Source organism: Lynx canadensis, chromosome D4 (genome assembly GCF_007474595.2).
Source record: "Lynx canadensis isolate LIC74 chromosome D4, mLynCan4.pri.v2, whole genome shotgun sequence".
Taxonomy (NCBI): domain Eukaryota; kingdom Metazoa; phylum Chordata; class Mammalia; order Carnivora; family Felidae; genus Lynx; species Lynx canadensis.
The window spans coordinates 32,261,245-32,837,960 of NC_044315.2; the positions used below are offsets into that span (position 1 = coordinate 32,261,245).

A 576,716-nucleotide genomic window follows, 5' to 3' on the forward strand; every position below is an offset into this window, starting at 1 on the left:
CTTTCATTTTATCAGTGCTCTATAGTTGTATCTGCTCTACACTCTATATCCCAAATTAATTGTCCTAATTCCATTATGACATTTATTATTATTTTTTGTATTTATTGGTCCAGGACTACATATTGCATTTAGTTATTATTTCTTTTAATCTTCCTTTGATTTGGAATACTTTTCCAGTCTTAGTCTTTCATGACATTAGCGTTTTTGCAGCATACAGCTTAGTAGTTTTACAGAAAGTGTTTCAGTTTGAGTTTGTGTGATATCCTTCAGTAGGATGCTACATCTAGATCTAAACAAGAAAAATGAAGCTGAAATAGCATCAATCACGAATATGGCTTTCATCAAAAGATATTCTTGTAGAAAAAAATTGTGCTACCAAAGGATCACCCAATATGAAAATAACAAGGGATCAAGAGGAATAAACAACACAGCTGCTAGGTGATTAATCCTTTAAGTATAGCTAATGAAATTAGGTCGACAGAAACGGTTTCGTCAGTGGTGGGGGCTCCTGCCTTTTCAATGGTGTCACGTTGTGTAGGCAAAGCTATATCTACCGCATATACAATTATCATGGGCATCTTGACAATTCAATGTATATCCATTTACTGAGTTAATGAATGACAAGGATTACCCAGAATTGGCATCTTTAGTCTTACGGTTATTTTATTTTGTTGTTTGTGTACTCGTTTTACAGGAAGCTAGAACAAGAAAAAATACAAGATTTTCTGCATTCTATATGGAATCTGTGGCTAATCTTTGTTCACTTGACAAAGTGGATGTAGACCTAGTAGCTAAGAGATTCATTAATGTAAAATCCTCATCACCTCTAGGAGGTGGAGTGGGGAAGCAGGCAGGCTTCTGCAATCTCAATAGGGACAGTCTTTGGAAAAACTTATTTCCAAACGTAGAAGAACTCAGGATCTAGTTCACATTTAATTGAAAGGAAAAAAACTAAATTCCTGAAAAGATGTCAGAATATCAACAAAGCCTTCACAAACTAAGAAAGAATTCACTTGAAGAGAACAGCCAACAAAATAGGAATGCATCTCTCTGATGAAGGTGCTGGCTAAAATCAAGAAACAGTAAAAAAGTAATTTAAAGCCAGTGGAAAAAAACACTTGTTAGGGTGTAAACTAAGAAGAAAATGTAAAGAAATCTGTAGAAAAGCTTTTTAAGTTCATAGAAAAATAATGAGTAAGAATTCAGTAAACCTCTTAAAGGTAAGATAGCTCTTAAGGAAGCTATAAACCATTGAAGAGAAAGTTATATGCAGGCTCTGTCTTGCTACAGGAAGAGGAAGTTGGATGGAGCAAAACATAAAGCTCAGGAAAAACTGAAAATACATCAGAAGTCTCCAATCAGAGTAAAGAATCTCTTGATTATAAAAGTTATGATGCTAGAGTTTTCAATAATTTTCTTGTGCAGTTTGATTCTGAAACTGAGGGAAAAAGTAATAGGGATGAAATTGTATTTTCTGAATTAGACAATGGAGAGTTGGGGAATCACCAAGGTGAGAAAGTGAAAGAGAAGACAGGTCTATCAGTTATCTATTGCTGCATAACAACCCCAAAACTTAGTGGTTTAAAGCATTGGTGATTTATTTATTTATTTATTTATTTATTTATTTATTTATTTATTTTTCACGATTCTCTGGGTTAGCTGATAGTTTATCTGCTGGTGTTGCCTGCATTCAGCCAGAAGGTGACTGGGCTGAAAGACCAAGGTAGCCTCACTCACATTTGGTAATTGGTGCTAGCTGTCCATTGGGAACCTTAGTTCTTTTACATGTGACCTCCTATTCTCTAGTAAGCTAAGCTGGCTTCCTTATATGATGGTCTCAGGGTAGCATCATAAGAAGATGAAAACAGAAGCTGCAGTGTCCTTTAAGACCCAGCTTTGGAAGTCACATAACATCACTCCTGCACATTCTGTTGATTAAAGCAAGTCACAAGATCAGCCCAGTTTCAAAGGTTGGGGAAATAGACAACCTCTTGATGGGAGGAAGAGTAAAGTCACATTGTATAGGAACATGGGAGGAATTTGTGGTCATATTTTGTATTTCATCACAACATGGAATGGATATGACAAAGGCCCAAGCTACATCAGCATTAGTTCAAGGAGAGAAACCATTTATGACTTTAGCTGACCGATGTCAATCACTCATGATTGAAAGAAAACGTAAGGAAGGTGGAACAGGATACTCATTCATTGTAGTCATTTCGAGACCCCTAGAAAATGCATTACAAAGCTGAGAAGTGAACTCATTAATCAGGCAGAATATGTTACTGGAAGAATGTGAGCAGAAAAGAAAGATTAGGAGTAGTCAGGTACAGAGAAAGGGAAATAGAAATAAACTGTAGAATATGAAAATACATAGCAACATTTTATTCTGCACAAGAATGCCCATGATAATTGGATACTTGTTTGTGATACAAAGAGCTGTTACTGGAGAGATGAAGCAAGCCACCTTTCTGAGACAGAAATTGATAAAGGAACAAGTGAAAAGAAGTTGGTAATACTCTGAAAATCAAGGATTGTTAAAGCAACTTCAAGAAGACATTTTGAGGTCTCTTTCCAACTAATACATTAATTTCGTTTCTAAAATGTCAAGTGCTTTGTTTCCTATTGTAATCAGAGACTACAAAAATAGCAATACCAGAGCTCATGTCTCCCTCAGTGAAGGGATCTCTTAAGCTCATTGCCCAAGGGCAGAGGGGTATATTGCCCCTTGATGATGAAGGATATCCTGTGAAATTATAGGGGCTCTATGACCATTAATGGAAGAGATGTGCTTAGACTGGAACCCTGATGCAGTATTAATCAGTAGCCAAAACAATTCCTCTCCATCCACCACAGTGGATAGCTTAGTTGACTCTGGTACAAATTCCAACCCTTCTCAGATATGCCCATCACAAACCACCAGCTGGGCTTCTACCTCCTCCTGGTCAGGTTGGACCACCTTTCCCACTTCAGGAACATTAAAACTTTCCTTCTAGTCCCTATTCATGGAAGGCTCCCTATTCACCGCAGGCCTAAGATAAAACATACCTGGTCTCTACCTGAAATAATGGCCTTGTTCTATAGTTATTAAATCTGTAAACACTGATTTCCACCTTTTATCTTTAGCAATATGCTTTTGATACTTACAAAGAATACTGCTCTAAATATGTATTTTGATGCATATATACATGTATTTCTGTTGAGTATATACCCAGGAGAGAAATTACTAGGTCACAGAGTATATATATGTTCAATTTTAGCAGGTAATGCCAGTTCTCCAAAGTGGTGTTAAGTACTTAAAAGATATATGACCATATAAACAAAAGCGGCCTGTCTTTCATTTAAGATTAACTTGGAGACCCCAAAGGGATTTTTTATGGGAAATAAGAATTAAACTTTGAAAAAGTGAAACAAAGTGTATGTATGCATCAAAAAAACCATTAGAATTTTTTTGATTATGATTGGGATGAAGTCACAATAATTTCTCCACCAAATAAACCCTTTCCTCTCTATAATTCACATGAGAATACTATTTCCTAGCATATTTCAATAATAGCTGAATGACATAATTAATAGTTCTTCTCTACAGATTGGTTTAGTGCACTGGAATCTATTTGTTCAATACAGTGGAAATTATATGGTGTTTAATGGTTAGATATGTAATAAGATACACTTATTACTCCAGATAATTTTGTTCTGGGGCTTTAGTATATCTCCCCAGTAAACTCTCTGGTCTACAGACTAACGCAGTTAGTTAACACACAGTTGGCATTATCATCTGCTGTCATAAATGGACCTGCTGCCTTCTTTACTATCTGAAATGATTTCAGCAAACTGATGTGAGAAAATATTTACAAAATCATCCCCTTTATATTTTAAAAATTTTAATATATTCTTTGCCTGCAACTAAAAAGGGTTAGAAATATTAGTATGTTTATAATATGGCTGGAAAGGCCAAAAAATAACTTATGCTAATAAAATTATTACAATGGATTCTGAGTTATTGACAACCCTGATTTAAAAAAAAAAAAAGGAAGGGGCACCTGAATAGCTCAGTCAGTTAAGCATCTGACTCTTAGTTGTGGCTCAGGTCATGATCTTTCAGTTCCTGAGACTGAGCCCCATTCAGGGCTCTGTGCTGTGAAGAGGCAGAGCCTGCTTGGGATTCTCTTCTTCTCTCTGCCCCTCCACCAGTCATGCTCGCATTCTTTCTCTCTCAAAATAAACTTAAAAATAAATAAGTACAAAAAGGAAAATATCCATGTAAAAGAAACAGAGAGTTAAAGAGAGGGAAAAAAGTCTTTAGTTACTGAAATTCTTTTTTCCAGTTGCTTAAAATCATAAGTGTTGATAGGATTAAAAGGAAAAAGGAGCTCAGTTCCCCATCTACTTGTTTTTGCCTTCAAGTTTTCCTCTTTTCTAATACAACAAAAATTGTTACAGGAAAGGAAGGGGAAGGCTGAGAAGTTTTACCTTTTAATTTATCAAGCTAAAACAACCTGGGTGGTCCATTTGTCAAGAGGTAAGAAAGGGGATATAAAACATAAACAAAAATTAACACAGTAAATGTTGAAAAGTCTTTTAAATGTCACACATATAAAAGTACACACATCATAAGTGTATAGCTTGATGAACTACCACAATTATTGTCATCTGGGTCAAAAATTGAGCATAACCAGCATCCTAGAGGATCCCAGTTGCTCTGCCCCCTTTCTCTTTCTCAAATGCAGCCATTATTTTGACTTTTAACACCATAGAATAGTTTTATCTATATTTAAATGTTACATAAATGAAATCATACAGCACATATGATTTTGTGTCTATCTTCTTTCACTTAACACTATATTTGTGAGATTTAGTCATTCTTTTTTAAAATTTTTTATTTATGTTTATTTTTGAAAGAGAGAGAGAGAGAGAGAGAGAGAGAGAGAGAGAGAGAGTGAGTGTGAGCAGGGAGGGACAGAGAGAGAGGGAGACACAGAATCTGAAGCAAGATCCAGGCTCTGAGCTGTCAGCACAGAGCCCGACATGGGGCTTGAACTCACAGACTGCAAGATGATGACCTGAGCTGAAGTCTGATGCCCAACCGACTGAGCCACCCAGGAGCCCCTTAGCCGTTCTTTAAAAAAATAAATAAATAAATAAAAAAAATTAATGTTTATTTTTGAAGGAGACAGAGACAGAGCATGAGCAGGTGAGGGGCAGAGAGAGAGAGGGAGACACAGAATCCGAATCAGGCTCCAGGCTCTGAGCCATCAGCACAGAGCCCGATGCGGGGCTCGAACCCACGAACTGTGAGATCATGACCTGAGCCAAAGTCATATGCTTAACCGACTGAGCCACCCAGGAGCCCCTAGCCATTCTTTTTTTTTTTAATTATTAATATTTTATTTATTTAAGTAATCTCTACACCCAAAATGAAGCTCGAACTCACAGCCCAAGATCAAGTCACATGCTCCACCGACTGAGCCAGCCAGGCGTCCCTAGATTTAGTGGTTCTATTTTAGATTGCGGTAATTCATTTCTTTTCATTGTTGTTTAGTTTTCCACTGTAAAAATATAGAAGCATTTATATCTTCATTCTACCATTGATGTCTATTTGGATTGTTTCCAATTTGGGACTTCGTAAGTATAAATTTTCTCCTACATGTCTCTGGTTTATATGTATCTGTATTTCTATTGGTGTGTATGTCTATCCACATCATCACTGATGTTTGTTGCTGCCTTGTTTTTTTTAGCCATTTTTTTTGTTGTGTATTGGTATTTCATTGTGGCTTGACTGTGCGCTCTATGAAAGCAAGGCCACATCTGTCCTGTTCATAGTGGTGTCACTATCCAATATTGTTTATAAAACATAGTAAATACTAAGTGGTAATAATAAATAATAATAAAAATGAAGATTGATCGAAACAATTACACTCAGAGCTTGCAACTTTAGCTTATTATTTATTTTTATTTGTTAAAATGAATAGTTTTTACATTGTGTTATGATTTGGATGTCATAAATCATTTCCAATGTTTTCCTTAATGTGAAAAACAAACTACCTCACTGTTCCCTTGACACCCTGCCCTCCCAAACACACATACATGCAAATTTAAGGCAATGGCCCAGTGAGAAGTAGAAGCCCTAAGGAAAATATGGCATATCTCCCCTTTAATTTTATTCAAATATTTTGATAGGAAAATTAACTAATTTAACTGCTAAGTAATTTTAAGTATTTTTCTTACATTGAAACAAACACATATATAATGGTATTCAAATTGATTGAATATTGTACTTACATAGGAGGCTTGCATCACCTCAAAGTCTATCTGTACACCCTTAGCCACCATACTCTTCTTAGCCATTGTGACTCCTTTAGTGGAAAAGACTGAAAAGCTTTGATATGATGGGGAATTAATGATGTGTTTCAATTGTATGGGATCATGATTCAATTTTTATTTTAGGATAATTTTGGCTTGCACTACAGAAGATGAGTTGGAGGGGAAAGGGGGATGAAGAAGCACTGGAGGAAGAGATAGCATTAGGAAAATATTGAAACACATTATATTATAATAATTCATTATATTATAATAATCCAGGTAAGAGATAAGTTGACCTAAATCAGAGCACTTGACACAGAGAAGAACAGGTACCAAGATTTCTTTTATTAGGTATTCACTTTTATATTCACAATGACCCTTTAAAACATCATTTAAATGTCTAATTACTGGTTAGGGTTTGTACTATGCCTGCACAAATAACATACATATTTGATAGGATAAATAGAAATGTTAATGAGCACTGCTATTATTTAATTCCTTATATTTGCAAAAGTGTAATGGACTTCAATATATTCAAAATTAGCTATTATTTAGTTGTGTTTCAATTTGCTGCCTTATACCTAAAGAAATTTACAACAGTTGTCTGTGAGGTGATCTATAGTTATAACTATAACATAACTATAACATGATCTATAGTTATAAACATAACATACAAGCTTCAAGGGAAATCTTTGTATCCATTGTGGAATTCTAGCTTATTGCAGTTGGAAGTTTTAATTGGACCTAAGTAAATTAATCTACTATAGGGCTAAAATGTTAACTATCCTTGTGATTCACAATATACAGGTATTTGATATACTAGGGACTCAACACTGCCATGAATCCATTTGATTTTTCCTTCAATTTCCCAAACTGTAAAGTCCTTAATAGATTCACAGTGCTTTCCAGCTTTCGAAGTGTTTTGGCATTTTACATTATCTTCCTTGATATTCAAAAATGCTTGGAAAATTCAACAAGGCTGGTATGTCACCCCAATTTTTCAGTTTAAAAAAAGCTCTGAGACTTGATTTAATGTGTTCCACAAATGTTATTTATGTAACATCATGCACCTGCATACTGTAAAGGGACTGGAATTCAGATTTCTGGACTTTCCTAAGGACTCTGGTTTTTAGTAGCTGTTTGACAAATTTCTTAAGCTCTATACTTCGGTTTTCATATCTAAAATAAGGAGATAATAGTACCTAGTCATTGAATTATTATCAGGGTACGTTTAGTAAATATTTGTTAAGCACTTAAAAGCAGTGTCAAGTTCACAGTAAGCTCTAAATAAATGTTGGATTATATATTTATTGTTTCAGCATATCCAACTGACTTGTAAGGAGAGTTGGTATCCTCAAAATACACACATTTGGAAAATTTCCAGTTAAGTGTATAATGTTAGGCAGGTTCAGACGTGTATATGGGTAATAGAGCATAAACTTTGTTTCTAATTTAATAACTAAAGAAATGTGGTGGCCCATTAATCCCATTAGCCTTGTTTAATTAACCACATTTCATCTGACCTCGATATGCTCTTCCCAGAGAGAAAAGACTTCAAGGGTGTAGTGACTTTTTATTTTAAAAAGCAGAAATCAGTAGATTGTAATAGAAACAGTATATTAGCCCAAGTGTGCTCAGTAGTGTAAAGATCCACCCAATCTTTCTTAGCTGAGAGGACGTTACGGGAAATGCTACAAGGGACCCAGCTGGGTACTCTGCAGGAAGTTAAAAAAAATTGTTGAGTTTTGCAAAACATCTGGTGTCAGCCATCTGTCTTTGGTAGTACAGAGACTTAAGGTCTGTGTGGTTCCGTCTGACACCTTGGAAGGCGGAGTTACAGCGCAGAAGTAACAAATAGTACCAAGCTAATTTAAGTAGGTTCTCAGGGGTCCGGAGACACTTGCACTTCCTGTTACTACAGTTCAGGCCAAACTGCTGTCAACCCCTAGTTTGAGAGATTCCCCCAGACTGGATTCCTACTGTGGCCACCCTCAAGTCTCCTCAGCTCCAGCGCACACCTGGGCGGGGGCGGGCTGTGCTCCACCTAGGTGCTTGGAATATGGGACAGTTTCGCTCTCCGAGGCAAACAACACACTCTCTTGCTGAGAGTTACTCGTTAAAAGGTTGGCAGGTGGACCCCCTGGCCCACTCGGGATCTCCCATTATTTTTTGGAGGCTCAGGTGCCCGGGTCCGTAAGACGCTGTCATTGCCACACAGCGGCGAGCCCAGACATCCTAGCCAGGCTCCGCGGGGCATTCTGAGGCCCCACCCATGGCAACGCCACTCTGACGTCCGCGCGCCGGAGGCCGCCATAGGCCCGCGTCGCGGCCCTGGACGACGTGTGGCGCGTGGACTCCATCAGTTCCAGCCCTGAGGGAACCCGGTAGGCACTTCCGGGCAAGGTTCTGTGCACCTGTTCCTTCCTTCTGGTTAAGTGTGTTCCTCTGAGGGAAAAAGTGGACATGCCCCTCCGGAGAGAACACGATGTGTGATAGCTAGCAAGCCTAGATTAAGAACAGCTCGAAGCCTAATCCCAAAGCAAGAAGGCGCCAGGCATCTTTAAGCTGCTTGGAAGTTCACGTGACCCAATAAGTGCCGGGCCCCAGTGGTCACGTGACAGCGCGCGCGCCCTCGCGCAGGGAGAGCCGGCAGGCGCCGTGCGCGCGCCTTCGCCGCTGCCTCCCTTCTCCTCGACGGGAGGGTGAGGAGCTGCGGAGCGATCAGGCAACTGGGGTCCGGTGCGCGTGCGCAGCGAACAGCTGTCACCCAGTGCGGAACAAGTCTTCCAAATTTCCCAAATCTCCCTGGGCCGGAGGCCACCTTCTTCCTCCTCATTTCCTCCTTGGGGTCGTATCTCCGTCCCCACCCGCGCGCCAGGTAACCGCTTTTCCCGAGTCCGGACGATGGGGATGGTGGGGGAAGGGGCCAGGGCTGTCTTCTCGGCACTGCCCCTCTCTGCGCCGGGCCGCTGGGGGTGCCGGCGGCCGGGGCAGCGGAGACGCCGGTCAGCAGACGCTCGGTCCCCGGCCGCAGCGGCTGTCATGTCGGGGAGAGAGTGGCCAGCCATGGTCGCAGCGGAGGAAGGCGGGAGCCAGTGACAGTCCGCTCCGGCCCTCTCGGGGGTTCGGTCCCCGCGCTCGCCGTTCTCCTGGGGGCTGGAGTGCAGGTCGCGCTCCTTGGGGCAGAGGAGCGCGCGGGTGGTCCAGGGGTGCCGACTCCTTTCCATTCCCCTCCCAGCCTGGTCTGCGGCGGACTCCTGGGAGGCACGGCCTGCTGCACCCTCGGTGCCATCTCTTCTCTGGGACTGTCACGACCCAGGGGGTGAAGGCGGGGGCTCCTCTCCAGAACACCTCACCGCAGGCAGGCAGCCTCTCTCCCGGGTTCGTCCTCAGTCCCCGTGCTGTCCTTTTGGTTTTTCCCGCAAGGGGCCATTTCTTCCCGCAGTACCTGAAGCCACGATGTGGTGTAGACAGTGGGTGCTTAATAAATGATTTGGATCGCTTCGCGTGGAATGCCAGGCACGCAAGACGTGGCATAGGGTGGGGATGTGGAGGAGGGAGGCAGGCAAGCTGTGGCTCCGGGTTCGAGCTTCGCTTTTTCTTCCAGGCTTAACCCAGTGGAACCTGCAGGGCTCAATTCAGATGCTTTCCGGGTAAACTCGGACCGGGTCTTCCCCTAAGCTGCACGGTGCAGGTCTGCACGGACTGGCTTTGGTGGTGGGCGATGCCCAGGAGGGGTTTTATTTGGTTTCTGCTCCAGCAGAAGAGAGGGCAAACTTTTTTTTTTAGCACATGGTAAATTACACCGCAAGGTGATTTATCAAACCCTGCTTCGGAAATGTAGGTTAGAAGTTGGCGTTGGTTCACTTTTATTTTGGTGAAAGTTTCTGTTAGGCTCAGTTCCACCTAGTTCGGACCAAATTTTGCTCTATTACACCCACTTGATTTTGCAGTAATTTTCATTTTTAATTTTAGAAAATTCGGCTTCGCTGTTTCTATGGTAACAGTAACTAATACTATAATTTCGAAGTGTTGGGGTTGAAAATTAGTGGCTTTAATTCTTGAAGGTCCATTTTTGCTTTGAAGCACTTGGTTCTTCTTTACGATCATTACTCAAATTCTGCCTTGCTGGTCTCCTCCCAACCCCCCATGCTTTGTTTTGGAATGTATTACACGGCTGTTCCGGTTTTTTAGGCCCCTCTTTCTCCCAATTTAAGACGTTATGAAAAGTTTGCACATAATCTTTACAACACTCCACGAACTTGTAGTAAAATCCAATTTAAATCGGAGACTTGTTTCGTTTAATTAGCAGATTTTAATCGGTGCTTTTCTAAAGTTAAAAATATGTTTTAAACCTTTTTGTAGGTGCACAAATGCTTTTAAAAATGCTTAACCTTTCTATAAGAATAAAGATTTTAAGAAGCTGAACAGGTACATAATTTTTAAAAAGTCAGTTAGATGTAAATTTCAAATTAAGAATAAAAATCTGGTATTTTGAATTCTCTTCTTGACACCTTCTGAATCATCCAGAGGTAGGTTAGGTGCATAACTAACCTTGGGGTAGTCTGTGAATTCTTCCTTTTCTTTCTTTTTCTCATTATCTTGTCATTCTCTCTTGACTGGCTTTTCCTGTCTGTTAGAATGTTAGGGCTTTGAGAACAGGTTCTATGTTTTTTTCCCTTTGCTGTATTTCTGGCAATTTACCGTGATATGTGGGGTGCTAAAAATATCCTCCTTTTTAAATAATTAAGATGTAATTCATATACCATAGAATCCACATATTTAAAGTATACAATCCAGTGGTACTACTATCACCGCAATTAATGTGAGAACATTTTTAAATTTTTTGTTTGAGTGAGAGAGAGAGAGAGAGAGTGCAAATGGAGGGGGGAGAGGAGAGGGGGGAGAGAGAGTCTTAAGCAAGCTCCATGCATAGTGGCGGTGCAGAGCCTGATGTGGGGCTCAATCCCACGACCCTGGAATCATGACCTGAGTTGAAATCAAGTCAGAGGCTCAACCAACTGAGCCACCCAGGGGCACCAATGTGAGAGCATTTTTTATCACCTCAGAAAGAAACCCTGTTCCTATTAGCAGTTGTCCCTTTCTTTCCAGCTCCCATCCTCTCTAGTCTGAGGCAATGACTAATCTGCTTTCTGTCTCAATAGATTTGCCTATTCTGGACCTTTCATATAAATATAATCATATAATATATGGGTTTTTGTGACTGGATTCTTTGACTTAGCATAACATTTTCAAGGTTCATCTGTCGTGTAGCATCTGTCAGTACTTTATTCCTTTTTATGGCTGACTTATATTACATTGTATGATATATTACTTTTTGTTTATCAGTTGATGGGTTGTTTCTAGTTTTTGGCTGTTATGAACAGTGTGCTATGAACATTCGTGAACTGGTTTTAGTATGGATGTATGTTTTCTTTAATCTTGGATATAGACCTAGTACTGGAATTTCTGGGTTCAACATTTTCTCTTGAGTGAATGGATGAATGAAGGAGTGATAGTGTTGAGAGATACTCTCTCCAGGCCTTTGAGGGGCATACTCTACTTCACTACCAAGTCCACTTCTAGAGAGGCCAGAAGTCTTTGTGTGGGGCTTTGTCCTGAGGATTCTGGTGTGTTTTACTTGTCTGGATGTTTTTAAGATCATCCCTTTATGTTAGCCTGGTTTTTCTTCATACAGCTAATGATTATTCCCTTGATACTAATTTATTTGTTATATACTTGTTAGAGATATGGTGATAAAACAGGTATATTCCATATTGTCATTACACTCAGTTGCTAATGCAGGTCTTTCAGTTTTTTAAGATTTATATTTTTTTGTTAATATGAATATTTAATGCTCCTCTGCCCACCTCCATTTCTAATATGAATTTCTTGGTAGTTGTGCAAGAGTTAAAGTCACTTTTTTCCTTATTTGCTACCAGTGTAGAAGGTTGTGTGGAACCTAAAATACAAATTTAAAATATTGGATCACTGTCTTTTTATTCCCTGCACACCCCCAAAGATTCTCCTGTTTCTCGACCCTCTATACCCTTCGGGGGAGAAGATGCTGATCATAGAAGTCTGCACTTGCAGGGTCTAACCCTTTCCCCACCTAAGCAGTTGCAACAATTCAATCCTCCTTTTCCCAAGGATCAAGTCCTCTCAGCTCTCTCAGTAAGGCTCTGCCCAGCCAGTCTCCTCCTTCCACCCAACTTTCTCCCCAATGCCCTGCTGACATTCTTTTTTTTTTTTTTTAATTTTTAATGTTTATTTAACATATCTCTCTACATCTCTCTACATATTGAGAGATATATATAGAGAGAGCAGGGGAGGGACAGAGAGAGGGAGGCACAGAATCCAAAGCAGGCTCCAGACTCTGAGCTGTCAGCACAGAGGCCAATGTGGGGCTCAAACTCGCAAACCACGAGATCATGACGTGAGCCAAAGTCAGACGCTTAACGGACTGAGCTGCCCAGGCGTCTTCCTGCTCACATTCTTGTTCCCTCTGCCTGGACTGCTACCCTGACCTGTGCATCTTTATCTGGTTAATTCCATTTCACCCTTCAGGTAGCTCAGCTCAGTTGTTGCTTCTTCAAGTTAGTCTTCCCTCAATACTGTACACTAGCCATAGCAGCATTCTGTAATCTCCTTCATAGTCTTAAACAATTATATCATTAGTTGTGGATCACTGTTTACTCTCTACCCCCATGTATGCACAGAAAAAGTTCTGTACAAAATGTTGAAAGTGGTTAGTTACTTCTGGGTGATGGGCTTATGGGTTATTTTTCTCTTTTGTGTCTGTGTGCATTTTCTGAATTTTCTCCCATGTATCGGTATAACTTTTGTTAACAGGGGGAAAAGTCATCAGTAATTGCTTTTTATTTTCATAAATTTTCTTCTAACTTTTGTTTGTTTTAATAACCTAGATGAGATTTTACTATAGCTTTAAACATCAAACTTTTATTACATTTTGATTCTTTTTCATATCTAGGGGCAATAGGGAATGGTGAGCATATTTTACCATTGGTTGTCTAGGGATAGAATTTCTGGTATTGAAATTTAGCTGATTCTTAGGGAACAGAATCTAGTTCTGATACTATTAGGGTATGATAGAGTAAATAACTCCTTTCCCTTTTTTTCCCCAAGAAATATCCTTGCTATACATTTGTATGTTTCATAGTACAGAGTTTTTCCTTGCACAATTGCTTATTTGGGCTATTTGTCGTATTTTTGCTGGGTAGTTTATTCTGTCTAGTAGTGGGTATATTTCTTCATTAGATATTTTAACACCTGCTGTGTGTGTCGTGCTGCTATGTTAGATGTGGAGCATACGACAAGTGAATATAATAGACAAGTGATTCCCTACCATTTCCTGGAAGAGGATTATTTTGCGTGTGAATGTTTAGTTACATTGTTGCTCTATATTTGTAGATACACAGTGGGTTCAGCTACTGTGGTATTTATGAATTGTTGCTCCTTAGAATCTTTTAAGATTTATTTTAGATTTTTGGAGGGTTTGTATTACACATTATTGTGGGTAAATATTTAAGGAGCAGAATGGTATTATCATCAAAAACCCTTTGGATGATGACCTTTTTTTTTTTAATATTTCCATTCAGTTCTAGTTTTTAAATTTTTTAAAAAATGTTTTTATTTATTTTTGAGACAGAGAGAGACAGAGCATGAGCAAGGGAGGGGCAGAGAGAGAGGGAGACACAGAATCTGAAGATGGCTCCAGGCTCTGAGCTGTCAGCACAGAGCCTGACACAGGGCTCGCACTCACGGACTGTGAGATCATGACCTGAGCTGAAGTCGGACGCTAAACCGACTGAGCCCCCCAGGCGCCCCCCAGTTCTAGTTTTTAATTTGACATCTCTACTTGTTAACTGTAACCAGCTGAACCAGGATCTTCCCTCTCAGCTCTGCCTCTCTGAGTTTCTCATGCATCTTATCACTGCTCACTTAGGAAACCTACGAGTTATCCCAGGTATTTCATAGTTTCTCAGCCCTCATCACATCACCAAACCTTGTCACTTCTGCTTCCTAAATAGGTTAGATCAGTCTTCCAGTCTCTACTTGGCAGCATCTCAGTAGCCACTCTAGCCTCCCTCCTATTTCTGCACCACTAACGATCTTTTAAAATGCAAATTGAATCATTCTCATTGTTCTCAGGAGACTTAAAATTCCTGCATTGTCTCCTCCTATCCTAAGCAACCCCCAAACCTTATCTAGATGTTTTTAGTTTTCCTATCTGCCCTTTGGCTTTTCTTTTTCACAAACTGTGCAGGCCTTTGCCAAACTGCTGATTTCTGCCACACTTTCTTCCTACTTTCTTTTTGGTACATCTTTCCAGTCTCTTCTTGAATGTACTTCCTCAGAGAATCCTGACCTGGCTCCCCCACCTCTTCCTCAACCTGAATCAGCTTTCCTAATGATAATCTATCTTAATTCCCTAAATGTTTCCTTCCATAATACTTAAGCATACAGCAATGGACACAATAGATAAGTGATTCCCTAACATTTCCTGAAAGAGGATTATTTTGAGTGTGAATGTTTAGTTACACTGTTGCTCTATATTTATGTGGTTATTTGATGGTTTCTAAACTGTAAGAATTGTGCAAGGGCAGGGACCCAAATATTTTTATCACTTGTGTCATACCAGCACACTGTTGTCTCATCAACTGTATAATATAGTTACTCAAACATTTGTTGTACAAATTAATTACTTCTGCATATATGAAAAATTTAAGGAAATTAAAACTAGGGCACACAGTAGGAAATAATTTTACCCATCCTGACCCAACACACATACACCACACACACACACAAAAGTGAAACAAAAATTTCACAAAACAATACTTTGCCACCTTTGCCACCTCTGATATTTTCTGTTTTGTTCTATATCACATATTATGAAAATATTGATATAGCCCTCCAATTGGGTAGGACTGCAGGCTGCTGTCTGAACAATACAGTTCTAAGGCTCTACAAGGAGCCTCATTTACATTAGTCCCTCCCCTCTTTTTTGAAACACAATTACTATTTTCTAATTCTTGTCTGATGGCAAGTGCAGGTGCATATAGCTTTACATACCGTTGTCCCATCCTCCATCCTTACTATTAAAAGAAATCACTATTGCTAGTTCTACTTAGAAGTTCTGGCCTGACCTCAAAGGAGTGTTGCTTAAAGCCAGGTTGAGAAAAATCTAAATCTGACTCTACCTTATCCTCTAGGTTTCTCTGGGCCACAAATAGCCAGTACTCTTCTCTCTACTTGGCTGAGCTCATTGCAGGTGTGTGGTAAGTCGCAGAATTTTAAGGCTCGTCACTTTCATTCTCTCAGTTTGTTAAAAACTAAACAAAACTCTGAAAATGATAACAAGGGAATCAAGGCAAACAAGTATTTGTGAAAATATGAATTAAAGAGCTGGCTTAGTAAGGATGTCGTGTTCAGTGGATCATTAGAGCTGATCACTAGAGCTGTGTTTCTCATTTATTCACTTTACCAGGACCTCTGCAAAGAAGGCTTGGTGCTGTATCGCCCCCATCAATGAAATATTGATCTCTCATCTATTTTGCTAACCAAATAATAGAAATAACCTAAGTGTTTATCCCAAGGTTATTTTAACTGCACACTGTGATGTGATGCTTGTAACTTGGATGAATATTTTAAGATGTTAGAATTATTCCAAACCTATGTTTATTAATTTTTAATTAAAAATTTTTTTAAATTTATTTTGAGAGAGAGAGGGAGAGAGACTTACAGCATGAGTGGGGGAAGGGAAGGGAAGAGAGAGAGAGAGAGAGAGAGAGAGAGAGAGAGAGAGAGAGAGAATCCTAAGCAGGCTCTGCCTTATTAGAGCAGAGCCTTACTTGGGGCTCGAATTTACAAACCATGAAATCATGACCTGAGCTGAAATCAAGAGTCAGACACTCAACTGACTGAACTACCAGGGTGCCCCCAAACCTATGTTTAATGAAAAAAGGCATTGTTCAAAATTGTATACATTGCATGAGCCCAGTTATGTTTAAATGTGTTTATAAATGTGTGTATGTTAGAAAAAATATGCTGAAATGCTAATTTGGTGGTGAGATTACTGGTAATTTTGATTTTCCTTCCTAAAATTTTTTTAGAATGAACATTGTTGCATTTATAATCAGAAAGACTCAGTTGAGAAACAAATTTCCTGAACATGAATTTAGGTATTTACAAATAAGAAAAATAAAACCTTTATTAAATGGTGGATAGAGCCCAGGTTTCTAGTGGCTTTGTTTTGGGGACCTTTGTCCAAGTGGGACGTACATTCTACCTTCATGATATGTAGTCTTGCACAGCAATCCGTGTTTCTTCTCCTAGTCTGTGTTTTTTTTCCTTTCTTGCTTACATTATTAAAGCTTACCTTGTTCATCTTTTTTGCTGTAATAGGATTCTGTCTCTTCCGGTCCTACTCATACATGTTGATAATGAATGTTTCACTGATGGTTGCCCATAGCATGCTAATATGGAAAGTTCTAATATCCCTTATTAAATCCTGCTGTGTGGCATGAATTAAAGGGATGGAGAGGATTTGGATGAATTATGTATATGCAGGTTATATCTTTTTTCTGTTAAATTTGTCCAGTTATAGTGAGAATTAATAAACAAAATTGAAGGAAACATACAGTGACAGTTCAGTTGTGTAATCAGTACACATCAGTACATTTTTCCAAACCTGTGTCTGAAATTGTTTACTTCTTTAGCACTCAAGCCTTAGTAGTTTATCCATTTGAAAATATAGTTGATAACCATACAAAATAGATATACTAAATATTATTGATTTATTGTTTTCTAGAAGAGGAATTGGAAACTTGAATTTAGAGAGAAATACCAAAGTAAGAGCAGTTGGCTAGAAAGATAGTACCTTTTGTGTGTGTGTGTGTGTGTGTGTGTGTGTGTGTGTGTGTGCGCACTTTTAGGAGATTTCATAATTCTGTTCTCATTTTTAGTGTGGCATGTTCAGAAATCTGAACTTTCCCAGTTCATCTAGAGCATGTCAGGCATTAGTTGCCTAATGTCCTCAGTGTCACCTCCTGATCAGACTCATAAGAAGAACTATAACCTGGATCCAAAACATGCTTGTCTGCTCTTCATGGCTCTTTCTGGGAAGTCTTGCTTTTTGGGAAAGCACATCGTTTGGTGACAGGCAGATCCCAGCAGATGGACATGGGTTGTGTTGAAGAGTAGTTTAAACAATATATTTTTTTTAACTGCTGGGCTTCTCTGACCCTCTAGAGTACTCAACTTTCTCATCAGAGCATTCTTCATGCAGTAACATTTCCTCCTTTTGAATGAGGTTAAAGAAGTCAAATTCTTCACTTTGGCTCTGTCTTTATCTCCATCTTCTAACTAGTTTTTCACCAGACATTTGTTGAAATTCTGGTCCTAAGGATATTTTCTCTGATTCAACATCAGGCTTGTTCCTTCTTTTCTGTTTTGAGAATCTATCAGATACTTAGAAAGATCACTGGTGTCCCTATGTGGGTAAAACTGAAGGTGCAGGTGTTTTGTTTTGGAGTCTGCTTATCTCACCCATTTTGTTTTTATCTGTTTAACTCTCAAAAGGAACTATCACCTGAAATTTGGACACTTTACTGAGAATTCTGAATTTTCAGGGCAGCTTTCATTAGGTGGAATTTGGGTCCGCAATAGGGAAATTCATTCCTTTTTGATAATTTAACTTAGTAAAAATCATTATAATGTATTTTATATATATATATATATATACACACACACACATATATACATACATATACATATATGTGTATATATACGTGTATGTATATATAATACACATATATATGTGTATGTGTATATATATGTGTATATATATACACACACGTATATATACACATACATATACATATATGTGTATATATACATACACATATATATACACATATATGTATATGTATGTATATGTATGTGTATATATATAAAATACATATTATTTTAAATAGACAATGCAAAGTATTCAACAAGGTGTAACATTCAGAAGATATAAATAGGTAAAAAGTACATACTCTCACTTTTGCCATCAGCCAGCCAGTTTCCTCTTTTTGGTTAAACACTTTAAAAAAATTTTTTTTTAAAGTTTATTTATTTATTTTGATAGAGAAAATGCGAGTTGAAGAGAGGCAGAGAGAAAGGAGAGAGTGAGACTCCCTGGCAGGCTCCACACCGATATGTTGGGGCAGGGGGGCAACTCAGGAACCATGAGATCATGACCTGAGCTGAAGTCAGAAACTTAACCGACTGAGCCGCCCAGGTGCCCCAGTTAACCACGGTTAAAGGATTTCTTTTAGGGCTTTCCAGAGATATTCCATACAGCCTATATAAGATACTTTGTAAAGCATATATATGTATATATACACATTTTTTTTTTACACATTTATGTATCGTAGTATCTGTACTTGCTGTTCTGAATATTTTTTCATTTACCACTATAACTTGAATGTGGTTTTTAAAATATGAGTACATGTAGAAATCCCTCTTTTTAAAATGATTGCAGAGTATTACCTAGTATGCATGTACCATAATTTATTTAACCAGTGCAATATTGAAAGTGATTTAGGTTGGTTCTATTTCTGTATAGCGATCTATTTATATATCATAATTACTTCAGTGTTTTAATTGTTGTAGCTTTATAACATGTTTCCAGAACTTTTCAGGCTATTCTTATTTATTTTCCCTCATTATTTTTAATTTAAAATTAATATGTCAAACTCCAAAAACCTATTGATAGTTTTATTGGGAATGTCTTTAGATGGACTAACAGAGAAATATCTTTCAGATGTTGACTTTTCCTGCCCAGCATATGGTATGCCTTTCCATTTAAGTGTTTAAGTCCTTAGAAAGGACATTTAAAAAAAAATCTTTACACAGATCTTGCATATTTTCTTAAATTTTGTTCTCTTTTATTTTATTTTAAAAATAATTTTTTAGAAAAGTTGCAATTATTGTACAAAGAACTTTTATTTCCTTGAAAAATTTGCCTCATGTCCCATTGCTCCTCAGTACTTCAGTGTATATATTTCCTAAAACAGGCAGATCCACATAAACACAATATTTCCATCAAAATAAAAAAGCTACCATTGACATATTACTTTCAACGAATCTTTAGTCCTTTATATATCACCATTTGTAATAGTAATGTTCTTTGTAGTGAAAGTATCCAGTCCAAAATGATGCATTGCATTTTCTTGTTTTCAGGTCCTTTAAACATCCCTTCACTCTCAAATACAGTCATTAGTCTTTCCTTGATTTTCATAATATTGACACCTTTGAAGATTACAGGCCAGTTATTTTATAGTCTCCTTTAATTTTTGTTTTCTGATGTTTCCTTGTGATTAGATTCTTGAGGCATGTTTGGCAGGAATGTCACAGAGGTGGAACTGTATTCTTTTCATTACATCTTATCAGGTGGCATACAATCTCATTTTGTTCTGTTACTGGTAGTATTCACTCTGATTGCTTAAGATCTATGCTAGAGTCTTCTATGTTTCGCTAAAGTTTTTTTGTTTTGTTTTAAAAAACTGTATAAATATCGATCTCCTTATTAAGCTTTCAATTTATTTATTTTTATCTATTAGGATTTATGGTTTCCTATGCTATTCAATGAGTTATAATCTGTTAATATTGTTATTTATATTGCTGCTTACATTGTCATAAGTTTGGCCCATGGGAATCCTTTATGTGAGATTCTGTGTCCTTTTGACATGTCCCATCATTCTTTGAGCATCCCCTCCCTTTTGGGCACAGTGAGATATGCAGGCTTATCTTGAACTTTTCCTGCCCCAAATATTTAAAAGCAAAGATCTAGATGGTTATTGATATTGGGTGTTGCTCCTGTGCCTTCAGTGAACAGAGCTAGAGAATATGTGTTTGTTTAGACATACATTTATATGTATTTATCCATACACACACATGCACACAAAAATTATATAACAGATGTACTAATATTGAAGCATTCTTGTACTCTGGGATGATTTTTTTAGTCATGATATATTATTTTAATGTGCTCTTGGATTTTTCTTCCTCAGTTTTTAAAAGAATTTTCATTGATACTCTAACATAGAATTGTTCTGAAGTTTTTTGGGCCGTATGTCAAATTTTTTTACCCATTTAGGCTTGCTTCTTAAAGAATTTTAAAACATTTTCTTTTCTTTCATGGGCTCAGGAATAGCTTAAATAACATTGGATTACGTTTCTTAAAAATTGAGCATAATTCTGTGAAAACGTCTGGGCTTGGTACTGCAAGTTTATTCTTTTTTTAAATTAAAAAAAGTCTTTTTAGACATTTTCTTTAAATGTTCATTCGTTTTTGAGAGACAGAGAGAGACAGAACATGAGTGGAGAAGGGACAGAGAGAGAAGGAGACACAGGATCTGAAGCAGGCTGTGGGCTGTCAGCACAGAGCCCGACACAGGGCTTGAATTTACGAACCACGAGATCATGACCTGAGCCGAAGTCAGAGGCTTAACTGACTAGCCAGCCAGTCGCCCCACTGAGAGCTTATTCTTAATTTAGTGGGCTTTTGGCTTATTTTTTTGTGGTAGCTGAGGAGTCTAGCAAAGAGGTCAGTTATACTTGGCAATACTAAACGTGTAGTCAGTTCATTGCACGTATTTGCTGTCTGACTTTAGGAGAGTGATTTCCATTGCTGAGCCTTAGTTTCATCATCTCTCAAATGTAATAATCACAGCTGGATAGAACACTTTTAAGAATGAAAATGAAGTACTGTATGTTATAGCACAGTAGAGAACCAAGCAAATGCAAGGTTTTTGTTTTTGTTTTTAGATAAATTTTATTTTTTAAAATTTATTTAAATTCAAATTAGTTATCATACAGTATAGTATTGTTTACAGGTATAGAACCCAGTGATTCATCACTTACATGTAACGCCCGGTGCTCATTCCAACAAGTGCCATGTAGCCTATCTCCCACCCACCACCCCTCTAGCAACCCTCAGTTTTTTCTCTGTATTTAAGAGTCTCTTATGGTTTGCCTCCCTCTCTGTTTTTATCTTATTTTTCCTTCCTTCTCTTAAGACTCATTTTAATAAGATTTCATATTCAGAGAGTTGTCAATGAAGATAGTCCTGGGTGACTTGGTTGGCAGAGCATCCAACTCCTGGTTTTGGCTCAGGTCATAATCCCAGAGCTGTGGGATGGAGCCCCACCTCAGGCTCCATGCTGAGCCTGGAGCCTGCTTGGGATTCTCTCTCTCTCTCCCTTTGCCCCTTCCCTGCTTACTCTCTCTCTCTCAAAATAAAATAAAATAAAATAAAAATTCAAAAAGAATAAGTCAAGGAGAAGCATTGGGTAACAGATTATGATTTTCCTTTATGCTTTTATGATTATATTTGTGATTATTATAGTTTTGTTAAATATTTGAGATTTTGAGGAAAGTTAAACTCATCTAAATAGACACTGAAAATACTTTCATGTGTTTAGATGTGTTTGCATGTAAAAGAATTCCTGTATTGGTATTAAGATTAAGAGAATATATGATCAACAAATACCTGTGCGAGGCATAGCATTGCATACAGGATGAGAATATAGTAAACCCTTTTTCTGTAAGCTTGGTTTTTTTGGAGAGGTAGTTGCTGAAAAATGTGCAAATTGTTGTGGTTCTTTAAAATAGTGTTCTTTGTATTCATTAATAATGAAACAAGTAAGAAGTGTCAGATTATTGTGTCTGATGTTTTCCAATCCTTTTTGCTCCCCTGCTCAGTATAGCTGATACCATGTATGGCTTGAGTGATTGTGAATCTTTAGAAATAATTTCAGAGTTTGCATATAAAATTGCATTTAGATGTTTTATGTTTGAAACAAATAATGAGTGATTTACCTGGCCTCTCATGAGTTCTTCTGATAGGCCTAAATGGTTTAGGTAATCTCAGATGTATATGCAAAATGGGCTTTACTGTAGAGCTGGTGGTAGTGATATGGGTTCTACCCCAGACATTGATTGGGTCTGTGCCAGGTCAGGAATTGCACAGTTGGTGCAGTTCAGAAATCAGCTGAGGGGCTGGCCAGCAAGCTTGCCTCAGGGTGCTGGGCTGTGCGGTGGGCAACACAAGGCCAGTAGTTGCCCAGGTACTGCTGCAGGTGTCTTGGGTCTGGGCATTGGGACCTGGGAGACTCAGGTAGGTCTTGCCTGTGCCAGGAAGTGTTCCCTCCTTTGCAGGTCTTGGACGGAGACAATCCAAGCCCTCCAAGCCCTGCAAGATTCTTAGAACTCACAATTATGTGCAGTGCAAGTTTTGCAAACTTGAAATTGCTTTATTTCCTTTAGCGTTTTGTGTGTCCTTATCAATCCTTCTGCATAATAATAGGGATTTAGAAAGCCAATCAGATTTCTAAATTCACACTCATAGGGGAACAGCCCTTTTTTGCTATTCATGCAGAAATGGTAGTTAGCATTGACTGCATAATTTTTTGGTACTGTCTGTACCCATATTTTACTATAATTTTGTGATTTTCCTAAACTTGGAATTAACAGAGAATGAGTTTTTTTTTTTAACTCAAATTTTAGAAAACTTTAGAATTTCTCTTTTTAAGCCCTTTTCGTAAAGGTCATGAATCTCAATCAGATACAAATTTGAATGTTTTAAAAATGATTTCTACCTTCTTCATAACTTTTAAAGCATTTTTTGTTCCATGCTTAGATGTTTTATTGATATACAGGCTAAAGATTATGTTTGGCTTTAAATTTAAAATAGTAGGTTTAGAAGGAGAGTTCAGTGGTAAAGAAAATATTGGTCATTTTTACTTAGTATTTTCTATTCTTAAAAAAAAAAACTTAATGCCAAGATGATGCTTTCTCTGCCTTTTGATCATTGTCTGTCAGGTAATTTACTGTTAAATGTAATATCCATATTACTTTAGAATATCTTTTACTTTCCTCAAAAGGATTTAGCATTGTGTCTGCATTTATACTGAGTTTTTTTCTTTTCTTTGACCGTATTCTCTGTACTTTGACACATTGAATTGTAAGATCTGACATTTTCCTGCATTGCAATATGAGAAATTGCTTTTATGAAACACGATAAGCTACTTTCTAGATAAACAGATTTATTATTTAGCATCACTGCTATTTGTAAACTTTCTTTTCCTCTGCCATTAATGATTCATTTATGTCAAAATTTCCTCTCAGATCAAAAGTATTGGTAGGATACATAGTTCATATAGCTAGGAAAGATTTTTATCCTAGTGTACAAATGATTTTCTACACAAATTATCTTTTTTTTAAGTTTATTTATTTATTTGCAGAGAGAGAGAGAGAGAGAGAGAGCGAGAGCGAGAGAGCACACACACAAGCAGGAGGGGTACAGAGAGAAGGAGAGACAGAATCCCAAGCAGGCTGCATGCCATCAGTGCCGAACTTCATGTGGGGCTTGAACTCACCAACTGTGAGATCGAGACCTGAGCCAAGATTGAGAGTTGGATGCTTAACTGACTGTGCCACCCAGGTGCTCCTACTCAAATGATCTTTTAGTGTTAAAATCATTGTTGATGTTGTAGTTGATGATTATTTAAAAGTTAGTTATTTTACCAAAAGAGCCACACTTTATTAATCTGTAAATTTAAAGGTATTTATAGTTATGTTGTTGGTTGTATAGCAGAGTAGACTAAGAGAAGGAAACCCAAGCAATTTATTGCCACTTTAAGAGCTTGAATACAAACACAGAGCCTAATTACAGACTTTTCAATTAAAATAATGTCACAAAATACGGTTAGAAAACAGCTTAAAGCTGTTGAGGTCTTTACTGGCCATGCAGGTCTGTCTTACTTTTGGTACATTTAATGTACAAAAATATGGAATTGCCAAAATTAAAAGCTGGGAGTGATTGTTTGGTATTACAAAAAGATTGTTTATATTAAATAATGATTTTAGCATAGAAGTTTATTAAAAAACATTTTTTTTGGTTTAATTTAAAGTATCTTTTTCAATTTTCTAAGTATTTTCAGAAGTATATCATTTCTGTTGTTTCATAAATGTAAAAAAGGTTTTCTGTAATGCATGAGGCATACAAAAGACAGGGGACAGTCCTATGAATGTATCCAGATATTATGTGATGCTCTTGTATCCCATCTTTTTTCCTTCAGCAACCTTGTCCTGATTTTTGTGTTTAGTATTCCCTTGCTTTATCAATTTTTTTCAATTAAAACATATTTTTATTTTTATTGTTACTATTATTTTTAAGTAAACCCTATCCCTAATGTGGAGCTCTAACTCATATGACATGAAGAGCAAGAGTTGCATGCTCTACTGACTGAGCCAGCCAGGTGACCCAGTATTCCCTTGCTTTAAAAAATGGATTTATTTTATATGCATTTAATTAAGAACAGATTAAATTTTATTTTTTAGGTTTGTAAAAATAGACATATGGTTTGAGTAGCCTAAGACTTTCTGTGGTTCATATGTATTGTTGAGAGTAGTTTTGGTTTGTTAATTTTCACTGCTGTATAATATTCCACAGTTGAACATACTCTTATCTATTGATCTTCTGTAAATGAACATTTTAGTTGCTTTCAATTTTTAGCTATTACAAAAATGCTGTTGTGAACATTATTGTACAATGTTTATTATTGAACATACACTGTAGTTTCTTTAGGCCCCAGAGCAGGGTTTTTGAACCTCTGCACAGTTGACATTTAGGGTTGGATAATTCTTTGTTGTGGGTGCTTTCTTATGCATTGTATGTTAAGCAGCGTCTCTGGCCTATGCCCACTAGATGCCAATAACACTCCTCCGGTTGTGACAAACAAAAATAACCGCAGACATTGTTAGTTTCCCCAAGGGGACAAAAATCACCCCTGGTTGGGAACCATTGTTGCCTTTGACTGATGAACAATTTAAACTTATCTTAAAAGTTTCACGCATATGGGGATTTAAAATTTATCTTTTAATTTATAATTTAAGAAACTCCTCGGTTTTGGTAAATATTTGTGCCACAAAAATAAAAGCTCTTACTATTGGGTCCCTCAGTAAACTTTAGAAGTATATGGGAGCCCTGAGACTAAAAAGTTTGAGAATGTTGATCTAGGCTTCCAATTCCTCACTTACAGAATAGGGTTAATAATAATACTTCTCTTGTTAGGGCTGTTGGGAAGATTAAATGAGTTACTATTTTCTATGTTAGTGTGTTATTGTGTGCTCCCTATCTCCTGTAGAAGGACAGCTCACCTTTTTTTGACCCAGATGCTATTTATTTTAAAGGCCCATCTCAAACCCACCTCTTTACTGTGCCTTTTCCCACAGTGCCCATCTGTGGTCTTTTCTTTTCTCTAGGAACTCTTATAGCATTTATGTTTGTACTCTGAATTTGACTCAGAAGTACATACTGTCTTGTATTGTCGACTTTGCTAGGATTCCTTAGCCTTCTGGATTTTCAGTTTCTGACAAAGGGAAGGAATTGCTGGTCAATTGTCCAATCTTTTATTACTATTGTTGTTTTCCTTCTGAGTTTGGTCAAGCTAGGTGTCGATTATCCTGGGAGGAATTCTTTTTACTTTTGGATTCTGTACCCAGAGCTAGATGGAAGCATATTTTAAGCACCCCAGACTCCCTTTCTACCTCCCTGTCCATTTAATCCTCTACAGCAAAATCTCAGCAATATCTATAATTATCTTTTCAAAGCTATGTGACCTTGAGTAAGTTTGTTATCTTTTTGATTGATAATTAATTGTAAACTGTTGCTCTGCCATTACGTGATACAAAGATTCTTCCTTCTGCTTTGGCTTGGACATACCTCTTTTGGGATTGTCTCAGAATGACTTTGTAGTCTCTTCTGTTATCTTTTCTGTAGTGAGTGTAGCTCTTTCAGTAGTCAATGCCTGTGTTTTGCACTTTCGAGATGGCTCTCTTATCTAAGAAAGTTATTTTTTTCTTCCTTCTTATTGCCTCCAGGTCCTTGAAGTTAAATAGTTTTATCAGGCAACTTCTTTGATTAATCTTTGTATTTAGCTGTAGAAACAGAGCTGTCATTTGACGGAATGAATGATTTAGGAGGGATAGGCAGTAATATCTGAAAATCTATGTGCTTTGGAGGAAAATGATGGGACTAGTTATCTTACATGTCATGCTTTGAAGTTAGAGTGATTTGCAATTGGAAGCCATTTTTACTGAGAGAAAGATTCATTAAGAATGTTACATTTGGAAGATTTATCTATTTAAGTAGAGGATGGGGGTATTGTAGAGTTAAAAGCTTGGAAATCAGGAAGGTGTTGGTTAAATAAGGACTTGAGCTTGAGTAAGTTACTTGATCTTTGTTAATGTAAATAATTAGTTCCTTCCATCCCTCTATCCTTTGTCCCTTCCTCTCTCTTACATACAACGTTGTGGCCATGAAGGTGTTAGAGATCATATAGTTTATTGGTTTCCAGACTTCTGGATTTGAAAAAATAAGTTGGATTGACATAGGCTTGCCAACTTTTAGTTTCCTTTCCTTTTTTTTTTTTGGGGGGGTCAACTTTTTCTAAAAAAAAAAAAAATCAAAGAAAACTTACTATCTATTCCTACTGTCCAAAAAATATCAACAAAGTAGAAAGCATTCTTTGAGAATAAAACTGGAACTTTATGAAAAATTAGAGCACTTTCATTCTTATTTTTCAGAGGACTGGTGGAACCACTGTTCACCAGTTGTAGGAACATCGAATTTGTTCAATTTCCCAAGTTTAAGGGTTACTGAGACTTAACATTAACAAAGATGAGGTGCTTAGGTGAGGTCACTGTGCTATTGATGGAGACACGGTTCAGCTCACTTCTGTGGCTGTGATCAAATCCAGTAACTCTTATTTTTTGGGCTCATGTGTGATATATTTTTGAGAGTCATAGGAGCTTTGGATTCTTACCTTGGATAAAAAACAATGGATAGGAATAGCATGAGGACCGGAAAGACTACTTTATTATACACGAGGCCATGAAAAACTTAGGCAAATACATTTGCATGGACAGTTTTCCAGAGAAGTATAAATTCTGAAACAGATTCAAGAAGGAGTAGAAATATTATGGCAGATGGTAGCTACACTTATTGTGGTAAACATTTCATAATGTATATATTATTGTTGAATCAATATTTTGTACATCTGAAGTGAATCTAATATTGGGTATCAACTCTACTTCAATAAAACACACACACACACACATACACATACATTAAAACACACACAAAACAAGAAGTAGTAGAAACATACCATTTAAGAGAATTGATTCTGTAGTTATAAGTCTTACTGCAAAGAAAATGCCAGGTTCAGATGGTTTTTCAGGCTAGTTCTACAAAGTATTCAAATAATACTTAATTCTAACCCTAACAAAGTCAAAGTTTGTCTCTTTTAGGAACACTGCCTGCCTCATTTTTTCAGGCTGATACATCCTAATGCCAGCATTAGACAAGGATAGTGTGAATAAGGAAAATTATAAGCTAGCCTCACTTAGGAAGACAGAATATGAAACCTTAAATATTATATTAGTACAGATAATTGTAGTGTGATATGGCATCAGGTGTATTCTAGTAATATAGGTTAGTTCAACATTAGAATCATATATATTTTTTAAAGTTTATTTATTTTGAGGGAGAAAGCATGAGTGGGGGAGGGGCAGAGAGGGGGGAGAGAGAGAGAATCCCAAGCAGTTTCTACACTGTCAGAATTGAGCCCAGTGTGGAGCTCAAAACCATTGACCATAAGATCATGACCTGAGCTGAAGTCAGATGCTTAGCCAATTGAGCCACCCAGGTGCCCCAACTTTGGAATCATATTTAATTGCAATAATAGATAAAAGAAAATCCATTGTAACAGGTACAGAAAAAGCATTTGATAAAATTTAACATCTATTTGTGATTTGAAAGCAAAACAAAAACAACAAAAAATCTCCTGGAGAAGGGAATAGAGTAGAACTTTTCTAACCTGTTAAAGGGTACTTATACATAGTAAGAATTTTGAAGACTAAAGGTTAGAAGCATTCCCCGTATATATACATACATATATATACATACATATATACGTACACACACACACACATATATATATAACTTTATTTTTTATTTTTTAAAATTTACATCCAAATTAGTTAGCTTATAGTGCAACAATGATTTCAGGAGTAGATTCCTTAGTGCTCCTTACCCATTTAGCCCATCCCCCCTCCCACAACCCCTCCAGTAACCCTCAGTTTGTTCTCCATATTTATGGGTCTCTTCTGTTTTGTCCCCCTCCCTGTTTTTATATTACTTTTGTTTTCCTTCCCTTATGTTCATCTGTTTTGCCTCTTAAAGTCCTCATATGAGTGAAGTCATATGATTTTTGTCATTCTCTGACTGACTAATTTCATTTAGCATAATACCCTCCAGTTCCATCCATGTAGTTGCAAATGGCAAGATTTCATTCTTTTTGATTGCTGAGTAATACTCCATTGTATATATATACCACATTTTCCTTATCCATTCATCCGTTGGTGGACATTTGGGCTCTTTGAATACTTTGGCTATTGTTGATAGTGCTGCTATAAACATGGGGGTGCATGTGTCCCTTCGAAACAGCACACCTGTATCCCGTGGATAAATGCCTAGTAGTGCAATTGCTGGGTTGTAGGGTAGTTCTATTTTTAATTTTTGAGGAACCTCCATACTGTTTTCCAGAGTGGCTGCACCAGCTTGCATTCCCACCAGCAGTGCAAAAGAGATCCTCTTTCTCCACATCCTTGTCAACATCTGTTGTTGCCTGAGTTGTTAATGTTAGCCATTCTGACAGGTGTAAGGTATCTCATTGTGGTTTTGATTTGTATTTCCCTGATGATGAGTGATGTTGAGCATTTTTTCATGTGTCGGTTGACCATCTGGATATCTTCCTTGGAGAAGTGTCTATTCATGTCTTTTGCCCATTTCTTCACTGGATTATTTGTTTTTGGGTGTTGAGTTTGATAAGTTCTTTATAGATTTTGGATACTAACCCTTTATCTGATATGTCATTTGCAAATATCTTCTCTCATTCCTTTGGTTGCCTTTTAGTTTTGCTGATTGTTCCCTTCACTGTGCAGGAGCTTTTTATTTTGATGAGGTCCCAGTAGTTCATTTTTGCTTTTATTTCTCTTGCCTCCAGAGACGTGTTGAGTAAGAATTTGCTGTGGCCCAGATCAAAGAGGTTTTTGCCTACTTTCTCCTCGAGGATTTTGATGGCTTCCTGTCTTACATTTAGGTCTTTCATCCATTTTGAGTTTATTTTTGTGTATGGCATAACAAAGTGGTCCAGGTTCATTTTTCTGCATGTTGCTGTCCAGTTTTCCCAGCACCACTTGCTGAAGAGACTATCTTTATTCCATTGGATATTCTTTCCTGCTTTGTCAAAGATTATTTGGCCATACATTTGTCGGTCCATTTCTGGGTTCTCTATTGTGTTCAATTGATCTGAGTGTCTGTTCTTGTGCCAGTACCATACTGTCTTGATGATTATAGCTTTGTAGTATAGCTTGAAGTCTGGGATTATGATGCCTCCTGCTTTGGTTTTCTTTTTCAAGATCGCTTTGGCTGTTCGGGGTCTTTTCTGGTTCCATGCAAATTTTAGGATTATTTGTTCTAGCTCTGTGAAGAATGCTGGTATTACTTTGATAGGGATTGCATTGAATATGTAGATTGCTTTGGGTAGTGTTGACATTTTAACAATACTTTTCTTCCTATCCAGGAGCATGGGATCTTTTTCCATTTTCTTGTGTCTTCTTCAATGTCTTTCATAAACTTTCTATAGTCTTCGGTGTATAGATTTCTCACTTCTTTGGTTAGATTTATTCCTAGGTATTTTATGTTTTTTTGTGCAACTGTAAATGGGATCGATTCCTTGATTTCTCTTTCTGTTGCTTCATTGTTGGTGTATAGGAATGCAACTGATTTCTGTGCATTGATTTTATATCCTGCAACTTTGCTGAATTCATGAATCAACTCTAGAAGTTTTTTGGTGGGATCTTTTGGGTTTTCCATATAGAATATCATGTCATCTGTGAAGAGTGAAAGTTTGACATCCTCCTGGATGATTTGGATGCCTTTTATTTCTTTGTGTTGTCTGATTGCAGAGGCTAGAAGCATTCCCTGTATATTAAGACATTCCCCTGTCATTACTTCTCTTTAGCACTAGGGTGTCCTAGACAGGTCAGTAAAGGAGAAAGAGACATAAAAAGAATAAGTTTTATGAAGGAAACAACAAAAAAGCACTATTCTCAGATAATTTTCACATGATAGACAAATTAGTGGAAATGAGATGACTAGGGTAGCTGGATATGAGATCAATTTAAAAATTAATGACATATTATATGCCAGCAACAAAAGGAAAAATTCTTAGCTTAAAAAATATACCAAGATGAAAAATGTTCTATTTATTTATTTATTTATTTATTTATTTATTTATTTAACATATATTCATTTTTGAGAGACAGAACGTGAGCAGGGGAGGGACAGAGACAGAGGGACACACAGAATCTGAAGCAGGCTCCAGGCTCTGAACTGTTAGCACAGAACCTGACACGGGGCCCGAACTTACAAACTGTGAGATCATGACCTGAGCTGAAGTTGGATGCTTAACTGACTGGGCCACCCAGAAAATGTTCAATTTAAAACAAATATACGTTCTATTTAAATGTTAAAACAAAATGACTGAATGCTTAAAAAATTAAAGACAAAGAAAGGCTCTGGAAATATCCCACATTAAAGAATACTAAAGAGACATGACAGCTACATGCATTTTCTAATCCTAGATGGAATTCCCTACTAGAGGGAAAAAAAGGTGTCAAGTATCTTATTTGGTCACTTGACAAAATTGGAACACAGAAATTGGATACAAGTATTGTATCTATGTTAAACTTACTGGAGCTGAAAACTTTATCTATGTAAGACCCCTATTCTTAGGAAATGTACTCTAAAGTTTTTAGGGGTAAAGGACCATGATGTATGCAACTTAGTCTTAAATGGTTCAGAAAAAAAAATTGTGTGTGGGTGATATATTAACGGAAGAAGAGAGATGAGAACACACATTGATAAAGCAGCAAATAGGGTAAAATATTATTAGATGAATCTGGCTTCAGATCATCTGGCTGCAGTATATGCAGGCTTTTTCTTTTATTCTATTCCAGCAATTTTTCTGTAAGTTTGAAGTTCTTCTAAGGAAAAAGTTAAAAAAAAAGTAATAATAGCAGCAAGTATAAGAATAAACCCACAAAGTTTTGTGTTTTTCTTTAACTCACATTAGACGACTTCATTGATTTAACTTTCTTCTAAGGCATGAATGGAGGCTTGGCAGTGTGGGAGAAATAAGGGAAATAGCTATCCTTAGCCATGTGGAAAGACTTTTGACAATTATTGACCTTTCATTATTATAAGACACAATGGTTCTTTCCCAAGGTATTGAGTAGTTTTTGTTTTGGTTAAAGATGCCTATTATATAAAAAAAGATACATACATCAATTATTTTATTTCTACTTAAAACTTGTACAATAATTTGCCTATCTTTTGTTGTAAGGCAAAGCCATTTCTTTGAAAGAAGTTTGAAGTCCTGCATTTCCTCTTTTGCATAAACCACACCCAATACAGCATCTATCACTTTCAGTTTCTATTTTTTCAAAGCAGAGTGAGTGAAACATTTGAAGTAATATGAGCTGGAATCGTAGATTTTACAAATCCTTCTACCCCCTAACCTTTTACTGTTGCAATTCCCACACTTCATTTGATATCCCCCTTCCCTTTTTCAAAAATCATCTCATCTTTACTGGATCACTCCAAAAGATTCAACTTAAATCTTATAGAAACATAACATTGTTGTATTCACACTTCATCTATTTACATAATATTTAATTATGTCAGATAATTAGCACAAGTAGCATAAACTGGATTGGAAATAAACACTTGATTGCTAAGCATGCAATTCAACTGGTACTTAGACATAATAAACATACTCAAGTTTGCACTGTGTGGTGTTTTTCAGAGATAATATATAGTGTGTATCCTTTATCTGGCAAATCTGTTAAATAGAAGGTTATTGAGAGCTTCTACTATAGTAGGCCACTAAGAGTAAGTGGCTGTAGGTGGCTGGTTAGTTTGTTTAGTGGCTCAATTGATAATTTGTACTCAATATTACAGAATGAATTTTGAGTCATTCAAGTTAATTTCATTAAGATATATCAAGGAACTGATTGTTAGAAAGGATTACTAATAAAAGGCAAGCAGATATGAAGAAAACATTCATTTGATTTACATCTGGTATTTTTTCTTCCTTCCTTCCTTCCTTCCTTCCTTCCTTCCTTCCTTCCTTCCTTCCTTCCTCTTTCTTTCTTTCTTTCTTTCTTTCTTTCTTTCTTTCTTTCTTTCTTTCTTTCTTTCTTTCTTTCTTTCAGGCTCTATGCCCAGCATGGAACCCAATGTGGGGCTTGAATGCATGACCCTGAGATCAAGACCTGAGCTGAGATCAAGAGTTGGATGCCCGTACATCTGGTATTTGTATACCAGGTTTCTTTTCCATTCATCATTGTTATCAGCTTGTATTTGATAATTTTATCAGTCATGATTTAGTGACAGATTATGGCTACTGCCCTGGTTAACTTAAGCAGAAATGGATTTGATACTGGAGCTGTTGAAGTTTGGAGAGCAGGCACTGGATGTATCCCAGAACACTACTGCTGGAGGTGCTGCTAACAGATCTGCCATTTCTGCCACAAATAGAAAACTGAAGAATCAGGGTCTGGGATCATAGCACCATGGCTGAAATCTGGGGTGCAGGAGGTTGCTGCTGCATTTGTTTGTTCCATGAACATGCTGTCTTAGTTGTCATCCAGAGGTCAGTAATAGTGCCAGGACTGTTCTTAAGAGCTAAATTACCTGTGCTAGTTCTGTTCCAGTAAGAAGAAAACCTTGTGGTCTCCAATTCGGTCCACACTCTGTCCAGTTCTGAATTCAAGCCTCTTCATATTGGAAGAATTTAAAGCATATCTGGAATGCCTTTTGCAATGTAGATTTCAGCTCTTCAGACTACTCAGTCTCTTGCAGATGCAAACTCTTTGAGTGTTTACCCTATGACTTCCATTATGCCTACGATGTCTGAGGCTTGGTTTCTTTCCTTCCTTTTTTCCCCCTCAAATCTCTCTCTGGGGCTATGTGGATTCTCTCTATTCTACTTCCTTCTGCTAATGTCCTTCCTTTGGTCATTCTCTGTTTATGCAAAAGGAAGAAAAATGGCTGTCCCAGTCCTTCATGTCTTCCTCTGTTCCCCAATTCTGAGTTCCTGGGGCAGTAATGGAGCTTGTGCAGGTCAATTGCAGTATGCAGTATTTGGCTGCCTGGGCTCACTGCCATGAGTGGGAGAAATTCTTGAGGGAAGGAGGGAAGATGGCTTCCAGGGCTGAGGGGTGGAGGCTTTTTCTGAATGGTCTCATTCAAAGGGCTAAGATATAATTGATTCTCATGATTTTTGGTAGTTATGTTGCATAAAGTCACTGAGAATACTGAATTACTGAATACTGAGGGGAAATACAGGGTTAGATTTCTGTGAGGCTTTGATCACACATTTTTGTCAACTGAGCTATATGTCAATCACCTTGTTTTATGTGTATTTCTGTTTTTTTTTTTTAATGTTTATTTTTTTGAGAGAGGAGGGAGAGTATGAGCTGGGGAGGGGCAGAGAGAGTGAGAGAGAGAATTCCAAGCAGGCTTTGCACTGCCAGCATAGCGCCCGACGCAGGGCTCAAATCCACCAACTGTGAGATCATGACCTGAGGGGAAATCACCTGAGCCACCCAGGCACCCCTGTATATTTCTGTTTTAAAGGCATCTTATTTAATATATAATTGTTGATTCACTAACATTGAACCCATGCCAGCAGCACTATAACTTATGCCTGAAGTTACATAACCTAGTATGTTTGTCATAGGGCACATTATAGCTTTCTTGCACTTAGGAACTTATGCTTGGGGACTGTTTTAAGCAGCTAAATCACCAATAAGAAACAGAAAAAATGCAAATACCACTGGCACTAAAGAGAGTGCAAAAATATATTTGTTTACAGTTTGAGGACTGAAACAAGAGGGAGCATGTCCTTGTTTGACCTCTGCTGAAGGGATGTGATATTGGCTGATTCAAATATTTCAATACTGCGAATGTTTATGAATGGCCATGCAGGTGCCACAAGTATTGGTTTGGGGGTTACAGATAAATTTTAGCAAGTAGGTGAATTTGCAAATGCTGAAACCAGGAATAATGAGGGATGACTGTGTATATATGGAGTGAGGGTGAGAAGAACATTAAAAATGACCGTTAGTTGGTGGGGAGTGTTGCCAGGAAAGGCTTCATAATGGAGTCTACGTGTGAGATAACCCTGACCTGTAGTATTACAGCCACTTGTGTGCATGTTCCCTCATGCACTTGTAAGCTCTGAGGATTGTGCTGGTCCGTGCTGGCTGAAAAAGGCAGAGCAGGACCATGGATGGATTGAATGAACTAGGATTGGGACTGTGGGGTAGAGAAGCAGATTTTAGAGGAAGGATTCCTTTTTATTCCTAGTAACTTTTGGATTAAGTTTTCTCTCTGTTGAGTTTGAGAATCATCTAAAAATGGCTCTGCCTACTAGGCATTTAGATTTGCTGGACTTGGATTTAGGGGAGAGAAGTCCTTGTTGCATATTTCTGAGGCATTGGTAAGGACAGTTGGATGACAGTGTCTGTCTGTGACTGATGGAAAGGGAAGACAACCACAGAAAGAACCTTGTGGTATACCAGTTGTGAAAGATTTGGCTCTGGAGGAGTGCAGAAAGGAGTTCAGGGTGGAGGGTGGAGTTAACCATGAGAGAGTGAATGGAGGATGGTATATGTCCTCCCCATCTGCAGTAGCTGTACCAGGGGAGGACTTATTCAGTTTTAAAGGCTACAAAGAGACTGGGAAGAGGACTAAAGACAGCATGTAGCCTATAGCAATTAGAAAGTCATGGGGGCACCTGGGTGGCTCAGTCGGTTAAGTGACCGACTTCGGCTCAGGTCATGATCTCACAGTTCGTGAGTTCAAGCCCTGCGTCGGGCTCTGTGCTGGCAGCTCCGAGCCTGGAGCCTGCTTCTGATTCTGTGTCTCCCTCTCTCTCTGCCCCTCTCCTGCTCATGCTCTGTCTCTCTCTGCCTCAAAAATAAATAAAAACATTAAAAAAAATTTATAAATAAAAAGAAAGTCACTGGCAACCTTACCCAGAGTGATTTCAATGCACTGGTGGATGGAGATGTCAGATTGCAGCAGGACTGATGATTGAATAGATGGAGTGGACAACATGAATGTAGGCTATTCTCTGTTGGGTTTTGTCTGTGAGGGGTTGTAGAGCAAAGGCTATAGCTGGGGTCTTTCTGGGAGGGGGATGGTGTACAGAGAACCTTTAAAAATTATGTGGGAGAGATTTGACCATGTGTATAGGCAGTGGGGAAGAAGGTAATAGAAGGGATTTAATTTGAAAAGTTTTTTTTTTTTTTTGTAAATTTTTTTTAACATTTTTATTTATTTTTGAGAGACAGAGAGACAAAGTGTGAGGGGGAGGGGGCAGAGAGAGAGGGAGACACAGAATCAGAAGCAGGCTCCAGGCTCTGAGCTATCAGCACAGAACCTGACGTGGGGCTTGAACCCACCAACTGTGAGATCATGACCTGAGCTGAAGTTGGACGCTTAACTGACTGAGCCACCCAGGCACCCCATTTTTTTTTTAAGCCAACATCTGTGTCATTACTGTGTAGCCTGACAATGTGCTAGATTCTTACATTGAACTTCGAACTGAGTACCCATTACAATGCTGTAGGTAGGAGTGGTATTAATAAGGAAATAGAGGTCTAGCTTAAGAAACTTTCCAGAGGTCATGTGGCATTAAGTGGGGGAGACAGGAGGGATAAGAATCCAGTTCTGGGGTTGCCTGACTGGCTCAGTCTGTAGAGCATGCAACTCTCAATCTCAGGGTCATGAGTTCAAGCCCCACATTGGGAATGATGCCTACTTTAAAAAAAAAAAAAAAAAAGAATCCAGTTCTGTCTGGCTCTGTCTGGCTCTGTCTGCCTCCACCTGGCTGCCTCTTAAGTGAAATAGTCACAATTTGAAAGAAATATACAAGGTGATTTACTTCAACATCCATTGTAATAGTAATTAAAAAAAAATATCATTCTGTTTGGTTGAGATTACCAGTGTGATGTAAATTTAGTTTAAGTGCTGGAAAGCCGAGTAACTGTCACTGGCTACAGTAATCTTTTGTTTAGTCTAGTGCTTCAACCTAAGGATTTGGGCACAGACTAATTAATCAACATGGTTGTGGCCATTGTACTGTTAGAGATGAATGGAAACTTTATCCCAAGGGAAAAAGATAATGGGATTTCTAACAATTAGGTGGTTGTTGTGTTGTGCAAGCTGTGACTGAATAGAATCTATCTTTCCCCAACCCTCATCTCCCATTTTCTAATAGTTGCCTATTTAGTAGAATCTGACTGTTGATAAAGGAACTCTGACATTCTGCCATTGAACTTTACAAGTATAAAATAATAGGTTAGGCAGTTAGAAAAAGTCTGAGTATTGAATCTAAAAGGTTCAATGTTCTAATTTATGCCTTTTATTTATTTATTTATTTATTTATTTATTTTTTAATGTTTTATTTATTTTTGAGACGGAGAGACAGAGCATGAATGGGGGAGGGTCAGAGAGAGGGAGACACAGAATCTGAAACAGGCTCCAGGCTCTGAGCTGTCAGCACAGAGCCCGACGCGGGGCTCGAACTCACGGACTGCGAGATCATGACCTGAGCCGAAGTCGGCCGCCCAACCGACTGAGCCACCCAGGTGCCCCTAATTTATGCCTTTTAAATGAGGATATTCTCAGGTTTATAAGAATGTAGATATGCATATGCATACATATTAAACATATTAAAGACCCTTTATTCTAGTGGTGTTACTGCTCTTTTATAATATTATTATTAAAAAAAATTTTTTTTAATGTTTATTTATTTTTGAGAGAGAGAGAGAGACAGAATGTGAGCAGGGGAGGAGCAGAGAGAGAGGGAATCCTAAACAAGCTCCAGGCTCTGAGTTGTCAGCACAGAGCCCGACACGGAGCTTGAACTCACAAACCATGAGATCATGACCTGAGCCGAAGCCGGACGCTCAACTGACTGAGCCACCCAGGCGCCCCTATAATACTATTTTTTTTTATTTTGAGTAAGCTCTATGCCCAGCATGTGGCTTGAACTCATGAACGTGAGATAAAGAGTTGCATGCTCTACTGACTGAGCTAGCAAGGCATCCATTGTGTTATTGTTCTTTTAATCTAATTTTTTTCTCCCTTGTTACATTATTGTGCTTTTCTGTGCAGATATCTGGTGGCTGGTTGTTGGTGCATACATATAGTTTTTATCCAATATGTAATGCTCTTTTTATTCTCTAACAGTCTTACTTTTCATTGGAATAGCCATATAAGTGATGGTGTATCCTTCTCAGTGTATCTTATCAGGAGGCACATGATATCTAATTTTCTTAGTAGTGATTTAGTTTTGAAGTGATAATGTACTCTCATTAGTCTTTGATAGCTTGCTTGCTTTCTGGAACAACATGTTTTAGTCACATATTATACATTTCTTGTCCCAGACCTGGAACTAGCCTTTTCTTCAAATATCCCTGGTTCTTTTTATTGAAATATAATATTTAGAGACCATAATTTGTGTGCAGTAATTTTTATTACTGTTTTGTCATTGTTTCTATGCCTTTTTCAGTGGGCAGTATTAGAAGATAAACATTTTAAGAGAAAAAAATCTTGAGTTCATATTGCTATTTCAAATTCTAATGAAAGACTCACTTTTTATGTAATCAAAGGATTTTATATTGGTATCTCTTGATCCTGAGATCAAAACCTGAGCTGAGATCAAGAGTCAGACACTTAACCACTGAGCGACCCAGGGACCCCTATAATGAAAATCTTGATTCCTAATGACGTTAGCATTATTGCTTACTTGCTGTATCTTATAGTGTACTTGTAATAGTTAAAAAAGACCTAACACTAGGGGCGCCTGGGTGGCGCAGTCGGTTAAGCGTCCGACTTCAGCCAGGTCACGATCTCGCGGTCCGTGAGTTCGAGCCCCGCGTCGGGCTCTGGGCTGATGGCTCAGAGCCTGGAGCCTGTTTCCGATTCTGTGTCTCCCTCTCTCTCTGCCCCTCCCCCGTTCATGCTCTGTCTCTCTCTGTCCCAAAAATAAATAAAAAATGTTGAAAAAAAAATTTAAAAAAAAAAAGACCTAACACTAATATTACTACTAAAAAATCTAACAAAGAAATGTAATTTATATACATTTAAAAAATCATCCTATATCCTAAAATATATCCTGTTAGAATCTACAGCCTAAATACTGTGATTCTAAGTTACTTAAGCAATTCTTTTCCTTGTTTGCTCATGTCACTGACTTATACAGTTAATTTGTTTTTCAGGTGTTAGGCCTGGCTTTTTTTTTTCTTTTTAATTTTGTTTTTAATTTTGTATATCATTTACGTGATTGCTGAGTTAAAACTAGAAAAAGGGCTATACTCATAAAAGTTTTGCTTCCTTACCTGTCTCTTCTTTTCACTATAGGTAACCATTTTTGTGGGTTGGCTCTTGCTTCCTATACAAAAAGTAGAATATTATAAACTCTGTTCTGCACGTTGCTTTTTTAATTTAACAGTGTAATTTGGAAATCACCCCAGATCTGTACTTAGAGATCCTTCTCATTCTTTTTATGTTGCCTATACTCTGTTGTTGGAAGTACCACACTGATCCAACCAGACACCTATTGGTGGACACTTAGGGAAGTGTAAGAGTTACAAGAACGAAAACTAAGAAATGACTTGTGTCATTAATATCTGACTCAGTGCATTTGAAAAATTGATGCAAGACTGAAGTGGACACATAAATTAGATATTATATATTATAAGATTTAGTGCTGGGAAGAAGTTTGGGGTTTGCAACTAGAATCAATTACACTGTGGGCATTTCATGGAAAGAAAATTGCTTCTCCTGACCCACTCACTGAAGTCTAGACCTCGTTGTAGTCTGACCCAGGAAAGGAATGTTATGTGGGGTGGAGCCAAGAGTGAATATTTGGCAATTTTGCTGGTTTCAACACCTCTTCTGTATACTTAATTCTGAGAAGATGACACCCTGAGTGCTCCAGTATTTGTTAATCTTGCCAGATCTTTGGTGAACAGGAGAAGGAGAAGCACTGCTCAGTTCGCCCAGGAGGATGATTTCTGCCTGTTTCCATCCACCAAGAGTATAAAGAGTGGTACAGTCAGGATTGTGAGTTGGAAAGAATATAGACTGTTGGAAAGAATCTACATGTTTACTTGGATCACTTCTCTTCAGGAACCTTCTCCTGGAACTCATCCTAGATTCTGTGCAATAAAAGAAACTTTTGCAGAGATTTATCTGTTGCCTTGACTCTTCTTTCCCAGAACTGTCTCCCTGAGTCCAACTTCCCATTCTTACTTCTGATCTCTGTAGGCTGGTAGAGCAAGGTGGACTGCTGATTTGAATGGGACCAAGAAGATTAAAGAAGAGCCCCCTGGGTCTCTGGGAGAGGATTGAGGTCTGGCTTAGGCAAAAAATGATTAATAGACTGAGGATTTTCTTTGCTATCTTGCTCTCTAACTTAGGGCTCCAGGCCTGTGAGGTCCTGGGATGATAGAAAAGGGAAGAATTTAAAGCCCGATGTCCCTGTTGTGTTTCAGTTCCTAGATAGGCAGTGCTAGTGGCTAATGTGGCATTTTCAGGGTGGTCTGCCAGTTTTCTACCCAACTGAGAAAGATGAAGGAGTCAGATGGAAGGTCAGAGTATTATAGGCTTTACTATTGGTGAAACTGGGTTGGAGAATGTGGTAGGCTACTATGTTCCCATCAATATGACCCCTGATGCCTGTGTTAGTTTGCTAGGGCTGCCATAACAAATTACCACAGACTTGGATGGCTTAAAACAAGAGAAATTTATTCTCTCACAGTTCTTCAGGCTAGAAGGCCAAAATCAAAGTGTCAGTAGGGCCATGCTTTCTGTAAAGGATTTGGGGAAGAATCTTTTCTGTGCCTTTGTCTTAGCATCTTATATTTGCTGGCATTTCTTGGTTTGTAGCTGCATGACTCCAGGCTGCCTCCCTCTTCACATGGTATTCTTCCCTCTTTGTCCAGCCCTTCTCCTCTTATACAGACACCAGTCATATTGGACTAGGGTCCGCCCTCATGAAGCATGACCTCATCTTAACTTGATTACATCTGCAAAACCCCTGTTTTCAAATAAAGTCACATTCACATGTATTAGGGGTTAGGTTTTAACACATGTTTTGTGGGGACATAATTCAACTCATAACAATGCCTGACTGAGGCACTCTGCAAGTAGAAGCTTACTTGGCTCACTGTGAGGCCCAAAGTGGGTGAGCTTCAGTGTTGCAATAGAAATGCCAGACTTCCAGGGTGCCTGGGTGGTTCAACTGATTAAGCATCTCACTCTTGATTTCAGCTCAGGTCATGATCTCAGGGTCAAGAGATTGAGCTCTGTGTAGGGGCCACGCCCCAGCGTGGAGCCTGCTTGGGATTCTTTCTCTTCCTCTCTTTCTCTCTGCCCCTCCCCAGCTTGCATGCTCGCAGGCTCTCGCTCTCTCTCTTTCTCTCTCAAAATAAATAAATAAACATTTTTTGAAAAAAAAAAAAAAAGAGAGATGCGAGATTTCCAGCTGCCTCTGGTGGACTTAGCACTTGGGAACTGAAGTAGAGTAGAGTAGTCACACCTGTTCCTTCTGGACCTTGACTGCTGAGTTTCTTTTAAAATCTCACTGTAGGGAGGGAGGAGTGAGGGCTGGCAAGGATGCCTCCAGTGTTCGGGAGAGTGCACATGAGGAAGCATAGGGGAGTGTTCTCTTCTAATATCACATGACTGATAATTGTGCCTTAGGTCATTTTCTTTTTAGCTTAATTATCTGCTTAAATGGTGAGTGCTTTATCTCTTAGGATTGCAGTAGATCCTTAAGTGTTCTCTTCCGAGGCAGTTAGCAGTGCAGACCAGTTCTGTGGGAAGGCGTTGTCTAAGAAAATAATACCCCTAAGATGAGAACCATCCGTTTTTATGTTTTTCATAGAAGTTGCTTAAATAAGAGAACAGAAGTTGGAAATACAGGTGTACACAGGAAAGCAATATAGGATATAGATTTACATTTAGCAGGAAAGTATCAGCCCCCGTTTCTTTTTTTATTGCCAAATAAAGATACATGATTAAAATAAGAATAGATGTTTGTCCTTCATGATAAGGTAAAATTTTTCAGAAAAGAAGCTTGGGAGAATTACAGAAGTATGAATTAGTGTTAGGCTTTTCTTCACTTAATAAAAAAGATCTTTAGTTCATTAAGAAAAAAATCTTAGGGTATTTACCAGAAATATGACTATTTGGTTTTGGTGGCTTATAAAAACATTGAAGGCTAGCTCTGTAGAAGCAAAACAACAAAGTTGTCATCACAGTATTGCTGTTACTCACTTTGGGGATTCAGTCTCTAAAGAGGGGGAACGTTGAAAAAATGATCATTGTATCACCTTCAGCTGAAAATCATAGGTATATTCTTCCCAAAATATAACAGTCTTTTTCTAAGAATCATTATTGCAAGAGCATTTTAAACCTACTTTTCTGCATAATTCAGAGAAGTAAAAGTAAAGGAGAAAGAAGGGTGGCTGGGAATTTGTGCAGCATGATTAAATTTGGTAGTGATAAATGTGGATTAGGAAAAACTCAAGGAACAGAAAACTTATAAGTTACCTTTTAAGGGTAAAGAATGTAAGGAAGCAACCCAAAAATGAAATGAAAATGGTTATTAACGCCCCCAAAATGATCAGTATCACTAGTATTCAAAACAAAAACAAACAAACAAACAAAAAAACCCGGAAACTTGGGGCACCTGTATGTTCATTTGGTTAAGAGACTCTTGATCTCTGCTCAGGTCACGATCTCATGGTTTGTGGGATCAAGCCCCACATCGGGCTCTGTGCTGATAGTGTAAAGCCTGCTTGGGATTCTCTCTTTCTCTCTCTCTGCCCCTTCTCTGCTCTCTTGCCTTCCCCCCCTCCCCAAATAAAGAAACTTAAAAATAAAAAAGCTTAACAATAGACTTTTTTGCCTCTCATTTTGGCAAAGATTAGGGTGGTGGGATTAACGTTAAATTTTTAGATACTTTAGTATATTTCAAATTTTATGATCATATATTAACTTTATAGATTGAAAAAGGTCTGAAATATAAGCTAACCAGGTCTTTAGTATATGTACCTGATTTGTAGGTATAACTAGTTTTGTGTAGTCAAGGAATAGTGACACCAGGAGGAGGCAAAGTATGTTTCAAAGGCCAGGTAGCAAACCGGGCAGAGATTTAACTCTGATTGCTACTAATTCTCTGCATATATTAATAGACCTCTGGCTTCAGTTTCTTATCAGAACCATTGTTCTGTATTTTAGGCCAAAAATCTTGACTTGTCTGTTTCTCTCACTTCTATCAGGAAATTCTGTTCCGAATATATCTGCAATCTGATCACTTCTCACTTCTCGCTGCTGGTCAAAGTCACCATTTTATTTTGCCTGGATTGGTGTATATTGCCTCTGTGCTTCCAATCTTGTCTTTGCTTGGTACAGCAGCCAGAATGATGCTGCTCACTGCTCTGCTTAAAATCCTCCAGGAGAGTTACCTTAGAAAGCCGTGTCATCTCCTTGAAATACCTGTTAGAGTAGCAAGAATGGGAATGTACAAGAAGGGGAAGAGCCCCAGATTATTTCCCCCAAACTCTCTCTTCTCATCTTCCCAGTCACCATTCTCTTTTTCTTATGAGTGCTAGTCACACTCACATCCTTGCTATTCCTTGAAGAGCCCAAGAGGCTCCTTGCTCTTACTTAGTTCAAAATGCTTTTCTTTCAGATATCTGCATGATTTATTCCCTCTCTCAGGCACCTGAAATGTCTTCCCTCACCTACCCTGTATAAAATAGCTACTCCCTGGTTTCTTCTACAGAGGGCTTATGACTTATTTATTGTCTATTTCACTCCACTCCTTGTTAGGTTTTCTCTTCATCCTTCCTGAATGCCCGCTCAGCAGTTAGGCCTTCAGTAACTGTTGAGTGACTGGCTAGATTTCTCATTTCTTCCCTAGTGGCTTTTTCCTCTGCTGGAGAGCTATGCATGCCACCCTTGTTCTTTGGCGAGGGAAAAAGTAAGGCTCTCTTCCAGGTACCAAATATTTCTACAAAGGTAATCTGGGAGCTTCTTCCCCCTTTTCACTGCACAGATTTTTGTGTTCTATTATTTTTTACCAGTCAAGCAAATGAGTTTGTTTTCTAAGTAACTTTCCTGTGTGTGAGATCAATGCTTTCCTTTTTCCTGCATTTGGTATCATTTTATGTATATACTTTAGCATTTTGTCATTTATTTTTTCATTCGGTTGGCATGTAGTTATTATAGCAGATGTTACAAACCAGGCTGGATCCCAGACTGGAAGTTAGGGCTTAAAGAGACAGAGAGTCTGATTTTCCTTTGAGGGGTTTAGAGTTTCAGCGTATGGTCAGAAGTGTCAACTGTTGGGACAGGCAACTGCTATAAGGAATGCAGAGAGGGAGGTCAAAGCAAACAGGATGGTTCACTTAGGCCTACTTGAGAAGGGTTGAGAATCTTGCCAGGTAAGGAGGTAGCTAAAGGCTACTGTGATGGTAGGGAATGGTTTGGGCAAAGGCATGGAGAGTTCTGGTTTGTTGAGAGAAGCACAAATCGGTGCAAGTTGTTGGAGCTTAAAGTATAATGCAGGCTGTGGTGAGGGACAAGGCCCTGATAGTTATGTAAAGGCTTAATCTAGGCACTTCTTAAGGATTATGTGTATCCTGTATAGAGGTTAGACTTCCATCCTGCAACCCATGGATTTGGGCATGTGTATCACATATGAAGGGGGATAGGCGAGGACGTGGCCTGGAAGGTTTTTTCTTTTGCATGCCTCCTCCCTGAGGCAAGGAGAATATTTTCTGTCATGTATTAATATATCTATATCTATGCAGATTATTTTCTCCTTTATATTAAGTTAATAGTGGGTGGCAGGGTTTAATTTTGATTCTCCTCACATGTACTTTTTGAGATAGATGCTTATTTAAACCTTTACTGAATGATGATCACATCTTTATCTGTAGCCCTGATCTGTTTTAACCTCTTATTATCCCATAGCATGTTTTCATCTTTAATTTTTTTTTAAATTTTTTAATGTTTATTTATTTTGATAGAGAGACAGAGAGTGAGAGGGGAGGGACAGAGAGAGGGAAAGACACAGACTCCGAAGCAGGCTCCAGGCTCTGAGCTGTCAGCACAGAGCCCGACACTGGGCTCAAACTCACGAACTGTGAGATCATGACCTGAGCCGAAGTCGGACGCTCAACCGACTGAGCCACCCAAGCACCCCAGCATGTTTTCATCTTTATCTATTCCATCCTGTCCCAGTTTTTCTTTTTGTCAGGCAAATTAGAATTATTAAAAAAAAAAAAAGAAAGCTTTGTTCTGAGAGTATTTGTGGTTTGGATTGTCAGATGCCAGGCACTGTTACTGCATCTGGAAGTGGGATGGGGCAGGACTCCTTTCTGGGGCAGGCAGGCCAGTGCTTCTTACTCAGTTTTGCACTCCATGTGTATTAGGTGATTAGTAAATGTTGAGGGAATCATCCTGACTATTGTCAGCATAATTAAGTTCACATTTTTATAGCACAGTCTGCTACCTACTTTTTTACTTTGACATCCTGTAAACTTTCCTCTTTTCTTTTTTCTTTTCTTTTCTTTCCACTTTGCTTTGCTTTGCTTTTCTAATTTACATCCAAGTTAGTTAGCCAATGATTTCAGGGGTAGATTCCTTAATGCCCCTTACCCATTTAGTCCATCCCCCCACCTCTCCAGTAATCCTTTGTTTGTTCTCCATATTTAAGAGTCTCTTCTGTTTTGTCCCTTTCCCTGTTTTTATATTATTTTTGCTTCCCTTCCCTTATGTTCATCTGTTTTGTCTCTTAAAGTCCTCATATGAGTGAAGTCATATGATATTTGTCTTTCTGTGACTAATTTCGCTTAGCATAATACCCTCTAGTTCCATCCACGTGGTTGCAAATGGCAAGATTTCATTCTTTTTGATTGCCAAATAATACTCCGTTGTGTGTGTGTGTGTGTGTGTATATATATACACATATATATACCGCATCTTCTTTATCCATTCATCCATGGATGGGCATTTAGGCTCTTTCCATACATTGGCTATTGTTGATAGTGATGCTATAAACATTGGGATGCATGTGTCCCTTTGAAACAGCAACCCTGTGTCCCTTGGATAAATACCTAGTAGTGCAAATACTGGGTTGTAGGGTAGTTCTATTTTTTGTTTTTTGGGGAATCTCCATACTGTTTTCTGGAGTGGCTGCACCAGTTTGAATTCCCACCAGCACTGCGAAAGAGAGGATTCTCTGCATCCTCGCCAACATCTGTTGTTGCCTGAGTTGTTAATGTTAAACATTCTGACAGGTGTGAGTAGTATCTCATTGTGGTTTTGATTTGTATTTCCCTGATGATGAGTGATGTTGAGCATTTTTTCATGTGTCTGTTTGCCCTCTGGGTGTCTTCTTTGGATAAGTGTCTATTCATGTCTTTTGCCCAGTTCTTCACTGGGTTATTTGTTTTTTGGGTTTTGAGTCTGATAAGTTCTTTATAGATTTTCGATACTAACCCTTTATCTGATATGCCATTTGTGAATATCTTCTCCCATTCCGTCAGTTGCCTTTTAGTTTTACTGATTGTTTCCTTTGCTGTGCAGAAACTTTTTATTCTGATGAGGTCCCAATAGTTCATTTTTGCTTTTATTTCCCTGGCTTCTGGAGACGTGTTGAGTAAGAAGTTGCTGTGGCCAAGGTCAAAGAGGTTTTTGCCTGCTTTCTCCTTGATGATTTTGATGGCTTCCTGTCTTACATTGAGGTCTTTCATCCACTTTGAGTTTATTTTTGTGTATGGTGTAAGAAAGTGGTCCAGGTTCATTCTTCTGCATGTCACTGTCCAGTTTTCCCAGCACCACTTGCTGAAGAGACTGTCTTTATTCCATTGGATATTCTTTCCTGCTTTGTCAAAGATTATTTGGCCATACGTTTGTGGGTCCATTTCTGGGTTCTCTATTGTGTTCTGTTGATCTGAGTGTCTGTTTTTGTGCCAGAACCATACTGTCTTGTGGATTACAGCTTTGTAATACAGCTTGAAGTCCGTCCTATAATCTTTTCTAAGCTCCTGACAAACTAAACTCTCTCTGTCCTTACAGTACTTCCAGGTATTTTCACTGCTTGGAATACTCTTTCTCTTGTCTGGCAAACCTTACACCTTCTAATAAGTCTTAACTGTGTTCCTTTCTGGGGAAGTCATTTCTGAGTAATTTAGGTGGCGTTAGTTACTCCTGCCAGCGTACAGTTTTGTGTTGAGGTTTGTTCTGCCTCTAGACAGTGAGTTTGGATGGTGAAGACAAACCTTATCCATTTCTCTGTCTCCAGTACTTTAGTCTGGTGCTTGGTAGTTTTGCTGAATGGGTAGTTTGTAAATTGTTCTGGGAAAGATTATGACAAGTGGAAGTACACCTAAAGTCAAGTCTGTGCTGGGGATGTTGAACATTGTCCATTCACTACTCAACCTAGACTAGGCCTTTATGCAGGTGCATGTATGACAGAGTGTTTCAGAACTGGTACATAGAAACAACACCTTTTGTAAACTTGTGAAGTTAGAAAGTTTGTTCTTACTAGGAAGGATTTTGAGTAGGCAAGTAATACAATCAGGTCAGTGATTGAATCACAGAAATAGGAAGTTGGGAGGAGGAAGATTAGAGGCTGGCTTTTCCCCCAGGAGTCCAGGGAGAGATAAGGAAGTCTACTCAATGGTGTGGTAGAGGGAATGGTAAATAAAGGAGAAGAGTTCCTCCTGGGAATGCTTATATGCTTTTTGGGGGAAATGACTGCCAACCTTAAGCACACAATAATTCAGTGCTGATGACTGCATCATCTCCTCTGCAGAGACTGCCCTAAACCATCATGGAGGTGGCTGAGGTAGAGAGTCCTCTGAACCCCAGCTGTAAGATCATGACCTTCAGACCCTCCATGGAGGAGTTCCGGGAGTTCAACAAATACCTCGCGTACATGGAGTCTAAAGGAGCCCATCGAGCGGGTCTTGCAAAGGTGATTATCCTCAGATCCTTTAAGCCAAAAACAATGACTTGGCCTTTCATTTATGCTCTTAGTTTTCATGATATGGGAGATTGTTTATTCCAAAGGAAGATATTTGCAAATTTTTTTCTTGTTAACCATTCAGGGCATTTGATTTCTTCACAGAATAATTATCTTATTTTTCAGTTAACTATGCTAGGTTATGTTCTAGGGATTTTTTTTATTTTAATTAAAAAATTTTTTTTTATTTAAACAAAACAAAACAAGAATGGCTCCTAGAAACCAAAGATATCCATGTACGGGGCTCCAGAGGGGTAAGAACTATTCCTTCAACCCTAGGTGACCACTAATCTACTTTCTTTCTCCGTAGATTTGCCTGTTTTCATTTCTTTTCAGTTACTTGCTTAGCAAGTGTGGAGAGTGCTTGCTACATACCAGGCCTGATGCCAGGTGCTGGGGGGTATGATGGGATAGAACAGACCATGTTTCTGCCCCCGTTGAGCGTATATTGTAGTGGTAGCCTCTTTGGGTGGTGAAATAAGGACATTTAAGCAGAGACCCAAAAGATATAAAGAAACCAAGATGTGGGGACACAAAGAATAGCAGGTCCAGAGGCCTGGAGGCTGACCTGAGCTTCAAGTGTGAGAGGAAGGTGGTCTGTGGAATTGGGGCTCAATGAGCAGGGGAAGAGGTTGGTAAGTAAGGTGAGGGCCCTTGAAGGGACCAGATCATACTGGGTTTGCCTGGCCTTAGTAAGGATTGGGGGTTTATTCTCAGTGCAATGGGAAATATTGGTGGGCTTAAAGCGGAGGAGTGGAGGACATGGTGGCTATTTGTATGTTTGTTGTTTTTGTGTCATTATTTTGAAAATGTCACAATGGCTCCTGCATGAAGAATGGATGTGAGGAGACAGAGTGGATACAGGGACTCCTGCCAAGGGTAGTTGTGATATACTGAGGGTCACAGAAAGCACTGAGGAATGCATTGCAGGTTTGTACCCATAGACCCAAAGTTAGAACTCTGTTTTTCTTAATGTTTATTTTTGAGAGAGACAGAGACAGAACATGAGAATGGTCGGGGCAGAGAGAGAGATGAAGTCACAGAATCTGAAGCAGGCTCCAGGCTCTGAGCTGTCAGCACAGAGCCTGATGTGGGGTTTGAACTCACAAGCTGTGAGATCATGACCTGAGCCGAAGTCGGACACTCAACCAACTGAGCCACCCAGGTGCCCCCCCCAAAGTTACAATTTTGTAAGAGAGATCATCTATATAATTCATCCTTTGATCTCCACCTAAGATGGATTTTCTGTCCTTTCTATAATGGAAATATATTTCAATCAGAAAGCTTCCCTCATAAGAGGCTGGGGGTGAGGGAGGGAAAAATTTTACCTCAGAAGAGTATATTTTATTGCACTTACTTCATTTTATTATTCTAAATGTTAAACTTGTAATCTGGGTTTCTGTAGATTTGTCAGCATCACCTCATAAGTTCCTGAGCCCTGTCAGAGCCTGCTCAACTGTGTCTGGGTTATGGGTTCTCCTTGGAATCCCCATCTCTGAGGGGAGGCCCAGTAACATTAAGAGCAGATATCAGAGGAGAGAACTTCCAGAACTGCAGGGGTTGGTGTTCAAGTCCTCCTGCATCTGGATGCTCCTGCTTGTGCTGGCATCCTGAGGTCTGTCAGTTTGTTACGTATAGTTCAAGTCCCTCCTGAAAAGGTTTAAAATTTGGTGATATGAAGTAGAATTAAGGTTTATTAGAGGTGGGTGAGAGATAGAAAAGGAAGCTAAAGATAAAACAAAGAGAAAAGTAAAGAGGTTTATAATGAATTTCTCAGGTGAGGAATCCTTACTTTAACCTATTTATTGAGTTAGCTCTTAAAGAACTCCTTTATGGAACCTCAACACCGGATTATCTTTGAAGAGAAAAATAATTCTTGAGTTGAAGAGAATGTCATTTCAGAATCATTTGACACATATAATTTTGATCATAAACTAGTAGTGGGTTAGCAAGGATTTGGGCTTTATTTAGGTGAAGGGAAATTGGGGGTGACAGGTTGTCCCCTTCTCTGGGCTTTGAATGCAGCCCTTTGTCCTGTTTTTCTTGTTTTTTGTTTCTTGAAAACATAGATCTTACTGTGTTCCACTGAGATTAGTGAGTGTCCTGTGGTAGGGTAGCACATTTAGTAACATTAGGAGGGGAAGTAGCACATACACACCCTCACAAGGGAGTTGCAGGCTCACAGGGTACACTTCTGCTGCATTATGAATGCATTATGAATGGCATTTGAATGGCAATTAGTTTCTGAATGTTGAACAAAACACACCTGAGTCTAGACATTTTTTTTTTTTTTTTTTGAGGGAGAGAGAATCCCAGAAGGGGCAGAGAGAGAGAGAGAGAGAGAAGCACGGCTCACCCAAAGCAGGGCTTGAGCTCACCAGAAGCCAGGCTTGTGCTCACCTAAAGGGGGGCTTGAGCTCACCCAATGTGGAATTTGAAGTCATGAACTGTGACATCATGACCTGAACTGAAGTCAGATGCTTAACTACTGAGGCATCCAGGCACCCCTAGACATTTTTTTTTTTTTAGTGAGATTTATTGACAAAGTTGGAGAAATTCATTTATTCAATCTTGTGATAATTTTCTTTTACTTATACTAGGAATACAATGAACTGGTTTTTTTTTTTTTTTTTGGATTTTTTTGTGTGGATTTTTTGGCCATTTGTGTTATCTTTTACATGAAGTCACATAAAGTCAGTTTCACCTACTTACCTTTTTTTTCTGGAAGTTGCAGCAATAGCAAACGTGTAAAACTTCACCAAATCAAATTGTAAAAATCAAAACTATATTAATGCTGCTAGTTTTCTTTGAGGTCAAGTCCTGGAGACAGAACCACTTATGAGATTCTTTGTTAATGCACAATTTAATGAATTGCTCTTAAAATATGATTTGGAGAAAATGGTTCAGTAGTTCCAATAGTAGTGACTTTGGCCTTAGATTTTTCTTTAATCAACATTTTTTAGATTTATACTCTGGATTTAATTTTTATTTCCATAGTGAGAGATTTGACACCCTGACTTCTATGTAAAAGGTGGTGGTCAAGTTGGGAAAGTAAAGAATGTCAGTCTCTTTAAATTAAATGTAAAACTTACATTGTTTTTGTGGAGAACGATTATGATGAACCTTTAATTACATATGAAATGGATAAAATTATTCCACAACAGTAATCTGGACATAGACTACCCTGGGCTATAGGTTATGCACATTACATAATTTTGTGTCCTTAAAGTGTGAAGAAAGATTGTAAGATGCACTGTTCTTCCCCTTCCTGCTTCTTCCTCAGTAGGTAAATGGTGATAATAGCAATTTATTTCAACGTAAGTAGTACAAATACAGATTTCAGTTAGAAAATTACTATTGGATATCCAGTCCAGGCTGGGATTGGGGAAATGGTGAAATAAAATAACATGTATGTATTCATTTTGATAGAATAATCAAGAAGGTAAACTTTAGGAGGAATAGTTTTTTCCTTCAGTTAGACTGATTGAATGTAAAAGCTTAACTTTGGAATGTTTTAAAACCCTAAGTATGTTGTGCTTCCATTTCCTGTGTAAGAGAATCTGATGTGTTGATACTTAAAATTATAGTCCAAAAGTAAGATTTTTGTTATAGACCTGAACTTACAAATTTTTAAAGTTCTGTCTGAACATTTTTATCAAAAGTAAGTGTGAACACATACATGAAATATTTACAAAGATAATGTTTAATGTTCTAAATTAAATTTCTCTAAATTTAGAAAATTGCTACAAAACTTTTTTTTTTTTTTAAAATTTTTTTTTCCACGTTTATTTATTTTTGGGACAGAGAGAGACAGAGCATGAACGGGGGAGGGGCAGAGAGAGAGGGAGACACAGCATCGGAAACAGGCTCCAGGCTCTGAGCCATCAGCCCAGAGCCCGACGCGGGGCTCGAACTCACAGACCGCGAGATCGTGACCTGGCTGAAGTCGGACGCTTAACCGACTGCGCCACCCAGGCGCCCCTACAAAACTTTTTTTTCACAAGACAGGAAAATACTAAACTCTAAATATAATATTAATTTTGATTATAGATGTATTTATTTCTAAACAAGAGCCTGAATCAATCCATGTTTATTTGTTTGAATTACTTGCACTTATTTCTGTTTAAGAAGTTAGCATTTATAATCTTTTTCCTTTTCAGTATATTATGAAGACAATTTAATGTATTTATCCATATCCGTTTGGTACGATTATCCATATTCTTTTAAAGTACTGAGTATGGGGGTACCTGGGTAACTCAGTCGAATAAGCGTCTGACTCTTGATTTTGGCTCAGGTCATGATCACACGATTCATGAGTTCAAGCCCTACAATGGGTTCTGCACTGACAGTGTAGCTCCTGCTTGGGATTCTCTCTCTCTCTCCTTCTCTCTCTACCCCTCCCCTGCTGTCTCTCTCTCTCTCAAAAAGAAATAAACTTAAAAAAAAAAGTGAGAATAGAGACAATCATATTATATGCTATTGAAAACATATACTCAAGGGGCGCCTGGGTGGCTCAGTTGGTTAAGCGTCTAACTTGTGTAAACAATTCAGAGCCTGGAGCCTCCTTCAGATTCTGTGTCTCTCTCTTTCTCTGCCTCTCCCCTGCTCCACTCTGTCTCTATCTCTCAAAAAGAAATAAACATTAAAAAAAACAACAACACATACCCAATACTTTATTTTTCAATGTTTATTTATTTTTGAGAGAGAAAGTGCATGTACATGCATGTGTGCAAGGAAGGGACACAGAGAGAGGGAGACAGAGAATCCCAAGCAGGCTCTGCACGGTCAGTGCTGAGCCTGACATGGGACTTGAACTCATGAACTGTAAGATTGTGACCTGAGCTGAAACCAAGAGTCAAATGGTTAACCCACTGAGCCACCTGGGCATCCCTCTATTCTCACTTTAAACTAACATACCTTGGATGCAATAAAATGTGAAATATCTCTGTATTGCTGATGTAATTAAATTAACTTTAGATTCGACAGTGCCCTGTTGATTTTTTTTTTTTGGGTAGTAAATACTGTCTTTTATCAGCTGTGTAACATTGGACAAATCACTCATTCTTCTGTCCCCATTTTCTCATTTCATGAAGCTTGACCTAGAGTTTTCACAAAAGCTACTTGCAGGAACACGGTAGATCTGAATATGAAAGACAAAACCTTAAAACACTTATAGTGTAACATAGAATGCCTTCATGCTCCAGAGTAGGAAATTTTTTTTTTAAACCAAAGGTCAAAGCAGCAAAGTGAACAAATTGGATTTTGTTAAGATTAAGAACTTAATGTTTATCAAAATATACTCTTAAGGTTGGAGGGCAAGTTATAGAGTAAGAGAAGATATTTGATATATACACACATATACATATAGATATTTACAAATGTATATATACATGATCCAAGAATAACCAGACTATATAAAGAATTCCTATACATTAAGAAGAAAAAGACCAACAGTGCAGTAGTAAGATGGTTAAGAGTTGAGTAAGCACTTTATAAAAGGGGATATTCATAGGGAATATATAAAGAGATTTCTTTAATAATTAAGAAAATGCAAATAAGTTCCACAATTGACTACCATTACAGAACTTATGAGAAAGACTAAAATTTAAATGATCGGCAATATAAAGTGATGATGAAGATGTGAAGCAACAGGAATGCTCCATACACTGCTGGTGGGAGTTATTGGTAATAACTGTTAAATTTGATCTATACATATCCTATGTCCCAATAATTTCACTGTTAGGAGTGTCTGTGTATACGAGTTTATTTTAGAGAACTGTGTGCTCATATGCAGCAGAAGATGCATGCAATATTATTAATAGCTGTGTCCTTTGCAAAAGTCAATAAACAGAAAAAAACAAGTGACCACTAAATGGTCATCCATTTATGGATAAATATTTGTATGAAGGAATATTGAGTAGGAATGAAAATCAATGAACTTCAGCTATGTAGGTCATAATATGTGTTTTTTTTTTTAATAAAGTTAATTTATTTATTTTTAGAGACAGTGAGTGAGCTTGCACAAGAGCAGGGGAGGGGCAGATAGACAGGATAGAGAGGGAGAGAGAGAATCCCAAGCAGTCTCCATGCTGACAGTGTAGAAGCAGATGTGGGGTTAAACTCATGAACCATAATCATAGGCCATCATATTTGACCCCTAACAAAAATATTGAGTGAAATAGAAAAGATAAACCTCAAAGAAGATATGTATATATGGATGATTATATTTCTGTACATTTCAAAAAAAAAAAAAAACGGTGCTGGGATGCATACCCAGGCATAAAACTATAAACTCCAGCAAGGAAATGAATATCATAAATGCTATGTGAGTGGTTACCTTTTGGGCAAGAAAGGGATGTGTTTGATGGGCAGTTGGAGGTACTCTGGTGTTTGCTTTATAATAATTCACAGTTACATCTTTGTGATTGTGCATTTTATTAATGTGTGCTATGTTTTGTGATTAATTTTTTAAAGTTTATCTTAAAAATTAAAACAATTTCTAATAAAAGACAGTATTTACTACCCCCAAAAAAAAATCAACAGGGCACTGTCGAATCTAAAGTTAATTTAATTACATCAGCAATACAGAGATATTTCACATTTTATTGCATCCAAGGTATGTTAGTTTAAAGTGAGAATAGAGGGATGCCCTTCTAATTTTAATCACATGAACATATGTTTTTGGTCTTATTGTTAATGATTTTTTCATTGTTTTTTTTTAAATTTTTTTAAAAGACAATCTTTTTAAAAAATTATTTATTTATTTTAGAGAGAGAGCAAGCGAGAGTGTGAGTGAGGCAGAGGGGGAGAGGGAGAGAGAGGGAGAATCTTAAGCAGGTTCCATGCTCAGCGTGGAGCCTGACGCAGGGCTCAATCCCATAACCCTGAAATCATGACCTGAGCTGAAATTGAGAGATGGACACTCAACCAACTGAGCCACCCAGGTGCCCCTAATCTTTTCATTGTTAATAACCAAGTGTTTAAATAGTGTTGGAAAAGAGTGGTGTGCTGAACAACCTCATTCAGGAACATAAAAGTTGATAATGCACGTCTCTTTCTAACTTTGTGTTCAGTTATGTCATGTAGGTAAGCTCAAATTAGCCATGGTGGGAGTAATTACATCATGGAAATAAGCAAGAGCTACAAACCAGGGTTTTCTCTACCTTCCTGGAAACTGATTGTTAAACATTTACTAACACACCAACCACTATGCTGTTTGCTGTATCGTGTGAGAGGTATTTAAAGAGAATAATACTGACTAAACAAATGTTTACTTATTTTTTATCATATTAATATAGGCATTATTTGAACTTCAAGTTATTTTGCTTCTATGTATCTCTTCATTTTACCTTTAAAATTGAGAGGTTAGGGGCGCCTGGGTGGCGCAGTCGGTTAAGCGTCCGACTTCAGCCAGGTCACGATCTCGCGGTCCGTGAGTTCGAGCCCCGCGTCGGGCTCTGGGCTGATGGCTCAGAGCCTGGAGCCTGTTTCCGATTCTGTGTCTCCCTCTCTCTGCCCCTCGCCCGTTCATGCTCTGTCTCTCTCTGTCCCAAAAATAAAATAAAAAAACGTTGAAAAAAAAAATTAAAAAAAAAAATTGAGAGGTTAATAGTATCAACTAAAAAATAAGTTGATAAAAGTATAGTTGATATAAGAGTACTATTTGGTATAGTGCACAATAAAATTTGCTATTTCTAAAAAATCATATCAGTAAGGTGAATATTTAAGAGAATGCAAGTATTTCCCTTCATCTGAATCCTCATTGTTCTTTTACGCATTTGTTATAGAAATGCTGAGAAATTCTTTGTTTGTATTCCGTTGGAATATTTTCCAGATAATATTTTATTTATTATTTTATTTTTAGGTGATTCCTCCTCGGGAATGGAAGCCAAGGCAGTGCTATGATGACATTGATAATTTGCTTATTCCAGCACCGATTCAGCAGATGGTCACAGGGCAGTCGGGACTGTTCACTCAATACAACATCCAGAAAAAAGCCATGACAGTGAAAGAGTTCAGGCAGCTGGCTAACAGTGGCAAGTGAGTGCATGCAGTTTGCTATTTTTATTTTTTTCAAAGATATACATGAACATGGGAGGAAACCAAATAGAGGAGCTTGTGATGAAAAGCAGTGGTTTTCTGCATATCTTCTTTCAGTTTTCATTTAACTGTTCCTGTTTTCTCTTCTTCAGGTGGTTGCCTGATTACATTTAGTTTACTCCTGAGGAAGTTGTTTCTCGTTTTATCATCTTATTCATAATATCTATAAATGGTTTTTTCTATATTTTAGTTGCCCTGAAATTTTGATTCTACACATTGTTCATATTTGTTAGGCAAATTTTCTTCTTTGTGTCAGAGTGCTTAAATCTTTTTTTTTTTTCCTTTTTTTTTGGCAACTCTGAGGTAAACTTTTCTTTCTTTCTTGGCTGACAGGACTTTTCACACCCATGCTCCTCCCAGCACCTTTTTCCTGTCCACACAGTGGCAGCGTATTCCAAAAGGTACCATAGCCATGTGGTTGGGGAGTCACTTCACATTCCAGGCTTTTGGAGTTGGGGGCTTGGGAATACTGTCCACCCACAACAAATTTTTACCAGCAAGAGGCCATGATATCCCCAGCCCCCAAACCTGTATCCTGGTGGGAGGTGGCAATGCCTCCTTAGCTCTTCACACCTTAGAGAAGCAGGACCACAGAGGGTAAGCCACAGGCCCCCCAGCTCCAGTAGCTCCCAACACTGGCCCCTGCCCAGGTCACAATCCCAGCCCCATTACCAGGCAGAAGTCTTCTCCTTTGGCTTCAGTGTCAGATGAGCCCTCCACACTAGGCAAGACAGAGGCAAAGCTGGAAGTAGCAGCAGTGGCAGAAAAGGAGCAGGCACTGAGATTGGTGGGTTTCTGGGCCAACAGCATGGGGCCAAAGGCTTTCCCAAAGTCAGGGCAAGCTGTCTGTTCATGCAGCTCTGAGGATGGCCAGTATGTGGGTGTAGTTGGCTATGACACAGGTGCTTGGACACTATTCTGCCCAGATTCTAGCCGATGGCATACCAGTGATGGCATACCTGGTATCAGGCTGGTTTCACCTCATGGGGGTTCCGCTGATCAGACCTTCTGATATTGGTTACCACAGTCCAGCTCTCAGGGAAGAATTGCAGTAGCCTGCCATGCACCTTTATGTCCCAGTTCTGATTCAGGTAATAGATAACAGGTGATGCAGTGCCCACTGCCATGTGGATTGTCAGCATGCTTCATGTTCCCCAGCCTATTGACTGAATAACATACCACCATGGCCTTGATTGTGCCTGTGGATGACATAGCCACCTAGCACCCAACATAGGGACAGATTATAGCATCCATGTGGGCCATGAGGACCCCAGTGCTTTGACAGCTAGGCTCATGGCCTTCTATCCAGGCAGTCTGGTCCCTACAGAAGCTGCATGGTGAAATAGCCCATTGGCTCACTAGCTGCCCATCATGCTGGTGCCCACTCTACTTTAGGGCCTCTGCCTCAGCCACCACATGGCCATCCAGTGCTGCCCCCAGGAAGTTCTCCTTGATACAGATGCTGCAGGATACAGTATAGTCCGGGACCAGGTGCTTGGGCATAATGGGTAGTCCCTCCTCCCACACTGTGAGCCCCACACTATTCTCCCCATTGCCACTGCTGCAGCCCATGCTGCCCTTCCCTTTGGCCTCTGCTTCCTGGTTCTCCTGTCTACCCCAAGGGCTACTTGCTGCTGCCCATTTCCCTTTGGGGACCTCAAGCAGGGCCCCCTGAGCCACCAGTTGCTAGTACTCCTTGGTGACCTGTGCTGCAGTGCCCTTACTCTACAGAGGCTGCAGCTCACCACCATCCTGCCTGCTGAAGCTCTCCCTCAGGGGGCTGACTGGTGGAAGTGGCTGTGGCCCTGGGAGTCCCACTCCCCACCAAGGCCTGATCAGATGCTCCTGATTGGTGGTGGGAGGGTAGCGGGGGACAGGGCAGGTAACTCTTCACACCAATCTTGGCCCAGCCAGGATCCAAGGGCTGAGACACAGAACCTGGGAGAGCCTCACTTAGGGACTGTGGCTGGCATGGGTTGGGTTGTCCATGGCAGCAGTGTCTTCATCCCCCCGATATGAAGGACACGGCCCAGGCTCATGGTGCCACCCTCCTCTAACTCGGCCTCCTCCACTTGATGCAGCTGGGGACAGGGTGGCTGACCCTGGTGTGAGGCAGGGTGAGGCAGGACAGGCAGCAGAGACTCTTCTTGTGCCTTGTGGTTGCTTGTAGGTCACCAAGTCCTCTGCTGCCCTTAGGGCTTGGGAAAGGACCCATCAGGGTGGTGAGCATTTTTCTCTGCTCTCCGCACTGTTGGTTGTACCTGCTATCCAGTGTCATACACCACGCCATACCCCTGACAGTGTTTAAGTCTCAGATGATAAATTATATATTTAGAAGATGAGTAATTTAAAAAGAAAACCCTTGAATGACTTAGAGGGCCACCATTATTGTATTAGCATTATTGTAATTATACCTATTGCTGTGTAGCAAATTACCCCAAATCTTATAGCTTAAATCAATAAACATTTATTTAATATTTTAGTTTCTGAAGGTTAGGAATCTGGGAGTGGCGTGGCTAGGTGACTGTGGCTCAGGGCCTCTCGTGAGGTTACAGTCAAGATGTTAGGAGGGTGGGGCTGTTATCATCTGAAAGATTGACTGTGACTGAAAGATCCTATTTTAAGATTGCTCCACTTACATGGCTATTGGCTAGAGTCCTGAGTTCTTTGCCACATGGACTGCTCTTCATGTTGTGGTAGCTGGCTTCTTCCAGAGCCGGTGATCCAAGAGAGTAACCAAGATGGAAGCCACAGTATCTTTTCATGATCTGTTTCTTGACTATCCCTTCTGTGTTATTTTGTTTCTTACAAGCCAGTTGCAAAGTGAATCCAATAGTTAAGGGGAGGAGAATTAAGCTCCACTTCTTGAAAGGAGGAGTATCAAAGAATTTGAACATATTTAGAAACCATTACAGTTATTAAGTTACCTTTTTAAAATTTTTAAAAAATGTTTATTTATTTTTGAGAGACAGAGAGAGAGAGCGTGAGTGGGGTGGGGCAGAGAGAGAGAGGGAGACACAGAATCCGAAGCAGGCTCCAGGCTCCAAGCTGTCAGCACAGAGCGTGACGCAAGGCTTGAACCCACGAACTGTGAGATCATGACCTTGCAGAAGTTGGATGCTCAGCTGACTGAGCCACCCAGGTGCCCCTAAATTACCTTTTTTAAAAAAGTTTCTGATATGGTAGTTAAGACCCTAGATCAAAACATTAATTTGAAAAAAAGAATTAGAACCCCAAACCAACCAACTAATCAGCCAGTCAAAAAACATTGTCTAAATTCTCTGGATAGGTGTGTGTGAAATTATGCTCTTTGGATGAATTTAGTTTATATCTTTTTAAAAGAAATTTATATTTGACATAGTAAGCACTTTATGGTACTTGAAGAATCTTAATTCTATGTATAATTTTTTTTTTAATGTTTATTTGTGAGAGAGATACAGACAGAGTGTGAGTGGGGGAGCGGCAGAGAGAGCGGGAGACACAAAATCTGAAGCAGGCTCCAGGCTCTGAGCTGTCAGCACAGAGCCCAATGTGGGACTCGAACTCATGAACCTTGAGATCATGACCTGAGCCGAAGTCAGACGCTTAACCGACTGAGCCACCCAGGCGCCCTTTAATTGTGTGTATAAAGTTTCTATGGAGCATTGTAGTTATTTCAAAGGAATTGAAATTTTTATATTTAATGTGAGTCCCTTCTTTTAAATTAAAAAAAAAAATTAACGTCTATTTATTATCGAGAGACAGAGAGACAGAGCATGAGCAGGGGAGGGGCAGAGAGAGGAGGAGACACAGAATCCGAAGCAGGCTCCAAGCTCCAAGCTGTCAGCACAGAGCCCGACACAGGGCTCAAACTGAAAAACTATGAGATCATGACCCGAGCCGAAGTCAGACGCTCAACCGACTGAACCACCCAGGTGCCCTGCTTCTTTTAAATTTTTGATAAGCATTAGTAAAGCCTCATTGTTTCAGATCTCATTAATTGAGAATGTGAAACTTTTATCACTAACTGGACTAGTTTGTATTCAAACTCTTTTAACAACTTACTAGTGCAATGCTATTGAAACAAGATTGTGGAAGAAAATTTACCCAAGTTTTTATAAGTATGAATGGTTTACTGTGTTCTGTTATTTATCTTCTAGCACCCATTTCCAGAGTCATTTTTTTTTTAATTTTTTTTTCAACGTTTTTATTTATTTTTGGGACAGAGAGAGACAGAGCATGAACGGGGGAGGGGCAGAGAGAGAGGGAGACACAGAATCGGAAACAGGCTCCAGGCTCTGAGCCATCAGCCCAGAGCCTGACGCGGGGCTCGAACTCACGGACCGCGAGATCATGACCTGGCTGAAGTTGGACGCTTAACCGACTGCGCCACCCAGGCGCCCCCAGAGTCATTTTTAAAGTGTTAATAAAATAGGTTCATTTAGTGGAACATTTGCTTGGCTACTTTGATATTTTAGGAGACAATTTTTTTTTTTTTTTACATATATTTATTTTTGAGAAACAGAGTGAGACAAAGCATGAGCAGGGAGGAGCAGAGGGAGAAGGAAACACAGAATCTGAAGCAGGCTCCAGGCTCTGAGCAAGTGGTCAGCACAGAACCTGATGCGGGGCTCGAACCCACGAACTGTGAGATCGTGATCTGAGCCAAAGTCGGTCGCTCAGCCGACTGAGCCACCCAGGCACCCCAGGAGACAATTTGTACTTGAAAGTAATCAGACTATACTTACTAGGAAATGTTTGTTAATACCTTTAGTAATCATTTATAATCACCACACGAAAAGCTCAAAGTGCCATGGAGTTTCAAAGGAAAATAAGACTTCTGTGGTTGTTAATCAGGATAGGAATGATTTCATTTTGTAGTGCTGTTGAGATGGATTTTGAAGATGGTCAGAAATGTTTTCATCAGTTACAAAAGTAACACATTCTTATTTGAAAATTCGAACATTTTAGAAACACAGAATTTTAACACCCAGAGACAATAATTGTTAATAATACATGGTAATTCAAAATATTGATGAGAACAGAGACTGGAAGACCTTTTTTTCTTGTCATAGAGAAACTTTGATCATCATCTGTAGCCCATGTGATTACCTGAGCATGGTATTAGTTTTCTATTTAGAGGGAATTTAATTTACTGGGCACTTACTTTGTTTATATATCTGTTCAATTTTTGCACAGATGGCTTGTTTGTAGATTGTTCCTGAAGATAGCCATTCAGGTGACGTTGTTTGTTTTGTGTACCACTTTATATACTCAATACCTGGTACAGTATCTGGGATATAGTAGGTACTATTTCAGTATATGTTGATTGAATGATTAGTGCCATGAAAGCCAAAATATACTTGAGGTGGTGTCAATTACTGGACAGATTGTTGTGATTTTCTTAATGACAGAATGTACATTTCTTGACTTTCTGAAGTTTAAAAATGATTTTTAAAAATAATTGGCTCTTTTTTTAGTTGTGAAATATAAGTTGCATGAAAGGTTATTCCACGTTAAAGTTTATTTTTTAATTGGATTAATTTTGTTATAATTGCTACAATGTTAAAATACTTTTGAGAATTCTCTTTTTATATTTCATCTGCCAATTCCATGTGGAAATTTATTTCAAATGGCAATGAAATGGGTTTCTAAGCCTCAATCCAAGGCTCTTGCTTGTTCACTTACAGCTGTACTAGTGTCAAATGGTGTTCATTGTGGTTGTAGGATGGTCCTCGGGTGGGGTTAATTTTCATGGGAGGCAGGAGGCATCCTCCTGGTTTTTCTGTTCATCTGGTTTCCTTCATTCAGTACATGTCCTTGTATAATGTGCTTGGTTTAAACAGTAGACAGGATAACATGCTCATTTGGTTGACATCACAACTTAATCCAACGAAAATCTAGAAACCTCCAACATAGCACTACTATAATAAAACTTTATGGAGGTAAGTAATATGCTCTCTTGTATCACTTACATTACTGATCTATACTTTCTTCTAGGAGTGGAGCTATGTGCTTTACATAATTATGTGATAGCATGCTCAAGTAATTCAATTGATATTATCCTGTTTTATAGAGGAATAACTGAGGTCTGGAGAAATTCAGTCCTCTGCCCAGGGTTACATGGCTTATATATGGCAAAGCCTGGATTCAAAGCTCTAGGCAGGCTTGTTCTGGACACCCATCTCTTAACAATTGTAATATAGTGAATAAAAGGTTCTAGAGAAAAGGAATGGTTGGATTACTTTTGAGCAAATTGACACTGGATTTGTGGGACAGCTGTGATTGTTTGACAGTCCATTAGGGATGAAATCTGTAGCCAACTGAGTGAATTGGTCACTTTTTTTCAAGTTTAGAATGATTGTTTGTTTCAGATATTCATAGATCTTAGAATTCATCCTCAGTAGCCAATACTGAACCATATGTTTCCTTTTTAAAGTTATAGGTTGTTAAAAATTGATCATGATTGAGTAGTAAATAGTGTGATAGATTCTTTAGGTCATCTTATAGTGAAAGGTAATTTAGGACTTCTGTATCCAAAGTCCAACAAATTTCTCTGTAAATCGAAATAAACAGTATCTCTGTTACCTTTTTTATTGCTTGAGTCTGAACTCTGGTTAGCTTGCTTAGCTTGTGCCTAGAATTCATGTTACTACTGGAACCTACTAACTGAAGTGGTGAAATACAGTGGAGTTAATGATGCTTTCATGCCCATCCCTTTTATTTTTGGCTGTCCTGTTGAAATTCTAATGATTTGAGTAAATCAGAAAATTATTCTGTATTTCAAATACAGTTGTTAAATTGTTTGGTATTCTTGCTTATTGCTTAGATAACCAGTTTGGGGTCCCAGTATAGTGTATATTGATTTTGCTTGTTCTACAGTTATTCATTCTAAAATGTTCAGTAGGCTTTATTGGGATTGCTCCTGCTGCTAAACACTCTTTTTACTGTTAAACAAACTGTTTCATTACCTTCTTCATTCGATTTCTTTTTTTAAATGTAGAAATAATGGTATTTTGTGTGTGTGTGTGTGTGTTTGTGTGTGTGTATATTAATATAAGATTATTTGTTCACAATCCAAATAGGACAGAGAAGCAAGTGCCTTTCTGTAATTCCAGTGTGAAAGATAAACATTAATATTAATAATATGGTATATATTTTCTTTTTGACCATTTGAGTACAGTTATACATATTTTTTACATAAATATTATCATAGTATTCTGTAACCTGCTTATTAATTAATTCACTGTGGAGAAATATTAATGTCAATGCATAGGAAGATCTACCTTATTTTGTATTCTGTATTTTATTTAAGCCCTTTTATTTAACTAATCCTGTAAAATTTAGTATAGTATAATTGGTTAAATATTTTAGAAAATATTTTGAAAGATAAATTAATGAGTTTTTAACTGTTCTCCTTATATATTTGGTACTTTCATGAGAATATTTTCCTTACTAGTCAAAAATATAAAGATATTATAAAGAGTTATTTAGGAATCTTAAGAGTATTCAGAGATCTATGATAAATACATTGGTATATTTACTCACTAGATTTGACAACATGAGTTGTTGCAGTGTTTTCATTTTGATAAGATTTTGTTTAGAAAGTGATTTAAGAAGGGGTGCCTGGGTGGCTTAGTCTGTTGAGTGTCCGACTTCGGCTCAGGTCATGATCTCGCGGTTCACGAGTTTGAGCCCTGCATCGGGCTTTGTGCTGACAGCTCAGATCCTGGAGCCTGCTTCAGATTCTGTGTTTCCCTGTCTCTCTTCCCCTCCACTGCTCGTGTTCTCTTTTTAAATAAAACATTAAAAAAATTAAAAAATAAAATGATTTGAGACATATGGGTGGAGAAAATCTTATAATTGTCATATGGTTTGTGCTCTTTTAATTTACCTTTTGCAGATACTGTACTCCAAGATACTTGGATTATGAAGATTTGGAGCGCAAGTATTGGAAGAACTTAACTTTCGTAGCACCCATCTATGGCGCCGACATTAATGGAAGCATATATGATGAGGTATATTTATAGTGTAATGGATTTTGTAAAGGACACATTTCCTATTTTTGTTACCATTTTAGATACATGAGAAGTAGTCATTTGTTATGCTTTGTGTGATCCATAATTCCTCATAGGACAAGAAGAAATAAAGACACATCAGGATTTCTGCTGCTGGTATTTGTCAGATTGAAACCATCTACTGGTACAAATATCTGAAATTGTTCAACAGTAATATATTATGTGGTTATCTGGCTGATCTTTAAATTACACTAAAATTTTTTTAAGCAAAACACCTTTTAAAAATATTTGGAAAACAGGAAATATAATCCATTTATAATACCACCTTAAGGCTAAAACAGTATTTTAATATGTATTCTTCTAGTAGTTTTCCCCTCGTCATTTAAAAAAGTTATATTTGAATAGGTTTATTCTCCTTTTTTTCCCACAAATTGTGAGAATTTTTCTCTTTTTTAAAAAGTACATATTATTATAGTCTTTCCAGTATTATTTATGTGGCCATAACATGCTTGAAATAAACCAGTCCTTTTTGCCTCCTGGTAATACATGTAAATGCTGTTTTTTTGTTTTGTTTTGTTTTTTGTTTTCTTTTTATTTTGAGAAATGTCTTAACTACTGAAAGGTTGGAGTAGTGCGATGAACACTTGGATACTCTTCATTTAGATTCACCAGTTGTTAATATTTGCCTCATTTCCTTTGTTTCTCTGTTGCTCTGCCATTGTCTCCCTTTGTCTCTTTCTTTGTCTCTCTGCTATAACATTTGAAAGTAAGTTGCAGACATTTTGATAGTTCAACTTTAATTATTTCAGCATGTGTTTTAATATCATCTAATATACAGATCACATTCATGAGATCCTAATTTTGCCAATAATATTTGTAAACTGGGTTTCCTCCAATCTAAATGATCCAGTCAAGAATTTCTCTTTATAATTAATCAGTGATTTATAGAGTGATACTTAGAGGCTAGATAACTGTCCTGTATCCCAGCAGCCTTTCACCCAGTGAATTTACATGCATTGATAATCTTTGCCCGAATCAGTTACTATAATATTTTTAAACTTTTTGTATTTTGAAACATAAAATAAGGTAGAAAGTGCACAAAACAGAAACTTAAAGCTTCATAAATTATTGCAAGGTGAACATCTGTGTATCATCACTGACATCAAGGAATATATTTACTAGCATACTAGAGTTCCCCTACACATCCCCTTCACTCATCGTATGTTTTATCCAAAGATGATCACTATTCTGACTTTATGGCAGTCACTTCTTTCTTTTCTTTAAGAATATAGTTCATTATATTGTTTCTGAATTTTATATAACCAGAATCATTCAGTGTATATTCTTTTTGTCTGGCTTCTTTCATACCTTATAAACATTTCTAAATTTTTTCTACATTCATTTTCTTTGCTCTATAATATTCTATTGTATGAATATGCCTCAGTGTATTTATTGTTGTGCCACCAAGGGTCATGTTGGTTGTTTTAGTTTTTGCTTTTATGAACAAAACTTTCATGGATGTTCTGCACATGTTTCCCTGAGCATGGAATGGTGTGTTTATATTGGGTGTATGCCTAGTAGTGGTTATAGTGTATGTACATAGTTAGCTTCAGAAGAAAACTCTTTTCCAGTTTGCACCTTCTTATAGCAGTGTTTTCAGATTCCCCATTGTTCACATCCTATCTAATATTAGGTATTGTTGGTCTTTTAAATTTAGCCATTCTGTTGGGTGTGTGTTGTAGTTGTGGTTTTAAGTTGCATTGTGATTTTTTCCCCTTATGTTCATTGACTGTTTGGATTTTCCCTTTTATTGAGGTACCTTTTTAAGACTCTTGAATATTTTTTTTTTTATATATATGAAATTTATTGACAAATTGGTTTCCATACAACACCCAGTGCTCATCCCAAAAGGTGCCCTCCTCAATACCCATCACCCACCCTACCCTCCCTCCCACCCCCCATAAACCCTCAGTTTGTTCTCAGTTTTTAACAGTCTCTTATGCTTTGGCTCTCTCCCACTCTAACCTCTTTTTTTTTTTTTTCCTTCCCCTCCCCCATGGGTTCCTGTTAAGTTTCTCAGAATCCACATAAGAGTGAAACCATATGGTATCTGTCTTTCTCTGTATGGCTTATTTCACTTAGCATAACACTCTCCAGTTCCATCCACGTTGCTACAAAAGGCCATATTTCATTTTTTCTCATTGCCACATAGTATTCCATTGTGTATATAAACCACAATTTCTTTATCCACTCATCAGTTGATGGACATTTAGGCTCTTTCCATAATTTGGCTATTGTTGACAGTGCTGCTATGAACATTGGGGTACAAGTGCCCCTATGCATCAGTACTCCTGTATCCCTTGGATAAATTCCTAGCAGTGCTATTGCTGGGTCATAGGGTAGGTCTATTTTTAATTTTCTGAGGAACCTCCACACTGCTTTCCAGAGCGGCTGCACCAATTTGCATTCCCACCAACAGTGCAAGAGGGTTCCCGTTTCTCCACATCCTCTCCAGCATCTATAGTCTCCTGATTTGTTCATTTTGGCCATTCTGACTGGCGTGAGGTGATACCTGAGTGTGGTTTTGATTTGTATTTCCCTGATAAGGAGCGACGCTGAACATCTTTTCATGTGCCTGTTGGCCATCTGGATGTCTTCTTTAGAGAAGTGTCTATTCATGTTTTCTGCCCATTTCTTCACTGGGTTATTTGTTTTTCGGGTGTGGAGTTTGGTGAGCTCTTTATAGATTTTAGATACTAGCCCTTTGTCCGATATGTCATTTGCAAACATCTTTTCCCATTCCGTTGGTTGCCTTTTAGTTTTGTTGGTTGTTTCCTTTGCTGTGCAGAAGCTTTTTATCTTCATAAGGTCCCAGTAATTCACTTTTGCTTTTAATTCCCTTGCCTTTGGGGATGTGTCGAGTAAGAGATTGCTACGGCTGAGGTCAGAGAGGTCTTTTCCTGCTTTCTCCTCTAAGGTTTTGATGGTTTCCTGTCTCACATTTAGGTCCTTTATCCATTTTGAGTTTATTTTTGTAAATGGTGTGAGAAAGTGGTCTAGTTTCAACCTTCTGCATGTTGCTGTCCAGTTCTCCCAGCACCATTTGTTAAAGAGGCTGTCTTTTTTCCATTGGATGTTCTTTCCTGCTTTGTCAAAGATGAGTTGGCCATACGTTTGTGGGTCTAGTTCTGGGGTTTCTATTCTATTCCATTGGTCTGTGTGTCTGTTTTTGTGCCAATACCATGCTGTCTTGATGATTACAGCTTTGTAGTAGAGGCTGAAGTCTGGGATTGTGATGCCTCCTGCTTTGGTCTTCTTCTTCAAAATTCCTTTGGCTATTCGGGGCCTTTTGTGGTTCCATATGAATTTTAGGATTGCTTGTTCTAGTTTTGAGAAGAATGCTGGTGCAATTTTGATTGGGATTGCATTGAATGTGTAGATAGCTTTGGGTAGTATTGACATTTTGACAATATTTATTTTTCCAATCCATGAGCAGGGAATGTCTTTCCATTTCTTTAAATCTTCTTCAATTACCTTCATAAGTTTTCTGTAGTTTTCAGCATACAGATCCTTTACATCTTTGGTTAGATTTATTCCTAGGTATTTTATGCTTCTTGGTGCAATTGTGAATGGGATCAGTTTCTTTATTTGTCTTTCTGTTGCTTCGTTGTTAGTGTATAAGAATGCAACTGATTTCTGTACATTGATTTTGTATCCTGCAACTTTGCTGAATTCATGTATCAGTTCTAGCAGACTTTTGGTGGAGTCTATCGGATTTTCTATGTATAATATCATGTCATCTGCAAAAAGCGAAAGCTTGACTTCATCTTTGCCAATTTTGATGCCTTTGATTTCCTTTTGTTGTCTGATTGCTGATGCTAGAACTTCCAGCACTATGTTAAACAACAGCGGTGAGAGTGGGCATCCCTGTCGTGTTCCTGATCTCAGGGAAAAAGCTCTCAGTTTTTCCACATTGAGGATGATGTTAGCTGTGGGCTTTTCATAAATGGCTTTTATGATCTTTAAGTATGTTCCTTCTATCCCGACTTTCTCAAGGGTTTTTATTAAGAAAGGGTGCTGGATTTTGTCAAAGGCCTTTTCTGCATCGATTGACAGGATCATATGGTTCTTCTCTTTTTTTTTGTTAATGTAATGTATCACGTTGATTGATTTTCGAATGTTGAACCAGGCCTGCATCCCAGGAATGAATCCCACTTGATCATGGTGAATAATTCTTTTTATATGCTGTTGAATTCGATTTGCTAGTATCTTACTGAGAATTTTTGCATCCATATTCATCAGGCATATTGGCCTGTAGTTCTCTTTTTTTACTGGGTCTCTGTCTGGTTTAGGAATCAAAGGAATACTGGCTTCATAGAATGAGTCTGGAAGTTTTCCTTCCCTTTCTATTTCTTGGAATAGCTTGAGAAGGATAGGTATTATCTCTGCTTTAAACGTCTGGTCGAACTCCCCTGGGAAGCCATCTGGTCCTGGACTCTTATTTGTTGGGAGATTTTTGATAACCGATTCAATTTCTTCGCTGGTTATGGGTCTGTTCAAGCTTTCTATTTCCTCCTGATTGAGTTTTGGAAGAGTGTGGGTGTTCAGAAATTTGTCCATTTCTTCCAGGTTGTCCAATTTGTTGGCATATAATTTTTCATAGTATTCCCTGATAATTGTTTGTATCTCTGAGGGATTGGTTGTAATAATTCCATTTTCATTCATGATTTTATCTCTTTGGGTCATCTCCCTTTTCTTTTTGAGAAGCCTGGCTAGAGGTTTGTCAATTTTGTTTATTTTTTCAAAAAACCAACTCTTGGTTTCGTTGATCTGCTCTACAGTTTTTTTAGATTCTATATTGTTTATTTCTGCTCTGATCTTTATTATTTCTCTTCTTCTGCTGGGTTTAGGCTGCCTTTGCTGTTCTGCTTCTATTTCCTTTAGGTGTGCTGTTAGATTTTGTATTTGGGATTTTTCTTGTTTCTTGAGATAGGCCTGGATTGCAATGTATTTTCCTCTCAGGACTGCCTTCGCTGCGTCCCAAAGCGTTTGGATTGTTGTATTTTCATTTTCGTTTGTTTCCATATATTTTTTGATTTCTTCTCTAATTGCCTGGTTGACCCACTCATTCTTTAGTAGAGTGTTCTTTAACCTCCATGCTTTTGGAGGTTTTCCAGACTTTTTCCTGTGGTTGATTTCAAGCTTCATAGCATTGTGGTCTGAAAGTATGCATGGTATAATTTCAATTCTTGTAAACTTATGAAGGGCTGTTTTGTGACCCAGTATATGATCTATTTTGGAGAATGTTCCATGTGCACTCGAGAAGAAAGTATATTCTGTTGCTTTGGGATGCAGAGTTCTAAATATATCTGTCAAGTCCATCTGATCCAATGTCTCATTCAGGGCCCTTGTTTCTTTATTGATCCTGTGTCTAGATGATCTATCCATTTCTGTAAGTGGGGTGTTAAAGTCCCCTGCAATTACCACATTCTTATCAATAAGGTTGCTTTTGTTTATGAGTAATTGTTTTATATATTTGGGGGCTCCGGTATTCGACGCATAGACATTTATAATTGTTAGCTCTTCCTGATGGATAGACCCTGTAACTATTATATAATGTCCTTCTTCATCTCTTGTTACAGCCTTTAATTTAAAGTCTAGTTTGTTTGATATAAGTATGGCTACTCCAGCTTTCTTTTGGCTTCCAGTAGCATGATAAATAGTTCTCCATCCCCTCACTCTGAATCTAAAGGTGTCCTCAGGTCTAAAATGAGTCTCTTGTAGACAGCAAATAGATGGGTCTTGTTTTTTTAATCCATTCTGATACCCTATGTCTTTTGGTTGGCACATTTAATCCATTTACATTCAGTGTTATTATAGAAAGATACGGGTTTCTAGTCATTGTGATGTCTGCATGTTTTATGCTTGTAGTGATGTCTCTGGTACTTTGTCTCACAGGGTCCCCCTTAGGATCTCTTGTAGGGCTGGTTTAGTGGTGACAAATTCCTTCAGTTTTTGTTTGTTTGGGAAGACCTTTATCTCTCCTTCTATTCTAAATGACAGACTTGCTGGATAAAGGATTCTCGGCTGCATATTTTTTCTGTCTAGCACACTGAAAATCTCGTGCCAATTCTTTCTGGCCTGCCAAGTTTCAAAAGAGAGATCAGTCACGAGTCTTATAGGTCTCCCTTTATATGTGAGGGCACGTTTACCCCTTGCTGCTTTCAAAATTTTCTCTTTATCCTTGTATTTTGCCAGTTTCACTATGATATGTTGTGCAGAAGATCGATTCAAGTTACGTCTGAAGGGAGTTCTCTGTGCCTCTTGGATTTCAATGCCTTTTTCCTTCCCCAGTTCAGGGAAGTTCTCAGCTATTATTTCTTCAAGTACCCCTTCAGCACCTTTCCCTCTCTCTTCCTCCTCTGGGATACCAATTATGCGTATATTATTTCTTTTCAGTGTATCACTTAGTTCTCTAATTTTCCCCTCATACTCCTGGATTTTTTTATCTCTCTTTTTCTCAGCTTCCTCTTTTTCCATAACTTTATCTTCTAGTTCACCTATTCTCTCCTCTGCCTCTTCCATCCGAGCCGTGGTGGTTTCCATTTTGTTTTGCATTTCATTTAAAGCGTTTTTCAGCTCCTCGTGACTGTTCCTTAGTCCCTTGATCTCTGTAGCAAGAGATTCTCTGCTGTCCTGTATACTGTTTTCAAGCCCAGTGATTAATTTTATGACTATTATTCTAAATTCACTTTCTGTTATATTATTTAAATTCTTTTTGATCAGCTCATTAGCTGTTGGTATTTCCTGGAGATTCTTCTGAGGGGAATTCTTCCGCTTGGTCATTTTGGATAGTCCCTGGTGTGGTGAGGACCTGCAGGGCACTTCCCCTGTGCTGTGGTGTATAACTGGAGTTGGTGGGCGGGGCCGCAGTCAGTCCTGATGTCTGCCCCAGCCCACCGCTGGGGCCACAGTCAGACTGGTGTGTGCCTTCTCTTCCCCTCTCCTAGGGGTGGGATTCACTGTGGGGTGGCGTGGCCCGTCTGGGCTACTTGCACGATGCCAGGCTTGTGATGCTGGGGATCTGGCATATTAGCTGGGGTGGGTAGGCAAGGTGCATGGCGGCAGGGGGGGCAGGCTTAGCTCGCTTCTCCTTAGGTGATCCACTTCAGGAGGGGCCCTGTGGCAGCCGGAGGGAGTCAGACCCGCTGCCGGAGGGGTGGCTCCGCAGAAGCACAGCGTTGGGTGTTTGCACGAAGCAAGCAAGTTCCCTGGCAGGAACCAGTTCCCTTTGGGATTTTGGCTGGGGATGGGCGGGGGAGATGGCGCTGGCGAGCGCCTTTGTTCCCCACCAAACTGAGCTCTGTCGTCCGGGGGCTCCGCAGCTCTCCCTCCCTTTGTCCTCCAGCCTTCCCGCTTTCGGAGCAGAGCTGTTAACTTATGACCTCCCAGACGCTAAGTCGCGCTTGCTCTCGGAACACAGTCCGTCAGGTCCCTCCGCTTTTGCAAGCCGGACTCGGGGGCTCTGCTTGGCCGGCGAGCCGCCCCTTCGCCCCGGCTCCCTCCCGCCAGTCCGTGGAGCGCGCACCGCCTCGCCGCCCTTCCTACCCTCTTCCGTGGGCCTCTCGTCTGCGCTTGGGTCTGGTGACTCCGTTCTGCTAATCCTCTGGCGGTTTTCTGGGTTATTTAGGCAGGTGTAGGTGGAATCTAAGTGATCAGCAGGACGCGCGGTGAGCCCAGTGTCCTTCTACGCCGCCATCTTCCTACTCTTGAATATTTTTATTTTGTGTCATGCTTTTCTTACTGCTTTATAGTTCTTTATACATTCTAGATATGAAATAGTGGCACAATTTAAAATTTTCTAGATGGATCTCTAAATTGAAAGGAACATTCTCATTTCTGAATGTGGACTAGACATTAGATGATACTGTGGAATTATTGTTGTCCTATTAAATATAATGATGGCATAGTGACTATATTTTTTTATTAATTAAAGATACACATTTAAACATGCAGGTTAAATGACATGGGGTCTGGGATTTGTTTTTAAAATACTTTAGAAAATAAAATGGTTTGGATATAGTTGAAAGAAGATTGAAAAAATATTGGTAATTGATGGCACTAGATGATAATACATGGCATTTTAAATATGTGTATGTTTGAAATACTAAAATAAAGTTAAAAAAAAGAGAAAACATTCCCCATTGCCCTTCTGGGTTTTCATTAATACAAGTAAATTTTTTGTTGAGAATTTGTTTATTAAGGTAGCATATCCTTATGTGGAAAAATGAAAAAATATAGGCAAATATGAAGACAAAAATAAAAATTACCTATAAGCTTACCAAACGGAAACAACCTCTTTATGATTTCCTTTGGCTTTTCATTTTATGTGAGTGTGTATATATGTATGCACGTGATTGCACCTTAGTGTGCGTTTCCCCAAACCACCAAGGAAGTTTTAACAGTTTTTGACTTTAGAAACATTTTCTAATATTGCATTTTAGAAGATCATTCAGTGAATTCTAGTTCCTGCCATGTTTAGATTGCCACATTGTAATTTGTATTAGATTATTGCTATATATTTTTTTAATTTCAATTCTAGTTTATTCTTAATGATTTATTCTTCAGTGATAACAGATATATTTTTAAGCTTAACATGTTATGATTACTTATATCTGGGAAAATGAGCACCATTAACAGGCTTCCTTACAGAACATGGCACCTTGTCTTTTGTTTTTTAAATTTTTTTAATGTTTTTATTTATTTATTTATTTATTTATTTATTTTTTTTAATTTTTTTTTTCAACGTTTATTTATTTTTGGGACAGCGAGAGACAGAGCATGAACGGGGGAGGGGCAGAGAAAGAGGGAGACACAGAATCGGAAACAGGCTCCAGGCTCTGAGCCATCAGCCCAGAGCCTGACGCGGGGCTCGAACTCACGGACCGCGAGATCGTGACCTGGCTGAAGTTGGACGCTTAACCGACTGCGCCACCCAGGCGCCCCTGTTTTTATTTATTTTTGAAGGAGAGAGAGACAGAGCATAAGCAGGGGAGAAGCAGAGAGAGAGGGAGACGTAGAATCTGAAGCAGGCTCCAGGCTTTACGCTGTCAGCACAGAGCCCGATGTGGGGCTCGAACTCACGAACTGTGATATCATGACCTGAGCCAAAGTCAGACGCTCAACTGACTGAGTAACCCAGGCGCCCCCATGGCACTTTGTCTTATGAAAGTCGCTTCTGTGGGATTTCCATTGGAATGAGTAAGGCAGAGTAAATACTGTTGACATTTTATATTTGAGACCTAGGGAGATATTTCCAAAGTTCCTAGGCTAGTAGAGGGGCTGCCAGGTGCTCTTATTACCTCTCCTACCAGTTTTAAGGAAACAATTATGTAGAGTTAATCTCTTAGTTGTAGAAATGTGTAAAACTAGGTTGTTGTCAACCACAAATTCCCTGAGCTGATGGTTTATTTTGTGCCTTCTCTGGTTTCTTCCATGTGGTATGATGGCAAGTTTTCAGGCTTCCGAGAGGAAGATTGAGCTGAGGAATCATCTGGATTCTGGACTGAGAGGTTGCATGTCTGAGTGACCTAAAATGAAATGAAATTTTGTGTGAATTATTATTATTAAAATTTTAAAAACATGTCTATTTATTTTTGAGACAGAGAGACACAGAGCATGAGCAGGGGAGAGGCAGAGAGAGAGGGAGACACAGAATCTGAAGCAGGCTCCAGGCTCTGAGCTGTCAGCACAGAGCCCGATGTGGGGCTCACACTTGTCAACTGAGAGATCATGACCTGAGCCAAAGTCAGATGCTCAACCGACTGGCCACCGAGGTGCCCTGTAAATTATTTTTTTCTAACCACCCTGTGGGATCATTGGCCTCTTTGTTCCTTTTTGCATATATAATTAAGAGTTAGAAGCAGTATATCTGGGGCAGTTTTCAGAACAATTAACATAAAAATGCCCTGAATTAGCTTTCCATATTTGATTGTGAAATAACGTAATTGTTTATGGCACAGAAGAAGCTGATGGACTTTGGTTTCCTGTGCTTAGCAATGTGCTGCTTGTATTTGAAAACCAGTTACACATTGGCATTGCTTCAAGGAACATTGACTTTAGACTTCAGATTTGAGTAACTTTAGTTATTAAAATCCAATGAACAAAATCCACTGGTTTATAAACATGACATTTTAAAGCATCCTTATCATTTCCATGTTCTGAAGTCAGGAATCTGTCATTTTGGTAGGACCTACAAGGCATAGTATTTTATGGAATTTGTGTAGGCTCTGAGGGAACATTTAGTAGCTCCAAAGTTGAGTTGATATTTTCAAAGCTTTTGGAGCATACAGAAAGATGAGAGAGATGTTATAGACTGCTACTGGTAAACAAAACCAATCATGTTTATGACACCATAATTCAGACAAATGAAAAACAACTTGTTTTTGCCCCCTTGAGGTAGATGGAGAGTAACAAGAGAAAGAGTGCATTAAAGAGAGTGACAAAGAATGAATGTACCAATAACCCACAACTGTCAGCAGTGTTTGAAATCATCACAACGAATGTGCATTGGAAAAGCATTGTTTTGCTTTTTTCTATTGTATCCTTGAATTGTTTAACTGTTTGGCTCAATATGTAAATTATATTGAAGACTGGTTTGATATGGTTCATGGCATTATTTTGGAAGGAATTATGGTCATCAAATTGTAGTTCACTTTTCCCCCTAATGTCTAGTTGTGGCCATTTTAGTAGAATGATTGAAAAACCATAGCTTTTTTTTTGGTGAGTCTGGGAGTTCTTGGAGAGGGTGTGGGGAGGTGAGAGAAACAGTTTGTGTAGGGTACAGAGATGAATAAGGAGCCTTGTTTTCAAGTAATTATTCATAGGCTTAGAGGGGCAATAAAGTATAATGAGCTTGGCCATAAAAGCAAGTGTAGGGTTCCAGGGAGCTAGGAGGAGACACACTGAGAGCAAGCTTGGCACTGAAGGAACACTTGCTAGAGCAGAGAGGACATCTGAGCTTGGCCTAGATGAGTAAGTTCAAGTCAGGTAAAGGAAGCAGAAAGGAGGATGGGGCAGGAATTAGGCAAATTTGTGGGTAAGACCACACTGAATTTGGAGGCTTTTCTATGAGCTTCAGCTAGAAGAGGGTGAGGCCAATCTGGAATAGTGTGATCTGCGGGGAAGGGATCTGCTCTAGGCTGGAGACAGGGCTGTAGGTATGGTCCCCGACCTGTGGTGCTATAGTGACCCCACCTGCTCAAATGTTTGTCTTGCAGCACAAGGCAAATCTTTCGGGCAAAGAGGTGCCATTTTAGTGATTATCAGTCTTGAATACAACACAGGAATTAGAGATGAGGGAGTTCATGACGGTCTAGTTGAGAACAGTCAGCCTTGATAGTAAAGGGAGAAAGGCTTGGAGATCCCAGGGCATGAGTGTTGGTTCCTCTTTCAATTTTTTTTTAAAGTTTATTTTATTTTGAGTGCATGCCTGCTGGAGAGAGGCAGAGAGAGAGAGAGAGAAGGAGAGGAGAGAGAGAGGAGAGAGAGAATCTGAAGCAGGCTCTGTGCTGTCAGTGTGTAGCCTGACATGGGGCTCAATCCCAAATACCGTGACATCATGTCCTGAGCTGAAACCTAGAGTCGGATGCTTAATGACTGAGCCACCCAGGTGCTCTGGTTCCTTTTTCATTCTGCCACTTCTTTCAGAGCTTAATTTCGTTTGATACTAAAGAATCTCAGTTGGTACCATGGGCAGTAGACTAGGGCAATAGTAACAGTCACATGATTTAAATAAGTTACTGTTTTTTAAATAGAAATACCAAGGCTGTTAAAGGCATATGGTGACACAGTCCAGAGCATGGCTTGACAGTCAGATTCTCTCTTTGGCTTGTCTTTATAAATAAAGTTTTACTGGAGCATAGCCTAATTCATTCATTTATGTATTATGGCTTTTTTCACCATAAGGACAGAGTTAAGTAGTTGTGACAGAGATTGTATGGCCCACAAAAGCTAAAATGTTTATTGTTTGGCCCTTTGCATAAAAAATTTGGCAACCCCTAATACAGAGGCATAATTATTTACTCTTGCTCAAAACCTTTTTGAGATAGATGGGATATAATTCTACATGTTCTCAGGAGAATGTGATTCATTTACATTGACTCCACTGATACCTTGAGACAATTAAATTGAGATATTTGGTTATGTCAGGAATTTTCTGTAATGAAAGAGGTTTTTGAGCTTAGAGGTAGAGCAACCTGTGTTCTTGGGTGGCCCTAGATGACTCCTTGGTAACAGTAACAGAGCTTATGAGTCCTAAGATGTGAATTTTTGTTGTTGTTATGCTTCACTAAGGACTTACTTTCTTTAAAAGTAAGTTTTATTTATTTTTATCTTATTTTTTAAAAATTTATTTATTGTTTAATTTGTATCCAAGTTAGTTAGCATAACGTGCAACAATGATTTCAGGAGTAGATTCCTTAATGCCCCTTACCCATTTAGACCACCCCCTCTCCCACAATCCCTCCAGCAACCCTCAGTTTGTTCTCTATATTTAAGAGTCTTTAATGTTTTGTTCCTCTCTGTGTTTTTATATTATTTTTGCTTCCCTTCCCTTATGTTCATCTGTTTTGTATCTTAAAGTCCTCATATGAGTGAGGTCATATGATATTTGTCTTTCTCCGACTAATTTCGCTTAGCATAATACCCTCCAGTTCTATCCATGTAGTTGCAAATGGCAAGATTTCATTCTTTTTGATTGCTGAGTAATACTCCACTATATATATATATATATATATATATATATATATATATATATATAAACACCACATTTTCTTTATCTATTTATTCATCGATGGACATTTAGGCTCTTTCCATACTTTGGATATTGTCAATAGTGCTGCTATAAACATTGGGGTGCATGTGTAAAAAACAGCACACCTGTGTCCCTTTGATAAATACTTATTAGTAGGGCAATTGCTGGGTCATAGGGTAGCTCTATTTTTAATTTTTTTGAGGAACCTCCATACTGTTTTCCAGAGTGGCTGCACCAGTTTGCATTCCCAGCAGCAGCGCAAAAGAGATCCTCTTTCTCCGCATTCTTACCAACATCTGTTGTCTGAGTTGTTAATGTTAGCCATTCTGACTGGTGTGAGGTGGTATCTCATTGTGGTTTTGATTTGTATTTCCCTGATGATGAGGGATGTTGAGCATTTTTTCATGTGTCTGTTTGCCATCTGGATGTCTTCTTTGGAAAAGTGTCTATTCATATCTTTTGCCCATTTCTTCACTGGGTTATTTGTTTTTTGGGTGTTGAGTTTGATAAATTCTTTATAGATTTTGGACACTAACCCTTTATCTGATATGTCATTTGCGAATATCTTCTCCCATTCCTTCGGTTGCCTTTTAGTTTTGCTGATTGTTTTCTTCGCTGTGCAAAAGATTTTTATTTTGATGAGGTCCTAGTAGTTCATTTTTGCTTTTGTTTCCCTTGCCTCCAGAGACGTGTTGAGTAAGAAGTTGCTGCAGCCAAGATCAAAGTGGTTTTTGCCTGCTTTCTCCTCGAGGATTTTGATGGCTTCCTGTCTTACATTTAGGTCTTTTATCCATTTTGAGTTCATTTTTTGTGTATGACATAAGAAAGTGGTCCAGGTTCATTTTTCTGCATGTTACTGTCCAGTTTTCCAGCACCATTATCTGAAGAAACTGTCTTTATTCCATTGGATATTCTTTCCAGCTTTGTCAAAGATTAGTTGACCATATGTTTGTGGGTCCATTTCTGGGCTCTGCGTTCTGTTCCATTGATCTGAGTGTGTGTTTTTGTGCCAAGCAAAGGAAGTTGCTAATTGTACATTTAAAAAGTTAGCCTTCTGTTAAAAGAAGCATGAGAGTTTCTTTAGGAAACACACACACACAAAAGAAATACAAAGAGAAAAGAGGAACAGGGAGAAAAAAGTCCTGTAACTATGTGGGGATGATTCAGCTTAGCTAAGAGACATGAAGTAAACAGGTATCTGTAGGAAAGACAAACTAGAACATTTCTGAGGTAGCCAGTAGCTGTGTGTACTTCTACAGACCTTTGGAGATGGAGTACGTCCCTTTGTTCTGTATGTGAGAGCTAAGCACAAGCGTTAACATTATTTATACTAGGACAGTGAGAGTGAAACATTCAGACTTGTGTTCTGTGCTGTTTAGGATGGCATTTCTAGTAATACTTATATAGTATAATGGTGATCCTCTTAATGATGGTAATGGTTCATTAAATCAAGGTTTAAAATGAAATTCAATATGCTTTGTTTAAGCTGGCTATTATCTTTATAACTGGTAACACTAGAAGGATCTCTAAGAGTGTTGTCTGTTTTCAAAAGAGTCCTCTTTGCAAGATTTCCCTTTGTTGATTGTGACTTATAGCTCTACCTTTAAGGCTCATCCATCTCCTCCACTGCCCACGCTTTCTTCTTTGAATATCTCATATCATCACAGGTAGTGCAGTCTGCAATGACCCCTTTGAACCGATGTTGTCAGAGTATTGTACCAGCAAGGAGCTTAGCTTATCCACATCATCGCAGTTCTCACTTAAGAACAGGTTAGCCTTTGGATGCTTTGCATCCAGGTACTTTGTCCTGAAATCAACCTATGAGATGGCATTGCATTAAGATTGATAGTTTCCTTTGTGTGTCACCATCTTTGATGATAGTTTTCTGCAGTTCACTGGAGGAAGATAGCACATCTCACTGTGAGGGGAAGCTGCTTCACCCGTGACTTACAGCTTGTGCCATCTATCACTGTTTATAAATCTCTCAGACTTGCTTTGAAATTCAGTCCCCCCCCCGACCCCCAAATCATGTTCTGTCCCACTGCAGCTGCTTCCAGATCTCTGAAGGTGTCCACTACCCTTCCCTGTACCAGCCTGGTACCCAGTGGCCTGGTACTTAGAATGACTCTCAGTCCACTGTACAAGGAGTTTCTCTAGTTTCTCAAATATTGTGTTGGCTTAAGCACAGTTAAGCTTTCTAGCACTGTTGTATTTACTAGATAGGGACATGTCAAGATCATGCCTTATGTTTCTCCTTCCCTCTGTATGCACCATCACTTCCAACTCTTTCTGATGTGTGGGCTTTTCTAGGTTTCTTATGCTCACTTTTTCATTGGGAATTTTTACTTTCTCAGAAGACATTTTTATTAATAAGATGGGATGATGATAGCATTGATGCTCAGTACATTTAATATGAGCACAAGGCATGATTACCTCTCCTTTTGGGAGAACAGTTGAGATACAACTTAACTGTTATATACATTCCCTTACCTGGATTTGTATACAACCAAAATGAATCTTTTGGTGGACATTCACAGTCATTATAGAGAGTTTTTGATGTGGATAGTGCATTTTGGGTGAAAAAAATTTATAATTCTAGCAAATTTGGAAAATGAATATAGAAAATTAAGGATGCGTATGTTTATGTGAATATTTCTTCCTCAGTAGACTCTGGGTCCAGGGATGGCAGGTGTTACTTCTCATAGACTGTTCAACCCCAGCCCCCATCATAGTGTCTGCTGCAAAGAATGCACTGAAATAATTGTAGAATTGATGAGTGTATAACATTTAAAAAATAATCTGAGGACAAATCATGGAGTTTCTTGAATGTTTTTGGTTATTGCTTGAACTGTTTGAGGTTATTTTAGTAGGGGAAATGATAGGATCAGAATCATGCTTTAGGAAATGTGATCAGATAATGGTCTGTAAGATGGACTAGTCACAGCCAGAAGCTTGGAAAGTGCTTTGAAGAGCAGGAAGAGGAATAGGGTAGAGTGATCTTCCCTAGTGCATGTTTTTCTGAACAGTGAGGCAGTGGTTCTCAAACTTTTTGGTCTCAGGACCCCTTTATGCTTCTAATAATTTATTGTGGACCTCTAAGAGCTTTTCCTTATGTAGGCTATGTCTATCCTTGTTTATTTTATTAGAAATTAAAACTGAGAATATTTAAAAGCTCCATAATTCATTAAAAATCATTATATAATAACATACATATTTTTGTTAAAAAATGACTATACCTCCCTAGGCAAAAAATTAGTGAGAGGAGTGGCATTTTTTTACATTTTGTCAAATCTCTAATGTCTAGCTTAATAGAAGACCTCTGGATTTATATACTTGCTTCTGCATTTAGTCTGTGGTGATGTCATGTGGCCTGCAGAAACTCGACCTCATGTGAGAATGAGAGTGTAAAGGCACATAATGTCTTGGTATAATTAAGACTGTTTTGATGCCACAGACCCTAATGGGACCTGGGTATTTCCCAGTGGTCCCCAGAAAGCACTTGAAAACTGCTCCTGTAAGATATTTTGCAAAAGATTCCTTCACTGATCTCAGTCTGCATAGATGATACAGGGATCTTGAGGCAAGGGAACAATGTTCCATTCTTGATACTGACCTTCCAGTAACTGTGTTCCTGATATATACTTCAAAGCCCTAATTACATTGAGAGACAGTGGTTCTCAAACTGGAAGACCTGGAGTTCTTTGGGGAATACCATGCCATATATTCTGTCATATAACTCAGGCAAAATTTTACAAGCAGAAAATGGACTTAGGATGTGAACTCAAGTCCTTAAGTCTCAAAATATAGAAAATATTTTAAAGAAATTATATTTCTAACTTTATCTTTAAGTATTAATTTGGTAGTCATCCAGGTATTTATTAATAGACAATTGATAGAAAATTAAAAATATTTTGAAAAATACCATGGTAAGCCTTAAGACAAAAATGCAGTGTCTTATTCTGTGTATTTCTCCTTGAGAGCTGGAGAATTTTTTCCCCTGCTATTTATGTACTGGATGGATGGATATGTGTTTGGAGTCCTCTTTCCAGTTTCTTTTGTTCATTTTCTAATGGTCTATGAGTATAAATATATAAATATTTAACATAAAAATTTCTTTTTGTTAATATAAATGTTAAGGAGGAGCTTAGCCTGGGTGGCTCTGTTGGTTAAGTGTCTGACTCATGTTTTTGGCTTAGGTCGTGATTTCACAGTTCCTTGAGTTAGAGCCCTGCATCGGGCTCTGTGCTGACAGTGCAGAGTTTGCTTGGGATTTTCTCTCTCTCCCACTCTCTCTGCCCCTCCCCCACTCATGCTGCCTCTGTCTGTCTCAAAATAAACTTAAAAAACATATAAATGTTAAGGATAAAAAATGTGCAAAGCATTATGTAAGAGAAAAAATTTGAAATCACTCATAATCCTGGCATTCAGAGAGACTAGCTGTCAAAAATGTTTAATGTATTTCTTTCCAATGTTTTTTCTCTATTTAATGCTCTAGAACTGTATTTTTTTTTGTTTTTTTTTTTTTACAGATATGGTATCATAGTGAACATATTTGGTCCTTTCTTTTCCTCTCCTATTTTAACACATTATGAACTCTTTCCTGTGTTGATAGATACTCTTCAAAAGGGTGATTTAACATTTATTTTATCTGTCTTACTTTTATTGGTAGGTTGGTTTTCTTGGGTGGTGGAAAACATAAATCTAAGGTGAAGAGGGATGCAAACAGGCTGTAGAGGCAGGGAGGATATAACAACTCCTGGTTGCAGGTCAGTTTAGGGGTAGGCCACAGTCCACAGTGAGGTGGGCAGATTATTGCCAACCCAGGAGAGTGGCACTTTGCCACAGACTCTGGCTGCCTCATTTCCTGCCTTTCCTGCACAACCTCTTTAAATAGAAGGCCATTAAACAGTTGAGAATATTTGACCTATTTATTTATATAATCAATGCCTGCTATCCCTAGCCGTGACTTTCAGGAGAGCTCTGTCTTTGCCTTAGATTCTTCATCTGTAAAGGGAAGGATTTGAATAAACTGTTGTCTGAAGTTCCTCCCAGATTAAAAATGTTTGCTTCATATGAGCAACATTTCTTCAAGAAAGTGAACTGGATTCTTCGATAGTGAAGTTTATGAGCTCTAGATTTTTTTCATATTATAATCTTGCCAAAAGCCCCTGTATAGAAATCTTTTGGCTAAAGCATGGGAATCTTTACACTAAGATTTTAGCTGCAATGACATTTTGTATATATGTGTATGTATGTATATATATATATATAATTATATATTTGTATAATTATATATGTATAATTACATAAATTATATATTTATATATATAATGGGGGAGCTTAAATACCTTTATCCACCAGATGGTGCACTTGGACAACAAATTTATCTAAGGCTGAGCATTTCCAAATGAAGTTAAACAGTTTAAACTGAGTCACGAATGGAGTTCCTTTTCATTTTGTATTTTTATCTTGTCAGTATTTCATTTATCTTGAAATAAGAAGTAATTTAAAGCCAGAACACTGTGTGTGTAATTTTCACATCCAAGGTAAAATGTCATTATTCCAGACATGTTTTGGTGCAAAGAGAGAACTATTGGTTTATAGGATCATGACTTTCAGATTTTAGTTCTGTGAAATAAAGCTTCTAGTTAATCAAAACTCATTATCTGCTGGCATATTATGGCTGATCTTCAGTGAATGAAGTCTTAACCTGCATGATCCCATATTATGCCATCCAGACAGGGGAGGTGATGGTATTTCCAATTCACTAGTCATATTGCATCTAGAATGTTCCATCAGTTCTGGAAGCTTTTAGAGGGCTATTGCCAGAGCAGCATACCAGGAATTGTATAGGAACTGCCAATGGAAGAGAATTAAAGCCCAGATGCAGGGTGACCTCAGAGTATATCACCACTGCCTTCAAGTGTGTTGCATGTGAGAAGGTTAGGTGAGATCACTGTAGGGAACATCAATTTTGTCTCTGGAAGAACTTTCTGAAGAATACATCTCTGCCCCAGAACAGATTGGGCTGCCACTTGAGATAAGCAGCTGTTGACCTCAGCATGTTTATGGGAAAAACTGTTTGATCTTATGTTGGAAATGATTTTGGGTCCTGAGGAGGGGCGTAATCCCTGAGATTATGGTGAGGATTAAAGGTACAGAGGCCCTCAGACATATGAGCCATGGTGAGGGGTAAGGATGCTAAGGGTTGTGTGGGTACTAGATGATTAGTAGGCCCAGAGGGGCAAATATCTGTGGGAAAGTATTAGGGAAGCAGCAGTAGGAATTACTGAAGGGGCAAGAACATGAAGCCAAGAGGTGAAGAACCAGAATTTTATTACTGAATTTGACTGGTGATCATAAAATCATTGATTTTATGTGGAAGGAGTGTTGGAAATCATATGATGTAGTTAACACATTTATAGATGAAGAACCTCAGACTGAAATGTGAGGATTCATCTAAGATGACACATACTTAGTGGCAGAGCTTGGGAGGCCCTCGTTCCCATTCTCTTTCTACTACTCTACAGTGGTACCAGGAAGGAAAATTAGAACTTTGAACTGTGTTGTGTACTCTGGACCTCTTCCTGTCTTGGGTTAATATCTGCCAGGGTCTTCACTGGATGTTTAGTATCTTCAGAAGCAAGCTTCTTCTGTTCCCATTGCAGCCCAGGCTTTGCCTGCAGGCTTATAAAAATACTCTGATAAGGCATGTCCATTTGAAGCCCCATTCTTACTTTGGCCCCACTCTTCCCCATTTAAAAAAAAAAAAAGGAAGATGAAGATAATCTAGATTTCATCTTTATTATGGATTTTAAAGACATGGAAGTGGGTATTTTTTTTAAAGGGATTTTATAGAGTAGAAAGACTCATGTAACTCTGCTGTAAAAAAGGAACTATTGATCCACACCTTCTGCTTCTAGAATCTGTTTTAGAAATGATCAGATATATGGGTCAATATTTATGCACCAAAATTATTTTCCAGTGTTTCTTAAAATTAGAGCAAAGAATGTAAAACGATGTGTATGTTACAAAGGAAAATAATGATACAAATTCTTATAGATATGAAGTAATATGTAAAATAAAATAAATGTTAAGAAAATGTTCATAATTCAATGGTGAGTGAATAAACCAAAGTAACTGTGTATAGCTATATCCCCAAGATCTTGAAATGCCCACATTGGGTTTCCAGTATTGTGTAGAATTCCCATGACAAATCATCCAATTGACCATGGGCAGAGAGTGGCTGGTCTGGCTGAAATGGAGAGGTTGTGGAACTGCTCCCACACACCAGTTTCCTAGCCTGGATTCCTCAAAGTGAGTTACCACCTGTCAGTGGGCTTTTGGGGTCACTGGAATATAATTAGAGCCACAGATTCCAGAAGTCTGATTCTAATTATGTTTTAATTTAAAATATTTCTTTTTAGAGAAAGGTATAACTAAAATTATATAATTGTTTTCTTTTGTTTGCAGGTTTATAAGTAAGTTTGATCTCTTAAAAACTTATATTCCAAATTTTCTACAATGAGAAAATATAGTTTAATATTCAGGGAAATTATTGTTAGTTCCCTCATTTTCACTGAAGGAATAATGTTGAGCCTGTGTATATGATCCAGAATTTTACACTGTGAAGAATGAAAATGAGATCATTGTTCATGCCTTAGATTGTTTTTATTTATGAACAATGAAAGGGAAGCTCAATAGTTGCAGCTCTCTGCCAAGTGTTATGAGAGTGTGTTAAATCTAAAATTGCTTTAAGTGAGAAGTTACACCAAGAGAAAAATGAAGCAAGGTGAAAAAAACAACTGGGAGAAACAGAAGAAAAAGTAGATAGAAGTCTATAGAAGAATTTGGAGAGACAGATAAAATCTTTTCTAAATTGGGATTTTCCTGGAATTATTAATAAGTATCAAGTAGTAAAGAGGGTGAAAACAGATACTTAGGTAGTCTCTGTCATAAAAGTGTATTATACAAATGTTTTGAAATACTGTGTTACACTATAGTATAATACACTTAAAACAGTTGGATGAACAAGGGCTTGCTTAATCTAGAAAAGTATGAATACATTAGTAAAGATTGTTGTGTTTTTAATTTCCCATATGAAAAAACTAACTTACCAGGGTGTAAGTATGGGATTTTCTTGTTTTATTAAATATGGAGACAACTGATCCTCTTTAAAGGAGAACAAGGCTTCATTATGGTTCAGGTCCCCTTTAGGATACTCTTCAAGGGCCATGTGTCGATGTGTAAAATAAGTTTGACAATTCTGTTTATTACATCTGTGATTTTTTTTTAATAGCAGATCTTTGAGTAAATCTATTAGTCCTGCTCTTAGCCCAAGCCAGTATTTACAAATCATCTTCTTGACAAGTAGTCCGTTAAAAAAATAGAAAGTAAAAAGCATACTAACTTTCCTTTCCAGTTATTGAGGGATAGAAGGAAGTTTTTACCTCCTTGATTATATAAAACTAGGTGGTTTAGAGTTGATTTTCTGGCTCATTGCTTGGCTGTGTGGCTTCAGAGTAGTTGAGCCAGAGTTGGTTAAAGTTTTCCATTCTCACTCTTGAATGGCAGCTCCTTGATTATGAGCTGTGAGATCTTAGGCAAGTTATCCAGTTTCTCTTGGCTGCAGTTTCCTCATCTATAAAATGGCACTGATAACAGATGATTTTAGTGTCTGCCTCAGGGTAAAAGATGTTACAAATGAAATACCTTGTGGCCTGTTCCATAGTATATGTTGGGTAAATGTTAGCTGCTGGTGGTGGCACTATTAAAGCAAGAAAGGTAAAAATCCTGAGTCTGTAATGAGATATCCAATAGCTGATTCCAGGAGGACTGGGAAGATTCTGTTCTGCAATAGTCATTTATGTGTAAGTCCAGGCCAGCAGTTGAAACTTTTTAATCATCTGTCAAAGCCTGTCAGAACCATAAAGGATGTTTGCTTAGGGATTAATCCTTTAAAAAATACCCCCGTTCTTTTTAAGATATAGACCATCATCTTGTCACTGGCCAGACAGAATTTGGTGCCATGGTGTGTGTATCAGGAGAGATCTACTTTATTGTGATTTTTTCTTTATTGTATTTTTGGAATGTAACACCTGATTATGTGCAGTGTATTTAAGTTTTTTTTTTTTTTAATTTTTTTTTTTCAACGTTTATTTATTTTGGGACAGAGAGAGACAGAGCATGAACGGGGGAGGGGCAGAGAGAGAGGGAGACACAGAATCGGAAACAGGGTCCAGGCTCTGAGCCATCAGCCCAGAGCCCGACACGGGGCTCGAACTCCCGGACCGCGAGATCGTGACCTGGCTGAAGTCGGACGCTCAACCGACTGCGCCACCCAGGCGCCCCAGTGTATTTAAGTTTTAAAGCACCATGATACATTGAATACCTCAAACGTACCATGCAGTCCAACAGTAGAATGTTAACAGTACTTGGCCATGGATTACTCTCTACAGCCCTTCCTTGCTACCCTACCCTATCACCCAGGGGTGCCTTAATTTTGTGTTTGATTTTTTGCCTTTTAAAAACATAATTTTCTCACAGATGCGTGCGTGTGTGTGTGTGTGTGTGTGTGTGTGTAGTATAAAAAATAAACGTTACTATATATATGTATATACAATATATTTACAATGTGTATACAATATAGTAATGTTTATTTATTTATTTTGAGGGAAAGAGCACAAGCAGAGGAGGGGCAGAGAGAAAGGGAGAGAGAAAATCCCAAGCAGTTGCACTAATAGTGCAGAGCCTGTCATGGGGCTCGATCTCCCAAACTGAGAGATCATGATCTGAGCCGACATGAAGAGTTGGATGCTTAACTGATGCACAGGTGCCCCACAGATGCGCATATATATATATATATATATATTTTTTTTTTTTCAGATCAGCACATTTATTTTTTATTTATTTATTTTATTATATGAAATTTATTGTCAAATTAGTTTCCATACCACACCCAGTACTCATCCCAAAAGATGCCCTCTTCAATGCTCATCACCTACCCTCCCCTCCCTCCCACCCCCCCATCAACCCTCAGTTTGTTCTGTTTTAAAGAGTCTCTTATGCTTTGGCTCTCTCTCCCACTCTAACCTCTTTTTTCTTCTTTTTTTTTCCTTCCCCTCCCCCATGGGTTTCTGTTAAGTTTCTCAGGATCCACATATGAGTGAACACATATGGTATATGTCTTTCTCTGTATGGCTTATTTCACTTAGCATCACACTCTCCAGTTCCATCCACGTTGCTACAAAGGGCCATATTTCATTCTTTCTCATTGCTACGTAGTACTCCATTGTGTATATAAACCACAATTTCTTTATCCATTCATCAGTTGATGGACATTTAGGCTTTTTCCACAATTTGGCTATTGTTGAGAGTGCTGCTATAAACATTGGGGTACAAGTGCCCCTATGCGTCAGTACTCCTGTATCCCTGGGGTAAATTCCTAGCAGTACTACTGCTGGGTCATAGCGTAGATCTATTTTTAATTTTTTGAGGAACCTCCACACTGTTTTCCAGAGTGGCTGCACCAGTTTGCATTCCCACCAACAGTGCAAGAGGGTTCCTGTTTCTCCACATCCTCTCCAGCATCTATAGTCTCCTGATATGTTCATTTTGGCCATTCTGACTGGCATGAGGTGATATCTGAGTGTGGTGTTGATTTGTATTTCCCTGATGAGGAGCGATGTTGAGCATCTTTTCATGTGCCTGTTGGCCTAGATGCATATATTTTTAAGTAATATATTCATTTGGCTTATTTTGACCTTAATAGAAATAGTATCACTTTATGTAGTCTTTGAGACATTTTTTTACCCAACAATAGGCTTCCTAGGATTATTCGTATTATTTGTGAATAATTTTCGGTGCTGTATAATATTCTATTTGGTGAATATATATTTTATTTTTTATTATCTTGCCAGGGGACATTTTCTGTTTCTTTTTTAAATAATAGATATTTCTGGGTGATACAGGTGAAGGGCATTAGAGTACACTTAACATGATGAACACTGAGTAATGCATGGAATTGTTGAATCACTATATTGTATACCTGTAACCAATATACTGCCTGTTAGCCCTACTGGAATTAAAATTTAAAAATATAAATAAATATTGCTGTTGTGAGCACATTTCTGTGCATGGTTCCTAGTGCATATGTATAAAAGTTTCCCTAAAGCAGTTACCTTGGAATGGAAGTGCTAGCTCGTGGAGTGTTCAACATTATCACATACTGTTGACTTGTTTTTCAAGAAATTTGTACCAATTTACGTTCCTCCAGCAGTGTATCATCATTTTTAAGAAAGCTTTGTTGAGGTATAATTTGTATATTACAAAATTTGCCTATTTTAAGTGTAGAATTCAATGATTTTTGTGTAACCAGCACCTTGAGTCCAGTCTTAGAGCATTTCTGTTGGCTCCAAAAGCATCCTCATGCTGACATAAATTCTCTTCAACATTTAATTTTGTTCATCTTATTGTCAATCTTTTTCCGATAAAATATCTCATATGGGAATTTGCATTTCTTTGAATACAAGTGACATACAATAGCTTTTCATGTCTTTGTTGGCATTTATGATTCCTCCATTGTGAAACATCCACTGCCTATTTTTCTGTTAGACTGTTTGACTTTTTCTGATTATTTGAGTTTTTTTTAAATGTATTCTGGAAAACAAAATTATGCCAGTTATATTTGTTGAATTATTTGCTTCATTTGTGACTTACTCCTTTATATTTTTGTTTCTTTTGTTTTCAGTGTCTTTTTTTTTTTTTTGTGATAATGATGAATTTAAATCCTAGCCCCTGAAGCTATCCAAGGTTATACTTTATCAAGTTCATGGGACTGTTGTACACATTAAATAAAGTGAAGTTAGGGGTGCTTCAATGGCTCAGTTTGTTGGGTGCCCGATTTTGGCTCAGGTCATGATCTTATGGTTTGTGGTTTTAAGCCCCACATCAGGCCCTGTGCTGACAGCTCAGAGCCTGGAGTCTGCTTCAGATTCTGTGTCTCCCTCTCTTCTCTGCCCCTCCCCTGCTTGTGCTCTATCTCCCAAAAATAAATAAACGTTAAAAAAATTTAAAAGAATACTAAAACAGGTCTTGGAATTTATGAATTAAAAAAAATTTATTATTAAAAAAAGTGAAGTTGCACAATACCACTTAGTATGGAACATAACTTTTGAATTGTTTACACATAAGCTGAAGAATTAAAAACAAAATTAGAAGCTACTCAGTTACACTAATTGTCATTTAAGTGTTGTGCACTTAATACTTGATATAGCAGTCAGTCTAGTAAGGGATGTTAAAAGTAAGTTCATATCTTCATCCTGTTGTACCCCATGGTGAAGGTTTCTTGAGTAGGTATGTGACTAGCCAAAGGTACAGGACCAGAGGGCAAATAAAGTTCTACCACAGTTTCTGTAATTTTCACTGATTTTTTTCTTCATCAGAGAATGAACAGCAAGAGTGAAATACTTCTTTTTACATATATACAAGGTATGTTGTGAAAACATATTTGTTTACAAACATAAAAATACTTGGTAACTGTTTTGATAAGAAAATATAATGAATATTTTATATTACACCAAAAAATGTGTTTAGTTTTTTTTGAATTCCTTATCCAGAAACACTTGAAAAGGAAGAAGACAAATTATTTATCTTTACTCTCACATGGCTATGAAGAATTAAAAATGAAGAACATTGAAATAAGTCCAGAATAACCTCAAATATTTGGCCACATAGACTATTATAATCTTCAAAAGTAGGTGTAATAGTGAAGGCTTTATAAGCAGTTTTCAATCCATAAATACAGTAGGCATTTTGGTATTTTGGCCATTTGGAAAATAAAAGCTGCAGCATCAGTAAAGGTCTGAGATGTCCCAGTTTTGTGGATTCAATTCAGTGTATTTATTTATTTTTTAAAAAGTTTATTTATTTAGAGAGCATGTGTGTGCAAGTTGGGGAGGGGCAGAGAGAGAGAGACACACACACACAGAATCCCAAGCACGTTCTGCACTGTCAGCGCAGAGCCTGATGTGGGGCTTGAACTCACCAACCATAAGATTGTGACTTGAGCTGAAGTTGGGCTCTTAACCGACTGAGCCACCCAGGTGCCCCTCAATTCAGTGTATTTAAAGTTAATTGAAGTTGATATAAAAAATTTTAGAGATAGGTTTATTTACAGTGTCTTTTAGTGAACAAAGATTTTAATGTAATTGATTTTACATCAATTTACATGTACTGCACCGTGTGTTTAATGTCTTAAATTTTATCTTCTGGTTAACTACCTCTCTTGTTTAACCCTTTCATTGAGTTTTTAGTTTAGTAATGACGTATTTCATTTCTGGAAGTCTACCCCTTCCTCCCAGATCTGACTCGCCATTCCAAATAGTTTATTTTATGAGCTTATCTTTGTGATTCCATATTTTATTTTTTTAAATATTTCATGTTCTTTAGTGTCTCTCTGGTAATTCTAATGTCAACTACCTTTGGTGGGGGCTGGTTCTAAGTGCTTTGTCAGTTGTTTTTGGTAGCTTTTTCCAGTGTTGCCTTGCTTCCCTGTGTGTATAGAGATCTTTGGTTGTATGCTTTGACTTGATCTTAATTTGTGAAAAATTTATAGATCTAAATGGAGGTTGCTTTTCTCCCAAGAGGATTGGGGTTGCTTCTGTGTGGAACCAAAGACACATTAACCTCAAACCCTTAATGGTCCACACTCAATTCAGGAGTCCAAAGCTCTCTTCAATCTTTTATTTGACTGGACATTTCTCTCTTTTTCTTCTCTGCCCTCCTCATATTCATAATTACCTTTTTATAAGGTGAACAGCCTGCCTTTTTTTTATGGTACTTTTGTTGCAGAATTTTAATTTATTTGTTTCTCTTTTAAAAAATTTATTTGTTTAAATTCAAGTAAGTTAACTACAGTGTACTATTGGTTTCAGGAGTAGATCCCAGTGATTCATCACTTACATATAATGCCCAGCGCTGTACCAACTAGTACCCTCCTTAATGTCCTTCACCCATTTAGCCTATCCACCTACACACTTCCCTTCCAGCAACCTCAGTTTGTTTTCTGTATTTAAGAGTCTCTTATAGTTTTCCTCCCTCTCTGTTTTTATTTTATTTTTCCTTCCCTTCTTCTATGTTCATCTATTCTGTTTCTTAATTTCCATATCTGAGTGAAATCATATGATACTTGTCTTTCTGTGACTGACTTATTTCGCTTAGCATAATACATTCTAGTTCCATCCACGTTGTTGCACATGGCACCAGAAATTCTTTTGGGTCACTGAGTAATATTCCATTGCATATATATGTATATATACCACATCTTCTTTAGCTATTCATCAGTCGATGGACATTTGGGCTCTTTCCATACTTTGGCTATTGTTGAAAGTGTTGCTATAAACATGGGGGTGCATGTGTCCCTTCGAAACAGCATTTTTGTGCCCTTTGGATAAGCATCTAAGTAGTGCAATTGTTGTGTTATGGGGTAGTTCTAGTTTTAATTTTTTGAGGAACCTCCATAGTGTTTTCCAGAGTGACTGCACCAGTTTGCATTCCCACCAACAGTGCCAAAGGATTCCCTTACTCTGCATCCTTACCAACATCTGTTGTTTCCTGTTGTTAATACTAACCATTCTTACAGGTGTGAAGTGGTATATCATTGTGGTTTTGGTTTGTGTTTCCTTGATGAGGAGTCATGTTGAGCATCTTTTCCTGTGTGTGTTAGCCATCTGGATGTCTTCTTTGGATAAGTGTCTGTTCATGTCTTCTGCCCATTTCTTCAATGGGTTGGTTGCGTTTTAGTTGTTGAGTTTGTTTCGAAACTTGTTCTACATTGGTTATTGTCTAGACTTTTATTTTTATGTATGTATGTATGTATGTATGTATGTATGTTTATTTTTGAGAGAGAGAGAGACAGAGCATGAGCAGCGGAGGGGCAGAGGGAGAGGGTGACACAGAATCCGAAGCAGGCTTCAGGCTCTGAATGGTCAGCACAGAGTGCATTGTGGGGCTCACCTCAGCAAGTGCACTCCTTAATCCCCATCACCTATTTTGCTCATCCCCCACCAGTCTTCCCCCTGGTAACTGTCAATTTGTTCTCTATAGTTAAGGGTCGGTTTCTTGGTTTGCCTCTCTCTCTCCTTTTATTCCCCTTTCCTCGTTTATTTCTTTTTAAAAACATTTTTAATGTTTATTTAGTTTTGAGAGAGAGAGAGAGAGAGAGAGAGAGAGAGAGAGAGACAGACTGTGAGCTGGGAAGGGGCAGAGAGAGGGAGACACAGGATCTGAAGCAAATTCCAGGCTCTGAGCTGTCAGCACAGAGCCTGATGTGGGGCTTGAACTCACAAGCTGCGAGATCATGACCTGAGCCAAAATTGGATGCTCAACTGACTGAGCCACCCAGGTGCCCATTTGTTTTATTTCTTAAATTCCATATATGAGTGAAATCATATGGTATTTGTCTTCTCTGCCTGACTTATTTTGCTTAGCATAATACTGTCTAGCTTCTTCCATGTCCTTGCAAATGACACGATTTCATTCTTTTTCATGGCCAGGTAAATATTCCATTATATATATATATATATATATATATATATACATATATATATATATATATACACACACACACACACACACACATACATATTATATATATACATATATACATACCACGTCTTCTTTTTTTAACTTTTTAAAAAATTTTATTTATTTATTTTGAGAGAGAGAGAGAGAGAGAGCCAGCAGGGGAGGGCAGAGAGAGAGAGACAGAGGGTCCGAAGCAGGCTCTACACTGACTGATAGGGGACTTGGACTCACGAACTGTGAGATCATGACCTGAGCCAAAGTTGGATACTCAACCGACTGAGCCACCCAGGCACCCCATATGTCATGTCTTCTTTATACACTCATTATTCGATGGGCACTTGGGCTGTTTCCATAATTTAGCTATTATTGATAATGCTGTTATAAACATGGGGGTGCATGTATCCCTTTGAATTAGTATTTTTGTATTCTTTGGGTAAATACCTAGCAGTGTAATTGCTGGATCATAGGGTAGTTCTATTTTAACTTTTTGAGGAAAGGGGGTCTGTTTTAAAACTAATACGTTTAGGGGCACCTGGGTGGCTCAGTTGGTAAAGTGTTCAACGCTTGATTTAGGCTCAGGTCATGATCTCATGGTTCGTAAGGAGATTGAGTCCTGCATTGGGCTCTGCTCTGGTAGCACAGAGCCTGCTTGGGATTCTTTCTCTCCTTCTCTCTACTCCTTCCCCACTCTCTCTCCCTCTCTCTCAAACTTAAAAAAATTAAAACGAATAAGTTTAGAGATGTGAGACGTTTTTATGGAAAGGAAGAAACAAAAAGAGCTATAGTGTCACACACTGTAATTAATTTTAAAGCAGAATGAATTTCATTTGGGTGTAATTTATTTTTATTGTGTAAAGATCTGAAGGAAATCCTCAGTCTGTTTTAAAATGTGGACCATGAGCTTTCATTTTAGTTATGGAAAGGTACAATTTTCACTCATTACTGTGTAAAATGGATTGAAGTTTGAATTCTTTAAAGCACTAACCAAGTTTTATTTTTCTTTCCCCATGTGCATTACCTTTGAAACTTCAAGGGCTTGTTAAAGCCATATAAATTAGTGGCAGTAATTTACATTAGCCTGTCTCTAAGTTCCTGGTGAATTAGTGGAGATTGGTGCCTGGTCTTTTGTTAGGTGTTGGCCGGACTGTGATAGGGTCATTAAAAGGGATGGTAAAAGCCTAATGAGGAAGAGCATACTCTTTTAAAAAATGCTTAAAATTTAGTATTTTTATTTAATTGGTTTAAGTAAAAATATCTAAAAAAAAATAAAAAAAATACCTCACTGTAATGTCCTATGAGAAACAGTATGTAATAATACTGAGTTATAAAAATGGGACCAGCTCCACTATTTCTCAAGGGATTGATTACAAAGAATTATGATTCACTAGACAGACAATACATCTACTACTGAGGAGACTGACTGGACTAATTTTCAAACAAGGAGGCCTGTTAAATTACTGAGTATCTTGCTTCCAACTGTAAAATGAGGATGTTTTGCCTCTGTTTTGCTAGCATGGGGATTATCCCAGTGCATTTTAGGTCTCTGCATTAATAAAATAATTACCAAGTACCTGTACAGTGTCAAAACTTGGTACTAGTTTTTTGGTAGATGTCAGATATAAAGAAAATGTTATTTTTCCTTTTATCAAAACTTGTTTACTAATTTTTAAAATACATTTTGCGTACATTGCTTTGTTTCTTCTTAATAATTTGATGAGGGATGTTATTAGGTGTAAAAGATGTCCCCAGTTCTGCAGTTGGTAGACTTTGAGAGAGGGGATTTAAATAGGTGCTAGCTATGTCAGCTCTTGTAAAGACCAAGAGCACAACATCCAGTTATAACTCAATGACGTTTCTGTGTCAGAATACTGTAATTTGATTTTTCTGTATTTTTATTTAAAAAATTTTTTTAATGTTTTTATTTATTTTTGAGAGCGAGAAACAGAGTGCAAGTGAGGGAGGGGCAGAGAGAGAGGGAGACACAAAATCCGAAGCAGGCTTCAGGCTCTGAGCTGTCAGCACAGAGCCCGTTGAGGGGCTTGAACTCGTGAACCGTGAGATCATGACCTGAGCTGAAGTTGGATGCTTAACCAACTGAGCCACCCAGGTGCCCCTGTATTTTTTTTTTTTTTTAATAACCTCATTTGAATCAGGGGCAGACCTGAAAACGTTAGAATCTTTAATAATTCTTTCAGTATTTTCTCAGTCTTATAGCTTCTAGGTGGTGATTCTTATTTTTTTAATAGTTGGGTTTTTGAATAGAATGATACTTTCCCCTTATAATTCTTACATTTCAGAAATTTTTGTTGGTCATTGTGAATCCAGCTTAGAGTGGGGCATATGCCACTGAAACTCAGGAGAAAGACTGGGGGCTCATAATATTGTTTGGAAAGTAGCCCCATTGGGATAACATTGAAGGTGTTGAGGATAATGGCAGGAGATGGGGGGTAGGGAGAGAAACATGTGGTTGGATATTGACAATTTTGAGGACAGAATATAGAGTGATGGCAATGAAGATGTGGAAAGCCCTAAATGAGAGAGTGCCAGGTTAATGATTTAGGACTAATTTTGGAGAACAAGGGCTTTATGGTGAATTATTTCAGAAAACATGACAGACACAGGGTAAGAAGACAAACGGAGCAGGAGAGGGCCCAGGAAGCTGACTGGATGGGGTGATTGGAGTGGAGGGAGTGGGGATCTGACAGGAAATGTCTGCCCCAGTGGAGGTCAAGTGAATGACAAATATTGCTCAAGCACCTGCAGAACATTGTGTGGAGAGCTTTTTTTGAGGGGGATGGAATCTCAGAAGAGGCATTTGTCTATGAACTTGGGCTGGTGTTCAGACTTTCTGGTAAGACTCATTAGCTGTAAGCTTTGAATAGTTGGGCAAATTCTGACCTGTTATTGTTTGTATCTAGGGTCTTTCTGAAGACTGCTTTTATAGTAAATGAGTTCTGTTACCACTCTCACAAGTAAAACAGGCTTGCATTTTAAGCCTTACTAGTGTTTGTGTTGGATGGCTGTACCCATGGGTGGGAATAATGGGAGCTTTATATGTTTGCCTGTCCTGAATTTTAGCTCCTTGGATATTTGTTGAGGAGGCTGAGAGAAGGGGATGATACATTGTATTTTAAGATGATCAGAACTGGAAGCATAGAGTTTAGAAATGATGGCTCAGGAGTCAGATTTAGTTTATCTTTGCCACCTACTACTAGCTAGGAGTATTAGTTTTTCCATTTGCTCATTTGGGTATAATGTTACCTATTTTACAGGATTGTTTTGAATAGGTATAGTGTGTATGTATGTGCAGTATAATGGGGTAGAGTATGGCACAACAACTTATGTAAATGACAGACTAGATGTTCTCCTTGTCTAAATCTGGACTCTTAAGTGTTTCAGCAGAGCCTGTCTTTGGTGGTGGTTAGTTCAGTCAATAGTAGAGAACACAAACTGGAGAAGGAATTTTGAAGCAGTAAGATTTATTTTTAGTCTCCATTATACCAGTTACTCTTAATATTTTAATAAGCTCTTTAATTGAAATGATATGACTTTTTATTTTAGCAAAATAAATTAGGTTTCAGCATCGTGGTAACCTTGGCCTTACCTAGAAGAAAGTGCTGCAAACATGTTATTTGCCCACTAATGGAAAGAACCAGTAGTAAATTTCACAGAACTTTTTTTTTTTTTAATCACTTATCTCCTTGTTGTTTTGGAGGCTTGCCAGTAAGATATACTACAGAATAGTGGAGGTGTTCATTTCGTAGGTTCTAAGAAATGATACGTGTTATTCCCAAAGGCTTTGTATCCTTTAGACCATTCAGTACTCTGAGTAACTCTGGGAAGTGCTGCAGCTCTCATGTTTTCTTGAAGAAAGACGGAAGCTCAGGAAATCTCAGTGATTTTTACCTTGGTCAGTGGCAGAGCTGGGGCCATAATCTGGGTCTTCTCTCAGCAAGCTTTCTCTACCTTTTTCCTCTCAGACCTGCATGTCGAGGGATGTCAAGGGATTCAGCCTTAGTTATTTCTGAAAGATAATGTCAGAAATAAAGATAAGAATTACCCAAATGTAGGAATTTCAGAGAAATAGTTGGATTGTAAATTCGCAAGCTCATTCAGTTTAAAATGATTTCTATAATATGTTGCTCATTTATTACTTCAGATTCATTGCCTCAGTAATGACTTTCAAATAGGAATCTATTATTAGAGTGATTGGGCTGAGGTCTGATTGGACTAGAGTTAAGAGGCTGCATCACTATAAATAGAGTGAGATAAAACATTTTATAGAATTTGATTTAATTTTTATGAAGTCTCATAAATTGGAACCTAGGATTTTCTCTAAAAGGATACTAGTTTTGACCAATTTCCAAATAGCAGACTTCCCACTGTGGAGTTTTAAGCTGTAGATAGAGTGGCTGCTTAGGGAAATTTGGGAATTAAATTATTTCCCTTGGGACATTTAATTATGTTACCTGAGGCAGAGTTTCATTAACTGCTGCATCAATAATTTTGCTAACCCAAAGCTTGAGGAAGTAAGATTAGTACACTGATTAGAGAATCATCTAGAGACCAAATTAAAACAGAACAACCCTGAAAGTTTTTAGTGGATAAGGGAGATCTGTGTGGTCATTGGCATAGTTATTGGAGAAGGCCTTACTGTTATACAGAAATGCATTTAATGCCCCTCTTTAATAGCATCATAAGGAGATTGAAATGGATTTACAGGCATTGCAGTTTCCTCATGATTTCATAGGAATGATCCCAATATCTGATGTTTATGTGTGGTTATGAGAAAGGCATATAGTAAAAATACATAGTTTGTAAAGATTTGAAGCAGTTGTGAGTTATAATTGAATAATTGGTAAGTTCTAATAAAACTAGAATCTTTTCCTATCACCAAAACTCTGGTATCAGTGATTCTATCCTTTTCTCTGTATCATCACCATTATTGCTATAAAACTACATTATTCCAGCAGTTTTACTAAAGTCTGGATAAGGATTTTTTTTATTATTCTGTATTTAAAATTTCCCATCGACATAAGAAGTTAATATTTATGCAGCCACTCTGGAAAACAGTGTGCAGGTTCCTCAAAAAATTAAAAATAGATCTACCCTATGACCCAGCAATAGCACTGCTAGGAATTTACCCATGGGATACAGGGGTGTTAATGCATAGGGGCGCTTGTACCCCAAGGTTTATAGCAGCACTGTCAACAATAGCCAAATTATGCAAAGAGCCTAAATGTCCATCAACTGATGAATGGATAAAGAAATTGTGGTTTATATACACAATGGAGTACTACCTGGCCATGAGAAAGAATGAAATATGGCCTTTTGTAACAACGTGGATGGAACTGGAGAGTGTTATGCTAAGTGAAATAAATCATACAGAGAAAGACAGATATCATATGTTTTCACTCTTATGTGGATCCTGAGAAACTTAACAGAAGACCATGGGGGAGGGGAAGGGGAAAAAAAAGTTAGAGAGGGAGGGAGCCAAACCATAAGAGACTCTTAAAACCTGAGAATAAACTGAGGGTTGATGGGGGGTGGGAGGGAAGGGAGGGTGGGTGATGGGCGTTGAGGAGGGCAGCTATTGGGATGAGCACTGGATGTCGTATGGAAACCAATTTGACAATAAATTTTATATAGAAAGAATAATATTTAGTTGAAGGAGCAGTAAAAGCACAATGATCTGTGGTTTAGAAGTGCTAAGAATTTTTCCCATAATTATAGTGGAATTTTTAGGAAATAATGTATCACATGCTAAAGTTGAAATGCATAGGGATGAGAGTGGGAAGGCGGAAGATATATTTTACTACTAGTATCTTGAGATGATGTCTGATGTTGAATATGACTTCTAAGCTAATGTACAAATAAATAATTTAAAAAGAAAAAACTACCCCCACCCTCAAAGAAAAGGTGTGCCAAAAATGGAAAGCACACTTCAGATCATAGTCTTTGAAGCAATGATTTTTTGCTAACAACAACTGAAGGGTGGAGCCTTAACTTATACTTCCATTTGGAGTCAGGAATTTTATTGGTATACTTTCATACTAATGTTCATATAGAACCATATTATGCTAGTAGTAATCTTGGATCTTTAATAATTGATATATACATACATATATTACCTGAATAATGATTGCTTTATTTTTCATTTCTCAGTGAATTTAAGTGTACAGTATGATAATTTTGGCACATGACAGTTTGATTAATAAACGCTATTTTTATTAGTTTATTAACATTTGATTTTTTTTCCTCTTTCTCCTGGTTCCAGGGTGTGGATGAATGGAACATAGCTCGCCTAAATACGGTCTTGGATGTGGTTGAGGAAGAGTGCGGTATTTCTATTGAGGGTGTAAACACCCCTTATCTCTATTTTGGCATGTGGAAAACCACATTCGCGTGGCACACCGAGGATATGGACCTCTACAGCATTAATTATCTCCACTTTGGAGAGCCCAAGTCTTGGCAAGTTTCATGTTTAATATTCATTTGCTTAGGAGTTTTGAAATTTGGGTAATATGAACCTACTGAAGAGGATTTTTTTCGTTTTATCTGATGAATTCAGATTTATATGAGGTGAAATTTTTTGAGTGTAATAATTGATTATTTTCCACTCTGCCCATGGTTTTACTCAAAACCATAAAGCTAGTGGTGACTTGTGTATCTAAAGTGGCTTGCATACCATTTTGTGGGCCATGGGTTGATAGATACTGTAGTCTTGAAGAATTTGTTAGGCATTGTTACTTTTTTGAGCATTTGTTAGAAGGTATGCAGGAAATAGTTAAGAGTGAAAGTTGACCTCATGGATGTGGAGTATCCGGTAATCTTAATGATCTTCTGGTCCAGCCTTTTCTAAATAAATGACTAGTTTAGGAGAGGAGGGATGAATTCAGGAAGCCTATCATCGCTCTTTGGGTGATAGGCATGGGGAAAAGAATGTCATTGTTAATACGTGTTCTTAACTAGCAGTTTCCTGTGTTTATGAGCCTCTTTCCTCATATTTCTGAGCAACGACTTACAGATGTACTGCTTTGTAAAATACATCATGTAGTACACACATATGTAATCGTTAGTTTGTCAGTCACCCTGGCCAATTTCATGTTTTGAACTTGTTTTTGTGAGTTTTAGTCTTAGGGGAGTTTAAGCATCAATTCTATTTTCTGTAATACATGGACATGCAGGAAAACACAGACAGAAGCATACAAAGCGTCACCTTGACCAACCCAGGGAAGATAATGTTTCTGATGGATGTGAACATGATAGGATGCTCTTCAGGTGTTCGTGTCAGCCCAGTAGCTTTCTTGCCTCCAAGTTAAAGATAATGGTCTGTTTTCAAGTTCTCCTGCTGATTAAGTATTGAGATGCAGTTATTTGGGGAAAATCTCCACACCCATTTTGCCATTATTACTTGCCTTTGAGGTTTTGTCATTTGGTGAGATATGAAATTGTAAGGTTTCTCCAAAAAACTCAAATATAGCAAAAATTGCTAATGATCAACAATGGCATTTAGTTGGAAGGCAAATTTTAGGTGGAAGAGGAAAGTTCTTAGGACATACAAGAAAAATTCAGACAGTTCTGATTTGTTGTGTTTTGATTTGTTGTTAAGGAGTCCCTTAACTCCATAACAAAAGTTAGGGGAAAGGCTGTTTAACTTTTTTTTTCTTAATAGGAAATTTATTATCAAATTGGTTTCCATACAACACCCAGTGCTCATCCCAACAGCTTCCCTCCTCAATGCCCATCACCCACCTTCCCTTTCCTCCCACTCCCCATCAATCCTCAGTTTATTCTCAGGTTTTAAGAGTCTCTTATGGTTTGGCTCCCTCCCTCTCTAACTTTCTGTCCCTCTTCCTCTCCCCCATGGTCTTCTGTTAAGTTTCTCAGGATCCACATAAGAGTGAAAACATTCATCAGTTGATGGACATTTAGGCTCTTTCCATAATTTGGCTATCGTTGAGAGTGCTGCTATAAACATTGGGGGTACAAGTGCCCCTATGCATCAGTACTCCTGTATCCCTTGGGTAAATTCCTAGCAGTGCTATTGCTGGGTCATAGGGTAGATCTATTTTTAATTTGTTGAGAAATGTGCACACTGTTTTCCAGAGCGGCTGCACCAGTTTGCATTCCCACCAACAGTGCAAGAGGGTTCCCATTTCTCCACTTCCTCTCCAGCATCTATAGTCTCCTGATTTGTTCATTTTGGCCACTCTGTCTGGCATGAGGTGGTATCTCAGTGTAGTTTTGATTTGTATTTCCCTGATGAGGAGTGACGTTGAGCATCTTTTCATGTGCCTGTTGGCCATCTGGATGTCTTCTTTAGAGAAGTGTCTATTCATGTTTTCTGCCCATTTCCTCACTGGGTTACTTGTTTTTCGGGTGTGGAGTTTGGTGAGTTCTTTATAGATTTTGAATACTAGCCCTTTGTCCGATATGTCATTTGCAAATATCTTTTCCCATTCCGTTGGTTGCCTTTTAGTTTTGTTGGTTGTTTCCTTTGCAGTGCAGAAGCTTTTTATCTTCATGAGTTCCCAATAGTTCACTTTTGCTTTTAATCCCCTTGCCTTTGGGGGCGCCTGGGTGGCGCAGTCGGTTAAGCGTCCGACTTCAGCCAGGTCACGATCTCGCGGTCTGTGGGTTCGAGCCCCGCGTCGGGCTCTGGGCTGATGGCTCAGAGCCTGGAGCCTGTTTCCGATTCTGTGTCTCCCTCTCTCTCTGCTCCTCCCGCGTTCATGCTCTGTCTCTCTCTGTCCCAAAAATAAATAAACGTTGAAAAAAAAAATTTAATCCCCTTGCCTTTGGAGATGTGTCAAGTAAGAAATTGCTGTGGCTGAGGTCAGAGAGGTTTTTTCCTGCTTTCTCCTCTAGGGTTTTGATGGTTTCCTGCCTCACATTCAGGTCCTTTATCCATTTTGAGTTTATTTCTGTGAATGGTGTAAGAAAGTGGTCTAGTTTCATCCTTCTGCATGTTGCTGTTCAGTTCTCCCAGTACCATTTGTTAAAGAGACTGTCTTTTTTCCATTGGATATTCTTTCCTGCTTTGTCAAAGATTAGTTGGCCATACTTTTGTGGGTCCAATTCTGGAGTCTCTATTCTATACCATTGGTCTATGTGTCTGTTTTTGTGCCAATACCATGCTGTCTTGATGATTACAACTTTGTAGTAAAGGCTAAAGTCTGGGGTTGTGATGCCTCCCGCTTTGGTTTTCTTCTTCAATATTACTTTGGCTATTCAGGGTCTTTTGTGGTTCCATATGGATTTTAGGATTGCTTGTTCTAGCTTTGAGAAGAATGCTGGTGCAATTTTGATTGGGATTGCATTGTATGTGTAGATTGCTTTGGGTAGTATTGACATTTTAACAATATTTATTCCAATCCATGAGCACAGGATGTTTTTCCATTTCTTTGTATCTTCTTCAATTTCCTTCATAACCTTCCTATAGTTTTCAGCATACAGACCTTTTACATCTTTGGTTAGGTTTATTCCTAGGCATTTTATGCTTCTTGGTGCAATTGTGAATGGGATCAGTTTCTCTATTTGTCTTTCTGTTGCTTCATTGTTAGTGTATAAGAATGCAACTGATTTCTGTACATTGATTTTGTATCCTGTGACTTTGCTGAATTCATGTGTAAGTTCTAGCAGACTTTTTGGTGGAGTCTATTGGGTTTCCAAGTATAATATCATGTCACCTGCAAAAGTGAAAGCTTGACCTCATCTTTGCCAATTTTGATGCCTTTGCTTTCCTTTTGTTGTCTGATTGCTGATGCCAGACCTTCCAACACTGTTAAACAATAGCGGTGTGAGTGGACATCCCTGTCGTGTTCCTGATCTCAGGGAAAAACCTCTCAGTTTTTCCCCATTGAAGATGGTATTAGCTGTGGGCTTTTCATAAATGGCTTTTATGATGTTTAAATATCTTCCTTCTATCCCGAGTTTCTCGAGGGTTTTTATTAAGAAAGGATGCTGAATTTTGTCAAATGCTCTTTCTGCATCAGTTGACAAGATCATATGGTTTTTATCTTTCTTTTATTAATGTGATGTATCACGTTGATTGATTTGCAAATATTGAACCAGCCCTGCATCCCAGGAATGAATCCCACTTGATCATGATGAATAATTCTTTTTATATGCTGTTGAATTCGATTTGCTAGTATCTTATTGAGAATTTTTGCATCCATATTCATCAGGGATATTGGCCTGTAGTTCTCTTTTTTTGCTGGGTCTCTGTCTGGTTTGGGAATCAAAGTAATGCTGGCTTCATAGAATGAGTCTGGAAGTTTTCCTTCCCTTTCTATTTCTTGGAACAGCTTGAGAAGGATAGGTATTATCTCTGCTTTATATGTCTTGTAGAATTCACCAGGGAAGCCATCTGGTCCTGGACTCCTATTTGTTGGGAGATTTTTGATAACTGATTCAATTTCTTTGTTGGTTATGGGTCTGTTCAAATTTTCTCTTTCTTCCTGTTTGGGTTTTGAAAGTGTGTGGGTGCTTAGGAATTTGTCCATTTCTTCCAGGTTGTCCAGTTTGTTGGCATGTAATTTTTCATAGTATTCCCTGATAATTGCTTGTATTTCTGAGGGATTGGTTGTAATAATTCCATTTTCATTCATGATTTTACCTATTTGGGTCCTCTCCCTTTTCTCTTTGACAAGCCTGGCTAGAGGTTTATCAATTTTGTTTATTTTTTCAAAAAACCAACTCTAGGTTTCATCGATCTGCTCTACCGGTTTTTTAGATTCTATATTGTTTATTTCTGCTCTGAATGTTATTAATTCTCTTCTTCTGCTGGGTTTGGGGTGTCTTTTCTCTTCTGCTTCTATTTCCTTTAGGTGTGCTGTTAGATTTTGTATTTGGGATTTTTTTTGTTTCTTGAGATAGGCCTGGATTGCAATGTATTTTCCTCTCAGGACTGCCTTTGCTGCATTCCAAAGCATTTGGATTGTTGTATTTTCATTTCGTTTGTTTCCATATATTTTTAAATTTCTTCTCTAATTGTCTGGTTGACCCATTCATTCTTTAGTAGGATGTTCTTTAACCTCCATGCTTTTGGAGATTTTCCAGACTTTGTCCTGTGGTTGATTTCAAGTTTCATGGCATTGTGATCTGAAAGTGTGCATGGTATGATACTTATGAAGGGCTGTTTTGTGACCCAGTGTGTGATATATCTTGGAGAATGTTCCATGTGCACTCGAGAAGAAAGTATATTCTGTTACTTCAGGATGCAGAGTTATAAATATCTGTCACATCCATCTGATCCAATGTATCATTCAGGGCCCTTGTTTCTTTATTGATCCTGTGTCTAGATGATCTATCCATTGTTGTAAGTGGGGTATTAAAGTCCCCTGCAATTACCACATTCTTATCAATAAGGTTGCTTATGTTTGTGATTGTGTTATATATTTGGGGGCTCCCGTATTCGGCGCATAGACATTTATAATTGTTAGCTCTTCCTGATGGATAGACCCTGTAATATATAATGCCGTTCTTCATCTCTTGTTACAGCCTTTAATTTAAAGTCAGTTTGTCTGGGGCGCCTGGGTGGCACAGTCGGTTAAGCGTCCGACTTCAGCCAGGTCACGATCTCACGGTCCGTGAGTTCGAGCCCCGCGTCGGGCTCTGGGCTGATGGCTCAGAGCCTGGAGCCTGTTTCCGATTCTGTGTCTCCCTCTCTCTCTGCCCCTCCCCCGTTCATGCTCTGTCTCTCTCTGTCCCAAAAATAAATAAACGTGGAAAAAAAAATTAAAAAAAAAAATAAAGTCAGTTTGTCTGATATGAGTATGGCTACTCCAGCTTTCTTTTGACTTCCAGTAGCATGATAGATAGTTCTCCATGCCCTCACTTTCAATCTGAAGGTGTCCTCAGATCTAAAATCAGTCTCTTGTAGACAGCAAATAGATGGGTCTTGTTTTTATCCATTCTGATACCCTATGTCTTTTGGTTGGAGCATTTAGTCCATTTAAATTCAGTGTTATTATTGAAAGATATGGGTTTAGAGTCATTGAGATGTCTGTAGGTTTCATGCTTGTAGTGGTGTCTCTGGTACTTTGTGGTCCTTGCAACATTTTACTCACAGAGTCCCCCTTAGGATCTCTTGTACGGCTGGTTTAGTGGTGATGAATTCCTTCAGTTTTTGTTTGTTTGGGAAAACCTTTATCTCTCCTTCTATTCTGAATGACAGACTTGCTGGATAAAGGATTCTTGGCTGCTTATTTTTTCTGTTCCTCACATTGATGATTTGCTGCCATTCCTTTCTGGCCTGCCAAGTTTCAGCAGATAGGTCTGCTACTACTCTTTTGTGTCTACCTTTGTAAGTTAGGTCTGGATTATCCCTAGCTGCTTTCAGGATTCTCTCTTCATCCTTGTATTTTGCCAGTTTCACTATGATATGTCTTGCAGAAGATCGATTCAAGTTACGTCTCAAGGGAGTTCTCTGTGCCTCTTGGATTTCAATGCCTGTTTCCTTCCCCAGATCAGGGAAGTTCTCAGCTATGATTTGTTCAGGTACACCTTCAGCCCCTTTCTCTCTCTCTTCTTCTTCTGGAATTCCTATGATACGGATATTGTTCCGTTTGATTGCATCACTTAGTTCTCTAATTCTCCCGGATTTTTTTTTATCTCTCTTTTTCTCAGCTTCCTCTTTTTCCATAATTTTATCATCTAATTCACCTATTCTCTCCTCTGCTTCTTCAGTCCATGCTATGGCTACCTCCATTTTATTTTGCTCCTCATTTATAGCATTTTTAAGTTCCTCATGACTATTTTTTAGTCCCTTGATCTCTGTAGTAATAGATTCTCTGCTGTTCTCTATGCTTTTTTCAAGCCCAGCAGTTAATTTTATGACTATTATTCTAAATTCTTGTTCTGTTATATTGCTTAAATCAGTTTTGATCAATTCATTAGCTGTTGCTACTTCCTGGAGTTTCTTTTGAGGAGAATTCTTCCATTTTGACGTTTTGGTTAGTCCCTGCAGTAACTCCAAACTGCAGGGCAGTTCCCCTGTGCTGTCCTGAGAAACTTGTGTTGGTGGGCAGGGTCACAGTCAGACCCCAACCCACGGCTGAGGCCACAGTCAGACTGGTGTGTACCTTATCTTCCCCTCTCCCAGGTGCAGGACTCACTGTGGAGTGGTGTGCCCCCTGTCTGGGCTGCTTGCACACTGCCAGGGTTGTGGTGCTGCTTCAATAGGATCTGGCCAAGGGCGTTTTAGATGGGGTGGATCTGAAAGGTGCACAGGGGCAGGAGGGGGTGGCTTACCTAGCTTTACCATGGGTGGTACCCTGTGGGAGGGGACCTGCAGCACTGGGAGGGAGGTAGGCCCCTTTGGAGGGATGGATCCACAGAAGTATAGCATTGGGCATTTGCGTGGTGCAAGCCAGTTGGGTGACAGGAACTGGTTCCCTTTGGAATTCCGGCTGGGTGATGGGAGAAGGAAATGGCGCTTGCCAGAGCCTTTGTTTTCCCACCAAGCTCTGTGTTTCCGGGGCTCAACAACTCTCTCTCCCGGTGTCATCTTGCCCTCCCTGCTCTCTGATAGCAGAGCTGTTGACTTTTAACATTCTAGATGTTAAGTCCCACTGGCTGTCAGAACTCACGGAATCTGGCTCCTCCGCTTTTGGAAACCAGACTTCAGGGGCTCTGCCTTGCCCTGCGGACTGCTCCTCCACTGCCCTTGCTCCCTCCTGCCAGTCCCTGTAGCATGCACCACCTCTCCGCCCTTCCTACACTCTTCCGTGGGACTTTTGTCTACACTTGGCTCTGGAGAGTCTGTTCTGCTAGTCTTCTGGCTGTTTTCTGGGTTATTTAGGCAGATGTGGGTGGAATCTAAGCGATCAGTAGGATGAGGTGAGCCCAGCATCCTTCTACACCACCAACTTCTCCGGTTCGTTTAACTTATTTTAAAGGTATTTTATTTGCACATTTCATTTGATAAAGTCTTAGCATTCTGCTCTCTTAATGGAATAAATCAAAATCAAACAGTTTTAGCAGGTGGTCTAGGACCCAGAGAGGCTTTTGTGACAGAATGGTATGATGGGACTATTCATGACAGAGGTGTTTCCTCAGGGCTGGTTTTGAGAACATGCTTTAGATCCTGTGGGTTTCTGTCATATTTCTTCAACACCACTGTAACGTCTCTTGGAATGTCATCCTTTAGTACTTTGGGGACTTAGCTTTGAGAGACTTGGAGAGATATTTTAAGGAATCCATAGGCATTTGGGCTGTTTCTCAACTGCGTAGTTACCTCTGTGCTCTTTGTGACATTCACTTTTAGTGTGAACCAAATTAAATGAAATGGATAAATTCAACATGTTGGTAAAATCTAATGTATAGGCAACTATGTACTATATATTTTCCTTAAAAATCTGAAAAGCTAGTAGCAAAACTTTTCTGGAGGTGTTTTAGAAATCAGTTAATGAGAATGCCTGGAAACAATAATTTGAGACTTTCCTATTAGAGGAGTTTAGATGATATCTCTGCTTTCTTATCAAGAAAGATGATCTCCCCACCCTGTCTGGGGAACAGGATTATATTATCTCCTAAAGATCATTTAGGGGAGACTATTCTGATCAGGGAGAAGACTGATTCTAGAGTCTTGGGTCTTTGTGAAAGAATACCACTGTTCATGAGTGATAATAATTATGCCCATTTTCAAAGAATTTCTTTCTGCCAGCATCTATATTTTCTGTAGTTAATTACTCTATTAGTTATTATAGACTCCATTATATGCATTAATGGTAGATTTATAATATCACTATTATCTTTAACCTTGACTATTATTTATAATGATAAGATAATAAAACACAACAGTGAGTTATGACTGCTAATCTACATTCCATTTTCTAAGATAACTACTGTAGGAAAAGAATTATATAAATGACTCTAAGGCTATTTCCTGACAGATTTATGAAAGATTATATTAGTTCAGCGTAAATAATTTTGAGGTAAATTCTATTATTAAAATTCATTTTAGTACTCATCATAAAACATGTTAAATGAGTTTTGAATGATGGTAGAAACAGTACAAATTCATGTAAATATTGGGAGGTGGACAGTGTCTGTTGGCAGAACTTAGACTCAAGGGACCAGCAATCTGGGCTCTAGTCCTTATTCTGCTGGTAACATTTGTGGCTTTGGCCAAATAACTGTACTTCTTTGGAGCTCAGTTTACTCACCCACAAAATGACAAGGTTAATCATGATAATCTCTGATGCTCTAATTCTGTGATTTGTGATCAGAACCATGGGAATATTTCTACTTACTCTGTCTATAAAATGAGAAGATGAGGAGGTGACATCAGGTTCTCTATGTGCATGTGTGTACATGTGCTGGTTCCCTTCAGCTGTCTTCACCTTGTTGAGTTGAATGTGGGATGGTTGCCTTTACTTTTCTCCAGGGAATGCCCACACCTGTGCTTGACATCTCTGACCTGAGCAATGTGTCTTCCTTCTTCTAGCCTTATAGGCTGTTGTTGAACTTCAACTTCTACTGCTACTAACTACTTTTACTACTTCTCCTCCTACCCCTCCTTCTACTGCTGCTTCTCCTCCCCCCTCCTACTTCCGCCCCTCCTCCTCTCCCCCTCCCTGTTTCTACCCACCCCCCTCCCCTGCTCTTCTTCCCACTTCTCTTCTTCCCGTCCCCCTTCTCCCCCTCCCCCCCTCTTCCTTCTTCCTTTCTACCTGCAGGCATCAAGTTTTGGAAATGATTATTGTAAAACTGCCTAAGATTTCCTCCTTAATTCCATGTCTACACTGGTCTCTGCTGTCTTCTGCCTGCGTATCCCTTAGTTATTGCCTGAAGGCCTTCTGGACTGTGCGCTGCCCCTACCTTAGACACCTGTTTTTGTACTTTTAATGTGCTTCTGACTACCTCCTTGCCCTTTCCTGTGTCTGTCTTGAAGTTGGGGTCTGTGTCTATTTGCCTTTGAATCATCAGCACTTAACAAAGAGTCTAGCTATAGGACTGAGGCTCTGTAATTCTTGTTTGGATTAGGAGAGTGTTAAATTGTTTTGGACCAATCTGTTTAGGGACAGACAAGGAAATATATAGAACATTTTATAAAGATTTTTTTTTTTTGTTTAAAATGTAACTGTTAAGAATACGCAGTTTCCTGAGATTTCTGAGTAGCTGCAGATATGCACAGCTCCAGATGGAAGCCCTGAGACATACTTTGCTGGACACTGAATGAACATGGAGCTATACTGAAGAGACTAGAGGAGGTGATGATTTATTTAAACATTTTTGGTGTAAAGGTTTAAGGGAGAAAGAATGTTTTAAATAAGCAGATAGAAAGCTGTTTTAGCAGTTAGTGGTAAAGTATTTATTTTTTTCGAATGAACATTGACTTTGAAGCCAGAAGACCTGTTTTAAAATCTCAGTCTGTCACTTACCAGCTGAATAAGTTAGGGCAAATCATGAGTTTCCTTAACTGCTGATCGGAGGCATGATTTATCCACTGCCTCTATAGGGTTGCTAGGAGAGTTCAGGGATATACTTTGTAAAAGAGCTTTGTAAACTGTAAAGCACCATACAAATATTTTCACTTACTATTATTTTAATAACGTTATGAAAATAAATCTTTTTTTGTCTTAGTAATGACTCAAAGCCATAACTTGGCATGATGTGTCTATATATAATACAGTAGGGGTTTCAAGGATAAATACAATATAATTCTTCCTTTCAAGTGTTATGTGTGATAATGTTAATTACTGGAGGATATAGAATTTAGATGGTACCTTGAATCCTTCTTCCGGAGACTGTCCAAACACAGTGAATATGAGACTTTCAGATTTATTCAAGTATTTTTTTAAAAGAACAAAGAAGGTGGTGTTACATTGATCTATGCATGTTTAATATATATCTTCTCCATCAAAATGTGAGCTCCTAGAGAAGGGGACCCTGTTAGTTTTGTTCACTAACACATATCCCTTGCCTGGCACAATATCTGGCATGATTGTGGCACACAGTACTCATGTATCTGGCATGATTGTTGCATGATTGTGGCACACAGTACTCAATATTTGTTAAATAAACAGCTTTATGGATGAATTTCTTACTGAGATTTTTTTCTTTAAACACCTAATGCAGAACATTGCTTTAGGGATTGGATAGCCTGATAATATTCAATGATACATTGAATTAGCAACCCATGGTATTAATTCCTACTTATCCACTTGGTAAGTTTAGACTCATTAATATATTCTATTTTTAAGTGTTAAGACTAATTGGATAATGGTGACAGCTGTATCCTTTTTGATGGTTTGTATAAAAAAAATACTCTTGGAATTAGTTTGTTTCTGGTTTTAATTACTATTCCTAGGGAAAATTGCCCTGTAAATAGGAAAAATAGACTTGCATAAATACTTTATCTAGTATTAATGAAATTAACTGCATAAGTTATTATTATTTTTAGGCATATGGATGCATAGTTTTTTAAAGGTATTATTAAAAAAGGTGTAAGAAATTGGAAATCTGCTTAAAAAGTATGGTGTTTATTTTGTACTTAGCTACTGATTATATTATTAGGAAGAAAAGGGTACAGTGATAAATGGTATCAAAAATTATTTGATCAAATGGACTATAGTTTACTTAAACCTGAGCCTGACTTCCAAATAAACACTATTGTACAGGCACACATACACATGCTTGTGGTCCAAACATTGAGTCTTGTAGATGCCTGCTCAGCAGAGTTCCCTAAAAGAAGCATCTGTGAGATCTAGTGTTTGCAATTTTCAGAGCAAATCTCACTGTTTTCACTGAAGTAATGTGATGTAATGCCTTTTTACTAACTGATCCATAAGTGTGCATTCTCATACAGGAACTCTGAACTTACATTAAGTACTCTTGGTATCCCTGGAAGACAGAGCAGGGGCTTGTAAATTCCTCCAGGATGCCTCTTATTGTTGGTACTTTCACTTAAAGTTATCATCGTCACCTACAAGAGCCAGAAAAATCCCTTCAAATGAAAAGAAATTGCTGAATCAAATCCATAACTCTTAGGGAAAAATAAGATTGTTAATGCAAATTTATTTACTTTGGAGTTCACGGAAAACAAACATTAGTGGTGTAAGTTTTGCACATTACCATGGCAAATGTTGTAGTTCAACAGTTACTTTGCCTAGCTTATCTTTTCCCCCATATTTCTTCTCTCCTTTTCAGATGGTTCTAATCTTACTGTTTAGATAATACTTTGTAGAAAATACATACTACTTCATATTTGTTTTGCAAAAGTTATTCCTTGACTTGAGCATATAGGAAAATTGTGTGTGTGTGTGTGTGTGTGTGTGTGTGTGTGATTACATATCTACAGGGAGGCTTGCAAATAGATTTATGTCTTACTTCTATGATCTCAAATGTATTTGTTCTTTGTAAGCTTACTTTCCAAGGAGTAGGACTTGACTAGGGTGGTGAAGTATGTTTTGTTTTTGGTGACTCCATTCCATTTAGTGAAGTCCTTTTATGTGTGCCAAGAACCATGCTAATCACTTCAAGAAAGCACAGAGTTTTTCAGGGGCACCTGGATGGCTGAGTTGGGTGAGTGTACTACTTTTGATTTCAGCTCAGGTCATGATCTCATGGATTTGTGGGATTGATCCTCATGCTGGGCTCTACGCTGACAGTGTGGAGCCTACTTGGGATCCTCTCCCTTCCCCTCTCTCTCTGCCCCTCCTCTACTCATGTGCACATGTACTCTCTCTCTCAGAATAAAATAAACTTAAAAGCACAGAGGTTTTCAGACTTACGTAAGTGAAGTTTATTTAGAAGGTCAATATATAAAACTGAAAATAAAAGAAGAGCTGACTTGGCTGAAATGTCAGGTGGGACATTTGGTGGGACACTCTCCCTCAGTAACTCCTTCCTTGAAGCACTTTCATCTGGAGACTCTGGGCCCAGGATTGGGGGGTGATGGTGGGCATGGAAAACAGTTTGAAAATCAGTCATTTGATCCTTTAGTAATAGAAAACATTATTGCTGATTGTGTTATCTGTTGAGTGTTTGGGAGAGTATTTAAAAAATTTTTTTAAATGTTTACTTATTTTTGAGGGGGCAGGGAGGGGCAGAGAGAGAGGGTGACACAGCATCCAAAGCAGTCTCCAGGCTCCAAGCTGTCAGCACGGAGCCTGACATGGGGCTCAAACTCATGAACGGTGAGATATGACCTGAGCCAGTTGGACGCTTAACCGAGCCACCCAGGTGCCCCAGTATTTTGGAGAGTATTAAGAAGGAAAGACTTCTTTCTACATAAATGGCCTATATTTGATAGCAACTAACAATTAATAGTACCTCTTGGGGAAAAGAAAATGTTAGTAGTGGGTAGAACACACTTAGAAAATATTCAGTGGATTAAGTAATACGAAATACATTCTTTCTTGAAAATCAAGTTTTGTGCAGTTATTGTTTTTACTAAGTTTTATAAGGATTTCAGACAAAAATTAACTTGATTTTTATGATTACTCAGGATATTAACTTACATGTATATGGATACTGAACTGTATTTTGAGTCCCAGATGAAAAAGAACTGCTTATATTTTTAATGTTCAGTTATTCATTAAAATTTCCTTGTTAGGCCTTTTTTTTTTTTTTTTTTTTTTCCTGCAGTTCCCTCATCTGTGACTATCTGCAGATGTGGCTGGTAGAGTTTCTCTTTTTCATCTAATTGTTCTGTTAGGAAATGGGCCATAAGATAGCATAAGGGTGGGCCTAAGCTCTGGCTCAGTTCCTTTGCTCAGGGGCTTTTTCTTCTGGTAGGGTCTTAGCTCAAATACCTCATTCTCTAGGCCATGCTTGGAAAGGGCCCATGTTAGGAAATAGGCCATAAGATAGCATAAGTGTGGGCCTAAGCTCTGGCTCAGTTCCTTTGCTCAGGGGCTTTTTTTTCTGTAGGGTCTCAGCTCAAATACCCCATTCTCTATGCCATGCTTTTATTTATTTATTTATTTATTTTCTTTTTTTTTCAACGTTTATTTTATTTTTGGGACAGAGAGAGACAGAGCATGAATGGGGGAGGGGCAGAGAGAGAGGGAGACACAGAATCGGAAACAGGCTCCAGGCTCTGAGCCATCAGCCCAGAGCCTGACGCGGGGCTGGAACCCACGGACCGCGAGATCGTGACCTGGCTGAAGTCGGACGCTTAACCGACTGCGCCACCCAGGCGCCCCTCTACGCCATGCTTTTAGATGCCTTGCTTTGAGTGACACCTCCTTACAAACCCCTTAATTGTAGCACAGATTGCTCAGGGAGCCCACTCTGAAACTCAGATTTGTGTACCAGAGGTGTCTGTGATAACACCTGTGAGGGGGAGGGAAGGCAGGACCGCACAGAAGGGGAAGTGAAACTGCAGTAGAGCCATGGCAGATCCCACAGGCAGCTGGAACTGTCAGGTCCCTTCTGAATTACCCCAAACTGAAGCAAGAGGATCTGGCTTTTATATTCTTGTATGGATCACTCATTGGATACCGGCTACCACTGCCTCCTGTTCTAGAGGCCATGATGTTGGGAGAGGGAACATGACTTTGAGTGGGTGTAAGTGGATCCTTCCTTTAGAGAATGGAATGAAGGCCTCATCTGGAAGGGAGTACCTACCACAGCATCCCTTACAGTCCTATGTTCTGTTTCTCACATTCATCTGTTTTTATGAACTGAAAATGAAGTAAGTGATCCTCTCTTTTCCACAGTTAACTAATGAGACTTTATAATTTAAAATATGGATGCTTAAAGTTTAATAAATGCACAAATATTAAAACTTGTTAACATCATCAGTAATGTAAAAATGTAATCACACATATAAAATCCATAGTTGTTCAGTCTTCTTTTTGACACAGGAGTATGCCTTGATTAAAAAGTATAGTGTAAATTAACCACTTAAGAAAGATTGAGTTTTGTGGAATATAAATAGGTATTTTACTTTCTGATTCATGAAGTTTTGTGTAACAAGAACCAAGGAAAACTTTTGTACTTGTTTAATGGTTTTGTTCTTTATATCTGCATTTTATTTAAAGTGCTGTTGTCTTTTGCTTGGTGAATACTGTAATTTTAGTTTGAGAGGTTAGTGACTTTTTTGTTTCAATTGTGAGTTTTAAGAGAGATAAAGGTATGGGGCACCTGGGTGGCTCAGTCAACTGAGCATCTGACTTCAGCTCAGGTCATGATCTCGTGGTTTGTGAGTTTGAGCCCCACATCTGCTGTCTGCCTGTCAATGCAAAGCCCACTTTGGATCCTCTGTCCCCCTCTCTCTGCCCCTCCTCTGCTTGTGCTCTCCCCAAAATAAATGAATATTTACAAAAATGTAATAAAGGCAGAGAAGATGGCGGCATAGGAGGATGCTGGGCTCACCGCGCATCCTGATGATCACTTAGATTCCACCTACACCTGCCTAAATAACCCAGAAAACCACCAGAAGACTAGCAAAACGGAGTCTTTGGAGCCAAGCGCAGACGAGAGGCCCACGGAAGAGGGTAGGAAGGGCGGAGAGGCAGTGCGCGCTGCATGGACTGGCGGGAGGGAGCCGGGGCGGAGGGGCAGCCTGCTGGCCAAGCAGAGCCCCCGAGTCTGGCTTGCAAAAACAGAGGGGCCAGACGGAGTGTGTTCCGACAGCAAGCATGACTTAGCATCTGGGAGGTCATAAGTTAACAGTTCTGCTCAGAAAGCGGGAAGGCTGGAGGACAAAGGGAGGGAGAGTTGCTGAGCCCCGGGATGACAGAGCTCAGTTTGGTGGGGAACAAAGGCGCTCACCAGCGCCATCTCCCTCGCCCATCCCCCAGCCAGAATCCCAAAGGGAACCAGTTCCTGCCAGGGAACTTGCTTGCTCCGTGCAAACACCCAACGCTGTGCTTCTGCGGAGCCACCCCTCCGGCAGCGGGTCTGACTCCCTCCGGCTGCCACAGGGCCCCTCCTGAAGTGGATCACCTAAGGAGAAGCAAACTAAGCCTGCCCCTCCTGCCCCCGTGCACGTTGCCTACCCACCCCAGCTAATACCCCAGATCCCCAGCACCACAAGCCTGGCAGTGTGCAAGTAGCCCAGATGGGCCACGCCACCCCACAGTGAATCCCACCCCTAGGAGTGGGGAAGAGAAGGCACACACCAGTCTGACTGTGGCCCCAGCGGTGGGCTGGGGGCAGACATCAGGTCTGACTGCGGCCCTGCCCACCAACTCCAGTTATACACCACAGCACAGGGGAAGTGCCCTGCGGGTCTGCACCACTCCGGGGACTATCCAAAATGACCAAACGGAAGAATTCCCCTCAAAAGAATCTCCAGGAAATAACAACAGCCAATGAACTGGTCAAAAAGGATTTAAATAATATAACAGAAAGTGAATTTAGAATAATAGTCATAAAATTAATTGCTGGGCTTGAAAACAGTATAGAGGACAGCAGAGAATCTCCTGTGACAGAGATCAAGGGACTAAGGAACAGTCACGAGGAGCTGAAAAATGCTTTAAATGAGATGCAAAATAAAATGGAAATGACCACGGCTCGGATTGAAGAGGCAGAGGAGAGAATAGGTGAACTAGAAGATAAAGTTATGGAAAAAGAGGAAGCTGAGAAAAAGAGAGATAAAAAAATCCAGGAGTATGAGGAGAAAATTAGAGAACTAAGTGATACACTAAAAAGAAATAATATACGCATAATTGGTATCCCAGAGGAGGAAGAGAGAGGGAAAGGTGCTGAAGGTGTACTTGAAGGAATAATAGCTGAGAACTTCCCTGAACTGGGGAAGGAAAAGGCATTGAAATCCAAGAGGCACAGAGAACTCCTTTCAGATGTAACTTGAATCGATGTTCTGCATGACATATCATAGTGAAACTAGCAAAATACAAGGATAAAGAGAAAATTCTGAAAGCAGCGAGGGATAAACGTGCCCTAACATATAAAGGGAGACCTATAAGACTCGTGACTGATCTCTCTTTTGAAACTTGGCAGGCCAGAGAGGATTGGCAGGAGATCTTCAATGTGTTGAACAGAAAAAAAATATGCAGCCAAGAATCCTTTATCCAGCAAGTCTGTCATTCAGAATAGAAGGAGAGATAAAGGTCTTCCCAAACAAACAAAAACTGAAGGAATTCGTCACCACTAAACCAGCCCTACAAGAGATCCTAAGGGGGATCCTGTGAGACAAAGTACCAGAGACATCGCTACAAGCATAAAAAATACAGACATCACAATGACTCTAAACCTGTATCTTTCTATAATAACACTGAATGTAAACGGATTAAATGCTCCAACCAAAAGACATAGGGTATCAGAATCGATAAAAAACCAAGACCCATCTATTTGCTGTCTACAAGAGGCTCATTTTAGACCTAAGGACATCTTTAGATTGAGAGTGAGGGCATGGAGAACTATTTATCATGCTACTGGAAGCCAAAAGAAAGCTGGAGTAGCCATACTTATATCAGACAAACTAGACTTTAAATTAAAGGCTGTAACAAGAGATGAAGAATGGCATTACATAATAATCACAGGGTCTATCCATCAGGAAGAGCTAACAATTATAAATGTCTATGCACCGAATACCGGAGCCCCCAAATATATAAAACAATTACCCATAAACATAAGCAACCTTATTGATAAGAATGTGGTAATTGCAGGGGACTTTAACACTCCACTTACAGAAATGGATAGATCATCTAGACACACAGTCAATAAAGAAACAAGGGCCCTGAATGATACATTGGATCAGATGCACTTGACAGATACATTTAGAACTCTGCATCCCAAAGCAACAGAATATACTTTTTTCTCGAGTGCACATGGAACATTCTCCAAGATAGATCATATACTGGGTCACAAAACAGCCCTTCATAAGTATACAAGAATTGAAATTATACCATGCATACTTTCAGACCACAATGCTATGAAGCTTGAAATGAACCCCAGGAAAAAGTCTGGAAAACCTCCAAAAGCATGGAGGTTAAAGAACACCCTACTAAAGAATGAGTGGGTCAACCAGGCAATTAGAGAAGAAATTAAAAAATATATGGAAACAAACGAAAATGAAAATACAACAATCCAAACGCTTTGGGATGCAGTGAAGGCAGTCCTGAGAGGAAAATACATTGCAATCCAGGCCTATCTCAAGAAACAAGAAAAATCCCAAATACAAAATCTAACAGCACACCTAAAGGAAATAGAAGCAGAACAGCAAAGGCAGCCTAAACCCAGCAGAAGAAGAGAATTAATAACATTCAGAGCAGAAATAAACAATATAGAATCTACAAAAACAGTAGAGCAGATCAATGAAACCAAGAGTTGGTTTTTTGAAAAAATAAACAAAATTGACAAACCTCTAGCCAGGCTTCTCAAAAAGAAAAGGGAGATGACCCAAAGAGATAAAATCATGAATGAAAATGGAATTATTACAACCAATCCCTCAGAGATACAAACAATTATCAGGGAATACTATGAAAAATTATATGCCAACAAATTGGACAACCTGGAAGAAATGGACAAATTTCTGAACACCCACACTCTTCCAAAACTCAATCAGGAGGAAATAGAAAGCTTGAACAGACCTATAACCAGCGAAGAAATTGAATCGGTTATCAAAAATCTCCCAACAAATAAGAGTCCAGGACCAGATGGCTTCCCAGGGGAGTTCGACCAGACGTTTAAAGCAGAGATAATACCTATCCTTCTCAAGCTATTCCAAGAAATAGAAAGGGGAGGAAAACTTCCAGACTCATTCTATGAAGCCAGTATTACTTGGATTCCTAAACCAGACAGAGACCCAGTAAAAAAAGAGAACTACAGGCCAATATCCCTGATGAATATGGATGCAAAAATTCTCAATAAGATACTAGCAAATCGAATTCAACAGCATATAAAAAGAATTATTCACCATGATCAAGTGGGATTCATTCCTGGGATGCAGGGCTGGTTCAACATTCGCAAATCAATCAACATGATGCATCACATTAATAAAAGAAAAGATAAGAACCATATGATCCTGTCAATCGATGCAGAAAAGGCCTTTGACAAAATTCAGCACCCTTTCTTAATAAAAACGCTTGAGAAAGTTGGGATAGAAGGAACATACTTAAAGATCATAAAAGCCATTTATGAAAAGCCCACAGCTAACATCATCCTCAATGGGGAAAAACTGAGAGGTTTTTCCCTGAGATCAGGAACACGACAGAGATGCCCACTCTCACCGCTGTTGTTTAACATCGTGTTGGAAGTTGTAGCATCAGCAATCAGACAGCACAAGGAAATCAAAGGCATCAAAATTGGCAAAGATGAAGTCAAGCTTTCACTTTTTGCAGATGACATGATACTATACATGGAAAATCCGATAGACTCCACCAAAAGTCTGCTAGAACTGCTACATGAATTCAGCAAAGTTGCAGGATACAAAATCAATGTACAGAAATCAGTTGCATTCTTATACACTAACAATGAAGCAACAGAAAGACAAATAAGGAAACTGATCCCATTCACAATTGCACCAAGAAGCATAAAATACCTAGGAATAAATCTACCCAAAGATGTAAAAGATTGGTATGCTGAAAACTATAGAAAGCTTATGAAGGTAATTGAAGAAGATATAAAGAACTGGAAAGACATTCCCTGCTCATGGATTGGAAAAACAAATATTGCTAAAATGTCAATACTACCCAAAGCTATCTACACATTCAATGCAATCCCAACCAAAATTGCACCAGCATTTTTCTCGAAACTAGAACAAGCAATCCTAAAATTCACATGGAACCACAAAAGGCCCTGAATAACCCAAGTAATTTTGAAGAAGAAGACCAAAGCAGGAGGCATCACAATCCCAGACCTTAAGCCTCTACTACAAAGCTGTAATCATCAAGACAGCATGGTATTGACACAAAAACAGACACATAGACCAATGGAATAGAATAGAAACCCCAGAACTAGACCCACAAACGTATGGCCAATTAATCTTTGACAAAGCAGGAAAGAACATCCAATGGACAGAAGACAGTCTCTTTAACAAATGGTGCTGGGAGAACTGGACAGCAATATGCAGAAGGTTGAAACTAGATCACTTTCCCACAGCATTCACCAAAATAAACTCAAAATGGATAAAGGACCTGAATGTGAGACAGGAAACCATCAAAACCCTAGAGGAGAAAGCAGGCAAAGACCTCTCTGACCTCAGCCATAGCAATTTCTTACTTGACACATCCCCAAAGGCAAGGGAATTAGAAGCAAAAATGAACTACTGGGACCTTATGAAGATCAAAAGCTTCTGCACAGCAAAGGAAACAACCAACAAAACTAAAAGGCAACGAACGGAATGGGAAAAGATATTTGCAAATGACATATCGGACAAAGGGCTTGTATCCAAAATCTATAAAGAGCTCACCAACTCCACACCCGAAAAACAAATAACCCAGTGAAGAAATGGGCAGAAAACATGAATAGACACTTCTCTAAAGAAGATATCTGGATGGCCAACAGGCACATGAAAAGATGCTCAACATCACTCCTCATCAGGGAAACACAAATCAAAACCACACTAGATATCACCGCACACCAGACAGAGTGGCCAAAATGAACAAATCAGGAGACTATAGATGCTGGAGAGGATGTGGAGAAACGGGAACCGTCTTGCACTGTTGGTGGGAATGCAAATTGGTGCAGCCACTCTGGAAAACAGTGTGGAGGTTCCTCAGAAAATTAAAAATAGACCTACCCTATGACCCAGCAATAGCACTGCTAGGATTTTACCCAAGGGATACAGGAGTACTGATGCACAGGGGCACTTGTACCCCAATGTTTATAGCAGCACTGTCAACAATAGCCAAATTATGGAAAGAGCCTAAATGTCCATCAACTGATGAATGGATAAAGAAATTGTGGTTTATATACACAATGGAGTACTACATGGCAATGAGAAATAACGAAATATGGCCCTTTGTAGCAACGTGGATGGAACTGGAGAGTGTGATGCTAAGTGAAATAAGCCATACAGAGAAAGACAGATACCGTATGTTTTCACTCTTATGTGGATCCTGAGAAACTTAACAGAAACCCATGGGGGAGGGGAAGGAAAAAAAAAAGAGGTTAGAGTGGGAGAGAGCCAAAGCATAAGAGACTCTTAAAAACTGAGAACAAACTGAGGGTTGATGGGAGGTGGGAGGGAGGGGAGGGTGGGTGATGGTTATTGAGGAGGGCACGTTTTGGGATGAACACTGGGTGTTGTATGGAAGTCAATTTGACAATAAATTTCATATATTGAAAAAAAAATAAAATAAAATAATATGAAAAAAATGTAATAAAGGTAGGAAGGGTAGCTGGAGAAGAATTCTGTGTGAATATTGGAACTTTGGTCTGTTAGTTGCAGGCAGAAAAATTTTTCTTCCAAAAGTTGGATCACTGTCTAGTGATCACAGTGATCATTGTGTATTTGCTTGGGGAGGGAGGGGCTCATTAGCCCCTCTCACTTCCTTCCAGTTGGCATCTTTGTGGTGATTGGTGAAGAAACAGGAATGAAATACAGGGCTGGAAAGCACATCTTGGGCTTTGGCATCCCATCACCCAACCCAATACAGGAGTTGGGTGCCAGCTCTGTTGTCCTTCTTGCTCAAGTAAATCCCTTTAAGCCTTGGTTTCCTCATCAGTAAAGTGGAGGTGGTAGTAGTAGAATTTGCACAAGGTCTGGCATAGTATAAATGTTCAATAAACAGTAGCTGTGATGAGCTGTTATAGTATTTATTGGTCAGTTATTCTTTTCACTGAGCTTTCCACCCCTTAATAACTATAGAGAACAAGCCAGGTGCATAAGCTTATGCCAGTAAAAGCGGGGAGAGTCAATTTAGACTCGTCTATCAGAAAACTGTCCTTGGGGATGTGAGCTTTATTCTTTTTGGGAGATGACTATAAGAGAAATTGCAAGAAGAAAAGGAAACACAAGAAGAGGAAAGGGCTACTTCACATGTAGCCTCAGTTAAGAGAGGGGAGTAAAGAATAGTGCTGTTTTAGGACTGATCTGCTTGAAGATGACACGGACCTAGAAGGGTTCTCCCTCTGCTCTGGGCTTGGTAAGACTGCCCTAGATGTTACAGAGTGGGTTGAAGCTGGGCCAGCAGGAGGTGCCAGAAGCACCTGTTGGTGAGACTGGCAGAGGAACTCACACAGCTACCTATGTCAGACAGCACAGTGACAGAGATGTGGGCGGGGTGGGGGGGCGTAGGTGAGAACATTTCTTTCTAAGCATGTTAGTGACAGTCCCAGGGTTCCACCCCAAATTAGGGAGACTTTCAGGGAGTGATCTGAAAAGTAGGAGTTTCTCTTTGAGAAGTGCTGATAAACACTTCTAATGAACTAATGGACTGAGCATACCTTGAAAAGAAATACAGTAGGCCACTTTGTAGAGAAAACCTGAATCAGAGGAATGGATCTACTACATGGTGAAAAATACACCTTTGCCTACTGACAGTTTGAACTGTCAGCCTGATATTATTCATTCAAGATCGTGTTTATATTACACCCATCAGGATAACATTACTTTAGGTCTCTTCTTTGAGTAAACCACCCAAAGATGTGCTTAGAGGGATTATTCTGTTTTCCTTGGTCTTCAAATTAGATTTTTAAAAAAAATTCATAAAAGACTCTGGTTTTAAATAAAACATCACCCTGTAAATATCTAATTAGTGTGTTCATAGTTCATTAGTGATTCATAGTTTCTTAATATTAGCAGAATTGTTGGCAGTATTTATTATATCTGAAACAAAAACACTGTCCTGAAGGTTAAATGAGCAATTAATAATTTCAACAAACCAGTATGTACTTGAGGGTATACAATGGTAGGCATCTTATTTGGTGGATTTCAAAGAATACAGAGAAGGGCAAGACACATTCATATCCTTGAAGAATTAAGAATTAGCTGCATAACCAGCTAGTGGTGTAGTACATAGTAGAGTGCCTGGCTATGAACTGGGTACTCACTATACAAGGTATGTTAAAAAGGATAATTCATGTGAAAATTTCCAGGTTGTGGTAGTCATTCTGTCCCTCATAGAACTCATTGGTATCCAGTCAAAAGTGCCTTACACACATTGAACAGAAGCTAGCTCTGGAAAGTAGTAGATGATAAATACTACATGAAAAATAGAAGGGCACTGGAAGAAAGAAAAGGGGTGAGATTGCTGAGATTTATAGTGGTCAGTGAAAGCTTCAAGGAGGAGGTGGAATCAGGGCTTGGAAGGCTGGGGTTTGAAGTGGAATGGAGGGGGCTATTTGAGGTGAGGCGTGAGGTTAAAGCCCATGTGAGTGAGAGAATAATTCATAGTCTAGCCTACTGAGAGCAGACTGTTGATGTTTAAGGGCTGAACTGTGTGTGTGGGAGGTCCTTGGAAGCCAGGCAGTAAGGAATAAAGGGTCTTATGATAGTGTTTCAAAAACTCTAGCTGCCCAGGGAGATTCAGGCAGAGAGTTTAATTATTATAGTAGTCTAGTTGGGGGCAAATCAAACTTGAAATTGATGTGATGCTAAGGGAGATGGATAGGAGGTTTTGGGTATAGAGTGGATAGGACTTGTGACTGGCAATGAGGGCAGAGAGATTGAAAAATCAGGAAGAGTTGACTTAGTTTGAAAGGCTAAGGGAAAATGGAGTTACGAATGCTTAGAGAGAGAATCATTTTAAAGGAGGAGGAAGTCATGAATTTGATCTTATGTGTGTTGAAACTTCTGAAGTGATAGTGTAGGAACTTTTCCAGGCCATAGAACTCCTCTCAGCCAGGTCACTCATTGTCTGTGGTAAGTCCCTCTGCGTATGGGCCCTCCAGCTTGTCTCTGTTTAGTCACAAGTTCCTCTTGCTACATAGATTTTAAACAGGGAAGGAAAGTGATATGCTCTGATTGGGCCACCTGGACTACAGAGGGCAAGGCCAGAGGCAGGGTAGCCATTTAAGAGATGAAGCAGTACTGTGTGTGATGGAGAATGATGGCCTGGGTCAAGATGGTGGCAGTGGGTCTAGGCAAATAAATGCATGAGATTCATGAGACCTCTCTTGAACAGGTACAAAGTAGAACACATACAACTTGGGGATTGATTAAATAAGGGGAGCATAACTGTAGACAACTCCAACATTTCTGGAAAGTTGGATGGATGGGGAACTCTGGAGGAGAAGCAGATCTGTCCGGAAATTATTGGAGGATTAAACTTTGGACAAATTGTGTTTGAGGGCTGCCAAATGGATTTGTTGAATAGCTGGTTTGTTTTAGAGGTTCAGAGCCCAAGAGACGCTTGGAATGGAAATGTGTGGTTCAACACCACAAGGAAAGTTGTGAAGCCTTGAGTGAAGGTGGTTCCCTTAGGGAAAAATGTAGAAGCGCTAAAACATGGAGTCCTGGAGAATGTCACTGTGAAGTTTGGCAAGAGCAGAAGGAAGAAATCATTGGAAATGAGTTAGATCATGAAACTCAAGGGAAGTGAGTGTTTCAAGGATCTGGTCAGAAATTCAAGAGAAGACCAAGTAGATAAGGACTAAAAAATATATCACTCTTTGTCCAAGCAGTTATATCAAGAATGATAAAAATAAGATTCAGGTTGCAATGGATTCCAGGGTTAATGGGAATGAAAAATGTGGGAGTACTTTTCTTTTTCCCATATCCTTCCTCTCCTTCGTGCCTTCTATCATGCAGGAGCAGGAATATCATTCATCATTTGAGAGTGACATAAGTCAGCAAACACTGAGCATCTGCTCAACTGGTGCTTTGTTCTAGGAGAAAGACACTGGCCTTTGCCACTAAGGTGCTTGAGAGGAGAGCAGGGAGGCACAAAGGTGAAAAAAAAATTAAACTTTGAGTGCCATGGTGGAGGTCTGTATTCTATGTGGGTGATACAGCAAAAGAGGGAAGGGGAGGCTCTCCCTTGGGGAGACTCAGGGTGAGCTTGGAGAAAGGAGTGTTTTTGTTGACTGGACAAAACTGAGGGCTTATAAAGCTAAGAAAGAGGGGATGGAAAATAGTGGAGGTGTGAAATAGCAAGGACACTGGAAAGAGCTTCAAATGATTTGTTAAAACGAAACAGCAGGTTTGATTGGGACATCTGAAAAGTTGTCAAGATTGCAGCAGGCCTGTGTGCCTTTCAGAGGAGTTTGGCTTCTGTCCTTCAGGTTACAGTCAGCCATTGAAGGATCAGGGTTTTGTCATCATCAGCTGTAGTTCGCAGAGATAACTTTAGTATACTGTGGAGTGTAGTCTGGAAGAATGTGGGGAGCACACCTGTAGTGGTCAGTTACATCTTAGTGGCTCAAAGGGCAAGCTGCATCAAGGAGACACACCTAGTGTCTTACGGTCATGTGTCCGATTTGAAGAATTTTTGTTACATGTGTAGTGTATGGAGAAAATCTTTTTGATGATCAGCTTCTAGAGAAGTTTCATAAATATCCTTTTAGAAGATGACTTTAGAAGAAGTGTTGGGTATGTGATTTTGTCATAGGGTTGTGTGGACCAACTGAAAGACTATGTCAGAGATATTCATTTTCCTTATATGTATGTTTATGTTTATAATTACATTTATATATATGTATGTTTGTATGTTTTCTTTGAATAGATGATTGAACCTCAGATTAATGAGCTTTAACTTCGATACCAATTTTTCAGAAAAGGAAATCTGGATGCATATCTCCATCCATGTCTAGCCATTGTGGGCAAGCATACACTTGTTACATGTGTGCAAGCATATGTTTGTACATGCATGGGTGTGTATGGTTGTTATGGGGGACATGGCCCTCTTGTCTGGTGTATGTAGATGGGTTTTTTCCCCTTTCTGGGTATATTTGGTGATACAAACTGGGGATTAAAAACTGCTAAGAAGTGGCCTGTTTATAAATAAATTGGATGATTGTCATTTAGTTTTGCTAAAAGTTTATCTCCCAATTCAGTTGGAATAATTTCATTAACAGCGCCTTAAGGAACAGGATGTATGGTTGAATTTTCTTTCAGAGAATCACCTAGTTACATTGGATCCAGTTAAATTTTGCATATGTTATCAGTGGCATTAAATGCAACCAAGTGTGGTGTTAAGTAAAATGAGAAAAATTATTTTAATAAAAAGTAACTTGTACTTCATATATATCATATATATTGAGCTAGTAAACATAGCATATGTAGGTCTTAAGGATAACATCATTTTTACTTAAAACGTGAAATAATCATTTAACTATATTTTTAATATCCTTAAATGTCCTCATTAAACTGTTTATAAGATTAGTTATGTAATAAATTTTGAGATTGTTTAAAATTTTTAGTAAGTTCACTATAGATAAGTTCAAGTATTTCACTTTTGAAAACACCAGGAACTAGAAATGAGTATTTCTATAGCAGGGTGAACATTTTTTTTCTATAATCAAGATTTTAAAAGTCACAAAATCACAAAATCAATAAACAGTTCTTTCTTATCACTGGTAATTTTTTATTTAAAATCTTTTTGAGGGGCACCTGGGTGGCTCAGTTGGTTAAGCATCCGACTTCGGCTCAGGTCATGATTTCACAGTTTGTGACTTCAAGCCCCGCATCAGACTCTCTGCTGTCAGCTCAGAGCCTGCTTCAGATCCTCTGTCCCCCTGTCTCTCTCTGCCCTTCAAAAATAAATAAACTTAAAAAAATCTACTTGAAAGGTATAATGTTCTTAGAAATATTTGGTGCAAATATGAATATTGCTACAATAATTTTGTGTTTTATCCTGCTGTCAATAAAAACATTTTAAAAGGTTAAAAAAAGCACAGCAACCTAGGTCTTCTTAAAAACAAAGGCCAAACTAACCAACAACAAAACATAAAACATACAACCAAAAATAACCCTGGATTTCTGGGGTGCTGTGAGTGTTGGAAAAGAGGTTCTAGTCTTCCTGCTGTGGCTAACTGCCTCCCTTCTCCAAGTAGTTTACTGGCTTTGGGCCTTTGTTCCCTAATTTGTAAAATGTGGTTGGGATGGTGAGCTGGGGTATTGAAATAGGTGGTTAAGTTTATTTTTCTTCTGTCTAGTGTTCAAGGGATATGACTCTGTGATTAGTTTTCTAATTTCAGTATGTCTAAATGGAATTTGGCATTGTTGTTTTTGTTTTTGTTTTACATGACATTGTCTTAGGATACTAAGAACAGTTATAAACCTAAAATTTTTATTTATGTTTAAAATTTTAGGTATGCAATACCCCCGGAACATGGAAAACGACTTGAAAGACTAGCTCAAGGTAAACTTGCTTTCTATGTTTCTCATCTAGACAGATTATTTGTTTTTGAGGTATCTAACTTGGTTAGTTTTACTCTTTTTAAGTTTTGAATGTTTTTCTAATAGAACAATTAAATTTTTTTTCACATTACTGTGTGAATATTTTTTCCTGTTGCATAGTCTTTATGATTATTTTAGTTGGCTGCTTAGTAGTTCATCAAGTAATTGCACTTAACTATTTTGATTATTTCCAATTTTTTCTCTTTTATATAATTTTTAATACATATATACATATATATAAGTTATTTAACATTGTGCTAATAATATTTTTCCCTTTTTTATTATTAAAATTAAAAAAAATGTTTATGTTAGAGAGAGATAGAGTGCAAAGTGCGAGCAAAGGAGGGGCAGAGAGACAGAGAGAGGGAGACACAGAATCTGAAGCAGGCTCCAGGCTTTGAGCTGTCAGCACAGAACCCAATGTGGGGCTTGAACTCATGAACCGTGAGATCATGACCTGAGCAAAAGTCGGATGCTCAACTGACTGAGACACCCAGACACCCCTGTTTTTCCTTTTTTAAAGTTACACTCTTGAGATGAATTCCGAAGAGTACTGATGCTGCATATCAGGGTGCAGGTATTTTATGAGTACTTTTCATGTTGTCCTATCATTTCACCAAAGGGTTGTGTTAAATCTCTTTCTGACTCCTGATTTGGTACCCTGGGTTTGGGGTTACTCTTATGGAAGTATGAAGATGACATAAGCAGATAAGCATGAGGGTATATGCCTTCTTAGACTGTCAAGTTTTTTTTTATGTTTATTTATTGAGAGAGAGACAGAGACAGAGACAGAGTGCAAGCAGAGGAGGGGTAGAGAGAGAGACACACACACACACAGAACCTGAAGCAGGCGCCAGGCTCTGACCTTTCAATCACAGAGCCTGACGCGGGGCTTGAACTCCCAAACTGCGACATTATGAATTGAGCTGAAGTCGGACACTCAACCAACTAAGCCACCCAGTCACCCCTTAGACTGGCAAATTTAAACATACCTTAGTGGAACTTGAATTTTTATTTTTTGTGGCTTTGTCCAACTTCATATGGGCCAGAATGAAGAACTCTATTAATGGTTTCATTGTGTACCCACTTGTATCACAGAAGGCGCTTTCCTCTTTTCTTTTCTGTGTTTAGGACAGAAAAAAACTTGCTATATCTGTTAATACAAGGGAGGAGAATCATATTCACCCACTGCCAACCTCATCTGTTTTCCTTGACCAAGGAAGAAGTAGACTGGTAGTGACTTGTTTCTAGGGGAAAGTGGAGTTCCATTTGAGTGACAACTAGCCTAAGACATTCTGCTTTTATCCAGGATCGAATCCTCAGTGACCATTGTCCTTTTAGTCAGGTGCTGATCTGTTTTATTGGTGTTTTAGGTTTGCCTTTTAGTAGGAAAGGATTTTTGTTCTTGCATTATGTATGTTTTCATTTGATAATGAAATGGGGACACTGAAAAATCCCTTTCATTGACTTGACAGTTTTGAACAGAACTTGTTAATGATATCTAAAAGTTACTTTCCCCCCAAATTATAGGAGAGTATTAGAAGGAACAGTTACAGTATCACATTTGTCAGAAGCATTATTATAATTTTGGCAGGCTAATAACTATAAAGTCTTAGTGTTTTTATAATGTAATACATTGTAGTAATAATAGCAATGTAACTGTAATCTTGAACTTTGTTAGGGACTATTTTCATGAATATTAAGGTGGATGAATCCTGGTTCTGGATAATAGATTAGACATAGCTGAGAAAATGATTATCATAATCCTTAAATACACAGGCAGTGAACTTTGTGCTAAATCTGTATGCTGAGCTATCCTCTTCTCTATAATAATTATTCCACCATTTTCTGTTTGCCTCACCACCAGAGAACTTTTAAAATGGAGCCAAGGTAAACTTTACAGTATAGAGTCACACACTAAAATTTCTGCTATAAATTGTCTGCGAATGCTTTGACATAAACTGTCTGAAAATGACATTCTAGGAAAGTGGGTGCCATTTGTTTAATCAGTAAGAGGTTAATAAACTCGAAGGATGAACAAGAATTTTAAATCAATCGCATGTTTGTTCAGAACTGTTTTGCAGGATTATTTTGAGAAATGACACAGGGAAAAGACCCAATAGACAGTAGAGGAATCCCATCCACTGACCAGATGCCAGCCAAATTAATTGAATTCTGCTAAATAATTAAAATGATAAAATAATGCAGTAAGTGTGATGGAACATTATAGGATGTCTAGGTCAAGGCAGCACTTGATACATAAAATGAAGAGCAGCCTGGGATATTTTCCATTATCTTGTCTGCACATCATAATTATCACACTTGCCTTTTATGCATGAATGCTTTCATCTTTGGTTTCCATTGAAATCTTGATTGACTGTGGCACCTACAAATATTTTATCTGGAAGACATTAAGCCTGCATCTAATAAAGCCAGGATTTGATTTTGCCCTTCAGCTGCTTTCTCGTTTATATAGTTTTTTCCCCAATATTATGTAGATGTAAGTATAATAAAAAAAAACTCAAGTGAATTGTTGCAATTCTTATACTTGTTATGTTTGCCTGTAATGCCATTACATTCTTTCTAATTTTTGGTTTGATACAACTGAATGAAAGATATAAAGGAGAATAGAGATATAATGTTAAATCATGAATGACAGTTTTGAACATTTTCACTTTTTAGATCATCAAAATCTCATCTATTTTAGAAATAAGACAATATCTTTGCTGTTCTATTGAGTTAAGCAACATATGGATTAAAATAAATTGGGAATGACTAAAAGTTTTTGTGAAGGACTGTAGTCCATTAGTTTTTTTGTTGTGAATAAAATGCCAGCGTTAAAAAAAATTGAAGATGACTTACTGTGGTCAAAATATTGGTTACTGGGAAAAGAATATGTGAGTTAGGGCTTTGTGCATCTGAGTTTGGAAGTATGAATGATCAGCAGGAATCTTGTTTCAGATGACAGTGTGGTAGAAGTGAATAAATTGATTCTTATACTTACTTGTAGCAAGTATTTTAGTTGTGACTTATTAAAACAACATTTAGCAAAAAAGAACAGAAGAGTCATTGTTATGAAGGATTAATTTGCTTTTTTTAATAGTTAGTTTTTAAAAATTGGGGGTTGTGTGTGTTTTAATGACTAGTAGCCTTAAATTTAAGCCTGTGGAGCAGAGAGCCTTAGCCTGATTGCAGAAGGGTCTTGTGGGTGGGATACAGGCAGTCTGTGGACTCTGAAATTATACTCAAAATTGGTCATTTATATGGATTTCTGGGAAGCCATCTTTAAATCCCTTCAGAGGGTTTGGCCTGAAGAGATTGTGAACCTGCTGTCAAGAGACTAGAAGAGCAGCAATAAATAACAAGTCATTTTAGTTTTATGAACAGATTCTAAATTGATCTGTTCTCATGCCTCTATCTTGGAATTAGGAAAATATACTTTTATCAGATCTCCAAATCATAAATACATTATTCCCTTAAGCATTCATTTAGCTAATGGTCTGAAAATATCATATTAAAATGCCTCGTTTTGAAAGACTAATAAATAAAAACACCCCTGTGTGTAAATAGTCAATTTTAAGGGACCCCCTAAGCCATAAAAAATGAAGTTCAGTGATACACTCTCTGCCTTCATGCCTAACTCATGCCTTAGGCATGGAGATCAATGTGTGGTATGTCAGGGTATGTTATTTTCATCTTTCTATCAGCTGAGTTACATTAAGAATGGTGCAACAGGCCCTAAACTTAATTTCCTCATAATTTGATGTCAGATATCACTGTCCATGTTTAAATATATCTGAATATTTTATACCCAGCTATGTTCCTAGAAGGATTTTAGACATTGGGAAATGATACATAACATACACCAAGCTAGCATAATTTGAATGTAGGATGGAAGACAATTTTCTAAAAAGTGACAGCAGAGAATGGGAAGGAAGAATTTGGGAAGGGAATGTCAGCTGTCAGGGAGGAGTTACTATGGAGGGAAATTAAGAGTACTTTGATTCTGCATGATGGAAGCTGAGCCAGGAAAATTCTGGTTAGCTTGACTATGACCTGTTTGAGCTCAAAGTACTTGGCCTGGGGAGTCCTTGATCTATGCCTGTGTGGTCCATGTGTCATGTCAAGGGGACAGAAGTGGGATCTGAAACAATGTGGTCTTAGGAATGCAATAAGAAACCATATGTAATGACCTATATACTTGTTAAATTGGGTAGAAATTTGAACCCTAAATGTTCTGACAGCCAGCTTGAACTGGAAAAAACTTGACTATTACATAGTGTACTGTGTTCAGGAGATAAAATAAGGTGATTGTTTAGGAGACTCACCATCCTTCTCAAGACCATGATCAGTGTGGATATCTCCTGGTGCTCCTCTGGAGTGCTCCATGGAGTTCTGTCTCTATTAGTAGTGATGTTGGTGGGTTATGGGACACTGAAAGCAGAGTGAAGCCTGTTTTGATAGATTATGAGACGCTTAGAGGTGGGTGAACCTTGCAGTGTGATAGTTTTCTACCTAATCCAAATTAAATGGTAGCAAGCACAGAGAGGTCAACTGTAGCTTAAACCTCTAAACTTGATATTTTAGGTAGGGATGTGGGTAAAAAGTACCAAGTTTTTCCCCACATACTGTAGCTCATTGGTTCTTTTCATTAATAAAGTTGTTAAGAAATTTCATGTGTAAATTTAATACATCTATCTAAAAGCACTTCTCACAGAAAAGTCAAATTAATTGAATCCTTCTATATCCTTTTTCTGTATTTTTTTCCTTACCATTTGTTTGTATGATTGCTATATATTTTCAAGCCTCTTAGTCATATGAATATTGCAAAAACCATTATAAAAACTCTATCAAAGCATACTTGGGTAAATTTCAATTATATTTAATTTAAATTATCTTAAAATCTGTTGCTAATGTGGGCATATATTCTACATGTCTGATTTCTTCATCTTTCCTCATTCCTTTCTTCCCTTCATCCTTTCCTTCCTAATAACTAATTTAAACTTCTCCAAAGTAGTGTTCTCAAATCCATAGTAATAGTTACTAAACTTTGATTTTTAATCTTTTTCCAAGGCTCAAACTTTGGTGATTTAATAGCAACATTATGGGTTTAGTTTGTCATATGAGATTGGAATTTAGAAGGAATTCCTTTGTGGGGCGCCTGGGTGGCTCAGTCGGTTTAGCGTCTGACTTCGGTTCAGGTCATGATCTCGCGGTCTGTGGGTTCAAGCCCTGCATCGGGCTCTGTGCTGACAGCTCAGAGCCTGGAGCCTGCTTCGGATTCTGTGTCTCCCTCTCTCTGCCCCTCCCCCGCTCATGCTCTGTCTCTCTCTCTCTGTCAAAAATAAATAAACATTAAAAAAATTAAGGAAGAAAATAAAAGGAATTCCTTTGTAACAGCCAATGTGTTAGAAAATATAAACCAATGGACAGTTTGGAGAAATTTTTATCTGAAGGAAAGAATACATTTTTAGAGTAGATCTGCTCTATCTCTAAAACAATTTAAAAACATTTAATGATTATTTTGGGAGGTCAGGTTAATTGAGGTATGATGTGCTTACAGCAAAAGTGACTCCCTTTAAATATACAGTTCAGTGAGTTTTGACAAATATGTACAGTGGTGTAATTACCACCATCATCAAGATACAGATCATATCCAATTCCCTGAAAAGGTTCTGTTGTGCCGTTTCCCAGTTAATCCCTCCCCACAGCCATTGGCAACCATTAATCTGATTTCTGTCCCTAAAAATAGAATTTTACAGTATGTAGACTCCTTTGTCTTCTTTCACTTAGAATAATGCTTCTCACATATGATCATTTTTCCATTGGATACTGGACATTGTATTTAATGGATGCAACCTGGTCCTTGAGAGGACTTATGGGATTCTGCACTATCCATGCTGCACAACTCCTAGCAGTATTTTGTTAGTCTTTTTTTTTTTTAATTTTTTAATGTTCATTTATTTTTGAGAGAGAGACAGAGAACAGGTTGAGGAGTGGCAGAGAGAGAGGAAGACACAGAATCTGAAGCAGGCTCCAGGCTCTGAGCTGTCAGCACAGAGCCCGATGCAGGTCTCGAACTCACAAACTGTGAGATCATTACCTGAGCCGAAGTCAGATGCTTTACTGACTGAGCCACCCACAGTACTTTATTTGTCTTAGCAAAGGTTATTATGGGATACTTTTTGGGCTTTAGGGCTTTGTTGGGAGCTCTGGAGTACATGCTTTTTATCATACTACATTTTTATCCTCTAACATGTTTGGGCTGAAAGAATGTTCCAAAGACCATCGTTGCTTGCTTACCACTGTAAAGTATCTTAAAAAACAAACAAAATATTGTCTTTATTTTATTAAGGAGTTGGCAACTGGTAGGGTCCTATCTTTGTAGATAGTATAAATGAGGTATAGATCATATAAATCAAGTTGTTTAAGCAGCCTATTATAAGTTTGTATTATTGCTCTTCCCTTCTCTTGGATGCTATAACCACAAGAGTTGATTCTTCTTGAAATATATATTTAAACTGTTTTGCTCATTGGAAACTTAGTTTGTTTTTCCAAACTATTCTTCCAGTTTTTTTTTTTTTTTTTTATACCTCCAAATCAGATACCATTTCATTGGGAGTTCATTGATTTACCTGTCACAGAAACCCTAATGTGTTACTTGTGGACAGGAGTTGGTATGGGGGAAATAAGTTGTAAAATGGTTGTCCTTACCAATATCCATAGCTTGGAGTGTGAAATAAGTGATTGTCTTCTCAGTCTGGTCTTTCTAGTTGTATAGGGTTTTTACATTAGAGCTCAACTGTGAGTATTAATTTGGAATCCAGGCTGAATGTTGATGTTTAATTTTAAAACAATAGAGTTAGAGAACAATTGGAAGAATCTACAGGTGAATACAAAGTTAAAAGTGAATCCATATGGTTTAACTCAGGTTGTGCTTGATTGTTAGAATTCCTTTTTGGGGAAGAAGTTTGTTACTTGTGACTAGAACTGTTAGGTTTAGGTCAGAAGGCCCAAGAGAATGATACAGTTTTTTTTAACCTTTTTTTTTGACGGTTGTTTATTTGGGGCGGGGGGAGGGGGGATGAGTGGGGGAGGGGCAGAGAGAAGGGGAGATAGAGAATCCAAGCTCCACATTGTCAGTGCACAGCCTGATGCGGGACTCAAATTCACAAACTGAGATCATGACCTGAGCCGAAATCAAGGGTCAGATGCCCAACTGACTGAGCCACCCAGGTACCCTGGAAATGAGACAGTTTTTAAAGCTGTGTAACCATTGACTTTTCATGAAAACACCCCCAGTCAGCTCTCTAGATCTCTTGGGACTGTGATTCCCCCTTCTCAGCTAGCAGGCTGCAGAGATAGTGGAAAAGGAAGATTCGTTGAACTAACATGGTGACTAGAGTCAGTATTGTTTAAATGAGTAATAGGGATAAAAAGAATGGTTACTATTTACTGAAATTTACTGTGTCAAGTATACTAACAAGTTTTTTTCTCCCTTTTTTTCTTTCCTTTTCTCTTTCTTTCTTTCTTTCTTTCTTTCTTTCTTTCTTTCTTTCTTTCCTGTTTGCTGAGTATGTCTTACATACTTCATTTTTATTTTATTTTTATTTTTAAATTTACATCCAAGTTAGTTAGCATGTAGTGCAATAATGATTTCAGGAGTGGATTCCAGTGATGCATCCCCTATGTATAACATCCAGTGCTCAACCCAACAAGTGTTTTCTTTAATGTCCCTTACCCATTTAGCCCATCCCCCCACCCACAACCCCTGCAGCAACCCTCAGTTTGACCTCTGTATTTAAGAGTCTCTTATGTTTTGTCGCCCTCCTTGTTTTTATATTCTTCTTGCTTCCCTTCCCTTATGTTCATCTGTTTTGTATCTTAAAGACTTCATATGAGTGAAGTCATGATATTTGTCTTTGTATGACTGAGTAATTTTGCTTAGTGCCTGTGCTCGCAACCCTGAGATCAAGAGTCAGATGCTCTGCTGACTGAGCCACCCAGGCACCCCTAGTATATTCTTATTGTGTAATCATCACCTCTATCAAGTTCCAAGAAAATTTCATCACCCTAAATGGAAACCCTGTATCTATTAATCAGTCGTTCTCTGTTCCCTCCCACTTCTCCCTTGCCCCTGACAACCATTAATGTGCTTTCTCTCTAGGAATTTACATATTCAGAATATTTGAGTATACATGGAATGATACAATATGTGACGTTTTGTGTCTGGCTTCTTTCACTTATCATATTTTCCATTTTATAGTATGTATGGGCATTTAATTCTTTTTTATGGTTGAGTAATATTTCATTGTGTGAATATTAACACTTTTTGTTCATCCATTTATCAGTTGATGGACAGACACTTAGGTTGCTTCTACCTTTTGACTATAGCTAAGTTATTTGTGCATTATCCTTTTGGTTTCCCGTAATGATCCAGTGAGGACAGCCATTGTAGGAAACAGTATGGAGTTTCTTCAAAACATTTTAAGATAGGGGGCGCCTGGGTGGCTCAGTCAGTTAAGCATCCGACTCTTGGTTTCGGCTCACATCATGACCTCACATTTTGCGAGTTTGAGCCCTGCATTGGGCTCTGTGCTGACAACCCAGAGTCTGCTTGGTATTTTCTCTCTCCTTCTTCCTCTTTGCTCCTCCCCTGCTTGCTCTCTCTCTCTCTCTCTCTCTCAAAATAAAATAAACAAACTTAAAAAAATTAAATGTATAACTACTGTATGATCCAACAATTCCTCTTTTGGATATATATGAAAAGGAATCATTGTTTAGAAGAGATCTCTCCACTCTCATGTTCATTGAAGCATTATTCACAGTAGCCAAGATATAGAAACAATCTAAGTGTCCATTGACATTTGAATGGATAAAGCAAATGTGTTACATGTGAAGACAATGGAATTTCAGCCATAAGAAGGAAATTCTACCATTTGTAACAACATAGATGAATCTTGAGTTGTTACACTAAGTGAAATAAGTCAGACAGAGAAAGACAAATACTAGATGATCTCACATGTGGAATCTAAAAAAACTGAACATACAGATACTGAGAACAGATTTTAGTGGTGGTTCACAGACATGGTGGGTAAGGAAAATGAGTTAAGGTGGTCAAAAGGTACAAACTTAAAAGTTCTAAGAAGAATAAGTTTTGGAGATGTACTGTACAGTATGGTGGCTATAGTTAATATTGTATATGTGAAGGTTGCTAAGAGAGTAGATTTTAAAAGTTTTTATCATATCCAAAAAACTGTATCATTGTCATTTATGATATATCATTTATGATTATGATATGATAAAATTTATGAAATTATAACTGTATCATTAAAATCATTTATCATTACAAAAAACTGTAACTGTATGAAGTGATGGATATTAACTAAACTTATTGTGGTAATCATTTCACAGTATATACGTGAATCAAATTCTTACTCTGATACCTTGAACTTATACAATGTTACATGTCAGTTATATCTCAATAAAGCTGGAAAAAAAGAATCCAGTGAGGAAGATGATAATAGCATCCTAATTGTACAGACAGGGAAACTGAGGAACTGAGAGATTATACGACTGTTCAAAGCTACATGAGTGTTGAAGTTGTGTTTAGAATCCATGTCTCAGTAAGACTCAGCAAGTTATTAACAACTGCTATTCTCTCTTGTTTTGCTGGCCATGTGGACAAGGTGAGGGTGGCTTTAAATATTTCAGACAATTAGATCTTTGGTCTAAAACTTAGCTTTGCTATTTAATACCAGTGAAAAGGTGTGTGTTCATTCAGAGTGGCAAAGGAGAGAGGAAAGTTGGTGCTCAAGTAAGCTTGTGTGTCAAGCATCTGTAAGAGGGCATTGGATAAGGTTTATACAAAAATCCCATAGCATAGTTCATGTCTTGTAGTCTGCCTCTCAAATATTCTTACCAAAATATCCCTGTAGGAGAAAAGAGTAAAACCTCACTACCCCACAACACTCATGCAGATTTTGTGTCTTGCTCCCCTACCTAATATGTTTATTTTTATGTAAGAATAAGCCAGGTGACCTAATGTGACAAAAGTGGTTGCTGCAGAAAGATGTGGCAGGTTTATTCTGTGTGTTCTACACCTGGCATATTAGCTGGTGAACATGGGTGTGAGGCGTGGCAGTGGGATGCTAGCTGCTGTTTCCACTCTTAGATCATTGAAGGGTCAGTGTAGAAGTTTTTTCTTGTTGGAACTTCTTGATTTCCAAGATCATGAAAAGAGTGTGACTGGTAAACTAGAAAATTTTATGGAATGTTATAGTAGTGACATTAAAATATAACTTTTAGAGACCACTTCTTCCAAATAAATTATTCAGAACTTTAACATCAAGAAAGCAAATACTAGAGTAGAAAAAAATGCTTCTGAAAGGCATATTTTAAAGAACTTATTTGCAAAAATTTTAACACTTTTTTCTTTTCTTTGTGACTCTTGAAAAACTCAACTTGTCTTAAGTTGAATTTTTTACCCTAATGTTATCTTTTATATCAGAGAGTTTTTTTTATGTAGATGATTCCAAAGCATTTTTTAAACTAATTATGAAAGATAGTAGCATTTCTTTAGCCAGCATTGCTCTGAGTTTTTAAAAATACCATTTTGTATCTATAAGTATTCTGATTATATTGGCTTGCTTATATGTTACATAACATACTTTTCATACACTGTGGAATAAGCTATGTACTGCTGTAGATATTTTGAGGTAAAATTCATTTTGAGTTACATGCTTTGAACATAAATTGTGCTGTTTACGAGGTGTTTTTCAGTGATGTAAAATATAATTTTGATAGCCTGTTGTAAATATAAATTCTAAACCAATTCAAGTTTTTTAATATACTGTAAATTACCTTCCTCCCGTGGTTTTCCAATTTAAATTAACTTATGACCAGTTACCACATTGTTCAGGCCCTGATTATAAATCCATATCAAAAGAAAATTAAATAGGGGCGCCTGGGTGGCTCAGTCGGTTAAGCGGCCGACTTCAGCTCAGGTCACGATCTCGCGGTCCGTGAGTTCGAGCCCCGCATCGGGCTCTGTGCTGACAGCTCAGAGCCTGGAGCCTGTTTCAGATTCTGTGTCTCCCTCTCTCTGACCCTCCCCTGTTCATGCTCTGTCTCTCTCTGTCTCAAAATAAATAAAAACGTTAAAAAAATTAAAAAAAAATTAAATAGACTCCTCTTTCTTCATTGATTTTAATTTAAAACTCAATTCATTTAAGATACACAAAGTTACAGATTTGAAAAGTTTGCTAAATCCACTTGAATTGTAATATTAAAATGTTTCCATGGGTTGTGCGTTTGGGGACGACTTTTCTGTGCTTTACTGTCGGTGGTGTAAGACTCAGGACTTCATATTGTGTAAATATGGCCATTACACTAGTGTGGTATTTTCTCTTCATTCACTGGAGTCTGCATTTTTTCGTTGGGTTGCTTATTTGGTATAAAGTTTTATTTTCTACTTATGTATAATAAGTATTAACCATAAACAAAGGGCTGCATCAAATGACCATATAGGGCAAAATTATTCTTTTTACTCTCATTGGTATTATAGGGAATAGTAATAGTTCTGTTCTTTCCTTTGGCATATACTTTTTAATATTTCCAACTACTTAAAAAATTCAAGTGCAGACGTTTAAGCAGTACATGCTGCCTTTTTGCAGATGGTTCCTTATAACCTAATGACTATTTCTTGGCTGGCTGATTTATTTCCTTCTGATGAGCACATGCTACATGGTAGCATCAATAAAGTCTTATTTACTTTAAAAATATTCTTGTGAAATATTTCCATGAGGTTAAAATGGTTCATGGAGTTAATGAGTACTGGTAATCCTTTTGTCAGATTCGTCACATGCTTGACCTATTTGTGTGTTGAAGCACAGAGTTAGATAACTGGCATTTCCCGTGGCTTTCTCTTCATTTTGGTAGTGGAGGAGTTAAACAGCATCTTTGCTTCTTCCCGCTTTACTCATGTGCATCCCTTGTTTTCCTGGTGAGTTCTGTTTTCTGTCTGGGTTCTCTGTCTCGGATTCTTCTCTGTCTTTCCATGTGTGCCTTTCCCTTCTTGCTTTCCCACTCTCTTTGGCATGGTTGTGTTTCCCTATGACTGAGGAAGGTGAAGAGCCAGGGTCATGCATGCCCATTTTCCTCTAGCTTAGCATAGCTGAATTCATGAGAGTCTGCCTCAGCACTGCAGGGATGGAGTCAGTGGTAGAAAAAAACGACTCTGTTTTGGTCTGTAATATACTGTTGAGTGAAAGGGTTGCTGCATGTTAAGCTTCCTCACTTAAGGGACTCCTCAAAACATTGCTCCCACACAGGCTGGTGGAGCAGGTGTCCAAGCATTTGACTGGTGCTGGCCAGGAAGTTGGTTCAGGAAATTGATAGCAGCTAACCTTTTTTTTTTTTTTTTTTTAGTTTTAATTTAAATTCCAGTTAGTTAATGTACAGTGTAATATTAGTTTCAGGTGTACAGTATTGTGATCCAACACTTTCACCCAGTGCTCCTCACAACAAGCGCCCTCCTTAATCCCCCTCATCTATTTCATGCATGTCCCCACCCACCTCCCCTCTGGTAGCCATCAGTTTGTTCTCCATAGTTAAAAGTCTGTTTCTTGGTTTGCCTCTCTCTCTCTCTTTTTTCCCTTTGCTTTTTGTTTTCTTTCTTAGATTCCAGATATGAGTTAAATTTCCCCAAAGAACACAAAAATACCAATTTAAAGGGATCCGTGCACCCCAGTGTTTATAGCAGCATTATCTACACTAGCAGTTAACTGTTTTAAACTGATCAAAAAGAAACACAGAAAGGTGGGAAACTGCTGTGTTTCTGTTCTTTGCCAGGCATTGGGACAAGTGTATCTGGAATGATCACTTCTAGGAGCCTTTTTAAAATGAGAGATTTCTTTATGAAAATGTGTATTTACCTTCCTAATCAGCTTTATTACTTTGCACATTCATCAGTTACAAGGCAGGTTGAATTAAAATGTGTTCATTTAAATTTGTAAGGCTTGGGGCGCCTGAGTGGCTCAGTCAGTTGAGCATTGGACTTCGGCTCAGGTCGTGATCTCCCAGTCTGAGTTCGAGCCCTGCGTCGGGCTCTGTGCTGACAGCTCAGAGCCTGGAGCCTGTTTCGGATTCTGTGTCTCCCTCTCTCTCTCTGCCCCTCCCCCGCTCATGCTCTGTCTCTCTGTCAAAAAATAAATAAATAAACACTAAAAAAATAAAAAAAAATAAATTTGTAAGGCTTAGTAATCTTATATGTTATGAAAATAATTTTGGGAGCTCTTTTTGTAAGAAGGTCTACCTTTAGTGATATACATATGTATTCCTTAGTTTTTAAGAATTGACTCTAATTTTTAGAACCGGAGGTTTTTTTTGATGGTCGAGTTAGTCTCTATTTGCATAAAGCTGTCATTCTGTGAGAATACTAGAACGTAAGGTTTACAAAACCTGTCTGAAATTTTATCATAATTGACACGTTACTACTTGTATTTATTATTTCCATTTAGGTTTTTTCCCAAGCAGTTCTCAAGGGTGTGATGCATTTCTTCGCCACAAGATGACACTGATATCTCCCTCAGTACTGAAGAAGTATGGTATTCCCTTTGACAAGGTATATTAGTATTACTCTTTAACATTTCACTTCGTGTGTGTAGTATTTATATTTAAGACAAGTGTAACACAAGCTTATATATCCTTGACTTCAAATATGAATTTTAGGATGTGGGTAGGAAAATTCAGATTTATGTTTTATAACCTGGCAATTATTTGTCTAAATACTAATTTGAAGTTACTTTTATTTCAGGATACATTTACTAGAGATTTCATGCTGGTTATAGTTCACTTATAACAATACTGAAAATAAAATGCAGACCGTTCAACAAAATGAGATGTAGCACTTATACACTGAAGTCTTTTATAACATAAAACATTAACATAATTTATATATATGTGATCAATATGTGATTATGAATAACAATTTATATATATGTGATCAATTTTTTAAAAACAATTATTATTAGAAGTTTGGTTAGAGTCAATGATTATGACACCAGTATGTTGCTTCTAAACACATTCAGACATAGTACAATGAAAATTTCATTATGGATAAAATTGCCTGATGACTTAATCAGATATTGCTTCTTTGGAGTATTTCTAAAGATTAAGTTCTGTAAGACTCAGTACATGCTAGATTCTTCTATTTTTGTGTCCATGGGTAGTTATTGGGTCAGAATTATTACAGAGCATGAGAACTTTTATGTGAAGAAGCTAAAATGAAGAAAAAAAAACAAAAACAAAAAACTTTTGACCAGATAAATAAAAGCTCCCTCTCAGAAGAGGATTTAGTAATTAGCTCCTTATAGAAACATTAATAAATAGCTATACCCTCTTCATCTTCTTTTTTTTCTTCATTTTTAATTTGACTTTTCTTCCTATAATCTTTGCTGTTTTTCACTTCAGATGTTTTTCACTTGTGACTAAATCTTTACCTCTTATTAATCTCAGGCCCTTAAAGTGCATTCCACCCCCCAATCCCCAGCTTTGTTCAAAGTGGAATTTTTGCAAGGACCAGGAATCATTCTCCAGCCTGAGGGGAATCCATGCTCATGCACAAAGCATCTAGCTATATTCACGCATAAGATGAGACATATCTGTCTTGTGTGACAGAGATGCTGTCACCACTGTTTTACTCACATAGTCTTACCCAGGACAAAAAGCATGCTTCTGAGATGTGCACTGTGGCAGGTGTGCACAGATGTGGAGAGAGGCTGGTCTTGAACTGCAGCGCTGTCACAGTGCCCACTGTTACAGAGGGCGGGGGGTGTGTCCCTGAGATGGGCCACTGCTGCTGTGGCACTCTGTCTCACTTGCAGATACCTCTGGGCACTGGGTTTTTTAGTCTCAGACACATCATCAGTGAGTGTTTCTTTTAGGTGGTTGGCATTAGCTTGATCAGACACTTTTATTTAAGTTGGAGTTTTAGAAGACAGAGGAGAATGAGTGAACTAGGGTCTCCCAAGGATAGAAAATCTTTTATGATTTTAGGGCTGGTGATAGATAATTGATCAAGCTGGTCTTTGGAGAAGGGATTATGTGAAGTAGTAGGATTGTGGGATTGGTTCATTTCCCCAGGATGGAGGCCTTGGAACTCATAGCTCCTTTCCAAGCTTTGGGGAGAAGGAGGCAGGTGCCCTCCACCCCTTTCTGGGCTGTGGCTTCTTAATACTCCTTGGTAAATCACCAGATGGCTCTCCTCTGCTCTCTTGAGGGTGGGACATTTTGTGGCTTCTGAAGACACCAGTGCCTCATCATCTGATTGGCAATTGCAGTTTTTCATATGAAATACTGCCACTTCCCTTTCTACATTGATGAAGGATGTGTGATAACTCCGTGCTCCTCAAGAAACATATTCTCTGATAATGGTAATGTAACGTGGGACAGAGTAGTGTAGGCTTCCAAATTAAACTTCACAAATTTATTCCTGATTCTGTCACCTGGGAAAATTATGTAATTTTTCTAAGCCTCAGTTTCTTAGCTGGAAAATGATGATAACAATAGTACCTACTTAATAGGGCTGTTACGAGGATGAAAAGAGATGACCTCTAAGAAGGGCTTTGCATAATATATGTTATACAGAACATATTCTTTCTCCTTACTTTGACCCTCTTTTTAGACAGTTCTTTCACATTTGGAGAAACATTATTTTCCTCCTCCTTTCAATGTATTTGCACATAATCATATATATATGTACATATATATATGAAAAAGTATTTAATAAACATAATGTATGCTTTTAGATCATGTGCACTTTTCAACTTCCTTCATTTTGTGGAATTGTGGTGATTGTTTAGTTTTATAATAAAAGGGACTTATTCTTTTCTGTTACTCTATTTTCTGACCTGTATATTACACCAAAGGCAGTTAATTAGCCTTATATTTTGGTAAACTGGGACTGACCTGTTTCTAGAAATTATACAGAAGCATAAAACTTAGAGTCCCATTCAATAGGAACAGGTGCTCTTTTTCAACATGGCAAGAGCAAGATTTTCTAGGTAGAGTAGAAAAAGATTGTAGGTGGCATTCAGTGGAGCAGTGAAGATAGTCTCCTTATTCCAAAGGCAGCAGCTGCACCCTCTTCCCCCATCTATGTAGGGTTATAAACAGGTGATCAGGGTGAGTTTTGTTTTATCACAAAGTACAGGGAAGTGCCTAGTTTCCAAGCACAATTATAATTAATGAAATTCAGTGAGACCAGGAAAGGAGAGAACCAGGCTGTGTTCTCATGTGGCTCAAAATGATGGAACCGGAACCATGTTGAACACTGATAGCCATTCTCTGCCTGCCAGGTGGCAACTGAGTTGCTGCTCATTGCGATAGAACACCTGCTGGGCTGTCATGGGGGAGAAGATGATGAGATAAATTTCAGGATTGTTGGGAAAGAAAATACTTTTACAACATTTTAGCATCCCTAAAATGGCAACCGAGTTGCATTGTATACAATTGTTATTTATTTATACAGTATGCCTCCTGAATGTTTACATACATGTACATACCCACATATTTCTCAACATTTTAGGACTGAAAATTAACCATGGATAATAAATCTGATAGTCCATAATAGTATAGGTAAATTAAAAAAAAACACCAAAAAATTTTGTTTTACTATTTTTCTATAGCTCATGGTGTATTTTGTGTGTTTTGGTAATTATAGAAAGCCATGTCTTTAGCCTAATAAATAGGAGTGGAATAAGTATATTTTTCATGTTGGTCTTTAATCTCTGACTGGTTTATTCAAGTTACTTTAATTATATTTGAAGATGCACTTACACATACATATTTGAATAATTCTTTGATAGAAATTTTACTATTAAATGGAACACAGTTAATTAAATGTTTTCTGAATATTATGGAAGAATAATTTGGTGAATACCACCAACTCTTTAGCAATAGAATTAATAGTAAAGCCTGTTGAGCATGCATTATTGAGGTTTTTTTTTTTAGCTCTAACAAACATCAGTCAAAATATGTCCTGTGAAATAACTCCAGTAACATGATTTTTTAAAGTATTAAAAATATGCACATTGATTGCTAATATGAACAAATTTACTTGGATAACTTAAAGACAGCTTCAAATAAAATAAAATATCTTTGATTATGGATTGAATGAGGGAATTACATTGCCAGAAGGTCACACCCTGTTTAGAAAAGTCTTTAAAGTTTCCTGAAAAACTACTGAAGGATTGGATAAAGATCTGGGGGAACTTCTTTTATACTAGATAGCTCTGATATCATGGCATTTTTTTCTTTTTTTTAATAGGAAATATATTTTATTTTATTTTATTTTATTTTATTTATTTATTTATTTATTTATTTTTTTATTATTTAAAAACAATTTTTTTTTCAACGTTTATTTATTTTTGGGACAGAGAGAGACAGAGCATGAATGGGGGAGGGGCAGAGAGAGAGGGAGACACAGAATCGGAAACAGGCTCCAGGCTCTGAGCCATCAGCCCAGAGCCTGACGTGGGGCTTGAACTCACGGACCTCGAGATCGTGACCCGGCTGAAGTCGGACGCTTAGCCGACTGCGCCACCCAGGCGCCCCAGGAAATATATTTTAATTGTCTTTGCAATTTGGAAAATCTGATAATTGAAAATATTATATGTTTTGTACCCTGCAGATCACTCAGGAGGCTGGAGAATTTATGATTACTTTTCCATATGGCTACCATGCTGGTTTTAATCATGGTTTCAACTGTGCAGAATCTACAAATTTTGCTACAGTCAGATGGATTGACTATGGGAAGGTTGCTAAATTGGTAAGTTATGCCTCAAAAATAAGGCATAAATTAAATGTGTATTCTGGTTATTGTGGTGGGAAATCTAAGATCATATGCAGCACTTTTTTTCCCTTCGTTGATACTGTGTGCCTCGCACCATGGTAATTTATTTTCAGATTAGATATATTTGTTTTACATGGCATGTGTTATCATTTGTAGCTATAGTTTTCTGTTTTGAGATTTTTGTGGAGAAGTTTACTTTGAGAGGTAATTTTATGCAACTGATGTTTGCTTCCTTTCTTAAAGCCACCAATTATTTTTTTGTGAGATTTCCCAGTGGCTCCCTGTGGCTCCATGTTAGGTAAAGACTTGGCTCTTTACCTAACATGGACTAAATATGGAATTTAGTTCCATGGCTTAGAAAACAACTACTTATAGATGAAAATGTCTGTAAAAATTATAGTAAGAGGTTGAGGGAGGGTGGTAAGAAGAAATGATTAAAACTTCCCTTAGTGCAGAAATAAATTTCTTGAAAGTAATGCAGAATATACTTTAATAAGAAATGTATCTTTATGTTGCATTTGTACAAAATTTTGCATTTCCTGCTCAGTATATTTAATTTAGTTCACATACTGTGTATTTTCATTCACAAGAAACAACTTCCATTAAATTTAATTAATTTCCCTCTGTGGTGTTAAATAGAGGACATCTTCAAAGGGATGGTGGCTTACATTAAGTTGCTTTCTTTCCTATGGCTTTGAAGGCAAGGGTATAGGCTGGCAGAGGGCAGCTATGAATGAAACTGTGTATTTTACGGAGTGTGTAAAATTGACACAGATTTAGTGGAAAATGACATAACAGCTTATGTGGCTGTATCTTGGCCACTGCATGGTATAAGTGAGTGTTTTTCATTCCACATTGATAAAGCTTGTATGTGGAACCATTGTGAACTTAGAAATATATTCAGGGAAAAGAACACCAGGTTTGATTTACATGTGTATTTAGAAAATTACATAATATATTAAAATAAAAGTAGAGCCCTTTGGCAGCCTAGGAACCATTTGTATGGATTTATGAAAAAAGGAAAGCTCCTGCTATTAGAAGACTTTTTCTGTTCTGAGTAATTTCTATTTATGAAGGGTAATTTAGAAAGGAACAGAACTGAACTACTTCTTCCTATTATGGATCCTTCATATTATAATAAACCTAATAAAAAAAATAGGAAACTCAGTGTATGTACCTTGGCCAGCTACCTGCAGTGTTTTCACAGAGAGGTAGTGCTTGGATCTACATTGAAACAGAGCCATACACCCATAGTAATAGCAAGGTATGTTATTTTATGGTTTGCATTATTTTTTTTATTAACAATTTTTTTTTTAACATTTATTCATTTTTGGGAGACAGAGCCGTGAGTGGGGGAGGGGCAGAGAGAGAGGGAAACACAGAATCTGGAGCAGGCTTCAGGCTCCGAGCTGTTAGCACAGAGCCCAATGTGGGGCTTAAATCCACAAACCGCGAGATCATGACCTGAGCTGAAGTCGGATGCTTAACCAACTCAGCCACCCAGGTGCCCCTGTGGTTTGCAGTTTTAATCATTGACAGAGTAAGTCAGCTGTCACAGCTGTTCAGTTATCAGAAAATTAGCTGGTGCTTGTTTACTCTGAGTTTCAGATCTAGTTCACGGTATTGGCCAGATTAGTTTCTCCTCAAGGCTAAAATGTCCTGGGTGGGTTTCCACATTTCTTTTTTAATGTAGAATGGGACTGGGGTGTGACCAAGTAAGAGAGGTGGGCAGTGGTCCTCTGAAATCCCAGCTGACAGAGCCTAGGATTGTGGGACTGTAAGAAGTAGTGCGCTGTGGTGGAGGAAGCAGGGATCTAAGGCCCAACTTTTCTTCTGGCTAGTAATATATCATTAGGAAAATTGTTTATTTTGTTTGTTCCTTCCTATATAAATTAGAAATACCTCTCCACCCATAGATCTGTTATGAGAGGGAGAAAACCTTAGGTATGTGGATATCCATTCATGCTGCGTTGATTTGTATCACTCAATTTAGTTAAGGAATATGACTGTCTTGGTTCTGGAATTTTGCTAGGTACAAAATTGTTCAATGGCTATACTGCAGTTTTGGGTGAATAGTGCACTAGATTGCATGTGTTTGAGATGTTTTTAGGTGTTGTCTCCACCCTTCCCTTATTTTGGTGAGGTGGTGCTGCTCTGAGAAATGTATTTGTTTTCTATTGCTACTGGAGCAAATTGCCATAAAAGTAGTGATTTAAAACAATACTCACTTACCATCTCTGTAGGTTGTATGTCTGATATTAGTTTCACTAAGCAAAAATCAGGGTGTTTGCAGGGCTAAATTTCTAACTGGGATTCTAGTGAAGAATCCATTCCCTTGCTCAGATTGTTGGCTGAATTTGGTTCCTTATAGTTGTAGGACTGAATTCCCATTTTTTTGCTGCCTGTCAGCCAGGTCTTTGCTCCTAGAGATATCTCTTATGTCCTTCCAGGTGGTCTTGTACATTTCAGAGCAGGCAGTCCACAAAATCCCTTTTGTCACATAAGATGACATATTTACAAATTATAGGGAATAGGACATGGATGTCTTTGTTGTTGGGGGTAGGGGTGTGAAGGTGGGGGCAATATTCTGTCTACCACGGAGTTCCAATTAATAATTGACATGGTGATATATTAAGAATCTACTTTGAGTAGATGTAACTAATTTAGTTATTCTGCATAAAAACTGGAAACTAGGGGCACCTTGGGTGGCTCAGTCGGTTGAGTATCTGACCTTGATTTTGGCTCAGGTCATGACCTCATGGCTCATGAGATTGAGCCCCGGGTCTGGCTCTGTGCTAACAAGCATGGAGCCTCCTTGGGATTCTCTCTCTCCATTTCTCTCTGCCTCTCCCTCTCTCAAAATAAATAAATAAAATAAACTTAAAAAATAAATAAAATGAAGTGAAAAACAAGGTTATTTAAACAACAACAAAAAACTGGAAGCTAAATTGTAATGGATACAGTTTTGAATGTTTCACTAAAACATACTTATGCTTTCTTAAATTATACCCCTCAATTTTAATATTATCTTGGCTATTCTCAGAAAAATAAGTTATCTTATATTGTAGGGTGCTGTGATGGCATTTTTGTGCATATGTTGGTGTCTTTATAATTTATCTGACACATTTTTATTGATCTCCAAGGCTGTTTCTTTACACACTCTTGTATCATGTGTATGTGCATGCTGTCCATGCATGCGTGTGTAGCTTTTAGTCTCGGGAAAATTTGTGAATTAGGCAGTTAGTTTTTATGTTTTTTTTTTTTTTTAAGGACAAATGTATAATGGATTAATTATAAACTGCACTTAAAAGACTTGTGGCTTTGAGGATGCCCAAAATTAATTCTTAAACTAACAAATTTTTGCCTTAATTCTTTGCCATATCCAGTTTATTCTAAATGATAGCTATTAAGAAGTAGTTATTCACAAGTGATGATGAGTTATGCTTTTTGCGGGGGGGACAGATAATTAAAAAAAATAATGGCATGCTTTTTCCTAGTGGAGGCACTAGGTGCAGTGAGGTCTTCTTTACCTGTCACATTGGGTTCATATGGGTATGTAAAAACTCCCAATAGTGTCCCTTTGTGGGACAGAAGTTAATGTGGTGCAGAATGTGGGGTCTGTACTGGTTATATTTTACATATTACAAACCAATATTTCTACTTGGCAACTTAGGAAAGAACTTTACAAAATCCTATATTTAATTGAAAAATACACCAAAACACTAGGTTTTGAAAAGATAACCCCAGGCTCACTGATAATATTGGAGATATTTGTGATTTTATTCAGAAAAATCCTGCATGATACTCCAGAACAGAAGGGCTTTGCCTTTAAGAGAACTCACCTACCTAAGAAGGGGGTTATGTAATTTTCCCCCATTTCATTGTTCAGAGGTAAGGTTTTCACTGAAGAAGAATTGAGAAGATTGTTCTAGGTTACTACATGCCCATTTGCCTACTGGCTTAGGCAGAGTTCAGCTTCAGAGAGTGCTTGGTGAGTTCCTCCTTTGCAACAGGATTGTGCTACATGTTTGTACAAAAAAGATGGGCATGTTTTCTTTGTCTTTAGGGAGCTTTCATAAAGAACAGAAGGGCTTTTAATAAACCTCCATTTTCAAAACTGAAGTATGAGTGGAACATACCATCGTGAGTTATTTTAGGCATCTTTATTGGTTTGAACATCAGAGTGATCTAGTGTAAAATGCTACATTTTTTTCTGGTAGAGATTTAAAACTATGAAATGCTTTAGCAATTGAAAGAAAATTTTGGTGCATATTTGAGATGAATGTTTCCCATTTCTGGATCGTTCTCTCCTGTGGTTAAATGGAGTCCATGGTTACTTCTGTGTGGCAGCTGTGGTGGCACTTGTCCGCTTCCTGGCTAGGCTGGATCAAAGAGCTGGCCTGCAGGTTGTATTTCATTTTTCCGTTTGGTAGGATGAAGTGCAGTTGTTTTGATGTTAGGTTTGATGGATTTGTTTGCCACTGCATTCATTAGCTTCACATCAAAAAACTGACAGGCTGTTAAATGAAACTTTGGCTTAGATTTTCAGCTTGACTGTTTGGAGACATTTGTGAAGATATTTTGTTTTTGTGTCGCAGCAGCCTCAAGCACTGTGATTGTCTTGAAGGGAAGAAAAGTTATTTACTGTACTGATTTTCTTGAGTAAAAAAGAATCATTGTCTTGGGGACAGTCATATCTGGCCTACACCATCAGTAGTGTATTTATGACCATGTGTGCAGTGTGAGAAACTTATCTATGGCATGGTAAATAATGTTATCTTCTTGGGAGGAAAGGTAATAGTTGGTGGCTTCAAAATGATACTTCTTATTTTAAATCAATTTTATTTTAAGTGATAATCTACTAACATGATATGCCAGAAATTTGAAAAATTGCACTGCAGATCTGGGAATGTTCTCTCATGAACTTCAGGAACATTACTTCACAATATAATTTTAAAGCATTTTGACATTTGAATCCTCAAATGTTTCAGCAAGTTTAAAAAGATAGAATTTTGAAGTTGATTTCCCTTTAATCTAGAAGGGATTTTGATTATTGTCTTACATACAAGAGCTGTGATATGGCTTCATTCCATTTCATATTTCAGGTTTTTTTTAATAAGATTTTTAAAATATTTATTTTCAAGAGTCAGAGACACAGAGCATGAGTTGGGGAGGGGCAGAGAAAGAGGGAAACACAGAATCTGAAGCAGGATCCACGCTCTGAGCCTTCAGCACAAAGACCCATGTGGGGCTTGAACCCATGAACCGTGAGATCATGACCTGATCTGAAGTCGTTTGCTTAACTGACTAAGCCACCAGGCGCCCCTATTTCAGTCCTTTTCTAAAATTAGATTTCATTATTCTTAAATCAAGTAGAATCCTTCCAAAAAATCTTTAATCTTGGGCAGTCTTTTTTTAAACAATCAGAAATCATTTTAATGGTTAGTCCCTATGTTATATTTTATTATGCTTTAGATCACGAGATTTCTCTATTCTTAGAGCACGTGAAAGAAGGAAAATGTAGACTCACAGTCCCTGCATTCTAATTTTGGCTATCTGATGTGGCATATATAATATGAACTTTGTGAGCCCAGAGATTTTCTCCATTTTTTTTTTCTTTTTACCTCTATTTTGTTTCTATTTACTGGGCCCTGGTAGTGCAACATAGAGTACAAAATACCATGTAGAGAAACAGAATCATATGAAGGCATGTCCTTTGGAGCTTGTACTCTGACTGGGGAATTAGTACTTATATATCTGGAATAAGTATTAAGAAAGAAAATATTCATATTATATCCCTCATTTTATTCTGATAAAGTATTGAATTGTGAGATTCAGAAAATCTGAGACTTCAAGTAGTATAGTAGAAAGTCAGTTGATTAGTATATATTGTGTCTGTAGGGGAGATATCTGGGACTTGAGTCCTCAGAACTAGGGAGCCCAATTTGATTTATTACTAACTTAAATTTGCTGGATTTGGGGAGTTGAGGTATATGGTTTATGACACTGATGTTTAGTTGCTAAACTGAAATCAAGGTATTATCTGGTTTTTTTTTTTTTTTTGGTTGTTGTTGTTGTTATTAAGTTTTAGTTTATTTTGAGAGGGAGAGAGCGCATGTGCGAGCTGGGGATGGGCAGAGAAAGAGGGAGAGAGAGAATCCCAAGCAGGCTCCATGCATAGCAAGGACCCCTTTGAGGGGCTGGATCTCATGACCAGATCATTACCTGAGCCGAATAGTATGCCTTTTGTTTACACTGTTGAGTGCAATTTTTATGATGGCTTTATTTGTCTCTTATTATTATTATTTGATATTTTGATTTTTATTATACTTGAGTATGAGCAATGAATAAATGGTTAGAGTCAGATGCCTTAACTGACTGAATCACCCAGGCACCCTTGTATTATCTGTTTTTCAGGCCTTAGTTTAAGTCTTTTGATAAAATGTGGTAATTTTAAGAAAAAGCTAGTTAAAGGAGTACTTAGGAAAAGTGGGATCTGAACCCTTGGCCCAGCTGATGTTTGTTTCCTGGTGGAAGAGCTAAGTGTGAATTGGGACTTCTTAAATAAGGCATACCAATCCAAGTCATTGTTCCCTTTCCTTTGAGATACCCTTCTCTGCTGATGCAACAAGAGCAGTATGTGCAGATGCCCAATTTGAAGCTTTGGTATGGGAGTATTGCTTACTTGATCATTTGATGTGACCTCTTTGAATCAAAAGAAAGTTTTAATGGGATATCACTGAGGTCAGTGGGTATAATTACACTTTAATCTGTGGATCCACAATCTATCCTCCCTCTGCTCTGAGCAAGGTGATAGAACACACTTCTTTCTAACTGCTGGTCATAACTGTAGTGTAGAAATTTCCCACAAGCCCCTGGGAGCACTCTGTGTGGCAGCACCAGGGACCATATTCAGGCAGAAAACTGAAAGTAATGAAAGTATATAGCTGAATAAGTATTGGTATAAATATCAAAGGGAATAAATAATGGGTGATGAATCCTGTGATTATTCCCTATTATTGTTCTAATAGTTCTACACCTTTGCAATTAGAAGAATCAGAGTATTAGCCAATTCAAAGAGGAAAAGTGTCCCCAGTTAGGCAGACCCTGAAAAAGTCTCATATTATAAAGAAGCTAAGTCTTAATTTTCTCCCTTGGTTAGCCATGCCTATTATTTTTAATTTACTATAATTTTATCCCCTACTAGCTATGGCCAGTAATAGTTTTTGCCTCTTTCTAAAACAAGGAAGACAAAACAAGAGTGTCTTCTGGATGATTTCCAACATGTTAGTTTAGAGCACTAAATAATTCTTTGTGGCACAATATACAAAGTTTAGTGCTTATAGCTAATTCTTCCAGGCATTATTTTTTGTATTTTATTTATAGTAATCAGTTTGCATTTTTCCATGTGCTGCATTTAAGTAGGGCAGTATCGATAGTTGTATGTCTTCTTGCTTATGCTGTTGAGTGCAATTTTTATGATGGCTTTATGTGTCCTTATTGTTTGATATTTTGATTTTTATTATACTTTTGAGTTGAGCAGTGAGTAAATGGTTAAGTAAGGGAAATTTCAACTTAGAGTTATAATGTCATTTAAAAATATGAAGAAATGAAATCTTAATATTGGGGAATTGTCTATCTTGTAATCATACATATCAGTAGTTTGGGGGACAGTGGATGAAGGTTGCATAGCATGTATACATATATTTCACTATTATTGCTATTATATTTTAATCTTTAGGAAAGTCTAGAACATCTTAAGGAAGAAAAATTTAGCATGTGTTAAGTTTAGCATGTGATAATATCAAAGTTAGTTTTATAAAATTAATTATATCTTACATCTCCTTTCAATACACTTAATTAGAAATACAGCTGAAGCAGTTCTTAAGGTTCTGCGATCACATAGGATTGCGCTGTCTGAATCACACTCCAGGGAGGTGACACAGGGTGTGGGGGTGGTAGCCCCTCTGGGGAGTAATACAGTTTGTCTTGAATCTCTCAGGCTGTGTGTGTAATTGTGCTGAGCTTCATTTTCTTCCTGTAGAAAGGAAGCATTGATATGTAGTGGTGAAGGGATACAACAAGTTCAGGGGTTAGTTGCACTGATTAGAATTCTGACTTTTCTTTTTACTGGCTGTGTGATTGGAGTCAGTACGTAACTAACTTGTCCAAATCTCCCTTTTCTCATATGTGTAATGGAGATTATAGCTTCTTTATAGTTATTATGAGAAATAAATGCAAGTAAATATGTAAGGAGCCTTGAAGAGTTGTGATGAGAACTGGTAGACATGTGCATCTTGTTTACAGCATTCCAGTTTGGGGAATTGACCTTGGCTCAGTGGTGGGCCTGACTGATCTAAGGGAAATCTGTTTCTTTGTCCAGTGATGATGAGTCAGTTCAGTGGGCCAGTTCCTGGTCCAATAGAAAGGAAGATTGGGTTGGTGGAGACAGAGGAAAATGCCAACTTGTCTCGGAGAGTGTTGGGAGGCTTGTCTCTCCAGATGGGCACAAGGAATCACTGACACCTGCAGCCTGTAGTCATAAGGGGACCAGACCTAAAGTCTATTCTTTGGACACCAGATGAGAGAGCTGAAATGCTTGTGTTGAAAATCAAAGTCTAGAAAGAGCAATCCAGTGTTTCATTTTTCATAACATTGTCAGAGATGCAGGGGTTCATTGCTCCATCTGTGTAGCACTTCCATCCCTAATAAGAGTTTTGATGGCTAATTTGAGTGCGGGTAAACAAAAAGCAACCCAGTCACACAGACCTGTGTTAGAATTCTGGTTCTGTGTAACCTGCCTCTGTGAACCACATTTTTCCTACCCATCAGGAGGGCTTTGACCCTGGCCTCATCAGCCCTGTGATGAGGATGGCGGTGTAGCTGGGATAGTCATCTAGCACTGTGTCTTTTTCACTGAAAACATTTTAAAAAAGCGATCCATGATGGGTCATTTCTAAGTCTGGGAACTCTCTGATACTAATTTGGAGAAGGCTGGTGGAGTTTAGGCCTGAGGCGTTGAGAAGTCATGTCTGTGGAGATAGTATTTGCAGAATAAGTGCTAGCAGCAGGCTGGACAGAAGGATTGCTTTATATACTTCTACTGATTTCTCACACTTTCACTGTCTGCTAACATGAGGGAAGTATGAAAAGAAGTGACATCACCCAGTAGTGCTTGGGGTTCTGTGGGCCAGACTGCTGAGGGGGTGGTCTCTGGAGGGGCTGTTGCTTACGTCTTCAAAACCATACTGTAGCTCTTTGGGCTCCATGTGGAATTGGAAAAACCATGTGTTGTAAATCCCTGGAAATAAAACCCATCATGGGTATTAGAGATTCCTGCTAAATTTGACTGTAGTCCACACATGGCTTTCATATACTCCAGGTTTTTGAGTTAAGATACAAAAATAGGTAGTTTCCAGCAACTTTCTAAATTTCATAACAGATATTTTTATAAGGCCTAGTAATAATTCTAGTGATTCTTGGTCGAGTATTTCTAGTTCTTGGGAATGTATATTCTGGGTCATCCTTTAAGTATTAATTTTTTAAAAATTGGACGGTTCTGATGATTATTAAAATAGCATGAAACCTGTTTCTTTGCAGGTAAATAAAATTGAAAAATTGGGGCGCCTGGGTGGCGCAGTCGGTTAAGCGTCCGACTTCAGCCAGGTCACGATCTCGCGGTCCGTGAGTTCGAGCCCCGCGTCAGGCTCTGGGCTGATGGCTCAGAGCCTGGAGCCTGCTTCCATTCTGTGTCTCCCCCTCTCTCTGCCCCTCCCCCGTTCATGCTCTGTCTCTCTCTGTCTCAAAAATAAATAAAACGTTAAAAAAAAAATTTAAAAAAAAAAAAAGAAAAATTGCTCAAACCTCTATATTATTCAAAGTAATAGTGAAGGATTTCTTTTTCTTATCATATTATTAAAGAGAAAAGGAAAATTCCCATTGCTCACGAGAATGTCATTGCTAGAGTGGGCACTCTGCACTTCTGTTAGGTGGTAGTGTCATCAGTGTAAGCATTCCCAAAAAGCAGGTAGGTAGTATGTATCAATAGCCATCGACATCTCCATGCTCTTGACCCATTCTTATACTCCTAGGAAATAATCAGAAATGTATGCAAAAGTTCATTGATGAAGATGATTGTCATAGTACAATTTTTATTAGCAAAAATTAAATTAAAACTAAAATGTCTAATGACAAATGGGAATCATTGAATAAATTATGGTGTGTCCATGTACTAGAATCCTTTTAATTTTACAGAAGATTATTTGAAAGGAAATCACTATGGCTGTTAACATTACTATTTAAATACTCCTTGTTAAAATGTATAAAAATAAAAAAATAAATGTGCATATATTAAAAAAACAATTAGAGTACAGAAAAATATTTTATGACCCCTTCTAATCCCTTCCTGTGAATAACTTGCATATCCCTTCAAAAATATCAGCATATGTTTATATCTTTTTAAAAATCCACACACATTTGGTTAATATTATGCACATTGTTTTCTAATGCCTTCCCTTTTAATGTCTTTCCTTTTAATGTATCTTTCATGTATGCCAGTAAAACATTTTTAGAGTGTAGACATTTATTAGAAATATCTTCTAGCTTGTCCCAATAGAGTATGACAGGTGGTTTGCAGTGGATTTTTTTCTGAGGGGCATCATAGAACCACAGCAGTGCATGAAAGTTCATTGCACAGATCTTGTTAACAAATCAGGACTTTGAAAATGAATGCCTTAGTTCACTGCTCTATTTCCATTCCCTCCATGCAGAGCAGACGGCAAGGTGGACCTGGTGCACTCTCACGTTTCTAGCCCTGTCTTTGTTGACGGGCCCCGCCTGCCCCACCATCTCAGTTTATTTCACCACAGTTCATATTGGAAGATAGTTAATGCCATCATTGTTTCTGTTTTTTCAAATAACAGCATTTGCAACTGTGTTCTCATATTTGAAGGATTGGATCGGTCATATAAATTTTAATAAGTTCCTTTAGAATTTCAAGTCTTTGGCCTAATAAAGAATTATCCCAGTGAATTTGGAATACATGGCAGGAAAAAGTAACTAAATGACTTTTGTCAACGATTCTGTGATAATGAAATATTTGAAATAGAAATGGCACAAAGTGGGGATAAAACCCAGCCTGGTTTGTACATATAAGCGGGCAAGAATACATAGGCAACAAAGGCTACATAAAATAAGAAAATATCAACTGTAGTAATCATAAAGGATACTCTAGATTTAAAACACGCACATGAAGTAAGACAGTCGGGAAATTATTGCCCATTGTTGCAAGAGAGCAGATGGTGCTTAAATACCCCTTAATTTTATATCATTCTAAAAATCAAACAACCAAAGAGCATGTCCTATCTATATTTAAAAAGTCAAATGCAAACTTTTCTATTTTGGGGGTTTGCTAGAGTTGAGTTGAAGAACAAGTGAAACATTAATTTACCACTAACGACACACATTGGAGGCTGTCTTGGCAGGGGATTGAAGGGACAGTGAAGGAAGCAATTTCTTTTTTTTTTTTTTTTTTTTTTAATTTTTTTTTTTTCAACGTTTATTTATTTTTGGGACAGAGAGAGACAGACAGAGCATGAACGGGGGAGGGGCAGACAGAGAGGGAGACACAGAATCGGAAACAGGCTCCAGGCTCTGAGCCATCAGCCCAGAGCCCGATGCGGGGCTCGAACTCACGGACCGCGAGATCGTGACCTGGCTGAAGTCGGACGCTTAACCGACTGCGCCACCCAGGCGCCCCTGAAGGAAGCAATTTCTAAGAAGGCAGTATTCAAACCTTCCTTAGCTCCTGTGTGAAACTCTGTTATGTATTTTCCCCCTAAGTGGCTCTGGTAAGATACTTGATGTTGAATGTTAAAAGTTCTTAAATGTCTAGATTATGTCTCTAAAATGACATCCATTAAAAAAATTTTTTTTTTCAACGTTTATTTATTTTTGGGACAGAGAGAGACAGAGCATGAACGGGGGAGGGGCAGAGAGAGAGGGAGACACAGAATCGGAAACAGGCTCCAGGCTCTGAGCCATCAGCCCAGAGCCTGATGCGGGGCTCGAACTCACGGACTGCGAGATCGTGACCTGGCTGAAGTCGGACGCTTAACCAACTGCGCCACCCAGGCGCCCCCTAAAATGACATCCATTTAGATACAAGGTCATAATTTTTAGAAAAAGTATTTCATGCTTAAGTATTTCACATTTGATTAGAAAGAATGTTGGAGAGGTTTTCCTGAGTTTTGATGCCTCCTACACCCCTGACCATCATAATTAATGCTGAATCCTGAGCCCTAAAACGTTTAGTTTGAGTAAGTATGACCAAGATATCTTACTAGATAAATTACTGTTCTTAGATTTGTGCATACGTTTGCTTTATACAGTAATTGTCCATGGAGTACGTCTTAGAAGGTATTTCTGTAGTATAGTCTCTTTATGATCAATTCATTGTGTGTTTTTGCTCAATTACTATACAGATGTGTTTTCTGGTGCTTTTGAGGTGAACTGTGTCTGTGACAAAGCTAAATCAGTTTGTGATTTATTCAGCCACTCAGTGCTGGATTGATAAATGTTGGTGCTGAGCACAGATTCTTGTTCAGCTCCTGTTAAACTTTACTTTTTGTTGGTACTGGAGATCCTGCCAGTCAGACAGCATATGTGAAAATGAAGAAAAGGAGTTGGAAATTCAGATCTATATTACTGAAAGTATGCACTCTTTGAATTGTGCAGTGGAGAAACTGAAGTCCATACTCAATTACCAAATAACTGATGTGGTTACGTATCAAGAAAATTTGGACTGTGCAATTCACTGTGTTTTCAAAGAAACATTTTGAGGTTGGAAAGTTTATAAACTTAGAGTTTCAATGGCCACATGAAAAGTTTAGTTTTATTATTAGACTTAAATAATGTAGTTTGTGTTGATTTCATTATAAGAGAGCTTTTTCCTCCTCCAAGCCGTCCCCCCCCTCCCCTTTATTTTCTCCATTTACCTTCTGGAACTTATTGACACACTAACAGATTGAATCCAGTGTATTTTCTTAGACTTTCTAATTACTCAGCTTTGCAGTAAATGAATGGTGTTTCTTATTTTATTTTTTTTATTTTTTTATTTTTATATATATGAAATTTATTGACAAATTGGTTTCCATACAACACCCAGTGCTCATCCCAAAAGGTGCCCTCCTCAATACCCATCACCCACCCCCCCTCCCTCCCACCCCCCATCAACCCTCAGTTTGTTCTCAGTTTTTAACAGTCTCTTATGCTTTGGCTCTCTCCCACTCTAACCTCTCTTTTTTTTTTTTTTTTTTCCTTCCCCTCCCCCATGGGTTCCTGTTAAGTTTCTCAGGATCCACATAAGAGTGAAACCATATGGTATCTGTCTTTCTCTGTATGGCTTATTTCACTTAGCATTACACTCTCCAGTTCCATCCACGTTGCTACAAAGGGCCATATTTCATTTTTTCTCATTGCCACATAGTACTCCATTGTGTATATATACCACAATTTCTTTATCCATTCATCAGTTGATGGACATTTAGGCTCTTTCCATAATTTGGCTACTGTTGAGAGTGCTGCTATGAACATTGGGGTACAAGTGCCCCTATGCATCAGTACTCCTGTATCCCTTGGATAAATTCCTAGCAGTGCTATTGCTGGGTCATAGGGTAGGTCTATTTTTAATTTTCTGAGGAACGTCCACACTGCTTTCCAGAGCGGCTGCACCAATTTGCATTCCCACCAACAGTGCAAGAGGGTTCCCGTTTCTCCACATCCTCTCCAGCATCTATAGTCTCCTGATTTGTTCATTTTGGCCACTCTGACTGGCGTGAGGTGATACCTGAGTGTGGTTTTGATTTGTATTTCCCTGATAAGGAGTGACGCTGAGTATCTTTTCATGTGCCTGTTGGCCATCTGGATGTCTTCTTTAGAGAAGTGTCTATTCATGTTTTCTGCCCATTTCTTCACTGGGTTATTTGTTTTTCGGGTGTGGAGTTTGGTGAGCTCTTTATAGATTTTAGATACTAGCCCTTTGTCCGATATGTCATTTGCAAATATCTTTTCCCATTCCGTTGGTTGCCTTTTAGTTTTGTTGGTTGTTTCCTTTGCTGTGCAGAAGCTTTTTATCTTCATAAGGTCCCAGTAATTCACTTTTGCTTTTAATTCCCTTGCCTTTGGGGATGTGTCAAGTAAGAGATTGCTACGGCTGAGGTCAGAGAGGTCTTTTCCTGCTTTCTCCTCTAAGGTTTTGATGGTTTCCTGTCTCACATTTAGGTCCTTTATCCATTTTGAGTTTATTTTTGTAAATGGTGTGAGAAAGTGGTCTAGTTTCAACCTTCTGCATGTTGCTGTCCAGTTCTCCCAGCACCATTTGTTAAAAAGGCTGTCTTTTTTCCATTGGATGTTCTTTCCTGCTTTGTCAAAGATGAGTTGGCCATACGTTTGTGGGTCTAGTTCTGGGGTTTCTATTCTATTCCATTGGTCTGTGTGTCTGTTTTTGTGCCAATACCATGCTGTCTTGATGATTACAGCTTTGTAGTAGAGGCTGAAGTCTGGGATTGTGATGCCTCCTGCTTTGGTCTTCTTCTTCAAAATTCCTTTGGCTATTCGGGGCCTTTTGTGGTTCCATATGAATTTTAGGATTGCTTGTTCTAGTTTCGAGAAGAATGCTGGTGCAATTTTGGTTGGGATTGCATTGCATGTGTAGATAGCTTTGGGTAGTATTGACATTTTGACAATATTTATTTTTCCAATCCATGAGCAGGGAATGTCTTTCCATTTCTTTAAATCTTCTTCAATTACCTTCATAAGCTTTCTATAGTTTTCAGTATACAGATCCTTTACATCTTTGGTTAGATTTATTCCTAGGTATTTTATGCTTCTTGGTGCAATTGTGAATGGGATCAGTTTCTTTATTTGTCTTTCTGTTGCTTCATTGTTAGTGTATAAGAATGCAACTGATTTCTGTACATTGATTTTGTATCCTGCAACTTTGCTGAATTCATGTATCAGTTCTAGCAGACTTTTGGTGGAGTCTATCGGATTTTCCATGTATAATATCATGTCATCTGCAAAAAGCGAAAGCTTGACTTCATCTTTGCCAATTTTGATGCCTTTGATTTCCTTGTGCTGTCTGATTGCTGATGCTAGAACTTCCAGCACTATGTTAAACAACAGCGGTGAGAGTGGGCATCCCTGTCGTGTTCCTGATCTCAGGGAAAAAGCTCTCAGTTTTTCCCCGTTGAGGATGATGTTAGCTGTGGGCTTTTCATAAATGGCTTTTATGATCTTTAAGTATGTTCCTTCTATCCCGACTTTCTCAAGGGTTTTTATCAAGAAAGGGTGCTGGATTTTGTCAAAGGCCTTTTCTGCATCGATTGACAGGATCATATGGTTCTTCTCTTTTTTTTTGTTAATGTGATAGATCATGTTGATTGATTTCCGAATGTTGAACCAGCCCTGCATCCCAGGAATGAATCCCACTTGATCATGGTGAATAATTCTTTTTATATGCTGTTGAATTCGATTTGCTAGTATCTTATTGAGAATTTTTGCATCCATATTCATCAGGGATATTGGCCTGTAGTTCTCTTTTTTTACTGGGTCTCTGTCTGGTTTAGAAATCAAAGTAATACTGGCTTCATAGAATGAGTCTGGAAGTTTTCCTTCCCTTTCTATTTCTTGGAATAGCTTGAGAAGGATAGGTATTATCTCTGCTTTAAACGTCTGGTCGAACTCCCCTGGGAAGCCATCTGGTCCTGGACTCTTATTTGTTGGGAGATTTTTGATAACCGATTCAATTTCTTCGCTGGTTATGGGTCTGTTCAAGCTTTCTATTTCCTCCTGATTGAGTTTTGGAAGAGTGTGGGTGTTCAGAAATTTGTCCATTTCTTCCAGGTTGTCCAATTTGTTGGCATATAATTTTTCATAGTATTCCCTGATAATTGTTTGTATCTCTGAGGGATTGGTTGTAATAATTCCATTTTCATTCATGACTTTATCTCTTTGGGTCATCTCCCTTTTCTTTTTGAGAAGCCTGGCTAGAGGTTTGTCAATTTTGTTTATTTTTTCAAAAAACCAACTCTTGGTTTCGTTGTTCTGTTCTACAGTTTTTTTAGATTCTATATTGTTTATTTCTGCTCTGATCTTTATTATTTCTCTTCTTCTGCTGGGTTTAGGCTGCCTTTGCTGTTCTGCTTCTATTTGCTTTAGGTGTGCTGTTAGATTTTGTATTTGGGATTTTTCTTGTTTCTTGAGATAGGCCTGGATTGCAATGTATTTTCCTCTCAGGACTGCCTTCGCTGCATCCCAAAGCGTTTGGATTGTTGTATTTTCATTTTCGTTTGTTTCCATATATTTTTTATTTCTTCTCTAATTGCCTGGTTGACCCACTCATTCATCAGTAGGGTGTTCTTTAACCTCCATGCTTTTGGAGGTTTTCCAGACTTTTTCCTGTGGTTGATTTCAAGCTTCATAGCATTGTGGTCTGAAAGTATGCATGGTATGATTTCAATTCTTGTAAACTTATGAAGGGCTGTTTTGTGACCCTGTATATGATCTATCTTGGAGAATGTTCCATGTGCACTCGAGAAGAAAGTATATTCTGTTGCTTTGGGATACAGAGTTCTAAACATATCTGTCAAGTCCGTCTGATCCAATGTCTCATTTAGGGCCTTTGTTTCTTTATTGACCGTGTGTCTAGATGATCTATCCATTTCTGTAAGTGGGGTGTTAAAGTCCCCTGCAATTACCACATTCTTATCGATAAGGTTGCTTATGTTTATGAGTAATTGTTTTATATATTTGGGGGCTCCGGTATTCGGTGCATAGACATTTATAATTGTTAGCTCTTCCTGATGGATAGACCCTGTGATTATTATAGAATGCCCTTCTTCATCTCTTGTTACAGCCTTTAATTTAAAGTCTAGTTTGTCTGATATAAGTATGGCTACTCCAGCTTTCTTTTGGCTTCCAGTAGCATGATAAATAGTTCTCCATCCCCTCACTCTCAATCTAAAGGTGTCCTCAGATCTAAAATGAGTCTCTTGTAGACAGCAAATAGATGGGTCTTGTTTTTTTAATCCATTCTGATACCCTATGTCTTTTGGTTGGCGCATTTAATCCATTTACATTCAGTGTTATTATAGAAAGATACGGGTTTAGAGTCATTGTGATGTCTGTATGTTTTATGCTTGTAGTGATGTCTCTGGTACTTTGTCTCACAGGGTCCCCCTTAGGATCTCTTGTAGGGCTGGTTTAGTGGTGACAAATTCCTTCAGTTTTTGTTTGTTTGGGAAGACCTTTATCTCTCCTTCTATTCTAAATGACAGACTTGCTGGATAAAGGATTCTTGGCTGCATATTTTTTCTGTCTAGCACACTGAAAATCTCGTGCCAATTCTTTCTGGCCTGCCAAGTTTCAAAAGAGAGATCAGTCACGAGTCTTATAGGTCTCCCTTTATATGTGAGGGCACGTTTACCCCTTGCTGCTTTCAGAATTTTCTCTTTATCCTTGTATTTTGCCAGTTTCACTATGATATGTCGTGCAGAAGATCGATTCAAGTTACGTCTGAAGGGAGTTCTCTGTGCCTCTTGGATTTCAATGCCTTTTTCCTTCCCCAGTTCAGGGAAGTTCTCAGCTATTATTTCTTCAAGTACCCCTTCAGCACCTTTCCCTCTCTCTTCCTCCTCTGGGATACCAATTATGCGTATATTATTTCTTTTCAGTGTATCACTTAGTTCTCTAATTTTCCCCTCATACTCCTGGATTTTTTTTATCTCTCTTTCTCTCAGCTTCCTCTTCTTCCATAAGTTTATCTTCTAGTTCACCTATTCTCTCCTCTGCCTCTTCCATCCGAGCCGTGGTGGTTTGCATTTTGTTTTGCATTTCATTTAAAGCGTTTTTCAGCTCCTCGTGACTGTTCCTTAGTCCCTTGATCTCTGTAGCAAGAGATTCTCTGCTGTCCTGTATACTGTTTTCAAGCCCAGTGATTAATTTTATGACTATTATTCTAAATTCACTTTCTGTTATATTATTTAAATCCTTTTTGATCAGCTCATTAGCTGTTGTTATTTCCTGGAGATTCTTCTGAGGGGAATTCTTCCGCTTGGTCATTTTGGATAGTCCCTGGTGTGGTGAGGACCTGCAGGGCACTTCCCCTGTGCTGTGGTGTATAACTGGAGTTGGTGGGCGGGGCCGCAGTCCGACCTGATGTCTGCCCCCAGCCCACCGCTGGGGCCACAGTCAGACTGGTGTGTGCCTTCTCTTCCCCTCTCCTAGGGGCGGGATTCACTGTGGGGTGGCGTGGCCCATCTGGGCTGCTTGCACACTGCCAGGCTTGTGATGCTGGGGATCTGGCGTATTAGCTGGGGTGGGTAGGCAAGGTGCATGGCGGCAGGGGGGGCAGGCTTAGCTCGCTTCTCCTTAGGTGATCCACTTCAGGAGGGGCCCTGTGGCCGTGGGAGGGAGTCAGATCCGCTGCCGGAGGTTTGGCTCCGCAGAAGCACAGAGTTGGGTGTTTGCGTGGAGCGAGCAATTTCCCTGGCAGGAACCGGTTCCCTTTGGGATTCTGGCTGGGGGATGGGCGGGAGAGATGGCGCTGGCTAGCGCCTTTGTTCCCCACCAAACTGAGCTCTGTCATCCGGGGGCTCAGCAACTCTCCCTCCCTTTGTCCTCCAGCCTTCCCGCTTTCCGAGCAGAGCTGTTAACTTATGACCTCCCAGACGCTAAGTCGCGCTTGCTGTCGTCGGAACACAGTCCGTCAGGCTCCTCTGCTTTTGCAAGCCAGACTCAGGGACTCTGCTTGGCCGGCGAGCCGCCCCTCCGCCCCGGCTCCCTCCCGCCAGTCCGTGGAGCGCGCACCGCCTCGCCGCCCTTCCTACCCTCTTCCGTGGGCCTCTTGTCTGCGCTTGGCTCCGGCGACTCCGTTCTGCTAATCCTCTGGCGGTTTTCTGGGTTATTTAGGCAGGTGTAGGTGGAATCTAAGTGATCAGCAGGACGCGCGGTGAGCCCAGCGTCCTCCTACGCTGCCATCTTCAAGAGACTTGGTGTTTCTTATTTATGAAACTCCACAGGAAGAAGCCAAATAGGCACAACAATGGAAAGAATTTTTTTCAGTGGATGTCATGAGTCCAGCTCCCAGCTGCCTGTTGTCTCAGTCACTCAATAGAATCTAGGGACAAAGTGATCCTCAGTGAGTAAATTAGCAGTTCTAGGCCTTCTGCTTCAGTGGCTTTCTCTGAAGCAAAGACAGAAAATGTTTCTCTGCCTGCCATTCCCAGATGTAATAGTTATGAAACCAAACCCATGCCAAGTACAATGGTCTTGACTTGAGTCAAAAGCCTGGAAACCAAAGGGTAAGGAAACTACAGTCTTGGGGAAATAGAAATTGGACACAGAGGGAAATGGGTGTTCAACAGAAAGTCAAAGCACAACTGTAGATTATCCGTTCATGCACCAGGCTACACATTTAACAGAGGGTGATAGACTTTTGGGACTGAGCAGTTTGCAAGGGGGAAAAGCTTATTAAAAATCAGTTTCAGTCCATAGATCTATGGTTTTACAAAACAGTAGAGTATGTGCTTCAGTAAATTTAACAGGAAGGAACCTGATGACAGCTAGGGTGTTTGTGGTTGTGCTGTTCATTAATAAACATTCAGAATAAATTTATAGCTAAGTGAAAGGAGGAAAAAGTTTGCCTATTTTATGCCATTTGTATGTTATGGCTTAAGCCCAAAGCAGAACTAATCATTGGAGTTGTATGGATTACTGAACACAAATGAGGAAGGTTGAACTTCAAGGATATGTGCTATTTATAGAGTTATTTGTATATTCAGTTGGGGATTCAGTGATATAAAGGAAGAGTCGTATAAAGACGAAAGATCATTGGAATGCTGTATGGTTGTAAGTGTGTTATTCTTAGGGTTACATGCTCACAATTTTTGTGAGCTTTTGATGTTTTTTTAATGGAGGGTGAATATTTTTAAATAGTTAAAAACGTGAATACTCAGTGTTTTTCACGAATATATAATGTGCATTTTTCCCTCTGTATAGGTTTAGCTTTCGGTTTTTAATGATTTCTTTTTGAGTCACTGAAAAGTGTTGGCATTCCATATTTTTACAAATACATTACATAATTTGGATTGTTATTGTGTACAGTTGTAGACTCATGTGAGCTTTAAAATCAAGTTGCTTCTAAATGTTAGTTTGCAGAAATAAAAACTATGCGTATGCTGCAGAGTATTTGTTTATTATGTGTGATGTGTATTTTATTTCCTGGAAACAGTATCGGATTTATGACTTAGGTCAAGGATTCTAAAACCGTTCTTGTGGCCAGTTCCACAAGGATATTTATAGTACTCCTCTCATTACACTAGTGTGAAAATATTGTTACTAGGGGTGACTAGATTTTTAGAACATCTCTACTGTATAGCTGTTAAAAACAATGGGGTAAATCTATATGTACTGATGTGACAAAGATCTTCACAATATATTATAAAGTAATAATCAAAGTGACAAGTATATTCTATAGTGTGAAGCTATCTTTAAAAAAAACATTTTTTTTAACTATCCTAAGAATACGTAAATAGAAAAAGAAATGGAAGGATACAAAGGGTTAATTATGATGGCCTATAGCCAGTGGAATGAATTTGGGATTTATAATGCAGGGACCCTCACCTTTTATGCACTCTACTTCTGTGTTGGTGGAATTTTTTTTTCAAGGCTGTTTTTATGTCTTACTCTGTGCTTTTTAAAATCCAGTAAAATTATTTTTATAGTTTTCAAGAGTGTTTATATAGAGAGGTCTAAACTAATGTATAAGTATGTTTTATAGGCACAGGATAGAGATGTTCTGAAATTTATGTTCTTTAAGATATTTAGTTTGTAACCAAAATTTCACTATAGGGGAGGAGAGTAATATATGTGTCTATACATGCTCAGAGTACTTTTAAGGCATTTAAAAGTTTATCCTGTGGTTACTAATTGATCTCTGATTGAGGTAATATTCCTTATTGAATCTAAAATGTAAATAAACAGCATTGACATACATTATTCAAAAAATTGCTGAAAGAATTAAAGTGGAAATTTGCTTTGAAACTATTTGCGGATTGAATATAATGTTCTGTATTTGTTGTAGTAAAAGAACCTGAAATTGCATATTGGCTTTTGCTAAAACATGTACAGTGTGTGTGTTTATCATTCCCATATAATCAAAACTCACTATTAGACTCCGTAAATTGTATCATGGACAGTGGTGCTTAAATATTAATGTATTTCATTACTTTCGTTCTCAAATTAGAGATTCATGGACAGTGTGTATCATTAGCCAGCAGATGGCAGTGTCTCTGCACAAATTCTTTTCCTGCAAAGTCTTTTGACAGGAATGGGTTGCCCTCATAGCATTTGACCTAATTTGACAAATGGAGTCATTGAAGATATTCATTGATTATAAATTTGTAACTGATATGTTTTATATGGAATAGAAGGTGGTAAAAATGAATGTAACTTAGGATAGTGAGTGATATTTGTAATATTGTTTATATTCCTCCTAGATTAGTTGTTTCTTGAAATGTTCATTTTATGTATAGGAAGTGTGTGCAGTTAGCCTAAAATATCATCAAATTGAAGTGCTTTTTCTTGCGAAATAAATGTATAATGTACCTAAGTCTATTGCAAGCTGTTCATGGATTTGGTCCCTATATATTGTTATATAGTGTGGTTGCTGGGCAAAGGAGCAATGTGTGCTCATATACATACATAGTGCAAAAATAAAGTAAAATTTATTGGCAGAAATTTACGAGCTGATAAGTAGCAGTATGTGCAAGATCTCCCAGGTCTCATTCTTCCACAGTGAGGTGGATTTGAATGGGGTATAGCTGGGAAAGGGCTTCCATTGAAGGATCCAACCTAGATCTTGTCATGTCATTATCCTCTTATTTACAAGGAAATGGAGGCAGAACATATCCATGAGCTTCCTGGGTGAGGAGGTAGTCTTTTTAGAAATGGGAGCTTCTACTAAGCATTTAGGGAGAGAGTATTCTCCTGAGTGCAGACCTGCTGAACTAGCTCTTTGCTAAGCTTTTTGGAAAGTGAAGGTAAGGAGCTTAACTGGGGATAGTAAGTGGCATTTACTTGTGAAGAAAAAAACACTTAATTTAGATTGCCTGAATTTGAAACCTTGGTAGGCCACTTATAGGTAGTATCATTTTAGGCAAGAGATATATAAGTTGGTATAATAATACTACATTATAGGCTAGTTGTAAGGACTGAAGGAGGTAATTATTATAAGTTACTGGATTAATGACTGCTACACGGCATGCAATAAGTTTTTCTTCTCTCTCTCATGAGGTGTTGACATTTATAAATTTTAAAAGCAATTTGAGATCCCCATTATGACAAATTGTGCTGTGGCAGTACGTCAGTGCATTCCTGCATTTTGCTTCCCAGATGTGCCCCAGGAACTAGTTGTAAGCCAAGATGCCTTGTTTTGTGATGACACTTTTGGTGGGTGCAGTTCTGATATACTATCATTATTGGACAGGTACCAGTGAAACACATACCAGCCATGCTGTCAACTACTTCAGAATAAACTGTGGAGGTACCCAATGTGGGAATGCATTCTTATCATCTGGGTTCTGAGGGACTTTAAATAGGTCAAAATATTTATACTTTGGTTTTCATTTGGGCTGAGTCCAGAGCATACTAAAGGATTCTAGTATTGGAATAAATTTTTTATTGAGTTAGTCATTTAAGAGAGATAGAAACTATACTACTGGGAGAAAAATTCAAATGCTGAGAGAGCTGTTCTAAAATATCCCTTGTTTTGTTCTTTTTTTTTTTTTTTAACTGACCTCCTTTGTAAAATAAAACAAGAACATGAAACATTTTGAAAATGCAAAAAGCTACTTGAAGGTGTTTGTAAGTAAAAAATGTAATTATTTAATTTGCTGGATATGTACATGCAAAGGAAAAGAGTTTGCTCTTGGTCCAACTCTAGCTTTGCATTTGTGGAAGCATGTCCTTGATTTTGTGGCTATGGCTAAAAGAGCAGATATACATATACAGGTGGGGAAGAGAGGATGGAGTGGTGCAAAGATCAACACTTGCTCTCTCTACTGTGGATCAAAAAGGCTTGAGAGTTCAATCAACACATTTCTTTACTCCTGAAGCTCATTAATCTGGCCATGTCATAACTATCTGATCTAGCATAACACACCGATTGGCATTGGTGTATATTAGGGATAGAATTTTTATTTTACAAATTCAAGATATTCAGTAGTGGCCATGAAAAATCAGATGGATCTTTGCCACCGTCAGATGTTTCAAAGATTTCTTCTATTAAATGCTGTGTCCAAAATTATAGAATGCTCTTCAATTTTTTTGCATAAAAATAAAATAATACACCTTAAATATATATAATTTTAAGTAAAAATATAAACATGTAAATAAAAATGAGGTGAAACACCTTGGGAAAATTATATAAGATGAAATAGCAATATAAATTAGAGTAGAATAAAAAGCCTTTGGAATAAAATAAATTATTTTCTGAATTATTTCAGAAAATAATAAATTAAAACACAGGGGTGCTTGGCTGGCTCAGTCAGTAGAGCATGTGACTTTTGATCTTGGGGTTGTAAGTTTGAGCCCCATGTTAGGTGTAGAGACTAGTTAAAAATAAGATCTTAAAAAAATTTAAAACTCAAAAGTATGTTTTCATTTGTATTTTTAATATAGCACTAAGTCATTTAGTGAAGAGTAGCTAAGAATGTGCTTACATTTTAAAAGCGTCAGTAGTTTAGGGTACATTTGACAGAGCCAAAGAGGGTGAAGATGGATGGCAAGAAAGGGGAAATAAATTGAGATTTCTGTCACATCAAAACAAAATTTTATATAGCAGAAATAATTCATGTAAAACATAATGAAAGACAATGTAAGAGAATATTTATTTGATCCTTGGGTTGAGGAGGGTTTTTCCAAGGGGGATACCATTGGTGGATACCATGAAGGAAAAGACTGTGAGATTTGAACTGCATTTGGAAAAACTGCAAACTAAATAAACAAGTACCACTTGCATACCACTTGCGTTACATGAAAAAACAGTGGATTACTATCCTTATTAGGCTGTAGTTGTAATTAATTCCTAAATGTTACTTAATAGCAAATTAGTTGAAAACATATTTAGTCAAATATTGATATAATTTAGGGCAGAATGTAAAATTTACAAGAATATTTAAAATAAAGCTGGAGGGGCGCCTGGGTGGCGCAGTCGGTTAAGCGTCCGACTTCAGCCAGGTCACCATCTCGCGGTCCGTGAGTTCGAGCCCCGCGTCGGGCTCTGGGCTGATGGCTCAGAGCCTGGAGCCTGTTTCGGATTCTGTGTCTCCCTCTCTCTCTGCCCCTCCCCCGTTCATGCTCTGTCTCTCTCTGTCCCACAAATAAATAAACGTTGAAAAAAATTTTTTTTTAAATAAAGCTGGATATTTTAAGGAAATTTGGTACTTCTCTGAGATGCTGGTTGGCACTTTTTGATGTCATGAGACTATGAGTGTTTCTCTGCCATTAGGTGTACTTTAGTGGTCAGGTTTTTTTTTTTTTAATATTTTTTTTCAACTTTTATTTATTTTTTTGGGACAGAGAGAGACAGAGCACGAACGGGGGAGGGGCAGAGACAGAGGGAGACACAGAATCGGAAACAGGCTCCAGGCTCTGAGCCATCAGCCCAGAGCCCGACGCGGGGCTCGAACTCACGGACCGCGAGATCGTGTAGTGGTCAGGTTTGAGAAGCATTGCCACTTGAATAAAGAACTGCTGAGTCTTAATTCATTAGTAATTACAATGGCTAATATCCAATGAGTCTTTATTTTGTGTCAGGTATAAAACTTCACTTAGGCTAATTCATCTAATTTTTACAACTGTTGTATAAGATAGGTAGTATTACTACCCCCATCTTACAAGGAGAAATGGGTGCAGTTCAGATTCAGTCCACATTTAAAGTAGAAAAACTGGGTAAAAGGCAATTCATCAAAGAAGAAATATAGTAAGCTAATAATCACATAATAATCACATTAAGGTCACATAACCTTAATCTAATCTTGTTAGTCATAGGAGTGCAAAAAGGTGAGTGCTGTTTCTAACCTCTCACTGGCTAAGGAGACAAATGAAAACATCCACTGTTGTTAATGCCTATGCAAATTAATACAATCTACAGGATGCCCACGCCATCATCCTTGGAAATAAATGTGTCCTGTGACCATGCAATCTACATCTGGGAATTTGTCCTGTGGAAAACATGAGAAAGTTGCATGAAGGCATATTTATTTGGATAGTCCTTACAGTGTTGATTATGAAACTTGAAAAATTGGTAGTAAGTAAATGTCCAACACTCTGGGATGGTTGAATAAATTATAGGACATCCATCCATGATGTGCTGATCAGCATGAAAAATGACGCAGGTGTGTAAGTATCAATATAGGCAGGCATTTATAATATACTGTCAAGGATTAAAAGCTTGTTACAAAATAGGATGTTTTCCTTTTTATGTTTGAAAGTACACATGTATTCTGAATTATAGAAAGGTATTCATTAAATTTTAACATCATCATCTTTGACAGGATTGCAATTTTCTTTATTATTTCTCCAGCAACTATTACATGCACAGTTAAAAAATTATGTTTGTTTTTAAAAAGAACTGTCTTATTGTATCTTGCATGTAGTTATGGATTTCAGAGTACTGAATTTACTTAAAATTAAGTGTACATCTATTGGTGAAGTGCTTTTAAAATGGAGGCAAAAAGGCAAGAGCAGTAGCTTCAGAAAATATCCAAGATGAAGAATTTGATAGATCAGGGTATACATAATTGACTAGATTTGAGGCTTTGGGTAAATTACTTGTTTTCAGCTTCAAAGAGGAGTGTAAATATCAATAATCCCTGAGTGCATATAACTGTATATAATATCTGGAGTGATGACTGTGAGCTGGTAAGTTAATGATTTTGATGTATTGCATATCCTGATTAAGAAAGTAAATAAGTATATTAGGGAATGTTAGAATTAATAGTGTCAAATAGTTGAAAGTCATGCCCATTCTTCTCATGGTACATTTTACTTCCTACCTGTGCTAGGTAAATCAGGCATGTTTAGTAATGTTAGTAGTTGTATACAGATGTTCATACTTCAAGCAAAAGCAAGGATTTGACAAATGTCCTGGATCTCTAAAATAATTTATTAGATCTTGGGTTCCTAATTTAAAAAAAATTTTGTTGTTGTTGTGGAGGTTTTTTTTTTGAGGTATTTGAAAAATGTTCATAAATATATGAAACTGCTTGACCTAGCTGGCTGCTTCTGGTCATGCATAGGCTCACAGCGGCTGAGGGAGGGAGGTGGCAGGGGCTGGACACTGTCCCTGGAGAGGAAACCTCAACCCAACCCAAACCCCTCTCTCCAGCTCTGAGCTTTTAGGTGCTGTGACTCTTCTTCAGTGTCTCTCCCCAGCTTTTGTTGGGGCTCTGGATCAGGTTTCTAGTGTAAAAGTCTGTGAATGAGTAAGGTGGGAACCTGGTCCTGAAATTCCGTGTCAGCCGATCCTTCTTTTTTCCAGGTTTTCCTCAGGAAATTGGGACAGGATGGGCAGGTGAAAGGTGACCTTTGAGAATAGGTTTTCTCAAGGTGCATGCAGCGTGGGGAAGGGACTGCACAGTGCTTTCCTGTGACCTGTCAGCCTTATTCCTCCTCCAACCCCACTCACTCCAACTCTTCCTTTCTTGCCATCTCTCACTTCTTTATAGCCATTTTCCAAGAATTGTGCCACTTCTTCCCCATTTGATGAACACTGTGTACTGTGAGTCTCAGCTGTGGCAGGCAGCATTCTTGACCCCTCACGTGCAGGTTAATAGGCCTCCTGTCTGTCTTCTGGGGTTGTTCTGCAGAGTACATGGGAATATTTAGTGCTTGCACTCCTTGCACTGCCCTGTGAGCTACTGTTCTCTGAGGAAGAGTTATAGGAGCCCTGGCCATCCTAGAATTCACTGCAGAAGGAACACAGATACCATAGCCAAACACAGCAGATCAAAACAGAAATCCACTTTAATATATGTGAATGGAGTATGTTGAAGGTACAGAAAACCCATGTACAAGATTGGCCCCTTTTCTAGCTGAAGGGTAATAGGCTTGGGCATAAGCTTATCAGTAGACTGCAAGGAGAGATAGATTGTGTATATGTACAGTTTTGTGTGATAACTAATTTTTGTTTTGCAGTAGTCCAAAGACATTTCTCTTTAGGAGAGGAGGTGTTTCTTTCCCATTAATTTGATTCTAACCAGGATAACATGTAATAGTACCTTCCAAACTGGTAGTTGCCCTCAGAGGTATATGTGTATATTCCCTGTGAATTATAGTGGTATTCTTACCTTTCTTTTTGTACTAATTTTGATATAGAAATAAGAAGGAAAGAATACATGTTCTCACCAACATTTCTACTATTGATGTTTCAAGAATTATGAATTCTGTTTTTGGACTTTTTTCATATGATAGCTTACTATATTATTGCAAACCAGTGGATATTTTCAGTATATTGAGAAATTTAACAAAACAAAAATAAAAAACAAAATACTCACTATTTCAGTCCTTCCTCTGAAAAGAAATGGAATGTGAAGGTTGAAATGCTTGAGATACAACTTTAGTTCAGTAACTGACAGTTTAACTTCTCTGTTTTCAAATAAACAAAACATCAGCACTCATACTGGGAAAAATAAATGTACAGATTTCTTAGTAGGTAATACAGTTTGATTGTATTCTTTTAAAATTAGCTGCCCAGGGATATGAATTGAAAAATAAAAATTCTGGCATGAAAATGTTTCCCTAGTATTAAAATTTAAATGCAAGCAAATTGGTTTAAAACTTTAAAAACACACACACAACTGTTTAGGTATTCTTAAAGCATATTGTGAAACACACATTTATTGTAATGTAATGCAACATTTGTGGAATCTAATGAACTGTCTTAGGCTCAAGTTTGCAAAATGGATTTTTATGAAGCATATTCGTTTTTAGCCCATGCTTTGTGCTAACTGGGGAAGAATACATGTCATATTCAAAGTGCTTTCCAGTGGGATTGATGAGAGGCAGGTAATTATTTGGCACCTCCTCATGAAGGTGTGGGTCAGTGGACGTAACCTTCCCTTGTGGGTGGGCAGAGCTGTCTCACTTCTGAAGGTGCCCTGACAACCTGCCTGTCTGTCTGTCTGCCTTCCTTCCTGTCTTCTTTTCTTCCTTTCCTTCCTTCTTATCAGTGAAGCTAACACTTGGGGAAAATTGGGCAACTTTTACTTTATTATGATAATGTTTATAAACAGAATTGTTAAATTCCCATATGAAAATTTATACAGTTACTACTAAAAACAAATGACTGTATTTGACATGCCCTGAGGCCAGCTGATGTCCAGTTTGTGCAGTATTCAATTTAACATATTACTTGTTAAATGTAGGAAAAAAAGATAGCATAATAGTTGTGTACAGGTAATAAATTAAAGGTCAGGATGCTAAGAACTCTTTTAGGAGCAACCACACTTTCTCCTTTTCTATTTGAATTTTATCCCATTGTCTTTATTTGCAGTTCAGAACCCAGTTCTTATCTTTGTTTATAACATTTCTAATTTTCCTATTCCAAGTAGGCTTGTCTAAGAAAGTGAGAAAAGAGTATATTATTCCCTGGTCCCTTGTAATAATACCCTCATGATGTGCCATATAGTTTTGGTAAAATTAGTGTTTATAATGAGGAATGAAGAGGTATTGGACTAATTTATGGCTGCTTTTTGACATTAAAAAAACATAAGAATTATTCAGATTTCTTTGGGTATGTTTTTAATTTTGCTAACATATTTTTCTATGTTGTAAGGATTTTTACGTATGAGAATGGGCCACAGATATGAAATTTTGGAGTTAATTTAACTTTGTTTTCAAAATTAACATTCTGAAAGTACCTAGAATGGTAGAATTATGAGGTACTTTTTAGTTTAGGAAAGTTACAAGCTTTTTTACTGCTTTTAGGTTATATCGTGTTATTAATTTACTAGAATGCATCATCTTTTATTTTTTCTTGTGGCCCAAATATGCAAGAGGCACATAATCTGTTCCTGCTGTTTAGATTTTGCAAAATAAGTATTCTCTTATCCTTCTATGAGCATGTATTAGGTTCTTTACATCTTCATGAGGGGTTAGGGGATTGCATAGTAAAAGGAATAGGAAAAAAAAGAAAGTGACCTTCCTCTGAAGCCATCCTGTTTAGCGTATTCTTTTAGCTACCAGCATGATGAAGGACTAGAGATGCTTGTCACTCTGAGGTTGGGGGTTAAATTCCCTTTCAATTCAAAAGAGATAGAAAATGATTGTGATAGTCTAGTCATTAAGAAGTGATTGTCCTCATTGTATTTGGCATTTTTTTATGCTGTTTCATTGCCAAGATTTGATTGTTTTTAACTCTTAGGAAAACAACAGTATTTGGGGAAAAGCCATTTGTCTCTCTCAACAATAAAGAGACTTCTTGATTTTGTTTTTCTTTCTTCGACTGGTGCAGCAACTTATATACCTTCCTTGGACCTCATTGTAGCTTTAAGCATAGTAGGTATACATTGCATCAAAGGTAATAGCTCTCGAAGAAAAAGGAAGGAAAGGGCCAGTTAAACATGTCCAGTTTCCATTGTAAGCTGTTGGTTAATAGAGCTAACGTTATCAGCTTGTGTTAGTGACACGATCTATGCTAGGTGTGAGAAGCTCACAGATACTTTTTTAGCATTTGAATGTGCAACAGTCTGGGTTGTTTATCGCTGATTAATGCTGTAACAAAGGTACAAGGTAATGTGGGAGTACTAGCTGGGGAAAGTTTAACTTCAACATGGCAAGGATCTGAAATGTTTTGTGAAAGAGCTGATATTTGAACTGGTGGAGATTGGATGGGGTTTTTCAAGTACTGGTTCATAATTTGGTGTCTGAAAGAGGGAATCAGCAGCTTGAGTAAAGTCATGGAGGCAAAACATGGTAGGATGTTTTTGACAATTGTCTCTGTGTGGTTTGAGATGTAGTACTTTTATAATGGTAGGTATAGCTAGGCTATGAAATAACTTGAATGCTATATAGAGAAATTGGGACCTTTTAATTCTGTAATGTGGAGCCATTGACTGTTTTTGAGAAGAGGTTCAATAAACCCTTTATAAAACACAGTGGTGAAAATACAACAATAGGTATGTTTACAATTTTAATGTATTTTTCTATTTTTTGGCTAGTTCTTTTGAACAAATAAAGTTTTTGACACTTAGTCAGGAAAGTTCCAGTTACATGCAAGGTAATTTATATACGGGAATAAAGTATGAATAAAGCCAGGTCTGGCCCGTGAAGAGCCTTTAGCAGGATGTTTCATTTTATTTCTATTTTAAGAATTGAATATTGCATACTTATTAAGAAGACTGTGTCTTCCAAAATAAGAGTGCTTTTAGAAACAGACCCATAAATACAGAGAACAAACTGGTGGTTGCCCCATGAGAGGACCAGTAGGAGGATGGGCAAAATGGATGAAGGGGAGTGGGAGACACAGGCTTCCAGGTATGGAATGAATAAGTCATGGGTATGAAAGGAACAGCATAGGGAATATAGTCATTGGTATTATCATGGCTTGTATGGTGATGGACGGTCGTTACATTTGTGGCTACCATAGCGCAATATATAGAGTTGTCAAATCTCCATGTTGTATATCTGAAACTAATGTAATAGCATTTGTCAACTACACTTCAACTAAAAATAAACAAAATAAGTCTGTATTTTTAAGAAATTTTGATCATCTTTGAATATTTTCCTTTTTGGCCAAATAACTTTAAAGCAGTGTGTTTTCCTATACTTGGTGGATGGCCATATGATTGAAGATTACAGTGGAGACATCCTAGTTCCATTTATTTTTCTCTCTCATTTTTGGGATATATTACAAATGGGATATTCATGTTTCACACATTAGAGATTAGTTAGATCATCAAGCTTTTTGTTTGTTTAGTGCAAGAGGTTTAAATCATTTACTATAATATGAACTATTTTCATTGGCTGCAGTGACTTGGAGATGTCAGAGACTAGGCATGAAGTGAAGGATTATGAATGTTCAGAGGAAGACTATGAGTATGTTCACAAAGGCCTGGACAAATCATTGTTGTGCAGCTCCTGCCTTGACTTCCTCTCTTCCAGTGATCTTGTCCCCCTGACCTCAGTCATTCTTGTGGTCTTAATATTTGCACTGTCTTCCTATTCCCAGCTTTAGGCATCTCATCCTGTGACATCCATCCCTTGTCTCTTCAGTTCATTCCTTCTACTACCCCAACTCCAGCATACCCTTGAACCCCAGCAGGCAGTGAAATCCATTGATCCTACTTTTCATGGTTGTTCATCTTCATGCTCTCACTTCCTCCTCAGCAGGTTATATCCTATCATTGTCATCTTTCTCTTGGTTACACGGCATAGCTCTTCTCTCACTTTGTCATATCCCCTTCTGGTTCTGCTCATGTATCTCCCTGCTCTCCATGTTTGTCCCCTATGCAGTCAGCTGTGACTGCGGACAAGCACACAGCCATCCCAACTGCTCTTCCCAGATCCAAGACCTCAGGTTGGCATTTTACAATGCCTGGCAGTCCAGGCATATATCCTAGTTCCCCTCTTGTCTCCATCCTCATTTTCTGCTAAATGCCTTGCTTCGTATTTCAGTGAAAAAGTAGAGAACTTCCACAGATTTCCACCAGCACTCTTACCTGCCCACTAGCATTAAGGCCAATATCCTCGATCTCCTGCTGTATTACTCTGGATAAATTGTTTATCCTTCTATTTGAGGCCACTTGTGCACTTGACCCCAGCCCCTCTTACACCTTCAAGAACATTGCTTCAACAGTTCCTCACTCTTGTTCCTGAATTGTCAGTTTTCTCTTCACCACTGAATCATTCTCATCATCATACAAGCTGTTGTCTCTTCTATCAGAAAGACTCATAATCCCTCTTCTCATCATACATTTTAACCCCTTTTCTTTGCTCCTCTTTTTAACAGTACTCTTTTTTTAAAAGTTTGTTCAAAGAGAGAGAAAGAGTGAGAGAGCAAGAGGGGGATGGGCAGAGAGAGAGGGAGGGAGAATCCCACCAACTGTGAGATCATGATCTGAGCTGAAATCAAGAGTCAGACGCTCAACTGACTGAGTCACCCAGGCACCCCAACAGGTCTCTTTAAAGGAATTATATATATTTGCTCTTTCAATTTCATTTTTTCCCATTATCTCTTTAACTACTGCACTCATTAATCCTCTCCATGTTCTAAGAACTGTTTTTGTCAAAAGCCCTTGAAGCATCTTCTTCCCTTGGTTTCTGAGGACACTGCATATTTTTGATTTCCCTCCATGTTATCCAGCTTTTTCTTCTCAGTCTCTTTTGTTGGTTTCTTCTGTCTCTGAAACATCATAACATTGGAGAACTCTAGGGCTCAGTACTTAGGTTTTTCTCTTTTGTCTATACTTGCTCCCTTAGGATTGAATTCAGCCTTATAATTAAAAAAATTTTTTTTAACGTTTATTTATTTTTGAGACAGAGAGAGACAGAGCATGAACAGGAGAGGGGCAGAGAGAGAGGGAGACACAGAATAGGAAGCAGAAGCCTTATGATTTTAAATATCATCCCTATGCTGATGATTGCTGACTATTGATTTTATATCTCTAGCCTGGACTTTCCCTCTGAACCCACACACTCCTGCCAAGTAATCAAGCTGATTACTGCACTTAGATGTCTAATAGGCTTTGCAGAATTAAATAAATCCAGTAACTGCTCTTCAGGGTTTCTACATCTCATTTAATCACAACTCTATTCCTCTAGTTGCTCAGACCCAAAACTCTGGAGTCTTTATTGATGTCTCTCTTTCTCTTTAATTTCACATCCATTATCTCCACAATTCTCCACCTTCTAAATCTATCTGAAAGTGACTACTTCTCACTACTCTCACCACTACTACTCTGGTCCAACCACTATTATCACCAATCTGCACTATCCCAGGAACTCTCAAACTCTCCCTGCTCCTGTTGATTCTTTTTTTTTTTTTAATTTAATTTAATTTTTTAAAAAAATTTACATCCAAATTAGTTAGCATACAGTGCAACAATGATTTCAGGAGTAGATTCCTTAGTGCCCCTTACCCATTTAGCCCATTGCCCCTCCCACAACCCCTCCAGTAACTCTCAGTTTGTTCTCCATATTTATGAGTCTCTTCTGTTTTGTCCCCCCTCCCTGTTTTTATATTAGTTTTGTTTCCCTTCCCTTATGTTCCTCTGTTTTGTCTCCTAAAGTCTTCATATGAGTGAAGTCATATGATTTTTGTCTTTTTCTGACTGACTAATTTCACTTCTGCTCCTGTCGATTCTTAATTTAGAGGCCAGAGGGATGCCTTTAAAATCTTTGTTCATATTACACACTTCTATGCTTAAAATCCCTTTTCAATGACTTCCCATCTTGCTTATATTAATATTTAAAGATATCAGGTACACAAATGCTACATGATCACTCTTCAGCCAGCATACATTGTCTCCAGACACAGATACTCCTTATCTTTCTGACTCCTCTACTACCTCTCTGCTGCTTGACCATTAAGCCCCATGCTTCTTCCCTGATGCCCCTGGATTCTAAGATTCCTTTGCTAGAAATGCCCCCATTCCTCATAGCTTGTTCTTTCACTTCCTTGAAGTATTAACTCAAATGTCACATTTTTACTGAAACTTAAATTGGAATCTTCTCCACAATCCCTTTTCTCCCTTACTAGTGTTATTTTTCTCCTTAGCACTTTATCATTTGACATGCCCTTTTGCTCATTTATTTATTTTTTGTGTGTCTTCCCCAACTTGAACATAAGCTCTATGGAAGTAGGATTTTTTATCTGTCTTATTCACACCTGTATCCTCAGTACCTAACACCATAACTTGGACATAGTATGTACTTAGGAAATAGTTACTGAATGAATGATTACAGTGACAAAATAAATGGTGAATATCTTAATCTACCACAAGTTAGCCCAATCTTAGCTGAAGCTGGTAAGTTTTTGTGAATGTCCATCCAATCTCAACTTTTACTTTTTGTTTTATAACTAACATTGAATATTTCTAATTTCTGTTGCCTTCAAAGAGTGCCCTTCACCAATGTCCAGGGCATATGGTTAGAACTATTATAGTTAGGATCATAAGAAAAAGACCATTTTGCACTATTCCCTACAATAAGTTCTATATTACATTTATCAAAGTATAGCTCTCACTTGCTATGAAAATAAGGTGTAGAATTCCTGGAAATAGTTAGCTAACATCTTCAATCAATAAGCTTTCAACATTTCCAGAAGTGGAATTTAAAAATCTTGGTCAGATCTTTTCACTGGCAGCAATCATTAAATTTCAGCCTGAAATAATAAATGGGATGCTTGGCTCTCCTTCCCAGGTTCTAGCCACTTGAACCGTGCACTAGCTACAGAAATGGATAGTATATTAGATTTATTTCCAAAGTGATATTTCTATATTAACTTAAAAGATGTCATAGGAAGATTTCTCAATAAATCCTCTTATTTCTTGTTTTATCTTATGCTTTAGATTCTCAGGTATGACTTTTCTTCTCTGCAAATCAGTCTATTTTATGGGTATTTATTTGGCAAAGCCTGTGTGATTTAATATTTTTACTCTGTACTAGGTTTGGAAAGTGTTGTCCCCTCCCCTTCCACTTGGTGACCAAGATTATAGTTACATAATAGCTCTTTCATTACCATATACAGAGCATTTGAATCAGATTCTTAAAATCTTTTAGAACTTCTTCAAAAAGTGTTGCACTGATGCTGTATCTGACTCTTCTTTCTGATGAATGTGACCAAGAGTTAGGCTAGCAGTGTGGTTCTACCTGTGGTTTTATTGAAGTGTTTTTTCCTTTGTGATGTTGGATTATTTACACTGATCTTATGTTTTATTGAGTGGTTGGTTATCTTCCAAGGCAGTTGGAATCTCTATAGTCCCCATATACATTCACACTAATCTCTATGGTTAGAGTTTAGAGTTCAGATGTATATTGTTAGTAAATTGTATTATTGGGTTATGTGAATGAGTGAATGAGTGATTACAGTGGCTGAAGGAAGGATGCAAATTTTAACCTTCTATTGGATTCCAAGAAATGTCTTCTTGAGTTTATGTGCTAGGGAGCCATCAGGTGACTGAGCATAGTCAGAATAGCCAAACATTGTGGGCAAGTTCTGAGTCTTGTGGACTTTGGTATCTCACCCACTTGCTTATAATTAATGACCAAAGAAAAAGATGTTTATATAACCATATTGAATGGTTCTTTATCTTTGTTGTTTGTTTTTTCAAATGCTTTCTGTGTCAATGACTACAGAATCCACAATTGTCTGGTTAGGGGCAGGGTATGAAAAGGGTACCACTTTGTCTTCCCAGGCATGTCAGTTTTTATTCTATTTGTAGGAAAAATAGGAGTCCTAGAAGAAAGGGGTGCTTGTGCCTGCTCCATCCTTGCAGGTGGGTCATGCGACTCTTCCTTCCTCTGATATTTGGAAATTTCTTGGGAATTTTGGGGAACATTTCTCAGCATGTCTCCCTCAGGTGCCTTAGGAAAGACCGTGTTTCCTTCTCACCAGTCTCAGATTTGGTAATCTAGAACCCTCTTTCAGATAGCTGCTGACTTTCTCCTTTTTTTTTTGGAAAAATCAAGCTATGGTTTATATTTAAATGCAAAATCACAACATATAGATGCTTGAGCTTTTGTTTGTTTTAATTCATCCTGACCAAGTGTGGGAACTAGTTTGATACACTGCATAGTGTTGATGTTGGATGGCTTGTATTTGTGCCTCCAGGTCTGTTTTGCACAGGTCTCCACCCTGCTTTCTGCCCAGGGTTGCTGGTGACAATCACCATGGACTCTGTAGCCCTCTGGCTTCTAGTTGGATGAAGGCATTGGGAGCAGGCAGGAGGGTAGGGCTGAGAGTGGGATGGGGAGGGGAGCAGAATGAGGGCCCAATCACAGCAGTTGCTTCAGGCCATCCTCCCAGGTAGTCTCCTTCTGGATTCTGGTTATTACCTTCTCAAGTATTGCATATCTAGCTTCATTGAAAACCCTACTGTTCTCTGGCCCAGGGTACCAGTCTGTCTCTTCTGTTTCTTCATGCCCTGTGCAAACCTGTTCCATCCCTTAATTAAGTCCTTCTCAAATGATTCTAGTGTTTACTATTTCACCTATTTTCTCCTGGGGTCAACTTATACCATGTTGACCCAGGAATCTCTTACGGAATTTGTCAGAGGGGTTCGTATTAAACATAAAAACTGAAAATATTTTTCCTAAAAACTATTCTGTTTTTGCGTCTCTAGATTCTGCTTTGCTGTTAATATGGATACAAGATAGATTGCCTACTGTATCTATTTTTTTAATTAAAAATTATAGGTGGTGGAGAATTTTGTTGATCAGAGTAAGGCCTTCAGCTCACTCTAATGTGTCTGGCGCTAGTTCTTTCTCTTTAAAAACATATTTTGGTACCAAAGCTGGAATGTTGATGTTTTGTTTTAGTGAGTCTTAGGCGTCCTACTTTTGAAGTTCTGAAATGAACCAGGTATATGACAATGAATATTCAAGGAAACCTGTATTCTTTTTACTATTTAACTTTCTAAACCTTTTATTGAAGGTTCAGCATTCATTTTGAAACTTGCAAAGTATGGGTTATTGATCACAGAGCATTCATTGTTTCTTCTTTAAACTCTTCCATTAATGCCCAAGTTGTGCTTCACTGGGACTTGTTATGAGCATATGTAAATATTCCAGGATTGTTACTGTTGGTGGCACATCTCACATGATAACTGTGAAAAAGCTTCTGATGGAATAATTGATATATGAACAGTATTGTAGGACTATTCATAGAAAAATATGTGGATCAAATAAAAGAAATACAAACTTTAATAATTTGGGTTTCCTTGCTTTCTTTTGTTCAGGATAAGCTCAATTCCAGAATTCTCCTTACCTGCTATAGTAGAATGATGGTTTATCATGGCTCCTTTACTGTTTTTGGAAAAGTGCTGTTATAAAACATGTTTTTAAAGAAATTTTTACTTTTTCTCTCTTTTCTCCCAATTAACATGCAGATTATTTAAGTTTTTTAGTGAGATTCTAATTCAAATCTCAATTGAGAGGCAAGATTTCTCTAGTTGAGGCTCAAGTTCAAAGTCAAGTTTTGGCTTCAGTTTTGATTTTGTGGTAGCTGAAATGATGTAGTACCACATCTTGAGAAATTTAAAGTTTATGTCTTATAAAAGAACATTGGGGTTTGGAAAGGCCCTGTTTTAATGTTGAGTTGCAGTCAGCCTTGGGTACTGGGATTACCAGTCTCTGAAGTGGAAGTTTGCAGATGGATCCTTAATGGACCCTGAATTCCCCTTCTCTGGATTAGCAGTGTGCAATTTCAGAGAACAGCCATTGTGAAGGATCAGATCTTGTGGTTAGAGACAACTGTATTGGTAGCATGGCTTCATTTTGCTCTTACAAATGACCTTGTGATCAGCTGGCGACAGAAAAATGAAGTCCTTCTCTTTGATGGTGGCTCGCTGATAAGCCAGGTTTCTCCTCTTTGTGAGCAAACTAATCAGTGTGATGGCAAGTGGGTGTTAGGCATTGGGTCTTATAAGGAAACATTTCTCCAAGCTGTAGGCTTCATCTGGGAGAGGCATCTGTGGTGGAAGTGGCAAAATAAAACTGGCCTTGTCAGAATTTGATAGGTCCACTCACGTCTTTCAGCTTCAATCTTCTCATTGTTTATATGAGAATGTCTGTAAAATGTGTTGGTATTAAAATTAAATGAGCAAATATAAGGGGGTTCATAAATATAAACAAGTATGAGATGGCATTACAGTAGGAGATGTAGAGAGAAATTCAGCAAAAGAGAGATGAAAATAAAAATGGAAGAGAGGAAAATATTAGTTGAAAGGTGGAATCTTATTTTCTGAGTGTTTGCTTTTATTTTTTGCTTTTATAGGATTTTGTAGCCAGTTTTTGCATAATCAAAATTATTTCATGAGTGGCTCATTGCAGCAGTTACAGTATGAAACAGATTATATACCTCTCAATGAGAAGCCACAGGATCTTTCCACTATTAACGCCAACCCTCCTTTATGTCTCATTCTGCACTCTAGGGTGAATAAGGCCTGGTGCTAAGAACACATGCTGAGAAAAACAAATCAAATGCCTTCAAACATTATTTATCACAGATACAGACTAGGGAAATGGATGTTTAGAATTCTAAAATAGTTGGAATATGTTCAGTAGTTTACACATTATTAGAAGTCACATGTTGTGACTTTATTATAGGGATTTAGAATTTATAGCTTAGCGTTATAAACCCTTTTCAGATGATCTGGTCATTCTCAGTTGTATTGGTGCCTTTAATTGTTGCTCAATTTTGTTTTCATAAACATGCCAGTAGTATTGCTACATGTAATTAAGTATATACGTGTTCATTTTCCTTAAGTGTTATTTATATAATTGATGGAAAATATATTGGGTGACTATAGTTTTTTTGTAAAATTAATGCAGAATTTTCACCATTAGACTAAAGAGTCTAAACTCTTTAGACTTTTATACTCAATAACACTGCTGAACATTTTTTTAAAATTTATTTTTATTTTTACTTATTTGTTTTTTAAGATAGCATGCATGAGCGAAGGAGAGGGACACAGGGACAGAGAGAGAGAGAGAGAGAGAGAGAGAGAATGAGAATTCTAAGCAGGCTTCATGCTTAGCATGGAGCCAGATGCAGGGCTCAATCCCATGACCCTGGGACCATGACCCGAGCCAAAATCAAGAGTTAGATGCTCAACTGACTGAGCCACCCAGGCGCCCCACCTCTGATCATTTTTATCTAGGCTGTAAGGTGATAGTGATAGAGGAATTGATGACAAATGACATTAATTAGAATATGGGATGTATCAGACTTACCTCCCAAAGTAAGAAGTTTCCCTTTGAGGTGGTCATCCATCCTCTCTGTGGAGGCTTCCTGGCCCTCTCAAGGCATTCTGTTATTTTGTCTGACTACGCCACTGAAACTGGTTGAGTTATTGGCCTATACTTTACCCAAACTCAATTTTAGCCTTTGTTTTCATCTTATTTGACTTTTCCATAGCACGTGACCACTCTTCCCATCTTGAAAAACTACCTTGTCTTGGCTGCCACACCCTCACACTCTTGGAAGGAGTTGCTATACTTATTGTCTCTATTTCCTCACTTCACATTACTTCTTCAGCACACTTACACTGGACTTTCAGAATAGCTTTTATCAAGGTCTTCTCTGGCCAGAGCCATTAGTCAGTTCCCCATCCTCATTTTATTCAACCTCTCCATCCTTGAAACATGATCTTCTTTTCTCCTCATAACACCATACTCACCTCTGTTTTCTTCCAACTCTTTGGCTATTTCTCAGGCCTCCAAATACTAGAAGGTCACAGAACTCTGCCTTTGGCCCTCTTCTTGGTCTTTAAGGTCTTTATTGATTTAGCTATTTGTCTTATCTATACTAGAATGTAAGCCTCTTGTGAGCAGGCACTGTTTTCTGTCTTGTTTGTACTTTTATCTCTGGTGCCCAGAAAAAGCTGAGATAGTAGGTGCTAGTTGATTGGCTACACTTTCCATCACTCTTCACATGATATGGATTTGAGTGTCCTAGTTCCCTATAGTTTTCCCAAGATTGTAGTCAGTAGTTCTGTGATCACTTTGAGCATTACTTTAGTATCCTGGAGTACTGTTCATATCTCACTCACTCATGTTCTGTTTCCCACTAAGGATACTACCTCTTTGTAGCAAATAGAAACTGGAGTCTTTTGCTGTGTTGTTGGTGCCTCCATCATTATCCCCCGTGATTAGTCACTTTGCTTGTTGTGGTGTTGCCTACCCATTTCTTTTCAAACATTCACCTTTTAACTACCTTGGGGGGTGATGGTTACCCTTGGCTCTAGTCTCCCTCTTAAAATCTGTCAGATTACTCTGAGAATGCTGAGAATAATCTGAATTCCTTCATGAAAGGATTTTGAGCCAGGAATCCCAGCTGCCAGCATTCTTTAAGTCACTGTTTCCTGCGACACACATTCAGGGCCCTCTCTAGTTTGTCTGTAGTCCATTTTCCAGGCTGTTTGGCCCAGCACTACCTGTAACCTGTGCTTTAGCAAAAATGAGTTACCTTGTACTCCACACCTGTGCTTCTTCATCTCCCTGCTTTGCCTTGTGCAGTTACTTGAAATATCTTCTGTGTCCAAGCTCTACTTACTTCAAGGCCTTTTCAGCTGCCTTGGTTTGGTGAAGATTTATCTGCTCACCTTAAACTTGAAGTAATCTCTCTCTCCTCTGAAATTCCTAGTTATCTTTGCCTTAATTATAGTGCTTAGACTTTTCTTTCTTGTGTTTGCTTATGTCTGATATCTCTTGTAGGTCATTGAAGACAAATGCTTGGCCCTTGCCTTGTGTTCAATAAATATTGAAGGAATGAAAGAGACTTGGACTCATTTAAAGAAACTAAATGCCCTTTTACTATTTACTTACCTATCCTGGGTGTCAGATCTCTTTTAATTGTGTTTATTCTTCCATTTCCAAGTTAATAACAGCTAACATTTGAATGTAATGCTTTACTTTTCACAAAGCAGTGTACATGTTATCCTGTTTGACTCCCCCTCACATCCCCTCAGCAGTTCAATAAGGAGATATAAGCTACAGAATAGGATAGAAATCAAGGTGCAGAGGCTGTTCCTTTAGTTAAGTGGCTACTTTGGCTATTCTGCCCCAGTCACTGGTCCTGAAACTTATCCCTTCTATTGAGTTGACTCTTCTTAGCAGCTCCATTTTATGGAGTTACCTGTTTGAAGTTACCCAGCTGGTATCTCAGTCAGATTTGCAACCCGAATTTGAGGTATGGAAGAAGGAAGAATAGCATGTGGGTGCCAAAAAAGAATATGTAAGAAATTTATCTTTACTATTTTGAAGACGTTGTAGAGGTTTTCTTTTAAATGTTTTCCTTAGTTTTTAAGGATTAAAATAGACTTGATTTCTACAACCCTCTGTCACTTCTTTCTTTTATGGCTCATAAGAGTCTCTTTTCTGAAATGTCATTAATTTTACTGGCCCCTGAAGGATGTTACTCACTCTTAATGAGTCCTGAGGGTCTTTGGGATATTAGTCTCATTTTAACTCTTCCTGGCATAATTGGATCAATGTGATGTTTTTGGCTTAATTGGTTTCAGTTTGTCAGAGGAGAAAGACATTTTCCTTGATGCTGTGCTGTGTCTTTATCTCCCAAGACTCCTCACAGAAATAAAATTTTTCAGAGTCAGCAATTCTTGAGCTCTCCTAGAGGTGTTAGATACAGCCACTGGTGGGAAATTGTCCAGGGCAGCCAGAGGTAGGTTATCTGGGATATGTGTGTTGAATTTTCACATCCTCAAAATAACTTCTTCCCCATTCTGTCAGTATTTACAGAATTGTCTACATGAGTTGTTTCTGTAAATTTCTCTATAATCTTTTTATATAGATCCTTTCATTTTTTAAAATGTTTTTATTTATTTTTGAGACAGAGAGAGACAGAACATGAGCAGGGGAGGGGCAGAGAGAGAAGGAGACACAGAATCTGAAGCAGGCTTCAGGCTCTGAGCTGTCAGCACAGAGCCCATTGCGGGGCTTGAACTCACAGACTGTGAGATCATGACTTGAGCTGAAGTTGGATGCTTAACCGACTGAGCCACCCAGGCTCCCCTTCTTTCATTTTTTTTTAAATTGCACACCTAATACAGAGAATGCCTAGAAAGTAAAGCAGCTGTTCAATTTAGTGGCATTTACTTAAAAACATTTTTTGAAGGTTCTACACAGTGCAATTCCTTTGTATGTCTCAAGCAATTAGTATTCTTTTGTTGTAAAAAGATGATATCCAGTAGTACTTTCACTTTTGTGTGCATACGAAACTTGGAGTACCTGTATAAAATGTAGAAGTTGGCTTCCACTCCTCTGCACATGCATTTTGTGGCAAGCATCTTAGAGTATTCTGATGCCTGTAATCCTCTGAATACATATTGAGATATGTACACTACTGCAGTCTTATCCTTTGCCTGTGACTACTGTCATCTTCTGTTAGAATCCTTCAGGATACCACAGGCAATTACAGTTTCCTGACATCCTGGTCTGCAGGTGTTTGGATTACTTTGTTTCCCTTCCTTTGTCATCCCTTCTGCTCCCCGCCCTCCCCCCCAACCCCTGTAATGGGTGCAGCAGACATTGCTGGATACTTACCTTGTTTCACCATCTAGGTCACCCCCACCCTCCTCCCTGCTACCTGCAGTGTGAAACTAACATCACCTCATTATAGTAGGTTTATAGTTGCTCAAAGTGGTATATATTGAACAAAATGATTTTCGTGAGAAATATAGTGGTTAACATTTAGTGATACATAACAAATAGAGCTGTGAGATTTAAAGTTAAAAAATGGTCATGGTAATTAATGTTTTACTTAGAAATACTTTTCATTAGTTAATAAATATACTTTTATGCACTCAATAAATGACCGTCAACTAAACATTCATGCTTGATAATAATTTTCTCCATATTAGTAAATATTATTCTTGAATATTAGTTTCTTGGGGCTGTGGATGCCAGTAAGCACTATCATATCTTAATTGAAGTCTTTTCTGGGAAAAATGTTTGCTGCAGAGCTAATATAAGAATTATATCAGCCTATAAGAAAATAACCAATTAATTCTCTAAAGGTACTGCCAATTACAAATAAATCTTAAGTAATATTGTGGCCAGGGCCCTGGCTGGACGCTTCAGGGTAGACAGAGTTGCTTGAGAACAGAACAGGTACTTGAGGTTTAGCAGGCAAATGAGTTCCTATATGTGTAGCTATCACTAAATCACTCATGCCCTGAAGAGTACAAATACTGTGAGAGAGATTCCATCATAGTGTTTGGGGATTGAGTAAGAGGGATGAGTTGGATGCCATCAGGAAAATACTTCATGAAAAATGTTGGATTCTAACAGATATGTGGGTACACAATTGGTGGGGTCATGTCCATCAGACAAAAAGCTGCAGTCAAAGTACAGAGAAGGGAAAGTATATGATGTGACCTGTGACCATCCTGGTTCTCTGGTGCATAGACTTTGGGAAATAAGTTTTGGGAACATATTCTTATGGCCTACAATACAGGGCTTTAAGGAGGAATTTTGAAGCAATCCATAAGCCTAGGAATACCCAACTCCCCCCTCCCCCCCTCCCCGGCCCCTTTTAATCCCTCAGTTTGGGGCCCTCAGGAAGAAGTTTGTTGAAAAAGTGCACGTTTGGGGGGAGGAGGGGAAGATGGCAGTGGAGTAGGAGGACCCTAGGCTCACCTTATCTCACAAATACAACTAGATTACTATCAATTCATCCTAAATACCCCAGAAATTGACCTGAAGACTGGTAGAAAAAACTCCACAACTACAGGGAGAGAAGAGGCCACATCAAAAAGGTAAGAAGTACGTAGGTGCAATTTAGGAGAGAAATGGATTGTGCCCACCAAGGTAGGGAGGGAGCCATCATTGCAGAGAAGAGGGAGAGATGGGAGTGCATGGGGAAAATGAAACCCCATAGCAATTGGATTGGAAAAGTAAGAGGAGCTGAATTTTGTGAGTTCTGGCAACCAGCAGGGCTTAAATCCTGGAGTTCTAAAGGTTAGTGGGCTTGGCTCAAGGAGTACCTGGAGAGCATTGGGACTGCTTTTGGAAGGAAGGCAGGCAAACAACCTGTGGACATACAACATGGAAACAGAAATCTCAAGAGTGTGTGGGGCATTTAGTGGGGAGGTTATTTGCTCTTCTTGGAGTGTGTCCCAGAGAGGCAGCATTCACAGAGACCCCTTTGGAAACAAAGGAATAAGCAGGTACCATTTCCCTTCCCCACCCCTCAGCATAAACTCAGAACTACCTAACAGGAATCAGCCTAGCTCTGACACTTGCTAAATAACTTGTTTACACCAAGCCCTGCCTACCTAACCCCTGCTTTGGTGGAATGACCCTTCCTAGTCATGCTTGCCTCAGTCCCAGTACTGCAGTTCCCTTCCCCCAGAAGTCCAGCCCAAACCCCCATCAAAACCTCGTCTTGCAAACTGGGAGGTTTGTGGAGCCTCAATTCCAGTGGTGGTGGTGATAGGTCTCATTTCACAGGCAGACCAGAGTACACTTAGTTAAAAATATGACACATTCAGATTAGGGACCAAACACTGTCCACAACAGGCAGAGAGAGAGAGACTCTGCAGATGACTGGCCTGAGGGACAAAATTGCAGAACACATGCAGCACACATTAAAAACACTCCTGGAAGTGCCAGGCCCTAGGGAACAGAAGATATTACATGGCATGGCACTACAAGACATCTTCAAAAGGCCATTACCCTCAAGAACAAAAGATGTAGCTGACTTTCCTAACACACAGAAATGGGCACAGAGACTTAGACAAATTGAGAAAACAGAGAAATTTGTCTCAACTGGACAAGGCCACAACCAAAGATCTAAGTGAAAGATACAAGTAATAGGCCTGATTGGGCTGCCTGGGTGGTTCAGTCGGTTGAGCATTCAACTTTGGCTCAGGTCATAATGTCCTGGTTTGTGAGTTCAAGCCCCACATTGGATTTGCTGCTGTCAGTACAGAAGACCACTTTGGATCCTCTGTACCCTCTCTCTGCCCCTCCCCTGCTTGTGCTCTCTCTTTCTCAAAAATAAACATTAAAAATTAAAAAAAAATAAGTAAATTAAAAAAGTTTTTAATGTTTATTTGTGTGTGTATGTGTGTGTGTGTGTGTGTGAGAGAGAGAGAGAGAGAGAGAGAGAGAGAGAGACAAAGAGGGAGGGAGAGACAGAGTGTGAGCAGGGGAGGGGCAGAGATAGAGGGAGACACAGAATCTGAAGCAGGCTGCAGGCTCTGAGCTGTCAGCACAGAACCCAACATGGGACTCGAACCTGCCAACCATGAGATCATGACCTGAGCCGAAGTCGGATGCTCAATGGACTGAGACACCCAGGCACCCGTATTTAAAGTAATGATGGTAAGGATACACACTGGACTTGAGAAAAGAGTGGAAGACATCAGTGAGACCCTTAATACAGAGATTAAAAAAAGAACCAATTAGACATAGCGCAAAAAATGAGATTAGAAACACACTTAGTGTAATGAACAGCAGGCGGGAAGAAACAGAGGAACAAATCACCTAGAAGACAGAGTGATGGAAAGTAATCAAGCTGAACTAAAGGAGAAAAAAGAATTTTGCACAATGAGAGTAGACTTAGGGAAATCAGTCACTCCATCAAATGTAATAACATTTGTATTATAGAAGTCCCAGAAGAAAAAAAAAAAGAGAGAAAAGGGGCAGAAAATATATTTGAAGAAATAATAGCTGAGAACTTTCCTTACCTGGGGAAGGAAACAGATATCCAGATCCAGGAGGCACAGGAAACCCACAGCAAAATCAACAAAAGCAGATCCACACTAAGACATATTGTAACTAAATGTGCAATATAGCAGTAAAGAAAATATTTTAAAAGCAGCAAGACAAAAGAAGACAGTAAGATACAAAGGAAATGCCATAAAGCTGTCAGAGGATTTTCCAGTAAAAACTTTCCAAGTCAAAATAGAGAGACATGATATATTCAAAGTGCTGAATGGGAAATATCTGCAGCCAAGAATACTCTATCCAGCAAGGCTATCATTCAGAATAGAAGGAGAGAGAGAGAGTTTCTCAAAAGCTAAAGAAGTTCATGATCACTAAATCAGCCCTGCAAGAAATATTAAAGGGGACTCTTTGAGTAGAAAGGGGAGACCAAAGTGACAATATGCAGGTAGGAAACAGAATAGCACTAAAAATGAATATTTCTATGAAAAAATAAGTCAAGGAACTTACATGTAAAATAAAGTATGTAAAGTACAACAATGAATGCCTAAAACATGGGGAGGAGAAGAGAAAAGAATGGGATCAAACTTAACCATCAACTTAATATAGACTGCTATATGCAGAAGAGGTTATATACAAACCTAATGTTAACCATATATCACAAACTGCTAATATGCAAAGAATAAAGAGAAAGAAATCCATATATATCAATAAAAAATCAGCAAACCATGAAAGAAAGACAAGAAAGGATCAGAGAATATCTTAAGAAATAAGCAGAAAACAAATAATAAAATGACAATAAATATATAGCTATCAATAATTACTTTGAATGTAAATGGACTAATGCTTCAATCAAAAGACATAGGGTGACAGAATGGATAAAAAGACAAGACCCATTTATCTGCTGTCTGCATGAGACTCATTTTAGATCTAAAGACACCTGCCAGTTGAAAGTGAGGGGATGGAGAAACATCTATCACACAGATAGATATCCAAGAAAGCTGGCGTAGCAATACTTAATAGCATACAAACTAGATGTTAAAACAGACTGTAACAAGAGACAAAGAGGGACACTGTATCACAGTAAAGGGGACAATCCAACAAGAAGATAAAATAATTGTGAATATTTATGCACCTAACATGAAAGTAGCCAAATACATAAAGCAGTTAATAATAAACATAAAGGAACTCATTGATAATAATACAGTAATACTAGGGGAGTTTAATACCTGATTTGAATCAGTGGACAGATCATCTAAACAGAAAGTCAACAAAGAAACAGTGGCTTTTCTGAATGTATCTGTTAAGTCCACCTGGTCCTGTGTATCATTCAAAACAATGGCTTTGAAATTCCATCCTAAAACAACAGAGTACACATCCTTTTTAAGTGCACATGGAACATTCTCCAGGGTAGGTCACATATTAGGCCACAAAACAAGCCTCAAAAATTCAAAATGATTGAAGTCGTACCATGCATTCTTTTCCCACAATGCTATGAAACTTGAAGTCAGCCACAAAAAAAAAAAAAAAAAAAAAAAAAAAAAAAAAAAAAAAGCCAGAAAGACCACAAACACATGGAGGTTAAATAACATGCTATTAACTGTGAATGGGTCAACAAGAAAATAGAAGAAGAAATTGGAAAGTATATGGAAACAGGAGAAAATGAAAACACAACAGTCCAAAACCTCAGGGATATAGCAAAAGCAGTTTTAAGAGGGAAGTTTAAAGCAATACAGGCCTATCTCAAGAAGCAAGAAAAATCTCAAACCTCACCTTACACTTAAAGGTCCTAGAACAAGAACAACAAACAAAACCCAAACCTTGCAGAAGGAAGGAAATAATAAAGATTAGAGTAGAAATAAATGATGCAGATACTAAAAATACAGTAGAACAGATCAATGAAACCGGGACCTGGTTCTTTGAAAAAATGAATAAAATTGATAAGCCTCTTGCCAGACTTATCAAGAAAAAAAGAGAAAGGGCTCAAATAAATTCACAAATTAGAGAAGACAAATAACAACCACCACCTCAGAAATACAAACAATCATAAGAGAATATTATGAAAAAGTGTATGCCAAAAAATCTGGCAACCTAGAAGCAATCGATAAATTCCTAGAAACATATGAACTACCAAAACTGAATCAGAAAGAAATAGAAAATTTGAACAGATCCATAACCAACAAGGAAATGGAATGAGTAATCAAAAAACTCCCAACAAACAAAAGTCCTGGACCAGATGGCTTCACAGGGGAATTTTACCAAATATTTAAAGATGAGTTAATACCTATTCTACTCAAACTATTCCAAAAAATAGAAGAGGGAGGAAAACTTTCAAATTCTTTCTATGAGGCCAGCATTACCCTGATACCCAAGCCAGATAAAGACACCAGGAAAAAAGAGATGTACAGGCTAATAGCTCTGATGAACATAAAATCTCCAACAAAACACTAGCAAACAGGATCCAACAATATGTAAAAAAAAATCATTCACCACCATCAAGTGGGATTTATTCCTTGGTTTTAAGGGTTGCTCTGTATTCACAAATTAATCAACGTGATACATCACATCAATAAGAGAAAGGATGGGGGGCCTTAGTCAGTTGACCATCTGACTTCAGCTCAGGTCATGATCTCATGGTTTGTGAGTTCGAGCCTTGCATCAGGCTCTACACTGACAGTGTGGAGCCTTCTTGCACTTCTCTCTCTCTGCCCCTCCCCCAGTCTCACGCTGACTTGTTCTCTCTCTCTCTCTCTCTCTCTCTCTCTCTCTCAAAATAAATAAACTTAAGAAAATAAGAGAAAAGATAAAAACCATTTGATCATTTCAGTAGACACAGAAAAAGCAGTTGACAAAGCACAATGTCTATTCATGATAAAACCCCTCAACAAAGTAGGTTTAGAGGAAACATACCTCAATATAATAAAGGCCATTTATGAAAAACCCACAGCTTTTCATTCTTCTTGTTCTTAATGGGGGAAAAACTGTGAGCCTTTTCTCTAATGTCAGGAACAAGACAAGGATGTCCAGTCTCACCACTTTTTTTCAACATAGTATTGGAAGTCCTAGCCACAGCAGTCAGAGAAGAAAAATAAATAAAAGGCATCCAAACCAGCAAGGAAGAAGTCAAACTTTCACTATTTGTAGATGATGTGATACTATATATAGGGAAAGTCTAAAAGACTCTACCAAAAACCTCATAGAACTGATAAATTAATTCTATAGAGTTGGAGGATACAAATCAATGTACAGAAATCTGTTGCATATCCATACACCAATAACGAAGCAGCAGAAAAAGAAATTAAGAAAACAATCCCATTTACAATTACACCAATAATAATAAGATACATAGGAATAAACCTAACCAAAGATGTGAAAGACCTGTACCCTGTAAAGTATAAAACATTGATGAAAGAAATTGAAAAGGACACAAAGAAATGGAAAGATATTTCATGCTCATGGATTGGAAGAGCAAATATTGTTAAAATGTATACTACCCAAAGCGATCTACACATTTAATACAATCTCTATAAAAATACCAACAGCATTTTTAACAGAACTAGAACAAAGTATCTTAAAATGTGTAGGGAACTATGAAAGACCCTGAATAGCCAAAGCAACCTTGAAAAAGAAGAGCAAAGCTGGAGGCATCATGATTCCGACCTCAAGTTATATTACAAAGCTGTAGTAATCAAAACAATATGGTACTGACACAAAAATAGACACAGAGATCAATGGAACCCAGAAATAAGCCCACAATTATTTGGTCAACTAATATTCAACAAAGCAGGAAAGAATATCCAGTGAGAAAAAGACAAGTCCCTTCAACAAGTGATGTTGGGCAAACTGGACAGCAACATACAAAAGAATGAAACCAGACCACTTTCTTACATTGTACACAAAAATAAATTCAAAATGGATTAAAGACCTATGTGTGATGATTGAATCCATTAAAATCCTAGCAGATAACACAGGCAGTAACTTTGACATCAGCTGTAGCAACTTTTTTCTAGATATGTCTCCTGAGGCAAGGGAAGCAAAAGCAAAAATAAACTATTGAGACTACATCAAAATAAAAAGTTTCCGCACAGTGAGGAGACAATCAACAAAAGTAAAAGGCAATGTGCAGAGTGGGAGAAGAAATTTGCAAATGATATATCTGACAAAGGGTCAATATCCAAAATATATAAAGTACTTGTAAAACTCAGCACTCAAAAACTAAAGAATCCAGGCGTGTCTGAGTGGCTCAGTCAGTTGAGCATCCAACTGTTGATTTCGGCTTAGGTCATGATCTTACAGTTTGTGGGATCGAGCTGTCAGCATGGAACCCACTTGGGATTCTCTCTCTCCTCTCTGCCCTTCTCCCATTTGCACTTGCATGCTCTCTCTCAAATAAATAAACAAACAGACAAAACCCACTAAAGAATCAAGTTAAATGGGCGGAAGACATGGACAGACATTTCTCCAAAGAAGATATACAGACACATGGAAGGATGCTCATCATCATTTCCCATCAGGAAAATGCAGATCAAAACTACAATGGGATGTCATCTCACAAATGTCGGAATGGCTGAAGTCAACTATATAAGAAACAACACATGTTGGGAAAGATGTGGAGAAACGGGAACCCTCATGCACTGTTGGTGGGAATGCAAACTGGTAGTCATTGTGGAAAACAGTATGGAGGTTCCTCAAAAAGTTAAAAATAGAACTACCATCCAGCAATTGCACTAATTGGTATTTACCAAAAGAATGTAAAAACATGAATTTAAAGTGATACATGCACCCATATGTTTATAGCAGGATTATTTACAATAGCCATATTATCGAAGCAGCCCATGTGTCCGTTGATTGATAAATGGATAAAGAAGAGGGGATCTATACACACACACACACACACACACACACACACACACACACACACAGCAATATTATTCACCCGTAAAAAAGAATGAAATCTTGTCATTTTCAATGACATGGATGGAGCTAGAGAGTATTATGTGCAGTGAAATAAACCAGAGAAACACAAATACCATATGATCTCATTCATATGTGGAATTTAAGAACAAAACAAGTGAAGAGAAAGAAAGAGAGACAAACCAAGAAACAAACTCCTAACTCTAGAGAACAAACTGATGGTTACCAGAGGGGAGGTTGGTGTGGGAATGGGTGAACTAGGTGATGGGGATTAAGGAGTGCACCTGTTGTGATGAGCACTGGGTGATGTATGGAATTGTTGGATCAGTATATTGTACACTTGAAACTAATATAACTGTATATTAACTAATTGAAATTATTATAATAAATACTTAGAAAAAAGTATTCATTTGTAGCATAGAGAGTCTAGAGAGAGAGATGCTACAAAGTATACAATGGAGACAATCATAGCAGTAGCAGTGGGCACTGTTCAATCCTCTCATTTAACCCTTATACCACTTACTTGAGGTAGGAGGAAATTGAAGCAAAGAGGTGAAATGTCTCCCCCTGGTTGGTGCACACCCAAAGGAACAGAGCCAAAGTGTAACCTGTTTGTGACTATTTCCATAATTCATGAGATCTGAATCATAGAATGATTTTCGTCTCTAGAAGACATTTAACAATGTTTGGGGACATTTTTGAATGTCATGAATGGGACATGCCACTGGCATTTAGTTAAAAGAGGCCATGGGTGCTGCTAAGCATCATATGATACACAGGACAGTGCTCTACCTCAAAAAATTATTTGGCCCCAGAATGTGAATTGTGCAGTGATGGTATTAAGTGTACTACCACACTTTGTCACCACCCTTAACCAGAATCCTATTAAGTTTTCCTCTTAGCTGAAGAGCTAATTTAAGTAAAAGACAATTTATCTTATTCTTAATTTTTTTAAATGTCCAGGCTGTGTAGTGAGTTAATTTACATATACCTTCAGTAGTAAAATATCAGAGTATTTTAATTCCATAAGAAATGTGTATCTCATGTACTAATGCTGTGTTTAAAAAGCTTCAGATAGACTATCAGCATAAATTGAATCAGCTTTTCTAAAGCACATTCTAGAATTCTCCTGTGGGAACAGTAGGCATTAGGATGTTAACTTTAGAAAGCCTTTAGTAGATTCTGACAGGTAATTACGTGGACATGTTCTAAATCCCTTGGTTTCTTTAATTCTGTGGGTGGTGCCGAAGGGAAAGATAAATACTAGCATTACCTATTTGAAGCCGATCCTAGTTATCTGCTGCATGCACTGCTAGGGAGGAGCATAGCTACCACTGGTTGGAATGAAACAGATTTAGGAAAGGAATGGCGTGGACCACGTTCAGGGCTGACTTTCCTCATGGAAAGAAGTGATGCTGATGAACAGTGTTCTTCTGGGAACCTGGTTCTGTAAACAACATTTAGACTAAAGTTTTATGCACAATTTTTAAAAAGAATGATGTGTTAATAAACTTTAAAAGGGGAAATACATTCCCTTCCAGTATAGTTGGACCTGATGGTAATTTAATATTTACTTAGGTGTAGTTTTACTATACATGTAAGACAGTGTATAAATCTCAAGAAAAACATTTTCATCAAGAACATCAAAAAGCTTGGCAGTAAAATAAAGACAGAACGTGATGGCAAGGATTTTGGCATGTTTGTTTTTAGAATGAATGGTTCTTTGAATTATAATTTTTTCAGCTCTTCCCTGTGGTAAAGCTCATTGTTAAAACCAGACTTGGATAATTTTTTCTAAAATGAAATTTCAATACTGGTATATATCCTCCTCTAATTTTTAAAGAGAACTATAAGTGAATATAATGTGATACTTTTCTAAAATTTAAGATTTTATAACCAAGTTGAGGCTACTTGTTAATATTCAGGATTTTTAAAAATAATATTTTAAGTATTTGAAGTGTGCCTGTATTCCTACTTGTCCAATTTCTTATAACCACTATTTAAAAATTTTTTTTAAATATTTATTTTTTGAGAGACATAGGGAGACACAGCATGAGTGGGGAGGGCAGAGAGAGAGAAAGGGAGAGACAGAATCTGAATCAGGCTTCAGGCTCTGAGCTGTGAGCACAGAGCCTGACGTGGGGCTCGAACCCATGAACCTGAGATCATGACTTGAGCTGAAGTCGGACACTCAACCGTCTGAGCCACCCAGGCGCCCCATAGCCACTATTTTTTATTCTGAAAATCATCTAGGACTTAATCTTTATTAGAAAGTATGGTATAAAACAAAAGAGATTATAAAAGTGCCTTTAAATATTTTACATTAATAAATCTCTTTGTAGTTTATGTAATTACTTTTGCCATTGAACAGCATAACTTCTTGCAGGTAATTACTTGCTGGATAGGAAAAAAAAGTCTTGATTCCTTTCAGTAAGGAATGTATATGCCAGACATAATGCTTAAATTTTTTGAAGATACTATGAAAGTGGATGAAAAAATAATAGTTTAAAAAATGTCAGCTTCCTGTTTAATAAAACCTATTGAATTACACTAGCAGACAAGTATACTTATGTTTAAGATTTCACATATTTTAGGAACACCTAGGTAGCCCAGTTGGTTGAGCATCCAACCTTTGATTTTGGCTCAGGTCATGATCCCAGGATTGTGGGATCGAGCCCTGTGTTGGGCTCCATGCTGAATGTGGAGCCTTCTTGGGATTCTCTCTCTCTCTCTCTCTCTCTCTCTTTCTCTTCCTCTCTCTCTGTCTCACTTTCTTTCTCTCTCTCTCTCCCCACCCTCTGCTCCTCTCCCCTGCTCTCTCTGTGTGTCTCTAAAAAAAAAAAAAGATTTCACATATTTTATTTGGGTTTAAAAATAAATTTTTATTTATTTTGGCTTTGAAATGAAAACTAGAATTACTTAGAGTTAGAAGGTGGCTCCAACACATGGAGTTTATTCACATCCTTGAGAGAAAAGAAATAAACCTATAACCAGCAACATAAGAAAAAGATATCTTGTGATTTCAAGATATCCAGGTATATGTTTGTGGGTTTTCCTTTTAAACTCCATCACGCACTAAAATGGTGTTTTTACTTAAGTTAGAAAGATTTTCCCCCCACAAAATTATGTAACTTTGTATCCATTTTTAAAACTGTATATGCTATAAAAATTGGAGATCTGTGGGTATGTGTATACATGTGTATATATAAACAATAATACTTCACATGAATTTGATTTGCTAAGCAAATCAGTGCATAGATACATTTATCCATAGATAACAGGGCTTGAGAAAAAGACATTGCCTTTGGATATTTAATATTTTCATTTTTTATTTCAATAAAGTCATCATCTCTTGTGATAGTCCAGATAATACCATCTAAAGATAAACTAAGGTTTTCCAGGCTGAAATTATTCAGCCTGTTCTGTGACGTTTTCTTGCCTTGCTCCTGGTGCTATAGTTGACTGGTTTAGGTTGAACACTCAAGCCTTCTGATGAATAAGAATGTCCCTTATCTGGACTGTTTAGAAAATGGCAGGGTCTATTCTTTGGGAGCCAGTTTGTAGACAGTCTCTATAGCGGAACGATAGTTTGGAAGATACAGAGTGTAGTGGTTAGAGTGAAGGGTTTGAAGTAACACCCGTTTCTGCCACTTAATCACTATGTGCCTTTGATCAGCCACTTATCTGCTCTGTGCTTTAGTTTCCTTGTCTGAGGTAATAATACCCTTTTCAGAGTTATTGTGGGAGGTACCTATGTAAGGGTTTTAATACAGCGCCCAGCACAAAGGAATAAGGAAATTTTGATTAAATACCTGTTACTATTGACCTGATCTGAGGTGCAGATTCTAGACCCGGATCTTACAGTTACTTAAAATTATTTGGCCATTTGAGGAGCCTGGGTGGCTCAGTCAGTTAGGCGTCCAACTCTTGATTTAGGCTCAGGTTGTGACGTCACTGTTGTGGGATTGAGACTCCCACATTGGGAGTGGACATGGCTTAAGATTCTTTCTGCCTTTCTGTGTGTTCCTTCCCTGCTTGTGCTCTCTCTCTCTCAAAACAAACAAACAAACAAACAAACAAACAAACAAACAAAAAACAAACTTAAAATTATTTGGCCATTTTGCCATGTAGACTATATGGAGATCATAGCTGTTTGTATTGGAGAGACAAAAAAAGCAGAATAATTTATTATTGTAGTCAATAGGAAAGAGTCGAATGAAAAGTTTATTGATGTTCATTATATTTACAAGACTTAATGGTGTCGTAACTACCTAGCTTTCAGGGTTTAAAAAAAGAAACTAAATAGATTTCTAGGTTTCAAAAAAGATGCATTCCAGGTTTTAAAAAAGAACCATCATTATCATTATAATCATCAATTAAAGTTATTCCTGCAGAAGCAGTAAAATCTGTAATTTCTTATCAAAAGGCTCTTGCAAACCTCCTGGTTCAAAGTACTTTTTAGGGAGATAATCTTTGTAGCTCACACTGTAAACTTCATGTGCTTTTAGGGTTTAACATTGATCAGTAAAAGTTAAGTGGAAGACTGTAACCCTGGTTTTGTGTTTCTAAATGTATTAAATGTTGAAATGTATTTGTTTGATTTAGAAATTCTACTTCAGCAACTGAATATTGGCTTTTTTGGGGGTGGGTGTTTGTATATGTTTGTTTTTGTTTTGGATCTCAACATGGGAGTTCAAATTCAGATGCTGTAATGAAGGAGGAGTACAAGAGCCTGAGATTTTTATGGGAGGTGAGGAAGAAAGACTTCCTAAATGCAGCAGAAAGAATGGGATCAGGATGTATAGTTTTCTAAGGAAGTTAGAACTGGCAATCTGTACATAGTTTTTCATGTTTACCTGTGTGTTTTTTATTTTTAGTTGAATTTCAGAGTTAAAGTTTGAATCTCTGAAAACAAAAAATGCAAATCAGCTTTTAAAAATAGGTGTCCACTTGGTTGGTGGGAAGGTAAATAGTGGAATGGTGCCTGAGAAATTCTGCTCTATATTGTACATAGCAGTGAAGCCCTGAGGAAGGTATTTACCTTGCCGGGTTACTTAGGGCAGTCAGGTTTTGCTTTGGGGATAATGCAAAATACTTAGTCTTCTTATTTGTAACACAATTGGCTTATTTTTTGTCACAAAAAACAATCTTCACTGTAATACTGTATATCATAGGATATTGTTCTCTCTTGTAGCAGAGCAAACAGTTCTTAACCTACTGTGCCTACATAGCTGTCCCACACTGAGATTCTTCCCCACAGAATAGTAAATTCTCTCCTGAGTCCTGGGAATGGCCCCTCCTCCCTTTTTTTCCTTCTCTGCTGCAGAATAAATGTTTTAAATTTATCATCTCAGTGAATTCTTTCAACATTTTAATAAATTGCTAACATCTTATCTACATAAAATAGAACGTAATTACGCTAATTACATACACAAGGTATTCTCCAGAGCTTCTCCACCAAACCTGTAGCTAGAGGTTTCCATGTTTGCTTGAGTGATATGTATGTGTGTATGTATATATAATTTAATATACAGTTGGCCCTTGAGCAATATGGGGATTAGGGGTGCTGATCCCCTGAGCAGTTGAAAATCCACCTACAACTTTTGACTCCTCAAAAACTTGACTACTAATAACCTACTGTTGAAGCATTACTGATAATACAAACTCAATTAACACATACTTTGTATGTTATATGTATACATACTGTAATCTTAAAATAAATTAAGCTAGAGAATGTTGTTAAGAAAATCATAAGGAAAAAAAGGAGAAAATCATAAGAAAGAGAAAATACCACATTGTATGGTTCTATATTGTATTTATTGAAAAAAATGCACACATATGTGGACCTGTGCAGTTCAAACCCATTGTTCAAGGGTCAACTTTATATTGATATATCACATACACTGAATATATATCATATTTATATATTTGATATATAATATATATTTAATAAATATATTTATTTTATTTCATTACTTCCATGCCATAACACCCATTTTCAGAGAGTTGCTTGTGATCATCCAGAGAATACTCCAACTGGAAAAGACAGGTGATTTTTCTAAGTGAGTAAAACTCAGGTCTAAAACTTCTTCAGGAGAACAAAATGGAACGTAAGTCTTTTGTTCTCTTGTAAAGGAAGTTAATATTTTCTTTGCTCCTTCTATCTAAAGGTTGAAAAGATAGCTTAACAGTATCAAAGAAAGGGAAAATTGAAACCAACCATACAAAGCTGTTTTTGGAAGATATTTTAAATGAGAACAGTCTTCCAAAACTCAGCTGATTTTTTAGTTGGCTAAGCCATCTGTTTGGTTTTTCAGCTGGTGCTGTCTTCCGTCTCCCTGATTTTTATAGCTTCCCCTTGGGAAACCAGGAACCTCCAAATCATCACAGCACTGCAGAGCCCTTTGAAGAGCTGTGTGTGACTTAGAAGTTTGTCAGTCTTCTGTCATATAATTTGGAATGGTTTTACTTCTACAAAACTTGTGCATTTATAAATTTTGGGAAGAGGTCTGAGGAAAGATAGTTAAAATTGTTTTTCCTACACAAGCTTTTATTTTCCAGATATACCAGTAGTAAAATGGTAGCTATTTCATTCAAGTTAATTTACTCATGTTTCATTTAATGGGAACACATAAACCTGTTACTCAAAGTAAAATTGTGTTCTGTTTTTCAGTTCTGCCATTAGTTTCTTTCATTCTTATGTCAAATTTAGTGATGATACAGTTTTATTATAAACATTCCTTAAATTTATTTATACCTCATTATATTGGGTATAGTTTTCTAGAAATAGAAAAGACATGTTTAAAGTTGATGCATAGGCATCAATGTGTTTCTGATAAATGAGTGTTCCTTGATGTTTTAAAAGCTAATCATATTTATAAGAGTATATTTGAGTAGTATGTGACAGTCAATAAGTGACTCTTATCATCTCCTGGTGTCTCTCTCTTTCACGCACAAACACACATACACTCTCTGAGGAAGAGATTTAGGTTTTATCCTGTAGTTAGAAACCACATTTCTTGTTCCTGTCACATGTGCTCTAAACCTAGAAATAACAGTGCAACCTGCGTATCATGTGAGCTTCAAAATGTGAATAATAACTACCCATCATTGTCACTACTCTGGAGAACAAGATGAGTATAACTTTTAAAGGTCATTGTGGGAATCATGAGAGTTTGCAATTCCTCCCCCACAAAAATAGGACCTGAATGTTAGAGGATTAATACTAATGCAAATAAATACTTGAATTTGAAAGATTTAGACTCATCTACAAAGCAGAAATATTCTTTAAAGTCATTTCACCTTTGGGGCACCTGGGTGACTCAGTCAGTTAAGCGTCTGACTTTTGCTCAGATCATGATCTCTCTCTTTGTGAATTCAAGCCCCACGCTGGGCTCTGTGCTGACAGCTCAGAGCCTGGAGTCTGCTTCAGAGTTTGTGTCTCACTCTCTCTCTGCCCCTCTCCTGCTCATGCTCTGTCTCTCTCTCTCGAATAAACATTAAGAAAAATAAAGTTATTTCACCTTTAAGATTTTATAATTAAAATAATGGGGAAATAATAATGGGAAAAAAGTATAGCCAACATTTAAATACTTAAGGTTTCATTTCTATTATATTCAACTAGCATCTTGTTGAAAAGATAGCTTAACAGTGTCAAAGAAAGGGAAAATTGAAACCAACCATACAAAGCTGTTTTTGGAAGATACTTTAAATGAGAACAGTCTTCCAAAACTCAGCTGATTTTTGGTTTTTTGAGTTTTTTGATTTTTTTGATTTTTGTTTTTTTCATACTCATTTTTCTAGGCACATAAATATTCATACATCACTAAATGTGGAACTATGCCACTTTTCTTCCCTAGAAATTAATTATTTATTGTCATTTTTGTTTCTCTTTGGCTCTCTTCATTGCATGAGCTTTATGTAATGCTTGATCTCTTACTTGATTTTGAAACCTCAAAATATTTATCCTCTTCAGACTGATTCCCTCATGTCTCTGAGGAGATGTCTATTCCTTTCCAAACTGAGTCATGTATCCTCATTGTCCTTCCCTACCCCATTTCCTTGATCTTCACCTGCGGGGCTTTTTTTCAGAGAGAGAAAGAGAGTGTGAGCAGGAGAGGGGCAGATAGAAAGGGAGACAGAGGATCTGAAGCAGGTAGAGAGCCTGACCCAGGGCTCGAACTCATGAACTGTGAGATCATGACTTGAGCTGAAGTTGAATGCTTAACCCATCAAACAATGAGGTGCTTCTCACCTGTGGGTCTTACTCTTTGTCCACAAGCACATCCAGGTCAGTCTCCAAGTGATCTTTCAGCTCTGAAACCATTCCTGTACATAGCAGTATGTTTCTCTCTTCAGATAGCACATCTTATTTAATTAGATTATTGCTTTGTATATATTTGCTGTTCAGTATCCGATTTAAATTTTTGTATTTTATTTTTTATTTTGGAAAGAGAGAGAGAGCACGAGCTGGGGAGAGTGGCAGAGGAAGAGAGAGAATCTTAAGCAGGCTGCACGTTCAGCACGGAGCCCATTGAACGGCTCAGTCCCATAACCCTGGGATCATGACCTGAGCCAAAACCAAGAGGTAGTGGCTCAACCTACTGAGCCACCCAGGTGCCCCATGATTGAAAATTTTAATACCATATTAAAAGTTTTTTTTTTTATGTTGAGTTAGTTTGATTATAGTACAATTAATTATTTTGATGTAGTGAGGATGAAAGTGCTTTTCCTTCTATTGAAGAGTGACAGAAATATGTAGGACTTGATAAAAGGAACTAATCTGGTGAAGATGTGAATATAGATTTTATTCTTCCTTTTCTGATGAATGGTGTTAAAGACAGCTAAGAAAATGTGTTCCTATTTTAGACGAGACTGATGAAGAATGAAGTTACTGTATTTCTATGAATTTTATTCTAAAATATAGGTTGGGTACAATTTCCTGTTCTGTGGACAGATCCCTAAAGGAAGGTTCCTTAATCTTTTTGTTTCAAAATTAAGATGTGTAAAATTTTACTGTTTTGGTACAGCATGGATCCAGTGTAAGATACTGGATACATTTTCTTTATTCCATTTGCAATTTCTGCTTTTTGAAATTGATTTTTTGTTATGTTCTGTCATAGTTAATTTTGCCTCTGCTTCTTTCTGTAAAATTGTCTTTCCTGCTGTCTTCCAGAATAGTTTTCTCTGCTTCCTATGACTTAATATTATATTTAAAGGATTATTTTCAAAAGCATTTATTTTTAGAAGCAAATGTACAATAGCCTAAATTATATAAAACAAATTCATTATGGGATTAATGGAACATATTCATGGAACAGTGGAACACAGAAACTTGAAAAAACTACATATATTTCATGAGACCATAATCTAATTTTGTCGCTTGGGTGTTATCAGGAAAGCAGAACATGCTTGTAGATAAGAGAAGCAAGAGAGAAGTGGAGTAAACTTGCTTTATTATCAGATGTATTACCCTCATATTTATCCTCTGGCGGCAGAGCCAGAGATGGCTCTCCACTCCTTGCCAGGGTCATTCTCAACCTGAAACCACAGCAGATTATCCAGAAGCCCAGGAAATCAGTACCTAACAGTCTGCAGGCCATGACTAAGCATGTACATGCAGATAGACGTTCAGAGTGTTCTAGAAATATTTGAATTATGTGAATTGTCAATGTTAAATATCAGGATGTTTCTTTTTATTTTTTTTATTTTTATTTTTTTAAATTTTTTTTTTCAACGTTTATTTATTTTTGGGACAGAGAGAGACAGAGCATGAACGGGGGAGGGGCAGAGAGAGAGGGAGACACAGAATCAGAAACAGGCTCCAGGCTCCGAGCCATCAGCCCAGAGCCCGACGCGGGGCTCGAACTCACGGACCGCGAGATCGTGACCTGGCTGAAGTCGGACGCTTAACCGACTGCGCCACCCAGGCGCCCCTCAGGATGTTTCACATAAACCTCTGGAATTACAGGTTCACTTGAACACTAGGGTGATCTGAAAACACTGCTCTGATATCCCACCCCCCGCCACTCCCCAGGCAACATTTGCCTGGAGCCAAGCAGAGGCTGTCTCCTTCAGACCATGCAAATTAGCTTTCTCCAGTTCCCGAATTCTCAGCTTGCCCTTCTCTAGTCAGACACAGAGGTACTTTGGGCACTACTGCCACCTATGCCTGCCCAGTTATTTTCTGTATGCCCTGGCCCAGTGCATTTATTCCTATTACCTGTCCAGTTCTGTGCCTATTTGAGTTTGCTGCCTTCCAATTTTGGTGCTCCTTCAATCAACTAGATAGTTAAATATAGTTAAATATATTTTTTTGACTGTTATTGTCATCTGATTCTTTGAAAATTGATTTTCTATGTTTTGGGCATGTGATAGTAATCAGTTAGGACTAAACTAAAAAAACCTGAACAACAATTGTTGGTGAGGATATGGAGAAAAAGGAACACTTGTGCACTGTTAGTGGGAATTCAGACTGGTGCAGCCACTGTGGAAAACAGTATGGAGATACCTCAAAAAATTAAAAATAGAACTACCATATGATCCAGTAATTTTGCTGCTGGGTATTTACCCAAAGATTATGAAAACGCTAATTTGAAAAGATATATGCACACCTATGTTTATAGCAGCATTATTTACAAAAGCCACATTGTGGAAACAGCCCAAGTGTTCACGGATAGATGAATGGATAATGAAGAGGTGGTATGTGTGTGTGTACACACACACACACACACACACACACACACACACACACGATGGGATATTACTCAGCCATAAAAGAATGAAATCTTGCCATTTGCGATAACATGGATGGATCAAGAGAACATAACGCTAATTGAAATAAGTCAGTCAATGACAGCATATGATGTCATTCACATGTAGAATTTAAGAAATGAATGGACAAATCAAAAAAAAGAAACAAACCAGGAACAGATTTAACTATAGAGAACAAACTGATGGTTACCAGAGAGGTCATGGGTGGGGAGATTAAGAATATACTTATCACAGTGAGAACTGAGTATCGTTTAGAATTGTTGAATCACTGTATTGTACACCTAAAACTAATATAACACTGTATGTTAATTCTACTGGAATTAAAATATAAACAAATAAATAAGCAAGTAAGCCTCTACTGAACACCTGTGTGCATAATAAAGATTTCCAAGTTCCAAGGGAATTAATAAGTGATGACAATTCTCATTATTTTTCCTTAGAATTTCTGGAAGGAGAACTCATTAGAATGAATATTAGCATGTATACATCAGAACTTGCTCTCTTTCTTCGATGCTGCTGGTGGATTTGCCTTCTTGACTTGCACACTGACCTCCTTCCTGAGCCCTCCTTGGTTGTGTTGGAGTGAGCTTGGCCATGTGGCACAATGCTGCTCTGAACCTGCATGACCCCACTTCCTTTACAGCCTAGAGTCTGGGTGACAAGGAGCCCTTTTTGAAGGGATTGTGGATATTAATTGGCAGAATAGTTATTTCAAATTTATATGCTTTCATCTCCTTTAGGATAGGTTTGACCATATTGTGTGAGGGAAAATATAATTACCTAAAAGTTTCAGGGAATAGTAAAGTAATTGTTAAAGATGAAACTGGTTTCTTGCAATTTATCAAAAATATATCTACATTTGGTTTCCTTTCCCTTTTTTTTTTATTATGTCTCTTTGCTGTATTTATTTTTCTCACTTTTTAGTCTTTAGATCTTTTCATTCCTCCTGTAATTACCCCTAAAGCTAGTAGCCACAAAAACTTTTATAATCTAGGTGGTTAGGTATAGAATCTTATGGGTACTTCTTTTATGTAAGACAGTACCCATTTACATTTTGTGTGCCCTGAACTTCATTGAATGTCACTGTGCCATTAATCTTCTGGTACCAAGAAGGCATAGGCTTAGCATAAACTGTGCCCCATTGTGTTTTCTCTCAATTATGATATTTCTTTCTTTAGGGTTTGTGAACTGATACTTTTTTCTTTGTTTTAAGTCAGTGGACTTTATTGTTAATATAATTATATACTTTTGTAAATGAAGGCTTCCATCTAGTGACAGTCTACCTTTCTTTTGACAGTTTTACCCTGATATTCTATATAGTGAAATAAAAAGTTCAAGGTGAGGAACATAGAAGCATAGGAAAAAAAAATTCTAAAATACTAAGCAGTGGTTACTTCTGTGATAGAATTTTGGGATTTCTTAATCTTTTGTGGTTATTTCTATCATCCAGGTTTGAAGCAATTGAACATGATTTTCTTTATTCAGAAGAAAAGTCATAGGGGTGTTTGGGTGGCTCACTTGGTGGGGCATCCAGCTCTTGATTTCAGCTCAAGTCATGATCTCATGGTCTTGAGATGGAGCCCCACATCAGTTCTGCACTGGCATGGGGCCTGCTTAAGATTCTCTCTCCCCTTATTTCTCTGCTCCTCCCCTGCTCACACACGCACTCTCTTTCTCTCTCAAAATAAGTTATAGACATTTTAGAGCATAAATATTGAGAAGTAAATTAGTTTTCTTTAGAAATTTGTAAACATTTTAAAGTCATCCTTATTTGAAAAAAAATATTTTTAAATTTTATGTTCCTTTTTTAATCAAATAGGACACCATTAAAGAAGTGCACAAATAGTTACCTGCCCCGGTAAAAACACTTTGGTCTGTTACTAAATGGTATTTTTCAGTGCATAGTGTGAAAGTACAGCATTCTGTATTAGAACCAACTGAAATGCTTATTAAAAGTGCAGATTTCTGGGCCTCATTTCAGGACTCACTCAACCAGAATCTTGAGAATACTTGAGAAAAATTTGTGCTTTTAAACACATTTCCCAGATGTTTCTCATACTTGCAAAAGTTTGAGATCCACTTACCTGTGCTTGATGCCGGGAGAGTAGTTTTAAAGTCCAAACTTGATGTTTACCTGGATTCTTGATACTTTTCAGTCATACCTGCTCTAGGTATAAAATGTGATAATGTATTCTTTCAGGTTAGCATAAATTTATACATATCAGATAAAATGGCACAAGTTTTAAAGAGTAATTTTGTTGAATGGTGATGTTTAAGAAATTCTTTAAAATGAAATTAAATTACCTGCAAGCAGAGGGTGCTGTTGAATTGGTTCTGTACTCTGATTTTGCATCTTTACATTTGAATTTATGCCAGATTTAGAAGGCCTAAGAAGCAGTTAATATTGCAGTGATAGTTAAAGTCTTTAAATGCCCAAAAGCGAGGGTATTAAACTTCCTTCTGCAAATTGATTTTCATTTGCAGGGTGTCATACATATCAGTGATGGAATGACAGCATCTTTTAATTGTTTGAAGTCATGGCTTAATAGATATGGACTTTGTCTTTTGGTGATTCTTTAGAGTTTAGCTCATGTCTTTTTTGCTTTTTTTCACCTAAATTAGGGTGTAATAAAATGTATGAAAGTTATGAAAGCATTTTGGCACTCATTGTAATTGTGAAAATTCTGTTCATTTTTATGGGTTACTTTTGGATAAGAAGATTAAACTTTAGTATATTTCCTGTAGGTGCCCGCTAAACCAAACCACCAGGAACACACTTCTAGTCAAATAAAGTAGACCCTTTTGCCTGTTTGTAACAGAGGCAACAGCACAGCATGGGGAATCATGTATGCTTAGTAGAGGCTTACTATTGGATCTGGGCTTGTTTAGTTGATTTGGAGGAGGGTTCAATGGAAGAGTAGTTTTGGTTTGGATTGGATGCTGGAAGAAAGTGGGGGCAATTGTATGATCTGTTATCCTAATAATTTATCTATAAGGCAAGAGGGAACAGAGTAGGCTAAAGCTGTAATTGGTAAAGAAGTAGGAGTTACTCATATTAGCTGGATCTGGGTATATTATGGTTATTGTTATAGTTTGTATAGTGTTCTTTTGTCTGTGTTTAAACAACAGTTGTGCAATTATGTTTCATTTTGTCCTACTCTATCTTGATCCCTAAGTAGGTTTTTCTGATCTCTCATTCTCTGTCTGTATACACACACACACACACAGACACACACACACACACACACACACACACACACACACACATGCTCTCTTTTTAGTCAGCTCATTAGGTGAATAATAAAAAATCAATATATTTTTTTCTTTTATTAGAATCAGTACAACCTTCCTTTTAAATAATTAAACAAACCTTTTTTACCCGCCACTCTGGCTGTGAAAAATATATCCATAAATATTATTTTGGGCAGCATAAACTCAAAGTGAATTTGGGATTACAAACAATCTAAAAGTAGCATTGGTATATTCTGTGTTGATACTCATTTACCTAAGTGTTTGTTTCTTGAACTCCTTCTGTCTCTCTCTCTCAAAAATAAATAAACATCAAAAATAATAAATAAATAAATAATCTAAATGACAGAGCATGAACAGGGGAGGAACAGAGAAAGAGGGAGACACAGAATCCAAAGCAGGCTCCAAGCTCTGAGCTGTTACCACAGAGCCTGATGTGGGCTTGAACTCATGAACCGTGAGATCATGACCTGAGCTGAAGTCAGATGCTTAACCGACTGAGCCACCCGGGCATCCCTATTTTTTTATTTTTTAATGTTTGTTTATCAGAGAGAGAGAGAGAGAGAGAGAGAGAGAGAACAAGTGGGGGAGGGGCAGAGAGAGGGAGGCACAGAATCCAAAGCAGGCTCTGTGGTCTGACTGTCAGCACAGAGCCTAATGTGGGGCTCGAACTCATGTACCATGAGATCCTGACCTGAGCTGAAGCCAAATGCTTAACCAACTGAGCTCCCACAACCCCTCATAAATATGGAGAACAAACTGAAGGTTACTGGAGGGGTTGTGGGAGGGGGGGATGGGCTAAATGGGTAAGGAGCACTAAGGAACCTACTCCTGAAATCATTGTTGCACTATATGCTAATTAATTAGCATGTAAATTAAAAAAATTAAAAAAATAAAAAGAAGAAAAACATATTTTTAGTTCTTAAAAATATTTGAGGTTACAAATATGAAAGATCATTACAAATTTAGTATTATAATATTTAAAATGGAAATTTAACAATACAGTGACTTTATAAGAACATAGTCAATGTATGAAATTAAAATCTTTATAATAACAATGTCTGAGAGATATACCTTAGAAAAATAGTGTGTTAGAATAAAATGTTACTTTTATTGTCCTAAAAAATAAAATAAAAATAAAAATAAAGTAAGCATGCAGTGTAGAGACATTCAAATTCATTTACAAATAAAAGAAAAACATTTGTGTGATTTACTTAAATTTAGTACTTTGTGTATAAACTGGGGATAAAGTTATAAAACAGTAACTAGCAATATTATTTAAATGATTTTTATGTTATACAAATATGAAAATTGACGTTTTGTCATTTTAAACGTATTTAGATATTTTGTCCTCTTTATCCTTTTAGTATTAGTAGTAGTGTAATATGATTTTATGCTATTATTTAGTTCAAATTTTAAGCAATATAAATATTGTTGAAAAAAGATATATAACTATTATTTATAAAAGTGAACTTCAATTGGCTTAAAACATGTATTGCAAATGACAGTGTAAGTTGGTCTAATATTTATGAAAGGAAATTAAAGAAATGTCTGAAAAGCTTTGGAAATGTACATACTCTATGATTTGGCATTTTACTTTAAGAATTTGAGCTAAAGATATAGATATGAGGAAATAGTTACAGATACATACAAGATTTCATTTGTAAAGATGTTCAACATAGCATTATTTAAAACAGGAAAACAAAACAATCTGACAGCATCACTGTGTCTAGCAATAGAGGACCAGTGACATAAATCATGGTGCAGTTACATAGAAGAATACTGTGGAACCATTCAACAGTGTTGTTAGGTAAATACTTAGTGTTGCCATGGGATGTTGTTCAGTGTGTTGTAAGACAGACATCATGTGAAGTACTATTCCCATAGGTGCGCTTAGACAGGTGAGTGTAAGAAAAGTACCTTAAGCGTTCTTCCAAGGTGGTTATTATTTTCCTTGTGGTATCCTTTGTTACTTTTTAACATTACTCCAATGAGCCTGTTCTAATTTTGCAGGTGGGGTGGGGACCCAATACTATTTTTAAAAATTTTGCTTCCTGAGATGACTGGTACTTGCATTTTTATGTGATGTCTTTTCATAAATGGTTTGAGGCATCAGGATGAATATGATAATATGTAACAACATGTAACACATTATCTGAGCCATTTTCATGATTAATTGATACTTTTCTATTTTAGATGTTAGAAAATTTCTTGCCAGCTTTTCTCTGTGAAATAGCTGGAATTGGTAATAGATCTTTTTTGTTCATTTCAGCACATTTTATGAATGGATATTTATTATGAAAAGTATCAAGCATCTTCCTTTCACTAAGAGTTGACAGCCAGAGTGTTCTCACTTGATTGAACTGATGAATTATAATAGTCTGTTTATTTAATCACTTTAGCTTACTCAGCCATTTTGAACCACAGTGGAGTAAAGACTCTCTCTGCCTTTGCTTTCTAAAGATAAAATTGAGAGATTTAAACATGATTCATTCTGCTTTGACCTATGGTTTGAATTAACTTCACTGCTTGCATTCATTTTCAAGAGAAGCACTCAATCCTTTCAGAGTAATAATCTAATCAATCCCTTTGTTTTTCAAATTGCTCTAGAGATAGCTCTAAGCTGCCTAGACTATCAAGCTTTCTTTTATTAGAGTAAAAAATATAAAATTGATTTTGATAGCTCATTTTGAAAACGATATGTATTTAAGACAGCAACATTTTGTTTCTAAGAAAAGTCTCAGCGCACGATGTTATACAAACATTTCTCCTATTCATGCTGACCTTTACTTGCTGATCAGTAGATATGATTAATAAGCTTTGAGAGCACAGAGAATTTTTAAGTGCTATTATCGAATTAGTTCTGGATGAAAGTAAATACACTGATTTTCTTAATATACCACCATCTCACCTTCCTTCTACCAATTTTCTTAACTGGGTATCGTATCAGGGGTAGTTACTGGGGAGTCTGCAGACAGTATTTCTCACAGAGGCCTGCCATGCTCTTTTCTTTCCCAAGCACTACACTTCATTCTATATTTATGTTGAACTGACCAGGCAGCACCCCTTCTAAAGGAATTGTTCTTTTCTGACCTTCAGTCCCTTTATTTTCTGTTGGTTATGATCCTATGTATCTTTTCAATGTCTCCTTTAAATAGCAGAAGCACCCTTCCCCATGGAGTATAGCTTTTTTTCTGAGACTCCATTTCAATTTCTTTTTAGTACTTGGTCATGTAAATACCTTTGGAGTACATTTGTTTTTATGTTCCTAGAAGAGTAGGGCTGTGCTTTCATTTATTTCTGTGCTTTCTTAGAACTCTGCAGAATTCCTGCACATCTACTGAATATAATTAGAGACTTTATGTGATAATGAATTATTCTGGTAGCTATGCTTGCCAAGTAAGATAGACAAAACACACAAGACATGATTTTTTTTTTTGTTTTTTGTTTTTTTTTTTTATATATGAAATTTATTGACAAATTGGTTTCCATACAACACCCAGTGCTCATCCCAAAAGGTGCCCTCCTCAATACCCATCACCCACCCTCCCCTCCCTCCCACCCCCCATCAACCCTCAGTTTGTTCTCAGTTTTTAACAGTCTCTTATGCTTTGGCTCTCTCCCACTCTAACGTCCTTTTTTTTTTTTTTTTTTTCCTTTCCCTCCCCCATGGGTTCCTGTTAAGTTTCTCAGGATCCACATAAGAGTGAAACCATAAGGACATGATTTTTTTTATCCTTCCTTTTAGGAGTACTTAATTTGGGGTCCAAGGAGAGACCTTAGTGATCTGTAAGCCCTATAAAATTGTATTACATATAACACAAAAAGTGTTACATGTGTGCACTTTTCCAGAGTTTGGGTCAATAGTTTTTTAATGAGATTGTAAACAGCAATTTTTGCAAGGTTAAGAGTGTCTACTTTAAATGATTTACCATCGTAAGTAATTTTTTAAGGGTACCTAAGCCCAAAAGAAGGAGAATCAAAGCCACTAACTATTGTCAGTTCATTAAGAATCTCTTAAGTGGTCAGAATTCATGTTTTAGAACCTGGAAAAGTCAGGGTTTTAGAACCTGGAAAAGGTTCATGTACGCTTTAGAACCTGGAAAAATCAGGGGGTCCTGGATGGCATAGTGGGTGAGTGTCTGCCTTCAGCTCGGATCATGATCTCAGGGTTTGTGAGTTCCAGCCCCATGTCAGGCTCTGTGCTGACAGTTTGAAGCCTGGAGCCTGTTTTGGATTCTGTGTTTACCTCTCTCTCTGTCCCTCCCCCACTTGTGTTCTCTCTCTGTCTCTCAAAAAATAAATAATAATAAAAACATACGACCTAGGAAAAATCAGAAAATTCTTCTTGAGTTCAATTTTGGGTTAAGTTGACCAGGGACAGAATATGGCAACTTGAGAATTGAAGGCTGGCTTCTGGTCCTAATTACTTTATTTTTCTTCTTTTCTCTTCTTTTTCTTTCTGAGAAAGAGAGGGTGCAAGTGAGCAAGGGGCAGAGAGAGAGAGAGAGAGAGAGAGAGAGAGTGGGAGAGAGAGAGAAGCAGGGCTCACCGGAAGCAGGGCTCGTGTACACCCCAAGCAGGGCTCCAGCTCACTGGAAGTGGGGCTCGAGCTTACCCCATGTGGGACTCCAACTCATGAACCATGAGATTGTGACCTGAACTGAAATCCGCTCTGCTTAACTGACCGAGCCACCCAGGTTCCCACTTTGCTTTCATCTCTAGTACTCAGGAGGCATTAGGGAATTTCTGTCAAAGAGTGGGAAATCTTAGTTTGCTAGTGTGAACAATCATATACTTATAGAAATTGAGTGCTAGATCATTGGGCGTCACATTGAGAAACAGGTGAGTGCCCGCAGGTTTAAAAGGCACAGTGCTGGTAACTAGATAGTGGAAGTGTCTGGATTTCTAGTATAGAGGTTATGTCTGGTTGCCTCCCTATGTTTTATCAGAAATTCATCTGTGGGGTGGGAGGAATGGACACAGAGTTTTAAGAGGATAATTTTTTGGTCAGTGATACGAGACAAGAGTAATCATTTAGTTTTTTAGGTCGGATAAAGCCCAGAAAGATGAGAGGCTCAGTGCACAGCTGTGTATATAAGAACATTTTTATTTTTCATCTCTGAATGGAGGCAAAGCTGTCTGCCATTTTGTTCCTTGCCCTTGGTTTGCCCTTTCTTTTTCATGGAGGGCAATGGACCATGACTCAGGTTCCACAGATTTGAGTGTAGAGGCTCCTTCTCCAAGAGCTGAGCAGGGATGTCTTTGATCTGGATCCACTTATTCATTTCACCTCCCCTGTTGTTTTGCTGGACGATTTGCATGGAATTTGTGCTATAGTCTTACCAAGTATGTCTCCTGGGAAACAAAGTGTGACCAGCTTCTAATTAATGGCACAATGGTTTCTAAAATTTACTTGAAAACATTTCAGCTTCCTCTTTTTTGTTTTGTAAAATAGTTACAATCTTTTGGCTTCTTTCCACATTTACCTTACCAGCATTACCAAATCAATTAACTCAATTGTGGGGAAAAATACTTCCTTTATATCAAAGTGTCTCATAATTTGATGTATTAACTTTAATTTCCATGGCAAGTCATTAACCTCAGATGGGATACAGTGACATCTTTGTGTAATACAAAATTATTCTCAGTCTTTATAATGTGGATAAAAGAGCACATTACAGGGGTGCCTGGGTGGCTCAGTCAGTTGGGCATCCGACCTAGGCTCAGGTCATGATCTCACAGTCTGTGAGTTCAAGCCCCGCGTCGGGCTCTGTGCTGACAGCTCGGAGCCTGGAGCCTGCTTTGGATTCTGTGTCTCCCTTTCTCTGCCTGTCCCCTGTTCATGCTCTGTCTCTGTCTCAAAAATAAATAAACATTAAAAAAAATTAAAAAATAAAAAGAGCACATTATAGCCAGTTGCCTTAAGCTTGGGTTGGAAATATACCAGAGCTGCACCACCTCTGACTGTGCCTCATTTCCAGATCCTCCTCCAGTTCTTTCAAAAATGGCGATGTCGGTGCTGATAACTGCTGTGTTTTAATTTTGTGTTGGCTGTCTAGTCAAAGAGTCAAATGCCACCTCACCTGTTTTTCTAAAACTTCATTTTTTCTAACTCAGGGTTTGGCAAGCCATGGTCCCTGCTATTTTTGTAAATAAAGTTGTATTGGGATATAGCTATGTGTATTAATTTATGTGTTATCTGTGGCTGCTTTTATATTACAATGGCAGACTTAAGTAGTTGTGACAAAGATCATATGGTTCACAGAGCCTGGAATATTTACTGTCTGGAATTTTTCAGGAAAAGATTGCTTGTTACTGTCTGAGATCTGGCTAGGATCAGGGACCTGGCATTTTCAGATATCTGCATAGCTTTATTTATTATTTATTTATTTATTTATTTATTTATTTATTTATTTATTTTTATTTATTTATTTTTCAATATATGAAGTTTATTGTCAAATTGGTTTCCATACAGCACCCAGTGCTCATCCCAAAAGGTGCCCTCCTCAATACCCATCACCCACCCTCCCCTCCCTCCCACCCTCCATCAACCCTCAGTTTGTTCTCAGTTTAGGTAGAGAACCTGCTGGCCTGCTTTGTGCTTATTGGTAGCAGAGAAATGTTACTTCCTGCCACTACAGCATGTGTAGTTGTGTCCCTTCCTTTGGCCCAAGGCCTCATCGGGAGCTCTGTAGTGCTCTGTGGCAGTGGTCCTAGTACCACAGCCTTTTCCAGCATCTTCAGGCATGGCTGTAGTTTTGAGATGGTATCATAAGGGATAGACTGGTCTGAGTTGTGCTCTTCCTCACAGTGAGCCTGTGTTGCACTTTCACACTTGGTTAATATGGACAAGGGACCTACCAGCTTTCCTGACACCCTTTGTAGAAGGGCTGATTAGCATAAAGCATGACCTCTTGTTTGTGATATATTTTCAGGCTGCAGCATCTAGAGTTAGCAAAGAATGACTTTGATATAAGCTCTTTTATCTGTAATGCCCTGCAAACGCATGTGCAAATTTTCTCTGGCACACATCTGCGTAGAAAGATAATGCTCTGCGAAATGTCACCAGTCATCACTTTTGATATTCATTTCTATCATAAATCCTTTAATATGTTTTATATAAATATTACAAACTAAATCTATCACTCATTTTCTTTACAAAATGAGTAGTTTTAAGACTGAAATCTGTGTCCTAATTTTCAGGAGATTTTTGGCACTTGCCTCTCCATTCTTCATCGAAACCTTTCTTTTGGGACCTTGTTCCTTCCAGGCAAAAAAAAAAAAAGCTACATTTTGGCCAATTTAGAGCTTGTGAAAACCATAATAAAATTAGGGAAAATTTTTTTTCTCTGCAATCATGCCAGCAAGAGCGGTGGCAGCCACGTCATCAAAGAATATTTGTGAATCATGATCCCACCACCATCATAAGAGATGAAACACGGAGACTCCTGTTTCTCAGAAGACCATTTCATTCGTCTGTACATGGAACCATGGTTCCTTCCCAGAAGTGTCTTGTATGGCAGATGATCTCTATCCTGCATGCCTCTGTGAATGAGTATTCATTCTCACAAACTTGATGTGTGGTGTGATAGATGTTCGCTAATAGAGGCACAGTTTTGCTCTGTGGGAAATGGAACCAGGGTGTTCATGTTTCACCCGAGTTGTGTCAGGTGATGTGGTGGTATGTGTTCAGTTTTAGACTCAGAGAGTTCGGTTTATAAACTGGCTCCATTCCGTATTAACTAGACAACCTTGTATAAACCACTTATCCCTTCTGAACTTCACATTTGTTTACAGTAAAATGCACACCGTTGGAGTACATATGTTTATGGTTGTAATAATAAAATCATTATCACTAGAAAGCCACAGAATCCTTGTTTGAGGGCCACAGAGGTGTTGGGCGGTAAGATGCTGTGACCTCCAAGTATATTACTCATCTAAGGGAAAGAATGGAAAGAACAATTATGGACAGGAAAGCTTTAGTTGTGTTCAACTAGTCCTGATTTTGTAAACATCATCTGGGGCTTTGTTATAGCAAAGTTACCTTTTTCTTTTTTAATTGCTTGTAGATTCTGTTTTCTTTTTTTTTTACTTTTTTTAAATTTTTTTATTTATATATATATATATATATATATATATATATATATATGAAATTTATTGACAAATTGGTTTCCATACAACACCCAGTGCTCATCCCAAAAGGTGCCCTCCTCAATACCCATCACCCACCCTCCCCTCCCTCCCACCCCCCATCAACCCTCAGTTTGTTCTCAGTTTTTAACAGTCTCTTATGTTTTGGCTCTCTCCCACTCTACCCTCTTTTCTTTCTTTTTTTTTTTTTTCCTTCCCCTCCCCCGTGGGTTCATGTTAAGTTTCTCAGGATCCACATAAGAGTGAAACCATATGGTATCTGTCTTTCTCTGTATGGCTTATTTCAGTTAGCATTACACTCTCCAGTTCCATCCACGTTGCTACAAAAGGCCATATTTCATTTTTTCTCATTGCCACGTAGTATTCCATTGTGTATATATACCACAATTTCTTTATCCATTCATCAGTTGATGGACATTTAGGCTCTTTCCATAATTTGGCTATTGTTGACAGTGCTGCTATGAACATTGGGGTACAAGTGCCCCTATGCATCAGTACTCCTGTATCCCTTGGATAAATTCCTAGCAGTGCTATTACTGGGTCATAGGGTAGGTCAATTTTTAATTTTCTGAGGAACCTCCACACTGCTTTCCAGAGCGGCTGCACCAATTTGCATTCCCACCAACAGTGCAGGAGGGTTCCCGTTTCTCCACAACCTCTCCAGCATCTATAGTCTCCTGATTTGTTCATTTTGGCCACTCTGACTGGCGTGAGGTGATACCTGAGTGTGGTTTTGATTTGTATTTCCCTGATAAGGAGCGATGCTGAACATCTTTTCATGTGCCTGTTGGCCATCTGGATGTCTTCTTTAGAGAAGTGTCTATTCATGTTTTCTGCCCATTTCTTCACTGGGTTATTTGTTTTTCGGGTGTGGAGTTTGGTGAGCTCTTTATAGATTTTAGATACTAGCCCTTTGTCCGATATGTCATTTGCAAATATCTTTTCCCATTCCGTTGGTTGCCTTTTAGTTTTGTTGGTTGTTTCTTTTGCTGTGCAGAAGCTTTTTATCTTCATAAGGTCCCAGTAATTCACTTTTGCTTTTAATTCCCTTGCCTTTGGGGATGTGTCGAGTAAGAGATTGCTACGGCTGAGGTCAGAGAGGTCTTTTCCTGCTTTCTCCTCTAAGGTTTTGATGGTTTCCTGTCTCACATTTAGGTCCTTTATCCATTTTGAGTTTATTTTTGTAAATGGTGTGAGAAAGTGGTCTAGTTTCAACCTTCTGCATGTTGCTGTCCAGTTCTCCCAGCACCATTTGTTAAAGAGGCTGTCTTTTTTCCATTGGATGTTCTTTCCTGCTTTGTCAAAGATGAGTTGGCCATACGTTTGTGGGTCTAGTTCTGGGGTTTCTATTCTATTCCATTGGTCTGTGTGTCTGTTTTTGTGCCATAGATTCTGTTTTCATTGTAGGGCAAAGAAAAGTTTTCTCCAACTGTTTCCAAAGTTGATTCGTAATTCTATCCTTTCCCTGTCAACTCCACACTTTGCCAAATGATTAACAACAATAACACAATTACAAATGACTACTGAAAGAATGTTTTCAGTAGAAATCACTTAACTATTGTGACAGTAGCTAAGGACAAATAATAACATAGCTCTGAGTAAGGTATCATTTCTTCTCTTAAATAGTTCAGTTGTAAAGTTTATGGTTTCTTTCATATTTTGCCATTATCAGAGAGGAAAAACCAGGGTCTTGTAGAAGGTATAGTAAAGTCCTAGAGGAAAGTCATAAAACCCTTCTTATGCCTCCCTTTCAAAGCGTAACACCTGAAATAAATCATTTGTAGTCATTCCCACACTTTTTCTTCCCTTTTCAGAGCTATTCAAGAACCGCAACGACCAAATGACTTGGTCTGAGATAGCTCTACCCCAGATACTTTCTCTAACAGAAACAGGAGAAAAGAGCTGGAAAGCTCCCAGGCTTTCTTCCTCACTTTACAGTTTTTTAAAAACACCTGAAGAGTCCCACCCTCCAGTCTCGGACTGCTTTTCCTCATGTGGCCACAGACAGAGGAGAGGGTGTCAGCTGCCCCTTCTCTCTTTAAAGTGTTGGCCTGTTTCATTGCATCTTTGTTATTTTCTTTTGAATTTTAGGTGATGATGTCTGTCATGGGCTCTTAGAGAATATGCCCTCTATTATTATTTCTGATTTTTTCTCTGCCTAATGAGTTTTAACATTCTGACTATGTCTTGTTTGTAGTTATTATAGCGTAGAGTCACCTGATAGCACAGTCACATATTTACTCTGAACAACTGGAAAAGCCATTTCATGGGTTTTTACACTGGTCAGATTTACTGAAGAAGTGCACAGCTACTGTCATTCTCTAGATTTGTTTCAATTTATGAGTTCCTATTAGAGATCATAAGACAACTCTAAGAAGTGTAAGTAACTTGTAATTTATAGTCACAGTATGTTAATTCTGTGAAATTGTAGTCTAGTTAGGCTTTATGAATTATGACTACACTTGTAAGTTGTTTACACCAAACAACATGATAGAAATATATGTCTTCCTTTGAATCGTAATAAAAGGAAATGCCCGTCAACCTAATTTATCACCAGGCATGTTCATATTGAAAGCCTTTTATAGTGAAATAAAAGCCTGACCTGAAGATTATGGCTGCTGCAGACTTGACAGCAGCTGTGCCCAAGGTGTAAAATACTTCAGGGCCTCGATTGCCATAAGAAAATCTGGGGGGCTCATATGGAAAGTTGTTACATAAGGTGAATGTTCTTCGATGTAAGAATGATTCAAGTAATCCTTTAAATCGGAGGTCTGAGAGGTCATCTGGTTCAAGTTGCCATGGTCCCTGTCAGGTTAAGAACTTTCCTGTGTCCATGGTGGAACTGAAATTTTGGCCAGTGTGCCTCCCCCCCACCCCCCGCCATTTTCTCTGCTTCAGGGTAGAACTACAGTTTTGACATTAATCACAGATACGTGCACTCTTTCTTTCCACAACATCTCTGAGGCAGTAGCAGGAAGAAAAGGAAGCTCTTTAAAGAGTGTCATATAGAGAACAATGGTTTAAAAATTCACACTGACATGAATTTTCATGCAGACATGCAACTGTCTGTTGCATATTTGCCCACTGCGTGCCTGGCAGTAGGGTTGAGCAGAGTGTTCCTGCTAGCAGTAGACAGTCCCTGGATGATGCAGTAGCCTGGCCTAGTGCAAGATTTCTTGACTTCAGCACTATTTGTAGCATCTTCCTGGCCTCTACCCACTAGATGCTAGTATCAGCTCCCAGTGTTGACAGCCAGAAATGTCTCCAGGCATTCTTAGGTATCCCCTGGGGGGCAAATGGCCCACAGCTGAGAACCACTGTGCTTGTGGGTGCTACTGGTGTGCAACACAGGCAAGCACACAGGGAAGTAAGTACTAAATACATCCTGTAGGATGAGCTAAGCATGAGCCACAGGGAGCACTGTGAAAGAAAATGGGGAGAGGTGGTTTTCAGAGCAGTCTCAAATTCACTGTCTTTCTCTTAGGCTGACACTGGACCACATTACAGTGTCCCTTACATAGCTCTGAGAGTTTATTTATATTGTATCAGGTTTGTGACTTTTCAAACATTTGAAACATTTTTGTTTACTAATGGCAGTATGTAAAATTCTTTTTTTTTAAGTTAAATATTGCTAGTGCTGAATAGCCACAAATATCAAAGGATGGCTTTATAGTTACTTAGAGGTAACTACATAGTACGGACCTGCCATCATGCTGCCACATATATGCAGCACTGAACAGGGGCTGATGAATTGAACATTCTGAACCAGCAGAGAAGAATCAGGTGGTTTGCTTACAAGTTTAGCACATCAGCTACTGAAGCTAATCTATCTACTTTCTATCAGAGATGGAATTGATTGTACAAACTGTCAAAAAAAAGTTTGTAAAATTTCTGTATGTATAGAAGGTCACATTTTCACAATTTCTCAGCAGAAAGAACATAGCATAATGCATTGGTAATTCATGAATTGTGTTTTCTTCTTATATCTTTTATAATTTAAAAAAAAATTATTATTGAGAGACAGAGAGACACAGAGTGTGAGCAGGGGAGGGGCAGAGAGAGGAGGAGACACAGAATCTGAAGCAGGCTCCAGGCTCTGAGCTGTCACTAGAGAGCCCGATGCAGGGCTCAAACTCACAAACTGTGAGATCATGACTTGAGCCGAAGTCGGACGTTCACCCGACTGAGCCACCCATGGGACCCGTGTTTTCTTCTTACATCTTAAACTGAGACTTAAGTTCAAAATTATTTATAGAAGTAATCTTTGTTATCAAAATTCAAACTTGTGGGTGTAATGTGCAAAGTAAAGGTCTGTGCCCCTCTCAAAGAAAAACAAAAATAAAAGCCAGCTAACCTTTTTAATGGTATTTAACATTGTTTCTTTTCTGTCATCTGTTTATTGTCATGGTTATTTTTCGATGTTATTGCTTCTCCTATGTAGATAGAAACTACCATCACTTTAAACTTCCCCCCTTGGGAGACTAGTCCATGGTTTTTGAAGGATGTTGTCAGTGCAGTTTCTGTGCACTCCTGGACAAGTGTATGCATTAATCAAGGACCATGAAATGACTGCAGGCACTCCCAAGTTCATTTAGAAATCAGCTATTGGCTGGGTTATGTTTGCTAGCATTCACTTTGTTATGAACTTAGGTTAGAGTGGTGGGGAAATGTGCAGTCATGGTGGCACACAGGACAAGCATAAGTGGCTCTATGTGTATGGTATGGGACAGAATGAAATAAATTGATGGAAAAAAAGCAAGAAAAGGACTGAAGGTGATTAGGCATATATCTAAATGTCCACTACCCAGTTAACACTTGACTGAGCCTGAATCAACATCCTGAATTAGAAATCTTTACATTGTAGCACAAGGTCCCTTCCTATAGCAGTGTTTTATGTAGTTAGCAGTAGCTTAAGAAAAAGTTATATCTAATGCATTTGAAGACAAGATGTAGGTAACTCTTCTAGTTTTCTAGCGTTCAGAAATAAACTGAACTTTGGCACTGAATCCATTAATGTTCAGATAAATTAAGGATAACTGAGATTTTCAACTTAATATGACAATCACATAATCAGGCCATATGAAGGCAACACTTTATGATTTCTTTTTTAAACAAAATGTATGCACAATGGTCATTTTAATCAGTTTGATTTTATTAAAGGAAAAAGAGGTGCTATAAATATTTTTAGCATTTATGTTTTTATGTAGTAAATCTTTTGTTGTCAACATGATAGATTCAGTAAATAAGATGCTGATTTCTTTGTTCCACTAAGGCAAAAAAAAAAAAAAAATCAGGTTTCCCAGCTACCTTGGTCTTGACATAGACTTGTTTGTTTCTCCTTCAGCAAATCCTCTGGGCATCAGGATTATAAATATGTAAAAAACAATAAGTATGAAAACTTTATTTCTTCTTAAAATCTCATGTAATATTTCAGTTACTGAAAAAACAAGAGCTCAGCATCAAGAATCAGTTATTGAGATTTTCCTTAATTCACTATTCATATGTGAGAATTCCAGAGCTAAAATGTGAAATCCTAGACCATTAAATATTTTATAGGATACTCTCAGTAGCTTTTTTTGAACATCATTTTGATAATTAATTAGTAATGAATTATAGAACTAGGCTGCCTGGGTTTGAATCTTGGCTCCACCAGGGACCTTGGCAAAGCTACTTAACCTTTCTATACATTGGTTTTCTCAGTTTTTATGTGGGACTGATAATTATACCAGCCATCTATAGTTGAATTCTTAAATGTAATGTGTTAGAACAGTGCCCAGCATTTAGTAAGTACACCTTAAAAAGTACACCTTTTTTTTTTAATATTTATTTATTTTTGAGAGACAGAATGTGAGTGTTGGAGGGGCAGAGAGAGAGGAAACAGAATCCAAAGCAGGCTCCAGGCTCTGAGCTGTCAGCACAGAGCCCTACGCGGGACTTGAACCCATGAACTGTGAGATCATGACTTGAGCCGAAGTGGGACGCTCAACCAACTGAGCCACCCAGGTGCCCCAGACAGATTCTTTCTTTAGTGTTAATAATTTATTGTTGAAATACATCAGAGGATGCATTTTTTTGTCATTCCAGTTTTAATTCAAAAATATTTATTGACCACTTTGAGAGTTGCAATGATGAGCATGATAAGCATAATCTTTGCCCTTTCACAAATAAGGCTTAGAGACTAACATTTATAAAATAACTACACAACAAAGTACTTAATTGGAACTGTTATTTGTGCCACATATTCATGGAATTGGATTGCTTGTAGTAGGGGGAGCTAAGCTTGTCTGTATGCATTTAAGGTGAAGTCTGAAAGATGTTAGCTGGATAAAGATGCTTGGTATAGTAAGAACATGAAGATGTTTCCAGGAGGGGTAACGGTACATAGGAAGATACATGATGTCACATAGGAATAACAGTGGAGAGCAATAACAGCTTCTAAGTTGTTAGTGATGTTTTCATTGCTTTTAAATTGGTAAGATCTGTTCTTTTCCTGTAATGTGCCTTCTTGTCTGTCCTCCCACACATTCTTCCAGGGCAGCATCCCTTTTTTCACCTCTCAGTATTCCTGGCCTCCCTAAGAAGCAGTCTGTACATTCTTCTAGTTGATGGTGTTTCCATCATCCTCTTGTTTCCCTGAGATATTTCTATTCCTTTTTTTAATCTTACTTTTTCTCACCATCAGTTTTCAACTATCCCTAGGTCAGCCATTCCTCAGTCCAGAGGAGTATTTGAATGTTTGGAAAATGATTAAAAAGAAGTGTCATTAAAAACTGTTGGAACTAAGATTTAGAGTTTTTTGAACACTAGGAGTATGCCTTTGTTGATATTTTATTGACTAAAGCAATCTTGTTTAGTTTTTGCTTATGACTCAAGAAATGTTCTAGTTCAGAGTTTCTTCACGTCATTGAAGACTAGCTTATTTAAGTTAACTTCTGCCTGAATTATTTTCCTAAATAATCTTTTTACAGGGGTGCTTGGGTGGCTTAGTTGGTTAAGCATCCTATTCTTGATTCCAGCTCAGGTCATGATCTTATGGTTTGTGAGATCGAGCCCCACGGGCTCTGCACTGACAGCATGGAGGCTGCTTGGGATTCTCTCTCCTCAAAATAAATAAATAAACATAAAAAATAATCTTCTTACATGTATCCACATTTTCTATCTTTTGATCTCTGTTTCTTAATGCCAAACGTTAGAAAAATGGGAATTTCTAAGAGGTTTCTTTACTGCACTTTGGGAGTTATATAATTTTAATGAGAGAATAATAAATTAGTAGGAAATAAAATAGAAAAGTTGTTCTCGGTGTGTAAGCATAGGAATCTGTGAACTTAAATTAAGGCAACTTGTAGGGAAATGCCTAAAATCACACATCCATTTCATGTACTTTAATCCAGTTATGTGTTATAGCTGAACTACGGTAAAGCGAGCATAATTGATGACTAAGTGGCATTTGTCTCCAGAACACAAATGTACTACTCAGGTTCCTCTAGAACCAAAAGGATGTATATACGTAGAGATTTATTATAAGGAATTGGCTCATCAGTATTATAGGCTGAAAAGTTCCAAGACCTGTAGTCAACAAGCTGGAGACCCAACAATAGCTGATGTTTTAGTACTACTCCAGATTTAGGAAAATCCTGATGTTTCACCTCAACAGTTAGGCAGGAGGAATCCCTTCTTACTCCTGAGAAGGGTCATCCTTTTTGTTCTATTCAGGCCTTCAGCTGTGATTGGATAGGGCCTGCCTTCCTTACAGATGGCAATCTGCTTTATTCAGTCTACTCATTCAAATGTTATTCTTATCCAGAAACATCCTCAACAGGCACACCCAAAATAATGTTGACCAAATATCTCCATGGTCCAGATGACACATAAAATTAACTGTCACAATAAGTTTGGATTCACATTTGAAAATGAGTTCAATTCACTGTATTAACAGAATAAAAAATAAAAACCATATGATCATTTTAATAAATGCAGAAGAAACAACAGCCATTTCAGATAAAAACTCTCAGAGAGAACTTTATCTATAAAGCAAGTATAGGAAACCTACAACATAATAAACTAAAATGGTAAAATATTACACAGTTCCAAAGATTTAGATCAAAGCAATAATTTTCATTCTCATCATTTCTACTCATGATTTTATGATGATTGTAGCCTCTGCAATAAGTCAAGAAAATAAATAATGGGCCTAAAAAAGAAGAAAACTCTTCCTACTTATAGATGATATGATTGTTTATGAAGAATATATCTACATGTAGGTTTTGTGCTCAATGTAGATCTGGATCTTCTTCAGTAGAAGAGAAGGAAGAACCCTAAATAGACTCACTCTTATATAGCATTTAATTTTTGTCAGTAGCATCAAAGCAATCCCCTGAGGAGAAGAGTCTTCAGTGTTTGGGAAAAAATGAAACTTGAACCCCACCACATAGAATTTCTTTAAAAATTTTTTTTTTTTTTTTTTTTTTTTTTTTACTTTAGGGTCGCCTGGGTGGCTTAGTCGGTTGAGCATCCAAATTCAGCTCAGGTCATGATCTCGTGGTCTGTGAGTTCGAGCCCTGTGTCAGGCTCTGTGCTAACAGCTCAGAGCCTGGAGCCTGTTTCTGATTCTGTGTCTCCCTTTCTCTCTGCCCCTCCCCTGCTCATGCTCTGTTTCTCTCTCTGTCAAAAATAAATAAACGTTAAAATTTTTTTTTACTTTATTCATTTTTGAGAGAGAGAGAGACAGAGCATGAGCACGGGAGGCGCAGAGAGAGGGAGACCCAGAATCCGAAGCAGGCTCCAGGCTCCAAGCTGTCAGCACAGAGCCTGACATGGGGCTCAAACTCACAAACCGTGAGATCATGACCGGAGCCAAAGTTAGATGCTCAATCAACTGAGATACCCAGGCGCCCCCAGAACTTCTAATTAAAGATGGATCCTAGATGTGAAAGAGAAAACTAAAATATAAAGCTTTTAGAAGAAAATATAGGAAATTATCTTTATAACTTGGGGATAGACAAAGGTTTCTTAAGTCATAGAAAGCAATAATCATAAAAGATAAAATTGATGAGTTGTACTTTATTAAAGTTAAAAACTTCTGCTTATTAAAAGATATTAGAAAGTCCTGAATTAGGAGAAAACATTTGCAAAACATATCCCTGGTAAAGGATTGGCATCTGGGATATATAAAGAACTCAACTCAACAGTAAAATTACAAAAATATCTCAATAAAAAATAGTCTAAAAATTTAACACGAATCTTCACAAAAGAAGATATATAAAATTAAAACATGTTCACATGAAGACTTGTACATTGACATACTGTTCTTAGTAGTTGTGTTCATAATAGGAACTAGGCTGAAAAATTTTTGGAAGGACTAGAGGACTAAAAGGGTTTGTAGGGAAGATAGTGTTACCTAGAGATCAGGGATGCCAGGGAGATCTATTGCTCCTGCATTCCTCAGCCCCTGGCCAGCTTCTGTCTCTTCTCCAGCCTGCTGCTGAAATCTCTTTTGACTTTCTTCTATTTTTGCATATCTGAAATATAAATATCAGCATGAAATAGAACTTTTTTTTTTGTCTCTGGACAGCTTCATGCAGGGGAGAGTCAGTAGGACTGGCATAATACTGATTATTGGTACTCTAAATCCTGTCAGTACTTTTGTTGACAATACTGTCAATATTTTGTTAGATTTTAGGAGCACCAGTATTGATGCCAAAAAGATAGAGGCTCTAGTCTTTATTCAACCACTTGCTTAAATAATGATCTTTGGCAAATTATTGATCATGTTTCCTATATTAGTAACATAGGGATATTACAATGCCTGTAACTTAATACTATCTTTAGATACGTGTTATTCATTTTCAGGCATTTAGTAATGTTATGTCTGTGGTTATAGGTTGCATTATTTCTGACATTTTTTAAAAATTAGTATTATATCTGAATACTAAAGTCAGATATATCTTAGGCTGTAAAGTAATGCTATTTTTTATTGGTTCTGGGACATTGGAATATGCAATTTCTTTTTTTTTTCTTTTTTTTTTTTGGAATATGCAACTTCTATTGGCTTAGTAGTTAATTGCAATTTTGATGTTTCCTTCTTGATAATATAGAGACTGAAGTGAATGTATACAATTATAAACTGTTTTTACTGAAAGCTTTTTTGTGTTTTGTGACTGGCATTTAAAATCTTAAGTAGTTTTAACAGCCATATGAAAATCAAGTTTCCAGATTAAAAACATGAAGTTAACACATCTGTTTTCCTTTAGGTCTGATATTCTACACGTGTTCATTGACCTCAGTTGTTTAGAACATATATAAAAATGGAAATTTGAAATGGTCTTCTGTTTTGGCAAATTCTTATGTGTAATGTTGTGTCACTGATTGTCTTGTTAATTTAACTTTTATATCTGTGTTTTGTTCACAGATATGTCTGTCTTACCTGATAACTCATACCATCCCATTCTGACTATGAAATCCTTTTTTTGTGAGTCAAATGCAAATGATTGTGCTTTGGTTTCAAGTATAGATATATTTCCAATAACAGACCAGAGAACTGAATTCAAAACTCTTTTTTATGCTCATAGATGATTTTTAACATTTCCTCTTTGGTAAGTTAAGTATGTAGATTCTGTCCTAAGAAGATCTTAATGGGTAAATATTCTCAAAAGTTTTGTCCTTTCAACTCTTATGGGTGCAGAAAGAAAATGGGCTACCTTCTTGATATATATAACCTGGATATAGATTATATCTATTAGATATTTAATATCTATGTATATATATATGTATATATATATACATATACACACACACACACACATTAGTCCCTTTAATCATACTTTGTTGTTTCTGGTTCTTCTATTACAGTTGGCTTCCTTCTTAGGCAGTTGTTACCCATTTTGTAGCAAAGAAGACTTTTGGCTTTTCTAGGTTAATAAAGTGGACCAAGTCCTGAGATTCAATTCTATTCACCTAGTTTGGGTCATGTGCCCATCCCTAAACCAATCACTGTTGCTGGTGGGGTGGAATGTTTAATTGGCCAGTCTAGCATCACCTAAAAAAACATAGCCTAATCTTGGGCGAGAATCAAGGTGTTCTTTTTAGTCAAAATATCCTAATGCAGGAAAGTCTTAGGAATGAATAACGCCATAAAACTTAATGATTTAATTCTGCCATACCAATTACAGTAAAATTTTTTGAAAAAAAAAGTAAAAAAATAAAAACCTGTCAAGTTCTGTAAAACTCTACCAATGGTGAAAAGTTGAAAACTTTTTTCTCCCCACAGATCTTTGCCTTTTTTCAGTGTAGCTTCTTGTTTATGAAGTTATACCTCTTTGCTTATATTAGGCTCAAAATGTTTGTGGAATGAATTTGGCCATAGCTTGTTATTGTGGATATAATTGCAGCAGCACCGTATTAACTTGAATTGAAAATGGATGTAATTTACTATTTGATTAAAGAACTGGGCCTTCTGTCAGTTTTCTTTTCAATATACATTTCACAGAGAGGAGAAATAAAAGCCTGTGGTGGGATAGGCTTTATGATTACCTCTACTGTGAAAGGAAGGATTGCCATTTATAGTCTTGGGCTAGGGATTATATAGATCAGGTGTGGTCATTTTGCAGCAAAATTCATTTCCCAAACAGAATTGGAGTAGTGGGAAGCCATTTTCAACTTATTTCCTATTTTCTTGGACAAAGTAAACCAAACCAGCAATGGGTGGGCAGACTTGGTGTGTGATAATTGTTTATTGCTATAAAAAGAATTCCTTGACCCCTACCTGGCCCTCTCAGCATACTTCAGCAACAGCTCTTGCAACACAAAGTGAGCCAAAATCAAAATGGTGAACTATTGCACTAACCCTGCCATTCCTGGTATTGTACTTTCATCTCCCCTTTAATGGGATCACTCTAAACCTGTGAAGAAACGTTTTTGCATTTTGATTTAATAGATAGCTGCTGCAGCTTGTATTTATTCACTAGTAAAGACAAAACATTCCTTTTTTTTTTAATTTGTTGGCAGTTGATGGATGGTTATAGGCAGCCACATCTGAGGAAATAAGTGAATTTCTCATTACACATATAAGTGAATAATCTTTACTCTGATTATTGTATAAGTTATGCAAATATGGGTTTTTTTTTTTTTTTTTTTTTTTTTTTTTTTGGCATCAGAAATGCAGTTGAATGGAATTGTTTTAAAGTGGTCTTTACTTTCCAGGCCTGGCAGAACATGAAGCTGATATAGGCTGTATTTATGATTACTTTTTGGACTCAGTCCAATCTGGATTTAAATATATTAAGAGTACGTGTGACTATGAGGAAATGTAGATCATTAAAACTGCATTTTTTATGGAGCCTGATTTTACATTTGGACTGATTAATGAGTTTCTGTGGAGTAAAAATAGAGCACATTCCACCAAACCACTTTCTAGATTTTATCAGTAGACCCATTGCCCTTGGGGTAGTGAAAGAATTCTCTTGTCCAGTTTGTTAATGATTCATTACAGCAATGACAATTCTACATTTTATTTGAATTAATCAATTTCTTAGACAATGGACATAGAGTTGGAAATCTGACTTGTAGTTTGTAGCTACAAGTCATTTTCTGGCCAAAAATGTGCTTTTTAACATTTATGACATGTTTCTCATTAATTAAGGCAGAGTCCCCATATTTACTAATGAAATACTTTGAGGTCTTCTAATCAAAGCTTCTGCATACTGATCTGGTAATTCAATTTTTAAATAAATTTTTAAATACAACTGTGGCAAATCATTAAATAATTCAAATATAGTGAGGTCAACATTATATTTTAGTTTTACTTTTATCTTTTTTCTTATGTTACTCTCAATACTGTAGTGTTTTGGCAATCATTCAACTAATGCTTAATGGAGCACATACTCTGTGTTGGTGATGGATATACAGTGCTAAAACAGACCTGAATCTATCCTCATAGAACATAGGTTCTAGTGTGGGAAACAGATATTAACTAAATAAACACATAAACACATGTTGGCAAATTGTTAAGTGATCTGAAGAAGAAGAACGAGGTGCTAGGAAATGAAACCCTTTTGGTTTGAGAGAGATCAAGAGTGAGGGAGAAACTTTATGTCACTTAAGAAAGGGATCCATCTAAAAAGAAAAACACAACAAAACAACAAAACAAGAAAGGGATCCATCTATTTCTGGATATTTCTACTCCACGTGTGGGGCTTTAGTCCAGGCAGCCTCCTCCTGCTGTGCCCACTTCGAATTGTACCCCCTACGTCTGTCCCCATATTGCTCCTCCTAAATCAGATGTAAGGAAATATATGTTTCTCACATACATGTTTATTACAGGCAATCATACATATATATTACATATATGATTATATGTATATAAACCTGTTTTCTCCAGCTAATGGTAATGCTTTTCCATGTCATTAAATATTTTCCCATAAGTTATACAAAGACTTTTTAAAGGAATATTCTGTTGTTTTCAGAAAATGTTTTTTTCCTTCCATTTTTTAGATTTTTGATAAACAGTGCTAAGGTGAACAGTCTTAAACATAAGTGGTACATTAGTTGATAATTATTTTGTTATGGTAAGTTCCCAGTTGTTATGATACTGGTGACAGATTATTCATATTTTAAAAATTACTACCTATTTAAAAGTTTTGTTATATGTTAGCAGATTGTTGGCAGGATTTATTTGTAATGTGTCAAGGATTGGATTAATGCAGCTTTATTTTTCTATTTGTGAGTCTGAAGTCAAGCAGCTAAGAGTAAGAGTTGTGGAGGTTAGTTATGAGTGTTGGATCCTTGTTGGCCATAAGCTGATTTAAATCCAGTTTTTCCCTTCTCTATTCCACAGAATAATAATAAATGTCTTCTTATAAGAATTATATGTGTTCTGCATATATTTTCCTATTGAAGGTGTAATTTTGGCCAGGGTGAAATCAAAGAAACACTTAAAATCCATGTGTGTTTTTCTGTCCTCTCTTTGTTTTTCTTCGTGCTCATGTTGAGTATATTTACCCTTTTTCTGTATTAAATAATTTCACAAGTTAATAACAGAGAAAAGATATCAGCAGTGCCAGACACTTTCTCACACTTGAGTGGAAATACAGGAATTGCCAGATAAAATGAATCTGAAAAGCTGCATTATTTACTTATAGTGCTACTATGTGGTTTTCTAAGGAAGTGTACTGAGAAATAAATATGTGTTGTCAGTTAATTTTATAATTTAAAATATCTTATTTCCAACAATATTATTTGTTTTTCTTTTAATATTTAGTGTTAAATTTTTGACCATATTGTTCACATTAGGAAGCCTGAAATAAATTGTGTTTCTTCCAAAGGCATTAATTTTTCTGTCTAATTAGCTTTCATAAAGTTGTTTCCCATTTTAGAAGTAGTATCAGAAATTTTTTAGGTGGCAAGAGACATGTGATCAGAGTGCATTGAGTGTGGGTAGTGTTTGTGGCATGGCTGTTAAATAAATAAGGTTTTATTTTTCCTGAGACTCACATTCAAAATTCAGTATGACATATAAGATTTAAAAATATGGTAACCTAGAATTTATTTGAAAGCTGTTAGCAGGTTATTTTTGTTTCTACTAAGCAAGAGCACCCTTAATATATACTATTCAGAGCTTCTATTGTGGGGACTGTGCATACACGGCTGTTTTATTAATTTTTTTTCATTTCCTCTTCCCTTTGCCCCTTTATGAAAAACAATATTTCTTCATTAATATTTTCCTACATTGATATTAGTGTTTGAACTGTGCAAAAAGATGGAAGAAAGTTAGGGGATGCTGCCTTAATCTCCAGTTCTCTTCTCCAGAAGTGGAGAAGAGGTGAACATCTTTCATATCAGTGAGATGTTTTTGAACATGGCCAGCATTCTCTTGTGAACCCTGGAAAATGGTTGGTTCTCTGTCCAGCCTCTTGCATTACTCAACAAGTTCCTATGTACTCTGTGGTTCCTCAGTGAATGGGAAATTGAAAATCCCAGGGAGGGAGGCTGGTAAGTAGGATGAATCTCACATCAGTTGAACCTTTTTTTCCATTCACTATCCTTGCAACATCCAGTAAGTCACTTAGCATTTTTGTGGCCTAGTTTCTTATCCATGAATTGTGGTGATTGGAGGAGATGATTTACTTTCTGGGGTTCATTCCAGGTGCAGGATTAACTTCAAATTATGTCCATTTAGTCATGTAGAAAGAAATATCTGATAGACTCAAAAGTGGAAGTTAATATATCTAAGCATTATAGAGAAGGATTATATGTTGTATACTTCCATGCCATTTCTCTTGGCTCTGATACATGGTCTTACAGACTCTTATGAGCAAATATTTATAGTCATAAAACACTTAGATCCTAAGAGTCTATAGAGCCCTATTTTTAATCTGATCTCGCCCAAATTTATCATCCATAAAAATGTGAAATGCAGTGCATGAATTCAGAACAAAATAACTTCATCTGTCCCTTAATGCTAAAGAGTTCAATTTCATGCTGTGTTTTACATGGCACAGCAGGAGTGGATTGTTTAATATCTGTAACTCTGAACTTCCACCGCCTTTCTATCAGATCCTCAGGTTAGTGTTGAGAAGCAGAAATTCTAAAAATAATTTCTACAGAATCTTTTGGAGACCCCTGGAGCAAGCTATTTGAATCCATTCCCCTTCTTTTGCATAGTTTTTCTTTGTCTGTTTGAACAGCAATCCCATGGGTCAGAAAGATAAAGTTTCTAGTCCCATACCTTAAATTGCTTTATAATTGCCTTACTTTATAAGGGAGACATATCTTGGCATGGTGAAGCCTAAAAATACTCAGAAGAAATTAATTTGAACCTATTAGAAGTAGAGGGAGTGGAGGAAATGTACTTTGGAAAATTGTTAGCTAGACTGGATAAACTCTGTCAACATAGTATGATATCATGCATAAAAAGCAAAAATAATGAGACCCAGACATTTGTTCTCAGCTACAATTTCAGTTTGGTTTTGTGACATAGAAAAATAATTTTGAGATGGAAAAATATGTCCTACATTTAAATTAAAAACTAAGATGAATTCAAAATGGTTTGATTTTGGAATTTCCATAGTAGAGTGGGTAACGAGTATGGAAATTGTTTTAGGTTTGAATCGGGTAAAGGATGTATACCTTGTTAGCTGTGTGACTTTGGCCAAATTAATTCAAATTCTCTGAGCCTCTGTTTCCTTATATGTTAAAAACCAGGTTATTTACTGAAAAAATAATTTTTTAAAAAAGTTTATTTTGAGAGAGAGAGAGAGAGAAAGAGAGAGTGCATGCATGCGAGTGGGGGAGGGGCATAGAGAGAGAGGGATAGAGAGAGAATTCTAAGCAGGCTCAGTCCGAAGGGCCTGATGCCGGGCTTGAACTCACGAACTGAGTGATCATGACCTGAGCCAAAATCAAGAATCAGAGGCTTAACTGACTGAGCCACCCAGGCACCCCAATCTCTAAATATTTTATATATTTGATCCTCTGAGCACCTAGAATGCATTTCTTGGTAACTCAATAAATAGAGCGTATATTTTCATATTTAGAATAGAATGGAAGGGAGGCAGAAGTATCTGAAACAATTCACAATAATGATTCATTAAAATTAGAATAAGAATTTTGGTTCTGGTATCATACTTTCTTACTATGACTGTGAAATATCTTTTTGGTCTTTTTGGTTTTTATTTTTATTTTTTTATTTGAGAGAGAGATCATAAGCGTGTGAGTGGGAGGGGGGCAGAGAGAGAGAGAGAGAGAGAGAGAGAGAGAGAGAATCTTAAGCAGGCTCTACCTTCAGAGCAGAGCCTGACTTGAGGCTCTATATCATGATCCTGGGATCATGACCTGAGCTGACATCAAAAGTTGGATGCTTAACCCACTGAGCCACCCAGGCACCCCAAGGGAACTTTTAAATATGTCTATGAGAACAAAACATGGAGAAATTTTTTTCTGGGGGGGTATTCTGGGACCTCCCCCACCTCCTGGAGCTTTCAAGCATATTGTGCACCTTGACAAAATCATGGTTTTGTGAGTTCTGCAGATAGTCATTGGGAGTGGAGGTGGGGAAGGGGTTAGGTGGGGGAGGGGGAAAAACAAGGGATGGTTAGGCTTCCTGCAGACCTTCCTTCATTAATGGATATAAGGACAAAGGAAAGGGCCTTTGCTCTCTTGTATACTGACTTCTTTGATTAATATTGGTCTTAGAAATTATATTTCTTCCCCCCCTGCTCAGTCAGTGTAAATGTAATTATATTGTTTACTTTTCATACACTATGGTGAAAGACTGTTATTTGTCTTTGACTGGTATTACTATATGAAATGCAACCCAGGAAATCAAAGTGATATTCAAATATTATTTTTTACCTTAATTAGATCTAAATATTTTAAAACTCTGTTTCCTGTATTAAAATAATTATTATAAATTGTTCAGGTAATTATAATAATTTTCTCCCCAAATTACTTGTATAAGAGAGTACGTGTACAAATGAATAATGATTGAATAAGGACACAGATGAAATAAATCAGTGTTATAATTGATATTATATAAACAATGGGTCCATTGGGGTGTACAGTGATGGGTGTATAGTGTATTCCATATATGAAGTGGCAGGAAACAGAATTTTTCTGTTCTACTATTAAATCAGTTTCTTGAAAAATTTTTAAGCTTTTTTTAAGCTATTTGAAGAATCGTATGGCTCTACCATCTTGGAAAATCAATTCTGTAAAATACAAGTATTTGAGTACAGACTAAAACGTAAAAAATTTCTTTGATTTATCACAACATTTTGAGTTTACTTCAACTTTGTTTTGTTTTGTTTTGTTTTGTTTTGTTTTATTTATTTATTTTTTTTTTGCAGGGGAAAGAGGGAGACCACAATCATGGTCACATTTAAAGAGCTCAGTTGATCAAGTATATTTAAATACTTTTTGATTTTTGAACTCCTATGAGAGAGCTAGGAAAACATTTTTATATGAAGAAGACAACTTGGTTTTACTCAGCTAATAAGCAGAACTGTAGTCAGTCAAGCTTCAGCAGGCATATACAGCAGTGTGGCTACTGCTTACTAATCATATTAAACATAATTATATTCATTGCTCTGCCAGAATAACCAATATGGACTTTTTAATGTCTGACTTCTTTAGCTTAGCATAATGTATGTTATATTCATTTACATTCATTACATTGATTCTAATTTTACTTTTTTCTAATGTACACTTTCTTTTGAGACCACAAAGAAATGCTGGTCTGTTTGGAGTATGCCAAAGAGGCTGGAATTGGTTCAGATTTGTGACTGGTAATGAAAACTTTATAAGAGAATGAATGTGTTATAGAAGCAGAATATTCTACTCATCTTTTGGAATTTATTGTGAAGAGTTTCAATATGAATAGATCTCTTTATATTTTTTACAGTTAATTAGCACATTAGATACTTTAAAAAATGTTTATTTATATATTTTGAGAGACAGAGAGAGTATGAGTAGGGGAGAGGCAGAGAGAGAGAATCCCAAGCAGGCTCCATGCTGCCAGAGTCCGACACTCAACTGATTGAGTCGCCCAGGCACCCCAGTGTTAAATACTTTTTTAGAAAAAGTTCTTAGGGACACCTGGGTGGTGCAGTTCATTAAGCATCTGACTTGATTTAGGCTCAGGTCATTGTTTCATGGTTAGTGGAATTGAGCCCCGTGTCAGGGTTTATGCTGACAGTGTGAAGCCTGCTTGGGATTCTGTCTCCCTCTCTCTTTCTCCCTTTCTCGCTTGCATGTGCGTGCATGCACACGCACACACACACACACACACACACACACACATGCACACATGCACTCTCTCTCAAAATAAGTAATAAACTTTAAAGGAAGAAAAAAGGGTTTAAATTCCAGTTCGTTAACATGCAGTGTAATATTAGTTTCAGGTGTACAATATAGTGATTCAACACTTCCATTAAACACCTGGTGCTCATCACAAATGCACTCCTTAATCAGATTTCACCCATCCCCTCACTCACCTCCCCCCTGTTAACCATCAGTTTTTTCTTTATAGTTAAGGGTGTGTGTTTTTTTGGTTTTTCTTTCTCCCCCCACTTTGTTCATTTGTTTTCTTAAATTCCACATATGAATTAAATCATATGATATTTGTCTTTCTCTGACTGACTTATTCACTTAGCATAATACTCTCTAGCTCCATCCATGTCTTTGCAAATGGCATGATTTTGTTCTTTTTGATGGCTTTTAGATATATATATATGACACACACACACACACACACACACACACACACACACATACTACCTGTTCTTTATCCATTCATCCATGGACTATTGGGGCTGTTTCCATAATTTGGCTATTGTAGATGCTTCTGCTATAAACTCAAAATGGATTAAATACCTAGATGTGAGAACTGAAACCATAAAAATTCTAGAGGGGAGCACAGGTAGAGATTTCTCTGATATCAGCTGTAACATCTTTCTATATATGTCTCCTGAGGCAAGGGAAACAAAAGCAAAAATCAACTATTGGGACCTCATTAAGATAAAAACTTCTACACAGCAAAAGAAACAATCAGCAATACTAGAAGGAAACATACAGAATGGGAGAAGATATTTGCAAATGACATATCTGATAAAGGGTTAGTATTAAAAATATATAAAGAGCTCAAACTCAATACCCAAAAAACAAATAGTCCAGTTAAGAAATGGGCAGAAGACATGAATAGACACTTTTCCAAAGAAGACATATACATGGCCAATAAACACATGAAAAGATGCTCAACATCACTGATCATCAGGGAAATGCACATTAAAAACTGCAATGAGCTATCACCCCACACTTGTCAGAATGACTAAAATGAACAATACAAGAAACAACAGGTGATGGCATGGATGTGGAGAAGGGGGAACCCTCTTGCATTCTTGGTGGGAATGCAAACTGGGGTGCAGCCACTGTGGGAACAGTATGGAGGTTCCTCAAAAAGTTAGAAATACAACTTCCCTTCAATGCAGCAATGTCAGTACTTGGTATTTACCAAAAGAATACAAAAATACTAATTCAAAGGGAAGTGTGCACCCTGAAGTTTGTAGCATATTAAATACTTCCATGCATTGTTTGTATCTGGTGAACATGTAAAGAGCAAAAGCTCCTTCAGCAATTTTTGTAGAATATTAATAGGTTCTATACTTCTACAAATAGAACAATAGCCTTTCAATAAATGCTGGCTTCACTAACTGCATAATGCATCTGTTTCCTAAAATTGTCTTTGTTTAACATTTGTTTGCTTAATGTTTCTTAACAACTTTTTAGATGAGGGCACATTTCCGTTAAAATAATTGATTAAATTTCATAAAAATATGTAGCTTCTCCATTGGAATATATTGCTGGAAATTATTGATCAGAAATTTTAACCTGTAAATCTGAGTTCATTTTGCAAAATATCATTCGTCATTCATAGTCAGCAATAACTAGGTGTAAATGTAGCAGAGAACATATTGGGAATCATATTAACACAGTTAACTGGTAACACAGTTAATGAGTTAACTGATAACACAGTTAATGACTGTGTTATCCATTTATATTGAGTGGGTGGATGTTTAAGTAGATGTGAGCTAAAGATGGAGATTCAGGAGTATTAGTGGATTACTAATAACGTAACTTGTTTTAATGCTAACAAATTTTCCAGCAGGTTATTATTTACATGTGTAAAGAAAGAAGAGTGTTTAGGGTTTGGTTATAACTGAGTTAAAAATGGATAAAGGATTTAAGAATAGGAAGGGATGAAAGAGTTGCAAACCTGGTAGATTGTAGATCAGCTGGTCAAAACAGGGTAAAGAAGGACTTATTACAGCCTTGCCAATTTAATACCCACATTCTGTAGTTAAGATTTCTGTTGGTGCTCTACCCCTGGAATTGTCTAAACATATTTTTCAATGAAGTATCTGAATTTACTGAGCATTAAATTATCTGTTACAATAAAAGGTAGTTTGATAATTTAGAATAAAATTACATTTCAGGTCTAGTTATTGATTTGGGCCTTAATTACTTATCACTATCAGTCACATTTTTGGTTAAATAAGAGGTTGCTATGCTTAATGCTGAGCAATGTCTTTGTTGCTTAATGTAGGAATAAAGAATAATTTTGCCTAATTATGTTAATGATACATTCTTCTTAATTCTTACTGTCATAGCTAAAAAACATGGGTTGTTAGAAAACAATGAAATGGAAAATACCTCTGTTCTCTTTGTTCTTTATGAAATACTCTTTCAAGGGATAGCTTGTAACATGCAAACTTTTGGGCTCTCTCAAAGCGAATAACAGTGATTCCATTGAACATGTGGCATTTCTACATTTTATGTACACTCCCGTATTTTCATACCTTATATACTTGGAGATGTAAGACGTTTTTGCTGTCTGTTGGATAGGAAGTGGAGGTTACTGAATTTCTGCTCTGAAATGGAAATTTTGTTGTGCCTTGGAGATAATTAACTGATAACCTTCAAGAATAATAATTTATTTTGGGGAGGGCTAGATTTTGGTATAAAAAATAAGGTGTTAAAAACTAGCTTTTCAGGCTAGTATCCAAAATCTATAAAGAGCTCACCAAACTCCACACCCAAAAAACAAATAACCCAGTGAAGAAATGGGCAGAAAACATGAATAGACACTTCTCTAAAGAAGACATCCGGATGGCCAACAGGCACATGAAAAGATGCTCAACGTCGCTCCTTATCAGGGAAATACAAATCAAAACCACACTCAGATATCACCTCACGCCAGTCAGAGTGGCCAAAATGAACAAATCAGGAGACTATAGATGCTGGAGAGGATGTGGAGAAACGGGAACCCTCTTGCACTGTTGGTGGGAATGCAAACTGGTACAGCCACTCTGGAAAACAGTGTGGAGGTTCCTCAGAAAATTAAAAATAGATCTACCCTATGACCCAGCAATAGCACTGCTAGGAATTTACCCAAGGGATACAGGAGTACTGACGCATAGAGGCACTTGTACCCCAATGTTTATAGCAGCACTTTCAACAATAGCCAAATTATGGAAAGAGCCTAAATGTCCATCAACTGATGAATGGATAAAGAAATTGTGGCTTATATACACAATGGAGTACTACATGGCAATGAGAAAGAACGAAATATGGCCCTTTGTAGCAACATGGATGGAACTGGAGAGTGTGATGCTAAGTGAAATAAGCCATACAGAGAAAGACAGATACCATATGTTTTCACTCTTATGTGGATCCTGAGAAACTTAACAGAAACCCATGGGAGAGGGGAAGGGGGGGGGGGAAAGAGGTTAGAGTGAGAGAGAGCCAAAGCATAAGAGACTCTTAAAAAACTGAGAACAAACTGAGGGTTGATGGGGGGTGGGAGGGAGGGGAGGGTGGGTGATGGGTATTGAGGAGGGCACCTTTTGGGATGAGCACTGGGTGTTGTATGGAAACCAATTTGACAATAAATTTCATATATTGAAAAAAAAACTAGCTTTTCCAATTACTGATTTGAATTTCTGAAGGAAATATAAATTAATATATTTGCTTGTGTTTTTAAAATGAATCATTTTTGTTATTTTGATTTTTTTTAGTCCAAAATGGTTCATTTTTTTATTTAGCTTTCTGACTCTGTGCTTGTGCCTTCAACACTTTCACAGCCATTTTCTGCTCATCAATAAGGAAAGCATGCTTGATCCTGTCATGAACACACTTAGCACACATGGAACCACCATATGCCCTGCTGATGTGTTTTTTCATTTTAGACAACCTCGTAAGACTTAGGTCTCACAGCACGAACTCCTCGAAGTCAGTCTGGGTACATGCCACATATGGATTTTGGTACTTTTGCAACCTTTTTGGTATAAAGGTAAATGATTCTATTACCAGGGGGTTTGGCACAGCCTACTTTTGTTAGGGCTGTAGTGTAGGATAGCCTACAATGGTATGTCAAATTCTGGACCATTTTGAATGCCTATAGATGCCATCCCTGGAAGAGGAAAAAAGGACTGAGTCATTTTTATTGTGTGCAGTTTTGTTTTGTTTTGTTTTGTTTTTTTAAAGTAGGCTCCATGCTAAGTACAAAGCCCAATGCAGGGCCTGAACTAACGACCCTGAGGTTAAGACCTGAGCCAAGTTCAAGAGTCAGATACTCAACCAACTGAACCACACAGGCACCCCTATTATTAACTTGAATTTGTAATGGATCTGAGAAAGGACATCATATCACATTTATGTAATATTCTTACTATTTTTTTTTAATTTAAATCCAAGTTAGTTAACATATAGTATAATAGTAATTTCAGGAATAGAATTTAGTAATTCATCACTTACTATAACACACAGTGCTCATCTCAACAAGTGTCCTCCTTAATGCCCTTCACCCTTTAGCCCTTTCCCCCACCCAACACCCTACCAGCAACCTTCAGTTTGTTCTCTGTATTTACAAGTCATTTATGGTTTGTTTCCCTCTCCATTTTTATCTTAGTTTTTCTTCCCTTCCTTTATGTTCACGTTTTGTATCTTAAATTCCACATGAGTGATCATATTATATATGTCTTCCCCTGACTGACTTACTTCGCTTAGCATAATACACTCTAGTTCCATCCACAATGTGGCAGATGGCCAAGATTTCATTCTTTTTGATTGCTGAGTAATATTCCATTGTACTCCACATCTTCTTTTTCCATTTATCAGTCAATGAACATTTGGGCTCTTTCCATACTTTGGCTATTTTTGATAGTGCTGCTATAAACATTGTGGTGCATGTGCCCTTTTGAATCAGCCCTCCTAAATCCTTTAGATAAATACCTATTAGTGCAGTTACTGGGTCACTGGGTAGTTCTATTTTTAATTTTTTGAGGAACCTCCATACTGTTTTCCAGGGTGGCTGCACCAGTTTGCATTCCCACCAACAGTGTAAAAGGGTTCCTCTTAACTCTGCATCCTTGCCAACATCTGTTTTTGCCTGAGTTGTTAATTGTAGCCATTCTGGAAGGTGTGAGTAGTATCTCACTGTGGTTTTGATTTGTTTTTCCCTGATGATGAGTGATGTTGAGCATTTTTTCATGTGTCAGTTGGCCATCTGGATGTCTTCTTTGGAGAAGTGTCTATTCATGTCTTTTGCCCATTTCTTCATTGGATTATTTGTTTTTTGGGTGCTGAGTTTGATAAGTTCTTTATGGATTTTGGATACTAACCCTTTATCTGATATGTCATTTGCAAATATCTTCTTTCATTCTGTCAGTTGCCTTTTAGTTCTGCTGATTGTTTCATTTGCTGTACAGAAGCTTTTTATCTTGATGAGGTCCCAATAGTTTATTTTTGCGTTTTTTCCCTTTACTTCTGGAGACATGTCAAGTAAAAAGTTTCTGTGGCTGAGGTCAAAGAGGTTGTTGCCTGTTTTCTTCTCTAGGATTTTGATGGTTTCCTGTCTTATGTTTATGTCTTTCATCCACTTTGAGTTTATTGTGTATGGTTTAAGAAAGTGGTCCAGGTTCATTCTTCTGCATGTCGCTGTCCAGTTTTCCCAACACTATTTTCTGAAGAGACTTTTTCCATTGGATATTATTTCCTGCTTTTTCAAAGATTAGTTGGCCATACGTTTGTGGGTTGATTTCTAGGTTATCTATTCTGTTCCATTGACCTATGTGTCTGTTCTTGTGCCAGTACCATACTGTGTTGATGATTATAGCTTTGTAATACAGCTTGAAATCTGGAATTATGGTGCCTCCAGCTTTGGTTTTCCTTTTCAGAATTGCTTTGGCTATTTGGGGTCTTTTCAGTTCCATACAAATTTTAGAATTGTTTGTTCTAGCTCTGTGAAGAAGCTGGTGTTATTTTGATAGGTATTGCATTGAATATGTAGATTGCTTTGGGTAGTATCGACATTTTAAGAATATTTGTTCTTCTAATCCATGAGTATGGAATGTTTTTCCACTTTCTGTGTCTTCAATTTCTTTCATAAACTTTGTATAGTTTTCATTGTAAAGCTTTTTCATCTCTTTGGTTAGGCTTATTCCTAAATATTTTATGTTTTTTTGTACAACCGTGAATGGGATTAATTCCTTGATTTCTCTTTCTGCTGTTACTTTATTGGTGTACAGAAATGCAACAGATTTCTGTACATTGCTTTTATATCCTGTGACTTTGCTGAATTTATGTATTAGTTCTAGCAGTTTTTTGGTGGATTCTTTTGGGTTTTCCACACAGAGTATCATGTCGTCTGTGAAGAGTGAAAGTTTGACTTACTCCTTGCCAATTTGGATGCTTTTTATTTCTTTTTCTTGTCTGATTGCTGAGGCTAGGACTTCCAACAGTATGTTGAATAGCAGTGGTGAGAGTGGACATCCTTGTTGTGTTTCTGACCTTAGGAGGAAATCTCTCAGTTTTTCCCCATTGAGAATGGTATTAGTGGTGGGTCTTTCGTATATGGCCTTTATGATCTTGAGGTGAGTTCCTTCTATCCCTATTTTCTTGAGGGTTTTTATCAACAAACGATGTTGTATTTTGTCAAATGCTTTCTCTGCATCTATTGAGAGGATCATATGGTTCTTGTCCTTTTTTTATTGATGTGATGAATCACATTGATTGTTTTGTGGATATTGAACCTGCCCTGCATCCCAGGTATAAATCCCACTTAGTCATGGTGAATAATTTTTTAAATATATTGCTGGATCCGGTTGGGAAATGTTGAGGATTTTTGCATCCATGTTCATCATGGAAATTGGTCTATAATTCTCCTTTTTAGTGGGGTCTTTGTCTGGTTTTGGAATCAGGGTAATGCTGGCTTCATAGAAAGAGTTTGGAAATTTTCCTTCCATTTCTATTTTTTTGGAACACCTTCAAGAGAATAGGTATTAACTCTTCCTTAAATGTTTGATAGAATTCCCCTGGAAAGCCATCTGACCCTGGACTCTTGTTTTTGGGAGATTACTAATTCGATTTCTTTACTGGTTATGGGTCCGTTCAAATTTTCTATTTCTTCCTATTTCAGTTTAGGTAGTGTACATGTTTCTAGGAAGTTGTCCATTTCTTCCAGATTGCCCATTTTATCGGCCTATAATTCCTCATAATATTCTCTTATTCTTGTTTTTATTTCTGCTGTGTTGTGATTGCTCCTTTTTCATTTGTGATTTTATTTATTTGGGTCCATTCCTTTTTTTTTTTTTTATATAAAACTGACTAGTGGTTTATCAATTTTGTTAATTATTTCAAAGAACCAGCTCCTGGTTTCATTGATCTGTTCTACTGGTTGTTTTTTTTTTTTGGTTTCGATTGCATTGATTTCTGCTCTGATCTTTATTATTTCTTGTCTTCTGATGGTTTGGGGTTTTATTTGCTGTTCTTTTTCCAGCTCTTTAAGGTGCAAGTTTAGGTTGTGTATCTGAGATCTTTCTTCCCTCTTTAGGAAGACCTAGATTGCTATATACTTTCCTCTTATGACTACCTTTGCTGCATCCCAGAGGTTTTTGGCTGTGATGTTATCATTTTCATTGGCTTCCATGTACTTTTTAATTTCCTCTTTAACTTCTTGGTTAGCACATTCATTTTTAGTAGGACTTTGTTTAGTCTCCAATATTTGTTGCCTTTTCAAATTTTTTCTTGTGGTTGATTTTGAGTTTCATAGCATTGTGCTATGAAAATATGCATGGTATGATCTCGATCATTTTGTAGTTGTTGAGGGCTGATTTGGGTCCCAGTATGTGGTCTGTTCTGGAGAATGTTCCATATGCACTGGAGAAGAATGTATATTCCACTGCTTTAGGATGAAATGTTCTGAATATATCTGTTAAGTCCATCTGGTCCAGTGTGTCATTCAAATCCATTGTTTCTTAGTTGATTTTCTGATTAGATGATCTGTCCATTGTTATAAGTGGGGTGTTGAAGTCCCCTAATATTACGGTATTATTATCAATGAGTTTGAGTTTCTTTATGTTTTTGGTTAACTGATGTATATATTTTGGTGCTATCACATTTGGAACATAAATGTTTACAATTGTTAGGTCTTCTTGGTGGATGCACCCCTTAATTGTGATATAATGCCCTTCTTCATCTCTTGTTAGAATCTTTATTTTAAAGTCTAGATTGTGTGATATAAGTATGGACACTCAGGTTTTCTTTTGTAGACAATTAGCATGATAGATGGTTCTTCATTCCCTTACTTTCAATCTGAAGTTGTTTTTAGGTCTAAAGTGGGTCTCTTGTAAACAGCATATAGATGGATCTTGTTTCCTTATCCATTATGTTACCCTTTGTCTTTTGATTGGAGCATTTAGTCCATTGACATTTAGAGTGACTACTGAGAGATATTAATTTATTGCCATTTTATTGCTTGTAGAGTTGGAGTTTCTGGTGGTGTCCTCTGGTCCTTTCTAGTCTTTGTTGCTTCTTGCAGGGTGGTTTAGTGGTCATGAACTCCTTTAATGTTTGTTTGTCTGGGGAACTTTTAATCTCTCTTTCTATTTGAATGACAGCTTTGCTGGATAAACAATTCTTGGCTGCATATTTTTCTGATTCAGCACATTGACTATATCCTGCCACTCCTTTCTGGCCTGCCAAGTTTCTGTGGATAGGTCTGCTGCAACTGATCTTTCCTTGTAAGTTAAGGACTTTTTTCCCTTGCTGGTTTCATGATTCTTTCCTTGCCTGAATATTTTGTGAATTTGACCATGATATGTCTTGTTGATGGTTGGTTTTTGTTGAATCTAATGGGAGTCCTTTGTGCTTCCTGGATTTTGATGTTTGTGTCTTTCCCTAGGTTAGGAAAGTTTTCTGCTATGATTTGCTCACATAACCCTTCTACCCATTTTTCTCTCTCTTCATCTTCTGGTACCCCTATGATTCTGATGTTGTTCCTTTTTAATGAGTCACCAATTTCTCTAATTCTTAAATCGTGTTCTTTTGCCTTAGTCTCTCTCTTTTTTTTTCTGCTTCATTATTCTCCGTAAGTTTGTCCTCTATATCGCTGATTCTCTGCTCTGCCTCACCATCCTTGCTTCTGTGTCATCCATTTGAGATTGAAGCTCAGTTATAGCATTTTTTTCTTCATCCTGACTAGTTTTTATTTCTTTTATCTGCATAGAAAGGGATCCTAATCTATTTTTGACTCCAGTTAGTATTCTTATTATCGTGATTCTAAATTCTGGTTCAGACAGCTTGCTTGTATCTGTGTTGGTTATGTCCCTGGCTATCATTTTTTCCTGCTCTTTCTTTTGAGGTGAATTCCTTCATTTCGTCATTTTGAAGGGAGAAAACGAATTAACAAGGTAAAAAAAAAATTAAAATTAAAATAGTTAAAATAAACAAATTAAAAATTAAAAACAACACAGATACACACAAAAATTAAATAAATGATGCTTGATCCTAGGTGTGTTTTGGTCTGGGTGTTGAAAGGGGCTTGATATATTAGAGAAAAAACGGGAAGGAAAAAAAGGAAATTGTTTGAAAATTTGAAAAAATGAATACACTGAAATAAAATAAAATGAAATGATGTAAATAATAGAGTTTGAAAAAATTTACACAAAAGTAAAAAATATAGTAGAAAAAAGTTAAAGAAAAATATTTTTAATAAAAATTGAAAATATAAATCAATTTTTTGTCTTTCTATATTCACACACACAAAAAAAGAAATAAAAAAGACAGAAAAAGAAATTGAATAGATGGACCAGCGAATGGACTGAAATATGATTGAAATTAGTTCATTTTCCCCTGGAAGTCAAACTATGAAGTAATTTATAGCACTAACCACTAAGCAGGTAGAGAGATTTGTGTTCCTGAAGAGTAAGGTAGGCCCAGTTGTGTGGAGCTTAGTGTAATGGCTCCATTCTCCACTAGATGGCGCTGTTTACCTTACTGGGGTGGATTGTTGTGGTATTTTAGGTGTGTATACACATGCACAAGAGTGGTGAAAATGGCGTCACCCAGCTACCCAGTCTCTAGTTTCGGAACTCTCTTCTCCCCGATCAGCAATTGTGCACCTAGACTTTGTCTTCAGCTTCCATCCACTCCCCGGTGTTACACTGCCCGTGACCAAGCCCCAGGCAGCACCTCCTTCCTGAGTTTTATCTCAGATGCAGCTGTTTTTCCCGACTCCTTATTTCTGAGGAACTGTGGGTTTAACCCATTATGTCCCTCTTCAGGAGGGTCTCACTGAGCAATGGTTGGGTGCAGCTGGCACATTTGTGGGACTGTGCTACTGCTGATGCCCAAAGACTGCGGCTGGGTGCCAGCCCACCCCAGAAAAAGTTCATGCAATCATGTAGCAGCAGTGTTTCAGGAATTATGGAAAATCACAACACACATCTGATTCCAGGTTTCACCCCCCAACAATCTTGTTTTGGCATCAGCGAATGTGGTTGTTCTCTCAGGTCCATGGGGCCTTTGTCTGGGGAGGGGGGCACACAACCTCTACCAGATGTTCTCCCAACAGGGGAACCACCTCTTCCCATGTGGCCTGAAGACCCCTGGACTTCACTCTGCTCCTGTGGATTCACTCTTCTCACCAGAGCACTGTCATGTATCGAGCTGCAGAGATTCAGACTCTGTGCCTCCTCTGTTTATAGAGTCTTAGTGGAATTTAAACCCTCTCCTTTCTCCCTTCTCCCTTTTTAGTTCAGTCCCTGTGGCTGTCTCCACTTTTCCACTTTCTCTCCAGCCATTTTTTTGGGGGGGTGCTTTTCCCATATTCTCCCTCCCCCCATCTCTGTCCTCTCTCTGCAAGCAAAAACAGTTCCCTGTCCTCTACAACTCTCTCCCCCAGTTCACCTCTCTGTGCAGTGTACCTCCTGAGTTCTGTGGTTCAGGTTGTGCAGATTGTTGTGTTAATCCTGAAATCAGTTTTCTAGGTGTGCAGGATGGTTTAGTGTTGATCTGGCTGTATTTTATGGATGTGAAACACACACAAAAAAACTTCCTTGCTGTTCCGCCATCTTGGCTCCTCCCCCTGTGAATAATTCTTTTAATGTATTGTTGGATCTGGTTGGCTAGTATCTTGTTGAGAATTTTTGCATCCATGTTCATCAGGGAAGTTGGTCTGTAGTGCTCGTTTTTAGTGGGGTCTTTGTTTGGCTTTGGAATCAAGTAATGCTGGCCTCGTAGAATGAGTTTGGAAGTTTTCTTTCCATTTTTATTTTTTGAAACAGCTTGAGAAGAATAGCTGTTAGCTCTTCTTTAAATGTTTTGTAGTATTCCCCTGGAAAATCATCTGGCCCTGGACTCTTGTTTGTTGGAAGATTTTTCGTTGCTGATTCAATTTCTTTACTGGTTATGGGTCTGTTCAAATTTTCTATTTCTTCCTGTTTCAGTTTTGGTAGTGTATATGTTTCTAGGAATTTTTCCATGTCTTCCAGATTGCCCAGTTTGTTGGTGTATGATTACTCATAATATTCTCTTATTATTGTTTATATATCTGTGTTGTTGGTTGTGATGTCTTCTCTTTCATTCATAATTTTATTTATTTGTGTCCTTCCTTTTACTTTTGGATTAGTCTGGCTGGGGGTGTATCAATTTTGTTAATTCTTCCAAAGAACCAGCTCCTGGTTTCATTGATACGGTGTATTTTGTTTTTGTTTTTGTTTTTTATTTCAATACCATTGATTTTTTCTCTAGTCTTTATCAATTCCCTTCTTCTACTGATTTTTGGCTTCATTTGCTGTTCTTTTTCTAGCTCTTTTAGGTGTAAGGTTAGTTTGTATATTTGAGACCTTTCTTCCTTCTTTAGGAAGGCCTGGATTGCTATATACTTCCTTCTTATGACCACCTTTGCTGCCTCCCAGAGCTTTTGGGATGCCGTATGTTCATTTTCATTGGCTTCCATGTACTTTTTAATTTCTTCTTTAATTTCTTGTTTAACCCATTCATTCCCTAGTAGGATGTTCTTTAATCTCCAAGTATTCATTGTCTTTCCAATTTTTTTCGTGTGGTTTATTTTGAGTTTCATAGCGTTGTGGTTTGAAAATATGCAAGGTATGATCTCGGTCTTTTTGTTCTTGTTGAGGACTGATTTGTGATCCAGTATGTGATCTGTTCTGGAGAATGTTCCATGTATACTTGAAAAGAATGTGTATTCTGCTGCTTTTCAATGAAATGTTCTGAATAGATCTGTTAAGTCCATCTGGTCCACTGTGTCATTTGGAGCCATTTTTTTCTTATTGATTTTCTGCTTAGATAATCTGTCCATTGTTTTTAGTGGATGTTGAAGTCCCCTCCTATTATCGTATTGTTATCAATGAGTTTCTTCATGTTTGTGATTAATCTATATATGTATTTGGGTGCCTTCATGTTGGAGGCATAAATATTTGCAATTATTGATCTTCCTGGTGGAAAGACCCCTTAGTTATGATATAATGCCCTTCTTCATGTCTTGTTACAGTCTTTATTTTAAAATCTAGATTGTCTGGTATAAGTATGGCTACACCAGCTTTCTTTTGACGACCATTAACATGATAAATTGTTCTCTCTCCCCTTTCTTTTTCTTTCTTTCTTTCTTTCTTTCTTTCTTTCTTTCTTTCTTTCTTTCTTTCTTTCTTTCTGTTTATTTTTGGGAGAGACAGAGCATGAGCACAGAAGGGGCAGAGAGAGAGAGAGAGAGAGAGAGAGAGAGAGAGAGAGAGAATTCAAAGCAGGCTCCAGGCTCTGAGCTGTCAGCTCAAAGCCTGATGTGGGGCTTGAACTCACAGTTGTGAGATCATGACCTGGGCTGAAGTCAGATGGCTAACCAACTGAGCCACCCAGGTGCCCCTCTATCCCCTTACTTTCAATCTGCATGTGTCTTTAGGTCTAAAGTGAGTCTTGTAAGCAACATATAGATTTGTTTTGTATTTTTATATATTCTGATACCCTGTGTCTTTTGATTGGAACATTTTGTCTGTTGACATTAGCGTGAGTACTGAAAGATATGAATTAATGTCATTGTGTTGCCTGTTGAATTGGTGTTTCTGATGTTCTCTGGTCCTTTCTACTCATTGTTGCTTTTGGTGTTTTTTGTTTTGTTTTGTCTTTTCTCCACTCAAAGCGTTCCCCTTCAAATTCCTTGCAGGGCTGGTTAAGTGGTCACAAACTCAATTAGTTTTTATTTGGGAAACTCATTATCTATTCTATTTTAAATGACAGGCGTGTTGGATAAAGAATTCTTGTCTTCATATTTTTCTGATTCAGCATGTTGAATATATCCTGCCATTCTTTTCTGGCCTGCCAAGTTTCTGTGGATAGGTCTGCTGCGAACCCGATCCATTTTCCCTTACAGGTTAAAGACATTTTTTCCCTTGCTGCTTTCATAATTCTTTCCTTGTCTGTGTATTTTGTGAATTTGACTATGATATGCCTTGCTGATGGTTGGTTTTTGTTGAATCTAATGGGAGTTCTCTGTGCTCCATGAATTTTGATGTCTGTCCTTCCCCAGTTTAGGAAAGTTTTCTGGTATAATTTGCTCACATCAGTCTTTTGCCCCTTTATATCTTCATCTCTTATGATTTGGATGTTATTCCTTTTTTTTTTTTTTTTTTTTTTTTTTTTTTAATTTTTTTTTTTTTTCAACGTTTATTTATTTTTGGGACAGAGAGAGACAGAGCATGAACGGGGGAGGGGCAGAGAGAGGGAGACACAGAATCGGAAACAGGCTCCAGGCTCTGAGCCATCAGCCCAGAGCCTGACGCGGGGCTCGAACTCATGGACCGCGAGATCGTGACCTGGCTGAAGTCGGACGCTTAACCGACTGCGCCACCCAGGCGCCCCCCGGATGTTATTCCTTTTGAATAAGTCACTGAGTTCTCTAAAAGTATTGTTATCTTTTGCCTTTGTTCCCCCCTCCCCTTTTTTTCCTGCTCGTTATTCTCCATAATTTTATCTTTAAATCGCTGATTTACTGTTCTGCTTCATCTTTCTGGCTGTCGTGGCATATATTTCAGATTGCATCTCAATTATAGCATTTTTAACTTCATCCTGACTAGATTTTATTTCTTTATCTGCACAGAAAGGGATTGTATGCTCTTTTCCTTTTCAGCTAGTATTCTTATTATTGTCGTTCTAACTTCTAGTTTAGACATCTTGCTTATATCTGTATTGATTAATCCCCTGGCTGTTATTTTTCCTGTTGTTTCTTGGGGTGAATTACTTCATTTTGTCATTTTGGAGGAAGAAAAAAAATAATAAAGTAAAAAATAAGAATTAAAAACAAAACAAGCAAATAAAGGAATCTAACTTCTAGGTGTGTTTTGGTCTGTTTGTTGAAAGAAGCTTGATACGCTAGAGAAAAAAGGGAAAGAATAGAAAAAAGGTAAAAATTTTTTTAAAAATTCAAAAAATTTTATGTAATAAAATAGAATAAAATGAAATAAGGAAAATGAAATAGAATAAAAAAATTGAAAAATAAAAAAAATAAGTAAAAAGTAAAAGTAAATTTTTCTCTTTCTGTATCCAAGAATGAGAAAGAAAAGGAAGAAAGGAAAAGAAAACAATTTAAGCACAAAAGAAAGAATGAAAAAAAATTAGCAAACAGAATGAGTCCCGAATAAAGTTATATCCAGTTTCTCCTAGAACTGAAATTATGAGGCACTCTAAAGTCTTGTACAGTAAGCAGGTGGAGTGACTTGTGCTGGTCTTCAAAGGGGATGTGCTTGGAGAGCGCAGTTGGGGTGGGGCTTGGTGTAATGGCTCTGTTCTCCACTAGGTGGCTCTGCTTATTATCTTGGATCATGCATGGGAGAGGTGGAAATGGCTTCATCCAGATCCCTAGTCTGTGGCACAGGAATTTGACTCTCTCACTGATTGTCAATCAAGCACCCCTCCTTTGTCTTGGGCTTCTGTCTACTCCCCCCTCTACCCTGTCCATGTTCAAGCTGTCCACCTGCAAGGCAGCTCCTCCCTCCAGAGTTTTATCTCAGATGGGGTTGTGTTTCACAACCCTTCGCCTTGTAGACCCCTGTGGCTTGGACCCACACCGACTCTCTGGGAGCGGGTCTTGCTGAGCAATGGCAGGTGCTGGCTTACTCCAGAAAACGTTCGTGGATTGGGCAGTGGGAGAGGTTCAGAGATTATGGCAAACCACAACACACAGTGCCAGGCTTCACTGCACTCTGCTATCTTTGTCCCAGTACCAGCAAACATGGCTGCTCTCCAGGGTCGCCTGGGACCTTTTTCTGTAGGGAGGCCTTAGGGCCTCTACCAAATGTACTCCAAGCAGGGGAACCACTTCTCCCCATGTGGCACATGGACCTCTCAGACCCCACTGCCTGGTCCTGGGGATTCACCCTTCTTCCTCACCAGAGCACCTCCAGGCACTGAACTCCAAAACTTCAGACTCTGTGCTACACTGTTTATAGCATACTTGTGATATTGAAACCCTCTCTTTCTTCCCATCAGTGGTTTTGGGGAACAGATTTCTTGTTCATTCCCTGTGTTTTCACTCTTTCTCTATCTTTCTCTCCAGCTACTTTTGGGGGGAGTGCTTTTCTTTCATGATTGTGGTGTGCCACACTCTCTACCTTTACCTTTCTCAGTCCTCTCTCCATAGAAATAGCTCCCTCACATGTTAGTATTCTTATTACAAAGGACAGTGTTCTTAGGTTTAGACACACTGACAACTCTGGTGTCAGCAGAAAATGACAATATGTGCTTTATTTTGACAATTCTAAATCTTTGAGACAAGAATTGCTATTATTGCCTCCTCCCCACTCTTTGATTGTCCTGAATCAGTAAATCTGTTTCATCCTATGTATTGGGCCCTTTTCATAATTGTTGGGAAATTAATAATTTCTTTTTTATGCTTATTTAGTTATTTTGAGAGAGAGAGCTCCCACACACAAGTGAGGAAGGAGCAGTGAGAGAGAGAGAGAGACAGAGAGAGAGAGACAGAGAGAGAGAGACAGAGGCAGAGACAGAGAATATATCCCAATTGGGCTCCTCACTGTTAGCACAGAGCTCGATGCAGGACTTGATCTCATGAACCATGAGATCATGACCTGAGCTGAAATAAAGTCAGATGTGTAACCGCCTGAGCCTCAGAGGCAGCCCAAGGAAAATTAATAATTTCTGGGAAAGAGAGTAATTCTCTTTAAATTTAAAATTTTCTATCTGTTCTGTATATTCTTTCTGTTCTGTATATTCTGTAGTTAACATTCATTGGAATATTGTATGTGAGAAAGAAGAGGACATTTCCTTTTTTTCTGGGAAGTTACTCTTTATAATCCTGAGATTCAAGTGGATATTATCTTATGTCTCTCAAAACTACATACATGGAGGCAGCTAATAGCGAGCTGTTTTTTTTTTAATTAATTGATTAAGTTTTAAATTTACATCCAAGTTAGCATATAGTGCAATAATGATTTCAGGATTAGATTCCTTAATGCCCCTTACCCATTTAGTCCATCCCCCCTACCTCAACCTCTCAAGCTACCCTCTGTTTGTTTTCTGTCTTTAAGAGTCTCAAGTTTTGTCCTCCTCCCTGTTTTTATATTATTTTTGCTTCCCTTCCTTTATGTTCATCTGTTTTGAATCTTAAATTCCTTATATGAGTGAAGTCATATGATATTTGTCTTTTTCTGACTAATTTCGCTTAGCATAGTACCCTCTAGTTCTGTTCATATAGTTGCAAATGCTGAGATCTTATACTGAGAAGAAACTCTCCCCTTCATTTTGGTTATAGGGGAGAAGTCACATGAATTCAACCCCCACCCCCATCTAATCCTACCTTACAGTTTCCTACTTTTGGCATCTTGCAGGATAAGTTTATGTCATGGCATTTCCCCTCATAAATGCCGGACTTCTGGGCCTTCAGTTTTAGTGATTACTTGAAAATGGAAGGCAAGGAGTTTAGATGACTGCAACATATGTCCCAACCAGGAGCTGGATGTGCACAGCACTGGTTCCACCCATGAGAAGGACTCAGTTTTCTTATAGTATCTCTCAGTAAACCAGAAGTCCATGATTGCTCTTGATTCTTCAAAACCACTACACAGTTCTTATTGACTCCTAGGGCTATAGACATGGTAACCTGATTCTTACTTCCTCAATTGATTCAACTTTCCCAGTAAGGCCAGATTTAATAATACTAGGAACCCCTATTTTCTTGTGGTCAGACCAGTATTAGGCTATTTTTGTAAGGTTTATCCTATTAAAAATTTTTTTTGAGAAAGAAAGAGAGTGTGACAGGGTAAAGGCAGAGATAGAGGGAGACAGAGAATCCAAAGCAGGCTCCAGGCTCCAAGCTGTCAGCAGAGAGTCCGATGTGGGATTTGAACTCATGAACTGCGAGATCATGACCTGAGCTGAAGTTGGATGCTTAACCGACTGAGGCATCCAGGTGCCCCTATCCTATTTTTTTTAAAAAAAGGCACTGATAGAACATTTATTGCAGTCTGAGTAACTGTTTTACAAGAATGAAAAGTTTAAGCAGGTGGAGTGACCTGTGCTGATTTTCTAGGGGATATGCTTAGAGGGCACAGTTGGATGGGTTTGGTGTAACGGCTCTGTCCTCCACTAGGCAGCGCTGCTTAGCTTATTGGGGTGGATCATTGTGGTGCACAGGCACGTGTGTGGGAGAGGTGGAAATGGCTTCACACAGCTCCCTAGTCTCTGGCATGGGAACTTCATGATCTCACCGACCCGCGATCAAGCACCCCTTACAAGTACAAAAAGTTTAGTCTTTTTATCAGCCCCTTGGGTTAGTGAAAATTTTTATGCCCAGTTTTTCAGATGAGAAAACTGAGGCACAGAGAGGTTCAATAAGTTGATTAAGGTTACACAGCTAATGATGGTGGGGTTTGAATCCAGATTTTTAAGTACCATACTATGCTGCATCATAGTGTGATCTTGTAGTTCATCAAATTGATATCATTTTCTTCTTTTTCTCATCTTCCAAGGTACTATAAACCCAAATAGAATTTTAAAGGAATAATTTAACATATTTAAAGGAATAATTTGTATATTATTTTTTGTACTGTTGAGTCGATAGCAATTTTTGTTGCATTTTTGTTATTTAGAAAACTTTAATATGCATGTGTTTTCTTGTTGGTTTAATCCCTCAATTAATGTATCTTACATAAAACATGACAGCATCTTTCTGAATCCCCAGTATATTAGTTTGTTAAGGCTACTATAACAGCCTGAGCAGATCCTATTGGCTCAATCTTCTTTACTCTGACTTTTCCCTTGGAGTGATTCTTCTTTCATTTCATTCTGTCTCTGTTCCTTTCAGTCCAGGGTAGCAACATTTTTGCTGGTATAAAAATCTCAAAAACTGTGTTGGCTCTCTGTGCAGTTCATGGCTGCCCAAGCCATCAGACAGAAAGGTCCTCCACACTTCTTTCCAGGGTAACGACATCTCTAGTCCAGGCTTCTTCTGAGATGGTTGAGTTGATCTGTAATTCACATGCTGAATCTCCTTAGCAGATGTTTGTCCTAACAAACCATTGGCCTGGTCTCTAGAGCACACTTAGGTGGATAGGCTGACATGTTTGTTTTTGCTTAGCAGTTCCTTCATCATTTTGTTTCTTCCCTCTTCAATCTTACAATAAACAGCAAAAAAACAAGATCCACCTTTCATGCTTTCCTTGGAAACATCCTCAGCTACATATTCAAGCTCATCACTTACAAGCTTTACCTGCCGCCCAACAGAAGAACACATTTCTGCCACTGCATAACAGAGATCAAGAGATCGCCTTTGCTCCAGCGTCCAATACTGTGTTCCTCGTTTCTTTTTCTTTTCTTTTTTTTCACATTTATTTATTTTTGAGATACAGAGCACAAGTGGGGGAGGCGCAGAGAGAGGAGACATCAAATCCGAAGCAGGCTCTAGGCTCTGAGCTGTCAGCATAGAGCCCGACCCAGGGCTTGAACCCACAAACCATGAGATCATGACCTGAGTCGAAGTCGGACGCTCAACTGACTGAGCCACCCAGGTGCCCCTGTGTTCTTCGTTTCTATCTGATACCTTGCCGAAAGCAACTTTAACAAAGTTTATATGTCTAGCAACATTCTGTTCATGACTATATATGTATTGTTTATGTTGACAAAGTTTCTTTACCCTTTTCTTCTCCAAAGCCACTTCCACATTTTTTTAGGCATTTGTTCAGCAGTAATGCTTGCCAGTACCAAAACTTTGTTATTACTTTTCTAAGGCTGTATTGTTTCTGAGGACTACTGTAACAAAGCACCATAAACTGGATGGCTTAAAACAACAAAAATGTGTTGTCTTACAGTTATGGATGTTGGAAGTCCAAAATCAAGGTGCCAGAAGGTCTGTCCTCCCCCTGAGATCCTTCCTTGCCTCTTCCTGGTGGTGGAAGTTAATCCTTGGTGGTCTTTGCCTTGTAGATATATTACTCCAGTCTGTGCCTTCATCTTCACATGGCCTTCTTGCCTGTGTGCTGTGTCTCTTCTCATAGTGATACCAGTCCTATTGGATTAAAGGCCTATCCTACTCCAGTATGATCTTAAATCATTACTTCTGCCATAACCCTGTTTCCAAATGGGATCACATTCTGATATACTTGGGGTGAGCACTTCAGCATACTATTTGAGGGGGTCACAATTCAACCTTTAACACCCTCATAATCATAACAACCATATCAAGTTGCTATTAGGCTTTTCTTATTTTAAGGCATTCTTTCCTTAGTTCCTTCCTAATTAGCATTTAATTTTTATAAATAGACTGAAAAGCAGAATCATTTCCCACATTTTTCCTACCTTCAAAGCCTTCCTTGTCAGACATTTGCACATGAAAGTATTTTTTTCATAATTAATTAGCCATCCTGTGTGTCATGAAGAAAATATGTTAAAGGAATACCTCAGTTTGGGTGTGTTAAGTATTTTATCATTTATTGTGGTTATGTGAAAATTCCAATTCTAAGATTCAAACAACTAAATTAATATTTTCTGTCTTAGAAAGTTGTTGAATTTTAAAGTGTTTTCATCTTTAAGTTAGATTGTTGTTTTTAGTATAAATGCTAACATGAATTTGACTTTTTGGGAGATAGGAACAAATAGTCATGACTCTGTAATAAGTCTCAGTACCCTAAGACCTTACCCTTGCTAGTTCTACCTTTAGTGAAAAGATTGCATTTTAAACCAAAATATCCTAAAATTTCTCAGGATTTCCATTTTCCATATTTCTAACCCAAGATAATTATAGCAAAATGTTGTAGAACTTTCTCTATTCCTAACTAATAATATAAAACAGAGTTGTAGTTAAACATTACTGCATTCAGAGGAATAATTGGTACAACTTACAGTGTTTAGGATGAGTTTTTTTTGTGGGGGGGGGAGTGCAGATAGCAGAACAGTGAGCAGGAAGGCATTCTGGTAGGAACAGAGGTACTGAGTGAAGGAAACGTCTGGTGCATTTGGGCTCTCTTCAATTCCTTGCGTTGAAGAGGAGTATTTATGTTGATTTGCAATGGGAGAGAAACTTGTAAATCTCCCTGGCAGAGTCAAATCTTGCATCCCTTGAATGCCAGACTTAGGAGTCTAGACTTTATTCTAACGGTAGAGGAAGTTAGATTACAGTTGAACTCAGAAATGAAAGATTACAAGATATGTGAGGGGGATTAAAGTGGTAGCTGTAAGAGTGAATTGGTGCTAGGAGCTACTGCAGGCAGAGAAATGAATTAGTTTTGTTTGCTAGGGTGTATTGTCTGCAAGTAAAGATGGAAGGAGTCTGGATAAGGACTTTACTCAGGAGACATTTAAAAGGAAGGTCTAATAGCAGATGATGACAGGGTGATGACAGTAGAGGAGAAGGGAGGGATTGGGAAATGCTGACTGTGAATGTAGGAGAATGGAAAAATCATGGTATCATTGATTACAGAATATTTGTTTACAGCTGAAGAAGTTATTTTAGGCAGGTTGACTGTAGGGTGTTTCCTGAACTTTCAAAGCATTGTATCTGTCAAGATTTGGACTCTAGGGGTAGCTAGTACAGGCTGGAAAATTAAGGCTTTGAAGTTAATTTGGATGGAGATGATGATTTTATCACCAAAATATTGAGAGACTTATTGTTTCAAGGCTGTTGAATCAACCAGGCTCTTGCCATGTTTGCCAGGGATTGTCAGGGCCTGTTAGTTACATCTTTGAGACTACTTCTGTACCACCATTTGAATGATATCTGCCATGTTACATGGCATCTTGGCCTAGACACAGTTTAACCTTTTGAAGTCTTTATAAGAAACTTGTTTTATAAGATAGAACTTCTGACTATGTATTCACAATAATCGAAGTTCTGGTAGATTTAAAATAATATTTTCTTTGAATTTCTGTCCTTAACACTATTCGTTTTTCTTAGTTATATATTTAAAGAGATGGTGATGAGTGTCTTATGGATAAGACATAGAAGAGAAGTCATTTTTTTGCTCTAATTATTGGTTAATTTGTGAGAGTATATTTATTAACAGGCATAAATGTGATTAAAGTATATATCAGAGAAAATTTATCTCAGTTCATTGATTGAATTTTTCTAATCAAACATTAATTGGCTACTTTTATTCATTGGAACCTAGGTTTTCAACTTTATAGACCTTCCAGCATTCAGTATATTGATACATACTTATGATGAGAGGGTAATTGTTCTGTTGCAGGCATGCTTTCAAAAGTGTGCTCATTTTCAGTTGTTCTTGATACACAGTTCCTGATGAACTCTGTACTGCATTCTCTCATCTTATTTTTTCATTTGTAAATGTGAATGTAGAGGTTATCACCTCCATTCAGAAAAAATTGAATTTATCATTCACTGAATGTTAAAAAATGTAAAACATTACCCTCAAGTATGTAGTGAGTATTCATGTATGGTACAAAGTATGACTCGGTGTGACTTTATGTAGCCAGTAAAATGTTTAAAGCATTTGATCCCTGTTGTGTTTCAGTGCACCTGCAGGAAAGACATGGTGAAAATTTCAATGGATATTTTTGTGAGGAAATTTCAGCCAGACAGATATCAGCTTTGGAAGCAAGGAAAGGATATATACACCATTGACCATACAAGGCCTACTCCAGAATCCACACCTGAAGTAAAAGCATGGCTGCAGAGGAGGAGGAAAGTAAGAAAAGCATCCAGGAGGTAATGATTTCTTCCCACCCCATTCCACTTATACCTACTCAATAAAAATGGGTCATTGAATGTGATGTTCTCAGAAACTATGTATTTGCTTTTTCCTGTTTATTCATCATAAATTTACTTAATATCTTACTGAAAATTTGAGGGAAAGTATAATTCGTAAGCTGTGTAATAAGTAGAATATAGGAAGTGGGGGGTATAATGTGTTTGTGAATATTCCTGACATGCTATACATGGCATATAGAACAGTCCTGGATGGCCAGGGCCATTTCTTTTAGGTGGGCATCTTGCTATTTTAAAATCCATTGAATAGGGTGTGTGTTACGTTGCTCAGGTCCTCAGGCAACTTTTATTTTCAGGCTCTTATATTTTCTTGGTTTATGTTAAACTTTTGTTCTCCAATATTACTCATTGTTTTTCTTTCAGATTGTAAAAGTAATATTTGGGCATTGGGGAATATTTGTAAAATAAGAAAAAGAATAGTGAAGGAATCCCAAATCACCCATAACATCATAATCCAGAGATAACAAGTTTTAACATTTGGTAGATATCCTTTACATATGTATTTATTATATAATATTACATACTTTTCCAAAATTGGGGCCATGCTCTGTTAACCCTTTGATTACCAGTTTTGTGTGTTTTTTTTCATATAATTAAATGATTTGGTTCAGCATAATATTTAGTGCCTGCATGTATTTAATCCCTTGTTTTTGGACCTGTAGCTTATTTGTAGCTTTTTTTCCCCCATTAACTAAATAACAATGTAATTTCAAATCTTTGACCACAATTCTGGCATTTATTTTATTACTCTGACATTTATTTTCTGCTATTTTAGAATTGTAGTGGGTGGAAGAAACTTAAGCACGTGGAGTCACACTTCTGCATTTTATAAGAGATATACCTGAGGTGCAGAATTAGTAGCAAAAGTAAAACTCAGGTGTTCTTATTTTACCCTGCAGTTTACAGCAGTGATTTTCAAACTGTTGGTTTTCAAATTTATTTAGTAGGTTAGGAACAACATTTTTAAATTAGGAAGTAAAGTAGAATAAAATGTATCATAGTCCTTCCCTGCGGTAAGGGTAAGTATTAATTCATGATGTGTGAACATGTGTGTACGTGTGTGTTGTATCACTGTCTAAAATATATAACTTATAATTGGCTGGTTGTACTAAAAAATGTTTGGGAAATACTGATATAGAGAGTCATTGCCAAAAAGCCTATCTGTGGGAGGAGGCAATAGTCAATCTGAGTTCAGAAAAAACACCAATAGAACATCTTGAGAATTGTTCTTTAATGAATAGAAAACACAATACTTTAGGTGAATAGGTCTTCTAGTGACTAACTATAGTGGCCTTTATGGGTTGACAGAGAACATAGATCTATGACATTGGACAGATTTGAAATGCCTTTTCGTAGCTTAAAATAATCAATGGACTTTGCTCACCCAGTTAGAAAGCCTCATGTTTAGAGGGGGTCATTGATTATGCACAGCCTTGTGGCTTGATCCTAGACTTTCTGCTTTCCAGGAAATTTAAAACAGGGAATGATTTATTGAAATCTCAAAGAGAGATCAACCATGTTATTTTACAAGTACTATGCCATTCGTGATGTGACAATTTCCCACGTTGCCTATGCATGGGTTTTCAATAAAAATGATAGTGATGATGATGATACCAGTACCATTAGAAGTAGAAGTCAAAGCTAATTTATGTTGGTTATCCTTGGCTACTCCCTCTATCTCAGAACCTTGCCCATTCTGACTTCTATAGTGCATAGTGTTGTGGGGTGTGTGTGTGTGTGTGTGTGTGTGTGTGTGTTTGGACATGGAAATACATGTTGCTTAGATTTTAGTTGTAATTATTCTTAAATGATAGTGTTGGAAATGTGTCTTTTTTATGAGAGAGAGCCCGTGTGTGCATGCCCTGTGAGCAGGGGAAGGGCAGAGGGAGAGAGAGAGAATCTTAAGCAGGCTTCGTGCCCAGCATGGAGTCCAACTTGGGGCTTAATATCCTGGAACTGTGAGATAATAACCTGAGCCAAAATCAAAAGTCAGATGCTTAACTGACTGAGCCACTCAAGTGCCTCACAAATGTGTCTTATACAAAAGGTATCTACAACAAAGACATCAAGTGACTTTCTGGAAAATACTGAGAATAAGACAATTAAAATGGCATCCGCTCTGAAAACAAGAGTTAGATATAAGATGTTAAATACATATATTTAGCCTGTCTCCTGTCTTAATTCCTTTAGCTAATGATGATTTGGCATTTAATTTTAATGATTTTCATGCATACTTCAGAATTATGCAAAAATCAGGGATGTGTTCACTTTAGAATGTAAATAATCTATTCAGATTTTAACAGCAGGTTATAGAGATCCCCTCTTTTCCTTTTGCTTTCTTCATTGATTTATTTTCCCCATGTCATCATTTTTCACTTTATTTTTATTTTCAGACTTCTTTTAGTATTGTTATAAAATGTTAGCAATGGCATTTTCCCAATAATATTTAATAATCAATTATTTACAATTGTTTTAATTTTCACTTTTAGTAAATTGTTATTAAAACTAAGATTTCAATTTCAAATCTAATCTAATTGTGAAGATTATTTTTGCATAATGATGAAAAAGCTATTAGTTTTTTCACTTCTTTCAGTAAGTGATAATAACGTTTGTATTGGTATGTGTTTTATCCTGTCCACTGCAAACATTCTGCTCTGACCACAGTGTCTCTTGTTAATAGTTTCCAGTGCACTGGTTCTTACTCTAAGAGGCTTAAGAATGAGGAGGATGAAGAAGTGTCACCTGCAGTTGATAGGGTGGAGGGCCTCACCCCTGACCAAGACCCAGAAGACCTCAAGGTCAGTGAAAAATCAGAAGAAGCAGTGAAGATGGGGAACACAGAATCTCCTTTAGAAGAAGAGGCTTGTGCTAGCAGGAAGCAGCCAGATCAGAATTCATCAGATAATGTCAAACTCTCAGGTGAGAAACTGGCTAATTATGTTCATGTGTAAGTGTTGAGGTGGTTGATCTGGTGCCTTAAATCTGTGCTCTAGGATTGGTATCTTACTTTTCCACATAGCTTAACCAGTAGAGCATCTAAAGCTATGGAGTAATAATGAGGAGGCCAAATGATGTTGTAAAAGTCAGGAACATTACTGCTATGTGTGATGGAGTTCTGAGGCAGAGTGCCTATTTGGTGTAATAAAAAAAAGATTCTAAAATGAAAATTTTTTGTGGGGGTGCAACTCAGTTTACAATATAGAATACATTTTTGGAAAGCTTCTCTTAAATCACATGCAATGGTAAAAACCAATTATAGATAATTCTTTGCAGATTCTTAGCTTTCAACTTAATTTTAAGAAGAAAATAAAGAATAAGTTTTTAAAAAATAATAACGAAAGTCATTTAGTTTTGTGAAATAGTAGGTATAAGCCCCCTGGCTGTTTCTCTGTACTAAAGTTATCATCTATACCTCTCAACTGCTTTGCTTTTTTCCCCTTAATAGTGTATTTCTCTGAAATCGCTGTATCTATTTGATATTTGTTTGAGTTTTTATCCTTTTACTAATTGAGCTTATTTTTTTATTACTATTATTATTTCTTAATGTTTATTTATTTTTGAGAGAGAGAGAGGGAGAAGGAGAGAGACAGAGCACAAGTAGGAGAGGGGCAGAGAGAGGGGGAGACACAGAATCTGAAGCAGGCTGTCAGCACAGAGCCCAACACAGTGCTCGAACTCACGAGCTGTGAGATCATGACCTGAGCCAAAGTCAGACACTCAACCGACTGAGCCACCTAGGCACCCCACTAATTGAGCTTATCAGTAATTTCTCATACTTCTCATCCATTCTGTCTTTCAATTGTGAGACTCCCCCAAATCTAGTTACCCACTCCTGCTTCCTCCTTGTTCAAAGTACCATTATCTCTTTAAATTTTTAAATTTTTATTTTTGAAAGAGATACAGAGAATCCTAAGCAGGCTCTGTGCTGTCAGTGTAGAGCCTGATGTGTAGCTCAATCCCATGACCCTGGGATCATGACCTGAGCCGAAATCAAGAGTCAGACACTCAACTGACTGAGATGCCCAGGAACCCTGTGGTACTGTTATTCTTAACTGGACCATTGCAGAAATTGCTTCCTAGTTATCCATGCTAGTTACTTCTCCATATGGCACTCATAGTGATCCTTTAAAAAAATGTAGGTGAGGTCTTGTCCCTTCTTTCTTCATACTCTTATTCCACTTAGAGTAAAAGAAAAAGTCCTTATCATCGTCCAAATTTGATTCTCTTCTGCTTCTCCATTTTCATTACCTTTGCCCTTTAATATATGTATTTAAACAGGTTAAATCATAGACTTTCTTGTAGGGAGTTCATACTTTATTGGAGAGGTAGACAACCATATAATTACAATCCAGTGTGGTAAGCACCACAAGAAAGAAGTCCTAGAGTGTTGCTGATATACCAAGGAAAGACTCCAAACAGATTAGAGGCTGGCCTGGCAAGGTTTCTTGGACTAGGTTATATCTGAATTAATTTGTGATGAATGGATAGAAGATTGCAAGGTGAAAAAGGTGGGGAAAGGAATAGCAAGCAGTGCAGAGAACACAGTTATGCTATACATATGGATTTTTTTTATAGTCCCTTACCATAGTCTTTAATCACACTGGATTTAATTAAGTACTTGATGGGTCCCTGGGTGGTTTAGTCCAAGGGCACCCAGGTTTATTAGTTCTGTTGCTACATGGTTCCTTGTATTTTGACCTCCAGGTTTTGAGATCTGGCAGAACACTTAAGTACAAAACGTGGCTGGATTAAGCATCAAAGCTAGTATGTGATATGTGAAATGATGCTTATGAATATTTATAAGGGAGAGAGAGGGGTAAGTAGAGATGGCAGTGGAAGAGACTTGCTCATAATGTCCTTTCCCCTTTACATGCCATCAGTGTGTGATACAGGACCTAGTGTAGGACATACTTCTTATTTGGATCTGCACAGCCTTGCATGTATTCTTTCCATACATCCTCTGAGCTGGAATGTTTCATTAGTAGCAAGCAGCTCTTAGCATCATATTTCCTATTTTTAGAAAGATTTCAAGTTGCTATTGCTTTGGATAAGTATCATTATTGTACTTACTTTTGACATTGGTCTGCAGCATAACCCCTTTTTAATCTCTTATTTTGTCTGTAAGTATATTCTTTTGCCAAACTCCAAGATCTCACCTTGACAACTATGAAGGCTCCATGGTGCTTTAGTGACATTTCCCACTCATATCTGTGAGACTTTAGAGGGGAGTTGAAAGACAGAAATTTAGGTGAGAATTACTATATAGTAATAATTCAATGTAAAATTTACTAATAGTCTTTTGTTTCACTCCTCAGGAAATAGTTGCTTAAGCACATCTATACCAGAAGAAGTACAAATTAAGGATGACCAAGCCTATGGTGTAATTCTACCTTCAAATCCCAGTGAAGCTGATGATTCCATATCTGGTGGCCATGTGACATCCAAGGAATCAGACCCACCCAAGCTTCCATGGCCAAAGTTACCTGAGTCATGCTTCTCAGTGGCAGAGAGTAACAGTGTGTTGATAGAGGGAGATGAGAGTGATGTGGAGACCCGCAGGAGTGGCCTCGAACCTGGGGAGATCCCAGTGATCCCCAGGGGAGAGAGAAATGGCCTCGCTGTCCTTGGTGTATGTGGCAATGTCTTCTTCTTCTTCTTCTTCTTTTTTTTTCTTCTATATTTATTGTGTAGTGGAGTAGTTTCTGAAAGCAGCATGATGTGCATTGAAATCTTGCTTTAGGGTGGAAATAACATTTCACATTTACAGGTCTTAATCATATTTCCTTCAATGACTGGAAGGTAAGCCTTTTGTGAGCTCTGGTTCATATGGTGATAATTTAGAAGCATGGAGCTTTTGGCTATATGCTGTAGCTTAATTTTCTTTCTCTTTAACTTTTTCTAAAATTGAACTTTTTTGAGATAGATTCATATGCAATTATAAGAAATAATACAGAAAGATCTTGTGTCCCCATTTTCCCCCAAGAGTACCTTCTTGGAAAACTATAGTAGGACATCACAATGATACTGACAGGTAATGGTTCCGTTACCTGTAATATTAACCACACTGGAGATGATTCACCTGCAGGGCTCTGACCTTCTCTTGCCACCTCTGGGTCCCAGGTTTCCCATAGCCTCTTTTAACTCGCTTGGTTGTGCTTTCCCTTGACTCCTCTTGGGCTCTAATTCTAGGAGCTGACTGACCTCTCTGGTCCCACCCACTGCCAGAAACAGGCCTTTTGCCTCATGGAAAATTCAAGACCCCTCTTGATTACAAGCCACCCCATCCTACTCTTTGCTAGGGCCTCCCTGTTTTTCATATGTTCTTTTGTGTTTGTATTATATGCTTTTTGTATAAACTGTTGCTTTAACCAGGAGATTGTGAGTAGACCAGGAAGGTTCTGATTGTGTATAGTTATTGTCAGAATTCATTACCCTATTTTGACCTGTACACCTTGATGAGGGAATTCAAGGACACAAGTAAGAAAAGCCTCAATTGTTGGGACTGACAAATTGAACTGGTCACTGAACAGGCCCACTTCTTGATTGCTCTTGCTCATTTCAAATCACCACAGGTCTTTTCACATCTTTGAGTAACAAGGGAGTTTAGATAAGGAAATCAGCTTGGAATACTCTGTTCATAGTAGTTTTAGAATATCAAATAAAATATAGATAATTTGCTAATATGACCCAATAACTTTTACCATTTTATGCATGGTTGTTATCCTACTGAACTATTAAATATTTACCCAAAACATAAGAGGAATAGGAAAATATGGTCTAATTTATTTGAAACAGTTGCTAAGGGAAATTTGAAAATAGTATTCACATAATAATAAACAAAATTTACAACTTAATATCACTTGGGGATTAAGTGCAGCTGAGCAGATACTGGGATTCTTTGCGGAATGGTGAATGAGTCAAATGCCTGTTTAAATTACATTTACTCACATTCTTTAAGCTGGAATGGAACTGAAAGTACCTTTTCTGTTTCCTTGTTTTCAGTGGAGGTAATTCTATCCTTGGTGCCTTTAACCTTCATCCTTATCATTTCACTGAACAAAGACTGCTTGCATGGGAAAGCAAACACTGCTGTTGAGGCCTGGGTGACTTGGTTTGCCCCTTGTCAGCATTAGCTGTGTCATGTTCTTTTCTCACACCGTGGTGTCAGGCAGACTTTCTAAGCAATATGGTCCCTTTTCGTTCTTGTATGGTTTTTACTGATGTTTCTTAGTATGAAGTGTAATGCTGTGTGCATGCTTGCAGCAGTCATCTTTAGTCAGTCTTCCCAAGAAATACTGAGTTATTTTTTGAACAATGTCTCTGTCCATCTCTCTGTTCATCTATAACTGGGCTTCCTGCTCTTCCTGGAATACACTGACTATGTCCCCATATGCATACTGTTCCTGCTGCCCCAGATACTCCTCCGAGGCCAGAGAACTCCCACAGTGTACTCAAGACTCTACTCAGATGTCTCCTTGTCAGAAAGGCTTTCTCTGATACCCTGTATAAAATAACTCCCTCCCATCTCTTTTCATGCCCTTTTTTTTCCTTTACTGCATATTTCTTAATAGTACCAGATAAATATATACTTTTTACTTTTTTATTGTCTGTGCCTTTCTCCTCTATAATGCACATTTCTTGAAAGCTGGGACATGGTGTAATTTTTTCTGCTGTAGTTCAGCTCTTAGAACAATGTGACACATAGTGAGGACTTGATAAATATTTCTTATTAATTTTTAGCTGGTATAAACCACAGATAAATCTCATCCTATATTACTTTGACATCCTTTCTTTACTTCCATCTTTGATTAGAATGTTGCACACATTTTCTTTTAATCCATTTTGATTTCAGATATCAATGTAGTTTCTCTACTTCCAGCCACTGCTTCATCAACTTACAGGGACATTTCTGAGACTCATTTCTTTCCTAGTCAACTGTTGATACAAACCCTTTAGTTTCAAAGTCTTTCTCTGAACACCTCCCTCCTTCCCATCCATCCATCCATCCATCCATCCATCCATCCATCCATCTTCCTTCAGTCCTTCTTTCCTTTTAGATTGCATGTGCAAGAAAGCTTGTAAGTAGGTTCTATCTGGAAGATGTCAGGGTGCATATGTCTTTTGCACATACCTTTGGGAGGAAAGTATAGTTTAGAGAGACCCAGATGAAAAATTTTACGTAAAATTTAAGTGGTTTCAAGATGACAGTAATGTGCTGTATTAAAAAAAAAAAAAACCTTAAAATCTTATTTGATCCTCAGAGAAGTGGTGATTTATTTCCGAATGGAAAGAAGTATCCAGGCTCACTGTAGCATTAATGCTATCTGAGTGAGGATAGAAAGCAAAATAACCTGCCGTATAGTCATGTGGCTAGCGTAGAGGTAACCCAATGCTACGGTTCTGTATTGTTACAAATATGTAATCCTAAATTTTGATTAGTTTGAAAGAACTTTTGAAAACTTGCTAAGTTCTGAGTTAATTGCAAGCTTGATAAGCTTACCCTATACCACACATAGTGTTTTAATGTACGGTGGAAGGATAGATCATTGATCTCTTGGTAAAATAACTAATAGAATGGATTCCTATTTCTTTTGACTTAAAGGCTTAAGGTTTTTAAAATAAAGGACTAATTCTCCAGGAGGTAAATAAGTGTAATAATTCTTTATAATTAAATGGTCATAAATTGTTGTGAACCATAGTTTTCCATTTAAAACAAGTCTTTAACTGTGAGTATTTCTCCTCTATTTTTGCTCTGTGACCAGAGAATAGAGGGAGAAACCAAAACTGCTAAAAGTTGGCGCCATCCACTTAGTAAGCCTCCGGCAAGGTCCCCATTGACTCTGGTGAAGCAGCAGGCAACAAGTGATGAAGGTGAGTGTGTGATGTTTCTCAGTGTTTATTCTGTGGATACTGTATGGCATTTAGCAGTCATTCTGTCTGTTTGTTGTAAGAAACTGGTCTAAAAAAATTGCTTGGTAGAGAGAAAATTTGACCAAGTTGCAAATACATACCATAAAGAGATCATAAGTAGTAAACAGTTTATAGACAAAAGGAATTTGGATTTTAAGGGTAAATACTTGCTCCACTAGTCTAGCCATGTTCCTAGTCAAAGTCTTCCCATTTTATATGATGGGATAAAATTAATCTTTTCTGACATTTGCCTTAGGATATTCTAGAGGAAGTTGGGAATCATTTCCCTAAAAGTGTCAAATCTTGGAGTCACCACGCTGTTGCTTTTTTACATTGTCTTTATTTTTAACTTGAATCCTCCAAAATTATTAATATCATCTTGTGTAAGAAACTATGTGCAATACCTGTGTATCCAGTTATGCCTGGTGTGTGGTGAAACATCTTTTCTCCTTAATAGATTTTACTGACATGACTTGATGTGAACCAATTTCTATTCCTGGATGTAATATTTACTTGTTTGTTTTACCTGGTTACCCTTTTTACCTCTTTCTCTCTTTTTCTAAAAATGCCTTTTTGTTGTCTTCAGTTAAATATCAGATCACTGACTAGCTATTTCTTACTTGCAAGTGTTTCATAGCATCAGGGGGGGACCTTATTTTTTCCATCTTTAAAAAGATCAATTTAAAAAGGTTTTCTATAAAAAGCCTGCCTTCAAGGTATTGTCTTTACTGGAACAAATTGTTGAGGTCATATGCCTGTGAAGATGCTGTCAACATAGTAATGTGAAACTTGGGGTCAGTCTTCTTGTTTAGTTTAAATACAGTCATTAGAGTAGACATCTGTAGCAGATTTATTTTTTTATTTTTACTTACTATCTTCTTTTATACCCCATATTTAGTTAGGAAAAAAAGATAATCAGTGTAGGGATCAGATCATGATTGTAGCATTTTCTATAACACCAGTCGAAGGTAAAATTCTGTCTCTAGTAACAGAAGTAATGAAACATAGTTGTATTTATTTCCATATATCATCATGTTCGTTTCTTCCTTCTCCTACTTTGTCATACCCAGCACAATCCATTTTCCTCTTAGTGTCAAGATAAAGGACAATTCTGTATAAGGTAATTACTATGTTACTTACAATACTTGTGAATTTTAATTATCCTTCCCCATCATCGCCTATGTTTAATACAGCTTTTTGGAAGGGAATCAACTATATTAACATACAAGGAAAACTGCTTTTTCCCATGTCATTATTTTCCCAGGTCGTTTATTTTGATGTGGGCCATCTAAATTGGCTTAGAGTTTCTACATGGAGAGCAGTTCTGATTTCAGTCAGGATGGCTTACAAAATTTATAAGCGAATTGGTTTACAAAGTTGTCTCAAGGGTTTAAGGTTAAAATGTCTTGCTGCAACATTGGTGATTGTGATTTTGCAGTAGCATACTCTGTATTTTAATACGTTAAGGACATATTAAAAGGATCCTCTGAGGATTTTTGAGAATTGAAAAGAAAAAAAATCGGAGAATTTTAGTGATGAATAAATACTTTTACAAGCTTCCAAACTAACAATGGGGGGAATATTCTGTGTCCTGGAGTAAATTATATTTGACCCTTGAACATCACATTTGAGTTGCATGGGTCCACCTATGAGTGAACTTTTTCAGTAAATACAGTACCATAAATGTAGTAAATATAGTAATATAGTTTTTTCAGTAAATATAGTACCATAAATGTATTTTCTCTTCCCTGTGATTTTCTTAATAAAGTTTTCTTTTCTTTAGCATACTTTATTGTAAGAATATAGTATATAATACATATAATATACAAAATATGGTTGATTGTTTATCTGTGAGGCTTCTGGTCAACAGTAAGCTATTAGTAGTTAAGTTTTGGGGAAGTCCAAAGTTATATGTGGATTTTCAACTGCGTGGGGGTTTGACCCCCCTAACTCCTAAGTTGTTTGAGGGTCAACTATATTTATATCATGGGGCCCTTGAATGTTATCTTTGCCTTTTGCCTCTGTGTCTGGTACTGTTGGAAGTGAATGAGCATCGTCATCATTAGAAAATGATGAACGGTGGGATTAGTGCTCTTTGGGAGCACACAACTCCAAATCCAGCTTCTTTTAGGAATTTCCTACCCTAACTACTGGGCTCCTTTTGCATTCCTCATACACAAGTAAGTGTGTATGTGAGTCAGGAGTATAACTAGGTTAGAGCATCTGAGAAATTGTGTCTCTAAACAGCAGTCAGTATCCTCTGTTGGTAAATGAGCATTTCTCAGTTGAAGCTTGAATTTGACTCCTTAATAGAAAAGCAGCAAAGGGGAAAATACTGATTCAGCACCTCTGGGAGTTTATGTGCAGGTAAGAGATAAGAGTCATTTCTAAGTTTGCTCTTCTCAAAAGACAGTGAAGTAGCTCTTTGATATTCAAATGACCTAAAACTATAGAGACCATTCTGGTTAGTGGCAGATCCAATAATTATAGAATCAGCAAGGATTTCCTGACTCTCAGCCTGTTCTTTCCTGGAAGATTTTCCATGCTTACCAGCAAAACACTGGTTGTTGGTGGTAGAGCAGAGAGGTGATACATAAGAAAAGAATGCCATTTAGAATATAGCATCTTTACATAAAAACTAGTATCAAATTCATCCTTTTATCCTCTTTCTCCTTCTCCCCCTCCTCCTTGCCCTGCTCCTCCTCCTTCTTCTAGTGGAAAAAAATTTTAGGTGTATACTGAATTTTATTATTTATAATTGAAAAGAAATTACTAATCTCTGGTTTTCTATATATATATATATATATATATATATATATATATGTTTTTTTTTTGAGAGAGAGATTGAGTGTGCACATGCACACATGAGTGGGAGAGGGAGAGAGAGAATCTTAGCGGGGCTTGATCTTACAACCATGAGATCATGACCTGAGCTAAAATCAAGAGGCAAACACTTAACTGACTGAGCCACCCAGGTAATTTTCTTTCAGCTGAAATGTTTTCCATTTACATTTTCCTTAAGTTAGGCAGCTGCACAAAGTGATCCTGAAACATGGATTAATATTGTATATTTTTTCTGTATATTAATGTAATTAAACAAATGTTGAATTAAAATATAAACTTGAAAGAAAAGCTCTTGGGTGGGTCTCTTTTTTTTTTTTTTTTGAAGCATTTCTTATGTGTTCCTCTCCTCCTCTTGTAATTTATCAATATAATGGCATATTCCTATTCTCCAACTTCAGCACTTTATGGCTGAGTGCCTGTAGGGAAGGTGAGTGTGTGCAGCATGGATGAACCAGGCAGGCTCTAAGAAGAATACTCTTGCTTGACCTCAGGAGTACTGAGAGTGAGGGGATGGACCCACTAGAGTTAAGCTTAGAAATCTGCCACAGTATTTCTTTTTCCTTGATTGGTGACGATGCATGCTCAAAGGCTCTCACATATTTCCCTTAATATTCCAGCTTTGATATAGGATAAGTGACTTTAAGGCCACCATGATCCAGTACTAGCTTTGCTCTCCAACTTTGTTTCTCTCAACTACCCTCCATGAAACCTCCTTCTCTTCCGTTTAGACAACTTTTTTTTTCTTCCTGAATATAATCTACTGCTTTTTATTTCCACATGCTTCCCCCAACTATTGCTTTCCCTGTGATACCCTTTTCCTTCTTGGAATCATTCTCTGCTCACCACTTACTCCTTTCCTACCTCTGCTGTCCTATTATATCTATACTTACTTGGCTTTAGAATGCTACTTGTCACCTTATATTGTGCTTCATTGTCTGTGTGTCTGTCTCCCTGCTCTCATTCCTTTCATCTTGCCTCCCCTGCCTAGTCCAAGGTTAGTTAATCACTGTGGCTTAAATCACCTCTGGATACAAGAGCAGGAAAGGCCTGGTGATCAGTAACTTTGAAATCGGCCATTAGTCAAATACTTTAATATTTAATACGCTTTCATATTAAAGGAAAATGTAAATTTCAATCCAGGAAATATTCTCTGTAAGTATATATGTATGTGAAAACATGCAGTTTTAATTAGCTGGAGAAATATATATGTCAGCTAACCCAATTTTGTATTCTGACTGTATTAGAATTTTCTTTATCACTGTGCCAAATCCTAGGATGTGCTCAAAGTTAAAATGAAGCTGATACATTGTAGACATGGCCAATGCTTTGGAGACCTGAGGGCTCCCAGAGTAATGATATTCCCATTGGGATAGTTGCTTACCTAGCACCTCAGTTTGTATATGTATTTGTTGCCTTTCTTCCCAGTTTGAAGTCATTCCAGATGCAAAAATTTTTAACTCCTCATGCTTTTGCTGATTAGGATTTTTTTTTTTTTGACAAGTAAAATATTCATGTTTTATTGTTAGTAGAAAGCAAAACTATACCATCTGGGAGGAAAAGACATTTTATATGTGTATATATGTACATATATAAATATATATTTATATATACTATGTTATGTAAGCATTTTGAAAGAGATACACTAAAATGGGGTTTATTTCTTAGTGTCACGTTTTTATTTTTTCTCTGTTTTCTAATTGTTCCCCTTTACAGCATGTGTGACTTATGGCAACAGAGAAAGTACTGAACTTTCCTTTTCTTTTTATTACTATTTTTTGATTTATTCTCAAGTTATCTAACATACAGTGTATTCTTGGTTTCAGGAGTAGATTCCTGTGAATCATCACTTACATACAACACTCAGTGCTCATCCCAACAAGTGCCCTCCTCAATGCCCATCACCCATTTTCCCCTCTCCCCTATTCCCCCCATCCACCCTCAGTTTGTTCTCTGTATTTAAGAGTCTGTTATGGTTTGCCTCCCTCTCGGTTTTTATCTTATTTTTTATTCCCTTCCCCTATTGTTAGGGTTTTCATCAGCAGACCTTTAACTGTGCTGACCTGGACTCCAGACCTTCTGCTACGCTGATATTCTGAACATGAATTTTGTCAGCCCCCCTGCTTGACCCCTCATGGTTCATTGTTTGTTCTCTGAAGCTCTCATCCTGCATACATACATGTGTATGTATGCATTTCTTTCACATTTACATTAGTTTCCAATGTAACTTTTCCAGCTTCTCCTACTGTTGACTTTCAAGATGTTTACTGCTTTTGTACCTAGTATGCACATAAGTCCCTTGGTGAATTGATAAGGTTAATGTTTTTAAAGTAAGTACAAACTAAGGACAGCCCTATAAACACAGAAGAGATGTCATGAACATGGTAGTGGCTAATGCAGTACTACTTTACACAATGATGTCCACCATTGTTGATGGGTATTGGAGTTGATGCACTAATGCTGCCAGTGGAGTTTTCCTGGGGACTGTGAAAATAAAATTGAAAATTTATAAGAAAATATAAAAGATTCCTGGGGATCCTGGGTGGCTCAGTCACTTGGGCATTTGACTCTTGATTTTGGCTCGGGTCATGATCCCTGGGTCGTGGGATCGAACCCCACATCAGGCTCTGTGCTGAGCATGGAATGTGCTTAAGATTCTCTCTCTCTCTCTCTCTCTCTCTCTCTCTCTCTCTGTCTCTCTCTCTCTCCCCCTCTCTCTCCCTCTGTGCCTCTCCCCCGCTCAGTCTCTCTGTCTCTAAAATGAAATAAAAGAAAATATATACAAGATTGTTATCAGGTGATTTTAATTTTGCTTTCTATGTTGGTTAATTTTGCATATTCAAACACATTTCTTATAATTTGGGCAAAAAACTATTTTAAAGAGACATAGAGTGTCAAGGTGTGATGGGTTAGATTACCAAATAATCTTACAGTTACAAAAGAACCAGAAACAATTGATACAATAAAACAATGACCTTTATAACATATCAGGGACAAAATCATGGAAAGTATTTCTCCATGTCTACAGTCATGGTCACTTGGCTCCAGTTCTCTGTTAACTGTGAGATCCTCCATGCTTTGGCAGATGTGTTTACAAAGTAGTGATCATAGCAGCATCTGCCACATGGAGTTGTTTTGAGGGTTAAAAGACTACTGTAAAGCACTCAGAATAGTATTTGGCACGTAACAAATGTTTGTTGTTGTGATATGGTTATGAGGAGCAGGTGGAAGGTGATAGCTGAGCTCTCAAGAAATGAGAGAAATCTAGAGAGCATTCAGAGAATAATGACATGTAGATTGGTAGGAGAGAGCTAATACTGTGGCTATTTGGGGGAAATATGCCAGGACAAGAGTGGAAGCTTAGAAATCAGAGTTAAGACCTCATAGGATTCCTCAGACACACAAAGATGGGCTCTCAAAATCCTGTACCCTTTATTAAGGGTGTACTAGGGAAAAACAACCTGAACTGACCATAGTCACAGGCAGAGGACAAGAGGGCTTGCCACCTGGGTCTGGGCTTGAGTGGGGAAAGGTTGATAGCATAATAAGAGAAGGTCACCCTACAAATTTTTAACCATAGGACTGCCATCAAATGTATACCTCTTATCCCAAGTCAGAAATTTAAAATAAAAGTAGGCTCTGGCTCTTCATGTTTCCAGGGCATTGAGCAGAAGCAATTGCAAAATCTTATGAACCCACTCTGAAGTGGAATCTGGTTTACTACTGGACAAAAAATAGTCTGACTAATCTCCTGGCCTCACTGTCCCTTATCAGCTTTTTGAATGAGCTTGGCCTCAGTTTCTTCTTGGGTGAAACATGAGGATTGGTCACAGATGATCAGGATTTCTAATTTAGACGCTCAGGAATGGATTTTTGGCATTTCAGATACCCTGAAATGACATGTGGTGATATGTTAAACTCATCCCCAGTGGACTAAATTTTTATTTCTAACTCTTCACCTATAATTTTTTAATTTCTAGAGTACCATGTTTACCCAAGTGCAAAGGTGACCCCACCTACAAGTTTGAAAATTGACAAGATTCAGATTAAAGCCTTGCTATGGCTCTAATTTTCTCTAATCTGAACTGTCTGTATAACTCTTTATAAATCAGCAATTCAGCAAGCAGAGTATGGTAATGAGCTGCTGTGCATCTCTTTGAAATTAATGACAGCTTAGACCCTGATCCCTATCTCTGTAATGTCTGCATGCCCTGAGGGTTAGATTAGGAGTGTATTTCAGGCAATGTTACAGCAATTTATTTTTTTGGACAGTGTGTCTATATTAATATCATAATTCATTTAGTAATGAATTAAATATTTAAATATAGAGATGGAAAAGATGGAAATTGCAGCTTTAATTATAGATTATTCTTGGTGCTTGACCACTAGTTAACCCATTTAACCTAGGTTTTCAGTTATTTTAAAGAATAAAATGTATACGTTTAAGTACTCAGGAACGCAAGTCTGACAAAATTTGATTTCTTTCCCAAATGGTTTTCTCTGTTTCACACTCCTTTTATTAAAGTGCTCATGTTTATGATGCAATTGCATGCTAAATCGGTCTGAAGCACATTTTCCCATAACTAGAACTACCCACTGATTTCACTTTATTGGTGATTTTTGTTTCCTTTTGGGATTGCCTGATATTTTCTGTGGTATTTTCTGAAATTTAGCCAGTGCCCTTTAGTCATTGTCAGTACTGCTAGGGTATAAGCTGGTTCTTGGGCACTTTGCAATTGTCCCTCAAACAAAAGGATATTATTTAGAATGGGCTGTTTCACTTTACCTTTGGTAGGTAGTTGTTTTGGGGGAGAATTATGCCCTCCAGTCCCTGGCATGCTGCAACTCCCTCCTGTCTAGCAGAATTGGTATAGATTTGCCACTCTTCATTTTATTTGTTTTATTTCAAGGATTAAGTGGATATCCTGACCAAATTTAATAGTGACGTCTTTTACTGACTCAAACTTTACAAATATTATTTAAGTATTAAGTTAGATAACAATTTTATTTTAAATATTGAGAGCACCCTTTTGTCTCTTTGTTTTGCCAGGCGGTAATGGGTACATGACTCTGTTTATGTTGGACAATCTGAAACCCTGTTCTGGTCTCTCCTTTGGCTGTTAATAGCCATGTGCCTTGGAGAACAAAGAAAAGTCTAAGGTTCATCATATGTTTCCTCATCTGTTTGATGAAATGGTTGGATTAGTAGTACTAAAGTTTTATTCAAACTCTAAAGTTTCATTCAAACTTGAATTCTATGAAAATATAATAGAAGAGTATCCTCTGTAGTCTCTTGCTCCATGTTAGCCTTTCATTGAAAAGCAAAATGGTGAAATATAAGAATATCCCTCATCCACAGTGTTTCCCCTCTGTAAAAATTCTCTGCCCATTTTAAAAAACAAATGCTGTTTTATGACTGTTGCATGTCATGCTCCAAATGTTATTAATTTTTACATAATGATCTCTTTGTTCCATCAATTCTTATTAGCTTGAGGTAATATGACACTTTCATAATAAGCATGGTTGTATTTTTGTCTGTTTAAGTAATAAAACAGCAACTTCAGCAGATTACTAGGTAGATTGGCTTGGAATGTGTATTGATAGGTCACAGCCAATGTTTTCCTGCATTATGTGGACATAAAACATTAAATGTTGTTGGCACTCAGATTTAATGGATATTTTATCTAGCACTCGGCTGTGTAATAATAGTTGGACATTGTCTGTTTAGCTTGATTTCACTGTCAGTAAATTCCATTGGCAGCCCCAATGGCGTTGACTTTTTACTACAATATGGGGAATAAAAATCAAAAACACCTTCCTCTTGTTATGCTAGTGGCTTCATAAGGGTTTGATTGAATTAGAGGGAAAAATCCTAGCTTTTAACTTATATGGTTGCTTTCTGTATATTTTAGAAAAATCTTGGAACTTTTCTAAGCGACAATTGGCATCAAGTCTTATGATTGGGTGTCTGTGCTGAAAGTGCTGGGATTGTAAAATGATAGTCAAGACTTTGATTCTTTTGAATTCATGTGGATATTGTTATTCTTAAAGTCTGGTAGAAACATCTGAGGGACAGCTTTTGATACTACAATTGTGTGGTTCATTCCATTCTTTAGAAAAATAAATTATTGTATTGGGTTGAAATGTGTGAAATTGCTAATACTGTATTTGATTTTTTTTATCTACAGAAACTGCAATTTTATACAACTTAATATATTGCTTTATATTTCCTTATGCTTGTACACAACCCACTTTCCCTGGAGACAAAGATAGACCATTGAATTATCCCATATGCTATACCATATATTCTGCATTTCTATTTCCACCTTTTGGTTGTGAAACTGACTATGAAGATCAAGAAAAACCATGAAAAGTTTGCAAAATTTACATAGATTTTAAAATTTAATTTTATCATTACTTTACTGTCTTCATTTTCTTTGTTTTGCCTCTGACTACTGAAAACTTAGTGCTGAGCTGGCAGTGTTGTGCAGGCTGATACTTGGGGACCATCATCCTGGATTTTAAGAGGGGACTTTTCACTGCTGGGGCTCGGGGTGGGGGTTGGTTAAGTGACATGTCAAAGGCTCCTAGGGAGTGAGTAGGAAGTGGCTCACTTTATCATAATTTTAATTCTGTATATTATTGTGTGGTTTTTTTTTCCTTTTCTCTTTTCTGGTTCTTAGTTTCCCAGTTTAAAAAAAATTATGAGGTAACTTTTTTAAAAAAATATGTATCAGAGGGATCTCTAAAGTCTATGCTGATATTCCATTGTTTTATTATTCATGTTTTGTTGGAGAAGCATTTTCAAGATTGAACCATGTAGTGATTTTTTTTTTTGCTGTGCTAATAAAAAGGAGTAGAAACTTAAGGAAAAAAGGTTTGCTATGATATGTGGACATGTTTGAATATTACTCACATATTGCCATAGTTGCTAATGTCTTTTCTTGAGGAAACATCTTTATAATGCTTGTAAGTAAGTTAGCCAAGGATCCGGAGTAAGAATCTTCTTGGGAGAGAACACTGAGTACAACCTCAAGAGGGGCTTAGTGTGGCATGTTTGAAGAACAGCAAGTAGTATAGCTGGCAGGACCACCTGATGACTTTGGATGTGGGACGGCAGAATGAACATTTACCGCCTTGTCTTCTTACTTCTGTGCCTTCTCTCAAGTAGCCAGTGCACTTGTTTTCCTAGTAATTGGTGTGCTGGAAGCTCTGAATGAAGTTCTTTCTGTTTCCTTAGCAGCTGTTTGATCTGCTGTGCAATTCCCGTGTCGGTGCTTGGGTCAAAATGTCTCAGGATTCTGCTAATCTTTAACACAGATGACCAGGGCTGACCTTTAGCTAAGGGGAACTTTTTTGGCAGATAAATTGCAACATGCTAGTGGTTCTTTGCTTAGAGATCTTATTTAACCAGTTTTTTTTTTCAATATATGAAATTTATTGTCAAATTGGTTTCCTTATTTAACCAGTTTTTGAGTTTGTATTATAGATGCCATTAATGAAATGGTTTAAGAAATTGGAGATTTCTCCCAAGAGAAATTTTGAACTGTTTGAAGGCAAAAGACTTGTTGTTTTTATTTCTAATTATCAGCATCTGTCATATTGCCTAGCATATAGTGAGATTCATGTGCTCACTCTTTTACTATCTTTGATTTGATGCTTGGAATAAGCTCCTTTTGGTATCATGTTGCCAGCTAGTTTTTCCAAAGATAGGCCAGCTTTCTTTCAGGAGTTTTCTTTTCCCCATCCCTACCACAATGTGAGAATTGACTTTGCTACTTTCTTCCTATTGAACACATTATTAGCAATTGTTATTTATAATTCTTGAAGATAGATGGTATTATCATCATTATTACTGTTGAGAAAAGTGAGCTCAGAGACTTTGATTCACTTGTCCAGGACCACAGACTGGTAATTGGTAGATGACAGGCTTTATTTATTTTTTTTATTTATTTATTTTTTTTTATGAAATTTATTGACAAATTGGTTTCCATACAACACCCAGTGCTCATCCCAAAAGGTGCCCTCCTCAATACCCATCACCCACCCTCCCCTCCCTCCCACCCCCCATCAACCCTCAGTTTGTTCTCAGTTTTTAACAGTCTCTTATGCTTTGGCTCTCTCCCACTTTAACGTCCTTTTTTTTTTTTTTTTTTTTTTTTTTTTTCCTTCCCCTCCCCCATGGGTTCCTGTTAAGTTTCTCAGGATCCACATAAGAGTGAAACCATATGGTATCTGTCTTTCTCTGTATGGCTTATTTCACTTAGCATTACACTCTCCAGTTCCATCCACGTTGCTACAAAGGGCCATATTTCATTTTTTCTCATTGCCACATAGTACTCCATTGTGTATATATACCACAATTTCTTTATCCATTCATCAGTTGATGGACATTTAGGCTCTTTCCATAATTTGGCTACTGTTGAGAGTGCTGCTATGAACATTGGGGTACAAGTGCCCCTATGCATCAGTACTCCTGTATCCCTTGGATAAATTCCTAGCAGTGCTATTGCTGGGTCATAGGGTAGGTCTATTTTTAATTTTCTGAGGAACCTCCACACTGCTTTCCAGAGCGGCTGCACCAATTTGCATTCCCACCAACAGTGCAAGAGGGTTCCCGTTTCTCCACATCCTCTCCAGCATCTATAGTCTCCTGATTTGTTCATTTTGGTCACTCTGACTGGCGTGAGGTGATACCTGAGTGTGGTTTTGATTTGTATTTCCCTGATAAGGAGCGACGCTGAACATCTTTTCATGTGCCTGTTGGCCATCTGGATGTCTTCTTTAGAGAAGTGTCTATTCATGTTTTCTGCCCATTTCTTCACTGGGTTATTTGTTTTTCGGGTGTGGAGTTTGGTGAGCTCTTTATAGATTTTAGATACTAGCCCTTTGTCCGATATGTCATTTGCAAATATCTTTTCCCATTCCGTTGGTTGCCTTTTAGTTTTGTTGGTTGTTTCTTTTGCTGTGCAGAAGCTTTTTATCTTCATAAGGTCCCAGTAATTCACTTTTGCTTTTAATTCCCTTGCCTTTGGGGATGTGTCGAGTAAGAGATTGCTACGGCTGAGGTCAGAGAGATCTTTTCCTGCTTTCTCCTCTAAGGTTTTGATGGTTTCCTGTCTCACATTTAGGTCCTTTATCCATTTTGAGTTTATTTTTGTAAATGGTGTGAGAAAGTGGTCTAGTTTCAACCTTCTGCATGTTGCTGACCAGTTCTCCCAGCACCATTTGTTAAAGAGGCTGTCTTTTTTCCATTGGATGTTCTTTCCTGCTTTGTCAAAGATGAGTTGGCCATACGTTTGTGGGTCTAGTTCTGGGGTTTCTATTCTATTCCATTGGTCTGTGTGTCTGTTTTTGTGCCAAGATGACAGGCTTTAAATCCTACCTAGTTTCCAAGTTTATACTTTTTATTTTATCATATTTGCAACCCCTGATAACAGCCCCAGTCCTGATAAGAGAAGCTGAAGTGAGCACATATAAATGTCTAAGAACCAACCATCTCTGTTGACAGAGTAGACCATTCATAGTAGCCCTTGTTGTTGTCCATGTGTATTGTAAGAATATATACAATGTGAAATATAAGCTAACTTTCTTAAACAAGTAACATTGGTAATCCCAAAGTTCTCCGTGAAACCTACCTCCCCAGAAGCACTATTAAGTATCAGAGTATTTTTGTGTAATAGAAATTTTGAAGGGCCATGCTTTGGAATGTTTCTGTTGTTTAAAACAGTACATTGAATGAGTTGGAAAACATCATTTTGAAATGTTTTTGAGATCTCTATTAGTGTAATGTTATGCATAAAGAATAAAACTATGTCTATGCATTTAGTTTAAGAAGTGCTTTGCAACTGAAATAGCAGAATTCTGTTACCCATTATTATGTTCATAGTTTAAGGGATTTCATTTTTTCTTAATACATAATTTAATTTATCCTTAATGTCAGTACTTCCCAGGAAAGCCACACCTAAAAATCCTATATTTTTTTCTCTTTTCTACTTTTGAACACACTTTTACAAACCTTCAAAATTCAGTGATTTATAAGGTCATTGAAATACAATTTGTATACAGATTATTAAATAGTTTGGGTAGGAACAATAAAGTTCCCAAGTTTGAATTTCTTTGTTTTTTTTGAGTAGTTCACTTGTGGCCTCAACATCCTCTCCCGCACTTTCTTCCAGGACATTGAAACCATATATAATGCCTCCCAGGACTGAAATTTTGCTCAAGTACCTGAAAGATAACAGATGCTGCTGTGCTCCTCATAGCAGAGAATAGTGCTAAACCAGCCAAAACACATCACTGGAACATAACCCCAGCAGCAAAATGGTTGTGGTGATTGGTAAAGGGAAATTGTACTATAGTAGAGTAGATGACTTTCCCCATCTGCTGGATTCCATCAGCAAGTCCTGGCAACACCCCTTCAACAATGGCCCAAGTGTTCTTCTGTTGAGAAATCCACTTACGCTAGGAAGCAAAATCTGTTAAAAAAGACTGTACTGAGGAGTGAATGAATCTGACATGTATCTGTTTTTAAACTGTTTTCCCCAGTTCGTAGGAGCTACCTAATATTATTCTGACTGCAGGTTTTTTTTAACTTTAAAGATTGCATATTTTTATAATTATAAAAACTTACAAATTCCCTTTTTTATTCCAGATATTTAAATGTATCTTTATAGAATTGACATTATTCTCTCCATATAGTTTTGTATCAGTATTTTGTTTATTAATATAATATTTATATTCACTTAATATTATATATGTGTTTATATTTATTATATTTTATTAATACTCTTTATTTTTTATTTTATTTTTTTTTCAATTTTTTTTTTTAATGTTTATTTATTTTTGAGACAGAGAGAGACAGAGCATGAACGGGGGAGGGGCAGAGAGAGAGGGAGACACAGAGTCGGAAGCAGGCTCCAGGCTCTGAGCCATCAGCCCAGAGCCCGACCCGGGGCTCGAACTCCCGGACCGTGAGATCGTGACCTGAGCTGAAGTCGGACGCCCAACCGACTGAGCCACCTAGGCGCCCCTATTAATGCTCTTTAAAAACATCATTCAGGGGCGCCTGGGTGGCGCAGTCGGTTAAGCGTCCGACTTCAGCCAGGTCACGATCTTGCGTTCCGTGAGTTCGAGCCCCGCGTCAGGCTCTGGGCTGATGGCTCAGAGCCTGGAGCCTGTTTCAGATTCTGTGTCTCCCTCTCTCTCTGCCCCTCCCCCGTTCATGCTCTGTCTCTCTCTGTCCCAAAAATAAATAAAGGTTGAAAAAAAAATAAAAAAAAAAATAAAAAAAAAATAAAAACATCATTTATAATGCTGGCATAATACGGCCATTCCATAATTTATTTATATATTTTTAAATGAACACTTTTGGGGGGATACTTTTGTAAAGGACATTAATCTTTTTTATTAATCATAAATAATAGTGATGTTTTTAACTGGGAGAATAAAGGCTTTTTTCCCTGAAAGGATAAATCTTTTTTTTTTTTAAATAAATGCTTATTCATTTTTGAGAGAGAGAGAGGGAGAGAGAGAGATGAGAGAGGAGGGGCATAGAGAGAGGGGGAGAGAGATGATCTAAAGTGGATTCTGCACTGACAGCAGTGAGTCCGATGCGGGGCTCGAACTCACACACTATGAGATCGTGATCTGAGCTGAAGTTGGACACTGTACTGTCTAACCTACCCAGGTGCCCCCAAAGGATAAATATTTTGATAGAAATGTTTATATAGATATTTTAGAAGTTATTTATTTATTTTGAGAGAGCTCAAGCAAGGGAGAGGTAGAGAGAGAGGGGGAGAGAGAATCCCAAGCAGGCTTTGCACTGTCAGCGTGGAGCCCGATGCAGGGCTCAAACCCATGAACCATGAGATCATGACCTGAGCCAAAACCAAGAGTTGGGTGCTTAACCAGCTGAGCCACTCAGACCCCCCAGAAATGTTTATATAGTAAGAGAGAATTGGGTACCTGTCTAGATGAGCTTTTCCTGTTTCAGTCTGTCATGTCATGTTAAAAGTTTAGTATTTAGGGCATACATTTTAGGTAATTTTCTAGATGAAAATTTTCTGGATAATATTTGCAAAGATTATGCTGCAGATCCCACAGGTTAATGCTGGAGACCTAAAAGGGAAGGAAAACCATCATTTGTTGAAGCCCCAGGCCTTACATATTAATGGCTAGCAGCTTTATGACTGGTATCTCATATAACCTTGTAATTTAGAAAATCTTGTGCTCATTTTGCAGATGAAGAAGCAGGTTTAGAATTGTAACCAAACTTTAAGACCACATGGATTGCATGAATGAAACATTTTAAGTTATTTTAATAGAGTTGTATTGAAGCTCCACTCCTATAGTCATGTTTACCTCAGATTAGTTGCATGACTAATTCTAATTATATAATTCTGATTAGTTGTATAACTAGTTCATAACTAATTGTGGTTCTAGACCACAAAGTCAGGGGTTTGTTACATTTCTTACCTAATTTATTATAATGTTTAACTATATGATAATTTGCCATAGACTTAATTTTATGATCACATGAGCTAATATTTTTAAATATTATATTTTAATTTCATTCCTTAATATAAACTTGTTTTTAGTCACATATACTTTTGTATGAAAAGCAATGTAAATTCTTTTATATAGAAAGTAACCAAAAATAAATACCTAATCAGTAAAATTAAAAGTGTGTATGTAGGGGCGCCTGGGTGGCTCCGTCGGTTAACCGTCTGACTTCGGCTCAGGTCATGATCTCACAGTTCGTGAGTTCAAGCCCCGTGTCGGGCTCTGTGCTGACAGCTCAGAGCCTGGAGGCTGTTTCACATTCTGTGTCTCCCTCTCTCTCTGCCCCTTCCCTGCTCATGCTCTGTCTCTCTCTGTCTCAAAAATAAATAAACATTAAAAAAAATTAAAAAAAAGTGTGTATCTACAATAATCTCTAAGATCACTTCTCAGTGTCCCCTGCTACACCTTGGAAAGTTTTATTAATTTGAGAGAGAAGTTGCTCTCTGAATAATGGAACATAACTCCAAGTGAGTATAAAAACTGTTACTAAGATTCTATGAATATTTTAAGATTCTTAAGTGAATTGCAGCAAGCCTAACTATTTTTTCAGAACCAGAAAGTGTTTAGGATTTCCTGGGCTCCCAACTTTGTAATATGTGCTAGGATTGAGTCTCTTCCATGCAATCCCTTTCTGACTGCTGTGTAGTCATTGGGTCAACATCAGATGCACCACTGGCCCTCAGACTCTATAGTTACATACTAAAAAGACACATTTCCAGCTATGCCTTTGTGACTGGATTCGATCTTTGAAAAACACCATTGTTTATGGCCCCGAGGAAAGGGCCATTACTACAAGTATGAATACTTCTGACAGCAAATGTGTGGGTCATATTTCCCAATCCAACCATTTCTTTCACTCCCCAGACACAACTGGGTGTCCTACAATTTAGTTTCTGATGCTAACAGCTCAGAGTTAGTGCAGCCCCCACAGGTTAAGGAGTCATTGCCACAAGATGCCCCTACTTCAGATATCAATTGCAAGTTGTTACTCGTGACCAATGTACTATAAAGGCTGGGGCTTCCTACAGCTCCCTTCTTGGGTTTGATCATTTGCTGGAATGGTTCACAGAACTCAGGAAAGCACGTTATATTTACTGGTTTACAATTCAGGGACAGCCAAAAGGAAGGGATGTACAGGGCAGGGTTGGGGTGAGGAGAGTATGTACAGAACTTTCATCCCTCTCCAGGTACATCACCCTCACAGTATCTTGATGTGTTCAATGCTGAAGCTTTCTGAACCCTGTTGTTTAAGGTTTGTTTGGTTTTTAAAGTTCCAGCATAGTTAATGTACAGTGTTATTTTCATTTCAGGGATACAATATAGTGATTAAGTAATTCTGTACATTTACTCACGGCTCATCATGATAAGTGTACTCTTAATCCCCTTCACCTATGTCACCCATCCTGCCACCCATCTCACTTCTGGCAACCATAGTTTGTCCTGTATAGTTAAGAGTTTGTTCCTTGGTTTATCTTTATTTTTCTTTGTTTTGTCTTAAATTTCATGTAAGAGTGGAATCATATGTATTTATCATTCTCTGATTGACTTATTTTGTATGTGTACACACTCACACACACACACACACACACACACACACACACACACACAGACACACCATAACTTCTTTATCCATTCGTCTATCCATGGACCTTTGGGCTCCTTCCCTAATTTGGCTATTGTAAATAATGCTGCAATAAACATAGGGGTGCATATATCTTTTTGAGTTGGTGTTTGCATGTTCTTTGGGCAAATACCAAGTAGTGGAATTACTGAATCATGTAGTAATTCTATTTTTAATGTTTTGAGAAATCTCTACACTGTTTTCCAGACTGCCTACACTAGTTTGTACCAGCAGTGCATGAGGGTTCCCCTTTCTCCATATCCTCACTAACACATGTTTCTTGTGTTTTTGATTTTAGCCTGACAAGTGAGAGGTGATATCTCATTGTAGTTTTGATTTGCATTTTCCTGATAATAAGTGTAGATTTGATTTGCATTTTCCTGGTAATGAGTAATGTTGAGCATCTTTTCATGTGTCTGTTGGTCATCTGGATGTCTTCTTTGGAGAAATGTCTATTCATGTCTTCTGTCCATTTTTTTTAGTTAGATTATTTGTGTTTTGGGTGTTGAGTTTTATAAATTCTTTATATAGTTGAGATACTAATCCTTTATTGGATGTGTCATTTGCAAATATTTCTTGCATTCAGTAAGTTGTCTTTTAGTCATGTTGGTTGTTTCCTTTGCCGTGCAGAAGCTTTTTATTTTGATGTAGTTCCAATAGTTTATTTTTGCTTTTATTTCTCTTGCCTGGGGAGACCTATCTAGAAAAATGCTATGGCAATGTCAGAGAAATTACTGCCTGTGCTCTCTCCCAGGATTTTTATGGCTTAAGGTCACATATTTAGGAACTTAGTCCATTTTGCATTTTAGAGCTTTTATGGAGGCTCATTTGTCCACACAATTGAATAAACCATCGTCTATTGGCAATTTAACTTAATCACCAGCCCCTGTCCCCTCCACTGAGGTCAGAGGTGCAGCTGAAGTGCCAATCCTCTAATCATGCCTTGGTCTTTCTGGTGGCCTGCTTCAATCCTGAAGCTATTTCAGGGCCCCCAACTACCAGTCAGTCATCGTATTAGCATACAAAAGATGCTTTTATCTATTCTAAGATTCCAGGAGTCTTAGAAGCTCTGTGTCAGGAACGAGACTAAGACCAAATATTTCACCCAATGGTGCTCTTCTCACCCATACCTCTCAGGAAATTCCAAGAGTTTTAGGAGCTCTCTGCCAGGAACTGGATCAAAGACCAAATATATTTCATTTTATATCACAGTATCACAGTGAGTATGATTTGAATAGCAAGCAGGGAGGATAATTTTGGAGATGCATTTAAGACACACTGATGAAGCATGAGGTGAGTTGTAAGCAGGCTGCCTATGAGGGGCTGCTTAGCGTGATTTTATGTAAGAGGCAGAAGTGTGATTACCTGTTAGTATTCAGCTATCATATATATAAATAAAGTACTGTTAATTTACCTCTTAATTCTTCTTGAGCACTATTCATGGGTACTTTGTGCATATCTATTCCCATTACCTCTCTCCAAGAGCTCTTATTTCTGCCAGAAATATTTAGAATCAGAGACAAAGTTTGGTTTCTTAAGTATAAATCAGAAAAAAATTATTTTTTTAAATTTTTTAGTTTTTTATTTTTATAAGATTTTATTTTTAAGTAATCTCTATACCCAACATGAGGGTTGAACTCACGACCCTAAAATCAAGAATCATATGCTACACTGAGCCAGGCAGGTGCCCCCAATTTTTAATTTTGAGAGTTTTAATTTTAATTCCAGTTAGTTAACATACAGTGTTATGTTAGTTTCAGGTATACAATATAGTGATTCAACACTTCTGTACATTGCTGGGTGCTTGTCACAACAATTGCACTCCTTAATCCCTGTCACCTATTTCACCCATCCCTTCTGGGAACCATCAGTTTCTTCTGTATAGTTAAGAGTCTGTTTCTTGGTTTGCCTCTCCCTTTTTTCCCCCTTTGCTCCTTTGTTTTGTTTCTTAAATTCTGCATATGAGTGAAATCATATGGCACTTGTCTTTCTCTGACTTATTTCACTTAGCATAAATTCTAGCTCCATCCCTGTCATTATAAATGGCAAGATTTCATTCTTTTTTATGGCTGAGTAGTATTTTATTTTATATATGCTTTATATTTTATATACAAAATATAATTTTGTGTATATGTATGTGTGTGTATACACACACATACATATACACAAAATTTTATGAACTTCTTTACCCATTCATCAGTCGATGGACATTTGGGTTCTTTTCACAATTTTTAAAAATTTCTTTAAATCCAAGTTAGTTAACATATAGCGTAATAATGGTTTCAAGAGTAGAATTTAGTGATTCATCACTTACATATAATACCCAGTGCTTGTCCCAACAAGTGCCCTCCTTAATGCCCATCACCCATTTAGTCCATCCCTGTACCCAACACCCCTCCAGCAACCCTCAGTTTGTTTTCTGTATTTAAGAGTCTCTTATGGTTTGCCTCCCTCTGTTTTTGTCTTATTTTTCCTTCCTGTCCCCTATGTTCAACTGTTTTGTTTCTTAAATTACACATACAAGTGCAATTATATATTTGTCTTTCTCTGACTTATTTTGCTTAGCATAACACACTCAAATTCCACCCATGTTGTTGCAAATGGCAAGATTTCATTCTTTTTGATTGCCAAGTAATATTCCATTGTGTATATCCAGATAGATAGATAGATAGATAGATAGACACATATATACTACGTCTTCTTTATCCATTCATCAGTCAGTGGACATTTGGGGTCTTTTCGTAATTTGGCTATTATTGATAGTGCTGCTACAAACATTTGGATGTATGTGCCCCCTTTGAATCAGCATTTTTGTATCCTTTGGATAAATACCTAGAAGTGCAATTGTTGGGTCGTAGGGTAACTGTATTTTTAATTTTTTGAGGAATCTCCATATTGTTTTCTAGAGCAACTGCACCAGTTTGCATTTCCACTAACAGTGCAAAAATGTTCTCCTTTCTCCTCATCCTTGCCAACATCTTTTGTTTCCTGAGTTGTTAATTTTAGCCATTGTGACAGGTGTGAGGTGGTATCTCATTGTGGTTTAGATTTGTATTTCTCTAATGATGAGTGATGTTGAGTATCTTTTCATGTGTCTTTTAGCCATCTAGATGTCTTCTTTGGAAAAATATAATTCAAAAATAATAAAAATATAAAATATAAAAATAAAACAAAATATAAAATATTTTAAAATATAAATATATTTATATATTTATATAAATATATGTATTTATATAAGTATAAATATAATCATTATCATTGATAATGTTGCCATAAGCATCCGGGTACATGTGTCTTTTGAAATAAGTTATTTTTGTATCTTTTGAGTAAATACCTAGTAGTGCAATTCCTGGATCATAGGGTAGTTCTATTTTTAACTTTTTGAGGAACACTCATACCATTTTCCAGAGTGGCTGCACCAGTTTGGATTCCCACCAACAGTTCATGAGGGTCCCTTTTTCTATACATCTTCACCAACATCTGATGTTTATGCTGCTTTTGATTTTAGCCATTCTGACAAGTGTGAGGTGATACCTCATTGTAGTTTTGATTTGCATTTCCTTGATGGTAAGTTATGATGAACATTTTTTCATGTGTCTGTTGGCCACCTGGATATCTTTGGAGAAATGTCTGTTCATGTCTTCTGCCAATTTTTTTTTGGTTGGATTATTTATGTTTTGGGTGTTGGGTTTTATAAGTTCTTTATATATTTGGATACTAATCCTTTATCAGATATGTCATTTGCAAATATCTTTCCATACATTGACTATTGCACAACTTACTGTTTTTTTAGTGACATGGCAATCAAAAATTTCAGGGCAGCTATTGAAGGTGCTGCTGGTATGGCAGTAACATTTTTAACAGGTTACTTCAGTATATTTATCCAAGATAGTATGTATTTTCCCCATTTTTCCACCATAGTAGTGGTTGTTAGGGAGCTGACCATCCTTCATGGGAGGCCACCTAAGCCATTGCTTACATTTCCTTTCTCAGGACAAAGTTCCGGAGAACATGGTGTCTTGAGCTGTGTTACAACTTGCTTCTATGAATTCTATATAAGCACTTATACAAATTTAAGGAACTGCTATGTATTTAGGCTCATGGTTTTCTCAACTGTATTTCACTCACTACAGAGTTATGGGAACATTTTTGTAAAGTGCTGTTGGCATAGAATTTGTTTTCTACTATAGCTAACAAACCTTGTAGACCTTAATGAAGGAACTGAGAGGAAAGGATGCCTTCTTCTAGTATTGACTTGTTTTCTTTTTGTTTAAGCATCACACATTGATTGGGGAAAGTGATTTATAAAATTCTTGCCTGGCTGTCAGAACAGAATCTACACCTGTTTTGTTTGGGCTGTATTGTTGAACAGTAACTCTGTGATACTAATATTTTCAATGAATATATATATATATATATATATATATATATATATATATACACACACACATATCCATGTGTATGTTTGTGTTTCTCGACCTTTTTGCTCTCAGGACTCCTTATGCACTTAAATTTTTGAGGATCCCAAAGAGGTTTCCTTTCATCTTGTCATGTCCTTTCCTTTTTGCCTTCCCTTCCCATGGGTTTATTCTATGTATATTTACTTGCTGGAAGTTAAAACAGGAAAAGTTTTAAATGTGTTTAACTGTATTTAACTGTATTAATTCATTTGAAAGTAGCAATAATACATTCATAAATAGTTACATTTGTTTTCATAAAAAAATAACAATATCCCCAAATCATAAAAAACAAAGAAGGGAATGGTATTGTTTCACATTATTTGCACAAGTGTTTAATATTAGATTTAATAGAAATAATTCGATTCTTATATCTGCTTCTGCATTCAGTGTGCTGCATTATGTTCTGGTTGAAGTATGTGAAGAAAGTCCAGCTTCACACAGATAGGAGATTGGATGGGTTACCATATTTCAGTAGCCTTTTCAGATAATTATGGATATTCTTCTTTGACACTACACCAAAGCTTGGCATATGTTAGTTTTTTTTAAAGATTAGTTGCATTGTGGAATCTGATATCACGTCAATGAACTCTTTGTACTCTGTTAAGCTACAGATTCATTGGTGTGTCTTGCACTTTGAGTGATTCTTTTACACATGCTTCATTTTGTAACAGCATCCATTGGTAAACAGTTACATAGGTCTCTTTATGTAATATTTAAAAATTACATTTGATATTATCTCCATCAATCTCATCACAAACAGCTTTAAGTATTGGGAAGCTATCAAGCTTACAGTAGTGGATACACATTTTCCAGAATTCTAATTTTGACTCATAAACTTGAATTTACCATTGTCAACAAATACTCTGAATAGTTTTTTTTTTATTAAAATGACAGTCTTTTTGTTCCCTTTCATGAAAATTCCTGCCAGACCCAAGTCTGAGTAACCATAGTTTGTCTGTTAATCATTCTTTTAAGTAAAAATGGTGTCCCATGAAAGAGACAGCTTATCCATCTTGCAATTCAATTAATTGCATATGTGCTTTTCCCCAAGACAACTATTGAACTTCATTGTGCAGCAGAAGTACTGTATGAATATATCCCATGTTTATCACAAATTTAATAAAATCGATGCCAGGGTGAGATAGACAAATAACGTCTTTGTGTTATTATGAAAGTAATTCTGACCATCCAGACCCTGTGAAATTGTCCTTTGTGTCTCTGGGAGTCCACAGACCTTACTTTGAGAACTGCTGTTAAACTATTAGCTCTTCTTTTGTTCTCGTTGGGAATACAGTAACTGCTGGTAATGTTTTCACAGATTTACCAAACTTTGATGCACTTACGCCAAGGGATTTTTCATTTGCCTCACTCGCTCCTGAATCTACAGCAAATTGTAGCATTCAGAATGAGACTCAGATCTGTGTACAATCTTCTGATTGTTGGTATGCTGTTATAAAAGAGGATATAATTTTTTGGGGCACCTGGGTGGCTCAGTCGGTTAAGTGTCCAACTTCGGCTCAGGTCATGATCTCGCGGTTCGTGAGTTCGAGCCCCATGTCAGGCTGTGTGCTGACAGCTCGGAGCCTGGAGCCTGCTTCAGATTCTGTGTCTCCCTCTCTCTCTGCCCCTCCCCTGCTCATGCTCTGTCTCTCTCTGTCTCAAAAGTAAAAATAAAAAACATCAAAAAAATTTTTAAAAAGAGGATATAATTTTAGTAATAAAAACATTGGTAATTCATTAAATGCCTGCAGTGTCTATGTCTTTTTATGTTTGATAATTTCTACCCTTGCCCTTTTATTTTACAAGGATGTTGTGAGAACTAATTTGATATTTAACAACTGTAAGAATCTATTTTTATCACATCACATGTTTTAAAATACATCATGTTGTGAGGTGATTATGTACTAATGAGTACAGTGACTCATTTAGGGGTTCATTAGTCAACTATAGTTGAAGAAAGAGAGGAAGAGAGGAAATTCCTAGGCATAGTGATGCCAAATGATCGAAACGTCTCAAAGCTGCAATAAAAAAAACCATTTTTCGTCATCTGTATATTGGAAGTAGAAGTATTTTTTTAAAAAAGTAGGTAGATGAAGGTGTACTAAAATGGAACCAGGAAGTGTGGAGGTTCCTCAAAAAATTAAAAATAGACCTACCCTATGACCCAGCAATAGCACTGCTAGGATTTTACCCAAGGGATACAGGAGTACTGATGCATAGGGGCACTTGTACCCCAACGTTTATAGCAGCACTCTCAACAATAGCCAAATCATGGAAAGAGCCTAAATGTCCATCAACTGATGAATGGATAAAGAAATTGTGGTTTATATATACAATGGGGTACTACGTGGCAATGAGAAAGAATGAAATATGACCCTTTGTAGCAACGTGGATGGAAGTGGAGAGAGTTATGCTAAGTGAAATAAACCATACAGAGAAAGACAGATACCATATGTGTTCACTCTTATGTGGATCCTGAGAAACTTAACAGGAACCCATGGGGGAGGGGAAGGAAAAAAAAAAGAGGTTAGAGTGGGAGAGAGCCAAAGCATAAGAGACTCTTAAAAACTGAGAACAAACTGAGAACAAACTGAGGGTTGATGGGGGGTGGGAGGGAGGGGAGGGTGGGTGATGGGTATTGAGGAGGGCACCTTTTGGGATGAGCACTGGGTGTTGTATGGAAACCAATTTGACAATAAACTTCATATATTTAAAAAAAAATAAAATAAAATGGAACCAGGAACAGGAGTAGAGGCTAAAAGGGAGAGTTTTCATTTGAAGTAATGTGATGAAAGTTTTAGATATCCCAAATGGATTCCCCACACCCAAAACCTTCTTGGTTCCCTAAGAGATTGAGATTTGCTTTAAATGAATGTCATTAATCTATGAAAAGCAATAGCCAGGTTAGTCTGTGGTTGACCAATGCCATGGGTCAAGAGTAAGCAAGAGTTCTTGGGAGATGGAGGAGAGGATGAAGAAATTTCAGGAGGACAGAATATTTACCTTCAAAAATGTGCCAGTGATTTTGACGTTTAAAGCTAAAGTAAAATCTGAATAATCATCTGATTAAATGCACTATCTTTTCCCCTTCATAAAATATTGTAGCATTTAATTGATAAACAGATCAAATGAAAATAAAGTGATTAGATGGATTTTACATAATAATGTATATATTAAGTATGTCACTTTAGACTTTACAAAGAACTCCAGCACTTTAGATTTTATTTTTTTTAAATGTTTATTCACTTTGACAGAGAGAGAATGCATGTGCATTCAATCAGGGGTGGGGCAGAGAGAGAGAGAGAGAGAGAGAGAGAGAGAGAGAAAGAGAGAATCCCAAGCAGGTTCCGCAATGTTAGCTCAAAGCCTAACATGGAGCTCAATCCCATGAACATGAACCCTGGGGTCATGACCTGAGCCAAAATCAAGAGTTGGATGCTTAACCAACTGAGCCATCCAAGCACCCAGCACTTCAGATTTTAAAGAGAAGTTTTACACTTACTATTTCACTTTAAAATTAAAAAGAAAAAAAAAAAAGCTCTTAAGTAGGTGAGAAAGGAATTCTCACTATGTGAGAATCTATTTACCCAAAGCCGTAAGCCTTTTGATCAAAGACTTTGAATTAAAAAAAAATTTTTTTTATGTTTTATTTATTATTTTTGAAAGAGAAACACAGCGCGAGTGGGGAAGGAGCAGAGAGAGAGGGAGATACAGAATCCGAAGCAGGCTTCAGGTTCTGAGCTATCAGCACAGGGCCAGACACGGGGCTTGAACCCATGAGCTGTAAGATCATGACCTGAGCTGAAGTCGGTCACTTAACTGACTGAGCCCCAAAGGGCTTGAATTTAAAACTAGGTCTCTGGAGTAACAGTTCCCTGTACTTGGTGCTGCACAGTGTTGCTGCCTTGCCACTTTTAAGTGATGGGATTACATAGTTATGTTCACTGTGTATTCTGGCCTGGAGATTATCCAAACAGAAGATAAATACTCTTTGGGCCAGAGTACAACATCACCTTTGGGGAAGGACATCTGTAGAGCAAGATTCTTTACCAGGTCACTGTTGAGAAAGTTTGGGAAGTGTTCAATTTGAGTCAGGCTGTCCTAGGTCAAGTCTTGCTCTGGGTCTTGCCCACACTCTCTGTCTCCATTGTTAGGAATTGTCCTTTTCCTCTACTTCTTCCTCTTTGTTAGGCTTTTAGGAGCTAATAGTATTTCCTCCATCCCTAAAGATAGTTTGAGAACTCTACACATTTACTTATGACCAACCAAAGGGATAAGGGCATCATCTATCTTGTATGTTTCAACCTTTTATAATAAAGTAAGTGATATGGTAAACTTATAGTGTGTCAGGAAGAGGCTATTCAAACCCAAAGGATTTCTTTTAGTTTATATCCCAGTTTTAGTGTGTATTTGGGAGATATTAGCCTGTAAGTTAAGGACCTAATGGTATTTCAAATTCTTGGTTGACTTTTCACTCCCATTTTTCATTTGTCAAATCTAAGTGTTCACAGAAAGTCTTCTATTCTGTATTATAGGGAGACTGAGGTGGAAGTGATTTCTGTTTAGCATCAGATTACTTCACTGCAAACATTCTTACCTTTTGTTTTGCTTTCAAACACTGCCTGGCTGAATACTAAGCATTTTCTGTAGATGATGATGATGATACCACTACCACCATGGAAGCAGGAACATTCCCTTTCACTTCAGTTGGCATTTGATGTCTTTTGAGTTATTTTCAGCCTCATTTAGCCCATCTTATTTTTCCATCTCAGCAAATCTATTTTGACTTTTTTTTTTAGAACAGGTAAGTCAACAAGGCAAGGGCTGGAGTGCACTGATTCACAGGAGCACCTGTGCTTGGGACTTGAGGACAGTGCTCCACAGTTTTGATTTGTAAGACTGTGACAGCTACTGGTGAGGAGTTTTAGAATGTGTCACAGCTGTAGATGTTAAGTACTAGATGTGCTGTGATGGCTGCCACCTGCCCTGGTATACTGTCCCCTACTATAGACATGAGGAATTTTTTTCTCTTAACCTGTTAGGTCTTTCTGTATTTTTCTGGCCTTCTATAAAGTTTGGTAAAATGGTATTTTTGTGGAGTAGATCTCTGCCTCTTTCACATTAACAGATATATGTGCTTAAGAGACTTAACCCTCGGGGGGCATTATATTGAATAAATAAGATTTGTTTATCTTATAAATAAATATATATATTTAATATATATATATATAAATATAAAAAAATATATATAAATAAAAAAGGAATTGTCCTTCATATTCATGTAATGGCAGTGTATTGCTTGGCATCTGATAGGTGCTCTATAAATATTGTTATGAATTCTTGAACCCCAAAATTAAATGACATTCAATTAATAAATTTTTGTTTAGCCACATACAATGTTAGGTGAAGAAATGAAAAATATTGGCAAGGCAGTTACTGGGCTAGCAAATTCCTCTGCTAGTTGGAAGGTAATCTCACAGATAAAAGCTACTTTACCATGTGAGTTGTTAATGGTAGCAGTGGAAACACAGAAGTGAAATTGAAGGAGGGGACAGTTTAGTCATTCCTGGCAGGAATGGGGAGGGTGTCAAAAGGAGACTCATTGTCTGGCCATTAGATCTGATCTAGCACTTGAAGATGAGGAGGATGAAAAGAACATTCCTTTTGTTCTGCTTCTTTCAGTATGTATTTGAAAGATAAAATAGGTTTCCTGTCTGACATTAATATCACAGGTACTTTGGAATGTTTGCTTCTTTTATAACCAGGGTGAATTTTCCCTGGGTCCCATGCTCACAGTGTTTTCATGCCTTGATTTGTAAGAATTGCCCGAGGTTCCATCGATTGAGGAGGAAGTGGAAGAAACAGAGTCTTGGGCGAAGCCTTTGGTCCACCTTTGGCAGACAAAGTCCCCAAACTTTGTGGCTGAACAGGAGTATAATGCAGCCATGGCCAGAATGGAGCCACACTGTGCCATCTGTGCTCTTCTTATGCCATACTACAAGGTAATAAGGGTTGAGGGGTCGCTGTCAAGGTGTCCTTTCACTGCTGCACTTTCTGTATGACCATAAAAACACAGATGAATCATTGTAAGGTAAGTATGCACATGAAAAGGAAGGCATTGATATGTATGTACCCACATGGCCGTTACAGAATAGCAAACAGAATTTCTGAGTGCTACTTGAAAGACATTTTTCTGATAGTGCTTTATTGTTTTAATTAAATGATTGGTTTATTTGTCAGTCTTGGTTTATTTCAGTCAAGGGGAAGTTCCAACTTTTCTTTCTACCCTTTTCATCAAGAAACACAGAACTTAAAGCATAACCATAGTAGAAGCATTGCAAAGAGAGAACTTAGCCCTACTTTCTGTTTTGTGTTTGAATATATCATTCTCAATAACATGTCACCTCTGGGCCCACATTTAAAGTGTCTCTCTTCTCCTGTGGAACACACATATGATACAGCAGGACTCAATACAAACCGAATTGTTCAGTTCACCCTCACAGCCAGCTATGCACGGTGCTGTTTTCAATGTTATTTCACATATGTAGTACTGATGGCATTTTAGTTTGCTGTGGGCCACATTATTTAACACTGTCTTGGACAAAGTGATCTTTAGGAATCTAGTAAGGGTGGAACTTCTTGACCTATTTTAAGATATACTATACTATTAAGTGTATCGATGTGAGCATTCTGTTCTGAGTTATATTCTTAATAATTGAATCAGAAGTATTTTGTTTAAGATTGCATCTCTCTTAGAGTCCATGTAAATACTTTCTGTTCAACCATTTCAAGGCATGAAAATGTGTGATATACCACATTTTCAGACCTTTGTAAATGGAGGAAGTAGTTTTCTCACTTATCTTTGATGTGGCCCTTGTGAGTGATACACATTGTTTTCATTTTCTGTTTAGTCATTGAATGTCTGTGTTTTCTTGGAAAAACTTAACTGTATTGACTCTGATTTCTATATCATAATCTGCCTGTGTATTTTCCCAATAATTAAAAAAATTCTCACTCAAATTATAAGATATAGGGAAATTTATTAATTTAAGAACTCTGGAGATTAAAGGATAGTTCATTAAGTAGAATTTCAATTAAGAATTAAATGCTTTTCATATATTTTGGTGAGAGATGACAGTTTTGTTTTGCACATATTTTCTTATTTAGTGACATTTACCAGATCTTTCTGTCTTGATGTTTTAAAACTTTGTGGTGAGGTGAAAACCTTCAAAAATTCTCTAAAAACTGTTGCACAGATTAAAACTGAGGTCTTTGAATACACTCTTTCAAGTGTGAGCAGGTAAAATTCTTCAGTAAATTAAACCAGGTCTGTTAAACTAGTGGAAATAAAGAAGTGAATAAAAACTCATCAGAAAAATTGATGCTTTCCATGAACTACTTATGTAAGAATATAGTTTTAGCAGGTTATCACTTTTTGTACAAGCAGATGTACAGAATGTCCTCCTGTTTCTACAGCTTTAGCTTCTGGATGGGAGCCTGAAGAGGAACATTGATAAAAAGCTAATAGTTATATCAAGGAAAGCAACAGGAAGAACAGAAGCTGGAAGTTAGTGCATGGAACCTGTTAGTGGATTTGAGTGACCAGAACAAATGATGAACTTTTTTGCATGTTAATCACTCATGTGAGAATATTGTGTTTTTCAGCCAGATAGCAGCAATGAAGAAAATGATTCTAGATGGGAGACAAAATTAGACGAAGTTGTTACTCCGGGAGGAAAGACTAAGCCCCTCATTCCAGAGATGTGTTTTATTTATAGTGAAGAAAATATAGAATATTCTCCGCCTAATGCCTTTCTGGAAGAGGATGGAACAAGTCTTCTGATTTCCTGTGCAAAGTGCTGCGTACGGGTTCATGCAAGTAAATGAATCTCTCATTCATCAGTTGTTAGCTTTCAGTGCTTCACATAGTCTTTTTTTCTTACCCGTTTGTCCCCTGCCAAATGTATTACATTGAACTTTGGCATTTTTAATGGTTAGATCATTCTTTCTCACATTGCTTCTGATGAAAGTATGAGTAAGTATAATAATCCCTTTTTCTACAGTTTTGTGCAGTGTCAGTGAAGAGCAGTTTTGTTTGTTTGTTGTCCAGATAATGGGGTCATTGTGGGGCTCCTTTCATACACTTGAATTTTACTTATTTTAAGATATAGTTTGTAAAAACTTGACTTTAAGCTCACATGTTGATTCATGATTATTTTTCTTTGTGACTTTTTAAAAAGAAAACAATATTTCTTTGGTGGTTTGGGGAATTATTGTTAAATTTAATAATCATAGAGCTTAATTTTTATTCTTTGTAAGAGTAAGAGATCTCTCTTGCCTTCCAGGGGAGAACAGTCATTACAATTATTTCCCCCCGGACTGAGATGGTAGGGCTCCATACCTGTCTCAGTTTGGTATTTTCACATCATGGATAAATGGCAGATAGATTTTTTTTTTATTATTAGCCTGCCTTGTAAATCCTCTGAAATGTGAAAATATTCTAAATCTATTTTAAAGCATTTTAATATTCCAGATCTCATGAAATTATATGTCATATTAACATACTTTTGTAGGGCTTATCTCTGTCAGTGTAGCACACAGACAAGGTAGGCATACCTTCTGTATTTACCCCTGAGAAACACCAGTCTTACATTGACTAAGTTGAAATGGTTTCCCTATCATTTATTGATTAATTGCATATTGTCAACTTCCCCAAGAGATTTGAACATAATGTACTTAAAATATAGCAATTCTTGTACTTGTGTCAGTTTGTAACACACCCATATATATATGCACACACGTTCACCCTGTATTATTATAGAATATAACAGCCAATTCATCATTTCACAAAAAACTAGGATTTAGTTTTTATTCCTAAATGTACTAGTTATAGAATTTAGCCATAGTATTTCATAAACATGTGTCTGAACTAAACATTTTATAGCCTTGGTTAACCAAGATAGGCTTTTCTTTGGTAATCACATTTCTGTTATTTTCTCTTTTATTTAAATGTTATGGAAATTTGATATTAAAAATTACTTCTTTAAATCTTTTAAAACCCTTTGAAAGAAAGTCGGAATAACACATGTTTGTTGGTACTGTATAATTGCTGCTTATATTTGCATCATCAGCTATCTCCTTACACAGTTATTTTGAGTCAGACATGTAACTGAATAGACAAGTAGAATTGAAGATACCCCTTCATCACTAACCGTGAATTGTGCATCCTCTGTCCTTATCACTGAAATTAAAACTAATTAAACATTTTTGAAATGTAATTTTAAATTACATTAATTTGCAAAATATGTCAGAGTTTATTTATTGTGTTATTTTAAAACTTCTTCAGATTTTGCTTCATGAATTGCAGCTTATTTTGAAATATGTTTTGTATGAGTAAAGGACTGGACCCAACAATTTAGAAATTTACTTATTGCAAGAATTATCATCAGTATCCTTTGATAACTATTATGAGCATTTAGTAATAATTACGACCCATACTCTCATGTTTCCTGGTGCTGATCCTGTTAGTTATGAGGCATGAGAACCAAAAGTATCTTTGAGACAGCCTGGTTTATGTTTTCTTCTAAGCAGTGAGAATCAAGAATGGTATCATGGCAAGTAATTCCGATTTTATGTATTCAGTGCTAAGATGTATAATATTGCCAAAATATGAAAGACCTAATTCACGGATCCATTCTATTATATTATAGGTTGCTATGGTATCCCTTCTCACGAGATCTGTGATGGATGGCTATGTGCCCGGTGCAAAAGAAATGCATGGACAGCAGTAAGTGGCCTATTTTAATATATTCTAACCCCTCTTCTCACTCTGCCCACTGTGGACACGTTTAAATCTAGCAATAAGGTAAGGCTGCGCACATGCTTTTGTGTGCACTTCTACACTTACCCATCTTTCCAGTCTTTTCTTTTCAAATCATCCTTTCTGGTGGCTCTGTTCATCATTGAAATATTAAATAAATTTCTAGGTGTCACTTCTCAGGAGCCTACAGAGGTTGCCAGTTCATCAAAGCAAGTCTAAAATATTACTTCATTTTCTGGCGTAGCTCTATTTTGCAATTATTGAAAATGTATTCTAAGTAACAGTCAAGGTGAGGATTCTTGCTGACCCCTAATGAAACCATGCTCATATGTAACTTTTCCACTAACATGAGGTCTTTCCCCCGTTATTCATTCATGCATTCATACTTCAACAAACTTTGGAGTCTGTCCTGTGCTAAGCATTACCATGAACTTGAGACAGAATCTTTCAAAAATAAGATACCCCACTTGGGAGACATAGATTCCTTCTCATTTTAAATTGTTTTTCCTGATGAACCTGTTGAAACTTTAGCTTACATCCAAGCATTGAGTTCTGCTCACCTGTTTTTTCACTTAATCTACCCTGTCACCTGTTTTTTCACTTAATTATGTGCTACCTTGATATTTCTTAAAAAATCTCTTTCAAGAACTATCAGGCATTTTTGAAAGTTAGGACCTGTTATATCTCAACATTGTACCCTCACTCTTGATCTCAGAGCAGATTATTTCAATTGTAATAGTAGCATTTGCTTTATTTCTCAGTGATCTCCAATGACAATGAATTAAATTTCTTTGCAACTAGAGTTAAAAACCTGATGGACAATATAAGGAAAATGCCTTACATGATGAAAATTTATGTCATGATATGTATATTTAGCTCTCAGGGTTGAAAGAGACATATGGTGACTATAAATTAAACATGTCTGAGAATGTCTTTCTGAGTGATTTTATTGCTGGCATTCACTTTAGATAGTGAGGGGAAAATGGGGGAAAGTATGGACATTCTTTATAGCCCAAATAATCTTATCTATTTGGTGTTAGAGGTACTATCTTCTATTTAAGAAGTCTTTTATTAGTGGGCCCAGAAAACATTTTAATATTTCCTTTGATGCGATCATTATGTTAACAAAAACTACGTAAGTGTAGAGTATCTTAAAATTGGCCAGAAAGTCCTGCTGTTATAAGTGTATTCAATTCTTGTTTACCATGCATGTGCTGTGTTTATTGTATGAGCCAACATAAAGCTTTGTAGCATCAGTCTGGCCAGTGATGTCCTCTCATTTACCCTGAAGTATAGGTTTAGAGATTAGAGATATTCTAACCCAGTTCACCAAGGTGTGAACAATTCTCTGTTTCATCCACAGTTACTGCTTGACTCCTGGGCTTACACACTGAGCAGTTCTGTTACCCAAGGTACTATTGTCTTTGCATGGCAGAGCCAGGGCCAGGCCTAAGCCACCCACCCTGATTTTAAGGCTGCTTCTGATAGTTTGTGCTGTTTTCCTTTAGCATGTCTTAAGAAGGAAATACTACATCAATAACTCTTTAGAACTGATTTAAAGCTTCTATTTATGTTAACCTCTCACAACCTTGGAAAATATGTCTTTTGTGTTTTAATCTTGATACCATGTAAATCTCTTTCAAATTGCAATAGAAATTGAAACTTCTTATTTTAAACAGTTTAGTTTTCATTCTTTTTTGAGAGAGAGTGCACGCAAGAGAGCACTCCTGCAAGCATGCACAGGGGAGAGGCAGAGGGAGGGGGAGAGAGAGAATCTTGACCAGGCTCCATGTTCAGTGTGAAGCCTGACTTGGGCCTCAGTCTCACAATCATAAGATCATGGACCTGAGCTGAAATCAAGAGTTAGACTCTTGACTGAGTCACCTCGGTGGCCCAGAAATGGAAATTCTTGAATACAATTTTACAATGATATTTTTAGACCCACATAATATTTCTAAGTGGAAATGACCCAAATTCACAGTGAGCCAGTTGTTTTTTCAACTTACCTGTTTGAGTGAATTTTGTCTAGGAAGCTCTATTCCTACTTTTTTCTCCTTAGAAATCAGTGAATTGCAGTTTAAGCATTGCAGAGAAGTAACTGGTAATATCAATATTTTGGCTTTAACTCCCTTATTTAGTATGGCTGTGTTACAGTTAATTTTTAGTAGACACGTTAAGTATGATTCTTTGGGTTTTGTGGCTGGAATGATTGCATTTTGTTTATTTAGTTTATTTACGTATTTGAGATGGATGAAGACAGCATGAGTGGGGAGGGAGCAGAGAGAGGGAGAGAGAGAGGGAGAGAGAGAGAGAATCCTAAGCAGGCTCTGTGCTGCCAGCACAAAGTCTGATGTGGGGCTTGAACTCACGAACCCGTGAGATCATGACCTGAGCTGAAACCAAGAGTCAGACGCTTTAAGCTTTAACCGAGTGAGCCACCCAGGTGCCCCTGGAATGATTGCATTTTAAAAGTATCCTTAGACCTGACTTCTTCAGGAATCAATCTCACATTGTCAGTTTTAGGTTCCAGAGGAGACTTACAGCTCCTTTTAATGGAGGCTCCAAAGGAGCTGATGGAGATCTAACAGTGCAAGGGTGGGTCAGATGATATTTCATTGCTGGTTTGTACATCACTAACTCTCATTCCTAACTATTTTGTAGGATTTTCTTTTTAAATATTCTTTGTGAATGTAAGACTTATTCATCATGGATACAAAATATTTCAATAGCATATTTTGCTTGGGATTTATATTTATGCAACAAATGTGATTGTTCCAGCTAATTCTGTTCCCTTTTATGATGAATACTTTACACATCTGGAGGCTAGAAAGAACGTAGCCTGAAATACCTTATATTTATCTTTATAAGGTATATGTGAAAGTTGACTGTGGTTCTGTTTTTTAAAGATTCATTTTAAAGAGTTCCCATATGATGGATGAATGAATAAAGAAAATGTGGGGGGTGTATATATATAGATACACACTGAAATTTCACATTCAGCCATATGAAAGAAGGAAATCCTGCCATTTGCAACAACATAAATGGACCTTGAGAGCATTATGCTAAGTGCAATAAGTCAGAGAAAGACAAATGCTCTCATTTATATGCGGAATCTTAAAAAAGCACACTGAACTCATAGAAATAGAAAGTAGACCAGTGATTGCCAAGGGTGGGGGGTACTGGGGGCAATAGATAAAGGTGGTTAAAGGGAACAGACTTCCAGTTTATTCTGGGAATATTATATACAGTATAGTATTTATAGTTAGAAATACTGTAATGTGTAGTACTACACTTGAATATTGCTAAGATCTTTAAAGTTCTTGCCACAATAAATAAATAAATAAATAAATAAATAAATAAATAAATAAATAAAATAAATAAATAAATAAATAAAACTATGTGAGGTGATGATGTGTTACCAAACCTTATTTTGGTGATCATTTCTCAATATGTAAATAAATCATCATGTTATACATTTTAAACTTACAATGTTATATGTCAATTACATTTCAATAAAGCTAGGTGGAAAAGGAGACTATAACCATAACTGTATCATAGAGTTAAGCATTAGTAATTTAAATTTTGGAAGTAAAGGCATTGTAGGGATTATTTCATCTGTTCTAAATTAATTCACTTATTCATGAGGAAATTCTCTTAGCATTACAAGGTTTTGTCACTGTCCACTCGGGTAAGGTAACTGAGGACTTATGCAAGACTGGGATCATTGCTCACAGACCAGCCGTCTTTTTATTTACCAATTCTAAAGAGGAGCATTGCTCTGGCCCCATCTGTTCTGTTAGATTTTAAGTAACCAGAATCCAGAACTTTGTCTCATTTACCTCTGTAGCACCCCTCACACCTGGTGCAGTGTTGGATCATTTCTGAACAGGTGAAGCATAAAGTAGGAAGGTTGTGATTGCAGCGATAGGGACCAGACATCTATTTGTGGCCTTTAGTGCTCTCACTGTTTCCAGAGTTTTGCTTCAGTACTCTCTGTGTTTCATTTTGCTACCTTTTCTTTATCTGTTTATGTCAATTAAAACAAGAAAGAAGAAGCTGTATTGCAGTTTCAACTGAATGTATTGGTAGAAGAGATTAGTTACAAATTTTAGATTGTACCCTAACTTGGATTCTAGGATCCTGGCTCTGTATCCAAATTCAAATGAAATGAAATTAGATAAAGAACCACCCCTCCACCCCAGCCCTGCAAATACCTGTCTATCCTAAGATTCAGGTTGTACGTCCAATTGTTCTAATAAATAACGTTGCTTTGTACCTATTTTCCTATTTCAGTACTGCTCAGGTATTAAATAGATACAACTATCTGAAAGCTACCTTTGAGCTTATGGCTTAAAACTCAACTGTATTGGATTATTTTATTTTTAGTTCTGTTTTCAGCCTTTTTGTGACTATTTATAAAACTCATTTTGGAACAATTTTTACTCTTTTATAGTATCACTTGAGAGTACATGCTGAACATTATCAAGGTCTGTAGACTGTCAATACTCCAATTCTATCATGTATTTCTTATTACTTGAATTCTTAATGTGAATCTAATCACTTTTGATTTAAAATGCTATAGTTTGTCTCCAATCTGTTTATTGATTTCCACTGAATAATGACTACAAGTTACTACTAATTAAAAATGCTAGTATTCTCACTATAAAAATACAGAATTTGTATTGTTTTCATTCAGGTTTTTCCCCAACCATTTTATTTTTATCCCTATAATGAAAAAAATGTTTTGAGTCTGGGTATTTCTGTGAAATACCTGAATATTCCTTTAGGGCTACACTTCTGATTTATGAAGAAAGATGTTAGTTATTTGTCTGGAATAATAACCTAACTACTATTATTCTAAAATAACCCATGTGCTTAATATTATATAGAGTAAGAATAGGATGTTATATATTATATTTTGAAGAGTTTATAAGATAGAATTTTAAAGGATAAATAAATATAAGCATTTAAAGAGGTTAAAAAGGAGTATGGATAAGATTTTCTTTTTTTTTTAATTTAAGGATAATGTAGCTGTCTGGTGGTTCTTTCTTTCTGGGAAATTTAGGCATTTCTTCAGGGACCTTTCCGGGGGCAGGGGCTATGAAGTTTTGTTTTAGTGCCACAAATGGTGAAAACTGCATGTGAAGATTGGTAACTTATCATGGAGAGTCACATCATACTCAGATTTATGACTCTGACAGATCATGAGTTGCCAGCCTTCTGTGCTTGGCAGCATTATACCTGTACTGTAGTTTTCCATCTTAAGTGTGAAAAATTTTAAATAAAGTATATATCATTTATGCTGTGTCTTATTAGGGAGCTTTTTAATGATCTTATATAATTCTTGGTGGGCAGGGTTGACTCAGTAGCTCATATACTTATAATCTAAACAAAACCTAAATTAAAGAAAGATTTTAAAACAATGTAATGAGAAGCTTCTACTAGAGATTATGTCAGAGGTCTCTTCTGACCCTAAAATCCCTTGATTGTGTTGCTTTGTGTTTCCATTTTGCTTTAATTAGCTTTCCTTTAGAATTGGGAACCTTCAAGAATACTAAATTTATTGTGTACTTCTTAACCTAGTTAGAGATGCGGAGTAACAAAAATAGTATAGGAATGGGTTATTCTTGGCCGGATCAGTATAGTTTTTATGAGCTAAAGGAAATTTTTAACAAACCAGTGGCTTCAAGGCCTTCATATAACTTTATCTGCCTGCTGTTTGGAATGCATGACAGTTTGCATTATCTTCTAAGTTCTTTTTTTTTTTTTAATTTTAGTATATTTCACTATACTTAATTTAGGAGAATTTGCTTCAATATTTTTATTTGAAATTATAAAAAAAAGTAGCTGTATATTATATTCTTGGGTGAATATTGCCATTTTATCAAAAAAGCAGATTTTTGTAATGAAAAATTTAAAAAACCCTTTAGAGGTTGGAATTTTCATTCTGTTTAATGAAATGCACAAACTTGGTAATTGCATGCATTTATTATCTTTTGAAAAGCATTTATTGTACTCTGTAGAAGTTGTATATGTGTAACATAACATTCTGGGTTTTTTCCCCCCAAAATGGTTTCAGGAAATCAAAACCCAAACATGAAAATGTGTTTTCACATTTATTCACTGTGCCCTTTATTTCTCTTATTTGCTTGTTTTTAAAAATGGAGTAACAAATAGATATGAGCAAGTTATACCTTGATGACCATTTGGAATTTGCATTTCCTTTCCTTGTAAAGAATGGAATATGCAATTACAATGATTAAAGATAAACATTTTGGTGTTTATTATTTTACTGCTTAACTGTAAGTAAGTGATATCAATAGATGGGTAGTGGTTGCTATTCATGCCCTCTGAACATAGCTATTTTATTTGACTTCTGAAAGAAAATGAAGTCTTTTTTCTGCATAAATCATAGTCACAAAGTTAAAGTATGGAAATTCCTAAGGTAGTGGTATCTACAAAATTCACTCCCATGGTGTTACTAGGACTTGTAGACTGAAGAATCTAAGTCATTTGTTGAAATGCATTTGTCTGAACTCCTGATCTCTGGAGTGTACCTTAGTCGGCCAACTCTTAGATCTCAGGTAAAAATGATCTACCTCTTAGAAATGGTGGCTCTTCAGACCTTTGGGAATGATAAAGTGCCTACCTCTGTACCTTTCTCTTTACTCTGCTTGATGATTGGTGGGTGGAGGAAGGTGGTTTATTAGGTAGTCTTTGGTTCCTACATTGCATTGAGACTGGGTCCTATAGATGGAGGTGCATCTATTATGAAACAATCCTAATTTAGCTATGTTGAATCTCAAGTAGTGTTTGCCCTCTCTCTAAAGTAGGAGTTCTCTTTGGGTGGATATTAGTAAAGAAAATCTGTGTGTATAAGGTTTATGTTACCTTTACCACGTAACACAACCCTTATTTCCCCTGTTTAGCTCCCCAGATATATAAATAATGGTATTGATAATAGATGTTAGAAACTACTAATAATTATGCTCTTAGAAGTCTTTCATTTTACAAAAAGTTTTATTTTTCAACTTTTGACCTACAAATTCAGGAAACTCTTGATTTAAATATAAACTAATATAGGCAGCATACAGTTTCCATAAAATGTAATACTGGCAGGACTAAAGAATTCTTCATCTGTCTCAAAAATCTCCTTTTACAGATAATGAACCAGGGTTTGAGAAAGTAAGTGTTTTACCCCCAGGATCGCCTCACAATATGGTAAGAGAGCCTGGATTCATGGGACTACTCAAGTCTTCAGATTTCCAGGCCCAGACTCTTTTTTTCTCAGTTGTTTGTTTTTAGAGTGGGAAGAAGGCTAAGCAATTGGCCAGTTTTTGAATAATGTTTTTGAATGATTTTTGTTTGTTTACATTGAAAATTAATCCAGCACTAACTTCTAGTGTAATTACACTATAATTAGTTATCTACTTAATGTAGGATAATTAGCATTACTGGGTGGTTGACTAGAGCAGTTTCTTTACTCTTTCATATTTACTTTAGTTTCTGCCCATAGGACCTTCCCCAGAACTGGATAATCTCCTGAATCCAATTTCCCAACTGACAACAGCATTGACATTTTTCTTTTACGAAGAGCTCTGAAGTGGCTTTGTAGATCAGAGACATTGATTTTTAGATCAGATTGGCTTATGGCCTTGAGAGGTCATGGTGGCGCTGCTGCTCCCTGTGATGTGTTTTATGCTGTATTTTTTTATTCCATGAGACACTGTTAAGACCAGGTGATGGGAGGCTGTCAGCCTAAAAGGCTGACTTTGATCCTCATATACAGTAAAACTGGTAAGAAAAAAGAAAGGCTCCATTCTTGTTAAAGGCAGGGCATTTACAAGTGAGCACTGGCTATTTGTAGACAAGTGGTTGCTTCTGTAACTGCTCCTCTCCATTGAGGTGTCCCTTTAAGACACTAGGCAGAACCACATGCTCCCATTTGAGGGAATACATTCGGGTTCACAGTGACCTCTTGCCTCCTGAAGAGGCAGATTATTCTAAACAGCTGCGGCCTTAACCCTTGGCTCACAAAGGCCAGGGTGATAATTATTATGTTACTTTAACCAAACAGAACAGCACATTTGAGGATATCAGTTATCCTGACAGCATAACTATGATGTGGAGGCCTTCCTGTTAGGGACCTTCTTACAGGCTAAAAAGTCAAAAATCATTTTTTTTTTGTACTTTCTTCTTCCTTTCAATAAACATCATTCTTCTCCCTCCCTCCACTTGGTAATGAGAGAAAGAAAGTCTACATAGCTTATTGTAAGTGGAACTATATTCATAAATAGCTTCTTGATTGAGAACAAATGCTTCATTAATCTTAAGTGCTTCAACCAGAGAGCAGAAGTAAAGTCAGGAAGAATAATGACTGACATTATGGGGAGCATAGCATACTGTACTACATACCAGGATGTGCATGCCCAGAGGTCACTGGGCTACAAGGCACATCTCCTTAGCAATGAGGAAAGGGATCCCTAGGAAGAATGGAGGGGGGAAAGTAAGTTCAGCTTGAAGTACTTTGCTCAGGTTCCTGGAAATAGGATTATGTAAATGCATTAAGATGACTTCTGACCAATTTTAAATTATAGAGGTGTTTGTTGCCATTGAGCATGTATCTGGCCTGCTACCAGATAGGTGTTCTGTCAATCTCAAATTAATTTTTATTTCGGTATAAGCAATGCTATTAGAAAGATGAATCCAGGGGGAAAATGAATTTGAAACAGAGTATGTATGACTTTCTATTCTTCTGTTATTTTCCCTTCATACACATGGTTGTATGAGACAATGTGGTAAATGCACTCCCACTCCCAGGTTTCCTTGTCTAAATCCCTGGAACCTATGGGTGTGTTTGTCATGTTGCATAAAAAATGGAATTATGGTAGCAGATAGAATTAAGGTTGCTAATCAGTTGACCTGATGGTAGCCGGGTGCACCTGGTGGAGTCACAGGGGTCCTTAACTGTGGAAGAGGCAGAAGAGGAGGTCAGAGTGAAGTGAAATGAGAGGCACTTGATGTGCTTTGCAGATGGAGGAGGGCCATGAGCCAGGATATGCAGTCCACCCATAAAAGCTGGACACAGCAAAGAAATGCCTTCTACCCGAGAGCCTCCAGATATGAATGACCCTGTGGACACCTTGATTCTACCCCAGTGAGACCCATTTTGGACTTCTGACCTACTGAACTGTATAAATTTGTGTTATTTGAAGTCATTAAGTTTGAGGTAATTTGTTATTGCAGTAATAAAGAACTAATACAGCATTCAGTAGAATGACAGCCTTTAGAAAGAGTCGTTCATTGGTTTTCACTCTTCACCATTTGGCATTCCACAAGATATGTCCGTTTCCAGTGTCTTCTCCCAATCTGAGGCATCTTCCTCAGACTGCCTTCTTCTGTGTTACAAGCCCACACTCTCTAGTGCCTGGAATCCAGCAATCCTTTACCTCCCTGTGACATGGGATTTAGTAATGCTCCCCGCTTTTCAGTCTCTCCCTCCCCTCTTGTCCTTACGTATCTTTTTTGCTACTGTGTCCTTGCACACACTTTCAGCTCTCCAGCTTGCTAACTTTGTTATTCTCCCAAGATAGAACTCAACCCTGGTAAAACCTGTTATCTATCTGCTCTGCACCTGCACCCCTGCAGCTAAATATGGCTGTGGAGAAACACCCAGCATGCAGAGTGCTTTTGCTTTCAGTTTGTAACTATTGATGTGTCCTCATGGTGCCAGTAATTCATGCTGCAGTCCCATCACACATTCCCTCTACCACTCTCTGGCTTGACTGTTTCATACCTCTGTCACCTGAAACTTCCCATCTTCTCTCCCATCCTTACTCTTACCTTGCAAACACACTTTATATTTTACTGAGCAACAAGAAGCCATCAGTAGAGATCTCCAAGTTTCCACCTGCATCATATCTACAGTATCTCTGGTCCTACCTACACTACTTGCTCTCTTATACACACAACCATAGTTCCAATAATTCATCCCTTTCTTTCCCATACCAGCAGGGTTCCCTGTCTAGGTAATTCTCATTATCACCCAAACAAGCTGTTATTTCTCCCATTTTCAAATAAACCAAGAACCTTCTCTTGATCCTTCTTCCCCACCAGCTCCCACCCTCTCTCTCCATGTCTCTATGTATAGTAACACTCCTTAAAAGATTTGTCTTTTATTCACTCTCTCCCATTCTTCCCCGCTTCTCTTTTAAACTTATTCCAGTCACAGGCTTTGCCCACGTTTTTGTAGAAACTTCAGGTCTTTTAGTGCTATCAGTTGGCCTGCCTCCCGTTTGAGGCACTGTTTTCCTTTGGCTCCCAGGACAGTGGATACTCCTGCTTTTCTTCTTCCTTTACCAGTCACTTCTTTTCCTTCCGCAGAACTCAAAACACAGGCCTCTTCTCTCCACCAGACCATTTGGTCATCTCATCCGTGTCATAGCTTTGATGGTTTTAAACAGCAGCTAGTCATTGATGGTCTATGTATGTCTGTGTCCACTCAGCCTCTCCCCTAGGTGCAGAGCTGTATGGCCAACTTCATGACCAGTGTCTCCTCTCACATGCCTGATAGATAGCTCAAGTTCACCATGTCCCACACTGAATTCCAGATCTTCTTCTCCCACAGGCTTCTTATTTCTAGGCTTTCCAGCTGCTGAAACCAAAATCTCTAGGGTAAGTTGTGGTGCTTTTCTTCTTCTCATACCCATATTTGTCTAACAGTAAATCCTATCTTGGCTACTTTTAAAATGAATCTGGAATTCTCACCACTTCTTAATTGCCTCTGCTCGTATTACCCAGACTGATCTACTCATTACCTCTTTCCTGGATTATGGCAGTAACCTACTAACTTCTCTTTTTGTTTCTAACCTTTTTTAAAAAAGTTTTTTATTTCAATTCCAGTTAGTTTACATCCAGTATAGTATTAGTTTCAGGTGTACAATATAGTGATTCAACATTTCCATACAACACCCAGTGCTCACCACTACAGGTGCCCTCCTTAATACCCACAACCTATTTCACCCATCCCTCTGGTAACCAACAATTTGTTCTTTATAGTTAAAAGTCTTTTTCTTGGTTTGTGTCCCTTTTTTCCCCCACTTTGTTAATTTGTTTCATTTCTTAAATTCCACATAGAGTGAAATCATATGGTATTTATCTTTCTCCAACTGACTTATTTCACTTAACATTTCTTACTTCTGCTCTTGAACCTTTATTGTCTGCTGTCAACACAGCTATTGGGATGACCCAATTAAAATGTAATTCAGATGATGTCCTTGCTGTACTCAAACCTTACAGTGCCTTGCCAACTCAGAATAAAGTTGTTGCCTTTTTTCATGGCCTGTGAAGCCTTGTCAGTTATTCCCCCTTTTAAATTTCTGATCACCTTTCCTATTAGAAAAGGCCAAAATTTTCTGGCATCACCTTCCCTTTGATAATTCCATGGCCTGCTCTCATAGCACTTAACATCCTCTACCATCTAAATAATGTCCTGATTTAGTTTGTCTGCTGTCCCAGCAGAAGGTAAGTTCATTGAGGGTGGGATCTTTATCATTCACTGCTGTTGCCCAGTGCTTAGAACATGACAATTAACCAATATTTGTTGAATGAATATATGTTTTCACTTATGGTACAATCAATGTGGGCATTTAAATTGGAGAATTCACTTACTAGTGTGAAATTCACGAGCCTGTGGAATTTCCATTCAGAAGATACCAGCAGAAAACCAGTCATGTAATTTCCTTAATCACTTAGAATTCATACCCATCCTGTCCTTTTGTGAGATCCCATCCTCTTCTCAGCTCTGATAAATGAGCCACATCTCCAGAAATGGTTCTTCCATGTTTTGTTGATCAGCACTTTGCAAGCTAGCTTTCCGTTAATGTGATTAATTACTCTTTGTTTTCCCAGCTCAGGCAACCCTATTTTATGGTTTTGCATTTCTGTTATGAACTTGTCAGATAAATAAGGGTGTAGGGAGGTACTTCAATTTTGTAGTTTTTCTATAGCATTGAAAATTGGCTTTAGTGGCACTTATAGATATGTCAGCTAAAATGAGAGCTTCTTATGAGGCAGCTTGAGAATGTTGGTATTGGCATTTCTTTAACTGATGTTTTATAGAAGAGCCATTGGAACGTGATTTCCCTCTACCACAAATAATGAACAACTGTGACAGCTGTATTATAACAATGTCCTTCTCACCATTATTGTTAATGTTGTGTCAGCACTTTGATTATAAACACTCTTTTTCATAGTTTAATAACTGAGCTATTAAGAAACCATTCCTTGTAGTAAATGGGTGTACTTGCTGTTCATTGCAGTGGTGATTTTTTATAAAACCAAATTTAAAAAATACTTGGTAATGCTAGAAGGGGATTTTTGTGAATGCTGTTAGTTGAGGGAAAGGGATCCAAGCAAGAGAGGTGCAATGTTCAGTATATGATCTGAATTGGTACTTTTTCATTCAGCTTTTAGCTGCCCTGGGGTGGGGGAATAAGTATAACAGAATGGCTCTTTTGATGCTGTACTTGAGAGACAGGAATTAGAGCTGTCTTATAGATTAATCATGTTGTGACAGACATTTTAGTATTTGTTTTGTTTTAGGAGACATTGGTTCACTAGCAATATATCTAAATCTTTATAATAGTGAGTCATTTTATATTGGGTGTTGTTGTTCCTGGAAAAGGCATGCTCATTAAACATGAGATAAAATAAGGCTGGCAATGAGCCCTGAATACTGAATTTTATTTATTTATTTTGTACTCTGGGTATTTCCAGAGGTTAGACTGGAAAGAAGTTTCAATATACTGAAAGACTGTAGAAGAAATCATAGTGTTCAGTTAAAATTTTCATTTAAGTAAAAAAAAAAAATAGGATACACCTCCACAGTTACATTAATTTTAAATTGCACATGTTTAATAGGAAAAAGGTTAAATTTCCTTGTCTGTGGGTTTTCTTTTTTTAATTATTGTGATTATTTTTTTATTTTATTTAAATCCAGGTTAGTTAACATATAGTGTAATGGTTTCAGGAGTAGAATTTAGTGATTCATCACTTACATTCAACACCCAGTGCTCATCACAACAAATGCCCTCCTTAATGCCCATCACCCACCTAGTCCAACCCCCCAACCACATCCCCTCCAGCAACCCTCAGTTTGTTCTCTGTATTTAAGAGTCTCTAATGGTTTACCTCCCTCTCTGTTTTTATCTCATTTTTCCTTCCCTTCCCATGTGTTCATCTGTTTTGTTTCTTTAATTCCACATATGAATGAAATCATATGGTAATTGTCTTTCTTTGACTAACTTTACTTAGTATAATACATTCCAGTTCTATCCACATTGTTGCGAATGACAAGATTGCATTCTTTTAGATCACTGAGTAATATTCCATTGTATAATATTATATCATGTCTTTTTTTTAAATGTTTATTTATTTTTGAGAGAGAGAGAGACAGCAAGAGAGAGGGAGAGAGCACATGAGGGGTGGGGGGAGGCAGAGAGAGAGAGAGGGAGACAGAACCCAAAGCAGGCTCTGCACTGTCAGCCAGAGTTGGACACCCAGGCACCCCTATACCACATCTTCTTTATTCATTCATCAGTCGATGGACATTTGTGCTCTTTCCATAATTTGTCTGTTGTTGATTAGTCACACTATAAACATTGTACCCCTTCAAATTAGCATTTTTGTATCCTTTGTATAAATAGGAGTACAATTGCTGGGTCATAGGGTAGCTTGGGTCATAGGGTAGCTCAATTTTTCATTTTTTGAGGAACCTCATTGCTGTTTTCCACGGTGGCTGCACCAGTTTGCACCAGTGCAGAAGTCTTCCCCTTTCTCCTCATCCTTGTCAACATATGTTGTTTCCTGAGTTGTTAATTTTAGCCATTCTGACAGACATGGGGTGGTATCTCATTGTGTCTTTTGCCCATTTCCTCACTGGATTATTTGTTTTTTGGGTGTTGAGTTGGCTAAATTCTTCATAGACTTTGGATTCTAACCCTTTATCTGATGTCATGTGCAAACATCTTCTCCCATTCTGTCAGTTGTCTTTTAGTTTTGCTGATTGTTTCCTTCTCTGTGCAGGAGCTTTTTATCTTGGTGAGGTCCCAATAGTTCATGTTTGCTTTTGTTTCTCTTGCCTCCAGAAACACGTGTAGAAAGAAGTAGCTATGGCTGAGGTCAAAGAAGTTGTTTCCTGTTTTCTCCTCTAGGATTTCAATTCGTTCCTGTCTTATGTTTCAAGGTCTTTCATCCATTTTGAGTTTAGTATTGTGTATGGTGTAGAAAGTGGTTCAGGTTCATTCTTCTGCATGTTGCTGTCCAGTTTTCCCAATATCATTTGCTGAAGATACTGTCCTTTTTCCATTGGATATTCTTTCCTGCTTTGTCAGATATTAGTTTGGCATATATTTGGGGGTCCGTTTCTGGGTTCTCTGTTCTGTTCCACTGATCTATATGTTTGTTCTTGTGCCAGTACCATACTATCTTGATGATTATAGCTTTGTAATACAGCTTGAAGTCTAGAATTGTGATGCCTCCAGCTTTGGTATTCTTTATCAACATTGCTTTGGCTATTCACGGTCTTTTGTGGTTCCATACAAATTTTAGGATTGTTTGTTCTAGCTCTGTGAAGAATGCTGGTGTTATTTTGATGGGGATTGCATTGAGTGTATAGATTGCTTTGGGTGGCTTTTCTTTTTTTGGTATGAGTACTAAACATTGTTAGGAAAGTTTCCCATTCCCAACACTCTCAAATTCTGAACTCTTTTTTAAACAAAACTACTCATACTGTTTTGTCGGTTGAGCTTTCAGATCTTTTCTATACATACATTAATGTAATGGCTTACTTCTCTTGGGGAACCCAAATGGTATCACAGTTTAATGTACCTTCGTGTTTTCATTTAGTAATACATTGTGTCATTCTTAGTCACTCAATATTTATGGATTTACCAGACCTTTTTCATTGATACTTTAAATTTCAATCTTGATTCTATTCTTATTTTAAAAATCTAAGCATTACAAGTAAAATGTAAGCAATTGACAAGGCCAGTTCCTCCCAGAAGTAATTGTTTTCTCAGTTGTAAACAGAAATAGATGATTGTACATTCTTCCTGCTGCACAGATATAAATGTTTATCTAAGATAGATTCTAAGAAGTTGAATTGCTGATTCATACTTCATGTGCATTTAAAATTTTGATTGATAATGCCAAATTCCTCTCCAAATCCACCATAAAATCTTATATACCCCCAACCCATATGTTTTCTGATGTAAAAATCTGAAGTTATATCTCATTATTTCATTTTTCACCCTTTATTCTTGAAGTTGGGTATCTTTCTGTGTTTATTGTCAGTGAAGAGTCTTTGAATCTTTTGTCTATTTTTCAAAAGTGTGGGTTTTTACAAAATACTTTCTGGATAGCAGTCTTTGTTTTATATTGGAAATATTTTTTGTCTTATCGTCTTAGGTTAATTTATTTATTAGTATGTTATTTATCCTTCAGAATGTTAAAATGTTGATATAGTCAGAATTTACTAATCTTTCCAATATGCCTTTTATCTTTTAAATGTTGTATTAAGGAGTCATATTTATTCTAAATACATCAATATATTTGCCTACAATTCATTTTAATACTTTTATATGTCTGTTTTGTTTTTGAGTTTAGATTAGTAAATCAATTGTAATTTATTTTTATGATTCAGAGATGGATACTCTCTCTTTGGCTCTGTCTCTCTCTCTCTCTCTCTCTCTCACACACACACACACACACACACACACACACACACACACATTTCAGTATTCAGTTGAATACATTGTTGAATAGTTTGTGGTATTGATTTTTGGTTATTTAGCTCTTTGTTTTTTCTAATTTTCTGTTACTAAGAGTGATCTATTTAACATTCTTTAAGTTTTTTAACTATATTTTTTGGTTATAGAATTTTTATATTGTTTTTAAAAATCTAATTTGTCATTTATTTATAGTCTCTTACATTTCTAATACCCGCATTAAATTTTAAAACATGCTAAAGTACTTATTTTATATCTTGTGCCTATGATTATTATATATCTATCTAATTCTACATTTTATTTATTCTGCTCATGGAATCATGTTTTCTTGCATGGCTTTTGAGTTTTGATTGTGAGCATATTAACCCTTAGAATTTAATATCTGGGAATTTTTTGTGACCTTTGTTATGGGTGGTGACTGAAAATCATAATTTTCACTTCAAAATTATCACAACTCACCTTCCAGTAATATCACCCTACTTTATGAACAATGTAAGAACTTTACAGTAGTGTGATTTCATTAAACCTCTTTCCCTTTATGATCTTATCTTACATTTACCATTACATACATTAAACTCTACAACATTGTTATTTTTGTTTGAAACAGTCAAGTCTTCTTATGAAACTTATAGTCTCTGTCTCTCTCTCTTTGTATCTTTGTGTTTTGAAAATACAAAACATTTATTTCATTTTTACCCATATATTTATTCTTTTTTGGTGTTCTTCGTTCTTTTGTGCCAATCCGTGGTTCAGGCGGTGTCATTTTCCTTCATTCTTTCAAATTTTTTGTCTCTATTTTTTATTTTTTATTTTATCTTTATTTTCAAAGGATATTTCCTTGGAAATGAATTCCAGATTGCCAGCTTTTTTTTTTTTTTTTTTTTTTTTTTTGTATTTTATAGATATTGTTCCATTGCCACTTTTCTGGTCAGATATCAAATGTAATTCATAGAGTTTACTGAATATGTCTTTTTTCTTGTGCTTCTAGGAATATGTTCTTTATATTTGGTTATCACAATTTTGACTACTGTATATTTAGATGTGTTTTCTTTATATTTATCTCTTGGGATTTGCTGGGCATCTTGAATCTGTGGGTTCACCTTTTTTTTTTTTTTTTTTTTACCACTTTTGGGAAGTTTTCTCTTCCAGTATTTCTTGTCATCTACTCTCTCTTTCCTCTCCTTCTCAGTCTCCACTTATACAGAAATGGAACAGGTTATTTTCCTTTAGATCTCTATTCCTCCTCCTAACTGTTATTATTCCTTCTATTTCCTATTCAAGTCTTTAAAGCCATTTAAGTTTTACTCTCACAATTCCAGTCTGTTTGGAAATCTATTGAATTCAACATTATTGATGTCATTTTTTTTTATTTCTACCATTTACACTTTTTAAAAATAGTTTCTATGACTTTGCTAAAATATTTCTCTCTTCACATATGTTGTCTTTTTCATTAGCTCCTTTAGCATTTTGAACATACCAGTATGAAACTCTCCATCTGATCATTCCAGTAACTTGTTCATTTTTTGTGTCTGATTTTATTGATTCTTTCCTTTCTTGATTGTAAATCATCTTCTTGTTTTTTTAGTGTACCATGTGCTTTTCTTGATTATGTGCTGGATATTTTGTCTGTAGCAACTGATATTAATATTATTTCCATAAAGGACATGGCTTTTTGTCTGTCAGTTTTCTACAGTAGTAGTAAGTCAGTCTGATTTGTAGGTTGAGCTGGGTTTGAGCTTTGTTTCAACTTTAGTTTGATTCAGTCTACTCTATTTTGAGATGTTTTGAGGATAGGATTGGGATTTTCCCTTCAGCATGTCTGTTCTCTGAGCATTGTGGAAACTCTAGCTTCTGTTGGCTTTTCATAACTGAGTTGACAGCTTTTAGAACTATAGAAGATCTTTCCTTTCTTTAGAGCCTAGCTGCCTGGATTTGAGGTTCCTGGAGAGTTTTCTTTTCTCTCTAGTTCTACTTCTTGCATTTTGCACCTCATGAGAATTATTATTTTTTTTTTTTTTAATTTTTTTTTCAACATTTATTTATTTTTGGGACAGAGAGAGAGACAGAGCATGAACGGGGGAGGGGCAGAGAGAGGGAGACACAGAATCGGAAACAGGCTCCAGGCTCTGAACCATCAGCCCAGAGCCTGACGCGGGGCTCGAACTCACGGACGGCGAGATCGTGACCTGGCTGAAGTCGGACGCTTAACCGACTGCGCCACCCAGGCGCCCCAACCTCATGAGAATTATTAATGACAGATCTATATTTTGTTCCCTGGTAAACCACTGTACCCAGATAATCCACTGGCAATGTTATGTATAAGTTGTCTAGAAGCACAATTAACTTTTCACATATGTAACCACTGTTCTTGTATTTATTGTGTGTTTGTGGAATGCTTTACATTTATTAACTCATTTAGAGAAGTAGCATTTTCCCACCCTTTTACAGATAAGATATCTGAGGCAAGGTCATACCACTAGTAAATGACAGAACTGTGATTTGAACCCTGACTGTCTGTACCTTATTAAACCTCAGGATATGGCCTGGCTCTCTAGTGTTACTGTTGTTCCTCTCAGTTAAGTTGGATTCATGTAGCCCAGACTACCTGAAATGTTGTTTTTTCCTAAAATGGTATCATTTTTCAAAGGAAGGAGTGGAGATAAATTTAATGATCTTATACCAGTGAGAAGCTTTATTTTCTAGATTAATGAAACGAGTGGGAATACAAATTGTTAATTGATACATGCTACTGTAGTTCAATTTTTTTTGATAGGTGTTCTTTCGAGGGTATTAGTTAAAATATGAATTCTTAGTCATTTGTAGAAATGAGGAAATGGGGCCTTGATTATACCCTTTATCATTTTCTTCTTCATAGTATGGTTAAGTACACATCTGTCTTCTCCCTTCCTAAACTGTGAGTTTCCCAGGGCAGGCATAGTTCCCTGTTTACTTGGGCACTCTACTTTGAAATCTCGTGCCTTGCCTTGTACTTACAGGCAGAGGATGCTGGAGAAAAAGGTCATGGGCATGTGCTCAGGAAGGCCTGAGTTTGAACCGCAGTTACTCCCTTTGCTGGTTGGAACACTATAGCTTGGGCCAAATCCAGCTCACTGCCAAGTTTTGTAAATAACACTGTTATTGGAATACAACTAGACCCATTTGTTTACATATTGCCCTCCAATGTCAGAGTTTAGTTACAACTCTGTAGTTGTGCAAAGCCTGAATTAGTAAATATCTGGCCATTTACAGAAGAAGTTTGATGGCTCCTGGATTGGATGGTTTTAGGCAAGTTACTTAATCTCTTGAATCTTAGTTTCCTCATAAATGAAGTGGGATATAAATTACCTAATAAGTTCATGTTAAGGAAGGGAGGTAAAGTATATGATGTTTCCGACATGGTATATCTGGAGTGAATTAGGCCTTTAATTAGCCTTTATTCTTCTAATTGAAAATACATATTATTGATAACCAGTTTAATAAATCAGGGTCCTGAAGGACTCTATCACTCTGCACTCATTCAATCCTTTTACTGAATTAAAAGATGAGCAATACTAGAACAATTGGTATATTTGGTAGGTGTGAGCCTTTTATGTAGCTCAGGTATTGTATGGATTCTTAAGAAAACTTACACTACTTTTTAGCTAAGGATGTTAATCCTTATTAATCCCTATTAAATTTTAGAATTATCAATTTAGTTTCCTGACAATAAAGTACCATTTAGAAAAGGAAAGAAATGTTAAAAAGTGTCCATTCTGATATTGCCCTTTATTGGGTTATAAACATAGGCATTTAGGGCAAGTTCATTCACAAATGAATGAATTGACAAATTGACATGTTTGTGCTGTGACAAATCAGCTAGTTTGCACCATGTGAGTGATGGTTCACAATGACATAACTGGATATGACTTTTTTCTTTTCCTACTTATTTTTTCAAAATTGAGTGAATTAAATAGAAACCATGATATCATATATATCATGTAAATAATATAAATAACTAACTGGCCAGGAATATTTTTCTCTTTTACTAAGAAAGATGATTTTTCAGGTAAATTGTGACAAAAATAACTCCATGTCAAATCATTGTTTCTTAAGTCCATGTTAAGTTACCAAAGCCCGCAGCTTTCCTTTCCTTAGTGCTCCAGTATGTGAAAATGATCTTTGCAGTTTTTTAAACCTTTGGTAATTTTCAAGATTTTCACTCTGCCCTATTTTGCCATTTTCTCATTTATTTAACAAATTCATCTGGAAGATGTACTCTTTATTGGGCATTGTAATAGAGAAAGAGTAACCTGACAGATATTTCCACAGCACTCATTGAGCTTACAGTTTAGTGAGGAGAGCAAAATGAATTCAACAAATAGTTAAAAAGAGTAATGAGTGAGAAGTAACTGGGCCAGGAAACTAGGAGAGCCTTCTTTGAGGAATCAACATTGAGGTTGAGATATCAAGGATGTGTTCAGTGTAATTAATAAAGACATAGATAGAATAGTACAGAGCAAGGGTGGACAAGGTCTAGGCCTGACGATCCTGGCCCTTTGGAATGATGTTAAGTCCTGAGAAGCATTCAAACCCATTCTGGTTAGTTCTTCACTGACCTGGAGTGGCTGTTGCAGTAAAGTAGGTCTGCTTGAAGGGCACTGGGGGTATCAACTAATGTGGCAGCAGTGATGGTGGAGAGAGGAGGATGTGTTTGGACATGGGATCGACAGAACTCAAGTGATTAGATCTAGGATGAGAGGAAAATTATGGCTTCCAGCATGAGCTAGAAAGGTACATGGTGCCACTGATGGGAAACAGTGGCGAGTTGAGGAGACATGAGTTCATTTTTGCATGTGTGTTTGAGATGCCTGTCGAGTGTTAGCCAGACATTCCAGGAAATTAATGTTTGAGTCACTCACCAGCCTTTTGAGAGTCAAGGTAGTGGATCAGATGCCCAGCAAGTAGATGTGGATAAGAAGTAAACGGGAACTCTTACAAAAATTACAGTGTTTAAGGAGTGTGGAAGAGATGGCTGTTAAAGGAAGCACAGGATCAGCTAGAGATGGAGAAGGACAGTGAGGGGTGTGTAGGGTCATAGAAACCACAGGTAGAAATTGTCAGGTATGCTTCACATACCTGTGTTGAATGCCGCTTAGAGGTCAGGTGAACCAGGGGCTTGGAATTATCCATTAGATTTTGTGACACGGAGGTCACTGGTAACCCCAGAAAGAACTAGTTCTATATTGTGGCGAGTGTAACCCCAGAAAGAACTAGTTCTATATTTCAGCTTCACTTAAAATCGAGAGTCTATCTGTTCTGTTTGAGAGGACACTTTCCTCCCAGTGTGGTGGTGTGCTGCGGTGCGTGCCCCTTTCCGGGATCCTCTTCAGGTGCTTTAAAGCAGTTGCCACACTGCTTTGCTGTATTTAACTCTGCTAATGTGTCCCTTTAGGCTTCTTCTCACTACTAGTTTCCTTCATCAGAACTCTTACACTCTTAGTGTCTGAGCTCCGCACCCTCCACAGCCCTCTTTTGCCACATTCCCACTTCAATCCTGGCATTTTTTAATATTCAATGAAAATATTTTACCTCGTGTTTTGTTTTCATTTTCGTTTTCTCTCTCTGTAGAAAGTGTGTTGAAATGCTGGAAAAATAGTTAAAATCAGTAATGTTTTATGAAATTGTTTTTGAATATTTTAGATATTGAATAATTTGAACTGGTAATATTTGGACTGAACTATTACTTTTAATGTGTGTTTCATCAAAACCATTATTTCAAAGGCCTCTAGAATCTGGCTTTGTTACGGAGAAAATCCATCAAGTTATCTCCTTGAGCTGGGTTTATACTGGATTCAGATGTATATACACATGGCAGCTTTTGCTACTCTGAACCTTTAATAATAACCCAGGAAATTTCAAATAGATGTTTAGAGGCTTTCCAGACCCACAAACCCATTGAACATTTCTGGTTGTTTGCCTTTTTTGCTGCCTGTTAGGAGTTATACAGGTATATTGATTCTCCTGAGTTGTTTTGGTATTTGGCTAGTCAGAAAAATTAAAGCTATGGAGTTTGACATCCAGGTATTAATAGTAGATGAGTTAAAGGGATTTCCTGTAAATTAGGCAAAGCTGTCAACATTAGTTAAAGAAGATCACCTTGGAGAACAGATAAAGAGATTTTATATATATAGTGTGGAGAGGGGAAAAACCCAAAATAACCCATAGTTATTTTTAAAAACTTATTAATGCAGTAAATTGAAAGGACATCTATTAATGCCTGAGGTTGAAAATTTTAAAAGTTACTTAGGTATTTAATTTAAAAATTATAGGTCAGCAAAAGGCTGACCCTGGCCCTGTTTTCTCATGGACTTTTTCACAGAGTTTTAGTGAGAAATGATAAAGTTTGTATTTGTGGTAAAGGGAGTCCTCTTCAAGTGAAACAGTCTATGCCAATCTAAGATATACAAAAGTGCCCAAAATAGAAACTTAGGTGGGGAGGAGACATTTCATGGCACTTTCTTCTGAAGGGGGTGGATAGCCTGGGTTTATCAGTACAATTTTTGCAATACCATTTGCCCACAGAAAGACCCAAATGATATTTTTGTGAAAAGAGTACCTTTTAAAAAGAGCTTTCTGCTAATCCTTATATCGAATGGAGCCTGCCAATACTCTATTTTGTAGCTATCCTGTATACACGAACGGATTCCCAGAGCACAAGAGAACTCAGTCATATGTATATTCTCTGTTCTATAATTCTAGTACATACTGTCTAGTCTGTCAAGTGCTGTGTGTCACAGCTTTCCCCCAAGGATGGCAATGAACATGATACCAGGGTAATGATGGTTCCCTCTAGGATATATCTGTTTCTGTCTGTCTGTCTGTCTGCCTGTCTGTCTATTGATCTCTAGAGAGAGAGAACATTTTTGTGTGTACCCTCACTTTTTACCCTCTCTTTTTCCCTTCCTTTCTTGAACTGCTTAGAGATAGCCATTATGAAGTTCCTGATGGCTTTAATTTCAAAATAAAAAGGTGGAATTTATGGGAATATTTACATATATAGTAATGATGTCTGTTAAATGGGTGTGATAATTGTGTGGTTTTTTTTTTTTTGTTTGTTTGTTTTTGTCCTAGGAGTGCTGTCTCTGCAATTTGAGAGGGGGTGCTCTTAAGGAAACGAAGAACAATAAGTGAGTAATGTGTTAATTGTGTTCAATTTCATTGTTTCCTTCTGCTGTCTAGAATGTTGAACCTCAGTGTGGACTGTTTGCTTTACCTCTCATTATTGGACACATTGTTCCAGAACTTTTGCTGTCCAGATCTGAAGTTGAGATTCTGTGCATGTCTTCGGAGACCATTCATTACTGAAAGCACAGCACATTCTCCTCTGCTGGACAAAGGTGGTCTTGCTTCTCTCCATGTCTCTGACACTGATGAAGGATAACCCCTCTTTTACTGATGGTGTTTTTAAAATGAAGGCAGCCCATGTCATCTAGGTATCATTGGGATCCTAGTGTTTAATATGATGAATCCTATTAGTCTAATAGAACAAATGTGCCTGAAAACAGTGAAATCTGTTGCCTTCAGATAAATAAAATCAACCATAGTCATAACATTTAAACAAAATTATTTGCTTTTAAAACCAAATTAACAAGAAAGTGTGTATACTAAAATAGAAATACAGGGAGAAAACATTAATTTTAAGATACAAAGGATTGGAGGGGCGCCTGGGTGGCGCAGTCGGTTAAGCGTCCGACTTCAGCCAGGTCACGATCTCGCGGTCTGTGAGTTCGAGCCCCGCGTCAGGCTCTGGGCTGATGGCTCGGAGCCTGGAGCCTGTTTCCGATTCTGTGTCTCCTTCTCTCTCTGCCCCTCCCCCGTTCATGCTCTGTCTCTCTCTGTCCCAAAAATAAATAAACGTTGAAAAAAAAAATTTTAAAAAAAAGATACAAAGGATTGGAGAACATGAAGAGAATCTTGAAAGAGTAATAAGTGAACATAAAAGAAAGACAATCTGGTTTTTAATGTGGTTATTGAAATATATTTTTTGCATGAGTATTATTTTCATGACCCAATTTTAGTATTGAAAGTGGGGACAAAGCATATTAAAGGTTCCTTTGGTAATAGGAATATGTAGAAATGGTAGAGGCAGGGGCACCTGGGTGGCTCAGTCAGTTAAGCGTCCAACTTCAGCTCAGGTCATGATCTCACAGTTTGTGAATTTGAGACCCATGTTGGGCTCTGTGCTGACAGCTCAGAGCCTGGAACCTGCTTTGGATTCTGTGTCTCCATATCTCTCTCTGCCCCTCCCCTGCTCAGGCTCGCTCTCTCTCTCTCTCTCTCTCCCAAAAATAAACAAACATTTAAAACAGTTAAAAAAAAAACAAAAAGAAAACGAAAAAGTAGAGGCAGAGGTTGTAAGCTGGCATTAAAGGGTCAAATCCAACCCCAAGGTATGTTTTAGTTGACTGACACACAATTTTATAAATTTGATCTAAATTTTAGAAGTTGATAGATTTTATATAAAAATCCAGATATTTATCTGTACTTGAGATATAATTGTGCATCTCTAAATGGCAATAACATGTTGGGATGAGAACCTGGCCTCAATAGGACAGATGCTCCCCAGGTTACCATCATTTACCAGTACACATATATTTGCTTACCTCCTGCCTGGCCCTGTAGGCACTAGAGTTGAGACCCCTGGTGGAATGTAATGATTGAATTAGCATTAACTATGTGCATGTGCACTTGTTTCTGATTGCTTCTAAGGAAGAGTAAAGGCATTCATAATTCCTATGTTGATAAATTTCAGTCTATTAGACTTAATATTTGCTTGATTTTAGATCTTCCTCTTTCACAGTCTTAGTTAATGTGATTGGTAAGGTACTAAAAAGTGTTTCTAGGTCTAGGGTATTGAACAAATCATGCAGACTGTTAGATGATTTAGGTGGTTCCTATAAAGACAAAGGTGATAAGAACTTCTCTTCCTACCCATGGGCCAGGACAAAAGGGAATAATGTGTACTATAGAATTATAATATTTATTTAGATTTGAAAGAATGCCCTGATGGGGTGGACACTTGTCCTTTCTCCCTTGGTCTTTAAAGGCAGAATGGAGTCTGAGTGACATACTACTCTTTGACTTATAAATGGGCTGATGGATGTGGTGATTCCTTCAAGGTGTCTTTAAACCTCAAGAGTCTTTATTTTTACTTGGGGCATAACATTTATGACAAACTAAATAGTGTTAATGGGGACATTTTTCTGGAGTAATTCAGAATTTGAGAGGAGATACTAGGATTTAAGTAGGAAGTGAGAGAACCAGCTAATTTCATTCCTCCTTATCTTGGGTTCCTTTGGTTATAGTTCGATTGAAATGAGAAACAATTTAATTAAAGACTTAGTACTAATTCTCTTAGAAAACATTACTATTCTAATTTTCATGACACTTGTATTATGTAAAAGATTATATGCTCCATCCAATTCATACCTTTTATTAATTGAACTAATCTTTTACCACATATTGATTTGCTTAAGTATATTAAACACCTGTTATATTTTAGTACTAAATGAAATAGCAGCCCTACATTTCAGTATTTTGCAGATCCAGTGTAGAAAAATACCATATATTGGTAGGATCAAGTCTCGGTCTTCACCCTACTCTACAGGTTGCGGTTGTGGGCAGGTGTGGTACTGAATCTATCCGGGTATCACCTGATAGGTTTAAAATTCAGAGTCTGGTTTGTGATTGGTTTAGGCTTTTGGCTTTCCTTCTCTGTAAGAATTGCCACCGCCCAGTTGAAGTGTGTGGTGTGCAAGCTTAGAGAACTTTTGTTTATGTTTCATGTCTCCTTTCCCATAGGTGGGCCCATGTCATGTGCGCCGTCGCGGTCCCAGAAGTTCGATTCACTAATGTCCCAGAAAGGACACAGATAGATGTAGGCAGAATACCTTTACAGAGGTTAAAATTGGTGAGTGACAAAGCTTCTTTTTAACTTCATAAATTAGTGTTAATTTCAATTTCTGAATATTTCTTTTAATGTATACATTCTCAAGATAATTTTTTTAGTTTCATTTAATATTCTACCCTTTTCTCCTAAATTTACATATTTGTATATGTTCTTTCCATGTTATATTATAAATATGCATATAACCTTCCTCAATTCTGTTTAAAATGAGGCAAAAGAATACTACTTTTTTTGGATTAGTGTGAATTTTCAAACCATAGGCTGTCTGGTGAAGTTTGTTAGTAATATACCTGAGATATCTATCTTTATTTAATTGTTTAGTTTTCCTCTCTGGCCTGTCTTTGGTTGGTCCTGACTTAGCAAAATATACCTAACCTGATTTCATCATTTCTTCACCAAGAGATTTGCAGAGAAATAGAAAAAGTTTTTTTATTACTAAGAGATTTTTTTTCACTTATGAATAGATACAAGTCATTTAATTTGCCAGACTCTCTGGCTGATTATCTTCTGACTGGTTTAGGAACATTCATAGAAATCTTCCTACTGGTTCTCTTTGTTAAGAATGTTTTTCATTGCAAAGACTTAGGCCTTTAATTCCTCAACATTGAAGTAATGTTGGAGTTCTGTTCAAGTGTGAGCCAAGAGAGCATTAGTGTAGGCCCTTAAATTTCATATTTAATGATGATTTTTTCTTATTTTATATTGCATGATTTAGAAAATACTGGAGTGTGTTTTACACATGGATTTAATTCCCTAGAATTTCTTCAGTACTTGTTATTTTTGACTTGAGGTCTCTCCACTATAGAATATTTTGGGTACGGTAGCTGTAACTTTTTACCCCAACTATTAACTTGTTACTAAGTCTCTTGCCCTTCAGGGAGCTGGGCATATTGTCTCTGGACCTCTGTCATGAGCACTTCGATTTTAGTCTACAGTTTTTCATTCTCAGAGAAGAGAAAGTATATATTGTTATGTTCCATTGAAGCTGCATCAAGAATTTTGCATCACTAGAAAATATGTGGTGACCTGATGATTGTCATTGGCAGGTGTAAGTGGTAGGACCAGGATGTTCAGGATGTGGTAATGGAAATTTTGTGGATGAAATTGAAATAATGGATCATTTAAATGGCCCTTTAAAGCTCACAGTGATATAAGAAGAGAGTAAAAAGTTCTTCAGCTCATGGACTTCCCATAGGAAAGTTTGAAATCATATATCTTGGTCAACAGTTGAAACACACACACACACACACACACACACACACACCCCAATGAGAAACAGTTTGCCGGAATTAGGACTATGAGGCAGGATATTTAAATAATGTTGAGTTCATCACATGTTGAAGAATTCAATGTTTATTAGGACAAATATTAACAAAAGTCTTGTATTTTAATTTTTTTCTAATTTACAAGTGTTACGTATTTGCAAAAATTCCAACACGGCATTTAACAATCATCTTTGGTTCTCTATCCTGAAAGATGACTTCTGTTACCAGTTACCCCTCATTGTTAACCCTCAGAATGAGTGGTCACTACTCTTGATGTGTTCCCTTAAGGAACTATATCCTGGCGAATCTAGTCCATGAATGCTTCCTTAATGATTTATTGTTCCTCACACCAGTCCCAAAGGGTTTTTAAGGGAACAGCAGGAAAGGACAACATGGGATCACTTCAGTGCTATTCAGGAAGTTATATTTAGAAATTTGAAATCTGAAATGGCAAAGCTTACTGTTTTCTTCTCAGTGGTATGCTTCACCTTGATTGTGTATATCACATATTCCTTATAGAATGTTTTACATCCTTAAACAGTTGGTATCTTGAAAAGAGTATGTTTTGGGGCGCCTGGGTGACGCAGTCGGTTAAGCGTCCGACTTCAGCCAGGTCACGATCTCGTGGTCCGTGAGTTTGAGCCCCGCGTCGGGCTCTGGGCTGATGGCCCAGAGCCTGGAGCCTGTTTCCGATTCTGTGTCTCCCTCTCTCTCTGACCCTCCCCCGTTCATGCTCTGTCTCTCTCTGTCCCAAAAATAAATAAATGTTGAAAAAAAAATTAAAAAAAAAAAAAAAAAAAGAAAAGAGTATGTTTTGACTGAATTTAAGATCACCTAAAGTCTACTTCTGATGTCAAGGTAGAGCTGTTTATTGACATGTTTGGCTAAAAATGGCAGGCTTTTTTTCTATTTTCAATATGCATGGAGAGTTTCTTGGAGTGGTATTTATAAAAGTACTCACAGTGGTTAAGTGGGAAAATATAAGGAAGAACTTCATTTTGGGGAAAAGATCACTCAAAATGAAGTTATAGTTTGAAAGGGGACAACAGCCAAAAGTCTGGATGACTTTTTTGTAAGAATCCTCAAGAAAGCAGCATCACTGTGGTGAATCTCCCATCACAGTGTCTGTGCACTAGTCTTTCTCACTTGGTGATCAGACTCAGCTAGGCTGGCTTGAAAAGCAAAATTCACAAATGATCACCTGTGTGTGGTGTGGGATGCACCTTTCCAGGAAATGAAGTGCTGTGCCCTATAGGTATAGTCAAGGGTATGCTTTCCCAATATTAATTAGTATCCTTTTAAAGTTAAGTAATCTATTGGTACATGCCAACATTAGATGTCAGTATTAATTTATTTCACCAAACAATTATTACCTTACCTTGCCAGATACCTAGTGTATATTTTTTTAAATTTTTTTTAATGTTTATTTATTTTTGAGACAGAGAGAGACAAAGCATGAACGGGGAGGGTCAGAGAGAGGGAGACACAGAATCCGAAACAGGCTCCAGGCTCTGAGCCATCAGCACAAAGCCTGACGCGGGGCTTGAACTCACGAACCGCGAGATCATGACCTGAGCCGAAGTCGGCCGCTTAACTGACGGAGCCACCCAGGCGCCCCCCTAGTGTATATTTTTAAATGAGGCATTGTTCCTGTATTTTGGCATCTTACAGTTCAGATGGGCTTTCTCAACTTTGGCCCTGTTGATGTTTTACACAGGATAATTTTTTGTTCTGGGTGACTGTCATGTGCTTCGTGGATTGCAGCAACCCTGACCAAACAGACCAAACCCTCCCAGATATCTTCTGGGAGGCAGTATCATTCCCATTGAGAACCAACCCACTGGTCTATAGGGAAGATATACACATAAAGATAAAATTTTAATTTTTTGTCATTTTCAGGCAGAGAATATCTTGGTTGAAAGAAGTTGGAGACTGAGGGAATAGAAATTCTTAATTGTTTTCTAAAACAATTCTAGAGAACTTTTTTTGGCAAATTGTTTGAATTTATTTGTCAATAATGAAATTTGGCACATATATGTATGTTTACTACTGTATAATTATTACATAATCTAATCTAAGTGTTTTAACATTACTTGTTCTTATAAAAATTGAACAACCTTGAATACTAATCAGGTGATGTGTATGTGTGTGTGCATGTACACACACACACAGTAATTTTGAGTATTTACGGAATAAAGAAAGGCAGGAAATTGTTACTATTTCTGGTTCTGGCTTAAAATTATCATGGCTGGAGACAATACCAAACGTCTTCTGCCTTTTTATGGCCTCTCCTTTAAAAGTTGTGGTGGGAAATTTATGCACAACTTTGTGTAAGCTGCTCCAAAGCAAGCATTGATTTCCTGATTAACATCACAGACACACAGATGATTAAGTCCAAGTAACTAGGAGTACTTCGGAGAGCCTGTGGAATTGGAACATCCATTCGGCACTTGCCCTGTTGTCTGAGAGTTCTGATGATGGAACTTCTGGTCAGTTGAGGATTGAAAACTGAAGTGACCTATTGTAGGAAGGACAAATTGCTCATCCATGAAGCAGCTGCAGCAAGTGGGGGGGGGGGGGCTCTCAGCCTCTCCCCAGTGCCCACTAGGTGGTGCTGCTGTACAAGGTTTTCATCACATTGCCCTTAAATCACCTCCCTTAGCAAGTGCCTAATTGGAGTCCTGCCCACGTTTGTAGAGGTGTGTGTGTGTGTGTGTGTGTGTGTGTGTGTGTGTGTGAGAGAGAGAGAGAGAGAGAGAGAGAGCGCGAGAGACAGAGACAGAGAAAGACACAGAGAGAGGGATGGCAGCAGGTTAGCGAAAGTGCTACTGGCTGTGCATTCAAAATGCTGAATTCCAGAGGGCAGGGTTTTAGTTCAGTTTTCATTTAGCCATAAGAAAAGAGCAGCTTTCCCTCGGGGCAAGTTAGTGTTTTTCTGTATAAGTAATAAGCAATGCTATTAACAGCTAGTAACTGCAAGAGGCTTAAGGAGCAGCTGCTGGCAAACAAAAGTTTAAAATGTCTTCTGAAGTATGAAAGCTGTATATTTAAAAAATGATCATTACTATTAGTTTTTCTAGAACATGGAATAGTGGAATTTTTGCAGAGGTATTTGAATGTTTTGGTAATACTGTTGTTAGCCTTTTATTTATTCATTGGTTCAACTGCAGCTTTTGAAATAGCTCTCTGTACAATTTTTTTGTATAGGAAGTACCCCTCCCACCCCCCCGTAGAGGGTATAAGAAAGGATTTGTTTACTTTAGCAGATTTTCCCTCTTATTTACAATGACCATTTTCATAAAAGAGACAGCAAATGGAAAACAACTTTTCCAGTGCTCATCAGTGGATTATGTTGATCCTAAAATGGTGTGTGCTTATACGAAGAACCTTTATCTCATCCAGCCACCTTGTTTGGTAATGTCACAGGTGTGGCCTCTGCTCATCAGATAATTAAATGGACAATAATGATGATGCTAGAGTTATTTTCAAGACAATGTATTTTATTTTATGTGGTTGATAATTTTAAATACTTTAATAAAAGTATTTTTTAAACTAAACAAGATTTTTGTGCAAAAATTTATTTGGCATATAGTGGTCTTTATCTAGATAGTTTTTTCTTTCCTTTCTTTCTTTAATAACATTTAGTTTTTGTGTAGAGTAATTATCTCAAGGGTTATGAAAGTAATTGCTGCCTTATCTAAAAAAAATGCCACAGGTTGCTCTCTAAAAGCACCAGGTTATCAAGCAGAGCCATCCTTTAATAGGAAAGAAATGGCTGAAAGTGACCTGAATAGGCTATAGCAAAGTTATGTCCAAAGAGAGAACCATTTATTCTCTGTCAGCCTGAGCACTCTTCTGATTATTAATGCACATTCTAGATTACTTCGTATTTTTCTAACCTCATTTTGAATGATTTCCTTTGCCTCTGCATGACTTTTCAACATGGGAAAAGTTATTCTTTCGGTAAGCCCTGTCACAAACCCCTTCTTGTGTTTTCCAATACCTTCTCCACTCTCCAGTGAACATCAGAGCATGGCACCTTGAAGGACAAATAATGAGGAAGATCCTGAGTACATTCCTACTCCCTATCTGAATGGCGTGCTCAGGGACAGCCAGTCTAGGGGTTTGTTTGAAGTCACAGATGACAGGTATGCCTGAAGACAAAAAGAAAACAATTGACCTCAGAATCTACTCAATCATTTCCTTTTCTTAATTCCTTCAGCTTTGTTTTATATATTAATATGATTGCTTGGCCATGGCCATAATTGAATCTCTCAGAGAAGAACAAAATTGTGCAAAGATGGAAATACAAGAAAAGGAAATAGAGATAAAACACATATGAAGTTGGAATTCCTTTTTTTTTTAATTTTTACAATCGAAAAAATATATAGGTAAAAATTATCAGGAAGAAGAATTAAGGACAGAAATTTAGAGAGGTAAAACAATATATTCTTTATATAGTGGAATCACACAGAAGACAGCAGTATTGTCTGCTGAAATAATCTTCAGTATCATTATTGTCTTTTGGAAGCAGATCACCAAAAAATCTTTAAATCTGATTATAAAATTTAAGGGAAGAACATTTTAAGAACCTAACAAAAGGAGTAAGACAGCATGAAGTTCTGGTATTTGTTACATACTTACCATGAATGTCTGTTGCATACATCGATCACTTGAAGATTAAATTAATTAAAGATCTGTGGAATTGGTATAAATAAAACAGCAAGTAGGATTTGTAGATTCTAAGAAATCTTGGAAATTTGCAGAAGACCTTAAATGCAGCCATTAGTTAAATTTTTTTTTTCCTATAGGGAGAAAAGTTCTCAAATAGAAATGTAAGAATATTTATGGGACACATGGGTTGACTCAGTCAGTTAAGTGTCTGACTTCAGCTCGGGTCATGATCTCATAGTTTGTGGGTTCTAGTCCCTGCATCAGGCTCTGTGCTGACAGCTCAGAGCCTGGAGCCTACTTCAAATTCCGTGTCTCCCTCTCTCTCTGCCCCTCCCCTGCTCACTCTGTGTCTGTCTCTCTCAACAATAAATAAACATTAAAAAATTTTAATATTAAATGCATGTATCAAAGCAAATGATGTTTATGTTGATTGCCATCATTGCATAAGAACTTTCGCTGTTCTTTTACCACACATCTGTTCTTACAGCGCCATAGCACAGGGCCTTTGGCTTTTGTGCATGTAGGTGTGTGTGTGTGTGTGTGGACATTCCTAAGGTTTTTACATTTGAAATACTATTTTTGCAACCAAATAGAGGGAGAAATGAATTTTGGAAGAGCTAAAGTTGCCCCCAGGCCTTCAGTGACCTCCGATGTGTATTTGACAAGTGAACTGAGCACAGGCACAAGTGTTCTCTGAGTGAAGAACATTATTTTGAAAAGGAATTTACACTGCGATGATGACTGAGCTACAAGCCTTTCAGTATCTGGCTGAGACCAACTATTCTGCTTAGAAGCCTCTATACACTTTAAAATTTGTACCTGAAGGCAAATAATAGTGAACTTGAAAGCCAGAGATTATAGTTTTGAAAGGTACATCAATTCTGAAAATAGAGTGGTTTCACTGTGGTGTTCCATCTGAAGAGTTGAATCAAGGGAAAAAAAAAATACATCCAGGCTTCCTATTTCTTAGAATAAAGCACTTGTTCTCTTGCTAACTGACTTGTGTTATCAGATGTATTGCATACTAAAAATAGAATTACTGAGAGAGTTGAGGTCTGCCTCATGTGCTGGAAGATCACCCTAAGTCCTGTTTAGTTAATGTTACAGCAGTGTTAGAGATCAGCTTTGCTTCCTTTCTAGAGGAATCACGGTTGTATTTGACAGAGCCTCTGTTAATGCATTTTGGAAAATGTAAAGACATATTGATTATCTTTCATCACTTTGAAGGAAAAAAAAACAGCATTATAAAGGCAATCAAAAAGTGTCATTGTGTTCCACATTAACTTATGTACTGTTTTATTCACATTTTCAGTTGTTTTCAAAGACAAAGAGGAATTCTAAGAGAATAATAAACATTGACCGTGACCAGAGACTTTATTGTTTAAATGCAGTTGAGGAAAAATTTGCTTTTAATAAAGTGAACTCCTGAAGGAAGAATAAGTTATACTACTAATGACATAATTGTGGTGTGATGTGTAGGATCCTATGATTTAATAAATTCAGTATGAAATTTACAATATCATTAAGACCATTCTTCAGGATTTCAACAAACACTGTATCCTCAACTTTGTAAGATTTTAAAATAAGTTTAGTGTAAAAAAAGGTACATTAGTAGCTGTATAGTACTTAACTGTCACAATGATTTGCTACAGGGACTAGATCCTATTGCAAGCTGTCAAATTTGTATATTGCTGTAATACCAAACCATAAAATCTTTTGAGTAAAATGGAAAATGTCAGATAGGCATGACTACAACTAATATACTTTCTGAAGGCTGTAGACATCTATAGGAGAAGATGTGTAAATGCATGAAATGTTATCTTGTTACTATGGATTTTTCTTTATCTGCTGAAAGAAAACTCCAAGGAAAGGAAATTGATTGGAATCTTTAAATTTTTACTTTTGAACTCATTTTTCCTGGGGACTAATTTTTGCAACATTATTAGATAGATAAGTAGAACTTCAGATGATTCATGATTAAAAAATATTGTAAGAGAGTAATCTTATTTTTTAGCTTGCATTTCTGAATTGTTCAATTTTTTTGTGATCTTATCTGTGTGAATAGTGATTACTGATGGATCTTTTAATTGAGTTAGTGAGCTGGGGTCGGGGTTCCAGAGATGGGGTCCCCCCCTTCACTCCAGCATTGACTGGGCCAATGCCAACAAACACATGCCAAACCAAGGCAGCTGCTAGATGGCTCTAAACTATCTATAGGGTTTTCCTTGGCTAACAGTGATTGACAGCAGAGAGGCTATAGTTTTGGAAAGGTATAGTCATTATTGTGAAACAGTGGATTCATTATTATTTGTTTTTCTAATATTTTAGCATAAATTAGGTTGTTTATTCTCTCAGAAGGGTGTTTTTAGAATCTACAAAAATAGGTTGTGAGATGTTTTTGTATAGAGGGTGAATTTTTCCATAACTTGTAATTGATTTAACATATCACTGTGGTATATTTTAGGCATGTTATTTTATTTTTTTTATTTTTTTTGTATGGAACATATTTATTTATTTATTTTTTCAGTATATGAAGTTTATTGTCAAATTGGTTTCCATACAACACCCAGTGCTCATCCCAAAAGGTGCCCTCCTCAATACCCATCACCCACCCTCCCCTTCCTCCCACTCCCCATCAACCCTCAGTTTGTTCTCAGTTTAAAAATTTTTTTTTTCAACGTTTATTTATTTTTGGGACAGAGAGAGACAGAGCATGAACGGGGGAGGGGCAGAGAGAGAGGGAGACACAGAATCCGAAACAGGCTCCAGGCTCTGAGCCATCAGCCCAGAGCCTGACACGGGGCTCGAACTCACGGACCGCGAGATCGTGACCTGGCTGAAGTCGGACACTTAACCGACTGCGCCACCCAGGCGCCCCTGTTCTCAGTTTTTAAGAGTCTCTTATGCTTTGGCTCTCTCCCACTCTAACCTCTTTCTTTTTTTCCCTTCTCCTCCCCCATGGGTTTCTGTGAAGTTTCTCAGGATCCACATAAGAGTGAAACAATATGGTATCTGTCTTTCTCTGTTTGGCTTATTTCACTTAGCATAACACTCTCCAGTTCCATCCATGTTGCTACAAAGGGCCATATTTCATTCTTTCACATTGCCACGTAGTACTCCATTGTGTATATAAACCACAATTTCTTTATCCATTCATCAGTTGATGGACATTTAAGCTCTTTCCATAATTTGGCTATCGTTGAGAGTGCTGCTATAAACATTGGGGGTACAAGTGCCCCTATAGGCCCCTATAATTTAGTGATGTCATTTTCTAACATGAGTTCATAAATACAGGTACCAGCACTGTTTTAGCCAGCCACAGTTTGGACTTCCTGATTGAAATATGAAAAGGCCTTTACATTCATCTGTGTTACCGTTTGGATCATGTAATTGTACGTCTCTGTTACATTGAGATTAGGCTGTTTGTATCCAGTGTCCTCCACTTAAGCAAGCTTGCCATGCAGATTGACCTCTCTTAAACTCATCTGTAAACTGGGGTGGTTGTGAGGATGAAGTAAGAAAGTGAAGGGCCTGGAATATAGTCTCTGTGAGCTGCCATTTGGCCAATCAGGAACAGAGTGGATAAATGTTTCTAAGGAGGGAGTAGGTTCCTGGCTCTCTTGTATGTTTGTTTATTTATCTGTTCAATAATTATTTCTTTAAGACTTGCTTTGTGGTTAGGTGATAGATTTTATTTCATTTCTACAAATATTACAGAATAATGGAAGTTATTGAACATTAGACAAACATTAGACAAGCAAAGCAGTATGAAAAGATCTTTTGTAGTAGAAATCTGGACTGCAGTGAAGGACCTTACTATATTTGGAGTATCAGGGTTGGCAATCCAGAGGTGGAGAAAAGCTTCCTGGAAGAAGCAATGCCTTAATCTGAGACCTGAAAGATGAGAAGAGCTAGCTGGAAGAGGGGTCAGTATGCTTAGTAGCCTGGAAGTGGGGGGAATTGTAAGGTCTAGGAAGTGAAATTTCAGTAGAGCTGGAGCATGGAGTATAAAGAGGGAGATTGGAGTCTTGAGGAGAGAAAGCCTCAGATGATCTGGAACTGTGTGGTCCAACATGATAGCCACCGGCCACTTACGGCTGTTGAACACCTGGAATGTGGTTAGTGTTACTAAAGAATTGAACTTTAAAATTTTTGTTTTTTGGGGGCACCTGGGTGGCTCAGTAGGTTGAGCATTCAACTCTTGATTTTGGTTCAGGTCATGATCCCAGGATCATAGGATCGAGCTCCGCATCAGGCTCCGTGCTTGGTATGGAGCCTAGTTGGGATTCTCTCTCTCCTTCCCTCCTCCTGCCCTTCTCTCTTTCTCTCTCTCTCAAATAAAATTTAAAAAAAATTTGTATTTATTCTCATTCACATGGACACACCTCCCATTGCATTCCACTGACCCTCCACAAGTTTAGGCCCAACCACAGATATGGAGCACCAGCATGCAGGGGCTGGTAATGTCTAGCCTTAAAATATGCCTCTGTTGTACAGTGCCCAACAACAGTTCTGCCTCTCTAAATGAACCCTGCGTAAGACACGTCCTAAGACAGTTAATTTCCACTCCTGCTATGTAACCTGAAGCAGGTGGGCAGTGGGCTAATGTTGGCAGGAACTATATTTTCACACTCCCCTTTTATTTTAAATTTTATTTAATTTTAAATAAGCTAAACTTAAAAACTGATGCAGCATAAACACATGAAAGACAATTGTAGTTTTGGTAGGTATACATTTCAAACACCCTTGAAAATTTAGTATCATAGTTGAGATGTGCTGTAAGTGCAAATAAGTACACAGCATATTTAAAAGACAGTATGAAAAAAAAGAATGTGAAATGTCTCATTAATTTTTATATTGGCTACATGTCAAAATGATAATATTTTACATTTGTTGACTTAAATAAGATATATTAAAATTAATTTCACCTGATTTATTTTTTTATTGTAAAATATACTTAACATAAAATTTTCAATTTAATCATTTTTAGGTGTATATTTCTGTAGCATTAAATGTATTTACATCTCATGCCCCTGTATCTTCAGAACTTTTTCATCTTTCTAAATTAAGCTTACTCATTGAACAAATAATTCTCCATTCTCTCCACCCTCACCCATTTTTTAATGTTGCTCCTGAAATATTAAAAATTGTAGTATGGCTTCTATTGTATTTCTGTGGACATTGCTATTCTAGAAGACTTTGTACTTTATTATAAACACACTGGAGTACCTTTAATTACTGTTAAGAAGTGGAGTAGCATGGTCATATTTGTATTTCAACTATTTTTTTTAAGTTTATTTATTTCGAGAGAGACAGAGTCAGTGCAAGTGGGGGAGGGGCAGAGAGAAAGAGAGAGAATCCCAAGCAGGCTCTGTGCTGGCAGCGCAGAGACCAATGTGGGGCTCCAACTCACAAACCGTGAGATCATGACCTGAGCCAAAACCAAGAGTCAGACGCTTAACTGACTGAGCCACCCAAGAGCCCCTGAGCACAGGGCTCCACCACTGGAAGGAACATAAGGTTCGGGCGAAGTACATTTTGCACATACTTAATCTGAGGTCCTTATAGTTCATCTCCTGTTGCTCAGGAGAGAGATGTCCCAGAATCCTCCTTGTTTTGGGTATGTAGCTATTTAACAGCTTGCTCCTAGATTGTTAGGGCTAGAGGCATGTGATGGTCAATGACTATTACTGGTCAGTAATTCAGAGGTGGTGAACAACTGGGCTTTCTCTGGATGTGCGTTTGGTTCATGATAGTAGTGTATCTGCCATTCCAAACTCTTATTTGAAGTGTAATAGTAACCACAGTGTCAACCCTGTAAGTTTCATTTAAGTTTTTCTTAAAGCAAAGTTGAAAATGAAAACGAAATCTGTGGAAGTGAAATAGTTTGGTTCATAAGAAGACAAGCAAGAAAGAATGTCTCATGTTCTCCTGAACGATAAATGTGTCCTGCAACCAATAAAAACACAGTATACTCTGGTATGTTGTTGCCAAGATGGGTGGCCACAGTATGAAAAAGGATTTGTTGTAAGAGTCACACGGAATTCACAAATCCATGAAAAGGTATTCATTTCAGGATTGTTTTTAGTTGTAATTTTAGCCTAATTTTAGTTCAAAATCATCTTTTTACTAACAGTTTTGGAGATAAAACTGACTTTAGGGTAAAATTTTAAATCGTGAATTTTTTCCATTCAGAATATAAAATACATTCCATCTTTCTTTGGTAACAAAATATTTTACTTTAAATAAATGGAAAAATAGTCAAATAAATTGACCACTTTTCTTTACAGGAATAGTACTTAAGGTTAATTAACACTTAACCATTTTTCCCCTAGAGTCATCTGTTGCTCCTAATTGATTTAAAATTCATTGATTTTAAAACACTTATTCTCTATAAACAAAGCAAAAAAATATGGTAAAATCTTTTCACTAAACAGATATTTTTCAGTAAAAAGAATTGTGAGATTCTGGCAAAAGTATAATTTTCATAGACTAATGAGCTATCTGACCAGAGCTAACTGAGCTTCATGTGTTTTTTTACAGTGATAAATTGACCATGTCAAAATATGCAATCTAGTCTGGTGAAATATTTTACTATGAAAGTTTAATTCTCATTTTTTATTTATGAAAGCAGGGGAGTGTCATACTAGCTGATAATATGCTGGCCATTTGGTATGATTTATTTCAATGAGTGTCACTTGTTGATGTGTTTAGTGATTGTTGACCTATATTTAATTCTAGAACTCTAAGTGGTATGAAATGTAATAAATCAGTTGCTGTAGTTAAAAAAAAAAAAAACAAAAAACAAATCATGATCCACAGATCTATTCAGTTGTCTTTTCTTAGTTTTAATGATGTCACAGCTTTATATTTGACAGCTGTTGATTTGGGGACAATGGAAGATTAACAGATTTCTTTACAATTGTGGGAATTTGCTTAGAATAATTTCTACTACAAAGCATATCTTTAAAATGTAATAAAATCATCTTTTATTACATGATTTTGGAATTCCAGCTTGTCATTTTCAAGGTTTTGAGGAAAATTATGGAATAAAGAGCATTTCTTTCATTCATTTATCAATCTTTTATTCAGTAAATACTTATGGAGCTGATCTTAGCATTTGTTGCTTGATGACAAGGTGCACAAGATGGATAGGGTCACTCCTCTTTTTGGGTTTCCATTCTGGAAAAATTTAGATGTAGAACTTCTAAGGATGTGATTTCTTCTTTGGGTCATTTTGGAAGGCAGAAGGAAGGGCTGGAGTAGAATGTTTATCTAAGGCATTTATTTACAGAGAGATTGAAATATGTACATCTGTTTCCTAACGTTTCCTAACAGGTATTTTTCTCACGTAGATAATTTCTTACAAATAGATAAAGTTTTTAAAAATGTACTGGGGAGCCTTGGGAGCTCAGTTGGTGAAGTGTCTGACTCTTAATATTGGCGCAGGTCATGATCTCACCATCTTGAGATCGAGCCCCGTGTTGGGCTCCACACTGAGTGTGGAACTTGCTTGGGATCCTCTCTCTCCCTTTCTCTCTGCCCTTCCTTTGCTCATGCTGTCTCTCAAATAAATAAACTTTAAAAATGTACATCTTTCAGATATGAAATTAGTTTGAGATCATTTTAGAAATAATAAACATCTTTGAAAGCATGATTTTAAGGGGCACCTGGGTGGCTCAATTGGTTAAGTGTCCGACTTTTGATTTTGGCTCAGGTCATGATTCCACAGTTGGTGAGATCAAGCCCCGCGCTGACAGCATGGAGCCTGCTTGGGATTCTCTGTCACTCCTTCTCTCTCTGCCCTTCACCTGTGCTCACTCTCCCTCTCCCTGTCCTCAAAATAAATAAATAAACATTCTTAAACAATTTAAAAAACCTGGGGCACCTGGGTGGCTCAGTCGGTGGCTGACTTCAGGTCAGGTCATGATCTCACAGTTTGTGAGTTCAAGCCCCACATCGGACTCTGTACTGAAAGCTCGGAGCCTAGAGCCAGCTTCTGATTCTGTGTCTCCCCCTCTGTCTCTTCCCCTTCACCACTCATGCTCTCTCTCTCTCTCTCTCTCTCTCTCAAAAATAAATATTAAAAAAAATCTTTTTAATTAAAAAAACCATAATTTTGTTTTATTTTTTTAAGGTTTATTCATTTTTCAGAGACAGAGAGACGGAGCGTGAGTGGGGGAGGGGCAGAGAGGAAGGGAGACAAAGAATCTGAAACAGGCTCCAGGTTCTGAGCTGTCAGCACAGAGCCCGATGCGGGGCGAATTCACGGATGGCGAGATCATGACCTGAGCTGAAGTCAGACGCTTAACCGACTGAACCACCCAGGCACCCCAAAAAACCATAATTTTAAAATAGTGGTATACTGTTACCATAAAATTTTAAATTAGTCATAGCTTACAACAAAATTAAATATGAATAAAAACATTCATAATGATGAGAAGTTATTTATAATATGTACTGTTTCAAATACCACAATGTCTCAGAGTTGTTGTTTAAACAATTGAAGAGCATTGGGTGTTGTATGGAAACCAATTTGACAATAAATTTCATATTTAAAAAAATAAATAAAGAATTGAAGAGTTACGTTACTTCACTTATACTGCACAGTAAAAGGCATAAACTCAGTACTGCTGTAGGAATTTGCTTTAAAATTTCTCTAGGAAGAGGCCATTCAGAGATAACTATCCTTTGGTATTACCCCTTTCTTATGTTTCTCAAAGCAATTTGTAAATATTTTTCAAATAATAATTTTAGTTGGCAGATCAACTTAGAACTAAGAAAGAGATTAATAGCCCAAATGTTTTTAGAAACAACAAAAAATTTTTAAATACTTCTAATTCTTAAGTCCTGTTTCTCTAAAAATCCTTTTTCATAATGTGAAAATAAAGAAGTCAACAACACGAGAATCACTCCTTTTCCTGGCAGGCCCAGCAGTTAATATATGTGCATTTTCAGGCTTCTCAATTTGACAGGGGCAATCACCATTTAATTTCAAAATTCCATTTATCTTAGTGATAGCCTTAGAACTATTGAGTCTTCTTTTCCTGTCTGTGACAGCATTACTCTGTCTCTGCTCTTTGCCACATGCTGATTTGGGGATCCCTGCCCAACACCTATGGCATATAACACCACTGCCATGTACATTCTGCATAGATAAGGCATGACAGCCTTGTAACCTCAGCTTGCTGTGCATGCAGAGGGGGACAGCCCACCTGCACTGGGGAAAGCAAACAAGCAAGTGTGATGTGTTCATCCTTAATCACATTCTGTTTCTCCCAGAGACGTTTCAAGAAAATGATAGGCCACGCTCAGAGTTCAGGTTATCAGCCTGAGACACATGAGGTGCAGGGTATCTCCATAGCCAATAAGGCTAAACTGTACTATTGAACTTTGACCTGTTTATTTAATGTTAGAATTTTAATATACAGATCATATACAGCTCTTGGTCCTTTAACTTTTAGTTTAAAAGACTGTTTTAGTTATAAAAGTAATGTGTGTTTCTCTTCAAAGATTAAAAAAACCAACTAAGTGTGTAAAATACACAAATAAAGTAATCTCCAGCTCCATGGCACTCCACAGAAGTGATCATGTTTCATATTGATTCTTAGCTTCTTTCTATAGAAAAAACAGCTTGGAAGGATACAGCATTTTACCATCTTGTGTTATAATTGAGTATGTGTCAGTAGCCTATTATATATATGATAGTCAAACACATGTATGTAAACCTGTTTTATAAAAATGTCAATCTTAAAGATAGTTGTGTTGTTCCTTTGGTCTGTGAACCCAGCAGTACTCCTAATATTTCACACGCCTTTGCTTATCTCACCCATTTTGAAATCTTTCAGTCTGCAGGTTTGAATTTTGTTTTTTTTAAATAGAATTCGATTATCTGAATTGCACTAAAGGTAGTGCTGACTGGTTCTTGTGTGACTTGGAACACATTTTTCTCATACATAAAACAAAAATGATTAAGTACCAGTACAGTTCACAAATGTTTAACTTTTTAAAAGAAACTTTTGATTTGTAAATGGTTACAGATTCCTAAGAAGTTGTGAAGTTAGTATGCTCTTCTGTGCTCTTCTCCCAGTGCCCTCCTCTGGTTACCTCTTACCTACATATAGTACAGTATCAAAACCAGGAAATTGATATGTATGTAGAGTTCTATGTAGTTTTATCATGTTTATTGCTATAATTTTATTACAAGGAAATGTAGTTTCTTGGAAATGGTTAAAAGGAAGGTCAAACAAAAATAGTAGCAATGTATTATGGCTTATAGCATATGTAAAAGTAAAAATAACTCTTGACACTTGGCATAAAGCCCTGTAAAATTGTGCAAAAATTTGATCTTACACTTCACCAGAGGACAAATATGGATAGCACATAAGTGCATGACAAGTTGCTTAATATCTTTATCCATTAGGTAAAGCAAGTAAAACCACAATGGGATGCCACTACCTATCTGTGAAATAGTTAAAATCAATATAACTGACAATACCAACTGGTGATGGAACTCTGTTACATTGGAACTCTCTTATATTCTGATGGGAATGCAAAATGGTACAGCCATGCTGGGAAACAGTCTGGCATATTAAATTAAACATGCAATTTACCATGTTGCCCAGCAATCTCACTCCTAGGAATTTATCTAAAAGAAATTTTATGTTCACACAAAAACCTGTAAGTGACATTTTTTTTGTGGCTTTATTCATCATCACCAAAATCTGGAAACAGCCTAATGGTTTCCAACTGGCTAATGAATTAACAAACCGTGGTGTATCCATACAATGTAATACCATTCAGTACTAAGAAGAAAAAAACTGATACCATCAATGTAGATGAATCTTAAATGCAGCATGCTAGATGAAAGAAGCCTGACTGAAAGGCTCCATACTATATAATTCCATTTCTATTACATTGTGGCAAAACAAAACAAAACAAAACAAAGCTAACCCCCCTCTCCAAAACTATAAGGACAGAGACTGCACAGGGGTGGAGTGTTGACTACAGAAGGACCCAAGGGAATTTTTTTGTGCTGGTGGAACTGCTGTATATGTTAATTGTGGTGGGCGTTGCATGACTGAATTGTTTTACTGAAATTTATAGAAGTGTACACCTGAAAGGGTAAATTTTACTATAGTTAGTTACACTGTAATTTTAAAATTATGTGTAAAACTTTGCAAAGGCCCATGGTGGGTGTTGACACAATGTGACTTTTGCCCAGTGTTCTGAATGTCAAAGTGAAGAAATTCAATGAGGCACAGTAAATGGTGGGAATAACTATTACTTTTTCAAGGTAGCCAAATGCCTTGTTATCTAATTAGTGTCATGCATGAATGGATGAACGAGATACCCGCTGTCCCTACCTACTATCCAGAGAAGCTATAGCCAAGAATAAAAATTATGTGTAAAACTTTAGTTTTAATATTACTAGATTGAAGGGGCACCTGGCTGTCTCAGATGGTAGAGCATGTGGCTCTTGATTTTGGGATTGTAAACTCAAGCCTTATGTTGGGTGTAGAGATTACTTAAAAAAATAAAATCTTAAAAAAAATATTACTAGACTGACTATGGAAATGACTAACAAAACTAATGATAACTCAGTGGCATAAGGAGAAAGAAAATGTGAAGGGAAAGAAAAATAGAGGAAATCAAAGAATGGAGATGACAGCAGAAAAGGAAAGGTTTTGGGAAACTTAAGAGGCAATAAAGACCATGACTGCTCACATCCCACCCCAAACTCAGTGTTTTCTTTCCTTCTTGACAACATTTGACTTTTGTGGCTGGAATCTTTTGCTCATGAGGCTTTTCATGTAGATCTCCTTCCATTCAGAAAGTTCTGATCTCAGGTAGTTATTTCCATAGTTAAAATCCTACTGCCAAAATGATTCCTAAGAAGGGTGTTAATCTTAGCTTCTACTGCTTCATCAACATAATCATTATCTCATTGAAGAGTAAATGAAATATTTGTTATGTTGGCACATTGGCACTAAGTTTCAATAATTAAACGTCATGAAGTGATGGTGTTGACTCTTATTAAATAGATGAGAAATCAGAGGTTTAATGTGGTTATATAGGTAATAATTGAAGAGCTGTGCTAAACCTGGCCTCTTGACCCAAATCCCATGCTCTATGCTACTAGGCTATATTCATCATTGAGTTAGGTAGCTCCTTGAACTTTTCAAAGGCTGAAAACAAGCACTGATGTGCAGAAGTTAATTGTGTCCAATATCTTCCATGAAAATGATCATCTCAGTTCAGGTATACAAACTTTTTGTTTTATTTTGTTTTGTTCTCCATGTCAGAGGACATTAGCTGTGTCCAGTACTATAAAAAGATGTCTATGTTATTTAAGTCCTTGGGAGAAATAGGTTGCAAGAGAATTGGGGAAGTATTCTTAAATTAAGTTACAAAATATTCTCACATAGTGCCATTAGCCTTGCAGGGCCCGTCAAACTCCAGTTTGCTCTTGCCTGGTGTCAGATCTGTTGGAAAGCTTTGACAAACAGTTGGTATGTCAGAGACGGAAGCCTCAGAGAGGCACATAGAGACACGTAAATCTATCATCTAAATAAACTCTACCAGTGGCAGGTGTCTCCGAATTCTAACTCACAGTGATGGGGGCACATGGGTTTTGTTAACCAGAAACAGCATTTTAACATTGACAGCTTTTAAAAAGACAGTTCTAGATAGGGATTTGCTATCTGAAAAACTGCAAACTAACCTTTCCCTCAAATGAAAATATTGTACTGGGGTTCACTTTATAGGGAAGAGAAGGATGTCATCATTGGGTTTGATTTCCTAACGTCTGAATCTTTTAAGTATATAAGCAATTTTTATATAAGCTGTTCTCAGAACTTAACCAGAATGAAAACTTTGGTTATAGAAAGTTATGTACAATTAAAATTTACCACTTCATTTTTACACTTGTGAAGGGCATATTATTTCCTTTATGTTGAAAAAAAATGCAGATGGTTTTGAAGCATTCCAGTTACTGTATTAAATTCAACACAAACATTTCACCTGTCTACCCTTTGCAATGTTTATTATTTGTGAATAACTCTAAAAGGCTAGATAGATCCTTGTATTTAGTAGTTTTGCTGAGTCTTTTGTGGCTGCTGTAAAAGGTATTAGCCAGTGACCCTAGCTGACCATTCAGCCTTGACATGCAGGCATAACCTTGTTGCTTCTGTACATCAAAATGTGTGTTTTACATGGAAAGGTATGTATTCTACAGGTTTTCATGAATTTGGGGGTTTACAGAGGTCTCTGGACCTCTGACAATATCTTCTACCATATATAGTGAGTGGATGATTTCCATCCTTGAGAATGAAGGTCTCCTTTCTTTGTACTTGTGAGGCAATAAACAGAATCCCCTCTTTCTCAAGCAAAAGAAGGGATATGACACAATTTCCTCCCCAAGTGGACCCCAGTAGAAAATACCTCAGCTGTGATGGTGACATGGTATGCAGTGAGTGGACTGTCAGCAAAACAATTCTGTATTCGGATATTTTGCCAGTGCCCCCCAGAACAGATCCCAGAACTTAGTATCTCTTTGCATGTAGTAAATTAGTTGTGATTCTTTCTGTTTAGCCAGAGTTTTTACATGCTTTTTTTTTTTTATTAACAAGCCTATATAGTAAATTTGATCTTACTTATCAGAAAGGGCAAGCTAGCTGGTGGAGAGAAGAGAGACCCCTTCTCCTGGACATTTTATTTAGTTATTTTGAAAGATTTTTATTTGGAGGATAAATTAGATCATTGGCACAATGATTTGTCTTGTTAGTATTCTTAAAATGAGTCAATCCTCGCTTATCCCCACTCATGGAAAGGAACACGAGTAGCAGAGCTTGTGGGAAAGAACTGACAGCGCGTGTGTGCCCTGCAGTGAGTGCTTTGCCCAGCCCTACCACGTGCATCACCCTTGTAGTTCTTGACAGTTCTGTATCCTCATTCTTTCTGTTCCCCCTTTGTCAGGCCCTGTTGTAGACATGCTGCTGTGATGAAACAATAGTAAAAACAACAGCAAATCCCCCCAGAGTTCTTGCTTTCATGATGTTTTTTTTTTTTTTTTTTTTTTTTTTTTTTTTTTTTTATGAAGTTTATTGACAAATTGGTTTCCATACAACACCCAGTGCTCATCCCAAAAGGTGCCCTCCTCAATACCCATCACCCACCCGCCCCTCCCTCCCACCCCCCATCAACCCTCAGTTTGTTCTCAGTTTTTAACAGTCTCTTATGCTTTGGCTCTCTCCCACTCTAACGTCCTTTTTTTTTTTTTTTTTTTTTTTTTCCTTCCCCTCCCCCATGGGTTCCTGTTAAGTTTCTCAGGATCCACATAAGAGTGAAACCATATGGTATCTGTCTTTCTCTGTATGGCTTATTTCACTTAGCATCACACTCTCCAGTTCCATCCACGTTGCTACAAAAGGCCATATTTCATTTTTTCTCATTGCCACGTAGTATTCCATTGTGTATATAAACCACAATTTCTTTATCCATTCATCAGTTGATGGACATTTAGGCTCTTTCCATAATTTGGCTATTGTTGAGAGTGCTGCTATGAACATTGGGGTACAAGTGCCCCTATGCATCAGTACTCCTGTATCCCTTGGATAAATTCCTAGCAGTGCTATTGCTGGGTCATAGGGTAGGTCTATTTTTAATTTTCTGAGGAACCTCCACACTGCTTTCCAGAGCGGCTGCACCAATTTGCATTCCCACCAACAGTGCAAGAGGGTTCCCGTTTCTCCACATCCTCTCCAGCATCTATAGTCTCCTGATTTGTTCATTTTGGCCACTCTGACTGGCGTGAGGTGATACCTGAGTGTGGTTTTGATTTGTATTTCCCTGATAAGGAGCGACGCTGAACATCTTTTCATGTGCCTGTTGGCCATCTGGATGTCTTCTTTAGAGAAGTGTCTATTCATGTTTTCTGCCCATTTCTTCACTGGGTTATTTGTTTTTCGTGTGTGGAGTTTGGTGAGCTCTTTATAGATTTTAGATACTAGCCCTTTGTCCGATATGTCATTTGCAAATATCTTTTCCCATTCCGTTGGTTGCCTTTTAGTTTTGTTGGTTGTTTCCTTTGCTGTGCAGAAGCTTTTTATCTTCATAAGGTCCCAGTAATTCACTTTTGCTTTTAATTCCCTTGCCTTTGGGGATGTGTCGAGTAAGAGATTGCTACGGCTGAGGTCAGAGAGGTCTTTTCCTGCTTTCTCCTCTAAGGTTCTGATGGTTTCCTGTCTCACATTTAGGTCCTTTATCCATTTTGAGTTTATTTTTGTAAATGGTGTGAGAAAGTGGTCTAGTTTCAACCTTCTGCATGTTGCTGTCCAGTTCTCCCAGCACCATTTGTTAAAGAGGCTGTCTTTTTTCCATTGGATGTTCTTTCCTGCTTTGTCAAAGATGAGTTGGCCATATGTTTGTGGGTCTAGTTCTGGGGTTTCTATTCTATTCCATTGGTCTGTGTGTCTGTTTTTGTGCCAATACCATGCTGTCTTGATGATGACAGCTTTGTAGTAGAGGCTGAAGTCTGGGATTGTGATGCCTCCTGCTTTGGTCTTCTTCTTCAAAATTCCTTTGGCTATTCGGGGCCTTTTGTGGTTCCATATGAATTTTAGGATTGCTTGTTCTAGTTTCGAGAAGAATGCTGGTGCAATTTTGATTGGGATTGCATTGAATGTGTAGATAGCTTTGGGTAGTATTGACATTTTGACAATATTTATTTTTCCAATCCATGAGCAGGGAATGTCTTTCCATTTCTTTAAATCTTCTTCAATTGCCTTCATAAGCTTTCTATAGTTTTCAGCATACAGATCCTTTACATCTTTGGTTAGATTTATTCCTAGGTATTTTATGCTTCTTGGTGCAATTGTAAATGGGATCAGTTTCTTTATTTGTCTTTCTGTTGCTTCATTGTTAGTGTATAAGAATGCAACTGATTTCTGGACATTGATTTTGTATCCTGCAACTTTGCTGAATTCATGTATCAGTTCTAGCAGACTTTTGGTGGAGTCTATCGGATTTTCCATGTATAATATCATGTCATCTGCAAAAAGCGAAAGCTTGACTTCATCTTTGCCAATTTTGATGCCTTTGATTTCCTTTTGTTGTCTGATTGCTGATGCTAGAACTTCCAGCACTATGTTAAACAACAACGGTGAGAGTGGGCATCCCTGTCGTGTTCCTGATCTCAGGGAAAAAGCTCTCAGTTTTTCCCCGTTGAGGATGATGTTAGCTGTGGGCTTTTCATAAATGGCTTTTATGATCTTTAAGTATGTTCCTTCTATCCCGACTTTCTCAAGGGTTTTTATTAAGAAAGGGTGCTGGATTTTGTCAAAGGCCTTTTCTGCATCGATTGACAGGATCATATGGTTCTTCTCTTTTTTTTTGTTAATGTGATGGATCACGTTGATTGATTTGCGAATGTTGAACCAGCCCTGCATCCCAGGAATGAATCCCACTTGATCATGGTGAATAATTCTTTTTATATGCTGTTGAATTCGATTTGCTAGTATCTTATTGAGAATTTTTGCATCCATATTCATCAGGGATATTGGCCTGTAGTTCTCTTTTTTTACTGGGTCTCTGTCTGGTTTAGGAATAAAAGTAATACTGGCTTCATAGAATGAGTCTGGAAGTTTTCCTTCCCTTTCTATTTTTTGGAATAGCTTGAGAAGGATAGGTATTATCTCTGCTTTAAACATCTGGTCGAACTCCCCTGGGAAGCCATCTGGTCCTGGACTCTTATTTGTTGGGAGATTTTTGATAACCAATTCAATTTCTTCGCTGGTTATGGGTCTGTTCAAGCTTTCTCTTTCCTCCTGATTGAGTTTTGGAAGTGTGTGGGTGTTTAGGAATTTGTCCATTTCTTCCAGGTTGGCCAGTTTGTTGGCATATAATTTTTCATAGTATTCCCTGATAATTGCTTGTATCTCTGAGGGATTGGTTGTAATAATTCCATTTTCATTCATGATTTTATGTATTTGGGTCATCTCCCTTTTCTTTTTGAGAAGCCTGGCTAGAGGTTTGTCAATTTTGTTTATTTTTTTCAAAAAACCAACTCTTGGTTTCGTTGATCTCCTCTACAGTTTTTTTAGATTCCATATTGTTTATTTCTGCTCTGATCTTTATTATTTCTCTTCTTCTGCTGGATTTAGGCTGCCTTTGCTGTTCTGCTTCTATTTCCTTTAGGTGTGCTGTTAGATTTTGTATTTGGGATTTTTCTTGTTTCTTGAGATAGGCCTGGATTGCAATGTATTTTCCTCTCAGGACTGCCTTCATTGCATCCCAAAGCGTTTGGATTGTTGTATTTTCATTTTCGTTTGTTTCCATATATTTTTTAATTTCTTCTCTAATTGCCTGGTTGACCCACTCATTCTTTAGTAGGGTGTTCTTTAACCTCCATGCTTTTGGAGGTTTTCCAGACTTTTTCCTGGGGTTCATTTCAAGCTTCATAGCATTGTGGTCTGAAAGTATGCATGGTATAATTTAAATTCTTGTATACTTATGAAGGGCTGTTTTGTGACCCAGTATGTGATCTATCTTGGAGAATGTTCCATGTGCACTCGAGAAGAAAGTATATTCTGTTGCTTTGGGATGCAGAGTTCTAAACATATCTGTCAAGTCCATCTGATTCAATGTATCATTCAGGGCCCTTGTTTCTTTATTGACTGTGTGTCTAGATGATCTATCCATTTCTGTAAGTGGGGTGTTAAAGTCCCCTGCAATTACCACATTCTTATTAATAAGGTTGCTTATGTTTGTGAGTAATTGTTTTATATATTTGGGGGCTCCTGTATTTGGCGCATAGACATTTATAATTGTTAGCTCTTCCTGATGGATAGACCCTGTGATTATTATGTAATGCCATTCTTCATCTCTTGTTACAGCCTTTAAGTTAAAGTCTAGTTTGTCTGATATAAGGATGGCTACTCCAGCTTTCTTTTGACTTCCAGTAGCATGATAGATAGTTCTCCATCCCCTCACTCTCAATCTGAAGGTGTCCTCAGGTCTAAACCAAGTCTCTTGTAGACAGCAAATAGATGGGTCTTGTTTTTTATCCATTCTGATACCCTATGTCTTTTGGTTGGCTCATTTAGTCCATTGACATTCAGTGTTATTTTACAAAGATATGGGTTTAGAGTCATTGTGATGTCCGTAGGTTTCATGCTTGTAGCAATGTCTCTGGCACTTTGTCTCACAGGATCCCCCTTAGGATCTCTTGTAGGGCTGGTTTAGTGGTGACGAATTCCTTCAGTTTTTGTTTGTTTGGGAAGACCTTTATCTCTCCTTCTATTCTAAATGTCAGACTTGCTGGATAAAGGATTCTCGGCTGCATATTTTTTCTGTTCATCACATGGAAGATTTCCTGCCATTCCTTTCTGGCCTGCCAAATTTCAGTAGAGAGATTGGTCACGAGTCTTATAGGTCTCCCTTTATATGTTAGAGCACGTTTATCCCTCGCTGCTTTCAGAATTTTCTCTTTATCCTTGTAGTTTGCCAGTTTCACTATGATATGTTGTGCAGAGGATCAATTCAAGTTACGTCTGAAGGGAGTTCTCTGTGCCTCTTGGATTTCTATGCCTTTTTCCTTCCCCAGATAAGGGAAGTTCTCAGCTATGATTTCTTCAAGTACACCTTCAGCACCTTTCCCTCTCTCTTCTTCCTCTGGAATACCAATTATGTGTAGATTATTTCTTTTTAGTGTATCACTTAGTTCTCTAATTTTCCCCTCATACTCCTGGATTTTTTTTATCTCTCTTTTTCTCAGCTTCTTCTTTTTCCATAATTTTATCTTCTAGTTCACCTATTCTCTCCTCTGCCTCTTCTATCCAAGCTGTGGTCGTTTCCATTTTATTTTGCAGCTCGTTTATAGCATTTTTTTAGCTCCTCCTGACTGTTCCTTAGTCCCTTGATCTCTGTAGCAATAGATTCTCTGCTGTCCTTTTCAAGCCCAGTGATTAATTTTATGACTATTATTCTAAATTCACTTTCTGTTATATTGTTTAAATCGTTTTTGATCAGTTCATTAGCTGTCGTTATTTCCTGGAGATTTTTCTGACGGGAATTCTTCCGTTTTGTCATTTTGGATAGTCCCTGGAGTGGTGCGGAACTGCAGGGCACTTCCCCTGTGCTGTCTTGAATAACTTGAGTTGGTGGGCGGGGCCGCAGTCATACCTGATGTCTGCCCTCAGCCCACCGCTGGGGCCACAGTCAGACTGGTGTGTACCTTCTCTTCCCCTCCCCTAGGGGTGGGATTCACTGTGGGGTGGCCTGGCCCATCTGGGCTACTTGCACACTGCCAGGCTTGCGGTGCTGGGGGTCTGGTGTATTAGCTGGGGTGGATCTGCAAGGTGCACAGGGGCGGGAGGTGCAGGCTCAGCTCGCTTATCCTTCTGGTGATGCGCTTCAGGAGGGGCCCTGCAGCACCTAGAGGGAGTCAGACCTGCCCGAGGGATGGATCCACAGAAGCACAATGTTGGGTGTTTGCAGGGTGCCAGCAAGTTCCCTGCCAGCAAGTTCCCTGGTTCCCTTTGGGATTTTGGCTGGGGGATGGGCGAGGGAGATGGCGCCGGTGAGCGCCTTTGTTCCCCACCAAGATGAGCTCTGTCGTCTGGGTCTTAACAACTCTCCCTCCAGTTGTCCTCCAGCCTTCCCGCTCTCTGAGCAGAGCTGTTAACTTATAACCTTCCAGATATTAAGTCCCGCTTGGTGTCAGAACATACTCTATCCATTTCCTCCGCTTTTGCCAGCCAGACTGGGCGTCTCTGCTTGGCCAGCGGGCTGCCCCTCCACCCTGGCTCCCTCCCGCCAGTCCATGTAGCGAGCACTGCCTCTCCGCCCTTCCTACCCTCCTCCTTGGGCCTCTCGTCTGCGCTTGGCTCCAGAGAATCCATTCTGCTAGTTTTCTGGCTGTTTTCTGGGTTATTTAGGCAGATGTAGGTGGAATCTAAATGATCAGCAGGACACGGTGAGCCCAGCGTCCTCCTATGCCGCCGTCTTCTATAGCCCACTCCAGTTCTTTGGTTATTAACCCCTTATCATATATATCATTTGCAGATGTGTTCTCCCATTCCATAGCTTGCCTTTTATTTTTATTGATGGTTTTCTTCACTGTGCAAAAGGTTTTTATTTTGACATAGTCCCAATAGTTTTTTTTTTTGTTTGTTTGTTTTTGTTTTTGTTTCCCTTGCCTGAGGAGACATATCTGGAAAAAAGTTGCTGCAGCCAATGTAAAAGAGGTTATTGCCTGTGTTGTCTTCTAGGATTTTTATGGTTTCAAGTCTCACATTTAAGTCTTTCATCCATTTTGAGTTTATTTTTGTGTGTAAACCACATTTTGATGAGAAAAAAAGAGTTTAAGAGACATTATATGTGCAGCATTTTCCTAATTGTTGTTGTTTTTAACAAACAGGGAAAAGATTCTAAATGCCGTATTGTGGTTGCCTCTGGATGGTAGTGTATATTGGGTGATTAAAAACTAATTGTAGACATACTTTGGTGTAATTTGAAGTTTTTCTACAAGAACCCTTGTACTGCTTGTAAAATCAGAGGGAAACAGTAAAGTATAAAATTGGAGAAAATGTTATTTAAACACTTTGGTCTTTTGTATGACTTATTGTCTAATGACCCCAATAGGAGGGGTATGTGACAAACTACAGTTGAGAGAGTGTCTATGGGTTTCCTCCTTCTTATCCCATCACTTATCATTCCATAACTGGAAGCCATATCTCCCACTCCCCTTCACCCATTTTGCACCCCCCTCAGCAAAACATCAGTTCGTTCGTGACTCTGAGTCATCTTTTTTTCCCCCCTTTCAATTATGGACACATTTTTTTTTCTTAACAATGTTCACAATTCCATATTCATCTTCTTATTAATGGTTCCTTTCAACATAGAAGTTTCCTTTCTGATATCTTTGGTAGTAATTTTCAGGGAATCCTTGTTTTACTTGTTAGCTAAGACCAAGATCAGTATTTTTTAATGATTTTCATTATCGTCTGTCGTTTAAAAAGTATGTAGCTTAAGTAAATTGAATATAAATTGCTTTGAGCCTTTTCTAGAGGTCCCATATCCCCCAAATAACTTGAATTCAAAATGTACTGAAATATCTATCTTTACTTACTATGTTTTAAATATCCTGAAATTAGTCTGTTCTTATTTGTCAGGAGACCCCAGACCACCCCCAAGTTCAGTGATTCACTGGCAGGATTCACAGGACCCTGCACACAGCTGTGCTCACAGCTGTGATTACAGTGCAGGGGCAGAGAGCACAGTTAGCCAAGCAAAAAGGTACTGGGGATAAAGGCTGGAGGAAACCAGGGGCAAGCTTCCAGAGTCCTCTCCCAGCTGAGTCACATAGCACTCCTTGATTCCCCCTGGAATGAGTTGTGACAACACGTGCGAAATGTTGCCAACCAGACAACCTTGTGAGAGAGTCAGTGCCCACAGTTTTTACTGGGTACGCTCTGCCTAGCATGTACCAAAATTCCAGACTCCTGGAAGAGAAGCAAGCACTCACCATATTGTTGGGACTGTATAGTTTCGGCACAGTGAGTCATTCCTAGGGAATTGGCAGAACTCTCCTGAAATTGAGGTTGCCAGACAACTGCCAGGGGCCAACCTTGTAAGCAGGATTTTCAGTGAATACCAATCCCAGGCCTGCTGTGTTAGCTCCTATCTACACACCATGCAATAAAAGCTAAAAATACCTATTCACACCAAAGGCAAAAATGAGTTTGTTAAAGTAAGGAATGGCCCTACTATGTGCATTAACCTCTGTGAGAGTGACTTTGGACATCTCTTTGGCTAATTTTCCACCTCTGTAAAATCCACTGGTACTTTGCACTTTAGAATTCTGTGATCCTGAATGTGTTCTAATACTTTGTATGTCAGTGATTCAAACTGGGGTCCAGGTGCATAGAGTTATGCAAAGACTGTCTTAGAGATCCAATGCAGTGATAGATCTGAGAGAATTAATTACCAGACCCTCAACTTTTGTATGTACTCTTTTCTCATATTGATCTGTATGAGAATGAATGTTGGAAGGGGCTGCTGGTTCTCTTTCCCCACTACCCATTTTGCTTTATAGCATAATTGCATTACTCTCAGATAGGTAAACAAAGAGATCCTGAATGCAAGTCTTTTGTGTGTGTGTGATTTTTTTTAATGTTTATTTATTTTTGAGAGAGACAGAGAGACAGAATGCAAGCAGGGGAGGGGCAGAGACAGAGACAGAGGGAGACACAGAATCTAAAGTAGGCTCCAGGCTCTGAGCTGTCAGCACAGAACCTGATGCGGAGCTCGAACCCACGAACTGTGAGATCATGACCTGAGCCAAAGTCAGACGCTTAACCGACTGAGCCACCCAGGCGCCCCCTGAATGCAAGTCTTAAGGCAGCAAAACAAAGATAGATTAGGTAATAAGTACTAAAGAGAATAGCACATTGTTTCATGTAGGCCATAAGTTTATTGCAAAAGCTATGACCTTATCTACTAGCTACCCATTAATATCCACAGTCTTCTCTTCTTTGGTCCACAGCTGGTCCATGTCATCCAGCCTTCCTTGCAGCTAGAAGCTCAGCCAGAGATAAGGGAGTGGAAATGATGGGTACTACTCCCAAGTCTGGCTTCTAAATCTCCCCACATGCTGCTCTCCTTACTGTCCAGATTGACACCCCAGAACCCAAATGTTGAGATGGCGGCACTTTTGTCCCTGAATGACTGGAGGAGTACTGCTCCAGCCCAGTACTGTTACATGAGCCAGAAATGAATTCCTATTATGTGTAAGCCATTATATACTTGAGGCCTATATTTTACCCTAATACACTTTTGATTAACTCTTCGAAATAGAATTCAGCAACGAGATGCTTGATAAGGGAATATGTATTAATATATGTATTTTGTTTTAAAAATGAATTCAGACTTATTCTGATAGAAACCAAATCAGTTTTGGCAGATTGGTTTGGTAATGAGGATTGCCTTTGTCTGTTGTGTTACACACACACACACACACACACACACACACACACGTATATCAGAAACTTCACATAAATTGGGTTTAATCTGTAGTCTCAAAAGTTTGACAAAAATATATTGAAAGCACACATATGATTATAACTTAGAATTCTATACTAGAAAATAATATCCTTTAATATTTTTAATCCTAAAATAAAAAAAAATAAAATTTATAAGGGTTAACTTTAATATATGAAAGGAAAGATGTAGTTTCCAAAAGTCTTTGGGGAATTGTAAGAAAAAACATTTGAAGAGACTACTGTATAAAGAGGACTGTTAGCAAATAGTTTAAATGAGTCTATGTTGGCCTGGTTAATAAATAGGCAGTTAGTTTTTCACTTGTGTAAATGAGTTAAATGTCCAGGGCAAACCTAAAGCAAACGATGGAGACTAATGCTACAGCTTGAACAACTTCTGCTGTTGTAAGTCTTCCAAATTACCCTTTTAAAATATTTGTAGATCTCATCAGGCAGGTGAATGAAAAGGTTGAGTAAGAACCTTCTTACTTCTTCCTGTAAGAAAAGTGTATGCGTAGTGGGATTACTTCACTTAGTGCTGCCAGTAAACCTGAATTTTTATTGTTCTTCTCCTTTCCTGAATCTCTTTTATGTGCCGAAGAGACACATCGATACGGGATGGACCTCAGGATCTGGGCCAAATGTTTGTAGGGAAGAAATTGAAGAATAACTCAGTGACTAAAGTGCTAAGGGAAGGACTTAGTCTAACAGAATGCAATTTCCTAAATTTATGGTTTGGCAAGCCTGACGCCTGTAGGGTTTTAAATAACTGAAGGGAAACATTCCTACCCATGCCCCACACAATACGCCAAATTCACTGCAAGCAAGGAACAACAGAGGGAAACCTGAGCATGTGTCCTGCACGCAGATACGTAAAAGATCAGAGGAGATCATCCGCTTTCATAGGTGTTACTAACCCAGCAACTGACAGTGCCTCCAGGAGTACAACCCTGGCATTCATCCACTTCGAAGATGTTAGCAACCATAAATCCCAGAATCACACCTGACATTTCTGTTGAAAAACATTGAACACACCCATGGGCCCAGAGCCTGGAGGAGTAATGGGGAAATCTGGGAAGTAGAATAGCTGCTTTGCATAAGGAAATATGAAGACAGACCTCTTCGTGTTGATGGAAGAAATCCTTTGGGTTTCTGGTGTCTGAAAAATAAGTGTCTAAAGCTCTGGAGATGAGTTCAGAGGGGCAGTCAGTAGAAGGTAGACCAAGGGGCTCATAAGCAATGGCACGTGTTACTTCACAAACTCAAGGGACAGGATGAATATTCTAAATTTCTTGCACTCCTTTAGAGATTGGATGGTGCAGGAACTAAAGAGCTAATTACTGGCCAAAGGACTTTTTAGGAAGGTATTTGGGTAGATTACATTTAGACATGAAGTGCCATTCTCTTGGCTTGGCCTGTCTTCCTGTGAATGGCATCATGGTGGCTCTGAGAATGAAATCATCAAAGAAATATTCCAGAAACTTCTTTCTCTGGGGATTCTCTTCTTCCTGCAGGACAGAGACTGTAATCCGTTCGTCTTTGCATCACTAGAGCTGCAGGTGGGGCCTGAGCCCATACCCAGAAAAGGCTTAAATGATGAATGAGTGGGGGTGCCTGGGTGGCTCAGTTGGTTAAGTGTCAGTCTTCAGCTCAGGTCATGATCTCAGAGTTCATGGGTTTGAGCCCTGTGTCGGGCTCTGTGCTGACAACTTGGAGCCTGGAGCCTGCTTCGGATAGTCTGTCTCTGTCTCTGTCTCTCTCTCTTTCTCAAAAATAAAATAAATAAATAAATAAAAAATAAATGATGAATGAGTGGACAAGTTACAAGATTTCCCTCCGACCTTGGCTGCTAGAATGGCACAGAGGGACTCAAACCAATACTCCATTAGGAATAGTGTGTGCCCACCTATGTTTCATATCAGGATTCCTAGCAGGTGAGATTTAGGAGGAGTTAGGAGACCCAGTCAGGCATTGTCACTTATATTGTGATCAAGGTAAGACACGAGGGACAAAGGCATCCCATTTAGAGTGACTCCACAAACATTCATTGGATCTTCCAGAGCCTTGTAGTTTGGGTCTTCTCTGAGGTTGATGGTGAAAGGGATAGTCCTTCACATGTAACCATTTGCAGAAGCAGAGCTTTGATTGTGTCCTGGCTGTTAGTCCCAGCATGCTGCCAGAGGGCTGCAGGCAGTCCTTTTCCTGTGAGAGTCTGCTTTGCTTTTGCAGCCAGCTTTGTCTGCTGACTTGACACTTCATCTTGAGACTGCTGGGTTGTCATGCTCCACTCCAGATCTCACACTGCTTCAGAGCCACTTCCTTGAGGGCAGAACGATCTATAGAGAATAAAAAATGAAACGGGCAATTTTGTCAAGCATTTGCAGTAGCAAAACAGAGAGCTGACAATAGGGGCTTATGTCTGTTGTTCAACAGAATGAATGATCAAGTTGTATGCAATAAAAGGAAATTGTCAGATTTAGGAGAAGTGATAAAATATAGCACCAAACATTACAGGCATTTTCCTTATTTAATATTTATGTTCCTTGCCATTGTTAGGGTTCAGTCTCAAGCAGAAATGAGACCTGCAGTTCCCTATTGTCTATTTTCATGAAGAAGTGAGCACAGTATTTAATTATTTATCAAATAAGTAGAGTTCTGTCCGTTCACCAGTGTGCAAGTACTCAACAGTTCAAGAACATTACCCCCTCCCCCCCGCCATTCTGAGTCAGTGTTTTGTGCATATGTTCATATGTGTGTATATATATAAAGCACACACATGCATATAAATATATATATATATATATATATATATATATATATTTAGTATGTGTGAATAGATGCCTTTGTGTATGTCAGGGGAAAGGAATTGGTGATGTTTACTCCATCTATGTCTTAACTTTAGCTCGAAGTCATTAGAAATTATAGGTTAACATTTCTGTGCAAGGGGTAGAACACCAGGAGGGGTCTTCTTGTCCTGGTTCTGCTGCTGGCTATGAATCTTAATGCAAGGAACTTAATCACTAGGCATCTAATATTATTTGCTACCTGTAAAATGAGATAATCATATCTAACATCCAAAGACATAACGAATCATGAATTATCACGCGTAAAGAGCCCCAGGCAAATAGAAGTTAAGTTCCATATGAGACAAAGTGGTATCATTTAAACAGTAAAATTGTTAGATTATATTCCTTCTTTATTGTCCCTTCTCTCAAAGGAAAGATAGGCGAGGTCTCTCCACTGTACCTCTATGAGAATTTTGGTCCAGGTCATTAAGGGGTTTTTCGGTTGGGATAAGGTTGAATGAGTAAAAGCACTATGTAGAGACAGGACTAAAAAGCCTTACAGATTTATAGAAAGGATTCAACTGGTAGTCTGTGGTATAGCTGTGGCAAAGAGTTACTCAGATCATCGCCTTTAGGTCCTTGTAATCAAGTGCCTAGAGAAGACAGGCTCTAAGTAACCATGAGCATTTTAGTGAAAATAATCTTAATGGAGTTAGTTGGTTGCTTCTAATGCACTGGGGAACTTAAGGAAAGAAAATAATGAGCATGGGAGCTCTTAATTTAATGTCCGTGGTAATGACCTGAGTGCTACTAAACTGAAGCTTTAGGTGCCCCTGCATGGTGCCACCATCTGTGAGAATGGCTTGGTTCTGATGGGGGATGTGCCCTCAGCCTTGATCCCAGATTAAAGAAGGCCCAGAACAGAGTCATAGCCAGCAGTTGACATGAACAAGAAATAAACATTTTGTGTTGTTAGCCACTGAGGTTTTAGAGATTGTTTCTACTAGAGCATGAAAGATAATATAAAGTCTGTTCAATCATATGCTTTTGGAAAATGCTGCCATAGTACCCAGTGGGCTTGTCCTATAGTAATTGTTCTAAGTGTTGGGGGCTCCTGGTTGCCTCAGTAGGTTAAGCGTCTGACTCTTGGTTTCAACTCAGGTCATGATCTCATGGTTTGTGAGTTCGAGCCCCACATCAGGCTCTGTGCTGGCCATATGGAGCCTGCTTGGGATTTCTGTCTCCCTTTCTCTTTGCCTTTCCCCAACTTGTGCTATCTCTGTCTCTTTCAAAATAAATAAATAAACTTAAATAATGATAATAATTGTTCCAAGCATTGATTATGTCCTAATGCAGGTCTCTTTGATCATTCATAAAGCTGCTACCATAAACGAGACCCAGTGCATATTGCATGTATTATTTATTTATTTATTTATTTATTTATTTATTTATTTAAGACTAGGTTTATTTTGCAAACTAATTATTCTTTTTTATGAATATAATTTATTGTCAAATTGGCTTACATACCACACCCAGTGCTCATCCCAACAAGTGCCCTCCTTAATGCCCATCACCCATTTTCTCCTCTCCCCCACCCTGCCATCCACCCTCAGTTTGTTCTCTGTATTTAAGAGTCTCTTGTGGTTTGCCCCCCTCCCTCTCTGTAACTATATTTTTCCCCATTCCTTTCCTTCATGGCATTCTGTTAAGTTTCTCAAGATCCACATATCAGTGAAAACATATGATAATCTGTCCTTCTCTGACTTATTTCACTCAGCATAATACCTTATAGTTCCATCCATGTTGCTGCAAATGGCATGATTTCATTCTTTCTCATTGCTAAGTAGTATTCCATTGTATATATAAACCACATCTTCTTTATCCACTCATCAGTTGATGGACATTTAGGCTCTCTCCATAATTTGGCTATTGTAGAAAGTGCTGCTGTAAACATTGGGGTACACATGCCATTTTGCATCAGCATTCCTGTATCCTTTGGATAAATTCCTAGTAGTACTATTGCTGGGTCATAGGGTAGTTCTATTTTTAATTTTTTGAGGAACATTCACACCACACTGTTTTCCAAAGTGGCCGCACCAGTTTGCATTCCCACCAACAGTGCAAGAGGGTTCCTGTTTCTCCACATCCTCACCAGCATCTATAGTCTCCTAATTTGTTCATTTTAGCTACTCTGACTGACATGAGGTGGTATCTCAGTGTGGCCTTGATTTGTATTTCCCAGATGATGAGTGACATTGAGCGTCGTTTCATGTGTCTGTTGGCCATCTGGATGTCTTCTTTGGAAGTGTCCATTCGTGTCTTCCGCCTATTTCTTTACTGGATTATTTGTTTTTCAGGTGTGGAGTTTGGAGGTGGAGGTGTGTTCAGGTTTGGAGTTCTTTATAGATTTTGGATACTAGCCCTTTATCCGATATGTCATTTGCAAATATCTTTTCCCATTCCGTTGGTTGCCTTTTAGTTTTGTTGATTGTTTCCTTTGCAGTGCAGAAGTTTTTTTTTTGCTTTTTTTTTTTTTATCTTGATGAGGTCCCAATAGTTCATTTTTCCTTGTAATTCCGTTGCCTTTGGAGATGTGTCGAGTAAGAAATTGCTGTGGCTGAGGTCAAAGAGGTTGCTACCTGCTTTCTCATGTAGGGTTTTGATGGTTTCCTGTCTCCCATTCAGGTCTTCCATACATTTTGAGTTTATTTTTGTGTAGGGTGTAAGAAAATGGTCTAGTTTCATTCTTCTGCATGTTGCTGTCTAGTTCTCCTGGACACCATTTGCTAAAGAGACTTGTCTTTTTTCCATTGGATGCTCTTTCCTCCTTTGTCAAAGATTAGTTGGCCATACATTTATGGGTCCAATTCTGGGTTCTCTATTCCACTGGTCTATGTGTCTGTTTTTGTGCCAATACCATACTGTCTTGATGATTACAGCTTTGTAGTAGAGGCTAACGTCTGGGATTGTGATGCCTCCCACTTTGGTTTTCTTCTTCAATATTACTTTGCCTATTCAGGGTATTTTGTGGTTCCATATAAATTTTAGCGTTGTTTGTTCTAGGTTTGGGAAGAATGCTGGTGCAATTTTGATTGGGATTGAATTGACTGTGTAGATTGCTTTGGGTAATATTGACCTTTTAACAATATTTATTCTTCCAGTTCATGAGCATGGAATGTTTTTCCATTTATTTGTGTCTTCTTAAATTTCCTTCATAAACTTTCTATAGTTTTCAGCATATAGATCTTTTACATCTTTGGTTAGGTTTATTCCTAGGTATTTTATGCTTCTTGGTGCAATTGTAAATGGGATCAGTTTCTTTATATCTCTTTCTGTTGCTTCATTATTGGTGTATAAAAATGCAACCAATTTCTGTGCATTGATTTTGTACCCTGTGACTTTGCTGAATTCATGTATCAGTTCTAGCAGTCTTTTGGTAGAGTCTTTTGGGTTTTCCATGTAGAGTATCACACTGTATGTATTTTCAATAACTCTTCCACTTACAAGCTGTGTGACCTTGGTGAAGTTTCTGAACTGCTCTGTGCCTCAGTTTCTTCTTCTGTAAAGTGGAAATATTTGTGTTACCTATTTCATGGAGTTTAGAGGATTAAGTGAATAGTTTGTATAACATCCTCAAAGCAATGTCTGACATGTAGTAAATATTTATTAAATTTGTCTGTAAATATGTTCCAGGTCCTGAGAAGTTACTTATAAGGGGTTACACATAAAGGCTTATAAACATGAACAAGGACATATTAGTTCCAATGTTCTTGAGTTCTTGGAGCTCATAGGTCTAAGTAGAGAGATATGTTAAAAAATGATTATGAAGAGGTGTGGTGCTGCAAGAATATCTATCAGGCAGACTAAGTTAATTTGTGGGGTGAAGAATGGATGCTCTTGAAGGAATGACATTTCAGAGCTTAAAGGTGGGTAGGTATAGCCAAGATGAAGGTAGTGATGGCAGGGGAAGAGGGGAGGGAGTTATGTAGGTAAAGGGAGTGGTACATTCAAGGACCCTGAAGAGGGTAGCAGCTAGGCACATCAGGGAACTGAAAGAAGCCAGTGGGATGGGAGCCAAGTAGAATGATGCAGGAGCCCTGGAGCAGTGTGGCAGAGGAGAGCAGTATGGCCTACACGGGCATCCTGGCCATGGTTGTGTGACCACGGGCAAATGCTCATCCTCTTCAGGCCTTAGTTTCTTCATTTCTAAGGTAAATTATCCTTTCAGTTCCAAAATTAATATTCTAGGATCTGTCTTCCCTTTTCCTTTCCTAGTTTCAAAGAGCCAATGAGTTGTTTCTAACAAACTCTAATTGTTTAGAGAGAACTAAGGAACAAATGAAAGGAAGGGAGAAATAGATTCTTTCTAGTCTGATGCTTAACCTGACTTTTATGCTGTAAGATATGGAGTCATGGTGGCTGACCCTTGGGCAGCTCTGGGTCCTTGGATGACATTTAATCTTGCTTGAGGATGGCATCATGTTGAAAGCTCCTGCTAGATGCAGAAAGGCAGGCGTTAGGGTGATGGTCCCATGCCCCTCCTCTACTCATAGGAGTGTGGACTTTTAAAAACTTTTTTCCTGTTGTTGTGTTTTTCTTCTCAGACTATATGGTGAGATAATTTTAGCATTTTAAGAAAACGTTGCTCCCCACTGAGTTCCTACGTTAACCCCTCCTGAGGTGAATGGAGCATGCAGCGGAAGAACTTCATATTTTCCTTTTTCTTTCTTTTATTATTTTTCATTAAAAAATATTCATCTCTAGTATATTTGAATACCATATCAAGCAGGAAAGTTTTAAAAATTGGTAGATATTTCTATGTTTTGAAACTCCACCAGCCCTAATTGTGGATTTCAGAGTTAGGCCACACAGGATTTTGGTCTTGGGTCCTCTTATGTACAGTGATTCGTGCAACAGCAGTATCAGAACAGAATTACTCTGCTGAGTAAATATGTCTTCTGCCACAGAGGGAAATAATTATCCACATTTTGTGCTGTGTTTTCCAATGGATTCTTTATAGAAGAGTGAGGCTGGGGGAGATCGTGGAACCAGGAGAGTCCACTTTGGGACAGGCTGCTCTAAGAGGGATACTCACACCCTTCCTTCAGTTCTAGTGCCCCCCGCCCCATCTGCCACACTGTCCTTGGGAAGTAAGCACTGTACTGGACACCACCCTGTTCAGTCCTTTCTTCTGTCTGAGCTGCTATCAGTGTGCTCTCTGCCTTGGGTAACTGTAGGTGCCACCAGAAGACCCCTGCAATCATGGGCTGCAGGATCATCTTGCAAGAACCTTCAAACTGGTATACACCCCCTGAGTACCCTCATAAGGACAGGCTCTTGGGTAATTCATACTTTTCCCTAAAGTTTGTCTGCCTGAGAGCAGGCCTGAAGTCTATAGGCCTCCTGCCCTTCAGTCAGTCTCCCACTTGACTCTCCCTCATTTCTAATCTTATGGTGGGACACGGCTCCTGCCCCAAGTTGAAAGACCTCTGGCATGCTAAACAGAGGTAGGGTGCAAAATACAGGTCTTAATAAAGTTGCAAACTGAAAGTAATGACAGGGTAACATGTATTTATTTGCCACTCACATGGCTCCTTTACTTTTGACAAAACTGAAGGAGCTCCCAAAGGCTATCAGCCACTAGATAGTGCTGGATCGGGGCTGGTATGCATTTGGGCATCTGACTTGGAAGGAGTTCAAAAGAATTGAGGGATATTGCTGCAACAGAACTCTTATATTTCTACCCACTTACTGATGTGAGTGCTTTTTTTTAAAAAAGAAAAATACAATTTAAGTGACACTTGAAACTTGTCTCACTCCATCAGTGTGCAAAATAAACCCATATTTATATAAACTAATTTAAAGAATCTTCATTTGTTTATCTGGTTAATAGATACATTTCTCCCGGGGCTCCTGGGTGACTCAGTCATTTAAGCATCCTACTTTAGCTCAGGTCGTGATCTCACAGTTTGTGAGTTCAAGCCCTGCGTCGGGCTCTGTGCTGACAGCCTGCTTCCAGTTCTGTGTCTCCCTGCCTCTCTGCCCCTCTACAGTTCACGCTCTGTCTCTCTCTGTCTCAAAAATAAATAAATGTTTAAAAAAAATTAAAAAAAAAATTTAGAGCCTTGTCATAGGAAAATTAAAAACTGAAACTTCAATTAATATGCATGTTTTTGTTATGCAGAGGATTATGATAGTGGTCAATAAAAGGGCTTTGAGCATAAAAGTATCTTCAGATAAAATTCTGTGGAGGAAGTAGAATATAGATAATATAAGTTTAAAGAGAAGAAGGAATGCTATAACATCTGTGAAAGAAGCGCCTGTTCTTTCATGATTTTTAAATGGATGGGAGGGGTAGAGATGTGTTTTTTTTTTCTAAACATCACTATTTAATACAGAAGAATTATAACTTTAAAAAAATTTAATGTTTATTTATTAAAAAAATTTTTTAAATCTTTTATTTATTTTTGAGAGGCAGAGAGAGATAGAGCATGAATGGGGGAGGGGTAGAGAGAGTGGGAGACACAGAATCTGAAGCAGGCTCCAGGCTCCGAGCTGTCAGCACAGAGCCTGACATGGGGCTCGAACTCACGAACTGAGAGATCATTACCTGAGCCAGAGTCAGATGCTTAACCGACTGAGCCACCCAGGTGCCCCAGAAGAATTATAACTTTTATAATTACTTAAAGTTATGAGAAATTTTATATGTCTACTTAAAACTGTGCAAAGGAGCATATAGATTTTCAAAATTCTATCTGTTTTTGGTTTGTGAAGGAGGCTGGTTTGGGATGCTACGGTGGTTTCCAGCTCTGGCTTGGGAGTGTATGAACAATACAGATATCTGAGCCCCTGTTCAGACTATGAATCAGAAATTCGAATTGGGGGCTGGGGTGGGACCTTATGTTTCACCCAAGTCCCTGATTCTCAGTGGATCTCAGTACTAGTGTTTGGCTCCCTCGTGTACACTTGTTTGCTTTCCTCCTGGGAGGGACTCCTGAAGCAGGAGGTGACAGACCACTGCACAGGTGGTGCGGTGCCAGACACTCAGGTGGGAAGAAACCAAGAAGCCAGAAGTTCCTGGTGTGTCCACCATGGAATGGGGAGCTGGAACAAAGGCCATTTTGTCCATTCACTTTAGGGGAGGTTCACTATCCATAAATGATCGCTGCATAGCTCATCCTAAGTGGCATTTTTGAGCTCCCCTTTGAGAACTTTCAGTTCCTTATTGCAATGTTTCAGCCTTATTAGGATTAATATTGACCCAAGATCTACCCAGGATCAGTCAAAAACCATTGATTTAGAAACTATTTGAGTTTCAAAATCTGAGTCCATCGAATAATGAAAAGTAGTCAGTGATTCCTAGCCATCCTCCTAGATCTTTTGATCATAAAAAATTCCCTCAAGATATGAAATATGGCCATTATTAGGCAGTATGAAATAGTCTGAAGGGTTTGACTTAATAGACTAAATTTGCTACACATTGCCATGGGTGCATTGTCTTTCTCTATTTTTTCTTTTATGTGAGAAATTTGTTGCCGTTTCCTGTGTCTCGACAAGATAAATGAACTAATTTAAAATATTTTCCACGCCTCATCTGTCCACTCTACAAGCTGTCAATGGGCTCGGATTGGGTGCCTGCATGCCAGCCGCCCTCAGCCGGGAGTATTGTTACTATGAAGAAAGAATGTTGTTTCCATAGCAGCTTGGACCTCCTTTGCAAGTGTGCTTTCACATTCTTGCAGGATTGGGTGAGAAAGTCGATATTTGGTCGAGCTTTCTAAAGCACATTTGCTTGACTTAAATGAAGTTATTACATTTCTTTTTTTTGTTTGTTTTTAATTGAAGAGGTGGGAGAAAATTTTCAAGAACCAATGAAGGGGAAAAGTTGAATGAGTTAAAAACCAAAACAGAAAGGAAGAAGAAAAATATTGGAGTTATTAAAATCTAGAATTATAAAAATTACAACTGGAAAAAGTTACTATTTGTCTTCAAAATAACGTTTCTAATTTTACATATATTATGGATTGGGTAATTTAAAAAATATCATGGAATTTCCACATGTATATTATTTTTTACAGTCACTCGAATTCACCATAGATTCCTTCATTGCACATTTCAAGGAAAGATTATGTTCAGAACATTGCAGTGGCACACAGCTGTCAGGCATTCTCATCCTCTTTTGCATCAGCATTGAGTTCTTCATTGTATTTACTTGTATTTGTAGAGGAGGCAGAGCAAAGAAGTGATAAGTTGGAGACCATTTTTACTGTTTCTGAGATAGTACAGACGGATTCCTTTTGGATTTTCTGAACTTTTTTTCTACTTAATAATACATTTAATGGGTCTTTGGGGGAAGTCATAACTTTACTACACTGCTTATCACACTGGCTGCTCACATGACAATACTCTTGTGAGGTATAATATTAAAATCATCTCTGGCTAAAAGTGGATTTTGGCTTTTAGCCTAACACTGAGCAAATAACCTTTCCAGTCTAAGTTAAATGTTCCCATAAGCTCCTTAAAACCAAATTTTCCTTGTTAAAAAAAAAGTTACTGAATATAATTCCCAAAGGGTAGGGTATGGAAGCTATTTAAATTAGACTTAAAAAAAATCCTTCCTGTATTTTGCTGGCTTGGCCTTTCTTTTGCTAATATTTGGTTGGTACTTCTTTGCTAGGTTTGATGTGAGAGGTCAGAATTCTCCCCAGGAAGGTTGATGGTCCATCAGATGGGTTCACTTCCTTAGTTTGAACCGTGGCTTAAAGCAGGATGCTGAAGTCTGCCACCAAGTGATGGTGCCTTCCCTGGGAGTCGTTGCAGAATCTGTCTCAAGCCTCATCTTGTACTTGACTGTGACCCTGTTACTGCCCAGAGCTCTAAGCCTCCAACTCCCTCATAACAGAAGGCCAGGCTTTCTGTGGTTTCCCCAGTAGGTCAGCTTTAAGGTAGATGAAAATTTGATAAATGCACTTATAACCTCTTTGGAGCTTTCTGTGGGAACTTTGACAAGTACATTCTTTCTCCTAAATATTTTAACACACAGCCTTTAAAATGACATTTACCTCTTCTAGGACCATTTCTGACAGTGGCATGTGGTAGTTTTATTTTTATTTTATTTGAAAACATCATTTGGGTTTTATAGAAAAAGAATAAATATTTATCTCCACAGCTTGTTATCAGCAGGGAGGATAGGCATTCTTGGATGGATGGAAGGTTTATTGGTGGAAAGAGTTAAGAAGCTATTTTGTGATAAAGGATTTCTTTGCATTTTTTCCTGTAGTCAAGTAAATTGCTTGTGGGTTCTTGCTAAAAAAAAAATAATAATAATAATCCCTCTGGTGCTGCTTTTAATTTGATCAGGCTTAAAATGTTTTCAGAAGGGTTAAGCTTCCTTTGCATTAGTGTCTGGTGTGATCAAATAAAGGGATGGCTTTGGAATGGACTAGATTTTTTTTATGATGCTGTTTAATGTTTATACAGAAGGTGCAGTATAGTGGACCATTCAAAACAAAGCACCATTTTTACATGACTTTGGGGTGTGTGGTGTATCCCCTTTCCACCGATAGATTTGACTCATGTAAGAATTTGTTTCCTGTGATATATATCTAATGTAACTCCAATGTCATTTAGAGGTAGTAGGCATAGCAACCCACTGACATGATTCCTCATGTATGGCTACTGATAGCTAAACTTTACCTGCAAGGGGAAGAATTAATTGTATATCCTGTTCTTCATTAGGTAAAAGTTCGCAAGATAATATATAATCCCGGTAGGGCACAGAACCATTTTATGAACAGGTGAGCCAAGTTGTGAAAAGACCATCGAAAAGCCTAAAACTTGGTGGAAAAACCAAAAGCCTCCACTGCTTGGGGGCTCTGTTTTTAATCTGACTCTCTGCTGAGTTCATGAATATTTCAAGTGGACCTGAACAGGTGACTCTTTGTTCCCTGGGAAGAAGATGGTTTTCAGTGGAAACTTACAGTCTGTCATTTTCATGGGAATGGCTTTAACCTAATACAGAGTGGAGGTCTGAATCCACCTGAGAGAAATAGGAAAATACTGTGTGACATTTTGCCAAACTTTACACAAGTCTAGTAGTAGAATAGAATATTTTTTCCACCCTAATAATGTAGATGTTGTTTTGTTTTGTGTAACTGAGAAACTTGAAATCGTTGATAGAGTTTTTCCCTTCTAGAAGAAAGTAGAAATAGATGCTGTCTGTACTGTAACACAAGTCTGTGAGCCCAAATATCTAGCTTCTTATATTTTGATGAGTGATAGATGCAAGTAGGTAGATACATGCTTTTAGTGACCCTGCTTTAAAAATTAGTTTACTAAACGTGGCTATAGCGGAAAAAAATGTAAATACTTCAGTGTTCTGGATGCAGACCCTGAATCTGGTAAGATTTCTCCCCACTCCTCCTGGTTCATAAAAATAAATCTGAAAAATGTACACTGGTGATAAAGAGTTAAACTGTAGTCATCACACTTGCCATCAAAATGGGAAGATAGGATTGAAGAATGAACATACTGGCTCACAGCTGGGAAGATTTTGGCAGGAAAAAATCACATGACATTGAGTGAGGCCAGGTCCATCAAGGAGACTTGCTGCAGATTAGTTTGAGAAGAGTTGTTGATGCTTGTCTTACCATTGGGCTCTGCACAGGTTCAGCAAATGCTGCTACACTCTTTGTGAAGATTTGTTTAAAAATCACACATTTTTGTCCCTTGGTGGTACACTCCCCTGATAAACAGTGGAACTTGATTTTCTGCCCCATTTGTGTTGTATACCCAAGCACTGGTGCCTTTTGCTTTGGCACCCTGAAGAGAACTGATGTATTATCACATTCTATTTCTTTTTCCCCCCTCATCTTTTAAAGAAAATAGTAACAATGGCCGTGTTTGTAACCTTTTATGTTTAGAGGGCACTTCTGTACCCCTTATCCCATTAATTCCTACAGTGATTCTGCCAAGTATAGCTGGAGAAACTGAGGCGCAGGCACAGGGGTGCTTGCCCAGGAGTGCTCCTCCTTAGTGGAAAAGCTGGAACTTATACTCTAGGCTCTACCAGTGCCTCTAGTCTGGCAGGTAGAGGTAAGTGGTGTGAATTAGTCTGAAAATTGCTGAAATACCAGTAAGCATTATGAGCCCCAGCCCTTACTTTATTACAAAAAAAATCTCGAGGCCTTGATCTCTTCTATTCCCTCAGTTGCATTAATCTTACCAGGGCCAGTGAAGAGGATTCCAAAGAAAAAGGTTTTTTTCTTTTTAATTTACCATTTAAAAGTACTACTTTGGCCTTGAAGTTGTAGGACTAAAACATATGTGTACATACACTTAGACCAAAGCTGTTTATATTTTACTACCTTGAAGCTTGATGGACTCTTGTGGAATGGAGAGAGCAAAGGGACTCTCTTTCTACACAAGCATACACATGACAGAAATAGAAGTGTGTGCATTCCAGGATAAACTGGGTTGTCTTCATCTTTTAAAAAAGTAATGTGAATGATAGAAGACCACACTTCAGTTTTATGATTGCCAACGAGCCATAGTATAAGCAGTAAATGTCTCTTAAAGTATGAACACGTTCTTTCACACATCTGCTTGGGTAATTCACTGTTCTGTTTGGAAGGATCTCACAGAAATGGAATTTTTAAATATTGAGAAATCCATTAAGAAATAGAGGGAGAATGAAAAGCTCATTATAAGAGCCATGCCAAGGATAATTAAGATGTGGCCTAGCATCCAAAAAATATTTACTTTTAATTGAAATGAACTTTTAAAAGAAGTTAATGTTCCCACCCTTTGGCTGAAGAGTTCATTGCTGGGTTGGTCTAACATCAGTTTGAAGTTGATCAGCCAATTTTTCACGAAAGAAAAATGTTGTATACAATGTAGATAAGGCATTATCATTTTCATGAAGAAAATCTGCAATTTTGGAATTGACTTACTCCTCTGTTGCAGCTGTACACCTTTTTGTGACCTGTTCATGGCTAGTTGCAAAGACAGGGAAACAGAGGGTAGTACATGGTGCCTTTGGTTCACTGTGGGAGTAAGTTGGCCACTTCTGATCCTGAAATGATAGGAGAGGAAAAAATAGGTCTAAAGATATCATGGTTTATGCCCTATCCTTTTTTTTAATATTATTGTAAAAACAATAAAGCAACAACCTTAGAGGAGAAAAAGAAAACCCAGAATTCCACTGACCTAAACATGATGTTCTTCATTGAAATCTCTGTTCATTTGTGTGCATGGTTGTAATCACGGTGTCCACAGTGGACTATGGACATTTTTAATAGTTCTGTGTCAGGAGTTCTTAACTCTTCTGTTCCATGGACTCCTTTGGCAGTATTTTTAGTAAAGCCTATGGATCTCTTTCAGAAAATGTTTTTAAGTTTTTAAAATAAAATATACAGGATTACATAGGAGACAATTATATTTAAGTGCACTTATTAAAATAGTTTTAAAATTAGCTTGTGATATGGTAACACATGCTTTACTACCAAAGCATTAAATAACAAGATGTGACAAAGCCATCGTCACCCTAATTCTGAGTAATTGTGAGCATAATATTTTGAAATTGTGGATCTGAAGGTGGAGGGGAGGGCAGGACAGGTGGGGAATTTCATGCCTGCTGATCTCTATTACCTGGGTGAAGGAAGAAGCTCAGCGTTTCTAGAATGTGAGGAGTTGGGCTAGTGTTGAGGAGTGGTTAAAGTTTTGGAACAGATGGGCCAGCATTGCTTAGTATTATTGTGTCTTAGGTACTGTACAAACTTTTATGTATGTATTTCTTTAACACTGAGAACACTCTCATGAGGGATAGTTGCTACTGTCATCTTTACTTGACCGATGTGGTAACTAAGCTTGGAGAAATTACCCACGAATAGATCATTCCACTGTTCTTCAAGGAAGTCTACCTAAATAATCCAGAAGTAATATCCCTGATTGGTAATGCAAATTCAGGGCCTCATTGGGGGACAGCATTAGGATTCAGTCCTAAACCTTTGACGAGAGCCTGTTTTACTGCCTTTTGTCACTTCTGAAACTGAGAAAGATAATTTGTCTTATCTAGAAGATAAATCCTCAAGCTCACTGTTGGGTGATTTTTCTCCTGAAGCTACTGTTGTAGAAACCTGAACAGGAAAGGCAGTAGGATGGAGGCCGCAGAAGATAGGATAGGCTCTGGATTGTTCACACCTTCAGTCAGCTCTTTGCAGGACCACAGTCATCTCTACTGGAGAGGTTCTTCCTCTGAAAAGTCACATGGGACATATCTGCATCGCATTAACTTTATAGCTTTTCATCACTGCTTCCTCAGAGTTGTTCGGGCATACGTTGCCAGGGCATTATAATGTAAGCGTAAATTTTCTCGATGTGGTATAAGGCTGGCATAATCGAAGGACAAGAGGCAAAGGGTTTGGGGCAGGCCACAGACCAAGTACTTCATAAGTGACAGTCTGTAATAAGGGTCAGATGTATGCAGGAGTCTTGGGACAGCTCTGGTGCTCAAAGCAGGAGGCATGTCCCAGGACAGCAGCTTGTAGAGCCTTCAGCAAAAACTGATGAGGCTTCTGGATGTTTCCTTTTCCCAACCATCTGAATAAGTACCATTCACTGAGATAAACATATGCAGTAGGAGTGCATATAATTGTTTATTTAAACTGCTAAAAAACGCATGTGGGAAGTTGGATATGAGAGAGGTGCTTAGAACCTGACTCACACAACCTAGTTCCCTCATTGCAGACTGACGAATGGGAAATGTTTTTACTCTTCCAACCCAGATTTCACCAATGAATGCAATAAATTTACAGAAAACAGAGATTTAAGAAACTATATGCACCTCTCTAAAAAAAAAAAAAAAACATTGAACAAAACAATACTGCAGTCTTTCATGAGATTGGATGTTTGCACTGTCTCAAAACAAATACTGCTACGGTCTCTGTCTTTGATTTATTCATTTTTTGGTCAAATATCTTTAGAACGTCAGGCTCAAGGCCAGAAATAAATAGAAAATGTTTTATAGTCCTTGATTTGATAATGCCAATAGCAAATCATACCTGATATTCATAATAAATAAATTTTCTTTGGCCAGGAGCAGAGGGTGGGGGCTGCCCTTGGAGCAGTGGAAAGCTTTGTAAGCCAGCCTTCCAAAGTTGTGTGAAACAGGAAAATTGTTTCTTTTTAAATTTAACACTGAGAATTAAATGATTAAAATATTATCATTTCCAACCTTAATTCAGAGAGATCTAAAGAAAATGAGTTTAGAAATCCTCCTAAGTTACAAGTAATTTACAAATCTGGGTTGTTTTTTATTAATTGGGTGGAGAGCACCCTCAGTAACTTTAGCAGGGCTTACTTGTACCAAAAAGAACAGAGGGTTTTAAAAAAAATTAAGTAAATAATTCAGTAATTTTGAGTTCAATTAAATGCTTTATTCAAGGGGAGTAAGAATTCCTGTTTGATCTCTTGTAAACAATAATTTCAAATAATGAAATTTCCTCTAGGAAACAGGTGCTCTTTAATATTAACATAAAAAGAAATAAAAATGCAAATACAAAAGTACTTAGAGAATGTTTATTTTGTGATTTAGGAGGCTTGCTTTTCCCTCCCATCGGCTGAAAGATGTTTAGTGACACTTAATAAGTACTCGGAATAAGATTTGTTCTAAAGCTCTCTGTATGCTGTAATTGTATGCCCCCTTTGCCCTTTAAATTTGAAATAAACTTGAAATGAAGGGTGGAATCCAAACAGGCTGTTAGAGAAGTAGAAATGATAAGTGATTGATTTTTCCCAACATAGATAACATTGCCTATTTTGTGATTCAGCAAATGCTGCTATATACTATCAGTGAAGTGCCTATTTCAACAAGAGATTGTGATGTTGCCTTTAATTTATTTGCAAATGCTGCTTTTATGTCTGGGTTTTTCTGTGCAGCCCAGGTAGTAAGTGCAGAGGGGAAGCTGTTTTATGTTTAGGGAGGATAGGAAAGAAGGGCAGGAAGCATTCAGAGGCTAGCCTGTTTCCCCCAGGACCTTCTCTTCACTTATGTGTGTTCAGGCCCCTTTCCCCCACCCCTCCTGTGACTTGCCCTTGTGTTGTACCTGTGCAGAACGAGAGTCAAAACCACATCTCTCTGACTTCCCAGTCCGGGCTTCCAAATACTATGAAATCCTGTCTGTGTAGGGAAGGCAGAAGTGTGGTCTTTGGTCAGCATACTTCCCAGATACTTTGTAAACTGTGCCAGGTGCCTTTGGTAAGAAGATGAGTAGAATTTGTCCAACCCCTGAGAAGCAAAAGATGGACAAGCAAAGAGACGTACCTGACCAACAAGCATTCTTAGCCAAAGGTTGTTCTGATTTTCTGGATGGGCTGGTTTGGGAATTGCTTGGTTGCCTGGGTTTAAACCTAAGTCACTCAGAAAACTAATAAAATAGCAGTTCTGTTTTCCATCTAAAATAAACCAACACTACTAAACCTTCCTCAGTCTCTCATCTTGGCAAGAGAAGGTGAGGTTTGTGTCAGGTACCGTCTAAGACCTTCTGAGAGCTTGCCTTTCTAGCCTTTCATCCCTTAGCTTTGCTCACACTTCAGTTAATTTTGCCTGTTTTTCCATCTCTGAGCTTTGTTACATCTATCCTCTTTCCTTCCTCTTTCCCATGCTACTGCACATGCACTGGCTAACACCTGCTGGTCCTTCCAAGGCGAGCACCACCTGCTTTTGCTAGCCTCCCTAGTTTTCTAAAACCCTGCTGGCAGCTTCTCTGAACCATGTGGCAAACCCTGTATCCCTGCTGCTGCAGGCTCGGTTGATGTACAGAACGTCCCCAACACTCTCCAAGGCAGTGTCTGACCTGGTAAGAAAGCACTGCACGTTGTCTCTAAACTCCAAGAAATTAGTTATAGGAAACTTCTGACTTTGGAGAAATCCTATTTTTACTTTATTACAAGTTCTCCAGAGCCAGCCTGATGGAACTGACCCGACAGTGCCTGGACTTGGTGACTTGTGCCCTCAGTTCAGAGAGGTGCACAGGTCACTTGCCTGAGCTCTGCTGCCACATGACCTGAGCCATTCAAGCAGAATCATACCTGCTGTCTTGTCCTGTATGTGGTGTCCCTCAAATGGCTGTCATGAAGGTCCTCCTGTCTTTCCCCTCAGTGAGAGAAGGATGGTGGAAGTGCTGGGGGTGGGGGAAGTGACCAACTGAGGCCACATGTTGGCCTCACCTTGGTTCTCCAGCCCTCTCTCCTTCCAAATCCAGTAGCACTTCATCTTGCTTATTGTGATGACCACTGCAAAGCTTTTGTTACAGCTATTTTTGTATGCCAGATTGAGCTCCTTGAATACACAGATTATATCTTTTTCACTTTTATATCTCCTTTCACATTTAGCAAAGTACCTTTTATATGGAAGATATTTAATAAGTATTGAAATGGCCAAAAGAATGGATTAACACATGATCTATAATAAGGAAACAATAATTCATTTAATCAGTGTGTATTATACACCTGCTGTGTGCAGGCAGTGTTCTGGTGCTGGGGTTAAAAGGTGCTTCCAGACGGATTCCTATTTGATGAGCTTCTCTGTGGTGTATCTTCTGATCTAAAATAAAAAGTGTGACTGGGCTGTTGACATAGTACTTTTCAAGAGTCATTTGTTAATTTGTCAGTTTATGTATGAACTACTATGGCCTTTCCAGTTCTAGAATTCTTTTGTGCTTCTTTAAATTTCTCAGGGTCAACAATGACTCTCTAGCCTTGTTTGAAATAAGTGCATACTTTGATCTGATCCCTACCACCTCTGCCCATTTTTCTAGCTGTGTCCTCTTGGCCTGACTGAGCTCATTCCTCTGCCTTCCTCTTTATCCTGCTTCTTGACTTTTTCTTAGCTTCTCATTTTTTGCATGGTGAATCTCACGGAACAAAAAGCAATGAGATAAATGGCTTCTGATACATATCATAAATAAGATTAATGCAACACACTTGACATCATGAACCATATATTTTTAATGCTCTGAACTTGAAGTGTAGAAATAACTTTCGTGAGGAGGGTGGGGAGACAGAGGACTTATGAGCTGATGCATGAGTATTCAGAATTGAGTTTTACTGTACCACAGTGTCTTCTGTTTGTAACATGCTTAGATGGCTGAGGTCAGACATTTCTGCGTGGTGTGAGTGGTGTGAGTCTGTGTAGTGCTTGGAAAAAGCATCTTTGGAGAGCAAAAGGAAAAGGGAATTAGCTACTATATCATTATCATTAGCTTGTTAGTTGTCCTGATAGGAAACACTAATTAAAAGCATTGTGCCTGTTTGGGAATTACCTGCCTATATTAGGAAGGAAAAACAATCACTAAATTGGCAAAACAACAATAAAATCATACTACAAATCATATTAAAAGGGAAAAAAAGGCAATGGATGTGCTTTGAACTTCCACTCCTTCACAGCTCATCATTTCTTGATGCCCTTTGTGCTCAAGGAATCTAATGATACACAAAGCTTCATTGCCAGATACTCATTAATTCCTCAATCCATTAGGAGCCTTAATGGCCTATGCCATTTGGAATAAGTATGGAAATCCAGTCCCCCAAGAAAGTACAGTGCTCTATAAATCATACTCGCTCGAGGATTCTCTAAGCCCTTGACATAGAAGAATAGATGAAAAATCATTGTACTTCCTGAATTGCTTATCCTAAGAGGCTCAGAATAATCAACATCCTTAAAACCCTTAACCCCTCAACCCATGGTTCTAAAAGTGTGATCCCTGGATCAGCAACATCAGCACCACTGGGAACTTGTTAGAAATGCAAATTTGGTGGCCCTAGCCAGACACACTGAAACTCTGGGGGTGGATCCAGCAATCTGTATTAAGCAGGTCTCCCTGTGACCTGCTCTAATGTCTCTGTGGCATACTTCTATAATGAAGGCCTTTTTTTTTTTTTTTTTTTTTTTTTGACTGTTAAGGAAAAAAGGGTGAGCAGGTCCATAGCTTCATCCTAATCTACTTGTTTGGATTCAGTTTAATTGAGCAAAACCTTCACTGAGTAGCTGTTACATCCCAAGTGTCCTCTCAAGGAAAATGACACTTTAAAATCTCTCTAGTGTCATCTGTGCTAGCATTTTCCTGCTGTGGTTGGCCTGCCTGGAGGGCAGCCCCTCCTCAACTTTGTTCTAAAGCACCAAAAACAATGATCCTCTGGGCTGCCTGTATTTTGACTTCTCAAATCTTCCTTCATTAATTGTCATCCACCAGTTGGTTCCTCATCCCTTTCCCAGAGGGACACTGACACCTCTGAGACCTGCAGGAAGAATGGCCCTGTCTTTCTAAATCTTTCTCTGCTTTCAAATGCCTATAATCTTGCCTTGCCATTCATAAGCTCCCTTCTATCCCTGTCCCTCCAGAATTACTTTGCCTCTACCCCATCCACTGCTAGCGAGGTTCTTTCCCCCAAGGGACAGACTGTTCAACCCTAATCTTTTTTTTTTTTTAATATATGGAATTTATTGTCAAATTTATTGTCAAATTATTGTCAAATTTATTGTCAAAGATGCCCTCTTAAATACCCATCACCCACCCTCCTCTCCCTCACACCCCCCATCAGCCCTCAGTTTGTTCTCATTTTTTAAGAGTCTTATGCTTGGCTCTCTCCCACTCTCTCTTTTTGTTTTTTTCCTTCCCCTCCCCCATATGTTCCTGTTAAGTTTCTCAGGATCCACCTAAGAGTGAAAACATATGGTATCTGTCTTTCTCTGTATGGCTTATTTCACTTAGCATAACACTCTCCACTTCCATCCACGTTACTACAAAGGGCCATATTTCATTCTTTCTCATTGCCACAATAGTACTCCACTGTGTATATAAACCACAATTTCTTTATCCGTTCATCAGTTTGACGGACATTTAGGCTCTTTCCATAATTTGGCTATCGTTGAGAGTGCTGCTATAAACATTGGGGTACAAGTGCCCCTATGCATCAGTACTCCTGTATCCCTTGGGTAATTCCTAGCAGTACTATTGCTGGGTCATAGGGTAGGTCTATTTTTAAATTTTGAGGAACCCCCACATGTTTTCCAGAGTGGCTGCACCAATTTGCATTCCCACCAACAGTGCAAGAGGGTTCCCATTTCTCCACATCCTCTCCAGCATCTATAGTCTCCTGATTTGTTCATTTGTGGCCACTCTGACTGGCGTGGAGGTTATATCTAGTGTGGTTTTGACTTGTATTTCCCTGATGAGGAGCGACGTTGAGCATCTTTTCATGTGCCTGTTGGCCATCCAGATGCCTTCTTTAGAGAAGTGTCTATTCATGTTTTCTGCCCATTTCTTCACTGGATTATTTGTTTTTTGGGTGTGGAGTTTGGTGAGCTCTTTATAGATTTTGGATATTAGCCCTTTGTCCGATATGTCATTTGCAAATATCTTTTCCCATTCCGTTGGTTGCCTTTTAGTTTTGTTGGTTGTTTCCTTTGCTGTGCAGAAGCTTTTTATCTTCATGAGGTACCAATAGTTCATTTTTGCTTTTAATTCCCTTGCCTTTGGGGATTGTGTCAAGTAAGAAATTGCTACGGCTGAGGTCAGAGAGGTCTTTTCCTGCTTTCTCCTCTAGGTTTTGATGGTTTCCTGTCTCACATTCAGGTCCTTTATCCATTTTGAGTTTATTTTTGTGAATGGTGTGAGAAAGTGGTCTAGTTCAACCTTCTGCATGTTGCTGTCTGGTTCTCCAGCACCATTTGTTAAAGAGACTGTCTTTTTCCACTGGATATTCTTTCCTGCTTTGTCAAAGATTAGTTGGCCATACTTTTGTGGGTCTAGTTCTGGGTTTCTATTCTATTCCATTGGTCTATGTGTCTGTTTTTGTGCCAATACCCTGCTGTCTTGATGATTACAGCTTTGGTAGTAGAGGCTAAAGTCTGGGATTGTGATGCCTCCTGCTTGGTCCTTCTTCAAAATTACTTTGGCTATTCGGGGCCTTTTGGTGGTTCCATGTGAATTTTAGGATTGCTTGTTCTAGCTTCGAGAAGAATGCTGGTGTGTTCAACCCTGATCTTAAGTGAGGAGCTCTATTCAGAGGAACACCTAGAACCTCTATCAACAAAGGGTACAAGAGTAAAAAACTCAAAGTTTACCTTTCTCCTAATAGCTGTTTCCAGAAACCAAGGCCTCATTATCCTGTGCCTCAGTTTTTCTGGGGCTTCTACAGTTTTTCCACCTTGATCCCTCTGCTGCTAGAGTGGCTACTTTTAAAATACTAACTGTATGCATTTCTCAGCCTACTATCTTCAAATATGTGCTATGGCCAAAGCAGGGGTCAGCAAACCTAAGGTATGTGTTTATTGTTTGTATATAAAGTTTTACTGGAACACAATGACACTCATCATTTGCAGATTATCCATGGCTGCTTTTGTGCTACAATGGCAGAATTGAGTGGTTGCAATTGGGACTATATACTACACAAGCCTAAAATATTTATTATCTGGCACTGTAAGAAAGAGTTTGCTACCCATGGACTATAAAGTTTAGTCTGTTTACACATAACATACTGGCATATTTGAGTTCAGTTCTGCCAGATTACAATATGCTTTCCCTTTACTCCTGTCTGTGCTGCTTCTGTTTCCTTCCTTTCATGCCTTTGTTTGAATTTATTATTTTTCCTTATTCTGTTTCGTTTTTCACACCTATAAGTTTAATTGGTACTTTCACCCTTGTCCCAAACAACTCAGACCTTAGACATTTTAAATGTCACTTTTACCGTTTCTTTCTTATATGCTTTAGTTGTCATCTGTTCATGTTCTCTATATTTGAAACCCAGAAGACATTACTATTATTGTGCATAAAGTCAGTATTCATTTAGACTTATCTACATATTTAGCATTTTGGTTGTTCTTCACTTCACACTTACTTCTGATCCTTGTTTATGAAAGAAGAAGGAAAAATTCCTATGTTTGCCCTCACATTTGAATGATAACTAGGCTGACTATAGACCAAATTTAATTTTCTTCCAGAAACCAAAGACATTGCTTTCAAAGGTCTTTTAACATTCACTTTTGCAAATTAGAGATCTGATGGTAATCTTATTTTTCTCTTTCTTTCTGGAAGATTTTGGGATTTTCTCTTTTTATTTTGAAGTCTAAGATGTGTTTAGGTGATTCTTTTTTCTTTTTTTTGTTTTTTTGTTTTTTTGTTTTTTTTACTTGATTCTACCTGTTGGGCTTTTTTTTCAGGTCTGGAAAAAATTTCTGTTATTTTGTCTGTTTTATTCCTCTAAAATGCCTTTGGAAAGATAATAGAATATCTGGATTTTACCAAACTGTTAGCATTTGTGTTCTATTTTACTTATTTTGATATTTTCTTCTCTGTTCTATAGGCTCCATCTTCCAGTTTGCTAATTTGGGATGTAATCCATACCTCTTGAGTCTTCTTTTTCTTTTTTAATCCACCCACCCAGCCCCCACCCTCCAGCCCCCAGGCGCCACCCCCCCCCCCCCCCCCCCCCCCCGTCCCACCCGCACCACACCCCCCCTCCATGCGGGTGCGGGTGCGGGTGTGGGTGGTGTGTCAGGAAAGGTGCAAAGCTTGGGTGTGGCTTCCAGCCGGTGCAGTGGGATTTGGCCGGGTGCGGGGAGCGTGCCCCTTGTGAAGTGGGGTGGGGTGTGCGGGCTGGGCGGGGCGGGGCCTGGCCAGGCCGCTTTGCTGGCCGCCGGGGAGGGGCTGAGGGAGCAGTGGCTGGGGTGTGTTTGGTCCCAGGAGCCGCGCTCCCTGGGGAAAGAGGGACGGGGGTGGAGGCCCAAAGGAGAGGCCAAGGGAGGCCAAAGGCAAAAGCCTACAGCACCTGGTATTCCCAGGTGGTTCTCCCATCCAAGTACTAACCAGGGCCCGGCCCTGCTTAGCTTCCGAGATCAGAGGCGACCTGGCGGTGTTCAGGGTGGTATGGCCGTAGAGGCCAGTGGCTGCAGCTGGGAGCCTCAAGAGCCTGCTCCACAAGTCCCAAGCCCAGCGGGTGCCGCGCTTCACCCATGACCTGCCAGCCTGCCTGCCTGTCTGCCTGCCTGCCGCCACCCTCCGCCTCGGGCCTTGATTCTTCTTTTTCTTAATGTTTATTTATTTTGAGAGAGAGAGAGCGAGCATGAGTAGGGGAGGGGCAGAGGGAGAGAGAGAATTCCAAGCAGGCTCTGTGCTGTCAGTGTGGAGCCTGACGTGGGGCTTGAACCATAACTGTGAGATCATGACCTGAGCTGAAATCAAGAGTTTGGACGCTTAACCTACTGCGTCACCCAGGCACTCCATCTTGATTCTTTTTAACAATGATATTTTGAATGTCTTAGAGCTATGTAGTTGTTCATTTTTTTTTTAATTGATGGGATATATTTTGGAATCCTGTATCATATCTGTACTGTACCTCTTTTAAACTCATCTGCTTTCACTTACCTGACTCCTTAGGTCAGATATTCTTCTATTTGGTAATAATCATAGCACCTCTCATTTATTTTTGTTTTCCTTCAAATGTTTCTGGTTTTTAAAATGTCTGATTGTATTTTGGTTGCACATCGTGGGTGTACTTTTTCTTTTCTCAGCCCAAATGAAAATCTACTTGTCTTGTTGGTGAATGATGGGTCAGATCACAGGACTCAGATTCAGATCAGATAGGATGACCTCACCTGCTGATGATAATTGGGGCAGGATGGGCCATGGGCTGGTCTGACAGTGGGTAGCTTGTCTTTTAGGTGTTTGCTTCCACTCTTGGCACTGGCCTTACCAGAACTGTCTCCTCAGAGATATCTACTGTTTTCTGGGGATTTGCTCCCTGGGGTTAGTTACACCTTTTCTTGATAGTCAGTACTATTAGGGTTTCACTCTTTTTCCTTTATCTTTACTTAGGGGTTGAAGCTGGGAAGTTTGTAACACAGGCTGACTCTACCATCTTGATCCAATCAGCAATGTGTTTCCTGAAGGCCTTCTTCCCTGTCTTGCCTCCAAGCATGACTCATTGCACAGTCATTCTGGTTCCACATAGCACTTTGTCTCTACTTCTTTCATAGTGCTTATTCCACTGTAACATTTCTTAAGAAGTATCTGTTTGTCCTTGTCTTTGCCCTGCTGAATTAAATTCTGTAGCTAAGACATTGTGTAGGTGTCAGATTGCCATAGACATTTCATCCAGGGTACAGAATAACTGGTTTAGTAGTCAGCAAGTGAAAATGGGGTTTGGAAATGTAACATAGGCTATACTATAAGATACAGAATGGCTCCCTACTTGGTTTTATGTATTTATCTCCTCAAGAACCTACTTGATGTTTAAGTCAAACTTTCCAACTCTATGAATAAACATCTTCCAAAGCATCAAATTATACTAGTCTGAAGTTAGATTGATTTTGCAAAGGATAAAGTTGTATCCTTAGAGATGACTGCCTCTGGGGGAAAAGAGGGCCCTTCCCTTATTAGATTCCAAGGATTGAATCCTCACTGGGATTAAGTGTATTATCTCTGTTTCCTTTGCCTTTTAAAAAAACTTTTTGTTTCTTTTTCTTTTTTCTTTTTTTTTTTTTTTTGAGAGAGAGAGAGAGAGAGAGATAGAGAGCAGGGGAGGGGCAGAGAGAGAGGGAGACAGAGGATCCAAAGTGGAATCCAAAGCAGGCTCCATGCTGACAGCAGAGAGCCCAATGAAGGCTCAAACTCATAAACTGTGAGATCATGATCTGAGGTGAAGTTTGATGCTCACCTGACTGAGCCACTTAGGTGCCCCTAAAAAACTTTTTGAGAGAGAGAGAAAGATTGTGTGTGCATGTGTGCAAGTGGGGGGAGGAGCAGAGGGAGAGACAGAGTCCCAAGCAGGCTCCACATTCAGTACAGAGCCTGACATGGGGCTTGGTCCCATGACCCTGGGATTATGACCTGAACTGAAATCGAGAGTCAGATGTTCGACTGAGCCACCCATGCACTCCTCCTTCACCTTTTCTGGAAGGTCTCTGTTTAATGAGGAAGCTAATGATGGAAGAGGCTGGAGTTACCAATTCGTTAATTAGCTAAATCACAATACTCTTTCCTACTCTTAAAAAATCCTATTTAATTAGGAAAATAAGAAACAGTTTCTCCTTTCATATCTGTCATTATCTGAACTTACTCAAACGCTGACATCTAGGTAGTATGATTAGGCTCTTAAAAGATTGATTATGCCTGGGGCTCCTATTATGAATTTTTGCTATTATATCTGCCATCACATTTCAAAAGATTGGAATTGGCAAAAAGATTCCAAAATAACAGGGCATCTGGGTGACTCAGTCGGTTAAGGGTCCGACTTCAGCTTAGGTCATGATCTCACAGTTCGTGATTTTGAGCCCTGCATTGGGCTCTGTGCTGACAGCTCAGAGCCTGGAGCCTGCTTCAGATTCTGTGTCTCCCTGTATCTCTCTGCCGCTCCCCTTCTCTCTCTCTCTCTCTCTCTCTCTCTCTCACTCTTTCTCTGTCTCCCTCTCCCCCTTACTCTCTCAAAAATAAGTATTAAAAAAATACTACCAAGAATTACCAAGAATGTATTGAAACTGATAACAAGAATTGCCAAGACATCAAGATATTAAATAATGCTTTTATTCAGATTATAATGGATCTTGTTTCAGTTCTGTGTGTTTGCGTGTAGTTTTTAAATCAGCTAAGCCACATTCTTAACCCCCACTTTAAAAATGCTTCATTGTATATTGAATCTAGATGTATAGGGAGATCAGATAAATGCCTGAAGTGTAGAGCCCCTATGGGGACTAGTGAGAAATAAGACTGCTTATATGGACCATAAGAGCCTTTTCTAAGGTTTCCTCTTCCATCTCATGCTGTTCCTTTTTTTCTGGAATATTTTGGAGATAAGGAGAAGCCATTGAAGGACATTTTAAGCAGGGGGCTGACCTTAGATTTATGTTGTAAAGAGATCACTGGCCTTTTCCTGGGGAGGATGATTGAAGTGGAATGAAATAAAAGACCGGTTAGGAGGACACTCCTATGCTGGGTACCACGAGCAGAGGCAGTGGCAGTTGATATAGATGGATAGGGAAAGATCAGAGCAAGATTAAGGTACAGAATCTGTAAGACTGAAGTTGCTGATCGGATGTGAAGGCAAAGAAGAGTGAAAAGTTAAGTGCACATTGATTCTTAACGTCTGTGATAAAATATTACAATCCCCAAAAGACATTGAGTTTAAGTACCGTTCCTGTCCCAGGAAGGAAAATGTTCCTATAAAAGAGCACACCAGCATTTGATCAGATTGCAGACCGTTTTTATCCATAGGAATGAAAAGTCAAGCTTTTAGATCATTCTGTTTCTTCTGCTTTCTGAACCTTATTCTACACCCACTGTTTCTAGTCCTTAAGTATTTACTAATTGTACATATAGTGAAGCTGTTTGATTTTTCTCATCTTTCATAACAAATATACTAATAATGTCTAGGGCCAACTGTATGTGATTTAATTTTTAGACTGTGGTAGTTTTTTAGATTGCTGTTTTTATTTTCATTATCTCTTCAGGCATAGTCAGCTATGAATACTCAACAAAATCATGTCCTTTGGGGTGATTTTCAACTTTCTTACTTTGGGAAGCATATTTTTGTGTCAGTCATGTAGGGTTCAGATGTGTATTATTAAGCACTTGAGCCCCTATTTTCCACATTGGACCATTTAACACAGTTCCTTGTAAATAGAAAAATTAGACCATCTGTGTGCTATTTTGGATATTTCTGAAGACTTCATCTAACTTAGGAGAGTAGGTACCTGTATTCCAAACCCATATTCTATCTCTTGATGTACCAAAAGTCCTGCCATGCAGGAGGTAAAAGGGAGGTAACTTAAGCATTCATGGGTGATTTATAGGAGCACCCTGGGGGCTTTTCCTCACTGTGACTGGAGAAGCATATGCAAAAGGCTTTGGCTTTCTTAACCACAGATGTTTCAACATGTGTTTGGTAGTATGTGACCATAGCAGTGCGTTTCATTAGAAGTACATGACTTATATTTTCACAGTTGCTCTCACCACTAGGGCCCCTGGAGGGCCAGGACTTGTTGATGTAATCAGTTTTCTGCATCTCTAATAGCTATTATCCTCTGAAGTGTGGAAATAAGCTGAGTTACAGAGTTTGAATTGATATTCTTCATTTTCACCCTACAGAAATGCATCTTCTGCAGACACCGGGTCAAGAAGGTCTCTGGAGCCTGCATCCAGTGTTCCTATGGCCGTTGCCCAGCCTCCTTCCATGTCACATGTGCTCATGCTGCTGGGGTGCTGATGGAGCCTGATGATTGGCCATACGTGGTGAACATCACATGCTTTCGACATAAGGTCAACCCAAATGTGGTAAGGCCCTCCTTTCCTTCCCTGATGCCAGGACTGCATAAGAATTCCCTCCTGTCCCATGGCTAGCATGCTCTACTCTGTAATGTTACTTATTGTTGACATGTCTAGACTATGAGTTCCTTGAGGGCAGGGATTGTACATTATTATTTACTTGTATTTGCCCAGGACCCATCAGTGTCTGGCACATGCTAGATACAATAATTATTTATTGAGTTGAATAAGTGAATGAACAGATGAATGAATAAAATTCTTTATGCCTGTTCTGATTTTGGATCTGTATGTAGGTCTAACTGAGTATGGCTGTATAGATTGTGCACTGCACATATCCAGGATGAAGGTGAGATCACTTCTGAGAAGGGAATGATGTGAAAGTACCACTTGAAAACATGCAGTGTTTAATCCATGTACCTGTACATTCTGGCCTTTGGGTTTTATTTCATCTCTTCTGGAAGAAACAAAGAGCAGTAACACAGTAAAGGGAGAATGGAGGTGGTCATAAACATTTGGGTCCTTGTTGTCTGTGATGGGATCAGCTAGGTATAGCATGTGGAGGCCCTAGGAGGAATGAGGACAATTTCAGAAAAGGAGAAATGTAGAAGGGAAGTATAGAGGTCACTTTTTTCTGTTTTTTTCTATTTCACTCAGGACTGAACCTATTTCTGGGAAAAGAGTGTTTGCAAGTAAATAGCGTGTGAATTTAACTATAAATTAGTTTACCTGTCCTTGGTAAATGGAATCTTTTGTCTGTTTTAAGTGCTTAGAAAAACTAGGACAGTGTGGAGATGGTTGATATGCCTTTGTTACTTTTCCAGTTCCCTGTAATTGTTTTTTGCTGCCAACAAGGAGGCTAAAGCTTCAGCTTTGCTAACTTGCTGCCCTTTGTTATCCCTGGGAGGCTTGGCCACTGACTATTTGCAGCCTAACATGCTTGTCCTATGTCTCTAATAACCTTCTGTGAGCAGACTGCCAGGGTGTCAGTATGGACTTGGGGAGTCATGACCCATACACAACAAATCTCCTGGATTTTTAATGATTCCAGCAACTTCCATTGGCATTTTGAGAGATACTTGATGTTTGTGGGTTGAGACTTTGTGCGGATGTGTGTGAATGTACAAATGTACGAAATGACACCACCGTCACCTCTATTTTAAACTTATTTTCCATGTTTTAGGTGACAAGTTGCATATTCATTCATGCTTTTTCCTTAATTTCTTGAATTAATGGGCTCTTGCTAAGAATAGTATTATATATTCAGAAGAAAATACATTTTAAAAACTTCAAAAAATGGCAGTAATAACACATTGCATTACTGTGGTGCTTTGCCATTTACAGTGTACCATCAATACCTCATTAGATGACACATGGGAATGGATTTGAGATGTGAATCAGATCATGACCTCCAGAGTCAGAGTAGTTTGTGTTCACACTTGGATTCTGCCAGCAGCACATATGCAACCTTGTGCAAGTTTTGCCCTCTAAGCCTCAGCTTCCTTGTCTACAAATGATGGCATGCCTATGCTCACCATGTTGTTTTTAGTCCATGGCACAGAATAAACACTCAGAAAATGAAAGCCATATTATTACTTTCTCTTTTACTACTGCTGTGCTGCTGCTGGCTTTGGTGCTACAATTCTGTGTGAATGAGGCCACATGAGTAGTATTATCCCTGCTTCAAGGATAAGCAACCTAAGTGCCAAAAGGTATAATTCCTTGTCCAAGTGGATTCAGTTAATGAGCAACAGGTGCTGGAATGTCAGTGCTTTTTCAGCTCATACTCTATTATTTGTTGAATTCCCAACTCCAAACCCTGAATGGAGCTAGAGGTGTTCATCTAAAGCTTTGCTTGGGATCACACATTCTTATTCTAATATTCCAAAGCTCTGTGGTTACTGATGATTATATTGAAGTTGCTATTAAAGAGATCCAGATGTTTAATCAGGACTTCATTCCTCTTAACTGTGATGTGTGGTTCAGTCATGTTTATATTACTGTTTGTTTCATAAATGATGACCAAAAAGAACATCTACTCTCCTCTATAGATTGACTTTAAGTTTGGTACACTTTGTCAAATGTGAGGAAAACATCATATAATTTACATTAAATGAGTTTTTCCTTATGAAGGTAACATTTTAGCATTTCTAAATTGCCTTGAGAAGTTCTCTGGCAGGAAGTACTGTGAATACTACATTTCCAAAATATATTTCTGGTAGCTATTACTTATCCCTTATTCTTCATTTGGACTTCAAGTATGGATTCTTCCCCAAAATGTTTGACAACTAACCAGAAGGAATTCATGGAATCTGGTAATTTGGTTCAGAGCATTGTGAATTGTCCCTGTTTACATTGAATATGCTTTAGTTTTCAAGCATACAAAAGTTCAAATTCATTCCAGTATTTCTCTTTGTGTAAATTGCATATGCCAGGGGTTGTGCTCTCAAGAGCTGGAACCATAATGTGGCTATATTTTCCACCATACCTTGATTATTTGAGAGTAATGGACAATTGCTGAATCATAGCAGTGAAAACTGTAAATAAAATTCAGGCTAACTTGGCAGCCTAATCCAGTCATTCTACAGAACAGAGGATGCCTATTTAGTTTCAGTGAAATGAAGTATAAAGCTGCAGTTCCTTCAATAGAGTCTACATTTTTACTCATTTTAGGGTTTTTGTTTCCTTTATTTTTTTCTCCCAATTATTTGCTTTTTGAACCAAAAAGGACTGTTTTAAGGCAACTTTACCCTTCCTTTAATGCCAAAAATGTCTTTTTTTTTTAAACATTTTTTTTTAATTTTTTTTCAACGTTTTTTATTTATTTTTGGGACAGAGAGAGACAGAGCATGAACGGGGGAGGGGCAGAGAGAAAGGGAGACACAGAGTTGGAAACAGGCTCCAGGCTCCGAGCCATCAGCCCAGAGCCTGACGCGGGGCTCGAACTCACGGACCGCGAGATCGTGACCTGGCTGAAGTCGGACGCTTAACCGACTGCGCCACCCAAGCGCCCCAAAAATGTCTTAAATATAATAGTTTTTTCAATGTTATTGAGCTTTTGAGCATAAAATCACTCTGGATAAGAGTGCAAAAATCTCATCTGATTTATTGTAATGAATTCTTCCATTAGAAGTAAGCACCCTTTTAATTGAAAAGGTGGTATTTGAAAAAATAGGCAGCTTACAAAGTCTTAAAGCTATGAATACATTATATAAAGTGCACAGCTAATCCCAGTTATTTTAATCTAAAGTTTAGTATATATTTTTCAGTGTTTTTGTCGAGCATACTTTTTGACTGGCACCTGCTGTCTTTCAAATGTAAGATTTCATTCGTGTGTGTGTGTGTATGTGTGTGTGTGTGTGTGTGTGTGTGTGTGTGTGTGTGTGTGTCTGTGTCTGCACATGTGTTTCTGTTGTAGTGTTGTGGTACTTGACCACCCACCTTTGCTATGATTTAGTGTGACCTATTTTCTGGCTATATTTCAGAAGGTTCCATTGGATGTATTCCTAACCTACTTATGTAGATCTTGCACAAATGTTTGATAAGGAAAAGGAAAAACCAAAGAACACAATAAATAGTAAAATGGTTTTGAAACTGGCATCCTTGAACATATTCCTTCTCCAAAGCAAACAATGAACTACTCATAAATTATATACTTCCTGCAAAGTACAACTACCATAGGGTCTGTCTCCTTACACCTGAGTAAACTAGACAGGTGTCCAATGGAAGAGACACCTGAGTAATGGAGGGTAATGGATGTGAGAAAGATGGCATGCACAGATCTTTTTTTTTGAGGCAACTTACTTCAATAAACCTTCATGTTGGATTAGAATATTCCATACATGCAGTGTAGAAACACTAAAATCACTGGCACTTTATGTATTAGTTCATGGCAGTGAATAAGGCCTTTTTTTTTGTTATTTTTCAATTTTGTATTTAAATTCTAGTTAATTAACATACAGTGCAATATTGGACTTAGGAGTATAATTCAATAATTCATCACTTATATACAACACCCAGTGTTTCTTGTAACAAGTGCCCTCCTTAATACCCATTACTCATCTAACCCAACCCCCACCCACCTCCCTCCATGGTTTGTTTACCTCTCTCTTTTATCCCTCCCATATATTCATCCATTTGTTTCTTAAATTCAACATATGAGTGAAATCATATGGTATTTGTCTTTCTCTGACATCTTTTGCTTAGCATAATACACTCTAGCTCCATCAACATCCTTGCAAATGACAAGATTTCATTCTTTTTGATGTCTGAGTAATATTCAATGGTGTGTGTGTGTGTGTGTGTGTACACATCTTCTTTATCCATTCATCAATTGATGGATAATATTTGGGCTCTCTCCATAGCTTTGCTATTGTTGATAAAGATGCTATAAACATCAGGTGCATGTACTCCTTAAACCTGTATTTTTATATCCTTTGGGTAAATACCTAGTAGTACAATTGCTGGATCGTAGGGTAGTTTATTTTTAACTTTTTAAGGAATCTCCATACTGTTCTCAAGAGTGGCTGCACCAGTTTGTATTCCCACCATCAATACAAGAGGGTTTCCCTTTCTCTACGCCCTCGCCAACACCTGTTGTTTCTTGTATTGTTAATTTTAGCTATTCTGGCAGGAGTGAAGTGGTATCTCATCATGGTTTTGATTTGTATTTTCCTGATGATGACTGATGTTGAGCATCTTTCCTGTGTCTGTTAGCCATCTGTATGTCTTCTCTGGAGAAGTCTGTTCATTCTTCTGCCCATTTCTTAACTAGATTATTTGTTTTTTGGGTGTTGAGTTTGCTATGTTCTTTATAGATTTTGGATACTAACCTTTTATCAGATATATCATTTGCAAATATCTTCTCTTATTCCATAGGCTGCCTTTTAGTTTTGTTGATTGTTTCCTTCACTGTGCAGAAGCTTTTTATTTTGATGAAGTCCCAATAGTTCATTTTTGCTTTTGTTTCCCTTGCCTCTGGCAACATTTCTAGTAAGAAGTTCCTGTGGGCAAGGTCAAAGAGGTTGCTGCCTGTGTTCTACCGTAGGATTTTGATCTTTTCCTGTCTCAAATTTGGGTATTACATCCATTTTGAATTTATTTTTGTGTTTGGTGTAAGAAAGCGGTCCAGTTTCATTCTTTTGCATGTTGCCGTCCAGTTTTCCCAGCACCATTTTTTGCCATTCAGTGTTTCCCAACATTGTCTTTTTTCCATTGGCTATTTCCTGCTTGTCAAAGATTAGTTGACCATATAGTTAGGGGTCAAACAAGGTATTTTTCTTCAAGTTTATTTATTTTGAGAGAGAGAGAGATAGAGAGAGTGCATGAGTGGGACAGAGAGACAGGGAGAGAGAAAATCCCAACTAGGCTCAGCACTGTCAGTGCAGAGCCCAGTGTGGGGCTCAAACTCAGGAACCATGAGATCATTACCTGAGTCAAAATCAAGAGTCGGACACTTAACCGACTGAGCCACCCAGGTACCTTAGGTATCTTATATGAGGTACACCATTCTTATCTCAATATCCTCTCCTCCTCTTGGAAAACATGACATTTGAGAAATTTGTTTCTTTCATAGTTTTCTAAGTTGTAACTATTAACATGGAGACAGATACCTATCCAAAGAAGAAGAACTTTTATAGAGAAAACATCTTAGTGGTCAATTTTTCCCTAGTATTTTGTGTATTATTTTATTCAATATTATTTTAACTAAATTATTTTTAACTAGATTATTTAACTAGGTTTAATTAATATTTTGTCTCTTTAACTAGCATTTGGCCATCCATGGAAGCTGCTTGATATAAATTTGTTGAAATAATTCTCTAATTCTAACGCCTGGAATTAGAGGAAAGAAAGAGAACTAGTATTTATTGAGCAACTTTATGTCAAGGGTGTGTTAGATATTTTGCATGTGCATCTTATTTCCAGGTTGTGTTATTGGTGTGGATAATGGAAAGTAGTGGTTATGTTGGCTTCTGTATTGGTACTTCCCGCTCTGGGAAGTTGTCTTGTCTTTTGTTATTCTGCCCTTCTAGCCATCCTTCGTGTCCTATTCTGGCATTCATCTTTGTAATAGAACTTGAGACCTTGCTCAGCACTTACTGACTTATTTTTCGCAGGCTTCATGTCTTCAGACGAGCTCCTCAGGCAGCCTTCAGGACAACTCTTCCCTGCCATCACTATGCTTGGCTCAGGACAGGACCCACATTGCACGGGATCTGGTGATGGGCTCAGGGCAAGATAGCTCTTCTGGTTAATCTCTGCTTATGTAACTAACCTTTGGGTGGTGTCGGGTAAAGATACCTGTCAAAACTAACTTAATAAAGTCTTCTCTTGGTATGCAAAAATAGCTCTGACCTCACCAACTTGTGGAACAATGGATGATCAAAGCTCCTAAATTCTACACCCTAGAATAGTTCTTATCATAGGAGAATATTGTATAGCATATTTTACTTCCAGTATCAGTTATTGAGAAAACACGTAATGGCAAAAAAAACAACAACAAAAAAAAAACCTTTGGGAAATCAGTTCACACTTTTATATGAATTCATTAATTACAATGAATCTTCAGTGTTTCATGTTAATTATGGATTGATAAAGACCCAACACACACTCCCACTGTAAATTTCCACTTAATTAGCCAGGGATATAGAAATGTAGCAGAAATGGTTTGACCAGAGAGGGTGGAAGTGAATGCAACCTATCATAACAAAACTTCCCTTGGCCATATTTCCCTAATGAGCATATGCAGTTGCCTGTGTGTTAGGTGCTGCCAGATCTGAAGCAAACAATATATTGCTGTACCACAGGTGTTTATATTTGGGACTCATTCAAGAAAACTAATTATCCATGCCTTTCATTTAATAAAATGCTTATAAACATGAAAACACCCTGGTTCTTACACAGAATCAAGGTCAACAAGACCACACACTCTACCAGAGGAAGAAGGTAGCCTCAGTTCCTAGATTGGTACCTAAGCAATATCTCCCCACAGTGTTCTACTGTTCTAGAAACCTATTTTCCCTGAGTCTACTCCTGACTCTGGCTTATGACTGTTAGTCCAGTTAGTTCTGATATACATGCGATATACATGAAGACCAGAATTATATTTCACCATATGTTGCATTTTAACATATGGTGCCCCTTGGGCCCATGATGGGCGGTCATAGGCTTATGTTTTTGTAATCAGGCAGCATTTATTTAATTCACATCAGTAAGTACTTTGCTTGGCTGTGCTTTATATTATTTGACCCTTTGAACATCATTTTGGTTCATAGCCTTTTATAGACTCAACGAGTACCAATTGACTTGTAATTTTCTTCTTGATGCTTCTGTCACACTTTGACTATTTGGGGCCTCTTCAAGGTGATTTTATTTTCCTTATTTAAAACCACTTCCAGGTATGTTTGAAACTGTCATTGCTTTATTTCAATAAGCAATGGCAAAATCATCTTGATTTTCATTGTTCTAAACTTGAAATCAGCAACTCATCAAGGAGCCCAGATTCTGTTTTTTTTTTAAATATTTATTTCTGAGGGAGGGGAGGAGGGACAGAGAAAGAGGGAGACACAGAATCTGAAGCAAGCTCCAGGCTCTGAGCTGTCAGCACAGAGACCAACACAAGGCTCAAATTCAAGAACCATGAGATCATGTCCTGAGCTGAAGTCAGACGCTTAACCAACTGAGCCACCCAGGCTCAGCTTCTTTTTTATAGGTGCTCTATTAGCAACCACATTTGGAATGAAGGGTGTTTTTTGTTTTTTGTTTCATGTGAGCACTGGCTACTTGGGCAACGGAGCCACATTAGTGACAGAGCAGAAGAATAAAAATTTTTCAAATGATCAAAAATGTTTATGTTTATGTGTCCAATTTTCCTATCTTTAATAAATTTATTTTTATATTCTAATTTTAATTAATTTAATTAATAAAAATACATTTTTTCTTATTACCATTAACTGGTCTTTTGATATGTCACAGCATACGTTGTCACACTACATGTGTTTGTATTATGTTGCTGATAAAAATTTTAGGGGTCTTGGTTTTCTCTTCTTTGAACCATTGGATCAAGTGGCATAGAATTGGCCTCAGTGTTTTTTAGGTGTAGAAAATCCCAACTTCAAGCATCACCTAAGCACCACTTATCTAAAAAGAAACAAATAAAAAATCCTTATCTTCTTTTAAGAAACACTAAAGCAATGAAAATACTAACACCATCGATACTGTCATTTTTAGGATTTTCAGAAAAATATAAGATTTTGATGTTTTGTCTAAAATTCTTTTAATTTCTCATGGGCTGTGAATGGTTTTGGGGGTAGGCCCACCATCTCGTCACCACTCACGTACCCAGCACCAGAGCTCCAGACTGCAACCCAGGTTACTCTCTAGAAGGCAGCCTTCTGGTTTTCAGCTCCCTTTCATTATCCTTTCAGGATGGTTCTCCAAACTTGCAAACATGTTAAACTTTTTGAAGAAAGGATGGGAAGGAGGTAGAAACCTCATAAATTGTGATCCCATTCCAAGATTTTTAAATGAACTGAAACCAAGGAAAATAAAGCCACTTTTTAAAGATTGTCGGTATTGGAGGGAAACTTTGATAACAAATTGGCCAGCCATAATGTCTGCCTCCTCTTTTTTATCTCACCACTTATGTCCTCAGCACCAGGTCATTAAGAAATATATCCAGCACAGGGGCGCCTGGGTGGCGCAGTCGGTTAAGCGTCCGACTTCAGCCAGGTCACGATCTCGCGGTCCGTGAGTTCGAGCCCCGCGTCAGGCTCTGGGCTGATGGCTCAGAGCCTGGAGCCTGTTTCCGATTCTGTGTCTCCCTCTCTCTCTGCCCCTCCCCCGTTCATGCTCTGTCTCTCTCTGTCCCAAAAATAAATAAACGTTGAAAAAATAAATTAAAAAAAAAAAAGAAATATATCTAGCACAAAGGTTAGTTATAGAGAACTTCAGTTAGATTGCTCAAACTGTTCAGTTCAATATACTAGGGGCCATGGAGTGTCCTGGGAATAAAAACATATATATTTTTTTAACTTCTCAGCTCAACAGTAAACATTCCTTCTGACATGCCTCCATTCACATACCTGTTTTAAGCAGATGAAAAAATGATGACAAAATTTATTTAATACATAACATCAGTTGTGTTCTAAAGGCTTTACAAGTATTATTAATCTTCAAAGCACCACTTGTGGTAGATACTATTATTAATCCCTTTTTACAGATGAGGAAACTGACGCAAAAGATGCTTAGGTTTCTGTAATTTGCTATTTTTTACACAGGTAGTAAGGGGAAGAACAGTCAAAACCAGGCAACCTGACTCAGTGCCCAGGCTCTTAACTACTATATTCTATTACTGTAACAAGATAGGCTAAATAAAAGTAAAGATAAAATGTTTATCTGGGAGCCCAAAGAAGGAAGCCAGTAACTCTACAAAGACAGTCAGGTAGAATTCACAGAGGAGGTTATGACTAAGAGTTTTGTCTGCTCTAAATGTGGCCTTATAATGCCAGTGAACTTGCCTCAGCACCAACAGGGCTGACCAATCAAATGCAGCATTGGAATGAATCCACCTTTTCTTTTTCCTTTCCGTTTTCCCTCCTTTAGTCTGGAGCTCAGTTCTATGGCTCAGCTCGTCCATTTTTAGTTTCTCTTCCATTCTTTTAAGAAAGGGAACCAGGGACGCCTGGGTGGCTCACTTGGTCGAGCATCCGATTTTGGCTCAGGTCATGATCTCGCGGTTGACGAGTTCAAGCTCCACGTCCGGCTGTATGCTGACAGCTCAGAGCCTGGAGCCTGCTTTGGATTCTGTGTGTGTCTCTCTTTCTCTGCCCCTCCCCCACTCATGCTCTGCCTCTCTCTGTCTCAAAAATAAAATAAACATTAAAAAAAAAAAAGGAAGAGAAAAGAAAAGAAAGGGAATCAGAATTTAGCCAAAACTCATCTAACAATGATCTGAATGGTCTCTTCCTGTTTCCCAGACCTGGGTGGGTGTCTTTGTGTTTTGTAGGTAGTAGAATTGTTTTGGTGGATGTTGTTTTTTTCATAACATTTTGCATATTGCCAGCTCCCATTCTGTTCAGTTATGTTTGCTATGGCCAACTTTATTCTTCTCAGACTTGCTCACAATCATCTTGGGTTTATATATGTTTTTTTATTTTACATTCTACATAAGTTATTTTCCAAATGCCCTGCTGACTTTGCACTGATAATGAAAAACAGAATTCTAATCAAAGGAAAGGTCTGGAATAAAAAAAATTCTCAATAAGGATTAAAAAAAAAATACTACAGTGATTCAGGCCTGAATCTGATCAATCTTCCTCAGTCAAACATACAGTAAATAAAATGAATCCCTTACCCTTTCGTCAATAGAAGTATTTTGTTGAGATCTCAATCCACATATCCCAGGTGATAGAAAGTTAACATCAGATTAGCCTCTGAGGAGAGGTATTTAGCACAGACATTTTAGAATAGTTACATTTGGCATGAATCTTTCCCTTGCTCACTTTATCAGGTAAAACCAGTAAAGACATCATTTTTTCTTAATTTTGTAAACAAAATGAAATGTATCCTACCTCAAATTTTTCTATTCTCTATTTAATACCCCACATTTAACTTCCTCCTCCTACTTCCATAGCCATTTCCATAGGAAGGGTGGGATCAGTGAGCACAGAGCTTCTCTCTCCCATGCTTTTGGTCAGGATAAAAAGGGCTTGAGCAGCACATCCCCGAGCCCTGGGCTTAATTCCCTTTGGGGATCTCACTGTTCTTGGCTTCTTAGTTAGTGAAGGCAGCAAGAGCCAGGGAGTCTCACTGTGGGCCATCCTGCCTTCTACTGGGCCTGCTGTTTAGTCACTGGACCTGGCTGTGGGGAGAGGTTTCCACTGACATGCTCCCTAGAAAGCAACCTACAGTGACCTTATAGACCCCAGACCTGAGGCTCTTTTGCCTTGAATTGAGCCATCTCTAGCTTATTTGTTTTTCCTTCCCCCTTTTCCAGATCTTTCTCAAAGCCTGGCTACTTGGTAAGGGCCTTTGTACCAGTTCTGATTCAGGCACCAGCTGCAGGAATCTTCAACCCACTTCTGATGCTAATTGAAGTGTTTAAAGGGGTTCTGGATTTGTGGGAACAGAGAACAGATGCCTCCATTGCAGATTCTGGTTTTAATCAGCCAAGGATATGGAAAGTGATCAGAATGTGGAGGCCATGCAGGCAGAGCAGAGGTTGAATGCCTGGGGGTGGCACTTCTCCTACACATTGCTCCCTGTTGGGGCTCTCCCCAGTTATGGCAGTGTCTGCATGGAGCTGGCTGCTGCTGGAACTGAATAAAAGTCCTATTTTGTGACCATACAGTTGCTCTATATTAAGGGCTTACATCTCCATTGTGGAAGAATTTACTTTTAAGAGGCTAGGCCTTTCCATTTAAGGAAATTCTTGCAAGGAGTTGGCTCTTGAATCAGATGCAGGGTCAGCAAGGCCACATCCTCATCTGGGGGCAGAAAGCAGAGTCAGGTCCCAGGTGGTTCAGAAAAATATCTCTTCTCTTAGAATAGCCTTTCCCCAGACTTTTATTTCTTTTAATTTTTTTTTAATGTTTATTTTTTTTGAGAGAGAGAGACAGAATGTGAATGTGGGAGGGACAGAGAGAGGGAGACACAGAAGCTGAAGCAGGATCCAGTCTCTGAGCTGTCTTCACAGAGCCCAACACGGGGCTCGAACCCACGAACTGTGAGATCATGACCTGAGCCAAAGTCGGGTGCTTAACTGACTGAGCCACCCAGGTGCCCTTCCAGACTTTTATTTCTGATCCTTTAATCTGGTTGGGTAAAAGAACATTATCTCAGATATATTTCCTGGAAACAACCAAATGCACTGGAAAAATGTTAGTACATACATTGTGTGGGACACATTATTTATTTTGCAAATAGGCAATACTTACTCCTGAGGGCCTAAAGAGCCCCTGAAATCACTTTGAAGCCATCTGTGGGACTGAGGCCTCATGTGTTTTTAACATGAGTGTTTATAGTTACCCTCTATAGAGCTTTGATTATTAGATCTCTTATCTGACAGCCTCGGTTATCTTTCTCTCCCTCAAAATGTGTAATATGTGGCTTCACAGAAAAGAATATATTGCTGAACTTTTTATTCTGGCCTTGTAAAACTGCAAATTAATCCTGATTTAAAAAAAATTAAGAAAGATCTGCATCTTGGTGCAGGTGTTTGGTTTTTACCACAAAAGCAGACTCATCAGAATCCTCAGGAGAAACTTGTCCGTGTCGTGTTTCCTCCTTGGCTCTGTTTTCCCCATCACACAGCATGCATGGAACCAGGGAGCCAGTCAGCAAGACCTAGGCTTGCACTGCAGGAAGGAGTATTTACATGACACAGTTGAAATTTGGCGACTTCAAGGACCACACATACTGAAGAAATCAAGTCTTCCTTTCCAAGGACCACTTACCTGGTTTCACTTTTTAGCATAGGTAAGGTATGTTTCCATGTAAAATGCTTGCACACTTTTTCCACAGAATTAATGTATCTCAGTACCCAGAAAATTTTAAGCTCTTTAGCAATTTATAGTCTTTTTTAAAAAAGAAAATAATTGAGGCACGCTTTATTGCCTGATAGCTTGTGAAGAAAATTAGGTAGTGACACTAATCCCATATTTTAACATTGGTATTAGAATGAAGAACTATGGATACAGTAGAGAAATACAAATGGAATGTGTCAACAGACAGACAACAGGAAAGGGTATTTGACATTCCAACATCTTGTAAAGCACAAGAGATAGGGTTTCTCAATTCTTTCATGTAGAGTACCGTAATTAGATGCCATAGTCATAATGCAATCCATAGATACCAACAAAATGCAATGAAAGTGTAGCTTTTTAAGACTATTAGCTGCAAACAATAGAAATGGCAAGTAAATAAGTTCCAACGTTTGTATCTAAGAAGTTACTTTCTAGGTCAACATAATCTGTCCACTTTTAACAAACATGATGTATAAAACCCTAGATTAACTAAAAAGCCCTTATGAGGTCTCTTTGCAGGAAGCCAGTCAGCCTGGGGACACCCCAACTTCTGTGCCCTTCCTTTCCATAAATTGTTGGTAGCCATCTTGGGGTCTGGCAGTCTCACACCTGCAAATCAGCTCTTCTTTTTTTTTCCATTCTTTATCTGAAATTGGCTGTGTGTGTGTGTGTGTGTGTGTGTGTGTGTGTGTGTGTGTGAGATACCATGCATTCTGTTTATCCCACACTGTGTGTAGTGGGTCAGTGAAATTACAAAGTGTAGTATCTGAAGAAACTTAAGAAATTACTGTTTCTACATTTTTAAATAAAGCATTCTTTTAATTTTTCTTTGAGCCATTACTGAGATAACTTGGCACTCAGAAGCTTTTGCTTGTGGCAGGAAGCAATTGGAATTGAAATGCTCTTTTCTGTGGGCATCAGATACCTTAATCATTTACTTTTGGTTTTGTTTGACCCCCTGGAGTACTAGTTAAGCCTTTTGGTTAAGTTTCCTCATATATTTTTCAGGAATAAGAAGAAAATACAAAATTTCCAACCCTTATATTCAACACCTTTTAATTGTACCTTCAAATCTGTTATTATATATCTTTATCATGTGTTTGGAGTAAAGACTGGTGTCCTTACTAGATACTGAGAAGTAATTTTTGCCAAGGCTATAGGGACCATAGAGATTACCTTCAGGTGATACTTGAGAGAACATGGGGGGAAAAGAAAGGGTTCCTGCTACAGAACCTCTCAGTTTTTTCCCATCCCTTCCGCCTCCACAGGAACCCCACATATCTTTTTCAAGCACAGTGCTTGGCACAGAGATGCACTTAAGTAAAACTAGATAGGTTGATAGATGGATGTTCATTTTCTTGATTAACAATGGGAAGATTTTAACACTGGTGCGATGGCCAGGCAAATTCTGTGCTTCTGCTGTCATGAGGGGTGGTAGAAAGCTGTTGGCTGGTTCTTCTTCCATTGTTCCTATGGCTATTTCTCCTGAAATTTCAAAGGAAACCTAAGAAGCTTGCATTTTTGAGATCTAGTGCATCCTCTCACTGTGTGTCTCTCTCTTCCCTTCCCTCCTTCCCCTCCCTCTCTCTTCCTTCTCTCTCTTCTCTCTCCTCCTTTCTCTCCCCATCTCTCACTCATGCTCATGTAACTACTGTGTTTTTATAGAACCACAATTGCTTATGCCACCCTAATTTTATCTTCTGTTCAAGGGGACTACCTTCCTTTGTTGGGAGCAGTGTGTCAATGCAGACTAAGGTGAATAAAAGTAATATAATAATAGCTAATATTTGTATAGTGACTTTTATAGTTTACCATGTACTTTTATATATAACTATTTATCTCATTTGGTCCTTATAGTCACCACTTCCCTGGTATTATGATTGTATACATTTTACAGATGATGAAGTGGCACTTCAGAGAAGTTCACAAATCATTAAAAGATATAGAGCTTTCAAGTCATCAGAGTCACAGCATGTGTGACATTTTATTTAGACTGTGCGGTTTTGGTAGTCACTTTTCCAACTTGAGACTATAGCTTAGGTTAGCTTACATAGTGTCATTATTTACCTGGATTTCCTTCTTAGTGGCATGGAAAAACTGTATAACCATTTAATTAGTCTAATTTATTACTTTGAATTTTCTGGTAACATTTTTTTTTGCATCTATTTTAGCTGTTTTGAACCCATACACCAGCTGTAATTGAGATTCAAAAATCCTTATTGGCAAGAATGCCATATAGTGATACTTGCTTCTCTCTGTTGAAAATGTCCCATCTGAGGTAATTTTTTAAAGTTGTTATTGCCTTATAATTGAGCCAGTGATTTTCCTGCTCCTTTCCCCTGTTATAGTTCCTCTTAAATTGTTTTTTCTTTCAAGATTACTTTGAGTATTTTAGTTTCTTTGCATTTTCATATAAGTTTTAGAATCAACTTGTTAATTTCTACACACACACACACACACACACACACACACAGAGCCTGCTGTGAATGATTGAGATTTTGTTGAACCTGTAGTTCTCTCCAGATTTTACTGTTGCTACCCTGAAGCCTGAAGAGCTCCTGAAATGTAAAAGCCCAAGGCAGAGCTTCTGGGGGCAGGCATCCAGGGACTTGCATGTTCACTAGCAACTAATGAGTTTGGATGTGACTTAGGAGGAGTGCATGTCAAGTTCCATCTTAGCAGTGGGAGGCTTCCACACCCCTCCAGCTCCACCAGTCTAATGGATGTGAACTTTGCTCTCTGCTGTTTTTGAAGTAAGTTGTTTATTATTCAGAATAGAAAGCAGGTGGTGCCTACCTGTTGAGAATTCCCTACATGGACAGAGTGAGCATCTAAAGATGGTTCTCCTGTCTCAGTCCTCTTCACTTCCCTACCAAACAAGATCTCTGAGGTGAGCTAATGACTCAGATGGAAAAGAATTAGTTTTTCCTCAGTATCTTCTGCAGCCTGTTAGTTATACTTCTACAGGCATTTTAAATGAATAAGACCTTAAATCTGCTGGGAAACTGCTTACCACCATTTCCCACTGTATTATGTTTGTACTCAAAAATGCACAAGAAGTGAAAGTACACGTGAACAAACAGACGTGTAGAAAATTAAATACTTGTGACATTTTTATGGGTCCGCATGTGCATTTCTCCTGTTGGAGCAATTATTTCTTCGTGAAGCCCCAGGGATTTGGGTTTTTCCGGATAGAAGATTTTTACCTAGCTCTTGTAATTTTACAAAGAAAGCTTTCATTATTACAAGGCAAATTTATGTGAGTGACTTCTACTACAGAAATTTGGTAAAAGAAGAATAGTGGGTATTAATTTACTCAGATCCCTCTAGGAATTTTTATAAAATGGTACCTTGAAAAAATACAATAATAATATCTCATGGGTTACTAAATCATAGAAATTAGGGAGAAATAATAAAGTTGAGAAGGTTACTGGAGATAAATGAAATGTGCTTTTTGGCCGGTTTGCTGGATAAGTTACTTCATTTCTTCAACTCTCCAGTGTTGCTGGCTCTATATACACTATTGTATTTGGATTTACACCCTTTATTAACATCATTATATAGATGGAGAATCCAGTCAGGGATTTTCCCAAGATGACATCTCTGCCCATGACTCACCTTGTCAGAGGGTGAGTGACCCTTCTTCAAGGCATAAACACAACTAAGCCTTTGCCAGGTCTGATCAGAGAAGATATTGCCAAAGTATAGGAATCTTCCTTCCTTCTGCCACCCAGGACTCCTTCCCCCTGAGTCCTTGTTTTAGGGGTCTTATGTGAACTAACTGCTCTCTGCTCTCAAAAACCCAATGGGGAGAGATATATTTGAGAATGCAGTGTACATTCCAGCCTCAGTACTTAAGTTAGATTCCTGTGTCAGTTTAGGTCACACCCGTTTTAGTCTCCATAACTTTACCCTTCACGAAAATGCCTTCATTGATTTTCATTTCGCTATTGTGTTCTTTAATCTCACTATATACAAGCACAATATTATGTAAGTAATATTGTTGTGATTTTTTTATAAGGCTGTTAGAAGGTTGGCTGCTGTGTCTTTAAATATTCCAGGTGATAAACTGTTTTTTATACTTTAGTATCAAGGAAAATTTGTCTATTAAAGGATGAGGAAAGATTTACCACTGTTTTCCACTAACTCTAGTGAGAATTTAACAATTCCCGTCAGTTCTGAGGCCACGGTGGCATTAACAGTTTCTGTGACTCTGTCCACAATAGAAACCATATTACCATTGTAACAGAGATTTAAAATATTGCTTATGTTCATCACAACTTTGAAATTAGAATATCAAGTTATTAGGTCTGCCACTAGATAATAGTATTTAATACATTATTAAAGAAGCAAAGATATTATACCACAAATTCACTTCTCAATATTATTTCAGTATAATTTGTTTCTTTTGTAATCTTTTCTTGTTTTATTTTATACATTTAAAAACATTATTCTGAGTAGGTGCCCACAGGCTGACAAGGTGGTAAAGGCCAGAGGTTTGTGACACCAAACACTCCATTCTCAAATAGCCTTCCTGGCATGTGTGCAAGAGTGCCTCCTGGCTCCTTCGGACTTGGTTCAGATGTTCCCTGTAGTGAAACCTGTGAAGGTCCCTTCCTGCCCTCATCTGGGCATTCTCAATACTTTGCATTTTGGTGAGCTATGTCTGTCTTCCCTACTAGCCTGTGAGCTATTTGAGAGAAGGGACTCTCTCTTTCTTGTATTTTAATCTTTAGCACCTAGCAAGGTGCCTTACTTATAACAAGCACTCAGTAACTGCTTATTTAAATGCCACTTTCTTTTTTTTTTCTACTCCATGTCCATCCTTGCATTGCTTTTCCTCTTTGCATTGCTTGCCAGCTGGTTCTTGACTCTGGCTCAGGATTTACTACTATAGTGTACTCATCAGGTAGGCAGTGATGATTTCTTTCATCCTGTTTTATCAACACTAGCGTTAAATTTTTTGAGTTAGCCTATTTGATGTTGGAATGCCTTTGATGAACCAGGCCAGGCATTAGAAACACCTTTTTCTCCTTATTTGGGTTGTGGTCATTGATAGTTAGCCATCTTTCCTTTCAAGTGTGGCCATTTATTTAAACATCAGTAGAGTCACAGAAAATTTAGAGAGCTATGTGATAAGGGCCTGTTTCCTTTCTAAGCCCACTCCTAAGGGCAACACAGTATCAGGGGGAGAAAACACTTCAACATCCTATTATTTGTGCTGCCCCTTAGAGGTGGCTTAGTATGATGGAGAGGACAGGTATAGCAATAAGTAGAAAAAGATTTGTTGAGGGGTTTTGTTTTTGTTTTGTTGTTGTTGTTGTTGTTGTTATTGTTGCTTTTTAAATAGAACCCCAAACCTGAGAACAAAATCTATTCATTTTACTGAAGCATGTAAGCATGTCTTAGGAATCAGTAGTGGTTAATAAGAACAAAATAAAGGTGCCTTTTTTCTTATATCACATTTGGCATAAATATAGGGAGATATAAAAAAGATGAAATTTTATAACTAAATTTGTGTATCATTCTACTTTACAAATCATTTCCTGAGGCCCTTCTTTCATCTTATTTAACTGAAAGATAAATGATGAGGGTAGTCTTTTCTTACTAAATAATTTGGCTTCAGCTTTTTTTGAGCATCTCAGTTAAGTAGACCTGACTATGGATTGGCTGTCATTTAAAGAACTTAGAAACTTACAAAAACTCTTATATTTTATTACATTTAGTGTTTTCAATAATTAAAGAAATATGTAATGGAAAGTACAGGGAAGTACATGAAGAGGCAAATAAACAAAATCCCACTACCTAGAGTTATATCTGCTAGCAGTTTAGTATATTTTTTCTTACTGTTCTTTTTTCTTAGTTGTGTGTGTGTGACAAACCATCACAAAATGTAGTGACTTAAAACAATGATAGTTCTTCAGCTGGAAATTCTGTAGGTCACAAATTTTGGCTGAGCTCAGGGGGGTGGTTCTTCTGTTCCAGGCTGATTGCCTCATTCATCTGTGGTCAGCTACAGAACAGCTTGCCTTTTCCTAGCTGGGTTCATGTCTAGCACCTGAGCTCTGGTCCATGTGATTTCTCATCTTCCAGTAGGATAACTTGAGTTTGTTCACATGACAGTCTAGAGCCCCTAGAAAGAAACCTCAGAAGTGTGCAAGGCTTTTTGAGCAAAGGCTTTAAATTGGCATTCCATTACTTCAGTTGTATTCTTTTGGCTGAGGCAGGCTAAGCCACAAGGTGAGCCCAGATTTGAAGGGTGGGGAAATAACGTCCAGTCCTTGAAAGGAAGAGCTGCAAGGTCACATTGCAAAGGATGTGAAAACAGGAAGGAATGAAGATGTATGGACATTTTTGCATCTTACCACAGTGTGTCTGTGTCATGTGTACGTGGAGAAAAATGGACAGCATGTCATTACACATTATACATTTTTCATCTCCATATAGGCTTCAAATCCAAGTTACAGATTCAACTCTGTGTATACTGGGGAGTATACTGAATATACTGGGGTGGTTAAATGGTTTCTTAGCTGAGAAGTATCTCAATGGGTGTGTAGAATAGAGGAGGTGCTCGATAAATCATAAAAGAAAGCAAAAGAAAATGTAACTTCTTTAGGCAACTGTTTGAATTCCATTGGGTCCACCCATGGTAGGTTTTATTTATACTCTGATTTCTGTCTATGTATCTTCTCCTGGTTGATGATACCAAGGCACTCGCTATAGGAGAGCGCCTGCCTCTGAGCCCTACTGTAGCCTCTCACCATCTCTGAGATCTTGGAAGAGTCCCTTGACTGTGTACCTCAGTTACTTCATCTATTTAATGAAAATAACAACTACCTCACAGAGTTGTTGGGAGAATTTAATTAACTAAGGTATATGGACATGTATTGGTAACTCTACCTATATAATTGTGTCCCAGGAACTCTCTGATGCTTTCATGGAATGTCTATAACATTTCTTACTTAACATTTTTTTCACATCCCCAGCATTTCAAACTGGCTCTAGCTTTCTTTAAAAGAAACTGCTTTTTTTTCCTTAAACAACTGTTTGTTCATATCTGCTTAGTGCATTTTGAAGGAAATTTAACTTTCTCAGCCTTAGCCTGTGTACTAATCTTCAAAATACGATAGCCATTTCTATAATCTGATAGAGCCTCCCTGTTAACATCAATAGATCCTTAGGCTTTTCTGACAGGAAATATTTTTGAGAATGTATAATCAGTTATGGGGAATTCTTGTCAATAAATTTTCTCTACAAAAATAAATCAGAAATCCTATCACAATAGCATTATGGAAAAAATCTGTTTTCCTTACTACTCCCTACAAAATGGTCATGCTTGAAGCTCATGGAAATTTTTAATTGGGTGAAGGCTATGTATTTAATTTGTGTGCTGGCCATCTTTCCAACCAGCCAGTTTGCATAAATTTCAGGTCCTAAGTAGGAAGAAGGTGGTTGCGTGTAGAGTCAACCTTTTCTCTATCAAGTCTGTATCACTTTTATTTTCCCATGACTGGCCAGTTCCACTTTCCAGACCCTGTGAATTTCACCATAAACTTTCTTTATTCCCTCCCCCTACTCATATACATGCCTATGCACTCCAAGAAAGAGGAACATCTTCCTGAAACTACCCTTTGTTTCTCTTTTCCCTTTTCTGGACCATGAATGATTAGAATTAGTCCACTCCTATTATGAAAATGTGTCTGTAACCATCCTTACAGTTCGTTCATTCGTCTTTAAAAACTCATTCATTCACTTGTTCATTCATTCATCATTCATCCAGCAGTAACAGTGTTGTACATACTGTGGTGGGTGCTGTGGAACAAAAGACATATAGGCCTGGCGCTGATGCATGGATTTTGCCCTGCTGTAGGAGGAACAGTCCAAGAAGGTGTCATTTGGGCAGGACTTGAAGACAGTTGGGAGTGGGGGGTGGAGGCCACCTTACACGCCTTCCCTGCTAAGGACCATAGCTTTGTGCCCATGTTTGACAAGAGTTAGAATCAGAAGTGGATGAGGTAAAGAGCAGAACAGTGATGGGACTGGATTCAGCCACTCGTGTGAAATAAGGGTGCTGCACAGTCATACATGCCAAGTACTGAGGGACAGCAGAGAAGAGTGGCTGATTAACCTGGGCTAGGGTCTTATGTATGTTTTCCACTTAACAAAAATAAAACCAGTTAACAGTAGCTAAGAACCAATTGCCTGTGAATCTAGGTAGTTTATATACTTTATCCTGTTTTTGTAGCAAACCTTTAATGTAAATATTATCCCTCCTACAGATGAACAAACTGAGGCTGATAAAAGTTCAAGATCCCAAGATCACACAGCTAGTAAGTAGCAGAGCTTAGAATTCAAATCCAAATCATTGTTTCCTTAGAGGGTTAATTCCAATTTTAATAAGATATGCACACAGGAAATAATATCATAGTAAAATATAGTACTTGCAATCCTGACCATGAGTGTTTTTACGTCAGTTTGACAGAGAGATCACAACATCTACAAAAATTGTTGCCAGCATGAAGTCACTAAGGGCCACTGTGGATGGCCACACAGGCTGTCATGTCGCCCCCTACGGTTAGCTGAAGCCTATATAGTCCTTAGGAGCATTTGTGGGCCCAGTTTTGGAGTTATGTAACTGCAAACTGCTTTCACTCGTGTTCGTTACTAACTACATCTAAGTCGTTCTTCTTACTTTGAGAAGTTAGATATATTTAAAGGGGTTGGGTGGAGAATGAAATAGGAAACTAGGTAATTATTTTGGTGTATGTCACATACTTTAGCCTAGCTATTAATGATGTCTGCTTCAAGCGTAGTGCACTTAAACCACTATAGCCTTCTTACTGTTGTCCTTTGTCAAGATGTTTACACATCTACCTAACTACATCAAAAGGCAAAGAAAATTTCCCCAACCACCCCCACAGTCACTGGGGAATGGTATCAAGGAGAAAAATACCCTTTTATTTTGTTAGGCATGTGAGAAACTAGATGGCAGAGCTCACTCTACAAGTAGGAGGCTGTAGGGACACACTTGTTGGGAGGGAGTCACCCCTCCATCCAAATCATGAGCACCTTTGTCCTCAGTGCCTTACTCCAGGCGCTTATCTTCCACCTGGCCCATTGTGATAAGCTCCCCACTCACCTTCTCCACCTATAGCCATACACACCTAGACCATTTCTCTTCTATTCATTCCACCTCTCAGTAGCTTCCTTAGGCCCACAGCATAATGTACTGACTCCTTACGATGGCAAAGGAACTTCCCTCCTTCCTTCTTCCCCTCATAGCCCCTGACCTATGCCCTTGGCCATTTCTGCAGTCTTCTGCCTTCCCTCCTCCCCTGCCACACAAGAGCAGAATGTGGGGAGAGTGAGAGCCTCTTACTTAACAGGTGCCAAGTGCCAGCAATTAAGTGTGGAGGGAGTGTGAGAGCAGTGGTAATCGGCATATCACTACCATCATAGTAAAGATCGGATCAGGAACAACTCGTCAGTGGTGCTAAACCTGAGCGGATGTGTACAGGAACAGGATGTTTGTATGGCATTCAAGTTTCTCCCACAGATTGCTGATTAGTTGCAAGGGAAAAATAGTGATTGTAACATGGAGGAATTGGACTACAGTTTGTTTAGGATCAAAATTAACATCACCATTGAGAGGCAGACAGGCATCATGTTCTGCCAGATGTGATATCTTGAGAAGAATACAACATTATCTGTGTGGTGTTCTGGCCAGGAATGTATAACTTGAATCCAATCATGAGGAAACATCAGGTAAATGCTCTATTAAAAAAGGGAGAAGGGGAACTGTGTCCTTCAGAAGTATCACTCACGATCTTAAAAGACCAAGAATGGCTGTGAAAATGTTCCAGATTAACAGAGGCAGAAATGTTCCAGATTAACATAGCAGAACATAGCAGTCAAATGTTCCAGATTAACAGAGGCTAAAGAGAAGCAGCAGTACCTGACTCCCCAGGACCCTGTGCTGGAGAGCAGGGGCAGGGCGGGGGTAGGGGTGGGATTGAAGATCATTATTGGCTCAGTTGACAAAATTAGAACATAAGTTGCATCCATGTTACATTTACTAAAGTTACTAACTCTGTTGTGGTTATGTGAAGGCAAATCGCTATGCTTAAAAAATACACAACTGACATATTTAGGAGTAAAAGGCCTGTGATGGGGTGTGTGTGTGTGTGTGTGCGTGTGTGTGTATAGATATATATGTGTGTCAGTTGTGTATTTTCTAAACATAGGAATTACATATGTAAACATTGTGTGTGTAAATACACACATATATAAAATAGAGTCAGAATATGCAAAAAACAGAAATGGTAAAATGTTAAAAATATCAATTGGTAACAATAGGTGAATCTGGGTAAAAGGGTCAAGAGTATATGGGTGTTTTTGTACTACTCATATGCTTATAACTTTTAAGTTTGAAATTATTCCCCAATAAAAAGTTTAAAAATTAAAAATATATATCATAACCATGTGAATTATTTTTTTCTAAATAAATATCTTTTCTTTTCTGTTCCTACCTTTTCCCTTTCTCCTGTTTCTTTTCTCTCATCTTTGTGTACCTCTTCTGTTAGAAGTCCAAGGCTGGAGAGAAGGGCATCTCTGTGGGGCAGACGGTCATCACGAAGCATCGGAACACCCGGTATTACAGCTGCAGAGTGATCGCTGTGACATCGCAGACCTTCTATGAGGTTGTGTTTGATGATGGCTCCTTCAGCAGAGACACATTCCCTGAGGATATAGTGGTGAGTAAATTCCTGGGGGATCTGCTCCTCAGTTTACTTTTTGTATAACTAAACTAGCTGAACCTTTTAGCAATCTTTCTTTCGGCTTTTGGAGTAACTCATTTCACTTAATATTCAACTCAGGTGTGCTTTTTGGCACTGACAAGAATTGTTTTCCAGGAGGTTCCTAGTGTTTTTCATTCTAAATAGTAGCCATGTGTACTTTGACTCATCTTCCCAAATTCCTTTAAGTAAGTGAGAAGTGTATGTAGCTAGGAAACATCAAATGCAAATTCACCTATTCTTTTCTGTTACAGAGCATTAGCATATTTGAATTCCTTTACTACCTCTTTTTCTTTATGCTTAACTGGAAATATGGCTTTTATTAATCTGACCTGACAGTGACATCTGTGATCCAACAGAAACATCTGTGGATGTTTCATATTGGAATAACAAAAGTCACTTAGGAAAAAGACTGAATTTTACTGAGCTTCTTAACTGGTCTGATACAGGATGAGTAGGTGCGTGCATATTCGTGTCTGTCTGTCTTCTCCTTCCTCTGTCTCCTCAGTAAACACCTCGGGATTTAGAGGAACTCGTGAATGTGTCTCATGGCCTTTCTTTTTAATAGCATGTTTCATGAGAAGAATACTTTCCACAAAAGGTTTTTTGAAACTGAGCTAAAATCACATACTTGAGACCAGGGTTAGTCCAGTGGTCATCTTGTTATCCTTTCTATATTTAAGAGAAATGTTATTTTGGGGGAGCCAGGCCTCAATAATGTAGTTGTAACTTCTGCTTGATGCTTTGCTCTTGTTTGTACTTGGAAGGGCATTTTTTTAATGATTCTTTAATAATTATGCATTATATGTGCAATTGATAATTGAACATAACCATAGGAGATTGCTCATTAATATTTTCAGAATCTTGGTCTCCTGGGGCAAAAGTAACATTGATTCAATTAGCTTTGTTGTGTTTACTTCTCTGTACCATTAAGAGGGGCAAATATGTAAACAAAGTGACCTTATTTGAAAGATTTTAAAGCAAATGAATTTAGACAAAAAAAATCCCAGGACTTGATTATATACCAAAAGGGTGAATTGGGTTTCTTTGCAGAATTCTACCTAGAGCTTCACTTTACTGCATTGCTGTTGCCATTCATAACCAGTAGCCCTTAGGTAACACATTCTCCTTGTTAGAATTAGTTATGTCTTGAAGCACTCAATCCACAGTTACTGAGTGCCTGCTGTGTGCCAACACTGGGTGCTGGGAAAGATAATGAGAATGTGTGATTCCTGCTCAGTCTAGAGGAAGGCAGGCTGGTAAATGGGTGCTTTCTATACCATGTGAGAAATGTAATAAATGAACCAAAAGCAAATTACTACCTGTTGAGTCTGGAAGAATGAGTAAGAGACTTGACAGGGTTAGTAAGGAGCTGACACCAACATGTACCACAGGCCAGGACCACTTTAAGAATGTGTTGTGCTTGAACTGATTTCATCCTCACAACTCTACATACTGGGCAGTACTATTGTTTACATTTTTCTGCTGAGGAAACTGAGGCACAAAGAGGTAAATAACTTCCCCATGGTCACACATAGCTAATAATAAGGTCACACATAGCTAATAATACCAGAAAAGGTATTCAATCCCAGAGTCTGGCTCCAGAGCCTCTGTTCCTAACCCCTGAGAAGAAAGGAGAGGAAGGGATGTGCAAGGGCAAGGCACAGAAGATGCAGGAGACGGAGGCCTTGGCCTGTCCAGGTTACATTCTCACTTCAGAATTAGCTTTCTTTTGTGCAGACTGTGACCATTGAGCTGGTAGAGTCCAGGAGACTTTGCAGGGTGGGATGGAAGATTTCTGAGTACCAATCCCCAGCCTGAGCAAGTAGTTAGGTCTTTATCCATGATAGTGTTTAATGAATTCTAAATTCCCTTTCACTTCCAAAGTCTCCATATACCCAACATGTTCTAAGCTTTCCTAAAATGTCTTTAGCTTGTAAAATGTCTGTGATCCTGGAAGTTTTTTGAAATTCTAAAAGTCTCTCCTTTTACACCTTCTTTTTCCTCTGTCTGTGAACCTCATACAAAGATGATCTTAAGTATATGTGGGTGCCGTGAGAAGAACAGGATTGTTCAGGACCACCTTGGCATTTAAGTCAATGAGAATGAAGAAACAACATTCTTTACAGCTTGATTAGCTGTCACTTAGCATATTTGATAAGGATTGAGGTTGAGCAGCAGTGTGTGTGTATGTGTGTGTGTGTGTGTGTGTGTGTGATCACAACTATAGCCTTGGAGGGAGGGGCTAGCATCTGCCTCTGCCTCAGTTGGTGTGAAAAGATACTTTCTGCAGGAAGAAATCAGTTATAATCATCTGCTATTATATAATCTTTTGAGTTTTTACAAGATGTGAAAAAGTATAGGGGCACCTGGGTGGCCCAGTGGGTTGAACGCCTGACTCCTGATTTTGGCTCAGGTCATGATCTCATGGTTTTTGGGTTCAAGTCCCGCATCAGGCTCTGTGTTGACAGTGCTGAGCCCACTTGGAATTCTCTCTCTCTACTCCTCCTGTGCTCTCTCTCTCTCTCTCTCTCAAAAATAAACTTTAAAAATGTATATTGCCCTTGTAAAAAAAATTCATAGGATTGTTCAAGACCACCTTGGTCTTCTCTCCTTCACCCTCAATACTCTACCCCACCCCATCCCATCTCTTACATTTTTGATTACTTGTTCCAAACTTCTTATATAAGTAGGAATACTTCAGTCATGTTTTATTTTCAAATATCACATACTTTCTAATAGTATCACCATTTGTTGGCTGCTGCGACCTATTTATCTTGGTGAGGAAGAGACATTCTAGCTTGACTTTTTTGGTGGCTCTGTACGGAAGAATTTTTTTCTATTGTAATGCTGTGTTAGTCAGGGTTCTTCAGAGAAACAGCACCAGTAGGGTTTTTGTGTTTGTATTTAATATAATAAATATATTAAAAGTGTGTAATATACATATTAAAAGTGTATACATGTATATATATATATATCTTACAAGTGTATATATATTACAAGTGCATATATATTAAAATTGTGTATGTGTGTGTATATATGTATATATATATGTCATATATATATGACTTTTTAATGTTTATTTATTTATTTTAAGAGAAAGAGTGTGAAAGGGGGAGGGGCAGAGAGAGAGGGAGACAAAGGATCCGAAGCAGGGCCCTCACTGACAGTAGAGAGCCTTATGCAGGGCTTGAATCCACGAATTGTAAGATCATGACCTGAGCTGAAGTCGGACGCTTAACCAACTGAGCCACCCAGGTGCCCCTATGTGACATTTTTATAAAGAATGGGCTTCCATGATTATGGAGGCTGAGAGGTCCCAAGATCTGCAGTTGGTATGCTGGAGACCCAGGAGGGGCAATGGTTTCATTCCAGGTCCAAATCTAAAGGCCTACGAACCCGGAGAGATGGTGGTGTAGTTTTAGTTTGGAAACTTGCAGGGTTGAGAAGAGCTGATTTTCATTCCAAGTGTGAAGGCAGGAAAAGCCAAGTTCCAGCTCCAAGCCACTCAGGCAGAGGAACTCCCCCTTATTTGGGGGGAGGGTCAGCCTCTTCTGTTCAGCCCTTAATTGATTGGATGAGGCCCACCCGAACTAGGGAGGGTAGTCTGCTTTACTCAGTCTATCAGTTCAGAGATTAAAACAATCCAAAAACACTTTCACAAACTCACGGGTACCTGGTGGCCCAGTCAAGTTGATACATAAAATTAACCAGAACCTATATTGTCCTGTGTCATTTCAGAAGACTCTTTTTTCATCTTGTCATATGAGAAGCTCTGATTCTACCTCAAGGTGTAGTTTTCTTTTCCATAAAGCAGCCACATTGTTTTGGGTGGTTTGTAGCACTCTATAGATCCACTCCAGGAGCCACATACTTTGTCCTGGTCATCATCTAGGCTTCCAAAAGCCAAGTCATGGATTTTGTAAGGCAAATTTTTAAAATTTAAAGGATTATCAAGGATTGGTTGGGGTCTGAGTTTCTCACTAAAATTAACGAAAGCTACATGATTAAATGCCTTTGTAATGTAGTATGTCAACTAGACCAGTTTGAGATGGGGAACTTGATGTTATGTTTTAAGACATAATGTGTGTGCATAATTAAGTATATTATAAATATGTTCACATATAAATTGTATTTATTCCTGTATGTGATGCTGTGTAAATATGCTTACATCACCATTTTTTAGGCCATTAGTTGCTGCAGCTGCAGTTATCCCACTACCATGTATGATCTCCACCTACACCAGAGGTGTCTTCTGGGATAGTCCTAGGATGCCTGACACCCTAATGGGAAGTCTCATCAGGAGATAAGAAGAAGAGAGTCAGCTGTGTTTCTGTCTCCGTGTCTTATAGATGGTGGTAGAACTACTATTTGGTGGAAATTAGAGAAATTTTGTTTTCATTAGCTGATACACCTGTGGCATCTGACACTGAGGTGGAAAATGATTTTTCTTCTCTTTGTACCTCTAATCCACACAATGTGCTTATCAGGGGTGAGTGCCTCTGGGAAGGCTCTTTTCATCAAGTGCAATATGACATCAGTGTCACTGGCTAGTGAAGAAGTAGCTTCTCTGAGCTGTGGGTGCTTGCTACCTAGAATGGGCACAGTGCAATTCCAATTTTTAAACTGTGAAAATAGCATTGAGAATATCACATTTAAGTATTCTAAGCTGTTTATTTATGTACAAAGTAGATGCAACCCCTTTTGCAGCCTAAGGCTTTAGCAAAAGTTGCATTCCTTAGTTGTAGAATCATTGATTATGAATCATTTTATAAACACAACAGAAGAGAAACTTCTAATGCAGTCTGGTCTATCCATGTTTAAAAATAAACTTACCAGGCATGAAAATGACTATGTTAGGATCAAGTAACTAGAAGGTATTTGGAGGAGTAGGGAGAAATATTCTTTGTACTACCAGGAAATTTCTTTCCATACCTAGGTACTTTATTTCCATGATAGCTGGAAAAATGTCCAAAATTTTTTCTCTCAACAATACACCTGCAGAATGTGTGTATCAGCCCAGTTAAACTCAGCATGCAATCTGTAGCCATCAAGGAAAGTAATAAAAGATGTATTGCTACATGCCTCCGTCTGTCAGTCTGTGAAATTGCAACACACTTCCTGATGAATTTTTTTGTCTCCTCCTATTTTGATGGGAATGAAAGTTGCCCACCTGAGAGAATGCAACAAGCACAGTGATTCCAGGGCCTCCTTTTAGCGCTGCTGAAACCTGGGCTCTTCTCGAATGTCCGTGTTGACACCAGAGTGATGGCTGCTTCCTTTCCTCTGAACTTAGAGCTCATTTCCAGGGAGGAGGACAGTGCAGTGAGGCCTGGATGGCTCTAGGACGTGCACTTAACATTCACCACTGGGTGTGAGAAGAGAAACAGGACCATTTAGAAATTTGACAGCAAGAGTCCATCACTGAAATTTCCATGAGGACTTGCTAGATTTTTCAGCCTCTGTTGAAATGTGAAAGAAGCACAGGAACTATAGTCTTCAGGATTCTAGGGACGGATCGTCATGGATTCTAAGGGTAGATTGTCATGGCCTTCAGTGTTTCTGGGAGGTGTCATGCAGACTGAAGTTCTTAGGGCTAATTTTTTTCTCAGGACTAGGCAAATTGCTTCAACTTTCACACCTCAGTTTTTTCCCCACTAAGAAGGGAATAATAATTTCTACTTTTCTAGGATTACTGAAAGAACTAAGTGAGCTAATTGCCTGATACAGAGTTGGCACAAAATCTAATATTTTATGATATTAATGTCAGTCTGTGGAACTTTTTTCTTCCCCATCTCATTTATGCTGCCCTTTTCTGGTCTTGATGAAATTTGGCTAGAAAGTATGTTAGAAGAACAGAATTCTGTCCTACTTGTTAGTTAAATGGGCACCCGTACATATGATATTTCACTGAATCAGTTTATCATTTCTACCTGCTGCATATAAAGCAGTCCTAGCATCTTCAGACTTTATAATAAAGGACCTAATTCTCTACACTTACGCTTGTATTTTTCTGGGTTTTAAAGTGTTATTTCAGTGGCTTTTCATAACAAACCCTGTTCCAAAGTAAGTTCATGTTCATTTCACAGATGTGATACTTGCCAAGTCACAAAAAAGCTTTGAAAAGCTCTATCCCAGCATTCCGAGCTAGGTGGTGACACAGGTCCAGGATGTGGGTCAGCCCCTACCTTTTAGGGCTTATTGCCTCCATGATTTTGGGCACCTTTTTGGAAGTCTGCTCTCCGTGACTTAGTATCGGTTGAAGACCTTGTGCCTCCTTTGATGGATACGGTGCGGAAGCTGCTGTTCAGCATCCCCTAGGGCCCCACTTGGCAAGTGTGGGTGTAGGGATGACTCTGAATGTTCCAGAGGCAAAAGAAAATATTTGAGGGGTGTTGATAAACTTCTTAGTTGTTGCCAGAAACATTATATGCTATGGGATCCTGGAAAGCATCTTCAAATTCTTATTGACTCCTAGATTTTGAGGTTCTCTAGATTTTCAAGTCGGGTGGAGACTTCACCCCATCCCATACCATCTAGGTTATGTTTGCTCTAGATCGATGCCCCTAACCTCCCACTTCCCTTGCCAGTCTTGGTTTTCCTAGAATCAATGGACATTTGCCAGAGAAAGCTCTGGGGACTTTTGTTGGTCTAGGATTCTTCAGGTATGGCCCAAGTGGTATTTAACTGCTCAGTAGTGGTACCCATGGTTCTCTTTCTTGACTGTGGAGCTGAGAGTCTATGAGGTGAAAGCTTTGACCAATTCCCATTAACCTGTATTCCCTTGGGAAGCTTTTTATACTCATAAAAGAATATCTGTTATTACTTTGATTTTAATCAACATTCGATTTAAAGTTTAAATTCAAATTCAGTTGACAAAGTTTATTTATAAATTTAATAATTTTTGCATGAAAAATAAGTGCAAACTCATTAGTTCCTTGATCATCATTTATATAATGCATAAATTTGACAGATCAAATTCTAACCATTTTAAATTTAAGTAACCAAATTTCCTTGGACATCTTTAATGTAATGGTAGATACATTTAATATATATTATTAAATTATATATATTTAATATATATTAAATATATATTATTAATATATATTATTCTTACAAATGTTGTAATTTTTCTAAGCCCCTACTGTCCATAACGTATAAATCAGGCACTAGTTTAGTAGTTCACATTCTCCGAATTACTTCAGAAATCTTCAAAAAACAACACATAAAGCAGTTCAGTATTTACAAAATACACTACTGCACCTTTATAAACACAATTTACAATGGAGAGACTGTGTTAGAACACAGTTTAATCAATATATAGTAAATAGAATCTACAACTGAGGGGGAATATTACTCTGTTGGCTAGGAGTTTATTTAGAAAAAATGAAGAATTTCAAGGCCATTTAGAGGAATAGAGTCTGGTCGTACCTATGAAGACTAAACCCACAGTTCCTTTCACCTGTTCATAAGCTCGCTAAACTGTGCTCTTCACTGAGGCCCCAATTAGTCTTAGAAGTTTCATGAGCTGCCTCAAGTTAGCGGGGGTGGGTACTTACCAAACCCTGGGATTTTATTCACTTTTGTATAATTCTTGTGTGGCTTCTTGCATGAAAGCCTGGGGCATACTAATGGGATTCAAGCCCTTGCTTGAATTGGACTCCCTTTCTCTTTTATAAATTGTATGTATCTCACTGACTACAATTCTGCAGCCATCATATTGACAGTTTCCATTTAGCACCGGTGATCCTCTGAAGAAAAAAGTGTGTCATCACCCTGATATCTCATGTAGGAGATTAACTAGTTGCCCTGAAGGCACAATGTCAGCTACATTTTTCTTCAAATATATACTTCCCTCACTTGACAGTGTTTCTCTTATTTCCCTTTTAGTAATTATCTCAAGGTGATTGGTCTGGGAACTTATTCCCAGGAGACAGGTTGCTGGTGTTTGCTTCCCATCCTTTTTCCAAGGGAGCTTAGTCCAACAGAATCAGAATAACTACCTTGAACTTGAGAGCAATATTATTAATTTGCAGTATTTCACCATCTCTTCTCAGTGTAGAGCTTAAGCCCAAGAGTGGTGGGCACCATGAACCACATCTGCCCTGTGTTTGGGAATATTCAATTATGTCATTCATTCTTTTTGATGTGCTTGTTCAACACTGTGCTAGGCATCATGGGAGATTCAGAGGTGTATAAACATAGGTGTAGGAGTGATCCTGGGTATTCTGGAGGCAAAATAAAATACCCAAGTGGGTCAAAATCAGTTGTTCCCAGAAACATTCCATGCTACGGGATTCTGGCAAGCTCCTCAATTTTCAAGTCAGGTGGCCACACAGACATTACAGTGGCAGAGACCAGGTTGATGACGAGACACCTCTTATCTGAGAGGCCACTTCATCTTTGGGAATTCATGCCCCATCCCATTCTAGCCCATTTGTGTTAATTTTCATCACTGATGCCCCTTACATCCCCTCACCTCCAACCAGGAGCTGATCTGAAAGATTTTACAAGAAAAATACCCTGTGAAGGTTATTGTAAGTTCAGAGATGGAAGCAATCACAGTGGGCCAGAGTGTTGAAGGAAGTTGTACCAGAAAAGAGAGAGATGAGCTGGGTTACTGACTTGTAAGAGTTCTTTGTGTATTTTAGACACAAGTCCTTTGTTGGATACTTTACATTTTTTTCTCCTAGTTTAAATAGAATTTCATGTGTGAGTAAGATTTATTTTGTTTATCCATTTGCTGGTTGATGGACATTGGATTATTTCTAATTTGGAGTTATTATGAATAATGCTGCTATGATCATTTGCTTTCAAGTCTTTGTGTAGACATGTGTTTTAATTTCTCTGGGATAAATATTTAGGAGTAAGATTATTGAGTTATATGGTAAGTGTATGTTTACCTTTATAAGAACCTGCCAAACTGTTTTCCAAAGTGGCTGTACATTTTGTATTCTCACCAGCAATATATGAAGCTATAGTTTCTCTACATTCTCAGCAACACTGGTGTTGTCAGTCTTTTGGATAATAACTATTCTAGAAGGTATGTAGCAGTATCTCAGTGTGATTTTTTTTTCTTTTTTGAGAGCGAGGGCGGAGAGAGAGAGAGAGAGAGAGAGAGAACCCACAATCGGCAGAGAGAGAAAAAGAGAGAATCGGGGTTCACCCGAAGCAGGGCTCAAGCTCGCCAGAAGTGGGGCTCGTGCTCACCGAAGGGGCACTCAAGCTCACCAGACACGGAGCTCAAACTTACAAAGCATGAGATCGTGACCTGAGCCGAAGTCAGATGCTTAACTGACTTGAGCCACCCAAGGTGCCCTCTCCGTGTGATTTTAACTTTTATTTCTTTGATGACTAATGATTTTCAGCATCTTTTTAAGTGCTTATTAGGCATTCACACATCTTTGTTCTTGAAAGGCCTGTTCAAATATTTCACTTATTTTTTTATTGCATTGTAAGAAATTTTTAAAAAAATATTCTGTATGTGAATATTTTGTTAGATATGATTTACAAATATTTTCTCCTAGTTTGTGTTTTGTCTTTACATTCTTTTTTTTTTTCAAATTTTTTTTCAACGTTTTTTATTTATTTTTGGGACAGAGAGAAACAGAGCATGAACGGGTGAGGGGCAGAGAGAGAGGGAGACACAGAATCGGAAACAGGCTCCAGGCTCCGAGCCATCAGCCCAGAGCCTGACGCGGGGCTCGAACTCACAGACCGCGAGATCCTGACCTGGCTGAAGTCGGACGCTTAACCGACTGCGCCACCCAGGCGCCCCTGTCTTTACATTCTTAATAGTGTCTGCAGAGAAAAAGTTATAAATTTTGGTAAAACCCAATTAATCATCAATTTGTTCTTTATGGATCATGGTTTTGGTGTCATGTCTTAAGAAATCTTTTGTCTAACTCAAGATCACAAATATTTTCTCTCAGGGTCTATTCTAGAAATTTTTTAGTTTTAGGTTTTACATTTAGAACTGTGATCCATTTTGAGTTCATTTTTGTGCATGGTGTGAGGTCAGAGTTCAAGTTCTGCACAGTGGAAACCATGAAACCTAACTTACTGAATTGCCATAAGGATTAAATGCGAGAGAGTCTATAATCATTATGGTGCAGCACCCACACATAGTAGGTGCTCAAAAACTGTGGTTCCTTTTAGCTCCTTGACTTAACTTTCTCAAAATTGTACTACAGAAGGGAAAAATCCATATTAGTTGTTTCTTTTAATATTCTGAACTTCTAGAAAGCCGTGTGAACAGCTCATTTGCAGATCTTCTTAATATCAGGAATATTTTGGGAATGTGTATTGTATAGGTCTCTAAAAATTTAATTGGAACTTAAGTTTTATATCTTTAAAGAAAAAGAGCAGAAAATACCAGATAAAACAGTGGTTCCTTCTGTGATAAGATCTTAAGTATGATTAAATGCACTTAGACCTGAGCAATAGTTGATATATTTAGATTAGGGTTTTAAGCAAGGGCATATTTTGTTTTTCCAAACAAAGAAAGAAGGAAGGGAAGGGGGAAAATTTTTGTTAGCAATGTAATGGAAATTAATGAAGGAGTGCCTACTTAAAGATGAAATTAAACCCCAAAATTTTCCATTTTTTAATCTTTTTTTATCAATTAAATATATATATATATTTATTTATTTAAATATGAAATTTATTGTCAAATTGGTTTCCATACAACATTTAGTGCTCATTCCAACAGGTGCCCTCCTCAATACCCATCACCCACCCTACCCTACCCTCTACATGGAAAACCTAATAGACTCCACCAAAAGTCTGCTAGAACTGATACATGAATTCAGCAAAGTCGCAGGGTACAAAATCAATGTACAGAAATCAGTTGCATTCTTATACACTAATAATGAAGCAACAGAAAGACAAATAAAGAAACTGATCCCATTCACAACTGCACCAAGAAGCATAAAATACCTAGGAATAAACCTAACCAAAGATGTAAAAGATCTGTATGCTGAAAACTATAGAAAGCTTATGAAGGAAATTGAAGAAGATATAAAGAAATGGAAAAACATTCCGTGCTCATGGATTGGAAGAATAAATATTGTTAAAATTTCAATACTACCCAAAGCTATCTACACATTCAATGCAGTCCCAATCAAAATTGCACCAGCATTCTTCTTGAAGCTAGAACAAACAATCCTAATATTTGTATGGAACCACAAAAGATCCCGAATAGCCAAAGTAATTTTGAAGAAGAAGACCAAAGTGGGAGGCATCACAATCCCAGACTTTAGCCTCTACTACAAAGCTGTAATCATCAAGACACAAAAACAGACACATAGACCAATGGAATAGAAGAGACTCCAGAATTGGACCCACAAAAGTATGGCCAACTAATCTTTGACAAAGCAGGAAAGAATATCCAATGGAAAAAAGACAGTCTCTTTAACAAATGGTGCTGGGAGAACTGGACAGCAACATGCAGAAGGATGAAACTAGACCACTTTCTTACACCATTCACAAAAATAAACAAAATGGTTAAAGGACCTGAATGTGAGACAGGAAACCAAATTTTCCATTTTAATGTGAATTTGTTTGTCATAGTACTTAGCCAAGTTTGATGTTTGACATCCATGAGGCTTTGAGCTTAAAAACAAGGACCACATCTGTTTGAATTACTATTATGTACTTTGTTCTCAGTACATGGCCTGGATTATAGTAAGATAATAAATACTCATTGAATTAAATATTAAATAATTTAATATTAATATCCTTTCACACATTCAAGTATTAAATTTGTTATTCTAAGTAATACTTTTGACAATTAGTATGTTATCTTAAAACTCATAGTCAATGTTAAGAATTGTTTTTAAATTTGAGTCAACATTTATATTGTAATTTTTATGCCATTTCCAGGTAATATTTAGTTCTTAGAGCAGGACCCAAGCCTTCAGTGTTTGGGATTCCATATATGATTTATTTGAAGAAACAAACCTCTAGCCCTGAAAAAATTTGAATTAAAAAAAAATATTTATTTTGAGAGAGGGAGAGTGTGCATGCATGCTTGAGCAAGCAGTAGAGGGGCAGAGGGAGAGGGAGAGAATCTTAAGCAGGCTTCTTGCTCTCAGCACGTAGTCCAACTCAGGGTTCCATCCCACAACCCTGGGATCATGACTTGAGCCAAAACCAAGAATCGGACACTTAACCAACACGCCACCCAGGTGCCCCAAACACTGAAAAAATTTGAAACCACTAGTTCAGATGAAGTAAATTTCATGTACTGTGAAAAGAGGGCTAAGAGACCCATGGTGTCAATGCAGCTGCTGTTACCTGTGTCTACTGGAGAGCGAGGACTATTGGGAAATGTCTCTAGTGGTCTTAACAGGCTCCTCATGAATATTCAGCTCCAAACTGTGAATATCAGTGACATCGTTTCTAAATCTTAGAGGGCTGAATCGACTTCCGTTTAATAGAAAATATAAACATAATGAAAATTCTTCATTTCTTTTAATGAATATGTGGCCAGTTGTCACTGTTGCTTCACGTCACAGTATCAGAATGTCACCATTCATTATTGACCCTCTATTCCTCTTTAAATAAAAATGGCACACTAGCTGTTTATGATGTGAGGTTTCAAACTTTAAAATCTTTCCTTGCTCTAACTTCATTTTGGTGTCAAACCTTTATACTGACCCTGAGTGTGATATGATCATGCATGTTTTATAAATGCCTTAAATTTTCTGGAACTGACCCTTCCTGTAGCACAGTTGTAAGAACGATGTTCTGCATACAATTTCTGAAATATATAGCTAAACAGTGAGAGCTTCCTGAGGCAAACAGTCAACAGGGAGATTCCTGTTTACAAGCCCTTTTACATTATCTTTCACCTCTAGCCAACCCCAGGTGCTAACACACTGGGATATAGCACATAAATTGGTGACATATCCCAGAAGATATTGAGCTCATAAATCAACAGAGTTTATGTTCCTATTTGACCATGGGGTTTAAATTATTTTGGTAGTAGAGTGAACTTAGATTATTGTTTGATAAGTATATCCAGAAGTCAGTGCTATCTATTTATTGATGAACTGACACTGCACTCATTTTATTATTTCCTTTTCATACCTTACTTGAAAGAGGTTAGCTGATTTTCATGGGTGAGAGAGAACCAGTAATAAAACTTGCCTTCTGTTTTACTAAGCAAATTTTATTTTGAAGCTAGAGTATGTGAGTAAAGGGAGAGGAGGAATGATGTAAAGAGAGACTACAGTGTGTTTTTCCTTCAGTTTCCAATCTTTCCCTCAGAGAATGTTCTCTGCTGAGAAGTAAGTAGAAAATTTGAAAGCTGTGACCTGCTATAATATTTGTTGGTTGTATGTGTTTCTGTAGATTAGCAGCCTTGCACCATCTGATTTCTTGGCTTCTATAAGATAGAGGATATTATGCTTCCAGGTCTTCTATGGTTTAGATGTTTTATCCAGTATCATTAAACATAAAAAATGTTTTGCTCCTTTATAATAGTACAATGTGTTAAATAATGTTTTATACCCGGTTTTTCAGATCCAAGCAGGGTTTTCCAACAGTAATTAATGCTGATGTGATCAGTGCCTGAAAAAGATGCCTTCTGCAGATTAATGGCTAACAACTCAATAAAAGAGGAGGAGGATTATAACTATGCATATTTCCAGTAGTATAGTTATAACAATATATTTATAGGCTACTGTTTTTACAATATGCCTTATATTTACCCTTTTTAGCCTTTAATTAAGAATATTCTGACCTAATGATTCCTTTGTATGTGCTATCCTCTTTTTGGTGGGGAGTAAAAGATAAAGTTTAATCTTCTAAAGTGGTTTACTTGATTTATACCATAAAAGCAGTGACTAGCACAAAACAAGTCAGGCTGTAGCTGCTGCATCCTAAGCAGCCAGGATCTGAAGCCCTGTTGAAATAGGAACTGTAAGAGAGCTATTAAGAGAACATAAACATGAGCACCATTGACATTAAGTGAGATTCCCTAATGAGGTAAGACATATCTTTTGGAAATTATCTCATCATGCAACAAGCCTTATTCCAGGATGCTACTAGTAGGTTTTATAACTTTGCTTCCACTTCTTACTAGGTATTTTATTCCCTTCCTGGCCAAAGAATTTTTAAATGATTTGTGTATTAAATTTAATATCTTATTTAGTTATAAAATTTATTTCAATACTAGTAAAACCATTTTTTTATATTATTTATCCTGAACTCTGCCCCATGTCATTATTATGTTTCTATAGAATTTTGTTTTGTGTTACATTTTGCTTTGTATGAAGTTGAAAGGACAAATATCTAACTGATATATATTTACAAGTGGGTCTCCTCCAGGGGCAGTCTAATGAGGATGGGGAAACCGTTGTGTTGGTGCTCAAGTCCTTTTTCTTCTCCAGGCATGAGGGGCTTATATGGATGTGGAAGGCTGATGCTCCCCCAGGAGGCCCTTCCTCTTGTAGAGAAGGAACTCCCCCAGGGGCAGGACTTTCATTAACTGCATCTGGATACCTGCATATGGTGATTTATGGATTCCCTAGTCAAGGGATATCTTACTCTTAAGTAAGTGGTAGCTTTACCATAAAAATTTGTTTATAGTGAGCACCTATTACATGCCAAACATTGTACTGGGTGAAACATGATGTATAAAATTGAAATGGTTTTTGCTCTCATCTAATTTACAATCTAGAGGGAAAGAGTGACCTACAACAGTTATGCTAATAAAAATGTACTTAAAACTGAGATGAGCCATGGGATGATAGGCATATAATCCTATAAGAGCATGTAACCAAAAATACCTTATATAGATGAGTAATCAGTATATTAGCTAGACAAAGGACAGAGGGAGAGTATCCCAAACAAAGCACACACAAGAGCTGTTGCAGGAAGGAGCATGGCCTGCTCAGGTTGCTGAAAGAGGTAAATGATGAGGCTAGAGAGGAGGAAAGGACCAGAGTAGGCTAGGTTTGGAAGAGTATGTTATAGGGTTGGGTCTTTATTCTAAGACAGGGAGAAGCCATTGATGGTCTTAAGCAGAATTCAACATGAAGAGATTTGTTATGAATATTTTCTTTGGCTAGAGTGAAGAAGACAAATTGGAGAGTAGGCCATGGTAGATGCTGGGAGACCAGTTAGGAGAACATTTCAGTAGATTAGGGGAGAGGCGATGTAGCTGGGACTAAGTTAGGAGCAGTGGAAGAATCTGAAAAGGACTCAGTGGTGAACTGATACTGGAGCTGAGGAAGAAAAAGAAGTCAAAGGTGATCCCCGGGGTTCTGGCTTGCTTAGCCAAATGGAAGGTCACACCTGTCAATGAGGGAATGTTGGAAGTAGCCCAGGTTTTAGGGCCAAGATTACGAGTTCAGACTTGGCTATATTGGAGTTTCTTTCTTGCTTGCTTGCTTTTCCCATCTAGAGTAGTTACTGTTTTTAGGGCCATCCCAAGACCCCTGGTTTACAAAGCATAGGTTTTGGGGTTTTTGTGTTTTTATTTGCCTCAGTGTTGAAGGGATGTTGAGTGAAAAGACCCCATGCTACAGTCTGAGAACAGACATCACACATTTCAGAAATGGCATGGTCAGGCACTTCATTTTCATCTCTGAATGAACATATTGTAACACACACACATACATACACACAATTAACTTCTCTCTCACCCATTTGATAGAACAGTAGATGCTTGCTCGGTAATTCTTCAACATGACAATATAGCCACCAAAATGGATTCATATTTACCCTTTCTGGGGCTTCCATCTTGACCCACAGACATTTATTTTTTTTTTTTTTACTTTACTTATTTATTTTTTTAACTTAAAAAAAATGTTTAGTTTTGAAAGAGAGAGAGCATGAGTGGGTGAGGGGCAGAGAGAAAGGGAGACACAGAATCTGAAGCAGGCTCCAGGCTCTGAGCTGTCAGTACAGAGCCCAATGCAGGCCTCGGTCCCACGAACTGTGAGATCATGAGCTGAGCCAACATTGGACGCTTAACAGACTGACCTATCCAGGCACCCCTGACACACAAACATTTAAATTTAGCCCAACTGCACATATGTAGACTTTGGCCTCACTGTACAGCTCACCCTACATTCCCTTGATCTATAGCTCTCTTGAGCACTCACCTGCCTTCTGTACATGTTGTCTGGGAGCTCCCCCCTCTTGGATCTTTTACCTCCCTTTGCCTTTAGTTGCTGTGCCTCATCGCCCCAGCGCTGCTGCACCATGAACCAGTGTAAGGATGATGCATCTGCTGTGTGCCCTGGGAAGAGCTCTTATTTTCTGAAGGAGGTGGACTGCATGGCCTTCTAGAATCTTGAACATCCCTTGTTTGGAAGATGCACCTTTCTTTTAAGGGAGAGATTCAGTGATTTACATTGGTAGACAAAATGTGTTTGATTCGCAGTGATAAGAATTAGCAGCCAATATTTAACAATCACATATGCACAGTGTTTTGTATAACATACCCATGGTTGGCAAAAGTTCAAGAAATACAGAAAAGTACAAGTCCCTGCAGCACCCCACATCTGAGTACTGCCCCACTTGATGCTTGTATATCTTCCCAAGATTTTTAAGATGCATATGCAAGCTTCATGGGTGTGTATGTGCATGCAGATTTTTGTTTGAGTGCACTTGGCAGAATATTGACTTGCTAAAAGCTCAAAATCGCATCCTGTTTACTATTAATATTATTGCTAATTGGTTGTTAGTGATGGATGTTAAAACCATTTGCTGAAAAGCTGTTTCCTTTTCTCTTCCTCTACTTCCATACTTGCTTTTCCACAGTATCATTTCTGGGATTTTACCTACCCCACCCCCTCTTAGTTTAACCTACAAAACCCAGGTTCAGCTGTTCTGGTGCCTGTATCACATCCACTGACCTCTCTCTTAGATGCCCACATACCTTGTAATCCCCCTCCCTGTGGCATAATTTTGGTTCACAGTTGCCAGTACTTGCAAATCTACATCAATTCAAAACTATGAGTATATGTTTCAAGGAGAGTAAGGAGAATGCTAACAAAACTTCATGTGTTTTGAGGGAGGAGAGTAAAAAAAAGACCATATCATAACAGAAATGTTAATTGACTGACTACTCAGTGTTCTTTAGGCAAGACAGATGTTAGCAAGAATCAGGCTTCAAATAAAGATTAATAACCAGTGTGAAAATAACAAAGAGGTTCCTGTTTCAAAGGTTTGTTAACTATCAGAAAAAGGGCACAACAGAATCCCCAGTGTAATGCTGAACCAGGCATTCTAGGCTTGAGTGTAATCAGTAAAGCTAAATTCCCTGCCCTTTCGCTGATGTATTTTTAAGTCTTTGGATTAAAAGCTCTTGTTTGGAGAAATCTGACAATACTGTGTTATCTACATATCAGTTTCATTCTTGTCTGGGAACATAAAAACAGCAAAATTCTCCTTAATTTCACATTAAGATTATTTTGATTTGAGTCTTTTGACAACACAAAAAATCGTTTAGGGAGTTTCTGAAATTTCTGACTTCCCTTTAAGGGTAATAGTGTTGAGTAAATAGATTGGTTCATTATCCTCTCCCCAACTATCTTATTTATGTGTCTGCCATTTATGAACAGACTAGCCTCTGTGGAGATAGGCTGGTAGTAATTATGCACGTCCTGTTCTTCATAAGACAGTCTGTTATGAACATGATTGTTTAAGTTTATGCATTTGCATTAAATCTGAAAAGGACATGTGAATTAACAGATAGAGGCAGTGGCTTACATAGGAAATATTTATAAAATGGGGTTGCTCACATTTTATTGCTATCCTCAGGCACATTTGCAACTTTGAGGAAATTCTGGATTACTTCATTTGTACATACATATGCTTCAGGACTTGTCTGCTTCTGAATTTAATATAATACGGGCTGACATTTTTTGACAAATCATATTCTCAGAAATCCTTTCATTTGTCTTCACCCCTTCCTGTTTAAACCCCTCTGTGGAATCCTCTCCAGATGTTACTCATTTACTCCAAATCTTGCACTGCTGGGCTGTGAAATGCAAAATTAAATTAAATGATAGCCATCTCTTGGTGAGCTGTGACTCTATGCAAGTCATTTCACTGTTCAATCCTTCTCCCTTCTCTTTAAAATGGGGACATTGGCCACCGGGATCTCTTAGGCCTCTTCTGAAAGAAAGCAAATGGGTTATTCTTAATCATTTCTGATTATAAGCATTGGAATGTTCCCCTGGCCTAGCTGTCCACTTTTCTGCACACACATCTCCCTTTCCTGATTCCAGGCCTTGATGACCACCTGTATTGTAGGTGTGAAGGACTACATCCTGGGCCAGCTTGGGCCAGGCTGAGGGCTGGGAAGTAACTGTTGATTTGGGCACACGGCACACACTGCACCATGATGGGCAATTTGTATACTGCAGTATCATTTGGAGCCTGGAGGAAGGACCAAGCTATTCTTAGGTCTTAGCCCAGGAGTAATTAATCCTTGGCATATTTTTACACACCATGATGTCTTTATGCAGTTGTTCACGTTACCACAAAAGCTTTGTAAAAAAAGCCTTTTCCACAGCAGTAGGCTGAGGCCACACAGCTGTCTCTTTCATCATTTCTACGTTTTTGCTTCACCCACTTGAGAGTTACCCAGTTGGTTAAGTTAAAACAGACCTTTTTATGTGCCCTCCAGAGAATGAGGTTGTGCTGAGGGAATAGGTTTCCTTGGGGTGTTGATGCAGAAGGATACCCCTTTCTTTGGCCATGGAGGAAGCTGATGTTATAAAGAACTGAAGGAGCATAGCCACAGAGTGACTGAAATTAGATTAAGGGAGAAGATAACTGTCCATTTGTGCTGGATTCTTCTTTCCATTCGTTGCATATTCCATTCTCAACACTTCAGTGAGAGAGGAACAGCACTTGACAAGAGTGTTAGAAATTTAGGAACCATAGTCCTAATCCACTGTAACATCAGTGAGGCTTGGCCAGGCCCCTCGATGAGAGAATCTTAGCCAGGGAGTCTCTTGTCACTGGCACAGTTCAGGGCTACTGCATGAATAAGACAGGCTAAGGGGTAAGTGTGCAGCCTCCTCCCACCATAGCCTTTGAACCACTCACAGCCTCCTCTGACCCTCCTCTGTGACTCCCTCAAACTCTCACCCGTTGCAGGAAGTCTCCTGTATCATAGCCCTGGTGAGTGACCTCAGGTCCATTGTTGAACACTACAAGTGACAGGGAGCTCACTACCAATTTGTTGCTGTAATAATTAGAAAGCACTGACTTCTTTGCATGGAGCCTAAATAGCACCCCAAGAGCCAGTCTCAGTTGACTCCCGGGGCAAAAATGAACAAGCCCATTCTCTCTTTACTCACAGCTCTTCATGTGTTTGTGGAGGACTCTCAGGTTCCTCCCGAGTCTTCTCAAATCCAAACAAAACAGTCCTCCTGCCTCATCACTTAATACATATTTGTTGGGGGGACCCTGGGTGGCCCAGTTGGTTGAGTGTCCGGCTTCGGCTCAGGTCATGATCTCACCGTTCGTGAGTTCGAGCTCTGCGTCGAGCTTTGTGCTGACAGCTCAGAGCCTGGAGCCTGCTTCGGATTCTGTGTCCCCCTCTCTCTCCACCCCACCCCTGCTTGTGCTCTGTCTCTCTCTGTCTTTCAAAAATGAATAAATATAAAAAAAATTAAAAAAATACATATTTGTTGTGGGGAGCAATGAATGATCTCATAAGAAAGTGGTTTTAAGAGTGCTCTTGCTCCAGGACTCCCCTCAGGATGAAATTTTTTGGACAGTACCCCACTCCAAATGTTACTCTCAGATGTGAGAACACTGTGCCTAAACCCAGTCTGACCATGTAAACATGACATCTCCTTGTTCTTTAGACCTAGGCATTGAACACTTACCAGTGCACCTGGGAGGAACACTAAGTGAATTATTTATGTAGCTATTAAAAATAATATTTTAAAGGATGTTTAATAAATGGAAAAATCAGTATGTACAGTATGATCCCAATCATATATAAAAATATAAATGTGTGAAGGGAAAATCCTCAAAGGAAATGTGTTGAAATGTTATCTCTAGAGAATGTAATCATAGGTGATTATGATTTCAACTTTATCACCTTCTTATAGTTTCCATATGAGCATGTTTTATTTTTATAATAAAAAAGTTATTTTTTCTTTTTAAATCTGAACCATTCACAGACCTCCTTATTTCATGATTTATTTTCTCTGGGTTTTCTCTATCTGGACTCTTTCAGATTCTTGGATCAAAATTTCATTTTAGTTCTTCCATCTCTTGAGGCGTCTTGAAGCTCTCTGGAATATAATAACCACATAGTGTGCTAATAATCTTTCTGGTAAAATACTTTGCACTGTAATTCTATGACGCAGGAGTTCCTACACTTAACGTTTTAATTTTTATTCTTTATTTTAATGTCTGTGTTTTCCACTAAAGAGTTGCATGAAGTAGAAAGCCACATCTGTTTTTCTCACTAGTAACCCCAGTGTTCTGAGAACACGAGAAATGCTTGAAATGTGGGTGTTGAATGAATGACTACCCCACTCATCCACTTATTGGCCGTGTGACTGGGGCACATGATTGTGCTTCTCTACCTAGGTAGGAGATGACACCTGCTTATCGACCCTGCTGGGTTGTTTTGGATTTCAACCAGGATACCCTTGTCTGATAACCTTTTTAGTAGCTTCTTGGCTTCTCAGTGCATCTTCACAGTTTTAAACCTCAAGGATCATCTGCTCCCAAGGTTTTCTGTCCCCTTGCTATCATCCTCCAGATGTTCCCTGTTGATATGAATTAAATCCAGTCACAGTTCACTTCAAACTCACCAGCTGCCAGTCACTGTGCTGTGCTTTTCTTTCTCTTCTCCTCTCCTTCTAAATATATTTTAGCCCTAATTCACTCACCAATCCTTTAAGGTTGTGTTATTATATGCATTTGACTGATGAGGACACCAGTGTGTGAGGAGATAAAGTAGCTTGTGTCCAGTCACAGTCCTTCTTTGACCCCAGGCGGTGTGACCCCAGACCTTGGAAGCTGCACCCTGTGCCGCTTCAGTGCAGCTGCTCTGGGAAGTGGAATGTACACTGTGGAGCAGATCGAGAATCCACAGAGGCTGGCTTGGGCCTGGCACTCCTGATCACAGAGCTCCTGTTGTGGCGCATGAGCACAGGAGAGCCTTCTCTTCTCATAATGCTTACCCTTATCTTTCCTTTCCTCATCTTTTTCCAGCTTTTGGAACTGACAGTTATTTTTAGAAATCATGATAGAGAAATTCACCTCAAGGCTGTCTTTCTCTCTTTTACAACATACATTTTTATTGACATAGTAAAATATTTGTTCCCCTCATGCATTTTAGCCTCTGCCAACAACTATATAAAGGGGGAAAGATCTGTCCTATAGATGGCAATGTTTTTTCCTTATTTGAGTATGAGGAGTTACAGTCCTGGGGTGCTGATGCATTGGTGTCTGCAGGAAAAACAGGAGGAAGATGCAGCCAGTCCAGGGGCAGTCCTTATAAGTGCTGTTGGCTGTCTGTCTGAGGTGGGAGGAACTTGATGTGTAGCAGACAGCCATGCAAACCTGGGCAAGGAAGTTGACACCAGTTACCTTAACCCTAAAATGGAGATAATAATAAATACTAGGATTATTGTTAGAATTATTGAAATATAATATAAAGCAGTCAGTGTGGTGCCCAGCACATAATAAACACTCAAGTAGTAGTGTGACTATTTCTGGTTATTATTGGTGGTAGCAGCCAGTTGTTTTCAGTCAGCTCATTGGTCAGAGGTCCCTAAGCATGAGATTCCCAGTAACACTTGGAAATGACACATCCTCCAAACCTTTATAAAAGGAGAGGTTATTGAAAAGGAGATCTAAGAAGAAGTACCAGAGAGCTTTAAATATACAAACTCCCTTTTCAAGTGGTTTGCATTTCTGGGGATTTTAGAAGATTTTCTGTTTGGTTTCCTGGTGTTATGGGGCATTGGCCTTGCAATCATTGGTGACATCATTTTAGAACACTCTTGAGAAGTAGAGAGAGGGGTCAGGGCAACACCTTTGTCCTCCTGACTTGGCCACACCACTCAACATAGTCAGTGGGATAGCCTAGCCAACTATAGGAGCCCCAATAAAATCAAACTGCTAATGCCAGAGCCTCCAACAGTGGATCCCCACAAAGCTCTGATAGAGCTGCCAGCTCACTTCTCCCTCTAACATCTGTCTTTAAGGACTGCATTGCTGCTCTCACCATAGTTTCCAAAGCATTCACATATACCTAGCCAGGTGAGTGCAGGAGAGTCCTGAATGGGGGTTTTAATTAAGTCAGTTCATGTGGAGGGTGGTTTAACTCTGAGGGGAAGATAGGAAGGAATTTTGGTTAATCTCTAGCTGAAAGTCCTTGACACAGTTGGTGTCATGGGAGGGTGAGTCATGGACACAGCGTTCCCACCTCCTTGCCACTCACTACAATCACATATGGTACCTTGTATTGCCGATACTCATCTAAACATTTAAGTCCCCAACTGGACTTGAATTCCTTGGGGAAATGACTTCAAAAGGACTCTTTCTGTCTCTCTTTTCCCAGTGCCGAGTTCAGGATTAGGCACAGAGGAGACGCTTATAATATGCTAGAGGGAGGGAGAAAAGGCTGGGAAGGCAGGTGGTCTCTCTCAAAGATGTGTAGCTGGTGAGTGAATGAGCCTTTCAGTGCCATTAATCCTCTCCAGTCCCAAGAATGCAGAGGACCCGTTGTTGGCACTTCATAGCCACCTCCCTTAGCTGTCTCCATATCCCTCTCTCACATGCCCTTGCTATTAGGTGAGCTCCCCAGTGTCACCCCTGGTTCTAGTTAATGACTTTTCTTATACTGTCTTCACTTAAAAGAACTGGAAGATAATTTCTGAAGAGACTGCCCAACTTTGTATTTTCTGTGCCTTTTAAAGCTTTTGCTTGCCAGAATCTCACCTATTTCTAATAACATAAAGATGCGATTTCTTTTAGAAATATATTGTCTGGGGGTACCTGGGTGGATTAGTTGGTTAAGCATCCGACCTTGGCTCAGGTCATGATCTCATGGTTTGTGAGTTTGAGCCCTGCCTCAGGCTCTTTGCTGTCAGTGCAGAGCCCACTTCGGATCCTCTGTCCCCAAGTCTCTCCTCCCCTCCCCCACTGCCTCCCTGTCTCTTCTCTCTCTCTCTCTCTCTCTCTCTCTCTCTCTCTCTCTCTTTCCTTCTTTCAAAAATAAACATTTAAAAAAAAGAAAAATATTTTCTGAGGTTTAATGCTGTGGTAACATTCAGAAAAATAAAACAACCTCCATCTCTGTCACATTAGTATTTTTACCAGGCATGGTATCAACTCTTGGCTTATAGCTAAAGGGAAAGTGTATGCTAACTTGGCCCTCAGGAATTCAGCAAATAAGTGTCAGTGTTGTGTTCTCTGCAGAGAAGATGCTATGTTTTATAAGATGGGTGTGGTTAAGTGTCAGGGCATTGGCAAAGTGTGACTGCTGGGAAAGAATCTAGCTGGTTGAGGGAATAACGAGGCATTGCTCCAGCTTAACAGAGACAAACAGAACATCTTGGGGGTAGAGAAAGGGTGTTTGTGTGTGTGTTTCCCTTACAAAAGAAAAAAAAAAACTATTAAAAAGGAAAGCTGGACATCAAACTTGCAGTTTTCCCTAAATAATGAGTGTCAGTGTGGAAGCAGGTTGGCCTGAAACCATTATCCTACAGGCTGCAATGACAGTGTTACATAACTAGGACAGAGCACAGCTAAGTTCCTCAGTGTGAGGACATTCCAAGTTTTCTTTCAAGTATGTTAGACGTCTCTCACTGTAGAAAAGTTACATTCAGAGGAAGCAGCTTGGAATTAGTTTTTTCTTTATACGTAGAAGTGTATTCTGGAGATAATCTTGAGCAGTGATTATCAATCTGACCAACCATCATATTGTTTGGGAGAACATTTAGCTTGGACCCTACCTTGGATTGACTGAATCAGAATTTTCTGTGGTGGTTAAGATTTACTGAATAAGAGAAATGAGTCTGATGTTGAATTTTTCAAAGCTTAATGAAAGCAACTTTATTAATAGTTTATATGATTTTTTACGAATGTATTCCTATTGCAAGACTTTAAGAATATAGTCAGTAATTTGGACAAAGATTCATGAAGACAAATATACAGTGGGAAATATTACAGTGGGAAAGTGGTTAAATTAATTGAGGAGTAGCCATAATGTTGCATGTATTCAGCCAGTAAAATGGAGTTTTTAAAGGATAATTCATAACTAAGAAGATGCTTATAATGTAGTTATAGGGGATAAATAGCAAGGCACAAAATTATATATGTACACAAATGGACAAATATTATATGATTTCCCCTATAATGAGGTGCTTAGAAATAATCAAGTTCATAGAGACAGAAAGTAGAATGGAGGTTACCTGGGGCTGGGAGGAGAGGGGAGTGGGGAGTTAGTGTTTAGTGGATGTAGAGTTTCAGTTTGGGATGATGAAACATTTCTGGAGAGGATGGTGGTGATGGTTGTACTACACTGTGAATGTACCTAAGTCCACTGAAATGTGTACTTAAAAATGATTAAAATTGTAATTTTATGTTATGTGTATTTTACCACAATAAAAAGAAAGACCTCTTCCCTCCGAATGGTGTGGAATGATTGAAAAAACATGGCATGGACTGCAACACTGAGCTCTTCACAAAAGGCGGCTTTGTCTGCCTCTTAGAGAGTTCAGTTGTGCTCCATGTGAAAGAAAATAAAGTTTGTAGTTATGAAAAATAATTATGTATATATAGGAGGGCCTACTTTGTTTTTTTTTTTTTTAATTTTTTTTTTCAACGTTTATTTATTTTTGGGGCAGAGAGAGACAGAGCATGAACGGGGGAGGGGCAGAGAGAGAGGGAGACACAGAATCGGAAACAGGCTCCAGGCTCTGAGCCATCAGCCCAGAGCCTGACGCGGGGCTCGAACTCACGGACCGCGAGATCGTGACCTGGCTGAAGTCGGACGCTTAACCGACTGCGCCACCCAGGCGCCCCTAGGAGGGCCTGCTTTGTAAAAATCAGAGAAGCATAGAGATTAATCCAAATGGTAACAGCATTTAATTTTTTTTAAATCTTAATTCCAGTATAGTTAGCATACAGTTATATCCATTTCAGGTATACAATATAGAGATTAAATCCTATACATTTTTCATTTCATCATGATAAGGGTATTCTTAGTCCCCTTATTTCACCCACTCCCCACCCACCTCCCCTCTGGTAACCCATCAGTTTGTTCTCTGTAGTTAGGAGTCTGTTTTCTGGTTTGTCTTTTTATCCTTTGTTCATTTGTTTTGTTTCTTAAATTCCACATATGAATGAGATCATATGGTATTTGTCTTTCTCTGGCTTATTTTGCTTAGCATTATACTCTCTAGATCCATCCAAGTCATCGCAAATGGCAAGATTCGTTCTTTTGTATTCGTTCTTTTGTACAATATTCCATTGTATGTATATTCCATATCTTTATCCATTCATTAGTTGATGGACACTTGGGCTGGGTCCATAATTTGGCTTTTGTAAATAAGGCTGCTATAAACATCAGGGTGCATGTAACCCTTTCAAATTAATGTTTACACTTTCTTTGGGTAGATACTCAGTAGTGCAATTACTAGGTCATATGGTAGTTCTATTTTTAACTTTTTGAGGAAGCGCTATACTGTTTTCCAGAGTGTTGCACTAGTTTACATTCCCACCACAGTGCATGAAGATTCCTTTTTCTCCATTTCCTTGCCAACACTTGTTTCTTGTGTTTTTGATTTTAGCCATCCTAACAGGTGGTAACAGCATTTACTTCTGGGTGATGGAAATCTGGGTTGTTTTTGTTTTTTATACCTTTTTTAAAAAAATCTGTAATTTCCCCTGATGAAATTATAGTAGATACTCAGAACAAAGAATTATTAAGAAAAATAGTATTAAAGTATTTTCTATATTTGTTATCTCTACATGAAGGGTGATATGAAATATGACTTCTATTTAACAAATAGTCCAGAATTTAATCCATCCAAATATGATGCATTCCCTTCAAAAGAGTCCACTTGAGAGCCTACCATTGATTAGGATACTTGACTTACCTTTATGGCCTGGGTTGCATTCTTGTGGATATCCCTAAAGAGAGTACCTCTTCAAATTGTGGTGTTTATGAAAAGTCCGGGGACAGTCACAAATGATCTAGGGCCAAGCCTTGTGATTAGGTAAGTGGTGCTGTGAATATGTTCCTTTCTTTTTTGAAAGATGGCTTTCCTCATAAATTATTTGAATGAGGATTGGGTGGTCTAGGAAGCTCCCCAGTTTTATATTCCACCATTAAATGAAAGGTGTCTTTTCTAGTTTGTGAGAGGAAGGATCTGCCATCACCCAAACCAGCAGTTACTTACCATTCAGGGTTGTCAGTTGTAAGCAACAAAAAGTGACTGTAACTAATTTAAGCAATAAACGAATATAGTGGGAAGTTATTAGGAAGCCCACAGAATCTCCAGGAATGCAAAAGGACAAGGTCAGAGAATAGGTGAAAACAAGGGAGGCTGCTCAGTTGGAGCATGGGCAGGACCAGGCCATGGACCTGGACACAGCCGCTTCCACGTGTGTGGTCAGCCTGGCCCCCTGCTGTGCCTTTGGTGCGTGGGTGCTGCTGTTATGGCTGCCACTGCTGCCTTCTGAGATTGTTCTCCCCTCTGCTGCTTCCCTGCATCTCTGATCACAGGTTCTACATCCTGAGCAGGTGAAGCCAATTGGCCAGGCCCCTGTCCATGTCTGCTGCCAGGGAGGCTGGGTAAGGGAGTATCTGGCATTTTCCCGTGTCTCTAATGGCAGGCTAGCTCTTTCTCCCACTGAGACCCTGCAAGGGAGATAGGGGTTCAGATGCCGGGCAGCCAACCAAATGATAGATAGCTAGTACAATTAGTACATGGCTATCAGTCAGTCTGTTAATCCCTGCCAGAGTCCATTAATGAGCAGGTGATTATCCCTCAAAATGCCAGCAGCTGCGGGTATCAGTTTGCTCCTGGTGACTTAAGCGTTGTCCCCAAGGGGGACTGCCAGAGGCTCCAGACTATATGGCAATTAACTACTGGGAGTTCAAGTACCCTGTCTTCATGTACTACAGCTGAACTGATAGACAGGGTTGCCTGCTCTGTGGTTTCTACGTGTTAGGAGCAGAGGTGGGGTTGGGTCTGGGGGGAGGATGGCAAAACAGGCAAAACAGCCACTTGCAGAGGTCCCTTTCATAGGCCCCAGTAAAAGTTCCAAGAACACAGTGATTTCAGAATTCAGGTAATCAGACTGGCGGCTCGGCTCGGCTCGTCTCTGTAGTTGGTGGAGCAAGCGCAGGAGTCAGCCCCGACTATGGCAGGAGTGTGATATGACACCATGCTCTTGCCTGGGTTGGTGACCCATCCCAGTCCTTTCATCAGAGCCCTTTAATCATAGCCAGAAGCCCGCTCTTGACTGTGATTATGATTTCTGTCTTTAATTCTCACATCATCTATTTAGTGTTCTAGCCACAGGCTTACTGGCAGCTCCAGACACCAGTGTCTCTGTGGACGGGGCCCTGGCAGGCTTTAGGGGGGTTTACATGTCCCTGGAGGCAGTACAGCAAATGGTGAACAGCTATTTATGTCAGGTGAAGCCAGACTGCTTCTGAGGGTCCAGACAGCAACTGAAGAAAATGCATTAGTCAAAGTTTTAATGCATATAATTTCCCAGCAAAGGTGTTTACTTGCTCCAGCAACACACTAAGAACTGCATTAGGAAAAGACCTCTTTAGCATTTTACATCCTTTACATCCTTTAATAGATCTCAAATTCTAGAACGCTTTAACAAAATCCCCTAGGTCACACAGAGCTATGGGGGTGGGAGGCTGGAATCTTAATTTTTTTTGAACGTTTATTTATTTTTGAGAAAGAGAGCATAAGCAGGGGAGGGGCAGAGAGAGAGGGAGACACTGAATCTGAAACAGGCTCCAGGCTCCAAGCTGTCAGCACAAGAGTCCGACGCAGGGCTTGAACCCATGGACCACAATATCATCACCTGAACCAAAATCAGATGTTCAACCGACTGATCCATCCAGGCACCCCTGGAATCTTCATTTTTAATGTGTGCCTTGATGGTTGGGACCATACTGTAAGGAGCCATACTCCCTGTGCACAGCACAGGGAAGTGTGAGCTAGCTGAAGGCCTTTAAAAGAGGGGGCAGACCATTCACTGGGGCTCTCCACAAACTAAATCCTCTCAGTTTTAGACAGGTGATTTTATTTTTCAGACTTGTGATTTTTGACAGAAACCTTTTAAACCTTTTTTTTTTTCTTTAAACCTGAAATCCTATTCAGAAATCCAATCTATGAATCGAATAGAAGTTCTTTTCTGGTTGAAGTGATCATGGATTTCCCTTGCAGAGACCCTGAGGTGCTCATGCCCCAGAGCTGACAGGCCTCCAGGTGTGGTCAAGAGGCCCTCTGTCCCTGGGCATCATTGGTGGCTCCTCTAGTGTCTCACACGGATGGTCAGTAAACAGACACTGGATTAGTGACTCTGACAGTTCTGGAGACACCTGCTTTAGAGAGACCAGGGGAACCTCAGTGTCAAACCTTCCAGCTTCTTTTCATCAACCTATGTGCTTCTGCTTCCATTCCTGTTTGGATGCTTTGTACTCCATGTAGTCATAGAAGGTTTCTAGCAAACTCAAAATTTTGAGACAGCTGGTGAGTTGAAACCATTTCTCTATGGAGGAAACTAGATGTTACGGAAATAAACCTTTTTATGTTTTACTATGAGCTGCCTTAAATCCTTTTTGGAAAGTAGCTGGGATGTAAACAGTGAATAATACTTACTAAATGAAGTTATATGCAAATCAAAATAAAACCACTTCCAGCTAACTGACCTGGCAGAGGATGAGAAGGACGCCTCCTGGTGGTGGAGGAGGGAAGGAGTTCACACCCAATTTTATGTTGTATATTGTAGTTGGATGGTTATTTTTCTTTCTTCTTCTCCTATGAATAAAGAAAAAAAGAGTTCTGAAAGCAAGAAGATTGAGAAAGATAACTGCAATGTCTTTACTAGATTCTGTCATGGTTTTGGGGGCTGACACAGAGTAAACTTAGTGGAGGCTGAGCTGTACATTGGCTCTTTGAGGTCAGGCACTGGCAATACCAAATTGGGACTTGTGAGTAAAGGGCAAATGGACAGGTAAGACAGATAACACACTGTATATCAGACATTTTTTTCTCAAACACCTTTTTAAAAAATAATTATTTCTCACATGGTAATGTTGCATACATTTAATTTATCAAGGTATGTTTTTATGATAAATTGCTCAAATATCTTCATGTTTTGCCTAGACCACATTTCTGTGGCCATTGCCATACCTCAGTGATATGGTACTTAAAATTTCAGGTCAGGATTTGTTGTGAAGATTTATTTTAAAGGTTAGAAAATCTCTGACGAAGGTCAGATCTCTAAAACTAAGGACCTAAGTCTCCTGCTTGGCAGTTGTTTTTGGTAGGTGAGTAAATGGGGAGTGCATGTTCTGTATTCCACAAGGCCTTGAATTCCCTCCATTTGGATTAAATAAGGGCCCAATAAATAGAATTTATCCTGCCTGAGGAAAAGCAAAAGAGACAACGGAGTCAGGATTTAGAGACTGAAAAGATCTTCTTCATTACTAATAAAGCAGATGTTGTAGTGTGTGGTTTTATATCTGTGGGCAAACAAAGTTCCTAATACTGCATCCGAGGATCAGACAGGCCTCCTAGTGACAGGGTTTCAGGATACCACCAGCTCCTCTCTATGGAAGGAACAGAGCAGGACTTGTGTTCTCTGCCCACAGGGTGGTTCCAAAGAGAAAGAGAACGTGAGGGGGTAAAGCCACAATTACCAAGCTTTACTGGTTCACAGCCCCTGGGTATCTCAGCACAAATTATATATATATATATGTATATATATATATATATATATATATATATATATATATATACTCTCTCTCTCTCTCTCTCTCTCTCTATATATATATATATATATATATATATAATTTATTATCAGGTTAGCCAACATACAGTGTATACAGTGTGCACTCTTGGTTTTGGGGATAGATTCCCATGATTCATCGCTTAGATACAACACCCAGTGCTCATCCCAACAAGAGCCCTCCTCAATGCCCATCACCCATTTCCCCTTCCCCTGCTCCCTCCATCAACCTTTAGTTTATTCTTTGTATTTAAGAGTCTCTTATGACTTGCCTCCCTCTCTGTTTGAAACTATTTCCTCCCTTCCCTTCCCCCATTGTCTTCTGTTAAGTTTCTCAAGTTCCACATATGAGTGAAAACATATGATATTTTTTTCTGACTTATTTCACTTAGCATAATACCCCCCCAATTCCATCCACACTGTTGCAAATGTCAAGATTTCATTCTTTCTCATTGCCAAGTAGTATTTCAGCACAATTTTTTTTAGTGTCCACAGTTCCATGTATTAAGTGAGTTAGGTCTAAACAACTTAGGAGTAGTAGTGGTAAGCTGGGTATCTGACGAGTGTCACTGGGTTTCCCCTGAAAATATCCCACAGAGCCCCTGTGAGTTTGCTGTGGTGCCCCAGGGCTCTATGGTGCATAGTTTGGAAAATGTCATATCCTTGAGAACTCAACAACAAAGTTCAGTCACTGCTTATTCTCTTGGAAGAGTGGATGAATGAGAGAGTGGAAAAGAAACCAGGAACATTTACCCCAATGGAGCTTCCTCCACATGGAAGAAAACTTGAAGAGAGGGAAGAAACATACTCTTGTGCCCCCTCCCCCATTCCCCACTCTGCTAGGTTTCAGCTCAGTTACCTCTGAGCTGATATCACTTCCCAGGCTAGCAGACTGGATAGTGTCTATTTAGAAGCTGCACCTTCCAGTGTTCTTAGTACCAGGTTCATCTTTGGAAGGGAAATGGAAAGTAAGAGGATAACCCCAGGGACATAGCTAGAAAACATTTCTATAGCCTGCCCTTTCAATTCTGCATGCCCTAAGGCCAAATATTATGAAGGCCAAGGAGAAACTTATCTTTGTTTAACTAAGTTAGATGCAGACTGTCAATTCTATAGAGCTTCTGAGCACACAAGTTTCTCTTTGCCTGTAGCTTTAAATGGAAGTGAATCTGCAGTGAGGAAAATGAACAGCTGAGCCTCTCATGTGTATTCTGAATCCAACAATAAAATGTCCACTTCTTTATAATGCAAAATTTCTATTAGTAATGGAAAGGAATAGAGGGTGGATTTCTAGTCCTAAACAACTAAGTATTTCCTGTGTGTGCATCTCATTTAAACCATAGAACCATGCCCAGTCTGCATTTATAGCTTGATTGATCAAGTGTGCATTTCAATCAGTCATATTGGCCTCATCAGTAAAATACTGGTATTAGCAAAACACGAATTGCTAAATGTGCAAAAACTTTACCAAAGAGGTCAAGTATTTAATTCATTTGTATTGAAATTTCACTCTGTCATACCCAATACATACAAATTTAAGAGTTTGCAAACTATGTCTGTGAAAACATTTTATTTGACCTGTTACCTCCCTTCCCTGCCAAAAAGCAAGCACCTTCCAGGATGGAATACTGGGTTTTTCTCTGAACCCCTGCCTTAGGAGGAAGCACTGTTGAGTCCAAGACATGAGTGAGAAGAAGATGGGTTTTGGATGGCCACCATGGATGCCTGTAGAAGGAAGAGGGCTGGTCACTTAATGGACAGCCAATAGAAGCATGACTTTCTGGGGAGGTCCAAGGGTCTTCCGAAGAGGCCTGCTAAACAGCACACAACCCTCTCAGCCTCACCTGCCATGCTGCAGATGCTTCTTGCTTTCCTTTCCCTTGTTGCTTTGTCACAGCCTGACAGCTCGGACCTCACTGTGCTCCTCCCTGGCCCCACTTTCACCTAGCTATCCCACTTCTTATCCTCCTATTAAGCTTCACTCCTCCAGAGATGCTGACAACCTAAAGGAGCCTCCTTGGAGGCTCAGTTTCCTTGCCAGTAAAATGGGGATAATTAATAATCTCTGCTTACTTTGTGGACTGATTATGAGGATCGAATGAGTTGTGCATTAGAGCATTTAGTTGACTGCAAAAATGCTATATAAATGTCAGGTGTTGTAAATCATGAGCTGGTCTATTCTTCAGCTAAAGGACTTTCCATGCATAGTTTAGTTACCCTCTGAACAGTTCTTTGTCAAGTAGCAAATGTAAATGCTGCTGTTTTTTTCCTGCTTGGCTTATGGTGGCTCCTTTGCAACTTTATGATGTAGGCTGAATCTTTAAGTACTCCTTTGGCTCATATCTCTTCCCCTGAACACCCATGCAAGATCATAATCCATAAAACAGAGGCAATAACTCCTTTTAATTGCCAGGAGTTCATCATTTGCTAAGTTCTAAATGCAGTCACTTAGACACTTGCCTTGAAAAGCCTGTCTGTGTTTCTTCCACAGAGCCGAGACTGTGTGAAACTGGGCCCTCCTGCTGAGGGAGAAGTTGTCCAAGTCAAGTGGCCTGATGGCAAACTCTATGGAGCAAAATATCTGGGATCAAATGTTGCCCACATGTACCAGGTGAGTGCTGTCCTGTGTGAGATGTTCACTGAGAGGAAGCCAGAGGGCACATGTATATCCAGTATGCTGCTGATGAATAGGCCACATGAATTTGGAGCACCTCTTCTTTTTTAAAGGAGGCAAAGATTCAATGTCTGATGGCACAGATATTGGAGTTTTATTACCAAATTCAACACTGGGAAACTCTATTAGCATTTGATGAGTGGTTTAATTGTAAAGAATATAGGTAGGCCCCAAAGATAAGCGACTGGATGGTAGGCTGCTTTCTTGTGTTTACATCATATGGGGAGAGACTAATTGGCTGATTTATCTCACTGTATGCCAAGACAGTGATGGCTGTTCATCAGCTAGCAGCCCCTGAGTTGGTGGCTTTTGCTTGAGAGACTTACCTCCATTGGGTGTCTCAGCAAACCTAAATCAACTGTGTGTTGACACAGTTGTGGCCGTCTGTCCACTTAAACTTAATGGAGTGCTTATTTAATGAAAAGTAGAGCTATTGGTTGGATATTCTGTTAACTATGGAACTCTGCATATTATTAAAGAGTGCATATGCAATTAAACTGAAAATATTTTATGTCTGTCAGAAATGAGAATGAGTTAAACTCTAACAAAACAACATGGATGGCAGATGTGCGTTTGTATTCCTTCAGACTTTTTTTTAAAGTTTATTTACTTATTTTGAGAGAGACAAAGAGAGAGAGAATGAGCACAGGAGGGGCAGAGAGAGAGAGAGGCAAGCAGAGGATCCAAAGTAGGCTGTGCACTGACAGCAGAGAGCCCAGTGCTGGGCTCAAACTCACGAACCGTGAGATCTTGACCTGAGCCAAAGTCAGATGCTTAACTGAGCCACCCAGGTGGCTCTCCTTCAGACTTTAAAAAGAACACATTTATTAGAATCCATGCATTGTAGTACTTTCAGTAACATGATGGCAGAAATCAACATTCTCAAGCTAAGCAGTAGAGCAAAAACAGGAAGATTGAAGTTAAAAGAAGAAAAGAGTAAGAAGGTTCAGGCCTATTAAGTTAAAAACAGCTGGAGAATGATAAGACTACCAGTTTCAGCTTAGAATTGTTCAAAGACTGATAAGGGGCAGGGGTTTAAGTGGCAGAGTACATTATAAGACACTGAATCAGGAACTAGAGCACAATGTAATTAAAGGGGTTCAAAGAAGTTTAGGAAACGAACATTTTTTTAAGGCCTAGAAAAACCCAAGGTGAGCAGGTAGGAGAGCACATTTATGTGTATGTTGTAGGTGTGTGTACTGGTGCACATGTGTGTGCATATGTGTGTCAAGGCTGTTTTCCCCTTTGTATTGGTCCATAGTGTTAAGTTGCAGATTCAGGCCATTTGTGATAGGGTAGGTGCTGGAGTTTCTTTGCATCAGAACATCCAGAATTAGGCAAAAAACATAAGACAGACTGATAATAGTGGAGACTCCTAGAAAAGAAGCAGTACTACATGATTCAAAAGAAAATAATGACATTTAATTAAGCAATAAATGTAAAAGTGAAGCATCTTACATGTAGCAAAGCTCTTAGCTACATGAAAAGTATTACAGTGAGGACCTGATGAAATTCAGGCTAATTAGTAATCAGTATGTTAACTTCAGTGGAATTTATGATGGCCTATCAACATAGAACTATAAGCATATTTATAGACTCCATGAAAAAGTTAAGACTAATATTAAAATTATCTCTCAAGTACAAGGAATTTAAAATTCCTCATTAAACCAAGTGCCCTTTTGAGATCATTTTGTGTTTTGTGTCTAAATGTTCAGCCTCATCATTGAATAAGCAAAGATGTTCACAAAAAAAGATACAACTAAAATACCTATTGCACAGAGCTAAATATGCTAAGTGTGTGCACTTTTTTTGACCCTCACAGTAGCCCTGCAAGATAAATGTTTTTGACTCCTATTTTACAAATGAGGGTAAAAAGGTTACATGAATTTAATAATTTGTTGAAGATCACACAGCTGGTAAAGGGAAGGACCAGAGTTTACTCTAAGCTGTGTCCCAACTAGGGTGAACAACCATCCTAGCTTGTGAGGGACTGTCCCTAATTTTAGCACTAGAAGTCGTGCATCCCGGGAGACCCCTGGGTCCTGGGATGATTGGTCATCACACCATACTCCCTTTCAGTTTTATAATTGCCTTTTTCGCTTTTCAGAATTTTCAAATGATCTAAAACAGAAGAAAGGTAGGCACAAGTACTTCTAGCTGTGCTATCAAAATGTATAAATGAGATGACACCTTGGCCTAATTAAATATTAAAGAAACCACTCTGCTAAAATAAGGCCAGGAAGAAAAGCCTTCCCATCTCAGCCTTCTGGGAAGTAACAGGGAGAGCTCTCCTGTGACCGAGACCTACTTCCAACCGATTGTTTCAGCTTAGTCAAATGTGTGTAGTACATGGATAAAAAGAAAATTATATATATTATCCTAATTTTAGTATTTTTTGAAGTCCAGCAGATTTTTTTTTATTATTAACCTAGTACAGCTGCAAAGTTTCACTTACCTTTTAACCAGAAATACAAGCCTATTTTTATTGCTTACACCTAAAGAATTCAGACAGACAACTTAGGAACTTCAAAAATGTCATAAGTGGTTCAGGGTTAGAACATATTAGATATTGTGCCCTGAGGGCACCTGGGTGGCTCCGTTGGTTAAGTGTCTGACTTTGGCTCAGGTCATGATCTCACGATTCATGAGTTCGAGCTCTACATTGGGCTCTTTGCTGTCAACACTCAGAGCCTGCTTCAGATCCTCTGTCCCCTTCTGTCTCTGCCCCTGCCCCACTTACGCTCTCTGAAAGTAAATAAATATTAAAGAAAAGAGAGAGAGAGAGAGAGAGAAATGGAGTAAAAGAAGGGTGCCTGGGTGGCTCAATCAGTTAAGTGTCTGCCTTGGCTCAGGTCATGATCTCGGGGCTTGTTGAGTTCAAGCCCTGCATCAGGAATTCTGTCTCTTCTCTCTCTCCTCTCTCGGCACCTACCCTGCTTGTGCTCACTCTCTCAAAATAAATAAATAAACTTAAAAAAAAAAAAAAAAGATATTGTGCTCTGATTGCATCCCTTTTGTTGTTTGCTCCTGATAGAGCTCATGTGTGGTTTAAGACTAAACCAAGACCAATTACTTTGAATAGGGAATTTGATGAATTTCCCCCAGATGCCCTTGGTTTCTTTTAACCAGTGTCACTTACTTTTCTCTGACAAAATCTTCTAAAATGTTGAAAATACTGGTTATGCAATTATTTGATGCCATTTGATTTACTTGAATAAAAAGTTTTAAATTTCATTTTAGATGAAAGTTTTCACCCATTATTGTGGTTTTACATGTTATGAGGTTGAGAACCTGGGATTTTTCTGGCCAAATGGTTGAATTTTATAGAAGTGAGTTTTGAACGTTCTCTAATAACTTGAGAAATTACTTTATCCTGGAGGATTATTATACAAGAGTAAATATATCATCATTTGTCCCTCTTAGGGTGTCAGAGCCTCTTAAAGAAACAAATGGTACTGACAGGCCCAGCTCTTAATCCCAAATTGGCCATAATTTCATATTCGAAGAAATTGTTGAGGAGCCGCTGTGTTTCTTTGTTTTTGCTTTGGGGGTAGGGGGAAGGGATAAAGTTTTCATATCACATATTCCAAGACACTCATTTTCAAGAATTTTGGCCTGTTTGAAAGCATATGTTGTTAGTTTAATAAAGGGAAAGAGCTTTTCTTTGTTCTTTAGCTGTTGGCTGGTCCTCTTGTTTGTTCTGCTTGATCCTTTTCCCCTTTTTTTAGTTACTTAGAACCTTGAAAAAAATGGTGAATGCTTCTTTGTGTATGTATGTGTATATGTGATATTGTGTGTATGTTTTGTTGTATGCATGATATCTTATTTCTCATTAGGTTGAATTTGAAGATGGATCCCAGATAGCAATGAAGAGAGAGGACATCTACACTTTAGACGAAGAGTTACCCAAGAGAGTGAAAGCTCGTTTCGTAAGTGCTGGCAAATACCCCTTGGGGATCCACCATGTGAATCTCTCATCCTCTCCCTCTGTTTCCCAAGCCCAGCAGGAAGCATACTTAGGCATTTGGATTTATTTCCAGAAAGCCAATGCAACTTTTCCCTTACTTATGCAAGCCTAAAATTTGGCCCCAAATGGGAAACCAGTGTAGGTTTCTTGTTTTTCTTTCTAATGAAGTCAAATGATGTTAACATTTACTGGCATACCAAAATAGTTGTTGAATATGTACTTATAATCATGTCATCAGAAGCAACATTAAAGGAAGTTTTCAACAGTTGTTTAAAAGGGACACAGTATAAGTGAGCATCTGGTTTCCTATAGCCGTATCATATACATTAACTTCTCTCCAAAAACTCATTAATATGTCAGTTCATAATTAAACCAAGCTCTCACTTTTATAACTAAAGGAATTTTAAAAAGCTCCAAAAGTAGTTGTGGGAATACTAAAGCAGTTTCTAAAAAGAAAAAAAAGAAAGAAAGAAAATGTTTTTAAATTTTTTTTTTTTTCAACGTTTATTTATTTTTTGGGGACAGAGAGAGACAGAGCATGAACGGGGGAGGGGCAGAGAGAGAGAGAGACACAGAATCGGAAACAGGCTCCAGGCTCTGAGCCATCAGCCCAGAGCCTGACGCGGGGCTCGAACTCACAGACCGCGAGATCGTGACCTGGCTGAAGTCGGACGCTTAACCGACTGCGCCACCCAGGCGCCCCTGAAAATGTTTTTAGTTTAAAGCTTTACACATTCCATTAAAAGACAAATAAACATGGACAAATAATCAAAACTGAAGTTGTTAAAAAATATAATTCACAATAACTTAGATTTCATTATTGTATCATAAAATATTTAGTGGACCCTGAAATGAAGTCAATTTTACTCATTTAGAATTGCATCTGCTATATCTGAAAAATGATAAATCCTGAACAGGGAAATTTGAAAGAACGGGATTTTTTTGACTAAAATGAATTTTGTTTCTAGAATAAATGACACCCTTAGTTTTCAGCACATGCTTATGATATACTTTTCTGCAGTGATAGTTACCTTAATCTGGAAAATCCTTGGATTCCTTAAGTCTTCAGTTGTATATTTAGTTCCTTTTCCTGTCAGGTGGGATTCTGGGAACAGGGTAACTGCACCACGTGTCAACTGTCTTTCTGAGCTGCATCCTTGAGAGGAAGGTCCTTCACAGTGAAATCGTCAAGAGAAGAGTGACAGTACAGCAGTGGTACCTGCCCAATGAGAAATGTGGCACATAGGGGACCCAAACACCTAAAAATAGATTAACTGCCAGATAAACTGCAGGGAAAGAGAAAATCAAATATTCCTGTTGTAAAGACATTGGCTAAATCCTAACAAAGATCTAAAAAAGTCTGGATAGCTTGTCCAGCCCTACATCTTTAAATCTCTGAAGAACAACTTTTCCTCTTCAGGATGCTAAAGATGGCTACCTTTCATGTTGTGCTCCTGTCTTCCATCGATTCTCCCTCATCTCCCTGCCCTTCCTTGCCCCCCACTCCTTTATTTATTCATTTATTTATTTACTCACTCACTCACTCACTCATTTACCTAGAGATTAAAAGATGGGGAATGGAGTAGGCAGTTCTCTGTAAGTCACTCAGGTCTTTGGTTTTCTAATGTGTGTATGATTAAGCACCAGCTAGGTCTTGTGGATTTAAAATACTGTTTCTTAATCACACTAAAAGAATGCTTTTTTTTGCTTTTTGTTCAGATCATAATCTCTTTGTTCCATAATAGATTTGGCTCCGATACCAGGTTGCCTTCCTACATAGCTTTATTCGAACCCAGCTCCTGAATTTCCTAAGATCCATTTCTCTGAACAGTCATACCAACATCCAACTTTTTTTTTTTATTCTCAGAAAATTTTTTAATTAAAAATAAAAGTCAGTGAAAAATATATAAATCATGTATATTATCTGAATGTAAACTGTTATATCAAACAGTTGAACCTAGTAGAAAATATCTTTAGGAGCAAAGGCTCACAGTCATTAAATCCAGTTTGCTACCTCTGTTTTTATTGAATCAAAGACTCCTCTGCTCCTGTTATAGCAAACCAGCTTTTCCTTCAGGTTAGTATATCACCCTCAGGCCCTTGGTTGGTCTATGACTGCTATTTTTTTTTTCCAGTTGGTGAAACAAATCTAATTGGAAAAGTCATTGATGGAAGATATTTTATGATTAGAGAAATCTCTTTTGTTTTTCTAAAGGAGGGGGTAGGCTAGCAGCCTCACTGCTAAACAGGAGGCCTCATATTTTAATGACTTCTGCTCACCCAGACACACGCTGACTTGGGAAGAAATTTTTCAAAAGAGTCAGCAGTCCACCTCAGTGATTTTGCGGGGGTTCTTTCCCACTAACTTCAGAAACGGCCCCATTACCTTTTATTGTCTCACAGAATAACCATGGCAACAGTGCATAATTAAGTAGAGCTGCTGGTAAATCGGTTTTATTATTGTATTTGAAAGGCTGACTTTTGCTGTTCTCGCACAATGGCAACACTTTCATAGATATTTTATTTTCTCTTTTGATAACTTTAGCACTTACAAAAGGGAAAGATTACTCAGAGGAAGTGCTTTGCCAAGAATGAATGAAACAAAACTGTTTTCTCCTAATGGCAGAGGGTGCCCAACCAACTCATAATCTTTTAGTTATTTTCTTCCCAAGTGAAACAAGGGAGTGTCTGGGGGACCCGTGCAGGTAGCCTGTTACCCTGAATAACCATCTCATGAACTGTCAGGGAACATGCCTGATGTGCACGTAGCTCCATTTTTTAGTTTTCGAGCTTCTTTGTAACTGTTCCATTGTTTATCTCTTCTTCATGATTGACCATGTGTTTCAAGCCCTCAAAGCTGGACTCTGCCTCTGTCACCAACCAGGGGAGGTGGCCTCAGTGATAGTGAGATCCACTGTGCATTGGTATTGTCAGGAGTGATCTACCTCAGTGAAAACCAGTTGGAAATGCATTTTAGAAGGCAAAGCAGTAGGGAATTAGGAAGCAAAAATAGTCTCCTAATGTGGCCTTTACCTGAGCATAACAGAAAAAGCCCACATTCCTTCACCTAGCTAACAATTAAGCAGTGACTAAGTGCTGGGCATGTTGCTTGGTGTGGAGAACACATAAAATTCTGAACTCAGTGCCTAATATCCTCACCCTCAAGGGGTTCAAGGAATCCCCAGTGGGGAGAAACTTACCTGCCCCTCATCTCTGCCACTGACCTCATTCTGTGGCATTGACTTGTAAAGTCTGACTGGAACCAGAAAAGCCCTTGAGTCTGCCTGTGGCAGAGAAAATAGAAAGAAAGCTTCCATGCAAAGGAAAAAGTACGTCTAATGACAGAAAAGCATGAGCCAGTGAGACATGGTCAGGAACTGCAAATAATTCTATTTGACCAGAACGTGGCATAGGATTATGCCAGGTTTTGTAGGTCCAGCCTAGGGATCTCAGGTGCCATCTTAAAGGCAGCAAGGCTGTTGAAAGATGATAAGCAGGGATGTCATGGGATCAGACAGTTTGTAAAGCACTTTCTTCCAGTGGTTCTATAGAACAAAGTTGGGGGGTGCAGCATTTACAGTGGTTTAGCAGAGGAAATGTGAAGGCCTGCACCAGGGAGTCAGCCAGAATAAAGAAAGGAGGGAGGGCTACAAGAAATATGTAGAAGGGATCCTGGACTTGGTGGGGGCGGGGGACATTACCAATGACTACAGTGCAGCTAGATGGATAGGATAGGTAGGCCATGTGTGCAGTATGGGAAGGACAGTAATGGGGAGGGAAGACTGAGTTCAATGTAGGGCAGCTTAATGTGAGGTGCCTCTGGGGTCAACACTCTGAGACGCCTCCTGGGCAGTTGGACATGCAGGCCTGTGCACAGGAGGGGGTCTGAACTGGAGTGAGAGGGGTGAGCATCCTTGGAGAAGAAGCAGGAATTAAAGCCATGAGTATGGGTGTGAGGGGTCAGCGAGCATATGTGGAGAGGAGAAGTGCAAAATGCCAGGAGCCTCAGAGTTGAACAGATAGTTAAGAAAGAAGAACCCCTGAGACATCAATAGAGCCAGAGGAAGAAGAGAGGCAGGAGGAAGGCCTTATCAATGTCAGATAAGTGAGCTGCCAGCAATACTTAAGTAACAGAAATAGTCAAATAAATTTAGGATGGAAAAGTGTCATAGAAAGTGGACTGGAGCAAGGACAGTTTCAGGGAAGGTGTGCGGGCAGAGGCCCAGAGGTAAATCGGAATTGGGGCGAATTAGAGATGACTGTTGACAAATTTGTCAAAAACTTGGTTGGGCATGAGCCAGAGGGGAGGTGGAGAGTGAGGGAGATTTAAATGAGAAGACTTCAATGCTTCTGCTGGGGCAAGGTCCCTGGGGGTGAGGCTACATGGAGTCAGGAGCCTGGCTGAAGCAGGTGGGGAGGCTCCAAAATCCTGGGCCTGTGGCCTGGCCTCTGCACCCCATCCCGAGTTGGTTGGATCAGATCTTTGTCCATTCTTGTCATGGTCAAATGCTGTGCCTTCTGCACTGTGATGCTGGCTCTTTCTAGTCCACAGCCTCTGATATGCGATTTGAAGACACATTTTACGGAGCAGACATAATCCAAGGCGAGAAAAAAAGACAGAGAGTGCTGAGCTCCAGGTTTAAGAATGAATATGTGGATGACCCTGTGTACCGCACATTTTTGAAGAGCTCTTTCCAGAAGAAGTGTCAGAAGAGACAGTAATCTGCATATACTGCTGTAGGCAACCAAGCAAGTTGGTCCGGAAGAAGAAAGATGAAGGGACAGCCTTGGGGCCAGCGATGTGTTTCACTGGGGTAGGTGGCGGGGGTGTTTCTGACAGTGGAAAATTAGGCTTGCCAGAGTTTGTCACCCGAACCACAGAGTACAAGTGTTACTAATTGGACACAACAATCTGAAGTCATCCCCTAGTCCTGCTTTCACTTGTGAGCAATTGTCTTCGATGATCCCAAAGAACTTTTCTAAGTAAAAGGAAATAATAATGAATCACCCACCAAAAAAAGCCACTGCCTGAGGAGGCGGGTCCCACATGCGACCTAATTAGGCCTTTAGTCAAGAAACACATGGAGACTTTTCTCCACAAGCCCAGCGGGTGGGAGCCTCCATACCCAGGTAGGAGGGTGATCATTTATATATTTTCCACAGTCAGGGAAGGACTCTCACTTATTTAAATGGCAGTTTTTATAAAACATTTTTAAAATACAAATGGCCTGTATGATAATGAGATTTACCCGTGTGCTATCTGTAATTTCCCTTGTACAGAACTTTTACAATTTTTTATATCCCTATTACTTTTGATTGTGTCTGATGAGAACTGAGTTGTTGGCCTTTGTGAAATATTGGCTCTTGAGAAAGAATTCTTATGAACTGTATGGGAATTTTATATATTTAAAGAGGGAGATCTGGGGCGGTTATTTTTAAACACTTTTTTTTCATAATATTCTGAGTAGATATTTATAAAATATATTTCTTTCATTATGTGTTTGTAAAATTAGAGTTTAAATAAATATGCTTTGATGCATAGTTTTCAACTAATATGATTTTTCCTTTTTAAAACAGCTTGAAAATGTACTAGTGTTTAAAAATAAAGATTTCCATTTTCTCCAATTCTGTCTTCTGACTTGCTTATTTGTTTAGGTTTATTTTTTTTTAATATTTTTATTTTTGAGAGAGAGAGAGGAGAGAGAGCAAGAACATGTGAACACAAGCTATGGAGGGGCAGGGAGAGAGGGAGACACAGAATCCGAAGCAGGCTCCAGGAAAGCACAGGGCCTGACACAGGGCTCTAATGTACGAGCTGTGAGATCATGATCTGAGCCAAAGTTGGATGCTTAGCTGACTGAGCTACCCAAGTGTCCCTGTTTAGGTTTAAATCAACAGAAAAACAGGTTTTCCTTAGGAGTTGGCTATGAAGTTGGCTATATCAAAGTTTGTCAGGCCCTTCTTTGATCACAGACTTTTTACATAACTGGACACATTGCCACAGATGTTTCAGGCAACGTCACTGGTCATAAAGGCTCTTCAGCCTGCCCATGGTGCCCATTAAAGTGTTTCCCTCAGCTCCTTCTAGGCCTTGAAGAACTCTGATCACCTAGAATCTGGAGTTCCTTTCATCCCAGGTTTCTTGGTCTCCAGTTCCCTTTAGAAAAGGCTGTGTGGACCCTCCAGTCCCTTGCCTCTCTTCGTAGATGAGCTGTAGAGGACAGGCAGAGAAGGGATTGCCGAGGGTCACACAGTCCTTAGTGACTGCTTCAGTTAACTGTGGCTGCAGTCATGCTGCTTAACAAACAACTGCAGCATCCCAGCGGCCTGCAGTGGGAAGCGCTTGTTTTTCTTATGGGCCTGCAGTCTAAGCTGGGTTTGGCTGGGCAGCTGTGCTGACCTCAGCTTGGGTGAGCTCACATGTCTGCTCCACATGTCTCCCATCATCCCACTGGACCCAGTGGACTAGCTCAAGTGTGTTCTTCTCATGTCAATGGCAGAGCCTGGAGAGCAGGTGAGCCCAGCTGAGTAAGCATATTTCAGTCCTCTCTGTGGTGCTGGTTAACACACTATGGGCCAAAACCCAGAGCCAAGGATTGGAGGGCATTTCAAGGTTTCATGGCAAAAAGTGTGGATGTATTGTGTTACTGGGTAGAGAGTAAAGAAGTAAAACAGTAATAACAGAACCACAGTTAAATCTCAGTTCTCCAGACCGCCTGCTGGCTGAGTGCTCATTTTCCAGAGTGCTTCATGCCTGAACTCTGAGCTAGGGAAAGACCACCAGTCTTACTTTTACAGGGACTGAGCACTCCACATTCCCTACCAGTATCATCATATATTTTATCAAGTAATCAAGCTTGTGTTTTCTGTCTCCAGGTTTTGAATGAAACTGACTTGCCTTCTCCACAATATGCCAGGAAAGTAGGCCTGTGTAAAGCATTAAAAGGAATTAATCTAAATAGGATCATTCGTTCTGTACAAGTTTGCCTGTCAGCAAGATTTCTGATTGGCTGCCACAGGGAGAAAATGTGCAGAGTTCTATGTGATCTCAAATACAGCTGTTTTTTATAGGCTCACTTAACTAATGTTCCTATAACCAAGTACAGCTGTATATGGCCTTAGCAAAATGATGCCGGCCACAGATGCACTCTGGCTCTTGAAAGAGACACCTTCGTTTCACGGCATTCTGCGTAAAGCCATTATTAGCTCTATGACCAGACAGATCATTAAAGCTTTTTCACTTACTGTATGACACTTCAATTGTAATTTTAATTTCTTTGTGTTACACTAACTGCATTTTTAGTGTGTATGTGTAGCATGAAATCAGTTGAAGGCTAGCTTCTGGTATTAAAAAAATTGCTAGCTGTGACAATTCTAATGTAAATCTAATTGCAAGCCCTTTCTCTGGAGGTTAGAGGATTAATATAAACTGCCTGGCATATTTCACAACATTTTAGTTCCTTTATTTGTGTTTGAAATAAGAACAATGTGATTCTTGTCAGTTTACTTTTATTAAGGTGCTTTTGTTTAGTTCATCTAGAGAGAAATTGAGAAGAAGCCTCCATTAAAATACAACATGGCTTCTTGGAATACATTATAAATTGCTACTGGCTAATAGTATATGGAAACATGAAGACTCAGAATACAAAATAATTAGGAGGAATGGTTCTGCCACTTCTCCCTGAACCCATCCAGTGTGAAACAAGGCTGACATGCATATGGTACCATAAATGACTGGGAGGTCTTATGAGTAATCATATTGGAGTGTGTATGCTGCAAAATAACATTGTGCTTTATTTTTGCCTTTAAGTAAAAGGAATCTGAAATGAAACTATCTTTATTTCAGATATTAATCAGCCTCATAAACGTGAAGCTAACTAGAGGCATGAAGTAATTATGACTGATTGGTTTCAAGACTCAATTGTACTACAGACTCTTTCTGAGAATTCAGATGTGCACTCATTGAAAGTGATACGTGGTCTTTTGCCCAGTATGTTGTAGAGACATAAACCACTGACTGGTGGGGAGAAGGACTCCCGGCCTCAGATGAGGTCTGAACTCCAGCAAGTGGAGTCCTCCACCCTCAGAAGGTGCAGGACCTCTTGAAGAAATTGAACTTTATGAAGAGATTCTGATATTAATGATGTACTGAGTATCTATTTTGAATTCCCAGCCTTGTAGACTCATTAGTGGCATTTATTTACCTTATTTAACTTCCCCAAGAAATCAGTAAAGTATCATTCCTCGCTTTCATGGAAGAAAACTAAGGCTTAGGTTAAGTAACCTCTAAATCGCTCAACTTTTGTGATGCATGAAGAAAAAAAGGATTCTAAACCTAACCCAAACAAAAGACATTAGATAGACAACTCTGAAGCTCAAGACAGGTTAGTACTGGAGATGTAAATGAGGAAGGCATCATTTTTATTGGTAGATGTTTAAAAATACATGAAGCCTTACCGTCTGGCAAAGGCAAAACTGTAAGGACAGAAAAAAGATCAGTGCTTGCCAAGGACTGGAAGTGGGGGAGAGTACTGACAACAAAGCAGTATGAAGGAGCTTTTTTGGGGGGTAGTGGAAATATTCTTTTGCTTGGTTGTGGTGGTGGTAACAGGACTATATGTCAAAATTTATAGAATTGAACACTGAAATAGGTTGATTTTACTATATGTAAATATCACCTCAATAAACCTGTCTTAAATAAAATCTAGGTAAACAGTGGGCAAGCCACCTAGACCGCATGTCCTGTGAGTAGAGGACAGGAAGTGAGACGAGATCAGAACCCTGGAATAGCTGAACAGATGGGGAGAAAAAGAGAAGTCTGTGAATGAGCACTAAAAGGGAAAACCAGGATGCTCTAATGTCCAGGATATCAAGAGAAGAAAGTGTTTCAAAAAGGAGGGATGATCAACAGAGAGAAAATGCTGCAGAGTCCAAGTAAGATCATGTAATTGTTTGTTAGGAGGCCAGTAGTGACGTTGGTGAGAGCAGTTCAAGTGATTTCAGATGAGAAATCTGTTAACGTTAAAATTGGTGTTCCCTGTGGACCAGCACCACCTCCTCATCCCCTTCCCTTCCTCCTTCCTATCCTCCCACCACCTCTCCCCATCCTTTTCTCTCTCCTTTCAAGGTTTTATTCTTTGTGTTCAGTTTTCAGAAGTTTGACAATAATGTGTCTTGGCTTTGATTTCTTTGGGTTTATTTCATTTGGGGGTTGTTTAACTTCTTGGCCTTTCACCAAATTTGGGAAATTTTTAGCCATCATTTCTTGGAATATTTTTTTTAATTGTATACCCTTTTCTTCTCACCATCTGAGGCTTCAATGATAGAAGTGTTGGGTCTTTTGTTGTTATTACACAGGTCCCTGATGATTTTTTTAAAGTCTATTTTCTCTCTGTTCAGATTGGATAAATTCTATTGATCTGCCCTCAAGCTTACTGGTTCCATCCTTTGTCATCTCCAAACTCATTGAGTTCACTGAATGAGTTTTTTATTTTGGCTATTGTATTTTTCAGCTCTATAATTCCCATTTGGTTCTCTTTTATATCTTCTATTTCTTTGCTGAAGTCTTCTATTTTTTTTCATTTGTTTCAAGAGAGTTCATAATTATTTGTTGAATCATTTTCCTTCCCATTTAAATCTGTGTCAGATAATTCCAATATCTAATTCATTTTGGTATTAGTATGTGCTGTTTTTTCTCATTCAAGTGATTCTCCTGCTTCTTGTTGTAATAAATGATTCAGTTGTAACCTGGACATTTTGACTATTGTGTTAGAAGACTTTGGATTACATTTAAATCTTTTTCTTATGCAGGCAGTCACCCTGTTTGGGTTTAGTGCTTGGGTCCTGGCCTACTTTTGTGGGCTGGGGTTCCAGTGACAATTTAGTTTTCTGAGCTCTCCTGAACTACTCTGTGTGTGTGCTACCCAAAGGCCACTCTGCCAACCAGCATGCTATTCCACACTTCAGTTCAATTCTCAAGCTTTTTGGTGAGTTAATGTCCATCAGTTTCATGTGTGAGTCAGTCAGCAAATTCTCGTGCATATTTAAAGAATTCCTTTCTTTAGCTCCCTACTGTCTAAGAGCACCTCTCCATTCTCTAGTTGAAAAAGTGAGGGACACTGATGTTGGGAAATCCCACTCAGTCCCCACTGATACATGCTGGCAGGGAAGGAAATACCACCCAGGACTTCCAGCAGGTGGTAATTAAGGGGCAGAGGTGAAAGTCCAGACTCCCCACTTGGACTCCACCAGTGCAATACTGAGGGTGAAATGGGAGCACCACCCTGGCTCAGTTGCTGTCACCATGTGAGAGGCAGACATCCAAACTCCCCATTTGGTCTCTACTGACATTATACAAGCAGGGACCATTCATTATGTTTGATTGGGGTAGAGTATTGCCAAAAAGGATTTTGTCCTGCTTTGCTGCTCCTTAACTGGGTCCTTTGACTATAGGGAGTAGGTTTTAAGTGTTATTTTTTTGTGTGCGTTTCTTTTTTCTTTATTTCCTCCCTCCCCACCCCCCACTGTACCTGTTGGTGGTTCCAGTTTGCAGACTTCTCTAGTTTCAAGTCCAGAATATATGAGAGATAAAAAGAAAACCTAGAAAACACATTCCTGTGTAGTTCTGAAATTCTGAAGTCACTAGGTAGTCTTCATGCCTCTTTCAAGATTTTATAGTCCTCTTCCTGGTAGCTTAGTGTTTAGGATTCGGCACTCTCAACATGTCATAGTCCTCTTATGATTGTTATATTATGTCCATGACTTTTAATTATACTTAACCAGGAGGAGCAGGAAGAACTAAGTCTTATCCACCTTATCCAGGCTGAAAAGTCCTCACTTTTTCTTAAAGATGGGAGAAAATAATTTATTGCTGATGACAAGGTCTAGAAATTGAAGATCAAAAGATAATAAGGAAAAGAGATTGAGAGCAGAGGCAGAATGATTGGCCTTACACACAAAAAGGGAGATTTCATCCATGGAGACCAAATTTTTTATTATAAAAGCAGAAAAGGAAGATTACAGAATTATTTCAGGAAAGGGCTTTTCCAGTGGGTTTGGTGTATGGAAAAGGATGTGAGAGAATTAAAGATGCTAAAAGGTAGTTTCTTCCTACCCATTAGTCTGGATTGAAAAAGGAAGGTAGTTGATGTTAAGACAGACTTGACTGGGAAAAAATAGAGGGATGTCCCCTGACAAAGATGTCCACAGTCTAATTCCCAAAACCTGTGAATATGTTACCTTCCATGGTAAAGGGGACTTCATAGTTGCTGTTAAATATTTTGAGATGCGGAGATAATCCTGAATTATCTGAATGTTCCCAATATAATTAGAAAGGTCTGCACAAGAGGGACACAAGAGGGTCAGAGACTGAAAGTGAGATGCGTGATGAAGGAAGCAGTGGGTGAAGTGATCTGCTTTGAAGACAAAGGCAGGAGCCAGAAACCAAGGAATGCAGGTGGCTTCTAGAAGGAGGAAAAGGGAATTCCTCCTAAAAGCCTCAGTAAGGAACCAGCCCTGCTAACACCTTGATATTAGCCCAGTGAGACTGATTTCAGACTTCTGGCCTTCAGAAAGTTAAAAAATATATACACTGTGTTGCTCTAAGCCACTAAATTTGTGTAATGTGTTGTAGGATCAACATGAAACTAAGATAATTAAACGGCAGGGCTAGGGTGGAGGGTGAAAGAAGATTTTCAAGGTCAGGAGCAGGGGGCAGAGAAAGAGGAATTAGTTTATGATTTCTACAGTGGAGTGTTGGTAAGGTCCAGGGTCTGGTCATGGGAGTAGAGTGAGGCTGAAAGCCATTTCACTGAATTAACTTTTTCTTTTAACTATTTAGTGTTTTTTTTTAATTGATAATGCATATAGCATAAAATTCACTCTTTTAAAATGTACAATCTAGCGGTTTTCAGTAAATTCACAAGGTTGTGCAGCCATCACCAGTACCTAATTCCAGAATTAAATACTTAGTTTTGGTTCAGCAGTATTCATTCTATTTTCATGTATTACAGCATTTTAATGAATATTTCATAGGAAACTGAGAGGCATAAGAAGAATATTTTCATGAGAGTATATTTTTTGGGCATGAAGAGTTCTTCTGAACATGTTATTTCCCCATTTGAGAAGATGATACACTTGGCCAAATGAAGACTTACCTACTATTGATTTGGCCAGGTGTGTGAGTGTGGTGGTGATAATGGTGGGTCTTCTTAATGGAAGGCAGACTGCAAAGGGGGAAGGCACACCTTGGCCACAGAGCTTCCCTTGAAGGTCAGGCCCAGGAGACTATGGGGGAGTGTGGCCCTCAGCTCCAACAGCCACCAGGAACACTGGGACACATCCCCTTTGCAGCAGCTCTTTGGAGAAAGATGAATGTCTGACCTCATACTCAATCATGGGACTCTCACACCCTACCAGTCGCCCCCTGGATCCCCCATAGAAGTCAGTTCTCTCAGTTCACTGCAACTTAGTCCCTTGCAGGATTATTATAGATGAACCAGTCATCCCTTTCCCTCCCAGGGCCCTCTCCTTTACTGGGTGGCTCTTCTTTTGCTTCCAGAAGATTTTTTTAATAACACAAAAATCATTAAGTAGCAAACTTGACCCGACCTGAACTGATAAGAGGCTGTTTATGTTCTTTATGTCATTTAATGTGAATATTCAGATAGCATTATAGAATAATCATGTTGGATATTAGATAATACGTGATATTACATATGAAATTACCTTTCCAAATACTAAAAACTCTGAACTCACACAAAATAAATGTAGCCATATGGATTTTAGATAAAGATGTGGACCTCTCATTTTATACCCGCTACTTACCCCCTGCTATATAGGGCCTTTTTCATCTCCATATTCCCTATGATCCCCTGCACACAACAGACCCTCAATAAGCTTGGTTGAATACCAGCCACTTGGTTGAATGCCACTTAGTCTTATGCTGTCACTGGGGTTGGGGACAGTTTGTTTTAGGTTCGGATACTAAAGTAACATTACCAGGCTTGAGAGTCGAAGTCCTGCTGACCAGGGGAAGCTATTCTGCGGACTGAGGTTAACTGTGAACACAGCCGGAGGCTGAGATAGAAAATGGCAACCCTGTGCCCTTCTGGAAAGGGACAGGTATCACCAGAGAATGGGAAGATTCATTTGCTGAGGCTGCCTCATGCTACCTAGACAGGCTGCCCATAGCTTCTCTAACTCTAGAAAGCAGGTTCTTCCCTGGACCACAAAAAGGCAGGACATAGTCTACCTAGGTAGGGAGAAACACTTCTTGTTTGCCCTGAAACAGAGATTTGGACTCTATGGGAGGGATTGTCTGAGGCCTGCAAGGCCAAAAATGGAAATGTCTGCTTAGTCCTCAGAATGCCCTGCATCAGGGCTTTGAGACCAACCCTCTCTTGATCCTCTGTGGGTTCTCACTGTGTGACTTCAGTTTGACACAATTATGAAGCTATTTATTTCATGCCTCTTCCCATCAAAGCCATAATGAGAAAAAAAGGCCCCACAATAATTTCTGCATATTTTGATAACAAAGGAAATGGTTGTTGATGATGATAATAAAAACTGCTGTTCACAAATTTGCTCCCTTTGTTAACATTTATAAAAGAGACCTTGTATCACGAGCTCATTAGTAGCTGAACTTTATTGTGTCAAAGAAAATGGAGTCAAGAGAGATTATGTTTCATCTTTAATATGGCTGTTCAACAATGCCATTATCCTGAATTTCAGATTAATTTAATTGAACCTTAATGAATAAAATTAGTTGTTTTATGCAATTAGAATCCCATTTAAATGGTTTAGAAAATGAATAGGATGGGAAATGTGGTTGACTTGATTTTCCTCAAGACTGATTCTCTAGGCCTCTTTCTGCCTCTGGGTTTTCTCCCTCCACTGAATAAAAGACTAATATTTTTGTAATTTAAAAAGACTTTTGAGTTGCTAGGTTTTTTCCTCAGGCAAAACAAAATGCCTGGGACCATCAAGGAGGTGGGGGAGGGGGGCAGAGGGAATTGGCTAATGGGAACCAGTTATAGAGAGCTAAGGTAGAAACACTTTCCCAGCCCAGTGTGGCCCAACCCTTTACTCACCTGAGCTCCCCTTCTGAGATGACAAAGTGGATATTGGGGAACATCTAACAAAAAAGGAGGGATGGGCTTTACAGTCAGCTCCCCTCTACCACTTAATAACTTTGTGACTTGGTGTTTGTCTCTTGACACTTGAACGTCAGTTTCTTCATCTGTACAATGGGATTTATAATACCTATTTCCTCACAGTATGTTAAGCATTCAGTGAAAGAATGTATATAAAGTATTTGGCATATTGCCCAGCTTCAAAAGAGGAAGCGGCTGTTATTAATATTACTATTCCTTATCATCATCACCATCACCATCCTCCTCATCTTTACCTTCAATCTTGCAACCTCTCGGGACCTTACTTGATGTGCTGAAACCAATACAACCCACCTAACTTAGGTTAGTGTGTCTGGTCAACAGTAAGATTTCCCAAGTATTATCTTACCTGGAAGAAGGACGTGAGATGAGAAAGCCAATTTACTTAGGTGGCTGGGAGGATTGGCACTTATCTAAGGGAGAGCGGCAGAAGCTGGTAAGATTTGATATGGAGGAAAGGCATGGTCACATGAAATTCCTGCAGAGAGTCACAGAAAACTGCTATCAAACTCCCCAGTCTGTGATGTGAGAGAATTAGGCCATCCCAATGGACCTTTTCAGCTCTAAAGAGCTTACGATTCTACAACTCCTATCGCCTTTCCTGCTTAATGGACTACATTCCAATGAGCCAGCCCTTGCCAAGAAACTCTTCCGACTTGCATTAGGACTGCTGAAGCTTCCTGCTGAATGTTCCCTCAGTGCTCAGTCCCTCAGTTGACTCAGTGCTTTGGAATGTGGCTTCCTGAGACACAGCAGAGGTGAGAAAGGACCAAGGGGATTTGGCACAGCCTTAGTAAACATAACCTTCCCTGTGCAGCACGGCATTGACAGAGGTGAAGCAACAGAAAATCAAAGGAAAGAATTACTCTGTTCCCCTTGGTCTCATCAACCTGAAGGTTTAAATGGGTTCTCAGTGAAAATTTAAAAAACGGTATTACTTTTGTTTTAAGTACAAGATGCTATTGCAATATTCCAGTCTCCTATCAAATGCTCCCCAATTATTTCTGAACATCCCCAAAGAGCATCTTGTGCTCATAAATAAATCCTTCTGGTTTCCACATGGTGACTGCTATTTTCCTTCAATATAACTTCGAGCATGTCAGCTTCCTCAGCTGTCACCACCCTCCAGGCTGAGGGACAGGGCCTTTCTTCCGTATCCTGTTGATATTGCTGAAGCTACCCTCATGTTATGTCACCCCATAATTGTCTGAAAATCCCTTTTTAAAATTTTTGAGCATGACCTCTAAAATCATAGGCTTACTCTGTTTTGATCCCATTATTAATTTCTGTCTTGTGTTTGGTGTGGCAAAGACAGACAAAGGGAGGATATCCTCTCATATGAGAGGACCAATCAGATACTCCTCTGGTCTCATTCCTGAGGGAGAAACTTTAGGTGAGGTTTGGCTGTAGCGGACTCAGCTTTGTGACTTGTGATCAGAATCTGATCCGATACCACCCTAGGCCTTATATGCTTACCATGACACAGGAGAGCCCATTCAGATTCCGTAGACTTTTGGGGACCTTAAGGGTGCCCGTCCGTGGAGCCACAAACTCGAACTCGACTGGCAAGCCTGGCCTAGCCACACATTCACACACACACACATACCAGAGTCTATTACATTCTCTCCCACAAAATTCTCTACCTGTGAGACCTATTAAGACCTCTGGGGATTGATCAGGTCTCCCTTCCACCCTTTTGGGTGTGCCTGACTTCTTTGGGGCCCCGGCCTTACCGGTTCCGATGTCTGGTCCAGGTCCTCACCTATCATGTCTCTTTGAGTCCGGCGGGAGCAATGGAGCAGGGCGGCCAGAGACAACCGAGAAGGAGACTGCTGAAATTCAGGCAGGACGTGCCTTCTCCCTTGCTATCCCTCACTCTGTCACTGCCTCGCTGTTCTCCCAAACCGGTGGCAACAATGGGCCAGTGCAGTTGGGTTTACGGAACCAGGCTGGAACGCTGGCAGAAAAACCAAGCGGCACTCGGAGATCTTGGTAGATTGGAGATTTATTTAACACTGGCGGGTTCAGAGGAGACTGTTTCTCCAAATGTCTGAGCCCGGAATACAAGTGGGGCAGGTAATTTATAGTCATCAGCTTCCATATCTGTGGGTTTTCACGCACACAGCAAAGGAAGAAGAATCTGGAGGAGGGGTCTCTAAGCTAGAGACCAGAGTCTGTTTTAGCCCCTCCATCCATATTTGGTGTACTTTACTTCTCCAAGATTACTTCAGTTTGGGTGGTTTTATTGTGGGAATAAGAGGATGCAAAACGCAGCAGTGGAGCTGGGCCCTACAAGGTTCTCGGGAGAATCCGGGCTTATAGATATGAACATGGCTGGAATCAGGAATGTTCTTGGGACCTGTTTCTTCTGTTGAGCCCTCACCCTCTGTTCACTGCTCTTTAATTTTTTCTATCATCTGCATCTGATGATGCATTTTTCATCACTGATCTTTAATTTCTTTCTATCATGGCTTATGCTGCTGGCCTAAAAACCGGTTCATGTTTTTAAGCTTCTTTTCCCCAAACCACTGACTCTCCAAATGTCCAGGCCCAAATCATCAGAAGTAAGTTTGCTGAGGACATGAATTTTGGTCTCTTTTGTTTATTAATATATTCATAGAACTTAAAAGACTGGCTCTACCAAAATAAATGTGTAGCTTGGGGCAAGTTAGGCTCTCTGCACCTTGGGTTTTTTTTTAACCTTCGAATTGGGGATGATAGTAGCAACTAACTTACAGGGCTGTTACAAGAAATTAATATTATAAAATATTAGTGTCTGGCACAGAGTACATTCAATAGAAACATTTGTTAAATAAAACTTAAAGCAGTTGGGGCACCTGGGTGGCTCAGTCAGTTAAGTATCCAACTTCAGCTCAAGTCATGATCTCATGGTTCATGAGTTCAAGCCCCACATTGGGCTCCAAGCTGATGGTGCAGAGCATGCTTGGATCTTCTGTCTCCCTCTCTATCTGCCCCTTCCCGCTTGTGCTCTCTTTCTCCCAAAACAAATAAATAAACATTAAAAGAAAAAAAAAAAAAACCTTAAAAACAATAAAACGTCAGGGCTCCTGGCTGGCTCAGTTGGTGAAGCATACCCCTCTTGATCTTGGGGTTATGAATTCGAGACCCACACTGGGTGTAGAGATTACTTAAAAATAAAAATCTTTAGGGGCACCTGGGTGGCTCAGTCAGTTAAGTGTCCAACTTCAGCTCAGGTCATGATCTTGCAGTTCATGAGTTCGAGCTCCGCGTCGGGCTCTCTGCTGACAGCTCAGAGCCTGGAGCCTGATTTGGATTGTCTTCCCTTCTCTCTGCCCCATCCCTCCACTCATTCTCTGTCTCTCAAAAATAAATAAAATATTAGAAAAATTTAATAAAAATCTTAAAAAAACAATAAAATGTCTACACATAGTTGGTGCTAAATAAATATTTGTTGAATTGATTAAATAAATTTCTTGAAGAATTAGATTGGCTTAATTGCCCCTTCCCTATTTGAGAACTCTTGTTACAGGCTTCCTCACATTCTGCCTTCACCTCTATTGACTACTCTTGGGTTAGGTTTCCACTCTAGGCCATTTGCTGGGCTGGGAGTTTGAAGTTTTGTGTTACCAGCAAAATGACTTATATAGAAGAAACTCTTTAAAAGACAGCTCTGGAAGTTGTATGTACTCTGGGGCATGCCTGTCTGATCTGGTGAGGACCTCACACCATACTCTAATCCCTCTCATCCACTGGCTGAATTATTGTTTACAAATTCATGTACCAACTCCTTCCTTTGGGCAATTCTTTCCCAGAAGAGTTCTTGTCTCTCATGCTAAAATGCGTGTGCTGGCCTTTCCCATCGGCCTGCCAAATGGCTCAGGCTTCTTTTATTCTCAGTGGTAAACAAAATGCTGAGAGTCTTGCTATACCACTATATTCTCTTTCTCCCTGTCCATTCTTTGAACTTCTTCAGCTCAGGGACTTTCAGGTTCTAGAAAAGAAGCCTCCTCCACTGCGCAGTAACTGTGCCTTCATACACACATACCTGCATTATGATGCCAAGATGCTCCTTTATTGACCTAAAGGGGTTTGTGTTTCATATTTTCTGGCTAGGCCACCTGAGAGCCAGGAATAACATTTCTGGGGCCTCCAACCAGATAACGAATACACAGTTTTTATTATTCTTCTCCTCTGGCTCCTAAGAGAGCTGAGTTCCACACGAGGTCCTAAGTTATCAGGCAGGATGTTTTTCAATCTAATTTTTTCAGGAAGTTGAGTTCCTGAAGTCCCACAAGCTGAAATGGAGCAGTCGGGGGAGCTGGCAATGGAGTCTCCATTAAGTGAGTGGGCAGCCCAAGTAATGAGGGCAGAAGTGAGCTCTGCTGAGGGCCATGGAGAGGAGTGAAAAGGAAGAAACTATTAGCTTAAACTGTGGCAGGCCAGGATGGCTGCTGTCTAGACACCTGAATTGTTACATTCCAGTAACTGGCATTTGATTATCCCCACCTTGAGCCTGGGGGACCCCTCTAGACCACCTTCAGGACCTTTAGGGCAGTGGTTTTCAATCAAGCTACATGCCAGTGTCATCTAGGGAGCTATTTAAAAAATACAGATTCTCAGGCCACATTCCAGACTTTATAAATCATAATCTCTTGGAGTAAGGGCCCAAAAATCTTATGGTTCTTTAATCCTCTATAGATGGTCCCAACATGGACCATTATGGGCCATTCTGGGCACTATATGGAAAATGGATGCAATCCTATTGGGTCATACACTATTCTTGGTGAGTTATAAAAGCAGCAACATTACCACTTGGAGAATCCATAGACTTAAGGAGAAACATTTGGCTTTGGCATTTTAAGGCCTGGGTTTGAGTCTCTCTGCCACAAGCTGGACTACTCTGAATAAGTCATTCAGTCTCTGTGTTATTCCTCATTTGTAAAATAGGGATTGTAACATCTGTCTTGTCCACTTAGAGTTGTTTCAGGGACCAAAGAGGATAATTACATGAAAATGCTTTGATAAGTAGAAAACAATAAATACATGATATAAAATCTATAGAGTAGTGTTATTTGTGTTCTCATGATGAATTTGTAATGAATCCTATGAAACAAATACCCCTTTGTGAATACCTCCTCCCATTCTGCCCCATGCACAAAAAGTGCACAAGCAAGAAAAGTTTAAACTCTTTACACTTTGATTATTTGACCTACCAACAAGAAGCAATTACTAGCCAAGAAATGGAAACAACCTAATTTTCCATCAATTGTTGAATGGATAAAGACGTGTTATGAACCTACAATGGAATATTATTCAGCCGTGAGAAAGAAGGAAGGAAAGTCTGTCATTTGCAACAACACGGGTGAAACTGGAGGGCATTACTGTAAGTGAAATAAACCAAACAGAGAAAGACAAATACTGCATGGTATCACGGATATGTGTGATAAATTTAAAAGAGTCAAACTCACAGAGAATAGAAAGTGGTAGCTTGTGGGTGGGGGAAATAGGAGAGGTTGGTAAAAAGGTACAAACTTTCAGCTATAAGATGAATAAGGTTTGTGGGTCTAATGTACAACAGGATGACCATAGTTGATAATGTGTTAAGTCATTGAAATTTGCTAAGAGAATAGAACTTAAATGTCCTCACCAAAATAATAATAATAATAAATGAAGTGATGGATGTGTTAATTAATATGGTAAGAATCCACTCACAATATATATGTATATCAAATCACCATGATGGACATCTTAAATATCTTTTTCTTCCCTATTCTTAAGCTCAGTAAAGTCATAGTAAGATGATTTTTAATAGTATAAAAATACAAAGACATAGAAATGAGAGAGAAAAGAATATTTTAAAAAATGAAAGCTAGAAAACCAAAGGATGGAAAAGGATTTGGTAGACTTAAGGAAGTTGATTCCTAAGCTGGCAGTGGCAGAAAGCCACAGAGTAAACCACTGAAAAACATAGAACCCTCCTGTCCCTGCAAGGCTCAGGAATTAGTGATTCCATATACATCTAAAAGTGGACACGATGATAGGGCTGAAAATAGAAAAATTGTTGAAAGATTAAGTACAAATTAAGGAACAAGGGGCACCTGGGTGGCTCAGTCGGTTTACCATCTGACTTTGGCTAAGGTCATGATCTCATAGTTCATGAATTCAAGCCCCGCGTTGGGCTCTGTGCTGACAGCTCCAAGCCTGGAGCTTGCTTCAGATTCTGCATCTCCCTTTCACTCCCTCTGCCTGTTCACGTTCTCTATCTGTCTCTCAAAAATGAATAAACATTAAAAAAATTAAAATAATAAAAAAGAAAACAATGCAATGAGTACCCAAAAGACTCAGGAATTTGTGTTTCCTATTGTCTGGAAATGGAGGTGAAAAAAGAACTGGAAATAAGAGTATATTCAAAGATTATTTAAGGAGACACTTTCCAATCTCTTGCATCAGGAGGACTGCCTTTTTCTGTCCCAAGAGAAAGCTGAAGTGTGATTTCTGCAAAGTATAAGACAGAGTACTGTGGGCTGGAGAACAGCAGGTACAACTGAGAGTAAAACCACATTGGGAACAAGATTAAATGAAAGATCACAGACTGGGACTCTGCCTTCTTCCCTCACTTAGTTCTCAATGTTCTGGCAACTAAGCTTATATTCTACAGACAGGAGAGTGAAATCTAGTCTAAGAGAAAAGATTTTAAGATTCTGACAGTAGAGAATTCCCCAACAAAATGTCCCAAACATTTTACCCAATAGAAAAGCCCAGATGTGCCAATCACTTCCCTTGTGCCCTGAGCTTCTATTTGACTTGTGTGTGTGTGAGCAATCACTAAAGCATCTAATATGAAAGTCACAGACAAAACACAACAAACAAGAAAACTCAGTTCGAGAAAATTGACTCTACTTAGAGAAACTTAAAAACAAACCCTTTAAAGCCACCTACCATTAATAGCTTCAGAAAAACAACAAAAGATGCTACAGAAAAGAACATTCAAAGAACTACAAGTTCTTGAAAATTGGTATGAAGTTAAGTAAATCTCTAAAAAAAGCAATACAAAAGATAAAAGGAAAGACAAATGAAAAGATAAATAACTAGTGCTGGAATTTAAAGATACAAATAATTGGGTTTCCAGAAAGAGAAAACAGGTGAAGAAATCACTAGGGAAATAATTCAAGAAAATTTACCAAAATTTAGAGACAGAAACCTTATTTTATTTTATTATTTTATAATATAATTTATTGTCAAATTGGCTTACATGCCACACCCAGTGCTCATCCCAAGTGCCCTCCTCAATGCCAATCACCCACTTTCCCCTCTCCTCCACCCCCATCAGCCCTCAGTTTGTTCTCTATATTTAAAAGTCTCCTACAGTTTGCCTCCCTCCCTCTCTGTAACTTTTTTTTCTCTTCCCCTCCCCCATTGTCTTCTGTTAATTTTCTTAAGATCCACATAGGGACGCCTGGGTGGCTCAGTTGGTTAAGCGTCCGACTTCAGCTCAGGTCACGATCTCGCGGTCCGTGAGTTTGAGCCCCGCATCAGGCTCTGGGCTGATGGCTCAGAGCCTGGAGCCTGCTTCCGATTCTGTGTCTCCCTCTCTCTCTGCCCCTCCCCCATTCATGCTCTGCCTCTCTCTGTCTCAAAAATAAATAAACTTAAAAAAAAAAGATCCACATATGAGTGAAAACATATGGTATCTATCTGTCTCTGACTGACTTATTTCACATAGCATAATACCCTCCAGTTCCATCCACGTTGCTGCAAAATGGCCATATTTCATTCTTTCTCATTGCCAAGTAGTATCCCATTGTATATATAAACCACATCTTCATTATCCATTCATCAGTTGATGGACATTTAGGCTCTTTCCATAATTTGGCTATTGTAGAAAGTGCTGCTATAAACACTGGGGTACATGTGCCCCTATGTATCAGCATTCCTGTATCTCTTGGGTAAATTCCTAGCAGTGCTATTGCTGGGGGATAGAGTAGTCCTTTTTTAAATTTTTTGAGGCATCTTAACACCACACTGTTTTCCAGAGCAGCTGCACCAGTTTGCATTCCCACCAATAGTGCAAGAGTGTTGTAGACTCTAAATCTAAAGTTCTCTTTTGGCCAGCCAAAGAGTGGGGTGCAGGATTAAAGCAAGAGATGGCTAATGTCCAGGAAAAAAGAGCCCTGAATAAGGGTCCCCCTTGCCCAGTTTTTATTAGGATCAAAAGGCTTACAAACATGGCGGTGGACGTGCACATAGAGACAATGAATCTGTGAACATTAATTTGTGCACCGGAAGGAAAGGGGGTCTTGAAGATATTCGGGGTTAGGGGTTTGGGTTAATACAAAACAAAATCCGGGTTCTGGGCAGTTGGGAGGAAGGTTGTTTACAGCAGACATGAGGTATCACTTCTGTTTATTTTAGCTAGCCTAGGGGATAAGACAGGGGAAATAACCTCAGAGTTAACAAGGCACCTTTCCTTTTGTTAATCATCTTCACTCTGGGCTGCTATACCTGCAGTGCAGCGGTCTCTAGCCCAATTTACCTGTTTACCTAATTTGGCCCTTTCTTCCTGTGAAAGGAGCTTTCTGCCAGAGTACTAAATTGGGGGTGCTTCCACCCTGAATATTTAACCTTGTTTATTTCATATACCTATGTATTGGGCATCTGTGTGCCCTTATTTTTGGACCTTTGCCCCTCCCTCTCTATTATGGGGGCTCTGTACCTCCTCTCTATTCTGGGGTGCCTTTGCACCTCCCTATTCTTGGTTGCTTTGTCTTGTTTACCCAAACTCGGGTGTGAGAGTTTTATGGCTTGTATTTCTTTATACCTTGTTAACCCATCGGTGTAAGCCTGAGGGATTCCTAAGCTTATTCCTTACACAAGAGGGTTCCCGTCTCTCCACATCCTTGCCAGCATCTGTAGTCTCTTGATTTGTTCATTTTAGCCACTCTGACCAGCATGAAGTGGTATCTCAGTGTAGCTTTCATTTGTATTTCCCAGGTAATGAGTGACATTGAACATTGTTTCATGTGTCTGTTGGCCATCTGGATGTCTTCTTTGGAAAAGTGTCTATTCATGTCTTCCACCCATTTCTTTACTGGATTGTTTTTCAGGTGTGGAGTTTGGAGGTGGAGGTGTGTTCAGGTTTGGAGTTCTTTATAGATTTTGGATACTAGCCCTTTATCCGATATGCCATTTGCAAATATCTTTTCCCATTCTGTTGGTTGCCTTTTAGTTTTGCTGATTGTTTCCTTTGCAGTGCATAAGTTTTTGTTTTTTTTATCTTTTTTTTTCAACGTTTTATTTTTATTTTTGGGACAGAGAGAGACAGAGCACGAACGGGGGAGGGGCAGAGAGAGAGGGAGACACAGAATCGGAAACAGGCTCCAGGCTCTGAGCCATCAGCCCAGAGCCTGACGCAGGGCTCAAACTCACGGACCGCGAGATCATGACCTGGCTGAAGTTGGACGCTTAACCGACTGCGCCACCCAGGCGTCCCTGTTTGTTTTTTTATCTTGATGAGGTCCCAATAGTTCATTTTTGCTTGTAATTCCCTTGCCCTTGGAGATGTGTCGAGTAAGAAATTGCTGTGGCTGAGGTCAAAGAGGTTGTTACCTGCTTTCTCATGTAGGGTTTTGATGGTTTCCTATCTCCCATTCAAGTTCTTTCATACATTTTGAGTTTATTTTTGTGTAGGGTATAAGAAAATAGTCTAGTTTCATTCTTCTGCATGTTGCTGTTCAGTTCTCCCAGCACCATCTGTTAAAGAGACTGTCTTTTTTCCATTGGATACTCTTTCTTGTTTTGTCAAAGATTGGTTGGCCATATATTTGTGGGTCCAATTCTGGGTTCTCTATTCTATTCCATTGGTCTATGTGTCTGTTTTTGTGCCAATACCATACTGTCTTGATGACTACAGCTTTGTAGTAGAGGCTAACATCTGGGATTATGATGCCTCCCGCTTTGGTTTTCTTCTTCAATATTACTTTGGCTATTCAGGGTCTTTTGTGGTTTCATACAAATTTTAGGGTTGTTTGTTCTAGGTTTGAGAAGAATGCTGGTGCAATTTTGATTAGGATTGCATTGAATGTGTAGATTGCTTTGGGTGGTATTGACATTTTAACATTATTTATTCTTCTAATCCATGAGCATGGAATGTTTTTCCATTTCTTTGTATCTTCTTCAATTTCCTTTATAAGCTTTCTATAGTTTTCAGCATACAGATCTTTTACATCTTTGATTAGATTTATTCCTAGGTATTTTCTGCTTCTTGGTGCAATTGTAAATGGGATCAGTTTCTTTATTTCTCTTTCCGTTGCTTCATTATTGGTGTACAAAAATGCAACCGATTTGTGTACATTGATTTTGTACCCTGCAATTTTGCTGAACTCATATATGAGTTCTAGTAGACTTTTGGTGGAATCTATTGGGTTTTACATGTAGAGTATCATAGAGACAAATTTTAAATGGTAAAGACCAGTTGAGCTCAGTATTCAATAATGAAAAAGAGCCATACAAAAGTCATCATTTTGAAATTTCAGAATTATAGATAAAAACATACTAAGAGCCCAAAACAAAACAAAACAAAACTAAGAGCTCATGTAAGCTTCCATATTTTATATGAAGAACCAACTATTAGAATAGCATGAAGCTTCTCAGCAGCAATAATGAAATCTAGAAGACCAGAGAGTAAAGAGTCAAAATTATTTCCAACCTTGAATTCTTTATCCAGCCAAACTACCAATTTAGCTTGAAACAGTAGACATTTTCCAGATTTACAAATACCTATGTCTCATGTGCCCTTTCTCATAAAGTTACTGGAGAATGGGGTCTTCCAAAATAACAGAGTATACAAAAACAGAAAGACATGGCTTGCTAGTTATTCTTAGTTTGCTTCTTCAGTTCTTTTTTTTTTTTAATGTTTATTTTTGAGACAGAGAGAGACAGAGCATGAACAGCAGAGGGTCAGAGAGAGAGGGAGACACAGAATCCGAAGCAGGTGACACGGGGCTCGAACTCACAGACCGTGAGATCATGACCTGAGCCGAAGTCAGACGCTTAACCGACTGAGCCACCCAGGCGCCCCTGCTTCTTCAGTTCTATTCTTGATTCTTTTCAGTGCCCAGGTTACTGATCTCTATGTACTACATTACTTTGCTAGCTTATTTTCAAGTGGGTTTACCACTAGAGATTCTGGCAGATCAGCAGGAAGAAACTGAGGTGGTAATATTTATTCCTCATGCTTCCTCTCTGCTTGTCTTAAGTTGGTCAGATGCTGTCTTCTACCTAAGACCACGAACCCCATTGGATGACCTCTCTACCACAGCTGCAGCTCTACCCAGGTTCAGATAACAGTTTATTCACTTTGCTATTATGGATTTCTACTGCTTTTGTGTAGGAGATCTTGAGATAAACCAGTCCAGATTTGAACAGGTCAAAAGGCCCTGGGAGAAGTTTCATGAACATGAAAAGACTCTTTAATGTGCTTTAAGGTATTGAGGGGAGAGATACATAACTGGAGGTCAGATTTGGGTTGAATTAGTGTCAAGAGCATAAAAAGGAAGCAAATGTAAAACTATACAAATATTAAATTCAGGAAAGACAGAAAGCTGTGCTGGAAAGGAAAAGTAATTGTATACTATGTGGCTCAGCTACACACTTATAAAGGCAATAACATAAATGAAATTTATACAATTAAAATCATGATAGGACTTAGAGGGAATAGAGGGGGGGCAAGAAATGGTATGTTGGTTGCTGAGAGCTGGTGGTAGTGGTGGCAGCCAATGAAATTTATATTCTCATCTTCCTCAGTGGCAAGTCAGTAACACCTAGAAATAAAAACTAAAGAACTAATATAATATAAATGGCAGAAATCATCTCTAAGAAGATTATCTAAACAAATACCTAAACTGTTTATTAAGAGAGGTGAAAATAATTGCCTTTGGGGAAAGAGAATAGTGAGGTGGGGAATTGCTGGCTTTATTTTTATTTCTTTATTTTTAAACAAGACATTCAGACTTATTGCCTCTAAACTATGGCCAGGTGTATATTTGATAAAAATAAAACTGATTTTTCTTTAAAAAGTAAAAGCAACTAAGTTTTCAATTCTCTCTTTTTATTTCCACCTGAAATACTAGAACTCCCTAAACTCCAAAGGTGCCTTCCAGAACTCAAGACAAAAAAGGTCCCAGAGTAAGGAGTAAGGAGGTAGAGAAGATTGGAACATTTTGTGTGGGATACCATTTAACTGGGATGGCTAATGATCTGCCAGTGACAGAGAGAGGGAACAGATGGACCTGTACCCAAGGAAGCTCAAAGTTAAAATAATCAAAGAACCCAAGCAGAACAGGCTGAACCATTCTAGACATCAAGAGGTAACCCTAGAGGAAGGATACCTGAAATTGTACAGAAAGTCAAGTTCCTTTAGCAGGGTCTCAAATCTGCTGCCAAGTTCTTGGTAGCTAAAAACCAGAACTGGGGCATGAACTGTTACATAATCTTTATGATCAGAGAGAATTATGGAAAGTTCCTCAGGGAAGACGGAAGAGCTTTTCTTAGTAAATTCTAAAGAAGTATCTTATGTGGGGCTCTTACAGGAGACATTCAGTGATGTAGGTGACAAGGCCCTCAATAGTGCTGCCACCAGAACTGTAGGGATGAGTTGCCTGTGCCTCCTTTGACAAATGCCCAGGGCAGAGAGCTTTGCAGGGGTTAATGTAGACTGGATGTGGGGCTTGATCAGAGAAGTGCCCAAAGATGTATGGCTTTGGGGTTGACTATCAAAGACAGAAGAATACGTTTAAAAAAATATGAGAAACATGGAGACTGGTGTGAACAGCAAATGAAGAAGATATTGGGAGCAGTTTTAAAGCCAGAAAAGTAAAGCAGGAAAGTGAAAGGAGCATCCTGTGGGTGTGAGGATAGCCAAGATGTATCAAGGCTTCCAGCAGTGGAATTGATAAAAGGTCCAGATAGAAATATCTCTACTTCCCCAAGGGCTGAAATGGGAGAACAAAATCCATAGGTACCTTGGAACTAGTCACTGAAGGCTTTAGCCTGCTGTTGGGAATAAAGCACGTGGCCCAGGGTCTGATGACTAAGAAGAGGAGGCTTGTGTCCTGTGTCCCTCCTCAGAGTATTATACTCAGAGTATTCTAAACTTGGTAGAAAATTTGTTAGACCTTTGATGTGCTTATACTCTTAAAAGAGACTTGAGAAAATAGGGATGCCTCTGGATTCACTAACCTTACATGTGCTGTAGAAGCTAAGAAGAAGACAAGTTATGTTCCAGTTAGATTGGAGAGACATCCTGGAGGAAGTGGCTTTAGAATTTAGGGCTTGAATGATGTGGAGGATGTTGATGTTGGTGATGACATTGACAGCCAAGGACTCAGGGGCAGAATAGATAACAGTGGGGGAGTGGTCAGACTTGGCCAGGGTGTTAGTTGTTTGAAGAAAGTTGAGAGATGAAGATTGAAAGCAAGGTAAGGACTTGCCTTGGACAGTCTTGAATTCCAGGACAGAAGAGCAGAAGGCATCAGTGGCTGGTATCAGCTCTCATAGACTACGGTAGGGGTACAGATCCAAAAGCAGGGTGGTAGTGGTGGTATATGAGTGTTAGGAATGTTACTTCTCTCTCCTGTGTCCATTGCCCAAATACCATTCCTAACTTCCAGGGCAGCTGACTATAATCTCCTTAACAACTGCCAACATTACTTGAATTCATACTAGGAATCCAGGCACAATACTGGGTGCCTTACATTTCTTATCTTCAGTCAGTGAAGTAGGTACTATTTTAGTATAATTTTATAACAAGTGAAGGCTGTTAAAAGTTGGGCACTTTTGTTCAAAGTCACATAGCTAGTAATGATGGAACCGGGTTCAGAACCCAGCCCCATGTGTTTTGTTCTTTAGCACTTAATGCCTTTATTTAAGTGAGGAAGCCCTTCTTTTATAGTCTTACTTAACCCAAGATGAGGGAGGAGCAGGTGCTCAGAAGATGCTTCTTGACCCTGACTGCCAAAGTAAGATGCTAGGAAGACCAGGCTGGCTCAGGCAAGAGGGACTCCTTCCCTGGAGACAAGGTGGGGCTCAGTTGCTAAGGGCAACAGCAACCCATGTCTCCCAGCTTGTTTTTCCTGTCCTCTCCCAAGCTCAGGAGACTCAACCAGGATCCTCTGAAGTCCTACTTCTGGGGACAGGGCCCAGAAGGGCAGATGGGGGTCTGCCTGCCACTGCTAAGTCTCTGGGAAGTGCCCCTCACTCTGCTCTTGGCTTCTAGGTATCTAGTTAGAACAGGGGCTAGGCCACACTAGTGTTCTTTAACTTTGAGGGGACTGCTCTTGGAGGCTGTGACTTCTGCAAGTCTAAGTTGATGCTGGCTGAAGTTTCTGGCATGGACAAGGGTGTCTATCTGCAAAGACATTAGCTCTGAGATGTTCTGCTCTCATTTTATGGGTCAGGGTGGTCAGGAGGGGGAGATGTGGACTCCTTGTGCTAATTTCTACTCCCTCACATGGAGCCTGGCCACAGGGCCATCTTTGTCAGCCAGAGAGCAGGCAATTACACAGGCTTTCTTCCCACCTCCATCATTGTGTCTAAAATTTCATTACCAGAAACCTATATACTTTCTGCCTTTGGAGTGTCCTATTAAAATTCAGATCCCCCTGGCAAAGACTATATTTTAAGTACTTATTACCTGACTTCTCAGCTAGGAATGTTTGAGTGAGATAATTATGGGAAACCTAGAGTCAGAACTTTAGGAGGATAGGATGGAGATGGGCTGGAGGAAGTGGGTTACTAGCAAAAGTGGAAGACAGGCATTGAATGAAGGATGTCAAGATACTTAGGAGTAGCTCTATATGACCATGACAGTAAGAACGTGTTCTAGAGTAAGGGCAGGTTCGAAATACATTCATCAAAAACATTGTTAAGCCAGGAATACATAGGGAATTCATTTACCCACCCATTCCCCCATTCATCCATTTGTCTATCCTTAAAACCTATAACAAGGGCCTACTTTGTGTCCATTATTGGGCCAGGTGTTCTAAGAGTTACTTAGGTGATTTACATACAATACCTTCCCTCTAGGAGTTTCTAGTCTGGTGGGAGATGAGATAAGATATATGTAGAAATGATCTCCAAACAAAATAGTAAGTGTTAAGGCTCAGCAAAACCTCCAAGTGCTCCAGGAATTCTGAGGTGGGGCAAGCCCAGTGACACTGGGCAAAGCTTCCTGGAGGAGGACTCCTGGAGGAGTCAGGCCTTAAACAGTATATAGGATCCCAGCACATGGAACCAAGAATGACATAAAGAAGGAAAGGAGATAGAAATTGCAGGGTATATTGAGGGGCTAGGAAGTAGCCTCTGTACCTTCACAGAGCTTGTGAAAGAAAGATTGGAGATAAAGCTGGAAGAGCCCTGGACTTGACTCAAAGGAGCCCTGAGGCTTTGACTCAGAGTGGACTTGGTTCCCAGGAAGGGGGTGCTTTGCTGTTATGCCTGGGGATGCTTGGGAAGGGCTAGTGAGACTGGAAGGGAGGGGGAGGAGGGAGGGAGAGACAGAGTCAGACAGGCCTGAGAAGAACTCACAGCTTGTCTTGTTGCTTTGCTGAGAAATTTAGAGCAATTAGAAAAATTTAGAGCTATTTGGTTTTCTCTGCCTTCACTTTTTACATCTCTAAAACTCAGTTTCTTAAGGGAAAATATTTAACATAACTAGGCCTAAAAACAGTTTCAAAACTTCCCGGGCTAGAGGCTATGGCCTTCATGGCACTTTGCAAAATTTTTTTAGCACTTGTGAGTTCCAGAGGGACAGAAGCAGTGTCTGTTTCATGTTTCCTGTGTCCTGCCTGGCACATAACGGGCACATCCCACCGGCTGGTGGAGGCTGAGGGTGGTAGAAGTGACAAGATTAGCAGGAGACCAAGTGATTCTTGCTATACATGTGCTACATCTTGAATATAGAGCAGATTCCCAGTCCCAGAGGAGGGACTGAACTTGGGCAGGGGCAGCTGCGTGTTGAGAACTGGCTCAGGATGACCTGTAATAAGCCTACAGTCAGGGTACTGGGGTTAAGAGCCTGGTTTGTCATCATTTCTAACAGTGAAATTAATGTCCAAAAAGGGGGGGTTGATAAAATAAATTATGGAAGAGGCATGCTCTGAAATATAGTGAGTCCATTTTTATTTATGAAGTAATGTCATTATAATATAGCCAATTCATCAATAGATTTTAACATAGCATGTATAGTATGAGACTATTACAAATTTCTAAACGCCTCCTCTATTACAATTAGTAAATGTCCAGTGTCTTAGCAAAGACCCCTCACTCTACTTGTGCACAAAATTCTGTTCATTCCCCCTCTAGGGCATAGGTGCAGTCATTATATCCTCTTTCTGTCATTATCCTTCCTTCCCCTCCTCTGGATTATAACCATCACCTCAAAAATGTGCCATACTATGACTCATCCAAAATCTAAAATAAAATATGCAACCTTTTTTGACTTCCCCATCTCCTACCCATTACCTTGTCATCTCTCTGCTTCCTTTCATCACAAAACTTTTTGAAACAGTTATATTTGCCTCTACTTCCTCTCCACTCTTTCTTAAATTTACTTGGATCATGTTTTTGTTCCTACTGTTCCATCCAAACTATTCTCGTGATGTCATCAATACCAAATTTGGTTCTACTTTGTCAATCAAATGGTCAGTTTCCTCTCCTCATCTTATTTAACCTCTTAGCATCCTTTGTTACTTTTCTTATTTGCCTCTGGGGATGTGAGATCCTCTTTGTTTCCCCTTAGTTCTCTGGCTATTCTTTCTTAGATGTTTTTGCTGATTCCCTTAATTCTCCTTTTTTTAAAAATGTTGATTTACTTTTTTTGAGAGAGAACGTGAGCTGGGGAGGGGCAAACAGAGAGGGAGAGAGAGAATCCCAAGCAGGCTCCATGTTCAGCATGGAGCCTGAATTGGGGCTTAATCTCAGGAACTGTGAGATCATTACCTGAACCGAAATCAAGAGTCCCATGCTCAACACACTGAACCACCCAGGCACACCTTTCTTTACTTCTTAATGTAAGTTCCCAGCTCTCTTTGTTTTTCTGTACTCTCTGTAGGGAATCTCATTCAGGTGCATGATTTTAAACACCATCTATACACTGAAAATTCCAGAATGATATCTCCAGTTTCAATACATCTCTGCTTGCATGCTTAATAAGCATCTGAAACTTAATTCCCCAAGTGGAACTTGTGGCTTTCACCACATCATGTGCTCCTTAGTGCCAATAACTCCTAAAGCCCCTCACTTCCCATTCAGATCATCTTGACTCCTCACATTCCACAGCAATGCATCATCAAATCTTGATGGTACTATCTGGAATTTGCTCTAACTGCCAGCAACACCTTAAAACATTTCCTGAATCTGACTCCTTCTCATCAGTACACATCTCTCATCTAGCCTACGTGACCAATATCACTGTCTTTCTAAGCCAACCTGGTTTCGCTGTCTCTGTTTTTGCTACAGAGCAGCCAGACTTGTTCTTTTAAGATATCCATCCCTGCTTACAACTCTCCACGGCCTCCACTGTACAGAATAAAACCCAAAGTCCTTACAATGTCCACAATGCCCTGGGATCTGGCCGCCATCACCTCTCTGACCTCTTTTCCCATCCTTGTCCCCATATCACTACAACCTACCTGTGACAGCCTCTTTCCTATTCCTTGATCATGCCCAGAACATTCCTACTTTAGGTTTTTGGCATTTGCTATTTCCCCTGCCTGGGAAGTCCTCTTCTCTCAGATTCCTGAGATCTCTCAGATCCTGCTAAGCCTGTTCTCTATCTTTTTGTAATTCTTAAATATTCCTTAATCAATGACGTATTTTCTGACTTTTCATCCAATAAAATAATATTCCTCCTTTATGTTGCTTTATGTCTCCTGTTATTATCCATCGTGTATGATATAGGAGTTGTGCCCAGCTTCTTTGAAGATCATTCACATTAACTGCAGTGTGATTAGTTCCCCCTGAAAGTCTGCGGTGCACAACCTGCACCATTGCATATGACATACATCTAGCACACATTATAGCATCAATTTATTTATTTATTTATTTTAAAAATTTATTTATTTATTTTGAGAGAGAGAGAGAGAGAGCACAAGCAGGTGAAGGGCAGAGAGGAGAGACAGAATCCCGAGCAGGCTCTGCACCATCATTGCAGAGCCTGATGTGGGGCTCAGACTCATGACCGTGAGATCATGACCTGAGCTGAGACCAAGAGTCAGGCACTTAACTGACTGAACCACCCAGGACCCCCTATTTATTTAGTTTCTGATTCCCCTTCTAGAATATAAGCTCCTCCAAAATTGGAACTTGGAGTACCCTAGCCTGTAGAACAGGACCCACAACATAGTAGATGCTCAAAAATTATTTGACTTATGAACTAATATCTGTCTATGTGGATGCAAAGGGGGAAAAATAAAGAAATATACCAAATATTGATGGTGATTATATCTGACCAATGAAATTACATGTGATTTTTCACTGTTTTCTTTATCCTTTCCTTGGGACATATGTATTTTAATAAGAATATATTATTTTTACAAAGATGCACATATTTTGGAGTCAGATAAACCTGAAGTTTAATTCTGACTCTACTCTTTACTTGTTGTGTAACCTTGGGCAAACTTATTACCATCTCTGTGTCTCTTTAAAATGGAGATACTATCTAGTTCATTGGGCTGTTGGGAGGATTAGATAAAATGTGTACATCAAAGCTTGGCACAGCAGTGTCTTAGTAAGTAGTGTTCTCTCTCCTGTTAATTATTCTTGTTTTTATTATTATTCTTGAGGGGAGATCATTGAGATGTAAATAAAGGTCTCTAAGTCCTTGAGGAACAAAGTGGTCTACATTCAACTGCAGTTGTTCTTCCTGATGGTGGGTGGGTGAAAGGGAATCAGTGGGCAGAACCAACACCCAAGACCTTGCAGAGTGGTGAGTGAATAAAGGAGAAGCCAGGTCAGTGCCATTCAGATGTCAGTGAAGACTCGTCATTAATAGGGTTTTAACTTTTTTAAGGCTTCTATACCCCTATCTGCTTTCTTGTGGATTAGAGGGAAAATGGGCTGGCAAGTGGGCAGGGAAGAGACAGAAGGGACCTTCTCCTTTATTCTTTACTGGCTTGGGAATGGAGGAAATCTGTGTGAAAGAACAATGATGCACTGGGAGCAATCAATGGGAACACTAGGGTCTCCTGGAGGGAAGAAACGCTGCAGGGAGCTTGCAAGAAGACTAGTGTGCCTACCCTGGGACACAGGCCAGCACCAGCAAAACTCCTTGGCTTTGGTCCAGAGCCTTGGGTGGGTGGAGGGCGGGGGACACAAATTCCAATCTCATCATGCTATCTTTCAACTGAAACAGGGGAGATGACTTGTTAGTCATAGATTTATGGTGATATTTATCTTGGTCAAAACTCATGTTCATGTCCATCATAACGATGTACTTTATTGCTCACCTGCTGGCTTTCCAGAGAGACTACCCAAGACTACCCAAGAGCCAGTGGTTAAGTTGTTAACTCTGGCAACTCTTCTGGCCTGAATCCTGCTACATCCCACCATGGAAAGCTCAGTTAAATTAATTTAGAGTGAAACCTGGAGGTATTCTCCTTTTTTCTCCTTTAAAATTGGAACTGCCTGGATGGATCAGTTGGTTCAGTGTCTGACTCTCCTTCTTGGCTCAAGTCATGATCTCATAGTTCATTGAGTTTGAGTCCCCTATTGGACTCTGTGCTGATGTTGAGGAGCCCGTTGGAATTCTCTCATTCTCTCTTCCCCTCACCCACTGATGTGCACACTCTCTTTTCTCTTTCAAAATAAATAAACTTTAAAAAAATTGGAACAAGCCTTAAGCAGGAAGATCCTGCTCCCCGAGCTCTGGCCCATCCTCATTCCTGAAGGATTTCCAGAGTCATTTTAACTAGAAAATATTCCAAACTCTTAAACATGAGAGAAGAAACAAGAAGGACAAAAAAAGGGCATTGGACCAAACCTCTAACTAACCAAGCTACCTTAAAATCCAAAAGATATCTCTTTCCAAGCCTTGAGCCCAAAATCTCTCTCTCTAGGTGTAAATAAAAAGTAAAAGCAGATTTGGTTCTGGTTTAACTAGAGGCACTCATAGGGATCCTGTCTTGCAGTCTTCTGAATGCTTTTCTTGATGAAAAGGAGACAGGGCAAACTTTTTCCTTCCTAGGCCTCCAAGTCAGGTTTGAGAGAAATATCTATCATGGTGTGTATCACATCCTTCCATTTTTCTGGAAGAAACAGTCCTATTTGGCACCATGCCTTAACCTGGCAGTAATGCTCCATGCCAGCTACATCTGATTGGACCAGGAGTGGGGGCCTGACCCAAGGGCAGATAAAACCTTGGCTAACCAGTGGCCCATGACTTGGTGTAGTACTAGAGACTCTGACGGGAAAAAGCAAGGGCAATGAGATTTTGCCCTCTGGAATTTGAAATGGAGAAGATCTGAGGCTGAAAGTATGCATCTCACAAGACACAAGGGGTCATTAAGCAGCTGAAAATGGTATAAACCAAAATTATGAGAAAGCAAAAGTGCAATATGGAGAAGATGTATATTAAAGGTGCTGAGGCAGTTGCTGGGTCATTAGAAGAGGAATGGACATAGTAAATACAAACACTGTTACTCAGAATCACTTGCCGTCTGTGGAATTGCTTGTGGGTTTGATAGTTACAGTCATAACTTTGACCAACTCCATAAATTGTCTTGTAGTAGAGAGACTAAAGCTAGTTTTGCCAGATCTTTCTTTTTTCTGCAGTACATATGAAAGGTGGTGTCAGTGTCCTGCCAGGGCCTCAATCTTCCAACAAACATAACTAGCACTTTCTTAGTGTTCAAAATCAATCTTGACAGCCTTGCTCTTCTCCAATCACCTCTGACCACTCATAAAGCTATGTTCCATCGAGCTCCTGTGAAGCTCACATGAAGGTGACAAGAGGGGTAGTTCCTGTTTTCCTTTTGGCTCCATTAGCAGTGCATTTGGTCTACACTGAGTCAAAGCCTTACAATTAGGGAGGCACATTTTTCTCCCTTCCTGTGTTCCCATGGTCTTCCACAGGAAAGCCCTGGTGGATTCACATCCCATCAAGCATATTTTACGTTTGGTAATAGAACTCCCAGGGGTTACATGGGAAAGAATGCAATAGAGATCACATATCCTCAGTTTTATATTGAATCTTGGTTTTTGCCTTAGCTCCTCTAGTTTTTGCCTTTAATTAGATCCACAGAATAACCCCAGAAATTGCAACCATGTGGAGATCAAAAGGGTCATTGGAGGTCATTTTGCTTTCCAGAAGAGTCTTAGCCCTAATTGGGAGAAAATTAAAAGATTATGGGATTCTTTCTAGTACAGAAGTATTCGGGGATACACACAAAAACAATTTAAATCTTTTAAAGGCCAAAGAAACGTGAAATTAAAAAAAAAAGATATTGCAGCTTGGTAGACATGGCAAATTTTGCCTGAGATGAAAGAATCAAGAAATGATCCCTGCCATAGACACATGGGAATCTGTGTATCTCATCAATGTTATGGCAAAAATTCAGTCATCATCCCATGAAGAACCTCTTCTTGTAGTTAATAAATTACAGCAAAAAAAGAATGGCAACTCCAAAAGTGCTTGGGAAGATAATACCCAAATCGTTTGGGATTATAAAACGAGCATCTTTTAGGGGCACCTGGGTGGCTCAGTCTGTTGGGCATCTGACTTCAGCTCAGGTCATGATCTCACAGCTTGTGAGTTTGAGCCCTGTGCCAGGCTCTGTGATGAAAGCTAGGAGCCTGGAGCCTGCTTCAGATTCTGTGTCTCCCTCTCTCTCTGCATCACCCCCACTCACACTCTCTCTCTCTCCTTCAAAAATAAATAAACATTAAAAGAAAATTTTTAAAAATGAGCATCTTTTAACTTCAGATATATAATTAAGAGTAGAATTTTTAAAGAAAACTAAGTATACATTATTAATATTTTTGCATTAAGGGATCTGTGAATATTTTATCATATAAAACTTAAAGATAATTTAGCCTGTTAGAATAAAATATGTCTGATAATTCTAATTTAATACATATACTTCAGTTAATTTATTTTCGTTTATGATTTTATTTTTTTATTTTTTTATTTTTTTAATTTTTTTTTTCAACGTTTACTTATTTTTGGGACAGAGAGAGACAGAGCATGAACGGGGGAGGAGCAGAGAGAGAGGGAGACACAGAATCGGAAACAGGCTCCAGGCTCTGAGCCATCAGCCCAGAGCCCGACGCGGGGCTCGAACTCACGGACCGCGAGATCGTGACCTGGCTGAAGTCGGACGCTTAACCGACTGCGCCACCCAGGCGCCCCTCGTTTATGATTTTAAATTGAAGTTACTTTATAAATAGTATTGGAACATCTAAAAATTAAGATTTAATTTGATAGCTTTACAGGGGTTAATTACTTAGTTTTATAAGCTAAATTAGACAATTGGTGTACTTAAAAAGGCTAGAGGATAGTAATGATGGTGGATCTAACACCCACATAACTTCCTCTTTCCTGAAGTCCTACTAAAACTATAGCAAACGGATTTTTTTTTAAACAGAAGCCCATAAGGATAGGGAGAAAAGGCAAGGAACAATGGCAATAAATTTTGGAAGCTGAAAACAGACAGATAACTGTTAATTTACTTAGCAGAAACAAGAAACCTGAATTTTGAACCTGAAATGGAGAAAGCCAAGAATATCCTGATCTAAACCACAGAACCCTCAAAAGTGTTAGAGCAGAAACCAGGGAGGAAGGTGGGGGGAGTGGTCAAAAAAGCACTGGTTGAAAGTACTCAGAGCCCTAGCTCATCCCCCATCATAAGCCTGTTGGTGATTGCCTCTCCCCTTCCCTAGCACAATGAACATGGAGTTTCTTCTCTGAGCAGAATCAAATGGAGGGGCTCCACAATGGAGAACAAGCCATAAGTGACAGCATGTGTGTGCCGAAGGAAGAGTAAATGAATATATGCATATGATGTGATGAGTGCTGAGACCCCCAAATCAACCCTTACCCCCAACCACCACTCTAGTCTTCCTTTCTCGTTCAGCTCCAAGAACAATTGGGAGCTAAGCCTCTCCCTAAGGCAGGAGATTGGAAGAGTATAACTCTGGGAAATCTGACCAAAGAGGAAGGATCTAGGGATTGTGGCATCAGGGATTACTCATCAGGACCCCAACCAGATTCATCTAAGTGAAGCCCAAAGTCAACAAGCCTCCACCTAGATGCTCAGGATTTCCAATCTGCTCTTTACTTACTGTTAGACATGATCAGACAAGGTTTGCCAAACATCTGAGAAATGGCTCAAATATGAAAAACAGAGACCAAGACAAACAAGCCAGCAAGTGGGAGGGAGCAGAGACTACACAGGGATTAAAAACAAAAAAAAAAACAAAAAAAAAAAACACAAAACTTGCAAAAACATGATTGTTACAATAATCAGAAATAAGCACAGGTATTGCATCCATGAAAAAAGAACAAGGTGAGATAAAAGGAACATTCAGGGAATAAAAAAAGAGCTTTTGAAAATGAAAAACATGATAGGAATTATGAAAGAATTTAAAAGGGTTAGGAAATGAAGGTGATAATAAGCAAAATAATGGAGATAGAAAAAAAGAGGATACAAGAAAATCAATAGGTGACCAATTTAGGACAACCAACATCCAAACAATAAAAGGTCTAGAAAGAAAGAAACAGAAAGGGGAAAAAATAGCTGAATTAATAATCAAAGAAATAACTAGGAAAATTTCCCAGATCTGTAGGATAGGAGTTTCTGGATTAAAAGGGCTCATCAGGTTCCCAGCATGATAAATGCAAATAATGTGCATGGAGTAATGGTATTGTAGACTATCAGAATTGTAGGGATTCATAGATGCTAGAAATAAATAAATAAATTCCACAAATTAATAATTGAAATGGAATGAAGCTTTGCAACAACTATAGTAGAAACTAGAAGACAGCTAAACAATGACTCAAAATTTGGAGGGAAAATAATTTCCAACTTAGATTTTTCTACTAGATTAGCCAAAATTAAATGTGAAGGAATAAAGGAGATATTTTCAGACACAGAAATATCAAAACACTTAGCTCCCAAGCACACATTCTCAGGAAGCTAGAGGAGGATGTGAGCAATCATCAGAATAAGGGAATTAGTTCACCCTATCAGAAAACAAGTAGAAATGTTGAGTTCCCATATCTGATTCTTGTTTAGGGTGAGAAAGTGGGTCACTCAGCTCTGTGTTAAAATGTTGGACATTTGACAATGATCAGGATTTAAATAGGAAGAGAGAGGGGCTCCTGGGTGTTTCAGTCGGTTAAGCATCTGACTTCAGCTCAGGTCATGATCTCACAATTCGTGGGTTCGAGGCCCGCGTTGGGCTCTGTGCTGACAGCTTGCTCAGAGCCTTCAGGCCTGCTTCAGATTCTGTGTTTCATTCTCTGCCCCTCTCCCACTCACACTCTGTCTCACTCTGTCTCCCAAAATTAAAAAAAATGTCAAAAAAATTAAATAGGAAGAAAGAATTCTGAAGTGCTCCATTATACAAACTACAGGGATAAGAAAATTGGGGTGTATCATAGGACACAGTGGAGGGAACCTTCAGGATGGCAGTGAAGGGAGATGCTGGGAACCCCATGCAGGGAGGACGACCATTGAGACCCAAGCAGTGAGACCTAGAGGTCGACAACTTGACACCAGCACTTCACTGGCCGCATACCTCTTTCTTAATCAGCTAAGCTACTGGAGGATGTGCTTCAGCAAAATAGAGATGGAGGGAGACATGAGATCCTGTTTCTTCCAGGAAAGAAGAAGACTTGAGATCCAGGAAATGGACCTTACTCATGAGAAGACAAAGGGAATTCCTGGGATGATGGTAAGAGAAGTCATGGGTGACAGTATATGGCAGACCTAGACTAGCCCAGGTTGAAGGAGAACAAAATTCTCTGGGAGGGAGGCCCCCAAGGAGGAAAAAGCAGTGTTCTATCCTGGCATGATAAATTTATGAAATATTATACTGAGATATTTGGGGAAATTATGAATTAGCAACAAAAACTAAGAAAATTTTATTTTTTTAAAGTTTATTTATTCATTTGGGGGTGGGGAGGGGCAGAGAGGGAGGAGGAAGAAAGAGAATCCTAAACAGGCTCCATGATTAGTGTGGAGCTTGACTCGGGGCTCTATCTCATGACTGCGAGGTCATGACCTGAGCTGATATCAAGAGTAGGACGCTTAACCAACTGAACCACCCAGGTGCTCTAAAGCAACTTTTTAAAAGGCAGCAATTGTTAACCCCAGGAAAAGCAAAAAATAAGAAATAAAACATCATAGTGCCCTACAAAGCTCAGCTTAGAATAATGTTACATAGACAAATAATGTAAGAGAATTGCTTCAAAGATCTTGATATCACTGTAATGAGACAGTGGTCTAGACAAGCAAAGGGGTAGGTGACATGAGAAAGTAAATCCTCATCTGTTACTATAGGTCAGGAGAAGTGGGTCAAATTGAGCTACCCAAAATTAGCATTATATGCATATCACTTAGAATATGTTGAAGGGTGTATACTAAAAGAAATGGCTGAAGGGGTCAGAGTAGCTGATCTCTGGGGGATAGAGAGTAGGGAGACAAGGGAACCATTTTGTTGTTGTTACAAGGTTTTTTGTACTATTTCACTGTGAATTATATGCATAAGTTACTTTAACAAAAATAAAGAATAATTTAATGAAATAAAATAGAGTATATTAAATTTATAAATATTTACATGATGCTTAATTAAGTTTGTAAATGGGGTCAGGTTTAACCAAGGACCCCTAAAAGTGATTGTCAGATTTGCTGGAATTATATATAAAATAATACAGTTTGTAAGTTGAACATAAAAGCCTAAGGAAAGATTAGGTTCAATTAACTTGGCTAAATTTAATATTATTTTGAAAAAGCTCAAGTAACTTCTGAATATCCTTTTCTCTGCATAAAAGTCCTTGAGAACATGAAATTACCTGGGTCAGATTTAAAAGCCTGTGCTGAATGGTAAAAGAGGGAGAGATGGCTGGCTCTGCTCTGGAAAAAGGAAGGAGTCATCAACTGTGGGCTTTTCCTCAGCACCCACCATTTAGACACTGGGCAGATGGACCAATGCAGGCACCTCAGTATCTCAACTACCCAGGAAGCTGGCTTCCTCCAAGCAGTTCTGCATCAGATGATCAGAATGGGCTATTTGATCTTGAAGCTCTGTCTGGTCATTCCTGAATCACACAATGTACTAAGCAGCCTCCTCCACAGCTCTGGGCAATTCGCAGTGGGATAGACAGTAAGGCTGACAAATTGCTTTCTCAGTCCTGTTAGTGACCTTCACTGCCTCACAGTCATTAGACTCTGGGGAGATGAGCAGTAGCTGCTAATTAGGAATAGTGTGGTGGGGGTGAGCACAGCAGAGGATAAGTGAGGATCCAGAGACACGGTTCAGAGACTTTTGTCTAAAGAAGTCCAACCTGAAAGGAAGGACAAATGTTGAATTAGTCTACACTAATGGACACTCATTTGAAAAGATTACAAGAGATGTTACCACAATCAACCGCAGGAACCATTTCCCCCCATGATTTATAGCCCTCTAGCTCTTCAGCATGTGGGACTGGGAAGACAAAATTAAATAGGCAGGATGGGGGTGCCTGGGTGGTTCAGTCGGTTGAGCATTTGACTTCGGCTCAGGTCATGATCTCACGGATCATTAGTTGAGTCCCATGTTGGGCTTTGCACTGAAAGCACGGAGCCTGCTTCAGATTCTCTGCCTCCCTTCCTCTCTACCCTTGCCCTCCTCTTTCTCTCTCTCTCTTTAAAAAAAAATAAACATAAAAAAATTAAATAGGTAGGATGATTCTAAAATATTGTACCGAGCAGAACTTAAGAAGGACAAGATAGTAAAGATTATGGACTTTGTGGGCTGTATCAACTCTGTTGCAACTGCTCAACTCTGCCATTTTAGCACAAAAGCAGCGTTGACAGTATGTAAATGAGTGAGCATGGCTGTGTTCCAATACAACTTTATTTACAAAAATAGACTATGGGTCAGATTTGGCCCATAGACAGTACTCTGCTGGTTCCTGCATTAGATGATACTGTGAAGAGGTAGAAATGCTAAGGAATGAGTCTTCAATGGTGGAATTTCAGGTTGTTTGATAATTAGAGAAGTGGGTGAGAATATCAGTCAGAATGATACCTGTTGCAACTGCTGGACAATCCAAACTTGTTTTAGCCAAAAGGAATTTTTCATTTATATAATGAAAATCTAGAGATAGAACTGTTAGGAGCAGTTCTAAATGACTTTTCTATGTTCTCATCTTGGGGCTCACATTCTCCTCTGTTGAGGGCATTCTTGATCAGCTTCCCAGAGTTATAAAATGGCTGCCACCAAGCCTAGGTCCTTCTAGATTCACATCCTGTAGACAGAGCATAGAATTCCTGGCAGAAGACTTAGATGCACTCAATTATACTGGCTTTAAGCAGCTACCTATTCAGTCTCAATAAATGCTAGGATGAGGCTCTTTCTTTGCTTTTCTTCTTTAAAAAGTTTCTGATTACTCCTGAGCCTTATTCTTCCATATAACATTATAATCATCTTATCCAGCTCCATGATAAAGTTGCTGGACTTAACTGAAACTGTATTAAATCTATAGACAAATTTGAAAAAACTCAACATCCTGACAGTATTAAGTCTTCATATTTATGAATGTGATATAGTTCTCTCCATTCATTTAGATTTTCTTTAATATCTCTTAATAATGATTTCTAATTTTCCCTGTAGAGTTATTAGATTGGTTTTGTTAGATTTATTTCTAGATTCTTGATAGTTTTTGATATGAATATAAATGTATCTTTATTAGTTCTCTGTTTCTGCATGCTCCTCCAAAATTTAGTGACTTAAAACTGCAATAAACATTTGTTATCCTCACCGTTGCATGGGTCGGAATTTGGGGTATCTTACTGCAAACTTGGATCTCTCATGAGGTTGCAGTCAAGCTGTCAGCAAGGGCTGCTGTCACCTGAAGCTTTGACTGGAGCCAGAAGATCGCTTCCAAGGTGGCCACTCACATGGTTCGCAAGTTGGAGATAGTTGTTGATGGGAGGGCCTCAGTTTCTCCCCTATGGGTCTTCCTACAGGCTGCTTGGTACCCTCACAACATGACAGCTGGCTTCCATCAGACTGATTCAAGAGAAAGAGAAACCCAGGAAGAAGCTATGATCTTATGATCTAACCTCAAAAATGACACAACATTACTTTCTATTTGTTAGAAGTAAGACATTATTCTGACCCATTTTAAGAGCGAGGGCAATTTGGTGCCACATTTTGAACCTCAGGAAGGAAACAAGCACAGTCCCTGAAGTCTGAAATCTTTTTGTTTGTTTTTTGTTGTTGTTTTTGTTGTTTGTTTGTTTGTTGGCAAAGAAACCTCTGTGCTTATACAAAAAAGGACATTTGCTTTTCCTACTCTTACAATGTGCTTCTGCGAGATACTTGGGTAAATCCTATTAGAAGAAGATACTGTTCTCACCATTGCCCCTGATGGGCTCTGAATTATAGCCACATTGAATTGACATTAAACCCATAGATGCTCCAGTCTTGCTGTTATTCCTTGCATGTGTTTTTCTCTCTGCGTGGAACACATTTAAACCTAGCTTATGCTCACTTAAGCTTTCCCTGACAGAGCCTGAGTAGGATCCTTCTTTATACATGCCCATTACACCCTATACTTTTACCTGCATAACACTAATTACACTAAAATGCAATGCTTCTCAAAGTCTAGTCTTTGGATAACATTAACACAACCTGGGCGTTTGTTAGAAACACAGATTCTTGGGGCGCCTGGGTGGCTCAGTTGGTTAGGAGTCTGACTTAGGCTCAGGTCATGATCTCATGGTTCATCGGTTCAAGCCCTACGTCAGCTCTGTGCTGACAGCTCACAGCCTGGAGCCTGCTTTGGATTCTGTGTCTCTCTCTCTCTGCCCTTCCCCCACTCATGCTCTGTCTCTCTAGCTCTCTCAAAAATAAACAATAATAAAAAAAAGAAATGAAGATTCTCAGGCCCCACTCACACCTCCTGAATCACTCTGAGGTTGGGCCTGGAAATCTGTGCTGTAACAAGCCCTCCAGATGATTCTGGTGCTTACTCAGTTTGAGAACCACTGCTCTTTCTGATGCACTGCCTGTTTACTCTTTAGATCCCACACTGGAGGTAAGGTCCACTGAGCAGGGATGCACCTTTCCCTATTTCCTATTCACCTCTGTGTTTGGGAAGCCCACAGTAGGTCTTCCTTCAATTCTACTGGGTAGAATCTGAGAGACAAAGGTAAGAGAGAGTGAGAGAATGTGATAAGAGAGAACTACCAAGTGTCTAACCTCCACCTTGCTGCTTTCACCTCCCACTCACCTCTAAAGTCAACCCCACTAGGGCCCCAACTTTTTGTTTGCTTCTTTGCATTGCCTGAGGATTCATTACCTTACAAAAAAATGCCTCTCAAGAAGCCAGAGGGCCTGGCACCATGAGCTTTAGGTAGATCTTGAGAAACATAACAGAAGACCATGGGGGAGGGGAAGGAGGGAAAAAAAGTTACAGAGAGGGAGGGAGGCAAACCATAAGAGACTCTTAAGTACTGAGAACAGAGGTGGGGGAGAGGGGAAAGTGGGTGATGGGCATTGAGGAGGGAACTTGTTGGGATGAGCACTGGGCATTGTATGGAAACTAATTTGACAATAAATTATATTAAAAAAATGAAGCACTCTGAGACAGACAGCTGGACTAGGGGCGGGTGGTGACTCTGTGTTAACCACAGGATTTGGCTGAACTCCAGCAAGTCTGTGTCCCTCTCTAGGGGCTTCTGACATCCTGTGGCTGGGCAGGTGCATTGTCTTCTCCATAGGAACCCATAACACAGCATAGGAAGTGTAATGAGACAGAACAGAAGCCTGATGATTGTGAACAAGGAGGGTACCAGCAGGGGGATGTGAGGGTAACAACACAGTGACCACTTTGCAGCACAAAGGAATTTTAATTGTATTCAGTTTGGATTCTTCTTTCCCTTCTTCCCATCTCTACCCATCTCCACAGTTTCTCTTACTCTTCATTTCTTCTTGATGTGGTACCTATCTTATGTGGTCATTTCCAGATAGGACAATGGACCCGAGTAGAAACTTAATTTTTTTCTTTAAATAAAGCAAAACATTCATTGTACAGTTTTAGATTGTGATTTCTGAGGTCAGGTTTCTCCTTGTGTGTGTATGGAGGCACAACTTTTCCCCCTTCATTTTCACACTGGCATCTGTAATGACATTCCTTTCTGTCTCCCACATGAATGTAGAGATTATCACTTGTGTTTTCTAGGCTGACCTGGGTAGCCTGCAGAGAAGAAGGCTTCCCTTTGTGTTTTCTTCTGAAGGAAGTGGAGATTACTGATGTCAATCACTGTGAACACAGTGGTGAGGTGCTTCAGAGTGGCAGAGGTTAAGGATGAAGTCTGTCGCAGGGAGTTAGACAGGAACATTTCTCTCCAGGGGACCCCAACTGAATGAGAAAAAGCCAGATCCCCATATGCCCAATTATCTAGTTCAGGGGTAAGCAAACTCTGGCCCTTGGACCAAATCCAACCCATTGCCTGTTTTTATAGATAAAGTTTTATTAGAACACAGTTATATGCATTCACCTACATATTGTCTGTGGATGCTTCACCGCTACAATGACAGAGTTAAGAAGCTGTGACAGACCTTCTTTGGCTTCTCTTGGGCCCCAAAAGGCTAAAATATTTATTATCTGGCCCCCTTTGAAGTTTGCAGTTCCCTGCTCTGGTGGAAAGTTTATTTCCCCTGTATGATCCTCAGCCCCTGGCCCTAACCTGGACCATATTTAAAGGGTCCAGCCTTATTTCACCTATGCTAGTGGGCTTAAAATATTTACTTTAAACTTTAAACTTAGAAATTATTTCAAACCTACAGAAAAGTTTCAAGAATAAGAATAATACAAAGAATATCATATACCCTTTACCAGAGTCACCTCTTGTTGACATTTTACACTACTTGTTTTATTATTTATACTCAATATCTCTATATACAATATATTTATATTTTATACATCACATTATTATATATAATATTTTAAACCAACTCAGGCTAAGGTATATACATCAAAGGTACATTAGAGTAGTATACATAAGGTACATTAGAATAGTTCATATACATGTACAGACTTTCTAAGAAATTAGGATTTTCTCTTCATAACCAATTTTCAACTTTAGTTCATATCAGAACATCAGTGGATTTCCTTTGTAGCATTCTTTTTCCTCTCCAGTATAGCATTCAGGGTCAGGAATTGCATTTACTTGTTATGAACCTCAGGCTTTTGAAGTTTTATTCTGTTAAGGAATAAAGTATTTCTTTCATAGTTCATCTCCTGGAAAACTGTAAGGAAAAGGCAACATTTCTTGGGTCCTCTAGAGCTTATATTGGGGACCACCTACAACAGCCTGGGGAAATTTTCTAAAAACAGGGGAAATGACCATGGAACAAGGTTTCTAGAAAGGCATGTTCCTACAGACACCTGCCCATCCTCTGAATGTGGCAGCAATGTCACACATTTGGAAACCATGAGAGTGTCCAAAGGACCCCCAGGGAGATGGTTTTCCAGCCAACACTCTCTACTCTCTGGCTGCAATGAGCCTGAGATATCCCTTTTCGTGGGGGACCCCAGCCCTAAAGAGGAAATGCATTAAACCCTTCCATCAGCTTGCAAATTTGCAACTGGGATGAATAGGACCCTAGAACCAAATGCACAGATTTGGAAGCTGCAGATCTGGGGAGGGACTGAGCCTAGTAAGCTCTTAAGGATCAGTTCATGACAAATTAAAATTAATTATATCAATTAAAGCTACTATTTAAAGCATAATTAGTGATTCTTTTAAAATAGAGATTCTTTTGTTAGCATAAATGGATCAAATAAAAATTAACTTGTACTACATGCAAAAAAGTTTGATTTGGTATCTATGTAATCTCACAGAAGTGTGTGTGTGTGTGTGTGTGTGTGTGTGTGTATAAAACGTACCATTCATTATAATTGTTTATTCATTTTTTAAAATCAATGATTTATTAAGGGTCTATTGTGTGCTAAGTGCTGGATGGAGAAATGAATCACACGTTCCTGGTACACTGCGAGGGGTCATTTTGCTGAATTAAAGAATTTGTATTTATCTTTCATAAAGTATTATTCTCACTGTCCCTGGCCTGGGCCAAAAGAATGCAGGTTTGAAATTTTGAGCTTTTTGTGGGTGGTTAGCGTTCTTTTGGAAACCATGATGCCTAGCAACCATCTGCAGCAGGACTGAAAATACTGGTAGAGGGTTTAAGACTTTAACGATTCTTTCAGAACAACCAGCTTGACAATGAGTAATATGCAGTTTGATGTGAAAATTAGAAAACTGGCAGATGAACCTGCAAGAGGGAATTGGATTTCCAGAGAGACAAACGGGAGGCCATGCGGCTGAATAGAGTTCATAAGATGCAAACGCATGCAGGGGAGTCGCCATCCTTTCTCATTCCCGGCAGGCGCAGAGCAAGACCCTATTATTTATTTATTTGCGGGTGAAAAGCGAGAGTTCCGTGGTCCTGGTATTTATTATCAGAATGGATGGATTCAATATCGAGCAGTGATGTGTTCAAAATGAAAGCCACATCATTAAACGTTACAGACATTTATTAACACAGTTTTCTCCTTATTCAAATAAAACAGGCATTATCCCACCAGATGCCACGTGACTCCAGCCTTTTCTCCTCTGGCTTTAACAAAGGCTCAGTTTCTGGGAGGCAGTGTGGTCGAGAGCATATCCGGGGACAGCGGAGATATCCAGGGGAATGTGATGAGGAAAGGAAAGCATCTAGATGGAGGCTTTAACAGGGAGGACTCCATCTTCTGAAAGCACGATGGGGCCTGCCAAATGACTGCTCTTTCTCTTTAGCTCCCTCATCATCTGCCCCATCAGCTTACCCATTTGCTTCCCTTTCCTTTCTCCTCTCTCTTGTTCTTCTCTCTCGCTGCACGTTACTGATCAAGGAGCAGCTTCCATTCTTGTGAACTGTGACTTCTAACCTGGACACAGAAGTTAGTGGGATAGGTGGCAGCCTTCAGCTTGGGGTCTGTTCAGCTCCATGCCCAGAGCAACTCCATGCTAAAAAGACTGCACAGTTTTGAATGGTTATGCTCCAATCGAAAGAAACCAACTTGGGAGAAACGACATAAATTCATTATTGCTGAACTGAAACCTCTTTCTGCTCCAGGCAGAGAAGATAAATTACCACTCAAGTGATATAAAGTTATTTGAATGTTCATTGGATCAAATGCATCATGATGTCTGGAAATCTCTTTTAAGTTGGAATTAAAGAATGGTTATCAGACCAATAATAGACACTATCATTTGCATACATTTCATCTCAAGAGACTTTTGAAGTTATGCAATACTCAAGTGGCTAATTGTTCTTCACACTCCTGACATATCAAGTTACAGCTTAGATTAAGGAGGACACATTGGTGACTGAGATGATTGTGGGAGCCCAGAAAGAGGCTTTTGCAAGGGGCTGGCTGGGGGCACTGAAGGGCCTTTTAAAATGCTCCCAGGAGGGAGGTGAACTTGGCAAGTTTATTTAAAGCAGGTTTTCTCCATGTTTTATGTTCCAAATAACTGGGTATTCAGTGATGACAAAAATGCCAGTGTTTTTTTTCTCTTTGTCCCTTTTCATCAAAGACTTAATTCCTTGAAATAGCCTCTAAAGTTGCCATTAATCCCACTCACCACTACCATCCCCCTGAATTCTTACAGGTCTCTAGTCTGAGGTTGGGATTTGAATGGAATTAATTTTCAGTGTTTGCTTAGAATGTGTAACATCATCAGGCTGATTTTTGAAAGTCCTTCCTTCTTTCTTCATAATTCCATGAGACTTTCAAGGAAGAGTACATTTTATGTACTCTGAGCCTCCAGAGCCTAGCACAGAGCCAGGCATGAAATGATGTTCCTTTCTTATTGAGTAAAGAAATAACTACCCCATTTCCCATGGTGCCACTCTTGTTATGATTCCCAATATTAGCTGCACAGTTGTAAGGTACTCTGTCCACATACAGGTGCTGGGCTGACATGAATGCTAGCCTGGTTAGGCACTTTAGCGTCAAATGAGACACGTTCCAGATTACCATCTGTAAGTTAGGCTTCCTACAAGGACACAGGCTTGTAGGTAGCAAGAGAGATCATCTTTGTCATGAGGTCACCTCTGTGGCACAGTGTCACTCAACATTCTACATGTAACCCAGCACTTTTCAAGACTCCGTTAGATGACTGTGATATAACTATGTGTGGCCAGTGGATTGTGAGAGAAAGTGACATGTGTCATTTCCCAGCATAGGTAGTTGAGACCCAGTATCCTCAAATCCAACCTTTTCTGTCTCTTTCATGGGAACTTTAGAGACCTCAGTTTTAGATTATTTCATTCTAATGTGCTGAAGACTTCCTCAGCCTGGGCTTCTTTGTGAATGTCAGTTCCCCCTGACTGTGTTGCAATTATAAATTTTGTTGTGTTAAGTTGCTGAGATGGGGTTATTTGTTACTGTAGCATACATAGCAAATTCTGACAAATACAACCCCAGCAGATTTCCCCTTCCATCTCCTTAGCCAAACCTAAGTCATATGGTCACTTACAGCTGCAAGGAAACTGGGGAAAGTGGGAAGAGGATTGCTAATTTGGCTTAAATCAATCACAGCCTGCCCCTTGGTGGCTGTTTCACCCCAGGAAAACTTGGGGTTCAGTTACAAGGAGGAAGTGAGTTGACACTTGGTGGACCACTCTGGGTGTCTGCTAAATCACCAGACACTGTTCAGCCTAAACAAAGAAGATACGAAAGCCAAATAGGCAGAGGTAGGTATCCCAGGTATTTCTGTAATTCCACACCTCAGACTTAGTGTCCCAGAAATGTCTGATGGCAAGTGGCTCCTTCTCCTGTGAGCTGTCAAAATACCTGGTTAAGTGACTGCTAAATTGTCTCTGCCTCCTACCTCCTGTCTCCCACTGCCCCAAACGCTGCCCTTGAGGTAGGGAGGGAAGTGATCCCCTCTATCCCTTTGCCAAATCTCTCAGACAGGTTATGAGGCTGAACAGATTTGTGTTTGAAAATGGCTTTGAAGCTCTGGCCTGAAAGGTACCACAGAAGTGCAAATGCCTGCAATTCATCGCCTGCTGAATGGAACAGGAGCTGAATGGCTTTAAACTGGAATTTCAGGGCCTGTGGCTGGTGTCTGGGATTTGCACAATGGCTTTCTGAAAGCCTTTCTTCTGTATAGTCTGCTATTTGTTCTCTCAGTTCCTCACCCAAGTTAACCCTCAGTCTCTCCTCACCCTTCTCCTCCTCAGGAAGGCATTGGGCTAGAGGAGGCAAACTGCAAATTGCTCAGCTTGGCTCTGAGGTTTGTACCTTCTTTCCCTCACCTTCTCTAGTATTCACCCTTCAGCCACTCAGGCATCTTCCCCACCTCAGGCCCCTTCCTGTTGGGAAAACGTGACCCCTATCAGTTAGACCCTGGGATTGACCCAGTGGTGGGTGGGGGGGTGCATTCTGAGGAGAGTGGCCTGACCCATCTCAACAAAAAACTGGGATGGTTGTTAAAGGTGTGCATTCCAGGCCCAGCCCAGACCTACGGATGAGGGATTTTCAGGGGTGAGTTTCATGGGTCTGCATTTTCCCAAGCACATGACTGTTTGCCAGAGAGGAGACTCAATAAATTCTTCACGTGATGGATGACTTGTGCAACACTCACATTGTCCCAGGTCCTGTGCTGAGTATCCTCCTTATAACTTCTTATCCAATATTTCCTAGAGCCTGGGACAGAGCTATAATTCTCAGCAGCCCTCTGCTGTCTGGATGAGGAAACTTGGCCAAAGAATTTAGCCAGGATCGGGACCCAGGTTCTACACAGGCACCTTAGCATGATTAAGTTGTCTGTTTCCTCTCCCTGAGGATTAACATTTTTAAAAGGATTTCAGGGCAACAACCCAGTGGAATGGATCTCCAGTGGTGATGTTTCTGGCAGCAGAACTGGTAAGAGGCTATTATCCAATGCTTCAGTGTCAGGAAGAGTTAAATCTTTTTGACAGTTCAATGGCCCCCTTTGGGTTTGCCCAAATGGCACCTGTTGTTGAAGTCAATAGAGCTTACAATTTAATTTCATCTGCCTGCAAACAATCTCTCTCATTAGGGGGTGGAATGATGATGGGATGCTCCCAGCCATGCAGTTTCACTTTCTACAGGGGCAACACATAAGTACAGTGGAATGTACTGTTTTCTGCAAGGAGCAGGCAGAGCCCCCCTCCATCCAGACTGCTTGTAATGAGAAAGTGAGTCCCTGGTAAGGAGGAGGAGAAAGGCAATGAGTAGGGTTAAGAAGGGGTGAGAAGGGGTCAAGCTTGCACACAGGGCTCCTAAGAGCGCTTGTCATTTCCCTTTGTGAGCTGTCACCTGTCCATGCACAGGCTAGTCATTATGCTCAACAGAATTTGAATGCTTCCATTACTCAAATGACAAGGAAGTAACTTTCACCACATGGGCATGAGGGGTTCTTTCTGTTTTCAACTCTGAGCTAATAGGCCCCTTAGTTCAGCAATAACAATGAGGGTGATAAAGATGCCAGCAATAGCAAGGACAGTACTAGGGGCCATTTGCTTGCTACTCCATGAGGGGCACTGCATACATTTCTTTAGTTTCACAACTCTGTGAGCTAAGAATCCTGTGCCCATTTCACAGAGGAGGAAACTGAGACTGAGCTGGACGAGGTGACTGACCAATGTCACAGCCAGCAACAGACAGAAACAGGATGGGAACTCAAGTTGGTCTGACTTCAAATGTGTACTTTTTCTACCACTCTCATCACCTATCCTTCAAACTGTATTTCAGTGATGAACAAAGATTGTGTGTCTCAGTTACTCTCTGGGGATCAGGGTTATATCTATGACATTGCACATTGCACCCAGAGTGTTGAGGGTGTTTAAACATCCCTTTCCCTCTCCCCAGGGAATTCCTTGGAGAAACTGGTGGGGGGGATACTGTTGAAATTTCATTTTCTTTTATGAGTTTTCAGTGACAGAGTGTACGTGTGTGTTTGCATGTTCTGGCAATACTGGTGTCTGATGTGTGACCTGTTTTTTATTAAAGTTATAGCTTTTGCAGGGAGTTGGGGTTATTACTGGTGCTTTGGGAGAGGAGTTGTCAAAGTTGGACTCACTCTGGCATGTAGAAGGTGATTTCAAGTTCTTTGCCCGGGAGATGTATATGCTAATAAGAAAAATGCTCTTTCTTCTCTTCAAGCCAAGTTCAGAAAGATTATACTAGCTCTGTGATTGCAAAAAGAAAATGAAAGAACAGACATGGCCTGGGAGGCAGACTTGGGAGGGAAGAAGAAAGGAAGAGAAGGTAATGAACCCAAAGAGGCTGACAAAGGGAGGGGAGTGTCCCTCCTTACAGCTCTGTGGAGCACAGGTGGTACAGGGCAAACCAAAACAGTGAATGTTCCTTATTAAATGAATGAATTGTGGCATTGAATTCAACAGGTTATTATAGACTAAAAATAAGAGCTATGGAAAAATTCAAGTCATACATATAACTTCTCTTTCTCTAACTTTGTGTTAAACAAGAACTTTGGGATGGTACGACAGGATAAGCCCATCTCCAGAGCATGCTGTGCAGTGGATATTCATCATAATCAAGCCACTCTATATCTTTTGGACTCTCCTTTAATATTTTTATGATTTTTATCATGTAGATTTTCACCTTCCAGTAGAGGCAAGAAAAGTTGCATATCAAACCACACGTACAGTCCAACCGCATTGAATCAGGTTCCACCAAGAGCAATGGACCACATGAAAGGAAGGTCATATTCAGAATCTACTTTTACAGAGAGAATGGCAGGAACGGATCCATCTTTTCAGGAGTAGTAGCAGGCAGCAAAGCTCCTAACAGTAAAATCCTGTGGTCAGCACGCCACACTCAGTGCCTCCTGCTCCGTCTACTGGGTAAGCTGTGCTGCTTTGTCTACAACGCCAATGGGACTTACCTATGAGCAGCTCAGCAGTAGCATTTGGGTTCTTGTCTTGGCTCTACAGTCTCTGAGCTTGATACACTCTCTGAGTTTCTGGAAGCTCTATGAATTTCCAGTAGCTGTAACAATTTTCCTTTTGTTTCACTAGTTAGAATTGGTTCTGTTGTTTGCACTTGAATATCCTGATCTACTTGGGTAGACATTTCTGTTTCTTACTGTGCGTTAACAAATGGCACTCTGATTTTCCTGATTCTAGCTCACTCTGATACACTGATGAGTTCCAAGTTTCTGAGTATGCAAGGCAGAGAGTGTCATGCCCTGGACCCTGGACCGTGGCTTTTACAGTGCTCTTATACTCCATCACCCTATTTAGGAAACCTTGATGGCTCACTGTCTATGGAAAAATTCCAGACCTCAGACTCTGGTATTGAAGGCTTTTCACATTCTGGTTCTACTTTCCCACTGTGTTCCCAATACTCTTAACACCACTACCAAATTGCAATGTTGCTTTTCCCTTTGAATTTTTTAAACTCTGGCCACTGATTACACTATTCTCTCTGCTTACAGGGATCTGACCTACATCTCTGTCTACCAGAATCTTACCCATCATTCAGGACTCTGTTCAGATTTAATTTCTTAAATGAAGACTTTACTAATGATTCCTGCAGAAATACTGCCTCATCATCTAAATCTCTGCACTGAGAGTATTTATTCTATCCTGACTTGTCTAAGAATTAGCTTGTCTACTTAGACATCTTCCCAACTATATTGTAGACTTGAGGAGCAGACCATGTCTTATGATTTATTTTGTTTCTTCTTGTATCACTGACATTGAATCTTGGATGTGGTAGATGCCAACATAGTCTATGCAAAAATTAATTAGTGAAATGCTCACAATAGATACGCTATCTGTAAAAACAGAAAAAAATGTATAGTTTATTTTAGAGATATGTGGGGAATTTTGCTAGAGCTTCAAGATTGGGGTGTCCTTGTGGACCATCCATGGAATCACAACTCTTCAGCAGTGTGACTTATAACCTAGATACACATGCACTTACAGTGTTGGAAGAATATCAGTTCAAGACATGCTCAAGCCATGTTCAGTGCTAATTGTGGGTGAGAGAAAAGGTTTGTCCTTCCTTTAACATATACTCTCACATGAGTCTTCATTTAAGACTCATTAGTAGGTAGCGTCCTTTCAGGAGGATTGAAAGAACAGAAGTCTTAGGAGTCCAGTGTCCTGGTTTCTCTAGTCTTGTTTCTGATGCAAATTAGAGACGTGACCTTGGGGCAAGTCATTTATCTTTTTGGGACTTAGTTTCTTTGTCTAAGAATTGGGCCCTGATAATGTTTTTACCTCATTTGATAGCTGAGAGGCCAAATAAAATATGAACACCTTGGAGGCAGAGGGGAAGATGGATATAGAGGTCAGTGGTGAGAGAGAGAGAGAGAGAGAGAGAGAGAGAGAGAGTAATAACAAGGAGGAGTAAATATGGGGGGGATAGAGAATGGAACCAGGCACTGGCCTAGAGGCAATACAGGTGGAGGATGCCCCCTTCTATCTGAAGACATGAGGGAGTCTTTCCGAAAGTGTTTCTCAGGGCTATCACAGACTATTTCCTTACCACACTTTCATTCTCCCCTCTTCTTTGCCTATGTTATTAGGAGGAGGCACCTTGGAAAGAGCAAGTGTTTTTTCATGTGTTGCTTTTTTCTCAAGCCTAGGTCTGAGAGGCTAGGGAAGCACTTACATATTTCAGACAATCTGCATGCCTTGGAGAATTAGTGCTGTCCAAAGAGCAATTGTGAGCTTTCTCATAAAAAATCACAGTTAGAACAGAGTTTAAATAAATAACATTAGACTGGGGCATCTTTATGGCCTGTTATCACCTGTTATCTCCTAGGGGAAAGGCTTTTCCTTCTATTTTCTTTCCTTCCTCCCTTCCTTCCTTCCTTCCTTCCTTCCTTCCTTCCTTTTATACAGTCATGTATTCAGTGTTGTCAAGCAGCAGAGACATTTCTAGGACTTTCTAAAGGACCTATTACAACAAAAATTTGAGTTTATCTCATGAGCCCAGGCAGCACACCTAAGCTCACTGCTGCTGCAGCTCCTCTTCTTCATTGTGAAGATGAATTTCATCACACTGCTTCCCAAATGATGAAACCTCTTAACACAGCCAGGTACAGTCTCATCCCTGTGGTCCTGCTTTGAACTAGCCAGATCCAGAACAGGGTAGGACATTTTCTCCTCATTATCACCTCATCACTCAGTTCCCCTTGTCTGAGTAGGGTCAGAGAGGTGGGGCTCAAAGCTGAGTGCAGGAATGGAAGTGCTAATGAAGAGAAGTGTTCAAACATGGACCCTGCCCTCTCATTCAGGCCCCATTGAAAATGGTAACACCATGAGATCATCTGTCTCTTACTGCTAAGTTTGAATGAATTTTAATGTTGCTGTTTTCTGGAGTAAGTAGCATGCAGATGGCTCAGTTCTAAGCAATAAACTGTCCCATGAAGAGGAAGTGAATCAATATTATGTTGGTGCAGAAGATTTTTATCTCTTTATTAATAGAAAGACATAATTTTGTTGGAGAAATATTTTAGAGAATGAGGAGTAGCTATCAATTTGACATTCAAACCAAGTTTCTGTTGAACAAACATCATTGGAACACCTGCTATGTGTTGAGTTTTGGGCTAGGTGTTAAGAATATGAATAAATATTTAACATTTATTAAGTGCTTTCTTTGAGATAGGACCCATGAGCTAAGAGCCTCTGTGGTGCTTTTATGCTTTGTTGACTTAGCTGAGCTGGAACTGTGGTTCTCAGGTTTCCTTCCTGGTGCAGTTCTAGTTTGTGGGTTGTGGGTTAAGGCTGAGGACAAGAGAAATTTGCATGAGGTTTGGAAGGCAGAACCGAACAGCAGCAGGTATGCTCTGGAGGTCGCGCATGCCACCATGATCTGCCGCTCACTTTGCTGGCGTGGGGGGGGCGGCAGCTTGGCCTGCAGATCTTCTGGCACCTGAAGAATCTTGTCTTTTAGTCTCCTGAGCCAGATGTTCATGCATCTTTGTGGTGAGGGAGGCCATATCTTTGACATAGAGGTGATGAAAGACACATGTGGGTTTAGTTTGTCCTGTGGGTTCATGTTTGTCCTTATGGGTTACAAGTTTTTCCCCTCTCTCCTCATTTCAAGTCCAGCTATTCAGCTGCTGGCCCTGCTGACCTATAGCAAATCTAGCCCCCTAAATATAGAGTCCACAACCCTCCACAGGCTTCTCCACCAGCTTCTTGCAGTCCCTGTGAGTGATTTTCTCTGATTCTCCACCTCTCCCCTTCTGGACTTGTACTTCACTAGCTTCTCCCACAGTTGCATAAGGTCTAATCTGTAATGTTGATCCTTTATTCCACATCATTTGTGTGACATTGATTTGGGGACTGGCAGAGGCTTGGAGGGTCTCAAGGGGAGGTGTGAAGGACAGTCTGGAAGTTGATGTTGGGGGATAGAGGAAAGGCAACCCATAGTATGTAGTGGTGAAAATTTGGCAACACTGTTGTCTGCAGTAATTTGAAAACACAAAATATACCCAATGAACTAGTGGATTTGGTTAATGAGATCCAGGAAGGATACTGAATTTGCCAACTGGGTTCTTTTAGCAGTGTACAATAAGGTAGACAAGGAACCAATAGGTTTTCAGCAGAATTTAGAAGAAATATAGAGGACCCAAACAAAGCTTGCAGAAGGACCTCAAAGTAAGAAATGGTCTGTCTCAAGGAAGGGAACAAACTCAGGGCAATAAAACATTTGTTTAGGGTAACAATAGAGTCAAGAGTATGACTCTAAAATCTGGTGCTAAGAACCTAGAAGTACTTAAGGGTGTGTCTTGTAGATGTTAACTGTGTGCCTCTTAAGTGTTCTTGGCTGGACAACAGAGCTTCTAAGACTCTTACAAACTTTGTCCCATAGCAGCCTGCACAAAGTAGAAAGATTTACCCTGAAAAAACATTTGGATGTGGCATTTGTCCAACAGAGTGGAATATAATTTGATGCATAAGAAACATATTTTTAAAAGAATTGTATTAACTTGAAATGAACAGAGATAATTCAAAATGAAAGACACCTCTGTAAACTGGAAGCAGGAAGGAAGTAGGCTAGAAGCAGGCTGTGAAAGCTACTCAACTGGAAATTCAAGCCATTTCTGGTGGAACAGGATGCCTCAAAGTGTGGGGCTGAGAGCCCTGAGGACACAGCCAAGAGCCACCTCAGATGGCCCAGTCTCTGCCTGATGACTTTTTCCAAGTAACATGAAACTTGCTCAGCTCATTTAAGAGAGCCAAGGCGTGCCAGAGACTTACTGCACTCAAGACATTCTGTAAGCAATAAGGAGCAGGGGTCAGTGGGCAAAGACTCCTACTTCCATGTTCTTTGCTAAGCATGGCTCCTCCAAGATTCCCCAGTGGGAATGAGCCATAGTTGTCAACTGTAGTAACTTATTAACCCATGTTACTATCTTTCCTTATTTTACTTTCCTCACTCTCACCATTATTTATTTATGCTTCCTGCGATCATTCTCCAGATAAACCACCTGCACCTAATCCTTGTCTCAGGGCTTGCTTTGGAGGAATCCAAATTAAGACCAGGAGGAGGGGCGCCTGGGTGGCGCAGTCGGTTAAGCGTCCGACTTCAGCCAGGTCACGATCTCGCCGTCCGCGAGTTCGAGCCCCGCGTCGGGCTCTGGGCTGATGGCTCAGAGCCTGGAGCCTGTTTCCGATTCTGTGTCTCCCTCTCTCTCTGCCCCTCCCCTGTTCATGCTCTGTCTCTCTCTGTCCCGAAAATAAATAAACGTTGAAAAAAAAAAATTAAAAAAAAAGAAAAGACCAGGAGGAAATGATTACCTCTGACAAATATCTGAAGTTCTATCAGAAGGGTGGTCAAGGAGTAGAATATAGCAGACCAGCAGATGGGTGGGGTGGGTGGGCATTGCTGGCAGATGGTAGTATGTGTCAATGCTACATACGTTGTGTGGAAGAGAACAACTTGCTCCTCTGGGCAAATGTAGTTGGTTTAACATATAGTACATTTGTCTGAATTAGAAAATGTGCACAGGGAGAAATGGATACGTTTTCCTCTAAGCAGATGCAGCCTATCACCAGAGATTGAGGTTGGGCTGGATTTCATCCCACTCTTGACCTTGAGTGGTGTGAGGAAATGAGCCTGAACAGGTAGGCAGAGCAGTTGTGAGATGGGCATGTGGGTTGTGCTAATTGGGGTATCATGTAAGTAAAGGAGCATGTTAAAATGTTTTTAAGTGAAGGTTGCCATCATTAGATTTGTGTGTGGGTGTGTTTTTAATTTTAATTCCAGTATAGTTAACATACAGTGTTATATTAGTTTCAGGTGACAATATAGTGAGTTAATAATTCTACACATTATTCAGTCCTCATCAGATAAGTGTCTTCCTTCTTGATCTCAGGATCAAGGGTTCAAGCCCTGCATTGGTCTCCATGCTGGGTGTGGAGCCTGATTAAAAAACAAAAAAAAAACAAAAAATCATAAGTGTCCTCTTAAGTCCCTTTCACCTTTTTCACCCATCCCCCACGAAGTCTGTTTCTTCGTTTGTCTCTTTTTAGATTTGTGTTTTAAGAATCTTGTGTCTGCTGGGGTGCCTGGGTGGTTCAGATGGTTGAGTGTCTGACTTCGGCTCAGGTCATTATCTCATGGTCATGAGTTCGAGCCCAGCATTGGTCTCGCTGCTGTCAGCCTGTCAGCAAGGAGCCTGGAGCCCTGTTCCCTCTCTCTGCCCCTCTCTCTGCCCCTCCTCACTTGCAGTCTCTCTCAAAAAAAAAAAAAAAATTAAAAGCATTGTAAATAAAATAATTTTATGTCTGCTGTGAGCAGAGGTGCTTAGGATTGGGGTCAACACTGAAGGCAATGATGATATATTGAAATAAGCGTTATCTTTAGGGATGGGAAGGAATGAACATATTTTCTAGAAATGGGGAAGGTAGGGGTGAATAGCATTGATGACAGCCTGGTCAGAGGTGGGACCTGGGGGCAGAGGGAAATATGGCAGACATTTTGAACAAATGTGGTTACTCAAAATTCTATTTTGTTTCTATATTCTCCATTCTCCTTGAAGTTCGGTGGGGCCTGTGACTGATACTGTCTCATAGGCTATAAGTAGAAGTGATATATGAAATACATATCAACCCTCTGATGATCCATGATGGACATGTAGTATAAATGAAAAATAAATATTCTGGTTAGGCCATTTTGGTTTGTCATCATGGCATAACCCAGGCTATTCTGAGTCATCAAGAGACCTCAAGGGTGATGCCTAGTTTCTCAATGGGATGCCTGGGTGGACAGGGGGGTCACAAAGGTATATGGAATTAAGGAGTACTGTGTCAAGACAGGAGAAAAACATTTTCAGGTCCCTAATGGAGAGAATTGTCAGTAACTTTTCCAAAAATAAAGCATCAAGACAAGAGCAACAGAAACTGGTCATTGCACTGAATTCACTGAGTACCTTCTCAGTGTCCTGTTCTGGGCTCATGTTGGAAGGGAAACGAGTGACTGAGGACACAGCCTTTGCCTCCTGGGAACTCAATCTGACTGGTGAGATGAGGCATGTACAGAAGAAAGAGTTATATATGCAAGGCAAGGAAGTGGCCCCCCACAAGAGGGAGAAACAGCCATGGCCACAGCATTCAGGAGAAAAGAACTGAGCAGAAAGCTAGGCCTAAAGATTCTCTAGTCAGAACAAAGAGGAGGGACCTACAGGGACACATTATTCCCCACAGGAACTCCAAGTCAAATATATGTGTGACTAAAGGACTCTAGAAAAGTCACAGAGAAATATAAAGAGAGCCTAAGCCTGATCCATATTTTCCCCAGTGCAGACAATTGGAGTAAAATGAATCCACATCACTGGCAGGACATATTTTCATAGTCAGAGCAATCACTTTAAAGTTCCTGTACATCATCTGTCCTATATCCCCAAAGACAGGGTCCTGGATATTCATGTGATAAATATCTTCCTGGGCTGCTGAAAGGGGTACTGCTGGGGATGTTAGAAGGGAGAGTTACTATTTTTAATGCAACTTTTATTAGTACTTCCCATCATTAATCCTCCCCCCAACAGGATCATGTGTGTGTGCACGTGCGTGTGCACACACAAATGTACACACAAACACACACATACACTCATCCCCACACCCTCCAAATCCCAGTCAGGAACACAGAGCTCTGGCCACCCAGGCACAGAGAGCAACGTCTTAAATTCTCTCACTAATGTTATGGATCACTTCATAGGAAGGCATGGAGAAGCAGATATTCCCTACAGGGACATGTTTGCTAATCGGATGTTAGCGGAAGAATCTCTAGGGTTTGCAATCTATGTGCTTATTTTATTTAACGCCTGGATGTATGGCTGTATCAGTGCTAACTTTCCTCACTTGGGTTGTCTCGGAGCATCCTCCCCACTCCTGTGAACATCTGAACATCCGGCTCCCCAGTGCTATGGAGGCTATTAAATTAGCTTAGGCAGCAGGTGGGCAACTGAAGAAATTGGAAAACAACAGCTGATCTAAGTGACAGTGCACTGTGGACCTCTGTGATGGGGATGTGAGATATAGACCCTATCATGAGAGCCCATTCAGCAAGGGACCAGCTCCCCCTCCACAGCCCCAGAAATGCCAGCTACAAACAGCCACTTACAGGCAGAAAATAGTGTGGGTGCTGGCTTCCTTAGCACCTCCTTCAGCATTGTCTCTGCTTGGAGTCATCCAGTTTCTAAAGGCTGTCTTGGGCAGCATGTATGTGTGTTGAGGAGTGGGTATGGAATGATGATCCTGCTCATATTCGTGTCAGAATCAAGGAGCCCCCATGTTACAAGAATGTGGCTGGGACAGAGTGAGGATGGGAGAAAGGCAATCATAGAAAGAGCCAACATTTGTTGAGTATCCACCTATGTGCCTGGCACTGAGATTTACCTGCAATGTTACATGGAATGTTTCATTTAGTTCTCTAACAACCCTATGATGGGGGTAATAGTGTACATATGCATTTTTCAGAGGCAGAGACTGAAGCACAGAGAAAAGGCAACACAGTGTTTGAACCTCAGCAATCTCGCTCCTGAGTGAGGTAGCAGGTAGCAAATGAAGAAGGGGTAGCCGCAAATAGGGAAGTGCCTTAGTGGGTAACTGCAAGTGGGCAGAGATAAACCATGCCCAAGTCCCTGGAGAACATCAAAACAGGACCTAGACATTTCAGTGGAAGTGAGTGAAGAAAAATGTCACTGCCTTTGGGTTTTTGACTCAGAAGCATGAAGTGGAGAAGAGCTAGCTGGAATCATTCCACATTCTGCAAAAATGATTCCACCCCTAAACTCTCTGCTTACTGAAGTTAGATTCCTTGCATCAGGTAGGTGGGGAAAGGAGATAATTTCCTTAGAGTCTTCAGAATGGCTGGCCTGGAATAAGATGAACCAGAACAGCAGCTGCAGCAGCACAGGAAGCAGTGGCTGGGGCCACAGAGAGCCTGGTCCAGTTACTGTTCTTGTCATCATTGGCCCTTCCTGTGGGTGCCAAATTCTTGGTAATAAATACTGTGATAATAGTAAAGCTACTGTGTGTATAGCATTTTATTAGATGCTGGGCACTGTTATAAGTGCTTTGCCATTTTAAACTACTTAATCCTGACAGTAACTTTATGAGGTAGACCTCATTTCTGCTTTACAGATGAGGAGACAGGCACAGGGAGGTTAAGCTATTTGCCCAGTCACCTAGTTAGAGACAGGCACATCTGAATTGTGATTCAGATAGTCTAGCACCAGAGTCCAAGGCTTAAGCCACCTTCAGGGGCTTGCCATTTGAGAGGTGTTGATGCTGCTGCTGAATGTGATGTCCTTGTACCCAGGAAAGAGCTATCCACAGGAGCAGAAGAGAGGAAATGTTTATTCTGCATTTAAGTCAAGGACTATAATTTTGCTGGAGCAAGGAATGACACATGAATGTGGGCTGTGGCTAGAACTTCCTTTGGTGCCAGGGGGTCCACATGTGTGAGTGATCTCTGCTTTCTGGAACAGTCTGTTTCCTTTCCTTCAAGATTCTACTTTGGTCACTGTGAGAGGAAATAGCTCCCTTTGGGCCAAAGGGACAGCAGATATTTGGAGGAATGGCATGATTAAGTTGTAAATACACCAAATTTCTACCTGACTCAGAGCCCACAACCTCTTTTCTCTGTCCTACTGAAGAATTTATTAGCAGAAGTCCAAGAAGCCAATTGCCAAAAGTCCCTCTTGATCTGTGCTAGGGGAGGTACGGAGTGCAATGTTAAGGGAGAAGAGGGTCCAGTGTTGTATTGCAAGGACCGTGGTGTACCTGTAAAAGGAGTACGTGAAGCAATGGGTTCTCCTTGTGGGGAGAGAAGCAGAGGGTCAGGTTAACCCACCTGGAGTTTAGAACAACCTTATTCAAGTAGAAAGATACCATTAAAACGATATGCACAGAAACTAAGCGAGCTAATGCTTATTGAGTGTCTCATTTATGCCAGGAACTGTGCATGTATTGTCTCATCCAATCTTCTCAATTTTCTGTGTGAGGATGGTGGGATTATATTGTTCTCATTTTACACAAAAGGAAACTGGTGCTCAGAGAGGTTAAGAAATAAGCCCAAGGATGCCCAGCTAGTTAAGGGCAAAACTGGGATTTGACCTTTAGAGCCCACTAGTTGACTGTGGATGCTGAGCCATTGCACCCCACAGCTCTGTGCAGGTAAACCAGTACACCCCACTAACCTCTGCAGGGAAACCAGTGCACCCCCCTGCTCTCGGCAGGTAAACCAGTATACTTCATTGATATCTATCAGAATAAGCCAGCATACTCCTATGATATTTGCAGGTAACCTGAGAGTTATTTGACATGTTTTTCTAACTGGTGGATGGGGTTTTATAGCATAGGATATAGTCGAGAGAAACCAATGTTCACTTTGCAAAGTGAACATTATGGGGATAGTTGGAAGCACCTGCAGGGATTTGGTTCCAGAGACTGAAGCCTAGAGAGCTGCCTCCATACCAGTCTTAAGGACTTGAAAGTGTCCTTGGTGGCACTTTAAAGATGTTTGTCCTGAGAATAGGAGATGAGGGACATCCTGATGTATTTAGGTCAGAGTCTAAAGGGAAAATTCCTTTTTCACCGAAAAGGGAATTACACTCTGGAGGTTGTATAATCTTCCCTGAGTCCTTTAAGTAAAAGGAAAATGTCTATTAGGGAAGGATTGTGAATACTGAAGTTTGCCAAATCCAACTGAACCTCCCAGCCCTAGCCTGCAAGCTGGAGGAAATACAGACTTCTGGGCTCCATGTCAGTCAGATGTGGAGGTGGGCCCAAGTATCTGGGTCATGAGTAGCAGCATTATTTGATTCACAGGAGACTGATGTCCAGTGGTGGAAGTTTAAACCTGCCCTAAAGCTCTCATTTCCAAGTGAGGTGGAGTTCTTCAGAGATACTTTCAGTCAGCCACTAAGGAATTGTGCTAGATTAGGTTTTCTTAACCTGGATTTCACTGTTGGCTTCAATGGCCCAGGAATCCATAAAATTGGAGGTAAAATTCTGTATGTTGTTCTTCTGGAGAGAGGGTCTTTATATTGATCAGGTTCAGAGAGATCCATGATTAGAACAGTTTGAGACCTCAGCACTGTGTTTTGGCAAACTGCTCTGAACCCATTTGAGATCCTTACAAGAAAAGGAGGCTCATTGTTTATAGATACATTTTCAGTTGTGTTGTGTGTGAGTTTGTAGGTGTATATGTATATTTGTGTGTTTGGTGCAGCACAAAAATACTACCCAGAGATGACCACTCAAGGTATTCTAACACTTAGCTCAAATTACTTAATAAAAAATTATATGCAATAAAACCCCCAACAATCCATTTAGATAATGAGCAAAAGACATGAACAGACATTTCACTGAAGAAGATATACAGATGGCAATAAGCATATGAAGAGATGCTCAAGATCATTAGCCATCAGGGAAATGCAAATTAAAACCACAGTGAGATATCACTATATGCCTATCATAATGGCTGAAATAAAAAGTAGTGACTGGTGGGGATGCATGGAAACTGGAATGTAAAACAATAGTCATTCTGGAAAACTGCTTGGAAGTTTTTTAATGCAACTAAACATATAACTACCATACCACCTAGCATTTGTACTTTTGTGCATTGAACCCAGAGAAATCATAACTTACGTTCACACAAAACATCTGCACCATGAATGTTAGCTGTAGCTTATTCATGATAGCCAATAACTAGAAATTACCCAGATGTCCTTCAATAGCTGAATGGTTAAAGAAAAGGTGGGTATACACTTTTCATGGAATATTACCCAGTGGTAAAGAGTGAACTATTGATACATGCAACAACTTGCATAAATTTCCAGGGAATTTTACAATGAAAAAAAGCCATTCTTAAAGGTTACATACTGTATTGCTTCCATAAATATAATATTCTTGGAATGAGAAAATTATAGAAGGTAACCAATTGGGGCTGTCAGGGGTTAAGGGAGAGTGTGAGTGCAGGAGGGAGGTAGTTTTGGCTATAAAAAGGCCCATGAGGCATCCTTATGCTGATTGAAATGTTTTTTAATCCTGAACATATCAAAGTCAAATACCCGGGGTGTGATATTGTACTGTGATTTGTAAGATTTGCTGTTGAGGGGAAACTGTGTGAAGTGTAGACAGAATATCTCTGCATCATTCTTGTAACTGTATGTGAATCACCAATTATCTCACAATAAAAACTTTAAAGTTCTACCCACCCAGCAAGAATAAAGATTTTTCACCCAGGAGAATTTCAAAGGATGAGCTCAGTGGTAAAAAGCAATTCTGAAAAGAGTTGTGGCAGTGCCTGGTGCAGGGGGTGACAAGACTAGGACCATGTGCAGCCTCCCAGGGACTCTTGGGAATGGCCACTCCTTGCCCAGGTCAGCTCTGTGCTGGCTGAATGGCCGTCTCATCACCTTGGCATGGCCTTTGTGTAAAAGGGAAGAATATGGTGCTGGAGGATCCCACCCACCTTTCACCTTCTTTCAGCATCTTGGGAGTCTGGGACACTATCCCAGGATGGGCACGATTAGCTCTGAATGGACCCGTTTGAGTCACATGATCAAGTGAAATGGAAGGAACTTAGTGAGTATGAGTGTTGCATACATTCATGTTGTGTGTGCATAAAAACAACATTTCCATTGGGGCCAGCAAGGTGTCGTCCAGGTGCCTTCACATGCATGATTCCATTGGACTTTCATGACATCCCATGATTCAGGCCTTATCATTACCATTTTACAGATGAGGATATGGAGGCTTGGTAAGGTAAAGTGACTTACCTTAGGTTGCATAACGAGGGAGGTAGCATAGTTAGTATTGAAACCAGGTTTTTCTGGCCTTAAAGCTATGGTGCTTCCAGCTCATCATGTGCAATCTCCATGAGGAAGCAAGATAGGGAAGAAACCTAAGGATTTTTTTTTTCCTTTCTGAACCCAAGTTTTAAGCTGGCAATTTGAATGACAGTGGAATTGAAGAAAAGCTGTGTCAGGGAATCTTTCTGAACAAAAATAAAAAAGAATCGTTTTGAAGCCAAAGTCATACTGATTTCTCTGGCCTTTATCAGGACCTTTCTCTGGTTCCCCTTCATGCTGACATCTGTCTGGCACTTGGTTCCAAGTCCTAAGGACAGAGTGTAAGGGATGTGCTGAGCACATGCTCTGCTGGCCTGTTACCTCTGTGCTCACCCTGCTCCCTCTCCTGGGCTTGCCTCTGGGGCCCAAAGCCGGAGACCATTAGGTATCTAGATGCTTCTCAGCAGTGTGGGGGCAGATGGGACAGGGGTGGCTCCCTTGGAGCAGTGGCCTTCAGAGCTCCTCTACCTCACCTTTTCTCTTCTTAGTGGAGAGGGAACTTGGTAGAACAAATGAGCAAGACTAAGATGTAACAACATAGTGAGTATTTAAAACAGAATGGCAACAATGCAGTGATTCCACAACAGTAGCATGAAAAAAGTCATACCTAATAGTAATTACTAAAATAATGACTGGCATAGAATAGCAGCAACTGAAAAGTCATGTTTTACAATTTCATTTATCAAGTGTTATCACTACTCACGTGCTAAGCATTTTGCCTGGGTTATGTCTTTTAGTTTCACCGAAACCCACAAAGTGGGTACTATTATTATTTACACTTTAACAGAAAGAATGAGAAGTACAGAGAGAATTCACTTCTCAAGGTCCCACAGTACAGGAGAGCCCAGATTTCAAATCCAGGTAAGGCTGACATCCAGAACTTTCTCTTAATCACACTCTGCTACAACTAAAAACAATATGCTGATGTCTGATACTGTTAAAAGCAGTTAGTTAGGTTCTAACAGAGTATAGCTGGAGGCCAGCAAAGAGGAAGTCACGGCCACGCCATCTGGAAAGTCAGAGGCCTGTCCTGCCACATTCTATAAGAAGTTGGATTAAACATGACAGGCCAAGATGGCAGGTGCCATGACAGGAAACCCTGACCAAATAAGAAGAAAAGGCATGAAACCCTGCATCCAGAAATCCCTGCTCCAAGTGATGAATATACTACCCCCTAGTTAACAACTGTCAATAAAATATAGAAAACCCAAACCCCAGGGCATGATGCTCTCTCCCTCAAGCTCGCCTGCTCTCACATCTAGACGGTGTACTTTCATACTTTCACTGCAGTAATCTTTCCTGCTTGTTGCGCTTGTAAGCTCTGTGTGTTGTGACTGTCCTTGAATCTTTCTCCTGATGAGATTTAGAATCTTTGGCACATCTTTGGGAGGAGCTGCAGTTGAGGCCTCAGGGCCTGGGGTCTCCCTAGATCACTTGGTAACAGTACGAGAGTATCCTCATCACTGATTGAGCCGTAGAAGCTTTGTGACCTTTCCAAGTGTTGCACGGCAGTCAGGGCTTCTCAGAATTCTGACTTAGATGTTTTTATAAACTATAGTGAACTGCTAATTTAAATTTTGAATACCAACTCCACTCACTCAGTAGATTATGTTAAGAAGCCTTTTGATGTAGGTAAATATTGGAAGTTTCTTGAATTGAGAATTCTGATATCTAAACAAATGATTGTATTTTAATGTGTGTGGAGCCATTAAGGAAGTCCTAGGAGCCCCAGATTTGTACAGATGGAACATTGTATATATAAGACTGAGTCAGGATTTCTGGAAGACCATTTTCCTAGTGCCCTTTCTGAGGAAATTCCTAGGACTGGGTAGAAGCAATCTCCAGAAATTTTTACTCCCAGCCAGAAGACTGGGAAGTTTCTCAGCTTATTGAAAAAAGGGCAGAGCAATTGTGTTGCTAACTGCAATGGTCAGAGGGTCCAGCCTAGACCCTAACTTAGGACTAGGTCTTATGGAATAGGGTTGAGTTATAGCTTTGAAGCCCAAGAACCCGCAAAATAGGCAGGCCTGTGACAAGGAGTGGGGCAATGCTTCACCATTAAGTTAATCATATTTTCCCTGATACCTGGAGAGGACCCCTACGGTGTATAATACTTAAATATAGATGGTCTCAGGATCTTTTAGAAGGGGGTTTCAGTAATTAAACAAATAGAAATTTCATTCAGTTTCAACATTTCCCATTTGTAATTATCCTCTTGGAAGTCCCTTGTAATTATTCTTTTTAAAAAAATACTCTACATTAGCTATTCAATCTAAATTTTTTAATTAGATGTTTGCTCAAATTAAGATGAGTAAGTTTCCTATGTAACCCTCCAAAAAAGATTGTTTTGTGCTTCGATACACCGATACACCGATGGAAAGAACACCAAAAGCAAGGGAGGAAGATAGGATTATGCAGACACTGCCAGATAATGATGCAAATTTCAATCCATGCTTTAAGTACCTTCTAGCTTTATGTCACAGGCAACATCAAATGGCAGTTTAATTTTGCCAGTGCCCCTAGCTAGGGGCTATTCATTGATTTGTTGAGTTCCTACAGTGTGCCAGACACTTACTAGGAGCATTGTGGAACAAAAGTAGCAAGTGTCAACAACTTTTGCGAGCTTGTGGTTTTGTGGAGAGACAGATATTCATCAAAAAAATCACTACAAGTTTGAGTTTCAAACTGAAATTAGCATCAAAGGAAGCAAAGTAATATGGTTTCATGAGAGAGTGTGCAAAAGAGTATTGGGAGATCATTCTTAACGGCTCCTTCATGTTTCTGCATGTCTTGCAACAGCCTTTGTTCTGGACTTTCTCTCCAAGAACATTTGTATAGCAAACAGTCTGAGAAGGTAGAGATAGCATCCTCCTCTAGAGCAGAGAGCAGCATTGTTTCCTGACCAGTGTAGGAAAAATGTTTCCCTCTGGGCAAAGATTGGGCAGGTGTGCTAGTAGTCCCCCTTATTCTTATAAGAATCCCCCAGTCTTTTGGGGGGTTCATGTGGTGCCTGGGTGGCTGCAGTTAAGCATCTGACTTTGGCTCAGGTCATGATCTCGTGGTTTGTGAGTTCAAGGACCGTGTTGGGCTCTGAGCCCGGAGTCAGGAGCCGGGAGCCTGCTTGGAGTTCTGTGTCTCCGTCTCTCTCTGCCCCTCCCCCACTCGCATTCTGTCTCTCTGTCTGTCTCTCTCAAAAATAAATAAATATTTAAAAATTTTAACAAAGAGTCTCTTATGGTTTGGCTCCCTCCCTCTCTAACTTTTTTTTTCCCCTTCCCCTCCCCCATGGTCTACTGTTAATTTTCTCAGGATCCACATAAATTGAGGGTTGATGGGGGGTGGGAGAGAGGGGAAAATGGGTGATGGGCACTGAGGAGGACACCTGTTGGGATGACTACTGGGTGTTATATGGAAACCAATTTGACAATAAGGTTCATATTAAAAAAATAATAAAAAATAAAATAAATTTAATAAAAAGATTGGGGGATTCCTAAGATTGGGGTTCCTTACATGTGATGCAAACCCACCACATGCACAGTATCCATTGGGGCTACTCTGCATCCCCTTGCATGGGACTGTGGTTTAGGGATTAAGGGGAGCTGATTCAAATATGGGGCTCATGCTGCTTGCTGTGCATTTGGTAATGAAGTCCTTTGTCTCTGATCTATGAATCTTGTGTCTTCTGTCAGCATCCATGAAATGGTGGCAACCTAACTGGTTAGTGTGCAAGTAGGGTCAATTCCCAGGTCTTCTACAACTCTTGGCACAAGTGGGAGTAGGACTTTTCCTTTGTCTTCCTCCTCCTCTTCTTTTCCCTCTCCTATTTTCACTTCTTCTACCTTCCCCTTATCCTTCCCCTCTCCTTTTTAACATATACATGTCCAACATTTTTGGTGCGTGTGCGTGTGAAAGGAATGAATTTTGGGGAGAGGAAAACATGGGATCAGGGGAGAAGTATGGGGTAGAAAAAAATACAAATGTAAGTTGCTTTGATAATTGTTTTATAATCATAACAAACAAGTAGAGAGAATGCCTGTACAAAACAACATAATAAAGGTTTGAAGATTGAGGTCTTCCCTTAGACAGACCTGAAGATTTCAGTGTCTGGCATTTGGACCTTAGGCTGTAGTCCTTGTTTTTGGATGGATCATTGGGAGTATGGTACTCAATTTGTTGCTGCTGTGGCTTTTTCTAAGAACAAGTGAAAGTCCCTCAGGGTCTGTCAGTGGGACAGTTACATACACTAGTGATGACATCTCTTCTTTCTCCTTCTGAGGAGACTGCTCAGCCTTCCCATTTTTCTGACATGGATGGAGAAGGTCTGTCCTGGTTTCAGAAGCTTAGCCACAGAACTTTATGTCCATAACATTGGTTCACAACTTCTCACCTCTTGGTGGTTCCTATCTCACAGGGTAGAACAGACATTTCATGTTTTCTGGGAAGCACCTGAGTATGGTGGTAAGACTCCTCTAGAGGGAACTCAGGATCATGGTGAGAGATGAAAACTAAACCAAAGCTGATCCATGGTGTTCTGCTGCTGATGGATACCTCTAGGACTTTTCTGTCAAGTCCTTCTGATGTAGAAGTATTGAACAGTCAGGGACTGGATTCAAGTCACTGATAGGATAGGCAAATCTCTTAAACCTCTCTGAGACTCAGTTTCCAATTCTATGAAGTGGACCTCTCAACAGGGACATATGCAATTAGCTTAAATGTATGATAATAGACATCCATTAGGCAGCCCCAAGTTGTCACTGTTCTCAGGGACTTAGTCTCCTTACCTTTCTGTCTACCTGCTAGGTGGTTGCCATTCCCAATGTCACCTCATGGTCTAAGAGAGTTTCTGGAAATCCAGTCCTCTTCTCTGACTTTCAGGAGATAGGACAAAGGGAAAGAGCAAAAAGGTCATACCCAACCCCCACCCCCAATGGAGTCAGCTCCAAGGGAGGCTGAGAAATGTAATCTTTCACTTAGACCATAGGTATTCTGTTACTAAGTAAGGGCAGCATGGTGGGAGAAGATGGGTACTGGGTGGACTTGGTTGGGTGTAGGGAATACTGGTCAATGTGAAAGAGGTGGGGAATGTTGTCCAGGCAAATGTATTTTTCCTACGGTGACTTGGCATTTGTTTTTTTATTCTGCCAGTTAGTGGACATAAACTTATTTTGCCCCTTATAAGGGACTTTTTTTTTGAGGATCTGTTTGGTCCAGCGTGGGAGATAGGAGGTTTATATGGAAGACAAACAACGCAGCTGGCAGCTGGGTGCACATGATAAATTACTGCCAGGCTGTGGGTAACAGCAAACGAGCTCTGAGTAGTAATTCTCATCTCTCCTCCTCTTTTATGAACACAAGGCCACACAAAGCCCTTCACGATGACAGTTGTTTTAGCACCAAGGTTCAGGGTGGCTGACTTCTGGAGAATTTCAGAATAGAATGTTATTTGCCATTTCTCTTATTTAGAAGATGCAACTGGGACAAGATATTGACGTTCTGATAGGAAATAGCAATAAGGCTCAAGATGTTTCCCACTGCCTTCTCTTTTATCCTTCATACTCAGACAATCAAGAATATTGGTGTTGTTCTTTTTCTTTCTTTTTCTTTCAAATATTCTCTGCCTTCATCCTTTCCTCTCTGGTCACATTGCTAATGGGTCTGGACCACTCCCTTTCACAACCCCACATGTATCCACTCATCTTAACTAACCTACCCGCCCTGTAGAGCAAGATCTTCATTAAATATACTTTTCATTCTGGGGGCACCTGTGTGACTCAGTGGGTTGAGCATCCAACTTTGGATCAGGTCATGATCTCGGGTTTGTGAGTTTGAACTCCACATCTGGCTCTCTGCTGTCAATGCGAAGCCCTCTTTGGATCTTCTGTCTCCCACTCTCTCTGTTCCTCTGCAGCTTGTTCTCTCTCTCAAAAATAAATAAAAACTTATATATATATATATATATATATATATATATGTATATATTTTTTTCTTCTGTTCCCCACCTGGTCAGAACCCTTCTACTACTTCTTTTTACATGAAATTATCCATTTATTCATAGGCATTTGTTATGGTTACTCAGACATAGGAGTGTTAGATCTCTCTGTAAGATGGCAAGCTTTGGCTTTATGTTTTTATGTTGCTGAAAAAGATTGTTAACATTTCTACCCCCTGCCACCAGTAGAATAATGGCCTATTTTGTCTTTTATGTGGATTATTTCATATATTTTGTACAGCCCTATAGTTTTTCTGATGTGTGTGTGTATGTGTATGTCTTTCTTCTTGGCAGTTGGGTAGGAATGTACTCCTGTCCCATTGCTACACTCATTTCTTCATTCATTCACTTATTACTCTAACAAGCATTCCCCTCCACCCCAGCTTTCAATTCACCAGGCATTGTGGTAGTTGCTGAATTTTTATCTGTATTACTGTTGCAGTGGCATTGCTCAAGTTGATATAGATTGCTCTTGCCCCAATTTACTTATCTAAATTCTATGACCTTTCAAAGCCCAATTATAATTTAAATGCTACCAGGAGTTAACCCCCCACCTCCACTCCTCCATCACTCAAAGATTGATTCTGAATGTCTATAGGAGTGTGATGCAAATATATTAGTCACAGCTCTTTGAGTGTGACAGTAACCTAACTCAACTTACTTAAGCCAAAAGGGGTTATATAAACTCTCATAGCCAAATTGTGGGAAAGGCAAGAGCTGACCCTTGGGGTTACTTGGAGTAAGGAAGTTGAAAGATCTCAGGGGTCTCTCTGTTTTCCTCTCTTTATTTCTTACCTTTATTTCTTACCTCTGTCTGGCAAGCTTGTTTCTCTTTACTTCTAGAGCACACTAATGGGCCATTGGGTAATGTTGGAATATGACCTATATAAGCTTTGGATTTATACCCTATGGCTTTGTAATTAGAGAAGGAAAAGATCCCAAGGAAAGATTTTGATTGGTTGATTCTGATGATCCCACCGCCATCTCTGTGGCCAGTTACTCTAAGAAAGGGGCATGGTGGGGCGCTGGGTGGCGCAGTCGGTTAAGCGACCGACTTCAGCCAGGTCACGATCTCGCGGTCCGTGAGTTCGAGCCCCGCGTCGGGCTCTGGGCTGATGGCTCAGAGCCTGGAGCCTGTTTCCGATTCTGTGTCTCCCTCTCTCTGCCCCTCCCCCGTTCATGCTCTGTCTGTCTCTGTCCCAAATATAAATAAAAAACGTTGAAAAAAAATAAAAAAAAGAAAGGGGCATGGTATGTGGGTTAACAGAAGTAGTAGCCACTACAAAGATTATTTTAAAAAAAATTGGCCTAGTCTTGTTTTGCAAAAGATAAAGAGAGACCCTTGTGTTTGTTATTCTTGTTCCTTCTGTGTTAATTATCACCTGCAGCTTAATGCACAATTCCTGAGGGAGGAAATCACACCTTGTATTCTCTTGTTAGGTCAGATCTGGCTCTAATTAATGTGAGGAAGAGCTAGGATAGGATTCATTAGACCCACCCACTCCGCAGAAAGACACAGATCATAAAGGGCCACTGGGGTCTTATTTTTAGTTGAGGATCCCAGAGCTCTTGGGCCTCCAAGTCACAGAGTTTTCAAACACTGTCAACAGCAGCATGTCCCCAAGGCACCTGGAAGTTGCTGCAGATCTACTCCAGGTTAAGTTGGAATCAGCAAGTATGAATTTTAGTCCTCCTTGGTCATAGAGACAGCCTGAGCTGTGCTCATGGCCTCAGTGAACCCAGACTCATGACAGTTGTTTTTTTTCCTGTGTTTCTGCCCAAAGGGCTCCTAAGGGGTGACTGTTCACTCAGCACCTCTCATGGGCCTTTCTTCTAGTTAGAGTCACCCAAAAGCCAATCTGCTTTAGGACAATCCATGGAACTGGTCACCAGGACTGATCAAGGTGGGTAAGGAGGGCCATTTGAGATGAGCCTCTCAGTGAGAGTTTTGTGATTGAGGCCATGAGGTATGATGGCCAAGTCTGAGAACAGACTACTGTTCAAGTCTTTTCTCTACAACTTATTAGCTTTGAGAGCTCTCATTGTTTATCTTTGTGGGTCCCAGTTTCCTGAGAAGTAAGCTGAGGATAATCGAGCATACTGTTAAAGCTGTCACAATCTTCACAGCCACTGAACAATTAGACCAATCACAGTAGACATCAGCCATAGCCCTGGAGCAAGGATCTGGGACCCTCTGCTGGGATTTGGGACCAATCCTTTAGTTGCTGAATATGAAGAGTCTAAAGGGTCCTAAGTAATTGGCCCACATGACTAGAGTGGCCACAGACACATTAATGGGCTCAAGTTTTAAGTTTTTCCCATCGGTAACTATTTCAATATTTTAAGCAACTAGTACTGCTATATTTGTGGCATTGGCTAAATATTAACCCTGAGGATAGTCATTGTACTTCACAGGGCTCTTGTCAGGGCCACCAGTAACTGTGGTGCAAGCCATGCATTGCTCCACCCCAGAGGCATCATACTCCTTGGAGCCATTGTAGATGTGTGGAGTTATAATGATAATTTTCTGGCCCACTGCAGTAAAGTATCTTAAGGAAAGAATGCTGTTTTCTAATTTGCAGTATGTTGCCATATGGGTTAGTGATGGGGCTGGTTGCTGTGAAGATTAAAAGAGGTATCCCATTTCACGTGCTTAGAATAGTGCAGATGTGTAAAGAAACCTCAATTTAAGTTAGTTATTACTGTCTATAAATGAAGTGATACTGGCACACAATGTGCAGAAAAATAGTTATTTATCATTGACTTCAAACTTGTGTTACACTATCTGAACTGCAAAATAATTTCATGTTACAAAATAAATCTGCCTTTATCTTTTTTTTCTCCAACAGTGAAAAATTTCAAACAGAAAAATTGAAAGAATTATACATTGGACATTCATATGCCCACAATCTAGAGTTAAAGTGATCTGACCTCAATACAGCTGTGTTTGAGGGATGAGGGAAATCCTGGTCCCCCTACTTCTCCATCATCTTAACTTCCTCTCCAGTCTAGATTTAAAAATGAATATTTTGCTGTATTTGTTTTGTCACATGTCTATTTACCCATCCTTCTATCTATCTATCTATCTATTCAATTCAAAATGCGTTTCAAAATGGATTAAATCTATATACTTCATTCTTAAACTTTAGCAGGTATATCGTTAACTAAAGTTCACCATTTGTTTATGATTCTTTTTTTTTTAGGTGAAATTTATATGCAGTGAAGTATATAAAACTTAAGTGTGTCATTTGGTAAGTTTGGACAAATTGTTGGAGGAGGTAGGTCTTTGAGATAACAGGACCTCCGGTTGAACTCTGGTTCCCAGCTGGACCTGGGAAATTACAGGCTCCTCCCCTCTCCCCTTGTCTTTGGAATATAAGCTCCACCCACTGTTTCCACAGTGGGAGCCATGAAAGAGTAAGGTGGTGCTCAGGCCTCTTGTACAGTGAACATGACTGACCCTAGTTAAGGCTTATACATAAACTTTTAAGATTCTAGCAAGTGGGTGCAGAGATCTATTCATCCTGTGATGGCATAAGACAAGCCTTGTAAGTAAGTTTCCTTACTTACGCATACAAATCTGGAGTGACCTGCCTCTTTCTTTGGTCTCTCCCTGCCCTCCCTGTACAGGAGCCAGTTTGTGAGCCAACACAAATGCATACGGTTCTGTAACCCAAACCCCATTAAGAAGTGATGACTGCTGCCACAACCTCCAGAGGCTACCATTGTTCTGATTTTGTTTTTACCATAGGTTAGTTTTTCCTGCTTTAAAACTTAATATAAATGGATTGATGCAACGTTCATTCTCTTGTGTAAGACTTATTTCACTCAGCATAATGTTTTTGAGAATCATCCATGTTGTTGAACATATTCATAGGTCTGTTCCTTTTTCTTTAGGAGTGGGATTACATTATATGAATAAAACAGTGTGTTCAGCTATTCTCTTATTGATGGACACCTGAAATATGTCCAGTTTGGGGCTATTGCAAACGAAACTTCTCTGAACAATCCAGTGCAGGTCTTTTGTGGACACATGCTTTCATTTGGGGGATAAATATGTAGGAGTAAAATTACTGGGTAACAGGATAGATGTATACTTTGTTTTATAAACACTGCAGACCTTTCCCCAAATTGGTCAGATCCTTTTATGCTCCCACCAACATGTATGAGTGTTGTCTATGCAACTGTCCTGCATCCTTGCCACCACTGAATGTTATCAGTCTTTTTCATTTTAGTCATTCTATTGGTTGTGAACTGGAATTTTTTGTTTGTTGTTTGTTTATTTGTTTTAAGCAGGCTCCACACCTAGTGTGGAGACCAGTGTGGAGCTTAAACTCATGACCCTGAGACCAAGACCTGAACTGAGATCAAGAGTCAGATACTTACCAACTGAGCCACCCAGGGGACCCTGGAATTGTGGTTTCAATTTTCATTTCTCTAAACTAGTAATTACCTGAGAACTTTTTCTTGTGCTAGTGTGGTAGGGTCTCCTCCCTAAGGAAAGAAACAAAACAAAACAAAAAAACCCTCAAGGTAACCTGGCTATGGGCAGACATGACAACATCCCTCATGACCTTGTAACACTTAATCAGACTGCGTGTTTGTGTGTGTTACCATATATGGGAGACAAGTAGAAAATATGCAAAAAACTATGCCATGTGGCATTCAGGGCTTAGTTCTTTGGGTGTGAACCCAACTGAGCAGTGTTGGCATGAATAAAGTTGCTTCCTGGAAACAAAAGCCTAGGTGTCACGACTCTCTGTGTGAGAATCTTGCTACACTAGTAGCCATTCATATGTCTTCTTTTGGGAAGTGTCTGTTTAAATCATTTACCCATTTAAAAAATCTTATTACTTTGAACTAATTTTAGACTTACAGAAAAGTTGCAAGTTCCTCTACATGTTTCATAAAGCTGCTTCTTTTACTGTTAACACCACATGAAATCATAGTGTAATTATCACAGCTGGGAAATGAATGGCACAATACTGTCAGCTACACTATTGACTTTATTCAAATATACCAGTTTCCCTACTATTGTCCCTTTTTTGTTCCAGGTTCTTCTAGGATCCCACACTACATTTAATCTTTATTTCCCATGCCTGCTCCACTTTGAAAAATTGGCTTGCCTTTTTATTATTAAGTTCTAGATATACTTCATATATATAATTTGGATGAAGTCTAACATAATTTTTCCCTTTATAGTTATTGCTGTGTCCTGTTTGAGAAATCTCTGCCTAGCCCTGATTTGTGAAGATATTCTCCTGTTTTCTTATAGAAATTTATAGTTTTAGCTTCTGTGTTTAGATTTATCATCTATTTCAAATTAATTTTTATGGATGGTGTACACTAGGGGTTGAAGCTACTATATATCCCCCCCCCCAAAAAAAATGGATATCCAATTGTTCCAGGGCCATTTGTTAAAAAGACTTTCTTTCTGCATTGATTGTTTGGTTCTTTGGTTGAAAATCAAATGATTTTATAAGTGTCCGACACTGATCTATTTTTCTATTCACATGCTGGTACTATGCTGTCTTGATTACTGTAGCTTTGGAGTAAATCTTGAGGTTGGTTAGTGTAAATACTCAAAATTGTTCCTCCTTTCAAGATTTTCTTGGCTATTCTAGATTCTTTGAATATATTTTAGAGTCAGCTTGTTAATTTCTACAGAAAAGACTGGAATTTTTACTGGGAATTGGAAGAGATATCACCATAAAATGTCTTCCAGTTCATGAACATTACATTTTTAACATGTTTTTTCTAAGTATTATAAAATTTCCACATTATTAATGTCTGTCTTCTTAGTTTCTTTCATCAAGTTTGTAGTTTTTATGTCTTGCACATCGTTTGATACATTTGACCCTCAGTATTTTATGATTTTGAAGTAACTTAAGAAGAATTTTAAAAGTTTATTTTCCATTTGTTTGCTACCATATATAAAAATACAATTTATTTTTGTACATTGATCTTGAAAATTCTGTTAGTTTTTTAAAATTTTAAGTTTATTTTTGAGAGAGAGAGAGACGCATGAGTGGGGGAGGGCATAGAAAGGGAGACAGAATCTGAAGCAGACTCCAGGCTCTGAGCTGTCAGCACAGAGCCCAACATGGGGCTTGAACTCAAGAATCAAACCATGAGATCATAACCTGAGCTGAAGTCTGATGCTTAACCAACTGAGCCACCCAGGTGCCCAAGTAGTTTTTTTTTTTTTTTTAAGTTTTATTTATTTATTTTGAGAGATAGCATGAGTGGGGAGGGGCAGAGAGAGAAGAAGAGAGAATCCCAAGCAGGCTCCAGCACAGAGCCCGAAGTGGGCTCAACTTACAAAACTATGAGATCATGACTGGAACCAAAACCAAGAGTCTGATGCTTAACCAACTGAGCCACACAGGCACCCCTCTGTTATAGTTCTAATACTGATTTGTACAATCCTCAGGATTTTCTAAATGTAAAATGATATCATCTGTGATTAGAGACAGTTTTACTTCATTTATTCATAATTACTACTTTTTGACCATTATGCCTTTCTGTTTTCTTGCCTATTGTACTAGCTAGGACCTCAAATACAATACTTGAAAGAAGTAATAGAAATGCCTCCCCTCCCCCCCCCCCTCACTCCCTGGGCACCTAGGTGGCTCAGTTGGTTAAGTACTGACTTTTTGATTTCAGCTCAGGTCATGATCGCATAGTTTGTGAGATCAAACCCTGCATCAGGCTCTGTGCTGACAGAATGGAGCCTGCTTGGGATTCTCTTTCTCTCCCTCTCTCTCTGCCCCTCTCCCCCTCCTGTCCTCCCTGTCAATAATAAATAAACATTTAAAAAAATGTCTTTTTCCTGATAGGTAAGATCATTCAATACTTTCATTGAGTATAATGATAATGATTTTTTTTTTCTTAGATGCCCTTTATCAGATTGAGATACATCCTTTTCTATTCCTAATTTGCTGAGAGACTCTAGCATAATGGGCATTGACTTTTGTAAAATGCTATTTTTTGTGTGTGTCTGTTGAAATGATCAAAGAGTTTTTCTTCCTTAATCTGTTAATATGATGAATTAAATTGATTTTCCAATGTTAGACCCATCTTACATATCTGGAATAAACTCCAGTTAATCATGATATATTACCATTTTTAAATATTGCTGTATTGGATTTATTAATATTTCATGTAGGTTTTGTGCCTATGTCTATGAGATATTTTTTGTAGTGTTTTAGTGATTTCTTTGTCAAGCTTTATATCAAGGTTATGTAAAACTCATACATGACATGGGAAGCAATCTATTACTTTTTATTTTCTTAAGAGATTGTGTTAACGTTTATATTAGTTCTTCTATGAATCTTTGATAGAACTCACCAGTAAGATCATTTTGTCCTAAGATTTCTTTGCGGGAAAGTTTTTGATAATAGATTCAATTTCTTTAATGTATAATAGCGACTATTCATATTCCTATTTTATTTTGCATCATTTTTGGTAAGTTGTATTTCTTAAGGATTTGTACTTTCAACTAAGTTGTAAAAATATTTCCTTCAAATTGTTCATAATGTTCCTTTTTTTTATCCTTTTATTGTCTTAAGGCCAGTAATGATATTCCCTTCATTCTTGAAACTGGTAATTTGTGTTTTTTCTCCTTTTCTCTTAATTGATTAACTTAGGGATTTATCATTTTTGTTATTGTTTTCCAAACAATTAGTTTTGGCTTTTTAAATTTTTCTTTTCTTTTTTAATTTCATTTAAAACTGCTCTTATTTTTTCTCCCTTCTACTTACTTTGGGTTTATTTTGCTTTTCTTTTTCAACTTCTTATGGTGGAATCTTAGGTCATTGATTTTTGTGACAGATTACATTTTCCCAAATGGTCATAATGAATTTTTTATTCCACCGCTTTTCTAGAACTTAACACACACTCTATCAAGCATGAAGTCAAATTTTTCCTCCCCTTGAATTTTGAGAGTTTGTGATTCACTTGTAACCAATATAAGCAACAGAAAGATGCTAGTGACTTTTGAGTTAGGTTATAAAAGCAGCAGTTTATGCCTTGTTAGCTATGAGTTTTTTATACTTGGAATCCAAATTTTCATGTAAGAAGACAATAGCCCTGAGGCCTCCATACTGTAGAAAGCCAGGCCATGTAGAAAGGTCATGTGAAGGTGTTCCAGTGAGCAATCCTAGCTTTTGAGTGCTCCCAGACCAAGAGCCAGAGCAGTAAGTGAACAAAGTATTAAGATGATCCAGCCACTGAGTCCTTCCTAGCCTTCATGTTTTCCCACTTGATTCCTCTTCACTTTCAGATGCTGTAGTAGCCCCAAATTCAGCATCCCAAGAGGTGCATACGAGGACTGCCTTCCAGTCAAAGACTATATAAAAAAAAACAAAACCCAAAACTTACCCAGGGCCAGTTCATTCTTCCCAGTGTCAATACCCCTAATTTCTGCCAGAAATTGGTGACTCTAAAGCTTTTGGTGGTTGGTCTGAGAGATGTTCTTCAGGAATTCATTATCAGAAGTGGAAACTCAACATGTGTCTTTTGAATTTCTGAAACAGTATTATCTGCTACCTTCAAAGAGAATTAATCTGTTTAATACAAATGTTTAGTATTTGTCATATTTTTGGTAAACTTTTTAAGAATTTTTTTTTTACCAGTCCATAGATCTTTTATTCCTTTATGCCCATTATGAATTCATGGGAAGGGGATCCAGCAACTCAGGCCTTGCTCCATCAGTTCTCACCAAGTACGCAGGCCTGTGCTTTGGTTGAACCCAAGCACCTTTCTCTTTGGCTTCCTTATTCTTCTTCACACACTTCAGCAAGCTATCTGGACTGTTAGAGGGCTTACTATGCTTAATACGCTCACTAATTCTCTTGGCAGAATCTTGCCCCTAACTTGTTTACCACAATGCCAGTAGCGTAGTATCAAATTTCCTATAGATTCCTGTGTATGTGGGGAAGAAACAAGCTTTGTTTTACTAAAGGCCTAGAGAACCACTGCAGGTGCCTCTCCTCTTTGCCTTTGTGTTGGTCATTTTGTCGAATGACTGGAAGATGGTGGTTTGGGCCAAGAGGGTGAAGTTTTTCCCAGATAGTAGCCAGAGGAGAACTGGACCTCAACTTCAGCTGTTCTCATTCCTGAGTTCATGTTGGAGGGTCATGTGTCCTGTCCTAGATATGGCCCAGAAACCTTGCCCTCTGGGTAAATAGAATTTTAGGAGGGTAGATACAGCTCAACAAACCCAACAAACAAAGAAAGAAGAAAAAAGTGAAGACTTCTAGGAATCAATGGAAAAGAAAATCACAAACTTGCCTCTATCAAGAGACCCTTAAAACCACAGGCTGGCGGTGGCAGGGGGCGGGGGGGGGCGGCGGCTAGGAGCTGTCAGGGAAGGCCTTGCATCTGGCCCCAGCTTCTACACCAGGACGGCTTTAATATCTGTGTTCCTGTCCCCCTCTGGGCTGCTTGGGCTGGTTTCAGCAGCATTGAGTGCTGTCTGCTTTTCTGTGATGTCTTGTTTTGCTTGAATTATTTTTGGCCAGGGTAGAACACTGTGTCCATTTCTCTTCTGGGAGGTGGGAACAAAGATGGCTTTGTGGGGAACAAAAAGTGAGGCCTAGCCTCAAATGCAATTGGAGCTGATTGTTATAATTTATTAAAAGTGCAATTCTGTTCAGAACATGAAATGGAGATAATGAGTTAACAGGCACACAAATGAGTGTTGAGTCATGCAAAGCTTGAAAAGGGACCCTAGATAAAAGTGGAGAAGGGGTAATGGTGCAAATAGAGGACAAAATTTTCTGATTAGAGTCGCACTGAAGCAACTCTGGAAATGAGCACCAAGAATTCAGGGTCCTCTTAGAGGGTGAGCTGCAGTGTTGTTATGTGTGTGTGTGTGTGTGTGTGTGTGTGCGTGCGTGTGTGCCTGCGCGCTTGGGGGAGGAGTGGGTGTGGAGCTGTGTAATATGAGAGAATAGGCACAGTCTAGAGACTGGGAAAAAACAGGAAATCTTCCCACTCTGTTACTTTCTTTTCCATCTCTATACCACATCTCCTCCTCTTAAACTAAAAGCACAGACATAAGTTACAGTATACTGTGAGTAATCAAGCTTTGGATTCAAGCACCTTCTCCCCTTACCATCTGTGTGGCCTCAGTTTTCTGTTTTCTAAAAAGTTTTTAACGTTTATTTATCTTTGAGAGAGTGCGTGCATGAGAGTGCAATGGGGGGAGGGGCAGAGAGCAAGGGAGACACAGAATCCGAAGCAGGCTCCAGGCTCTGAGTTGTCAGCATAGAGCCTGACATGGGGCTTGAATCATAAACTATGAGATCATGACCTGAGCTGGAGTTGGACACTTAACCGACTGAGCCACACAGGTGCCCCATGTGGCCTCAGTTTTCTAATCTGCACAATGGAAAAAAATGGTAAGCAAAGCTGGAGGATTGCTGTAATAATTGGTTGAGCTGAGCTACCCCAAAGCACCTGATAGAGTGCCTGGCACTAGTAGCTGCTAGAGCTGATTGCTCCCCACTCACCTTTATCTCCTTGCCAGGCAATTTCTTTAACCCCAAATTCAAGTATTGATTGGCTTGTTACAGTTCTTGCATTTCCATGTTGCACGGAATTACAGAATCATATAACCTTTGATATGGAAAGGACCATAGAGTTTAAGGGAATTGACCAACATCTTTCAACTTGTTACTAAGTTGACAAGTATTTCTATGTGCCTGTCATTGTGGTAAGAATTGGGATACAGCAGTGAAGAAAATCCTTGCCATTTGTGGAACTTACAACCTAGAAGGGGAAGAAGGCTTTCTTTAAGCAAATGTTTCATAGATAACTAATCAATCAGGACTGTGCCAAGATGAAGGGAGAGCTCTGAAGGGGAGTACAGCAGGGGACTGAAGTAGATGGGGGTGTCAGGGAAGGCAGCCCAGAGAAGTGGTTTTGGGTTGAGACCTGTGAATGAGCTAGAATTAACTCCATGAAGAAACTGGAAGGCATCCATGTAGCTGGGCAGGTGTGGGATGGCTGAGGAGGGGCTGAAAGAATTGGGTAAAGTGGGTGGTTGGGGACTATCGAGAGAAGCTGAAAAGGTGAGGTAGGTAGGAGCTAGATTACGCTGTGCAGTCATGGCCAGGGAATTGACAGTACAACACAAAAGCAAAACAGTGTAAAACATCAGTCTTCCTTTCCTTACGTCTTTTGCATGGTTCTCTTCTGCTCTCCATGGTAATCCAGAGATGTGGGATCTTGTAGGGCAAAGGCAGAGGTGATTGAGGGTTTGAAGCTAACACTTTAAAGGCATCCAGATCATGGAGTCATTTTTTTCCAAGTGGATTAATGAAATGCCAGACATGAATCTAAGTGGTCTTGAGATGTCTTTCTACTTGGGAGCTGGCCGAAGTGGAATGTTAACAGCAAATTGTACAGCTTTTTATTTTCTTTAGAAATAATGTACTTAACCTGCTTTAGAGAGTGGTCTCAAAGAATGCTTCTTTAGAATGTCTCTACCCAGTTCACTCTTAACTGCAGGGAATCCCTCACAGAAAACCGTAAATAAGCAGCTCTGGAATTAAATTAGCTCCCAGCTATCTTAAGCAAATATCCTACAAGGGAAATTGCGTTATCTAACTGGCCAGTTGATTCTTGGATTTTTCAGCTTCAAGAAAGAATTTAAATGGGATTCCTATGTGTTACTCTCATTTCAAATCCTCTGGAGCAGATAAACATTATCATGAAACTGGCCAAGGATGAAATTTAAATAAGTAGTGATTGGAAAGGATGACAGTAAGAGTTTCCAACTCACAAAAACAGACAAATTAGTTTAATTAACTGAAAAATTTGGAGGACAAAGATATGGGGGGGTTATTTATGTTGATGTGTGATGCATGCTCAATATTTTTATAAATAAACTTAGGGGAAAGGAAACACACCAATATAATTATCCCTCAAAACTGTACCACCAAAGAGTACTTGGAGCCAAGAACATGTTTTTCTTCTTGCAAGTTACTGTCTCTTTTATATGGAAGATGACAGAGTTCTCCTTACCAAAGCAGGTCTTCCTCTGTTGTACCATTATACTGCCAGTCTGACATTGGCTTATCTGTTGTGTGTATTGTTGTTGTGATCACAATGGCTGCTTGTGTGGTTGAATCATTGCCTGAATAGAGGAAATAGAGGTTGCCTTTATGCCAGGAGTGGCTATCTTTTCCTGATGGCTGAGGGGAAAAGGAGTTTGATAGACAGCAGAGCATACTATGGAATGGTGGAAAGACATTGGCCAATAGTTAGCCAGAGAAGCTTCCAAAGCAAAGTGGATAGTTAAATTCTACTGTTTCTCCTCTTCCAACATGAAGCCACATATGCACATATGGACTCCAATTTGCTTTTCTGTTACTCTGGTTGTATAGACAAGGACTCATCCTGATATAGTAAGTTAGAGGTCAGTGTGCTTTAAATCTTGAAATCTTTTGAACCCCTAATTTCAGCCTCTGAGGCTATGGTATTTAGAGTCTGCCTGGCTGGATCAACCTTCTTTCTTTTTTCCTTTCCTTTCCTTTCCTTTCCTTTCCTTTCCTTTCCTTTCCTTCTTTCCTCCCTTCCTTCCTTCCTTCCTCTCTCTAGCTCCTTCCCTCCCTTCTTTTTCCCTTCCTTCCTTTCATTTATTCAACAATTACTTTTGAAAATTTACAATGTTAGAGAGACTTTTTTAAGGGTGGGGGAAATTATGGGGAGTAAGACAGACAAAGTTCTTGTTCTTTTGGTTTTCCTTCTAGGGAGAAGGAATACAAAATGGATTAGCAAGCAAATAAATAATCGCAACAACTGCAAATAGTATATAAGTTCTATGAAGAAATAACATCTAAGGTGGCGTGATAAAGCCTGACTCAAGGTAAGGGAGAGAGCTAATTTTGCCTGAGTGTTCAGGGACAACTTCACTGAGGGGTCCTTGAGTTGTTGTCTGAAGGACAAAAGAAACTAACGATGTAGAGATCTGGAGAGCAAGAAGCCCAGCAGAGGAAACAGCCAGAACAAAACCCCTGATGAGAAAAAGCTTAGGGTGTTAAAAGCATAAATACAAGTGGTGGTAGAAACAAGGGCAGTAGGAAGGAAAATGTGGGTTAGATGAGATTGGAGATCATGTAAGGATTACAGTCATGGGCCTGGGGGTGAGATTTTGTTCTAGGTGCACAGGGAAGATTTTGGAGAGTTTTAAGCATGTGAATGGAATTATTAAATTTGAATTTAAAAAGTTTTAGTTTTGGTTATATACAGAGAATCATTATAGGGAGGAAAGAGTAAAAGCCAGGAAGCCAGTTCAGTGTTTTGCTCTTATATTTATTGAGATGACTGTAATGATAAAAAGCCAATAATATGATTGCATTATTACTATTATGAAAACAGAAACAGTTCCAGGATGGTTCTTCACCTCACATATATCATTCAGGATCCAGGTTCTAAATGGCAGAATTTTAGCATTTTATGTTTAGCATATATACTTAGTTTTTAGGCCTCTATTCTCTTGTTTACCAGATGACTGCCTCAGTTCCAGGCATCTCATGTAGCTATACAATGTCTGGACAATGAAGGGACTGTCCCCTGGTGATATTCTTTTTATTCACAGGGATAACTCTTTCCAAAGCCCCTTCCCCCCTCAGAAACGAGGATTAGATCACATATCAAGGGAGAATAGAATTACCATAATTGTATTTAACCTTTAAACCCATTGTGGTTCACTCCTTTCCATGACCACATGGAAGGGTAAATGTCTGAACACAATCTGGATTCACCAACCAGGAAAAAGGGAGGCAACTTACATTGTCATCCATGATTTATTTCATTACTCTGAATAATTCATGTAAATTAAAAAAAAAAAAAACCTTTAAAATACCCCCCCCAACACCAGTCATTGCCCATGTTACCCTATTTGTTGATAGACGAGGAGACCTCTTGCAGTGATGCTATTCTAAATATTTTCATCACAGTTTGGGTTGAACCTTGAAAATCATGAGGAACTATAATTCATAATAGGGTTTCCTGAATTTGTCATTTATTAGCTTTTTTTTACTAATGAGCTCTTTTAGTATTCTTGCGTTTAATGGGGTAATGGTGACTGGCAAGTCCAGGTGACATTGTTGCTATTTTGGTCCTTCTGAGACAGCTATGAGATTGATTCATACCATCACCCTCCTGGCCCATGTCTTCATCCTCTTTTTCATCTTCATCTTGCTCATCAATGTGCCCAATTTGCTTTTATATACTGGTGACCTGCTAGTTCCTTTTCTTCTGAAATCAGTTGGTGTAATTTTCTTCTGATGGCCCTTGCTCTGGATTACTTTGGTCAAGGTTATGGCTCTACAACTTCATCATGAAGCACGTGCTTCTCCTATTGTCCACATTGCTGCTGCTGACCTTCCTGCACTACACTGTTGATACTCCCCTTAGCTGGAAGGGGGAAATTTCTTCCAAAGTTCCCAGTCAGCAGCTCTAGATTCCCTTCCAATGCCAGATTGCTACTTCTATCCTGTGGGTTATCTCATTGTCCTCATAACACAGCCAATATAGTCATTTCTTACTGAAGTTAGTCTGCATTTGATTTCTATCATTTGTTACCAGTGTTCCTGACTAAATATACTTGCCTCATATAAATTGCATTTTAGATGGGAAGAGGAAGATAAGTATAGATAAGTAAGGCTTAAAAAGGAAGACTGACTTGTCCTATTTAATCAGCTGAGTCAGGGACAGTGCTGGGTAGAATTTTCTTGGCTGTCAGTTTAGTGTTCTTTTCACTTTCTTGAAGCCTGTGAAATTTCTTTACCTATCCAGCCTCAGTCATTATTTAAAATCATTCAAGTCAATGTCACCAAGCTCTCCCAAGAGAAGCAGGCAATGGCAAAATCCCCTCTGGTACATAACTCCTGCAACCTTAGTGTCATGTTTTATTGAGTCTCCAACAAGAAATGCCTTTTAGCTGGACACTGACTTTATGTCCAAATCAGGTAAGTAGCTACTCAAATGGAGTGACTTGAGAAGAAACGATAAGACGTCTTGCTTTCCATCACTCCTAAGCAGCTGACGTTATAATATCCCTAAAGGAAGCAAAATCCCACTGTCATCCAAGAGGAGAGAGGAAGGACTCTCCTTCTCCACCTCCCTGCCTCTCTTGTCTCATTTCCCTTTCCCTTTTGGGAAGTAGCCAGTTTCGTACCAGCTTCTCAAACTGGAATAAGCTGACCCCTGAGGTATGTGAAGAGGGATGGGAGGCTCTGAGATAAACACAGACCATCTTCCCAGAGTGATACTTTCCTCACTAGGAAATTTGGACAAAAACTTATTTTAACATTTAAGAAAAAACCTCACATAAAACAATATAGTCAACATGTGAATTTTACATGAATTTGTAAGCTAAAACATGAGACTTACACTCAGAAGCTCCTTTGGGGTCTGCCCATTTACCATGATGCATGAATTCCCTCATCCTAAGGGACATAAAGGGTACTTTGGTAGAAAAGTTGCAGGGTACTGATGTATTAAAAAGGGCATGGATTGTGGAGTAGTAAAATCTGGGTTCAAAATTTACTTCCACCTCTTATTTGATCAGTGTCCTTGGGAAAATAGTTATAGCTCCTGGAGCCATATTTCCTTAGCTATAGAATAAGGACAGTAACTCCCCTCACAGAGATATGGGCTTCAAGGAAATGAGGTCTGAGGGGTGCCTGGCTCACAGGGGCCTGTTCTCAGTGGTACTTTCCCCCTCTACTTACACTCTGACCTGAAATCTGCCTCCAAGAAACCCTCTATTGGCCTTAGTTTTATCTTCTAGGGCCTCAGGACTAAGTAAATCCCATCTTATTTCTTCCTCCAGTACAATCCTTCAGTCATATTTTTTAAAAATGTAGTAAAATATTCATAACATAATTTATATTTTAAACATTTTAGAGTGCAAAATTCAGTGACATTTAGTACCTTCAACAATGATGTGTAGTTATCACTTCTCTCTAATTCCAGAACTTTCTCATCCAAATGGAAACCCTGCACCCATTAAGCAGTCCCCCCATTCTCCTTTTCCCCCAGGTCCTGGGAACCAGTAACCTGCTCTCTGTTGCTGTGGCTTTGCCTATTGTGGATACCATATATATGGAATCACACAATAGCTGGCCTTTTGTGTCTGGTTTCTGTTTTCCTGGAGCTCAGAGAAATGAGGAGGCTAAAGGGAGCTCAGGTGAGGGGAAGCACATTTTACCTCAGCCTGTAGCCCTAGGCCCTGCTCTGACGCCTGGCAATCAGAGGCCCACCACGTTGCTATGGGCCACAGGCCTGGCACAGGCATCTGCACTAGTCATCTGAATGATGAGTCTGAGGCCAGGGGCACTGTCAGATCCAAGGTCGACTTGGGCAGCAGGTGCTTGGGAAGCAATCTTTCGAGCTCACCGAGTCCAGCTGGATGCCATGCGCTGTTTATCCTTATATGGCACAACAGAGGCTCGTTATAGGAGCAGCATTTGGCCAAACATTCACAGGAAAGGCAATCCAGACTGGCCCAGCCATGGCCTTTGGAAAGGCAGAAAGGCCACTCATGTGTGCAGCCAGAGAGCTGCATGGGCAATTAAATCACTCCCAAGGAAAATCTTGTTTGAGCACTAAAGGTCAGGGCCATGATTTGTCTGTGATTCTTTGTCAATACGTTTTTCTAACCAACTACCACATAAAGAGTCCATTATATGGGCTTCAGCATTGCCTGCATGCCCAGGGATGGGAACAGAAAAATCTGTGGGCAGGCCCTGTTAAACGCACCATTTAACACCACACAATTGCTCTCGGTTCTCAAGTCTGCCTTTTGTTTACTCAAGTCCTAATTCATGTGGGGGGGAAATTAGTGTAACTAGAAGTTTAGGGTCTCATAAAAGGCTTTAACCAGTTTCACAAAGATATTCACAGATGGCTGTGCAGTAAACATTGAAAAGGTCCAGCGCTGGGTGAGAAGCTGGATGAATGGAGCCCCAAAATGTGTTTGTGTTTTGCTTTAACGATTCCAGGCTGGTTATAGTAAATCACTGCATTAGATGAAGAGATTTCTGATTTTCTCCTGGGTCTTTCCCTGTCGTTTCTCACAAAGGGGACCTAGAGAAACCACTGCATCAAACTCTGGCTTAGAACTTGAGAGTTGTGAGCATTTTCACAGGTTCTTTTAGGAAGCTGGTGTTGGGAAACAGCTCAAGCAATCTGGGCATCTGTGGGAACAGGAATGCCTCTGAATTACAGAGGCTTGGCCATGGCAACCCCAACCCCACAGAAAGAAAGGGGAGTGCCCAGATGCTCAAGGAGCAGCTCAAGTGGAGAAGCATTTCCTCCTATGGAAACTCCAGCTCAAATCCCACCTCCTCCATGAAGCCCTAAGTGATTTAGAAGTTTTGTTTTTCTCCAAGTAATGTAACACCAGGAAAGGTAAAGCATTTCATAATGTTAGCATCAGAGACCTAGGTACCCTTTGTTCTTTCTGCTCTTCTGTTTCTTAGTATGTGATCTGTGTTTTACCTGGGGCTACATTGCTGCATTTAGTGTAAAAAAATGAAAATATATACTTCAAATTTCTCTCTTACATGAACAAAGTTTGGAGGCCAGGAAGTCCAGTTTGGTAATTCCTTGGTGTCATCAGGGACCAGGTTCCTTCTAGATTATCACTCTGCTGTTTCCAGGGTGGGACCCTCATCCACAGATTCTAGGTTGGCTGTCTCAGCCATCAGATTTGAGTTCCAGGCAACACAATGCAGAAAGGAAGTAGGGTACATTCTGACCTTGTAAAGGTTAGAAAAAAAAAAGAGCCCAGAATTTGAATTCTGGGGAGATGACAGTGAAGGCCCATAGCTGAGATCAAGCTAAAATGAAATGGTAATTTTATTGATTTATTCTAAAATGTGTGTGGAACAATGAGCCCACAACTTGGAGCTAGGGTTCATATCTTGCTTGGTTATGAATGTGACCTTTGGTCTCAGTTTCCTCATTTATGCAACAAAAGAGATTGACTTTCTAGAAACCAGGTCATGAGGCTGGGTTCCCTTGGATCAAGGATATGGAGATTTCAGGATGAACAAAAATGGGCTAACTAGCAGATTAAGAGTCCACTGAGAGGAATTATCCTGAAGGAAAATGCTGGGTGGAACCTGGGAAATGGATCAGAGAAGCTGAGAGCCAACAAGCAAGACAACTATCATGAGGGGCTGGAGATGATGGGCTTCAGAGAAAATGGGAGAAATAAATTTGGAATTGAGGTAACCAGCAAAGTACCCAAGGGTTGAATGACTGTGTATGAACTAGGCCAATATAGTTGGCCTCTTTGCCCCGTCCCTCTTCTGTCTGAACTTTGTGGGTCTGGGAGAAGTTCTTGAAGGGGTAGAGTCCCTCAGGACAGGGCAAACTGGTGCTCAGGTCTCTTACATCTCTTAAACCCTGGGATTCTAAGTTGAATGAAGAGGTGATAAAAATCCTGAGGTAACAGAAGTTGGTCTGGGAGCTGCTGCCTCCTACCTGTCTAGTCCTGCCTGATCTTTCGTTGGGCCACAGACTTCACTGAATCTGGAGTAGGAATGAGCAATACTAGTTTCAAGATATTCAAAGAAAAAAGTTCTCTGTCAGGTGGAGATACATGAGTTAGTTCAACCAAAAGGCTGTGGGGACTTTCTGAGAGTAACTGTGCTCATCTGGAGCATGAGCCTTCTGTGATGTTTCTCTCTGGGTTTCAGAAAGGAAAGATTGAGAGGTAATGAGCAAAGGCATAGAAACCTTGCAGAAAAAGTTAAGTATTGGATTTTAGACTTCCATGCAGGCAAATATCTTTGCTGGGAAAGACAAATGATTTTTTATACTTCCTGAGGATACCAAGAATTTTTCAGATTCTCTCAAGTAAGTGGCAGAGGTCAAGTACATGCTTCCAGATAGTTTTTTTCAGCTGTCCATGAGTTAGCATTTCAAAACTCTCCAGAAATCACTGTGTTCTTTACCCAAATTCTTCGTAAGTACTCTGCATGGAATATGCACTAATCTTGGTACTCTTTATTTGATTTGATTGATGGCCTGTGCAGTAGAGAGGCAAGAGCAAGAAGATAAAACTGAGGGCTATATTTCCTGCAAGAAACAAGTCCAGCCTCTTGGGTAATGGGGGGAAGATGGGAAGAGAGGGCTTATGAAGGGAACACAGGTCAATGTACCCTGCTGAGCTGAATTGCAGCCAGCTTGGCCAGAGGGAATTTTCTGGTATGATGAGAAAAACTGAGGGTAGTGTTGTGTTTCAGAAAAAATGAAAGAACATTTTTATTTGCTTTTTTCTTATATGTCTTTTGAGTGTAAAAAATAGAATCAGGATGTACCTTGGGAATGAGACATTTCTATATATGCAGGTGAATTCAAATAATTTATTAGAATCTATTTACAACAGGGAGAGTCCCATTTTTTTCATGTTAGGAGAAGCTCCCTTGTTGACAAGGTAAATAGCAAATGAGTAAAAGGACCCTGAAAATTTTTTTTTGAAGGTTTGCAATGTTCATGATTTAAGATACACTAATTTCACCTAAATTATAGTTTAAAATATGTAGGGAAGCAATAACATAGATTTCCCCTCTTCTGCAAAGCTTAAAATAGAGCTTGAGAAGAACACAGCAACCTATGATGTTGGCAACATTTTCTTTAATGAGGAAAAGTCAGAGAGCAGTTTGAGGGATATCTTCCATGGCACATTCTCAGGTATTCCAGGGTAAGTTATTTTCTTTAAGATTGTAAGGAAGATGCATGAATAAATGAGTGAATCAAAGATGATCTCTGTTTTTAAGAAGGCAAGATATATAAAGAAAAACAGAGGGATGCCTGGGTGGCTCAGTTGGTTAAGCGTCTGACTTTGGTTCAGGTCATGATCTCATGGTTTGTGAGTTTGAGCCCCTCATCTGGCTGTCTGCTGCCAGTGCCCAGTGCAGATCTTCTGTCTCCCTCTCTCTGTCCCTCCCCCACTCACACATGCTCTCTGTCTCTCTCAAAAATAAATAAACATAAAAAAATAGAACACATGACTGCCTAAGATAAATGCTAAATGACAAGCTTAGGTTCTGTTCAGTGGTTCACCATCTGCCTGATAACCCTGGAATGGAAACTGGAGGTCATTTTCAACTTCCTCCTTTTCCTTGCCCCTCCACCTGTGTTCCCAATTCTTGACCTTTTTTTCATATTGAATCTCTCCCCTGGAATTCCCTTTGTCCTGCCCTTCTCACTCCTTAAGGCCAAGGTCAAATGTCAACTTCAGCATGGAGACTTCCTGATGTCCTCAGTGCAAAGTAACTTCTGGAGCCTAAACCTACTTGCAAAATTCTAGTGCTCTAGGGTGGACCATGTGGAGGCTGTCTTTTGTCTGGCCTAGATGAAGAAAGAAGCTGGAAAGGTTTTTATTTTCGTCTGTAAGATCTGGAGCCGAAGACAATTCAGTTGACCTTCCAGAAGAGGCATTTTTAATACCTTTAAATATCAGCTGTTGATAGGAAGTATAAGTGGTGGATATGCATCTTCTCTGAAAAGTCATGAGCATCAGGAAAGCTGGGGGGAGAGACAGAGAGAGACCTGGAGAGAGAGAGACTGGGATGAGGTCTCTCCTGGGAGGGAGAAGGCCCAAACCATCCCAGTTCTCCATTTCTGTGACAGCAAAAAATGTGGCCAGAAAACATAATATTTGTATATATCAGCTGCTGTGTTTCTCATTCAGTTAACTCCTGTGACCTTTGGGTCTCTCCCATTCAGTCAGTGATTAACCTTGCTTTAGAACTACAGCAGACGAGAGCCTCAAAAAGAACAGAGAAGCATTACTTGGCTTTTTGAAAACTCCTGACAGAAATAAGAACTATGAGAGGTAGAGATGAGAGAAAGTTTCAGAGTTTGTGTATGCCCAAAATGAGGGCCTGGGGAGATGGGCCAGCTTCATCCACCCATTGAGACTGAAGAAGTGCCTTGGGCACAAGGCACAGAGTGGTAGGGAGCTGGGTAGTTGAGTTTTGGGCAATGACTAAGGCCTTACACTTCAGTGGGCATCTTAAGACAGGATCTGTGTCCTGGTTCTCAGGAGAGTCCGTGAAACTGTTAAGCCTCGTAGTTTTCTTGCACCATCCGGCTTGGTGTATAGTGTGTCTCTGTGCAAGGAGAACCCGAGATGTCTCACTGCCTCTCCCACAGCTGCCAGGTGGCATCTGAAAGCCCCTCCGTCCATGCTACCGTAGAGAAGGCTTCTCACCTATCTGCGAGAGGACCAGTGGGCCAGAAGACTCAGATGTGGTGACCACACAGGGAGCTGTGACATCTCTGGGAATGCAGGGGCAGATAGACACAGGCAGCCAGGACTGGGGATCACATACATTCATTCCAGGGGATGTGAGGTGCAGAGGTGATGGTGACTGACAATGAGATACCTCCTTCTTATCAAAGGAGCTTTACCAGACTCAGTGGGACACATAGCTCTCTGGACAAAGCGATGGAAAGAAACTGGTTTGTCTGAGCTTACCCTGTCTAAGATGAGGCTTCTGTTACCAACAGGAAGGGGGGTTGGAGATAGAAACATAAAAATAAATGTCCATTTGTTTGCTCATCTCAGTTCATGGCCAAATTCCTATGTGCTATAAAAGTCTGGTAAGAGATACCATATCCTGGAGTGCTGTGAGTGTCTCATTTATTTGCACAGTGAAGTGCCCCGCCTGTTAGTACAACTGCTAATACAATGTCCTTAAACCTGATCCGCTGTTAGTTCTTTTTGGAGGTGAGCTGGGGGTGGGGTGGGAAGAAGACTGGAGCTTCCACTAGGGGCCACCAGACACCATAAAGCAGTGGATCCAGCCATCCAGTGCAAGGTTAGCCACTTCCGTAGAGTTCCTGCAAGTGACTAAAATATCCACTGAGTCCTAGCCTAAACCTGCACCCAGCCTATACTTGCACTGAAATTTTGGTGTGGGGTTAGGAAGGACTGTGTTTTTAGAGCACTTCAGTGAAAGATTCTCCTTGAAAGGAGCAAATGCTTCATTTGTAGGAACTTTTTTTTACAAGTTATTCTCTTACAAAGAAGCTAATAACTTAAAAATCATTTGGCAGAGTCTCCAGTTTCTTCAGAGATATGAGATGGCTGAGTTCTCGATAGGTGATTAACAACGTACGTTTTCACTGGTGGATATTGCATGCAACTCCTATCAGTTACCACACATTCCAGGTTTTTGGAACTTCCTGGAAGACACTTTACCTTTGCCTGTTTCTGGGACATGGAAACACTTTAAAAGCCATCTCCTCAGCACTTGGGAGCCTATCCATTGGCTATCTCAGCTTTGCTTTTTAGATATGATCTCTGAGTTGTAGGTGTTAGATGCAATGAAATGATGAACAGCTTGGAAATACTTTCCTGTCTTGCTGAAGTGAGCAGTCAGCATCCTTTTTGTGGCAGAACATGGCCTGGCACCCTCCTCAACAGCCATCTAATGAAAGACAAATATCATATGACTTCATTCATATGAGGACTTTAAGAGACAAAACAGATGAACATAAGGGAAGGGAAACAAAAATAATATAAAAACAAGGAGGGGGACAAAACAGAAGAGACTCATAAATATGGAGAACAAACTGAGGGTTACGGGAGGGGTTGTGAGAGGGGGGGATGGGCTAAATGGGTAAGGGGCACTAAGGAATCTACTGCTGAAGTCATTGTTGCACTATATGCTAACTAATTTGGATGTAAATTTAAAAAAATGAAATTAAAACAAAAACTAGGTTAAAATCCTTCAGTAGATCCCCACTGAGTCCTAAATCCTTAGTGTGGCACCTAAGGACTTAGTCTGACTTTAATTTGATGTCAGCTCTTACTTTAAATCCCTCCTCGTGGTCATGCAACACACCAGATTTTTTCACTTTTGTGCCTTTGTTTATACTGGTACCCAGAATATCGTCTCCATCTGGTGACTGGTGAATACCCACTTGTATTTTAACACTTACCCCTCTCCTGAATCCTTTCTTGAACTTCTAAGAAATCCTAACTTGATAACCCTCACACCTCTGCTGTACTTGTTTTATAGCCTTTTTAGTCTTTATTGGAGGAATCCAATCATGTGCTGTCACTCCTAGATTGTAAGGACTTTGAAGGCAAGGACTATGTCCCAGCTAGCTCTGTGTTCCTATTGTCTGATGCCTAGTAGGCCCTCAGGAAATTTTTATTAAGTATATAAATCTGCCTTGATTTCTTGCAAAAATCTGTTATGCTGCTCGTTTGACAACAGTGCTTAGAACCCCCCCCCCCCCCCTTCCAGTTGGCTGGATATGGTTGTGTTGAGAGGAAAGATTATAGCTCAGGATTGGGGAGAACAGGGTGTTATCTGATCCTGACTTTAGGTTCAAAGGGCCACTGAATCACAAAGCATTTTGTAAAGCAAGGAATTCACCAACCAAAAACTGGGTAAAGGATTTCATTGTAGTTTATTATATATGGTCTCTTAAAAGAGTTTATTGCCATTAGGGATTTAGCTGACTAGGATCACACCCCCATCTGAGAAGCTCCAAAGAACATCTTTTCAAACAAAAATTTGTTTTAGATATTTACTGAAAGGGCGGGCCTACGCCGGCCGACTCCATCTTGTTCTGTGTTCTCCACCTTGAGTGACTATGTCCCCGACATGACCCCTTTTCTGGGAAAATCGCAGAAACCTCAGATCACGCCTCCTCCCCTTGAGTAACCTCCCGTTCACCCGCTCACCCTTTCAAACTTCCTGATCAAAACACGCCCAGCGACCTGCGTAACAGAACTCTGACCCTTCCCCAGCCAATCGGGCGAGGCCACGACCCTTCCCTGGCCAATCGGCTGCCCCTAGACCCCTATAAAACCTTTGTGCTTTTGAAACTCGCTCTCTCTCCCTGGTATCTCACCGCTGCGTTGGTGCAGGTAGGGGATTGAGCTCGAGCTAGCTCGAATAAAGGCTCTTTTGCTTTTGCATCGGACTCGGCTCCCTAGTGGTCTTTGGGGATCACAAATTCTGGGCATAACATTTACTTATTTATTTTTGAAGGAGAGAGACAGAGCATGAATAGGGAAGGGGGAGAGAGAGAGAGAGAGAGAGAGAGAGAGAGAGAATCCAAAGCAGGCTCCAGGCTCTGAGCTGTCAGCAATGAGTTCCATGCAGGGCTCAAACCCACAAACCGTGAGGTCATGACCTGAGCCGAAGTTGGATGCTTAACTGACTGAGCCATCCTGGTGCCTCTCCAAAGAAGTGCTTGAAATTAACTCCTGGAGAAGCCTTGCTTGAAGAGCAGGTTCTAAGAAAACTGTGACATAGAGGAAATCTCTTTACTCAGCAATTTTTACCCCTCTGTTTCCCCTTTGATCTCAGATGGTAACTAAGAGATTCAAAGTGCCCTCTTTCCCCTATTTTTAAAAAAATATATACCAGAAATACTGTTTTAAGGATTTAAAAATTTTTTATTCAAGTATAGTTAACAAGTATATGTGACATACAGTGTTATATTAATTTCAGGTATACAATATAATGATTCAATATTTCTATAGCTTTCTCAGTGCTCATCAACACAACTGCACTCTTAATCCTTTTGTTTGTTTCCCCTAAGCCCCCACCCGCCTCTCTTCTGGCAACCACCAGTTTGTTCTCTATATTTAAGAGTCTATTTTTTATTTGTCTCTTTTTTTTCTTTGCTCATTTGTTTTGTTTCTTAAATTCCACATATGAGTGAAATCATATGGTGTTTGTTTTTCTGTGACTGACTTATTTCACTTAGCATTGCTGCATAATATTCCATTGTGTGTGTGTGTGTGTGTGTGTGTGTACACATACTGCATCTTCTTTATCCATTCATCAGTCAGTGGGTACTAGGGCTGCTTCTATATCTTGGCTATTGTAAATAATGCTGCTATAAACATAGGGGTGCATGTAGCCTTTTCAAATTCCCCTTTCATCTCCTTTAAAGACTATCAACTGTCCGAACACCTATGATTATTAACATGCCTCATAATGTATTATAGTCACATGTTTGTGTAGTTATATCCCTTATGAGATCTTGGGCTTCTGGAAGTCAGGAAAGTGAATTGTATTTACCTTTCTATCCTTGGGTGCTATGTAGTGCCTCAATAGTCAGTGCTTGATAAATGTTAGTTGAATGAAAGCATAATAAAAAATATACAGACTTCGTAACTCCTAGTTTGCTTTTGAGATTTCCTTTAACAGAGAGCACACATTTTTCTGTATCAGACAATAATTTTTAGATTAAGTAGAAGCACACAACACTCAGCACATATTGCAAGATTGTCCTGGTTCAGTAGTGGAACTGGAAGAGTATATACCCTCAGTCTGCAGAGTACTTTATAGTTTAAAAGGCATCGTCCACACTTTTGGTTTTATTTGATTTTTCTAAGTATGACCCTGTGACATGAATGTTTCAACAGTTTACCAGTTAGAAAACTGGTGTTCAGAGAGGTTAGTGACACCCCAGAGTTGCACAGCCAACAATGTCCTGAGCCTGAGCTAGAACTTCACTCAAGTCCTTTTGAAGATAATTTTGGAAGATTTCAGTCAGTCTTTTGAAGATAATTCAATGTTCTTTTCATTATTATACAATCTTTCCAACTTAGTTACCTCTGGACTTAGTGAGGTCTATCATGGTAATGCAATGCCAATTTTGTATACAAACTTAATTGAAATGTTTTAAAACGTGAGACTAGTTTTAGTGTTTTCCATTATTCTAAGAATTATTCAGTAAATAATTGAAAAACGTATGCCTATATATCAGACATTATGTTAATAGCACACCTACTGCAAAACAGAATCCCTTTGCTCTCTGCTGGTATGGTATATGCACAATATTCTATATACTCTAAACTCTTCACTTAAACCCAACATAATAGCAATGGAAAAATTCAGTAAGTGAAAGTATCTGCAGCCTCTTCAATTTGTGTATTTGCTCTATCCATAGTATTAGGCAAATATGAAACTCAGTCATATCTATGCAGTGTTTAACAATAAAATGCTTGGGAAAATAGCAAACCAAATGCATGTTGTACAGTAAGTTTAGAAATTTGATTTTTTATAACCTTAGGCATGTTAGAGTCTCTACAGTGTTTCTAAAATCCTTTGCTTTATGTGTGGTTCATATATCTGAAAAGATAAGTATATGCAAAATATGATATTTTCCAAGCAACGTGTCCTTCATTTGTAGTTCCTGAAGAGCTCAGCGAAATATGCATTAATGTTATGTTGTTTTGGAATGCGTGACTATTGAATAAAGTACGATACTAAAGAATCAATGCCTCTACCACGATTCTCTAAAATATTTGGATAAATGTGATTATGATTTTTATATATAATTTTATTGTGTTCCTGTCAAATCATACAGCTCCCACTTCATATTTTAGAAATTTGAAAACAGATCTATATTTCTACCACTAGAATATGGGTTCCTTGAGTGTGACATCTATAACACTCAGTATTGTGTTTAGTTACCAGTAGAAGAAAGCTTTGCTAAGGGACTAAAGTGAATAGGAGTTGAATTACTTCATAGAATAATAAGTCCAGAGGCAGGCAGCTGCTGGGGTTCATTTGGTGGCTTAATAATATCGAAGCAAATTTTGTTGCATATCTCTTGGTCTTTCCCTTATGCTTGAGGCCTCATGTTGCCTCATGGTTGCAAAAGAGCTGCACTCTCTCTAGTCATTGAGTCAACAGTAAGGGCAAGAAAGAAGAAGGAAGGGCAGCTGCAATTATTTCTGTTTCTTTTTTTTCTCAGAAACCCACTAGTAGATTTTTGAATTACTGTCTCTTTGGCCAGAGCCATGACTCAGCCACTCAATTGCAACAAAGTCTGGGAAGGTGGGTATCTAACTCTACTGCTTTTATGAGGCACAGAGGCAAGGCATAAGTGGTTGGGAGCAGCCGTTTGCTCAGCCAGCCAGCAGTATTTGCCAGAGTCCTTTTTCATCTCCCTGAATCTCCTATATCCCCAACACTGTGCATATATATTTCAAATGGATAAAATCCCTTCAATATAATCCAATTTACAAATTATTACATTGACTCTGCCCATATAGGTTTTCAAGGGAAAGGAATTAATGTGAATGCCTGTGATGTACTAGTAGACATTCCCCATGCTCTGAATTACTTACTCTTCAGAACATTTCCTGTTTGACAGATGAGAAAACTGGAGCTCATGTGGATTCAGATGCTTGAGGTTGCAGCTAATGAATTGAAAAGATTGTTTTCAAACACAGATCTGTATCCATTCTACCACCCTGGCTATTAAAAATTAAATCACTTTGATATGAAGATCATTCTAGTAGACTGGCACATTCTTGACATTCCTTATAATTGTGAAATGGATACTGTGAATGTTCTGTGATAATATTTTGGTTTTCATTATAGGCTGTGACATCATTAGTTAGAAGTTCTAAACTGCTGGTGTTTTTGAAAAGTATGTCTGTTTAAGCAGAGGTTATGGGGGTTTCTGAGGTGATTGAGTGAGAGGTAAGGCTTGTGCCAACCTCTGTTACATCTAGGGGTAGAGACAGCATATCACCTTGGCTTGCTTTGTTCAAGTAAGAGTCATTTGCAGGGGGCCTCACAGCCATGCAGACTGAAAGTGAGGAAACACTCCTTGCTCCAGGAGAGCACAAGGAGTTTTGTACCTCCATTTGGACTGCCAAATGCAGAGCTGCTCAGTATGATCAGTATGCAGAGCTGATCATTGGGAAGAGTTTGCGTGAGTCCAGAAGGAAGGACTGAGAACTTAACTCCTGCTTCCTGAGAGTCACATAAAGGAAACAGATTGGTTGGTCCATTGGCAGAAGATACCAAGGGACCAAAGAGAACCCCACCAAAGGAAGTCTGAGGTAGTGAGCAGAGCGAATGAAGCATGTGGCAGATTCAGAGGGCCTCTGGTAAAGCGTCCTAATCTGGGGGACAGGAGGGAATAAATGAGTGTAGACTAGGGGCACTAGGCATCAGTGCAGCATGCAAAGCACTGATAGAACTGGTGGGACTTGTTTTCTGTGGCATCCTGAGTCTGTGGGAGGCAACAGAAGTGGACTATCAAACTCTTCAGTTCTCTGCTGGCTTGAAGTTCAGTCAAGACAATTCCTCTGGAGACTGAGTGAGCCCAGGAGCTCTGGGGTGGGCTGTGGGAATCAAAGAAGGAAATCCAAATTTGCAGCTCCAAAGGGCTAATATTAGGTCTGGAGTCACGCTTAGGACAAGAAAATGACTATATTTGGGAAGTACCTAGGTTATACCATGAAGGTCAGTGACATAAAAATACTGCTAAGCTGAGGTTCTTCTGAGAAGCTAATATATTTCTACATCTTCAAGTGAAGGTAACTAATAGATTGGTATTAAATTTCTGGGTCTGGAACCTAGAGGCACAGAAGAATATTAGTGAAATCACCTCTCTAATGAGTTATTCTTTTTTTTTTTTTTTAATTTTTTTTTTTCAACGTTTATTTATTTTTGGGACACAGAGAGACAGAGCATGAACGGGGGAGGGGCAGAGAGAGAGGGAGACACAGAATCGGAAACAGGCTCCAGGCTCTGAGCCATCAGCCCAGAGCCCGACGCGGGGCTCGAACTCACGGACCGCGAGATCGTGACCTGGCTGAAGTCGGACGCTTAACCGACTGCGCCACCCAGGCGCCCCTCTAATGAGTTATTCTTGATCCTGATGTAGATAGATAAGACAGAAATGAAGATTATGGAAGAACCACTTGGGGTTCATGGTGTATGTCCACGCAGAGAATCTTCAGTGACTAAATTGATAGGAAACAAAGGATAGGAGAGCTAGTAGCAGGGATTAACAGAGCTAACTACACCTTTTGTTTTGAATAGGTAGTATGCTCACATGTCCAAATCCAAGCGTATTGAAAGTATATAATAAAAATGACTCCAGTACTATCCCCATCCACTCAGCTTTCTGCCTTAAAGGTAGCCAAGGTTATGAGGCCCTTGCATACTTCTTGAGATACATTTTATGCATATATAAGCAAGTATGTGTGTGCGTGTATGTGCATGTAGCCGCATCTTTTTATACAACTGCTTTTATAGCATATGCACTCTTTTGCATCTTGCTTTTTAAAAGAAAACTTGGCAATATGATTTGGAAATTATTTCCTATTAATATAGAGAAAGAGTCATCCTTTGTTTTTCTTATTTTTATAGCTGCTAACATCCCATTGCTGGATGCATGATACTTTAGCCAGTCCTCTCTTATATGGACATTTTTTATTGCTTCCTATGTGTTACAATTATTAATATTATACGTATATCACTTGTGTGTGTGTGTGTGTGTGTGTGTGTATGAGAAAGAGAGAGACAGAGAAAGAGAGAGAGAGTCTAATGCTAGAATTGCTAGACAACATGTATTTCAATATGTGAAGATTTATTTGCAAGGGTCTGATTATTTGTGATTTACAGCTACTAAGAAGAACAAGAGGGCTCCAAATTTGGTTATTAGGTTCAATTGAATCTAACAATCTCCACTGTAATGAACAAGAAGTTCTGGAGAGCTATGTATGTTTCCTACCTTGCCTCCATGAGACTTTTGATTTTTCTTCACAGCCTTGGGGATGGATGACATTATTTTCAGATTGTAGCAAGACATCAGCCAAGTAGATCCCTTTGGATTCTCTAAAATTGGTGCCTCTCAGTCCCCTTATAGTCTCTGCGGGTAAAGGACATAATTAAATATTTGGTTTTAAATGTTCCTAAGCCAAAACACCCCCTTCATCCTTGTACACATGGTCCAAGAAAGTTTAGACAGAATCAAAGAAGAGATTTTGGCAACAAAGGGGTTTGGGTTGACAGAGCAGATAATCAGGCCACTGAGGAGCTGAAATTAAGATTTGTTGTGGCAGATCTACTTGTAGATATTTGAGACTTGGCTGTAATTGAATTTTTATTGTTCAATCAGAATGCAATACATCCACTGGCCTTTTAAATTTTTAATTGAGGAGACATATTTAAAGTTTTAAATTACTAGATCTATTTTGCTTTGATTGGCCACTATATAAAACCAGACAGAGTCCATCTATAGTAGTGACATCAATCAAAGTGTGTTTTTCCATTTTATTTCCTGCCTCTACTATTAACTTTTCACTACCAACCTGCTTTTATTCTTTCACATGGTGTGTGATGGATTAAACTAGTTAGCTAGCCAGATAGATTATATAGGGTACATTAACACTTAGTGTTTTTGATGGAGCACTAAACAAAACAAAAGCCATTCCTTACAGAAGACAGTTAAGCCTGCTGCTTGCCGTGTTTTGGACTTTGTGGTTCTAACTTTCTATGAGTGGGCAGATAATAGCCATGTAATCATTTTAGTGTAGGAGCATTTAATTAGTTTCTTTCATAAGAGGCTTCTACTATAGCATAATGGTCAGTCCTCTGAGTAGCCAGCATCCTTGCATCAGGCTTCCCTCCGTTCTACCTCTGTGTCTATTTTTGGCAGAATGGCTGAGAAACTCCTGAAAGAAAACTAACTCCATAGAGTCTTTGTTTCTAAGAAATGGGCCTCTGGGTTTCTGAGCAGGTAGCTCAAGAGGTTTACTCCAATTTTTAGTGTTTAGTTGGCCCAGGTTCCTGATGTTTTATTTTCTGGTATTTGGAGGCAGGATTGGACCAGCCTAGTGCTACTCAGATACCTGACCTGCATGGTGGGCCTGGGATCTGGCTTGTCTTTGCCTCATCAAGTGAGACAGGTGGCCCCCTGGTTGGCCCCTAGCTGATCCATCTTGCTGCTCAGGACCCATGCCAGAGCATACCTGATGCTGTTGCCCACTTGCTCTTATCTAGTTTGAACTTGTAAGTCTCCATGGAAATGCCATGAACATTCTCTCAGCATTTCCATAGGAAGGACAGAGAACATCCTTCTCTGACCATGGGCCCCTGTGGCTCAGTCATTGCTGAATTCTAAAATTGTTGGTCAACTTGACCCACATTTTTAGTAATGTTCAGTGACTGGGTTCAGGGCTCAGTGGTGTTTTATGGTTTTCTCACTTCTATGTCCATTCTAAACTCCTAAGGCAGCTGTAGAGCTTTCTGGATCCCTTGGATCTAGAAAACACTGGAGAAGGAGCTGAGGAAAAGGCTGGTTCTCTGTTTCCTTAGTATCCCTATAGATCTGGGAACTAGTCCTGCCCAGTGATCTTGTGCTGTGAACTTCCTGTTGACTCCCTCACCGTGGCAAGTGGCAGTTGCTTGGACAAAAGCTGATCTCCAGCAAACTTTCCCAGAGGCTGGCCTGGTCCCCACTGGCACACATGGTGGGATTAGAGAGTGGGAGTGGGCAGTGAGACCCAAACCTTTTCCTCCTTGCTTGCACTTGTGGGCAGAGGCTGGATTGGGTCTCTAAGTCTCCTCAGAATAGGAACACAGAACTTGGCTTAGGCAGATGCACTCCACATTACTGCTACTTCTGCTAATAGTACTAACAAGAGTAACAACAATAACAAATGATATCTTCTGTTGGGGTGAACATGGGGCCTCTTTGCCAGGAGTTTTAAAAACACTAGCTATCTTAGTCCTCCATCTATAACATCATTCATAACCTCCCTGAAAGTGAAATGATAGGATTCACATTATTGATCTCCTGTCTTGTGGAGGTACTTTACATACACGATTACTGATCTTCTCAGCATCAGGAGCCTGCTTTTACTATTCACTATACGCCACATGATGTTTTGGGTTATACACATCATTCAGTCCTCAGAATCACCCTGTATTGTAGGGGCTCTTCTCCACCCCATGGAAGCCTGTCCAAATAACCTTTTAGATCAAGGATATCTGATTAAACAGCAACACAAGCAGCAGCAGCAGCTGCTAATGTGTCTTGAGTACTTACAACATACCAGACACTGTTCAAAGACCTTATATATATTAATGCATTTAATCACCCCCAACAACCCTATGAGTATGAGGTAGGTATTATTGTTTATCCTCATTTTACAGATGAGAAAAATGAGGCATAGGGAGGTTAAATAACTGTTCTAAACTCACTTATTGATAAAGCTTTCTAGCAGTGCCATAAGATAGGTGTCATTATTCCTGTTTTAAATGTTAAGAATAAGAAAATCAATGATTTTTTAACAGCTGGCTGAATTTGAGCAGATTGACCCAAGAGGAAGGTAAAATTAGTTCCTCTTTCACAGCCAGAATTATTCTTTTATTCAGGCAAATGCCTTAATGAGCCTGTTTGCTGTTGAAAGCAAGGTGCAATTGAAGAAGTTTAAACAAACATGAGGTAACTGCTCTGCATAGTAAAATAAAAGGAAGTTTGGAACTGTCCTCTAGCACATTGAAATGGTTGAGAACTTAGAAGAGAAGAGGGTAGGAATGGTAGAGAGAGAGAGAAGGGGGGCTTGGTAGCATGGTAAGAGGTTAGGATCTCTCCTGAAAAAGCATAGTCAGTGAGAAATTCCCTGTGTAGGGAATGACCAGTGAATTTCTTGGAACAGGTTGTCTGAGTCAGTGTGAAGCTGTTTCTGTGTATGTCATAACTGCTCTCTGTTCAGCCTAAACCTTCAATAAAAGTTTGCTACTCACACAACCTAGTGCTGGTGTATTATAGGAGCAAAGGGAGAGGACATGGGCCAGGCTTTCTAGGCAGTGACTAGCAGTAAAGCAGTTTAGATGCTTGGGCCAGAGCAGGGAGTAAATTTCAGCAGAGAAGCTGGACTCCCTTGGACATAGGTGAAAGAAACGCCCAAGCTCCCTTCCCCAAATGTGCTCAAAGGAAGTGAACCATGTAAGGGCAAAAGGGAAGAGAGAACAATGAGTAACTTGTATAATAATAAATTATTTTCTAAATTGGAGGATGTGTATCCTTTAGGGATTCGGCCTCAAGTAACAGAAAGCATCATTGCAATGGAAGTAAACAAGGAAATTTCTTACTGCACGCAGCAGGAGGTCCAGAGGTAGGGTGACTTCTGGGTTGGTTGATTCATTAGCTCAACCATGTCATCAAGGATGTAATTCCTTTCCCTCTCCTCTGCTATCTTCAGGATTTGGGTCATCTCCAGGATAGTAGCAGGAGAGCTGCAGAAGCTGGCTCCCAGCCTGGGAGCATGGATTCCTGTATACTTGTTCTGCTGGACACAAGTTCTCTCAGTAGCAGACCTACCTCTCTGTCATCATCACATGGCTGCCAATTCATCCTTGTAGCCCTTTCATGATCCTTAGGTTCCCTGGTGGAACAAGGACTAACAAGAGGTGGGGAGAGGTAAAAATGTAGCCTTTTCTGACAAGGACAACCCCACCCCCCAGGGTGTTTGGGGGAATAAATATACATTGTAAGCCTGAAACATCTTTTCATACCAGAGAGCAAGAAAGCCATGAAAGACTTTGGGGATTGTGTTGAAAAGATTTAGGAGCCAACTTGAAGGACTCTCACTGGCCAAAGAAGGGTGATTTGAGAATCACAAAGAATATAATTGTGAATAGACTGAAGTGTATAAGATATATTAATGTGCATGACTTCTGATTATACAAAAATACCAATTGGTCACCTTTGTGGGATACTAGGGAATTAACCCATTCTGAAAATAGGCAAATAAGAGGAAAAGTCAATCTATAACTTGTTTTTCTTGTATTACTTGTACCTCAGAGGTACCAAATATTTGTTAAAAGAGTTTTTCTGTATAGAAAAATTCCATTTTTTATTAACTGGATTGCAATGGAGAATATTAGATTTAAAATATCAACATTTCGATCTTTAATGAGATAATTGATCCAAGCAATTAACATCAAGGCCTGCTAAGAGCATCAGTTGAAAAGCTGATAGGGAATTTTATAATGAATGAATCAGGCTGGCAACACCTGAACTGATTGATCAATAGTAACAGCAGGCATTATGTACCTCCTGATGGGATGCAGTAGGAAATACACAGCACCACCCAGGAAGTGTTCTTGCCAAAAAATTGAACCTAAACAAAGTCAAGCCTTCCAATTTACAGGAATATATTGGGGCATAGGAATAATAAAATATATACGGACCTGTTTTGGATTCTGATTTAAACAAACCATATACTAAAAAATATATGAGGCAATAGGAGAAATTTGAATACTAACTGAATATTTGATGATATTAAGAAATTATTAACTTTTTCAAATGTGATTATGGTATTATGGTTATATTTTTTTAAAGTTCTGTATTTTTTATAGATACATAATGAAATAGTCCCCTTTGAAATAATGTCTGGGATTTGTTTCACAATAATGCAGTGTATATGTGGGACAAGTGAGTAGATAAGCTTGGTCATGTATTGATAATTACTGAAGCTGGGTGATGGGTATATGCAGTTCATTCTAGTATTCCATTTGGCATATGTTTGATCTTTTTAAAAAGTATGCATGTATGTATGTATGTATGTATTGAGAGAGACAGAGAGAGAGAGAGAGGGAGAGGGAGAGAGAGAGAGAGAGAGAGAGAATGAGAGGGGGAGGGGCAGGGACAGAGAAAGTGAATCCTAGGTAGGCTCCATGGACAGTGCCTAGCTCTATGCGGTGCTCAATCTGACCGCTGTGAGATCATGACCTGATCTGAAATCAAGAGTCAGATGCTTAACCAACTGTACTGCCCAGGCATCCCTATGTTCAATCTTTCCATAATAAAATGTGGGGAAAAAAAAGAGTCAGCTTTGGTCAACCACTTTGCATCATTGCAGTTCTGGCTTCTACTACTTTGGCTATGTCAGGGGCCTTGATGCAAAGGCTCAGGCCAAGACAAGTGATGGCTGTGTGAAAGTTGTGTGGAGGCTGCCTTGGGAGTAAGGATTGCGTACACAGAACCACGGCTTTTCAGGTCTCAGCTACATTGGTGTATTGATCTTACTGTTGCTTCCCCTCCTCCCATTTCTGCCGTATTCTGGTTTGGACAGCATTCAGTGGAACAAACTGGGTAAGATGAACTGTGGAGGGTTTGTTTTTAGGAAATGTGGCATTGGCTTTTAATGGGCATACCTCTTGTTGCTGATGCTGTGATTCTGGGAGTTACCACAGACCACAAGTCAAAGAAACTGTCCTCTTCTACTAGTGGCTAAAACTTGACATCACTTCACTGCCAAACATAAAGTCTTGGATCCTGTTAAAAGGTAAAGCCTATAAAAAATGGCAGACTCTGCAACCTGTAAGTTTTCATGTTAAGTTTCCAAGGAAAAACTCATTCTCTGAGGGTTCTGCTACTCATCTGGATATGGCCCTTTTCATTGGCTCTAGTAAAACTGTTAACTCAAAGGATGGGATTTTATCAATTGTAAACTTTTTTCCATTTAACTCTTTTTATATTCAGAGTATGCTATGGTTTGAATATACTAGAATCTAAGATGGTATCTGATTTAATATAGGATTGTATAATTGATGTTAATTTTTATATGTCAAATTTTCATGATATTCCAAGAACACCATGATTTTCAGGGACCTTGCTACTTGATCAGATCTGCGAACAGAATGCTGAGGTATAACTAATTACATTTTGGTGTGAGTGAAGAATCTGGTGAGTTTGATGGGATGCAGAATAGCTTTATTCTGGGTGAGAACTGAATAGAAACCCTAACCCAACCCTTGTCTAGTTTAAGAATGTCTTTGACAGCACTCTTTAGGTGAAATGACCTAAGTGAAGATTAAACTCTTTTAGGAGCATCTCCAAAGCTGGGAGAGATGATGTTTAAGTGGAGTTCTAAGATCCAAGATTCCTGATTGTGATTGAACCTGCTAGGTCATGGCTGTGAGATTTATTTCTTGCTTTAAAAGATACAGCTAGTTGTAATGACACAAAAAATGGAAATTAACCATCAAGCTTTCCTTTCATTCCTTCTCATCTTCATTTAAGTAGTTCAAGGTCATAGCCAAGGAATGGAGACAATTGGTGGCAACAAAGGAAGCTTTAAGCCTGGGTGGGGACTTCGAATAAGTGTGAATGGAAAGCAACACATTGAATTTAATTCACATATTTACTCTGGCAAATTGGAAGGAGGGCAGAAAGTGCTAGGCCATCAGCTAATTAACTGTGATTGTCTCAGGCCCCTCCCTTAGCTCAAGGTGGCCAGAGGTTGCCAGGGGACATCATGTTAAAATGGAGTAACTAGGTGCCTGTCAATTGTCTACAATTATGTTTGGAAGATGGCATTTGTCATTTATCACTACAAGGATGAGAGAAAACAAGTATAAAGAAATACTTTAGATCTGTGTGATTCTTCTGATTCTAGTTGGATCTAATTTTTATATTATTATCATCTTTGTAAAATCAGTTTCCTTGCTATCTTACTGCTCTAATGCACCAGAATTATGCTGTTAACCAGTCACATGTGGCTATTGAGCATGTGGCATGTGGTTAGTCCAGACTGAGATGTGAGGATTAAATAGATTTGGAAGACTAAGTGTGGAGAAAATAATATAAAATATCTCATCAATAGTTTTTTTTAACGTTAATTACACAGAGAATTGAAAATAATTTGGGTGTATTAGGTGAAATAAAGTACTATTAAAACTTCATCTGTATATTTACTTTATTTTGAATTTTCTTTTTAAAAAAATTTTAATAGCCATGTGTGGTTCATACTATATTTCTACTGGACAGTGTTTTGTTAGGAAATACTTGTGACATGTCTATTTTCTGATATCTTGAGATTAATGGTGTGAACTCCAGAGCTGGATTCCTAGGTTTGAATTCTGGTCTCCACTTTGTATGTGTGGAGACTGGTTGTATTCCTCGCCAAGCCTCAATGGCCTAGTCTGTAAAATGGTGAGGTAAGAGTTGCAGCTGCCTATGAGATTGCCTGAATGGGGTTGGTTCAAAGGAAGTTATGAATAATCTTCTCTACCTTCTGCTGATGCTCCTGCTCCCTTGCTCTGTCCCAGAGGAGCTAATCCCTTCTCTTGCTGAGGATCACAGACTCTATAGAAAGGGGGCATAGGCATCAGCCTTCCCAACTCCTTGACTTCTGCAGAGCAGGCACTCTTTCCCACCACTTACTCATTTACACTGCACTCGAACACCTACATGCCACTTGAGCATTTGAGGGTGGGGATTGCACAATTTTCTTGTTTCACCCACAGTATTTTATATAACAGAAAACACATGCTAAATGATTATTTAAATCACCAAAAAAGGGAGAAAATGACTATCTAGGAAACATGGGCGATAGTATGAAGTTTAAGGGACACCTTTGGAAACATACAGAGATCCTATGACACATATAATGTCTTTTGTTTCTCATGGCAACCTGTAAGATTATCATATTGACTATGGAGTACCACTTTAAAGGGATATATGACAAGAATTCTCTCCTAGAAAGAAAGCCATGTTTTTTTTATTTTTTAAATAAATAGAATGTATAATGTCTGAAAACCTTTGCTAAACATGTTTTGTTGTTCTCAAAATATGCTTGCCTGCTTGCTTTTCTCTTCCTATTAAAGGTAAAAACATGCTCCTTCATGTCTCAAATGCGCTAAAGTAGTGGTGATAGGATGCCATTCTTTAAGGTAGGAAAGGCCTTGTGATTAGGTGGTCTGCCAACCCTCAATCTTTGCTCTGAGGAAACAGAGCAAACGATAAGAGACTCTTAAAAACTGAGAATAAACTGAGGGTTGATGGGGGGTCAGAGGGAGGGGAAAGTGGGTGATGGGCATTGAGGAGGGCACCTGTTGGGATGAGCACTGGGTGTTGTATGGAAACCAATTTGACAATAAATTTCATATTAAAAAAAAATAAAGTAAGACTGATTTAAAAAAAAAGTGCTCTTGTGAGAATCAAACTAATAAAGTTTTAGAGACCTTCAGAGGCTTCCTGGCTCCCACCATATCAATTTCAAACTCCTTTGTCAAGCTTCCAGGACCCTCTGCTGTTGTCAAACACACCTCCTTTTTTCCATGAGTGCATTCTATTCCTTTTATTTGGCCCATCTAAAATTGCCTTCCCACTCCTCGTGTTCTGACATTTAAAGCTTTATTTAAGTTCTACCTCCTCTGTGAAGACTCATTGTTTCTTTCAGCTTTTCTTAGTATATTTAATCAGTACCTACACCTATGACTATTGTTCACTCTTGCTTCAGGTATGCAAATCATATTTCCCTGCTAGAGGCCAAGTACCACCTGAAACTTTTTTACCCCTGAAGCTGAGGTATTGACGAGGATACTTGGCTCTTACTACAGGGGAGATGTTTCTGACAATGAAAACTGCACCAAATGGAGGTCCCTCAGGACATAGTGAATTCCTTGTCATGAGAGACTAAAAGAAAAATTACCAGGTGTACTCACAACTGCAAAGAAAAGACCCCCCCCCCCCCCCCCCCCCCCCCCCCGCCATTCCCGGAACCAGCCAGGGTGTGCCCAGTTGTGGTCTGACCTAAAGGCAGGAACTAATCAAGTTCTGCTGAGTGGTTTGAAAAAAAGGCGGGAACCAATCAAGTTCTGCTGAGTGTTCAAATTTAAATGTCAAGCAATAACAGCTCTGTAACCTCAAAAAAAATCCCTAACTTGTTTGTGCCTGTCTATAAAAGAAGCTGTAAGATCCTCACTTGGGGCCTCTTAGCGTCACCGGCAACGAGTGCACGGAGGACCGGGTTCGAACCTGGAATAAACGACCCTTGCCACTTGGCTTTGACTCTGGACTCTGATGGTTTGTTTTCGGGGGCTCTCTCGAATTGGGGCATATCAGTCACTGGAGGGAATCAAGTAGACACCATGTACAAGTGCTTTCCTTAGGGTGTGGATTATTGTTGGTGTTTTATACAGTTAAAAAAAATGTTTACTTAGAAAGAGGAAGAGAGAGAGAGCGCTAGTGAGCACAGAGGAGGAGCAGAGATAGAGGGAGAGAAAGAATCCCAAGCAGGCTTCATACTGTCAGTGTAGAGCCTAACTCAGGGCTCAATCCCACGAACCATGAGACCATGATTTGAACCAAACTCAAGAGTGGATGCTTGACCAACTGAGCCACCCAGGTGTCCCTATACATTTTTGATGAATAAATGAACACATAGGGCTTTGGAAAAGAGATTCAAATATTCAGTTAAGTGGTCTGACAAAATTCTTTAAGACTGAGCTTTTGTCACTCTATAAAATGGTTGCCCACTCAAAAATAAGCATTTGTTGCATTTAAGGAAATCTTTTCTCACTTGAAAACAATTTCCCATTCATTTGATTTTAGCAAACGTGTGAGAAGTGTGAACCTCCCCCATTATCTAAGTGTTACATGCCAAATGTTGGCAGATGACAAGGATGTATAGAAAGTGCATGAGAGAAGGGGGACACAAAAATAATCAGAATGCATTGGTAGCCATGCTTTGGTTTCAAGACAGTGTGGAGGGTTTGGGAGAGAGGTCAGGGATACTAATGGACCAAGTAATCCATGGTTGAATTTACTGCTCTGGTATGGTTCTGATCTCCCCATTAGTGCTTGGGACTGTTGAACTACCTATTAAATCAGGACTCTATGCAAAAGCTGATGGTTTTACTCTTGAACAGAGAAGTTAGAATTGCAATTTGGATGAACATTTTTAGCTGAGTCATAGTTGTTATTTTGTTACTGGTGGTAGAGTCCAGAAAAACTCAGAAAACTTGAAAATATCAAATCTTGTGTCTTCAGAGGATATATATGGAATCTATTTCCCACTTTGAAAATAATGTTTTAATGGAATAGTATTTAAAAAGTCATCATACAACAGAGATTGCTTATTTTAAGGATAGACTATGTTAAAGGGTTGAGGTAAACTGTAGTACTGTTTTGCTAATGCTGTCTTGTAAACCATGACAGTATTATCAGTTCAGCAACAAAGTTATCAATCATATATTATGTGCAAATCATGCCACTGAACACCTGTCGAAAGCTTTGGTTATGCTTCCTCTGGAAGAGGCCACCATTGAAAGACTTGGGAGGCACTGAGTGAGAAGTAGAATGACAAATTGATTAGTGTGTGTGATATGTGGTTACACTCGTTTCCTATTGCTGCATAACAAATTATCACAAACTTAGCAGATTGAAACAACATATATTTATGATCTCACAGTTTCCATGGGTCAGGAGTCTGGGCACATCTTAGCTGGGTCCTTTTCTTGGGATCTGGCAAGGCTGAAATAGAAGGATTAGCTGGGTTGTGTTAATTCCTAGAGCCCAGGGCCCTCTTTCAAGCTCCCTCAGGTTGTTGACAGAATACAGTTCCTTGTGGTTGTAGGATTGAAGTCCCATTCTACTGCTATCACCTGGGGTCTACTCTCAACCCCCAGAGGCCACTCAGTTCCTTGCCATGTGGTCCTTTCACAGAGCTTCTCTCTACATGCAGCTTCTGTCTTCAGGGCCAGCAGAAGAATCTGGGAATTCCTCTGTCTCTGCCTTTAAAGGGCTTACTTTATTAGGTCAGGCCTATCCAACATAATATCCCTTTTGATTAACTCAAAATGAATGGATTGGGGGCCTTAATTACATTTTAAAAATCCTTTCACTATTGCCACAGAACAAAACTTCATTGCAGAAGTAAAGTCCTATCAAATTCATTGGTCCTGCCCCCACTAAGGGGAGGGGATTATACAAGGTCACTGAATTTTGGGACCATCTTAGAATTACACCTGTTAACACTGAGCAGTAAGAAAACAAAAACATATTCTGTTTGTTAGAGATTAGGATGGGTCATGGGAGGGAACGTCTTTTCTAACAGCCATCTCCCACACCAACTGGTGTCCTACAGTTCAATTCCATCCTGGAGTTAGCATTTAGAATTCACAGTTAAGGGCTCAGCCTCATCATACCACCTTCACTTTGGGGATCAGCTGCAAGTCCAGGGGCCCACCTGCACTTCTGCTTGGAAAATGACAAATTTCAGGTTTCCCATGACCACCCCTTGGGTTCCATAATTTGCTAGAATAACTCACAAAACTCAGAAAAGCACTATATATACAGTTACTGGTTTATTATAAAAAATACAAATGAACTGCAAAGTGAAGAAAGAAATGGGGTAGCAAGGTCTGGGGGAATGCAGGCACAGCACTCGATGACTTCTCCTTGTGCAGCAGCCTCCCAGAACACTGTTGGGCTCACCAAGTCCAAAACTTCTTGAACCTTGTTGTTCCAGACCTTTTATATAGGGTTTCATTATATAGGTGTAATGGACTGATTGTTTGTGTCCCTTCCAAATTCATAAACATGTAATAGTATTTGGAGATGGGGACTTTGGGATATAATTAAGGTTAGATTAGGTCATGAGGGTGGGGCCCTCATGATGGGATTAGTGGCCTTCTTTTTTTTTAAATTTTTTTTTTTCAATGTTTATTTATTTTTGGGACAGAGAGAGACAGAGCATGAACGGGGGAGGGGCAGAGAGAGAGGGAGACACAGAATCGGAAACAGGCTCCAGGCTCCGAGCCATCAGCCCGGAGCCTGACGCGGGGCTCGAACTCACGGACCGCGAGATCGTGACCTGGCTGAAGTCGGACGCTTAACCGACTGCGCCAACCAGGCGCCCCTAGTGGCCTTCTAAGAACAAGAAGAGAAAGAGATTTTTCTTTCTCTCATTTTCTCTGTGTCTATACTCCAAGAAAAGGCCATGTGAGGACATAAAGAGAAGGTGGACATTTGCAAGCCAGGAAGAGAACCTTTAGCAGGGACTGAATCATCTGGCACTGAATCAGTGGGTACCTTTGTCTTGGGTTTCTAGCCTTCAGAGCTGGGAGAAATAAATTCTGTTCATTAGACCACCCACTCTGTGGTATGGTGTCATGGCAGCCTGAACAGGCTAAGACAGGGGGTATGATTGATTAAATTATTGCTTCCTTGATTCAACTCAGTCTCTAGCCCCTGTCTCCTCCTGGAGACTTTTTGGTGGAGTAGGGCTGAAAGTTCCAACCAAGCAACCAGGTGGTGGTTTCCTGTGGTGACCAGCCCTCATCCTGAGATTGTCTGGGCCCCTCCTTCATGAGTCATCTCATCAGCATAAACCTTGGTACAGTTAAGGAGGCTTCTTATGAGTAACAAAAGACAGTCTTATTCTTTATATATTGTTTATTCTTTATTTTACTTCAGAGGTTATTACCAATTTTGTAAATCAGAATCTTGGCAGAAAGTGTCAATTTGCCATAAACAATTCAGGAACTTCTTAGCAATATCAAAAAACTATGTAAACTGATTCATATGTATTTATCCATTTATATATTTATATATATATATATGTGTGTGTGTGTGTGTGTGTATATATACACACACACACTCAACACTAAGCTGCTATATAGTATATATAGTGTACGTAATATAATATCTGTGGATTTTAACTCATTTGTTCATACAGGAAATGCTTACTCAATGTTACTAAGGGAATATCTCTTTACTTGTTTTATTCCAGATGATTTTCTCTCAGTACGTTCATGGTCCTTCCTGATCTACTATGATAGGAAAAAAATAGGATAAAATAGGCAGAGAGGGAAAGGATGAGGTCCCTGGGTGGGGAAAGACATGTTTTGGAACAATGCTGGGAGTGTCTGACCATAGTAACACCCCTCAGGTGACTCCCCCTCAGGTTTCCTTCAGGAATTTGACAAAAGACCTGACTAAAAATAAGTAGACCATAAAACCTATGACCCACAAGGAACTGGTATGGCCATAGACCACACCTCATACAATGGAAATGAACCAATCAAGAATGGACAACATAGCATAGAGTTATCCAGCCCATAAGGATAAAACCTGAGAAGAACAAGGGAAAAGGAAGGGGGAGGGGTGACCAGAACCTTACAAAACCAGGACCCTTGCCTATTTTCAGGTGGGCATTCACTTTCAAATGTCTCCTCTCTATAAAGAGAGTTTTCCTACTGTTCTTCCTTTCTAATCGTATACTCTAATAAACGTTTGCCTGTTGTTCATTTTGTGTCTACCTCTTCAGTCTTTGAAGTGGCAAGACAATGAATCCTGGGTATTGTGGTAAGAAATCCTGCAACACTACTAATCTACCTCTGACAGGGATCCATGGTAAATTGGAAGTCTCATTTGGGGACCAAGACTGATAAAAGATCTCTGGAGAATTGTCAGATTTCCTGGATGCATTTGCATTATGTTTAAGCTTTGTGGAAGCTTCTTCAGCATCTGGGTGTGTACAGGTATGGTTTGTCCTGTTCATATTTGTGTTCCTTTCCAGTGATTAGACTCAGGCACATTGCCCTCAACTTTTGCCTTGATACTTAATAAGAGCTTCTTTTCCCCCTGTTGTTGTAGTGGAGTTTTACAATCTATTTTTGCTTTGAGGACAAGAAGAGTAATCTTCATGCAGAGAAATGCTTCCAGAAGTTTTCACCATTTTTCTTCAGATATGTCCAATATTGCATTCTTAAATGTATCCCCTAACTGTAGCTGTGTGTGTCACCATTTCATTTCCACGGATGTTCATGCTATAGATATAAACTGCCTTAAATGGTTCTTCATCTGTTCCTTGGTGATTTAACACAACTTTGAACTGTCACTGTGTATAGAATGACAAGTGTCCTCTTTATCCTTGAGTGTCACCAGGCAAGTAAGCAATGCCTGTCAAAGAGAGTCAGAGATCAGAAAGGAGAGGAAGAAGAGAGAAGAAAAAAACAAGGGAGGAAAAGATGGAAGAAGGTATAGTGTGAAAGAACAGAAAAAGAAACTAGTCCACCTGATAGCAGAGGACCAAGAAAAAAAAAAAAAAAAAAAAACACACCTCAAAATTGCCCAGATAAACTCAAAGCTACTTCAGGTGACAATAATGAAACATATTTCAAACATAGTTTTTAAAAGTAATTTAGAATTTTGAGGTATTCTCTTGTCGAAGTAGCTTATAGTGGGCCCCAAATGTGCTGAATGAAGAATGGGAAACTAGACGCAGGACCAAATGGGGCAGAGAAGTAAGGAATGAGGAGGCAGACTGTAGGTGAGCCTGGAAGAAATTCCAATGTGGCATGCAAAGTGATCAGAGTTGTTTATGGGGCAACTTGCTTCAGGTCTCCGAGTTAGGGGGGACAGAGCAGGACCTAGAAGAGCGTCTTCTGACCCTGCTGTGAAGCTCAATGACCTCTGGGCCCAGACCATGAAGAAGGGCAGTACATCTGATTATGTGACTTTGACAAAATGTCAGAGAAATGAAAACAAATGGCTGAGCAGTCCCTGGAGGGATAAAGAGTTCAGTTATTAAGCTCTTCGACCAGAAACACTGCGATTCAGTCATCTAGGATGATTTTATTCCATCTTCTATTATGGGCTGCATCACATAAATCTGTGTTTTATTGCTAGAGTGAGATGCTGGAGAATTTCAAGATTACTTTTGGCACTGTCTGAGTTGGCTCACTGCTGTGCCAAGTGCTTGTGGAAAATTAGCAGCAATGATATTAATCACCTTTTTCCTACCCACCCCACTAGACCTTTGTTTTTTCCTACTTCCTTTGAAAACAAAATACAATTCCCCCTCCAAATCTTCTAAAATACAAGTGCCTCAAGTGGACTTAGAGAGTGGGGTGGCCAGGAAGAAGAGGGGATGGTCATACCCTGGGGCCCTGCAGAGGTGTAATGAGGAGTCAGTTGTGATGCTGTTGCTGTGTCATGTATCTCATGCCTGGAATTCTTAGGGATGTGGCTATTGGGAAAGGGAAGGGAAACAAGGAAAAGTGGTACATGAGGAACATTAAAGTCTGTCCAGTTTTCTTTTTTGAGTAGCACATTTAACTGGTGCAATACAGGAGTATAAGGGAAGTTGAGAAGTAGGAGGTGGGTTGGTGGATGGATGAGGGATTTGAACACACACAGATACACACACTTGTACACATACATGAACTTATGGGGCTATGACAAAGGCATTTTATTTGGGGGTCACCTGCCTTGACAATAGATGCCCTCATTCTCTGTCCCATGATGTCAAATGCTCTCCCATCAAAAGCTGATCTCATTTCTTTCCTCTCTATTGTTGATTCCTACTCTTCTTTGCATAGTCCTGATTTTACTCCTGTTTTCTAAATTATTTCCCCAAGGTTTTTCTCTTTCTGCCTCTGCTTTTGGGCAACTGCATCTATTCATTTGGCTTTCAATGTCATCTCTCTGTTCATGACTTTCAAATTTATATCTCAAGCTTTGCTCCTTCTCAAGCAGAAATAGGGTTTCTGTTCAGTGCCAGATGAGATAAAGGGAGCTAAGACAAAGCATAGCTTGCCTTGCAATTGTATACCTGGGTTTGTGGAGGCAGGATGCTGAGTTATGTGTGAGGAAACTGGTGAGGGCCATCTTGGAATTCTGTGCTTAGGAAACCAGTTCAGTGAGTGAGTAGTGAGAGGTTGGGAGCCAGAATACTAGGATTCAAATCCTGACTCTGTCACATACTTGGTGCGTGCTCCTACATCTCTGGTCCCTTATATGTGGAAGAGGAGAATAATTGAATCTCTCCCCTAGGGTCGTCATGAGGATTAAGTGAGATACTGTATTTAAAACGCTGAGCCCTGCACATAGTAAGGACTCAGTAAATCTTACCTATCCAAGCCACTTGTCATCTCTCCCAAAAGAGAGAAGAATGTCTTTTCCAAGAAGCCTATGACAGAAAGCAAAAGGCATTAATGTGGAAAGCTCTCGCTTTTGTGAAGTCAAATGCTGCACCAAGGTCTGGGGCTTTGTGACAGACAGGGCTTTATTTATTGCTCATTATGAATAGGTTGATGAGAAGTAGGTGGGTTAAAGATGAGTGAAAAGATTTATGACTGAGTTTATCCTGTTTTCTGGGCCCAGCTCTCAGAAAGCTGATTTAACGAGGCTGGGGCTACACAGGACTGCCCTACTTAAGGCTTTTGTCAGCATTTCCTTTGTGGATTCTAAGTTCCAGGGCCTGGAAATAGCTGTGTTGGAAATATTCTCTGAGGGCTTGAGCTTGGTGGAAGATCTTTATCAGGCAACAGATAATCTTGTCAAGTGTTGAAAGAGGAATAGAGAAAGAAAGAAAAAAATGTTGGAAGGGGACAATGGAGAGCAAAAGAGTGAGAAGGGGAGTGAGAGTGGAGCAACGGAAGGTGACAGAAAAGGAAAGAGAATTCTTTTTGGAGTTTCTTAGCCATACACTTTAAAATAGCTCCTCCAAGTCAGGCATTTCTGACATACTTGACCAGGCCCTATGCTGTTATAATAATTGGAGAGAGCTATACCAAAGAGCTTCCTGCTGCCTGTCCCTGAGATGTGTTCTCACAAGCTGAGTGTACTGTTGGTTGCCTGCCTATGTTTTGCCAACATGGATTTTACCATTCTCTTTTTCCATAAAACAGAGACACCAACTTGATTTCTGGCATCTTGCAAAGTTTGGGCTGGTGTTGTTGGTTCCCTGGAAAGATCTTTGATCATCTTCTTGGAGGGTGCCAAGTGGGCTCAGAGTTAAAGAAGAGACATGGGCAAGGAGCTACAAAGGAAAATAAGGCCACAGTTAGGTCTGTATGAATACTCAATAGCGGAATTCTGGAATGCTGGGTGCCCTTGGCACAAGCCCCAATCCCTGTGGTAGAGTCCATGGTGATGACCTGAGAGAATCTAGGGTTGGATTCACCATGGTGGGGCAGGCGTGCACAAAAGAGATGGGACTGGCAGACTCCATCCACACAGGAAAGCAGGGGGTTCTTACCATGAGCTAAGGGAGAGTCACTGGTGATGCCCTCTCCCATTCTGCTGCTCTGAGAACTTTGGAATGGAAACTGGTAACATTCAGAGAAAAGCCACATTCTGGAGCTCCCTGTTTCCTTTAACTTTGGGTCTACTTCTCTCAGCACTGGAGGTGGTAACTGATAAGGACCATAAGCAGAAGAATGTTCACTTTTATCCCAGAAGGCTGACCTACAGCCTGCATAGTTTCGATAAGGCTCAAACAAGCATTGGCTGCTACATTCTTATGATTGTCTGTACATCTCACCCATAGTTAATATTGAACTGAATGACAAACACCAGAAAAATTGTGCAAAAGTAGTTTTATGGGCAGAAATTCAAAGAAAACGTTTATAACCTAATACTCCTAGCACATCCCTCCCCCTTGAACACTAAGCATATAACCACGAGCTTCATATAGCAAAACTGCAGCTCTTTATGCCCACAGGTCCTGTCCCTGTGCTATAATAAAAGTGCCTTTTTGCACCAAAAATGTCTTAAGAATTCATTCTTACCCATTTGCTTGTGGCCCCAAATCAGTAACTATGAAAGAGAAGCCTGGAAGATAGACAGCCATGTGACTACTTTCCTTTTCCTTTCCAAATCCCACTAAGACAATTGTAGAGGAATAAGATAGATACAAACCCACAAGTATAGACAGCCAAGGAGACAACTGAAGATGGAATCTTCCCATAGGTTTAGGAAGCTGGAAACTGAGTGAGGAGGCCAACTGTCTTCAGTAAGGCAGGTAACATCAACTGTGCCATGTCAGTATTAACAGTATAAACAACCAGAGTCAGGAACTAGCAGGGGTTCCTAAAGAGTCATAGGTTCTAAAGGGTCAGAAAATCTGTTCCCATTTCAACTCTCCCAACCTTAGTTTTGTGACCATGAGAAAGTCTATAGCTCTATGGGCCTTAGTTTCCCCAGGTATAAATTGTTGCTCAGAATTGTTGGAAGAATTAAATGGGAATTCATTCAACCCATTCATTTGACAGGTCTTATTTAAGCTTCCAATTTTTTGGCATCTACCACGCATCAGGTGCTATGCTGTGGATGTAATTAAGGAAATTGGCACTGAGTGGAAGTTAACAAATGTTAGCTTCTTCTCTCAGACTGTTTCAGCTCTTTTGGTATTCAGTAGTCCCAGTCAGGGCCTCATGAATTCAGAGCATTGGTGTAGAGGAGTAGGGCTGGCTGTTTGGGAGTGGAGAAAGTCATCTAGATCATCATTTATGCTCTGGCTAGTCTTTCATTAAGAATGTTCTGGCATTATTTCCATCCATCAGAGCTGTCTGCATTGGTTTAACTACTCTGAACTCTGAAGCCTTCTAGCATGCAACAGCCATTTCCTCTGGGCCTGCCCAGCCCAAGCACCTCTAAGCAGGGCTCAGCTCCATCTTGGGGACACTGTTTATGGTGGCAAGAGGCCCTTTAGTGTCTGTGGCTTTTGCACTGTGGACAGCTGGAGCTGAGGTCACCTCCTTTCCCTAGAGGAGGAAGTGGTCTGATGAGGTACTCCAGGTCATGGGGTATGCTACTGTCTGCTTAGAACTTGACAGAAAGCCGCTGAGTAAGGATGACTAGCCACTTAATGGACATTAATTACTGTTTGCAGCATCCCTGTGGGTCAGAGGACAGGAGGACTCTGATGTCAGGGCTGACACGCTGTAGCTGGCAGCAGGCCAGCACTTATATTTGATTAGGGCTGTGGCTAGTTTAGCACAGCCAGAGGGACCCTGATGGGAAGTCTGAGCCTTGTCTGACTTCCAGAGGGAGAGTTCACAACTACTTTCTTCTTCGATGACATTTCCACAATGAGCTTCAGCCTTTGTTTCCTATGTCCCACACCTGGATATCCCTTGTCAATTTAAACTGGGGTCCCTAAGGTGCAGAGCCTACTTTTGGAGCTCTGCCTTCCTTGATTAAATTGGAACCAGGAGTTCTAGAGAGTGTGGGTTTATCCCAAGTCCTCATTTAGGGAATCCTTGCATTGTAGATTTACAATGCTTCTGTTTTAGAAGCAGATTAAAAACACATGAGTAATTAATGGTGTTACAAATTGGAGAAGCAAATGGTAGTCCTCTTAATGCTAACCTCTGGTTCCTGCAATAAAACAGAGATTTGTATAGGTTCCTATGTAGTGCATCATTTTAAAACATCATCTCCTAAGCACTCATTAGTTCCGTTTTAGCCTAGGTGGCATATGGAAGGTGTCGGTTGTGAATATTTATTGGGATTCAAATGGACTCTTAAGAGGTGAATGCTGAAGGGAAGCATCTTGTGATATTAATAGAGCCCATATAAGTCACCCAGAGGATGACTGATGGGCTGGCCCTTTCCTTCTCCATAGCTGGGGAACAGTTCCTTCTGGGGGTGGTGCAGAACAATGCAGGTTATAATAGCCCTGCATCTCTCCAGCTGTTTGGACTGCAGATACTTGAATTCAAGTGGAGGTTGGGGAAAAGTTACCCAGCAGAGAAAATAAGAGGCAGGTTTTCCCTCTCGTTTATGTGAAGAGTTTAACATGACAAAGAGAGACCTCAGCTTTGGGATTGCCCATGGGACTTGGTTGGCCTCTCTCTACTTCTGTGGTAAATCCATCAAGACAAAAAGGGCTCTTGTCTCAGAACAAGTGCTTTGGAGGTGAACACAGTTGAGCCAAAGGAGAAGCTTTCAGTGTGATTTCACAAATGCATGGAAGCAGCCAAAGACACTGAAAGTGCCTTGGACTTGCTATGAAGTTTAAAAATCTTGTTCAGTGAGAATGTCTAAAGTGGTCATGAGTGCAGTTAAGTAGGAACTAATACACAATACACTATATCTATTGATAAATGTATATTTGCTCTATGTTTTAATTAAGGTATAATTTGCATACAGTAAAATCCACCCTTTTTAGTGTATAGTTCTGTAGGTTTTGACAAATGCATGTAGTCATGGAGCCCACACTCAAATCAAATATACAGTAGCTTCATCACACCCCCAAATTGTGCATCCTTTTGTAGTTAACCCCTCAGCCCCTGATGACCACTGTTGCTTTTTTTTTTCTATCTATGGTTTTGCCTTCTCCAGAATATCTTTTAAATGGAATTATAGAATTCCTTATTATTCTGACTTTTTTCACTTAACATCAGAACATTCTTTCACTTAATATTGCATATGAGATTCATCCATGTTGTTGCATGTATCAATAATTTATTTCTTTTTTATTACTAAGTATACATTCTATTTAGATGTACCACAGTTTATCCATCTCCTAGTAGGGAGTTACTTGTATTATTTCCAGTTTTTTGGCAGTTATGCAAAAAGTCACCTGTGTACCTGTTTTCAAGTGAACTGTAAGTTTTTATTTTGCTTGGGCTAAATCTAGCAGTGAGACAGCTGAGTTTTGGTAAACACGTGTTTTATTTCATAGGAAACTGCCACACCCTTTTCCAAAGTGGGTGTACATTTTGTATTTCCGGTGTTTCACATCCTTGACATCACTTAATATTACAATTTTTTAACCTAACCCTTCTAAAAGGCATTTAGTGGTGTCTCATCATGGTTTTAATTTACATTTCTGTTACAATTAATGATGTTGAGCATCTTTTTACATTTTTATTTGCAATCTGTGTATATTCTTTGGTAGAGTGTTTATCTTTTATCTGATTAAAAACAAATTGTATTTTGTTAGGAAAAAATGGCATTTGGTTTTGTTTAATTTTTTTTTTTTGGCTTAGGTTGAAATTTTCAAATAGTAGTCTGACTAGATAAAGCCCCCATGCCCACCCTTCACCCCAGCTGTTAGCCACCAGAAACACTGAGATCAATGTTTAGTGTAGTTAGAGTCACATTTTCTCTAAGTCATACAGCAGGAGACTATATATGGAACATTTTTCTGGATGGCTTTGGAAATAAAAAAATAACTGCTCCCATTTTCTCTGGAGGAGCCCACTTTGTCCAGGGAATGGGGTCATTAAGCCAAGTTCCCCTCATAGGAGAAGAAACAACCATAAGATGGTTCTTTTAAGAGGGTAACTTGTTTTTCCTAGAGCTATAAGACACCAGAGGATTATAGGATTCTGGTTTTTAAAATAGCCCTTAGATTTCCTCAGGGCAAATATTGATTATTTGTGACTTGAAGTCTTAAGTCAAGAAAGACAACATGCTTCAGATGTCACTTTAAAAAATAAGTTGATACATCTATATGCTTGACATAGTTCTTTCAGATGTAAGATACAAACAGAAGCAACAGCAACCTGTACTACTTACCAGACTGAGGAAAAAATAAACATAAAATATTTTATTTTTGCTGGAATCTATTTTTAGTGGGCTTCTTTTAGGATTTTTTTTCAGCTCCCTTCTTGAGAACTACCCTCCTTCTCATGTCTTTTCTCATCTTCCATAGAGATGGGTCCCGAGCAGCCATGTTCATAGTACCTAACCCCACACACCTCCTTGGCCTGAATCAATGTGATCAGAGGTAGTTATTTACTCATTCTGGGCCAACCAGGTCTTCTATACTGTGGCTGAACCTGACATGGTATCAGTTTGGGCAACATGGCATTTCTTGCCATGTAGATTTGGAGTTAGGGAATCCTGCTCTGTAAAAACAAATAAAAATGAGGCTGATTCTTGGAAAGGCCAAGATTAAAGACAGAGAATGGGCACTTCTGAGATTCCTGATGGTCCAGGCCTTAGTTTCTTCCCCTTCCCTGAGTCCCTCTACACTCAGAAACCATGAGATTCTTTAATATGCTTCCATTGAGTTTCCTCTTAGACTAATGGTAGCTTGAGTTATCTTCTAATATCAAAATCAAGACAGTCTAAACTGAGGTAGCATTGGATAATCTTGGCTAGGAAACCCATCTATCTGAGCTGGCATCCTGCAAAGAATTCTGAGTCACAAGTGGCAGAAATGGTGCACTTAATAATGCTAGATAAATAACCATAATTAAAAGCAGGCAGTCAAATTGAAGGCAGATTTCAGTGAAGAAATCAAATTACTCCTTTATTTTAAACTGTAGTCAGATTCCTTGGATCTTAGCTTTGGAATGGATCTTAGAGGTTTTCAGCTCATTTGTCCAAACTTTCACATAGAGCTGAAGGCCTCTCTCTGGAATTCTTCACATGGCCATCTAACCTCTAATTACATCAATTGGTTAAATTCAGGGCCTATATAGACCTAGAAAGATAAATGTTGTTTTCTGTTTTAAAATTCACATTTCTTTCCCTAGATTCTCTTCCAAATATTAAGACAGTTATTGCCTTTAATACTCTCTCTGGATTCCTCTTCCCATTGACTCCCAAGGCCATCTGTAGATAATGAAAAATTCTTGCCAGCAGGCATTCCAATTTGGATTCAGAAACACTGATCAACTTACTTTTTGCTTTCTGCTTATGTGTTGATGACTTATGCTTCCAATGCCTTAACTTATACCTTGTGCATCATAGACCATTCATAGAAAGCTCTGTGTGCTTGGGGCAAGGACATTTTTGTCAGTATGAAAAAAACTCACCTCACATAGACTTTGCTTATATCAATAGAGTCAGCCTCACTACCTGGAGGCTTACACAGACTACTGGTGGGAAGGAGAAAAAGAAGGCACCTGTGATGGTAACTATGCATAATAGACGCTCAACATATTTAGTGAACCAAGTGAATTACTGGAGACCAAGTCAAAGCTTTTCTATGTAGAGAGAATTTGTTTACACCATTTTACCCCAAACTGGAAAGAAAGTAACCTTGAAGATTGTGATTAGATTTCTCTCCCCTCACTTCAGAACAATGGCTAATGTAGGGCCTACAAGAATAGCACCGTTTTGTGTTTTGTACCTAGTTTTAAAGTGTCACACACCAGCTGGGATTGGAAGTTCTCAGAACTCCAGAGGTGTTGGGCTGTGTCAGACTGATGAATTATGTAAAACCCATTTTCCCTGAGTATTATTAATCATCCTCAAGCAAATGAAGACATGCTAATTAATTTTTGGTGGTTTTTACCTGCAAATGCCAAAGGAACTAAACCAAATTAAATCTATTCTCTTCAAGACCAGCAACCTGTTAAACACTCTATGACTTATCCAATTCAATTTGGAAGATGTGATTCTTTGGAAAGTTAGTTTGCGTGTGGTTTCAGAATCCTATAGGCTCCTTCTTGAAAATGTAGCCCAAAGTTTCATGCATAATTCCTTGAAAAATGGATGAATAGAATTCACTGCTATGATATACAGGGACAGCATACAACAGACTGTATTAGATAGTTTACCTGGTGTTATCACATGGTTAGGGATTACCAAAGCCCACTGGTAGGTATTATCATTCTAACTGTACAAATAAGGAGACAGACTTAGAGACTTTATGTAAATTTTCGAAATCAAACAAGTAGGTTAAGCTAAAATGCAAATCCAGGTCTGTCCGAGCACAGATGGCTTGCAAGGGATGGCTCTGGGAACCTTGAGCCTTTGCTTAGTTCAGTGTTCCTTATTCCAGGAAACAGGGTCCTGACGCATGTATCTTGGGTCTTTGGGGTGGCTTGGAGCTTCCTTTCCTTCACGCATGTTTGGGTGGTTACCAGCCCTCTTTCAAGGACTCAAAGGCACTAGAACAGCTGTTAAGGAGAGAAGCCCTTGGAGCACTTTACTGAAGATGAAGAGATTGCATAAACTGATGTATACTTTGCTACTTCTCACAATGACACAAAAGCCACCTTCACTTTTAGTTACGTCACTTGTGTTTTCCACACCAAATTATAGAAATACTAGTGCTTTCAGTAAAGATTTCAGACTTGGGCACCTCCTCTCTTCATCATTTCAAGCAACAGATGTCCCTATTTTGTCAAAGAACTAGTGAGATATATAAGAGTATGTACTCCTGAATCTCTGTCACTAACTGTGTTATGCAAGGCAAGTCACATTCTTTATGAGCCACTTTTTTTTCTCCTGTGAAATGGGATGATTATGCCTGCCTTAGAGGGCTATTCTGAATGAAGATTAAATGTGAATGAAATTAGCTCAGAGTCTGGCATACAGAGGATGCTAAAACAATGTTTGTTTTCTTTTGCTAAAATGAAGACCGTTGCTTTTTATTTCTAAGTCTCTAGAGCCCTCGCTTATCATTCTTACATACCATGAATACATACACAGCACTTTCATGTGTTTTCCAAGCAAACATTTCAATATTATGTGGTATAGCTTGCAAATTGTGGTCAACATTAGTAACTTAAAATTTTCCTCACTTTTCTTCTGTTACCCTGTCTTCCTCCACAGTGCAGAACAAGAGAAATATGAATTAAAATGCATTGTGTTTTGCTCAACTTTGCCCCCTTATTTAGAATCTCCTTGTATGCACACATACACATGCACATCCCCCATCTCACATTTTATGCTCCTCCTTTCTTTTTAGATGTCCCCACTGTACATGGTTTTCACTGTTGGGTGTACTGCTGGAATCAGAAATACTGAAGTGGTGCACTAATGCATGTGTGGTTGGCATTGTCCAACACTCACGAAAAAATGAGAAAAATGGTTCCACCTTCTCATGGGCTAGTCAAATGGGAACATGGCAGGTTGGTGGGAGAGAAGTGACAAAGGAAAAAAAAATATTTTGTTGCTTTCTCTGGAAGAAAGGAGATGGTTAGCAGTGGGTAACTATTTTCCTGGAGACTGAATTTTCTGAGATGAATATGTCACCCATTTCAGAAAGAAAATTAAAATAAATCTCTCTGAGTTTTATTGCTCCTCATGGAGAAAGGGTACTAAATTCCCTCTCTTTTCACTAGGCCATTTCCAGAAGTTTCTCTTCTTGCTGAAATAATCTCTTGTGAGGCCAGTTCTAAAATTCAAGACTTTATTCTGTCTTTTTTCCTAGCTATTATTTCATCAGTTCTACCTTCTCCTGGCTTGAAAGTATCTGGTAATGCCAGCCAGATTCTCTGTGTGAGTGAGGTGCGTACCTGACAACATGGGAGTGGTGGACAGCCTCCAAGATGGCCCTAATGATCACTGTTTCATGATATTTATATCCTTGTGCAGTTCTCTCCCACAGAGTGCTGTGGTTGAGCTTTGTATCCGACAGAATATGCCATAATTATGGTATATCATTTCTGATATTAGATTATAAAAGATGCTTCAGCTTCCATTGGGTCACAGTCATTCTCTCTTGGATCACTTGTTCTGGGGGAGGAAGCCAGCTTCCATATTTTGAGGATACTCCAAAAGCTCTGTGGAGAAGCCAATGTGGTGAGGAATTGAGGCCTCTAGCCAACAGCCATAGGAGTAAGCCTTCTTGCCACTGTATCTTTCAGCCTCGATCAAGCCTTCAGATGACTTTAGCAGCCCTTGCTGATGGCTTTATGGTAATCTCAAGAGAGACCCTGAATGAGAATCATCCAGGTAAGCCAATTCCAGATTCCTGACTCTCAGAAACTATGAGAAAATAAATGTTTATTGTTTGAAACCACTGTCAAAAACTGAGAAGGATCTGAGATCTTGCCCTATGTGTAAGCTAACAAATTAGTCTACCACAGTTTTATGGACACTAGTAGAAGTCATTGGACTCATGAGTCAGAGACAAAAGGCTCGTGTAATTTATAGCAAAGCAGTCAGTGTGAGCTCATTTTTGCACTGGTTCCTTTGCTCCTAAGTTCTGTGGGAGTGAGGCAACAATAGGCAGGTGGGTTCTTCACACACAGTGGGGTTGCCTCACAGCTGAGGAATCCTCAGCTTAGGAAAACCCAACCTTTTATAAGAGGGCTTCAAGAAAATCTGCTCAAACTTTACCCTGGAGGAATATGTTATTTTTATTATATTAGAGAGCAGACAATTCTGGCTCCTGGCCCAGGGGGATACACTGTCTCCATCATTCAAGGTTGTTTGCTATACAAATATCCTGGAAAAGATAATCTGGACCAAAAGCTGTCTGTGATTTTGCTCACACGAAACACACAGGGCCTAATGGAGGCTAGTCTGCCAACAGCCACTGAATTTTGGAATAATTTTCTGTGCAGCAGTAGATAACTAATGCAGTGGGGATACCTGTATCTGAGCCTCACCTGTCAGAGCCACTGTACTGATGCCATGTGTGGTAGAGTTGTGTCTATTGACAGAGAATGAGTGCAAGGTCTTTGACTTTAATAATAGGTGCAGGTTTAAGGTGCTGGTTTTGGAAGGTGACAGAGAGTGAGAAGAGGAAAGAGAGATGTAGGGAATCATCAACAGATGGAATTGACTGGATTTGACATGGTTGGCTTCTTTTAGAAACAAAGGGTTACCTTGGGAATAGATTTCTTAAAGGAGAGAATTCATTACTTAGCATCTTGCTCTGTTAAAAAATCTCTTTTCATCTTTACTAGTAAACTGCCTTTTTGCAAAGCATGGGCTGTGTTTTGTGTGTGTGTGTGTGTGTGTGTGTGTGTGTGTGTGGTTACTTTTCACACTTTTCTTCTCTAGTGAAGGAAAATGAGGTGCAGTTAATGTTGAACCAATTCATAGAGAATCAAACTTAGATAATTCTGTCTGAAAGGTACAGGAAATAAATTACCTAAAAGATTCTTTTTTGTTTATTTGTTTTATTTTTTGAAAGTGAGGGATCACATAAGTTATCTTGGGCTTTCTGCCATTAGGTATTATCTTCATTTTCCTCATGAAATTAGAGGGGACAAAGAATTGAGAGTGGTTTTAATTTGAAATGATATTTAGTCATATGTTTCATTAAGTTTTAGGAATATAAAGTTTTACAAATATTAAATGACATCCTTCAAGGAGTCATTCTTAGAAACACAGAACAGTATCCAAATGTGTAAAATGAGATTTCACTGGCCCATAAGAAAGAGGATGTAAGATACTCAATAGATAATATTACTCCAGGTTTCTCCCAGGGATCCACTGATTGGACAGGGCCCAGAGATGCTACCGGTTCTCCAATATATAATTCTATAACTAGTTGTTCAGATTTTCATTAGGATCTCTCTATACAGGTACCCAGGGTAAGTTATACACTTTATCACTTGGAAATTTAAGAGTGTAAGGTTCAATGCCAGCTCTTTAATTGAAGTCTTAGTTTCTTCATCTTTTACATGAGAACTTCAATACTTATCTCTCAATGCTGCTGTGAAGTTTAAAAATGCTAAAGTAGATAAAGGGTTATGGTTGTGTTTGGCTAATAATAAATGCTCAATAAATTAAGGCTAGTATTATTTAAATTAATAATTAATAACTCATGAAATTAATTAAAGATATTAAAAATGCTCCTCCATGGGTTACTTTATGTCATTTCAGATGCAGTAAAGTCCTCTTAGATGACAACTGTCTCTCTCATCTCCTATTACATTACAGGTGAGTTCATATTTCTCATTTGTATAGAGTTATATGATGTTAGGTTTGTGCTTCCCTTCCCTGGCACATGATAAAATCTCTCAACAAGTGTTGGCTTTTTAATACTAGGAAAGTAATAAATCCCACCCACAGACCAAACTTAGCAAAGTCTGGCTATTCTCAAGGCATATTGATTTTAACTTTTTCTTAAATAGAAAGGCTGCTTACAGAAAATTTCCGTAGAGACCAGAATGCCTAATAAGCTCAACCTGTTTTGTGTTTAAAACCCACAGACCTGGTCCAAGAGGAGGCTAAGACTGTGAGTTATCCTGCAGGTGTGAGGAGGAATGTAGTGCCCAGAGTCTTTGCCCTTTTGCTGAGATCTTCCCAGGGGGCCCTTAGTAGCATAGCCAGAGGCATCATCACTCACACACAATATTCACAGGGGTTGTCACAGTCTGGAGAAAATCATTTTGCATTTCTGGCAGTGAGAGCAGGCCTTCATGTCCCAGGGGCCTCACGGTGTTGGGTCTGAGACTGAGGGAGTGGTGGATGCGGTGCTGCAGCCATATTCTCTCGGTACCCACCATTCCCAAACATGCCTACTCTATGGTTTCTGCTGCAGGGACCTGCAAATCTTTGCTTCAGGCTCTCTCTGGCCATGCGAGCCCTGTCAGTCCAAGTCTGGGGCAGATTGGAAGTGTGGGGGAGTTAGCCCATGGGACTAAGGACTTGATGAGTCAATGCCAAGTTCCTTTGGCCCTCAGGTGGGAAAGCTCCAAGATGTTTTCTACACTGTCTTCCAAAGTTTCCAAAGTGAAACTTCCCAAAGTTCTCCATGCTTAGTAATACTCTCTTTATCTGATTCCTTCTTTCTCCTCTTTTACTCCTCCATTCTCTTAACAGTACTTCCTAGGATCATCTCTCAGACAAACAAATCCTTGTTTCATAGGACCCCAACCCAAAGCAAAGAATCCACTCACAGAGCCTCACTTCCCCCATTAGCAATTATCACACACACTGGAGGTGCTCCTTCTCCAGAATCCCTCTCCTCTCTATCTCATAGGAAGGAGGGAAAGAAAGAGCGCACTTGACGTCCTAACCATCCACTATGTGGGTGGTTTCAAATCCTTCATCTCTTTTGTATCTCATTTCAATGCCATGATGTAGTATTTCAGTTTTACAGATAGGGAAACTGAAGCCAGAAGATTAAGTGTTTTGACTAAAGTAATGCAGCTTCTAGATGGAAAAGGTAGGACTTGATCCTAGGTTTTCTGACTTTTTGTCTAAAATGTTTCCAGTTTATTTCTGAAGCTAAGAACTGGTCAGGGGAGGAATAATGTACATTTCTGCGTTTTGTGGTATACATTTAAAAAAGTGTTTATTTATTTATTTTGAGAGAGAGTGGGGAAGAAAGGGGCAGAGAGAGGGGGAAAGAGAGAATCTCAAGCAAGCTCCTTGCTCAGTGCCCATGAACCCATGAGATCATGACCTGACCCTCCATCAACTAAGCCACCCAGGCTTATACACCCCTGTGCTATACAATTTTAAAAGAAGCATAAATCATATCAGATCTCTCCAAAGTTTTCATGTAACAAGTAGAATAAAATTTAACTCCATTCTATGGCCTGTGCAGTCCTACACGATCTAACTCTTATTAGTTTTCTGGTTTCACCTTATACCACTCTCCCTCCCATGCTGTTCTAGCCAAACTGACCTTCCCTGTGTTCCATGCAAGTACCAAGCTCAGCCTATCTTGCAGACTTGCAGTTCTTGCTGTTTCCTCAGCCTGGAATGTTCTTTAGATCTTTGTAGTGCTACCTCCTTGTCAGCATTCTAGTCTCTGTGTGAGTATAACTTCCTCAGAGAAGTCCCTGACCATGTTAGCCACCTGCTTCCTGCTCCCTGTCCTGGCCTTGCTTTAGGCATTCTCCATTTTTTAAAAATTATATTTAATGAACTTACATCTTGCTTGTTTCCTTACCCTGTTGGCATGTAAGCTGATCACATTTTGTTTATTACCATTTTTCCAGGACCTAGAACAGTTCCTGGCACATGGTTTTTGTCAATTGAATTCATAAACAAATGAAGGTGAGTCAGTAAAGAAGGAAAATTCTTAGCATGTATGAGAAAGGATCTTAAAACAAATTTTGTGAAAAACTAAGATTTATTTACCCAGCTCTTTGTAATCAGAAGAATTAATATAACTTGAAAGCAAATGCATCTTGCTGACATTTTGGAACCTGTATGCATGCATTAATACCAATCAATTTAAGTGTATGTTTCACAGCATGCCATTCGAGTGAGAAATGTTGGAAAGGAGGAAGGTAGACAGTTTCATAGCTTCCTTTTTTCTGGCACATTTAACATCATTCCAGTAAACTGGGCTCTGGGTTTAATCAGATTGTTCAGGGTGTGGAGAAGGGGTATGGAGAAAAGCCTTAACAATCTTTTACATTTGGACTTCAGAAACAAAGAAGATATTATTGTGGTTAAACGGCCCATAGTTTAAGTCCTCTGAAATCTAGTAGTTTTTTTTTTTTTGGCTTTCTTATCTCTTTTATTTTGATATTTATATTTTTGATCAATGAGTTTTTTAGGGCAAGTCAGAGGTAGAAAATGGTATGCTTGTGCTCATGTATTTGTTTTTCCTGATTATGAGATTTTTCTATATTCACTAGAAAATTTTGAAAGTAAAGAAAATGTAAAGAAGATAATAAAAATTATCTATAACTCTGTTCAACAATGACTACTAATGTTCTGATGTGCTTCATTCCAGTTGTTTTTCTAGGATTATGAGTAGCTATGTGTATTGTAGTTCTTTAACTCTAAGATACTGTTTGTTATAAAATGCAATTTGGTTTAGTCACTGTATTTCAAGACAAATAAAGATACATTTCTTTTTTACTAAAAAATTGGCAATTATATACCATTTTCTTCTTACAAAATTGAGACCAAGTTTCCTTCTTAGTCTGAATAATGTTAATTTAAAATCACTTTTGGTTAAACTCCACACCCAAAAAACAAATAATCCAGTGAAGAAACGGGCAGCAAACATGAATAGATACTTCTCTAAAGAAGACATCCAGATGGCCAACAGGCACATGAAAAGATGCCCAACATCGCTCCTCATCAAGGAAATACAAATCAACACCACACTCAGATACCACCTCATGCCAGTCAGAGTGGCTAAAATGAACAAATCAGGAGACTATAGATGCTGGAGAGGATGTGGAGAAACGGGAACCCTCTTGCACTGTGGGTGGGAATGCAAACTGGTGCAGCTACTCTGGAAAACAGTGTGGAGTTCCTCAAAAAATTAAAAATAGACCTACCCTATGACCCAGCAATAGCACTGCTAGGAATTTACCCAAGGAATACAGGAGTACTGATGCCTAGGGGCACTTGTACCCCAATGTTTATAGCAGCACTTTCAACAATAGCCAAATTATGGAAAGAGCCTAAATGTTCATCAACCGATGAATGGATAAAGAAATTGTGGTTTATATACACAATGAAATACTACTTGGCAATGGGAAAGAATGAAATATGGCCTTTTGTAGCAACGTGGATGGAACTGGAGAGTGTTGTGCTAAGAGAAATAAGTCATACAGAGAAAGACAGATACCATATGTTTTCACTCTTATGTGGATCCTGAGAAACTTAACAGAAGACCATGGGGAGAGGAAGGGGGAAAAAAAGTTAGGGAGGGAGGCAAACCATAAGAGACTCTTAAAAACTAAGAATAAACTGAGAGTTGATGGAGGGTGGGAGGGAGAGGAAAGTGGGTAATGGGCATTGAGGAGGGCACCTGTTGGATGAGCTCTGGGTGTTGTATGGAAACAAATTTGACAATAAATTTCATATTAAAAAAACAAAAAAGAAATAAAATCACTTTTGGTCAATCATAGTTGTACAAATCATACCTGTTATGTGCTGCTTCCCATTATATGTGATTCAAATGTTGACCCCTATGACATCTTTATCTACAGTCTCATGTCAAAATATATTAAAAAACAATGGGATTTTATCTGCATTTCCTATTTGGTTAAACTCATAATTTTTTCTTTATTGAATTATACATCACAAGTTTGTCTTGAAATTCAGCCAGAAGCTTTTACTCATTGATTTTCAGTGCCCAAATAATAGTCCTTCATAATGCATGAATCAGTCACACCAAATTCTTCCAGCTTTAAAGATTGCATGATATATTTGGTGATACCGGGCACTCTTCCCATATACATTGCAAGAAATGACAAGTATGTCACAATTTAATCTATTTGGCAGCTTCTAAGTTCTTTCTGATATAAATTATTAAATATATCCAAATTTCTAAAAAATATCAAGCTGTGGAAAAACATGCACCATAGATCAAAGATATATGGTATATGTATAACAATATGAATGTCTTGATTTCAGCATGGTGGTTTTCAACTCTGCCGCACACTAGAATCACATGGATATTAAAAATAAATGTATGCTGGAATCACACCCTCAGGCCTTCCAGAGAGGCTCAAAGAGTAATATTTATTTTAAAAGCTACACACACACACACACACACACACACACACACAATGACACATCTCAGAAATTCCAAAGATTAGCCAGGATTGAGAACCATCTTTTTAATACCAGATAGACCAGGATTACTCTTAGGGTAGGAACTGTCTTTATTTGGGAAAATACCTTGATAAGCAGCCTGGGATAGGAGGTAGGACTCAGAGAGTCCAGCTATAAAATAAACACCAGAACCTCAGCTATAAAATAGACAATTAAGTGGTTTGCATGGGAGATTAAAGAATTTATTTTATTGCTCTTGGAGGAGAGGTCAAGAGCAAAGGGAAGGGGAAGAAGGATGTGCCTATGAAATGTGCAGCTGGGTGATCTAACAGGCAAATAGCCAGTGGACTGGCTAAAAATAATTTTTTAAAATGGTAATACTTAATGTTCAATTTAAAATGGTTTGCATATTGTTGAATGAACTTCTGTATCTTTCAAGTGCTTGATCCTATTATACTCTTGATTGCTTTGTGTGATTTTTTTCATCTCCCTGGGTGGAAATAGGAGCTAAGCTAAAAACTTGAACTCTCGGTTCATGCAGGACAGAACAGAGAAGGTTTCTGAGTTGAGGTGACTACATATATCATCCTTCAGGAAATCTTCAAAGGGATTTTGCTTTTCCATAGGACATGGAATTAGTTATTAAGCCAATTTGGTTCAACATGTAAATCCAGGGAATTTTCACTTGGCATACAATTCAGTATACACAAACATGCCTCTATATCTCTGTATTCATATTTTAAGATAAATTAGATCATACTGCGTATCCTGTATTGTATCCTGATTTCTTCACATAATGTAATGCCATAAACATTTTCTCATATCATTAATTATTCTGAGAGTTTGAATTTTAATTTGTATTCCATCTTATAATCATACTGTGATTTATTTAAACATTACCTTAAAAGATATAGGGCAGGGTAATGTAAGTACTTAGCTCCTGCTGACACATGCTGTGCCAGCTGTGTTGCCTGGACAAGCATTCCCACACCACTGCCCCTTACCGACACAATATTATCCTTCACAAAAGGATTTGCAGCTTCAGTGGCTAAAAATTGTGTATATAATATTATCCACCACAAGAGGTTTTGTAGTTTCAATGGCTAAAAATTGTGTAATCATTTTAAATTTACTTTTCTTTGATAATTAGTGAATTTGAATCCCACTTCACCCCCTAGTAGCATTTTACCAGTTTATTCTTCTTAGATCCATTTTTCCAGATTGAAATGTTAATTTATTCCAATGGGTATGTGTTCATGTTGTTCCTTTGACAAAGAAAAGTTATGAGTAAGCAGATCTGCTCAAAGTGATTTTGGTTTGTTGAATGAATTACATACCTACTTCTCTGAGAGCAAATTATTTACAAGTGGGATCAAACCCACCTGAAAATATCTCAATGAAAACACTAGCCAAGAATAAGGTGGAGAGATATTTGTGAGAAGAAAAGCAGAAAACCAGTGAGCTGCCAGTTGCTAGAAGGGTCATATTAGGATCTTATTAGGGAGTGATTTAGCATAACTGAGCATTGTCAGCTTCATATTAGTGATGAGCACAACACGGGAGGGGCTGGGTACCCAACCTGCCAGACAATCTGGCCAAGTTTTCCTGGGCTGTGTGTGGAAACCATGGAAAATGGCTTTTACTCTGTCTAATGGCTGCTTCTCAGCAGATCATTTCATTAACAACATCAGCAGAACAATTTTAATTGATGTATTTTTGAGTGGGGAGAAGGAAAGGTATATTAAAAAGAGAAGGTTATGCTTCTTTCTTTCATTTCACTCTTTTTTTTTTAATTTTTTTTTTCAACGTTTATTTATTTTTGGGACAGAGAGAGACAGAGCATGAACGGGGGAGGGGCAGAGAGAGAGGGAGACACAGAATCGGAAACAGGCTCCAGGCTCCGAGCCATCAGCCCAGAGCCTGACGCGGGGCTCGAACTCACGGACGGCGAGATCGTGACCTGGCTGAAGTCGGACGCTTAACCGACTGCGCCACCCAGGCGCCCCTCATTTCACTCTTTAAAGGAAAAGCAAGATGATATTTTCTGAGTGCTTTGAAAGGTCCTTTATAGAGAAGGTTTGCTGATCCCTGGCCATCCCAAGATGACTCATGTCAGGCGGCAGAATATACCTGTGACCCTCTTCCATCTCCCCATCCATGAGGCACCTATTTACCCACACCACATCTGTAGAGATGTCCTGATGAGAAAGGGTCGCATTTGGTGCATCCATGAGCCTGAGAATGAGAAAAGGTTGAGAGGAAAACAGGGGAATTTACAGCTAGCTACATTTTAGGTGAGACAGAGTAATGGAAGAAGGCAATCTAAGGATGGGGAATTTATGAGATGTTAGAAGAAAAATCCTCCCTGACTTGGCTGGCCAGTTAGCTGGGGCTCTGAGCTGAATGAAGAAAAGATGGTGAATGGACTTCCAGTTCAAAACAGAGGGCTGAGGCTGAATGGGAAGCTTTTTAAAGAGGAGGTGGATGGTCCCAGAGAGACCTCGATACCATTTGACTCTGTTAAAGATACTTGGAGAATATATATTATACTTAAAAATAGCCAAGCTGTACAGGTCAGGCTTCAGCTCAGGGGAGAGGAAAGAGAAGGGCCATGGCAGAGATCAACAGCCTTGGAAACCAATGCTTTCCTGCCAGCCAAAAAGCATGACCAGAGAATAAGAAATAAAGAGCAGCAAAAGGTGGAACTTCTGAAAGGGAAGAACTGGAAGAGAAAGGGGTATGGGTTAGCAAAGCCACAGCATCCAGCAAGAAGTCTGGAGATGGGGGTGGCAGCTGCGTGCCTTTGGGTTTAACAAAAATAATTTATTTTGATTTTGAAATCTTTCAAACCCACAGGAAAGACCCCTGCTCCATCTTCCTTTCTGTATATACACTCTCACTTTTGAAAAAGTATCCAAAAGAAGGTTGCAGCCATTACAAGTTACCCTAAATATATCAGCATGTGCCTCCCAAGTACAGTACCAGTTTCTATGAAACCACAGACCTATTATTGCACCTGAGAAAAAACCATTAATTCAATAACATTATCATCACAGTCCATGCTCCAATTTCCCCAGTTGTCTCTAAAATGTCTTTTGTAGCTGTTTCTCCCCCTCCCCTCAACCCAGGATCTAATTGAGGGTCATATATAGCATTTGGCAGTTCTGTCTTTTTAGTCTCCCCTAGTCTAGGAGAATTCATTACCTTCCTCTGGTTTGTTGTTGTTGCTGCTTTGCCTTTGCTTGTTTCTTAAAGTCAGGCTTACTGAGGAATAATTTACATAATTATCAAAATATTTTAAAAGTTTATTCCTTGTGGCGTACAGCTCTATGAGTTTTAACAGACATGTACAATTGTGTTACTACCACCACAGTCTACATAAAGAATGGTTTCATCTCCCTCCAGAATTCCTTCCGGTCCTTTGATGTCAGTCCCTTCCCTCCCCTCAGTCTCTGATGACTAGTCACCTGCTTTTTGTTCCTATCATATTGCTTTTGCCAGAACTGTGACCATCAGTGCTTGCCTTTGTAAAGATTCATTTTTTTCCTCCTTTGTAATGAATAAGTGAATTTGAGTAGGAGGTTACTTTGAATCCATGTCGATATTTTGTTCTCTAATGACCTTTATTTTTTAGTATTTTTAAATTTTTATTTAATTTTTATTTTTT

At 38.8% G+C, this 576,716-nt stretch overlaps 1 protein-coding gene, 1 long non-coding RNA gene and 3 pseudogenes across 13 annotated transcripts; 1 reads left to right on the forward strand and 4 right to left on the reverse strand.

Annotated features, from left to right (window-relative positions):
* The first annotated feature begins 8,984 nt into the window (after window positions 1–8,984).
* KDM4C (lysine demethylase 4C) lies at window positions 8,985–446,262 on the forward strand. Of its 12 annotated transcripts, none has more exons than XM_030294144.1 (24): window positions 8,991–9,181; window positions 15,537–15,602; window positions 47,415–47,576; window positions 55,489–55,664; window positions 63,607–63,721; window positions 98,398–98,591; window positions 125,241–125,290; window positions 138,849–138,952; window positions 143,021–143,158; window positions 256,564–256,757; window positions 259,498–259,736; window positions 262,133–262,446; window positions 265,580–265,688; window positions 293,034–293,215; window positions 294,879–295,092; window positions 296,924–297,000; window positions 319,932–319,987; window positions 322,662–322,770; window positions 380,673–380,858; window positions 401,650–401,700; window positions 403,954–404,124; window positions 436,649–436,768; window positions 440,668–440,760; window positions 445,344–446,262. In XM_030294144.1, the coding sequence occupies exons 3-24, from the start codon at window positions 47,433–47,435 to the stop codon at window positions 445,518–445,520; spliced, it is 3,213 nt and encodes a 1,070-aa protein (XP_030150004.1). In that variant the 5' UTR covers window positions 8,991–9,181; window positions 15,537–15,602; window positions 47,415–47,432; the 3' UTR covers window positions 445,521–446,262. The 12 variants fall into 12 exon arrangements, with proteins under 12 accessions (XP_030150015.1, XP_030150016.1, XP_030150009.1 ...); XM_030294145.1 differs by having other exon boundaries at window positions 15,537–15,595; XM_030294143.1 differs by lacking the exon at window positions 15,537–15,602.
* On the reverse strand, window positions 56,376–58,014 carry LOC115499898 (annotated as a pseudogene).
* Window positions 238,283–238,728, reverse strand: LOC115499909 (annotated as a pseudogene).
* Window positions 251,207–275,113, reverse strand: LOC115499911. Its single transcript, XR_003964316.1, has 3 exons — window positions 275,102–275,113; window positions 256,345–256,352; window positions 251,207–251,310 (listed from the first exon to the last, which is right to left on the reverse strand). It is a non-coding gene; the product is annotated as an uncharacterized LOC115499911 (long non-coding RNA).
* Window positions 376,348–376,469, reverse strand: LOC115500165 (annotated as a pseudogene).
* Window positions 446,263–576,716: the final 130,454 nt, after the last annotated feature.

Excerpts from the sequence above, each read along its gene's own strand:
- KDM4C (XM_030294144.1), top strand. The coding sequence starts at position 47,433 with ATGGAGGTGGCTGAGGTAGAGAGTCCTCTGAACCCCAGCTGTAAGATC. Across the intron at positions 262,447-265,579 it reads ATGGCCTCGCTGTCCTTGGT|AGAATAGAGGGAGAAACCAA; the intron begins GTATGTGGCAAT and ends CTCTGTGACCAG. Across the intron at positions 297,001-319,931 it reads AAAGAAATGCATGGACAGCA|GAGTGCTGTCTCTGCAATTT; the intron begins GTAAGTGGCCTA and ends TTTTTGTCCTAG.